At 43.6% G+C, this 576,716-nt stretch overlaps 5 protein-coding genes and 3 long non-coding RNA genes across 12 annotated transcripts; 4 read left to right on the top strand and 4 right to left on the bottom strand.

Moving 5' to 3' along the window:
* The first annotated feature begins 25,746 nt into the window (after nucleotides 1-25,746).
* SLC1A4 (solute carrier family 1 member 4) lies at nucleotides 25,747-62,287 on the top strand. The gene is made up of 8 exons (XM_065836007.2): nucleotides 25,747-26,408; nucleotides 36,190-36,232; nucleotides 37,594-37,656; nucleotides 43,890-44,056; nucleotides 47,493-47,726; nucleotides 48,810-49,004; nucleotides 50,486-50,620; nucleotides 52,970-62,287. The coding sequence occupies exons 1-8, from the start codon at nucleotides 25,867-25,869 to the stop codon at nucleotides 53,202-53,204; spliced, it is 1,614 nt and encodes a 537-aa protein (XP_065692079.1). The 5' UTR covers nucleotides 25,747-25,866; the 3' UTR covers nucleotides 53,205-62,287.
* An 8,625-nt stretch (nucleotides 62,288-70,912) lies between these two features.
* CEP68 (centrosomal protein 68) lies at nucleotides 70,913-82,670 on the top strand. 4 transcript variants are annotated; one of them, XM_065834547.2, is made up of 7 exons: nucleotides 70,913-70,955; nucleotides 75,575-76,003; nucleotides 76,497-77,972; nucleotides 79,194-79,316; nucleotides 80,118-80,214; nucleotides 81,028-81,182; nucleotides 82,248-82,670. In XM_065834547.2, the coding sequence occupies exons 2-7, from the start codon at nucleotides 75,620-75,622 to the stop codon at nucleotides 82,296-82,298; spliced, it is 2,286 nt and encodes a 761-aa protein (XP_065690619.1). In that variant the 5' UTR covers nucleotides 70,913-70,955; nucleotides 75,575-75,619; the 3' UTR covers nucleotides 82,299-82,670. The 4 variants fall into 4 exon arrangements, with proteins under 4 accessions (XP_065690619.1, XP_071661820.1, XP_071661819.1 ...); XM_071805718.1 differs by lacking the exon at nucleotides 70,913-70,955 and adding an exon at nucleotides 71,270-71,900; XM_071805717.1 differs by lacking the exon at nucleotides 70,913-70,955 and adding an exon at nucleotides 74,649-74,817.
* Nucleotides 82,671-83,706: 1,036 nt separating this feature from the next.
* RAB1A (RAB1A, member RAS oncogene family) lies at nucleotides 83,707-98,249 on the bottom strand. The gene is made up of 6 exons (XM_065833515.2): nucleotides 97,999-98,249; nucleotides 90,972-91,044; nucleotides 88,755-88,850; nucleotides 87,168-87,263; nucleotides 86,036-86,167; nucleotides 83,707-85,771 (listed from the first exon to the last, which is right to left on the bottom strand). Exons 1-6 carry the CDS (start codon nucleotides 98,019-98,021, stop codon nucleotides 85,574-85,576), a joined length of 618 nt encoding a protein of 205 aa, XP_065689587.1. The 5' UTR covers nucleotides 98,022-98,249; the 3' UTR covers nucleotides 83,707-85,573.
* Nucleotides 98,250-100,507: 2,258 nt separating this feature from the next.
* Nucleotides 100,508-127,686, bottom strand: LOC139827499 (uncharacterized). 2 transcript variants are annotated; one of them, XR_011738119.1, is made up of 5 exons: nucleotides 127,055-127,686; nucleotides 126,391-126,520; nucleotides 108,310-108,414; nucleotides 106,725-106,893; nucleotides 100,508-102,876 (listed from the first exon to the last, which is right to left on the bottom strand). It is a non-coding gene; the product is annotated as an uncharacterized lncRNA (long non-coding RNA). The 2 variants fall into 2 exon arrangements; XR_011738120.1 differs by having other exon boundaries at nucleotides 127,446-127,686.
* A 91-nt stretch (nucleotides 127,687-127,777) lies between these two features.
* ACTR2 (actin related protein 2) lies at nucleotides 127,778-153,270 on the top strand. The gene is made up of 9 exons (XM_065833282.2): nucleotides 127,778-127,922; nucleotides 134,554-134,664; nucleotides 140,151-140,366; nucleotides 144,398-144,470; nucleotides 146,767-146,903; nucleotides 147,613-147,762; nucleotides 148,451-148,596; nucleotides 149,007-149,139; nucleotides 150,216-153,270. Exons 1-9 carry the CDS (start codon nucleotides 127,875-127,877, stop codon nucleotides 150,384-150,386), a joined length of 1,185 nt encoding a protein of 394 aa, XP_065689354.1. The 5' UTR covers nucleotides 127,778-127,874; the 3' UTR covers nucleotides 150,387-153,270.
* On the bottom strand, nucleotides 145,569-154,772 carry LOC139827501 (uncharacterized). The gene is made up of 2 exons (XR_011738122.1): nucleotides 154,635-154,772; nucleotides 145,569-145,627 (listed from the first exon to the last, which is right to left on the bottom strand). It is a non-coding gene; the product is annotated as an uncharacterized lncRNA (long non-coding RNA).
* Nucleotides 154,773-175,531: 20,759 nt separating this feature from the next.
* On the bottom strand, nucleotides 175,532-241,847 carry SPRED2 (sprouty related EVH1 domain containing 2). Its single transcript, XM_065835381.2, has 6 exons — nucleotides 241,675-241,847; nucleotides 202,887-203,064; nucleotides 201,421-201,589; nucleotides 198,812-198,876; nucleotides 179,412-179,561; nucleotides 175,532-179,055 (listed from the first exon to the last, which is right to left on the bottom strand). The coding sequence occupies exons 1-6, from the start codon at nucleotides 241,719-241,721 to the stop codon at nucleotides 178,405-178,407; spliced, it is 1,260 nt and encodes a 419-aa protein (XP_065691453.1). The 5' UTR covers nucleotides 241,722-241,847; the 3' UTR covers nucleotides 175,532-178,404.
* On the top strand, nucleotides 241,592-568,191 carry LOC139827500 (uncharacterized). Its single transcript, XR_011738121.1, has 11 exons — nucleotides 241,592-241,682; nucleotides 253,884-254,057; nucleotides 276,226-276,317; nucleotides 330,120-330,286; nucleotides 461,661-462,183; nucleotides 493,447-493,621; nucleotides 496,497-497,307; nucleotides 498,026-498,170; nucleotides 498,278-498,423; nucleotides 499,902-500,082; nucleotides 567,118-568,191. It is a non-coding gene; the product is annotated as an uncharacterized lncRNA (long non-coding RNA).
* Nucleotides 568,192-576,716: the final 8,525 nt, after the last annotated feature.

The raw sequence follows: 576,716 nt of genomic DNA, 5'->3' as shown, positions 1-576,716 counted from the left end.
ATAAAGGGGAGCAGCATGGAGAGATGTGAAAGAGCAGTAATGACAGGGAAACAGATTGGACGGGCTAGCCATGGATTGAAGGCAAAGGCACAAAAGGGCAAGGACTGATACATACAGCTTTGCAATTAGTGGCTGTGATTTATGTTTGCTTCTTTGTCGTACCATCCTTCTCTGGCAGATGTCCTGCAAGAAGCAGCAGTCAGTGGGGTATCTGGGGAGGGGGGAGAGGGGATTATAAATAGCCAGACTTATCCTGAGGTATGGAAGGGACTTTCTAGTAGTACAATCCACTTATGCAATTCTCCTTAGAAACATATTCTATATTAAGTAGTAACTGCCCTTTTAAAATAATTTAAAGAGATCCCTTCTCCCTTTATCCCAGTATTTGTGCTTCTCATGGCATGTTTCTGTTCCCTCAGACAGAGCCTGAGTACTCAAACTGGTTTGGGTTTCAGCTGGTGGATGGAGAAGGGCTGGGAGGAGGGAAGCAGGAATGAAGGTGATGCAAGGGAAGAGCTTTATTCCTTGGAACAAACCTGCTGCACTGCTCCTCAACCCTTTCTCCTCACTGTATTCATCCCCTTTCTTCTGTACACACACACAAGTCTCTATCCCATCCATTGTGTCGAATCTCAAAGCAACATGGTTGCGTGGCCAGCAGTTGACCAGCTAGTGAGGCTGTGAGGCTAGTGGAGAAGTTTGAAACCAGTGAGGGGACTTACATATTTAATTTTTCTTTCTTTTCCATGAGCTTTTTCCACCTCTGCTCACACAGCAGGATTAACACCGTGAGTAGGGAGCAATGCACTAATTTTAACCTAGGGATGGCTCCGTGGGAGCTCGATCACCTCCAGTCCCTGCCACAGAGGAGGCAGCACCTGAAGGAGGAACTGGGACTGCGTGGGAGGAGAAGCAGGAGGCAAACGGGGTGAATTTGGGAAAGGAGGGGTGCGCTCCCTTGGGAGCAGAGGTTGGCGAGGCTCGGCTCTTCCGAGGGGCCAGCTGCAGCCACAGCAAAGGCGCGTGGTGGGGCAGGAGGGATGTGCGGGTGACCGCGGTCTCCTCTGCCCGGTGTCCCTCGGGGAGTGAGTCAGGACTTGTGGGCTCACCCTTTCCTATAATAGTCAGGGCTGAGGGTGTTTACCCTGTCTATTTGGGCAGCCCGAGCACAGGCACCTTTTGTAGCCCTCCCGCCCCTACAGGAACCCACCCACAGTACCAGGCTGATGGGCTTTGTGTCCAGGGCACCTCAGGACTCATGTCCCTTTCAGCGGAATCAAGAAATAAAGCTCCTGGGATTGACTGTGTTAATAATGACACTGTAGACACACATATAAACGCATCTACATGAATACATTCATTTTGCTTCTCTGTTCAATAGCTCCAGGAAAGCTTTCATTTGGAATGAGTACACCTCGCTAAATCACTCCCAAACACCTAATTTGTTGCCCTGGCAGGGCTCACACCATGATAGCCTGGAAATTAGACTCTAAGTGCCTTTTTTTTCTCTCTCATTCTTCTTCTGGAATTTCTTTGGCTGTTTTTCCCTTATCCACAGGTCCTTTGGGTGAATATCTGGTACCTGCTTGCCCAGCTTGGCTGCTTTTTCTTGATATCCCAGCCTCTTCCTTGTCTTCTTTGGAGGCTGTAGCATCTCCCCTGTGCTTAGAGGAGCTCAGGAGGAGCCTTGCCAGGAAAATGGGGATTTGCTGCCTCTTAGGCCAAACAAGGGCACACACTCATGGTAGCAAAGCGTTAAATGTCCTCTGGAATTATGTGTAAGAAATGCAAACCCTCGGTTTTCTATGTAGTCTGGGTAATGTGCATCCCTGGTTTTCCTCTAAGGGAACCTGTGGACAGTGATGAGAAAAGCAAGTCAGGTAAAACACAGGGATCCCCATTTCCACTGGCAGCTTTTAAGGGAGCCTGTATACACTAAAAACCTGGAAACAGCTGCAGGGGACAGTGTCCTCAGCTTGCTCCTCTATGTGGAGGTGACTTCTCCTCCCAGCTGTCTCCTGCTTCCCCCTGGAGCCAAGAGCCTGCATCAGGCTCTTGCAAAAGATGCCTTGTTAGATGTGGCTCAGTTGAGCATCTGCAGGTCACAAATTACGAAATAAAAGTGAAATCCTTTAAGAAGAGAATCCATTTTTACCTTGGAAAGCAAAGGTTACTGACCCAGCCTTGCTTGGCGGGGTGCTTCGGGATCTCTGCAGAAGAACTGGGGGTTGCCCCTTGCTTGCTTGAAGCAGCTTTGACAAGTTTGGGAGGGAGGGAAGCAGTGGGAAAGGATGGGAATAAATAAAGCTGGGAGAGAGAGAACTTCCTTATATTAATATTCAGTACCCAGTTTCCCCAGGGCGGGGGGGAAATGCTTGGACATTTTTTGTACTTCCAAAACCCCATTGAAGTGAAAGTGCATAAATTGTTTAAAAAAAACAGCATGCCTTAAATATTATTTACCAGCCAACACTGAAGGGAGTTGGGGACAGGAAAAGAAGACATCGGTTGGAGGGAGAGTGGAAAGTATTTTGAGTGAAAAATGTCAACAAGCTCTCCTGGAAGCAAAAACAAGCAGCACTGATTGTGTTTGTACAAAACAAGCCTTTCTTCCCTACATAGAATATTGGTTTTGTTTTTCCACTTTCAGATCACCTACCTTTCCCACAAGAAAGACAAACAAAACCCCCTAGACATCCTAACTTCCCCCATTGAACTCTTCAGAAAACTTTGGGTAAGAGAGAGGAGGAAAAAAGGGAAAAGCCTCAGAAACAAAACACGACAGCAGGGTCGCTCCAGATCCTCAAAGACCTCAAAATATCTCTGAGGACTGGACTTTGAGGTGACAATGACATTTTGATGGAGAAGGTCTTCCTGTGCATCCTGGGTCCCAGCTGAAATCTGGGCTCAGAAAGGGATTTTCTAGGTGTTTGGGCTGCTGCAGGTTTAGTGGCTCACCGATGACTTCTAGGTTTTTTCATTCCCTAATCCTACGTGAGTGTTGTAGGCTGAGAGAGACATAATCCAAGCTCCTTGAATGAATCTCACAGAATTTTGTTCTTACGCAGAAAATGAATTAGGTTAAGCAGGGATTAGAGGAGACACACCACATGCCTGCTTGGCCCTGTGCAGTCACCATTGTTTGTATGTGAGCTTGGAAAAAAAATGGTTTGGGGAAAAAACAGTCACAAAAATAAATGCATTTTCCAAAGCAAACAAAAGTCATGATCAAAAGGAACTTGAGGGGTTGGCAAGACTTTATCAAAATGACAATCCCATGGCACTGGACAGCCTTGGAGGTCCAAGGGAAAATATATCTAAGATGGACTCTGCATCTGTGGAAAGATGGAGGTTCAATGGCTGTGGGTGCACCTGAGAACAACCAGACAAAGCTCTGCTGAGCAAAGAAGGGCTGATAGAGAGTACCTTTAGACAGCAGAGATCGTGAAGATTTAGGTGACGTTTTAAAAATTGCGGTTGCAGCGGGTGGGCTGTGATGGCCCACGGGTCGCCCTCCTTAGCCCTGGAGTTTCTCTGGCCCCTGGAAGCCAGATCGTGCCGTACCAGAGCCGGGTTTGCTGAGCACGGGGCGTGATGCTCGCTTTCTGGATTTTCTATTTTAAGCAGCTTCCGTCAGAGGTGAGGAGTTGAAAGTTGCCATGCCGACAGGGAAATTTCAGTCCCTAAAATAGTCAGAACTTGCTCCTGCAGCATGCGAGCGTGTGTGTGATGCTTCCTGCGAGGGAGGCGAGGACCAAGCTAGGGAGGCTGTAAGGATTCTTCCTATGCAGGGGTGGAAAAAACCTTGAGAAAGCATCTACAGGATGCTTTCAGACTCCTCCTCTATAGGTATCTGGGGAAATTAAGCAGAAGCAGGCAACAGACAGCGGCAGCAATGAGGGGATCCTAATGATCACAGCACAAAAATAACCTGATTATTCCTGTTTTTACTATTATTGTCACTGTTAGAGATCTTAGCTTCCCAGCTCTGATACGGAATCCAGTCCTCAGTGTGAGACATGGAGAGCAGAGGAAATGAAAGCAGGTGGTTTAGGAGGGAATATGCATTTCTCACGGAGGTCTCACACTATGCTCGTGGGGATATAGTGGTCCAACACGGTGTAAAAGATTTGCAGTTACGTGTTGGAGATACCCGAGGGCTGCACCAAGCACCCAGCTGTGTCCTACGAATCACGGACCTGAAGCCTCCCATTGTGAAGGTCTAAATGAGCTTGGCTATGCATTCTCCTCCGTTGTTCAATCCAATTTGACTAAAGATCCCAAAATGTGGGTTTGGGGTTTTTTTTAGTTCTTTAAAACTGGGGTAGCCCCTGCAGAGATGCCCAAACAACTCAATGGGATGGTTTTGCCTCTTGCACAAGCTCAGGTGAGGTTATTCTCCAGTCTCACAGAAGCACAAATGCAAAGGCTCTTTAGCCATCCCTGAGTGAGGAGAAAATCAATTTACTTCACATGCTCAGAGCCAGCTGCGCTCCCAACCCCAACAGGAACTGGAGCATCTCCGTGACCACCAGAAGTGAACCCCAGCAGAGCCCAGGAGGCTCCTCACCTTGGGGAGACTCAATGCGCTTTTCTGCAGATGGAAATCACAGCTTACCTTTCATTTCCTGGGTTCTGGCTTTTTTAATTCGCTTCCTCACTCCTACTGTTTTTCCCCGCTTGCCCCTCCAGCCAGTTGTCACTCTGCAGTCCGTGCTTACAAATGTAATTTCTTCCAATGCATTAATATTTCACAAGTGCTCCCCGCTGGGGCCAGTGCCTGGCGAGGAGGAAGCAGCCTCTGCCAGGCTGGAAATGGTAGCAAGTGACAATCTTAATGAAAGATCTCTTCTCTGAGGGCATCTCTGCAGAAGAGTACACCAGCCTACAAGAGCTCCCAGCTCATCAGCGTACGCCCTGCTATTCGACTGCTTGACTTGCCCTTGGCCATGGGTGGTGGATGTACGGAGAAATACAACTTGGTATTCCTCCAGGATACTCTCTTTCATAGGTTTAGGGATGTGTTGGGATGCTCTGATCTGAGCTTCTCGCCAGACTGATGGACTGTAAATGTACAATGGCATAGTCCAGACCATGGCATGATGCTTTGGGTGAAATTTTTCCACCTGATGTCCAGACAGAGGGAATACTTCACATAATTCCTTTTGTCCCAATACACATAATCACAGAATGTTAGGGATTGGAAGGGACCTCGAAGGATCATCCAGTCCAATCCCCCTGCTGGAGCAGGAACACCCAGATGAGGTTACACAGGAAGGTGTCCCTGTAGGCTTTGAATGTCTCCAGAGAAGGAGACTCCACAACCCCCCTGGGCAGCCTGGGCCAGTGTCTGTCACCCTCACTGAGAAGAAGTTTCTTCTCATATTTAAATGGAACATCCTGCATTCCAGTTAATCAAAGTGCATACAAAATCCAAACAACAAACCAAGCATCTTCACCAAAGATATATGCACATAAGCGCATGTTTGCGGATACCTAATCTCTCCATCCCTTCCCAGTCTCCTTGCCCATCAATTCTATGTCTGCGGGCCACCAAGAGGGGCTGGGACCCAAGCGACAAGTTTTCTCAGCCCCTTGCAAACCCTAGACCCACCCAAAGCTTTTTCCAGTGAGGCCAGTGCAGGACCTCTCACTTCACACTGACGTTCTCTGCCCCATCCAGACTCAGGACGGTTGTTTGAATAAATATGCACATCTGCCTGGCCCCAGCAGTATGTATATAGCTGTGTGTATGTAGCTCACGGTATGTAGAGAGCTGCTTTATAGATATCCTATCTGTCTTAGACATCTGAATGATTTGTCTTAGATACATCTTAGTTATTTATCTGAGTAGCAAGCGCAGCCCATGCCTGAGTAGTGGCCACGGTGCTGTCTGTCTCTCCGACAGCGGGTGGCACTATGCAATCAAAATAGCTTTGCTTCCCCTTTATTCCACTATTTTCGTTTTTAGCCTGGTGGGGTTTGAGCCGTGCGGTTTCGGAGGGCCAGGGAGCATGGGTTTCACACCAACAGCGTCTCAAAGAGGTGGGTCGGAGGGGAACTCGTATAGCAAACTGCGAGCTGCCTGCTAGGAAAATCAGATACGGCAAAGTTACTCTGAAGGCTGAGCCTGGTTTGAGTTGTGCTCTTCATAACTGGTTTTTCCTTATTATTTTAAAATTTTATTTAAGGAGCAAGAAGTGTCTGTTAGGAAAAACTGAGTATGGTTGATACTTTTTTCTCCCTTTTTTCTTGTAAAACACCGAGAATAATTGCTAGTCCACGTTTTCAGGATGGTATTGATTTGTGACACACTCTCCTACAAACAGCTTTAAGATACTGCAACTCAGTCTTGTGACTGAATCTTGATAAAGATTGATGTGGAACTTGATTTGCACCTGTTTCATTAATTTTATTTTGTATTTCTCTTCTGTTAGCAATGCAATGGAGATATCCGGGTCTGGCTTTTGTCTGCTCTAGGACTTCCTCACCAGCAGGCTTTCCATAATTAACTCCCATTGCAAAACTTTTGCTAAATTGAACTGACTGCAAGCAAACGACAGTGAGATGGTGCGGTCCATGTGTAACAGTGTGTTTTCCTACGTGTGATGGTTCATCACTCGGGGAAAGGACACAGAAACATTTGCCCAGATTGCTGGGCTTGGCAGAGCACTCAAGCCTGCATGAAACCCACCTTCTCAAAGAAATTAGTAAAGTTCCTGTGATATTAGCAAACATTGAGCTGTATGGCAAACTGTTGAAAAGCTGAATGGCATTTTTTACCTAATACACACCTTTGGCAGGGAAACAGTGGGATGCTACAGAAATAATGAGAAAACCACCATGTATTCATGGCAAACATGCCGAATCTCCCGATGTCTCAAAGGATGACACAGTTTCAAGGTGGCCCACGCACCAGAGCAAAATCCAGTGTGTGGTGCTGGGTATATCCCAAACCAGAGTTTCTCGGGTGATGGCTTGTGAGCCGTTTCCAAGTGATGCCTTGTACCAGGAGGTGTCAGTGTCTCCTGCCTCTGCTCTGTGAGCTTGCAAGGGGCTGAAGGTAGGAGCTGCTCAGAGTTTGCAGCCGGGACTTGTGCTGCTGAGAGCTATTCGGTGGAAAGCTGCCCCTGGAATGGGACCAGCTGAAGATGTATAGATGAGGTTCTTGGGGACACAGTTTAGTGCTAGAGTTTGGTTATGGTTGCACTTGATCTTAAGGGTCTCTTCCAACTGAAATGATTCTATGCTTCTGTGTTCCACGGAGCAAAGCAGCAATGTTTAAAGAGCTCACCAGGGGATTTACGACTTCTATTTGGCTCTTCAAATAGGACAAGGGTATATCCACATTTGCAAAAGCTCTGTTTTTGCCCTGAGTGGAAATGACCCCTAAGTAAGATGTTAGGAGCAAAACACTGTGCTCACATGTTACTCAGGGAGCCCAAGTATTGTGGTACCCATCAGAGTGATGGAGGGTTTGTAAAACAACAATACATTGCCTCCCTGGAGGGTATTTTATCCAGGGGTCCTCCACTCTCTGTCACATTTTGGCCAGTTCAAGTTCCCTGAGGCAGATGAAGATCCAAGTGAGGAAACTGGAACACAAACATCTTAAAGAGCAAAACACACTGTGTGACTCTGGGGGCTGCTGGTTGTGCCCACAGCACCTCAGGCTCAGTTTAGAGGACAGACCGTGCCCAGCCTGGCACTCCATGTGGACACATCCATCATCAGCAAGGATATAAGTCATGCCTGGGAAATAAAATTCAAACAGAGCCTGTGAACTGGAAATACTTAGTCTCACTTGACGGGGCCTGAGCTGGCACTGGCAATGAGAAGGGCTTGGGATGACCCTGCTTATGTGGGACCAAGCTTCCCTCCACAGAGAGCCTCTCCAAGACCCCCGGCAGCTATAGATTGTCTTGGAGTTGTGCAGGAGCTAATCCTTCATTCTCTTAGATGTTTGGAGGAAGTTTTGGGGACAATAATCATGCTTCTTTTGCAGCACCAGACTAGAGAAAAGGAGTCTTCCGCAGCACTCACAAACAGGGTCCCTACACACAGGGGGAGCAGCGATGTGCAGTGGGAGGCTGGGCAAGCACACACAGGGTTCGTGCAACCTGATGGACACTCACTGCAGACCCCAAAAGATCTACACCAGCAAAGTACACAACCACGCTGGGATAATACTTCTTTTTCCACTTCCATCTTTGACAGTTACAAAGCAGAGTCCACTTTTGCAGATCAGAGCAAGTGACGGGTGTCTCCAGGTACCACTACATTCACCTCAAGGGATGACAGCTCCTACAACTCCAGTCCATGACCAATCCCGACCACCTTGTGCTTACAGTATGTGTCTGTGTGTGTCTCCTTTCACAGCTGTGTCACGGTCGTACACTGCGCTTCTTTATTTTAAAGCAAATGACTCCGTGGACTTTACACCAGCACTTTATACTTTCTACATCAGCCTAACTTCAGAGACCAGTGGGTTTACATTAGCTCATGCTAGCTAGGGGCTGGCTCAGCCTGCTTGTTGACAGCAGTGCCATATGTTTTAGTGTAGCTCCAGCACGATTCATCTTACTGGGACCAGCTGGGAAAACAAGGGGTTCTTGTCCCAGGGGAGGCGTCTGGGTGTGAGAAAACAGCAGTTTCCCCGCAGCAAGCTGCCTTCATGCACCTCAGCATCCAAACTGGCGAAGACCTCAACACAACATCAGCCTCCCTGCTCCCTTTTACAGAGCCCCTGGCGCTCAGGGGCATGAGCAATGTGGGCCAGACCTTCAGCCTCTTCTTCACAGCATCTGCTCTGTTTGGATGGACAGTGCTCAATAGCAGGAGAGCACCACGTGACAACGTCTGCAGCTGCAGGAGTTGATGTTGGTGTGGTTTTTCTATTTGCTGGTATAAAAGCCAAATTCTGCCCTCACAGTGAAACCGATGAGGCTTCATGGAAAAGCAGGCAAGGCAACCATGGTCTCGTCATCTATGCCAGAGCCTGAGGGGCCAGTTTCTCCTAAGATCAGCCCCACTAGTCCCCCATTTTTCTCCCTCCAACAGGAGCAGAAGCCCATTGCCCAAGGGCTGTCCCCACCATTCCCCTCCCATGCAGCATATGCCCTAGTTCCTCATCCTTTTGGTGGCAAAACTAAATTCTGCCCACGCAGCTGAGAAATGTCAAGCTTCGCCCGGACTTGTGCCTGCCCAGTGCCCACACAGGCTGCAACGCTCAGAAAGCCCCAAGGCTGAAGCCCTTGGCTCAGGCCTGTCCACCCAGCTTTGCTCTCCATTCCTCCTCTTCATGTCTAGTGTGGACATCATGGTTAATGCGGAGGATTCATAGCCCTGGCCTGAAGGACTTACCATCAACAAGATTCCCTTTATGAAACAATTTCTGCCAGGATCATTTAATGAGAAGTGTTTTGCGATGTTTTATCTTGGTCAGCTGCCTTGGTGGGACTGGCGGGAGGTTTGCTCCAGCAGGGCCAGAGTCTCACCCATGAGCCAGAAGCTCTTAGAAGTGGCTTCGGCTTTTCTCAAATTAGGCTGCTTGTGACTCACAAACTTGTGTCTCACTTTCAGATGAGAGAGGGAGATAGAGGAAAGATGGGTAAACAGGCAGACTGGTGCAGGTTTGGTCCCAGGCTCTGCAAATTGCTTTGGCTAAATCAGAGATGTTGCTAGTGGGCTTTTGACATGCAATACCTGCCTGCTCCTTGGTTAACCCTTCCCTGGGAGCAGAAAATGAGAGGATTTAATTTCCTCACCAGGACCAAGGCACAGTGCTAGGAAAGAGAAATGACCCCTCCTGTTTGTGTGCCGTGGGGCCCTGACAAGCAGCACGACCATGCGATATGTCCAAAGCTCCATCACAGCTCTCCGTGTGGCTGGTGAACCTCCAGGTTTGTCCAGAAACCCTTCACCAAAATCTGTAACCTTTCCCACCAGCCTTCCCATCTGCCTGAGGTGGAAACTCTACAGTAACCAGCCACAGGGAGGGCTAAGGGAGGAACCATCAACAAGAGGTTGGCTAAAACTGCCCCATGTCCCCTTCATGCTGGATACCTGCTTCACAAATGGTGGGCTATAAGCTCCCAGGAAATGATATTTTAATATGCACAAGGCTAAAAGGCAATTGCTGTCTCCCTGCTGGTTACAAGAGAGGTGAGAGTACAGTTACATACCTGGACGCAACAGTTTAATTATTAGAAATGTGAATGTCACTGGCTGTATTCAGAAATAAAAGCTATATTTGCCAGTGAGGCCTCTGATACAATGACAAGAGAAGCCTCTAAGATATTTGTGAGATTTTCGTTTTTGGAATTGGTTTATCTGGTGTTAATGAAAATTTAAGCATAAATTTAGTTCTCCCACTGCATAGAGCCCAGGTCCTGGAGAAGGGCTCAAGGTCCCGAATATAGTATTTCCCTGTTTGAGTCAGAGCTCTGTACCCTACATGTGTGCGTGTAATCTCACACAAACTAACACATCCCTTCTTATTTATCCAGCTCAGCCTCTTGTGAAATACTTCCACCAGATTCTTTGTGCACCAATTGCTCTGAATGTAATTACCCAATCTTGATAAAACTGTTTAAATGCGATTAGATAGTGCAATTATCCAATAGTAGAGCTGGTCCAAAAAAATCAAAAGCAGCCGAAAGAAAAAGAGGGTATGGAAAAAAACAAATGGAGGCATTTGCAACAGTTCTTTTTTTATTGCTTTTTCTATTTGATGGTATGGAGGAAACAACCCTCTGAAGCTATACGAAGAATGGTTTCATGGTAGAAAAAAACAACTCTGCCTTATCATCAGAATTCATGCCTTGAAAACAGTTTTCTGTCTGAAAACGCTGACCCAGGGAAGACTTTTTCCTGTCTTCCCCACGGTCCTCTTTATTTGCCTGGAGGCACATGAGACACGGTATCGCCTTGTTCCACACGAGCAGCATCAACAGTGATCAATGTCCTATGAAGAAAAATGTGTCTGGAACCTGCTGGAGCTGTCTGGAGATGCTCTCCTGGGAGAGACACTAAGCTGTGGTGAATTCCTTGAGTTCCTGGGGTGATCATTTGTGGATGAAACAGGAACCTTGCAACAGGTTTGCAGGCAAATGCTGTGGCATGCACAGCAGCATCTCAAAGGCTTGCATCCTTCTTTGCCCAAAATAACCCTTCCAAGAACATCCCATGGTCACTGCCTTGGTCTTCAAGAGAGCCCCCAAGTCCAGCGTTACTGAAAAGCTCACTCCCTTCCTTTGTTTTAGGTTCTTCACCATTTTCTGCACCATGAGAACAGGCCCATAAAACCTTACAGACAAAATCAAATCAACCCTCCCAGCTCAGTAATAGAGGTTATAAGCCAGCTGAACAAGTTGAGGCTTACTTCTAAGCATTCACTTCTCATTATTTATTTGACTAATTAAACAAGAAACCTGGGTCGTAAATTAGTGTGATTAAAACAAACGAAGCAGCATAGAGTACACCCTTAACAGTGCAGATCATAGGTCGCTCCATCTGTACTTGTTTGCTTAGCCCACTCCGGACAAAGTCCTTGCAGATTTTGAGCATTTAATTGCCAACTCTTCCTTTTTCACGGTTCACTGTTTGCAAGCAGACACTGAGAGACAAAGGGCCAAATTCTGCCCCATCCTGCCCCACTGGGAATGAACTGAATCAACAAGATGGGCGAGTGTGCTGCCGTGGGTAGCACAGCCCAGCTGCTCATGCTGCACTTTGGATTGAGCAGGAGTAGGAGGCAGTGGTGGTTTACCTCAGAGGAATGTCCTGCCTTGCAAGACCCACAGTACTGACCTCCTGTCCCCATCAGCTTCATGTTTTCGGCTCAGGCTGGATTTCACAATTTGCTTTGAACCCTTTCTCTGGCTGTTTCCAGCTGAGGGCAAGGGGCAGTCAGTCTCTGGTCACAGGGCTCATGGCCATAGCTCATCCTTGTGCAGGGCCTGGGGTACCTTAGCTGCTCTCCTTTCTCTCTGCTCAGCACCAGAACATTAGGGGACCAAGTACCACCCAGCCACCACTTCCATAAATGTGCTGCAGAACTGGAAGTGTCTGAGCTCTCCCTGGCAGCACGCGTGGTGGCCTGGGGGAGAACTGATACATTTACAGATATATAAAGAGTGAGTGTCACGAGGATGGAGCCAGGCTCTTTGCGGTGACAACCAATGATAGGACAAGGGGTAATGGGTTCAAACTAGAACATAAAAGGTTCCACTTAAATTTGAGAAGAAACTTCTTCACAGTGAGGGTGACAGACACTGGAACAGGCTGCCCAGGGGGGTTGTGGAGTCTCCTACTCTGGAGGCATTCAAGACCTGCCTGGTCGCCTTCCTGGGTAAACCTCATCTAGGTGTTCCTGCTCCAGCAGGGGGATTGGACTGGATGAGCTTTTGAGGTCCCTTCCAATCCCTAATATTCTGTGATTCTGTGATTCTGTGATAAGAGCTCAGTCTTTTAATTTTGGGGAGGGTAACTGGGGAGATCAAAGTGACTTTCCTATCTCAACCATGCATCTCTCCTGGTCACACTGTGGTGAAAATGCCACAAAGCTTTTAGAATCATAGAATAGTTTGGGTTGGAAGGGACCTTCAAAGGTCATCTAGTCCAACCCCCTGCAATGAGAAAGGACATCTTCACCTAGATTAGGTTGCTCAGAGCCCCATCCAGGGATGTGGCATCTATCACCAATCTTGGCAGCCCATTCCAGTGTTTCACCACCTTTGTTGTAAAAAATTTCTTCCTTATGTCTAGCCTGAATCTCCCCTCCTTTAGTTTAAAATCATTACCCCTTGACTTATCATAACAGGCCCTGTGGGCAGATCTCTGACCCCTTTTTCAGCCAGACCCAGCTGAACATCTCCTTTCCTACCTCATTAGAAGCTGCAGCCCTTGCACAGGTAAGTCAGGATTCAGGATGGATGCGGGGAAGGGCAAACCTCCAAACACCAGCATTTTTCTGTGCCTCAAGGGTGTAGGTGAGACAGTGCATCTGCTGGCTTGAAGTGGATATTATTACTGGAATTTGGGATTCCTTTCGGATTAAGCATCGCACAGCACTCACAAGGCTCTGCTTAGCTGACATGTCTGAGCTCTGCCTGAAAATCTGATTTCACTGTCATTACTTCTAAAGCTGTCTTTGTCTCTCCTTTCTTTTTTGATTCTTTTCATCCTGGCCAGTTGTAACATGCACCTCCCTGTTATGTTTTTCAGGTGTACTGCTCTGTTTTTACTTGGACTACATAATTCTCTGTGCTCTTTTCTCCCCCTTTCCCAGCATTGGCCCTTTCCCCAAATTCCTGGTGCGGGCAGTTTGTTTTCTATGGTTGTGCTTCAACTGAGCTTGGTTATTGAATGTGCTTTCTTCTTTCCAGAGAGATGCCCGGTCCAGTACCTGGGCTGTTTTTCCAACACATTAAGTGTTTTCATGTTTTTCCTCTCCTCCACTCTGAGAAGATTTAGTTTTGTCCTTCAAAAAAGTAGCACTAACCTTTTACACCTCTACTTGTTGCCTGTTTTCTAAGGACACAGGGTATATTTAATGTACTATGTGTGGATATGTATATGTCTACCAGTTGATTACCCCATAGCTTGGACCCCTTGGCCCAATTTAATGAAGGTGGACAGAGAGTTAGGTAGCTTGAAGACTTCAGGTTCTGCAAAGTCTCATGAATATGTGTGAAAGAGCAGAAAAGGAAGATACTCTCCTCCCTAGCCAAAGGGCAGAATAGATACTGTGTTTTTTGGGGGGAAAGCTCAAAAATGTGACCCAAGGGCTCCAAATCCAAAGCCAGATTAAGAACATGCACTTATTTTTCTTTTCAACCTTGTGCTTTTTAAACCATAAAGCCTTGTGATTTTGGAGGGACCAGACAGACTCATGACTTTGAAGCCCTTGAGTATGAAAGCACTGATGTTGGAGTCTCCTTGCAGGCAAGATTAGCCAACAGACCACCGCAACCCCATGAGGGTACCACTTCACCTCCTCCTTCCTGCTGGTTCCCTGCCAAGCCCTTCCTAGAGGCAGGAACACAAGGCGCCCAGACTGGAGCTATGCTATTGCCTCCAAATATGTGGTACAAGTCCAAGGAGGAGACAGCATGGGACAAAGCAGATCAAAGAGCTGGACAAACTGGTTAACCTTGGGCAAGTTGCTTTACCTCCCCATGCTTTAGTTTCTCTTCTCTCCCCACAGAAACCTGTGATGGTAGGACTTTTCTCTGCCATGTCTGTACAGCACCTACCACTACAGGGTTTCCACCAGCTTGTATCCTCCAGGGAGGGACGATGTTGAGTCCTAAAAGGTAATAGTTATGGGCACAGCAATCTCATTCAAGAGCCACGGGATCAGCATCACCTTAGAGAGCAAAGGGGATATCCTGGCTTGTAGGAGGCATTTCTTTGGGGCTTTGTTCCTTGGATGGGTGCCCCTTCCCCAGGGTTTGCCTCACAGACACTCTTTCCAAACAGCCCCAAGAAGATAAAGAGCTGAGGTGGGATAAGGGAAGGAAATGGAAGAGGAGATGGAAAAGAAAGACACAAGTTTGGAGGCAGAAAGCAGGAGACAGCTCTCTTGTCTGTCAGAACAGGTAACTGCTGGCTCAAGGCAAATTATTCCCATTTGAACACTGAAAATCTTCCCTAGCCTCAGCCTCCTGTGTGCACAGACTCTGCACAAGCGGCCAGCGTGGAGAAGGTCGGCATTGCTCCCCGCTGAGGAGCACAGCTGAAAACAGCCACATTTGCTTCCTTTAGGAGTTTAAGTCACTCCCTGTAAGGTCTGATAATTCAAGGAGTTCTTCTCCGGGGTGCACATTCGCCTTCCTTTCACAACCATAGTTGGTCATGATATGGCTGTTTTACCTACAGTTCCCACACGACGAAACCCCCTTAGCTGTAACCCAGCTTCCCCCTCCCTGCAGACAGCTATTTACAGGGTTTCAATGGGTAGGTCTGAAATGACTCCATGTCCAGAACTGCAACTGCCAAAGGAAGGAGACAGGGGTCTTTGCAAAGGACTTTAATAATCTGCCTGTCGCTCTGGCTGGCAGCTTTCGGCATGCATCCCACATTTTTCAGTAGCCCTTTCCTTAGCAATGAATAGGCTTTTAGCATGCTTGCATAATGGTTTCTTTTCCTGTCGCACTCAGAAAAGGCTTTCAGCCTGCTCCAGCTGCCGCCTCTGCTGCTTCTCCTTATCCCCCAGAAAGATGGGGTGACCCTGCTCAGCATATCCTCTGCCACTCACAGAACCACTCTCCCACCTCCAAAAAGGAGTGGCGTGTAAGGAGTGGAGGATGGCTTTGCCTCTGGTTATCTTTCTTAAAGCTCCTTTGCAAGCTGGGGGTTACAAGGCTGAGTCAGGACTGAGAAGCACACAAGCCCTGTGGGTCAGCAGCCTCCACACAGGACCAGGGGCTTTCAGCCCAGGGCTGTCATCCTGCTCTGGGGCTGCACCGTGCCAGAGCCTGACCTCGTGCTCCCTGATGCAGGAGGTCTCAGCTCTGATTTATGGCAGGTGGAAAGTGCGTGCTCCTCCTGCCTTGTTTTCCTCGCCTTAAATCCCAGCAGGGCTGTTAATGCGAAACTTGCAGTGACAGGACTCTTATGCAGCCAGAGTACTGTGTAATCTGCTCTGCACGAGTATGTTGTTTGTTTGTTTTCTCCTGGATTTGATAATGATGCTACTTTATTAGGGAGCTAAAATTGCTTTAGTTCAGGCTAATAAAAGGGCCTCTGGAGCTCCCAGAAACTCTCAGATACCTACGTTAGCAAGTACCCTAGACAGCTCTGGAAATGGTACAATAGGTAAGACAAGCTCAGATTCTCAAAGGTTTTGAGATCAATGAGAATCACAACCATCAGACAGACATTAGGTACCCCTGTACTCTTCTAGATCTGGCTAAGAAAAACATCCAAAACTGTGGACTTTGGCAGTGAAAAGCTTGTTTGCTGTGGTGTAAGTGTGATGGGAAGAAAGGCAGAGAGTGGTAATGCAAGATGCTGCTGTGACTTCTCAAGAATTTGGTGTTGTTTTCATACTGCACTCTCATTACACGATCTTCTGTGTTTCCGCTTTCTCTTAACTTTAAAAAAAATATCATTTTATAATTTTTTTTTTTTTAATTTCACTGCCCAGGAAAGCATCAAGTACGTGTTTACCATTTTCCTTATGTATATGTGACTCCTCCACATTTCCACATATTTCTATGTAACTTTTCAGGTGTAAGGAGAAAATCTGCATTCCCCTTTTCTCCAATATTAGGACAACTACTTTGTGATTCACACAGTTGGGACAACAGTAGACACAAGGTAAGTTTTAGCCTGGTTCCTAAAACATTGTGCATTGGCACGTGCACTGGGATATGTGTCTCTATGTGGCTCCATCCATCTATTCCTCATTAGCAGATCCTGATTCTAGCATGCAGTTTCACCAAAATGTCACCAAAGGGTGGAGATCTCACGGGAAGTGCATTGCTGTGAGTTTCATAAAAATAGGCAGGTTGCCAAAGAGAAACCTCCACTGAGGAGCTGTCTGAGATTACCTCTCAGCAGAAATCTGAGGATTCACAGCCTCAGAGATCTAGGGCCTCGTTAGATGGGTTGGTCTTAGGCATCTCCTGGGCCTGAATGCCAAATTCCCTTTGTCACAAAGGAGGGAATTGCACCCAGTGGCAGAACAGCAGCCTTGGAAGACAGAGGCAAAGAAGTTGTAAACACTTTCCTAAATCTGTATTTCGTGGATATAGCAAACACAGCAAGTTTTTAGTGGTTTGATACTTTACATAGGTGGTTAATACACCCACTCGGTTAATCAGCCAAGGCAGAACACGTGGCTGGCCAGATGCCATCTTCTGCAGTAGGTCAGATGCAGTCCTGGTAGCTACTTGCCTCTCACTGCCCTAGAAGAGATTTATGCAGTCCTGGGGTCTTGGCATAAATGACCAAATGATTTTTTTCTTCAACTTCTTATACCAATCAGGAATAAACATAATTTTTCAGGGAGGAGGGGAGGGCTCTACGCTAGCCACTGGCATAACATTATTTCAGATACCCGCACTGATGAAGTATAGCTGTTATAGTAACAACACATCTGACAATCTCAAGCGAAGTGGTCTGTTGCTAAAATAGCAGTCTGGAAAATGGAAGTAACCTGCTTTCTCCTTGGCACTTTTACTCCTGTTACTGCATTACAGCAACACGTACACACGCGGAACAAGTGCTTCTTTGCTCCAGGCAGGTTACTTTTCGGCCTAATCCATGCACAGCCATAAGGGGCCTTGTAACTACAAGGGGCCCCCACTACAAGAGAGAGGTTGAGGTGCTGGAGAGAGTTCAGAGAAGGGCAATGAAGCTGGTGAGGGGTCTGGAGCACAAGTCTGATGAGGAGTGGCTGAGGGACCTGGGGCTGTTCAGCCTGGAGAAAAGGAGGCTGAGGTGAGACCTTATCACTGTCTGCAACTGCCTGAAAGGAGGTTGTAGCATGGAGGGTGTTGGTCTCTTCTCCCAGGTAGCAAGTGACAGGACAAGAGAAAATGGCCTCAAGTTGTATCAGGGAAGGTTCAGCTTGGATATTAGGAAAGATTTATTCATGGGAAGGGTTGTGAAGCAGTGGAACAGGCTGCCCAGGGAAGCGGTGGAGTCACCATCCCTGGTGGTGTTTAAAAGGCATGTAGATGAGGTTTCTAGGGACATGGTTTAGTGCCAGAGTTAAATTAGTGGTTGGACTCAATGATCTCGAGGGTCTCCTCCAGCCAAAATGATTCTATGATTCTATGATTCTATGATTCTATGATTCTATGATTCTATGATTCTAACTACTGGCCAATCTGCAGCCACGGACCTTGGCGGCATTGCATGTAGCAGCATCAAGGAGGGAAACAACTCCTCTGGTTGTAACAGGCTGCCTCTGTTAGCTCCTGCCTGCTGCCTCTGCTGCCTTGGCTGTAGCTGGAAGGGGAGAGAGGAGTCTCCACCTATCATCAGCTCGTGCCACACTCGTGTGCTCTGGTCTCGAGGCGTACAGAAGAGCCAGGAAAGGTGCAGAGGGTGACAAAAGCAGGCAGTGAGCTCTGTACAGGACTAACGCCACCTCTGGAAAAGAGATGACAGGGTTCAAAAAAACCGCAGACAAATTTGCACGAAGCGAATGCATGGAAGGCTCTTAAATCCAAAGGACTGCACCTGGAAGCATCAGAGATGCAGAATGTCTGGTACTTCAGAAGTATAATATTCCCAGAATGTTCTTGCTTTGCTTATTCTTATGTTCTTCCTTTCCAGTATGACTGTTCTTCTGATATTTTGCTGCTCTTTTTGTATGGCCCCAAGGATCATTAAAGCTGCAGTTACGTCTCAAAGGCCTGTTTGGTCCACACAATTCTCCCGCAGCCCCTTGGTGTGGCCGCTCTCACACTCCAGTAGCAAGCTGGGGGCATGGGAAGACATCCCCACAGGCCAGCGGGCAAAGAGCACAGTCCCCTGTGTTCCCTGGCACAAGCTTTACCACTCCTGTTCGCTGTCATCCCAGTTTACTGTCACACATAACCAGGGATACAGCATTCATTGTCATACTGTAATCAGGGATAAAATGTGTAAAAGCAAGGATTTCCCCTTGCTGCTTCTAGCCACTGAATCACAACCAATGTTCAGAAATTGCTTGTGCTTTTTTCTCTCCCTAACGCAGTTTTTATAGCATATTCCATACAACTGATGCAAATCAAGTCGTGCTCTGCTTGTGTATTAATTCCTGAATGCCATTGGGACAGTATTCCCTGAAAATAAAACAAACAGCTTCAGAACAAATATGAGGCCTTGGTACTTATTTTTAAAAGGTTCTTTAAGCTTCAATGATTGTTTGCTGATAACCTTATCTACAGCCATGCTGAATAAAGCTATAGCTAAATGGAAAACTAAATGTATTCACGAGGTGTTAATGTTAATGCCAGGCAAACCCTCAGCTGTCTAACCAACCTTCTGCAGCCGGCGAGGCACTTTACCAACCCACAACCATGGGAGAAATCAGCAGGCACTTCTACTTAGAGCACTTGTGAGCTCTTCATGCAAGCATGTTCTCCGTAGTCGTTTCCCTTGCTTTTTCAGTAGCAAAGCTTCACCGTGAGAGGAGATCACACAGTGTGTTTGGATCATCCTGGCTTGTTTTGAGACCCTGACTCTGCATTTCCCTGCCAGCCAGAGGCAATGTCCCCTGCTGGGGCAGGATTTCACACATCTAAGATCTGGAACATCTGCACTCATCTTTGCCCTTTTTCCCTTCTCTTTCCCCTCAAAGAAAAATCTCAGGGAGACACTACAAAGGAGAAAATAATATTCTTGGGAGGCAGTCAGAGCTCTTGTTTTCCAGCTTTTTTGTTTGTTTTTCAACACCTTTTTGCTTTGTTTTTCTTCGTATTTGTACATGATTAGGGTTTTGAAAACAAGACACTTAGTTTTAAATTTACTCTTGGCTCAACGCAACTTTCTTTCCAGAGTAATTCAAAAGAGTAAACAAAGCATGTGAGAGGGTATTATTCTATATTTTTCATCTCCTTGCTGTTAAAACTGCATGTGCCTTTGGAGGATTAGTTAAATATTTACCCTAGGTCAACCATCCCTGTCTGCAGAGTTCATACTTTGCTGGAGTTTGGGCAAGCAAGTGGTATTTGCAGAATTCCTTACTTGCCTCTGCTTTTAGAAAATGCACTCAGAAAGGTGATGTGTTTTTATTTATTTTTTCATCCTCAGAATATTTTTTATTAGGCATGAGAGCTTACCTAGCCTGGAGAGACAGTAAATCCATGTGTGACACTGTGGTAGGTTTGTGTTTGGGATGGGATTATTTAGGTTGCTAGCCAGGAACATATGTGCAGCAGGACCTGAGGAATATTCTTGGGATCTGGCATCACTGAGGGCCAGGGTGTTTTCTTTCCATGGTTTGGATATCTTGAAATCAGGCTCATTCTCTTCAGTCCAGGTGGCTGCGTGTGGGTGGCTGGTCCTGCATCCAGCTTGCAACAGGGTGATGAGGCCAGTGACACCAGGAAGAGCTGAAGAACACACTTCATGTTCCTCCCCAGGGCAGGCAGAGAGCATATCTGTGATGGGGCTGGAGTCTGTCCAAATTGCTTGGCATCCCAGACCCAACAAAGTCCACTTGCCAAGCTAAAGTCTGCGTGCCAAGGAAGTGCTCTAGGCCATCCTGACTCAGATGGCGTGCTGTGGCTTTTCTGAGGACTTCATTTTGCCTGGTGGAAAGCAAGCTCTCTCCCACACACTTTTCATGTGTTCTCCTCAGAACAAGGCCACTTTGTAATAAAGACCCTTGGGACAGTGCAGGCTGCCCAGAACATCTCTGTTGGGATGTTTGGGAGCACCTTAATTCAAGATTCTCTTGAAAAACACAAGTATAAACCTCAACTCCTTCCTGCCATCTCCCCTTTCATGTTGCTCCCTCCTCCCCCCACCATGCCTTTTAGGTGTCAGTCTTCAAACTACTTCAAACTAAAGCAGTCATGGGAGATGGTCTGATTGATGACATCTTTCTAAGCCTACAGGCTTCTGCTTGGTCTCCCAAGAACAGAGGGTAAACAGCAGCCAGAGCCAAGGAAACTCCTGAAAGCCGAAGATGACTTTGCTGGTCTTATGAAGAGGGAGATGGTGGCAGGAAGACCAAAGGAAGCGAGGTGGCACCATGAGTGTTCACTGCACTCCTGCTGCACACAACTGGTTTACGGTTTTGTAGGAAACATGGCCTGAGGGACACTCTAACCTGTGCCAAGAGGGCATGGATCAGGTGTAAGACCCAAAGAAACAGCTCTTTGAAGGCCTTCCTCTCCTCCCCCTGCAAAGAAACTCAAGTCTGATTTCTTTCAGACCTTGTGTTGGCCTTCCTCAGGTGTGGAAAACCTCCTTCTCTGTTTCTTACGGGCTTTTCCACCCTCTAAAATCAATGTCATTGGAGCGCTTTTGTGTGCTACTTTATTACATGGGCTTTGTCCTTTCAGAAGTACTTGTTGCATATAGTCTATTATGCTCGTGCTTCGCGGTAGTACATAATAATACCTGACATATGCAGGAGGACAGATAGACACCACGTAGTAATGCAGAGTGGATTCCACTTTTTTCCTTCTTCTCCAAAAAACCTCACAAGGCAGAAACCATCTTTGGTACCTTCATTTCTGGCTGAGATGAGCAGCACTGTGAAGTAAATGATCATATCTGTCTTTCTCCAGCGATCAGAGGTGTTGCTGTCTGGAGGTTTGAATTTATTACAGAGGCCACCGTGAAGTTCAGAGCTAGCTCCAGATGTGGATGTCCTTAGGACCAGCGTACATTTATATTTTGGAGAGTGGGGCAGAAAAAAATTAGGACAGAGTTTGGTTGCCAGGTTAAATTTCCTCTGAGGAACAAAAGAATCATCTTGAGTTGTAATGTTGCGTAAGTATAACATATACAGAAGTCACAGAGGGAGGAAAATGATGGTTTTCTGTGATATTGTTGTACAGTCTGGTTTTGGTGAGACCTGCGTTGTAAGTCAGGGATGTCACATGACAGAAATCACCTGGAACCTGGGTATCCTAAACCAATTGTCTAGGTCTTCTCCTTATCCAGGGGGTAAAAGTAGATGAAAATTTCACCTCATCTGCATCAGACACATCTTTTAAAAGGGAATGACCTTCCCTGTATCTCTGTTGACTGTGGAAAAAGCAAGAATTAGACATTTAATTTCTAGCTGTCAACAGCTAGATTACATAGATCCCATCCTAAGTGTCCATCCCACTGATCTGCAGCAAGAGTGTGGTAAAGAGTAACAGTGGGAATGAATGAGCAGTAGGAAAAAGGAATTGTCAGCCTTTCCTCAGATAGGTCTCAGTATCAACTTCCCTCCACAAAGTGGGACCTTTTCTGAGGAAAATGGCTCAAAATAAGTCCTGTATTCTGCTTGCTTGGTGCTGTAACATGGAGGGGAAGGACCTGATTCTCTTACAGCTGTCGGTATTTTTATATTCACTTCACTAAGGCTGGAGTTTCAAATACCCAACATCAAAAAATGATATCAAGCAGAATTTGACTGGAAACCAGCAGGATTTCATCTTTCCTGGACCAGTGGTGAAAACAATGTTGGCTGTCTCCTTATCCAAAGCAAAATGAATTCTTTAATTTTATTTAAAAGGTACTGTATTTTTTACTCTGTTTTGGTTTGGTTTTGCCTGTTTATGATCCCTCTGCTGATTTCTGGAGGAAGCACTGTAGTCCTGTGCAGGTGAAAGCATCTAAGACAAAACCAAATTTGTTCAAGTCGCAATAGGGAAAGTTAAAAACTGTAATTTAGAAGCACCAGCAGGGTGGACATTGGAAACATGCAGGCTCACTCACTGGAAAGCTCCCAAGATCTACAAGAGCTGGAATAAAAACATGACACAATGGATCAGTCAATGATTACTACTGAATAAGTCAGCAGGCTTCAGAGTTAATGACTGCAGCCATCCATGAACTCTCACAGGGTGCGGAAAAACATCTTTGGGATAATGTCCATTCATATGGTGGGAGGTTCACATGCTCTATTGCCTTCTTCTTGGCAAAAGCCTTGTCATCTGAAGATATGTTAAGAGAAGAAGAACAACTGTTTGTATCGGTGTTTAAATCAGAATATCAAGAGGGAAAAAGAGGGGGGAAATTTGGAATCCAAATTCTCATGGTGTTGTTGACCAGGAAGTTTTACACAGGTATCCCTGCATCAAGGTGTTCTTCATGAACGGTTGGTCATCACCAACCAGCCTTAGCACAGGTTAAAAAACATGCAGTGGAATCTACAATTTTGGATGTGTGTTTTCCCGCTGCTCACCTGGCTGTTCTCCTGGCACTGCTCTGAGCAAAGTCGACCCTGCAAGGACATGGGGAGATCCTCTGGGAGAAGAAGCCTACTGTCACTTCGTACGGTGGGAAAGGCTCTGTTTTAACTCTCGCACTGGTCTTGTATATGTGCTGCTACACGTGAGTTTTCCCATTTCATGTGTTCCTCTTGTTCACCCTTCCCTGAATTTCTCTCCTTGCTTTTCAGTTTATGTGTGGAAACAGCATTCCTGCTCATTGTTTGGTTTTAGAATGTTTTCTCAACTAAAAGAGAGAATAAAGACTTCTGTATTTTTATATTTATTTTATTATTTTCTGTTGCCTTTTCTCCTTCCCTTTTTTCTTCCCCTTTTCACAGAGAGAAAAAAGTCTGAGACCAGGAAAGAATGGCAGGAAAAGACGCAAAGGAAAAACAAAGCATGATATTTTCATGGGGAATACTCTCAAAATATTAATTAAAAATCTATTTTAGAAATCCTTCTGATGGGGAAAGAAACAATTACTTTGGAAGGTTAATTGTTTATTATTCACAAACCTATTTGAAAAAAGAATTCAAAACTGACTTTAAGACATCCATACAGCTTTTTGTTCCTTTTGAGGTTGATGCAATTGAATGTCTTTGAAAGTATTTGCAGATACTTGCTTTCCTGATTAGTTTAGTCTCTGTTTCCTCTCTCTGTTTATCCTAGTTTGATGGAACATTCATTCCCAGACTTTCACAAACTGAGTGTTTCTCAAAAGGAAAGTTATCTGGAAAAAAAACCAAAACACAAAAAACAAACCAATAAGAATATACTTGGTATCTGGGGTCAAATTTTGGTGCAAGAGCAAGACATGAGTCAAGGCTTTTATTGAGCTCCAAGGTGGGTGATGGTGGATGGAGTTGCTTGTCAGTGGTGGTGCTAACCAATTTAGACAGAGACAACTCCCAGGAACTCTAGCCATAATGTAGGGATCTTTGAGTCTATCCACAAGGCTAGAAAGCATAAAAGATTCTTATTAAATTTGGATTATTGTCCCATCACGCCCTGTCAGTCTCTTTAATTAGTGTGGTCTACTCAAAAAGCAAATGTGTGGCTGGTTGTTTTCACAGCGAGTTTTCTGCTAGGCTGTGCTTTGCTGATGCCAAGGGAATGAACTGAAATGAAGCCCCTTCTGAAATCCAGGCGTTGGCTGAAGCTCATGCAACGGGCTCTATGAGCAAACACGAAAGTACTGTACCTCCAAGATCCCTGCGGATTTGTCCTTATCAGCCCCTCACACCATCAGAGACATTGTCTGCTTCTCAGACAACCTTCTCGTGTGATCAGACATGGGTTTCAGTGTGGTTCCGCAAGCAAGCATGCTTGGAGCCAACAGGTCTGTGCCACCCTGCCGCTGACAAGCCCATGGACCAGCTGGGCAGCTTTGACCATGGGGAGAGGAGGCATGGCCACAGACCTGTCCTGCTGCAGAGGATGGCTTCCACCTCTTCAAGTGGTGCCTGGAGAGAGGAGGGGGACACTGTGGGGACATGTGTGAGCTGTGGGACACTGAGGGGACATGTGTGAGCTGTGGCAAACCTGAGGGGACCATATGTGAGCCATGAGGACAGTGAGAAGGACATGGAGGAGGACACTGAGGGGATGTGCATGAACTATGGGAACACTGAAGGAACATGTATGAGCCATGGGGACACTGAGGGGACATGTGTGAGCCATGGGAACCCTGAGAGTGACATTGAGAGGGATGTGTGTGAGCTGTGGGGACATGCGAAAACTGAAGGAGCACATGTGATCTGTGGGCAACTGAAGGGAACTCTGTGAGCTGTGGGGACACTGAGGGGACATGCACAAGCTATGATGACACTAAGGAGACATGTGTGAGCTGTGGGGACATGCGAAAACTGAAGGAGCACATGTGATCTGTGGGCAACTGAAGGGAACTCTGTGAGCTGTGGGGACACTGAGGGGACATGCACAAGCTATGATGACACTAAGGAGACATGTGTGAGCCATGGAGACACTGAAGGACACTAAGGAGACGTGTTAGACACTAAGGAGGCATGTGTGAACCATGGGGACACCAAAGAGATATATGTGAGCTGTGTAGACACTGAAGGATGCTAAGAGGACATGTGTGGACCATGAGGACACTGAGGGGACATGTGTGAACAATGGGGACACTGAAGGTGTCATTGAGAGGGATGGGTGTGAGCCATGGGGACATGGGGAAATTAAGGGAATAGGTGTGATCCGTGTGGACACTCAAGGACACTAAGTAGATGTGTCTGAGCCATGGGGATACTGAGGGACACTGAGGGGATGTGTGTGAACCATGGGGACACTGAGGGGGCATGTGTGAATAATGGGGACACTGAAGGTGTCATTGAGAGGGATGTATGTGAGCCATGGGGAACAGGTGTGATCTGTTGGGACACTCGGGGACACTAAGTAGACCTGTCTGAGCCATGAGGACAGTGAGGAGGCATGTGAACTATGGGGACACTGAAGGGATGTGTGTGATTTGTGAGGACACTGAGGGACAGTAAGGAGACGTGAACCATGGTGAAACTGAGGGAACAGGTGTGATTTGTGGGGACACTGAGGGCCACTAAGGAGACATGTGTGAACCATAGGAACACTGAGGGGATATTTTTGAGCTCTAGGACACTGAGGGGCCGTGTGTGAACCACGAGGCCACGCAGGGCCCGTGTGCAGCCCGTGAGCAGGCCGAGGGCCGCGGCCAGGACGCGGGCAGCGCCGCCGGGGCGCGGAGGTGACGTGCGGGCCCCTCTGGCGGCCATGGCGCCGCGCACACCGGCACCACAGGGCCCCGGGGCTACGGGCGCTGCCACCACCCCGTGGGCGGGGCCCGGCCGGGCCGGTGCCGCCCCCCCGGGCACGCGGCGGGGCGGGCTCTCTCGGTGCGGACGATCAGTCAGCCGCGCGGCGGCGGGACAGGCGGTTCCGCGCCGGCAGCGGGGGAGCGGGGAGGGCGCTGCTGGCTGCCGCGCCGGGCAGCATGGAGGCGGCGGGCGAGGAGAAGGCGGGCGACGAGAAGGCGGGCAACGGCCGCAACGGCCACGCGGAGGGCCCGGCGGCAGCGGCGGCGGCGGAGCGAGGCGGCCGGGGGCGGCTGAGGGGCTGCTGGGGCTTCCTGCGGCGCAACGCGCTGGTGGTGCTGACGGTGTCGGGGGTGGTGGCCGGCGTGGCGCTGGGGGCCGCCGTGCGCGGAGCGGCGCTGAGCCGGGCGCAGGTGACCTACCTGGCCTTCCCGGGGGAGCTGCTGCTGCGGATGCTGCGGATGGTGATCCTGCCGCTGGTGGTCTGCAGCCTGGTGTCGGGGGCCGCCAGCCTGGACGCCCGCTCGCTCGGCCGCCTGGGCGGCATCGCCATCGCCTATTTCCTCGGCACCACGCTGCTGGCCTCCGGTCTCGCCGTCGCTCTCGGCTTCATCATCCGCCCCGGCGCCGGCGCCTCCGCACTCAACGCCCCCGGGCTGGGGCTCTCGGGTGACGTGCCCACCAACAAGGAGACGGTGGACTCCTTCCTCGACCTCGTCAGGTGAGGCCGCCCTGCTCCCCCCGCCTCCCCCCTCCTTCCCGCCCTCCCCGCCGGAGGATGATGACAGACTCGGCCGTGTTGCACACTGCAGCGGGCGGCCGGGGAACAGCCCCTTCCTTCACTTCTTCTCATCCCCCCTTCTCCGTCTTCTCATCCCCCCTTCTCCGTCTTCTCATCCCCCCTTCTCCGTCTTCTCATCCCCCCTTCTCCGTCTTCTCATCCCCCCTTCTCCGTCTTCTCATCCCCCCTTCTCCGTCTTCTCATCCCCCCTTCTCCGTCTTCTCATCCCCCCTTCTCCGTCTTCTCATCCCCCCTTCTCCGTCTTCTCATCCCCCCTTCTCCGTCTTCTCATCCCCCCTTCTCCGTCTTCCCATCCCCATTCTCCTCATCATCCTGGCTTCTCCACGGGCACTGCTTTCTGCCCAGGTACCTGCAGCACGGTCAGGCCCAGGGCTGCGTTGTGCTCTGCCTGTCCCCCCTTGATCTTTAATTCTAGCTGGGTGGCTGTGAGAATGAATAGAGGCTTGCTCAGAGGTCTGGGTGGTTGGGTCTGTTTTTGGTCCCCCCTCGGAGGGAGAGCAGCTCCTGGATGCTGGCTGCAGGGCAGGCATGGCCTTGCTTGGTGTGTTTTGCTGCCCCACTGCCTGTCCTGTCCCATCTCCTGCAGGCAGGGGAGGGCAGCTCTCCCCATCCCTCACACAGCACCTTTTTCTTAAGGCAGGGAAATGCAACCCCATATTTCCATTGAAGACATACCCTAAACATAGTCTGGCATGAGGACACCCTATTTGTGAACTTCCCATCCCACCCCTGCATCTTGCAAAGATGATACTTATGTTCCCCAAAACTACCTGAAAGCAAGGCTTTCACTTCTACTCAGATCGTAGTCTTTCTGTTTTATCCTTACTCCTACTTGCAAAGTTGCAGGCTTCACCTTTTATTTTTTTCTTACAGCTCATGTCTTGTTGAGATCTGTCCAGCTCTTTAAATAAGAGGGGAACACTTACACAAATGAGGCAGACATCCAGCCAGCTTTTTGAGTATCAGACTTCCAACTGTGGTTTCTTGTGCTTTGATAATCTTGGTGCAGAACCCCAGATGTGGACAGCTGATGTGCTTTGTTATCCCGGCTCTGGCTGTACCACTTTTTAACACCTGAGTAGTGTTGGACAGTCATGGAAAAGTGTATTACAGGTGCCTGAGAAAAGTTGTGGAATAAAGGAATACTGGGAAGTGACAGCTGGAACTCTCATGATGAGTGTAGTTGAGGAAGTGATGGGAAGTGATAGTGCATCAATAGGGAGTGTGGAGGTTTGCTGAAACATTGGAAGATGAACGGCTTTGGAGGTGGTGAGTCTTGTTACCAAGACGCAAATGGAAGATTAAAGGAGGCGACCATACCAGCGAAGTGGCTGGAGAGTTGTGCTTAGCAGATATATCTTGGTAATTGCAAAGCTAAGTGGGAGATTTTTATTTAGATTGTTTGCTTTGCTTTTACGAGTTCAGTTTTTCAGCTGAGAGACTTTTTCACTGTGTTTGAGTAAACCTATGTGGCAACAAAGATAAAAAGAGTTTTAGAACGCCTGTGTTTACATATCCATGTTCATGTCCTTTTGTGCCCCAGAGAGAAGCATGTTCCCTTTGGACAGAAAGTGTACTCCAGTTTGTCCCATTGGCAGCCACGTACTTTGTGTCCTCAGCCCACCTCTCTTAAGGACTCACAAGTAAGGTCCTCTCTTAAGGACCAGCAATTCCTGACAGGGCACATTAAGAAGTAATAATAGGACATAGAGAGTAGGTGTCCTGGCTGTGAAGGTGACATGGAATGAAAGTGTAGGCAGGTGAAGGAAAATACAAAAAAGAGTCAGTACAAGTGGGAGAGTTGGGAAGATGACTGTAGGAGTGGCTGCTCCATGTGCATTCTGGCATGGCTGCTGTAGCTGGCGTTTCATTCCTGTGTTGCCGTGCAATACCAAGTAGGATGTAGCTGAGAAACGGGGCAGGGATGCTCCAGCAAGCTTCAGGCTGTAGGTAATATCTGTGAAGCTGGGAGCAGAAAGCTGCTTCTCGCTCTGGTCTGTAAAGGCAGGTGGAGGGTTCATCTTCAAAGAAGTTATAATGGTGGTGGGACTGAATCCTTAACTCCAAAGTTTTGTGATTTTTCTTCTCCCTTTCCTTTTTTTTTTTTTTTTTTTTTTAACCTGCTTTTGAAAATGTGGGTGTTCTGATTTGACCATCGATCTTCTCTCTTGCTCTGGTGGAAGGTACCAGAGTAACCTTGTCTTCAGTTAATGTCTGTAGGTTTGGAGAGCTGAAACCATTGCCTTCAGTGTGGTTGGGTGGGTGTTGCAGCATCTTGCTCTTTGTTTTTCCTTTTCTCTCTTTTGGTGCTGAAGCTTTCCATGAGATACAGGAAAAAAAATTGTTTTCAATTGTGTCACAGGACTGGCCGTATCCTTCAAGGCTTCACTACTCAGCTTAGTTTCAGATAAAAGGTAAAAGTGAGGTGCAAGCAGGTAAACAGAGTGCCCCTACAGCACTGAAAACAGATTATAATAACATGGCCCAAGTAAGAAACAGCAAAATCAGAGCTGTGAGTCAGTATTTGCCATGACTTCTGCAGGGATGACACAGGGTGTCCTTTCCCAGGACTCAGATCCCTTCTGCTTTTGGGAAGTGTATTAGTTAGTGACCAAAGATGTTGCTATCTATTGTCACAGTGATGTCTGGAGGCCAGCTTAATTCTTGGCTGAGGTCTTCAGTTTCCAAGTGTAAAGCTTCTGCACAAACATGTACTTATGCGTGCAGGCACCCCCTCTGGAAAAGAGATTTATCTTGAGCTTTGGTAGCTAATAGATGATGACTCAGTGGTCAGCCAAAAGGCTGCCTCTGTTTTGGTGTGTCCCTTCCAGGTCTAGTTTGTCTGCCTTCCTCCAGCCTGAGTTGCTGGAGCACCCTCTTGGTTTCGCTCCTGGAAAGTGCAAGAGGCTTAGGCACTCTGTCCCCTTCCCCAGGACACAGGGTGGGGACAGCAGAGCTGACCTGAAGGTGCCTTTGTGCCCCACAGCGGGGTTGCTGATGGCCTGTCTCATCTAGGATCTGTCATGTGGGCAGCTCTTTGGAGCTCCCTAAAAGATGAGCATGGTCAAAGGCAGAGGGAGGCTGCAGCTCAGTGGTCATGGCAGGGATCCAGCAAGAGTTCAGAGGTGCTTCCACAAGGCTGATTGGTTTGTTCCTATTTTTTTTTAAGCCAAAAAGAAGCAGAAAGTGCGGTGTGCTCTGAACCCAGGGGGGACCTTGGATTTCCTTAACTTTGTCCCTTGTCAGTGAAGAAAGACAGGCTTCTCCAGAGCATGCAGTTCAGGCTTTTGCATTAAGCTGGGCTCTGGAGCACTCCTATTCCATGTGGTCCTAGCTGAAGGTGGACCTCATGGACATCTTCAGAGCATCTGGCATGGAGAACAGCTCAGTTGTACCTAACAGGTGAGCACCGAGTGTCAGCAGAAGATGAGGAGAATGACGGGAAATTTTAGCATTTCTGGTGTCATCCCTTACTACTTTGTTTGGTGGAGAATGCAAAGCAATGGAGAATAAAGAACTCTAATCATCTTGGTTATGAAGTGGGTAGTCAGTGAGGGAATGGGGTGCTCTGGGGCTTAACACCCACCTGGGCAGATGACAGTGGAAACCAAGCTTGGTTCTGATCGTGTTGGGCTTCTGACCAGGGAGAAACAGGTGAGGAGGAGAGAGATGGTGACCAGGAGGTGACTCCATCCACCCGCTAACACAGCCCAATCACAGCTTGTTGAAAAGCGGTTGAGACAGCAGGGTCAAGCGTTTTGCAAGAATCCATTGATTTATTAACTCTTCTGATGGGCAATTGTCAAGACTTCATGTTTTGATAAGGTCAGAGTTTTGTTTTGGCTCTGATTTATATTTGCTGATTCAACAAAATCAAACAGTTTCACAGGAACCTATTGATCCTGTCAGAATTTCCAACAGTGGGTGATCCTGGCACTTCATTACAGTGAGGTCAATGTTTTGCTGTAATTTTATACAAAAGACTTAAGTAGAAAATCTCACTCATCAAGAAGGAACATTTCAACAAAATGTTTTACAATATTTTTTTTGTGGGAAAAAAGGTCTGGAACAGTCTTTGCACAATTTTGGGATGAAAACATGTTTTGAAACTGTGGAATTGGCTTTGGGAAGGGAATTCTGGTTTTAATCCAGCTCCAGCTGTAACAGTCCAGGGAGGAAAGGAGGTAGTAGCATCATCTGCTTTTTATAGAAAGGATACAGAGAGGTCCAGGTGTCTGCCCTGAGTGGTGAGGTCAAGTTTCCTCAGGCTGCCGGGCAAGTCTGCTAAAACAGTTTAAATTTCATTGCTTCTCACTGCCCTTTCTGTCTCTCCGCCAGAGGTTACCAGCTGTGCTGCCAACGGGGCTACTCAGGGCGCAGTCTGCAAGCCCGTGCGTTGGCTTCGAGCAGCGTCGGAGCCGGAGGGAAGGTGGGGGTGAGCTCGAGATCGGGGACAAGCGCCGGTCACGTTCTGCTGGCCAGGCTGTGGAACAGAGGGCCAGGGTGGACCTTGGGGTGCAGTGACCCTCGCTTGGTCACCGATCACTCCAGTAGCTTTTGTTTCTTAAAGCCTTGGACTTCCTGGTGAGTCAGCCAAAAGCATCAGCCGTGAAGGCTGTCTCTGAAATCGTGATGTGGAAAGAGAGAGAAAAACCTGAGCGTTAGGAGAGGAGAGGGAGATGCCACCTTTGTAGTGATAAATAGAATAAAAAGTGGTGAGAATAGTTGCAGTTACCTTGGCGAACCACCATCGGTGTAGGCTAACCACTGGGTTTCGTAGCTGGACAACTAGCTTTTAACTTGGGGGTACCCTCAGCCAAAGGAAAATTAGTGAGTGTTACTGTCCACCTTCACTTGGTTCATTTTCTGAGCCTGTATCCTCTCTTGAAGTGTAGGGATTGCTGACTGATCTTTGTACTCAGTGGTTTTGTTCCTGTGCCTGCACTGTCTTGGTTGGTGTTATTTTAGGAAGCCTCTGAACATTTCTGCTCCTTTCTTTTGCTCTTTATATTCGTTGCCTTTTACTACTGACTCCCCTATATTTTGTTTTGTTTTTTCCAAGCAACAAAGCTGCAGATGGCACCATTGAAGCAAAAAAGTATCAAATATCTGCTATAAGTAAACACATTTTCAGGTTTCTCTGTGTTAAAGCAAATGCACACATAAATCGGTCTACGTCCAGGGCATGTATTGTGCATCCACATATCTATCAAAAAGATGAGAAAAATTGTTATGTGGTATTGAATGAAACCAGAAAGAACAGAAAGAAAAATAAAGGTATTGGAGCAATCTGAACCGGGCTCTGGCAGGTTGCCACAGATGGCAATAAAGTTGCTGTCAGTGGACTCCTACCATTGAAAACACTTCATTGAGAGAAAACAAAACAAAACCCAAACAGGAGATAACGCAATACAGAATCTTTTTTATAGGCTTTTTCACAGAAATATGTTTTCCAGCAGCAAGGTTTTTGGCATTGGAAGTGGAACTTTTTTGTGAGAAGCAGTGCAAGAGGAATGCGTAGTATTTTAGAGGTTCTGCTTGCCTGGATTTCCCTTCATGCTTTTGCTGCCAGAGCAAAGTTGTTTGCAGAGCTCTAGCAAAAAAATAATTTAGAAACAGTTATTAATAAAAATCCATTACACATGCAGTGAAGGAGTTCCTGTGCATCCTTATTCCACTGGTGGAAAGATATAGGGTAAAGAAGAGAGGAATTTGACTGTAATATCAAAATTGAGAAGGATGGGAGCTGCAACATGCTTTTGTTCCCTTTACAGCTCCAGGTTTCCTTAGTCACCTGGGTCTACCAGCACTAATTGCTGCAGCTAAACTAAGATTTCTGTTACAGCAAAAGTTACGGTGAGACCTTCCTGCTGAACTTGGTTAGAGGAGTAATGGTCCCTTCCCATCTGGTGGGAGCAGCTCTTCCCTGGGGAGAAGGAAACAGCTGCATTTTTCTGGCTGTGCATGGGAAGATGGTGTGATGAGCACAGTGTTCAGTCAGAAAGTACTTGGACCCTGAAACTGCCGCCCTTGGTGCTGCTGCTTTCTGGTTCCTATTTTAAGAGGACCCGAGATGAGTGCTCTCTCACATTGTGTGTTACGCAGGTACGTGGAGGTTTCCTGGCTCAGCCCAGCTGCTGCTCCAGCCCCAGGACACAACTGTCACCCTTGACAGCTGTCTGATGGATTTCTGACGTTATTTTTTTGGGGGTGGTGGTGCTTTGTACACAACTTGCAACGGGTAAAAAGACACTTTCCTGCCCTGTGCTTGTCTTTGTGGCACCTACTTCACCTTTATGCCACAAAGGCAGTTGTGTCCATGCATGGATAATCCATCCCTCTCTGTGGAGCGAGATTCCGGCGGCAGTGGAGCACCTGGGGTGCATGCAGAACAGCTGTCCCCCTGCCATGATGTCATGCATCGCTGGCTTGTCTCATTCTTGCCACGTAAGAGCAGGTTTCGTCTCTCTGCATCACAGCGCCAAAGCTGCCTGATCCCAGATCCCTGTGCTGGGCTCCTTATCGCTCAGACTCAGTGTTTGCTCAGTGCTGTGCTCATGTGATAACCCATATCTGCTTTGAAAAGGCAACCCTGTTCTCTAGCACAGGGCATCGCAGCAGCAGGCATGGGGCCATTAGAAACAACAGCAATAGTCAGAAATCCAGTGGTATAACTGTGTTGATTCTTTTATACTCCACATTTGCATCTAGTACGGGCTTTCAAAGCAAAAAAAACCCTCAAGATTTGGTTTGTGCAGAGAAACCAACTGGCAGACACCCACATTTAATTTGCATGCGCAATTACCCAACTCATAAGCTTTCCTGTTCACCGGTTCACCTGAATAGGAGAGATGTTTGCGCTTCCCCGTGCGACTCCTCCGTTTGGGCTTGGGGATGGGGCGAACACGGACTCGCAGGGACAGAGCCGGGTCTGGATTTCTGCGGTGGGTGAACTTTGTCTCGCCTCACATGATGAGCAAAGCCTGCGGGCACCAGCATACAATGAGCCCAGGCAGATCACCAGCCAGCTTTTGGCTCTCCCTGGAGCATGAGGCATCCTGACCTGTTCATTTTTTTTAGGCACTGTTACGGCGTTCTTGCGCAAATCCATCCTCAGGTAAAAACCTGTGGTCTGACGCACCCATAATTACAGCTTAATTTAATTCACACGCTGACTGATCTTAGGTGAACAATGAGTGTAGTCTGTGCAGAACTCATGCCTCTAAGATAAGCCGTCTATTTTTTGGTTGCTTTTCGTGACCTGACACATTTTGTTCTTAAACTTCGGGATTTAAAACAAAGAGGATCAAAACATTATTTTATGTGTTGTTGGGACTTTTCAGGCAGGTGTGCTTTGAAGTTGAACAAAACACAAAGCTCCTTCTGAGCTGCTGAATTGAGATACAGATTTTTTTACTTGGTGGATTGTCAAAAATTCTCTTTACTGTAGTCAGAGTCGAGTCCTGTAACTGGTGCTCCAGAGGTAAAGAAGAGTGACTGTTACATGCTCGTATTTGAACGGCTTTAGTGCTATTCACGCTTGCAGTAAGAACCTGCCCTTTGCCTTGCTGTGGCAGGGCTTCTGGCATCACCCAACCATGTGCTTTAAGTATAGGCTTGGGGTTAACTTAGTGTTTAATTACTGAGGCCCATGCCTGACATACTGTGTAAATTATGGAGGGTTTGGTTTCTCGGCCACATTTAAACATTGGAGAACCATATTGTTTAGGCTTTAGGATTATTTCCTTTGGCTTTGTTTCATCAGGATGGAAAGCTGATTTAAAAAAACCCAAAGAGTAATTTGATTTCTGATTGGTTTTCAGTCTTTTTTCATCTTTTTGCTTCTTCAAAATCCAGTCAAATTTTTTTTTAAAGTAATCATCCTGCTATGAAAAGTTGAAAAGAAATATCCTTATTTTTGCAACAGCATGTTTACTTGTTTTTGGTTAAAACTGTGCACTGAGCTGGGCCCATTTATATATGTGATGTTTTATTCCTGATAAAAGTAAGTTTGTTTTTACTTTAAATGAGGTTTTTATGCACCAGAGAGTTCCAGCTGTGCAAGAATTGGTGCACGCGATCTGTTCCATTGACCTTATTTGACCAATTCCTAAGCATCTTTGCAAAGCTAGAGCTTGCTCTCCTACTTTCAGACAGCTGTATTGTTAAATTTTAAGTTGCTACTTCTTCCATGCTCAGTGAAACGCAGACTCTAGGAGCCAAGTTATTATTACAGAAATTTGGCTTTTGCGTCTGCCTCCTAATGTAATGCAGCAGCGAGGCTGAGGTAGTTCACAGCAGCCACTCGTCTGGGAAGGTCCATGTACTTCTCGTTGCTGTCAAGGCTGTGGGAAAGCCCTGGCTGGGCGGCAGGATAACAGAGCTATGCAGTGGAAAAGACCAAAGTCCTTATCTGTGCTATATCTTAAGCTTCTTCTTGCTTTCAAAGATTTGACTCTGCTGCTCCAGTTCTTGCTGTGGTTTGGGTTTGCGCTTTCCACATCATCCATGGAATTATCACAGCCGAAGGCCTGGTTTAAAGTGTTTGCCAGGGTAACTACAGCAAAATCTGGGGGGAGATTAATGAGGCATGGCCTGGGCCTTCGTCAGGGCAGCGCAAGGAGCAAAGGGTGCGGAGCAGCTCCCCAAAGGTGTTTTGCCACAGTTAACTGACTCTGGGTCAGGTTTCCTCACCGTAAGAGTTCTCGTGCCTCCTGGATGCGTTTGGCTGGCAGTATATTCAGTTCATGCCCATAACCTTCCTACCCTTGCCAGCAAGGGTTCTGCTGTCACCCCAGAGATCAGTTGTTATTCCTGTTTTGCTTTCTGATACAGCAAAAAAAGCTGCCATTTGCTTAGGGGAACACATGCTCTTTACCACCATAAGGGGAGAAAGGAAGTGTGGCGTTAAAAATAAATATAAAATACAACAATAAGCAACTTTTCCCTGCATGGTCCAGTTAACCATTTTTCCTGTTCTTGTTGCTTCACAGATGCACAAATACACTGGATGCCCAGTAGAAGTGTGTGTCGTGTTGCGTGCCACACTCTCTGCACAAACCTAGTGCTCAATTTGCATTTTTGTATGGAGGCACTACCAAATTCGGATGTTGCAGCTTTCCACATGAGTTGCCCCTACTTTCATCTGTGCTGTTTAACCCCTTCAGCGCTTGCAGACAACTCTGGCTCATGATGGTCTGCTTTACCTCAGTGTTCAGGGAAGCTGACCCTTTGTTGAAGGGTTATGCCATTCTCTTAAGTGGATTTTGCTGATTGGATTGTCCTTCATGTTGAGGCTGTGAGCAAAGTGTAATCACGTGAGTAGTGGTAAAAATCTGCCTGACCCTGGAGGCTATCAGCTGTTGCTGCAGCTGGTGTGGCTAAACCAGTTTCTGTAACCACTGGGTGTGTATAACCAGCATCATGTCCCGTTGCCCCTGGTGTCCCTGCCCAAATGGTAACGTGTGGCAGACAAGCAGGGACCTTTTTATGTGAGCAAGAGAAGATGGCGTTCATACCCCTGGGGGTGTAGCAAGACATCTGCTTCCTGCTGCCAGACTGTCTTCTGTAGTACGTACCTCACTAATGCCAATATGCTTGCCTTGCAAAAGGAATTCGGTTCCTGAGGCTAAAACGCATTGGTGCATTTGTTTTGGAATTTCTACAGGAAATATTTAATTTTCTTGTTTTTATTTTACAGAAACCTGTTTCCTGCAAATCTTGTTGCTGCAGCTTTCCGAACGGTAAGATATGTGTGGACTTTGGACATGAACTACAGTACACAGACAAAGTGACTGCTCTTTAGAAAGGACTAGAAAGATGATGCAGAAAATACCAAAAGTTAATTTGCTTACAGTAGGTGAGATTTTTAAAAGCACCTGATGTAATCATACATACAACTTCCATACAACATGGTTTGATTTTGAAAAATACTCCTCAAAAGAAAAAAAGGGGGCAAATTAGTAGCCTGTGTTTTGTACCTCCACCAAAAATGTTCTTTAAACTTTTACACCTGTGGTGTGTGTAAGCATTACCTGTTGCCTGATGCTTTTATTCAGTATTTTCCATTGTACTCCTTGCTGGATTAATTGCTCAGCCTGGCTTCTAACAGAGGACTAAGTGTGGTAGGATGATAAGTTGCACCAGAACATAGTGTGGTTTAAACTGATGGAGAGGAGCTGTGGGGCTCCAAGAGGGTTTTGATTTAGATCTTATTACTAATTTTGGATGTTGGGATAGACACTATTAAGAATATTGCTATGAGGCAGAGTGCTTCTTCATGATACAGGAGCAAAATAATAGTTTTTGGTTTCATGGTGTTCTGTATCAAAACAAGGTCGAACTCTTAAAATCAAGTCCTATTTTGAGTGTATACACAACATAGTACAAGTCTATAAATAAACATAGGAGCAGTACAAAAATATCATTAAAAAAGGATATTCTGTGGTGTCTTGAGTGTCAGGGTTCGGTATGTCCAGGAATCAAATAAAAAAGTCCTCCTTTCCTCTGTACTGCTGTTGTCACAGGTAATTGGCAAGTACATAAGATTTTCTTTCCCCTATTTTATATCTAAAGAAAACAAGCCCGAAGAAGTGCCCTGCTTTTGCTAATTTATCAAAGTAAACTGTTGCCCTAGATTTTAGATATTTTACTGACAATTTTAATGCCTGCCTCACCATTTCTAACAGTGAAACAGCACAAGTGCCACTTGCCTTCTGCAGGAGCCAGTGCGACAGCGTGGGGTGTGAGCAACAGCAGGGTGGAGGGGAGGGGAATTACGGAATCACAGAGTGTTAGGGATCAGAAGGGACCTCAGAAGATCATCTAGTCCAATCCCCCTGCCAGAGCAAGGGGATGAATTCTTTGGTCGTTACCCAAACCTGGGAGCTCAGGGGGTCACGGAGCGCTCCTCTGTTTCCACGTGGGACAGGAGCTGCATATGAGGTCACTCCTTTTTCTTGCACAGGACAGACTCGTTAGCCTCCATAGAATGGTCTCTAGAAAAAGTCTTCCTAACAGTAGTATCCTCCTTGTGAAATGATATGGTCATATTGATGATGTGACTGGCAAACATTGTGTTTTTGTTTGTTTTTCTTACCTGCAGTATGCGACAGAATATAAGGTGCTGCTCAGAAACACTACCTCTGGAAATGTCACAACAGAAAAGGTATGGTCACTTCTTAGGTTTTTATACAAACCCTTGTCAATGTAATATTTGACTACTTCACAGTCTTTAATCCTTTCCAGCAGTCATTGGAAAGAAACAAGTTCTTTGCCTGGAACGGAGACACACATGAGCCAGTTGAGTTACCTGCAGCCACACAAGAAAGCTAGGATGGATAGGAGCGTTGGGCTCAACTGATCTGACCCTTGAGACCTTATTTTTAGGCCATGCTTTCTTACACCTGGTCTCACTTGATCTAAATTTTGATAAGTCGCTCTGCCTAATGCTTCCAAATAACTTTCTGCAGACATGGGATTAAATAGCAATCAGGCTGGCTGAATATGTCCCTTAAACCTTACTCTTCATTAACAGTTTGGAGTGAATGAGCTTTTTTCCACTGCCCAAGGTTCTTTGGGAAAAAAAAAAAAAACTTAGTTGAGAATCTTTTCGTGTTGCCATGCTGCTGAAATTTTGTTTGAAGCAGTAACAAGTGGTCTGAAGGAGTAAAAATTATAGACACAACATTACAAACAGGCTGCTCTTGCCATGGTGTCAAAAAGGAAACTAATTTGCAGCTGTAGCTGAGGTAGAGTGTGTTATCTTCCATGTGTAGCTTGTAGGGCTTCCAGAGGTGTTCTATGTCCCACTGAGTGGCATCTCTCATGCAGCACAGGGCTATCAAACGTATTTATTATTGGCCAGTACCAATATGTTGCAGGTCCAGCAGTAGTTAATGTTGTCTTACAGGCAACATGCTGTGAAACAGACCCAGTATCCCAGCTCGCAATGTATCACCTCACTCCAAATTAAGTATCTCGTGTGCTTTCATGGGGGTTCAGGGAGACAGGTCTGAGACTGAAAATTACTTTCAGGGTTATTTTCTATTTCTCAGGCTCGTTCTGACTATCTGAAATCAGTATCGGATGTTGGGCTACTGTGTTTTTAAAATAATTTGCATGTCCCTAGAGCAAGACATTTGTAATGTTGGTATTTGTCATGGGAGGGCTCAGCTGTTGCTTTCCCACCAGTTTGTAAAACCGTCAAGGAAAAAGCAGTTTTTGCTCATCCAGAGGGACTCTGACGTGTATTCCTGAGCGCTGGAAGCCCCGGCCTCATTACCTTCTCCTCATCACGCATGGTGTGTGAACAGGCACTGCGGAACAGTCTGTTTCTGAACTTTGCTTTTGGCTGATGGGCTGAACTTTCACCAGCCCCGGAGGCAGGGTGACAGGTGACTTGGGTGGCACAAGACCGAGCCGGGGTAAAAGTCAGGGGAAAGCCTGCTGTCCCAGGGTGAGCGGTTTCACTGGGGAAGAAAGAACACAGCCCCATCTGCTCGTGCTCTGCTCGTACTCTGCCCGTGCCTGTGAGATTGCATTGGCCCCGATGTGACATGGATGCGGCTCTTTCTCTTCTCTTCTCTTGCCATTATATCCTCAGGCAGTACATGCCCATGCAGTCTCATGCCGCTAAAAACCAAGTTTATTATGAAAGGCTGTAACAATGGGCACTTGGACACATGTATTTGCTTATAGAATGTAGGCTTATTCTTCATTTAAACTAGAGGTAAATTAAAGGTGAGTAAGACTGTTATTATTCATCTTCGTTGTTAAGTTTGATAGAGGCTCCTTGGCAACCAAGCATGGATCAGGGCCAACCATGTCCATGGGACATAGGCTTGACTGTCAAGTACTTTTTGAATGCTTGTTCAAGGCCATCACTCTTCCTCAACAGATAAGAATATCTCTCTTTGCAATTTAAAACATGAGATTCTTTTTCAGTTTTCTTCTTTCTGTTTCCCACTTATCAGACTCCTGTTTGATGCAGTATCTGTAAAAATATTCTGAATTTGTCACCGGTGCCTGTTTTTGCCAGCGGTTATGATGTAAAGGTTCTTTCCACTATTACTTTTCCAAAACTTTTCTTTGGCTGTTGGAGCGGAACCAGAGCTGAGCTGCTTTAATTCCAGAAGACGCCCTACTGTCTCTAGAGAAGAGTGGACCAAATAAAAAGAAAGCATCATCTCAGTTTTGTTAGCTTAGCTTCAGGACTGGTATGACCATATTGTTTATGGATAGATGAGGATTAAGTTTGGAAAGGAAGAGTATGATTTTTGAATAATATGTAGTATAAATACTATTGTGATAGAAGTTGGGTTCCAGGGGAAAAAAAAAAGATATTCCTATCTAATGTTTTCTTTCATGAGCAGAATACTTGATTGAAGAGGAGAAATGTTTTCCTTCTACTTACCATATGAATAGTGTAGAGCAAAATTTTCCATTGATTATTTCTTTTCCCCCCCACTGGTTAGTAGGCCCTGTATTCTCTGACTGATGATATAAATAGTGGGGCACTTAGATGTCTGCTCAGCCACATCCTTTTTGTTGTTTCACATGCTTCCCTTGTGTTTACCTAGCTTTTATGGCTATGTCCTCTCTGTCTCTTCAGCAGCAAGGCTTCCTGGGGCACGAGCTATCTCAAATCCCCATCTGCAGGACAGGGAGACTGTGGGGGACTCAAAGTTCCTCTTTTGCCAGCAGTAAAAATACACAAACTGGTAATGGCTTTTTTTCCTCACATCACATGGCTGCATTTTCTTTTCAGCCACCTACTACTGGGACAGCTCAATGTCAGCAGTTGTTTCCCTGATAAGCATTTTGTTTCAAGAGCTAAAAAACAATAAGATCTTCAGAGAGATTCAAGGACCAGGAGAGTTCCATGAATCTTCCTACACATAATTTCAAGCAAACAATAACGTGTCCCATAGTTTATCCAGGAACAAAGCTCTCATTAAAGCTGTTTTTGTTTGGTGTCTACAATGCTGCTTGGTTTGGCAGCTCCTTTGGGGTGATGCACTCTTCTGTTAGAGTACAAAAAGGCTGTTCAGCATCTGCCAGTTTTAGAGGCTGGGATTGAGAGGATCTTCCGCTAAGGATTTACTGCTGGACTCTTTCCATATTGTGCTGCAAGGAGGTGAAATTCCCTGAATGCTGCAGATTGTCCCCTTGCTTTGCAGGGAGCAATTTCTTGCAGTAAGTTACTGCACTGTGCAAATGGTGAAACCTTTTGCCTGCATCTGTGGTGATGGGAGGTGATGGTGAATGTTGTGTGCTGCAAGGAAATTGGCTCAAGAGGGAGAACGGGAGAGTGAGACCTGAAAGGAGTCGCTGGATGACAGTGAATAGAAGGAAACAGCTGAGAAGCTTTTGGTGGCTGTGCACAGAGTCCTCCCTCCTGCCACCAAGAATTCAGGGGTCCCCACATCACAAGGGCTAGGCTTGAAGGACTAATAAGTGTGAGCACTTGGATATCAGCAGCAGCAGTGATCGCAGTGCCAGGAGCAAGGTGGAGAGAGACATCTCCAAGGGTGAACGAAGACTAAACTCCATATGATGTCATTCTGGAGAGCTATAGGGGAGTTTGAGGAGAACTGGCCAACTTCAGCACAGTAGGCTACTGAGGAGGTTAAGACGAAATGTGGCTATAACTAACTGGAGATGCTATCTCTTGCCCTCCCCTAGTTTCCCAAGAACAAACTTTGGCAAGCCTTTTGTACCCATGGCTGTGAAGAAGGTGGAACAGCTGATGCTTGTGGGAATTGAATGACTTAGAAGAGTCTTGAGCTCCTCTAGTCAGAGAAGTCACCTTCCAAATTAAGCACTAGGAGCTGCACCCTGGTTCTCCTGTGTGCCTCCTGAGCCTTGTCCTGCTCTGGGACCTGTGTGCCATACACAGCGGTGGGATGCTGAGCAGTCCCCTTGCAGATTCACTGCACTTCTGCCTTGTTCCTGGGACAAGGTCTTTGAGAAGCCCAAATGGTAGCGATTGCTGGGCTTAAGGCTCACATCGCTGCATTTAATGAGTTGAGAAGCAAATCTCTGGTAGAAGGAGTTTAAAGGGCAGAGATGCTTTGCAAAACATCAGTATAAAGTGAAATTCCCTCACAGTAACATCTAGGTCAGGATGCTGGGAACTTTCAGTGGCTTGAAATGCTTATGCTTAATTTCTGTTTCATAGCGAAGTTTGATATCTATTTTTTTCTGAATGAGAACCTAAATAGCATTAAACATTTTTAGTTTTGTTGGGGTTTTTTTTTGTGGAAAAAGTTGGGGTCTATTATAGTAAAATTCCATTTCAAGCTGAATTTTTTGTATTAATATTGTATGAGATGAACCTGATAAAAGATATTATATTCTAAAACAATGAGTAGAGAAAACAAAACAAGGTGAAAAGTTGTGTCAAAGTGAAAAAATGTGTTCACTCCATGTAAATAAACGTTTTTACACCAGAAAAGAAAAACTTTACATTTTGCCCAAGTTGACATTTCCCAGAGAAAGCTTTGATTTTGATGAAACGGCATACCAGTTTTATTTTACTACATATTTACTTTCTTCCTGGTAAAACATTTGAGACTTGCATATTGATTTGTACATTGTTGCTGATAAATTATCACTGAACCTTTGTCACTTTCTATTCAGCCTTATGGGAAACCTGATCACCCACCCTGGGGTTATGTTTTACCAACAGAAGTGAAAAATAGAAAAATGTGTGCATACCATGTACACAGATAGTTTGTTTATTTATTTTTTTGTCTAACTTCTCTAACCACATAAGACTTTAGGGCTCCCATGCGCACTAAACAGAATATCGATAAAACTATTAGAACTATAAAACTGTGTGTAGAAAAATTGAGCACATTTCTTGAGACATCTCCGGAGAAACACTGTGCCCCATTCTTAATATCCTGGCCATGTTTTCAGTTCTTTCAATCGGAAATCAAATAAATAGTGACGACTTAGCCCTGAACAAGTACCATTAAAAATTGTAGATCCTATATGTAACTACTTTGTAGCTAGCAAATAAAAAAACCCAGAACCTTAATTGTTTGTAAACACTTTTGTTAACAGTGGTTTAGCCTTCATGCTTTCGTGTGTAATTTGTGTTTTACTCCCTTCCCTGCAGTTTCCACCTGCCACTAAGAGACAGTCCAGTTCAGCAGTATACTTCCAACCAAAATACCATCAGATTTAGCAGATCATTATCCCGACTTTTTCAGTCAATATTCATTTAAAGCTTTTAGCTCAGAATATGTTTTTCTTTCCTAGTCTTGAGCTAGTGTCTACTTAAACTAGCCAGAAGGCCAAAACCTGCATACAAACCTAATCTGTTTTAGAAGCCCTTCCAAATAAAACAACAATTTGAGCTTGTACTGACAAGTTGGAAGGGGGTTGGGGGAAGTTTGTCAAAACAGTTATATTTTTATGTAGCCACAAGAACACTCATTCAGTTTATAGGATACTACACTGCCAAATAGGCTCTAGCTCTCTTTCAGAAACAAACTGTGAAGGACCAGCAGAGCAGACCTGTGAGCAGACTAGTTTTTGTCAATAGGTAGATCCTGTTTTTATCCTATTCCTTTTACCATGCAGCCACATGATTTCTGAGCAGGGCAACAGGTATTTCTTCTGTTCTCTCTCTGTATCTCACACAGCTGATGTGGGCAGATGAGCAAGCACGTTCCACGGTTTGCTACTTTCCTCTGCCCCTCTTCCCACTTCATAACATTGGTTGTTTTCTTGTGGCTTTCACCTTAGTATAAATATTGCACTAAAGTGATAGAGCTGGCAGTTTTTGCCCAGCAGATTCCCATCATCAGAGGTGTCAGGAAATAATAAGAGCATGTTTGGGGCTGAACTGCTGCAAGCGTCTTGCAGGTATGATTTCTTTAGGCAGTAAAAGTACTGACAGTGAATGATGCTTGGTGGAATAAACAAACCTAGGCAGTCAATATCACAAGTTTCTGCCATTTATGCCTATGGTCTTTTCCACACGAGTCTTCCCTCATGGGGAAACAGGGAGGAAAGTTTCTGTCTTTTAATCTCGTGTGTGTGATTGGTGCCCATTCTGTTTCGCATCTACAGTGGAGCTTGTCCTGAATAAACTGGGGAGGTTTCCCGTTCAGGTCACTGAGAGCACACGTATTGTGTTGAAGGGTATGAGGGGAGGTAATAGCAGGTCCTTCTCCGGTGAATCCATGCCAGCTTGTAAATAGGGAGGTTTGCATCTGGACTGCATCCAGATATTATTTGGTTGCCTTCAACAAAATAAGTTCTTCCTTCCCAGAACAGGTTCTGCTTGTTGATTTCAGATCAGTCGGGCAGCAACAAAATGAGGTGACCCTTCTGTTGGGTTTTGTGCCAGTCTTGTGTCTAACAAAACCTTTTTTGCCTCTACAGATCCCTGTCGGTACTGAGATTGAAGGGATGAATATTCTGGGACTGGTGCTGTTCGCTCTGGTTTTAGGAGTGGCGCTGAAAAAGCTTGGTGAGGAAGGGGAAGATCTGATTCGCTTCTTTAATTCGTTCAATGAGGCGACTATGGTCTTGGTTTCCTGGATTATGTGGTAAGTGTGTGACTCAAGATACATCTGTGGTACAATGTTATGTTCAGTTCATCTCCAGCTTTTTCCTACAAGATCCCTCATCACAGCAAAAATGGATGTCATGGTGTCACATGGTGGGGTCTTTAATTATTGCTTGTGCCCAGTAATCAGACAGTCATGCATAGCTTAAGGTATCAGTCTGGAACACTTCAGAGGGTTGCTTAAAAATCCTCTTCAGGACTCCTTTTTGACTAATTAGCGGAAAGAAGTATTTCTATTTCAAAGTAGTATAAGCCTATGGCTGGCTGCCATCATGTGCCTGAAGGCACTGGCGTTGAGTGAAAAAAGGAGATGTGAGCAAGTGAGGAATATGGTCATGTGAAGGCCAGAGATGTTTGTGCTTGGAGTGCACTTGCAAATGCAATGCATAACTAAAATAATACTTGTAGCATCATGCCGTGATTTTTCTGTTGGTCAAAAGGTTGTTTGTAGTGAACTGAAAGATATCTCGGGACATCAGAAGATAAGATAACCCACTCACTGGTATTGATTTGGGAGAAATGCAGTTGAGTGCATTGAATACAGAACCCCACCTGTTTACTTGCATCAAAGAATGACAGAGAACCGATGTTCCTCTGTATAGAAGTGGGGAACAGTCTCCAGGGCTGTGCTCTTCATCCTACTGAAACAGTAGTGCTGGCTCTTGAGTGTTTTGTCATTGTTACCAGCACAGCCTGAGTTACACAGCAGATCTTTAAGTCTTTGTTCCTCTTCTAAGATCTCTTTCATTTTCTTGGATGAAGCAGGAGCTAGTGTTACTAGCAGAATGATCAACTGTTTGTTTCTTGTTTGTGCTTGCTTCTTCAGAGATGTTTCTCTTTTCCATTTCACATCCCTGAGAGTAGGTATTTCCTAAAGTTGATTGTTTATTTTGTCTTCTGCCTATTAATGAGCAAATCCATTATTTCACTTACTTCCCTTGAATCCAGATATACTTATGGGGTGAATATTGCTCTGACCAATTTCACAAACCTTTTGGCACCTAGAATAGTCTGTAAGTTAGGAACTGGAGTACACTGAACTTTCTCATTAGGCAAGAAACCACTGTTAGAGGACGCAGCAAGCACCTCTAGAGAGTGGTTCAGGCCACCTAAGCTGAGGTAGGACCAGCCTTCTGACCATGTTTTCTGTCAGGTAGGATGCATCTGGGCCTCAGAGCAGTAGCATGGCTGTTCTTGTGCAGCTGGATGGGTCTAGGCTGCTCCTCTGAAACCAACAGTACTAACATCTCACACACAAAATATTCATAAGGGCTGCTAGCTAACAAATTAAGGGCGGACATTTCTCACTCCCTTTCCAAAGCTATTGGAAAAGCTGTAAGCTTACCTTAGCAGAAGTATTTTTTTCCCCTTTCATTCTGCATTTTTCATTCCTACTATTTTCCTCCCTCTATGAAGTAGAAACATTCTAACAAAACACTGGATTTTACACAGGCAGATCTCTGTATTAGTTGCTGTCATAAGGGAATGAAAAATTCGAAGTCTCAAAGCAGCTTAAGACTTTTACTCTTGAGTGTAATTCCTTGGACACTGAATACTGATGAAAGGCAGTTCGAGTATTCAGCTGATTACAGTGCTAACACTTCAAGCCAATCAGTTGGTATATAATCCTTTACTTTGTGGATTATCGGGGCCACACCTGACTCTTAACGGTGCACTGCACCATAACCCTTACTTGTTCTCTTTCCTTCCTTAAGGCTCTTGTGTCGTCGTGGTATTTATTCATAATCTGTCAAGATGCATGTACTTCCCAAAGGATACTCTGAAATGAGTGAAATCATACTACCAAAAGAAAAGGCAGCTTGAGTTCATATCTAGTAACATTCAACAGCTGCTCTCAGGTTTAGCAGCACTTTGGTCTCAACTCTCAGTTCCTTCCTCCTCTCCAGCCTTGCTCTTCAAGGGGAGGGATCCAGCCTCAGCTCTGAATCCAGTGTATGTGTTTGCAGAGCTTGCACGGGACTGGGGCTCAGCTAGATCTGGCTCATCAGGGTGCTCAGAAACATAGTTCCAAGGCAGTATGTTGCGGAACTGGTAGAAGCTAAGCAGGGAAGGTTCAACAGGCCTCTCTAGAGGTTTGGCCAAGGGAGGACAGAGAGGGGATGCTCACATTGACCTGGGACATAAGGAGGTGCTTTCTGCACAGAGCAGAGGAGCTGCAGAACCACTGAGGGAGAGGCAGGCTCAGAAGGAGTGAGTGATCTGGGCAACCTTAAGGCTTGCCCACCTTTCCAAACCTTTGCATGCTTAACCAAACCTCCTGAAGTTTGTCATAACTTCACAGATCAGCATCTCTGAACATGGGCATTGGATTGGAGGGGAGAGTGGGAGAAAAAACAGTCTTGATTCCTGAGATGTACAAGCAGATCTTTTGTAGTCACATGTGCCTGAGGCATGGTTTTGGAGAGCTCTTTTAGAATCTATTAATCCTAGAAGCAGAAATGAATGGAGCATGGACAGCATCAGCAGAGCTATTCAGACACAGACGTCCCAAGTAGAGTTTCAGAGGAACTGACTTTTGACCTGAAATGATTCCTGCGGTTCACTTAATAGCTGTTGTGCTGTAGGTGCAAGGGCAATTCTGTCTTTTTGGGGCTGTTCCCAGTTGCGCTACCAGGACCAGAGGTGTGGCTGTGGCCCGCAGGTGGCCCTGCCCCTGGAGCAGCTCCAAGTGTTCGTGACAAAGGAAACCTCAAACAAATGCTGACGTCCTAAGACGTGGCATGTTTCTAGGTAGGAAGCATGGGAATGTTCATGGCTGTTGGCTTAAGCAAAGCTCTGGAAGCGTGGTCATTTAACTTAGTGTTTTGTAGGCAAATAGCAGAGTTAATTGCTATCTTTGGCACGTGTATCAGCAGCTTGTAACCGAGCTCTCTGGTATGGGCTTAGCTTTTTCTTTTCTATGCTGAATATTTTGGCACCCAGTATGTCTACCATTTTCATGACCTAACTTCATACTTCTGCTGGTAGTCACCACATGTGTGAGACCTGACTCTTCCACTCTGCTCCAGTGACACAATACTGCTCCTTTTTCTTTCCTACCATCTGCCATCCCTTCAGCAGTGACTTTAGCTTTGGGTCTTTGCCTGCCTTCCTCCCCGATGGACTAAAACTCCACACCGGTGTCTTGGCCTGATAGCTTCTGCCAGCATTTCTGTGTCCCTTTGGCACTCTCCTAGCTGCCTCTTTGAGAGCCCAGGTGAACAGAGCTTTTGCACTTGGACTGCTTGCCTTCCACCAAGAAACAATGTTAGAGAGGCCTTCCAGATTTGCTTAAGCACTACTCTTCAGTAGGAGCAGCATATTCTTCAGAAGAATGTTATCTCAGGGACAGAAAATGGCATGTTTTTCAAGGCTTTCTGTTTGTACGTAATGACAGGCAATATTTCTTTACACAGGTATGTACCTATTGGCATTACGTTCCTTGTTGGGAGCAAGATTGTGGAAATGGAGGATATCATGCTTCTGGTGACCAGTCTGGGAAAATACATCTTCGCCTCTATTCTGGGCCACTGCATCCATGGAGGAATCATTCTGCCCCTTATTTATTTTGCATCCACCCGTCAAAATCCATACCGTTTTCTCTTGGGCCTTATCACACCATTTGCCACTGCTTTTGCCACTTCCTCCAGGTGGGTTTCTGTGCTTCTTTTGGTATTATAGCCTGGTTATGTTTGGCGCTGTAAACTGCTTATGTCTCAAACACCAAACTCTGTTGAGTTTTAGTGTGAATATTGTTCCTGAGATTGCAAAAAGAGACTTCTGAGCGTAGAGTCTCGTTGTTGTCATCAGCCTGCCACACAGAATGTACTGATAATTAGCCATTGAAAACAATTCCTCAAAATACTGGAACTGTGGTATGATGCTGAGCTGGAAATTTTTTTTGGGAAAAGGTGAAAGTATTTACCTTAAAAGATCCTGCGACCTATCATTTCAGTATTAAGTGATGGACTTTGCCCTGAGTTTAGTTCTCCAAGTTCAGAAGTATCTGGAACAAGTTTAGACTAATTTTGCAGAGGCAAAGCAGACTTATTAGCTAGTGTAAAGGGACTTAACATTGATTTCAAAGATTTGGACTGATGAGCTTTTATTTGTCATAACCAAACTATCAAGCATGTCATTTACAGTTTTCTCAAGGGGCAAACGCCTGATCAAATATTGTAAGTATATAAAATCATTTCAGGTCATCTCCAAAAGTAGATGCATATCTGTCAGAGGAGCTGAAGTACATGAAGTAGGTAGGGGTTTATTAATAAAACCATGTAGTTTATAATGCAAGAAATAAATCCAACAATTGTTTACTATTATTAGTCTGTTCATTTGAGAAGGCACTAGTACAACATTAACAGAGATTGCTGTTGCTCCCATTGTGTTTATATTGGCATCTATTGGTGTATTTTTGTGGTTTGAGACTTGATCATTCCACAGCCCTGTTAGGCTGCATACTGTGTTAAGTCATGAGTTCTTGCCCCTGAGAGATTAGTCTCCTTATCAGCTATGTCTGGAGGGAAGCAGATTATTAAATACCACTGCTCAAGACCAACAAGTAGGGTCTCTCATTGCTATCATGACAGAGAGGGACCATAAAATGACATCTTTTTCTTGACAGTCCTGTCTGCAGCATGTTAGAAACATGAAAGCCATGAGATAGTGACTTTCCCTTCAGTGCAGCCTGACACTTAGGGTTTGACTTTTCCCTGTTCTCCATTTTCTAGCTCAGCCACTCTCCCGTCAATGATCAAGTGTGTTGAGGAGAACAATGGAGTCGACAAGAGGATCAGCAGGTTTATCCTTCCTATTGGGGCGACTGTAAACATGGATGGAGCTGCTATTTTTCAGTGCATGGCAGCTGTGTTTATTGCTCAGCTGAACAACGTCGACCTCAACCCTGGGCAAATCTTCACAATTCTGTAAGTTGCTTGGTATTGCAACCACATCCTTCTGGCTCCCAGACACATTCAAGCCTGTGGTCTCTCTGTTAATAGCTAGCAGTTTGCATTCCACATCTCTGACTTAAAGCTTGCGAACTGCTATGAAACATAATTATAGGGCGATTAAAGGATGGAGTCTTTCAAGCTTTATAAGATTTGCCAGAATCTCGATTTAATAAAAGGTGGAACCTGGGAGGGGCAATGGAATTCTGAAACAGACTTTGAGCTGTTTAAAGCTGTTTCTCACAAGAAATTCCTCTGCTTCCTTAAGCATCTCACTCCCCCACCTCTGCTCATCATTAAGCTGGGTAATTGAGGCATGCTGCTCTACTCAGAAAGCTACCCCAGATTCTCCCTCAGGATGTCTTAGAAAAGCGTCCTGTCAGCTCATCAGTCCTCTATGTATGAATTTTATACTAAAGACTCTGGTCCTGCTTACCTCTGCCCTTCCTACCACTACATCACTGGCTTCCCAGGTTGCACCCATTGTCATTCCCCTCCTGACTGCTTTGCCCCATTTTCCCCCTCCACCACCTCAGTCCTGCTTCCTTCTCCAGGACTCTCCCCTCTGTGCCCGGAATACCCTCCTATGACCCGTATCCCATGAAGTGCCAGACTCTTCATTTTCCCTCCTCAAAATCCCCTAAGTGAGGATCCTACAAGGAGTTGTAGCCCTTCACTGTGCCAAGAGGCCACAGCTGTATCCACCAGATGCCTCCTAGGTCTGATTCCTGGCATTTTTAACCCTCCCTTGCCAGGTTTTATTTCCTTCCTTATTGCATTTCCTAGTATACTGTTTGTCTATTTAAGGCAGGTCTGGGACATTATTTTATTTGCTGGTAGCCAAATCAGCTTTTCAGGTACTCTTACTAAATCAGGTGTTAGCGCAGGCCTGAGGATTATGCAGTGACATCCCAAGGAAAACTCCATGGCAGACATCTGCACACAAAAAGGTGTGTGGTCCGTGTCTATAGCACATGCACCATAGGTTTCCAGCTCCTGATTTAGGGTCCATGTTTGAGTACAAACCAGACACAGAGAAGGGACAGTACTCTGCATGGCAGGGTTTACCTTTATACATTTGGGGCCAGGAGATGAAACGTACTCAGCTTATCCGAACTGATATGTGACTTGGAAATGGATATATCAGTAAGGCAGCAGGATAGAGTTGTGTTAGTTTGTTGTGTGTGGTTTGTGTTGTTGTTTTCTGAAAGGGCAATCATGGTATTAAACACAGAGCCATTGCCTTTGTAGCTGCTGTGGACACCTGCTGAGCAACTGTGCTCTTTACCCATTACTTTGCATAAAGAGGAAGGAAAGGCTTTGCCTGGGAAGCAAATGATCTGTGTGTCCCATGCTGTAGAGTTTGTTTTCAATTCCCATAGCGGGGAAACATGTAACTAAGTGTAGCAGAGGAGTGCTGTAGAGCTCCTGCTAATGGGTTGTATATTGATTTGCAGTGTGACAGCGACCGCATCCAGTGTGGGTGCAGCTGGGGTCCCAGCCGGAGGAGTGCTCACCATCGCCATCATCTTGGAAGCCATTGGACTTCCAACCAATGATCTCTCCTTGATATTAGCGGTGGACTGGATTGTGTAAGTACTTTAGGCCACTCGTATCTGCTGTTGCATGACATGTAGCATGTTCAGCTGGAAGCATGGGGCAGTGTAGTGAAAGTAGCACAGTATAAAATAAAACCCTACAAAATATGGCTGCCTACAGAACAAGTAACTCCTGACAGATAATGGAAAAGGTGGTCGCTTCTCAATTAAAGCAGTTAGTATGCTAAAATCTCTCTTCAGCTTTTTTACTCAGCCTTTATTGAAACATATTTCTTCCTGATTTCAGTTCCCTATAGAAGGATTGTTAAGAGTTTGTTGAAGAAGGTGTTGATATTTCTGGAAATTATCTGAACACTAGGAGGGGAGGGGGAAAAAGGAAATTGAGTCTCAATAATGCTGGAAAGCTTTCCTGGTCACATGTTTGAAGCAGTCTCCATCAGAAGCTGTTGTCAGCTACTGTTTGAACTGTTTTTATAGTTCAAGGCTGGTCAAAGCACCAACAGAAGCGTCACTGAGAGGTGTCATCCATTGGCAGGGAGGGACACAGGATTTATGGCACTCATCACAGCTGGAACATGCTGCTCGGAGTCCCAAGTTTAGTACACATTATTATCACCTTTCCAGTCTTCTAGGAAAGATGTAAAAGGTCAAACCTTTGCTCAGCTCCTTCTCTTCTTTGCAAGAGCCATTCCCCTTCTTGAAATATCAGAGATTAGCTCATTGCCCAGCTTTGTTTGGAAAAGTTTATCTCACCACTTAGCTTAGTTATGTCCTTGTTAAGGCCTAAATTTACCTTCTGTACTACCTAAATTAGATTAAGGAAAGCCTAGAAAATTTGTTTTGCTCTAGCTATTGGGGATGCAGCCACAGGTGCACGATAAGTGTAAATGCCATGTGCAGATGATTTCTTATAGCTTAGACGAGCCCTGTAGAAAAGAGTGTCTCTGCTTTTTCTTGAACAAGCATCTGAGCACTCATGAATTACAGCATGATTAGAATTTAAATACTAGTGGAGTAAACACAACCTGATAATTTAAAAGCATTATCTGCTTTCAGGCCACTGGGTTGAAGTTCGGTAGTGGGCTGAAATCACTGGTCAGTACGGGTCAAGCAATCTGAATCCCATTGGGGTTTTTTTTCCAGTTGATGGGTTTCTGGGCAGTTCCTGGTTTAGACTGTACATAATCCCTCTGCATTGCTTTTTGGAAATAGCAGCCTCTTTGTATAGATGATGAACTTCCACAGCAGATGTTAGGAGGCCCAAGGACAGTATTGAATTCCAGAGGCTGGGAAAGGGGCAACTGTATTGCTTTCTTCCCTTCCGACACCACACATGCTGTGGTGCATATTCCTACAGCTTCATTAGGGCCATCAAACTCTTTCTTGCTGTCACTTCTTGGGGATCAGCCAGCTCCGAAGAACAGGAGAGACGGGTAAAGCAGTGGCTAGTCCTTAGTATCCCATTTTCCTAAGGGATTACAGTAGTAGTTGTGCATTCCGCAAGCTGTACTTGCAAGTGCTTGGAGGCAAGAGTGAAAAGCTTGCCCTTCCTTTCTCTCTGGGCTGCCTTCATTTCAAAATACGTAACATCCCTCTGTGGTCAACACCATTATTTTAGCCAAGGAACTCAGCCTTGCGGTAACAAAAAGGGGAAGGAGGGAGGAAAGAGTCCCATGTCATGTTTTAATGCCAGCCATTTAATTACCAGAGAGGACCACAGTTACAAATTGAGCACATGTTGAAGTTAGGCTGCAGAATGACTAAGAGAAGTCTCAAAAGGCTCATGAAGAATTTGTTCTTCTTTGACCCATAAACCTCCTCCATTAGACCCTGCAACATGGTAGTTTCCTTTTGTAGGACCAGAGATTAGGAGAGGTGCTACTAGCAAGAAATCCAGGGAACACAGTCATTTGACCTGCTTTTGGAAGGACCCTTTAAGTAGCTTGGGTTAAGGTACGAGCCTCTGTAGCTAAAAAAGAGAGCTGGGTGCTCTGAGTCACCTTCTGGATAAGCCCAAAATAAGTTCCTGCTCTGAACTCACATTTGAAAAAACGCTGGTCTGGGGAAGGGGGAGGAGGAAGGAGGTGGGCTGGGAAAAGAAAGATGCCTTAGAAAGAGCGGTACCATTGCTGCAACCCACTGAGAGACCAGGACCAGCTCACAGTAACACGTGGCCCCACCTTAAACCAGCTCTGGTGTGCATTTTTAGTTCTGAAATGGTGATGATACTTATGTGGAAAATACCTATCGTAACAACATCTCCCTTGTCTAACTCCACTGATGTTAGTGGATCAGCATGTGTGAATCAGCTCCCCTTATTGTATTGTAACTCTCTTAAGCTAAAAAACTGCCGCTTTGTTTTTTGTTTCTGATCTCAACCAGGGACCGAACCACCACAGTTGTGAATGTGGAAGGGGATGCCCTAGGAGCGGGCATCCTCAATTACCTGAACGAAAAAGAAAAGAAAGAAAAAGAGCAGGATCTAAAGGAAGTCACTGTAGAAGCAGTCGCTAACAGCAAGGCTGAAGGGGAAACATCGCCTTTGGTAACCCACAAAACCCAAGTCTACAACACAGCCAGTACAGCAGACCCTGAATCCAAGGAATCAGTATTGTGAACTCGACGCCATTCGTCAACACACGTCCTAGAGGTGGACCAGGGACGTGTTAACGCATCTAGACGTTTGCAGTGCTAACGAGGGCTGGATGGCTCTTGGAAGTGTTCAGTTCCAGTCTGTTTTGAAATATGCTGGCCTGGGGAAGGGGAGGGAGGTGGGGTGGGCAGAGAAAGGGTGTTGAGAAAAAACACTCGCTTTATAATAGTATTTTGATAATTCATATGTATACATGTATATGTGTTGCACATGTACACACATATATGTGTATGTGAAAACAATGCCATTGAGGCTTCTGGTTTAACAAGGCTTCTGTTAGTAAAGGCTCATATGGGTTGGAGATGAGGAAACAGACAAACCCAGTATGTGCTTATCATAGGGGAAAAATTAGTAAGCTTATTGTACTGCTGTTCGAATGCACATGCAATTTAGAAACTCCAGAGTGGCTGAAAATGTTGCTTAAATTTTGTTTCTGGTCTGGAAACACTGACCATTACAGACGATATATGAAGCAGCATTTTTCTCCCACTCCCCTTCGTCTCCCATTCTCCAATCCCTTAAAAATGTCTAAACATGTCCTGAAAACTAGCGCTTTTTTTCCTTTTTTGATTAATATCTGATTTAATATATAGGGGTCCAACCCTTTTTCCATTGCCCCACCGCATTGCAGCTCATAGCAGCTTTCCTGCCTTTTGATGAGTAACTCCCAAACTTTGGGACCAGACATAGGAGATCTTCATGCAGATCAAGGACTGGTTTTCTCCTTTCCTCTAACCAAGCTGTTAAGGAAAAAAGTCCAGAGGAAACACAAATCTTGTTAAAGTGATCCTTCTGGGGCTGAAAAAAATGTAGAGTGTGTTCCAGCCTAAATACGTCTGAAAGAAGCTTGCCTGTGACAACATCTAAAAGTTTTCTCTTCATAAAAACATGCGTGCTCCTTTGCCAGCACGCCATGTCCTGCTTGTGTTTGTTTAATGGGTCAGTTCAAACAAGTTAAGTCATATCCCTCTTCCAGCAAAATTGAACAGGGCAGGAAAAAAATCCGAGCATACAACATGTGGGAACTGATGACAGGCAAGTCTAAGTGTTGGCTTGAAAGGGGAAGAAGGGAGGTGAGTTTATAACCTTGTGTAGCTCAATGACCTCTCAGTGCTGGGGCAGCTCCGTACCTGTTCCTGCTCAGAGTTTGGTCCTGCTATAAATGTCCTTCTATCAGTGGCTTACATTTAGTAATTCTGGGTGGTGCTGGGTAGTGCTTAGTGGCAACTGGTAACCTTTGCTTGAGGCTGAACCAAATGCTTCTGGATTCTGACTCCACCTTTTTTTTTTCCCCTGTACAACATACTTCCTGAATTTGCACCCCAAACCTGAACAAAGTCTGGCAAGCTTATTGCAAAGATCCTGTTGGTTTATCCTGTTGGCTTGCCTGGGCTTGTGATGCTTTCCCTTGACTATTTTATCAAGATGAGTGCATATGGTCAGTCTCCACACTGTTAATTCAGTAATAATGTACATATACACTTAGCTCTGATATAAAGTAATAGTAAGTCTCCCTTTTTCTTTCTCCTCTCTTGTCTCAGAGGAAGCTATCTTGGAAAGATCTCCTGTTGCTGATGATTATGTTCATGGCACTAGGAAGAGGCAGCTCCAATTCCATAGCAGCAGCAGCCTTCATTTGCAAAGCATCCTTACTGGTAAAAGGACACTATGAATTTTGCAAAAAGATGCTCAGAATGAGATGTGGCTACCTCTGAGGGAAAACACAGTGAGTGCGTCATTACTGACTGTTTAATCATGTGCAGCAGGGCTATGCAAACAATCAAAGTAGGAAAGGATTAGTCAGCCTACTGAGAAACTGCAGGTGGATTTTCTTTTTAACCAGTTTATTTATAACCATGTCCACAAAATTTGGTCATTCCTTGGCTCTTCTTCAAAATGGAAGGAGACAAACACAATTCTCTAGGGACATCCTTTGCCCGGTATTTATTATTTCATTTTTAGCAGATCAAGACCCACTGAAACTTTCCATTTCCTCCCATTAGAATCATCCCAGCTCCTTTCAACTCAGGAAACCAAAAGTGCACTCTGTGGCTGACAATCAAAGCCAACAAATAAGAGGTGTTTTGAAAAATGTTGGAGGTTTGAAAAAATGGTTCTGAACAAAACTTCTTTTTTTTTTTTTTTTAAACAAGTTGAACTATTTCTTTGAAAAGTCTGAATGCAGCAGAGCCCCAAATACTTTGATGTTAAAGCAGTGTTTGGATGTCTCAAGGAAGCTGAAAATCATGACTGTTCCTTGCAGGCTGGGTTCTGTAGCTGCATCAGACATTTTGCTGCTATGATGCTCTCCCTCTCCATGACACATGAGGCTGGTATTGGAACATTAGAGCAGGCAGCACTCAAATGACAACTCCTCTGGAGCATCACAGCACCATTTTGGACTAGAACATGTCTCAGCTTTTTTCTCACCTGAAGCTGTTGTTGCCCACAGGTAAAAATACTCAACTGGGCAAGCCAAGAGACTGGGCTTCCTCGCGGGCAGCACCTTGCCGTTGCTGTACTGATCTTTCGTCCCTGTGGTGCTGCAGCCTGATTGTGCCTCGTCCTTGTAGCAGCAGACTGTGGCATGTTCTTTCTGACAGTAGATCCCAAGAAATGGTAAATTAAAGCAAATTACCTCAGAGTTGTCTTAGTATTTTCAAACAGCAATGCAGAAGCTCAGAGTCTTTGCTGAAGAATGACCCTCCCAGTCCCTACTGGTGGATTCCCACGTTTTGCATCAATGCGCATGTCTAGTCCCATGTAAAGCTCGTTAAAGCAGTCAGATTTAAGGAGGTCAAATCATCTCATAGCAGGAATTTAACCAAGGAAATCTAACACTCCTTCTCCTGGAACCAGGTGCCACAGGGTTTATGTGAACCATGAGGATTCAGGTCTTAACCAGCCAGAAATCTGTAGTCTTACAGAAGCCCTGCTTTAGACTTACAAAGGTGCCAGTTCTTTTGTTGTTCATGCACCGCAAGAGGGATCCCAGTTTTTTCCGTGGAAACAGGAATGCTCTGTAACTGCTGCTTGTCAGAACATCTTCTCAGTCTTTTCTGTATCACCTGTGTCAGAAGTTACATTTCTTGTTTTTCTGTGATGTTCTCATTCCTCACGGTGGCCATGCCACATCTTCTAGGGCTCTCCACCTGGATTCACTTTTGGTTTTTAAGGTACAAATGTAAAAGATCCAATATTACACTCGAACTGTAAATAATTTGGCACATTCCAACAACTGCCCTTGTAACAACATGAATCCTGATCAAAAGTCCGATGAAATAAAAGACTTGCCATTTGCTTCAAGTGGTCATGGTCTTCAGGTAAGACCACTGGGCGAAAAATGAATGGGCTGTTGAAGGTTGTGCATTTTAAGTGCTGTCCTTGACCTGCAGCACAATGTGTTACACCCAGAGCTTCCTATTTTGGGTCCCTGCCTCACTCCAGGAAGCTACGAGCTGAGAAGGTGCTCGGTAGCAGTGCAGGTGTAGCTGGTCATACCTGCTCTGCTCTCACTCAGGCACTCCATGAATTTGGTGCCGTGTGGTACTTAACTCCAATGTCTCTTGACTGGATGTTACGTTTATGTTCTCCCAACATGACTGTAAAATTGGAAACCTTTACTCAGTTGCTTTTAATTTCAAGAGGAAATAAATTCCATCTAGAAAACACTATTTTTCTTTTTGGTTTTAGTCTTTGTTTTGGAAGGTATAAATTCTCTCCTTAGGAAGGCAGACTACAAACAGCTCATGTCTTACCCTCTAGTACAGCATTGCTTCTTGGGAGAAAGATATGGGAATATGGAAGAGTCTGCAAGCCTTTGACATGCACAATCACATTTTGTCTGTGCCATATATTCTGCCACTTTTACCTTTTTCAGTAAAGTTTCTTTGACTGTTCTAGATCAACTTTTACTTCTTCTTCTCCAGGATTGGCTCTCCACTCCATGCTGTATCCATCTCTGCTTGATCTCATCCCATTTCCTGGAATGCCCTATGCTGTTTTTATGTATTGGTGGCTCAGGTATAAACGGAAGGGTGGACAGAGTTCCAAGGGCTCCAACTGGTCCTTGGGAAAGTAGTTTGCATTCTGCCTTGCTCTTGTCCTTAAGTCACCAGAGGTTTGTGAGACTTAGTAATTTAAAGAGTTGCTCTGAGAGCACGGAGCAGTATCTGTCTCTCATCCTGAGAAAGGTGCTTGTTTTGCACTGTGAGATGTGGCTATGGGTGCCTGAAAAGCTATGGAGAGCCATGGAGGGTGCCAGCACTTGGCTGCTGTTAGGATATTTTCAGTGAAGACCCATTATTCCCAGGAACTGAGCTTTAGCTGAGTCTCAGCTGGCGTGTTGGTAATTGCACTACAAGATTCAGTAATTGCAAAGAGCTTTAGACCCTTCTGGAGATGTCTCTTGCAATCACGGTGGCTTTTGTGTTGAAAACAGACTAGGGCCAAACCCAGGGTTTCCCCTGCAGTGATGTGACAAACATGGCTGTGTCCTTTGGACACAACAGAACTGTGGAGCCAGCCAAAGTACCAAATCAGTTGGTTAAACAACCTCTGCTTTGTTTTTTTCTGAGCAGCCCTGTTACTGCCTGAAGGGGCGATGCCCTGAGCTGGAGGTGGTGAGAGATTGGAGGGACAGTATGAGGGGCAAGAAGGTTTCCTGAGTGCTTGCTCTGTTCCTGTACTCTTCCCTGGACATTTACTGTGGTTGGTGCCAGAGATGGACGTGACCCAGTGTCACTGTTCTTAAATTCATCCTCCTGTGGTTCCTCTATATTTTACAGCAGGAATAATGAAAACTGAGGTGTTTACGTAGTTCCCCTTTCAGTCAAGTCAGAGGCTCTGGTATCTGTGTGACTGACCACCCTGCCATCTGTTGCAGGTTATGTCCTCGAGATCTGGCCAGAAGTACAAAATCGCCACTTCTTTCTGTGAAGATTTGCAGTGTTGGTCAACAATCCAGGCTGAATCTTCACTCTGGTCCTCTGTTAGCACAGCACATTTCTGGAGCCATTGGAAAGCATCTTCCTATTGGAAATCACCTTTTTTTTTCCCCTCCCACAGGCAGTGAGCAATGGGCTTCAGGTAGAAAGTCAAAGGACCAGAAGACAAACTCACCAAAGGAAAAAATGTCACATCTTCATTGATTTTCACTGGGCCGTGGCAGTTCATGGTCATTTTCAGACCTGCCTGTAATAACTGATCCTGTGACTGATGAACGGCACAGATTTAGGCAGGTCACATAAATCCTCTGCTTGTGCTTCTTTTTCTGTAAATTAAGTTTACAGATACTTACCTCTCTCACATGCAATAGTGTGGAGGATAGCAAGCTGCAGTTTTGGGAAAGGACTCCTAAGACACAGAGCACTAAATCTTAAAAAATAATGGACTTTAAAAAAATCTGAAGGGAATCAAATAATTAACATATGCATCATAAAGTCAGAGTTGCTTTGTTTCTGTCCGGTTTCCATTGAAGAAAGAGCTTTTCAACTAAAAAGACAAGTTGTCTCAGCAATATGGGCGAAAAGGTGGAGCAAAATAAGGAGGGTTGCAGGGGGAGCATCACGGAGGACAGGGTAAGCAAGTGTGTAAAGAAGCTAAAAAAAAAAAGGCAGCATCTTTTCCTTGGCATTTTGATACAGATAGCATCAAAAAGACTGCAGGTGTTTGTCCAGCGTGTAGCAGAGACAATGCAAATCCCTGCCCACTGACTGGCCAGGATTTGCAGGAAGAGCCAGACGCTGAGCACTGATGATCCTGGAGCGCATCATTCACTGAGCAATGCGGAAGCATGGAGCACACCAGCCTGGGGCTCCGATAAGCTGCTGCTGGCCGCTCGCCATGAGCACTGGAAAATAACGGTACAGTTCTGGATTGGGGATTGACCCACATTCCTCCTTGCAGGATAGCTGGGACAAATGCCCCTCAGATAAATGTGTGGTGGCCATTATTCTCCAAGGACAAAGAAGACCTTGTTATCTATGCAAGCATATTCATATTCATTTGCTGCTTTGGTTTCAAGGAGGAGTGAAAAGGGTTTGACAAATGATCTGAAACTTTTTCTAGACATAGGGCAACACGTTAAGACAGTTGCCACAGAATATTTCAAGTCTGACAAGAAGTGATCGAGAGCCTTATTTGGCTCCCATAGTTCTCTCTCCTCACATCTGAACACCAGCTTAGGAAGTTAACGTTAACACCGTATTCATTCTCTGCATGGGGTCTTCACAGGCATTTGCGACCAGCAGGCACCGTTTCACAGCTACAAAAGTGAACACATGCAGAAAAAGCTGAAAGAACGCTTTCTGGAGTCATGTGAAGAATCATCATGCACGCTAGGAGCCGACCTCGAATCCTGAAGCCAAGTTCATTGTTAGCGAACAACTATCACCTCCCTTAAAGAATTAACATCTGGGGGTGTATAAGTGTATTTTAGTATTGATACCATAGTATTAATAGCATGTCAGTGCAGCTTCATCGCTTTTCTTTTTGGAGAGATGGAAGTGGAGAAGTAGAAGAATTGTCTTCCCTCCAGGGTGGATTTTTTTTAATAGAAATGGAGAAAGACAATCTCCTTTTCATTGAAGACTTCACAGTGTGGTTACTGATCTGCTGACACTGAGATAGAATTTGATTTATCATCCTCAGTGGCTATGAAATCTTGTTTCTATTAACCACTGATCTTGGTGCCAACAAGAGGTGAGGACTGTGGATGTTTCAGCAGGCCAACTGCTTTTACTTGAAGTCCTGCTCAAGGAAATATTTATACTTGTCTTTCCCAAGGCCAGAGATGCTGACTGCAAGGCAGGCAGTCCTACGTGCAGAAAACAGCACGAGGAAATGGCTTTTGAGCCAACCCTGTAGTAATGCAAAGTTAACAGTGTGGTTTTAAGCCACAGCAACCAAGAAATTTGGTATTAGATATTCCTTAGGACAGCTTTCTCTTGCTCCTTCTGGTAACAATGCCGGGAGAGTAATACACTTCTTTTGCAAGGATGTAGTTAGTAACTGAAGCTGTGCTGCATATGGCAGATCGGTTCAACTCAAGTTAGTTGCAGTTACATGTTGCAGAAAGAAATTACCAAGGGAAATCTTCTCTGAAGGGAACTGTTTACACATGCCTCAATCCCCCAGGATTACATTCCCACAGAAAGAATTGTGCTTAACCACAAAAATACCCCAAATATTAACTAGTTTGGATTGTAGCTTTTTTCAGAAGCAGAAGGAATGCCACGAAATGGACAAGCCTGGGCCTTCGCTGGTGTGCATTAATGTAATTGCCTGAGCTTTCAATAGCCTGTGGACTTCTGGTGGAGATGATACCTCCTTAGCAGCATCGGGGCTTGATCTGGTCCTCTTAGGAAGATCGTGTTCAGTAAAGCAGCAGTAAGGGTATATTTTTAAAACTCAGTGGCTATAACTAGAGGTATTTCAGATGCTCACAGATGCTCCACAAGAAAAATATGTTTGCTAGATGGTCTGTGATGATGCAGAAGCAAGGCTTCCTTGTTTTTTGATCAGTTTTATCTACTCTGGATCCCTCTTGCAGAGTCTGCTGTGGTCCTTGGAGTCTGCCCAGACTCCAGCAGGACCAAGCTCCTATGATACATAGATTAAACTTTAAGATATTCTAGTGCCATGTGAGGACATAGACTGTCTCCCATCCTGTTACGAGGGGATGAAGATGTAGCTTCAATTTTGGAGGAGGGGGCTGGGCTGAAGAAAACCCTATTTCATTAAGGCAATACCTTAGTGACATTTTATGCTTAATAAGTCAAATAATTGTGACCACGGTAGTGCAGCTCTGGCTGCCTCCCTGCTTCACCCTGAGGACCAGGGTGGAGGTAATGTGTTTGCCGTCCCTGAATGTTGCAGTCTTTTAAGAATATAGTCATATATAGGCTTTCTCTGTCACTATCCTGGCCACACTTTGTAAGGTCATCCCCAAAGCACATGGTACACGGCATGGAGAGCATGTGTAGCGCTACAAAGAGCTGAGCGTACCTCTGCTAATGGGAGATGAGCCTCTTTTTCTGAGCTGCTTCTTGATTATAGCAAACTGAGACCGACTTACTCATCACTTTGTCAGATTTTGATTAGATTTTTATTAATCCCTCTAGATTTTAGGGACAGCAGGACCACCCCAAAGGCACGAGGAGTCTCTGCAGCAGAGGTACACAATCTGCCTTATTATCCTTCAAGGTGCCTTGTCCTGGTTCCCTTCAGGACAAATTCCAATATGCTGTTTGGTTTTTGAATATAACTATGCACCAAAGGTGAGAGACTCCATTATCCCTGGAAACAGGAGGGAGAACGTGATGTCCTGGTGTGGGGCAGGGAAAGTGACTTTCTTTTCGTTATCCTGTAAGCTCTCTGTCAGCAATCCTGCCTCTGATGTGTGTCTGCCTGTGTGTGTGCTTTTGTTTCTACATGAACACAAACTGCTCTAATTAGGGGGGAGGATTCTCGTATTTTTATATGCTAAGCCATTTGATTAATTATTTTAATAAAATGACAGAGAGATGAACTCTGAAATTCACTGCCATCTGCTCCAGTACAATCCAGTATCACTGACAGAAAGGTATCTGCCTTCAGATAAAACCTAGTGCTTAGAGTAACCACTCCATTGAGTAAGTACTTGTGCTATGTGGGTGCATTGATCCTTACCAACATCTGTAACCGTTCCTTTTTTAAAGCTATGGGTTTAATCCATGTGACTCTGTATCAGCCTTTTTATTATCTACCAAGAACAGATGTACGTGCACATGTGCAAAAAAAGACCATATTGCTTTGTCTATGGGTGTGTGACCCTGGGGTAGATATTACAGATGTTTACTGTGTTGCTGTGCACCCTTTGGCGTAAAAACTGTCCCTGCCTGCCCAGCAGGAGCACAGTCCTGTGGCTTGGGCTGAGATAGTTTATTGTATTTCCAGGGTGACACAATAGAACACTCCCAATCTTTTTCCCGTCTCTCATGGAAATGTATATTTGTTCTCTCTTTGTGTAGCTTCTCAATCTGAAATAAAATTTGCCCCAAATAGAATTCACGTTTCCATCTTTGTTTGGAGAAGACCCAGTCTTTTAGCTGGGTCAGCCTTGCTGGGGCAGCTGGTAAACTCTCTGCGACTCCTTTGAAAATGCCCCTCAATGATAATTGTGTAACTTGGTATTTGGGCCCGTGTGCCCAGATCATGCCCTTTGCTGGCATGCTGCTGTCACTGATTATTGACATATCACTCCATTTAACGCCTTCCCTGGAGCCCAGGGCAGCCTGCGCAGGGCTGTGTTTCCCCAAGCCCTCTGCACAGGTGCTCAGCTCTGCGGGGTGAGTATTTTTTGTCCATGTGTGCCACAGCGGAGTACAAGGGCTGACAGACAGACCTGCTGCCTGTTTTGCGTTCGCTGGAGAAGGATTGAGGAGCAGGAGAAATCATCTAGCAAATCCTTTGCCATAGGCAACTGGAGGGGTAAGTTGAGGGTAATTTTCCACTGGACGCACAGTCTGAGCAGTGTGATGGTGCCCAGGTTTGCTATCACAGTGGTTTTGATATCATTTTTGTATTAAAAACTCAGATGTCTTCAAGGGGTAGATATTAGCCTGAGATGCACAATGCAGAATATCACAAATCCTGAAAAAAATCTATGATAGTCTGGTTAGTTTCAAGCATTACATTCTGTTCCCAGAACTAATAAACAAGGGTGCAAAATTTGCAAGAATTTCAAGCTCCAGAAGAGAAAAGTATAATTTGAAGGACCTGCCCATGTATGATTTACAAATTGTGACTGGTACTTTTGTCTTGGCATGCGGATTTTACAAAACCATCAATGTGCTGGTTTGCCAAAAAGCCTCCCTGACCCCCTGATTGTGTGTTTGTCTTCTCACTTCCCAGCTGAAACCCCGAGGAGATGCTTGGAAGAGCGCTAGACCAGCGAGCTAAGAGAGAAGCCCTCTTGAACCTCAGCCCCTCGCCATTGAGATATCAGCTTTGGATACAGAGACGGCAGCTGCCTAAAACAAGCAGGTTTTCTGAAGCCTTCAGAGGTAAGTGGTGGTTGTCAGAGCTGTAGTGCCTCACCATTTGAAACACATGAACAGACCCATGGAAAAACATGGAATGAGTGCTTGTCTTTAATGAGAAAAGAGTCAAGCCGTAGACTGAGAACCAGCTGACTCAAGCAAGACATTATTAGAGCTTGCTACGCATTATTATTAATGCCAACCAAAACAGATAAAAGTTTCTTGTGATCTTTCAAGAAAGAGAAAAAAGTCGGAAGAAGTTCTAATTAAAGTTCAATGACTTTATTTTGTTTTTTTACCACCACCTACTGGTCTAGCCTCGTGCTTTCCAATTTCTTAATAATTTCATCTTTTTTTTTAAGAGAAAAAGAATTTTCAGGAAGATGCTCCACACTTCTTTCTAAAAAGCTCTAGACAGATGACACACATTTGTCTAGTTCAAATGAAAAAAAATATTTAAAAATAAATTTATAACAAACCCCTCCGCTATTGTCTTAGCTTAATATTTGCAGAAGAAATCCAGTTATGGCCAAGGAGCAGATTAGGTTTTTTTAAAATACTTAGTTTGTCTGATTAAGATAGATATAATTATAGAGAAGTGCTTTCTGAGTTAGTTAAACTGGTGACAACGCTGTTTTGTTCTGCTGCGAAATTAATGGTTTGAGCCAAACAGGTTGTGTGGTACAGCTGCACTAACAGGTCATCTTCCAAATATGTAGATTGATGTTAACTTGCTGAAAATCAAATCTTTGCCCTCTTCCCATTATGAGTGCTCAAGAGGATGTGCAAGCATGTTGTATCTCTTGAGAGTCTTGTGCGCTGCCATGTGCATGAAAATAGCTTGGTGAGCTGACTTGCTGTTCTTGCAAGTTCTTGCGTCTTGGATGTCAAAGTCGAGCCATCATGCTACAGAAGATACCTGTGGTTTTAGACTGGGCTAACAGAGTAGCAGCTGGAATTTATTTCCACATCTTGAAAGTTATCCTCATGATTGTAATGGCTGGGTTTGGCAAAATACATGCCAGGCACCAGGCACGTTATTAATACAAAAACTGCCTCTGAAACGTAGGACCAAAGATGCAACGCAAAGCCACTCCACAGGCTTGAGTACCAGGACTTCACCCTCTCCGCAGGACAGTGATCAGCAATGCGATGTAAATTACTGTAATTACTGTGTCACTAAAACATGTATACAATCAGGCAGATCTGGATTCTCTTCATCATAGTGTGCTGCAGTGTCATTAGGTGGCGATGCCTAGAGCTAATAGAGTCTGAGTGAGGCAACTCAAATCCTGCCCAGGGAGTAAATTCCAACCAACAGCAAGAGTCATTACAATTAAACTTCCCTGGTACTGCATCATTAACTGGCTTGAGTAATTCCACTCACTGAGCATCCAGAAGGCACTGGGCTTTGTCCTGTTAGCCGTATCATTCTTGTGGAGCTAGGAAACCAGTGTAGCCAAACTCTGTATAGATCTTACAGTAGGAGATTATGGTATTTATTTACATTTTCAGCAGATTTTACCTGTGTTTGTTCTTTTATAGATTTCATTCACTCATACATGCAATGAGACATCATTGTTCAAGTGGTGTGGCCCTGATCATTTGCATGCAACACACACAAAAAGGGATGATGGCTGTCAAATCTTCACTAAACCTCCCAGTTTGTGGAGAGTTCATTAAAAATCTTCCAGAATTGTTACTTTTTGTTTTTTGGTGGTGCTTTGCTGCAGTCTCTCTCTTCCTGCAGGGCTGCCAGGAGAAGGAATGGGAGTTGTGATACGCTGCCATCCTCCCGTTACCAGAGAGAAGAGTCTTTCACAAATGAAGCCGTGTGTGCTATGTCTTACTGGTGTGCAGACCTTCTGGGCTTCACAACAACAACAACATAGTCCCATTATTTTTTTTCTTGGAATGGTGTAATTTGTTTTGAATAAAAGCCATTCTTAACCCCCCCTGCTCTGCTATTTCTCCTGATGCTTATATAAACAGATTTTCATTCATACCAATTCCAATATTTGCTTTACAAATCTCTGTGCTGACACCTGGTTCCTGCAGATCCCAGCTCCAGTTTTGAAGAGCCCTTCAGTTCTGCTCAGGACAACATACAAACAACAAAGGGCCAAGACATTCCAGCAATTAGAATGGAAAAGAAATTCCTCACATTCCCCACTGAAAGCAGCAGTAAAACCTCACATTTAAAAAGTAAAATTAATTCAAATTATCCATTGCCCATTGTAATTCAACTTGATCAAAAGCTGCCACCACCTCTTTACCAGCTGATTCTTGCTTGTTTCACAGCAATGTTGTCACCTTTGTCCAACAAGAGGAAAGGCAAAGCATCTGGACCACACTGGCTCCATCCCATTCATACCCCTCTGCACCAGGGCCTGGATATTTGCCAGGGAGATGTTTTGGGGAAATGTGGAAAGGTGAAACACCTGCCTTTGTGGCTGGACCGCCTGTTCCTGGCTGTCCAACCAGGCTGTTCATGGTGTGATGGGTACATCGTGTGGCCAGAAAGAAGAAGTGCAATTTCTATTTGACCTTTTTTCTTGGGCTAAATCCTGCCACTCTGTCTAGCTGAGCAACCAAGTGGTGAAGAACTGGAATTGCCCAGCTGCTAGCACTGGGGTTCATTGCTTTGCACTTCCATGTTGACACTAAAATAGATGTCACTCTAGTTTTCCCTCTGATCTTCATTAATCCTGCCTTACGTGTTTCATTTGTCAGCTGCCTTGGGTGTGCTTAATTAAGTAATATTTTCAGGTGCTTCTGCAAAATCAGGACGAAAAAGAAGCAGATACCTTTTTTAGAAAATATTTAGTAATTGTGCAGTAGTAGCTATGATGATCTAGAAGAATGAGGGAAAGCTTATATGCTTTCTATGAATTTTCTCATTACTTTACGAAGAAGCTTAAGCAACATGGCTGAGTTTGAACTTGCTTATTTAGACATTACTAGAGTGACTGTCCAGCTGAACAAATGGATTCCACAGGGGCTTACCATAGGTCCAGAACCATTAGTAGCTGATCAGTGACACAACTGTTGGGATAGAGAAAATCTGCAGGTCCCACCTGGAGGAGAAGGTCTGGGAACATGGAAAACCACAGGGCTGAAACTCATAGCAACATCAGAAAAACTGAGAGAAGGTCTGGGAAACAGAGGCTGCAAGGAGTTAATCTAGAGGAGAGTAATTAACTGCACCGACACTGGTGGGAAATGGTAGGTTAAGGAGCAGGATGAGGAGCAGGATGAGGAAGTTACGGGCAGTCGGAAGCATGAGTCAGTGCCTGTGCTGTAAGGCAGATGCTACACCAGGGTGTGGAAACAGGAACGCATCCTGGACTACCACACGGGTTCTGCCGCATCACAGCCAAACCCACACGGGAGTTTTGGGACAGGTTTAGGTGTTGAGCTTCAAAGAAACGTGGCCCTAAGAGTGAGAATCAAGAGGAGAACAAGGGGAACGGTCCAAGATGAGGAAATCCTGAGCTCTGGGGAAAAGAAAAGGGTTGTTAGCCTCACAAAGTGAAGGACCCCTCCCTGTAAACACCTTTCAGAGAGGGGTTAGGTGGAGAGAGCACACAGCGAGAAGAGTCCTGAGCAGTTTGTACAAAGACAGCTCCTGCCCAGAACCACGGGTGGGAGAGCTTGCCAGCCAGACTGTCCTCAAGAAGTAAGGAAGGCGGTGCTGTCAGGTTGCAACACAGGTATTTTATAAATCAGTGCCTAAGCAATTTTAACACAGGAGAGGAATAATGTCAATCACTTCAGTGTAGCCAACAGAAGCAAAAGGCTTGTGTCAGCTCCTTCCCACCTTGATGATAACTTAACCCTGGAAGACAGGCAATTGTACTAAGGGGTTATATGTAATATTAACTCTCTGTCTGTCTGAGGCACAGCATCAGAAATAGAATAATTGTCCAAACTCAGGCAAATCCTCCCCACAGACAATGCCATACTACTGGCCAAAAGATGGCAAAGTGATTGCAACCAATCTTTCTTGTCTCTGTAGAACTCTATGAATATTACTAGCAACGCTCTGGGAAAAAATAGGTCAGGCCCAAGCCCTGCGTTTGCTGACATCTCATCCATCCCAAACATTTGCGTTCTGAGACTGAAATTTGATGCTGAAGATAGTGCAGATGCTATGCAGGAGCATGTGGTGCACATGCAGGCTTCAGGTTTCATCATGGAGTGTTAACTGTCTGGCTTGTGGCGTGAGACCATTCAAGGCAGAAAGAAATTACAAGTCGGTGTACTGAAAACTCTGGATAACAGTCCATCATCAGTTACAGACATATTAAAACTCTACATATATACAGCTGATTCACCTGATAGATTGGTTTCTGTACAAAAACATGGATATTCCCACCAAGGAGGTAGAAGTTTTTTTAAGAAAATTAAGTCTTCCTGTCCCAGCTTCTCATATACTAGAAATACACCGCTTTCTAATCTGATCATCGTAAGCAAGCTATACTTCACATCATAAACATGGGGATTATTGTTGAAGCGCTGTCATCCACACACTGGGTGAAATCATTTGTCTCTGCTGGAGTCATGTGAAAAACACACAACTGAAAGAATCTGGAGCTCTCAAATCAGCAAGAAAATATCCATATTAGTCTTTGCCAGCCTTGAGTGATCTTGAGTGCGAGCCTGGCTGGATTTGACCCTATATTATAAATAGAATTAATTAGTTTCTTTTCAGCAAAGTTCCTAACAAAGAGGGCCAGGTGTCAGCGGAAGAAAATCAGTATAGTTTCCTTCCAATTTTTTAATACTCTCTCCTTTAGGTCACCAGTTTGTTCACCTCCTTGTTTATTGACGCCCTCTCAGCGCGAGCCCAAGAAGAAGGGAATGATTTTTTTGGCGCTCTGGCTGTTCTCATAGACAGCCTGGCACTCGTTTGATCGGAGGCGGAACAGGACACGAACCTTTCCTGCCGGGGCTGAGACCGCAGCCGAGCGCTATTCAGCCCCGAGAACAATGTCTGGCAGCTCGCGAGTAATTTAAACCAGCTAAAAACAGCCGAGCCTGGGTATGAATCATGACCCATCCGTGTTTGCTTCAGCCTTTCGACTTGCCTGAAATCAGCACAGCCTCTACTGGCAAGCAACCAGCTCCCTGGAGAATAAGCAATAAACAACATTTTAAAGGACTTTTCTTCCACAAGGGCTTTGCCTGTGTGAATTCCGACAAAAAGCCGATTCCCAAAAGTGTGCATCTGAGGCAGGGGGATGTGCAGCCCTCTGGAAGACCTGTAACATTCATCAAAGAAACCCCAAATATAGAAATATTACACAGGAACAGAGATGATGTGGGCTTTTTTCGTGGCTGAGACTTCTTCTGAGAGTGCCGTACCATTATACCACGGCGTTACAGATCTGCTTTTTGAAGTAGCACTGGAAAAAATACTCCCACTCTGTTTCTCTGGAAAGGAAAAGCAAGATCCTCCAGGATAGTAAATGGGGCCGGTTCCATTGAGGTCAGTAGAATAAACCCAGTTCATAGCAGCTGGGAATCTGAACATAATACATGGGGTGGCAGAGCTGGATCACGCTGTGCAGCTGAGGGGTGGGGGTGACGGACCAAAGCACCAGCTAATGACTCGAGATACCTGGTTTTTGCCCCTCACCTGCCACCAGCCCACTGAGAGAACCTGAGACGTCTATTTGGTCCTTCATGGCTGGTGGCAATGCCGTTCATAAAGTGCTTTACCATGTAACTGACTTCTAGGAAATCTCAGTGTTATCTAAGAAATAAAGCTCCAGGAGCACATGATGCAGGCAAAAACCAGAACCAGCCTATAGACAGGAACAAGGAGAAAGGTTTGTATTAGCTATAGGGTGTGGGCACGTGTCGGCATCTGGCTGCTCCACCCACCGAAGAAGGGTCTGGCCAGGTACGAATGCCAGAGCAGCCTCCTTCAAAGCATGGCATAAGGATCTACCAAAAAGCTGTCCAAAGGGCAGGGCACCACTGGGTCCCACCGCCGGCCCCTGGACATGCTCATAGCCCGGTCCTGAAACAAACCCCGCTCTGTGACAGGGGAGGAAGGTCTTGCATGGGGACCTCCTGTGGCTGAGGGTGTTGTCCCAAAACCAGGGTTCACAGAATGTCAGGGATTGGAAAAGACCTCGAAAGATCATCCAGTCCAATCCCCCTGGCAGAGCAGGAACACCCAGATGAGGTTACACAGGAAGGTGTCCAGGCGGGTTTTGAATGTCTCCAGAGAAGGGGACTCCACAACCCCCCTGGGCAGCCTGGGCCAGTGTCAGTCACCCTCACTGAGAAGTTTCTTCTCAAATTTAGATGGAACCTCCTGTGTTCCAGTTTGTACCCATTACTCCTTGTCCTATCATTGATTGTCACCGAAAAGAGCCTGGCTCCATCCTCGTGACACTCACCCTTTACATATTTATAAACATTAATGAGGTCACCCCTCAGTCTCCTCCAAGCTAAAGAGCCCCAGCTCCCTCAGCCTTTCCTCACATGGGAGATGCTCCACTCCCTTCATCATCTTCACTACCCTGCGCTGGACTCTCTCCAGCAGTTCCCTGTCCTTGAACTGAGGGGCCCAGAACTGGACACAATATTCCAGGTGTGGTCTCAATTCTTTCCCTGATGTTCCCCAGTTCCTTGTGTTCCCTCAGTGTTCCTGGTGTCCCTCAGTCCTTTCCCTGGTGTGCACGCAAATGGGCCAAATCTACACACAGAGACGAGATTTTCTTTATTACAGAGCTGCACAAGTCTGGATGCTGGAGTAAAGCCAGCACACCAGGAACAAAAGAACAGCCATTACATACAAAATCTTATCACTACTCAGGGCAGTCCTAAAGAGCTGGTTACACATTTGCATATTGTTTACATAATCATTTTAGTGTATAATGAGCAACATTCAGCTAAAGGACACTTTAGCCAGCAAACTCGACATGTGTGTTGGAACAAGACCTAACTGATCGTGCAGGCTTCAAAATGTCAAAAGCTGCAAGGTGAGTAGACTCCATAGTTTCTGATTAGGTGTTCTGCAAGTCACGCTTTGTTAGAGGAGCAGACTGACCTAAAACTGAGAGGATTTACAGATCTTTAGGTTAGCAATTGCTGGCAGGATTAATTCTTTTAAGTGGCAGTGAGTCGAAGAGGGATTTGCATTGTGCTTGTAGGATGCTCAAACCCATTTGCCATTACACCCGCAGCCACTGCCCATGCAATAACATATTTTAGATGGCAGTGCAGCCCATAAACAGCCGGTAACACCCGGGGAGGTGCGGAGGCTGCGAGTGCACAGCTTAACCCCGGGAAGCTGAATACACGGGATAGAAGGAAAAGTTGCAACAAACTCAAGGGCGCTGGAGGTGACGCTGCTCCAGCAACGCCAGCGCCCGCCGGGCCCGGGGGGCTCCGCAAGTGCTCGGTGGCGGGCGGATGATTTGCACCCCCTTGTTCCCGGCCACGGGGCGGGACCGCGACTGAGAGCCGGACTGGGAGCAGGGGCCGGATCGGGGCGGCCGCTCCCCGCCTAGCGCCGCGGGGCAGGCAGGGTCGCGGGGCGGAGCCTAGCACCAGACTCCACTCCCATTGGCTATCGGGCCGCAAGGGTGCCCCTGTTGACGTGGCGACCCCCGCTCCCATTGGCTGGGACGCGGGGTGGGGGCGTGGCGGCGGGGGCGGTGGCGGCCGCCGGTCGGTAGGTGCGGGTTATGGGTGCTGGTTCGGGTCCCGGTCCCGGTTCCTGGGGCGGCGGGGGGTCCGAGGAGCAACGCCGGGTGCTGCGGGGGCTGTGCTCGGGGGTCCCGGGGGGCGACGGGGGGGGAAGCGGGTGGGTTTGGCCTTGGCCACCCGTCCCCGTTACCCGCGGGGCGGTGCGTGCGTGTTTCCAAGTCCGTGGCATCCCCGGGGAGCGGGGCCCCCTCAGCTTCACTGCCGTTATCTGCTGTTATTTTTGGTTAATCCGACGTGTTTTTCCAGCTGCGGAAAGGCTTTTTGGGCAGAAAGGATGCAAGAAAATGAGAAAAAAAAAAAAATCAAAATTCAGATCCCATAGGCCTGAAAGGCAAGAGCGGTGTGGTTTTGCCCCAAAACAACAACAAAAAAAAACCGCCTCCCCAGCAAAACCAGGTGGGAGATGGAAACTCTATCAGTGTCAGCTGCTGTTGTTGAAGTCCCCAGCCAAGTGACACGCAGGGGCTGTGGGACATCACTCACAGGACAGAGCCGTGGTTGTGCACTGGGTTCTGTGCAGGCTTTGGCAGGAAATTTGCTTTTGGTGATGGAAAAACGTCTGGGGATCGCATTTCCTGAGAGGTCCCCATGGACCTTCCTCTGTTGAAATGAATGAAAGAGCCACTGTCTGCATCCGTTATCTAAAAAACTGGTCGCAGGTCCTGTTTCTGTGCCACCCCATCGCTGGCGACAACATTGAGGGATCGGGTGGTTTCTGGCTGCTTTCTGGTGTTTTTAAGGCCGGTGGAAAGTCTCCGCTGTGCCTAAAGCCGTGGTTGTACGTCCCTCTTCAGAGCCGTGTCTGTCCTGCCTGAGGATTTGGGCTTCTTCCCATCGTGAGGGTTAATCATGATGCGTCCCCACCGCTGGCAACCTGACCTCTGAATTTTTGTGTTTTTGTTGGAAAATGGTGAGAAATCTGCTTTTCTAGATGCTCTTGTAGTTGGGAGGTGCAGTAAGCGGCATTAGCATTTTCAGTCGGTTTTTCAGTACGACTTTCTGCCTGGTCATTCTGCGTACGGGATGTGTGCGACTCCCCCACCCAGTTTGCGCCCAATTTCCCGCTGAAATTAATTGAAATTAGAGACTTCTGAAAACCCAGTGAAATCACTGGTGGCCCTTTGAATAGCCTTACAGATTCTGAAATAAGCAGGTTTCCTGGTTTCTCTTTAGCTTCCAATTAGCTTCTGAAGATTTAATAAACCTGTGAACCAGCATTTGCTCTTTTTTTAAAAGACTGATGGCATAATGGAAATATACATCACCGCACGCTGCGTCCATAAGATCGATAAATAACCTTGGAAGTTCAGAATAGTTCAGCCTTTGCGCTCCTGCATACAGTTACAAAAATAACAAATGGGTTCTGACCCGTAATTTTTTAATGTTGTTTAACATGTGCTTTTCATGTTTAAAGTCAAACTTATATATGTTTTTTATAGTTATATTCACTGGGCTGGCTGACTCATGACTCAGGCCACTAAATCTGATGCAGACAGTGATGTTCATCATCACTTTGAATTTAATGTGTCATCTTCTTAAAAATAAAGAGGTACCAAGGTTGACCGTTATTTACTGCACGTTCAGTTCAAAACTTTTGAGTCTGATTTGGTGCCATGTTAATAGATATTTTTTAAAATCACTACCCAAGCAAGGCATTTATGTCCTAAGCTATGGGTGTCCCGTGTTATCCTTTCTGTTAAGATTTGTATTTACTGGATCGTTTTTGGATGCGCAGCACTGCCGGTACATGCAAGGAGGGATTAGAGCTGGTGAGACACTCGTTCATGTTGGGATAATTAGTGGTGTTCTCTGCTGAATCACCTGCTTCTTGTCGCAAAGCGCCTGAAATGATGAATTTGGAGCAACCTCTTAAGCTGTGAAATGGATCCAGGAATTTAATATGTGATACCTTACAGTTTGTCACCCCGGTGGCTTTTTGCTCATTAAGTTTTGGTTGGAAGAGGAAGAATCCAACTGGTGAGGCCCTGGCTTTCAAAGCTGATAAACAAATATATCTCAGGGGATTTTCTGGGCATTTAAATCACCTGTAAGATGGATTTGGCATCTGATTCACTAATACTCACTTGCCTGACTGCCTGAACAAAACTAATTCAGAGGGACCAAAGGAGTTGGTGAAGGCTAATAGGTAACGGGGGGCTCCCTCCTGGAGCTCGGGGGATCTCTGGCCTTAAAAATCCATATGATGGGTCTGTGAAGAAGTGGCACACACGCTGTGTGGGAAACACATAAGGGTTCATGACCGGTTTGGGATACTCTTCCCATCAGCATCAGAAATCTGCCTTCTGTTAGACAAGATGTATATGCTTACATGTATTTTGGTGATATATTGTTGTATAATATGTAGAGAATTCAGCAGGGGTGGGCTTATCAGTTGTGTTAATTGCAATTTCCACGCCTTTCTGTTTGGATACACAGCCTTTTTTTGGGGGGAGAAAAAGAGAACAATACCATCGATTTTAGGATGGCTTGATGTGCGCGGGGTTGTATTTGGCAGCGATTTAAGCGATCGAGGGGGCGAGTCCAGGTGTCAGCCCAGGGACACGGTTTGCGGGGAGGGCTGGGGGACCCCGGCCGTCCCTCGCCCGCTCCGCAGCTGCTGCCGTGCTCCATGTGGCAGCGGGGCTCGGGCAGGGAGGGATGACGGCAGCTGCGGGTTGTGCCTGGGATTCGGTCACCCCTGGAGACCCAGCGCGTCCTCCCAGCCTCTTTGTTCGCCTGCCCGTGGGAAATCCTGTGTCGCTGGAGGGGTGGGTCGTGAAACACGATCGTGACAAAAGAGCTGAGGGAGGGCGTGAGTATCGACTTGTTTCCTACTTCCAAGTATTGTTTGGGAATACTTTCTTTCCTCTTTTTTTTTCAATTTATTTTTAAGTTGGGTTTGCTGGCCCCTCCATCACTAGCGTGGCAAACCACTGTGCCTAATGCCAGCGCCCTACTTGGGGCTGGAGTTGGTGGAATTCAGTATTCCCAGGGACGCCCACCTGTGACCGACACGTGGGGGTTTTGGCAACGCCAGTTTGCGGGGAGCCCGCGAGGTGTAATTTGTGTTAAGAGTATTTCTGAGTCCTGCTAGCTTGGTGAACACAAGCAGAGGTGCTCAGCTGCAACCGGTGTTCACAAAACAAGGTCCTCTCTGCGCCGTGTTTGGCCGCTGTGATTTGAGTTGTTGCTTGAATTGCTGGAGAGAGTGCAGAGGAAGCAATGAAGCTGGTGAAGGGTCTGGAGCACAAGTGTGATGAGGAGCAGCTGAGGGAACTGGGGCTGTTCAGCCTGGAGAAAAGGAGGCTGAGGGGAGACCTTATCACTGTCTGCAACTGCCTGAAAGGAGGTTGTAGCATGGAGGGTGTTGGTCTCTTCTCCCAAGTAGCAAGTGACAGGACAAGAGGAAATGGCCTCAGGTTGCAGCAGGTGAAGTTTAGATCTGAAATTAGGAAAAATTTAGTCACTGAAAGGATCATCAGGCACTGGAACAGGCTGCCCAGGGAAGTGGTGGAGTCACCATCCCTGGAGGGGTTTAAAAGGCGTTTAGACGAGGTTCTTAGGGACACGGGTTAGTGCCAGAGTTGGGTTATGGTTGGACTCGATGATCCTGAGGGTCTCTTCCAACCAAAATGATTCTGTGATTGTCCCGCTGCAGCTCCTCCCCTGAGCCCAGCATGGGCAGCTGTGGTGGTGCAGCATCCCCGTACCTGGAGCACCCAGAGCTCAGGCTTCAAGAGTAACATCTCATGTTAGAAGGATTCACAGCAAGATGCAAATGGGCTTGACTGTACGGCACGCTTGAAGATGTGTCATCGGTTGAGCAAGTATTTCCATTAATTAATTTCACAAAGAGTTAATTGCATTAATTGAGGTAGATGCTGTGGAGCTAAGAGCCAAGTTTGGATTTTAGAGCCTCCTACCTCCCGCTCTCATTTTTTATAAGCACTTCTCACTTCTGGGTGGTTTCATAGAATCATAGAACATCCTGAGTTGGAGGGACCCACAAGGGTCATCGAGTGCAACTCCTGTCCCTGCACAGGACAACCCCACAGTTCACACCCTGTGTCTGAGGGTGTTGTCTGGTCTTTTCTTGAATATTGACAGGCCTTTCCATTTCAAGGTTTTGAGTTTGTCTCTTAAAAAAGCCTCAACTTTCCACCTTAGCAGCCTTCAGGGTGCATCCGCACTAATGGGTGTTTACGTCCTGGCTAACGATGTCTCATTTGGGCCCAGAAACCTGATGGTGTGCACACTGTTTGTGAGTTTGGCCATTAATTCAGGAGACAGTTACACCATATTGACAAGGTATAAAGCACAGGTTTGTTAGCATAGCAGCCAGAGCTTGAATTAGGTTTTCCCCATCTGTCACGTCCTCGAAACCAGAAAGTACTTCTCAGACACAAAGGCTGGTTTGTTGCTTCCTCTGTCCCACTTTGATGCACTAAGATGCAATTTTATGATTTTTGGGGTCTGACCCAAACATGTTTAAGTTCTTCATTGTTAGACATACCCAGTTTCTTTAGCTGGCATGGAGATGAGTGGGGATGTCAAGTTGCCGCTACTGTGTGTTGTGTGTTTCAGAGAGCCTGAGTCTCAGCATCATCTTGCGGAAGAAGTTCTGACCCGATGGCCGTGGATGTGAGGAAATCACCTTCTGAAGCCTCCCTGAGCGCGGAGATCGAGGGCAATGGAAGGTGGGACTGTACAGAGGTGGAGACAGACTACCCGGAGCTCGCAGACAGCCTGCGACGGCTGCTGGGGACAGGGGAGGCCAGACCCTGCCCGCAGGGGACAGGCAGCGTGGCAGTGAGCGGACGTGGTCACCTCATTGATGATGTCACCCAGGGAGGCTCAAGCCACCGCCAAGAGGTGTTGTCAGCATCCACACACAGGTTTCCCAGAGCACGAGCAGGCCTCTCGGAGGCAGAGACGTTAATTTATAGAGGTGACGACGATGTCGATGTGCTTTGTCACGTCAGCCGCCGGTTCCTCTCCTCTGGAGAGCCACAGGTGAGGGGTGGCGTGTACAGGTGCTGCTGCGTCACCGGGGGTCCCAGGTGAGGTGGGCACTCGTTTGTCTGGATTGTCCTAGCAAGGACTTTCTTCCTGCTCTGGCCAAGCACGCCCACCCCAGCCCCGGGCTAAGCGGTGCGGTGGGAAAGGGTTTGGCCTCCAATACCTGTGCCATTGCATTCATTCCCGAATTGCTGCCATGGAGATGGGAAGTTGCTTGGGACGGGGTTCTTAAAATAAGTGCCTCTTGCTGACAAATTACTTGTGCAGCACCCCCAGCCCTTGGGACGCCTTTCTTTAAAAGCAAGCCCCACCGGGCAGCTGCGTGCTGCCCCACAGACAGAGCAGAGCTCCCCTTCCAGCCTCTCCTCACAGCAGGGCCAGCGCTGGGCTTTTAGCTCCGTGTCCCGGCACAAAGGAGCCTTTTGTCTGCATGCTGTGCTTCATTTCACGTGTCTCTCTCTCTCCCTTTTCCCCCCCTGTCCTCAAGCAGGTGAAGGCATCGGGCTGCTGGGAGCCCACGTCCAGCCCTCCCAGCCGGCACAGCTCGGCAGAGGAGAACATCCTTGCGGGCAGGTGGAGCCGAAGGCTGGGAGCTCAGTCCCCATTGTGCTCCACCCCGGAGCTCCTGCGGCCCCAAACGCCCCCCAGCCCCACAAGCACCCTGCGGAGCCGCTCTGCGTCGAGCTTCTCTGCTCTGTCTTCAGAAGAAAACGGCCTCTCCAAAGAGCCGTCCCGAAGCTTGCTGGCCAGCACAGACGTGCCTTCTCCTACGGCCACTGCCACCCGGGACCCATGCCGCCGGTGGGGTGCGGCAGAACAGGGGGTGCTGCGGACACACAAGCCCTTCCGTCCTCTGCTGGATGGCCGCACGACCGCAGAGCGCATCAGGGAGATGTCGTCCTACCAAGCCGATTACTGGGCATGTGCCATCCCGGATTCGTTACCCCCCTCTCCAGACCGTAGTTCACCCCACTGGAACCCCAATAAAGAGTACGAGGACTTGCTGGATTATGCTTATCCACTGAAGCCAAGGTACAAGCTGGGAAAGATGCCGGAGCCTTTCCTGCACGACTCGGGAATAGGTTTGGACAGCTTTTCTGTTTCCCCCGAGGGGACATTGAGGTCCACCAGCATCTACGGCCGAGGTGGGCAGTCCTGGGGCAGCAGGGAGAATGGATGTTGGGGGTTGCTGACCCCTGCAGAGAGGTTCTCCAACACAGAGCCTGGAAAGAGAGGCTGCTCAGGAGGTGGCTCATACCGTGAACATTTACCTATTGCAAAAGCATCCTCTGCAAAGAGTGAATCCTACTGTGAATATTTACCTATTACAAAAGCATCCTCTGCAAAGAGTGAATCCTCTCGTCCTTCTAGAGGTTTTGTGAAGGATGTAACGACAGAGTCAGTGGGGACAGATCCACCTGGCCGCCCTGCTGCGGGTGGGAGAAGCTGCTTTACCAGGGGGAGCCCCTTGCCAAGCTGCAAAGGGCAGGCGGAAAGCACTAATAGGTTTTTACCTACAACAGGGGTGCTCCCCCTGAGGAAAGAGTGGGAGGGTGACGAAGAATTCCTCTCCCTGCCTCCGAGACTGCGGGAGCTGGAAAGGCTGGCTCAGTTTTTGTCCAATATTTCCTTCACTGTAAGGACGCCCGGGCACGACCACCGAAACCTTCCACGTCACAGCGACAGCAGGCAGCCCCCTTCATCTGAATTGGCTCGTTTTGGAGAAGCGGGTGGCAGGGGTGAAAGGGGGAGTATTGGGGGTTACTCTGTGCTGTGGCACCCCTGCAGCTCTCGAAAGCCCAGTGGGGAAAACACTGAGTCGTGTGACCGGATCCATAGGGATCCTCTGCGGGGGCTTCACCTACAGACCAGCCTGGGGGACGCATTTGAGGGGACGTACCGAGAAGAACTGCGGGTCAAGAAGAAGAGCCAACAGAATGAGTCCCTTGCCCAGTGCATTAAGGTAGGTTGAGACCAGAAATAAAGTTTATTATGAGAAGATCTCGCATGAAATGTGCCTGTGTTTATGGCACAATTAAGGCTTCCCCTTCTGCAGGGTGTTTGGTGCCTGGCAGCTGGCAGTGATTTATGCAGAGGGGCTCACCGGAGCAGAGAATTTACTCTGATGGAGCAAGAGCCCGTCTTGCTTTTCCAGGGCTCAGCACCATGGGGCTGGGCTTGGTGGAAACATGGCACTCAGCTTCCCCCAGCCCACCCGTCCTGCAGTGCCCTTCAGCCTCACTCATCTTCCCTGGCCTGGGTCCTGCTTAAGGATATGATAAGGCCAGGCAGAACTGGTGGGATTTCTGTGAAGAATTACCTGATTCTTTTATGAATTTTCATTTTTGGGGTGAGCGATGCCTCGTGGCCATCCTGCCGCCAGTGCTGTGCTCACCAGCCAGCAGTGATTGCTCCCTGCCTTCCCCTCCATCTTCCTCCCCAAGCTGATTTAGAAGTGATGCTGGGCTGTTTGCAAGGGAGTCATTGTTCTCATGCACATAGCTGCAAACACCAGTGCAACTAATTCCCCCTCTTGCAGGGGAATAACTCTGCTGATGTAAAAAGGGTCAGCGTTAGGATGTATCTGTCGCCCCACATCGCGGTGCCAGGGAGAAGCAGCTCAGCTCTGTGGCAAAACCCCCATCCCCGAGGAGCCGGAGCAGGGCTGGAGTCTGGTTTCCGTGAGAGCAGAGGCCCCTGGGTCTTGTGCAGCATCTTACAAAAATAATCCCTTACCGAGACGCTTTAAAAATAAATGAAAGCGCTTAATTGAACGAGACAAGCCCCGGGGGAAAAGCAACTGCAAATTAACCGCCTGGCTCTGGCGAGGTGGTGGAAGCAACCCGTGTCCTTCAGCCCGGCTGCCGCTGGCTCCCAACACCGTTCCATAGCGACCATTTCGTGGTGACCCTCAACTCCTGCCACACGGTGGCTTTGGGGTGTATTTAGGGGTTTAATTGGCTTTTTTCCTTCTTTTTTTCCTTTCTTTTTTTCTGTCAGCCCTTGGTTTCCTAAGCTGAGGGATGTTCGTGTGCCAAGGGGAGGTGGATGCCGCCAACCCTGCGATGGGAGAGCAGGAGGGAGCAGGTGCTTTCTCAAACGCCGCTGCCTCACCTACCGCTGTCCCCGCCATAACGTTATTACAGAAATAGCTCAGTAACCCCTCTTGTGCTTCGTTAAGTAGATGTTTTGCTGCCAGCTGGAAGAGCTAATTCGTTGGCTGTACAATGTCGCAGACATCACCGACAGCTGGGTCCCAGCCTCGCCGGACACCGAGAGCGTGAAGGCATCGCTGCACCGCTGCTTGGTGGGTATCGCTGCTGGCTTTTCATCCCCTTCCCTGGTGCTGTGGGCAGCAACTGGTGTGAGATAACTCCAGTTTGGAGCAAACTGCTCCGTGGGCTACCTGCGCAGCTTCCAAAAACAAAAACAACCCTACTAAGTGGCCCCTTCCCCTTCCCCTTCCCCTTCCCCTTCCCCTTCCCCTTCCCCTTCCCCTTCCCACTCTCCCTCTCCCTCTCCTCCCTCCCCTCCCCTCCCCTCCCCTCCCCTCCCCTCGTCTCTTCCCCTCCCCTCCCCTCCCCTCCCCTCCCCTCCCCTCCCCTCCCCTCCCCTCGTCTCTTCCCCTCCCCTCCCCTCGTCTCTTCCCCTCCCCTCCCCTCGTCTCTTCCCCTCCCCTCGTCTCTTCCCCTCCCCTCGTCTCTTCCCCTCCCCTCCCCTCCCCTCGTCTCTTCCCCTCCCCTCCCCTCCCCTCCCCTCCCCTCCCCTCCCCTCCCCTCCCCTCCTCTCCTCTCCTCTCCCCTCCTCTCCCCTCCCCTCTCCTCCCTCCCCTCCCCTCCCCTCCCCTCGTCTCTTCCCCTCCCCTCGTCTCTTCCCCTCCCCTCCCCTCGTCTCTTCCCCTCCCCTCCCCTCCCCTCCCCTCCCCTCCCCTCCCCTCCCCTCCCCTCCCCTCCCCTCCCCTCCCCTCCCCTCCCCTCCCCTCCTCTTCTCTTCTCTTCTCTTCTCTTCTCTTCTTCTCCTCTTCTCTTCTTTCTCCCCCCTCTTCTCCCCTCTTCTCTTCTTTCTCCCCTCTTCTTCTTCTCCCCTCTCCCTCTCTTTCCCTTCCCAGGAGTTCAGGAAAGACGTGGCTGACCACCGGAGCCTGACGGAGAGCGTGCTGGAGCGGGGAGAAGCTCTCCTCGACTGCATGGCGTCCAATTCGCCAGGTGAGGAGGAGCACTTGAGCGGGGCTGGTCCTGGAGGCAGCTGGTGATGGTGGCCGTAGCCTCTGTCCCCCAAAATCCCTGGCCTCTCGTGTGTGGGGGCGCAGAAGCAGTGGGCAATTTGCTGTTCAGCAGCTGTATGAGAACAAAAAGGCTTTTACATCTCAGTTTCTGCTGGGGGGCCTGGGGGTGACTTGGAGGGCTGAAGCCATGACCCCTGAGCGCTGACAGCTGCACCGTGCCTCGACCCTTGCCTTGCGCTGTGCCATCCCCAGTGGGTCGTGGGGGCAGTTCTGCCTCTTTCGAGTCCCTTCTTAGGTTTTCATCCTAAACATAGAGTGGAGGAGGTGATTTTCACATCCTGCTTGCAGTCGGTGCACTTCAGGGGTGGGTATTGGCAGCCGATTTGGGGGACGGCCCAGCCTGGTCGGTTGGGCGGCACACGTGGAGCAGTCGCTCTGGTGATTTGGTGCATCCCGCACATGGAATCTCTAAAGGGCAGGCGGGGTCTGCAGTCACCAAGGGGTGTTAGTGGTCGAGTGCTGCATTTGGGACTGTGTAAAAGCCTGTCCCAAAGGTTTCCTTTGGGAGCCTCTGTTTCTGTGTCTTCACTCTTCACCTGGAGCCTCTTAGGTCGCCTCCCAATCCCACAAAACTCTGCATCACAACTTGGGTGGGATGAAGATCAGCCTGTTGATTTCTAACACTTGATTTCTTTCAAAAATCTGCCCGGGCGAGTGGAACTCTCTCTTATTGCTCTTAAAGGGGTTGTATTGACACCTTACTACCGTCTCCGTCACACGTTTTGTTTTCCAGCTCTGAAAGACACGCTGGGCCTGATCGCAAAACAGTCAGAGGAGCTGGAAACCCGCGCGGAGCACCTGTACGAGTCCGCTCTGGCTGCCGCGGGTCCTGCGCAGGGCCAGGGCGCGATGGAGGGCGAGGGGGCGCAGCAGGCGGCTGCTCAGTGGGTAAGTGTGGGGGGAGAGAAGGGGGCAAACCAGCCTTTTTGTGGCAGGGGGAGGAGGGCAGAAGCATAGGGAGAAAAACACCCAAATAGCAAACACTATACGTCAGGCTTTGTTATTGTTTCTTGTAATCTGATGTTTGCAAAGCCTGAAAGGAGAAGAAAGTGAGGGGGAGCCCAAAACCATCTTTAAATGTGTGTCAGGGGAAGAGCCGCGCGTTGGTGAAGCAGCTGATGAAACCCAAGAGCACCAGGGGAGCCATGGCAGCTCCTGGGAGGAGCAGGCAGGTCACTGCCACTCAGATGGAGGGGACATCAGCAGTGTGGCACAGACACTGTTCTACCAACACCACCTGGACGGCAGCGGGAAGATGAGAAAAGGGGGATTTTTTTGGTTGGTTGGGTTGTTTTTCAGGTTTGGTTTTGTTTTCTCAGAGAAGAAAATCCTGCTTGGCACATTATGCTGGGAAAAGGAAGGAGGTGAACTCAGGGGTAAAATCCGGGCTGGAAAACTTGTTTACTGATTTCTTGAACATCTTCCGTCAAATAAAAGCACAGAGACGCGCGTGTTGCAGGAGTGCGAGCGTGGAGGGGGCTGTGGGCGCTCACAGCAGCGTAAGCGGGGTCAGCTCTGTGCTGCCCCTCAGCCCTTCACGCTGTGTTTTGGAAGCACTATAAATCTGTGTCTGTACAAAACCATTGTGTGTGTTAGCAAGGTGCAGGAAGGTTCTTAAAAGTTTCTGAGGGCCACAAGGTAGGAATTTAGGAACAGCAGGATAACCTCAGCCCCCTTCCTCACCACCCTGTTAGCTCAGAATGTTGATTTCTCCATGTCCCACTCCCCCCACACCTTAAAAATTTGGAGTTGCAAAGGGGAAAAGTTATGTCCAGTACTTACAACATGAGTAACAATATCTTATGTATTGCATTTTTTTTTTTTTAATTGCTAAATATACATAGCTATATTCTTCTCACAAGCATACGTGGAGGTGATTTAAGTATGGCAAGGGGGTTTTATTTGTTGGATTGCAGCCTCTGCACAGTAGCAAACCTCCGATTTTTATTTCAGGTGCTGCCTGTGTCAGAGCTGGGCTTTGTAAGCCAGGCTCGGGATGGCTGAGAAGAACCACAGGAAAAACCAAACCACCACCGTCACCTCCAGCAGATGCCAAATACGAGCCATGGCTGTTTGGAGTGAGCCAGCCCGGCTGACTTCAGGTTGTGGGTTTTTTTCACTTGAGGAAGGCGAGCTGTACAGCAGCTATTTGGCTGCTGGGATGTCTGGTTAATAGTGCTGACTGCCTTGGGGAATTTTGCGTGTGAGGAATGAACAGCTGGCCTTTTTTTATTTTATTTGTTTTTTTTAATGTAGCTTTTTTATTGAAGTGGCTTCTTCCATGTATTAGCAAAAACGTCAAGGACACAGTTTTTTAACCGAGTAATCCATAGTGTGCCGTGCAACTCACTTCTAAGTAAAGCCGTGTGACTTCAATAGCCGTGTTCTCATGTTTTGCTTACGCTCTTCAAAAATAGGTGCTAGAAGCCAAGAAGTGAGCAACTCCTCCTGGGTCTTGGGAGAAAACAGCACTCTTGTTTATGATCACCATTCCCTGCTGAAGTGCAGCCTGTTTAACTTTCGGTTTTCTTACGCATAAACACAGAGAGCCAATATGCTTTACGAAGCTTTATAAAATAACCGAGTACACTCGGGGAAGAACCAGGTTATGCATAAACTGCTGTTATGAGTTATTTGCTGTGCTGCGCTGGTTTCCTCGGGTGAAGAATTGACTTTGCCCTCCTACAGCTAGTGCAGCCCCAAAACATGCAGTGATGGTTTCCAGCCCCTTTCTGCTACAGAAAAGGGCGTCTCTGAAGCAGCATAACAAGGTAAGTGGCTAAAAAGTTACAGCTATTACAGACTATTGGTTCTTGGCTTTAATTAACCTTTAAACTAAATGATTATCATCTTGTTCTCATGTGGAATGCAACATTTCCTCCTATTCTTGTGACCAGAACGAAGTGCAGTTTCCATACTGCTCAAGGTGAAAGCATAAACTGAAGTGACAAATAATTCACTGGGCTTTGGTACTGCCATCCTCCGCATCCTCAGATTAAAGGGCAGTTATTTTTCTTGTCACGTTGCAGGTGACAATTCACACCTCCATGTGAGTTCAGCAAAAAGGCTCAAGGAAATTGTTACACCCGTTTCACCAGCACCAGGTCCTGTAGCTACAGGCACTCAGGGTGATGCTTAAAGCCTATAGGAGGACAGGTGGGAGTTGGGTGCAAGGAGACGCTACTGCTCCCTGTTTGCTACCCCTTGCAAGTCTTCAGCCTGACCCATTACATCGAGGGCATTTAGTATTTCAGCTCACAGGTGAAACTACAGTGTCCTTGTGCAGGATTTCTAGACCTGCTCTACCCTCTTACACTCAGCTCAGCCGGACAACCACAGGCTCTGGCATTTAACAGCACAGGAATGACTTAGAAAAGAAAAAATAACCACCAAACAACTGGTGTAGCCCAAGTTGGTTTTGCAATGCTTTTATTACTGTATATATTAACATTGTTTTGGATAGTATGCAGCAGGCATCTTGACATTTAAGTTCATTTGTGCACTTCTCTGACGGGAAGATGTTTTACCCTCAACACACCTCCTTCTGGTTCCTGATCTCAGCAGCACTCACTACTCCTACTGCTCCCGCTCTCCAGGAGGAGCAAGTCACATTAGATAATGAATTATACCAACAAGCACATCTCTAATAGAAAGCACATCACTTTATTGTGGAGGTCTCAAGTGGAAGAGTTCAACTTAACCATGACAATACTTTAGGTATTACAATTGCCTGTTGATTGATGCAACTATGTTGAAGAAAGCTGTTAGCCAAAGTCATCCCCCCACCCCCCAAAAAAAAGAGGATATTTGCACCAATTTTAGTTTATACCTCACAACATACCTAGGCTATATTTTTACTATCACAGGGTGTATTACTACTAGGGGAATGTTACATGGTCTTTCAAACATGAGACTATTTACAGAATAGGCTGAACATTTGAGTTTAGATAAAGCTGAACAATTTTACATGTATAGGAAGTGTTATAGGCTAGCTTTCCTGTGGCTTTTAGCTAGACATCAGGCACTAATGATTTGATTAGCTCTGTACAAAGAATCACGTACTGTCCAAAACCTCTTGGCTGCTGGTTAGTTCCAAATTGTTTGACATGACATAGCGCCTACTGTGAGCAACAGTCTGGTGTGGGGCCCTCGCTGGCCCCATTTCATCCCTCTGATGCCTCTATGCATAAAAGAATAGAAATTAAGCTGTTGCACTAAGAGTATTGATTAAAAGAGGATGGAATTAACAGTATATAGAAAAGACATAATATACTGGTAGAAAGTTACACCACCTCAAGGTTATGTTGAAGTCGTTCATGTGAGGGAAATACTGTTCTCTCCCCTACTTCACAAAGTGGACAGGAAACTCCCTACATCGAGTCCTTGAGAAATAAATTAAGTTCCAAGACTAAGTTAGGGAACTGTTGTACATTCCGAGTGCATTATGCCTCCATGAACATTGGTGGGGTGTTCCTGGTACAGCGTATGTGCCTTAAGCACCACGACAACTCAGTCTTTTGGGCCATAGTCACTAGTTTTAGTTGCAGGGCAGCTCTCTGGTCTACTAAAAGGTTTGAGAGCCATGGCTGCACACATCTGTTTTGTGCACAATGCAAGCCTGATTTCCCCCTTAGCCGTACAAATTAAGACAATATTTATCACCATACAGTTTGATATTACTTCCAATAAGTACAATATTTATTAAACATTTCTTCGGTTTTGTTACATATTGTGCAACAAATTACAATATTCTGCAGCCACAAATTATATGCCAAGTATGAAGAAACTATTAATCAGATAGTGTGATCTTTCCATTTATAATTCTACAAGAAGGAACTAGCAAATCAGATCTTACATATATCTTACTAAATTTTATGCATGGAAAGTGACAGACACTGTTGTGCTGTTTGATACAAAATGGCTAAACTTCATCTTCAGAAGACTAAACCTGACATCTAAACATGCCAATAGAAACATCAAAACAAAAATACATCCTAACCAACCACAGGAAACAGTCTGGTATCAGGAAAAGCAACAAGGATTACACGTTTATAAACCAGCACACAAAGGTTTAAAACAGTTCTGAAAATGAAGTTAGCTGTCTTGAGTCAAGGGAATAAAAAAAGTCAGTATTGACCATTTACAATCTCTGACCTTTGTGGAGACGGTAAGAATCTGTTGTAGTGCAGCTACATACAGTACAATTCAGGCAATTTTTTTTTTCACTTGGGTTCAGATTGCAAATTCATTGTTGTGAGACAAAAGGGGGGAGGCAAGTTTTAGCAGCAACCTCCGCTAGACTGCTTGACTGGAGTGCTCTGAATTTTAACATTGGACTTCTCTGCACCACCAGCTGTCGCTCCCGGACCCATTCGCTTTTTAATCTCAGCAGCCATGGTCATGAAAGACTGTTCTACATTTGTGGCATTCTTTGCACTGGTTTCCAAAAATGGAATTCCAAGAGAATCTGCAAATTCCTGCAAATTGAGAAACAGCGAACAGTAAGTTCATACGCAGGTTCATACCTTGTTCCCCGGTGCACCGCTGGATAAATCACAAGTTTCTAGACCACCACCCCACACTCAAACTCCTGTCTGATGATCACTATGCACTGCATAAACAGCTCACATCTACGGCACCTTGATATCTGTGTACCAAGGTGCTTCCCTGCACTAGAACTTGAGCACCTAGTCTGGACTGTAATGCTCTTCAACCAAGCAAACGCATCAATATGAACGTACCTTTGCTGTTGTATAGTCTACTACTTTCTTTGTGGTCAGATCACATTTGTTCCCCACCAACAACTTGTTGACGTTTTCACTGGCATAACGGTCTATCTCCTGCAGCCACTGTTTTACATTATTGAAAGACTCCTAGGAGATAAGAGAACTGTAAGCGAGACTCTTCACCAGGAGGAAAGCTCAGCACTGTTCAGTAATGACTGGGAAAGAATGTGAAGCCGTGTACTTATCGGTGTGATTCACAACCACAAGAGAGAACTGAACTTTAATGTTACTGTATTTGTCTGCAGTGCAATATTCCCGATTGCCCCAGGACAGTGGAGTCGCCATAGGGTCTAGAGAGCTCCTCAGTCCATGCTCCAAGCCCTACACAATCGGTCTATCCTCCTGCATTGCACTCCCACCCCTGAATAGCCAACAACTTCTACCATCTGGGATTCTTCCTCCTCCCCCTGTAGCAGAGATAAGATGCAGCTGAAACCAGAAGAATCCCAGGCATTTACAAGGTATCCAGCACTAGGTACAAACCATTGTTGTAGAGATGCTGGAACAACCTTTGACTCCAGAAATGCAGAACTGCCATGCTGAGCTGATATTCGAGTTAGTGATTGAAACCAATTTTTCTATTAATTCAGGAAACTCTACACTTCCTAAGAGCCCTTCAAACAAGACAACTGCACAACTAATCTTCAACAGATTCTTTCACAGAAAACACTGGCCTGTTTGTCACACATACTGAAAGTTATGTTTCAAATGCCAGTTTTTACTATAGACCAAGGGTAAAGTACATTCAGAAATCTTTCAGCAGCTTCCACTGATAACCCAGACTTCCTGCTACCAAAGGCAGGGTGAGAAGTATTCACACAGAACAACCAATTACCTGCCCAGCAAGTTTTATGTTAAGTCTAAGATAAAACTGCTTTAGAGCCACAGATCCCACTGCTCCTTTTATTTCTGTGTTTAGCCCCAAATCAGAAACTAACAGATATTTGACTTGATAAACCTTAATGCAGCCTGAAGAACATGGTCACTGTCTCCTTAAGAAGTGCGAAACTGTGAAACACCCAGGTTTATTTATTAGCCTAGAGTATTCCACCTGGAGAAACTCTCCAGGCACAGGTCTAACACTTACCTGATCTGTAACATCATACACAACTATGATGCCATGAGCGCCTCTATAGTAACTCGAAGTGATAGTTCGAAACCTCTCCTGTCCCGCCGTGTCCCACTACAAGACAAATAACAGGATCAGTTACTGCAGCATAGCTGTACTCATGTTAACACGAGTTTCCAGAAACACAGCTCAGCTCATCAGCCATCCCACTACAAGCATATCCAACTCACAGCCACAGAAGTGGCTCTGAAACTGTATGCAAATAGTTAAAATACCCTGATGTTCTGAAATCCTAAGAATTACACATCAGTAGCTTCTTTTCTAGAAGTGCTCATTTGTTTGGTTTCAGACAAGCACAGTGAAGAAATCTCACTGAGTAAAACATCATGTATTTTTGACCTAAAACAGAAGCCACAGTGGTCTGAAGAACAAACATACAAGCCAGAGCTTGAAAACCTGTTAGGATCAGAGAGATGTGGGTGTCCAACACGATGACTCCTTCAGCTTCCCTGGTACAGGAGCTGAGCAAAAGCATTTAAAGGCAACATTTAAAGGCAACCACCACTTCAGAGGATGAAGTGCAACAACTCAAACCAAACCTGGTTTCCTTTTCCTGCTAAGAAAGTTAAGGGGGGACATTGGGTGCTTGCCCTCGCTCTGCACTGGGAACAGCAATCACCCAAACATTTCTCTGCCTGGAGCCATGTTGTGAATATGGCTAGCTACATATTAAAAATAGTCAAACTTGCAGATTTCAGTAGTGACAGCATTCCTAGTGGACTCCTCTGGACCTGGGACAGCTACATCAGAGTCTGGAGGCTCAGACTGAGTCTTCTGGCCATAAACTGGACTCCTGCTTCACAACACAGCCTAGAATCCCTGAGTCATTGCCTTCAAGTCCTGAGAGCCTCTGCTTGAGCTGGAAGCAGTGGCTGACAAGGATTGTGTGACCTTGCATAGATATTAGATTTCATTACACCAGCCACCCTTTCAGAGTGCTTCAAGATTAGAGGAAAGAACTGCCAAGTCTGTTCCCCTGCTTATTCCAAGTGAAAGGCCAAAAGCATAACCAGAAAACACCACCCAGCACTAAGGCAGACAGGGCAGTTACAAGCATTTGTCAGTTTTTCCATTCGGGTCAACAAAAGCAGAGTTTCCAGCCCTAGACACTGCAGCCTGCTATTAACAGCTGCTGTGGAATTCAGGCATCTAGGACAACAATGTGGTGTTCTTGCACTTACACAAATCCTTGCTAAATGCTGCAGAAGTACACCAGTCTTTATATGAGAGCACTCTGGCATGGGTTTCCACCCTTCTTGAGCTCACAGCCCATAGTGCCTTTTAAATACTCCATCTTTCTCCCCAGGAAAATAAATTTGTAACAAGTCACTTCCTCTTCCAGGCACACAGCCTTGACAAGCATCCTTCTTTAAGGAGAGGTCATGGGAGGTCTTCTAATCTTGTAAAGACTACCTAGCCTCTTACAGCAGGGACAATATAACTTATTTTTTAATGATTAAAGTACAAAGATAATTACCAACAGCTATGAATGTAATTCTGTCTTCAAGAGATTAAAGTACCCAGGAGTTGAGAAATACTACTTACTATCTGAAGCTTGATTGTTTTCCCATCTAGTTCTATAGTTCTGATTTTGAAGTCCACACCAATCGTGCTGATGTAACTTTCTGTGTACGTGTCATCCTAGGAGAAAGAGTGAACATAAGTCAAGCCAGCTGCACCTCTTCTGCACTCACCTATTTCATTATGCAACAGGCAGGCACCAAGCAAACAAAAGTACTTAATTCCTGAGCAAAACCAGTCTGATCCTTCATGCCAAAGTCCAGTAGGTAGCTAGGTATTTTCACTGAGTAGTTACTTTTCAAAAATTCTGCAGAGTTTTTTTAAAAGCACCTCAAACAACAAGACTTATGTTCCAAAAACAAGTTAAAAAGCCTCTTTTCTGGAAATCCTGTAGTGTTAAGTCCTTTTGAGCTGTAGTTTAAAAAAGTCTCATGTTGGCAGATTGAGGAGCTACTTAGAATAACCATTATGGTTATTAAAATGCCTCAGATTTTTATTTTCCTTTGATGGTTTTTCATCTCTATTACATGGCAGCTACCTACAACAGGTCAGGGCTGTGCCTCAGTCACGCTCCACATCTGAATTTCAGACCCTCTGCTGCCACAGCTGGCTGCTAAGGCAGTTTAGAGTCACAGCTTGGGTACTTGTGTTGAATCCTCTGCTCTGCAGTCTGTGTAAATACAGGAAGGAAAACACAGCCCTGCTTTAGCAGCTCACAGGGACCTCACTGCAGCATCTCCACCAGGCCTTAAGGCTCACAGGAAGCGCTGGCTCAGTCTTTCCTACCTTCTAGCAATTGTTAGCTTGTAGTTTCTATTCCCAAAGTACCAGTAGGATAGAACTTCAGGTACAATACACCACAAAAGGCTTTATGCAACCAACAGCTATCACAAAAGCATGGGATCTCTTTGGGTTGTGAATGGAAGACACCTGAGGTAATACATCTGTCTGAGGTAACATGTGCAAGTAAGAATAAGGTATTAAGCCTTTAAGAATGACATTTATTTCCTTAACATTTTAATACTCAAGGGTATGTTTTAAAAGCCTGATGCCATTTAACCTAGAGCAGGAAGAACATAGGTAAGCGAATGCTGCAGTAGTTCCTTACGTCAGGGTAAAATAGCTTAGTTAGAAAGTCAAATTTCTAAAGGAAAAAAAGCTACTTATTTGAAAAAAAAAAAAAACACACCAGATAACTGAACACAAACTTAAGCTGGCTATCAAAAAAACAGCATTGGATTATTCACATGAAGCCAAAACCAATTCAGAGAAGCAGGCTGGACTGATCTGGGAGTGCTGCTCCAGCCTTGCTGTCACTTCCAACCCACTGCCTCCAGTGAGCAGAGCACGTTACATCTCTCTAGTGTTCATACTGGTTTTAGTGTCTCCCTGTTCTAATACTGTGCATACTTGGGTGATGCTGTTTGTACACACCAGATCACCATTTCATATTAATAACATGAAACACAGACTCTTTCCAGAGGTGCCTAAAGCAACTGCTTAGGCTGTGAAACTGCCGCCATCATCTTGCAGTAGTTACCAAGCTCTAGTTTCTAAACTAATACCTTATGTTCTCCCCTCCCATGACAAAGCTGTACTTTGGCATAGATGCAGATAAGGAGTTAACTGGAGTCCAGTTTTTTCTACTCAGCTGTCAGACCCATTAACTTTTCCTGTAGACAGGAAAACAAGAGCTCCTTGCTTCAGCCCACCAGCAACTTTTACATTTATTACATACTCATTCACTAAAGGAAGCATAAGGTCTTGTTATTCCTAGAGTATTATTTAAATTACTTCTCCCCCTGGCTAAGCAGTCAGTAGGCCATTTCAATGAAGATATCGAACTTCATCTGGCTGAAAATATTCAGATCAAGCAGTAACTGATCCAAGTTTTGCCCTGACACATTTGTACTCTTTATGCCTGAAGGCACACACCCCAGAATTTATGTTCTTCCATCTTTAGCATTACATCACCAGCATAATGGTGGAAATTAATGTATCTTCTCATTCTTAAGTAAATGAGACTGGATATATTCTTGATATTATTTCTTTCCATATTACTCATGAACAAATACATCAGCTAGAAACAAATGCAGAAGATGGCTTTTCAATACTTTAATTATCCTTGGTATACCAGATCTGACAGACCATTAGTCCTTTCAAACAGTTCTTGTAGCAGAGAAATTATTGCCAAGTACTGGGTAGCTTTGTTACATGAAGTTTTCAAGCATGATCACTTACTGCAAACCTAAGTAGAAGGCAAGATTTCCCAACACCGGAGTCTCCAATCAGAAGTAGCTTGAATAAATAGTCACTGCAGAAGGAAAAAAAATTAAGTCACTTAATGAAAAACTACCACCAAGAACCAAATTCCTTATAGCTAGCATATTATGTTTCAGAAGGGTAAATTACATCCCTGCTAGAGAAGTCGCCAACAACTACAAGTTTCTCTGTACAGTTTAGACACTCTCAATTCACTTAGTTCACTTGGAAAGGGAAATGTGAGGTAAATGCTCTGAACTCAGCATTTTTGTGCAGAACTGTGCCTTCCCAGGAAGGTGCTCTGGCGATATTAGTGTGACTATCACCAAGACTAACGCACTCCTACTTCAGCCCTTCGTGGTCTAGCTAAGATTAAAATCAAGCTTTGCAATTAAGAGCAAACCTCATCGTTTGGTTGAGTGACTCAGATAACATGCAAATGGGATTAACAGCCTGCTGTCCAGAGCCCTTATCTTTGTACCTTCTTTAAAGTCAAAGGCTTTATTCCACTGTCAAGCTTCACCATGCCACGTAGCTGGCCAAAAACAATCAATTCTTTCCTCAGTTTCAGTTACCCAAATTTAAGTTCCAGAAGAATCCAAAAGCACAATATGCAATTTAAATATACAAACTATGAACGCTAAATTTAGTGGTCTGCTAAAGCAAAATGAACATTCACCTTCCACAATAGACTATTAACAGCTGACAGTGACCACATACTCCACTTGCCTTTCAGGAATTAAAATAAAGCTAAAGCCATTGCCAGATTAGGATACATTCATTCTCTAGGGGATGTCAGGTACAATATCAGTAATTCTGGATGTCTGGTGCAATACTACTAATTCTCAAGTCACACTGGATAAGGTGTCAATTCTTTTTTTGCTTTATGTTGAGTCCTCCCTACATTGAGGGAACAAGCACAGGATCAATGACCAACCTAGCCTTATATTTCAAAGAGTAGTGAAGATTTCACTGTTGGCAAAACATTAGATTTTGTGTTAGTCATGAGACTAATGGAGCAGTTTACTACTAGAGATCAAGTAGCGGGGAAAAAGCAAGAAACCACCACTTACACAAGTTACTTTGCTTTCTAAGTACTAGACTAACCTATTGTAGGTTTACAACTCTTCGGTCCTGTAGCATCCAGGATTAAGTCCTGTTCTCGTTTAACCACAAGAGTTTACAACAGATGTATTTCTGTGTATACTTAACCAAACTGAGACAAAGTGTACGCAAATGTCTGAAGTCACCTGTCCCCACCTATTATTCCCCAACATCGCCACTGACTGTGGCTGGCGGGAATCCAGTCAGGAAACTGCATCCATTCCCAGATAACAGCCAAGCAGATGGTCCATCGCTCGGCTTCTCACCACTCTTCTGCAGAAGTGCCCTGTCAACTGTCATCATGGCTGGCCCCAGGCTGCAAGAACACGCTCAACTGAAACCTTCATCACTTCCCACAGCACTTCTCTCAAGGCTAGAGAGAAGTCAAAAGTGGTAAATGCAGCAACTAATAAGCTGATCTTGAAAAATGCAACCTTCCCCCACAGTGTAAAGCTAAAAGCACTCAAGAGATTAAAAAGTCAAAGGATACCCAGCAGTTTACAGTCACAGAACTCACCGCTCCACCTGTCATGTCATGCACTAATACAAGGCAAGATGGTTTTAGTAGAATGACAGTTATTAACCCAAACTGTTCATGGGAGATAAGTCACATTACATCACAACCCACATATCTTAACAGCTCCAAGATAGCTGAAGCACTATTACTGACCAGAGGCATTATTACTGCTCCTATTCTTACACTGGTCATTACTGACAACATACATGTTTCTTGAAACTTGGGCCTACCCATACATTGACAACAAAATCCCCCCTCACAACCTGGAGCCCCAAGTGCTGCCTCCCTGTGTGCTTCAAAGATTTGGTGTTTCCTGGGCTCTATTTGCAGCAACTCCACCACAAGCACTAGATAAGTGTGGCTGAGGATGCACAGTTGTTCTTAAATCACACAAAAAAATGTGTTTCAAGCCCACTGAAGTATTACAGTTATCTTCAGCTACACAGCTCTGCTGCCACTCCACCACCATCACACAGGTACCAAGGCAAAGGGCTAACAACAGCACCTGTAGCAAGAGACATTTAAAACTCATAATCCTCACTAATAACTCAGTTCTGAGGAATTCAAGGTAATATGGAAACGAAGGTCAGGTACAATAGCTGAGACCTGGTCTGCTGTTCAACCTAGGCCTCCTCCCCCACAATTATGCAGAAACCGAAGGCACAATTGCCTCAGCCTTCAAACAGCTCCTCCCTACTTCAGCAGGAAGTTTGGGTTGTTCAGTTCTCTGCAAAACCAGAATTTTCAGCAATCCTGAAGTGAAATTATTACTTACAGTAAGCACTAATACACTTGAAAGTATTAGAGCTTGCAGCATGTTATAATCCCCTTAAGAATGGTAACACATGAATATTACCAATATGTTGTCTTCACTAAAATTAGTGGAAAAAAATTAATTCCTTCCTAGGTAAGACTTCAGCTATGAGTCTGAAAGACCCACTTAAGAGCCTCCTTCTGCTTCCAAGGGGAATTCGGGTCCCCCCAGCCCCCAAACATCAAGTAACTTATCTTCCTCTGTTATTCCCACTGCTAAACCAGCTCCCAAACAGATCTACGCTGCTATTAAATCTTTCACTGTTCAGAAGCAAACAAGAACAATAATGATTTATACACAGTGCTACAGTTAAGTTAAAGCAACAGGAGCCCAGGAGCCTTAAGTACTAAGATTGACATCTCTGCTATTAAGATTGTCCCTCACTCTGGGGCTTCAGTATTACCAGAAGCAAGTGACCCCTACCACAAGCTCATATGGCAACTTAAGCCACCTGCCTCACCCCCACCAAAACCACGGCCAGTGCCAGCCAGGCTGCAGCACAGCTGGGAACAGCCTCTACTGAGCCTCATCTGTCTCCAGCTTAGGAACAGGTGCCGTGCCACAAAAACCTAGTTCTGCCAGATAAGCAAGACTGATGCTCACACCTGCATAGTTCAGAAATAAAGTAGAACCTTGCTATTTAGGTTTTTAAAAATTAAAATAATTTCATATTCCAATGATATAATGTCTTCCTTTCTAAGTAGAGACCCTTTAGGACCTTTTAAAATACAGTAGGTGCCTAGAGAACCAAATATGCAGCCTGTTACACTTGGTGTGATGCTAGGGACAGCAACAGCTGAAATCAACTGAAGATGAAAACAAGGTAGAAAAAGTTTTGCAGAAATCTATTTCTGGAATAAACTACGCTGGCAGAATATTTGTGTTAAGAGGTTCAATGGTAGTGAAGTGCCCAACAAGCCACACAGGTTAACTCCTGAAGCCACTGAATTTTGGTCTTTAAACCTAAAGACTTAACTCAGCTCTTCCAGTTAAGGAAGCCTTCTTAAAGCAGGCCAATCTATGCAGCGTGGCCTTCTGCACACTATGTGGAGATAGCTGAATGATAAATCTGAATTCACACTATTTCCCACCATTTATATAAGCAAGTCACACTTGGCCTGCTGCAGGAATAGTGCAGCAAAGCAGGCAGGTATCATCAGTAAGAGCAAGGCTTTCAAAGCCTCCTCATGAGGAAAAGGATACGGTAACTTCCTTTTGACAAGGAGATAAAAGATAGATATGTTAAGTTTAATTGTTTCTTGCAAAAGAACCCCAAAAAAACAAAGAGGCATCTCAAACAGAACAGCCCTGTCAAATTTTTCAGCAGTGAAGCAGCATCCTCCTGTTACATGCATTTTCCACACAATAGTCAGCAAGCACAGTAGAAGACCAGGAAGTCAAGTTTAGGACCGATCTGGCAAATCTGTGTGGAACAAGGGACCTGTGGGTCTCCACGATGCCGTTGTTTACAGAAGCAGACATGTGGGGATATTTTTTTTAAACACTAGGAAGGTTTTATGCCAAAAAAAGGCAAGACTAAGTAGTCATCTGTCTCCAACAAGGACTGCTGGAATCAGCTTTAATCACTCATGTCAGCTGCAAGTAAGTTCACTGTAAACAGGTACTCACAGCCTCAAATCCCCAGTCTTCTTTCTACCACCCCAGAAATTTTGAAGAGGAGGATGACTGTCACTCTGATTACACACTGCTTGTGTAAGTAAACAGAATCCACAAGACATAATGCCACTCTGCATTGCAGATTGCTGTTTAGAAAGGTTAGAACACAAACAATTTCAGATTATTCCAGCAACCCAGAAGGTGTCAGTAGATTGTCATCACTTGAACACCATCACTCAAGACTGAAAACCCCCACACATGTATTCTCCAACACTTCTGAACAGGGCAAAAACCTCCAGATTTACTCCAAAAAGCAATTTATTTCCTCATCACCCCTTGAAGAAGGTATCTAGAACAAGATCCAGACACTATACGACACTGATCAAGATTAATTCCTGATACCCCCTCGGATAGTTCACTCAGTGTTTACACTATTCAGCCTACTACCTGCAAGTTGCAGAAAGGGTAGGAAATGCTAAACCTGACATGACCTAGCCACAGCAGAGTCAATATTGACATTTTCCTCATTTAAATACCATACAGTGGGAGAAACACAGAAGGAATGCATCCCAGTGCTAGGTGGGCAGGTGTTTTTAGAATTTACCTTCCAAACGCTAGCACTGCTATCTCATCTATCCCTCTTCAGCCTCTTCACTCAAATGCAAAAGCACACAAACTAGTTCACTAGGTTGTCCCGCAGCCCTGACATTTCAAGGAAGCTTTCAAGCACAAACTTCCTGTAAATCCTGGTAACAGCAGCTTCTAATCGTGTAACTTTGATAAGAAAACCGAAGGAGGTAGGTCTTTTTACTAAGAAATTTTAACTAGCTATCCCACTGACCTCTGAGAGTTCTGGCATGCCCAGGAAAAAGGATTTGGGGCTACAGCCTGATCTGAAGCTGTGATAAGGAAGTGAGCATGTGTTATATTACAGGCAAGGCACTTCTAAAAGGACAAACAGACATCTATACCCATTACAGGTAACCAGAAGAAATAAGTTAGAATCCCATAAGTCTTATCCCTGGTTTAACACCGATCCAAGTATACATATTGCAGTGACAAATGTTTTCTGTCCATCTCACCACACCCTTTCCATCTCCTATCCTCATCATGCAGACACAACCCTCTCAGGAAGTAGCAATTTAATATTACAAATTCATCTTAAACTACAGCTTTTCCTCTTTTGTTTCACTTTCAAGAACTCAGCCATCATTACCACCACGAATGAGCACTCTTCACTGAGAATGAGTTTCCCTCAAAACGTTTCCCCCTTCTTTACAGCAGCATTCAGTATCTCATTGCAGGAAACTACTCAGCATCAGATTCTAGAAAGCTGAGAGGCTTCAGGAAGGGTAAAAAATAGATATGGAAAAAACCCCTTCAACCTGTTTCTGCGCAGACAGTGCCAGTGGCCTAACAGGCAGTCTGAAACTAACACTACAGAACCACCTGCCTGCATAGTAAATTTGAGTTTAATCCCACAAGTCATTACAATCTCGGAGGCATCAACAATTTGTTGGTGTTTCACCCGCTGACTACATCCAGCTACTGTTTTGGTGTTTTCCAAAGCCACACGAACAAGCTTGTTATGTCATCTTGCCAAGATGTAACTTGAGTTCCTGGCTGTACCTCTTCATTTGCACGAACTCCCTCACACGACCTGATGACTACACTTTGCCTTCTACTCCTATTTGCTCTCCAGGTGATTTTTTTTTTAATGGGACCAGAGTGCTTGCAACCACACTGTCACAAGCAGAGAGCATAAAAGCCCTGACCATGCAAGTCAGCAGCCTCAGCTGTGTGGAAAAGCATGCTTTGAGGACAAAAGTTGTTACAAGTGCCATCCCTGAATGGAGACAATGGGTATCTAGAGCAGTAGTGTCCTACCACATAGGGATTTCAGTACCATAACTACTTGAGTTACATTAGAGGGCACAGTGGCTCCATCATCCCAAACGGGAGTGCCAGCAGAGACAGCATCGGTGAAAGAACCCTAAAAACACTCTTCAACGCTAAAGTGTTGAGAGTGCAGCAGCTGGTTTTTAAAGTGCTTTTTAAACTAATCCCAAGCCTTATTCACTCAAAAAAGCCATGAGCAAAACGAGGTTCATTGTGCCTGACATCCTGGTGGGAAAGCCACTGCTCTTACAGTTGCCAGGATACAGACAACTACTGACCAGAGAGCTCTGACATCCTCACTCTCGAGCAGGCCAATTAGAGAAAAATGCCATATTTGCACTGCGAGGTACAATGACCCCTCGTAAACAAAAAAGACCCATGCCATCACCAGGTTTTCTAGACAAGTGCTATTTCAGCTCAAGACAGCCCCAAGAGCATTTCATTATCAAGTCACAGCGTTGCAAAATCTATATAGGCAAGAAGTGTTTTGCAAGAGCCATGTGACACACACATGACTTGCAGCTAAAGTGAAGGGTGGACCTCTGACTAGTAAGCTGCCAGCAGCGACCGGCCAGGAAGATCGGCTTTCACAAAGAGCTGGTTTTTCCCCCCTCACTTGTTGTAGCTCGGGCTCCGATGTGCATTTTCCAGGCCGGGAAAATTCGCCGTTCGCTGCCCCGCCGGCAGCGCTCCCGGAAGGGGGGCGGGATGCCAGAGCCGCCCGCATCGCCGGGCCCATCGGTTTAAGAGCAGGCACATCATTAACTTTTCATGGCTCGCCGTGCTGCCGCCCCCCCCGCCGTCGCCGGTGCCCGTAACCCGACCCCCCGGGGCCAGCAGCAGCAGCGGGCCGAGCGCCCGCCCCTCGCCGCCGCAGGGCCCCCGCTTCACCGGCGACCGCGGGGCCGCCCGAGGCCTCAGGCCCGGCCCTCCCGTCCCCTCCCATCCCATCCCCCCGCGCCAGGCCCGGCGGGGGCCTCACCCCCCCACCCCCGGCCTGCCGATATCGGGCAGGGGGCCCGAGCCCGCGGCGGGACCCCTTGGCCCGCACTCACTATTCGGGATTCATGCTGGACATGTCCGTGGGGCCCGCGGCCCGAGGGACGGCGAGCGCGCTCTGAGGGGGGGCGGTCGCGGCCTGGCACCTCCCGCCGCCGAGGCGGGCGCTCCGCGGATGCAGGCGTCCAACGACTCCCGCCTTCGCCCGGCGCTCGGCTCGGCCTGCCCCTCCGCCGGCACCCTGCCCGCTCCGCGGCCTCCGCGCTCGCTCCTCAGCCCAAAATGGCTGCCAGAGCCCAACCAGGAAACGGGGCGGCCTCTTGCCGAGCAGCGCTTACATGGCTGGGGGGCGGCGGCGGCGCATGCCGGGAAAGCGAGTCCGCGCCACCGCCCGCCAGCGCCGCCGGGCGGCCGCTCCGAGCGCCGAGGGACTCGCTTTCCCGGCGGCCCCCGCGGCGGAGCCGGCGCATGCGCCCCGGCCGGCCTTTCTTCCCTCGGCCCCGTCGGCTCGGCGCGGCGGGCGGCGCTGCTGATTGGCCGGGGAGGAGCCGGCCGGGGTGACGTTGGCGGGAAGACGTGGCAGCTCGGACGAGTCACCGCGCGGGCAGGCGAGGGGCGTGGCCTCGGCGGGCGGGGCGGGGCGGGGCGGGGCGGGGCGGGGCAGGGCAGAGCAGGGCAGGGCAGGGCAGGGCAGGGCAGGGCGCCCCCCCGCGGGCGGTGCCGGGCAGCACTGGGCGCTGCGGCCGGGGAGCCGCGGGGTCGGCCGGGACCGCCGGGCTGCGGGACGGGGCTTCCCCCACTCCCCGGCCTCCCGCCCGCCCGTGGTCCATACTCCCCAGTACGGCTCAGCCAGACGTTTATTTTTCCCGGGCCACAAGGAGCCCCCGGGCCCGTCTGGGGGCTGCGGGTGTCCGGTAAGCCCGTTACCGATGGGGTGTTTCCCGAAGGTCTTTGGCCAGGGGGGTTTGTCGGGAGGGACGAGCCCGGAGAGGAAGCGTTGTGAACATTCCAGCTCTAAAATGAGGACAGGCAGGGAGGTGGGGACCAGAGAGAGAGCAGGACAACCGGCTCTGCTGCTTGCGGTACCACTTCTTGTGGGGTGAGGGGTGAAAATGGAGGCATTGGCATAAAAATAGGAACAAGAGGGGTGTCTGGTGGAACAACGACATCTCCAGCAGAGCAGGGATCTGTAGGAGGTCAGACCCCTTTTCTCTGGATCCATCAATAACTAACAATCCCTTTTTGTGCTGCCGCTGTGTCTTTTCAAAAGCATTTTACAAGTATTAATTAGTCACATTTCATAACACTCCTTGGGCACAGTAAATATTGCTACGCTCATTGTACTGCTGGGAAACAGAGGCATGGAGAGATTGTCATACGCCTGGGATCTTGGAGCAAACGACTTGTTAAAGCTGGAAGAAATCAGAATATAGCACCTGGTTTTCTGGTCAACCACTTAAAACAAATTCTTCCTGATTATGGAGTTGCATCGCTGTCATTTTTTGTCGTTCATGCTTTCAGATTTATTCCTTAACATCGTCAGAAAACACACATCGCTGCAACGCTACACTTCATTCTAGGCTCGGACACCGAGCACCGCTAAACCTTACAAGTCTTAACAGCTCCTCGTAATCAGCTCGGGAATTTAAATCCCCACTAAATACATATTATCTGATGTTATTTCATTACAAAGGGCATAGTATAATACATTGACCAAAGTTTATCTTCCAACTGGTTCAAAGGACAGGAGGAATGATGGGCACACGGATTGTGAAGTCGCTGCAATATCCTGGGCAGGGAGGCGCGGGTCGGACTTTGTCTCCGTGCGGCATGCTGGGCAGCGCTCCTGCAGCCAGCTCGGGGCTCATCCGTTCCTGTGACTTCCACCGAGCTGCAAGTCACCAGCCATGTCAGCACACCAAGCGACTACCGAAATAACCCACGTGAACAGGAGCCTTTCCATTGGACAGTAACACAGCTGAAGCCCAAGAGGAACTGAAATTTCATGGTCTCATCCTTGTTTTTTCCTCCACAAGCAGATAATGAAAAGTCACTCATGCTCCACATATCTTCATGGTTTTATTATAGATATGTTTAATTCCTTAAAAGAAGTCAATAAACTGCACTGACTATAATTGAAAATATTGAGCATTGGTTACAAAAGGTTTTGGGTTTCTTTTGCTTTCTTGCATTGCTTGTTAGGTAACATAATCTACAGATGACTCTGCCACATAAATTACTGTATGTACTGCTTCTGTGGTGGCCATCGCTGAAGATTCTACTTCCCTTTCCATGTTACTTTGTGTATATGTGAAACAATACCCATTTTGTTTGATGTTTGCCATCAAAAATCTGGCAAAGCCTTTGAAACTCTCTCCTCTCTCACACAGCATGACTCTTGAGGCGCTCTGTGGAAGGTGACCGGATACACAGGAATATCCCAGATGACAAACTTAGTTTAGCAGACAGCACATAATTCTCTGTTGAATACAAAATCGTTTTTGTAGGGATATTTTTAACATTTGTGCTTTTATTTCTCCCTTCCCGAATGAAACAAAAAGGTCCAACCACCCCAATTCCTTATTCTGTTGTGAAGAATGATACTGACAGGCCACAGTAAATAGGGCTCTGCCACACATAGCGCTGCGTAAATGTATCCAGTGAAGGCAGAGTGGACACAGGGACAAACCAACACCAGCATGAGCTAACTTCGAAACCCACAAATTAGATTTACTTCTGAAGTAGGGCACAGGTTAATAAGAGTGTGGGATGCTGTTTCATCTTAGAGAAATAATAGCTTTCATGTCTGAGAGCATATTTCGTCTGTATGACTGAACCAGCAGCGTAGCAGCCCACGGCAGGGCGAAAAGCGGGTTTACTTCGGATCTGCAGGGAAGTGCAGGGAGGGTTTTCCACTGCCCATATTGGAGGCTGAGATCATCAGCTGCTGTGATGTCATCAGCTGCTGTGATGTCATCAGCTGCCGTGATGTCATCTGCAGCTCGGTGTCTGCAGGTGTACCTGTTTAACTGGAGGAGCAGGTCAGGACCACTGCGTGGAGTGGTGATTTATGACACACCTATCAGCTTCTGTCTTGTTTTTCCTCCTTCCTTCTGTGGGTTTGCATAGTTTGTCATGAACACCATGAACCACTGGATGGTCAGAGAGGCCTCACTCATCTCCCGCTAACCAGAGCATAATGCAAGGAGCAAGATCAGATGCCAGTTAGGGAAACATTATTCATATACCTTCAGGGCTGAATTCCGTCTGTGCCAATAGAGGCTGATTTTATCCTGTTAGTGAAATCAGCGGCAGAATTTCCTTTGGCTTGGGCTGCAGTGCTCTGCCAGGAAAAGCCATGAGTACAGGTTACCTTGAGCTGTCATGGTGACCTGCCATCCCCTGCTCCTGTCTCTCTCTTCCCAAGGCCACAAACAGCATGTGCCAGAGGAGACTGCGGGAAATGAGGGGACAGGAGGACAGGGGACGGGAGGGAGAGGGAAAGCAAGCTGCAGTGGCTGCAGGCAGCTGTGAAAAGGGGAGGAAGGAGGAAAACCAGCACAAATGATGGGGGAGGAATGTTTCAGCTGCGTAAGCTCAGGTTTTGCATTGCACTGCGGAGCCCACATGCCTGCTCTGCCGCGGGGCTGTCAGTGGGACGGAGAGGGTATCGCCCGTGCGGATTGCAGCCTGCAGAAAGCAGCGAACTGCATAGGATTAATTCCACCTTCCTCTTCTGCGCTTATTTCAGATGAAATGATCAATATTTTTTATCTGTGTAACCACACCACATAGTCAGAGGGCAAAGGAAGGCTTCAGGTCTGCTCTCTATCACTGTTGTTACCCTGAAAATGTCTATCTTCCCCCTGTGTAACAGTTTTGAACAAAAAGTAGGGGGAATCAGGCTTGTGACCCAATACTGCCTCCCCATAAAGCTGTCATGTTAGTACAGCAGTGTTCAGATATCACTCAGCTCCTGCCAGTGTCCTTTTCCCTAGACTATGTGTAACATCAGAAGAAAACAATTTAGGTATTTATTTCCCCTCTTGCCTTCCTCGGTTCTTCCTTTCCCCTCCCTCCTCTCAGCATAGTGGGAAGCTCACAGGCTAACAGATGCGCAACAGCCACGTGGAGAAGGTCAGGTACCAGGAATGCACAAGAGCGAGCTGAGGCGTTGCAACTGACTCTTTTGACACTGGGAGTTCTGAGGAACAAACACTGATTTTAGCTTATCAATAGCTGCATGTGTCATGTTGCTCACAGCCCTCCCATGTATTTAATCTCTCTGCAGGACTTGTCAGCTACCAATGTTTTTCTGACAATACAACCAGTTTATTTCTGATGTGCACACCTGAAGTAGTGTTAGCAAATTATTCTCCTTATTAATTCTTGATTTAGGAAGTAAAGTTGCTGATGGACCTGTGGTACCCCCAGGAGGGACAGAACAACACCCGTACTCAGTTGTAGTCTGATGTCAGAAAAACAGAAGTGGAGAGGAAAATGATATTCTGGAACTGCTTAAAAGAGCTGGTCCACTATCACACATTGCTGCATATAGAAGGGAGCTAACCAGATGGTGTAATGGATCTTACCAGTCTGTACATCACCAGGAAACCACTCTCATTTTTGCCTCATACAGCCTGTGCTTTTGCATCCTGTGGTGAGGGGAATGGAGCCAGAGGTTTCCCGTTGGTTCCAGTCACAGGCAGAAGCCAAGCAGATACAGGCAGGGTGAAGTGTGAAGAGCACTTGGTGGATGTGAAGGGATAGGAGGATGCTTGGGGAGTGAATGTCCAACTGTGGTGAGCTACATCTCTTTTGGGAATCTCCTAGAAGAAGATCTAGCTCCTTGTTTGGCTCCTTTCTTCAGAATTCAGGCCTGGTGTACTTCTGTACTGTTGTGAGCACGTGGGAGCTTTTGCAGCCATTGTCACCTAAATTTTAAGTAGAAAATTATTTTCAGCAGGACATGAAACACCGTAATAAGATGGCTGCCTATTAACTTTGATACCTTTCTTTACTTTTTACTTTAAACTGTCACCATGGTTTAGATCTTGATTTCCCAACCTTCTGCAAAACTGGCAATACCACATGTTGTATTGCATGAGTAGCCGTGGGGGAAGCAGAAGGTTTGGTAGTTGGGGCTTTTCTTACACAAGTCTAGTGAAAGTAGTGTAACGCTGCAAGCTTAGGACAATAACTGAACACTTTTGCTAAAATTCTAGAAAAATAATAGGTTGGAAGAGACACCAAGAGATGATCTTGTCAGTTCCTCTGCTTCACTTGCATCTATTTCAATCCCAATAGTGATACTCTTGAAAACATCCAGAAATGACAATTCTACTGTTCCCACGGGCCATTTATGACAGCACTCACAAGAAAGGTAAAAAAAGCTCAGTGGTAAAATGTTTCCAGGGATAAATTAAGCAGCTTAGGCTTTTACTTAATGTACACTTTACTTCATCTGTTATATGCTGGACATCTTTTTAATCGTAATCTTCCATGCCACAAGAGATAAAGACAGAGCTCAAGCTAATATGCTGAACTTTGGTGGCTGTGCACCAGCTGAGGATCTGGCCTGTTTGTTGTTTTTATAATGGCATCTCAGACTCTGTACCACAACTGTGAAACAGGGGGGTGGACTCTGAGGTGCCCGTGTCTTGAGCACCTGATGTCCTGCTTGCAGCACCCATTTACTTCTAGTAAACAAACCTTTTCTTCTTGATGTAGACCTTGGCTGATTACCACATAGACATTGGGGCAGAGTACTGCTAGAAAGCACACTTGAAAAGAGCTCAGAAACATCAGGAAGCAAGAACACACGGGTTTGCCTAAGTGGGGATCATAGTACTCACCACAGAACCTGCCAAGGGCTATTTTCTACCTCTGACTCATGCATTTTGCAACCCAGTGGAGACAGCAGGGTAGTGCACCATGGAATTTGGCCACTCTGCTCTTTCCCTAGGTACCTATTTGCCTAAGAGTTCGATTCATCATACCAGTTATCATCTACATGCTCTGGCATGTATTCATCCAGCTGGACCAGCTTGACGCCGGATGTTGTTTAACAGACGTAGATTTAATATTGAAGGCTGTTCTATTTGGTTTCACAGGTGTTTTTTGAAGGGAGTTTTACCTTGCTGTGCTGAAAGGCTTGTATTTTCTTGTATGTGTGCATGGCATCCAGAAGAGGCAAAAGGATACACTTCTAACGAAAAACAACAAATGGGATCAGTGGCTCTACTTTCTTTCATGTTTTCTTCTGCTGTCTCACCTGTTTTCTTCAATACCAGTTCTTGTGCCATTATTCTCTAATCTGACCTCTTCCTTTTTCAAAAGCTTTCTTCTCAATTTTTCTTTGTTCATGATCCTCCTCCGTTTGCTTATCCTTTTTACACACCTGCCTTGCACAGCATCTTCTCTACTTTGTGTGCTGCACACTTACAGGGGCCTGCAACCTGTGATTCAACAACAGAATGCCCCCTCGTTTCATGCCCTGACATTGATGATACTATTTTACACTTTCCAAGATCTACAATTTTGAATTTCTTTCTCATTGTTCTTTGTGCTTTTGCCACTTTCTTGCCCCTTGGTGTTTTGTTCTCTCCCTACTCATTCCTTGCAAGCTCTATCTAACCTGGCTTGCTGCATTAATTAGCAGGCTTGTGAAAACACTTGCATGTGCATGTACAATTTAGCTGTGTGTCAGGAGAGAGAGAGTCTCAGACTTCTACAATGACATTTGGGTCTGCAATGGCAGATCAGACTTGTCTCCTGGAATTATCTGTTTTCATGGTGGCTACAAATGCAGAGAGAAAGGAGGAGCCACTTCCCATGCTACCCAGGAACAAACATGTATATTCACGAGAAAAGGACAAGCGACTCTTGCCAATCCCCGTGGGCACTTTCCTTTCCCCACACAGGATTAATCTGTAGTCCTGCCACTGCAATGGCTGCACATGGAGTTGGAGAAATACTGTTACAGCTTCAAGATGCAGCACTAACTGGACCCTCAAAACATAGCACATACTGATCTTTTCAGTGCTTGGGCCTCCACAGCTTTCTAAGCACAACAGTCTTTCTTACAACTCTCAAAAGTCTGTCTTACAACTCTCAAAATTCTTTCTTACAACTCTACGTTTTTCTTGTCCATACTTTCTTTTCAGTTTCCTGCTGCATTTCATGGCTAAAAATGGCAACAGGCAAAGAAATCAGTCAACAAGGCCACTTAGTCTACCCAAAGCTCGAAATGATACCTGTGATGCTGTATCTAAACAGGTGCATTTCAACTCAAGAGTTTCACTTAGGTATTATGGAATTTGGGGAGATCTGAAAATAAGCTTACATAATTTGTTTATCCTATCAGTAATGCTGATAACTGCATACCTTCCTTGGCTGGCAGACTAAACTCTGAGTAGTCATACACTATATTAAACTAACAATAACAGAACAGCAGATGGGAATAATCTTTTATTATTGTTATTCAGCATGAATCCTTAAATGTAACAAAAGCTCAAGGAACAAAGCTCAGCCTCTGGATGTGTTAACAGTCAATTGCCTTCATCTTCATCCTAACCCAGGACAGGCAGTACAGGCTGGCTCACAGACCTGGCATTGAAAACCTCTATTTAAAATCCTTTCAGATGTCAGTTCAGGATTACCGATCATCCCTGTTATTTCAGATGGAAGCTCATAATTTGTATCGTACAAGGGTACATCCTCCACAACAGTCCTGTAAGGAGGACGGTACAGATCAGTTTAATAAAATCTTTGAAGAAGGAAAGAACTGTCCTTGAATGGTGAAATACTGTGATTTTTGGTAGCAGATTTTGAAAGAAATAAAATTAATTAAGGCTTCATTCTGCTTAAAATATTAATCAGGGAATTCAAGTGGTAAAACTCTGCATAGTAGTAAAGCCAATATGAGAAGCAAGTATTCAGTGGGCTCTTCAGTCCACAAACGGTGAGGAACCTAGCTTCTGCTTTACTGAAACAAGTACAACCTACAGGCTTCAACAAACAGGCAATAGATCCGATTTTACACAACTTATCACTTGCACATTTTGAAGACCGATCTGTGCGTGAAAATGAGTACAGACATGAACCCTTTATTGGGATTGTACAAAGGCAAAATTATGAAACTACACTCCAGATTCTGCAAAGTGTGGAAAATTTTCCATGCAGTTTGAAGTTTTAATAATTGGGTGAATTTGTTTTCCTTCTATCACCTTCTTGCTCTCTTTTTCCTCCTTCCCTCCCTTCCTCTCTCTTTTGTTTTTGGTTTTATTTTTTTTTAAGACTGCACTGTGTCTGCACTGACCTGGTACACCTATCCATACTTTTCAGACACACAATCTAAATAAAGCAAGAAGCTTTTAAGTTCCATAGAGGTCTTTCATTTTCAAGCTAAGAGGCAGCAACGTTTAATTACTAGCAGGCTGATACTGCATTCATAATTCACTAGAACATTCAACACAATGGAAGGGTGCTAAGTTCATTCAAAACTACATTGTGTAATGGCTGACAATCTTAAAAATCAAACAAACATGAAAGCAAAGGTATTGAGATACAGGACACTGCCAAAATGTGGTAGAAAAGCATGATTTAAGACTAAAAAATCCACGGTGGAAACGCTTTTTTTTTTGGTTTTGTTTTTCTTCATACGGCACATCATGTTAAACTTCAAATTCTGCATTTAAAAGCTCAATTTCATTTAATTTAGATATAGACTGATTTCCAGCTATACCAAACCACTTCTCCCAGGTCTCAAAAGAGTGCTTACCACTGTGGGTGAGGGATGAACAATCTGGCCTATTAGTCACCTATGGATTTTCTTGTAAAATGTATTCTTCCACGGCTGGAGCATTCTTGCACTAATTCATCAACGCAATCCTTTCCTGAGACCAACCACAGTATGGAAACAGCACTGATGAAGCAGCTCCTCTTTCTCCCTAAAAGCAAACAAAAGGAGAGAGAAGAGCTATGTAATTTCAGGAGCTATAAATTCAGCACTAAGTAATTTTTTAAAATGCTATTTCCATCCACTGGCTATTGTGGTGAAAAATAATTACAAAGAATGCTATTCAAGATAGGGTACTGAAATTATTTACTCCTTTTTTGATTAATTCCTACCTTAAGAATAAAAAGCTATTTAAAGATGAAGCAATTCATAGTTAAATGCAATCACTCACTACACACTGTATGCATTGCCTGTGTTCATTAATTAATGAGACTGGTTTTGTACCATGCAAAAAGAGGTCAGATTTTGAATACATGAGATTAACTATTCAAATTCAGCTGTTATCTAACACAATATTGTCACATGTAATATACATTCCATTGCTAGGGTTTTATGTCCAAATAGGAAATTGGCTAAAATACATGGTTCAAAAGACATAATAATATCATATCTAAGTCAAGAGCATCAAAAGGTGGGGTGGGGCAAAAAGCCACGGAGGCTTATTATGTGAGATAGCACTTGAAGAAAAAAATAATCAGGACAACTACATTTGCTTTCCTTATTGGGTATTCACAAGAGATCCCCATAGAAGAGATATAGCACACATGGGAACAAGGGTGACAGCTTCCACTGTGATAATGTTTAGTTTCTTTTCGTTCTAATACTATAGTTCAAAAACCACAATGGACTACTGTGCTTTCCATCAACACGTAATTAACAATATCAGAGACCCCAGGCTCTCTCATTAATTCAATACAGTCTCCCTGATCTCTTCTAGAGTATTCCCATGTACTAATTTCACCCTTGATAAATTGAGAGACCACCCCACTCAGAGCAGCTGTTTTGGGAGGCACTTAGTTTTACAAAATATGAGGCCATACTCTCCCCCGAGTCCTACTTTGACTAGTCATTCAAAATTGTGCAAAATAACCATTCACCCTATTTTAGCTGTTATGTTTTATGCTCCATGTCATAAACCTGAATGATTACTGAGGAGGATGCAGCTGATCTAAAATTAAGAAGATAAGAGGAAACTGCAGTGGCAACATGTAATGTTGTGATGCACATGGCAACCATGGGAGCAAGAAAGCTAATGAAACCACTTTCTATTCATGGACACTACAAAACCTGTTACAGATCTTTCTTATAAAAGCTGAAGGAATATATCTTTGTTTTCTTTTGGTTGGCAGTCACTGCACATGATAAAAAGAGCTCCATAAAATGAACTGTGGACATGGCATTTAGTCCAGCTATAGCTTTTTCAGTCCCGATAAACCCATTAAACTGAGCCAGAAATGACTCATTCTTCTCAATAACATTGCTCCAAAGCAGTTCAATGCAGAGAACCAAGATACTGGTCTGTGAGAGCAACACAGAAGAGAGCATTCCAAGGAAGTTCCAACTATACCTTTATGTTCACTGTAATTATGCCATGTTTGAGCACATTTCTACTCCTGCTCACTGGACTATATCTGGGAGGACAGTCTGTCATGCATCCAGTGAGAGACAGGCCCTGAAAGAAATATAATAGGACACATGTAGTTTGTCTAATGAGAAATGTCTACTAAACGTTTCAATCGAGGTTGACCTTAATATCCACCCCTTGCTTAATAACTGAGATTGATAAAAGGGAATGATAGGATAAAAATGCTGCACTTTGCCCTTGATTGCATCAAGAGATGTATGAAACTCACCCAGTACTTCAGACTCCTTCCCATAGTTGAGCCAAAAGATGAGTGTTCAAGGCAGAGCCGAACTGGAGGGAATGTTCCTTCATTTTTATAGCAAGATTCCTGTTGGTTTTCCCCTCTGTTTCAGTTAGGCTCCACACACACACAGCCCATTTGGCAACTGTGTTCTTAACAATCCAGTTAAATTTTAAATTAGATTATTTTACAAGCTTAATTAATTTTTTCTTTATTTTATTAATTTTTTTAAAGCTATTGATAAAAAAAATGGAGACTGAATCAATATCACGACCGGTGTTTCACATTCACGGAAAGAGCAATAATGGCTGAGGCAATCTGCTGGTGCCTACTGACATAACCACAATCAGCTCAGATAAAGACGTTCCGTTTCATTATAGCAGCATTTATATGGACACTGTAATGCTTACAGAAATGTTAGTTTAGCAGCAATTTGCCATCTAAAACAAGTAAAAGTTGTTGTATGTAAAAACTAGGAACTATAATGTCTTGGTTTCACTTTTGTTTCTTAGTTACAACACCGCAACTGTGAAGCTGCAATCTGAAGAGGCTCCATCTTGCTTCTCTGTAGACAAGCTTGCAAATAGGTCTCCCAGGAATACATTCTGATTAAGCAGGGAAGAAAAATGATGTACAGATAAGCTATTCATTTAACCAAGTCAGCACAAATATGCCACCTGAGAGAAATCTTCTCATTTTAACCAGCAATTTAAATACCAGAAACGTAAAAAGTGTGGCTGTTCAACTCTGAAAAAAAAATATTTACATTATGTCACAGGAAAAGTGACCAAACAAAAAGGAGACATTTGAAATTGGGCTTTTGAATGTGGGTAAATGAGATGTGTGAAGGGGACTAAAGACAGGTAGGGAACCTCCAGATTTTGTAGGGTGTTCAGGATCCTTTGGGGGACTGCAGTCTGCTTCCCTGGTAAGCTAAGTCCTGGAAAATGTTGGTCTGAAAGGCCCATGTTCCTTCCACAGGCCAGAAAAGCACAGGGCAAGTTTTACTCTTTCCCAAAGGTATTGAAGCAACTGCTTTAGTGTGTGCAGAAAGAGAGTGTCTTACAGTTTCCTGACAGGCTGCAATCACGTGCATCCCCTTCAACGCTACAGAAGAACATCACATGCTGAATAAACCTTAACTCGTCTAGTTCAAGTTTGAGATCAATGGCCTTCTGCATGTAAAAAAGCCGCTCCTGTATCAGTCTCTGTCAACAGCTGGGGGAGAAAGGAGGAAAAAAGGGAACTTTCTTCGGTTTGATCTAATGCATATAAAAAAATGCCTTTTGTTTCTTAAAGAATGCTATTCTACAACAAGATAGCAATGGATTGTAAATTACCACATATGAAGAGAAAATTTATGTATATAAATATGGCAATTGATGCTGCTTGGGTGAAATAATAAAAATTACATCCTTTTACTGAGTTTTATACAGAATATTATCATATTCAGGCAGAATAAAGTACATCAGATGAGAAACTATCTATCTCCCAGTGTGTGATGTCTAGTATCTCTGCCAATATTAGCTTTATGGACCAAGTAATATTATGTTAATAACTGCTGATTGCTATTTGTGTACCAGGCTGTTCTGATACCATGGTGATGAGCATGCTGTCGGTGGCTGGAACAGATGGACAGAACACAAGAGATATTTGCCTTGATTTTAAGACAAATAGGGTTACCTGTTTGATTGATAATGATACATGAAAGCACTGACAAAACCACAATTCCATCTCCAGTAACTCACGGGAAGAAAAAAGATAGTGCATGTTTATAAAGATACACATTGGGTGCAACAAACAATTTATCCTAACTTTCAGGGAGAGCAAATTGTTGAATCACTTGTAAAGCCAACACTTTATGCTGTTAGGAGTGGAAACAAAATTCACAACCCCACTGTCAGCAACACATTAACAGCTCCTCTGCAGTTCTCTGCAAAGGTGATACTTCAGGTTGGAGGTGAAGTGATTGCATCCTGCCCAGCACCACCGATACCCAACACCTGCTGATTTAAATACTCCTTACAAAGAAGAAGTTGCAACAGCTTTCTGTCGTTTCTGCAGAACTGGAAGAACAATGAATGCCACTTCACCTCATATTTTTGATATGACAAAGAAATAAGGAGAAAGGTACACTTCAGTTCCACTGTGTTGTTTCTTAAGCCCTGCCACCAGATAGCCACTTTAATCTGCACTCTCTTATTCTTTCACAGAAATAAGGAAAAAAAGACAGACAAAAAAGAGGGAAATATTTTCACCCTTCTGTTTAGAATAAGCTCATGATATTGGGAGAGAATGATCTCGGGGCAATCCAATGCAGATACAAGAGATGATGCCGTATACTGCTGACAAACTGTTTTTGAGCGACGGCAAAAGCAGTTATGTGGGCAAGAGAGCTCTGACACAGAGCACTGGGCCCGTAACAATAACAACTCCTTTCCTATCTCAGTGAGAAGCCAAAAGAGGAAACTGGAATCTACTGCTTTCATGTAAGAGCTGCCAATTTCCCACTGGTATCAGAAGCCAGGCGTGTTTGGAAAGGAAATGACCTGTTGCTGCACAGCAAAGCGAGCAGGTGCAGATGGCATGTCAACAGCTTTCCCAATCACTGATCTGCCAAGGTCACAAAACAGAAAGTGCAAATGGTTTTAAGGACAATCATTCAGTTCCTGTCAAGTCATCCGGACTCTGAAAGCACTTCATTCAATTTGGCATCCAAACCGGTTTGAAATAAGGTCACAAATATACATGAGGTGTCAGATCTCTGCAGTGATATATTCCCTTCTCCCAACACACACAAACAAAACTCTATAAATTACATATGTCAACAAACGCTACCATTCACTGAAGCATTGCAATCATCCAAACAAACACAGGGGCGATGCCTTGTCTTTACATTTAATCATCTCTTCATGCAGCCAGAAATGTTGTTTGGAAGTGTCTGCTTCTCCTGCAGCCCCATCTGGCCTGCAGACAACTTCCCACCGTCAGACTGCGGCAGAGCCGTGCGAGAGGAGCTGCTCAGCGCCGCTGCCAGCGCTACAAAGCCAGCACGGACCGTGTCACCGTGTGGCCATGTACAGCGTGGCTCAGGGTGAAAGGAGCAACGATCACACAAAGCGCTGAAAGTCTTTGGAAATGAGATGTAGCGTGCAGCCGCTGCTGGAGACGTCAGGCAAGGTCGGCATCGGGGATGAGTGCTAACCGTGCCGTGCCGGTGCAAAGCACCAAATCCTCAAAACTAAAACCAGAAAACTTTCTGCCGTGCTTTCGCTTTCCATTCCCTTTTTTACTGGCAGATAACACCCATCTACATCTGTCCAAGGAATCATGTCAAGCCACTACAAACATAGAGAGATTTTAGGTGGGTCCCTGTTCTCATCTGAAATACACAGCTTGAGAAAATAACAGGAAATAGCAAAGATAGTTTCCAAGAACTACAGAGCCAAATCAGCACTTTGTTCTTATGGCGTAAATTAAAAAATCTTCTCTGCTGCTCTGGGGGGCGGGCTGAAATACAGCAGAATGACTGCTATTTCTGCAGAATTTTGCATTTGCAAATACTGATCACATTTTCATTTGTTTCTGGTAAAAAAAACACAGGTTGGGTAAGCTGGTTAGAGTGGAATTAATTTGAAAGCTAAGCAATGATAGCTGCCCATAGGAGACAGCATCCCTTCCTCCTTCTGAGGGATGAGGTCCTCTGTCCTGAAATGGGTATTGAAGATAAAGGGAATAAATCATTTTCTGAATTGCCTATTTCTCTTTATTGACTATTGACCATTTGCTGAGAGAAGCTGTCTGGAATTCAGGGTGTGATTTATTTTACTTTGTCAATTACTTCTGAGCTCTCTTCAATAAGAACAACAAAGCTGTGTACAATACCATTGTGGGACTCCATCTTTATTGTCTCAATAATTCAGTCTTTTCATTTTCATTGGGAAAAAACCCCAGACTTTCCATGTTTTGGCACTAAATTTTTAGCCTGGGTTCTAGAAGTTAAACTACATGCTTTTTTTAAACTTTATTATCCCCGTATCTAGCAGAGGTACTTCTAAATGACTCCCACAAATGGAATGATGAGGTCAGGGCATGAGACCAGAGAGTCCAAATCCCTATACACAAGGCTTTGCCAGCTTCAAGGAGAAAAAAAAAAAGGGGGAGAGAAACAAAAAAGAAATTAAGTGAAAGATTGTCCTGTTTGTCACAGAATCACAGAATGTTAGGGATTGGAAGGGACCTTGAAAGCTCATCCAGTCCAACCCCCCTGCCACAGCAGGAACATCCAGATGAGGTTACACAGGAAGGCATCCAGGCAGGTTTGAGTGTCTCCAGAGAAGGAGACTCCACAACCCCCCTGGGCAGCCTGGTCCAGTGTTTGTCACCCTCACTAAGAAGAAGTTTCTTCTCAAATTTAAGTGGAACCTCTTGTGTTCCAGTTGGTACCCATTACCCCTTGTCCTATCACTGGTTGTCACCTAGAAGAGCCTGGCTCCATCCTTGTGACACTCACCCTTTATATATTTGTAAGCATTAATAAGGTCACCCCTCAGTCTCCTCCAAACTAAAGAGACCCAGCTCCCTCAGCCTTTCCTCATAAGGGAGATGCTCCACTCCCTTCATCATCTTTGTCGCCCTGCGCTGGACTCTCTCCAGCAGTTCCCTGTCCTTCTTGATCTGAGGGGCCCAGAACTGGACACAATATTCCAGGTGTGGTCTCACCAGGACAGAATAGAGGGGGAGGAGAACCTCTCTGGACCTACTTACCACCCCGCTTCTAATACACCCCAGGATGCCATTGGCCTTCCTGGCCACAAGGGCACAGTGCTGGCTCATGGTCATCCTGCTGTCCACCAGGACCCCCAGGTCCCTTTCCCCTACACTGCTCTCTAATAGGTCATTCCCCACCTTATACTGGAAACTGGGGTTGTTGCTACCCAGATGTAAGAGCTGTAGCTTTCATGAGCTGTAGCTTTCAGATTTTCTTACATACTCACCAATGAAATCAGTGAAATATTCTGGATCAACAGTTAATTTTTAAGCTGACAATATTCAACATGCTACCCAAGGAACACCAAGAGTGGTACTGGAAAATGTGATCTGAGATGCTGTGACATCAAGCATGTTAAGAGGAAGACCGTGGCTGCTGTTGGTATGGTCTGTGCTCTCGGGCACCAGGGCCACACTCCACATAGCCTTTGTGGTTAGATCTTGTTTTCCATGATACAGACACTCCCAAATACATAGCATCAAAGGAAAACTATTCAGGCTAGGGCAAACATGTAGTGATACTTCTCTGAAGTACTCTCCCAGTCTCCAGCTACCATAACCTCCTGAACCCACAAACACATACCCATGTCTGCTGCCAACGTCACACATAAAGATGGTGATACCCAAGGCTCAGTTCTAACCTGCTGCCAAATATTATGTTCAATGCTGGAAAATGGTCTAAGGACCCTGAAGACCCACCACTACTGCCTTTCTTGGCCCTGCAGTTGATTCACATGTTGGTTATGCTTACACAAGCACAGATCCGAACAGTAAAGTTACCTGTGCTGGTTTACAACAACCCCAGCACTGGTCTGGCAGGACCCATTTGAACACACCAATCACACCACCTATATCAGAGTGTTGTGCAAGAGTCATTTGGCAGGTTTTACATCACCCTGAATTCCTTAGAGAAGGGAATCCTAATCTAACTACCTCAGTGTTGTTCAATATTATAAACTGCAACTCTTGAAAGTGGGGCTCGTGCCCTGCAAGCTGCCTGCTTATTATAGAACTGAAAAAGTGCAGCTTGGAAGGCAGGAACTGAATACACAAGTCTGCTGTCTCCTAGAGTAAAGTATGAAATGACACAGAAGTGGGGAATAGAAACTAACTTCCTCAGATTTAAAAATAACTTATCCCTAGATAAAAGCCGTGTTGTTAGACAACACATCCTAGGGTTTAGTCTACATATAATGCTTGTAAAAGTATTACTACTTTCTAGAAGCGTAAATTATTGTTTAACCAAAATACTATTCTGTTACAAGCTCTAGTGGCCGGCACATTCTTACTGAGAACTTCACTGAGGCAAAGAAATCTTTTTATCACTGCTATCTATACAGGTTCTCCCTTCCTAATTATCTCAACAGATGTTTTGTACTTGGTGGAAAAACTTTTGCACTTGGCTAAGCACCTAGATAAAACATTTTGTGCAGTCAAGACATTTTTGTTTTACATGAAATGACATAATCTACATGAAACCTACTCTTTTTTTCTTACTAAGTCTGATACAAGGTATACATTACTCTGTGTAGAATGAAGTTTTAGCTGGTGCTAGCAAACACGAGGTAGCTTATTCAAACCTGTGCCTGCAGCTAAACGAAGTCTTCAGAGGCAGAGGGGAAAAACACACAGCTGTTTATTCTGAACAGTTCTTCTGATAGTGTCCTCTTTCATTTTCCATTTAAGCATTTTTTTTCCCTAGGACAAAAGCATAGGCTGCCACTACCACATATTTCAGCTCCAGGTTCTCAAATAGTCCAAGGAGCATTAGTTTTCAAGTCATCGAAAGCATTAGCAAAACAATGGAGTTCTGACCTGCTAGGGTGAAGGTTTGATAAAAATGTTGATAAGAGCTACAGAAAATGGTGCTGGTTCACAAAATGTGCGTACTAAAATTGATCTAGAGATATGCTAAGGGAGATTGTTTTATGCACCTGTTACTGAGTTTTGTTTTCTCATGCATACCCACTGTAGCTCCCACCTAGATTACTTTGGGATGACCAACAGGTTAAGCAAAATTAATCATATCAGTAACACCTGGCTAACAAATAGTTAAAAATATGTAATCTGCGTAGAGATTGAGACCAACACCTGGAATTCTGACTCTACATATTTTCACCTAATAAATAACCAAGTTCCAAATAAATGCCAACAAACCCACCACAAGAGTACAATGTTGTAAACCTGTACCCCAGCTCTCTATGAAATGGCTTCAACAGTTGCAACATGAAAGCAGGTTTTAGTACTGCTTCCATTTACCCTTTCTGTGCCCCAGTTTGAGATGATCTTGCCAGTACTGGAAATCACCAAATCTGGAGGAAGTGCCTTCTCCAACTGTTCCAATTTCCTAAGGAAAAAAGGCCCTCGTCATCATATTTTGTGTATGAGTGCCTATTCTGCTGTCTTCACTTCCTCTTTGGGTAACTTTTGAATCCAGTGTCTGATTTTGACCAAATTTGAAAGTGACTCATAGGTCTCAAGCTACAGTTATTACATATTTAGTGGAAGTGGGCAGCCAGCTAGGAAGGAGATCCAAATGGAGCCTCCAACCATGGAAAAGGATGTAGCAAAAGCCCTATTCTTATAGGACATCAGACAATCCATCTAGGACAGACACAAAAACTATCCAGGCCAGGGGAAAAACTTGCATGAGACACAAATCCATTGGAAACCAGGTTTCAGTGATTCCATTGCTCATGGATTTACTTGCTCATTTCTCTCAGACTTCCCTATCACACAGAGAGCAAGGGTTCCCTAAATATCTGCTCATGCCATTCACAGTCCCAGCTACGCTTCAACTACATCTTCTTCTTAAAAACTCCAGTGCATATTTACTGAGGACTTTTTTCCACACTCAGATCTCCTTAGTGCCCCCAACCACTAAACAGTTCTTCAAAGACCCTGTTTCCACCTATCTACATTTTTTCTCAGTGTAAGAAACCATTTTCACATGTGGCCTTTTGAAAATGCAATTCTGCTCACTGGTGTTAGTTTGTAAAAAGCATATGAGTAATTAATTATTTTTCTTTCTGCTTGCTTAGTTTAGATATTCAAGACCCCAAATGGCATTGATTTATCTTTTGTGGTGGCAGAAGTCTTGCCTGTGATGCCATATGCTTGTGCATTATTAACAGGGCTTCAGGTTCTGTACAGATGATTTCTTCTACATCTAGCAATAACAGTGGGTAGGATTAACAACCACCACTCTTCAGATGCACTAACAGAAGAGTTTATGGGAGTACTGCAAACTCAGGTGAGGCAAAGGCAGCTGCCATATCTCAGACCAGGATTTTAAACTGCTAAAAATAATCTACCTAATTGTGCTCAATATTAATTAGGGAGAACTCACAAAACCAGTATGTAGCAGCCAGAGGGACCCATGTGGCTGTGGATGGAAAATCTGTTTCCTCTGCACATCTGAATATGGAACAAAACATCTGTCCATGTTCTAAACTAGCCAAGGCTGCAGATACTGTTGTCCTAAGAAAAACAAAAAACCAGAAACAGAGCCTTTAAGATTCCAAAACCCCATACTTTAAAGAAGGAAACACACCATATTTCTCCAGCAACACAGACATTGCATTTTTTCATAGAGCAAAATACCTTTTAGCACATTCTCCAATTCCATAAATATGACTGTGAAGGGGTGAAAATTAAATTAATACAAAGAACAACTGTTAAGACTCAGCCTTCAACCTAAGAGGACTGATCAGTACTGATCAGCTGTATGCAGCAAGTTTTGCACATTCTTTCATAGTTTCAGTGGCCTTATTTAAAAACACACACAAAAGACTGGTGCTCATCTTGACCACAAATAAATATAAAATTGCATGATTTTGGCATTTGAAACTTAGCATGTATCTTCTAAATGAACGAATACCTTGGTCTGTTGCAGACATTCAAAACGTGTGTTTCGTACCTCTTCTGCATCAAGTACAGTATATTCCACCTTCAGAAGGACACAGGAATGTTTATTATCTGAAAGAGCAGCATGACAACGATTTCCAGATATCCCATCTATACGTAAGAGGCACAGTCTTATATTCACTACAAATTAGCAGCAGGCATTCACATTGTGATAGCCGTCATCTCACTGCAGAGCCTCCATATACTCAATATACAAATACTGGCTGTGCTTTGTCTTCGCTGGTGTCCGCAGGAGTGAGAGCTATTCCCACGTGAATAAATTCTCAGCAATGCAACTACTGAAGACTGCTGTCTCGGACATCTGTGCCTCGAAGGAGAGCTTGAATGAATTTTCAGTTGTCTAATAAGAAATGAGTTCACACTGGAAGTTTTCCCTTAGCAGAAGGTAGTGGCAGGATCTCTTTCCTCCTCCCAGCCATCCATTTTCATAAAATTGCTAGGAAGCTGCAAGACTGGAGTCCTCTGTCTCTTTTCTGCCTGAAGTGAAATGGCCAACGGGGTTCCATGTTATTAGTGCTGAATGCTGGGACAGACAGAGTATTATCACATAAGCCTTATTACTTTAGGGAATCAGGCTCAAAGAATCGTCCCTCACTCCCTTTTTGCACGAAAAAGACAGCTAGTAACTCACTGATCTATCTCAGACAAACAAAGGAGGTGAAGAAACAAAGCAAGTAAGCAACGATGTTAACTGAGGAAGAAATTACGCTTTGGTAGTCAGATGGAAGAAAACCCTCTGAGGAAATTTAATCACCACACCCTGCTAGTTATTAAAGGACCATGTGGAAGCCACGGCTGGGTAACTACTTATGCAAACTTAGGAAAGTGTTTGCTTAATAAAAAGATTAAACAAAAGGTTTCATGACAATGTCTGCTGTGCCTAACAGGACTGGACTGTTACAGAAAACCTGATCTTATGTTCAGATCCATCCAGGTAGACTAATTGTGTCTGCGGAGCAGACAGATTTGTGCATGCACAAGCTAACTGAAGGATTCAAGCCACAGGGAAAAAAGAAGAGACTGTATTTTTTGTCTACAGGCTGTGACATAAAACAAGTTGAGAACATTAATTCTGTTATGGATCAAGGCTTACATGCATGTATACTTTCTAGGTAGGGCAGAGCTGCAACTTATTTTGTTTGAAGGATTTGTTGCTTTGTAAAAGGAAGAATTTTCATGTGCATCTCAATGAAAAAAAAAGAAGTAAATTGATATTGGGTCCAAAAATATATATTCTTAAAATGTGGGGCTGTAGGAAAACCCAATCAATAGATATACAAAATTTACAAGTAAAATTCCTACTGTGAATACCGAGCGGAAATAAGCAATGCTGAGAAACCTCTTGGTTACATTTTGATCGTCCCAGTGAATGGTACTATTCACATTCTTCAAAAAGATTAGAAGTGGGATGTTGCATGGAGCTACTGTGATTCACTCAGTCTTTGTCTTTTTCCAACTAAGCATTTTCACAGGGGAAAAACAACGATGTCATCAAGCTCCTCTCTCTGCTGAGGCTCGGTAGCTGCAAGGTTTTGTGCTGATTTGTTGATTAGAAAATTTCTATCAGTGATATTGTTAATAAAAGCAGGTTCTCTTGCCACTACTTGTGGTAGTTCATTGGGCAGACCGAAATACCTCACGATCTGCTTGTGGACCACAGCCAGGGGATGAAGGACCACCCAGCCTTCCAGGACACTTAAAAGGAGCACCAGAATTAGACACACCTCTATTGGAATAAAACAATACACTATTTTATTGTGAGTTATTGTTGTTTGCAACATGGTTTTCCTAGTCAGAAGAAACAAACCCAGATGAGAAAGGGACAGACTAAATCCTGCCTCTCCACCGTACTGCAGTCTTTCCTCTACAACTAATGATCCAAATATATATATAAAAAAAAGAAACCAAACCAAAACAAAAATAACACAAACAAAACTACAAAAACCAAACTAGGAAAACTCATGCAACCCCACATTCAAATTATTCAATAACTTGGCTATATTTTTAATTATCAGGCACAAAGCTAGTTGTTGCCATTTTCAATACCTAAGCTGCTTGTCATTACAGTGCTTAAGAAAAAGGGCTCAGATCCTGAGTTATTTGTGTCTGGATCTGATTCCAGTTCGGGTCTGAGCTTAACCAAACTGAGACTGCAGTGAGTTGCTACTCGAGACTGCCACCTCCTGTCTTAAATCCCTAGTCACTCACTGGCTGATTAGTAACCTGATCAGGCTGCTTCTCCTAATAAGCCCTTTGCTTGTAAACTTAATCTTATGCAGAAAGGCTGTTTCTTCAGAAATGATCAGACACAAATATTTACAAAAATTACAGGAAGTAGAGCAACTATGTGATACGTTGGATACATCTTAAGAACAGTTATATTTCCGTGGTTATCCAAAGCTATTAGATCTAATGAAAATCCAAAACCAAAATATTTCCTTCTCAAGCAGCACTATACTGTGTCTCACTGTTCTGTGTTTCAACAGACAGTCCTATCCATTTTATTATGCACATTAATCAATTGCCAAATAAAAGTATATTACTGACATCTGAAATGTGCTACTCCATTTATAAACTGTTGATTAAAGGGAGAAAGATTAAATGGAGAAAGGTTGCATCTTTTCCCAATGATAAATACTAACTTTAAGTACATACGGCTTCAAAACTGTCAAAATTGATAAATTAGAGGACGGTCTTATGCTTCGCACACTTGTCTGACAGTTCTTTGCTTCTAATTGACTAGGAGACAACCTCACAGTGTTTTATTCACACCTGAGACTTTCTGGCTAATGGAATCAAAGTAAATGCACACTCCTGTGTTATTATCTAGCTTGAGACCTCAATATCCTCCTTGTAAGGAAGTATAAAAATTCTCATACAACAGTTTTGACTACCCTCAATCTTCACCTGCAATTCACAAAAAAAAATTGCCTTCATTTCCTTTCCTTTGTTTTGCCTTATTTTGTTTGAAATACAGGGCAAATAATCTCATCAAAATTTATAATTGAAAGTTTCTGATATTTTTCAGTGTAAGGTCTTTCCTTAATTTAAAGTAGTGGTACATCCACTTATTTAATTCTGAATCTTACTAAGTTTTCAGCCTTCATTTAAAGAGCATAGCTGCCAGAGGCCTGCAGTTAGGAATTCCAGGTGCAGTACTCACTAGTTCTCACTTCAGCACTGAATGTATTAATTCCCCTGTGCCATGGCAGTAGGAAGGAAAAAAGAAGGGCAAAAAGTGCACATAATTTTTGAAGCAGGTCATGGGTTGCTTTGATTTAATAAAGTTCTTACCACTAAATGGAGTATGGTAAAAAAATAATCATGCTGAGCATCTGCACTGCACATAAACCAATTGACTTTGCAAATGTCCAGTATTTCTGAGAAATCCATTTGGTTTTTATTAAAAAGGTTTTAAAATAATCAAGTATTGAAAAAAGTGCAGTTCAAACCACATAGCAATATCATATATTGACAATTCTTACACCTTCTGGAAAAGCTACTTAACAAAAGGCATTGCACTTCATTCTGAAATGTCTGTCATTTAGTCAAACCTCTCTGATCTTCAAAGTACTACACAGAGCTCTCTTAGTGCTGCAGGACCAGCACTGTGAGGCAGGAGAGCTTGAAAAACCCTGCAGCACAGCATAGTGGGCTTTCTTGCATCCCACAGGCCAGGAAAACAAGGTACAGATGTTTTCATTTCTTAACCTCTTGCATGCGGCATGCTTGCAGTATTGAATCAACCAGCATTCAATCTTTCTAATATCCTTGTGCACGGCCTATTTACAAAGCCCACAAGTCCTACTTCCATGGTGTGCTCTGCTGGGAAATTTCTGGTCACACCTCATTTGAGAATTACAGAATGGTGTGGGTTGGAAGGGACCTTCAAAGCCCATCCAGTCCAACCCCTCTGCCATGGCTACTAGACCAGGTTGCTCAAAGCCCCGTCCAACCTGGTCTTGAACAATTCCAGGGATGGGGCATCCACAGCTTCTCGGGAAGCCTGTTCAGTGCCTCAGCAACCTCGTGGGGAAGAATTTCTTCTTTATATCTAATATAATTTTTCGGTTTAAAACCATTGCCCCTTGTTCTATCCCTGGTAAAAAGTTTTTCTCCACCTTTCTTATAAGCCTCCTTTAAGTATAGAAAGGCTGCAATAAGGTCTCCCTGGAGCCTCCTCCAGGTTGAACAACCCCAAGTCTCTCAGATTTCCTTCATAAGAGAAATGGAAAACCTCACTGCTTTCTAGGAAAAAAACTCACTTATTGTGAGTTCCTAGTATGTACAGAACATCTTTTTTTCCCTCAAATTAATTAAAATAACAGATTCTTATGATACACTTCAACACTATATTTCATTTACTCACCCATGCTATCATCCTCATGTGGAGCCAGACTCCACAGAGTTCTATGTACATCCTAAAATACACACTGGGTCTTGAATCACTTATATCTGTGAAACTCTGCAGGATGCCATCTCTACAGAAACTATAAATGAATTATTAGGTTCATAATAATCGCTACAGATCAATCTGCCACAATGGGTTTGCTGTCAATAACTTTGGATCACAAATTCAGTATCCTTATTGTCACATATACACATATGCAAATGCAAGCGAGTGCAACTACCGGTGACATCCTTTTGTCCAGGTCATACTTTATCACAGTCATTACTGCAAACAAATACAGACTAGTTAAGCAATACACATAAATTACTGCTACCTCAGGTGTCATGTTCTCTGGAACTTTTTTATTTTCTAAGTATTCCTATTAAAAATAATGTAATAAGGGTATTCTTAAAATCCAATTGCATGTAACAATACTTTTCTTCTAAACAACAGCATTCCATCATTGTGTTTTTACTGCAATCAAATATATACCCGTGTAAAAGAATTCTGTAAAAACTGAATTTGAAAACACAGAAAAAGGATGAAAAAAAGGATGCTAAAAAAAAGCCATTAACTGATTTGTTAAAAGTAGCGTTCACTCATAGGTGGCTTAACTTGACAGCAATAAAGAATGAACTGATATGAAAACTCACTCTTTGAAAATCTGAGGTGCAAACAGACTTCAGCTATCCATATTCTACCATCAGCAAATTATATTAAAACACTACTTTGCATATGCTGTGGATGAGTTGTAAAAACTGCATTTATTTTTTAAAAAGTCAGTGTTCACGCTCATGGTATTGAAAAATTAGATTGCGGTTCACGCACAGGACTGGGTATCAGATGATTTAGATGCTAGTCTTAGCTCTGTCTCAGAATTCCCCTATGAGATAATCACTTACAATTACCTTTTCAGAGGTGGCACCTAATTGTGCATAACCCAGCTTTGCCTGCCAGACTCCAGTATCTGGAACAGAGTTTTAGAAAATGGTTTAATTGACTTCATCTGGTATAAAGAAAACTCAAAATCTCTGAAAATCAGATTCCTGAAACTCTTAATTTCCGTTGGTCGCCATTTATATCTCTGCAACATGTCCAAAAAATGTTACCAGTGACATAAATGGAGAATTATTAATACTTTGCATCTGCTGCACATGCCTTAACAACCACAAAACATTTAGGGCAATGGAGAGCAGGGTCCAAAGCATCCAGAAGCTTGTCCTGCGTGAAGTGTCCAGTGTCCAGCACAACTCATCTGCACATTTCAGTGCTTCAGCTTAGGTCATCAGAAATTAAAGTGCTTCAAAAAAGAAGCCATACCTGAAAAGGCAGATTTTCTTTAGCATAGAACTATTTGCAGCCCCTAACTTTCCATCAAATCAACATAAATATATGCCCTGCAAGGATCTTGGCCTTTTTGACAAAGCATCATCACATATACCAGAATTCATTATGATTCGCAATGTCTGAACTCTACAAGATAACTTTGTTTCAAGTTGTGTTTTAAAAATTTTGAATGGCAGATGTGAAATGCTAGAGATGCTCCATGGAACTGAATTTGAGATGAACTTAAAAAACAAAGTGACCTTTAGGATATGTGCTTATGTTTATATGGAAACAAGTCAACAAAAATAATAGTTCATACTCTGTAACCCTGTGATACTAAGGAGGAAAAACATTTTCTTCACCTCGTGAAGAAATGTTATTGAAAAATCCTCGATAGTAAAAACCTGTTCTCAACGTATTTTAATTATACAGCAAAATACCTCGCTCGAGAATCCTAGTGTAACCTACACGGGATCATACCATCTGTGTGGAGATGTTTTGCAATTATGCCAGCTCGGATGACTCAGGATGGGTGGTGCGTACAGGGAGGAGAACCCAGATCCTGTTGTCCTTCACAGAAATCCAGGCCTGCTGAGCACTCTAATCTGACGCAGTTTGACACCCAAGTTTTCTTTTCTTAACAGAAAAATTATCCTGCATAGGCTGCCATGGCCACGCTGCTTCAGGCACCTGAGAGAGGTTGGTTTTGATAACCAGGCAAGTTAGATATTCAAGATTTGGTAAAGGTCAGAGTTCCTTAATGCTAATGAGTTAGTCATATAATGTTGGAGGTGTGTCTGTTGAGGGCTTATCTGCCCTTTAAACCATGATCTATTTAGAAGTATTCAGACTTCCTGGATGTTTTTAACTAACTATATGCACTGTTTCTTAAACCTAGCAAATGATACCTAGTGTTTAGACAATTCTAAGGGACGCTTTTCACAGAATCACATTCACATATTCATTCTGTGAATACTGGTGATCCTCTGGCTTTGGTAAATAATGAAATAATTGTGAGACAAAGAAAAAATGCCTCAATAAGACACAAAACAGATTAATGAAGAAAAAAGGTCAATACTAATACTTAAGTAGAATGTCTTTCTAATGCTCTGCCTAAAACAACGTAGGAACTGGCCTCAGATTTCCCAGCCAGCACAGAGTTGGCATGGGCATATCCTGTATACCTACACTGAGAGAGGGCTCCACAGGGAGTGAAAGCAGAACTCGGACACACTATTTGCTGTGCTGTGTGCGGGATGTCGTCTGTTCCTCTCAGACCCTCCTTTCTCTGCTGTACTGAGCAGAGCTGTGGGACAGCTGCCCCAATAACTCACCTCCCCTTTCTCTTCTGAGTATTCCTGTCTCTGTCCAAATGGTTTCTCTATGTCTGCACATTAGGATGAGTTTGGAGCACTTAATCGGCAAGTGCATAAAAATCTATTCAACTCAGTATAAGATAGTTGTAGTACTTTATCCGATAAGCTTCAGCACTTTGCTTAGTCATCATACTTTTATTATCTTCTATCATGAAGCCTTGCTCCCTCGCAAAAGACACCACAAGTCATCACGCCTTCTAATAGGGAAGTGTGGGTAGTTCTCTCCACGGCTTTATGAGCAGCAGTGAGCGGACCCCAGCTTTTTGGGCAAGAAAACTTCTATTACACAATATTATTTAAAGGTTACTTTTCACCTTACTGCAAAAAAAAAAAAAATTATGAAGGACATATACACAAACTTATTCTGAAAAAAATATGCTTCTGTTTGCTTACTTCTTTACACCCTTCTAAGCAAGTTGCACTAACTAGAAAATATACAGGATAGAATATGTGCAGTAGATACACAAATAAGGTAATTCAAATGTATAGGGTGTCCTATATTTTCACCCATCAATTCACTGATTTTTAAGCTTTTCCACTTCAAGATTTCTTTGCAACTTCTGACTGACCTACAAAGCAAACACCAATTCCTGTGTACTTTGGTTGTAGTCAAATTAAATCTCTGCGGCTATGGTTTATTTATAAGTACACTGTACTATTAGCACAGTTCAAGTACTTCACAAATACTGACACTCCGCAGGATCTCTGGAGTGTTACGCTGTTCCTCAACGCTACCCGTGCAGACAACAGATCTCCTTCTCCCCTGGCGCACAGGTGAATGTACTGACACAGAGAAGACGTTCTCTGCTCGCAGCAAATGACACTGACAAGTACAGACCACAACAAAACCTCCCTCCCTGTTACTAACAAGGTTGCTGTCATGCTCTGCAACCTTCTTACTACAGACGCTGCTTTTTTTTTTTCTTTAGAACAAGCAGCAATATCTCAGTTCAACTAAACCGGTAAAGTAAGTTTTAAAATAGATTTCCATTCAAACCACACTATATTTCCTCTCCCGCATTGTACATGACCTTTAATAAAACACAGAAGTCTTTTAAGGCTATCCAACGACTGACAGCAAGAGTTGGTAGCAAGAACAGTGATGGATTTACTGGCTCTACTGTGCAGTATGTAAGTTCCTCCTTAATAGATCTACTTCCAGCATAGAACGTGCATCCCTTTGATATGTGATCTTATATGCTGTGCTAGAAGCAGAAAATCAACCATTTATTTTGCAGTGATCGGTAGACTTCAATATCACTATTTCTTGAGTGACTTTAATGACACTGTGATTTCTGACTGTAGTTCTCAAAATAAGCCTTTGTCATAGAGAGTTTTCTTTATCTAATAGTCTAAATCCCAGGTAGGAAAGACCCATGTGATAAAAGTTACAGGGGATGTGTATTAATGTAATAAAATTAAAATCTTCAACATATATAAGGATCTAGTGAATATCTAATCTCAGAAATGTTAGTGAAGGCAGTTTGCTCTTCAGTTTGCTCTTTTTTTTCTTCAGGTCGCCAAATTAAAACACAGTTAGTCTCAGAGTAAATTTTGCCATCTCTCTACATGAGGAGGCATAGCTGAAGCATTCTGTCTGTCAAATCAAGAGAGATTTGAACCCAACATCAAACATTTCTCATTCAGAGATTGCAGATGCTTTATTCATGAGCATTAGTATGATATGGCATGGCATCACTTCCAGTTTACTGGAAGGTTTTCCAGGTTAAGTGATGTGTCCAGAATTAGAGCAGAACAGTAAACGGGGCATAGTTCCCCTGAGCCCTTGATGCTGGGTTCAACATGCTGAGTGATTTCAGATACATAGTTTAACTATTTTTTCTGGACAAAAAGCAGGCTTTTAAGGCAATTGCTTTATGTATATGGCATCAAACAGCAACGTATTTACTTGTATAAATATCAAGATGTCATGCCCTGAAAAATATATTAAAATATGAATGATAAACATGTCTGTATTAGAAAGCAATTCATACCCAGGTAAAGCTGCTACGGCTCCAGAGTGTCCTTCCATTAGAGCTGGCTGGCACTGGATTAGTCCACGTTTGTTTCCATAGCCTCTTCACCCTCCTAGGCAATACTCTGTCTTCTCCTCATTCTCAATATCTGGTTATGATTTAAGTTAAAAAAAAAAAAAAAGTCAAATATTATGGTCTATATTCTGGAATTTAAAAAATTTCTGATTCTTTCCACTAATCTGTAAAGTTCAAATCGGAAAAAAAAAATCACAACCACCATTATTTACATAACTCATACAACTATAAAAAACTCCTTGTGTTTATATTGTTTCTGTTATGCCTAATTGTAACAAGCTGTTGTTCATAGTAGACTCGTGTAGCTCGTGGCACAAGAGTAAAAGGTGGGGGTTTGTTCCTGAATTCTCAAGACTCATGGAAGTCAGTGGAACTTTGAGGAATACAAGTCAAAAATCCTGGACCACCAGCGGCAAACCAGGAGATTGTATTTATTCTTTCCTTTATTTGGAGTCCATTGGAAAAATGCGAACCATGTGCCGAGCAGACCTGGGCAAAACCTCTTGGGGAGTGTAAAAGCTCTTCTAGGATGACGAGCTATAAAATAACACAATATTAACAGAATCACAGAATGTTTGGGGCTGGAAGGGACCTCAGTCCAACCCACCTGCTAAAGCAGGTTCACCAGAGCAGATCACACAGGAATGTGTCCAGGTGGGTCTGAATGTCTCCAGAGAAGGAGGCTCCACGGCCTCTCTGGGCAGCCTGTTCCAGGGATCTGGCACCTCAAACTAAAGAAGTTTCTCCTCATGTTTAGATGGAACCTCCTGTGCTTCAGTCTGTGCCCATTGCCCCCCATCTTGTCATTGGGCACCACTGAAAGAGTCTGGTCCATCCTCTTGACACCCACCCTTGAGATATTTATAAACATTTATAAGATCCCCTCTCAGCCTTCTATTAATGACAAACAGTTCCTGAAAGGCTGCCTAATTTCGCTCTGTGCCAGGAGACCTGGCAGGTGAACCAGGTGTGCGGGGAGCGGGCGGGCAGCCCCTCACCCCGGGGCTGCGGCCTGCTGTCCTCGGGAGGCGGGGACGCCGCTCCCGCCCAGCTCCGTGCCACGGCTGCCCCGGCCACCCCGTGCACGCGGTCCTGCACCGCTGTCCGTCCGTCGAAACGCGAAAAGAATGAATGAATAAATAAATGGGGTTGTTTCGCTCGGTTTTCGGGCCGCTTTCCTGCCCGGGAGCGCCCCGGCCTTTGAAGCCTCCGAGGCCGCGGGGCCGCCGCCATGGCAACGGGGCGGGACCAGGCAGAGCGGGAAGGGCGGGGGTGTCGCCGTGCTGATTGGACGGTGGCGTGCTCTGACGGCTTCCGGCGTGCGCGCGCGGCGGGCGGCAGGGCGGGCGCGCGGGCGGGGGGGCCCGGCGGAGGCTGAGGGCGGCGGGAGCGGCCGGGTCGGTGTCGGTGCGGGCGGCGGCGCAGGGATGGACACGCTGGGCAGGAAGGTGGTGGTGTGCGACAACGGCACCGGGGTGAGTTGCTCCGGCCCCGGGACCCGCCCTGCTGCTGGGGTTGGGGAGGGGGGGGAAGGGGAAGCAGGGCGACACCCCCCCATCCCGGCCCGGCTTCCTGCCGGCACGCCCGCGGGCCGCGCCCGGCCTGCGCCGCCGCTACCGGGCCCGGCCGCCTGCTACACCGCGCCCAGGCGCTGTCCGGGGCCGCCGAGCACCGCGCCCGTCCTTCTGCAGCCCCGGCTGCGCGGTGCGAGGGGCCGGTGCGGGCCTGCGGAATGAATGGGCGGCGGGAGCTCGGCGCGGAGAAACGGCGATCCCGGCGCTCTGCCGGTTGTTGGGTTGTCGCTGAACCGGCTGAGCAGCGCCTGCCGTGGCGGGGGTTTTGGGCGCTGTGTCTGGTGCGCAGATGAAGTGCTGTGCCCCCCCTCCGCGCCCCCCCCCCCCCCGACATTTTACTGTTTTACCGTGAATATCTTGTTTCTCTCCATGCCTGGAGCCAACCTCTCTGTAGCAACGGGCGCTTAACAAAAAATCCCATTTTTAAAAAATTCTGAATGAGCCCATTATACCCTGAGCAACCAGGGATGTGTCCTATGCATGCAGGATTATTTGCTTTAGGGAAACGATGCGGGGTTTTTTGTTGGTCAAAATGGAGCAGCATCCTTTCCTCCATACCTTCCCGATCTGCAATATACTCAAAATTGGCATTTTTTTTAATCATGAGACCCCCCTCAAAGGTTTTCTCCCTGTCCTTGCACCTTTTCTGCTCTCTGTGACCGTGTGAGCACCCACTAGAAATTCATCCTTTTGTCAGTGTACGCAGGCTGTGAGGCTCCTCAACAGGAAGTGGAGAAGATACCATTTTAAAGCAAAAAGATGAGATGCTTTAGGTGAATATTTCCCCTTGGTAATTTTCTTTAGCAATCCAGGGTTTCCCCCAGTAAAAAATATTATGCAAAGAGTTAATAAAGCTGACAGCATGTAAAGATCTCTTGAATAGCAAAAAAAAAAAAAAAAGGAAGTGATTTTTTTTTTAATATAAACACATGGAATAAAGATTTCATGTTTGTTTTTTCTTTTAAAGCCCAAGAGGGAATAGTTGAAACAAAGGCTGTTGTCTTAGAGATTCAGCATCCTGAGTTAGGGGGGTTTGCAGTTAGCATCTGGAATGATTGGAATGGTTCAGGAGGAAGAACGTCACATTTGACAGTTCTGATGTCTTCTCATTTTTCCTCCTAAAGCAAAAATCTTTAATAGGGCTGGAGTCAGATCTGGAGCCTTTGCGTGCTTTTTACACTGTCATTTAGAAAAAGGAAAGAAAAAAAGAAGGCATTTACAATTTTCTTCTTACAAAGGGACATGTAAGCTTTTTTGTGTGTGTGGTGGTGTTTTGTTTGTTTAGATTATCATTGTTTAATACTCTTACTGTCAGGCCCGTATCAAAAAAACCAAACCAAACAAAACATTTAAAGCTTCATCCCTTAGCATGATCCTTTACATAGCAATACATCATTGGGTTGTAAAATGTTTAGTATACAGGTAATGTCAGCAGTGTGGGCCATAGGGTTGAAACCATTATTTTTACCCAATTTCCGAAGCTGGGTTTGCAACACAGATTTTGTACAGTGTAACACATCTCTTTGTGCTTTTAAATCAAGAGACATCTTGGAATGATACTTTTTTTTTTCCCCCTCTGTGAGTTGTACCAGCATGATATAAATAACTATAACCGTGGACTCGTATCACTTCAGCAGCTTTGGGTTGTGTTCTGTATCTAAGCAGAATAACACACGTATGGAAGTACCCTGGCCGCAGAGTTCGTTGTGTTGGGGGAGCAAAGTATCAAGAAATAATTAAATCAGTAAGCTTGGAATATTTAGGTTGACTTGGGATAAATAAAGTGGAAGAAAATTCCATTCAATACATATTTCGAGCCTCAACTGTGTATTGAGATTATCAACTAGTCCTATATTGTTAAACCAGTGTTTTTAGAATAGTTTTTCAGTATGACAAATAAGAGATGCTTTATGTCAAAATGATTTCTGATACACTGTGATATGTCATACTTAAAACCATGACTGAAGTTAAATCTTTTGCCAGGTGCCAGAAATACTACATGAAAATGGAGAATATCTTTAGAAAAATCAGGTGCAATTTTAATTTTAGACTCGTCTTTGAAAATTACTGTTCTTATTATGCTGCAGCAGGACGTCTAATGTCTCTGGCTGCAACCGATCTTTGAGGAAGAGGTGACGGGGAGGAAGTTCTTGCGACATGGAGTGTGGCAGAGAGGCAGGAGATGACACCTCAGAGGTCTAGAGCATTAAAGGTGGATGTTCTTATTGGTACAGGACGATCGTAAGTGACTTTGTGGCCCGTCAAATTGTTCTAATTTTGTTTAGGGTGTTTGAGAGTTGCATCAACGTAAAGAATCAAACACAGAGACCTGATAAGGATATTAGTATTCATTTTAATACCTGTCATGTGACCAGTTTGTGAGCTTCCTCATTCTTTTTGTTTGAAAGAGCACTTATACATACGAGTTCTTACTGTTCGATGACTCAGTAGGAAGTGAAAGAGTCGGTGTAAACCACAGTGAAATGGAGAAAAAACTATATATGGTAAAACTTCTTACATCTGTGGCCTTGCACACAGGCAAGCTAAGTAGCTATTCTTAAAACATTCGGAATGTGTATCAAATGCTTGCAAAAATGAACGATGATGAACTCTTGGCTTCCTTACAAAGATACGTAAAGTCATTGAGCGTTGGTGTTATTGTTCGAGATATGGTGTATACTAAGCATTGTACTGAAATCATTTGGTAATTGTTCCAGGGGGTGTGCACAATGAGGGATGGAAGAGAAACAAGTGCACTCTACTTAAATTTTATTAGAAGGCTTCAAATTGAGAGTGGAAAGAACAGTGAGTAATGTCTGGCACTGGAAAAGGGAAGCTGATTATATTGCAAACTATTGTACTTCAAAACATTTAATTGAAGATTTTGGACAATCTTCTGTGAGGAAGGGCGAAGTATCTTATCTTTCTTGTACACCTTGAAAGATATAAAGCTGTTCAAGATCTATTATATTGATATGTTTGTGTTTCTTAGGTGCATTTACCTCTTGGTAGTTTTTCCACGTCTGGTTCGTCAGCCATAATTTCATCATCATGAACCTACCGAACCAGCTGAATATTCAGTGTCGTGTCAGGGAGAACACTGCAGTGAGGATGCTCTCATTGATGGGGAAACTTATGTACAAGGCTGATTTGTTATCATCTTAACCAAATTTTCATGTAGCCTGGGGGAATAAATTTCAAGTTTGAAGAGGAAGAGACAGAGTTAAAGTTTTGCCCCTTCTATCTACTGTTGAGTTTACCAGACTTCGTGCAAATGTCATTTTTAAGGCTCTCTGCTCTGGCCTGAAAGAAGTAGGGAAGAAGAACTGTGAATGTCCAAGCTGAATCTTGCTAATTGAAGTTCACGTAGATTAAATCTGGTTTTGATTGTGTTTTAGGCTGGTTGGAGAAATGTCAATCTGCTATTAAAAATCTAAGATTTATTGATTGCCGACATGGTTAACTACCCAGGAGGGTATGTCATGGCTTTAATGTAGAAGGGGGGTTGGAAGTTACTATTATAGCTCAAATAGTAAAAACTTAAAATAGTTCTTTTGTAGGTTGGTGGTTTTTAGGTCAGCAGAGTTGCATGTGACTTTTTAGAGGTATTTTTAAGGTTTGCTAGAAGGTATTTACTGATTTTATGCAGTAGTCATTTTGGTCATGTATCTCAGTGATTGCTCTATGTAAACCTCAGGATTTATTGTCCATTTGGCAGAATTTAAAGCTATGGCTAGTGGAGCTTGTTGAGGGCTGCTCCAGTAGCTTGAGTTGTAAAGATTCATTTAGATGTCACTGGTCCTGTCACTTCTCTTGCCCAACAGTGATGACAGGTAGGCAAGTTGCTTTGTGCTGGGGCAAAGAAAAGGAGGAAAAGCTGTGAGTTAAGTATATGGGTGTAAAGGTGCATGGGCTACCTGGAGGTTGTACTCAGAACAATTTATTTGGGAGGATTTGATTGTATGGGCTGCTTTATAGAGCTTCTTTCTCGCTTGACCAGGTCCTGCACAATTAAATTTATAATGAGTCTACCTAAATGTTGTAGTCGCAACAAAAATTGTGTGATTGCCCTGAATGCAGTAATTTTCTAAGTCTGAAAGGGGGCTTATTTAAAAAAAAAACTAAACGTGGACACTGTTGGTATAAAACTGGTATGAAACTTCTGGTGAAGTCTTCTGGAGTATTCAGGTAGTGTGATCCAAAAATGCTTGTGGCTACTTCTTGCTTTCTCATAGCAGCACTGCATTCTTGAATAACCAGATAAGATCTATGTAACTCCAAGGTACTTCTGGCCTCTAAGTGAAAGAGTTGATAAGGACTTGCCTTCTTGGAGAAAATGGATTGAAGTAGAATGAGCAAAAATAGTTGTATGTATGGTGTCATTCTTTGGGTATTCCAAACAGCTCTGCCTTTGGAGACAGCAAGCCCTGAATGGGTGAAAGAAATTAGGGTCACAATAAGCAAAAAAAATTTCCTTCTCCCCTGTATTAGCTCAACTTTAATTAAAATATATCTTGGGTCTTTCTGTAACTGGCTTTATACATTTCTTTTCAGAACAGGTGCCATTTTGACTGCAGTGAGGCAAATAATTTGAGCAACAGAAGGTGACTTCAAGTTACTGTTAGTGTAATGGCAGAATTCCCCTCAGCTGCAATTAGCTGTACGCCTTGCTGTGATAATTGTTTCAGTGGCAGTCTTCAGACCTCCAGAAAACTCGGTGAATGTTTGGGAAATTCTGGCAGATTTCTTTTAATACAGCCTGAAATGGATAATAAAGCTTCGGGACAGGGTTCCAAGGAGGTTGTGAACTGCCTGTCCCTGGAGGCTTCCAGCACCCAAGTGGTCAAAGCCCTGAACAACGTGATCTGAATTCAGTGTTGATGGCTTTGAGCCCGACGTTGGATGAGAGAGCTCCTGAGGTTCCCTCCAACCTGAGTGATCCTGTGCTGCTGTGCTACTGCTGTTACACCCAGATGGTTGAGTAATTTTGCAGATGAAAATGTGTAATGTTTTGTCTGGGACTGCAGGATGTTGTTCTGGCATGCTGGTGTAGCACAGTACACTAAGTGTGCATTCAAAAAAACCTACTCTGTATGAAGTGCAACAGAACATCAGAGTATGGCATGTGAACATCAGGAGGGCCACCAAAATGATCAGAGGGCTAGAACACCTTTCCTGTGAGGACGTGCTAGAGATTAAGGGTTGTTCAGCTTGGAGAAGAGAAGACGCTATGAAGACATTATTGCAGCCTTTCAGTACTCAAAAGGAGCCCGTAAGAAAGATGGGGACAGACTTTTTAGCAGGAGCTGTAACGACAGGACAAGGGGTGATGGTTTTAAACTAGAAGAGAGGAGATTCAGGTTAGAGATGAGGAAGAAATTTTTTATGTTGGCGGTGGTGAAACCCTGTCCCAGGTTGCCCAGAGAGGTGGTGGACGCCCCATCCCTGGAGACATCCCAGACCAGGCTGGACGGGGCTCTGAGCAACCTGATCTGGTGAAGATGTCCCTGCTCATAGCAGGGGTTGGACTGGATGAGCTTTGAAGGTCCCATCCAACCCAAACCATTCTATGATCAGCGTTGGATAGCTGAAGAGCACAATTTGCTGATCCTCACCAGCTAAAGTTGTAACTTCTCGCTGACACATTTAAAGTTCTCATTTTACAACTGAGCTTCCTCTAGTGACTGTATTTTTGTTTTTTTCTTTTAATGCTTAGTTCATCTTCACTGATTTCTTAGTGTATACACTATCTTGGGCCCCAATGATATAAAGCTTCGTTTCATACGTATTTGGGTGACAAACATTCTGAAAGAGTGTCCTGTTTGGTGCGAACTACCATCAGCTGAGGTTTTGGTTGTGCTATTGTTTTAAGAAGTACTTGCTGCAAACTTGAATTTTTATCTTTAAAAGAAACCCTGAAAATAATGAAACTCTGTGAAATCCATCTGAATTGCACAGACTATCTGCTAGTTCACTGTTAAACTCTGTTTATAACAGCATAACACCTGAATTCACAAGGTGTGTGGTTTTGGTGGGGATTTTTTTTTTTTTTATTTGGTTTTGTTTGTTTGGTTCGTTTGTTTATTTTTTCTGTTGTATAATTCATTAGGCTACTATGTGCTCTAATTGGAAAAGCAATTTAATTTGGTCTCATTGGGTAAGCTCTATAAAGTGATCCATTACAAGATGATGTGTTTCAGCTTGCTAGAGAACTTCTTTATAGCTTGGCAGGAAATCCAGAATAATACATCAGACCTTTTTATAGCTCTCAACGTACTTAGTTGGTTTACTACTGTTTCTCAAAAATCTGACAATCTGATTCAGAAAACATTCTGGAAGATACTTTAATTCAGTGTTACAAGTCTACATATCATTTTAAACATGTAAATTTGATTTGAAAGTATAAATCAAATTGGTTTCTGATGGGGCACATGCTCTTAAATCCGGGCTTTTAATTTTTTACTCACAAAAAGGTCTCTGTTAGTAAGGAAAAGTGATGCATGTTCTAATAAAAATATTTATTCTTTTTCAGTTTGTGAAATGTGGCTATGCAGGCTCAAATTTTCCGGAGCACATTTTTCCAGCTTTGGTTGGAAGACCCATTATTAGATCAACTGCTAAAGTGGGAAACATTGAAATCAAGGTAATTTTCTTTTTCAAAAATGTTTATTCCTTTCTGATGGATTAAAAGTTCAGGGCAGCCTTTGACTTTTATGTAATGTTTGGATGTGTTTTTTGTTCCTTAATTCCCCTTTATGTTTTTTTGGTATCTCTTGATTAATTCTGTATTGGGTTTTAGCGTGTCACATATTACAAAGTTATTAAGAGGATAATCTAAAGCACTGGAGGCCTTCAGATAGTAGGGCTGAGGAGGCAACAGGTAGGGCTCAAGTGGTTCTGTGCAAAAAGGGTCTTCAAATGCCAATATGTAAATTATGTCAAGATTAGAAGGCAGAAATTGGATAGAAGTGGTTGGTATTTGTCACCGAGCTGTACTGTGAGGTTCTGAGACAATGCTGAACAACTGCTGGAGCTTCCAGGTCTTTCTATACTGTTTACTTTCTGCTCACAGTTAATAATCTGTGATCTTGTATGAGATGTTTAACTTTGGTTGTGTTTGCATTTCATTGTTTCTGTTGTTTTTGTTTTCTTTTTGCTGTCAGTAGACATAGTACTCTGCACCAGTTAGAGATGGAGAGGCTTTCTTCAGACTACTTCATCTTGAGCTGTTATTCCAAGTTTGGAATGAGGGGGGGGAGCCACTGAGAGTATTTTTCTAAAGTCTGGGGAGCTATAATTTCTCACTTTATTTTATACTTACAGAGCAATGCTTCAAATGTTAGTAGTCGCTTCTGCAGTACAGGCTTCAGTAAATGTCATGGCCCTGCTGTGGTCACATCCTCCCTTTCTTGCTTCTAGCCACGCATTCTCACCTTGTGCTGACCGTACTGGTTGTGTAGTCGTGTGGTGAGCCACTTGAGTGAGCTGATCAGCTGAAAAAGAGTGATTTCTTTGTCTGGCAGAGTTCTGACCGCCTCACCAGACGATTGAGGAAGCTCCAGTTTGAGAACAAGGCAGAAGCAGGAACTTGAGGGAGAAGTGGGAGGTGATGCAGAACTGTAGAAGCCCTCACTTAGGCCACTGAAGTTCAAGTAGAACCACACATGTACAGGCTTTCAATTTTGCCTTCCCTGTTGTTTCTGAGCAGCAGCTTCATAAAAGAAAAAATAAAATCTGGTCAGCCTTCTACATTATTTTCAGAATCTATGGGTGACAAGGAGAACTTCAGTTATCTGATGGCTGCTGTTGCCTGTAAAAAGTATTATCAGCAGAAGGCCATGTGGGGAAGACAAGAGGATGAAAGACATCAAACCTTTCCAGCCTTTCCAAACTGTACTTTTTTTTTTTAACATTGCAGTACCACTTACCTTACATCAAGTAGGACAATTTGCTTGAAAGGATGGAGATCCTTCACAGTAGACAGGAGTTTTTTGTAAGGAGAGGGAAGAAATCTTTCTCTTGCAAGGCTTAGGGAGAGATGTTTCTTCAGATATCTACTTGAATTTTGTGTGACAATTTATTCAAGGAAGTCCTGGTGAAGTTTTATGGAAGTTATGCTGTGATTTACAAGTCCAAGAAAAATTCTCTTGCATGGAATCTCATTGTTAAGGTCATGTTTCTTTCCAGCTGATCTGATAGAGCTTGTCCTGCCAGTTTTGGTATCCTCTGATTATCTGATAATTTAATATAATTACAGATGACAGTGTCGAATTGGAGAGATAGGAGGTGGAAGTGGGTAGTTGCTGTGAGATCAGTGCAAAAGAACCAGTAAACTGTGATTTGACTTGTGTTGCCTGTCTTCTGCTTCAACATGGATCACATGGGTGTATTTTAGAGAGTATTAACTGTGTCTAGATTCTACCTGAAAGTGTTGTAGTATCTTCTGTGTCACAGCTTCTCACTCTTTCTTAAGGAAACAATGTGTCAAGAGAAGGAATCCCTGCCACAGATACTTCAGATATCCCAGCAGGATAATGCAGTATAAAGGCTTACTAAGCATGAGTGCTGGTTTTCTTTGTGAGACTCTTGCAGATTTCTTAAAAAAAAGAATAAAACAAAACAAACACAACTATTTTAGCAGATGAGTTTTATGCCAAAATTCAATTCTAGCTATTCACTGCAAGTTCTTATAGGATAAGTTTAAAACCGAGTAAATGAAGCTGTCAAGAAGATTATCAGTTTAACTTTTCAAAACTGTTCAGGAAAGCTGCCCTTCCTGTGAAATTCAACGACTATGTGAAAAGAGTCTGGAAGCTGAGCCAAACACCGGTTATCATCCAGCTACTGAGTTACTGATTTCAAGTTGCTTTGTCTGTGTATTCCTTCTGAATTCTCATTTGAGCCAGCAGCAGGGCTATAGGACTCTTACAGAGTCACCAGTTCAGGACATAAACACAAAAAATCACTTATTACTGGGGTTATTTTGCTTAATATCGCAACGTTAAAACTCTAAAACCAGAAGCATACATGCCGCTCTTAGCTTTTACTGATGTATTAATCTTTGCAGCAGGTTTGGTGCTTAATAACCTTATTGGGAGGGCAGGACTGATGAGTAGCTTTGACAAGTTAAAACAATTAGGATTTTAGGGTAGATCAGACCTGCTGAGCTGTAGTCAGTGTCCTACAGTTCTGCTTCGTTTCTGCCAGCGCGTGGAGAAGGTCAGTCTGTGGATTTGAAGTGAGGAAGAGGGACATGTTCCAACCAGCCTCTTTGGTGCTGCCTGTGCAAAGGCAGCTGCCAGAAACTCTACGCACTTTTCCTCTGACACAATTAGCGGAATAAATAGATTTGTCCTAGTGGTGCTGATGGTTATCCTGTGGCTTTTGACAGTTTAGGTGACTCAAAGTAAATTTAATCGAAGGAGAAAAAATCTCAATAATTGTGAAAATTGCTTTAGTATAATTTTGGACAATGTTCATAGACTTACACTTCAAATTTCTCCTAGTGCTTCCCAGCTGCTTTAATTATCTTCCTACCTCTGTGGCTCGCTATAGGGAAAGAGCTTTGAGACATGGCCTTTGCTACTGCACTTTATGATTACTCATTTACATTCTGAGATTAGGTGCCATAACTTCAGTAAATATCTCTTTTGATTCTTTTGGGGTATTTGTTCCAAGATATATGAACAGATTAGCCTGCTTATAGGTGAATGCTTTTAAGTTACAGTTTTCAGTTCTTGTGTATTTAAAGCAGAATATTTAAATGTAGTGTTTGTCAGAGCTAGTTATGGTAAAATGCCTCGTGCAGAGTCTTGTCTAGTTCATATAAACACCTTGCCCAGGGTCTGACTCCAGTGTTACAGAATATTTATGCACAGACTCTTATTTATGAGAAAGATATACTGATCTTGTTTGCAATGTAAGAAGTGTAAACATGAATCGCCAGTGACATGTAGCAATAGGGTCCTTTAAAAGAGACAGTTCAATCTGACATCCTGAGAACACTAGTCTGGCCCTAACTAAACTAACTCGGACCATTTCCCGCTGTACATGCATCTCTTTTCAGCCTATTTCTACTGTGTACTTAAAATAATCTGAGAATTTCATTTAGGCCTTTTCTGACTTTCTTGCTTCTACCTTCTTTCTTCACCTTTCTTGACCTGTTGAAGTAGAATAACAAAAAGATGGTAAGTGAGGTGCCCCCATGCTGTTTGTTTACCATTTTTGCTTGATGGGACTTAGTAGCTGTTATGTTATTTTTTGATGCTATTCATTGTTTTGTCTTGTCCTACATTTTACATTTAAATACATACTTATTTTGGAAGTTGTTCATTGCTTTGGTTTACTAGCAACTAATTAACGAGAATATTTTATGTATTGCTTCTAAATGCTACACAACCTGTAGTTTTGCAAGATGCAAGAATAACTCTTAAAGATCAACATGAACTCAGCACCTTTAACAGCAGAAGTTGCTATATTTAACATTACAAACCAAGAGCTTGAAAAAACTTTGATTTCAGTTAGACAAATATTACTGAGTACCAAAGTGGTGGCAACATTGAATGTCATACGGGTTCCTCTCTGCAAATGCAGTTGTGCTGTCCTCCTTCCTCCTCACCTGCCAAGTGTGCGTGTTTGTTGGAGTGCTCTTGAGAACAACTGTTCCGCCCTTTAACTTTGTTTTAAAAGGATGTGAAAGTTTTGTGCAACTTTCATTGCACATTTGAATAGCAGCTTTTCCTGGGCTGCGTCCTGTTCAGCAGCATAGAGTCTCAAAGAACAATGCACAAAAAAAAAAGACTTGGGATTTTCCTAACTGGTGGAATTTCTGTCATCTTAAATTCTCAGGAGTAACGTGGCTGCATGGTGTGATTTTCGTAGTATGGTTTCAGTAGAGTACATTTGATTTAAAATGTTAGAGTCTCGACTTCTGTACAGTGTCTACTGTGCAAGGGAAAACAAAATGCCTTGTCAGGGAGAGGGGTTGGAAGAGGAATGGTTTGATTTAAACTAGTTTCAATTAACTTCCTTTTTATATAGTTTAGGTTACTTCTTTAAAAGGGCATAATAAACCGGACGCTGGATTTTTCATTGTGCATCATTTTTCCCCTAACATTGAACAGTAGGTTGAGTAACTCTCACTTCAGAGTTTTCTGTGCCACAGTAACTGCAAACTGCGGTGGCGTATTTTTGTATGAAGTAGCTGGGGTTTTTTTGCAATGAAAGGAATATAATACTAGCGTGGTGCTATTTGGTACCTAGAAATACGTTCTTATAGGATAAACATGAGCAAGTCAGTTAAGGTTGCCTTAGAAAACATGCATACTTCCTCTGGGAAATACGTGGGAAAGGAGGAGATACGATGCTACTAATGTGAATGTGCAATGTTTGCGTAACTAACTTTAATAAACAGATTGCTCAATCAGTGTGAAATGCCTATGCAAACTATGCGTTAGTTGGTTGTGTTTGTGTAAAAATGCATTACTGGGGTTTTTGACTTGGGAGTTTTGGCATGGAACAGACAAGGGTATATTTTATATTGAGATGTGTCTCTTCACACCCTACTGACACAGGCAATATGTAAACCATTGTTACTTTTAATGTCCAGTGTGGAACTTCTAATCTCCTATTTGCTTTTGCTACTGTTCAGTATGCTTATTCACCACTCATTATTCCTTTTTTGGTATTGTGCACAGAAATTTGCAACATGCATGGAAAAGTATTCTGCCGATCGCACCTACTACCCTTATGTGCTATTTTGCATCTCAGCCTTTTGAAATTAGTATTTGATAAAAGAATTTTGGAGGCGTCAGTCGAGAAACATCTGTACTTTTAGAGGTCTCTGTGGTATCCAGCTGTAGTGGGGTTTATTGGTTTGCTCAAGGTTAATTGGACAATGGAATTAACGAAGTTTATTTTGGAAAAGGTTTGGGATGGGTAACAACCAAATTTAAATACTACAGGAAATATATTCCACTTTTCTCCTAAGCGTCTGAAAATGATTCCAAAATGTGGGTATTAAGACGACAGTTGGACACAGACTGGAGGTGTTCACTGGCATTCTTTGAGGATTTTCATGTTTGGAAAACTATGCAAGCACTGACATGCTTCTGTATTAAAATTTTACAGGATCTCATGGTGGGTGATGAAGCAAGTGAGTTACGCTCAATGCTGGAAGTGAATTATCCGATGGAGAATGGCATCGTTCGGAACTGGGATGATATGAAGCACCTCTGGGATTACACATTTGGACCAGAAAAACTTAATATTGACACAAAAAATTGTAAAATATTACTCACGGAACCTCCCATGAATCCAACTAAAAATAGAGAGAAGATTGTGGAGGTATGTGTGTCTAGTAGAAACTGATATGTATACTGATGTTGAAGCATCACTAGGAGATTTTAACTTCTTGGAACACCTAGTAACTCTAAGGCAAAGCAGTTCTGTTTTCTAACCAAACCTTGTCCTCAGCTATAGTCATGAAGGCTATTGTGGCGAAGTTCAAACAAACCGATGTAATTCAAAAGCTATGAGCTGGCTTCTTGTCTCAAGCCGTGTCACCAGTAAGACACAGAAATAGAAATACTTGTTTATCTTAATATATCCAAGATATATTGATTACTAACTATTGGATTAATGGTAGTTACTGTGAATGACTTACACTTCTGTAAGCCAGTCATGGTTCAGAGGAGACTGAGGCTTGAGCAAGACGATGCTTACCAGATGGAGTAGTGTTGTTGAAGCGAGCTGAGATAAAGGTGTGATGACAACCAAGTAAGTAATCTTTGATTAATGCTAGGGATTATCAATGAAAGCCTTCTAAGAAGGAAAACCTGGTTCTTGGATCCTCTGTCAGGTTGTCAGATGTATATTGTTTAGCTCCAGTGCTATACAACAAAAAGTCAATTTTGAAGAGCAATAATATTTGAGGAGAACAAGAAGTTTAGTTTCCTTTTTTTTTCCCTTCCTCAAGCATCGCAGGTATTTCCAATTAATCTAAGTATTCAGTGTAACAAAAATGTAGTTAATGTGTTGTAAGAGTAGCTGATAGGGCAGGAAAAATTTATTTTATGTCTGAAACCTTATCCATTTATCAGAATTTTGAATGTGAAAGCTTGTGTGTGTATATATTTTTTCCCAAATCTGTTGCTTAGTCTAACAAAAATTTACCTTTATCGTTACCTGCTGACCTTTCCTTTTAAGCCCTTTTGTTGTCACAGCTACAGTAGGGCTTTCTGCAATGTGACGGTGAATATATTTGCACTAATCTTTCTTTGGGTGACTTAGGAGCAAGCAAAGTTGGAAAAACTTAGGTGAAAAAAATCAAACTGTACAATCTAAATTCAACATTTCTTAGCAATTGTGGACATTAGAGATCTATTGCCTAAGTATTATGTAATGCAGCATTAGTAATACACTCTGTTGTATATCAGTCAGCTGTGGTGTGATGGACATAGTGGATTATTCTGGGTGACCTCCATGTACTGGGAATGGTTGAATTTCCTGTTCAGGCTTCTTTGCTTTTCAGCTGTCTACAATAGTGTTCTTGTTTCTGTTTTCCTGCTAAACACAAAAGGCTGGGGTGTAGTTATTCTGGGATCAAGTAATTATATACCATAAATCTAAAGGTCTTGTATGGCCTCTGAAGTCTGATAAAATATTTGTATTGCTACATTTGCTTTTTTAAAAATCACTCCAGAGATTGTAGATATTTAATCATGATCCAGAGGATTAGGGAGGCCTAAAATCCATTTTTGTAAATTTAAATTTGAGTTCAGCAGAAACTCATTGTTTTTATTAATATTTTGAATGGATCATGATGTTATGAAGACTAGCAATGTTTAGTTTTTAACTGCCACATATTTATACTCCTGTTTTTGACATGGACTCCTCCTTTTCAGGGAAGCTATCCGAGTGCGAAGCAGAGCACTGAATTAAGATTTTTCCTAAAGCCTGCAGTAAATATAATAATGTCTCTGCGTTTTGTGATACAGTACGGTAGCATTTTAAAAGAAAAGCTCCGTCATCTGGACCATATCAAGATGATGTATAATTATTTACACTGTACTTCGTTCTACTTCCAGTCATTCTCTCTCCTCACCCCATTGCTCCAGTAAACCCAGCCACTTAGTGACAGCAGCAAGTGTTCACATGACAGCTATATCGTAAAATGTAGATTTTAAAAGTGCTGTTTCTTTCATCGTGTGTACAAAACACCGATTGCTCCTCAGCTTAACTGAGTGTTTGCTGTTTGTTTGCCTCCAATTATGTGCTGCATTCTTGTTCCGCAGTATGGTTGGGAGCAGCCAGACTATAATTGCCTGTTACGTAGCTGTAGAGATGCTGAAGCATACTCACTTCTTATAATCCCAACCTAGTGTGTTTTATCCTTTTTTTCCCAATTTTTAGTTTGTCCTTTCCATGCCAAATTAGAACATCACTTGGTACATAATCCAAAAGCTGCTGTCACAAGTAGAATCTTTTCCAAACATCCTGCTCAGTGTTAGCATCTTAAGATTTGTTAACATATATGTCCTGTGTCCAGGCATTTTTCATGTCGAATAGAACAGACTTGGCTGTCTTGAAGGAAAGCACAACAACCCTCTGACAGCCTGCATATAGGTTATAAAAGGATTTTGCAGTGTTATGCAGTGTGCTGTGTTTTAGTACAACATGTGAAAGCAGTAACTAATGCTACTTGGATATTAATTTTGTTGCACGAAAATGATAATTTGCGTTTTTCTTAAAATAGTTTCTTATTTTCTGAGCACTTAGATTGTTTGAAAAACTCATCCTTTGGAATAATGCTGGTTTTAGGCAATGGCTACTCAAATGGGATCTCTTTTTGAGTTGCTGCCCTTCAAGCTGTTCCTTTTTCTGGCAGGCACTTCTGCTTCTTGTTTCTGAAGGGATTGCGTATGTGCTAAATTGTGCCCGGTACGGAAGTTACCAACCAACCTGGAAACGCCTTGCTCACACTTAGCCCATGCACCCGACTCCTGTATTGAATTTCTTTTTATATTACCCGGTTTGCATTGGGGGTTTATAAAAACCCAAAGCGTGATGTTCTCCTGACAGGGTGCTCTGTGTTCCTTTCTGCTTGACTTCTGCTGTACTGTGTGCTCACAGCAAATATCCCGAGAAAGGCGGCATCACTCTTCCCAGGGGTTTTGCCTCGTGCTCGATACAGCTATGAATAATTAACTTGACTTTGCAAGGATCAGGTTTTTGATATGAGCCAGCCGTTTAAAATCACAGTATTCTAGCAGAGGTGGTTCTTTAAATAGTTCAGAATTCTAAAATTGTCAGGCATCAGCTTTTCTTAAAAAAAAAAAAAAAAATTTAGATATCTTTTACTTGAGCTGTGGGAGTACTTAGAATTTAATGACTTTCTAATCCTGGAAGTTGCAGAAGTGCTCAGGAGGTTGCAGAACAGCAGAAGCAAAACTTCCGTATATGCTGGAATAACCAGAGTTCATCCTTTTTTCCTGGTAAAGCATTTTGAGGGGAGAACTGCTGTACAGTGTGATTTGTTTACTTGGCCTTTTTGTGTTTAGAAAGAAGATCCTATAAACTCTGCATCCTTTAACCTTAGACTCTGTTTTTTCACTGAAACTAGTTTAGTGGTTAGGAGAACCTAATCTATGAGACAAGCAGTTACTTTTCATGTTTCAGTAAGGTTCTGCAAACCTGTGGTTTTTCTGTATGTGGTAACCGAGTAGCCCTACTTGTACTATTTCAATTGTAGTGGATTTTGCACTGATTTTTAGAAGTTTGTTGTCAGTTGTGCTTCAAAGAAGGGGAAAATAAGGCCCAGATGCAAGTGAACAACCTCTGACACTGGATTGGTTCTAGACCCGTATGCTTAGGACTCTGTTTGGTCTTGTCTTGGCATAATCTGCAGTTGTACAAAGTCTGTAGGGCTTGATATGAAGAACAAAAAGCCCTTGAATTTCATTAGATTTACAGCATACACCTTTAACAAACATTTCATTCCCAAATCACAGTTAAGTAAGGAAATACTTGGCTGGTCTACAAGTACTGCCTCCCACTCCTTAAGCACTTTGGAAAATGGCTTAGTAAAGCTTCAGAAATTGATGTGTGGGTTTCTTGAAAGTGTTCACTTTCGTTGCTAAAGGGATGTGGAATATTTCAAATGGCTCATCTTGTATGTACAGGTAAGGTATAGAACTGAATGTGGTACTTACTGCCATAAAGCAAGTAGGTTTCTAATGTTTATGTAGAAATTTATTGGAAAGTGTTTTTGATTAGTAAAAGAACAAGATTATAGAAATACAGTTTTCAAACATAAATGACATTTTGTATAAGTATTTGGCCTGGTCTGGATGTTAATTTTTGCTTCCATCTTACAGGTTATGTTTGAGACATACCAGTTTTCTGGGGTATATGTAGCCATTCAGGCTGTTCTTACTTTGTATGCTCAAGGTAGGCAAATATAACTTAAAATCCATTATCTTATAAATACGTTGCTGAGCCAAAGTTCTAATGTGGTATTAACGGGTGTTGGGCTTAATTCAGCACTGCTACAAACAAGCTCAGCTCTGTCTTATGGGCTCGCTTTTTGTTTTGAGGAACTATTGACAGGTACCACTGTGAGCATTTTCATGGACCAATGGTGGAGCCATGCTTGTAATGGCAAAAACCTGGTTTATCAAGACTGTCATTGTTTCGGGATACAGTCATTTAGCCTTAGCTACATGCTTTTGATAAAGGAAAACATGATTACAAGTGAATTTCAAGTAGGTGACTTTGCAGTCAGTTAAAAACAATGTTGATCCTTTTGCTGTAGATAAATGATCCTCAGCCTGAGGAGAAAATAGTGGATTCACTGAATTTGATAGAAATTTTACCGCTGGCTGCAATCCATCCAGGATTTTAAGAAATAACGCAAGCACAGGAGTTCTAATGACAGGACTTCTTACATCTGTTTATTTGTGGCTTGCTGTGTTTAACTGTCACCTAGCAGGAAATATTTAAATATCTTTGTCCACTAACATGTCACCATAGTTTCTATGTCTAAGAGCAAAAGTGGTGGGATACTGGAAGGGTAGTTTTGTTATGCAAGTCATTAAAAATAGCTCAACCAAAACCACTTTTGCAGACCTGAATATTAATTTTATTTGCTACGATCTGTGCAAATCTCTTCCTTCTCTGCCCCCCCACCTTTTTTTTTTGGTTCCTTATAAGTATTTAATGGACTAACATACACAGTTCTATATTCTACTGTAATTTTACATGTGTTTTACTGTATAGTGCTCAACTACTTTGTGAATAACAATACGTAAAACAACTTAGAACAGTCCACAGTGTTTCCACAAACTATCATCTAAAAGAAAGCTGAAGACCTTCTGAGATGTAAAAACCAATTGGCACATAAATAAACGTTTGCTTTTCAAAGTTAAAATAAATTAATAAAAACCCCACAACTTTAAAACATCCTACTTATTTACATTACATTAAAGTAGTGCCTAAAATTACATACCGAGACGTGCCTCATTTCAGTGCACCACGTTTTGTTGCCGCTGTTAAAACTCTCTTAAGACTGCTGTTGATTTTATCTGGAATGTTGGACGCTCATGTACCTTTTAAAGGCAAAGGGGTTTATGTATCAAAACATAGTTCTAATAAGGAAATTTGTTGGCAATTCCTCACAAGTCGTTGGAGCTTGGTGTAGTCCCTTGTGACTGTTTCCTTCCTCACTGCGTGTGTCCCATTGCAAGGCTTGTTGTGTTTACCTGGCGCTTATTGCCGTTCACTAATAAATCTGCAGATCTGATCATACAACTGAACCAAGGTTTGCTCTTTGGTTCAATCAAGGCAAATAACCAATTTGTTTGCCTTCTGTTCACGAAGCTTGAGCAAATTACTGAACCAATGTACCTTGCCACCACAGAGTAAATGTCCCTTCATTATTTTAAGGTGTCCCCTTGAAATAGATTTCCTTGCTTTAGGTGGCTTGCGAGAAACTATAAAACTGTTTTCTAATGAATTTTTACCATAAATTCTGATTCTTATTCATTTTGTTAGTGAAGTATAGAAACTTCTGTTTCTACGTGCTTATGATAACCTGTTTTCTACACCTTAGAATTTAATGGTTTTATGGTAATTATTTTAACTGGAGTTAATTTCTTTAGTATACAAACATGGATCTGATTCAGCATAACACTGTTTCTGTGGGAAAGAAATTAAGTGCGTGCTGTGTAGTCCAAACCTTATGAAAGCATTGTTTTGTGTTTTGAATACCAGCCAAAATCAACAAGTCCTAATAATTGTAACAAGGTAAACTTGTGGCCTGAATACCTCTAGGTTTCTTCATATTTGAGAAATTAGTATAAGATCACACATATACAGCTGAATCTAAGGAGGAATTTCTGGCCCATCAGGCATTTGATGATCTTCTCTTTAGAGTGCAATTTAAGACGTCAATATGTCAAAATGCCAGATTAAATTGTGAGTGGTAGTTATAAGGATCTAGGAAAAAGGAGAGGTAATAGTTTTTTAAAAGCTCTTATGAAAACCTTAAGTTTAAAATCCAGCTGAATGGAAATAACTGAATTTTAAATTGTGACTGCTTTTCCCAAAATGATGGCTGGGGGAACTGAGGTTGTGTTAAGATTACAATTTAAAAAAAAAAAAGTGTTAAGCTTGCTGCTATCCTGCTCTATTTATGAAGGTGCTAATAAAAGTCGTACCTTTTATTTTTCCCACCCCATTCTTTTAGGTTTGTTGACTGGTGTTGTTGTGGACTCTGGAGATGGTGTAACTCATATTTGCCCAGTTTATGAAGGTTTCTCTCTCCCTCATCTCACCAGACGGTTAGACATCGCTGGGAGGGATATCACTAGGTACCTCATTAAGGTAAGGGAAAGAATTTATAAGGTTGAGGCTGATATCGGTGGCACATTGGTTCAGGTTAAAATCCCTTGATAGCAAGAAACCACTTTACATTTTTCCTGTATTATTCACATTAATGACGTAAAGAAGCGTATTCTTGGTGTTGCTTCAGTCTATCCTTATAATGTTTCCTTATCTAAACCATATTTAATACTATTGGTAAGTTGTCTTTCTTGATATAAAACGAAAATAAAATTGTATCCTAATAGTTCTACTCATCTGTTTTCAAAAAGACTTTCTTACTGTGTGGAGAATAGTGTAGCTATTCTTGCGTGATTATTAAATAAGACAGTATGTTTTATAGGCTATTTGTTTGGATTTTTTAAATATAAGCAACACTCTGAACTGACAAATGTTATGGTTAAACTGTAATATTGGAGTTTTCTGAACTGAAGTTCTAAATATAAGAATTATTTCGGTTACTTTTCACTCGTCTTTGTAACAGTTATACTGAAAGTTGTGATGACGAAGAAAATTTCCCACTTGGGGTCATGCTACTGCTATTCTGATTTTCTAGTAAGAATGAATAGTGACAGATTTGACTTAATATTGAATTTGCAGTTAAAAAAAGGAGACAAAGTTTTAAAGATACATGTCTGAATGTACACACCTACTGATAAATGGATCTGAACTGTTCATCTCATTAACTGCTGAACTGCTATGTTCCCTCCAGCTCCTCTTACTGCGAGGGTATGCGTTCAACCATTCTGCTGATTTTGAGACTGTTCGCATGATCAAGGAAAAGCTGTGTTACGTGGGATACAACATTGAACAGGAGCAGAAACTGGCACTAGAGACCACAGTACTAGTTGAATCCTACACAGTGAGTGTTTTGAGACAGCTTTTCTTGTCCTAAACTTTGTAAGTTTAAATTCAGGTAGCATTAAGCTTGGATTCCTTCTAATTTCTTTTCTTGGCCTTAGCTCACTTCCCAGACAGAGGCATCTGTAAAATGAGGTTACTTGGTTCTGGGAAAGCTTTTTAAAGGGCTTTTTTGTTTGTTTTTTTCAGATTTACCATATGACATTGTACTCATTTTTGTCATTGTAGATCCTTGAAATTTGAATATTATAGTCTGGGAACTGTAGAGAAAGTGGGCTTACTCTAGCCTGTCAGATGGAGCAGTGACATGTATGAGACTGGTATCTGGTGACAAGAGCAGCGAACTTGCTCTTATGGAAACTTCCTGTGATCACACATGGAAGAAAAGAACTTACAGGAAAGCATTACTCTTATGTTGCTGTGAGATCATCTTTTAGATGGATATTGTGTTGCAAGGAAATGTTTGTTACGTCGGTATCGGTGTATCTGGTCCCTGATGTCTCTAAGTGAATCGCGTAATGATTGAAGAATTTGTGTCTTCTTTCAGTAGCACTTCTTGCAGTCATGATAATTATCAACAATTTCCTGTTTTAAAACATTAGGGAACAGCGTAGGTTATTTCCTCTCGGTTTGTTTAGTATCTTAAGTACCTAAAAGTAGTCTTCTAAATGGTGTTTTTTCTTCCCTAGCTCCCAGATGGCAGGATTATCAAAGTCGGTGGAGAACGGTTTGAGGCACCAGAGGCTCTCTTCCAGCCGCACTTAATCAATGTAGAGGGGGTTGGTGTGGCTGAATTGCTGTTTAACACCATCCAGGCTGCCGACATTGATACCAGGTAAGAACAGAACCCTGTTCTATCAGGGTGCAGGGCGATGTGAGAACTGTGTTCAAACAAAATAACAGCTTTTGCTTTAAACACTGACATGTGCCGTGTTGGGGGAGAAATAGACTGGGAGTGGGGGTCAATCTGAGAGACTCCTTGGAACTCAACAGGTTTTCTGGAAACTTGACTATTTTAGTACGAACAAGCAAGAATAGAATGCTGAAAGTGCAGTTTTTATTATTGTTTTAATGCTGCTTTCTGGGACACCTGAAAAAGCACAAGCAAGTCTGCCAAACTCACAGAAGCTGGTTTTGTGTAGCAGCTGTTTGTTAGATTTGTATTTGCTCTCCTGTATGCACAGATACCCTACTTGTACTATAGAGTATACAAAATAACACCAGAACGCCTGTTTTCTTGGTCAGGTCTGAATTCTACAAGCACATTGTGCTGTCTGGAGGGTCCACCATGTACCCCGGGCTGCCGTCGCGACTGGAGCGGGAACTTAAACAGCTCTACCTGGAACGAGTTCTGAAAGGAGACGTGGAAAAACTCTCGGTAGGCACTGAGTCGCTGCTTTACTTGTGTGGGGCCGAGGTTTATCCTCAGTCCCCACTAGAGGGAACCACGTAGTCAGAAATCTTGGGTTAGTTTGAATGTAAAATGTTCTGTTAACTGCTAGGGCACAACTTGTAAGGTAGGTTTAATGAAGCTTATGTGTTGTTGTGGCTTTGAAAGTCATCATTTAGCAAAAAATGATTTTTTTTTTTAATCATTGAAAGTTTTGACTCATGCTATAAGTGAAATACTCAAAGGCTAGAGTTCTCATACACCTTCAAGTAGAATAAATTTCCCTTGTTCACTGGTTACTGTGATAAGCAGACAACAGCCACACGCACATTACAGAGGTAACGCTGCTTTGTAGTGCTCTCTGCTTTTCAAGGAGGAGATATTTACCGAGAAAATTCCTTCGAGTGAAGTTTCGAATGTTGAACTGAATTGAACTTCCCTGGTTCTTAACACAGTGTTCTCTAAAGATCTTTTACAGCTATGTGGAATGACTCAATTGCACAGAATGTTTTAAGTCTAAAACAGTATTTCACACATAGCTTTGACTGTACTCATTTTTGCTCTTGGGGTTAGAGCTTTAGCATCCAAGAATTTAAGGGAATATTAATTGGTTAAGCTCATCTAGAATGTGTAAATTTAAAATCTGTCCCATCTGCCATTCTAAAACTTGGTATGATTTTAAAATATTTTGTGATTTTGTGATCTGGCAACTTCTGATAATTTTAGCAATCGAAGTATTTTACTCTTTACCATGTTGATGAAATGCAAAAATACAGTCTTTAATTTTGTATTCTGACTCCTGGGCTTTTTTTGTGGATATGCTGAAAGTATAATTTTGAAGAAAGTGTCAATAGCTGTCTATAATTTCCAGCGCAAAGTAGTTATTTTACTTTGGTTGTGCAAGCTGGAAGCTCACGCAGAGTGCCCTATGCTAGCATTTCAGTTTTCTTGTTGCATTGTTCTCACTAAACAGTTTCCATTTCATTGTTCTGTCAGAAAGCACAATTTGATTTTGAACGGCTTTGTTCAAGAATCCTAGTAACGGTTTCTTTTCTTTTTCTTAGAAATTTAAGATCCGAATTGAAGATCCGCCTCGTCGAAAGCACATGGTGTTTTTGGGTGGCGCAGTTCTAGCAGACATCATGAAAGACAAAGACAACTTCTGGATGACCCGACAAGAATACCAAGAAAAGGGAGTGCGTGTGCTGGAGAAGCTTGGTGTGACTGTTCGATAAATCCCAAAGCTTGTTCCCATCACATGTCTAAAGCTTTTTTTCTTTCATTGCCAATCTCTGAACTCACTCAGCTACATGCTATGGAAAGGCCTGTCTGTGGCCTTTGACCCAAAGGTCAGGTTTTGTTCTGGTTTCTTGGGGTAGCTTTTGTTAAATGTTTCTTAATGTGGCGAAATTTGACTATTAAATTTGACCACTTCCCTGCAAACAAAACAGAGCAAGAGCAGCCTGTCTACTTCATTGTTCCTTCCCAGTAGGCAATTGGGTAATTCTGGTAGGCTTTTTCTTCTGGGTTTATTGCTGTAGTACCGCTAGCTTTTGTCTCTAGTTCACAAGGGGTTGTGTGCCTTTTTTAGCATAAGAAAACCTTTAAACAGGAGCTTTTGCTATTGGGTCGTTGTGGTGGTTATCTTTGCATCTTTTTGCCTCTCTCTACATTAAGATTATTTTTTTTCCTTTCCTGCAATTAGGGATTTTGATTAAACATTGTTAGAAACTAGCTGAACTAGCTGAAATGGCTTTAACACACGGTTTCGATTTAACGTGGTTCCATACGCACTGCTGCCTAAACTGGGTTCTGAGGTGGTTTGTCGTTCAAGGTGGTGATGGGGCTTTCATACTGTATTTCTCTTAAGTGGGCATGTACACAGTTGCCACAAACAGAGAAACACACCTGATATTCTGGCAAATGTAAATTTGTGGCCTTAGGTGTCTTTTTCTGGAGGGAGGAGACAGGTTTGAGCTGTGTTGCTTTTCTGTTAAGGGACAGATGGGGGTCAGTCTGACCAAAAATGCCTCTTTTTATAGCTAAATTTTGGTACTATGTTGTCTCAGCATAGGGAGCAAGAATGTTAAATTAGCTATTATGTAATTGTTGAGAAACGTAGATGTGCTGAGACGGGAGCCTCTCAACTTCTGAAGAGTTTTAATGATTTCAGAAATGCTTGTGAAGACTGTAACTGTAGATATTAAAACCCCAAAAACTAAGTGTTAAAAGTATAATGTTTTAAGTGCTTGTATGTACATCAGAAGCACTTCCATTAAACTTTACAAGTATATTAACCTAGTGCCAAGTAGTTACTGCAAATGAATATTTTGATGACCCGTGTTTATTGCAGCAAGCAGATATTTATAAGCAACCACTGGCAGTAGGTTATAAAGAATGACCTATATTTGATCTAGTTAAAAATAACATTGGAATATGAGATGTTGTTGATTGGTCAATATCCACAACTCATTTTGTCCAGTCTTGATTTTTGATACTTAACGTGGGATGGGGAAGGAAGTGAAAACCAGTGATGAAAGTGCTGTTACCAGAAAGTACATTAAAGCTGAGTTGTTCAGAAAAATAGAAGTTGTCACTAGTAATTATCGACCACCGTCTCTTAGTTGCCTGTATTTTCTTCCTACTAGCAGACTGGTAACTATCTTTGCAATAAAATCTGCCTTACATAAAGCATAGCAAGAACTGCTTGCATACGAATGCCAGTTAAACTTAGTTCTACTTTGCTTTTCATGGAAATGTTATATCACTTCTTACTGGTTTTCCAAGCCTACCATAACATTTAAGTGTAAGGAAGTTAAGATCTGCTTTCGACTTCCAAACCTTGGAATGTACGAGATATGCTTTCATGTACTTGCCATTTGTCTACATCTTTACATTAATAATTGACCCCAGGAACATGGAAACATTAAACTCCCTTGGATTCTTAAAATTTGCTTTCTTTCTAAATCGAGCAGACAGCTTCCTTTTGGTCGAGCGAGCCAAACAGGCAGAAACCATGTCTGCATTTCTTTAATAACAAGACAGTCACTATAGCGTTGCTAGTAATGACCATTTAATTATAGGTGGGTGGGGTTTTTTGCAGCTATATTTACTCTTAACTTGAACAATATGAATTTACAGGCATGCCGGTCATGCCTCAGTGCATGCACTTAAGCAGTTACTAGATTTTTGGGGACATGAATGTAAGGGGTACTCTGAATTCCTTTAGTCTTCTGAACATTTAATACACAAGATTTTAAAATGCTGTGGGCTTGCTTTAGAGCTATGGTTTCTCATGTGGCTGTCTCTGGGCTTTTCAGACAGTGTTGAGAATCATGGAAGTAAACCAAAGAATGATTTTAAAACTTTTTTTGAATGACAATCTGTCATGTGATTTTTCAAATCTAGACCTTGACCCTGCAACCCTTTTTCTAAACCACGTTCTCCCCCGTCCGTTGGCTTTGATTAGGTATGTGCGTGTTTGAGCAAAGGTTTTGGAATTTGGCCCTTTCACTAGAGAACTTTTCACAGCACCATGAGTAATAAATGTCAGTTGATTGTGCAGAATCTTGGGTTTCCATGGAAACCATCTCGATTTTTTTTCTTTAAAAAGGCAACTAGCATTTAAAATTACAGCTATCATGGATTCAGAGGAGCGCATACGTAATCCAAATACTCAATGCGGTGTCCAGTTGTGCTCAATGTGGTTCTCCATGTGTGTGTTTGCACACACCAGAGGGTATGTGTGTGCTCTCAGCTCACAGCTTCAATATTGCTATGAAAGCAATCTGGTTTTAAAGGTGTTTTGTTGTTTTTTTTTTAAGACCAAATAACTTGAGTTGTATTTGCAATATGCTTCAGCTCCTGTAAAATTAGAATAGAAGATGCTGCATCAGTTGTAAGTTTTTTGGGAACATCCTATTTTTAATGTTAAGCTGCTTCAAACCCCGCCCTCCCCCAGTGTTTTAGGATGTTAACCGATGTAACACAAATGGCTTTTTATACAGTTCTGAATAATGTTAACTCACAACACTGGTTGAGACCATGAATGGAATAAACATCTATTTAAATTGACAGGTCTTTTCAATACAAAAATAAAATCAGATTTTTTTCAAAGTAGATTATGTTTGCTTTGTTTCCTTTGGGAAATCACAGGTCTGTCAGCTTTTCCCTAACTTCCATCACAAAACTGTCATGAGCTGCTTATGCTGAGGAAATCTGACATGACAAAATAACACATTCCCTATTTCCCTGTTGATTTCTGTCATTAGAGTGCGAAAAGCACTCCTGCTCCATTCCACAGCCAAGACTACATCCCCTCTCTCCTAATTTCTTTACAAGAAAATAAAATCCTTATCCTTGGACAGGAATATTTTCTAGTTTCAAGCGCTATGTTCCCTACTGCAAAATGGGAAGAGCCCTCAACTTGTATTGACTTCAGCATCCCTGGCTAAGCTCAGAAGCCTCTCTTAGGAAAAATCTTGTCATTGTGACTGCATGTGCTACTTCACCTGCACCCCTCATTTTAACTGCTAGAAAAACTGTATGGGGGTTAACGTGGAGCATTTAAAAAGGTGCACTGGTTTGAAGCAGCTCTTGCACCTGAAATGTTGTAATTCACAACTTGCTGTGTGGATTAGTGGCTGACCTGCTGATCACGATGCATTTATGTCTGGCTTTTGAAACGAGCTCAACCTGTCTCTTCACCCCAGCATGTTGTACATGCTGTTCTGTATGTATGTTCCCCAGTGGGATAATGGGTTTGGTTTTCTTAGAGTGAACCAGTATGTGCAGTTTGGCTCTGGGTGCGTGTGTGTCGGTGGCTGGGTCAAACACAAGCCATCTTAGATACGGGTAGACAGGATTTTAATAGGGAAAAAAAAAGAAGCCCCCCAAAATCCAAATCTTTATTCCATCACTGTGCATTCTTGGGGAAAAAGATAAATGGGCTTTATCTCTGCTCGATAATAATTTGTGTTCCCCACTCCTTCCCTTTGGCTTGCTTTGCCTGACATGGCTTTTGTGTGGGAAGGACTAAATACAGCTCAGTTGGCATTTGCTAATCAACTTCTTCGATTGTGAATTCCTCCCTGCAGGTACTTCGTCTATTTTCCACAAAGAAGCTTCATTAGCAATTTCAGTAGTGTGAAAAATAAAGTTTTGTTTTAAATCCAAATATACATATTAATGTGTTCTAGCAACGAGAACAGTGTTAGAAAAATATGTTTTGGACCTTTTCAGCATGTATGGAAATCTAATCTACAATTTTGCTTTATTTGAGCCCTGCCATTTGATACTTGTTCCTCTCTCTAATGGATAGGTTTATTGTCCTGGTGGTATAAGTCACTGTCTCTGCCATTACAGGCCTCCAGAACTAAAATACTCTTCCATTCGGACTAAGCTGTGAATTTTGCCTCTTAACCTTCCCTGCATTACAATATGAAGATCGGCTTTAAGTAACATCCTACGGGTAAATAGCTTACCTTACTGTAACCTCTGGTTGCAGCTTATTGTCCCAGCTAACAACTGCACTAAACAAGATTGCAGCGCACGTCTGCTTATCGTCCAGACAGCTGGTGAAGGGCTTCTTGCCTTCCTTGTGCCAAGTTCTGCTCTGGTACTGCTGAAACAAGGAGAAGTTGTTCAGGGAGGAGTGGGAGTGTGGGGTTTTGCTTCTCCATTTCTTTTTTTTCCCCTTTGAAAGCAATTCCTAAACATTGAAAATTAGGGAAACAGTTTCTGTTCAGGGTGATGAATAAAGCATATTTAGAGTTTTAGCAGAGACTTGAGGTGATGCTAAAGGGCTTATTCCAACCGCAGAACTTGTGTTCCTTCCCGTACTTTTTTTTTTTTAATCTCTGTTCCCCAAAGCCTAGGAGTGGTAATTAAATTGTAGCTGCAGGAATAATGATAGATATGGGCCCCTTGCCTACACCTTTTCATCACCGCGCCCATCTCCCGTCTGTTTTTTGTTTGCCCTAAAGCTTAAGTGGTTTCGAGATTCTCCTCTTGCACGCATGTTCTCACCGTGTGCACATTTTAAATCTCTCCAGGTATTTTAACGAATTAATTAATTGCCAGTTGCTGACCTCAACACAAGTACATCCTGTAAGTCCTGACTTGCATCAGGCGCTTTTCTTAGCACAGCAGCCCTTCTGGGGGCTCCTCCAAAGTGAAACCTTTGTGTTGTCCAAAAACTTTCTGTTCTAAACCGCTCCGTGTAACCCTGATGGTGGCTTTCCCTGCCAAAGCAGGAAAGGCGAGGGTGGCATTAAGGACATGAAAGGCAGTATTTCGGGAAGCGCCCAACCACAAAATCTCCTTGGAATATTTTAGGGTTATCCTGTTATAGTGGGTATCAACACTGCTTCAAACTACTGTGGGGCAAGTCCAGCAAGAGCAGGTGGGATTTATATTAATATTAATAATGCTGGTAGATTGTCCCCCCTAAGAAGGTCTTTATGTAAAGGGGGTGCTGGTGCTTCCTGTAGCATTACTGAGTAATGAGCTGGAACACGAGCCTTTGAAACGTGGTCAGCGCTGGAATCCGTGTAGTACCATGTGAGAACAAAACACTGTAATGATAATTGCTCATTATCTAATTATACAAGAACTTACAGCCCTGGAGGGTGAACAACTAATTAAATGGTTATCCGCTTTTAAAATGGCAACAAAGAAATGAGGAATATTCATTCTTTGACTCTTGTTCCAATACTGCCGGTGAAGTTGTGTGTTCCTTCAGAGGTGGATGAGGCAGTCGGGGATGGACAGCGCTCTCCCCATCCTGATGCTCCGGATGCCACAGGGGGTTGTTGAGGCGGGGAACTTGCTTTTAGGAGGGTAGGTCTCATACTCAAAAGCAAGTCAACTTCTGAGTTGCAACTCAAAACTGAGGAGGATTCGCTGGTCTGGTGTATCCAGGGAGGCAGCCAGTGCTGGCCTGCAGACCAGTGCGGCTCACCTTTTGCATTCAAGGATTTGCTGATGCAGAATTTTAGAGAGGATGTATCTGGAGCACTTGGGCCCTTGGTGAGCATGTAAAGTGCTGGGGACACCCCATGTCAGGACATGCTGTTACCACTCACAAACAGAAGCTGCCCGTCAGAAAAAAAAAAACCAGTGGCATTTCTCTGTACAATGAAAGACCCTGCAGCCTTTGCACCAGCAGAAGTAGAACCTCTGCAAGATTCACCCTGACTGCTAAACCCATGAACAATAAGCACCCTAGGCTCTAAGTTCACTTCCCAAAAAGTCCCAGACAACTTCTACCTCACCTCGAGGCACATAACTTCCTTCAGAACCTTTGTTGCTGCCTCTCACCATTTGTGCACTATCACCCCCACCTGCAAAAATACCAAGAACTTCCCTGCTTAAACCAGGGCCCCTCAATACAAGGGACGTGCCAGTTTTCACGCAGCAGAGCAAACACCACTGATCTGCTGTTTTTTTCACTGTTTTGGGATGAAGGCAGGTTGTAAGTGTGGTCCAGCAGGACAAAACACCTTTCCCTGGGTCACAGCAGCTCCGCAACAAGAAAACCGAGCTTCTGCAGGATTTGGAAATGAAGCATTTTCCTTCCTGTCCTGCCTATGAAACCCAGTACTGCAGGCATTCTCCAAACGCGGCCCGGAGGCTGTAAAACACAACTGCAGGGCTGCGGTGCTCCCGGGGAGTTCACAGCTCACACCTGGGACGGGGCAGACAGTGGGTTAGCGCTGTTGGCTTTGGAGCAGGCTGCAAAGCCCAGATATCTACCAGAAAAGCCCCCTTAAACATGACCACCAAGTGCAGAAAGCAGAATTTGTGCCGCCCTTTTCAGGACCAGCGACTTAACTATTTTAATCAGAAAGGCATAATTTCAACTGGGAATGAAAATTCAGTGAGTGCAGTGACACGCAGGCAGTTTCTGGAGAGCAGCACTCTTGTCCACATTTTTGCAATAGGGGGGTGTGTACACTTTTGGGTTGCCCTCGCTTATAAAGCTGTTACCTGGATGCCTTCTATACTCAAGATGGCTTGTTCTCTGTTTTTCCCACATACACAGTGTGAGTTCCTGCTGTTAAATGTGAGTACTAACTTGGGAGGTAGGCTAGTCCCTTCTAAATCAGAACACTTGCTATTTTTGGAGCTTTTCTTAAGGAGTTGAGTGGGTCAGAAGGAAGTGACTCTTTTTTTTTTAATTCCCCATCCACCCTGACATTGAAACACAGTTGTTGCTTTCAAGAATATGCATGGTCTGTTTTCTTCAGCCTATTGGCTCGTCTGGTAAAATAATTAGCTGTTAGGCAGACAGAGGGAAAGGATCACATATGCACAAGACAGGAAGACTGGGACAGTAGAACAGGGGGGAAAAAAAAAATCCCCGCTTGAATCACAGCTGCCCACCACACATAGTAACAGAGCTTGCCAAGAATATTCAAATTGATTTAAGGAGAAAAGCTAAGGAAACTTTTAACTCCAGCCTGCTTGGACAATGGTAGTATCTCTATGGACTGCTCTGCTCCCACTTTGGTCCGAAAGAAAGGTTTTCAAGCCGCGTGCTTCACCAGCCATCCTTCCTCCATCCCCCGTCCCCATTTGCAGCAGGAGCACACAACACAGACTAATTGTTAGGCATGAGGCTGTGAGCAGCTTTCTACACCGAGAAAATAACCAAAGGTGAGAACATTTATTTCATATTGATGGGATTAAGTTGTAATTGGATCATGTGATTAAAACCAGGAGCCAGGCAAATTATTTGTGACTAATTTCAGGCAATGGGAACCTTTTTGCTGCCTGCTGTACACTCTGAATTAGGCCCCTTCTCAACAGAAGTGGTCAGCATGTGCATCATCTGCAAACAACCTTTTCAAGCGTGCGAGTCCAAAAATGACTTGCACAAGAGTTTTTGAGCACACACATCCGCTGCAGGCTGTTCGCAAGCAGTTGGGAGGGTTTTGCACCAAAATATTTGAGTAGCAATTAGTTCGGACGTGCAAATCATACAACAAATACCTTTCCCTACTTAAATAAATCTAAATCTGTAAGGATATGCTCGTTTAATGATTAAAAAATAGGGTGTTGGGAGTATTTGTTCTCAGAACCCATTGTATCAGAGACTGTCTTTTCCTGCAGGAGTCTCAGGCTCAGTCCCAGAATTCTCTTTGAGATAAATAAATATTTTTAAAAAGTAGAAATGCACCGAACTGTATCCAAATAAAATAAAAGTGCTATAATGCAGGTGCTACAATTTCAGGTGCTGGTGATCAGGTTTAAATCTGCAGCTCCAAACACCACCTAAACTGTGGGTGGGCCTTCCTTGCCAGCTGGAGCAGCAAACTCCAGCGTTCAGCCCCTCCAAACTTCTGCTCAGCTTCAACAGGAGGCCTTTGGCACATAAGCTTTTTTCCAGTTAAAATACAAGTTCCCTGGGTACCTCAATGTCTGCTGTGAGGGAAACGCAGATCTGCAGAGACCCTGACAGCACTGAGCAGCTATGTGCTTCGTCCATGCCTAAACCACAACAGGCCTCACCAGCAAAGCGTTCTCCATCACGCTCGCCTGTGGAGTCAGGCTGCAAGATGTGTGCGCAAGATGTTTTTGGATCAGGTCTCACACAAAAACAGCTGTGGGAGGAAATGGGCCCAGTAGTCAGACCACATTCACCATTAATATTCATTTATGCATGAATACGAACACAATCATAGATGACTTCTAAAGGAACGGGCCCAAATACCTCCAGGAAAAGACACTTCTGTGCTTTGGACAAATGATTTAGAGGCCACTAGAAGGAAACCCAAACCCTCTTCCTCTGTTTCATGAGAAGGGCCTCTCTTGCAGAGTTCCTGCCTGTGCATTCTGATGAGCAGAAAATATCTCATAGAATCATAGAATCATTTTGGTTGGAAGAGACCCTCAAGATCACCAAGTCCAACCATAACCTCACTCTGGCACGAACCCGTGTCCCTAAGAAACTCATCTACACACCTTTTAAACACCTCCAGGGATGGCGATTCCACCACTTCCCTGGGCAGCCTGTTTCAATGCCTGACAACCCTTTCTGTGAAGATATTTTTCCTAATATCCAATCTAAACTTCACCTGGTGCAACTTGAGGCCATTTCCTCTCATCCTGTCACTTGCTACTTTGGAGAAGAGACCAACCCCCGCCATGCTACAACCTCCTTTCAGGCAGTTGCAGACAGCGATAAGGTCTCCCCTCAGCCTCCTTTTCTCCAGGCTGAACAGCCCCAGTTCCCTCAGCTGCTCCTCATCAGGCTTGTGCTACAGACCTTCCACCAGCCTCACCACCTTTCTTTGAACTTTCTCCATCTTCTCAATGTTTTTCCCATAGTAAGGGGTTATAACACAAGATTAAGCATCTGAATGGCTTTGAGGGGCCAGAGTAGCATCCTCAGCCTCTCCTCTTTGCCAGGCTTTGGCAGCTCCTTGCACACATCTGAGCAACTCCTGGAGATCCTCTGCACATCCCCTCACATCCACCAGCATGAAACGGGGTGTTTGACAGCCCTGAACAGGGACAGCTGCGCCAGGCTGCAGGAGAACCACATCCTTGCACAGGTTCAGGTCTCCAACTGCTCCATAGCTCCTGTGGGAGAGACATGATCCTCCTGTCCTGCAGCACAGGAGCACTGAGCAGCTATTGGATATAAACATATGTTGCAGAAGGCTCAGATGCAGGAGTAAAGCAGGCTGTATCTGTAGTCAAGTGGATGTGTTTGAGGGGGCACGATTGTAGCTTAGTTATAAAAGGAGGAAAGAGGTGTAAAATAGAGTAAGAGTGGAATTAATTATATATTTTTAATTTTGAATGTGGTTAATCGGAAGCCCTGAAATCACATCCCAGAAGCAGGTGGGATTAAGCACAGAAGTATCCTGAAGAATGACAGAGATTGAGGGTCCCAGTGCTCACCCCTGCCCAGATTGCTCCTGAAGTCAATGAAATAAGCCCTGGGTGGGATAAGAGAGGCATTGAACAGTGCTCTAGGGGTCCAAGGAAAATTTTATCTTGTTTTAGCATTGCATTTTTATTGAAAGTACTTGATGGATCAAGGATTACTCCTGGTTGGAATCAGCTATTTCACAAGGAGCACAGCAAAGATGGAAGTTTAGGTTTCCTCAAGGACACCGTTCCACTTTGAGGGGAAGAGCCCAGAAGGAGACATAGAAACCTTTCTCCTCAAGGTTTGCTCAAGTTCCCTGCTCATGCAAGGGAAGTTATCAAAAAGGTCAGGGCATGTAAATCCACTAACACCAGGAATCCATTTTCTTTCAAACCAAATTCGCCTGTGAATCACTGTGAAGAAGCAAACACACAAGACCAGATCCAAAAATCATGCTGCTGCCTCCTTGGGAGCCTCAGATCGATGGTTTAGCATCACCTTACACTGATGGTCCGTCTGACTTTCAATATCTGCACGCAGAAGAAGACGCCTGCCAACTTCAAGGGAGATACTCATGTGCACAACAGGCAGGATGAAGCCTTAAAACCACTAGTAGCTACACTTTTACTGCCAGAAGCAACATTTTAATCTGAGTATTGGCTCCTGGCAGCGGCTGTATTCCGAGGTGCTCTAACATCTTTGCTCCATCTGAATAATTGCAAAAGCCTGTGTTTAATCTATTTTCAAGAATTGTTGAGTTTGGATTTTTTTTAAGTACAAAAGAAAATGTTTCTGTGTATACATTCATGGCAACAGAGCTACACAGAGACATAAACTAATGGAAGGTCCATATGTTGAGAGAATACCATATGTAATGAGAACTGCTGCATTTTTGTAAAATGTAATGGGACAGATACGCAGCAGCTGTGGGTTACTCAAGAAGCAGCTAATTTAGCAAGCTGAATCCAAGGATATTTCCCAGATCTCCCAAACAATGAATAGCAGTGTTGTTTAAGATTACCATTATGCCTTACATCCTCCTTCGACTGGAAGCAGGGGGAGGAAGCCTCTATCTGTGCTTCTGGGACAGAAGTACATGATTAGTGCCTGGCTATCATAGGAAGCCCCAGGGGAGCAAGGGGGTCTGGACTTGAAGGAAGGAAGGAAATTATGTAGGATAAACAAAAAAGAGCCTCAGGAAAGCAGTCGAGATGGGCAAGACTTGGTGAAAAATAGAAAACAGAGAAAAAAAAAAGGAAGTGCTGAAGGGATCTATTTGAGTCCTAGCTATATTAAACTTTTTAAAACAAAGACAGCTTCTTTAAAAACACCATTAGAAATTTAGCAGGTTCACCTCTCTATACATTTAGGTTTGTTCTTAGGCATTACTCATTTCAAATCTACAAATAGCAGATTTTTTAAGGCTTGATTACCCTTGGATTTTACTTTTCCAGGGATTTTAATCTCCCCAAGCCTGCTAAAAAAAAAAAAACCAACAACAACAACCTCGATGTAGCAGATGCAATCACAGCTCCATTTCACCATTCACTACCAGATTCCCTGAAGAGGTGGGCCTGGGGTGATCTGTTCTCCCAAGGTGGCCAGTTTGCCAGTAGCCCAGGTAGCCCACAGCCACTCCAGGGATCCACAAACTCATTGCAGCTGTGGCTGCCCTGGCCAGGGCACAGCCCAGTAGCCCCAGCACAGCCCAGTAGCCTCAGCTGCCCTAAATTCCCAGTGCAGCTGGAGCCAAGTGCCTTGTTTTGGAAAGGTAGATAGACCTACAACAGGATCTGCTAATTCATATGTTAAAACAGATCGTACCTCCTGCTTCAAAAACAAAACCAAACAAACAAGGGACTAGTTCAAGTTCTCGCTCCCTACAAAATCTCCAAACTATTTGTTTGGGGAAGATCTCTGTGGCGACAGTGCCAGTACTGCCAAGAGCAAACTGCTGCAGTTCACAGCAACCCTTCTGCAGCTGGGAGGAAGAGGGGGAGGATATGGACCAGCTAATCTAGAATCCAAATTTGTTGCAGGTTTTACACATGTAAACAAAAGCATCCAGGCCATGCAGACTGTCTGGGGCCTTGTTACATCAGCTCAAGGAAGATTTGCGAAGCAAAACACAAAACAATCCTCCCCCTGTGAAAAAAACCCTCTCTCTCAGCAAATTAAGAGATTACCTGAGTGAATAGAGTTTGCGAAGGATTTTCAGGTATGGTGACTAGGTAGGAGTAACTGAAAAGGAAACTGTTGCATTAAGACAGATTGCAGTTATTTAGTTACCAGATCACGATAATAGAATTTCTTCTTGCTGTACCTTCGAGATATCTGAAGGCTCCCTCTTCCTATAAAAGAAAAACGCTTGATTTCCACACAAATGGAATGAGCTTACGCAAGAGAAGTACCAGGAAAATCCACCTCTCCTGACCAAGCTCTTCTCTCTGCTCTAATGATAGAAATCAGGAGTAAATGCCTAAAGTTTTGAGACTTGCTGTGTGCTCCTGGGGATAGAACAGAGGTTTGTGCTTTGCTGACAAGTCATTCCCACAAGCCTGACTTTAGAAATTCATTACAGCAACAGGCTCAAGCCAAACCTTTTGCTTAGTTACACAGAGAAGGGATCACTCCTGTTGAAATCAATGTTAAAACCACTGAGTGGCTTATGTAATGTAGCATCGGGCCTCCAAAGTGTTTTATGGCAGAGGAGCACATCTGGAGTCAGCAAAAGGCTATCTTGGGCCAAGGACTTCGCTCTTTGCCATATATGATCTACACATGCAAGTCTGGGATGTAATTCCATTCCTAGAGTCACAGCTGAAGTGAGATAGTGCAGCTACAAGCATTGGAACTATCTGAAATAATAAATACATTTAATATAGACTCTTTTTTTTTCTTCTTAAAACTTTTTGAGCTGACCCTTTATAGTTAGTGGGAGACAAATACTACTCTGCTCTCATATGAGACTGCAGTTCCCAGAGCAGTTCATTCCTTTGCACAAGGACAAAAGCCCAGCCCTTCAGCAAGAGGAGCCTGATTTTATTCAGCAGTCCATAGGAAACAGCTGTTGCTTTCAACCCAGCCTCTCCTTTATCTCCTTTATTGCTTATTCATGTCTCAGCTAATACTAGCCACTGTGAGCAAGTCAGGACTCTGCACTCCAAAAAGCTCCTCAAAAGCTGATGGAACTCAGCCCAGTGCCAGTAGGATGGAGGAGCTGGGTTTTACATTATTCAATTCCCAGGTGGTGACAGAGGTAAATTCCTGACTTCATTAGCTAATAGCACAGACAAAAGCCAGGTCTTTGCCCCAGATTTTTGCAGAGTGGAACAAACATTCAGTGAGTTGCATGAGGGAAACCAAATGCAACAAGCCAAAAACGGAGCATGTGTTGGACATTCCTCCCCTTCTTTGAGTTCATCGACAGTTCCTTTGTACTGCAAAGGATGTTTACTCCCCCTATAATCTGTAATGATGTGGTGAGCAGGATCGTGCTCAAAAACCTGCAAATGTTGCTTTGTAAAGACTGTGCTGTGGTGTCACAGCATGCAGAACTGGTCCAGTGCCCAAATAGACCAGGGATATTTCTACAGAGAAGCAGGGAAAAGGCACAGAGTGGTGACCCCAGTGGCTTTTGCTGAACATGTTTGCTATCAGGCAGGGGGAAAGATGGCAGTAATGAGCCCAGTGTGAAGAACAGGGAAATGGAAAGCAGGGGGCCCATGTCCTCCTTCTAACTGCTTTCGTTTGTCTCTATTTCACAGCCAAAATGCGGGTGTAATTTTTCAGGCATAGCATGAAGCTTTAAAGACTCACAGCGGACACAGCATAGCAGGAGGACAGCATGAAGCGAGTTGTTTTCCTCAGCAGTGGAAGAATTAGTGAGCTAGAAATGAAAGGATGTAAGGCCTTTAGTCCAAACTGGAAAGAGCATTTGAGCTCACCAGTTTGGCAGGGGACACAGGGACAACCCTATGTCTCCCCTTGCAGAAAGACTTGTTGATTTTCCTGACTTACGAACCACTGAGACCTGTACATATCACTCACACTCTTTAAGGTGCTACAAAACCCAAAGCAGCATCCCCATGAGGAGAGAAGCAACACGAGTTTGCCACAGAGAAGGGAAGAGGTGAGGTGAATGCCTGCTCCTAGAGCAGACCTCTTTTCATTTAACAGCAGATGACAGTGTCACTTATTTTCACAGACAGCTATTTAACAGTCAACATAAGGAAGGCTCATGAATAGAGAACAGCAGACAAGGCATAAATTATACAGCTTACTAAAGAACATGGTTACTACTCTACTTTAAAAGGCAGGCCAGATGTCTTCAGATACAGTTGATTGTTAGTCAGCGTTGCAAAAGCCTTTCAAGACCAGCACACTGGAGTCACAATGTGCGCTTGGTTCACTTGGCTGAACGGGATCTTCCTGGGCTCTGAGCAGGATCTGTGCACAGCTGAAAATATGGTGGGAATGAGTCAGTTCCTTGGAGCTTGTGTGGGAGGCAAAGACAGAGCTGTGGGTGGCTTCAAAGTGTTATACAGCCTTTTAAATTCAGGCCCAGTTTCTCAGAGGAAGAAGGATACAGAGATATTCACCCAGTCTGGATTTAGTTCCATGGCTTGGGCCAGCCTTGAGAAAAGTGCTCTCTGATAGTAGAAGCCGCTTCCCAGGCACACAGGCCTGCCTGCTCCCAAGCCAGTTCAGCTTCAGATGTAATTCTGTGGAATTTAGCAGCGAGTCAGTCCTTCAGCCATAGCAAGGCAGCAGCAGCTGGCCCTTCTCTCCTGACACAGGCAGGCTGCCTCCAAGACAAGAGAGAGCCTCACCAGCTCCAGGTCAGGCGTTTGTCCATCTCTGCTCCCTGCATCTCACTACTTGGAGCACAAGTGTGATGAGGAGCAGCTGAGGGAACTGGGGCTGTTCAGCCTGGAGAAAAGGAGGCTGAGGGGAGACCTTATCACTGTCTACAACTACCTGAAAGGAGGTTGTAGCATGGAGGGTGTTGGTCTCTTCTCCCAAGTAGCAAGCGATACGATGAGAGGAAATGGCCTTAAGTTGCACCCGGGGAGGTTTAGATTGGACATTAGGAAAAATATCTTCATGGAAAGGGCTGTCAAGCACTGGAACAGGCTACTCAGGGAAGTGGTTGAGTCACCATCCCTGGAGGTGTTTGAAAGACATGTAGATGAGGCTCTTAGGGACATGGTTTGGTGCCAGAGTTAGGTTATGATTGGACTTGATGATTTTGAGGATCTCTTCCAACGAAAATGATTCTATAATTCTATACTTTTGCTCGAGCTGCCTGGGATAATAATTCTGACAAAAGCGGCATCTCGGGTACCCACTCTCTGCAATTATGGAGAGCTGCTTCAACCTTTCCACCTCTGTTTTGGCAGGGAGCTTCCCCGCCACATAGTCTATCATCCCACCTCTGCAGTCCAGAGCTTTGGAATGTGCTCTTACCCACAAAAGGTCTGCGCATACGGGGGAAATGGGCTGCTATGGATTAAATTACCTGGCACATTGGAAATTCAGGCCCCATCCAATTACCTTCTGCCAACTGTTTGCCATTCAGCCTTGTTCTCCTATAGCGCAGCCTGAGTCTGGTCAGCTCTAAAGAGGATTTATTGCTTTTACTGGATCAGGCTCACCCTTCCATTTAAGTGGATTAATGTGGGTTAGCTCTAACTTAGCCACACACAGCATTAGCCAAGTCAACGTAAAGTTCCCTACTACTGGCAATGCTGTTGTTTTTTCCCTGTCACGATGAATTTTTAATGGTCTTTATGTGCAAAAGCAGCTTTGCAAACTCTTAGGCTCCTGCTTTCCAACTTAGATGATTTGGCATGTGAAGAATGCAATGAATAATTAAACCTGTAGTTTGGCATAGCTCATGCAAAGCGGCTAGAAACTTAGCCCTGGTCTCACGGTGACTGGCCTGGAACCATGCAAAACCCCCAGCCTGGAGGAACAGCACAGGGAACTTGTGAGGATACATGAATCTTCAGCACTCAACCAAAATCACCCTAACCCCACCATTCTTTAGATTCTTTTAATTAACCTCAGGATTCATCTGGAGGAACTGTATGCGGGTGGAGCTGTGGGTTATTTGATAGATGACTCTGATCACTCTGCCGGTCGTATTTTACTCACGTGAGAGTAACTGTTGAAGGATGTTATTTACCACTGGGACCAGGGTCCCCATCCCAGCAGAAAATGTGCAACCATGTGGTAACAATCTCTGCCTGGAAGATCTTACAATCAAACCAGATTAAACAAAAGGGTCAAAAAGTAAGGGACCTCTCTTTTGCCCTCAACATACAAATGGGTGAACTAAGAGCTCACACACACATTCAAGCAGCTACCAATTAAGAGTTTACTGTAACTCCTTTGTACGTAATTTAGCCCACAGTAAAATCAAGGCAAATTGACTTAGCTTTATCGGCTGTAAAAGGGCACCCGGTTCAGGAGCCATCACAAGAAAACCTCCATCATCCGCTCGAACACACAAGGATAGATGCTGGAATTCAGCCAAGACAATGTGGCTTTCATCTTCTACATGAAAGGGGGCTCCCTTTGACATTTTGAGGCCCACTTTTTTAAGAGCTGTTATGCAAACTTCAGCTCACATGAGCGTGAACAAAATGGAGACTCGTACAACTGAAACTTTCAAAGTGAGCAACGTTTCTGTACGCTGGACCCTGTTCTGCAAAGATATACGAAGGAATGGTCCCATTGATTTCAGCTGATAAACTCCAACAGGTATTGGCTTGCAACCACAGCTGGAAGATGTTTATTTCTGGTATCAGTGTCCCCTGAGCCATGGTTTGGGTTTAGATATTAGCATGGAAAGATGCACATTTCTTCAGAAATCGCTGTTGCTCTCTATTACAGTGTTGCCTTCTGGAAATTCCAGGCCTAAATATTGGCAGTTCCATGATGTTTAATTGGTGAGACCATCAGACCCCCTGTGGCTAGTGGCTGTCTTCACACGTGTTCATATTTAGGAGGCTTCATAAGCTGGTATGTCATTATCTTAGTGTGTTAATTGATTAAGTCTGGCCTACATGCAGTCAGCTGGACTATTCCCTTTGGGTTGTCATTATTAGCAAGACCCAGACATTTTAAGCCTTTTGGAGCCAGGAATCTCTGTCATCATGCAAGTAAAAGCCCAAAGGAATCTCTTGGAATTATTGACTTTCCAGCTACAATAATTTAATTTTGCAAATGGAAAGGTACTCATATTGATGCACAAGTGAGGAAAAAAAAAAGGTAAAAGCAGACTTCAATCTGCTAACAACAAAAAAAAGCAGCAAATCATCTACCTACAGCCCTTCAGAGATACAGCCAACACTGGCAGCTGAATTAGCAAATTGTGAGGCAGACCCTTTAGCAGTTAGAGCCAGAATGCAAAAAACCAGGGCATTACTTGACACTTTTCTTTGCCCTGATTGGGAAAACATGTCACTTCCCTCCTAGATATCACTGGTATATGTTAAAACAAGTATTCTGCAAGTGATGAAAACAACAGCACTTGGTTTCCAAGTGATGTGTCTGAGCATGAGCGGCTGTTTAAGAGAGGTATGGTGTGAGAGCAAAGCTGCTCTTGTGGGGTGGATGTTTAGTGTCCAGTAGGGCATGACTGTGTTTACCCACAGAGAGTACATTCATAACAGGGCTTTTCCCATGCTGTTTTCCTGGTGTCTAATCAGGGATGAGCTCACACTTTGCTTCACCTCAGCAAGAGCACTCACAGCTCTCCACTTTATCCAGCTGCCTGTTTTTATGAAGCCTGTAGGAAATGAGCTTCTTCAAGACCTCAGTTTGGTTTCCACTGGCCGTGTGGTTCAAGAACCATTACAGGAGTAGGACCAGCAGAAGATTAATGATGCAAGTTCAAATCTGTTAGAAACCAAGCCAAAGTTGAATTTGTGCATTTTTTTCTCCAAGCTGCGATTAAATTCAATGAGGCGCGAAGCCTTAGGACCCACATCTTAAAAACCCCCACACCTACTATTTTCAGCAATCTGTGGCCTGATTTCCAGAGATGCTGATCATCTGTAGTTTATGTTGAAGCAATCAACAACTGCTAAACAATCAAATTAGAAGTCTCAAATTACAATCCAAACATCAACCGATTAGTTTCTGCATCAGAACCAGTAAGTTCCTACTATTTGGTTGAATTGCCTACCTGGCCAGGCCTTGTTTTAAGCAAAGGTCTTTCACTTGTGTTGGTTGTGACTAAGACCAAACAGATGACCCTTAAATAGACTGTGATAGAAACTCAGGCTGCAGAAGCTTTCTGTTTTGCGTATAGGAGTTTTCCACCAAGAAATAAACACAAACAAACATGTTGGTATTTTTCTATGGATTAGCCAGGCTCTTCGAAAAATAACTGCTGATAATTAGTCTCCTAACTCTGTATTTTGCGGGTGATTATTTATTTCTGAAGTCATTGGGAAGTTTGCCGCTGACCTCAGAGGGGCCAATGTTCTACATCTACCCACTTAGGAAATCTTATGGGTTTCAGGAAAAAAAATGAAGACATTCAGCACCTCTCAGAGCAAAGCCACTTGTACTTAGGAGCCTAAATACGGACTCTACACCTTCATTTCAGACACCCAGTTCATCCTCGTCTATATTCACAGCTACAGCACAGCCATCTTTGAAAGTATCTGAGTCCCAGAAAACAAATATTATAACTCCAGATCAATATTAGCAATCTGACAAATAAACAAAACAATAAATTTGCTGTCTTATCACTACCTGCCTCATATCTTCTATTTTGTGTCTTTTGACACACATGAGGCTTCAGAGAAACTGTACAACAATAAGAACACAACGTCATCTCAACAATAAACAAATTAAGGTTAAAGAGTCCATAAAAGGGGGTTAAGAACACTTGCCAGGAGAAGGATTTGGAGGAAGAGACACTGGCATTTGCAAAACGGCTGCTATAGCGCTGCAGCTCCTGAGCATCATCACGTTCGCAGGGCTATCTGTATAAAAAAAATGGCTGGGAAAAAAACTCAAACTATAACTTCAGCACTAGAAAAATATCCAGAGAAAATGGTAGAAGGGTTGTGATGGTATTTCAGAGAAACTGAATACACTTTGAATAAAAATTTGTTATGCTTAATGAATAAACTCAGTGACATTCAATTAGATTTTTATTTTAGAGAGACACATAAACTTCCCTGTTTGAGGGGATAAATCAATGACAAATTGTCTCATGTTGGGAAGACATTTCCTCTGCTAGCAGATGATTCCAATACAGAGTTTCTTGTATTCTTTCCCTTTGAAGTATCTGGTACAGGCTGTGGTTAGAGACAGGATATCAGCCTGACAAACCCCAAAGACATTTTCTTGTAGCTCAAAGTTCAGATGGTCACAAACAGCAGTTGTTCTGGTTAGAAAAAAGTATCACGCATTTGCTTTTTCAAGAGCTCTCTGCTCAGCACCTGGATGTTCTGCTCTTCATGCCACATCTTTACAACCACTTCCTTCAGGAACTGGCCATTAAATGTTCTCTGATGGTGACAGCTCTTAAAACATTATGGATGTGAGTGGGTTTGAAAACACAGTCCTCTCAGAGGTGTTTCTCTGTTACAGGACCTTTTTCTCATGTATGTTAGTACATAGGCACCCTTTCAGCCTTTTAATTTTGATTGGAAATTCAACCTAATATTGGAAAGAATTACTGCCAGCTTGAAAACCTGCAAGCTGTCAAAAATGAGTCAAAGGTGGCTGAGAGATTGTCCCTGCCAGTTTGTCACTTTTTAAGTGAAAACTGCTTACTCCTTTTAGACGTATTTTTTTTCCTTTCCAAGCTGGTCTGTGGAGGTCCAAGTGAATAAAACAAGCTGGCAACTGGGCATAGAAAAAAAGGTGACCAGCTAAGGTACTAAGGTTAAAGCCGGCGATGCTGGGGTCCCACGAAGACCCTCCTCAGCTGTCAGCAGGATGTGCTTGCTCCTCACTCATCTACTGGTAACTTTGCAAGAGCAGAAAGTGGCTACCATTTCAAACACAGCCCTTTAAAGACAGAATTGGGGAGCAATGTGTAGGATAATAAATTCCTTTCAATGGACTTACGCTGTCATTGTCCCTAGTGTCTTCCTTAGGAAATTAAGGGAAGGAGAAGACTGTGGAAAGTTTACCTCAGGGAGCTGCCAGAGAAGGGGGCACTTCGGATGCCAGATCTTGAGATACTGGTATCCAAATCCTGCAGGTCCCAGGAGACAAACCAAGGCTTCACTTAAGTGCCACTGACTCAAGCGCCACTGACTTAAGCTGAGTCAGGATTTCACCCCAGGGAACCGGGGAACGCAATCTCCTGGCGTTGAATGAGCTATTCCTTTACAGTCTTCTACCTGATGCTGGAAGGAGTTCATTTGATTGAAATCTGTTCACTGCATCTGTGACAGGTGCTAGAGTTTTGAAATTAAACATGTGGTATTTCTTGCTACCTCTCTGCAAAGACAAGGCTGTGAGGACTCTGCCCACCCAGCAGCCTGCTCCAGGCTTGTGGCACTTCTGGCTACACATGGAAGTATTAATACAATGATGTCTCAGCTCTGTGGCAGACACCAAATCTAAACGATGGTACTGGCATCATTGCAATCACTGCCTTGCTCTGGCCGAACAGTTTGCACCAAACCCTTCTAATTCAGACGAATGAATGAATGCACAAGCTTTCCTACTCACTGAGATGCCCAAGGTTTCCCCATGTGTCTCCCAAGTCCCTTCGAGCAGAATACATGTTCCTGCTTCATCTTATTGCAATTTCTCTTTTGACTTTGGAAACCTTGCCATTTCTGTGGCTGGCTCAACCACCTAAAGGGGTTCTGGGGTTTTCCCCGAGAGGAAGACGTTCACTGAGGTCTATTCACTAAACAAACAGAGAGATCGTGCAGCGATACCCAATACTTTGGGCCGCTGCACAGTAAACCCCATTCATTGTTGCCAAGCCACAAGGGTCAGTCACACAGCTGGAGTTTTACCTGTGTATTTATCTATTTAAAGGGTAACTATCACTTGGGTTTTTCGCTTACGTTAGTAATTTCAGATTTCTACTCCAAAAGGATACACACACACACGTATATATACATTTCCTGCTTGGCAACCTGACTTGCAGTGTTGGTCTGAGCGTTCCTCTCAGAGCCACAAACCATCTGCCCTTCCCGGTAGGAACACGTGGAAACTGCTGAGGGTACCTCAGCTTGAGCATCAGGCCCCATATCAATACATCACTGTGACCCTGGGAGCTCATTTGATTTTATTGCTCAAAAAAATATAAAGGACTGTATTTCTACTGATATTTCATATCCAGGGTGAAACGTAGATCCTGCATCTGCATTTAGCCCTAGATTCTACTCTGTCCTGTTTAGCTGCTCAGAGTTTTCTGAAAAAAATTTATTGAAGTTTGAATTTTGCAATGTTCAGACTCATGAACAAAACCAGCAGAGTGCTGCTGCTTTTGGCCGTGCACATCAAAATGCTCTCCGTTTTAAGTTGTGGCCAGCACTTTTGCAATATGTGGTTGAAAGTTATACTTTCTAACCTGGTTTTTATCATTGTTCTCAGGAAGCTGTAAAGAGTAAGCACTTTTAAAGTGAAATCACTTGAGTTCCATAGTTCTGGAATCGGGCTTTTAAGGCTGGAAACGGCCCTCAAGGGCACAAGGACATCAATGCTTCAAGTTTTAGAAGTGTCTGAGCTTTTAGTTTCTGAATCAGGTCAGAGCTAAACATAATCTGAATACCGGAAATCTCAGATTAGAAGACAGGGTACATCTGAGAACGTATCAGACTTGACACTTCACCATCAAGGATCTCATTGTTTGCACTGACAATTTCCCTGTCCCTGTTCTTTTTTTATAAGCCTGAAATCTCACACTAAGAGATTGAACAGTTAAGCTAACATTGGCACAACACTGAAACAGAAAAATTAAGAGCATGAAAATCAGAAAATAGCTTGCTTGAAGCGGTAAGCCCGATACTAGTCCTGCCAGTTTCCTTAAAACAGGTGGGGGCCAATTCTGCAGCTCATCAAGACTTAATCTTGGAAAATACAGAAAAAGAAATGTCAGTTCATATTACACTCGCTATATAATTAAGAATTCTAGAGAAGAATTAAGTTTTGTGCTGTGTATGACTTGGTAATGTCTTAACCATTGCAAAGTATGCATTAATTCTAGGTCCCCCGTGCAATGATTCGTATTCTTAACATCAGTGACTCCTTAGGTCATTACATGAATATATTAAGTCTGGAAGTGACTTTGTACTTTCCTTGTCACCTCAGAGTACACATCAGTGCATGGAGCTGTGATTGCTCATGCAGAGAGATGGGCTGCATTACAGTCCTTGGAAATCTTTCTCTTTACAGCCACCCAGCACTGCTGTGAGATCGTGTCTCGCACAACATTAGGCAGCAGGCTTGAAATCTAGCAGAAGCCAAACCAAAGTCTGTCAGCTCTTTCTAAATGAATTTACAAGTGGGGAATGAGGGAATGAGATGAATGGCATGGGGTGGTTGTGCATGAGTGCAGGGAAGCAACTAAAAATATTTGTAGAGATCTAAGTACACCACCCCAAAAATACACACATACTTTCCACCATTTAAATATCTTGTCTCTGGGTGGAAGCCAAGCATTTTTCTATTTATTTCCATGTATGCCAACAAGATACTAAGGAATTTAATTGCCTAATTCAAAATGTTAAGAAAATACCAGAAGGCTCAATATCCTGGAAAAGGACAAGGTGTCAGGAGGATGTTAACTCATCCAGCATCGTGTGCTGAAGGAAGGGAAGCATTTCCAGTTGCTGGTTCTGTGAGCTCGTTCCAAAATGCTTTGTGAAAAAGGGCTGCACTTGGTCTGCATGAGAAGCCAGGCTCTGCCTCTGGAAAGAATTGGGAACACATGCAGTGATATCTCTTGTTTCCAAGCGACCTGACAGCTACTTCCAATTTGCATTTCTAAGCGGAATTAGCAGAAAAAAGAAAAAAGAGATTTACACATTCCTTGCTGACTGGGCCCTGTTGGTTTGGTTTGTGCTCCATGCAGCAAGGCTCCTGTAAAAGCCCAAACCTCCCAGTTAATCTTCAGAGTGACAGGAGAGATGAGCTTTGCATGAAGATGATGGTGGACTTGTGCTCAGGATACTCCAAGCCAGACTGTGCCACAGATTCCCAATATGACATAACAAGTCATCTAAACTCTCTTGTCCTTACTCATTTTCACAACAGGGATGTCACTCTTGCCTACTTAGACTGCAGCTCCCCGAGCAGAGAGAGAAAAACTTATCACCGAGCAATTGAAAGGAGGCTGGGTGAACCCTCCTCATGCAAAAATTCTGCACTTCAAGGTAATGCTGGGCAGCTGCAGTCACTCCCAAGAAATGTTTGGCTATTATTTTTGTGCCTTGCAGGAAAACAGAGCTGTTGTAGATAGAGAGACCCTTGCAGTTGTCCCTCTCTAATTCCTGACTCCATACTGCTTTTATGAGGAGAGGCTTGTTTGAAGACTTCCTGAGTGAGCACAGCCAAGAAAACCCTCTCCTGGTTCTGCACTGCTCCTGCTGCCAGTGTGGGGAAAGGAGACCCTGGGAGAACAGTTCTGATCCACGCAATGGTAGAAGCACATTGAGTGCCAAGTCTCCTTGCTATGAAATGCTAAGGTGCGTTTGGCAACACCCAAAACTCAGCCCAGGTTAAAGAAAATTATTCTAAACTATAATTTGTAGCTAAATAGTATTGTTTAAAATCCAGAAAATATTCACACTTCTTTCATACAGTTGCAAGCTTGCATGTCTGTGATTGCCTCCTGCCAAAAGGCCAGTTGCCATCCCAGATGAACAGCAGGAGCCTTGGACCCCAGTGTTGGTCAGGCTGCAGAAACCTGGTCGCCTTTCATAGCACCCTGTAGCTTGGTGGTGCTCACATTTTCCATGGATCCAGGGTCCAAATGTATCACTTATAGGTCCAGTTTAGAAATCTCTGGGAATCAACAACCTCTGATTCACAGACAAAAGCAAGAGTACATTGCAGGGCTGCAAGAAGATACATGGCTTAGCCAGGGCTTCTGTGGGACAAGTTGAATCCAAGGGGCCAGGCCTGAAGTCACCATAGTTAGTCAAGAAAGTATGATGAACCATAAGCAAGAGGCTGTCAGAGTCACTTTGCCCTTGGCTTTGCCATGGATGGAGCCAACACCAACAGACTGACAGCTTTTGTGTGCAGAGTCCTCCAGAATGCAACACCTGACCATAGCGCATGTGTTTCTTGTGAGGTCTGCAAAGTCTTTTTAGATTTATAGCTAATATACACTTGTTTAATAAATGCAATCAGAAATCTGTTTATATGAGCATATAATACTTCTAGAAATACATGAATGCAAATATAAACCAATAAAAAGCAAACGTGAAGTCAGGATCTCAACAGAGCTGTCACAAATAAAACCATGGAGGTTATTTATGCAACTGGCACATCACTCCATGTGCTGGGTGGGTGAACATGACATGAGGCACCACCCTTGCGGAGATAAAACCCTTCATCTGAGGACATGTATAGTTTGGTGTATATGTTCTTTGCACCCCCCTCTTACATGGTGCTCGAGGAAGCTTCATTACTCAGCAGTGAAAAAAGCAGCAGCACATAGAATAAAAGGAGCAACAGCTTGGTTGTGTTATTGCCTTGGTTGTGTGCATTATCACTTACCTACAGAAAAACTAAATCCAGGCTTTTCAGAACTGCTTGGTGGTGGCCTGACTAGCTCCCAACTGGAATTAAATGTGAAAATTCAGATGTACTCACCGGTTTTCCTGCAGTTTCCCCGGTTGGTTTGCCACAGCCAGATGTCCGTTTTAACAGGGTTAATTCCTCTTCCATCTTCAAAGTTAAACCTCTCTGAGCGGGGACGGTAGTGCCAGCCGCTTCAGGTATCTCTCCTCGGCCGCACTGGCCTCTGTCAGCCCCGCAAGCTCCCACCGCGCGCCCTCAAAAACCAAGGTGGCCCTCACTCAGCAGCCATGTCTGCGGGCCTTTCCCTCCGCTGTCCTCTTCTCCCTTGGGGTTGCTCTGCTTGGGCGAAACAAAACAAAATAAAAACGTCCCTTTGCTGTATTTAGGCCAGCCCAAAGCAGCCTGCGGAACGAGGGCCCAGGGAGAATAGAAAGGAGAGCGGGAGGGGAATCTCGGCCGCTGTCATGGCCGTCGAGGCCTCCTGGGGCATGGCACTGGGGCGTCCTACCCCAAAATGTGCAAAATACCTGAAAGATACCTCAAAACACTCAAAAATACACCTGCTCCCATGCTCTCTGCTGCATTGGCCTGAGGCTAGCAGCATTTGCCACTGAAAAACACAAAATAAATCAATTTTTTTCCTCAGAAACCATGAGGCCTTGGGTGGACGCTCCTGTAATGGCCCCGTGTTGCCCCACACTGTTTCATCTTCCCCTCATTTTCCAGCCAGCCGAATGACAATAAACGGTGTCATTTTGATATGATGTATTTATATTTACATGGTACATTTTAAAGCAATAGCTACACTGATCATACATATTAGAAACAATAAAAAAAGAAGTTAAGAACTAAAATGTACATCATACACTTGTATATATATATTTTTTTTTTTTTTACACAGAGGTAAAAAGGTTTATAAAAATCAATACAACAGGGTTTTAACTTTTAGTATATAGATACAATAATGATGAGGCTTCAGGCACTTTAATTTGTTAACGTGAGCAATAGCTTGGAAAAAAAACCAACCCAACCAAACAAAAAACTTTCCAGAACAGAGAAAAAAAAATAATTTGGTTAATGTTTCGTTACCAGAAATACAAAAATAAAATCTGAATAATTTCTCTCAAATGATTGATGTCAGTATTGCAAAGCTGACTGGGAGAATGCTACACACTGTTCAGCAGCAGTGTGGAAATTAAGGAGAAATATTTACAAAAAACCCACCTATTTCTATCATTGTGCCCTTACACCACTGCCTTCACAAACCAAATGACACACGCAGCAAAATCTACAAGTATTACAAAAACCCAAGAGAACAGGGAGGAAGGGAAGCAAATAAAAAATAAAAAAAAAGAGGGATTTAAAAACAAAACCAACAAAAACCCAACAACTTTCATATTTCCAGACATACAGAAAGGCTTGGAGTATGTCTATTTTACTTAAATAAATAGGGGCACTTCAAGACCGGACAAAAAGCTGTAAGATCTTTTTGTAGTGTTGTGCTTTATAGAGAGAAGATCTTACAGATGTTTGTTTACATGAAACAACTTTGAGAACAGAAATTAAAGGAAAAGGTTGTTCCATTGATTTTTTTTTCGAGGCTGGCTTGATGTTTACTAGACACCATTGAGAGATTTGTCAACTGCTATTAGGCACAAAATATCTATATTTCATTCAGCAAACCCAGACATCACCCAGAGTGTAATACTCCATCCCTTTTCCATTATCATTCCTCTTTTTTTCCCCACAACCAAAAAATCCCCAGCAACTGCTACGAATTAAACCTACCAAACTCTATAGTGTATAAGCACATTGCATACTTGATTCATGGTTGACTAAAAAGCTGTGATTAACTCTCAGAGGAAGTGTTGGGACATTCCACCAAGAAAGAATGGCAAGCGTTCCTTTTACATTTATTTGGCAAATTAATTAAAAAAAAAAAAAAAGAAAAAAAAACTCCTCTTTTAAGACTGATGTCAATGTGCAATAGAGGGAGGGAAAGGACATGCGCCCACTGGCAATTTACTGCAGAAAGAAATTATGGCAGGAACAGCAGTGCCAGCTTTGACAAGCCAATCCCTAGCTGCCTCAAAGTATTCAGATTGTACTATGCTAGTTAGAATTCACTGCGCTAAATAATTTTTTTTTAATAAAAATTATTTGGCTATTCCTTGTAATATATTAGAAAAATACTCTTTTTCCAAGCTAATTACAAGCCTTGTACACAAGACAACATGACATTAAAAAAAAAAAAAGAAAAAATTAAAGTAATCTTATCCTGCTGTATGCACCTTATACATCCACTTGACAAACCTGGGTGGTGAACTGGGGAGGGAAAAGCCAGGGAGACGCTTCAGTCTGGCTCCTGCGAAGACTCACATGTTTAATCCTACACACAGACTCACAGAAATGCCGGTTGCACGCACAATACGTCAAGACGTATGTAAGCATCTGGAGGACTAGGACCGCAGGTCAGGAAATGGAAGTGGTGGTCAACATCCTGGCTCTTGATTTTAAATATCTGTTTAGATTGCTAAACGTAGCTTCTACCGTGGACGCATATGTTCTCATGCTCATGTATTGTACAGAAAACAAACAAACAAACACGATTTTCCATATAACCCACCACTTAATGCAGCATTTCCCCAGAATTGCCATAATAGTGCTTTTGACATTGCATTGTTAGTAATTCTTTGCATAACAACGATTTTCCTCATCTAGAACCTTAGTGTTTTATTCACAGATCATTACATGGCTGGCTAATGAAGTTCCCTTTCTTTGGGGTAGTACTCTGAAAACACAGTTTTATTTTTCCAATGTTATTTAGGGAAAAAAGAAAACCCTAAAATTGAAGTTTCCCTTTCCAGTAGTGGTCTGAAATGATTACAGGTAAAGAGAACTACCAGATTCTCAATGGTTATGTGACGATGGTAACCGAGCCTTGCTTTCTGTTCACAGAGATTTGCGAACAGAGAAATAATTTGTTTGCTGAAGGAAATGACGATGGACTCTAGAAGAGAAACTGCAGCTTAGATGGCTATTTTGGCTTTGGAAAACAGAACAAAAAAAAAACCAAAGAAAACCAGCAACAGAAATACTGTGTTGTGGTACAAGTTTGTTACTAGCACACCTTCTATACACACACAATAACTTGACGGCAAGTTAAAATACCTTCCAAGTGAGATTTCATTCACTATACCACCCCGTTTCTAGAAATGCCAAAGCTTGCCGACGCGTTGATGGTACCACACAAGCCGAGGCAAGACAGACACAACCTGGAGATGTTCTACAATCCACCACCATTTGAAGCAGTTCTTTTCTCAAACTCATTTTAACTGAAAAAAAAAAAAAAAGAAAACAACCCAAAACATGTACAAGACAGTCTGTTTTGATTACAGATTAATAATACAAAAGTCTATGCTGTAGGTTAGTTAGTTAGAACACTTGATGAGCAAATCAATGCAGAGTGAGGCCCAGATGACCACATGTGAAGTGATCCGAACTGGCGGTTTCTGGATGCTGCTGGGCACAGTGGCTGCATCAAAATAAGTGATCTCAATGCTCCAAAACCAACGTGTTCCTCGAACTACAGGAAAAACATAACACTTTGAATGCATCTGTAGTCATCCAGCAGCTTTGTGTTTTCCACCACAGCACCTGCACATGACCCCACAGTGGTAACAAGCCCGAAGCGGCAAGTAACAGCACATACAGGGAGCAATGAAAGACAAGGCAATAAGGGCCATCCACCGGAGGCAAAACATTTCATCACTGGTGTCGCACGAGCAAGGATCTGTATAGTCTCCTTCTGGATCAGACATACAGTGATAGAGCATAGTGTCTGCGCACCACATACAGCTCACTCGATGGATGCAAGTCTTGACGCGGTCTGGAGCATCCTGGCATTGACCCCGTTTGTTCTCCTCGTGGTTGAACATGTCCCTGCAGTACACGCACCGTGACCTCTCACCATCTTCCTTCCGCTTGGGCTTGAATTTGACAGGTTGAGTCTTTATCACAGCACCCTTGATATCTTCACCCAGGTCAAAGTCCGAGTTGTCTACATAAGGATAAGTGTATTCATGTTTTGAGGCCTCACTTTTGGCAAAACGTACATAGGAGTCCATGTCATCAGGATCAAAGTTCTTTCCTCTTGCTGGGGCATGGCGATAGTCCTCGTATCCAGTCATCCAAATCTTTTCCCGAGGATTGATGCGCACTATCTCCTCATCATCGTCTGGAAAGTTGACGTGCCGGTAGGATCGTGCTACTGACTGTGGAAGCAGGGACAGAGATGGGAGAGTGAGAAACGATAAATAAGCTCGCTTCGCTATCACTAATCACTGTCTCCTTGCTTAGTGACCCACCACAGAGTTTCAGCCTTTGGTTCAGGACGTGCCACAGACCTACAAGGGTCTGTGTGCGCATGGTACAACATAATCACAGGTTTAAATCAACTTCTTTGTTTTCTTTGTTATAACTGGAAGCCATTTAAAGCTAACTGAAGGGTAAAGAAGGGGAAAAAGAAGGGTGGAACAAGTCTTTCAGGGGTGTGGGGGGAAAACCGAACACCAGTCTCAGCTACAGCAGACAAAGCCCTTCAGGTGGCAACACTGAGAAGAAACCTTACTTGTTCTAGATGGTAGTGGTCAGAGCTATAATGGTCGTGAAGGTGTCCACGAGTGCAAATTCTTCGATGTTCGCAGGATGCAGGAGAAGCCAGAGTTCGCATAGGCTGTTCCCTTTTTTGAGAGGAGTTAGAGGAGCTATCTGTAGCATTCTGTTTTAAATGGAAACCAGGGAAAAAAATCGTCATACATTCAGCTGTTACTGCACATGGTATTAAAAGAGATGTTTTAACATTCATTGACTTTGCGCACACCTGCAATACTGGCAACACCTTACAGCAGGCAGTTTCATAAAGTTTCACATAAAATACTTGAAAGAGGCAAATCTGTTGCCAGGCCATAAATGCTGTCGCCACACGCATGGAAAAATAACACGCCACAGGCGACGCATGACATGTTCACCAGCACCACTCGTGTTCGCTTGGCATGTTATTTGTTATACTGGGCATTGCAGGATGATGAACATTCACACTAGAACCCACCTCTAAAGAATGAAGGTAAACTCCGTGAAATGAAACCATCGTGTAAGTCCTGCGGGCAGACTCAGAGCATCTGTGTGCCCAGGCTGTACTCCACTAGTTACACAGGCTATAAAAATACCGGCAATTTTATTAACCTGCAGGCATCGCATTAAGCCAAAAACTCCTTTGCATGTCCTTCTCCAAACACTCACCAAATTCCAGTTCATCATGGGCTACTTGAATAATCAGTTTTCCTTTAAAGACTTTAGGGCGGTTTTCTTGCTTTGTCATTGATCTCTAATGTGCAATGAATGTTACTTGTGTTTTTATACATTTCTGGCTCACAGTGAGCACTTTTTAAAAGTTAATTAGTTACATCAATTATATAGCAACGATCATGAAAGGGTGAAATATCACGCAATAACATGCTGTTGCCAATACCTGCAGCTTCTTAATATACTTATTTCTTCTACTGGAGAAATACACAGTGGGGTACCAGTCTTAGCCATCCTCTCTCCACAACCCTTCCTTGGTTAAAATAGTCTCCATAATACAATATTAGTGCTTTGAAGGAAGAAAAATCTCCATCTCCCTCCAACTAACAACCCACACTACAGCTATGCTGAGTCCAAGGGAGAGGTTTCCATTTGCCACAACAGTCAGCTAGAGACACAACCTCAACAGGGGAGAAAGGTTATATCAGCAGAGGAAGCAGACTGGTTTTACCTGAAAAACCTTCTCTCCTTGTCAAGAATGCACTCTATAAATATTATTTTCCAATGACTCGTACCAGATGCATCTCTTACTCCAAGAATGCTCACTGTGGAGATTTGTTTATGCTGAAAACAACACTCTGCAAGCCTGTCCAAAGGTGAGCACCCCTTAAAGCATTAGAACACAAAAGAGATGTTGATCCTTAAGTGTAGCACTTAAAGGCACTGAACTCCCAACTTACTTTGTAGAAAGCAAACACACAGATCCGTTTGCAGTGTGATGTAAAGCCAGGCTGGGTTATCTGAGAGCTACAACAGGCAGGATGAGTTTTTTATTAACAAGCACCTAGAAGCAGAACAACTCTTAAGATAGTTAAAAACACCTCTAAAATATAACTTCAGTGATATTCAGGCTCTTTTTAAAAAGTGGTTTGATCAGCCCAGTCTTAATCATTTATTAGACAAAAGCAGCTGAAATCTGGGGTTTAAATCCTTCAGAGCTAATTCTTGTGTCTCTAACTTTAGGTCCTACAATATCTAGCACATTTTGGGGACATTTCAAAAGAAAATTAGCAGCTGCTACAAGCAAGTAATTAATAATATTAAGCTTCCAACCTATTTGGAAAACCTGAGAAGAGCTGGATGTAGTTACAACAGTTGCCTCGTACAAGCACCTTTTTGCAGCACTGTATGCAGTGCAGACCCAGATGCCGAGCTGTAATTTAAGCTTCTCAGAACAACAACAGAAAGGCACACACCCCATAGTCTGGGCAGCCTTAGTCTCTAGCATGCTCTCAAAGTTAAACTTTGACTGGCATGACCTGAAAAGGAGGCAGAGCCTTAACATGGTGCTGTGCCACCCAGCAGAACCCTTTGCCTTTAGTGGAACCGCGGCCAAGCCCTGCTGGGACAAGCCTTTCGTGGACACGCTCTGAAAACACCGTGGGTGCTCATGGTCAAAACAGCGAAGCCTGGGAAAATCACCAAACTGGTAGAGGTTGCACACACCAGCCTATTACCCCCTCGCCCTCCTAGATGAGAGTAAAAATCTCAAACTGGATATAACTACTAGATAATCTCAGCGGGGCAGCTGGGAGCTATAACCAGCCCTCCATGCAGTGCGCTGTTTGCTGCCTCCCAGGGAGGCAGGATTTCTGCAAGAGGCAATTGGAAAAGAGGCTGCAGGGATTTTTATCTTGCCTGATTCTTATCTGCCCATGCCTTCCTCCACACCTTACCCTCCTCCAGACCCGGCAGGGCAACCGAGCCTCTCCTCCACATGTGTTGACATGGCTACAAAACCTGTTTGCAGCATACCACAGAGGCTGTGGCTCTGGCCTCTGCTTTCACCTTATTAAAAGTTGCTGCATTTCCACGTTCAGTGTCCTCAGATTAGAGGGGCAGTGTGCCAACACAAACACTTACTCTAAAGCGCCCAGAAAGGGAGAACGGGAGCTATCCCAGACCAGGTCTCTGCTTGCCTGTCCATAAAAAAGTTCACGCTGCCTCCTGGTTGGTGATGCTAAAGGCAACTGGTTGACAAATGCAGTGTCCGCAGGGTTACCTTGGTGACCATCGGCTGGGATAAGCACCCTTGCTTTCCAACAAGGTCCCCATCAAAGCTTCAAACTTCTCTAAGAGAAGAAAGAAGGCTCTTGACACACAGGAATGAATGAAAACTGGGGGAAAAAAGGTAGATAATATCATGGGCCCAAGCAGAAGGTCACCAGTGAATCCCACAGGCTCCTAACCTGTACTGGTGAGCGTACTCATCGATGATCTGAAGAGAGAGGTGAACAAAATGACACAGTTTTCAGATGAAACTTAAGTTATTTAAGATAGTAAAAATGAAAACTGCCCCAGAAAACATGCTTAAGAACCTCATAATGCTAAGAGGTTGGATGCTTAACTAAAAAAATAACCCCTAAAGTGCAAAGTGATCAAAACACCTTCATCTGCCATGTACAATGATGCACTCTGAGCCAACTATCGCTGCTCAGGAAGGAGGTCTTGGGGTTAAAACAGACAGACCCGTGACACTGTCAGTTTGATGGCTCAGTTCCACCCTGTGTCAACAAGGGTATTTCCACCCAGCTCACAGAGGACAATGGAGAATATGGGATGGTTTCTCAACAACACTTAACTAAATCGCCTGGGTGTCTCCAGCCTGGAAAAGAGATGATGGAAAGCACCATGAAAATGGCAAGGGAAAAAGTCAGTATTCCCATGGGAATGCGAGTACGAAAAGATAATTAGTCTTCTGGTGTCCTTCAGAAGAGAAGATGGTGAGGCTTTCACTGGAACAGGCTCAGATAAGGTTTAAAGAGAAGGAGGTACTTCTGACAAGGCCCATAGTTAAAAAGTGGTTTGAGAAGCCACATGGAAACCCTCAGAACACAGTAAGTGACTAAGGATCAAAGACACGATGATGCTCGGGCCTTCAACAGCATACTGTTCCCTCAGTACCACTCCACTGGGACTGAACCTGGACTTGGTGACTGGCAAAAATCAGGCACGTTCTCAAAGAAAAGGCACTCTCATCTTCAGCCAAGTGCCATCATGAACATATGATGGCAAGACAGTGATGGAAGCGGGGAACAACTTCCATTCCCGACAACGTGGCTGGGTCTTCGCTAGGATTTTCTACCACCAGCATAGCAGTGATATTTTGGGAGGCTGGTGGAGCAGAGGTTTGTTGCAGGTCACCCAAATGCTACACACTTGCCTACAGGAATACATCTACAAAGGACGTGGCCCCCAGAGCCACACTACTTCACCGATGGAAAAACATGTCCCAAACCATTGAGACACCAGTCTGCCAGAGAAACGCTATCTTCCTCTAAAGCCTGTTGAAACCAACCCAGTTCCAGTATTTGTTTTTGAGGGGAAACTACTGAAAACATGCCTAGTAACCACATAAGAGAAACAAACCCAAATCTGAAGTTGTTGGAACAGAGAGTCCGGTAAGAAACTCCGTTTCAACACGCCCGCAACGCTCAATTGGAGATATTTGTGCTGCACATACTAGAACTTTGAGACTGCTATGGCCGTCACGAAGTCTTGTGGTTTCACTGCTCAGATAACAAAATCATTAATCATGAACCATAATAGTAATTTTATAAAACCCATGCTACACATTTCCTTTTGCAAGCAAGCTGTACACATCTGAGCGAACACACGTACCGCATGTTTGATATGGCTGCTTTGAGAAACAACACCAGGCTTGTACATGCAAATGATTGCACTGTGATCATTTAAACATTTTTTATTAAAACAAAAGTGCCCCCCAGTTTCCCCCTCAGACTTTCAGAAGTGACTTGTTAAATTAAAAACCTCTAGTCATTAATAAAGAAGATCATGTTAATCATTTACTACTGTTTACTTCTAATTGAAATGGATTTGTTACACAAGAACAGCTGGCTAATCCAGTGCCAAAGTAATATTCTGAGATAAGCATCTATCATAAAAATGAATGAGAAAAAGAAGTCTTCTCCTGCTCCTGAAAATGGTCTGATCACCTTGGCTCTAATGGCTTTACAGAATAGTTTCACCCTGTGTGACGTAATATTCAAGGGTGAATACAAAAGAGAAGAAAGATTCATCTCAGAACTGTGAACCAATACAATCTGCAGCAGTTTACCAGTTGCTGGAAGGAAATTATAGAGCTCTATCACTTGTAACTTCCAAAAGTGCTCTCAGCCGGCTAAGGCATTTACAAGATTGGTGTCAAAAATACTTGTTGGTCAAGCAAGACTCCCTCCCACGCCATCAAGATTTTAATGGTTACAGGAGGCACGGAGGGCAAGGGGGCATAAAAGTATCAAGAAGTTGAATGAGTAGTTTTGCAAGTAATGGTCCTAAAGGAATCAAAAACCTCTGCCAGCCTGGCCTTTGAAAAGCGCAAGCCCTCTACAAGCCAACTTGGTCTCTACTGCCACAATCCACGTTGCTCATCTCCCCCGCCATGCAAACCTTCTCACTGTGTCACCTGTATCTGAGGGGACTGCTGATGTGCAGCATGGAAATGCAACACTTTGTGGGGGCTCCAGGTCCTGTCTTTACCAAGGCAGCCTTCTTCAACAGCCAAACCTCCCGTAGCACCTCCTGTGTTTACTTTGGGAAGCCTGGACATAGAATCATTGTGGTTGGAAGAGACCCTCAAGATCATAAAGTCCAACCATAACCAAACTCTGGCACTAACACATGTCCCTAAGAACCTCATCTACGTGTCTTTTAAACACCTCCAGAGATGGTGACTCCACCACTTCCCTGGGCAGCCTGTTCCAGTGCTTGACAACCCTTTCTGTGAAGAATTTTTTCCTAATATCCAATCTAAACCCCCCCGGTACAACTTGAGGCCATTTCCTCTCATTCTATCACTTGCTACTTGGGAGAAGAGACCAACACCCTCCATGCTACAACCTCCTTTCAGGCAGTTGTAGACAGCGATAAGGTCTCTCCTCAGCCTCCTTTTGTTCAGGCTGCACAGCCCCAGTTCCCTCGGCTGCTCCTCATAAGATTTATTCACTTTCAAAAGGAGCCCATTGCCATCTTGTTGTCTGAAAAGACATCTCTGCCATCCCCAGGACGAGAAACCCAGCTCTGTCACCCATTCACAGCTTGAGGATAAGCCTGGAAAAGATGATAGCTGGCCATGTCCACCCTTCTCCTGGCTGCACCCGAGCACCTTGGGCTGCTACCCTCTGGTCGTGTGCTCTGCCCAGGTGCCAGCCCTTGGGAGCCCCGACACAAGCCAGCTCTTCTTCACTTGGCCCTTCTTGTTCACTGGAATAAGGGAAAACACAGCTGTGCTATCAGTACGGAAAAAATGATAAAGTCGGTGAAGCGGTACAGCAGGGGAGCAACACCGAGCTAAGCGCCAATCTGCTTTATCTGCAAGAGCCTCTGCTGTTTATAAACTTCACAAAGAGGAAGCCTGAGAGCTATTTCAGACGCACAGCAAAGAAACTTCCACCTTTCCAAAGAAATTGAGATAAAATAGAGTCTCCCAGAACTCCCTCAGCTTAATCTTGCCAGAACGAGTCTTTCCTTTCCCCTCTAGCTTTTTTTTCCTCTCTTTAAGCCTGAAGAGATATAGCACTTTTGAATTTCATGGAGAGGGGGAGAGCAAAAGTCCTCATTTTTGTCTCAAAACACCTCTTTCTCTCTATTCAAAAAAATTAGGAAGGGAAATAGTTGACATTTTCCATCGACCTCTAAGTGCGCTCTGCATACTCAGGACAGCCCACTTCAAAGGGGGCTTAGATAATTTAAGCATTAAGAAAGGAAAAGGTTCAGTGTGAAAAATCTTTTAAGATGTGAGACTCCTGTCTTCTGAGCACAAGCCTTTAATTTGTCGTGGCAAGCTAAAGCCACAGAAGAAAATGCTTTTGTCAAATTCCTGTTTGTTGCCTGTCAATGAAGACAAGAAAGAAATGGAATTGAAGAAAATCGCTTCCATACATTTTAGAAACGTTTTGACAGCCTCATTCACTGAGGACCACTGGAGCTGAATCTACTTCTATGCGCTACCAGCGAGCCTGAAGGAAAAGCTTCACGCCAGATCATATTCCAGTACAGTTCAAAGACAAATTGGCTGTAAACAACCATTACAATAACCATAGATTCAGATTCTTTATAAACCAGAACATGACTACGAATTTCTCAGATTTCTGGACTGTTTCCTAGTCACCACTTACACAAATACCAATATTAAGTGCAGAAAGCTAGCTGGTTTGACTCCTACCTTTTTTATTTTTATTTTTTAATGTTGTGGTTATAGCTTTTAGTGCCAGAAAGATGCTACTGGCTCTGCTGTCTTAAGTCAGCAGAACTTAAGGAACATTTACAAGGATTTGGTGCACAAGATCATCTCTATTAGGCTAATGCTAAACTCGCTTCTGGCACCACCGGTCAGTTCTGTATGGACAACAGATGTGGCTTAACAGCTCACTTTCAGGAGCAAAAAGAACATGTGAGAATCAGACCTGGTTAAATAACACGGCAAACACTCCGATGTGGTGAGGGGGAAACCTCAGTGAGATTTTCCTGTTTCACTACTTGCCAGTGATACGAGGTGTCGGACACATCTCTGCAAAAACAAGCAACTGAACAGACACAAAAAGACAGGACCCCATTTTGCTTGGACTCAGCCCAGAATCAGAGACTACAAGTGGGTCCACGTGACATTTCCTTGCCACGGGATAGCCCTTGTCTTGCTCTTACCACACCATCCGGTTCACATACTGCTTCAATGCAAGGAAAAGGCTTTGCACCAGGTACTTATAGGGAAAATCAGAATGTTGTAAAGGGAAAAAAAAACTCAAACAAACCACAAGCCCCTGTTTCCGGGGCTGCTCTGCAGACAGAACAGCGATCCCACAGCACAGAGGGTGAGATGCGGATGGCCCTGCCTACCCACAAGATGCTCATATCCTCATCAATCTGGAGTCTCTCCATACCGGGACTTCTGCTCTTCCTTCTTCATTTCTGGAACTCCTTGCTGTGGCCTGACTGGATTTCTCCACGCTGAGATGAGCTACATCACCTCAGGGGGATACTTTTACCCAAACCTGCAAACTGTTTAAACCAACCAATTGCTTAAACCCACCCAGGGACAGGCTTTTCCTTTTTGCACAAAGGGTTCCGTTAATCTGTTTATGCCTTGGAAATGACATCCTGGTGTGGACTACAGCATTGTCGGGATGATCAGCTGCCCAGTATTTGTGTTTGTACAGCTCCAAAAAGATTAACAAAGCCTCCCTCCTCTAACAAGTAACATTAGCCACCTTAGCACAGCTGCCCTCTGCTAAAGGCCAGGAGAGACGGGCCACCGAGGTCTGTGCTGCCGTGGGGAGGTGACGGTCCCTGCTCCTCCCTCCCACCAGTCTCACCACCTGCTCTGTACGTACCCTTGGGTGAAGAACCACAGGAATCCAGCCCAAAATCATTTCCATATCAGTTCCCTGACCCCAGCTGACCACCCGTAGAGACTCGTGCCCTGATGGCACAAGAGGGTCACCAGGCAAAGCAAGGGGCAGAGACCGGAGGTCCAGAGAGGGAGGTGGGTACCAGCTCCTCTTGGAAGTTGTCTTTGACTTGCTTGTCATCAGCACAGCTGCAATTAATTTGGAAAGCACTAGCTCTTAATTTTAAGGTGTTAACGGTGAACCTGGCTTATTCATGCTGCCAAAAAAGCTTTCCTTTTGCAAGAGGGGTAGAAATGCTAGGAAATAAAGGAGCAAAGCTCAGCCGGGGGGTGCTGAACACTGGACATGCACAGGGGATGGCAAGAGCGTGAGCCACTGCTGAGTGCAGCCAGAACAGAGATCTCCAAGCAACTCATGGCTCAATCTCTGCTCTTCTGTACAGTAATTTCCAAGGGGTGGGGAGAGGAAGAAAGTAAGACCAGGGGCTGGGAAATGCTAATAAAAATTAGATTAGCTAAGCTAAAAGAATTGGTGCACCTAATTCATCATTCATGTCTTTGTTACGTACAAATTCAACATTTCAGCCTCTAAACTCAGCAGTGTGCTCCTCCTATATGATATACCAGGTTACAAATGGAGGGGAAAACACAGTTGAATGCAAACTTCCCATAGACTGATATTTTAAGAAGTCAGTTAGGGGTCATTTATTCACACAGTCATGAGCATCCGCATTATTTTATCTGGAATTCATCACCAAAATAGAATTCAACAGCTGATGCAAACTTTTAAAATACCCTCTTCACATGCACTGCAAATATGTCAGGCTCCACTTAAAAATGCAATGGTACTTATTTACTTCTGCCTTTCCTTCTCCTTTTGCAGACAGAACCAGAGACAGATGAACTGCTTCCTATAATCACTTCTGATTTAATTTTCGTAAAATATTTACGAGATACAGGGCGAGCAGACCCTTAGCAAAACACATTAGGCAGGTGAGGGAAGGAAACAGGGCTATTTAGATGCAGTTGTTTATAATGCATTTCTGTACTGGGCAGAGGTCCATTTTGAGCTCCCTGGACTCTTATACTCTGTTATTTGCCCTCAGTCACTACCAAATATATACCTGGGGGCAGAGGGAACACCATTCTGTGGTATTTTGTCAGTCAGAAGGTTTGTTGTTGTTGCTGTTTTCCTCTCTTTAAAGAGGTGAATGGGGGAGCCTGCTACTTTGAAGGAAAAAATAATTCTTGAAGCTTCACGTAAAAGCACATTTCATTGTTTAGCTTTACCAAACTCCTCCTCTTCCTTCCCAAACTCTCCAAAAAAAGAAACTCCAAACAAAACCAAAACCAAACCAAAACATTCGAGAGGACGCAACCAAATTATGGTTAGACTGGCAAAACTCGGGTGCGCACTCCAAGCAGCCTGAAGTCTTATTTCTTTTCTACAAGACAACAGATTTGCCAACGTTTAAACAGTACGTGGAAATTATAGGCTCCCTCCCGAAGAGCAGGGCAACGTAGTCATTTGCCCTGCAGTTCTGACTCAGCCTCCTCCACATCACTGCCAAGACAGATGCTCCAGCTTGGCACCTGGGGCCAAATACTTTCCCCTCTTCTCCATTATGCTGAGGCTGGGACACTGGGGCCGAGCGCGGCTTTGCCCGCTCACTCCAGCCCCACCAGCGCTGCCGGGTTACGTGCCAGCTGGTGACTCCCTAATCCCTTTCTGCCGTGGCACGGGAAATTGTCAATCAGCTCTGTCCCCTGGCCAAGGCTGCCTCTTTCCAACCGCATTTACACCTCATGAGGGGTCCACTCCCCCTGTCACCCCCAAATCCGGCCAGTGTCCCCAGCGCCTCCTCCTGCAAGTGCTCCAGGACACTTTGTTCAGACGCAGCAGCAGGAGAGATTGCAGCTTACAAATACAGCTGCTTGTTGAAAGCAACTTCCTTAGGCTCTATACTTAAATAATGGAAAAGGCCATTTTCTGTCTTTGCAAAATTTTCAAAGACCCTGCAGCTGAAAAAGGACTTCAAAGGTGAACTGCATAGCCCAGGGTAAAGAAGGAACCTAATGGAAAACTACAGTAATATCAACTACCTATTTTCAAGTTAAAAGCACAACATTTGGCCATAACACACCCCCATCCACACCGCCTCAGCTATCCTGTCATCTCCTCCTTGTGTCTCAACTGAAGGATGAATTTCACAGCAGCAACACGAAGGAGGAAAATACCATAAATACTAAGCCAGGCTCAGCCAGAAGTGCAAGAACCACCTTACTTGTACCACTGGCACAAGCACAACAAAGGTCTGCAGTGAAGCTGAAGGTGGTGTATCCCCAGCCAGGGGGTATGTGACAAATTTCAGATGGCACGATAAATACTAGCGTGGTGGTGGAGGTTTTTTAACAGCCCCACTTCGCCCATCACTCTTACAGTTTCCTTTGAACCAGCACTTCTGCTTCTCCAGCCCTACAGCGAGCTGGCTTGAGGAGCTAAACCACCGGAAAAGTATTCGCTTTCTTTTATAGGGCTTGTTTTTGGTTCACTTCCCCGGGCTGGCTCAGCACGGGTCAGCCGTGCTGGTAAAAGGGGGATGGTGGGAGCCCCTCTCTGCTTCGCTGGCTCTCAGCGGTGCAAAGGCTAAAGAAGCATCAGTCAAGTTGCATCCCTCGGCTGTGGTTTCACATACGGCATGAAAATAACCCAGGCAACCCCACTCCTGCTCCCCAACACCAGTTCCACTCCTGGCAAGCCAGTGCTGCAAAAGCAAGGTGGGGGAAACGGAGCTGGCTGGAAAATAACTTGCTTTCCACAGGCCTCTTGCCTTAAATCAGGTCCCCTTCACAGAATACTGAAGAAACGCCTGGGGAGCCACAGCTGAACAAAAGCAAGGCCAAAACAACAAGGCCATGAGCTCAGCCTGCCAAGCTCTGTGGACAAGCCAAGGTAGGCCAAACCACAGAGCTGCAAACACGGGGAAGACAAGAAGCACTTGCAAATGCTCGTCCTGGCTGAGCGCGAGGGATCCGAGCGATGCAAGGGGAACAGCGAGCGGTTGCTTCTGGGGAGGAACCGCAAAGCCACCTTCAGCAAGGGGTCCCAAGGGTGGCTTTGTCATCAGGAAGCAATTTGGGCTCCCCATCTGGATGCTCATCTCCTGCATCCCCCCTTTACCTGGGCTGCTGCTACTGCCTGCAGGGCCACGAGCTAAGTCCAACTAGTAAAGGGATCCAGGTTAAAAAATAACCCTTTAAAATAAAGTAAAAGAACAACAACAACAACAACAAATCTTCCCCCTTCATTTAACTGTACATTAAGAATGGGCAATTTCATCTTGGCTGTGTTTTGTTTCTGACACATTTGTGCCATAAGCACACAAACGCACTAAAGAATTCAGCTGCAGATGAATTAAAAGGGAACATGCTCATCAACAGCTTCACACTTTAATTCATCACATAGTTCAAGTACATTATTACACAGCCAAATTTTTTTTTTTTTTGGAGCTGATTGCAAGTGTGAAATCGTGCTACGAAGTACACAGATCACAAATTCATCGGCTAGAACCCACAGCTAGGAAAGCACCAGCCAATTCACCTTTGGACAATGAATCCTGCAGGCAGGTTTGATGGGTGACCTTTCTCATCCTGAAGCCTCAGGTGACTGTATATTACAAGAAAACTGTCTTTCAGTAATCTGAAGATTACTTAAATGAATACAAGTCTGATTAGACATAATAATTAAATAGAGTATAAAATCAAAAGAGCCAGCACACTAAAATACGTCACCATATCATCATTTAAGCACAGTGAGAGGGAAAAGTGGGTATTAAAAATAGAAAGAAACTAACAAAAAACAACCTGACAAAAGTTTCCTTTGAACCGCTGGGGCAAACTAAACCAACCAAATACTGAACCACTGCACAAATTACAACACTCAAGTTCCGGCAAGATACAAGGAAACTTCCATCACAGCAGAAGATGGTATTTCAGTTTCCTGCAGGATATATCCCAATCCCAGTGCAGGACCAACTGTGTTTGTATGTGGAAATGCTACAGAACCAGAAAATACACTGCAAAAATGGTCTTGAGAGGAAGAATTGTGACAAGAGAAATTGCTTACCCTCAGCAAAGTAGCTCAACACACCCAAATCACTGCTGTAATTAGCCACATAAAAACTACATGACAGTGAGATCTGTAATGTCTGATAACAACACAGATATTTTCTGCTTAATAATTCGGTACTGAATGACAGACGCTTCTTGCTTTGTCTTCATGCAGACAACCCAAACACCTCAGGTTCTCGGTTGTCCAATTCTGCAGGAAAGAACCTCTTCCCATATTTGAACTAACATGAGCAGGGGGGGTAAAAGAGTCACATCCTTTATCTTGGGTCTGGTTGTGTAACAGCAAGCTCTTTTCTATCTCCTTCACAAAGTGCACGTGGGTGACCGTGACAGACCGAATTTCCAGCCATGTTCCCATCACCTCCCCGCTGTGACTGCCAGACCCTCGGGAAGCGCTGCCACCCTGGTTGGGTGATCCCGTCCTTGCCAGGGACTCAGGAGTCAGGACACTGTGCGTGGTAAAACAACCAGACTGACACAGTTTGGTTTAAAGAAAGAAAAAAAGCTTTATTGTTTTAAAGCCTACACTGAAATAGTGCCCAAAACCCTGAAGTTCAGTGCATTTGGAAACTGTTAAACTGCATGTTCCTGATCTAAAGCAGAAAAAACTGCTTTGCGCACCGCAACCTGACCCAAAAGCAAAAAATAATATGATTAATACAATAAAGCAATATATAAATAATGCAAGAGCCCTACTTCCCTCTCCTTTCTTTTAAAGAATGCAAATAAAGCTTCATGTCTACCGCAGCTACCTCTCCTATCAGTTCCCCACAGCTCTTCACTTACATCTCGTGAATCTGTTATACACCTAAGAATAAACAGATTTTATGTACTGTACACCACAGTAATTTTTGTATTTCCTTCTGTCCAGACAGGGTGCGGGTGAGCAAGGACAATCTATAGGTTGAAGTAGCCAGTAATTGCCCCATCAAATTGAAGGACTTAAAGAAAAGGGCAGCTGCCACTGCAGATTGCAGCAGTGATACCTCCATCTTGGTGACAATCGTATTCAATCATCAGAGCAACCACAGCTTGCTTGTATTGGTAGAAACAGCAAGAAAAATAAATGGGTTCGTCTCCAGCATAACTTAAATGAAATAGGAGGTCCTAAAGGACAGGGATGAGCACAACACTATAAAAAACCTGACGGCCAGAGAAGAACTTTCCACTTGACATTCCCTACTGAAAAATCTCTTTGAGCATTTGTATCCATTCCCTTTGAGCGACATGAATTTGTTGTGGGCAAAACTAACCTGAAGAAAGGCAGAAAACAAACAAACAAAAAGAATAAAAATAAGTGAGCCTTAAAATAGCTGGTTATTCAGGACCTTTTCTTTATTTCAGTGGCATCTCTCCTGCCTCCTGACCCCTGGCATAAAAGCAGGAAGAATTCCACCAAAAAGCTGATGCACCCCTGTATTGACAGGAGGGAGGAAGAAAGAAAGAAATAAATTACACTATAGATAAAAAATGACTTCAGGCTCTGGGACTACCTTTGTAGCCAGTCTGCTGGAACAAATCAAGTCAGATTTCACAGCACTGAAGTGCGAAGAGCAAAAGCTGTGTTCAGACGTGATGAACGGTTGCTAAGTTGGTGTTGTACTAACTGTGCAAAAGTAGGATGGAGATGCCCAGAGCACTGTGGATAACTTGAAACTCACAACTATAAAAAATATATGAAAAAATCTTAGTCCAGTTCATTGTTCAAATCCAGGAAAGGCTTTTTATTTTTTTTGGAGGGAGGGATTTGAGCCTGCTGGTTTCTGCATGTGAATTTCTCTCTTCTTGGCAAGTACTTTTCTTTCTTTTAAAATCTGAATTAGAATAGCTGTGGTTTACAATGCAAGCCCAAAATCCAGACATCAGAGGATGTGGCTAGCAGCAATGAACCCTCCGGCCATACATGCTCAGCACAGCTGGCTGCTGAGCAGGAAAAATAACAGAGGTAAAGCCATCTAGTCACATCGCTGTGATGAGCCCCTAATGGCTTTGCTCAGCCTTGCAGAGCAAACAAGGAAGGTTTGCTCATGGGGACAAGCAAAGCCCTGCACCGAGCTCTGCCCTTTTTCCTTTCTGTTACTCTAGTTTAGCCTTAAGAAAAAGGAAATCGCAAGCTCTTGCAGCTCCTCAATCCCTGAGCGCAACTCATGAAAGAAATAAATCTTCTCTTACTCTCAGGAACAGCGTTTTCCATGGAGGGGTGGGACGAGGGATGCTCCAGCTTCATGCAGAACTTACAAATATATTCCAAAGGAATGGGACTGGGTTGCTACGTGTCTGTTTTAAAGAGCTACGGTGGTTCTTTAAAACAACCATCCGAACATGAAACAACCACGCCAGCAAGAAAAATTAGATTTAGTGTTTATCTAACTAACATAAATCTTATAAATTTTAATAGTGAGGCTGTAACACGCTTGAGGCCCACATGGGAGATGAAAGTAGGGAAAAGGTTTAATGGCAAAGCAGCAGGGAGAAATCTGTTTTTTTAATTAGGAAACCAGAAGAGATGCAAGGAGGACTGTAACGTTAACATCTGCACCGCTATGGCGGAGAATGGGTAATTGTGCCTGTCTCTTGAACAACTGTCAGCAGTGTCCAAGCCACATGATGAACTCCTTAACTCGAACATCCCTGAGCGCAGGAGTACACATTCACACCAAGGAAAAGGCACGAGGGGTTCAGGATTGCTCCAAACACACAACTTCATGGTGAAAAACTGAGTCTGAAGCCCAAGGAGAAAAGTGGCGGCAGCAAGATCTGTCCACACCACCTCAGGGAAGCAGAAGAACATTTTCCCTGTCTTGTAGTTGGGCAACCGAGGCAAACAGGCTTTTAGCCAGGAGTCTGCAAGAGAAGCAATGGATCAAGTCTGGGTGTCTTGAAATGCAACCCTCAGCTCATCCATGCACCTCTAGAACATGCCAGCTCTACCTGCACGATTCTGCACGTCTCATTTTGAACAAAAACTAGGATTTTTTACAAACTACAATTGATCACATGAAGCAGCTATGATTGTAACATGCATTTCAAATTTAGTAAGGCTGAGTTTTGTTGTTTCCTCCCTTATGATCCCGTTAACCCAGAAGGGCCTGGAGTGATTTTTAGGTTCACAAACCAGAACCGACATGGGAGCTGTTGCCCCTCCTGCCAGTGGGCGTCTTCTTTAGTACTAATGCAGGCACAAGGCTGCGGGTTTACCTGAAAACCACTTGCGGCATTTTAGGTGAACTGGTCATAAGGTTTCAGAATGAACACTTCTGCTTTTTCAGATGGGTTGCTAAAAGAGACCATTTCAAGCACACTGCAGACCCTGGAAGACGCTGACCTTTTTTTCCTTGGACTCAACCCACATTTTCACTTCATGATCATGTGGGATTATTATCTGTAATCAAAAGTAAAAGTGTGCATTAAGGAAAAAACTTTGCACAAGAATTACGTGACAAATTTTGGGGTTGAAGAACTACAGAAAATATTCACTCATTATTAAACGTTATTTCTGAAATGAATGTTAATTAAAGACGGCTGAAGGTGCAAGCTGGATGGTTGAAGACAAACAGAACAATCTCAGACCGTTGCAAAGACAATGTTTCCCCCAATGGAGACAGAATGGATGGCTAGTCTTACTCAGATTGCATCTCTTGAGAGGACGATTTATAATGTACAAGGCAGGAGAAATTTATTTGCTAACATATGGAAAACATTTATGGGCTCTACTGAGGATCTGGAATTAAAGAAACACAACTACATATTGTTAAAACTTCTAAACGGAGATTCCATTTTAGAAATAGGCATTTTCCCCTCAAGTCAGTGACACTTATTTCTATATGATTTTGCTTTCTTCTCTGTTATGTATGAATTTCAGAACAGAAGTTAGAATCGATTCATCTAGTTGCTCTGGGACTAATCCACAGGAAAATTATGAGTTGGCAAAGTCCTGTTTTAAAAGACACAACCCATGTTTCAGAACGATGGATGGGGAGCTTACGCCGTAGGGACGGGGCAAGGTCCTGCTGCCCAAGTTATGGTCTTGGCACTGCAAGCTAGAGATGGGAGGAGATAAGTGACACCAGTGGTGCTTCCCAAGCAAATGCTCACACAGCCACAGCTGCAGATAATTCACACCCCCTTAAAAACAAACAAAAAAATACCTTCTGGTACAAGAAAATTATCCTCCATTTAGACTCACAAGATCATAGCCTGAGGGAGAGCTCTGTCTCTGGAGCAAACCTTCTCTTGCCCTTGTAAATACCTTGCAGGATGCCCGGAAGGGTCCTGCGCTGGCTGATGCATAAATGAAACAGATGATGTACGAGTTACATGCACAGAGACACCATCCCATTGAGCAGTATTGAGGCTAACAGTAAAAAAGCCCCGTGTCAATCGATATCCAACACCCAAATGAGGTTCAGTGCTTATCTGTAACGAGGGCGGTTGTTTTAAAGCCGGTACCATTGCACCGCTGCAAACGTCAGTGCTAACGTGCAAGATCAAGCCGGGGCGGCCAGCTGTAAAGCAGCGTAAGAAATGTGGAGTTTTGGACCGCTGTGGTTGAACGGATTGAAACATCTTCAAGGAGGGGCAGGACCTTGGGCCAAATATTTAACACAGCGGCGACGGCTGGGATTTTCAGAGACGGGTAAATGACTGATTAAATGACTCAATCATGCAGATGCTTATGAAAATTCTGCCGCGCACAGTTAAGTTTATTCATGCATGTGTGGGAGAGGGGGAGGACTGTGAAGATTTTAATAACTACCTTAGGAAATAAAAAAAGAATGAGTGTACTTTCTCTTTAAAACAGAGGCAAAAAAACCCCCAAGCCCTAAAAATCCACTTGTGTGGCCAGGGAAGAGGAGTTTACAGGAAAGTTGTAAGGAAGTTTCGTGTGCAAGGATGCCCAAATGAACTATTAATATGATACTCAAGTCAAAAAGAAGTGCAAAGAAAGAATGAAACAGAAGGGTAAAAATAAAACGTACCGCAGCCCTATCAGTTTTTTCCAGTCTAAAACCTCTCCGTGTCTGTTATTTCTGGCTTACGCAGACTTCACATCCACCATCACCTTCCAGATAAATGGGAAGCTGAGAGCTTCAAAGAGCCTAAGGACTTCAGGAAAAGGACAATTCATCCTGGGAACGCAAAGAAGAAATGCTGGGGAAAAAGATGCTCCTAAAGCCTTATTTTTGGAGTATGATGACACACCAACCCTGACGTGACAGCTTGACCAACAGCACCACACCAGCTACCACCACCCGTGATGTCCCTCTCACACACTGGAGATCACAGGACACGCAGAGAGTTGCCAGGCAGGGGACAGCCCCGCTGTGAATGTCCCCCACACCCTAACAAGCTGCCGACCGCAGCTGAGGTTTCCCTCCTTGGTAATGCTATTGAGCAGCTTGTTCCTCCTTCTCCACCCAGCATCCTTCCCATAAATATCTGCATGGCGGGGGGGGGGTTATCTGTCACCTCCCCGAGGTCACATAGCGGGGAAAATAATCTATCCAAGTTTTGGCTCTTCACTTTGAGTGCAGGAGTTTGAGTGATTCTGATGCAGCTGGAGCATCATTCAACTTTCTCAATGTAAAGCAACACCTACTTAAAGGCAAGAACTTATTCCTCCTGGTAAAAAACATCCTGCGAGTTCAAAAATCAACACTCAACCACAGGATCGAGGTTGTGGAGAAATACAGGAGCACTCCCAGGTCTCTAAATGTCAGCTGGTTGGATTTTAGCAAAAATATCCTTTCCTATTTCCCTCAGGCTATTTTTCATTGCTTTAACACCAAGTATTTTCCTTATATTCTATGATTTCCACATCCAACTCAGCGAGATCTGTCACACACCCACCCAAGCCACATTTCAACAGTCGTCCCTTTTCTGATAAGCACAGAAAAGCTGCACACAAGTCCAGCACAACATCCAGCCCCCAGCATAACACAGCTCACCCAGTGAATCTGGGGACAAAACAGCATAAATTGATAACGTGCTCCGGCTCCAGCGGTGCCTTCCCCCGTCCCATCCTATCCCAGCATCCATAAATCACTTCTGGCAGGTAGTTGGGAAGCAGCTGCTAATGACAGTTTTGCTGTGGAGCGCAGGAAGTCACCTTTTCACCCTGCCTGCTGTTGTTTGTCTCCCGGAGCCATGACAAAAGGACAGATCCGGACAACGTGCCAGCCGTTGGGAGGACCTGGTCAAAACGCGGCAGGAAACCTGCCCCGGTCCCACAGTGGTGGAACGTCATCCTCAAAAATACCTTTTGGCTTCGTGCACTTATCAGTGCCCGATGCCCGTCCTCAGTTTTCCCTCATTCGCCCTAAAGATGCAGGGAAGCATCCCAAAGATGACTTTAATCCAGTTTGCTGTGCCTGCACCACAGGACAAGGAGGTTATTTATAATATAATTAACGGGTGTACATGTGTGCGTTTGCAATCAGAGCTGAGCAAATAAACTTCATAAAACAAAGTATTCATTGTGAGCGTCTTGTTTTCAGCCCATGGAATATCCACGATTGGATTTCAACTGACATCTCTTTTTTCCTTTTTTCCTCTTTTCAAGTGTGCACATGTAGTGGAGACAGTAGCTGTTTCTCTTTCAGGAAAGCTCCAAAACACGATTTTGACATTACCACAAATTAAATACGAGCAACTCACTTCTACTTCAGCCATTGCTGGTTAAGTAGATGGCCAGGCTACTGTGCCTTCCTCCAGATGAAAAACTCTCATTGAACTTTCTACATTTCATGCATAGGCAAAACACTTTTAAAAGTTGGCTTAACTACAACTCAAAATCTTACTTCCTTGACTATGCACCTGAGTAGCAGCCTCCTACTTGGGGTAAGCTTCTTAAGGACAGACAGAGAGGTATTAAGAGGTGTGTACATCACTCAGGCCAAGCCATAGGAAGTGTGAGAGCTATTATTCACTCACTTCTAGCTCTGACAACACCTGCTCTGCCATGCTTTTCACGTGGCGACAGGAGGCCAACAGAAACCCAACGCTTTATCTTCTGTAGAGGATACACTTCCATCAAATAAAACACACCCACTGGCCAAACACCACGATGGCTGGAAGCCAACCCCAAGGAACAAGAAGAAAAACCCTTTCCAACCTGACCGTGTAATACGGAGTGTAAAGGAGAACCAGCTCGGGTGACATGCACTTACTGTGAAGACATCATCATCGCCGACCTCGGCCTCATTGTGAAGTGTTGACGAGGAAGTCGTAGACCCTAGAGAAACAAAACCAAACCAGCTTTTTAAACCTAGGACATTTCTATGCAACTTTTTATTAGGTGGGTAAACATTTGGATTCTCACAGGTTTGTATGTTGTAGGTGTGTAAAAGAGAGGCTTAAATTAAGGGAGAAAAAACCCAACTGCCGGTAGCTGGGTTGGAAAGGTAAAATCTGAAAGTGTTTCTTGACGCGCAACTGCATGGTTGCCAGTGCTAATTAACCATGTTAAAAATAGCAGTTAACATTTTCAATTACAGAAGACTTTCATTTCTGAAGAACGGTAAAGCCACATACTAATCAGTACTTAAACCAGATATTCAGCTGTCAAGAAAACATATATAAGTTATTCTTCACACATTCCCTAAATCTGCGGGGAATATGTCTTTTAATTATATATTAAAAAAATAAACCTCGCTTTGACAATGAAGAGTTAGATTTGGTTGTTTTTTTTTTTTTCCTTCTTCTAATAAGTTGTTATATTTTGTAAAGATCTTCTCTGGTAATCTCTACATAAGCAGAGTATTTGAAAGGAAATGAAATGTGTAAATACCATAGACGAGAACAAGATACTTGGGTGCGGTTCTTATTAATTACATGGCAATCATCTCGAAAAGTGAGAAATCACACTAAAAAACCACCAACTTTCTTCCAAACTTTTTTTTTTTTAAACGTAAGCCCACTGTTATACTGAATTAGGGCCCCATTGCAGCCCTAACTAAATAGTTGAATGGTTTGTACTACCTTCATTCTGGAGTTTTTTAAAATAATGTGCTTTATACAATGCCATCCACACCAGCCTTGGCTGCTCTCAGTTGCACCATCAGGAAGATGTGCAGAGGTAAGTGCGAAAGCTCACTTAAAACACTAAGTAATGTGAAATATCTGTGCCATTTGCTACATTAGCTTTCAAATTAAAAAGTTCAGACAGTCTACAGAGCTGCTTAGGATTCCCGTACTCGTGCACAAAGCTTCTATACTTCTCATGCTATGGGGAACAAACTATCAGTATAATAATAATAATAACAACAATAGTAATAATAATAATAATAACAATAACAACAACAATAATAATAAAAGCAGCGATTTCATGAAGCTGTTTCAAATGCCCATGGTTTGTTGTGCTTAAGATTACCCGCTATATTTGATGAACTACGTGAACAAAAAAATGAATGATAAATTAAATCCACTGCCCGATGCTGTGTGTGCATGAGCCATTTATTGTTTTTCATTCAGAAAGCCTTATTTGGAAGTTAAGGATGAACACATTCATGAGGATCAGTCTGTGCTGTTAATGGGATAAATATAGATTTGCTGATTTTGAAGTATCTGGGATAGAGCAGAGCTTGATTTTAAACACCTCTGCTGTAAAATGGAACAGAAAGAGCAGAACAGGAGTTTCCATGTACCAGCACCTCCAAAATACTACTTGATACAGCTGAGTTATCACCTCCTTGAAACTTCACGCAGTCCCATGCCACTTACATAAAACATTGCTTTTATAACTTAAAATGCCTCCCAGTTTCAACAAGCAAGAAGAGGAAAGCGCTACTGTATCTTCTTCATGTTAATGGCACATGAAAAAGCAAATGAATAACTAGTTCAGGAGATCCTTCCTCCAACTGATTGGGTATTTACCAGGAAAGAGCCCTGGGGGATTTACTTCTCTCCCAGTATCTACCATGTCCATGTTAAAGCAAGGACAGGTCATAAAAAATATTAAGGTGTCTTATGGAGTCCTAAAAAATAATACACAACTGTATATATATTTGAACTAGTGTCCTCCAAAAATAATACCATCTGTTTATAAAAGTATCCTGGTCACACTGGGTGAGAAGGAGAAAGGCTTTGGACCACTAAGTCCCTACATAAAGTGGCACAGCTTAAAAAAAAAAATCAAGAAAAAACCCATGAAGACTCAAATGTTCAGATTTAATTAAAATAAAGTACTATTGAATTAGAGCTGTATTATGATTGCCTGACTGCAATGAAATGTGAAAAGGAAGAATTTATGACAACTTCAAAGCACAGACATAAACATAAAAACCAAAGAAGTCTTCAAGAACTACCATTCAACTAAGTGGACGCAGACAAAATTAATTACTGCAAAGAAACAAAAACAAAACGAAGCTTTATTCAACTCCAGGCAGGAATTCATACCATGATTTAACAAAGACTCAGACGAGATTCGGCTGCATATAAAGAGGAGCCTGGGTTGTTTGAGTTGCCATCACTAGTGTGAAACCCAAGTTTATAAAAAAACAAAAAGCAGTAATAACAGACTCAATGATAATTAAAGGGGGAAGTCTGGACAGACCAAGCCACATAGGATTGGAAAATACTTGGACTGAAACCCCTTCTCACCTCAAGGGATGAGAAAACTCAGTTCTTAAAAGCCAGCTGGGGCTTGCTCAGCATGGACATGAGCACAAGAGACGTCCGAGCCCAAGAACTGATTTTAAACCCATCCCTCTTCCCAACTCTGTGCGTGAAACCCACTTCCCCGCTCTTGCAAGGGTCCAAGTGGTTGCCAGCGCGGTACCTTCAATGAGGTCCTCGATGGCTTTCCTCACTCCTCTGTCGAAGGCTCGAGCGTCGGCGGGGCTTTGAAAAGTGAGCCCGAACTTTCTGTTGTCGACTTTCCAGTGGTGGAAGGTGGGGTTCGCCTTCGTGTACACCAGGTCCTTCTTCACAAAGCACTCCAGCACCACCTGGGAGGGGACGAGCCCCAAAAGAAGAGCAAAGTCACTTTTCCCTCCCCAAGGACACAGTCAGCACAGTCTAGGCCCAAACCCAAAAGCAAGCCAAGTCACGCCTTGCATAGGGGAACATCCTTCCCTACCAAACGATGACTAATAAACACCAGACACTGTAATTGTTCTCATAACCATCGCACATTCAGCTTTTGCTTGTGCTTTGAGTATAAGCTTATGTTGGACCCAGATTCAGTGTGGCACATGTTACAGGTAGCGGGGGGTCAGATGGAGGGAGAACCTCTTCCCTCAATGATTTTGCTAAACATAAATTTCATCCACCAGCGGCAGATTTAGGAGGTGCTAAAACATTACCCCAACCTTTTTTCTCTGCCTCACCCCCAGCCAGGCACTCATCTCAAGTTTTGCTGTGCCCAAAACCATCTCTAGCTCAGGGAGAATGGGAATGGTCTACCTCGTTCCCTCAAAAACATAACCATGGCTCCCAAATATCCTGAGCAAAACAGTATCGCAAAAGACAAGCTGTATTTGAAATAGCTTTAAAATTGCTGGTTTTTTGAAAGCAAGATAATTTCCGACTCAAATAATGCAATTTTGTTTTTTCCAAAAACTGTGTTCCCTGAGCCTGTGCAAGGGATGTAGTTTTTTAAGCTAGCCCATCTCTTCACCAGAGTAAATTTCATAAGAATCAAATATATAGAGAAGAGATAACAAACTACACCATCTAAACAGACCCTGCAAAAATGGAAAAGGCTTTATTAATTTGATTTGTGTCAGGAAAGGAGAGAGTTCATTTTTAGATAAACAGCTACCAGGAGAAGCTGAGTGCATCAATTCATAAGAGACAACTTGTCTTCATATTCTCACTCTGCTCGTTCAAACCTTGAACGGCACGCAGCATAAATAATTCATGGCTGTTTTAAAGGCTTGCACTGCATTACTCAGTGCAATGTGACTGGCTTCATGGGTTCTTTACACTTCAATTCACTTCTCACATACCTCTGCTAGGTCTTAGAAAAAAAAAATAACAGGGCCTTTTTCAATCATCAAAGGGGGTATTTTGCGTGGGGGTTGACAATTTACCTGCTCCTTCCAGGTGGCAGCATGACAACCTAGACAGCAAAAGATGGCAATTCTGGATGAGGACGGGTTTGCTTTGTCCAATCTGGTACTATTTGCATATGCCTGTTCTTTGTGTTTTTTTTTTAAAAAACTTGCACAAGAATACAATAGCAACAGATTCGGGATAATTCTCATTATAAGAACAGACAAAATTTAAATTAGGTTCTATTACCAGTTTGTCTTTCTGCCTTTCACCATGGATTAGAAATCCACTTCTTCCATTGCCCTCTGGGTACGTGACCTTGCAGACGCCAACTCTACTGAGACCGCCTCCTTCTTGCGGCAACCATCCCCCACTGGAGTCATCTCGGGTCATAACCACAGCTTTGACTCGCACAATATAGCTGTCACTGCAATGGTAACAAGACAAAAACAAAGCCTTTTGTGAGCATCACATGGTCCCATCAGAGCATTCTTCTTGAGGGTTGTATTTAGTCAGCACTGGTCCAGTCCCAACACAAGAGTTTCTGCCCAGGATGGAAAATCCACCTCCATGGCGGGTGGTTTTGACTGTGCAAGCCACCATGGAAAAGAAACCCATCAAGAAACAGCCCTGCTGGATCTCCAAATATCAACAGACAAATCAAACAATCCATGGTCCCAGACACCCTCTCCCTCATGCACCTGGAGACGGAGACTAAGAGAGGAGGGTGAGCCAGGCAGCACCCCAAGGCCACCACCTACAGGGGATGCATTGGGGTATCAGGTCTTCAAAGCGCTGGAAGAAATTGTGGAGTTCAAATAACACATGAACAAAGTGTTTGAAGGTTCTTGTGATCAAATTAGCAAAGTGGGATTTGGAAGATGACATTCAAATTCTTCCACAAATGGGCCAGCCTTGAGGGAAAAACCCCACAAGTGTAGCTCCAGCTGGTACCTCAGACAAAAGGAAACGGGAACCATCTCGGCTCAGGTCATCAGCACCACACTGTGTCCCTAAAACAGCTCCCCCAGCATTTGAAGAGGCTTTCAAAGGTGGCGCATCACAAACTCACAAGAAGCCATTGTGGAAGCAACTGAGAGATATGGGAAAAATCTGGGTGCCCACCGCGAGGGGTCATCAAAAGAGTCCCCAGAGCAGGAGGCTCCACTTCCCCAGGCCTCCTCCTGTACCATTTCCACAGAGCATTTGCTCCAGCATCTACTGGGGACATCACCAGGGAGGGGTGTCATTTGCAAGAAGAAAGGTCACTGCAGGACATCATCAAAAGCCATGAACCTTGCACGCGACACACAACAGACTCCAAGCTAAAATGCATTTTTCCCACTCCAGAGTTGCTAGGAAATACTAAAATCAACTTCTCCATCCTCATGCTGTTGCTGAGTCTTGGCTCGGTGGAACCTGTCACGTGTTAGACATCGATTAACCCAGTGACTGCTGAAGAACAGCGGTGACAGCTGTGACGCTGTCACGTGGAGGTCACCCCGGCATGGTCAGACATCAACCATGTGCAACCATGGCACCGCCGGCTGCCGATACACATCAGCGCCCACAAAGGTCCTGCGAGGGCACCCAAACCCGGGCAAAACAAGGAATGTCAACAAGGGCCAAGAAAAGCAATGCACAAAGAAAACTGCTTGGGAATTGTCATCTCCAGGACACCAAGTGAGCTCATCAGGAGGAAGCTCAACCTGTAGAGGGCTCCAGGAAGAGGCCTTTAAAAACAACAGGTATCACCCCTTAGGGAAAAGAAACTGCTCCTTGAGGAAAGCTCCGTGTCCAGATATTTTCCCAGCATCCTGTGCGACATGACAAGAGAATGGGCCCTTTCCATCCAAAATTATAATAAAAGCAGCAGTTGCTTTCTTCATCCTGCACCAGGTAAAACTGCCTCATGTTTTCAGACGTTATTTTTGCATCACTTCTGTAATCTGAGTGGTATATATTTGAAGTCTAAGTTCCCCTTTCTCTAGTATGATCAGATTTTATTTAATAACTAAGCAAGCAACCTCACGCACCCCATCTGAAGGCAGTTTTGAGCACAGGCAACAAGCATCTTCTGGGCAGAGGTACCTGGGACCAGCTAAACCCTTCTGCAGCAGGACAGATCTCGCAAAACACACACTGCCATTTTCCCTTCAATGGTTTTATTTTATGGATATCCCAACTTTCTCAACAGACCTATGTGATGAAGGCAGTACACAGATGCTGAAGGTTCACCCCTTATTGCTCCAAGGACTTTGCACTGGCTGATAAAAAGCTTTTTAGCACACTCAGATATGCAGCCCACACCACAGCTGACACACACAAGGCACTCACAGAACTGAGAAACAATATTTTTAAGAGTATTTCTGTTCTTGAGGCCTTAAAGCAGCATACTGGTACAGGTGAGAGCATCTGTATAGGTTGGGAAATTACATATTAGAGAGCAGTGTAGGGGAAAGGGACCTGGGGGTCCTGGTGGACAGCAGGATGACCATGAGCCAGCACTGGGCCCTTGTGGCCAGGAAGGCCAATGGCATCCTGGGGTGTATTAGAAGGGGAATGGTCAGTAGATCGAGGTCGGTTTGTGGGGGACTACGGTGGGTCCGTGGATTCCCTGACGGAGGGCATGGGAACAGAAATTAGCCTTGAAGATATGAAGGCCTACCCGTGAGAAAGATGGGAGTAAAGGAGTATCCGGAGATGTTAAGGATGTACCCGTGAGAGAGAAGGGAGTAGAAGAGTAACACTGATGATAGCAAAATCAGCCAATGAGATGTTACTGCTGTAACTTGTAACCAATAGTGAAGAGACACATGAATTGGTAAAACTGTATAAAAATGCACTTGTGGCAATAAATGGCATCTACTACTTTCATCCTGGAAGAACTTGGTCTATGTCGTTTGTCCGTCTCAACCACGACACCGGTTCTCCTTCCCCTCTACTCGGCCCTGGTGAGACCACATCTAGAATATTGTGTCCAGTTCTGGGCCCCTCAGTTCAAGAAGGACAGGGAACTGCTGGAGAGGGTCCAGCGTAGGGCAACAAAGATGATTAAGGGAGTGGAGCACCTCCCTTATGAGGAAAGGCTGAGGGAGCTGGGGCTCTTTAGTTTGGAGAAGAGGAGACTGAGGAGTGACCTTATTAATGCTTATAAATATATAAAGGGTGAGTGCCACGAGAATGGAGCCAGGCTCTTCTCGGTGGCAAACAATGATAGGACAAGGAGTAATGGGATCAAGCTGGAACACAAGAGGTTCCACTTAAATTTGAGAAAAAACTTCTTCTCAGTGAGGGTGACAGACACTGGAACAGGCTACCCAGGGAGGTTGTGGAGTCTCCTTCCCTGGAGACATTCAAAACCCACCTGGACATGTTCCTGTGCGACCTCACCTAGGCGTTCCTGCTCTGGCAGGGGGATTGGACTAGATGATCTTTTGAGGTCCCTTCCAATCCCAAACATACTGTGATACTGTGATCCAGTTACCTTTTTATTTTCTAATGAAAACCTCTTTCTAGATTTTACTGGTGACAACTTTAATCTCTTGGCTTCCTGATACTCAGAATTCAGCAAAATACTTCAGCTTATTTCCTACTGTGCAAAACTTGAGCCGCTTCCATCCAAGATAAATCTTTGTTTTCTTCTCTCCACCTTTCCCATATAGTAAGGATTAGCAATTAACAGATAAAGAATAAAGAAAGCCAATTATACCTTTCTATCTAGTTCTTCTGTTCCCGAAAGATCCTTTCTGGACTTATTTTTCACTCTTCTCACTTCTGGGGAACTCCCATTAAATTTCAAGCTCTCTTCTGAAGTCAGAGCTGTTCAATACAACCATCCTTCCCACCCCTCCTGCAAAAGTCATCCACACAAACTGCTATTTCTCCTTCCAGGCTTGAAAATACAGCTGGCAATTCATCTTCCTGTGGGATTTACCCCTTGCATTCACAGCAGCAACCCCAAAAGTAATGCTGTCTTCAGTTACTTTGCTGCAGGAATCCTCCACTTATAGGAAAACTAAGCAGCAGCTGCTCGGTACTTTGTGATTTCTACCAATTATTTGTGTGCTTCCCTCACCTCTCAGTCATTTCTCTAGGCTCATAATTAAGTTTGAATACTAGTGCATGCCTACATGTTAAATTTAGGTTCCTTGACTACTCCCCTGCCCATTATAATCACAATCTGGTAGGGCACAGAGCCATATAGTTTCCATCTTCATATCCATACTTAAAACTCCTGACTTCTACCTCTTATAAGCTCTGTCACCGAGATCACTGATTTCACCCACATGCCCCACATCCCTGCCACTAGATGTAATGCCTGTCAGGGGAAAAGACAGGTTATTTATTAACTAAAATTGTTGGTTTACTTTTCAAAAGCATTTTTTTGGAAGTCAGCATCCTCACCTGGGGATGCCTTGGGCACCCAGTTCAGGTTCTTGGAGTTTGGTGAGAAGACGGGACAGGATTTGGACCGGGGCTTGGCAGTTGGCATCTATGCCTACATCTAGGATGCTACTGTGATGCCTGAGGGTTGGGGATTTGGAGACAATAACTGGGACAATTTAATAATTTGCTTTGATGGCAAGTGGATGGATTGATGGTGAAGAAAAATTTGCCGGCTTTTCAACAGTACATGGTGGAGGAAAAATTTAAAGAAACCCAAGTGCAAAGTGGAAGACATTAAAATTTTACTCCTTTCCTCATTAGACAGTGCACGTGTCTGTCACCTGCAAATACCCAGGAGAACACCATATAAACTGCATTTCCCCCAACCTGAAGAGCTGCCTCCTTAAATATATCAAGCCAGAAAACCTAGTTTCCATGCCCCTACCACAGCAAGATGACCTCTGCTCCCCTGTTAGAAAAGGACCTTGTCCAGCAGAAGGCTTCACCTTTAGCAAGGTATGCAGAGCTCTGGCTTCATTAACATAGTCCCTTGGCACACTTCCCTGCATGATCAAAAGTCACCGGTGACGTCCCCATCCCCACTCCCATGAGACTCCAGCCACAGGTGCACAATTCCCATCACGCAACCTACACTAAAGGACTTAGGAAAGAAATATAAAGGCGAAGAAAGAAAGCAGAAAGGTGTTTAAGGCTTCTTAAGGCTTGACATCTTGGTTTAGTCACTGGACTAGGGCTCGGAAGCCACATGTTGAGTTTTCAAGGCTACTCACCCCACTTCCTTCAGTTTTACATGTCAAAAATCTTGCCTGCTGTTTCCATCCACAAGCCTAGAATAGGCAATGCTTCTTTCCCTCATGCCAGTGTTGATAAATACTTGGGAGGTACTCAAATATCTCAGGTCCATATAAAGACCTTGCTTCCTTAGCGTAAAAGCTGTTTATTTTCTTTGCTATTTAATCTTACATGACTGCACCGAGGCCCTGGCTGGCTCAAAGTCCTCTGGAGCGAAGGAGCGATCTGCAGATCCCATGTGTTTGTCACTGCTGAAACCTCGGTGCACTGAGGCAGCGAAACGGCCACGTTCAAGTCATTCACCTGCACTTTTCTCATGGCAACTGTGCAATTTGACTATTCCAGGAGAAACGGGTAATGAGGTACGTGAAAATATTCAGTCCTTTACCACCAATGAAATACCGATTGCCGCTGAGATTAGATAACGCAAGCCTTTCATATACTTAAAAACGAAACAGCTAAAAAAAACCACACCCCGCAGCAGCCTTAGTTTCCCTCATTTTATTGGCTTCTTAAACTTTAAGACCGCTCTAATTGTCGGGTTTATGGCCTACGCAGCGCATGTTTCATGCAAACTGCTCTTAAATGGAATACTTTGCTATCTTAACCCTACAGATTTGTCTTCAACAGCCTTAAAAGCTTGGGAAGAAAGCGTCTGCAGGGATTACCCAGCTGCATGGCAGCCAGCCAGCGTGTTCCACGGCTGCTTCAGGTTGTTCGCCCGCCCCACCCCGAGTAAAAAGCCATAATGAACTTGGGGAGTAAAGGTAGCACAGAAAACCACATGCTGTTTTTATTGGAAGGAAAAGGGCTTTAAAAATTATAGCTCGTGGGTGTGCATGCATATATATATTTTAAAAAGGTGTGCATGTGTACTTACTGAAGAATATTGAGAATTTTCCTAAACAAGAAGTGACTGCATGATTACCTTTGTGATAACTGAAGCACCTTTGCGTTACCTATAGCCTAACTTTTACAAAGCATTAGTGTCTAAGAGGCAAGTGACTTTTAAAGCAGATAAAAAAGTGCTTTCCTCCAGCATGCACGAATCGCATGGTAAAACACAACTGACACCATCCAGCACTCTCTGACATGAGCCACATCACTTGCAGCAACCACACACCAGCAAAAACAGCGGGGGAACAAAGCCTAACCTGGGCTTACAGCAGAAATCCTGCATCCAGGACTAAATGGCAAATAATTCCTTGGTTAGTTAAGGCTTTCATTTTGTCAGTGCCCTTGCTCCAAGTACACAGCTCCCACCCACCATTCTTCCACTTTGTTTCAAATGCAGCAATTGCAAATAACACCTGAGATGTCTAAAAATCTCATGGGAAAACAAAAAGTAGTTGAACTCCCCACACTTACTGCTGTCTTTTGAGTCACATTTGGCTTCTCCACTTCCCAGACACCTGCCACAATTCAATGATCTTTTTCCTCTAGCCAGGCTAGTTGACCAAAACATAAACTTATAAACTGCCATGCAAATGCAACCATACTTCAGTATTTTCCTCCCTTATCAACTTCCCAGCTTACAATGCCAGGAGAGATTGAGGTCTCAGACAGAAAGGTAATTGCATATAACGGGTCTCAAAAACATGGACCGCTGGTCTTTAATGCATCGACATTCGCAGATTTCAGACAAGAGCCAAAATAACAGCAGGAGGCTGGTAATGAAACAGTGGCAGAGATCGGGTTGCACCACAGACACCGGTTGCTTAAACACAATTTGAACTATTTGGATCCGTGCAATGTTAACTTTACGATTACCGAGAAGTAACCTGTCTTTGGCAGAACTGCATGTATTTCACGGTGCTCTTACTTTGCCCTCCATGCCCAGCAGCTGGAGTTAGAGCCCTCTATTTCTGCCCTGGTGATCGCTGGAAATCCTGTTGCAAGGATGCTCTCTGGAGTTCATCCTGCAGCCAGAAAGCAGCAGCATTTTGATGGAAGTCATGAGAAACTGCTTTTTCTGGAGTCCCACTTTCTTGCTTCTAGCAAGGGTGAAGTATCTGCCGATTATCATCAGCATTTTCTTCTTCAAAACCCTAACTTACTATTAGAAAGAAAACTGAGTGCACAGAGCCACAGCAAAATAAAGTTGGTATTTCGACATCACTTAGATTTTCAGCAGGTTTGAAGCTTTTTCATTACATACCAGCAAGAAAAAAAAACAAAGCCATCTACACCACTCTGGTCAGATTCAACATTAAAACGGAGCCTGTATGAAACTATGGAAAACCTCCCAAAAACCTCCCTTGTCCTCACCTTTGCATCACATCAGGAGCACAGAACCACATGTATCTACATCTCTAGTATAGCAAACATGCAACTTGTATTTTTCTGTCTTTCTAAAGCAATATGACAGAATGAAAAGGTGTTCTGAGAAATTTTGGTGTCCACCTGGTCAGAGTAAATCCCAGACAGTTCAATCTCCACATGCCTTGTTCCAGCCATTCTGGCTGAGTCTGCAGCGCGTCTGTCCTGGGACGCTTCACCTTAAACCAGTATTAACCTTAAAACCTCTCTTTCAGGACATTTTTCACTGTTTCAACAAAATTAGTAAACTCATTGGCTATTATCATTTCCTCACTGCTTCTCTCTGAAGACGGAAAGGAGTTCTCTCTTCCAGCTCCTCAATTCACACCTGGCTGTTGAACTGAGTTTGGCAACATGTGTTCAGCTTCTACATTTGACTATTTCATGAAAAAAAAGAAAAAAAACCCACAAAATTCTATTAACTCCGAGGACACTGTTAGCTGTAGCACCACAGAAGGTGGAAGAGGAAAATCCTGCCCTGAAGGAAGCGGTTGTGCAAGGTTTGGAAATCACCGCCGGTAAGCTGTAAGATGCACCGTCCTACCTGCACAGCCCATAGAGCGGCCCGAAGTTTGGCATCAAGGTTACTGACCACTGGGGGTTTTCCTGCTGGTTGAGCACCGCCCAAAATCATCTTGTGTGCAGCAAAAAAAGCCCCCAACCCAGCAGGGTGGTCACTGATGGTCTGAGAGTGACTGGAGGCAACAGGGATGCTCCAAGGCTCAAGTGCCTTCAACCCTCAAAAGTTGTTCTTCCCATATGGCACGTGGCCTCATGCAGCAACACAGCTCCAGGAGGTTGGAGCAAACCCAAATACCACCACCTTTTGGCTTTATTTTTCATTTCTTGATGCCTTTCTATGTCTAGAGCAGCCCCAAAGGCAGAACAAAGAGGAGCCAGATCCCCCACGGCCAGTGCCCGGCAAGCCCGGGTTTGCTTCCAGCGCTGCAACCCAACCGAGAAGCCTCCATAAGAAAGATTAATGGCAGTTTTGCTTGTTTTTTTTTTTTTTCAGAAGGAAAAAGTAATTATCAAAAAACCAAGACACCTGGAACAATCCAGCCACCCGCCTCCACATCTGCCTTAAAAGCCGAAGCAACAAGGAACAAAGGAGCCCTTTCACCGAAACGTTTGTTCAACATTTAAGGCTGATTTTACTAAGTTTACGAGAAACAGCTCTATCCTAACTTTTTCAAACGGCATTTCATAACCCCATAATTATTTCAAATCCTTCCAGGAAATACATGTAAAACTCATTTTTTAATAAATATATATGTATAAAATATACATACATAATATATAATGTAGATATGAAAATTTTATATATACATATACACACTCATTTTGTCCCAACTAGTTTGGATGCACTGAACTGGGGAGCAAGAGCAATTTTATGCTGCAGACAGGGCTCCTTACAGATCCGGTGTTAAAAACCAGCAGGGTTTGTTGCAGGCAGGAACACACGACCCTACTCACACAGCTGTAGGGTTGGGTATTTTAACCCTGCGTGGGCTAAACCCATTTTTTCGGCCAGCATAATCTCTCCTCCTGCGCCAGGCTGGCCCAGCCATCCCTACAAAGTGCTGCACATATGGGCAAATCCCAAATGAACCAGCAAGCGGCTTTTTAGGGAAACCAGCAAGCTTGCAAGCAAGCTGATGGGCAAGCAAAGATCCACTGACACATCTCCAGTGGATGGATTTTAAGGGCTCTCCCCATAAATTATTACATAAATAATATTGGATTAAAATGAAAGTCTACCAGCATCAGAGGTAGATTAATTTATGACTCATGGTTGTACTGAAGCAGCTATGCAATCTATTGACGGAATGATGTTAAAGTTATCAAAACCCGCAGCAAAAGTTGTTACAAAAATAGGCAAAACCCCATTTTTTTCTAAAAAGACAGCCACAGCACCACTGGGACACACACTGACGACAAAACTTTTAATGAGCAACCACTTAATGAAACCTCTTCAAAAACCAGTGAACCTCATTTTCACCGGGGAATTGAATCACCTCAGGACCAGACTCTTTGCAGCTTTGCGCAGCAGCTGCTTTGTTGGTGATAGCAAATTATGGGTTTAGGGATTATTTAAAAAAAACCCAACCAAACAAAAAAACCAAAACACCACACGTCAAAAACAACAATAAAAAAAACCCCAAACACCAACCCCCTCGCCCACTTTTCTTAAAAATTGTCTAATGGATCAGTTCTGCAATAAATCATTATGGCTGCACATGACAGTACATCTTGGAAAGTTTTAAAGTCGGTTTAATAAGATAATGCATTTGAATAATTCACCCTGCAGCTCGGGCAGCCGGGATGCAGCACAGACAAGAGCTGCACACTCAAGTCCTCCCATTTTCCTGCAAGGGTAACAAAATATTAACAGATTTCAAGGAAAGCTAATTAGTACTATCATTTACTGTAATGAGAAAGGAAGCTGTTATTGCATGACAGATGGTATTTGTTTTATACCACATGCAAGATAAGTAACAAGAACGTAAAAGCTTAACCAGCCGAACAGGTAGTCGCATGAGATCTGCATCCTGAATTGATTTTATTCCCCCCTCTCCCTGAAAAAAATGCCATGACCAGGTCCTATCCTAAATTTTTCTAATGTAACTGATCATAAACACTCCGCTACTGTTATCTTATGTTAGCTAACGAACGGTGATCTTTAGCAAAAACAAGAATTAAAACAAGCGCAGCAACCGTATGCCAGCGTTGGAAGTTTTATTGCCCTCCTTACTTTGTAAAATGGAACTAGAGGTTTGACACCGCTCGCCAAAAGTTACAGAGGAATGTGATGGGGAAATCTATTCAATTCACAAGACAACGTTATTTCCACATGACCCTCTTCCCCATCCAGTGTTTTTGCTGCCACGCTGCAGAGCGGCCGTGATGCCACCAAAGGCGCAGCCCAGACGGGGTGTCCCGTTACTCCCGTATAACATCACGTTTTGCAGATTAAGTGCCGCCCGTCCTAACGCGGACAGATTACAGCGTGAGAGAAAATAATGCAAGGCATGCTCGCAGAATCAATGACGCTCCAGAACATAAAAATAACTACGTATGCACACACATACACATAGTATTTCTGAAAAATTCCAAGATTATAAACAACAGAAAAAGAAATTCCTCACCATAAACCATATGCATTTCCCCCCAATCTCCTCCATTTTGATGAGTGAAGAATACAACTATATTTATCCCCCTGTAAACATCCTCCCTGACACGTACTATACAACTACAAAGGCTCGACAACATTTTTGCAAATATATATATATAAAAAATAAATCCTGTGACTTGGTTCCAGCTGAACCTATTCCAGAGAAGGCAGGAAGGAGTAAGCAGTATAATCGTGGTCTAAACATAGAGGGTTTTTATCTTTTGCCAGGTAAACGAATTTAAACAAAAATATAAGACATTCTTAACTACATCAAAACCAGCCCATGGAATTTGCCTTCCACCTACCTCTCTTTAACACTCTCTCAACCCCAATAAGCATCCATGGAGAGGGACACCAAGGGAAGAAGCTTCTCAGGTAGCACCTATTTTCCTCTCAGTATTTAACAGAAGGCGCATGTTAAACCATTACTTCCAAAAAGAAAATTGTATGTAATCCTAAAAGATAAGTCTGTGTTTCACAAAAGTCATACGCACACGCTGATAAATTATATGTTGATTTGGAAAAGATTCAGAAGAGTTTTGAGGGCAGATGGAGAAACCCCCCCCCCCCCAAAAACAGTAAAAAATATGAAATTATACAGAGTGACAGCACACACACACACACCTGCTGGGGGATGCCATTTCCTCTACATTTTTCACCCCAATTTCTCTGGTTTACCACCATTACTCCTACCAGCCTCCGGCTCAGCACTGGCTGCCCCGTGTCCCGGCTGGTGCAGAAGGAGAGCCAGCGGCTTCCCCCCCCATCCGTGATTCAGTCTCCTTGAGGGATGTGCTGCTGCATTGTACCCGTGAGTCATCCCAGAGGTATTCTGCATATTACAGCCCCGGCTGCACCATTACTCATTGGCAACAACATCCTCTCGGCTCCCAGAGCACAAGCGCACGCACCCGACCAAAGATCCTGGCGTCCCCACCCCGGTTACAGGCTGGAATACAACCACCATAAACTAGCAACATGGGCATTTAGCAGCAGCTGACGGAGCAAACCTGCTGTCAAGAGGTTGCACCAGACCAGCGGGCGCGTTGCCCGCTCACCCAGGACTGCAAACAGGTCCAAAGTTGAAAGCGGCGTCATCTCCTCCGGTAACCCCGGTCGCACTTTATTCCCCAAAAGCTGCTAATGTAGCGCTGGGACCAAGGGTCCAAACAAGTCAACAGGCCTGGGGGAAGCACTCAGCCTCTCAATGAGCCCATCTCCGTCGCAGTTTTTAATAGCATTTTAAATACTTCCAGTTCGCAACAAGTTGGTATTTAAAATATCAGCTGTAGGTCCTTGTACACCATACCTTTGTGGGCAGCCAAACACTCTCCGAAGTGCTGACACAGCAATATCCCCATGCGTGAGCTTCATGTCAGGCAGATCTCAAGTGCTCACTTGCTGCTTAAAAACTTACAGCTGCTGTGTTTAACTCCTTGCTAAGCCAGCGAATGTCCCTCAAAGTCAGACGGTCATCCCTGAATGCCCTCTCATTTTTTTTAAGAGCAGAAACGTTGCTCAAGAACAGACTCGGCACCAAAGACAAGAATAAAAATTGTGACATTGAGGCTCTGAAAGCAGCTTCTAAAAATACTTGCCTGATTTCGGAACTAATCTGTGCTGAAGATTAGACAGGAGAGGGGTAGAAAGCTAATGTGTTTCCAGGCTCAGCTGCCTCTGCCTTCCTCAAATCCAAACTGTTTTAACTTCAATTTGAGGCAAAAATCCCTTTTTCCCACGACGGAGAACAGTGGCCAAAGTGATGCTGCCTGAAAGCATCCTTCAGAAAAGCTGCATCCTCATATCACAGACGTAATAACCTAAAATCACACACGCTCTTGAAAACCTGGAAGCTTGGACCACGGAAACACCGAGCTGAAGACCACCAAGGCCTGAAGCCAGTTTCAGTGCGCAGACAACAGGCTGCAGGGCGGAGGATGCTGAGGACACCCCCAGTCGCCAGGACAGAAGGATTTGGTTGGTGGTTCTCTCCAGCATCCATCGAGCAGGTGTAGCTGCAGGTGCCTATTCACAGTTTGGTTGGACTTGGCAGGCTACAGCCCGAAGCCACGCTGAAGGCAACAGGCAGCGTTTTAAGTTTGTTGTAGTGGGATCGAGTGACAGCTGCGTTTACCCTCTTTCAACAACATAAAAAGGTCCTTAATTTATGTGGTAAAGGGTACTCCATTTTGATAGAAGCGCATTTGTGACCACCGGGCGACTCATTAGCCAGTCAGAGAATCTTGCTATCCAAGTAATTTTTAAAAAGGTACTTTAAAAATGTATTTTAATTGCACATCCCCGGTCCACAACTCCTCCTACTCCGATGCACTGGGATTTGCTGCCTTGTGTTCCTCTTCAAGCTCTGCAGCAGCGCTTTTCCCCTCAAATGCTTAACACAGCACCCATCAGCTCTGTCCTCAGCTGTCTCCAGAGAGAAGCCAGCACACAAGTCCAAAGCAACAGCAGCCAGAAAAAAAATCAAATAAAGATTCCCAGCCCTTATTGCTGCAAGTCCAGTTTCTAAAGTTTCTCTCCCAAGGGACAGGGGAAGAAGAAATTAGCCTCCCAGTGTAAGACAAAACTATCTTTGAATAGTGTTGTAATCATGTTTTTGAAATGAACAGCTTGAGTGGATCTGTCTCCCCAAAGCTTGCCTGTTTTCTTGCCTTCCCATCGCTCCACAGACGAGCCCACCACCGATCCTCTTAGAAACCTCGGGACTGAGCACCCACATATGGTGGCTTACGGAGGAGCAGCATTAACAAACAGGATCGCAGCATTACACATCAAAAGATGAGTTTACACGGAAAAGCCATCGCACCAAAAAGCTAACACACGGTTCCACAGCTGCCACAGGGCAGGTCTCAGCTCACACAGGTGGGCTCAGCCATAACCTGGGTGTTTTCTGCAAAGTCACCCGTTTATTGGTGTGCCAGGAGCAGGTAGGCAGGAACACTCTGCATGTGAAAATGCAAGACACGGAAAAGCTCGCAGTTAACAATCCACATGGATGCAAATAAAGCCCTGGCCTTCTGTCGACACCAAGAAGTTGTTGTGTCACTCAAGAAGAACCACCACCTAATGCACTTGGCTTCAAGCCCTGTTCACAAGGGTTTTCTCCAAAGGGAAGCGGATATCAAGTCACCAGACAGTTGCGAGCATCGGCTGAATCACTGGCTGGGTTCTTACTTTTGCAAATGTCCTTTAAACTTGAGGCTAAGCTAACAAACCTCAGCTCCAGGGTTGGCAATGCTACCGTACTATTTTTTTTCTTCTTAAATACTGCCCTGTCCATTACACCGTAGCACACCCATCCCTACCAGCTCGGTGCTGCAGTGAAATACCTTCTGACGCTTTTGTGCATTTCCTAGCTTTGACTGGCGAGTGGTTGCTCTAATATATGAACATGTTCCAGTGTCCAGCTTCATGCACTCAGCCACAGGGTTTTGCTATTAGAAAATTAAAGTAAACATTGCAACTGGAGAGCCAACAAGGCGGCGCATCTGCTTTCCGCTGCCTGCTGGCCAACTACCAGCATGGTTCAGAGAGCTGAGACTGGTCAGAGCAAGAGGAGCCCATTTTCACTGCAGCTGCTGGAGTATTTCTGATTAAGAGAATGAAATTCAGTCACCTTGATAATGCTCGTCATATTAACAGGCTGAACTTGTGCAGTGCAACATTAACGGAGCACACAGGACCAAGCCCTGACAGCTTGTGAACCAGGTAAAAAGATGGTTCAGCACACCATTTCAGTGCAGCACGGGCTTCCAAGTATCTGCAGCCCCAAGTCTGTATAGGACACCACGAAACTTGTGATGTCTCATCATCTGGGAACACTGGGAAACCTGCCTTAGGTGTAGCATTCAAGAGTCACCATGGCAATATTGCCTAAACATTGCTTACTGTGCCTTGTGAGGGGTAAGGAAGGTCTCCATTTTTTTGTTTTAATTAAAACAAACAAATGACTTCACAGATTCGATCAGTGTAGCTTTTTGTCCAGCATCTCAGAGACAAAGTTTCTTGAATACAGCATGCACTCAAGTTACATTGCAGGGAAGAGCTGCAAGTATGGCAGAAAAAAGGGCAGAAAAAGCTGATCCTTCGGAACGACTTCAAACTTTTTATGACGTGCCTGGGGCTGTTAAATATTCAGGAGCACTGAAATGCTCCTCCCTACCTACCATTGACACACTTGCCTTATTTTCCATGACACCAGAGTAAGGATCTCCCATGCTGCACACCTCTGCCAGCTCAAAAGGTGTTATTTAAAGTACAGCTGAATAGAGATTCAGGAGTCAAGGAGTCTGCTGGGGGATGGATGGCCCATAAAAGCCCATGCGGGAGCAGTTCTGGTCACGGCACAGCTCAACTCTGCTTATATATCTCTCAATACAGACTTCACCCAGATGCTAAGCATCACTGAGCACGATGCTTTCCTAACACAAATGCACCTGGAATACCGCAGTAAAACTAAAGAAAGAGGAAAGCTGCAGTATTTAATCTCTTGTAGACATCACCTGACCCGAAACAAAGGATTCATCCTTTTTTCGTTTTGCTGCAAGTCACCAGCACAGGGAACATCTCACCATTAACAACCCCTGCTCTGCAGCTCAGGGCCCAGGCTGGGGGTCACCAGCCCAGCTCAACCCGTGCAGGTGTCCCTTTGGCACCATCATTACATGTAGCACAATCCCAGGTCCCAGCAAAGGTACAACCTATTTATAAATTACAGAGACGCTAAACGAGCATCGCAAATTAGAGGTTGTGTTTCTTTGTGGCTTCAAACTGTGCAAACCAAGGCAACTCTCTATATTTGTTCTTAAAGTCCTTTGGTTTATAAAGTCCATGTCCAGGTGACTGACATCTTGCAACAACTATTTTCCTTCTCTGGGTGTTTGAAAGCTTAGGCCTTGGAAAGATACGTCACTCTCACAGATGAATGGACCTTTGTACATATGGATGACAATAAAAACCAACCCCAGCACGGATGGGTATTTCTGAGCATTCAGAAAGGTTCTGGGTGGAGGCCATGTGGATTTAATTTTCCTGCAGACAGATCAAAGGAAAGCCGCTGAGAGCGTCTTACTCAACTCCGAATAAACATCCCTGACCAGAAAAGAGGTTACACAAATGACAAGCACCGAACTCCCCTACACCGGAAAAGCCTCATGTGCTTTTCTTCTAATTAAACCCTTCCTCCATAGCTCCTAATTGATACCTGGACAAACAGCTGTAATATACTACAGGAAATCGAACCCTGTACTTTGCTCTACTTGTGTAACATGGACTCAACCATCACAGGGCAGGCTGTGAAATCTGATTTTCTTGATAAAAAACTGGTTACAAAAAAAAAAAAGCTATTAAAACCTCAAAACCTTCCTTTATTTCCCTTCCCCCCCCAACTTAAATGCTCAGTTCAAAGGAGAGGTGCTGCCTCTCCACAGTTTGCATCTCTTCATGCCCTGGTATCAGTGTCTCCTAGACTGGCCAGATTGCAGAGCTCAGTGCCTGAAGAGCTCCTTGCCTACAGAGCCCAGATCAATCACCGCCGCAGACGGATTCACACCTTTAACCCCTTGAGAAAACCATTGCTCACAGTGCAGACCGAAGGGCTTCACTGAGCTGCTTGTTCCTAAATCAAACTTTACTTTCATTTCAGCTTTAATCTAGACTCTCTAATCTAGCAGATGCTTTACTCCAGTTTATCTGCAACAGATCTCAACTGATGAAGATTCTACAACGTACCCCAAAAAATCCACTTTATTTTTAAACTGTGAATCTTCTTTAACTTCTAACCACTGCATCTTTCCTTTCCCTTTTTGTAGGATAAAAATTTCCCCCATGCAGGTACTCCCAAACGAATTATGCATACCCCAGATCACATCTATTCAGTTTCTTGTCTTCTCCAATTTCTTATTTCTAGATTCCAAATCACTCTTGTTGCTCTTTGAGGGTTGGCGCTATCTTTTGCAAATCCCCCGTGCCAGGACTCAATACTTCATGCTAGAAGCCACTACAAATGCAGCAAGGTACAGCAGACCACGAGGCAAGCACCATGATATGATAATCTTCATCCACCTACGTTTCTAAATCCACTGAAAACTTCCAGCTGATCAGCTGCAAGTTCATACACTCAAGCTGACACTGACTGTCTCTCCTCTCAGCCAGCTCCCTGTTTTGCTGGGGACTGACTTAATCTGACCATCTTAAATTTTCAAGATCATTCCGCCTCCCCTCTTCAGACTACAAAGATGCTGAGGGGTCTGGAGCATCTTCTTACAGAGAAAGGCTGAGAGAGCTGGGTCTGTTCAGCCTGGAGGAAAAGAAGCTGAGAGGGGATCTTATTTATGCTTAGAAATATCTCAAGGGTGGGTGTCAAGAGGATGGGATCAGACTCTTTTCAGTGGTGCCCAACGATAAGATGGGGGACAATGGGCACAGACTGAAACACAGGAGGTTCCATCTAAACACGAGGAGAAACTTCTTTACTGTGAGGGTGCCAGAGCCCTGGACCAGGCTGCCCAGAGAGGCTGTGGAGTCTCCTTCTCTGGAGACATTCAAACCCACCTGGACACATTCCTGTGTGATCTGCTCTGGTGAACCTGCTCTAGCTGGTGGGTTGGACTGGTTGATCTCCAGAGGTCCCTCCCAACCCCAAACATTCTGTGATTGTTAGTAAAATATTATCTTGTCCTTAAAACATACCTTGTCCAGTTCTTTCCACTGCTCTTGGGAACAAGCTGCTATTTTACAGACTTAAAGGAAGATGTTTAATGTTCTGCCTTGATTTTTAGTAGTGCGGGCATTATTTTATTGTTAATTTAGAGCACTGACCCTCACAGTCTGCCTCTTGGAGCACAGAAAGGATAGGGGGCAGGTTTCCCCCCCTGCACAGAGTATGCCTGCCCTGTACGAGGACACCAGGCATTGACTATCGCACAGCTTTCTGACGTTATTATTTAAATCCTATAGCAACCAGAGATTTCTCACCAATACCTTTGGTTTCCTGCAGCCAGCTGTGCGCATCTCCCAACCTCGGCTCTCCCTGCAGCCAGTTTTCCTGTTTACATCTCTGCCGCTGCTTCCCTTGCAAAGGCAAAGGGCTTTGGAAGAAGAACAAACAAACAATGGTTTCCTCAAGCTGCAGGCAGTTGTGTGCCGCTCTTCCTACCACCGTCCTTCGCCTGGGCACAAAAGTGTCACTTGCGTTTAATGGCTATTATTTCCTGTGCTCTGGTTTAATAGGCGGATCTTTTAAAAGCTGTAAGATACAGTGGTGTGAAGTGCAAGCTGAGTATCTCACTGGGAAGAGCAATTTTGTTCACAAAAGGCATGGAATTCAATCAGTGGAGATCACCACGGGGGTCACCCCATATTCTCAGTCTGATGAGTGAGGATGAGTTGTTCAACGTGCTTCACATTCATGTTTTCATTGCCAATTCCTTCCAAAACGGTTAAGCTTTAGGTGCATCTGCCTAGGGACAGTCTGTGTCCTCTGGCATATCTGAAGGTGACTGGAGGCTCCCGTGGCCTTTCCTTCGAGCAGCAAAGGTGGTGAAGGAGCTGCTCATTCAGTTCTCATCCGGCTTTTTGGCGCACTCAATATTAGCTGGGAGCTGCAATCTCAGATCTCGTGGGTTTAATTGGGGAATACCATCAATGCCCCACACAAGACCAAAAAAACTGCTAAGCTTAGAACATACCTAAATATTATACACATATATATACATGTATAAGTAACAGCTTATGCAAATCTATTCATTCTTAAAGGTCTTTTCCAACCCAAACAACTCTATTATTCTATTTCTTCACCAAAGAGTTGTCAGGCATTGGAACAGGCTGCCTGGGGAAGTGGTTGAGTCACCACTCCTGGAGAGGTTTAAAAGACACGTAGACATGGTGCGTAGGGACGCAGTTTAGAGGTGGACTTGGCAGTGTTAGGTTAACGGTTGGACTTGATGCTCTTAAAGGTCTTTTCCAGCCTAAATGACTTTGCGATTTAACAGGCCACAACACACTGTTTAAAAACATCAAAAAATGAATACTGATGAAAAGCAACATTATCTTCTTGCTGAAGATCTGTGAGAAGAAAATAATTACCTTCTATCTTTGGGCAAAGCCCCATCTATACCTTGCCCACCCGCACTATATTATTAAGGTAACTATCTAGACAGGAAGAAGACGACATACCCTGATTTTTTTTCTAACTTTCCACTTGTTTTTCACAGTTTCAAGCTGTGTTATAACCACTCTGCATGTGTTCAGCGGATGATAATGGAACCGCAAGCGTTTATCTCAATCCAAAATGGCTTATTTTTTTCCCCATCCTCTTAAACTCAGATTTAACTAGGGTTTTAATTCTTGTGTACCAAAAACAAAAACCGACAGGAGGGAATGTAGAAGGATAAGCATGCACATCTACCAACTTGGTTTTCTTTTTTCTTAAGGTGGTTTTATCCAGTTACGAGTTTCTGACTTACTTAGGATTTACCTGGCTCTGACACTGTGTCCACCCCTATCCTGAAGCAAGAGAAACTTCAGAAAGGAAAAGCCTTGGTCTGAAGACGGGTCTCTGGTGCATTTGTGCACAGGGATGCAGCTCCGCACCCAACACTCCAGCGGGATGCTTTGGCTCCCAGACAAGACAGCGGTGGAAGCACAAGGTGCCAAGACTGCCCTGTAAGGCCTTGTTGTCCGCTAGAAATTAATATTCGGAGGAAACAGTGATGGCGTTTTGACGTGCTAAGGGAAAGAAATACACACGCGTTGTCCCAAAGCAAGTTGAATACCAGCTTTGCTAAACAATTCGCACCCGGATGGGATACCACAAGTTGCTGAGCTGTCTGAAAAACAAACAATCAAAAAAATAAATCACGACAAACACCAAAAAAAATCCACCCCTCCACCAAAAAGCCTTTCAGACTCTCATCAAGTGCCCTCTCCTATATTAGTCTGCAAAGCGGGACAAGGGGCAATTCAAAAGGTTATGCCCTGAAGGACCCGCAAGCTGCTTCTTCATCCAGGGATGCCTTTTTATTAATGTTAGCACCACAATAAGGTGCCCAACCCATGTTTCCTCCACCACAGGGACAGCCCTGGAGAAGCCACCAGGCCAACGCCGTGAAGACACCATGGATATTGATGTGATTTGGCGCGTGCTGCAGAAACCCAAGGCAGTGCCGGCACAAGCGTTGAGTTGTGGGTGGTATAACAGACCCAGCTTCAGTATATTCAAGGACAAAGTGGATGACGAGAGCTCCATCCAAAATCGAAAGCTGAGGCGGAAAGCCAGCTACTCATCCTAATCCAGCACACTCCCTTGCAGATGCATGGATAACAGATACCATCAATTTTGAGGGAGAAGGGAGAAACAGCATCCTCACTCCAGCCTGTCCAGATGTGGCCAGGCTCTAACAACTCCATGGAGAACTTGGGAGTCAAATGCCCATTCACCATGCGCAAGCATGCATGTTTTAGGAGGAATATATTTAAATGCACATCTTTAATCCATGTATTCAAAAATTGTGCTGAGATAGCTACAAGTAAGAACAGTTAGTAGTATAGTGGCTGAAAATATTGCCTCCATCCCTTTTAAACAGGGCAAAATAAAGGCTGGACATGCAACAGTGCTCTTCTGTTGATTAATAGCCAGTGCTTGCCTTGCATACATCTTCTGCTAATAAATTAAGTGGAAATCTGTGGCAGTCTCAAGACAAGCTCTAGACTTAACAGCATCCCTCTTCTAGGTGTCTAGGTAACATTTGGACAGAAGACCTCCAGATGCACTTACAACCAAATAAATGAAGTTTATCTGAAACAAAACTTCCACAAAACCAACACAAAGACAGTGACCTCTGGAATTTGGGACTACTTGCAGATGTCCTAAAGGATGCCATCAACCAAGTCATACAAAAGGTACTTTAAGTCCTGACAGTGATTCATCCAGATATTTTTTCTAGCAAAAAAAGCCTTATTACTGAAGCAGAGTTTCCTATTATTTGTAGGAAAATTCAGAAGAGAACAAGTAGATACTAACTTGTTAAAGAGACAGATAAACATGTACAGGAAATATTTCTATGAAGGTCCTGATCCTCTGAAGATTAATAATCTGCAGTACTGGAGACAAAACCATGACACTGAGGAAATAAGCAAACTATAAAAACAGGAAGAAGTGGAAGTTTATTTTTTTTATGTTATTTTGAGGGACTATTTGTTTTTCTGAAGCTTAAGATACCAGCAAAAGCCTCCATCTGCAGGTCACACTATTCTCTATACAAAAGCAGCTGCAGAGAGTTTCCTCACCCAGATCCCCAGAGCTGGCAGGCCAGGGAGGCCACGCTGCACGTTACAGATCAGACACCTCCCCAGCCAAAAGTGTTATTTACTTTTTACCTTCCTTAAAGACATTAGAAGCCTCTGAAAGGGCTGCTGCTACCTGGACAGTGTTCTGTAGGCGAAACTGCTAAATCAAGTTATTTTGCTATTGCATTTCCACCAGCCCCAGCCACAGGATGAAGGCACTCCCTCCAGATACATATTTCAATATATTCACTGTGATACCCAAATAAGGTAATATTTATTGGAAATGAAGGGTTTTGCCACAAACAAACTACAAAGAAAAGCTGTTCTGGACTCTACTGTCCTGGGGTTTGTTCAAATCAAAACAAAACTACCATCACTGTGAATTACAGCCCCTCCAACGCAACGGGGACGAGCTGAAGTCAACCACCGTTTCTGCAGCAAATTGGCGGCACAACTATTTTTGGACAACTGCAAGTCGCCTCAGCTGAGCAGACACAACCACTTTGTCTGGAGGCACCAACCTTTTCTTCCCCCTCAAACATCTCGTGCTAGCTCATGGTGGCATCACAAGGAGCCCTTGGACTCCTGTCCCATCTTATACACAAGTTATCTTAAGTGAGTTGGGCTGAGGCACAGCATTGCCCAGGGGTCTTCTGCTATTAAGGGAGGTGGGGAAAGTAGGGGACAGGGGCACCACACCAATTCGTCCTCATCCAGAAGCTTTTTAAAGCAACTTCTCCACCTCCTCCTTGCAAAAATTCCATATCATTCCCATTGCAACCAATGCTATGCAGATGTACCGAATGCTACACGAAGAGCTGGATTAAGCTCACATCTGTCTGCAGTATTCCCAGAGCATGAAGTGTCATAACTACAGAAATGGAGTTTAACTCACACTGTAAAAAAGATCTGTTTAAATATTTATGCTTCTGAAATGTTCTCGTCACTTTGCTCTTTAGTACCCTATGCTGTTGAATTATTTTTGACCACTGGAAGTGATCCCTTTGAACTAAGGCATTCACCACTTAGGAAATAAAATTAAGTTTCCACATTAGTTAGCAGATGTTAGTTAACTATGGAGGACAGTGATCTACATTAAAAATAAAGAAAAAAAATCAAGTGCAATACTATCAGCTTAGCTTTCCATTTGAATTTGACCTCTACCACAACTGCACTGAAGAACTATGTGTTATTCGTATGCTTACTATATGGAACATTTGTATAGACAAATATATACCTATATATTCCACTAAATATTAAGCATTTGCTATTTGTCTGACACAGAATATACCAAGCCACACGCTTTCTGATCTTGGACATATTAACTAGGACAGCAATCAACTATAAAAATGGTATGGTCGATTAAATAGCAGTAAAATCAGAGAAGCAAAGATCTGACTCAGAAACAATTTAAAATTTGAGTTCACATGAATTATTCGTGTCTAGAAAAGCGCTGATGCTGCTACAGTGGTGCAGAGCACATCAACGTGCTCCCCGATGACGAGGGATAAGCAAAGGTCTGCGCCCAAAAGCCCACCTGAGCCAGGCCCAATAGTAGTACCTGCCTTATGCCAACTCACATTCCCTTTTCAAGTGATTCATCACATTAAAATCCTGCCGTATCACTGCACATCCAAGAGGACCAGCTGTTAACCTTTCCTAATTTTCTGTATTTGTCTCCCACGTGTAGTCAGCATACCAGGGTTTTCCATGACGAAACGTTTTACACCGCCTTGTAGTTCCTCGCGTTGACTGATACTATTGGTAATTAAACAACTCACATTAATTACAAGCAGAAATTGGAATAATAATAACAGACACAGACAGAGCCATCGAGCACCAGCTTCTAGGAAATCACTACCAAGAGTGCTGTTAAGTTCATGTTCTCCAGCTAATTATTTGAGGCGGCAGTGAGAACCTGCACCCGTATACTGTGCTTGCCGAGGCTCCCTGCACTTCACACCCAGAAATGTCATTTCAGCCCTGAAATGACACCCAGATATTCTGGCTTCACCCCTTCTTTCTTTGCTGTAGTCAAAGATGAAGGAACAAGCTATGAAGGAAAAACTGGACAACACTTCTACAAAAAATATCAAACTTTGACTCCTGCAATTAGGGCAGTTTGTTAACTGTATGCCAATCAGCGAAATACGAGTCTATTTTTCTCCATCCTTTGTCAATACTCAAGAGATACTTTCAGAAGTCATAGATTGGCTCTTCAAGTTCCTTTCTTCAAAGCATACAAAATTAGCAAGAAGTAACAAAAAAGCACAATAAAATGATGGGCACCTTGTCTGAAGCAGCCTTCCGAGCCTTGGTGACGCTGGTTATGGAGCACAAGGACACCTGTAAGGCAGGTGATGCCGAAAGTGTTGGATATCTCTGCTTCTGGGGCAGCTCATGACTTCTTGGCTTCATGCAGCCCTTGCACAGGCTGTCTTTGACTTATCCATTAGATCAACCAGAGTCCAAGGTCTGTGGTTACTTCAGCATGTCAGAGATGCATGCCAATGACATCAGAAATAAATAATAATAATAAAGATCAAGCAGTTTAATGGCATTTAAGAGTGCATGGACTCTCCTGCCAACGATGGTGGCAATGAGGAAGGCTGGGCTCTGCTGCCAGGGACCTTAGACACCCACCATGCCTACAATAACCGGCTGCTGCTGGTATGGGGACTATTCTAAAAATCCTGCTCCTGGATGGCACTCAGGACCTCTCCGTGACCCTCTGCCAGGCTCAAAGAGGTTCCTCGCTTGCTTTCCTGAAACACGGCTGTGAAACGGGCACAGACACTTTCCAAATGGCAGATTTTATTGACTTTAACTTGCTAACAGCTGGCAATGCAGTGACCCGCATCCACAGACTGCTGAAGGTGCTACATCCCATTTAGATTTGTAAGGCTAAAATTAAGCTTTTCCTTTGATATGGAGTTGGTTTTGCTTGGTGTCCTAGTGCTTGTTTGGGCAGGCTTGCTATTCACCTGAGGCAAGCATGCTCTTCAAGTTTAATTAGGTCATATCCCAGGCTAAAGAATTGAATAGTTAATTGAAACAGTGTGCCAACCTATCGTGTGCTCTGCGTGTCTCACGTTGTCAAAGTCCAAGGGTGGGAGAGCAGCTTGGGGTGGGGAAAAGGGTTAATTTTACCCCAAAGGAAGGATATGTTCAGCACACTGTCTAGCTAAAGAAATAAAAATATAATAAAAATCCAGTCTGCCACAGTCGTGCTCCGTGACATGGGCAGACTAATTTATGCACGATCCAAAACACAGAGGAGCCCTAAATGGCAAAAAGCATTCACAAAACTAGAGCTACAGCCATAGACAACATAACCCAAGACCACCATGCTACACAACGTGAGGAAAGAGCCTGCAAAATACCTGACACTACCAAAACCTTGATGCTCATCCTTCAGCGGTCGCAACCGCTGGCCATGCTGGGGCAGTGGACTCGATCTGGAAGTCACCTCCTGGTCACCAAACACATGGGAAATACCTTCTTACATAAACAGGTTTCTTGCAAACTTATACATCTCCGTGCCAAGTCCTGTGTTTTTGTACGAAAAACCACAAAGACCAATCTCAGAAAGACTTCTTCCACATCTGTCTGCGCAGCTGATCGCAGGAAAGACAGTAACCACCCTCTGACCTTTACAACAAACCACTCTTGACAAAATTAAGGCTGTCCTGCAGAGGGGAGTTGCCACATACAGAAGCAAACATCTTCCTTAAACACACAAGAAGACAGTATATTTTGCATTTTAATTAGATCATGAACAAAAAAGCCACATTCCTGCAAAAGAGTTCCTGTATTTGAGATATTCCAAAATGAAACTAATATACTTGATTTTATCCTTTTAAGTATTTGCTTCCCCATATTTAAGGTCTACAGTTTTCAGACGTTAAATATAAAATAGCAAGAACGTGTACAAGCTGTGAATGTGCACACCCTTTCGACTTCTCTTATTCAATTAAGCAAAGAAACTCTTGCACAGCACATTCACATTCCCTGCAACACAGCACCTTCCAACAGGCCACACTTCCTCCTCTCTCCAGTCTTAAGTTTTTGCTGGGTTTTAAAGATTTACCTTTGCTGTCCAGGGAGTTTCTAAATTCCCTTTATGAATCACAGAGCAAGAGAAGCCTGAACCAGGTGCTCAACCAGGCACATTCCTATTGGAACCATCCAAGGAAAACCCTGCTTGGTTTTGTGCCATCTCACCAGCGTAGGGGTCTGCAAAGGCAGCTCAGGCAATCTACAGGTAAGACCTTCCTGGACCTTAAAATATGTATCCTCTAGAAAATGATTTTAAGCTTCTGGAGTTTTTTTCTGTACAGAGTTTAAAGCTAAAAATCAGCAAAACACCCCAGTGGGTTACTTCCTTTCATTGACTTATCATCATTTTCAAGCGTCCTGAAATGGACGACACAACAGGAAAATTTACTTAGGGACTGAAGAAAACCTTTTTGTGTTTTCTGTCCTTGTTGCAGGAGACCTTGAGCACAGCTTTAGGCACCGGGCAAGTTTTCCCCTAACACACCACCACTTCCGTAAAACACAGCACGGTTCCCTTTATCGTTTGCTTTGCACCACAGATTTTCACACCGCGTGCCTTTCCGCGCCAACCTCGGCCATCCGTCACGCTTCAGTTGCCTCTCTGTGGCTATTTACTTACAGCTGGGTACGGCCAGGAATTCCTGCGTGTAACAAAATGTACAAACGTGCTTTTATACGGTGCATTTCAATGCTGGAGAGCGCTCTCAAGGAGTTTCCCTCTTCTGTCCCGAGGAGCTCGTTGTACTCAGAAGTTCGGGGAGCAGCAGAAGTTTCTTGCTGACAAAAGTCACATGCAGAAGTAGAGGAAAGGGGCTGAGCATTTATTCCTTCCACCTAAGGAAATGATGGCTTAAAAGAGCAGCTGGGTATTAGTTGTCGGGAGCCTCTTTCAATTCAGAGATAGCAAAACCCAAAGCATCCCTCTCTTTTGAGCCATTTTGCAAAGAGGGGCTCGGTGCGACCTTGTGCTCCCACCTTGTGCTCCCCACTGCTTCAAGGGGGAAGCAGAATTGGGTTTTCCTCCGCAAACATCACAGCAGCTCAGCAGGTAAGAAAAAAGCCAGGTGCTTCATGCCTATAAGAAACGCTCCTTTGAACAATAAGCCAAGGACGATACACACCAGCTGACACCGGAGGACACCGCTTGCAGACATGAAGAAGATTCATTTCTACTTGTCTAGGAAAAATACATTCACCACCTTCCCGTGCCCCGTGTAGCAAGGGGTGACCCAGCTGGCCCAGGTTCACGTCATGGCAGTTTATAAACCCACCAACTGGAATGAATCAGTACAAAAACCATGAGTCCTTTTTCTGCTGACCAGCCACCAATTAAGTCAACAAATTTCTACACCATCCCATCCTTCCCTTCTGTCCCCACCGTTTCTCTTACACACAGGAATGTTTATTTCCATATACACTGCAAAAAACCACAGCACTAACTGCACTCAAAAGCAACGGTGGTGGCTCTTAACCAAGCATTCTTTTAATGTGTCCCAACATCTCCACAAAAAGATGATAAAAGATGTAAAAGATCTCTCTTTGATGCTCAGTTCATAGCTGAAGGCCACCTGACACGAACCATCTGAAGATAAAACCTCTTCCATGCGCAGGCACGTTCCCTGCAACCACAAGCAGCAGTTCTCAGCTAGATCCCTGGAAGTCCACTGAGTAAGTCCATTATAGCATTAATTGCAACTAACAGCATATGTCATACAGCATCTCCAACTATTCCACAGACGACAAGTCAGAAACAACAGATCCAGAAGCCCCTGGCAAAGCAGCTTGGATTTTTCACCCTTGCTTACACGGCAGGGGCTGCTTTACTGTTGGACAAAGGTGGCTCAAGGCTGCCTTAAACATCTATACCATGAGTAGGTACCCAGGGCTCACCACCAGTGACCGAGGGTGGATGATCATCTGGAGAAGGTCCAGCTGGGGAATCACATTTCTATTCCCACCTCTACCATTCGTAGCCCAAGCAGGTAAATCAGAGCAACTTTTCCCTTCTTAAAACACATATAGGGGAAGACTAGGTTTAGCTATTTTCAGAACAGTACCAGACCCACGTAGAACTACAGCCTGCTAAATGGTCTTGTGAAAAATTATCCCTCCTATTCCTCTAGTAGAGAGGAAGCAGAAGAGGGAAATAGCCCAGTAATATTTAACTGCTTTTAACACTAAATTTGCACAAAAACCACGCACTTTACCGAAATCCCAAAATTTAAGTGCTGGAACAAAGGACATGTTCCTTGGTATCATCTTATCCCAAATCAATACACAAACTTTAGTTACACTTGTAATCCAAAGACAAGCGATTTGCAAAAGCACCCAGGGATTTTGTTCCTTAAATCACCGTAGAACTTGAAGTGCATTTTGTTTGATAGAGGCAAAACCAAAGCAGCAAGCTCACTGCTACTCCCCTTTGCTTTTGTTTCTTTAAGTCAGCGCTGAGAAAGCAAATTAAGCTTCCAGCTCTTGACTCCTATAATCACATGAACTACAGGGCACCAACTCAAAAAATGTATATATTTTCTTTTCAGAACATGAACGGGAAAGTATACACAACCAGCCTTCTCTCCCCATCCCTTCCTTCCCATAAGGAGGAGTGTTTGCTTTTTTGTTCCACCTTATGAAAGACTGGGGAAGCTATTCCACCAATACTCTGATAAAGGTGGCCCACACTTCCTTAGAGATATTGTACAGGGAAAGAGGAACGAAACAAAAAAACACCCAAACACCCTCACCATCAACAAAGCCGCTAGAAATACCTCTTAATGACTTCTGTACAGAACAGTGAATTATATCAACGCATTAACCCAGTTTACAGTTTGCCTAGAGCTTTCCTGAACAAGAACATATTGAGGCACACGGAGGCAGAGGCACCAACTATAGCAGAATTTCGGCGCTCCACAACCAAACCCTGGCACCCACGATAAAAATGTCTCAGACAGGGATTTTTGTTCTTCAATTCATAGATCTTTACGATCACCATTTCTACAATAAACCACATGGTTGCTGACTCTAGGGAACAGACTTTTTTGTTGCTTACAGGAGTCTGCACGCCCTGGGAATTTATCTCAGGGACTTTGTTTAAAGGCACGCATGCAGAACTGAACCAAATGAGGGGCTGGTGGCACACTTTGTTAAGCCAGAATTTTTTCACTTATAGCTTGTGATTTCAAAGGGCTCCTTAAGCGCTCGCTTGGGAAGGATCGGCACAGCGGCTGCTAGTTCCATACCCAAAAACTGGGAGACCCCAGCTGGATCTTGGTCTTTGGGTACACGAGCACTTCTGGGACCTAATAATAAAACCGGGAGAGAAGTAAGAAGATTTTTTAATGTGAAAACATAGGAGAGAAGTTGGGTAAAAATATCACTGTACCACAAGCAGATTTATTTTAACGTTTTCCAGCCCAGCATCGAGATGGCCATGGCAATCTGCACCAACAAACTTTTGGAGTTCAATCCAAGGCATCAAAAAAAATAAGCCCATCTCTGCCTACCCTTTATCTCTTGCCTGTTAATCATTTCTACACATACCACATACATATAAACACAACTTTTAGGTGGGGGAAGATCCCCCTCACAGGCAGCATCAAGTCAAACAGATAAAAATCACCCACCCTCCTTCTGGCTCTGTCCATCTGCACCAAGCCACGCGCCCCTGCGTTTGCAAGGATTTTAACCAAAAATGGTCACTTATCCACATGAACTGACCTGGGAAGGTTTATGACTTCTGCGTAAGGGTGAGGGAGATGCAGACTTTTTAATACCTTGTAAAAGTACAAACAAACCTGATAAAAAGCTAAAAAAAAAAAAAGGGAAAAAAGAGTTGGTATTTATCATGTAATTTGTTTTAGGAGCTACTGTAAAAAGGCACATCGCTGACCTGATAAGATCTTTTGAACTAGTAGAGTTTATGTATACATAGGCATAGGGGAAATGGTTTATTTGGGCTTTAAGGTTCTTCCTGTAGGATGCAGTGTTTATAAAGGGTATTTCTAGAACTTCCTGACTGCATTGCAAGGCCGTGCTCTCCGCACCAGCCTGCCTGTCCGTAGTGATTCTGTAATATTTATACCCAGCGCCTTCGAAGCGCAGAGGTTGTAGATGTTCCATGAAAAGTCCCACGGTTCAGCGGAACTGAGCTCCAAGTCACTACGGCAGACAAGATACAGGAAAAATAAAGTCCTTTTTAGGGTGTTTTTCCTGAAAAATCTCCACGTTCTCCTTGTGTATATAATACATAATGCTATGTAGGTTTTTAACTGCATCTTTACATGCATTTAGCCCCTTTCTCCCCTTCTCCTACTTTTTCCTGTTTAATATTTTTTACCAAGCTAGCTAACTCTCAACATTTCACTTCCTTCACACAACAAGCAGAAGGCCCATCTCCAGCACTCCTTAATAATTTTCCAGTCATTCAACATTTGAGCTCTCATTTAATATCATAATATTTAACATCACAATACCAAAATCCTAAATACTTGCAGAGAGAAAAACAAAAAACAAACAACAAACAGCACACCAGGAAACTTTTCTCTTAAGCAGCGCTAGTGTTTTAATAATTGTACTGCAGCCTTTTATTCTTGTTTTTAAACCCAGAAAGTAAGCTCTGCACTAAGTTTTTCCTCCAGTTCAACTAAATATCAGACGTTTTTTCAAAAACAGAAGGTAATTTGTGCAACACAAGTATTGAAATTACTGTTTCACAGACCTCTCTACAGTATCTTTACAGCCACCAAATTGCATACATCCAGTAACAACATGCAAAGCAATGACGGGTTGCAACCAGCTTAACACCTCCCATGTCAAGTTTCAGTCAAGAATGAATTATGTTGGCAGCGCTATAAATCTCCAATGATAAAGTTTTTGCTATCATTTCACCAGTATTTGCAGGGGAAAAAAAAGGCACAAGCATGTTGTGCTAAAGTATCAGTGGCTTTTCAGTAGTTTACACACAGACACTTTAGAAACATGAAGTGTAACAAGCTCTGAAATACAGAGATTTACACTGCAGTCTAAAAGTGGATCCAAGCACTCTAGGTTTCAGGAAATATTGTCAAGTAAGTCGTCTGCATTGCCAAAACCATGGAAAAGATGGTCAACAACAGGTTTAACGCCTGCTTTTCAGGCACTGGGCTCCCTATCGTGCCGCTGGACTTCTGTGCTTGAACCTCACCCATGCACTACCGACAAACGACGGAGAGATGCAAAGGTCCAAGCATTAAAGGAATCACACTATTGAACAAAATCTAAGTTAAACAGCTGAAAAAACTCTAAGCGCGCTTTGAAGTAGCCTGGGTGATACTTTCAGATCTGTACCTAGTTTTTAAGAACCAGACCGTAAACAACCTGCAACCCTGGACCCAAAAGCCCTGCAGCAACCACCAAGTTCACTTGCCAGCTCCACGGATGCCTTCCAGCAACTTGTTATGGCATCCCTTTGATTTCTGGAAAATAAAAAGAGCTCTCCAGTATTAACACCTGGATGTTTTTTCTTTTCCCAGCCCTCAGAGATCTTGTAATGATGCCATGAACAACCAATCTGGTGGTACCCTCCCGCCGCTCCAGCCCAGAGGCGGGGTGATGGGCTGCAGGGGAGGAGGGATGCCCGTGACCAGCTCACCACCGGGGCACAAACCCAACTATTCACCCCCCACCTTCGCCTCATTTCATCCCAACTTGAGTGCACGTTTCCCTATATGCCACAACTTGAAGTATTAGTAACCCCGTATCAGCTCAAGGGCATAACTTTCCACCCATAAAACCAGGTAAACAGCCAGCTCTGCTATCCAAGCACTTAAAAAAAGCCCAGGCGGGAGTGTTGGGGCATGTCAGTGGAAGAAATGCAGCGAGTGAAGGTGAGTCGAGCTCTCGGTTTTCAGCGCGCAATGGAGGGGAGCAAGCACGGCGGGTATCTTTTTGGGCAGCATCCCCCTCAGCGCAGGGACCTGCTTAAGATGCTGCAGGTTTGGAGTCATTTCGGCTGCAGAAAACAATGAGTGTTGCCCATAGTTAAAATGGGAGTACCCCCCCACACCTACTAACAGATATACACACGGCTATGGAAGAGTCTTCTTTCACCTCATGTTCCTCCCCTGAAAACTGCTTTCCGCCACCAGTATGCGAATTAATAAATGGTCTAGAGCAGGGGTGTCAAACTCATTTTCATGGAAGTAGATGACATATTTGTTGTATCAGAATATTATATATCCCCAAATTATAAAAAATCCTTATCTCATTAGGTGAGATTCAAAGTACAAAAAGTATAAGCTGCAAATTATCAACTATAGGTGAGCATATACTGCAGGACTTAAAAATTCTAGTCCTGTTTGAGGATGGTTAATAAGGAAGGGAATAGCCATAAATTAATCCAGACTGGTATCTAATTTTAAAGTTTTCTGATAACTTTCAGAAAGTTATCAAAACTCTTAAATGTGCCCAAACTCTAAACTACCACATTTATACAGCCCTAAAATTACATTCAGCCCTTTGAAGGCGACCACAAGGCTGCTGTGGCCCCCGGTGAAAATGAGTTTGACACCCCTGGTCTAGCAACTCAAAAAGAAAAACGACCACACAGATGTGCTTTAGCTCAGATGCTAATTGCTGCTAGTGGCATCAACTAATCCTAAGCATGGACTTAATTCCCATAAACCCACACCATTTAAGAAATGATGTCTTTGCGCAGGCGAGGGGAGGATGAGGAAGGAGCTGGTAGCCGAGACTGCGGAGCTGCAACAGGCTTCGGTGCTCAGGCAAGAAGCTCCGTGATTTCCCACAGTGTTTTGAAACTCTGCTGCGCAAACACCTTCAGCACATTTCAGCTATCTCAAAGGAAATTAATCTTGCTCCTAACTACTCACCTAACAGGCGAGCAACACTAAGCATTGTAATGCACAGTGCAGGGAGGGAAGCTGTCTAGTCTTCAGACCCACTTTCAACTAGCAAAGAAGTAATGGGACTATCAAACCGGACATGTGTGTAACGCAGTTAAAAAAATAATAATAATCTAAGCGTTTACAGACCTCCTCAGGATGAGAGTGCATGTGCAGAACACGCTCCTGTCCTCGCACGGCAGCGCAGGTCCTTACAAGCAGAGGGATGTGCCTCCCATAAGCTATATCAAAAACACCATCAGGTTTTACAACACATCTCCCAGCGCCATCAGAGCAAGTCTCACAAAGAGCAACTGTAGAAGTGCAACAGCAACCAACTCAACTTTCCTATTAAAAACAAAACAACAAACAAAAAAACCAGGGAAAGCAGTTGCTCTCAACAAGAGACACACACTTCTTTTCCTAGAGAGGGAGATGCACACAGGTAGCAAGTCCTAACATTACTTTTGAAATGTCATTTAATACACACGCGAACAAAAAAAATCCATTTAATTGTTTAGGTCGTTCACTAAAGATGCTATTTTCTACTTGCATTTTGCCTAGTTTCTGTAGCACCTCAGCCAAGAAGCATTAGCTAGCAAGGAACAAGCTCTACCACCACGGTAGTCTTCAGGACACGAAACGCTCTTCTCCTTGCTAGGCACCAGTATCGAAGTCCAAGGGCTTTGCGGAGGTGGGCAACTCCACAGTCTCACTTTTGAAAACACCACAGATTGGGAAATCAAGTAATTTTGTCAGAAACGCCTGTAACCCCTGCTCCCCATGCCTGCCAGTAAGAAGTTTCCTTCCTAGCTGGAATAGCCATCAGCTACCGGGCTCAAGATCTGTCCTCTGATTACAGCACATGTAGGAGGTGAGAACAAAGGGGAGAAAAAAAACAAACCCAAAACATAGTCCTTGAAGTGCAAGCTGCAAGCAATGAAGTCTAAGAAGAAAGTTATTCCACAAGCCTAAGAAAAAGCAGACTGGAGACAAAAATAATAATAATTTGGGTTATATCTCACTTAGACCTACTGCAACAGGTAGAACCTGCCGGCTGTGGGCAGTAAGGTCTTTAACATCCTCGAAAGCACACTTTGTAGTGTTGTTTTTGATGAAACACAGCTTACTTTTAAGGTGAAGCATCTACTTCTTGCAGCAGACAAATGGCTACATTGGCTGTATGCTATGGGAGACCACCTTCCCCTGATGTGAGGGAGAAAGCATTGCCAGCAGAGCCCACGGGTTTGGTTTGCACCAGGAGCTGTGGTGATGGCAGACGTCCTGCTTCCAGGCAAGAGCGGCACGTGAGGCAACAGAAATAAAATGAGCAAGAGGCAAAAAGAAAAACCCAAGGGTGCAGGGGAAAGGAAATGAAAGAGCACAAAACGAGAAGCGAAACGGAGAAAGCGGGCAGGAAAGCGCAGAAACCCGGCCGAAGGAGGGAACAGCCCCTCGTCTCCGGCTCCGCATGGAGAGATGCTCCAGTGTCAGTTGCAGGCAAAGCTGCATCTCCCACACCAAAGAGCCGGCCAGCAGGCAAAACCCACCTCCCGGCGTGCTACAGGAATGAGGCAGAGGAGGGAGGAACCACTGGTGTGTTTGCCAGAGGAAGGACAGCGATGAGATAGAGTGAAGACATCCTCCTGGACTTGAAGGAGATGAGCTTCCTCTGCTCATGCAACATTAGATTGACATTGAGCTGGACTAGGAAAACAGGTGACGAGCATCACTACGGTATTTGTGGGTACCAACACCGACGGCCATGTTGATATGATAAAAACATTAAAAATGACCGTGCCAGAGTATCTGGGCATTACTTTGCCCCGAGGAAATGAGGCGTGAGAAACCATGCAGGCAAACTCAACCTTTGCTCTGAAAAGCTGATGCAAAACCAAAGGTGGGGGGTTAGGCACCAAGGGAAGGCATCAAGAAGGCAGCCAGCGCAGCCCAGCTGCATTTCTCCGCAGCTTCAGAGGATCAGGTTCTCAGCACTGTGCAAGCACCAGAATAAATGATTAAAGGAAATCTGACAAGGAAAGGGGGTGGACGTGGGTAGGGAAAAGGGAAGGAAGGGAAAGAAAACTCACAAAACCTTGGCAGAAAACCAACAGGGAGGAAAAGAAAGTGGGGGAGAGAAAAAAAGGAGCATTAGAAATCACCAGCTGAGTTGACCCATGGCCAAGGTGGGAAGAAAGCATCAGGGCAGGCAGGGTGCTGGGAGATGCTGCACCGCTGTGCCCGCTGGCAGGCCTGGAGAAGACCTCTCTCTGTGGCGCTGGCATTCAGGAGACAACAGCCTCTTGCTCACTTTCTGTGCTGCACAGAAACGGGGACCGATGCAGCTCGCATCTGCTGGCAATCAACTCCACAGTCTATTTGTACCTTTTTTAATCAACTGACCTTTCTTTTTTACCTTTTATTTATTTTTAAATTTCTGCATTGCTTCAGAAGTTTAAGCCCTCCAAAAATCAAATCCTCCGCTTAGCAAACAGGGCATATACCAAAAACACAGTCTCCAGAGCTGTACGTTTAAGTTTTACTGATCGTCGTGCCCTCTTCACTCCTGCACACGTCTTGCAAGAAGGATTGCCTTCTACTGTTAAAAAAAGGGGAGGAAAAAAAAAGGAAAAATAAAACAAAACACATTTTTCAATTAATTTGCTGAAGGGAGCGGTTCCTATGGCCAAAACTGGTCTTAAGAGCAGAGAACGCAAGAGGGGCACCTTTGTAGATGAAGCGCAGGATCTCAACTTCAGTGGAAAAGGGTGCTACCACTCAGTGGGTTGAATCAATGTGTAACTCCTGCTTGTGTTGGGATGCGACCAACTGCCTACTCAAACTTCCCAAGTACATCTCTTCCAGGTTTAAATGAATTTACCCATTCCTTAAGCACACCAGAAAGCAAACGGAAAGACTGAAACCAATAGTTAAGTTGTCTCTCGGTCCTCAGCTCCTGGTTTTCATTCTGGTCCAGAAGAAGGACAATTGCCACCATCTTCCTGTGGTTTGGTGGCCGACAGGAAACAATTCTGTGGTTTAAATCCAGAGTAAGCCTTGTCACACAACGTACTTTTGTTCGCAGCCTTGGGATTTAATTAAACAGGCAGATAAAGCCTACCTTTTAACCCACACTCAGGGCTGCGTCCCAACCAGATAAAGAAAAGGCTGCAAAACCAGGTTGAAGATGATCCCGCTTGAGGACTATACCACCACGGTTCTGGCTGAATGGTGCCTCACTGAACACCCTCACTTTCTGGCCCAAAAGCAGGTTGTTTAGGTTTCTCCTCTTCAGTTCAGGATTGAGGTTATCCAAGGGCTGCTGGTGGTCGTAGCGTGAACCAACGTGCTGAGAAACTCAAGTCCGGTTTCCTCCTGCTCGTGGCAGCTCTTCCCACAGGTCTCCCTTCCAGTTGTCCAGCCAAACACCCTCTCCATAGGTCCTCCAACCACAGCTCCTTTCCAAGTCATTTCCAAGATAAAAGTAGAAAGGGTAAATCATCCCCCCCTTTTTTTTTTTAATCCTTCATCCGACAGAGCTATTCTTCCCTTAAAAATTTCTCCCAGTAACCGAACAAAGCAACCACTTACATGTCATATTTTAAACAGGCATGTTTTCGGGCCAAGAAATAAACAGTTATATTTTGGCAATCCTTCATTTCCTGTCCTATTTGCAAGCAATAATGTCACGATACACAGTGTGTCCCATGCCTTCCTCCCCAGCTCAAGCTTGCAGCAAAAAAAGAAAGGTCAGCTGAATGAGCCACTTATGACAGCTACAGAAAAATAACTGGTATTAGGCAAAAGTATGGTGAAAATGAAGAGAAAAAAAAATAAAGTGAAAGGAATTATTTTTTCAGTGCAAAGGGCAAACTGCAATATCGATACTCAGTATTCAGAGCAAGTGTCGCCGGTCCCTGCTCAGAGATGGAGAGAAGCGGGATGTTGGGACCAGCAAAAGTATAAACAAGCGTGAGTCAAGTTTAATTTTCTTTCCCCAGAATGGGGAAAACACAGCACCCCGAAGTGTCGGTGCCGCAACCCTCTACACTGCCTGGGACGTGTTCCACTTAACACAGCTCGTTAAAAACCTCCGGGGCACCGGTCCCACTTGCAAACGCTCAGCACGGGCGGGCTGGAATCAATCAGGGGTGCGCTGGGCGAACTGGGGGACACCCTGGGGACGCGGCCGCCGTCGGGCGTCGCGGCTCCATCCCAAGCAGCGAAAAGGCTGCGGAACCAACACTTCCTCGTTCTCTGACCTTTTCCATTTAATTACTTCCTGTGACTTTCTTGGAACCCTGCATCGGAACAAAGCAGGCGGCGGCAGCCTCCGGGCGTCACCGAATCACTTCGAGGGTTCGGCTCCATCCTCCTGCTTTACAAGTGGAAAGACGCCAAGAGCCCACCCGGGAGCTGCGCTGCCCAAAACTCAACTCTCCCACCGCCTTCGCTCGGTGTCTCTGATTTATTACCAGGCGTCCCCGTTTCCCCCTCTCACCCTTCCCAAAACGTGCAAAGGAGAAGCGCAGCAGCGATGGGGGGGAAGGAGGGACGCAGAACTAAAGGCTGAGATGCGGAAAGAGGCGCTGGCTTTGCAATGACAAATTGACCTCTAAGTATCGATCTGAAATGGTGCAGTCATGAAGGGACCAATGAGTTTCCAGCATCCTAAAGACCTATTTTTTCCCCCTCCTTGATTTTTATAAATTGTTTCAGAACTCAAAAGGTTACGAGCTAGTCTCAAAAATTTATTTATTAAAAAATATTCAAAAACGTGGGAAAACCCCGTATAATTTACTTGAGGAGGGTTAGTTTAAAAATGCATCCTGACAGAGGTCCTCTTTTTTTTGTAATCTGGCTGTTAACATTTGCTCACAGTGCACTCAGTGAAATGAGAATAGCTATGCAAATTAAAGCCAGATATCTAGGGCAAATAGCACGCTATACTACCATTGTTCTGACAGCTTGAGAAAACTTATCAGGAGAGCCTGTCCTTATTTCTTTTAACACCGTATATATTGAAAAAAAAAAAAAAATCACTTTACCCATCACTGAAATGAAAAACAACCCATGAGTCACCAGCTCCAGCGACGCTATCAATCAATGCAAGGCTGGAAGCGAAGAGCTTACGGAGGAAACCGTTGCTTACCTAAAACACCTCCAAGAAGAAGACCTGGATCATACCCCAACGAAAACAGCTGCTCGGGATGCACACTGGGGCAAGGACCACGGTGCATCATTTACCCGCGAAAGCCAACGTGTCCAGCCACCAAGAAACACACCAACTCTTTCCTGGGAAGTAGGTTGGGTACCAGTGCTCCCCATCTCCCTCCTGGGGACCAAAGCATAAGGTTGCTGGGTTGACTGGTGACCCCAGGAGAGGCAGTGTCACCCAAAAGCCTCCCTCCCCAGTCCAGGTGGGATGCAGATGAAGCCATTTGCTGAAGCCTTCCTCGGCACAGCATCACACAGAGGAAGAATTTACTCTAAAACAAAATGCAGCCTACAATTAAGATTTTTAAAAAAATACATAATAAAATGAAAACCATCAGAGCCGAGCACTCGCCATTCCACACTGACACTCGCCTCCACACAGAGCCCTGCAGGGAAACGCATTGGAGCAACATCTTCCACCAGCTCTCAGCCACTGAATCGGGTTGGGTTTGCCCCTGCGCCCTCAAACCCAGAGACAAGGACCCACCTCTCCTCCTCTTGTCCAATTTGAGAAGCGAAACCAAAAAAACACAAACCAAGAACCAGCGGGTTTTTATTGGAAACGAGTTGGCCACATTTTTCCAGCCTGCCAGGTGATGGCAATCTGTGAGAAACTCAATTTTTTTTTTATTTTGGAAGAACCATACCGACTTCAAAATAACCACAATTTCAGAAGCTACATATAAACATGTATTTATTGTCTCTTCATTACGAATTGCCAAAATAACAACCCCTCTTCACACATGCGTTTGCAGGCAGAAGCCATTTCCTTCGCCGCTCAGATTTCTTCAGTAAATCACCCTAAAACGAGTTTGACTTTACAAAGGTAAAAGCACAGCACATGCCACCAATTATGATTTTTTTCAGACTCCAAACACCGAGCCGAAAAAGTTGCACAATTTGGACGCCGCTTTATAAGCCCTGAGAGAAGTCATTTTAAAGCGCGGTACATCCTATGGCGCTTGGCACGAAACCAGTCCTGCACGCAAGTGAGTCATTCCTCTTTGACTGTCAAAACCCAGAAAGAGATAGCCAGGAACGATGTTTGGGCCAGCACGGCTTGTAAAAGCCTTTCCTGCAATTTCACCGTAATATCCTTGAGTTTTATTTTTGCGGAAGAAAGAATTTTAAATTAAAAGGTGAAAGGAGCACCGTCAGGCATTTTGAGTGTCTTGGTGCAGCCTCTCGGGGGGTTTATTTGCGGGGGTGTCCCCGAGCAGGGGGTCTCTGCGGGGTGGGTGCAGCCGGTACCCGCAGCCCCCCTGGCCGCGGTGGGTACGGGGGTGGCGGTGAATGGGGAGGCCGCCGGTGACCGGATTTATGAATGCGGCGTCATGTGACGACGGCGGCGGCCGCCCTCCTATTCACAAAACGGCAGCGGCGGCCGGGGCGGGGATCCGCGACGTCCCCCCCACCCCGTATTCCCAATCCTCCCCCCACTCCAGCCCCGGGGTGCGGGCCGGGGAAAGGGGAGGCACCGCCGCGCCGCCCCCCTCCCGCTTCCGCCGCAGGCCGCCCCCGCCGGGCGCCCCGGCCCACCCCGGGCAGGGAGGGGAAAGGTGTCGGCGGGGGGTGTCCGGGGGTTCGCGCCCCCAAACCCTCCTCCCCGCTTCCTCACACCCCAGCCTCCCCGCACCTCCCGGGGGTTTTTATGAATGAAAAGGCGGTATGCAAATGACCGCGGCCCGGGGGGGAGCGCGAAATGGCGGATGCGCGGGCGGGCAGCGCGCACACGTACGCGCGTGTCCGTGCCCCTCTGTCCGCCCGCGGTCTGTGCGGTGGGGGGTGGGGGGTGAGGGATCCGCAGTGGCTCCCGCCGGGGCAACAAAGGGTGGCCCCCGCCCGCCCGCCGCCCCCGCCCGGCCCCGGCCCCACTCACTCGTCAGGGTAGGCTTCCTCGGTCATCTTCTCCCCGTCTAGGCTCATCCCTCGCCGCGGGCGGCCGGGCTGCGCCTCCGCATCTTCCTGCGCTTCACATGGCGGGGGAGGCCGCGCCGCGGCGGGCCGGGGCTGGCGGCCGCGCCGGGCCCGACGGCGCGGGAGCGCGGGCGGCGGCGGGGGGGCGGGGGGAAGGGGGTGGGGGCTACGGCCGCGCTCGTCGCCGGGCGGCGGCGGCCGGGGGCGGAGGAGGCGGAGAGGCGGCGGTCAGCGCGCCGCGGGGGCGCGGCGGGGCGCGGCGGCGGCGGCGGCGACGCGGGGTCCGGGCCCGGGGGAGCGGCGCAGCGCCCGGGGGCAGGCGGCGGCACCGGGCCAGCCCCATGGCCGCGCTCACGCCATGGCGAGGCGCCGCGGGTGGCGGCGGAGCGGGGAAGGAGGCGGGAGTGGGGGAGCCCCGGCAGGAAGCGGCGGCGCTGCCGAGCGGCCGCGGCCGCCGGGAGCGGGCAGGGCAGCGCCGGACCCGGGAGGAGGGAGGGAGCCGCGGCGGCGGCGGCGGCGAGGGAGGAGGAGACGCGCCTGCCAGTGGCACCTCCCCCGCGGCGGCGCGGCCCGCCCCGGCCCGGCCCACCGAGCCCCCGCGGCGCAGCGCCCGGGTTGGTGCCGGCGCCGCCCCCCGCGCCGCAGCCCCTGCGCCCCGCCCGGCGCGGCCCCGCTCGGCTCGGCCCGGCCGGGTCGCACTCGGCTCTCTGCTCACCCCGGCTGTCCCGGCTGGGTTCCGCCGCAGCCAGCCCCGCTCGGCCCGAGGCCCGGCTCAGCCCGATCTAGCCCATCTCAGCCCTGCCAGGCCTGGCTCACTTCAACCCAGCCAGGCTCAGTTTGGTTCTGCTTAACGCAGCCTGGCACGGCGCAGCTCCTTTCCTGGCTCACAAGGCCCATAGGAAGGATTTACTTTCCTGTAGGCGATTAGCACGATGCCGTGTGTGCCGCGGGTGGGAGAAGAGCTCAGGGAGGCAGCGTTGTCCCCACAGAGCTGGGACCTGAGGTGACAAGGCTCTTCTGCCCATACCGATGGGTTTGTCACCTCCCTTGTGCAACTGCATCTTGCCCTCTACAAGAGCGCAAATCAAGCCTTGGAGCCATGGGGTGAGCGCAGGCATGCTGGCAGCATAAGGTGGCTATTTTCATCAGTGAGTTTAACTTGGTTTTGCTACAATGAACAGTGCCATAACTGGAAGCACTCTCCCAACTTGTGGTGTATCCACAGCTCTACCATGACATCTCCTGCCCTGGAAACTTGATTCGTGTATAGAGGGTGACAATAGCCAACTTTAGAAAAGAAGGTTTGGCCCATAAAGTTGAATAACTAGTAGTGAGTTTTGGTTTTGCTTTCTCCATCGGATCCTCTGTGACCGGGCAATCTTGGGAGAAGAAATCTCTCATCCAAACACATCACCTTGCCCTTCTGGCCTCCACAGGCTCCTCAGCTGCAGCATCTCTCCCATTTGCAGCTGGGGAGATGTCCTGTGTCTGCTCTCACTATGTAGGGATATTCAGACCTTGTGTGACTGGGATTTCTAAGGAAGCCTGTCACCAATTTGTCTTTCAAGTCTAGTTGATGAGATTTAGTCTCAAAGGCGCCTTCAGATTTTGGGGTGGAAATTGTATTTGTGCTCTGTTTGGTTTCAATTTCTAAGTGCTGTAAATTTTCTTTTCCGGAAGAGCAGTGGAAACTTGGAAAAAAATCTGTGAACTGCTAGTAATGTGATGGAGGCACAAGCTGATGAAATCTTTGAGGGTCTTCTTTATGGGTGGTTACCCCTATGGAGAAGCCATGTGTACTTTGGAGATGGTACCAGAATCCGCAGCTTTGGTGGCATTCCAATATTATAGTAACACACTTGTCGTTGCTAGAGGTTTGGCCGTAAGACCAGATAACATGTCAGAGTGCGAGCCTGATTCCCTCCCCTTGGCAACCTGTGGCGTGCTTATTCGGGTGGCAACACTGTACCCTTCCCACCCATTCATTCCTCTGCACAGCACAGTTTGACACCCCCTTGGCTATGCTAAAGCATCCCCCTGTTGGAGAGTTAACGCTGCTGGATCTGCTAAATGGTCCCAGCTAATAATACCTCCCAATTCCTCTTCATTTTGAAAAGTTATTCAAAGATCCAGCTTGCAGAATGGCATGATAAACATCTTGGCAAAGCCGAACTGGCAGCCAGAGAAAGAGTCAGGGCAGCAGTAAGTGGTTGGGGGCAAGGAAATGGCAGGAATGTCTTCAGCTGCTGTACCATAAAAGACCAGATGTAATGATTTGACACACTTCCACCCATCCTATATATATATATTTTTTTACCCCCAAAAGATGCTGAGATTGCACAGACGTCTAACATCCTTAATTCATGCCAAAAATCTCCGTGGTCAGCAGGACCATCGACACACATGGAGTGGGGAGTGTGGCATTTAGCAGTTGGCTACTACAGAACCAGAATAACACGAAAAACCCAGGGTGCATTCATGTAATTAAAAGGCCATTATAGTGCATACACCACTGAGGAGGACTGGATATTAATCATTGTCTGATTAATGCTTGAGAGCTTGACTGTATGATCTGAATGAATTTTTATGTACTTGTGCTGTGCATGTGTGCATTTGCCCCAATGGCAAGAAGCAAACGTGTCTGAGGCTTGGAAGCTGCAGTTTTACTTGATCTAGTTTATTGAGTCATTTCCTGTGGATCTCGCATTTGCTCTGTGCTTTCGCTGTCCGGCTAATTTGGAAGCAACTAAACAATGTATTCTCCGAACAACTTTCTCACTGCACAGCCCTCTGACTACTGTGTACATGCCTTTTGTATTGATAAATACTGAATTTTACTTCTCGGATATTCTGGTTACTGTGCCACTTCTTGTGAGTAGTGCTTTCACAATGACTGACTTTTCTGAATGAAAAGGCTCTCAGAAGTGCGATTTCTGTTCATGTATTGTACTGTTTGTATGCAGAGCTTCTGCTCTACACACAGAATAGCGCTTCCCTGTGATGCGATGGTTACGGTACCAAGAATTAAGGTGATGGCAGAGCTTCAAGACAGCCGCTTCTGCATGCTAACAATTTGCATGCTATGACTATTCTGTGCTTTATATTCAAAAGGAATGTTTGTTTTGCAGAGTAATGTTTTAGCCGCTGCAGATAACCTGGTATATGGACCTTGTTTCTGCTTGGTCTGAAAATGGACTTCGCCGAGTGCCGATACACCGTTAGTTAGCATTTATTTGGGGCAAGAAGCACTGGAATTTGAAGCGGTGGAGTTTAGGATGGCATTTACTGCAGGCTTGCCACATAGCCTGCTACCTCCACCTGCGCTTGCTTTTAAAACCCATACCTTTGAGCTGAAATCTTCCACGCTGTTGATTTGGGAACTTAAATATGAATGTCAGTCCCTTGTTGACTGTGCGAGTTTCAATGACTTTTCCACTGACTCACTCAGTGACTTTGAATGAGTGAGGAGAAGTAGAAGTCAGCAGTCCTGAATCACGCCATCCTCCAAATAATTACCCCCCTCCCCGATAATTCTTTTGAGCAGCGATCATATTTTGGAAGCAATTGTTACATCTGTGTTTTCCCCCCATTATAATCACCCAGAACTGCAGAAACGATCTGCAACTTTTGCAGTCAGCTTGAAAGCTTTCAGAGTTGACACATTTTGGGAGGCCACCGAGTTTGGAAATAAAAAGTTGGGTTTTTTTTCGGTGGGAGCGGGATTTCGTTATGTGGTTTGGAGAATTGTCAGGAGGATTTCAGGCACCTGCCAGAAGAGGAGGTGGAGGGCTCCTTATGGTCACCTCAGGATGTCCTTTTGAAGGGTGGTACGACCAGAGCAGGAAAGCAGAAAGGGACCCTTGCTGCCAGATGGGCTGCTTTGCCCAAGATCTCACTATCCCACTGATTTCTCCATTTCTCGGTGTTTTACTAGAACAGAAAATGGCAACAAAGCTTATGTGGCCTCTTCACTGCTGCGTGCGTGTGTGCCTCTGCACAACTTTCGAGGTGCTGGGCTGGTGGCTGGAGTGGGAGAAGGGGGAGGACAGTAGAGAACTCCAAAATAAGCCAGTTCAAATAAAATAAATGACTGGTTAGAGAAGCAGCTCAGTGCTTTCAGCTGGAAGCAGAGGTGGAGCAGGAGCTCAGCCCATTCTGGACACCATGGGATCCACCTGGGCAACAGCACTGTCCTGACGGCCGGGGAGGCGATGACCAGCATGTGCAGTCAGCCATGAGTCACACGTATGGGACAAACCTGGTTTCATTCGTAACCCTAGTCATGAAACCACGCACTCTCCTTCACTCTCTCCCAAAATAAAAGCAAGGTTTATTGAAATGAGGGGATTGTGAGGAAAAGGGCGCTTTTCCAAACCCTTGCTTTTGTACTGGGCATTCTGATGTCCGCTTAATATTCAGCAGTATGTGATTTATAGCACTCCTGACACGATGGTTTGGTGTTTCCTTTGTGTGCATAACTTCCTTTTGATATGAAGGGATGATAACAAACCTAAATGGTAATCTCACAAGCACATGACACATTGTCTTTGCGGTGCAGATAGCAGGAAAATGCTCTGATCTTGAGTTCAGTGCTTCAGCCACCCCTCCACCCCCCAAATTTCACCCTGGTGACAGGGTGGCATTAGCAGGTTTAGTGAGACAGCAACAGTGGGGGTGACTCCTTCAAATGTAGTGATGCAGGATGATGGTTTTGGGCATCTCGCTAAAGTTGAGTCCATGGCACGGACTCAGCAAGACATGGGTGCACAGCTGCTTCTTGAATTTCTTGCATACCTTCTTGTGCTGAATGCCTGGAAGGAAAAACTGCTGCAAAACCTTCCCATATCACCATGGGTTCCCCAGCAGTGCTTTGCTTCTGTGTGTTCCCGGCTCAGAGCATGCCCTGGCCCATCAGATCAAAAGAGAATTGCACATTAACTCTGCCGCTGTCACGGGTGCATGGGCAACCTCGGGATCAGTCCTAAAGCCAGGCTACTTTTGGCATGAGGGAAGGGCTGCTCTTCTCTCAAGATGCCTTTCCACCCTTGAGAGGTTTCTGCATTTACGATACAGCTGTTTCCAGGGCCTCATGGGAGCTGAATAAGCAGACACCAAATAATCTGTTTTTCCTTCAGGGAACACAAAAATGGATGGATCTGGGGAAAACACTGGAGCTGTGCACACCTTTTCCTCTTCTCCTTGGGGATTATTTCAATTAGGCTTGAACCCTTAAGTGTAGTTTAAGAAAGTTTCTTTCAGATACCCAAACTCCACTCGATGAGCTGTATTCCTCCCTTTCTTGCATAGCTAATGGGAGGCCATCCCTCCCAGATGCCTGTATTACCTCTTTCGCAAGGCTCTTGGGTCAGCCTCGGCTCGTGACAGTATGAACTGTCATCTCCTTACATTGGCTAAACCAGTTTTTGTGGCTTGACCTGCTTTTCTCACCTAGTGTCTTGCTGTGAGAAAAGGGTTCTCTCGTTCAGTATCTGAGCAGTTATAATTGCAGGTTTACCCTGTCCAGGCCCAGCTGTGGCAGAAACCCCCCCACAGGTATTGATCTGGAAAGGCTTCTAGAGTTAAATGACACTTTTGAAATACGGAAATGAGGACATGGCTGGGTCGTGCGATTAGTGGCGTGTGGTACACAGGGGAAACGAGTGGAACGAGTGATGTACGTACCTGCCTGTATCCTCCTTAACCCAGCCCTCGCCTTCAGGGCTGCTCAGCGACAGCGACCCACGCAGTCCTTTACAGACGCTTGACAAAATTTAATTTCAAAGAACAGCCGTCCACCCTCTTCTCCACGCAGATATTTTCCCTTGTGTCAACGTCTTCATAGCAACTCCAGCTAGGCAAATACAGGACGTGGCTTATGAGTGTCCTGGAAGGGCTCAGAGGTGGAGAGTTGGAGCTAAAGAAAGTTTCCGGTTAGCCCCACGCACCACTGGAGAGCTTTGCCAGGGATAAGTCACAGAACATGATGAAGAAGCTGGGAGAGTTTAATGGTTCTGCGGAGAGCATCACCTTAGACAACCATCCTCCAAGACACTTGCAATGCTGTTCCTGAGGATTCCCATGGAAAATAATCATATGCTTCTTTTATGTCCTTATAATCGCGAACATATTATGCTTCCCTGGCCACTTCTAAGGAGATAAGTACTTACTCACCCCACGCATATCTTTTTGGACTCTACATATACTCCTGTATGTATTCCAGCTCTGTCTACAACGGAATGAAGACACACGGCTCTGCTCTGTGCATGGTTGTTAACAGATGCTGCCATTTGCCAAAACTGGGTGCAAGGCCTTTCACGTGCTCACTGCCAGCCGCATCTCCAGCACAGCTTGCTGCCAGGATTAACAAAGCCCAGAAATGCAAGCCCAGATTATGACAGCTCCACGCCTGCAAAGCTAAAAGCACGGGCTTGCCTCCCCGGAGCTTGCAGCCTGCTCACAAAACTCCCTTGTTTTAGATAGGAGCCTCTCCAGTCTCTTATTAAAGTAAAAAAAAAGGCTGTTTATTGCTGGGCGCATGTTCTGACCTTAAAAGCTGAAAGTAAAAACAATTCAAGATATGGGGCATACTGAAGTGGCAACTGAAGGGCTTTTTTTGTTCATTCTACAGTTAATACCAGCATGCTAAAATTGCAAGTGGGGAGGAGTGGGGGTTAATTTAAGGTTTATTGTGACAAAGAAGAATTATTTAGAAAGTGCTGGAAAAGCAGCAAATGGAAGACGTTCTGAAAAATAGGCTTCGTTTCCCTAGTCAGGAGTACTTATGTTGTAGGGACTCTGAAGGAACTCTAGATCCATGGCAGGTAAACATTTGCCTTTGATTCTGTTTTTCTCTTTGAGTCTATAAACCCCAGCATTTACACTTAAATGGGTGTGCTGAAAGTTGTGTTTAGGAAGAGAATTTCATCCCCTCCTGCACGTACTTTTAACACATGATAATTGTTTGACTGCAGCTTTACAAAGCATGGCTGGAGGGGTGGTTTTTACAGGAGGAGTTACATGGCGATGATGATAACTGCCTGATTCAGCCCCACCGAAAGCAGCCGTAGTGGTATCAGACTGTCCAGAAGAAATTGTTTGTTTTAAATAGCCATAATGTACCTTCATTGGCTTATGGCAAATTCCTACCTCCTGATTTCACCCATCAGAGAGGTCCCATTGATGACCAGGACCACATGTGTCTTCTGGGCCACAGGCGTTCAACATGGGCATTATCTCTGCAAAATTACAGGTCTTGCTTCAGAAAGGTTTTCAGTTGCACTACATTTCTGGGGGAACAAAGAACAAGATCAACAGTATCCAGACACCTCCTAGCTTCTTACATGTCCCCAACCTGGCAGCGCTGTCTGGCATTTTAAGCTTTTTATCGCTTTTTATTTTTTAAATGGCTTATGAAGAAGACATTTTGGTGACTGATTTTTGTTTAATGCCATTGGTTGTGTCTTCATCACACTTATCAAAGAGTCTGGGCTCTTCCTATCTTTTTTGCTTTCTGCTTCTTCTCTCCCACCAGATCTGTTCCTCCCATACAACGTAGTCCAAACCTCATTGAGGGGTGACAGAATTACTCTAACCACATTACCCACCTGCATTACCTTGCATATAACTGCTGCTCCTTGCACCAAAGCCATTAACACTCTACCAGTATTTAATTTATTACCACAAAAAATTATCTGCCTAACTGCAACATGGAAAAGCTGCTTATAAATCAGTTCCTGCTCAGCTCTAAAGAGATTTGGGTCTTCTCTGACGTTTCTGAGTCTAAGGAGTTATCAAAGTTCTCCTACAAGATCTGATCAAAAGCCTAGGAGGCTGCAGTCCAAATTTGGGCCCTTCTCCTCTCTCGGGGTCACAGGCAAACCAGAGTAAGTTTTTGTCTCCCTGAAGGAAGGACAGATAGCTGTCTTGCTTTAAAATCCTGAGAGGGACGCAGGCTGCAAAGCAGAGGCGATTTTCACCTCACTGTAGCAACTCAAGGTCAACTTTATCCCTTCTGCAGATGGACATCACCTCTGCTAACAATGGGATGAGTAAGGCACCCTTTGAGAAAGGGCACCAGAGCCTGCTGCCGTCTGCTTTCTGGAGAATACTAACAGCAGAAAGGACTTTGTGCCATTACGGTAATACACAGTGATCACTGAAATCATGTCCAGAGCTGTAGTTGACCATGAAATCTGCTATACCTGAAAGAGGTGGAAGCTTTGCACTAGCGTTGTTTGCTGCACACAATTACCCCACAAGGGTCTTTGACCTTTTAACAATGGCACTTCATTATACAGAATTTTCTCACATTCATTTTCCAAGTATTGGGGGGAGATAATCACCGAGGAATGTGAGATCTTGAGAAACGATAATCACCCAGGTAATAAATGATATATGGCGACTTTTGATATAGTTACTGCATCTGTGTAATCATCTCTGGTCTTACATACTAGTTTTCATTAGCGTACTGCACAGTTGTTTGTAAGGGCAGAAGGAAATTACAGCCTAAGGAGATGCTCAGGTGTCAGGGGGAGAACTCAGACTCAGGAGCACTTGGGAGTCATCTAGGACAGGAAAACAACATCCACTTGAGCTTAATTCCCTGTGCTTATTTATGTGTGTCTAATTGCTTGGCTGTAAGTGGTATTTAAATCACCTAAACCCCTCCGTTCCTCTGTAATTTACTATCAGAAAGGGTAGATATAAATTCTAACATGCTTGTGACACATACTAGAACTACTCCAAAACTTAGGAGAATTTTGGAGTAAAGTTGAATGCTTCAAGCCTGAATACCACATGGTTTATTCTCTTCTCATATTTTATATCAGCATGGCTTAAAATGAAATGCTGCTGTGAGCTGCCCCATCAAACTGAATGTGTTTGTAATAGTTTGCCCTGTGTGGCCTGAGTAAAAGTGCTCCAGTATGCATTTCCAGCCTTGGAAAATTCTTTATGTCCTGATTTCCAAGTTTGAAAATAACTCTCTACAGATGAAACACATTTTTAACCATCCAAAAAAAATGTTTTCACCTACAAATACTTTTTGCTGCCTAAACAAGAGCCCTTTCCTTTGCACTTGTGCCAACATATAACTTGGAGAAAGAATTAAACTTAGGTTCTTAGCTAGAATGCTTCCCCTGACTTTTATTTTTTTTAATAATGACTGTAAGACATATGCTGTCTGTCTTCTGCATTTAAATCTTTCTAATGAAGGTGTGTTTGAAGAAGGCACACCCTTCAGAAAATGTTTTGTGGTATCATATTTGTGCCTCTAGTGTTGAGGACCAGCTGCCTTTTCAATTTTAAATGCACTTTTCAGGGTCTTACATCACAGAGGTCTAAATTAAAAGACACTTACCATAAAGGGGTGCAGCATATGCATTATTCCTGCAAATTGCACTGCGACATGAAAGATATCCCAACACTGTATGTAATTTTGAAGATGAGCAAGGCTTGGCCTTTCAGATGTCCCACGCGAGGGAAGCACCCACATCCCGCAAAATTGCAAGCTTCTGAATCATGGAAGTCAGATCATAAAGCCTCTAATTCCCACTTGTTTTGAAGACCTGTGTGACTGCAAAAATTGATCCCAGTGCTGAATCAGGGGTGGCCGAGCGGCTGAGAGCCTGTGCGGGAACCCCTGCGGCCGGGCAGCCTGTGTGACCCGGGGAGCTGCAGAGCTCAGTGATAGGGTAACTCTCCCCTCCCTTCCTGCCCCACAGCTGCTTCTCCCCATGGTTTTCAGGCTCGGGGATCAAGGTCTGGTGACTCCCGGTAGTGTGAATATTTGTATTAGTGGCTTGCAGGCTGAGAAGGGGTGTTCGTGCCTGGGGCAAAGAATTATTTGTTTAGTTCTAGGTGGCTTTCTCATCATAGAATGTTCTGAGTTGGAAGGGACCCACAAAGATCATCAAGTCCAACTCGTGTCCCTGCACAGGACAACCCCACAGTTCACACCGTGTGTCTGAGGGTGTTGTCCAGTCTCTTCTTGAACACTGTCAGGCTTGGGGCCGTGACACCTCCCTGGGGAGCCTGTTCCAGTGCTCCAGCACCCTCTGGGTGAAGAACCTTTTCCTAATGTCCAACCTGAACCTCCCCTGGCACATCTTCCTGCCATTCCCTCAGGTCCTTTCTCTGATCGCCAGAAAGGAGAGCTCAGCGCCTGCCCCTTCTCCTCCCCTTGTGAGGAAACTGAAGGCCGCAATGAGTATGGTCATATAGACCAGGCGTAATACCACTGGTGCCTTTACTTTGGATAGATACACCATGGTGAGACCAGCAGCCAGCCTTTAACATAGCTCCCTGAAGGTCTGCAGCTATAGAAACCTTGCCACAGGCTGTGCATCCCTACAGAACCAGGGTCCTCCTTTCTGGGTTTGTATGAGATTGATGCTTAATTCATTCTTCAGTTCTATGGCTCCTGAGCAGTTTCAGTGATCCATCAGCTCCATCAGGCTGTGGGTATGCAGAGGGACCCCCCAAACTCCAGCCGATGTGAGACTTCCTCTTCTACCTCTATTCAGCTGCAGTCTTTACTTGTAACTCCCTGTTAGAGGGAATGATTTTGCAATCCGTTTTCAAGTACCAGACCCTTCTCCTAAAGGATCGTGGTTGGAGAGTATCCTGGGCTAATTTAGGAGGCACAGTGCTCTCCCATGTCTAGACATTGTGATAAACATTATTCAGCTGCCTGTGGGGTTACCGGGCTCAGCACAAATGTGCTAGCCAAGCTCAAAAGGAAGAGGAAATATGGGAATATTCACCGTCAGAAGACACTGCCTCCCTTGACATTTTCATCTGCAAAACAATGGCTTTCAGACAGTTCTGAACTGGAAGGTGTTGTTGACCTTTTTCCTTTTCCTCTTTTGACTTCTGTTTCCTGTAGGTGAGTCTCTGGAATTACTTAATGTTGTCATCAAGTCCTAGGGATTCCCCTCCCTGTCCTCTTCCAATTGTGCTACATCTCCCAAGTTGCCTGCGATGCACAATTGCTGAGGGAAGATATTTCTGTTTAAACTGAAAGCCATGAATACAAGATCTGCTCCTCCCAAAGGAAATGTTGTTTTTCTTTACTTCCACATCCTCAAATAATTCTTATTATAAATCTTTGGTCTGTACCTGTGTAGGTCCACTTGGAACTCCCCAGTTTCCTATAAATTCTGATTTACTCTCTTTCTGAGTCCGTGGAACCAGATACTAAATCAGTCTTACTGAAAGAAAAAAAAAAAAAAGAACAGAACAATAAAACCCTAATTGAAATACTTTGCTGAAAAATGTCACAACATAGTGATTTTTGAAACAAAAGCCCAAGAAATATTTCTTGCTTGTCTAAACCAGGAAAAAAATGCATGCGTATACCCCTTTGGTTGGAGTGGAGCTTGCAAAGTCTGATACGTTGTATGCAGTGCCAGCTTCGGGAAAGGAGAACTTGGCTTTGTCTTTGTGTGTACTTGTGTGTCTTTGTGATTAATAATGTTGTGTCAGTCTTGGGGAAGTTTTGCTGTGATGTTAAGGAGAAGGTGGCTGTGTCAGGCACTAAGGTCTCTCCTTGGGAAGGGTTGAAATCCAGCTGCCTGCTCTCAGGTGCCCTGAACCCCTCTATACCCTCAGGGGCTCTGCACCCCACTTCTCTCTGACTCAGGGCAACCAGATGCCCAAGGCTTGGGTTCATTCTGGCGTCCTAACAAGTATCTTTGGGACATATTTTGTCCCGGTTTTCCTATCTGGATATATGTTTTTCTCCCAATCTTCAATGAACTGAACTTATTCCATGCCAAGCAGCCAAGACCCTCCAGCACAGGAGACAGGTGGCTGACCCATCTCATTACCCACCCCAAGTCTTCCTCCCTTCACTGCTCCTTTCTCCCTTTAGAGTCATCGCTCAACTAAGCGCCTCATAATTTTGCTGCACTTATCCCCCTGCTCTCCCAGATCTCGAGGGATGAATTCCCTGTCAATCCCACGTGGAGGGATCATTCTCATGTAAGCAGCATCTTTCGGGTGCAAGGCATGGGACCATAAGACAGGATTCCGTGGCTGAAACCCGTGTTCGCCTCCACCATGTGAAAATGAAAGTAAGCTTGGCCACAGCAAAACCACAGAGCAGCAGTGGAGCCTGCTGTGTTTGCGGAGACGGTGTAAGGCACCCAAAGCTTTACTTTGGATTTTCAGATGGTGCAAAATGCATGGATGTGTCCATCAGTGGGACCTCCAGAAGGACAAAATGCCACTGGGATCCCCGCTACGAAGAGCTGCCCTGAGGTCGGTGTCACAGGATTTCCGCAAGCTTCTGCTTATCTTCTAGACAAATCTCCTGGGGAGGAAACGTCAGACACCGACACACAGGTACAGTGAGCACAGCTGTCTGTTGTGGGGCTGTAGGAACCGCCGGAAACCCGCGGAGGAAGGTGCGAAAAAAAAAACCCCAAAAAAGTGAAAAGGGGAAAGCAGGGGAAGGAAGAAGCTGTTTTTCTCAAAGCTTGGCTGCCCTCATAAGCAGAGTAACACCCCAAAAGAGATACATACGTTAGGCAAGTTTAGACCATTAAAAACTTTCGGTATTCTGTAGACACTGAAATAGGGGGAAAGAAATTTCGCTGCACCACAGTGCAGTGGTTAACATGCTGATTTCAAGTGTACCCATGAGCTGGCACGGCCGCTTGCTGCGCTGATAAAGCTTGTTTCTGCTCCGGGATCGGGGAAACTGAGCCACAGGAGCAAGTGGACTTGCCAAAGCCACACAGTGAGTGTGACAGAGTTAGAAAGAAGATTAAATATGAACAGATTCCCCTTACCCCACCTGCTTCACACACTCATGCAAAGACTGTATCTGCACCGAGTGTTTTAGATGCTCCTGAAATTCATGAGTCAGGCAGCCTGGATAATACCAACTCACTTCTTATGTAGAAGTTAAGATATTGAATGGAAACGTGGCACCTGAAGGTTCAGCTGGCCCCGAAGGAGCAGGGTTTTGCTGCTCACTCTGTGTTTGCCCATGCACTGCATAGCAGGGTGGCACAAAGCACAAAGAATGTCCTATGGGAAGACCTGGGAAAATAAAAGCTGCCTAAGTTCAGGCACAGAGCTGGAGAAAACAGAAATAAAGAACTGGATTGGGTCAAACTGAAAGAAATGTCCATTTCCACCCCCCACCCCTTTTTTTTTTTTTGATGTTCAGGGGAAATGAAAAAACCCCAACATGTTATTTTGGGTCAACCCGAATCACATTTTGAATGTAATGTTTTGTTTTGAGGTTAGTTAGCCCTCTTGCTTTTCACACTTTCTTTTATTTCAGGTCTCTTTTGAGGGGAAAATGCCACTTCAAAATAGCAAATCAAAGGGTTGTGTTTAAGAAGCATTGAAATAAAATGCTGTGGCATTTTCAAAACAAACTGTTTCTTTCAGGAAATGCAGATATGTATGTCCTTTCCCCCTATATTTTGGGTACAGCTGAGAATGTTTGCCATGTTTCATTCATTTTGGAAGCTCCAAAATTGCATGGTTTTGGTTTGTCTTTTTTTTTCCTAGACATATTTTGGGTTTTTTGGCCTCACAGTATCACAGTATGTTTGGGATTGGAAGGGACCTCAAAAGATCATCTAGTCCAATCCCCCTGCTGGAGCAGGAACGCCTAGGTGAGGTCACACAGGAATGTGTCCAGGCGGGCTTTGAGTGTCTCCAGGGAAGGAGACTCCACAACCTCCCTGGGCAGCCTGTTCCAGTGCTCTGTTACCCTCACTGAGAAGAAGTTCTTTCTCAAATTTAAGTGGAACCTCTTGTGTTCCAGCTTGATCCCATTGCCCCTTGTCCTATCATTGTTTGCCACTGAGAAGAGCCTGACTCCATCCTCGTGGCACTCACCCTTTATATATTTATAAACATTAATAAGGTCACCCCTCAGTCTCCTCTTCTCCAAACTAAAGAGCCCCAGCTCCCTCAGCCTTTCTTCATAAGGGAGATGCTCCACTCCCTTAATCATCTTTGTTGCCCTACGCTGGACCCTCTCCAGCAGTTCCCTGTCCTTCTTGAACTGAGGGACCCAGAACTGGACACAATATTCCAGGTGTGGTCTCACCAGGGCGGAGTAGAGGGGAAGGAGGACCTCTCTCGATCTACTGTCCACCCCCCTTGTAATACACCCAAGGATGCCATTAGCCTTCCTGGCCACAAGGGCACAGTGCTGGCTCATGGTCATCCTGTTGTCCACCAGGACCCCCAGGTCCCTTTCCCCTATACTGCTCTCTAATAGGTCATGCCCCAACCTATACTGGAACTTGGGATTGTTCCTGCCCAGATGCAGGCCTCATTCAACTCCTGCTGAGCATTTGCTTCTGCAGAAACAAGCAAAGAGAGGCGTGTAACCTGGGGAATGGGAGGATCACATCTCATGTTAGCAAAAGGCCCCGGGAGTGCTGCAGCTCCTGGTTGTGTCCTCGGGCTACGGGACAAGGTCACAACAGCACCTGAGGAGCACCCCAGGCTATGGCTGAAGGCAAGAGCTTCCAAAGTGCCCTTTTGTTTCCCATCAAAGCTATTGAAGAAGCAGGAGCAAGGAAAGAGTTGAGGTAACAGGGGATAGATGTGTGCAGCTTTTCGGTGCTTGGTTTTAAATGGCCATGTGGCTGGGCAGTTGCTTTTCTCTCAACCTGAGTGTTGGCACCAGCTGGTGAGGCCACACCTCGAATCCTGTGTTTAGTTTTGGGCCCTCAGTACAAGAAAGACACTGAGGTACTGGAGAGAGTTCAGAGAAGGGCAATGAAGCTGGTGAGGAGGTCTGTAGCACAAGTCTGATGAGGAGTGGCTGAGGGAACTGGGGCTGTTCAGCCTGGAGAAAAGGAGGCTGAGGGGAGACCTTATCACTGTCTGCAACTGCCTGAAAGGAGGTTGTAGTGCGAAGGGGGTTGGTCTCTTCTGCCAAGTAGCAAGTGATAGGACAAGAGGAAATGGCCTCAAGTTGTACTAGGGGACGTTTAGATTGGATATTAGGAAACATTTCTTCATGGAAAGGGTTGTGAGGCACTGGAACAAGCTGCCCAGGGAAGTGGTGGAGTCAGCATCCCTGGAGGTGTTTAAAAGACATGTAGATGAGGTTCTTGGGGACATGTTTTAGTGCCAGAGTTAGGTTATGGTTGGATTCAATGATCTTGAGAGTCTCTTCCAACCAAAATGATTCTGTGATTCTATTCTATGATTCTATCCTGACAACCTCCAGGTTTTCTCAGTTTTCTGGCAGGTCATATAGAGGTAGATGTGGAAGGTCACATGAGAAGCGTCAGGAGCTACTTTTATTAGCGTGCACCCCGTCCCCTGTGAGATGGCTCTCTCCTTCAGCTGGTTGGCTCTCTTGGGGCTACGGATGTGGAGGTGCACTCGGAGGTACCTCCCTGCTCAAGCCGGGGGCTTGCTTGCTCTCCAGCACGCAGGCTAGGGACGTACGGAGGAGCAAAATGCCTTGTGCTCACTCCAGATAAGAGAGGTGATGCTGATAAGCCTGAAAGAAACATCCCAAGCAACTGACTGAAGCAGAAATGTGGTTTGCAGCTTAAGTGTTTGCCTGACTTGTTGGCACTCTCAGGCAGGGGCAGGCGGGAGCTGGTCCAGGGGGACCGTGGCTCCACCACAATGTCCAGTGGACAGTCAAGTCCTAAAGCTTCTCTTTCCAGCTGTATCATCTAACGTGAAGGCAGCAGCCTTTTAAAACCAGATGTATGGTATCTGGCAGCTTAGGTGACAGGCATTTCCTTCTAGACTGACAAATAATGCTGTGTGCTCTGACTAGCAGGGGACAGAAATTCTGAATTAAAGGCATTTTAAGTCAGCAAACTCTTTTTCTGATTTTCCCAGAGCTGGCTGGAAGTGGCCTTCTGTGGTTGCTCCAGCATGTGATGTTTTGCTGTGGAGTGGTGTGGTCTCAGCAGGCCTTGTTCTGTCACTGGAACAATGGAGCACGGACTTTCTGTATATCCTGAAGGGCATCAAACAATAAGAACAAGAAAAGCTGTGCTTCAGCTGGAATAGTTTTCTCTTTTCATTTTTTTTCAGTCAGCCTTAGTAGACAACATGGTTGCCTTATTCACCTATCTTCTGAGAAGGATACTTAAAATGTAAATAGGAAACTGGTTTTAAGAAGTGGAGTGTGTCTAGCATGAAGAGGTAAGAATTACCCCTGCTGGAATTACCTTCTTTTTGCTGGGATTGTATTGAGAAGGAATTTGGTCTGCTGCTTGGCAGCTCTGTGCACAAGCTGAATGGCGGCAGCGTTGGTGGTTCTTATTAACATCTAGAAATTAATTCCCAACCTTAGTCACTTCAGGTGATTTATGCTTGAAAAGATCACACAGCCCAGTAAATTTGGGCAGGATAAATAAAGGAACACCAGCCCAAACTGTCTTCTGTCTGGCAAGGGCTAGGGTTAGTCAGGTTTCTTGGCAGAGCTGGGCTATTCGCTGCTTTGGTCTAACTGCCTGTAAAGTCCACGTAGAGGTGAAGGATTGTGGGCAAAACCCGCTGACTGGTCTCTCGGCTCGGAGGAGTGCCTGGAGGTGGCTGTCATGGCTTGCTGGGGCTCAAGGTAAGTGAGGTTCTTAGGGACATGGTTTAGTGCCAGTGTTAGGTTAACAGGCGGACTCGGTGATCTTGAGGGTCTTTTCCAACCAAAATTATTGTGTGACTCTGTGGTTCTAAGCTGTCGCAGAGAAAGAAGCCAAAGCATCTGGCAGGACCTGTCGACATGTGGGAGATGTGCCTCTGAAGGTGCAGGCGCATGTTTGCTGCTGTGTCCAGCTGCTTGCCACAGCAAGGTGAAAATGAGCCTGAAAATCAGCTTGAAGAACAGATTTTGAAGGGAGCAGGTCAACCCACCTATGGGGACTGCAGTGGTGGGAGCGACTTGGCCAGCACAGCTGCAGCTGGAGCAGGAGGACGTGTATCACAGAATCATAGAATGTCCTGAGCTGGAAGGGACCCACAAGGATCATTGAGTCCAACTCCTGTCCCTGTACAGGACAATCCCAAACTGACACCATGTTTCTGAGGGCATTATCCAGTCTCTTCTTGAACACTGTCAGGCTTGGGGCTGTGACACCTCCCTGGGGAGCCTGTCCTAGTGCTCCACCGCCCTCTGGGTGAAGAACCTTTTCCTAATGTCCAACCTAAACCTCCCCTGGCACATCTTCCTGACATTCCCTCGGGTTCTGTTGTTGGTCTCCGAAGAGAAGAGCTCAGTGCCTGCTCCTCCTCCTCCCCTTGTGAGGAAGCTGTAGCCGCAATGAGATCTCCCCTCAGTCTCCTCCAGGCTGAACAAGCCAAGTGTCTTGGGCTGTTCCTCATATGGCTGCCCCTCCAAACCCTTCACCAACTTTGTGGCCCATGTATCTCCACCTGTATTCTCCTGCTGGGAAAGGACCACCTGGGAGGCAAAGCCCATCTCAGCAGGGACCTGCTGGGGAAATAGTTGGTGCCGAAACAATTCCCCTGCACCGCTTGAAGCGAATCAAGTGGGCTGCCCAGGGAGCGACTTGTATGTTAAGCCTATCATACTTGCTATCAGATTTTTTGTTGTTGTTGAAACCCCTACAGAGAGCAGCACGTTTCGAGGAACCTTGTTCCAGCAAGCAAACTTCCCTGTGGCTTCCTGCCGGCCTGGGAGGATTAATTTCTGGGGATGCTTTACCTCTTCCATGCCAACTCGACTGGAGCTACATCTCAAGATGGTTCTTTGATATCCTATACAAAGGATTGTTCCTTTTGGTGTCTTTTTTTTTTTTTTTTTGGTCATGAAATAATATCTTTCTTCAAAGTTTAATCTGATTAAAAGAATTAGGATGGGGGACTGGATACTTGCAAAGTAATATTTATGTATCTGTTTCTTTTGTTAATAGACAGGCCTGCCAGTCCCACAAAAAGTTAAGCATGCATTTAATGTTCCCAGTGGCTAATCCCATACAAGTCTACTCCCAGCGTATAGTCAAGCACACACGTACATCTGTGAGAGGCACGGACTGCACGGCCCTAATACGGATGTGCTGACTTAGGGCTGTCGCATGGTGAATGTTTGCGTGTCTGGAGCGTCTCATCAAACCCAAGGATGCATAAACCCTCACTGTCTGGATCTACAAGGTATTAAGTAGGACTTGGAAAATGGAGGGCTGGCAGGCACAGGCAAGACGTTATATTTAACGATGTGAAATAATGGTAGAAGTCAGGCACAGAGTCATTAAATAACGGCTTTGGTTGTCCATTATTTGCTTCAGCCTTCCTTCTGCCTCTGCGAAACGCTGACTACTGCACTAGCAGTGGTACAGTTGTCATCACTTTTTTTCAAATGGACACTTTTAAATATTTCTAAAGCAGGCCTAAAACGTACACAAGTATCAGTGTTAGGCAGAGGGAGAGAAAGCCAAGAGATAATGCAGTATACGTACATCGTAAGGCATGTGCCTTATCTCTCAGTAAAATTGGTGAATTACTATCAGTGCCACAACAGCATTCTCAATTACTGCAACAACTTACAGCCTTTGATACAAGACCACCAGAATTTTTGACTGCAATCTGATAAAAAGCCAACTGTACCAAAGCAGCAAAGAGATTAAAAGCAAAACAAACAACTAAAGGAAATGAGGTGGGGGGAAACCCTCAACAAGTGAAAAACTACAGGCTCGAATTTGAACTAAATGATGTATTTTCTACTGAAAGCTCTCAGAGTGTATTACAGTACTGTCTTGAAGGCAGATCTGTTGCCCGTGTGAGACTGGAGTGACTTACACCGGTGTGTAGGTACTGCTGTGCAATTAAAGGATTTCTAGAGCATCTGTGATTGTGAATCCTTCCTTCCTTCCTGCAAGGAACCCATGGACCTGTATACCTGGGGAGATATGCTGGGTTTGGCTTTCAGTTTAACCTGAAGCAAAAACCAGCCTGAGGCTGCCAGATTATGTCTGGTTTCAGATCAAACCCCTGTGAAAGCAGTGAATTGAGTATGATTTCCACTCAAAACCATAAATCGGTCTTGATTTGCTTGAAACTTTGCCTGTGTTTTTTTTTTTCTTTCTTTCTTTCTGAACTTGGCCTGTGTTCTAGGTTTGTAACAAAACCTAAACCAAACATCCCTGAGTTTCAGGTTTAGTTGTAAAAGTTTAACACAGAAACCATTTTCCTCAGGGGGGAAAGGGGGATGCTGGCTTGTGTGCTAAGACTGAAGTTCATTTTTTTATTCTTTTGAGAATGATGGTGACAGTCTGTAATTTCTACCTTAAAAGCAGCTGGAAAAGAGGCTTTGGCTCAACATATGATCTGAAGGGCAGAATAGAGGAGGATGACCATCAAGTCCCCACCTCCATCTCCAGCCTGGTTTTCGCATCACTGTTGGCAACGGGGAGCGCATCAGTGCAGAGAAGCCCCGCTGTCTCGCTGCTGTGCCGTTTAACTCAGACCAGCGCAGCTCTGAATCAGGGTCAGAATTTGATAGCATGGAGGCCAAAGATAGCAGGAGGACAGATTTTTGCCTGGCACACGGTAAGATCGGCAACTGGGAACCATGCCACCACAAGGGAAGGAGCTGTAAGAAATGGGAGCTTCCAGCTTACGCTGAATTCCCGTCTCACCGGGAGTGAGGCTTGTCCTGTACAAAAGCAAGATTCCATCCATTAATCGCTGGCAGTATTTTGTCTTTCTGTGAGATAGGAGCTTCCAATTGCTCTTGTGTTTCTCCCAGCAAGCTGAGCTTCACATTTCAGAGAGTCCAGGCTGGCATGTTACTCCTCCTCTGTTCTGCCGGGGAAACCAGGACTTCAGCATTTTCACATTAGCCTGGTGCTCCATGTGCCATCTTATGTGGTGTGAAACGGAGCTTTTTTTTTAAACAAAGAAACCCCAACAAGATTTCTACTGTGCACAAGGTCAAAGACTGCAGGAGATATTGTTTGCCATGCTAAAACATTGCTGCCATCTCCGATGAGCACAGATATGCTGTGTGGTCCCTAAAGCTTTTTGACCCAGAGGCATGAACGGTAACACCAGAGCCCTCTTGGTGTGCCTGGCTATAATCACAGGAAGCTCATTCATTACTCAGGTCCTGAAGACATGGAAGTCTTGGTAATCACTTTGGAGGGGAGGGGTAAATTAATCATTTCCTTTTACACTTGTTGATAGAGCAATTCATTCTGTCATGAGAAAATTTGGAAGTGCGGGGGAGTTTCAGTAAACTGTGAGTAAAACCTGAGATTTCAATCAGATGTTGCGGTCCAGCTTTGCTGCTGCATTTCCCTTTCATCTTGCTTCCTGTCCCCTCACAACAGGGCCTTTTTCAGGGTTAAGACATGCTTTCCAGAGCTGTGCTTTTGAGATAACCAGGGTGATAGATAACTTTGCATCCAGGGAATGGACTGGGAATGTAGGGAAGTGCATCTGCTGTCCCCATTCAGGGGACCGGATGAGATCCTGCAGAAAAATGCCCAAGGCAGTACAGCTACTGTTATCTCCAGCCACCAGCAACAAAAGCAGATTAGAGACCTCCTGTGGAAAGGAGTGTCCTGGGTAGTTGGGTAAAATCCTTTTCGCCTATTCCTGGCTTGTTGGGCACAGCTGAACTCTCCCAACTTGCTGTTACAAAAGAATCTGAAATAACACTCCTTTGGCTGCTACCCTGGGCTAGTTTCACAGGACAGGGGAAGTAGTGCCCATCTCCAGCTCTCTGTGTCCTTCTCCTGGCAGTGCCTGATTCTTGCAGGGATATTTTAGCCTCTCCAGAGGCTACTGCTGAAATATTGTTGAGTGTAGAATTGGAAAATAAGTAAGTAGAACTGAAGCTGGGGCTGAGCTTTTGTTTTGTTTTGGGTAGGGCTTTTTTGCTACATCAGGCTTTAAACTGCTAATTCTAACAATAACATTTCAAATCATAGTCCAATAATACCACCATGTGTTTTAGGGATGTTGGTATCGTGGTGGTTTTAGATGCTTGTATAGGTCCTACCCATTTTGGTGGGGTGTGTACATAAAGAACCTCCAAACTACTTCATAACACTAAAGTCTGAAACCAGAGATCATTAGCAAAATGTTCTGTGTCGAATCCATTTAGACATCCTACATCATTTAGATGCAGTGGTTGTCACAGGAAATGAACGGCACCTTTGCATGGCTGTTGTATTAGAAGAACTTGCTGCTTATTTTGCCTAATTGCTTACCTGTCTGCTGCAATCTCATTATGCTAAGTACAGACCTTTTTAAAGCTCCTGATAGCGGCTATTTGGTAGGGTGGGACTGGATGTTATTTAAATCAGAGCCAGGAAAAAAGGAGCAATTAGTACTTCCTGAGATCATAGGATCACCTTTCAGTTGCAGCAGGGGGATATAAAGCTTGTTCGTTAATTGGGAGGGATGAAACCCCAAGGCAACAGATGCCATCACATCTAGAATCAGTTGCAAAAGAAGTAAGAACTGTGTGCTACAGGAGTTTGTGGTCTGCCAGGATTGCATGAGTGTTGCTGCATTTTCCATTGACAAAACACAGCCATTATGATTTTTAAAAGTTAGTACAGGTGTGAAGTGATCTTTTTTAGACCTTTTCTCCTCAAAGCACTGGTGCTGCTTTATCTTTATTGAGGCAGTGAAAATGTTACATGCTACCAACCCAGCATGTTAGGTTGTAGAGCTGACAAAGGGGTTTTAAGTTAATCCAGCTGATTTGGGAGTGCTCTGATACAGAGCTGACCTCTGGCTTCACCTTGATGACAGGCAGCAGAGAGTGGTCCCATCAAAAGAACTTGGTACTTAGGTGTCTTTAAGCTGATGTAAATGCTCCTTCTCACTCAGGCTGTATTGGTGCAATGCTTTGGATATTTATAGTTGTCAGTGGGCAAAACACTGTTCTGGTGTTGCAGAGACCTTGACAAATTAGGCTTAGGCAGTACTAGCTAGGCCGAGCTTGAAGTGACAAAATGTTGGCTATGCTAACGCCTGTTGGTTGGGCATTGGTAACCCCCCTGCTTGCCAGAACCTGTTGCTGTAAGGCAGTAGCCACAGCTGCTCCTTCATCAGTCAATGCCCAAAACCTGGACTGATTTTGCCAAACCATTTGGTTTCTGCTCTTGCTCTGGTTCTTCATATCTCGAGCGAAGGTTCTGCTCTTCAGCTCCTGCCCTTTGCCTTGTATTTCTGAGTGCTGCTTCCAATTAGTGCAAGCGGTGGTCTCATCAGCAGTTCAGGAATGGAGGCTGCAACATGGGGGCATAGGAGTGGGAAGGATTTCCCTGCTCTGCCTGGATGGGTCATGGGGCCTTTTGGTGTACTGTGGAGCACCATGTCCAAAAGGGTTTTTTGAGAATTGCCCTTCTGGGAAGCTCACATCATAAAGGTAGACCTTATTCTGGTAATATGATGCTTTTGCCTGTGGGGTTTTGGCCCTGAAATTAAGTGATTCTTTGCTGCTGTAATTGTACCTAGGCAACATTCTTACTGACAAAATTATGTACTTCCTTACCTCCTTATACCACTATAATCCAAATTGCTGTGTTGGCAAAACAAATGGCAAAGTTACAGAAGAGAGCTTGAGCTGATCTAATAGCAGATTGCTGCTAGAAGAGGAGCATAACCCCACTGTGTCTGCCCTTAACCGTGACTATTCTGCTTCCCCCTTTGTGCCAGTCTTCAGCCTGCTTTGGATCCTTCAGTTGAATACACTGAACCAAAGGTTTGAAATATGAAACCTAAAGTGAAAAAGTAAAAACCTAAATCCACACAGAGGGAAAAAAAAAAGAGAGGTTTTTTTTTGATCACACTGATCAACAGAGGGTGGAATTCAGTACATGGGAAGGGACAATGCAGAGTGAAAATGAAAGCTGCAGTGAGGATGGGAACAGCATAAAGGAAGACAAGAGAAAGGAAGGAGGAAGTGTAGAGCAATGAGCTGCCCAACCATGTGGTAGAAATTCACCTTCCTTCAGCCCAAATTGCAAGGTGAGAGACCTACCCTCTACCTTTTGTCTTCGCTGGAGACCTCTGCCATTCATTTGCAAATGGGTCTGGCAAGAAAAATAGCCACAGCACCTGCCTGCATGCAGGAAAATGGGGCACACATGGCATTTTGGGACCCCCTGCTCCAGGCATCTGAATTAAGCTGTTGGCCTCAGCCTACCGAGTACTGCTGCTGGACACATTCGTGCACAAAGATCTGGGAAGAAGCAGGGAGTTAAGCTCTGGGGCAGGGAGGAATCGAGCTGAAATGAATGTAAGAAGCAGTGTTTTCAGGCTGCAAGACATGTAATAACTAACCTGAACAAAAGCTCTCTATCCCAGCAAGGTGTTAATTATATGCCTTGTCTTTCTGGATATGTGCGAACAGGGTCTCTTTGCCCACTGGGAACAATAGGTGTAATTATTATTTAGTTGGAAAGGGAGGAAGCCCAGCTGCCTTTAATGCACAGGATCAAATGAAGGCCAATAAAGTGTATGCACATGTGGCCTGCACTCTGTGGCTTAGTGTAACCTGCGGAGTTTGCTAGTGTAATTCTAGGGTGTGGAAAGAAATCGACTCCCTCACTGCTGGCAAAGCGCTGGTGTAGACAGAGCTCTGCTGACAGATGAGTGTTTCTGACAGTTTAGCGTGTCTGGGTACGTAGGTGGCGTTGCTGTAGGCTGAAATTGCCTTTGGTGGCACAGGCCATGTCTCCGCTCGGGGGTTCAACCCATGCTGCTCCGCGGCAGTAGCTCTCGCAGGACAGGCAAGGACAATTACACCTTTTGTTGTTGTTCTTCTTACTGCAAGATATCTCCTAGCCTGAGACAATGTTTTTTATGTGTTAGTTTGCTGATGTTCCAGACGTATTACATGGTACAGGATATGTTTGTCACAGCTGAGTTCTGTGTTTCAGACTCTGGATAAGCAGTGTTGTAAGGGAACAAGATCTATGAGGCTGAAGCAGGAAAGTATTTATGCCAGAAGGGGATGCAGAACTGCTCAGGTCTGCCGGAGGGAGGCATGGAGCTGCATCCTGAGGACCTTGTAGAGACAGAATCATAGAATGTCCTGAGTTGGAAGGACCCACAAGGATCATTGAGTCCAACTCTTGTTCCTGCGCATGACAACCCCACAGTTCACACCATGTGTCTGAGGGTGTTACCAGTCTCTTCTTGAACACTGTCAGGCTTGGGGCTGTGACACCTCCCTGGGGAGCCTGTCCCAGTGCTCCACTACCCTCTGCGTGAAGAACCTTTTCCTAATGTCCAACCTAAACCTCCCCGGCACATCTTCCTGCCATTCCCTTGAGTTCTATCACTGGCCACTAAAGAGAGGAGTTTGGCACCTGCCCCTCCTCATCCCCTTGTGAGGAAGCTGTGGACCACAATGAGGTCTCCTCTTAGTCTTCTCTTCTCCAGAAGAGAAGAGGACAACTCACTTGAGCCTCTGTATGTGACACCCTCCCTCCTGCCATTCCAGAGCTAAATTAGAAGATAAATCTCAAAAACCATCATAAGACTGTCCAGGTAGGGACTGATACTGCTCTGTCTCCAGCCGTACCTGTGTTACTCTCCCTCTGCAGGACATCTCCTATGCAGAACAATCCCCTGGCACAAAGCTGCCCAGCCCTGCTCTCTGCGACAAACCCTAGAAGCTGTTCACCACCTCTTCAGCACACTCTATTACAGTGTTTTCCTCCAGCCTGCTCATTTGCTTTTTCACTTTGGGATTGAGAGGATTTTCCCCCTCCTGGCTGAGCACAAAAAGTGTGGACCTTTATGTCAACATCCTTGCTGGCTCTGATTTCAAGAGCTGACTGTCATCAAGCATGAGTGTCACCAGGGAGCTTTCTGCTAGGTATGGTCCAGACAACTGCTTGGACTGATCTTGTTAATGACTTATGTGCAGCTGTAGAAGAACATGGAAACCTTCTCTGCCAGAATGCTAGAGGAATTTCTAGGTTTAACCCTCCATGGATTACCCTAGGCTTTGAATGTGAATAAAAAGGCATCTTCTGGTAAATGAGACTAATTTTATTAGGGGAGAAAACGTAAGAAAGTTAGCATTGAATTTGTTCACAAATACAGTAAGTGTTGGTTGGAAAAAAAGCATAGAGACCACCTTACGGATAGCTTAAACAACCACGGCAAACTGAAATCTGAGAGTGCAAACATAGAGCACAGATCTTTCTGCTCCCTCCTCAAAGCTTAAGGACTGGGCAAAGAGGTGTTTGATGAAAGTTTCTTTCCCTTTGCTAAATGCATGCTCTTCCTGAAGAGGTGCCATGTATAAAGAAAGAATCATGCTAAAGGCATAATTTTGTTTTCCAAGTCAATGTTTCATTTGCCTCCTCTTAGAATATACATTTCTTTGCTTATGATCTTGGCATGGTTGTGCATATTTGCTATTCTCTTCAGGGGTGGTTTGCTTTGTTGTCATAGCAATGCCTTCTAACTCTTGCACTCACCAGTTTCTTTTCAGGTTCCTGCAGGCTGCAACCAGTCCCTCATTGTGATGATCACATCTCCTAGCAGCTTTAACACCTTTTTTTTTTGATTCTCCTAACTATAGGCACATTCAGTAGCAGGATTCCAAAGAATTCTGGCCCAAACAGGTTTTCAGCTTGAAGTTAGAAACATAAAAAAAAGGCAATAACATTGTTGGTTTCTGTTTGGGGTTTTCATTGTTCTAGTGATGACCTAATATTTCAACATTTTTATTCATTCATCTTCTTAGCTTTTCTTGGACAGGAGCTATAATTGCTTTGGTGATCTGACTATCAGAGATGAGATGCACCAGGCTAATCAATGTGGCCTGAGGTCTGTTTTTCCCTAGGCCGTGATCACAATGGCAATGTGAAGCTGGGACCAGACCAACTCAAACAAAATTGTCCCCTTTCCCTGTGTAGTCTGGCTCAACAGCTTTGCTTCTGCAAAGCTCCACTTCTAGAGGCTCACTGCCTCCCCTTGTGTCCAGCTCCACCTTGAAAGGCTGGTGAGGCGGAGCTCTTCAGCTGTTCACTGCTAAGCCAGGCAAGAAAGTGTTGAAGCTACATGAGTTGGGGAGGCTAAATGAATTTCTTAAACTCTCTCCCCTCATCCAGGGCACTTTTTAAGTATGGAGTAAATCATCCCAGCCATGGAATATTGCTGGACATGGGCAAAGTGGGATGAGAACTTAACTTTGCAGTCAATCTTTGGGCCCAGCTTTGTTGTGGGCTTCTCCCTCCTTGAGCAAGTCACACCCTCCATTCTGCAGGTCAGCACACCCGGGGCAACAGGCAGAAAGTGTTTTCTGCCTGATGCGGGAGGGCAAAGTCCTTCCAAGCCCATCTAGTTTCAGGTTCCCCCATGTAAGTGATGATGACAGATACTATGGAGGGAGAGCATAGCCTGGCCTTGTAATTTCTGCTGTCCCTGGCAGACCACAGCAGGGAGGACAGTGAGTTTGGAGGCGCTGCTCAGTGGCTGCCCTGAACTAAGGCAGGGATGTTCCTTTGAGCAATGTGCCTGGATTTAAGAAGGCGAGCGTGGTCCAACCTTGTATTACACCTCCTGTGTGTTCTGCAGCTGCTGGTTTTACACGTATATGGGAAACGCTTTTACGGGATGGGGTGATTCTGCGATCTTCCACTGCAGAGCTCTCACTCGTTTTGTTGATGCAAGCCGCGTATTTGAGAGGATACACGAGGCTTCCAAAGTAGTGAGCCAAAGGAACCGCAGCCTATATGCTCACCCCCAAGTATTTCCCTGAGACAGATTATTACAGGCTTGCATTCTACCCTTGCCACACAAAATACAAGTCCCAGAGCAGAGATGGCTCCTGCTCCAAAGAGCTTTGTTCATTGCACAGTGGCTGTATGAGGTTACTGGCTAATACTCTGTTGCTGTTGGAATTAGTTTCAATATGAATCAATACCATTTTTTTTAGCATGGTAGGCGCATATGCTATACAATTGAAAGCAATTTTAAAGGAACTTGTGCTTAAATGAAACTCCTCTTGGATTTCAGTTCCAAAGTGACTATCAGGCAGGATCATTAGTTATTTGCTGTCTTTGTAAACATTCCATTCAGTTTGGATTGTTGTTGTTGTTGTTTTTTAAATCAAATATGTTTCTCTTTTTTTTTTTTTTCCCTTTTTCCCCAAAGCAGGAATATTTATCTTTGAATCCTCCAACAGCTTTGGAATGCAGCCTCCACACAGACTTTAATAGCAAAACCCACTTCTTCTGACTCAGGGACCATTTGATGAAATGTCTAGAGAAGCAAAAAGCAGCAACAAAAAAAGCTTTACACAGATGCTTCCCTGTGACTAACAGAACGTCCACCCAAAGCGGAGAGAGTATAAGTGCGTTTGTCATATGTGGGTGTATTTTTCCCATACATTCATTTTTAAAGCTATGCAGTAGAGCACTATAAAATTATAGTTTTACAAATAGGCATTATTTGACCGTCACTGGGCTGAGCTGATGACTCACTCTGTGACCTCCATGCAAGTCATTTGATTTTCTTGTTCCTCAGTAAGACTAGCTGGGAAACAGGCTGGAAAAAGAAAAGACAAAACCAGAAAACATTCCTGACAATATGTTCCCTACCTAAGCTTTGTGTGTTGACCAGAAACACAACGTTGGAAATAAGAGCTTTACAGCTGTTGGCTTGATGTCTGTGCCCAGCCCTGTAGGAATTGTGGGTGGCCAGTGTCTTTGAAAAGCATGCTCTAAAAATGGGTTGTGGTGTCTGACCTATTCTAAAACATTAGCAGCAGAAGACTTGCAGTCAGCTGCCAATAGTGTCCCATTGTCATTGCGGTGTGAGCTGGGTCTTTTAGCAATATAAATGTACTGTCTCCAGATGCACTTGGAAACATTAGCCTTATAACACAGAGCTTATGGGTTTCAGCATATTTACAGACATCTCTGTCCTCATTGTTTACTTTCTGATACCAGGCTTCTCTTTGACCTGAAAGCTACATATTTGCACATAAACACCTTTTTTAATGAAAATAGTCTCCTTATGTCCAGAAAGCAGCCTAGTTGTATAGTTTTTCCAGGGCCCAAACTGTTAATTCATCCAACCCATGCAGTGAACACTTCCTCACTGTTCAAAAGTTGTGGGGCAAATCTTAAAGAATTACTAGGTCGTTCTGGTTTTAAAGACCCAGTGTTCACCAGCCAAATCTGGGTGCATTTTCTGGCTTTTCTTTAAAGCGCATCTATGGTATGTTTTTGAAGTCTTCTTTGCAGAGGATAGCAAGAAGGAGAAAATAACTTTCGTTAATGACACTGGGGACTGTACACAATCTCCTGGCTCCAGGATTGGGGCTTAAACAGTGAGGCTTGGAGAGGCCTGTCTGTTTTGCCTCTGTCTATGTTTTACATATGTTTTCAGTTTATCTTCCTGTTGCTATTCGTTGCTTTTTAATTTTGCTTTCATCACACTTTTCCTTCAGTTTTCACCCAAGAGGCCTTGGTCTATTTTGAGGAGGACAAAGCAGTTATCTTAAAATTTCATTAAATTTATTTTGACTTCTCATTTCTGGTTACCAGTTATGTGAACCCCTCCTTCCAACCTGCCATCTAGTGCAATTGCCACCTAGGAACAGAGATGTTAAGCTTTCCATCCATACAGAGTGACTTATTATGTGTCAACTGTGAAGCATCTATGCCATACCTTGAAGGCACATACTTGCTTCAGAGCTGACTCATGACTGACAAGCCAAATCTACTGGATCTAAGTGCCACAGCCAAAGAAATAATTGCCCTTCTTAGTGTGCATTGCCTATCCGTCATTTCTGGCATTTCTGCAGCAGGGTTGGAGGTTGGGGCTCATTTCTCTCTGTTTTGAGGCCCAGTGCATGGTTTGGCATTTAGATTGCGCATCTGATGAGGACAGGACAATGATACCAGGTGAGCAAAGCCAGCGTTTCCCTACGCAGCTGTCCTGCTGGCAGGATTTTCTTGCTGGCCCCTGATGCTGTAGCTGTCGTTGTTCATTGTAGTCAGCTGCCTGGGACTAGACAGGGATCCATGACGTGGGATGGATGACACTTGCATAAGGATCCATACGATGGACAAGCCTGCTGAGCAGTGGAGCTTATGAAGTGATGATGAAATCAGCCCCAGAACTGTGACTCCTCTTTCTTCTGAACATGTAAACTGCTGAAGATGAGTCACAATCCCAGCTGTTTGGAAGGATGGGGGGCTGGAATGAAATACAGTAACAATTAAAAAAAGAGAAATGTACTGAATAAGAGCCTCCTCCATTCCATTTTCCTCATGGATGTTATTGATTCATCACTCTAGCGGTCCTGGTTCGCACCCAGGATGCAAAGGGCATAATATAGGTTGTCTGGAGGCAGTGGCTATGGGAGATAAGGAATATTCCTGTTCAGTATTTTGTACAGGAAACCTTCTGGTATGTGTCCTACCCAAACTGCTTATGTAGAATGACCAAATGTATCACAGGGAAAGAATCATGCTGGTTTGGATTCCCGTGCTGTTTGAAGGTGGCTGTTACCAAGTGGGTAGGATCAGTCACTGCAAGTAGCTGTTCCGGGAGCAGCTGATGCAGTGAAAGCTGCTTCCTATGTGACTTCATCCCATGTCTCTGTATACACAGTCCTATAACTACACCCAAGGCACCGCAGAGCCCCACACAACCTCCAATTCCCCCAATAATCATGTAAGTCCCACCTGCTTTCCTATACCACAGAGGCAGCAAGCACTTGTGGTGGGAAAGCTCAGATAACCAATGTATAGGTTGGCTGGTGTGTGCACTCTGCTGGGTCACCCTGGGAGGTGAAGGGGTGACTGTGGAACAACACAGTCTTTCCTAAAACAGGGGCATTCATTTGGGTGTCTCTTCTTGGCCCAACGCTGATTTTCATTAAGGTCGGTGAAGTTGCAAAGATATTATTTTCCTGCCTCTCTGCCAAATTTAGCTGGAATTGGCCAACAGGTTTAAAAGCATTTGAATGGGGGAGGAGAGTGGGAAAGGAGAGGAAAACAGACAGCAGGATCACATAAGCCTCATTTCATTAGGAAGCCAGGCTAAAAAAAGAGAGTTTAACTCCTAGCTATTAAAATTTTTGGATTTGTCTTGAATACTTAATTACACAAAGAGAGCTGGTTTTTATCCAGACAATAAACAGGTGTCATCACTGGATATGTTTGAGAGGTTGTTTTTCTTTTATCTATGTGACTGAAAGGAAGAAGGAAAAAAAGTCTTGACGCTTATATATTTGAAAGGAGAAAGTGGAGGAGTAGAAAAGATTATGAGCAAACAGAGGGAGCAATGCTAATCATATACACTTAAAATCATTTTTACCATGGTAACAAAAAATAGCCTCCCCTAGAATGCACTTGAATCTACAGAACCAATAAAAACAAAGATAGTGATGAAGTTTGTCTTTTTTAGAACATAATTCATGGCAGCTCCAATGACATTCTTAATGGAGCATGATATTCCCCTCTCAAAAACCACTTTTTGAAAATGGAAGCTGTTAAACTCTTTTAATCTTCACTTCCAACAGTTGCCAGCAAAATCTGATCCAGGGAGTCAATTAGAAAGGATTCTCCTGTGCACCAGGTTTAATTATCTCCTTGTTGTGCATTGAATTGCTATGTTACTTTTCTAACTTCCTGAATAGGATTGTTAAATCTTCATTTCCAGAGGTACTAAACAAACATTGAGTTGTACAAAACTAATACTGTTGCATCTGTCTTGTAATAATGAGCATGGTCTTGAAAAGGAAGGGGTATTCTTGGATTTAAATGCAGTCTTAGGGAAAACTTCTCCCCCAGCAGTTACATTTGCTGGCGAATACAAGTATGCGTAAGCAGAAACTTTGTGTGGTTCTTGTGTGGAAGAAGCTACATATGAAAAAAAGAGTGAATCTAAACCCTAGGGTCTGTGTCTGACTACTCTAAGCCAGCTGTCTGAAAGGAAATGGTCAAAATCTTGTCAATCGTTAAGGAAAAAATTGTTTTCCAGATGTTCATAATAACCCTGTGAATATATTTAAAAAAGGGGAAATCTGAGTCCTTCCTGAGGACCAGGACTTGCCACTCCTGTTTCATTGACATCAGCAGGACTCCTTGTGTCACAGAGGGCAAATATTTTCTGAGAGCAGATTCCTGTTCTGAACCTTCCTACGTCATTTGCGTACACACCATCGTTACTGGATTGCTCAGAGGCTGCTGTGGGTGACCTTTCTTCCCATCTCCCCCACACTTGTCATCACATGTGTGTGAGCCTCTGGGACTCAGAACTGGAGTAGTAACGCATGTGGTCTGGGCTGGATCTAGATGTTATGTACGGCAGGGGCAGGAGGCCTCTTCCAGGATCACCAAAACATCTTTAGTGAAAGGTTGGTTTAGCAAAACGACGCCTTTCTTATGAGGAAAGACTGAGAGAGCTGGGTCTGTTCAGCCTGGAGAAGAGCAGGCTGAGAGGAGACCTTATTTAGGCTTATAAATATCTCAAGGGTGGGTGTCAAGAGAATGGGACCAGATTCTTTTCAGTGTTGCCCAACAACAGGATGAGGGGCAACAGGCCCAGACTGAAACATAGGAACTTCCCTCTGAATAGGAGGAGAAACTTCTTTACTGTGACGGTGACCAAGCTCTGGAACAGGCTGCCCAGAGAGGCTGTGGAGTCTCCTTCTCTGGAGATATTCAAACCTGCCTGGACACATTCCTGTGTGATCTGCTCTGGTGAACCTGCTTTAGCAGGTGGGTTGGACTGGATGATCTCCAGAGATCCCTTCCAATCGCAACCATTCTGTGATTCTGCTGGTGCTATAATTAATACATTTGAAAGGGTCATTCAGCTTGGGAAACAGAAGGACACTCATTCTCTTCTCCATCTGGCTGGACCTATGGAAAGACAATACTGCTGTCAGTTTGATGGAGTTGTTGGTCTACCATCAGCCACAGGCTTCAAGGAAAATCTGGTGGCTGAGCTCAGCCTGCCAATTCAGACTGCTTGAGCCAGCCTGATTGTGCCTGAAGTGAATTAGGAAGAACTTAAATAAGGTGTGACATGTACAGAGTCAGGAAGGTGGTAAACCTCTAGCAGGCAGGAGCTGGCAATTAAGTGGGAGGTAGATTCCTCTTCCAGCTGAGCAGCTGTTTGCATCCCAGCCAGGTCTCTCAGTCCTAATGTGTAACTGCCTTCCAGGAGTCAATTGAGCAGGTGTGGAGGCTGCTGAGCCTTGCAAGAGACATGCTTTAGGATCAAGTCGTTGCATTTAGTAATTTTTGGAAGAATGCTAGGTCCAGATGGGGGGATTTATTAAAGATGGTACCTTTACCTCAACACTGAGTCACCATAGGATGTTGCTGCATGTTCCTAGCAACAGGAGATAGCAGGCATCCTGCTGGATTTGGTTTTTTTTCACTGCTCAGAAGACACAGTGAAAAATAAGTTGGACTAACGTCCAGTGGTGTCACAGGAGCAGAGCAGCATGAACTGGCCATGGAAAGGAAGTGTTGTAAAGCAGAGGAGCGAGGCCCTGAACAGCCTCCCAGAACAGGAGCCTCCCATGCCCTGAGTGCTAGAGGAAGCCAGAGCTCTGCAGGAATCAAAGGATGTCCTGAGTTGGAAGGACCCACAAGGATCATTGAGTCCAAGTCCTGTCCCTGCACAGGACAACCCCACAGTTCACACCGTGTGTCTGAGGGTGTTGTCCGGTCTCTTCTTGAACACTGTCAGGCTTGGGGCTGTGACACCTCCCTGGGGAGCCTGTCCCAGTGCTCCAGCACCCTCTGGGTGAAGAACCTTTTCCTAATGTCCAACCTGAACCTCTCCTGGCACATCTTCCTGACATTCCCTCAGGTTGTGTGGTTGGTTGCCAGAGAGAAAAGCTCAGGACCTGGCCCTCCTCCTTCCCTTGTGAGGAAGCTGTAGCCACAATGAGGTCTCCCCTCAGCCTCCTCCCTGAACAAACCCACTGAGCTCAGCCGTCCCTCATACGGCTGCCCATACGGAGGACCCGCGGAGGGGAGGCAGCCAGCACCCAGGAGGCCCTTTCGGTCTCCAAACCAAGTGCCTAAACTCTCCCTTTTCCGCAGAGCGTTACTGAGGCCTCGGGTCTGCGCGGGGGAGATGCCAGGGAAGAAGCAGCGGCCCTGGGGGGGCAGCGGGCAGCCGGCCGGCCCCCAAAGCCGCCTCCCGCCGACCTTGCAAGCGCGCGGCGGGGCGGCCCCCGAGCGGCTCCGCCACATGGCGGCCGGTCGCCCGGCGGCGCCTTTCCGCGCCAAGTAGGCGCCGCAGCCGCCGTCAGGTCGAGGCCGGCGGGTCACGGGCAGCTCCAGTGAGCCACCACCCCGCCGCTGCCACCGCCTCTCCGCCGCTGCCTCCCCTGCCTTCCCGCCGGAGCGGTGGCGGGTCCGGCCCCGCGGGGTCCCGGCCTCTCCGGCCCTGCCTGAGGGGCGGGCGACATCTTGTGGCGATGGGCGCGCCGGGCCCCCCTGAGCGGCCAAGTGTGTGTGTGGAGGTGTCTGTCACCCCGACTCCCGTCGTTGTCCATCATGCCACCCCCCCTGCCTCTGCTTGAAGGGTTTTCTGCGGTGGGTCGCTGCACTGCTCTGCTCAAAGAGGTAATTCTGAGCTGCTGGGGGAGGTGATTTCCTCAGGCGGGCTGTCCTTACCTGGAGGGTGTCTGGGCCTCACTGCTCCCGCCTGAGGGAGAGGCCTGGATAGCTGGCACATGGAATCACAGAATCATTTTGGTTGTAGGAGACCCTTAAGATAATCTATTCCAACCTTAACCCAACTCCAGCACTAATCCATGTCCCTAAGAGCCTCATCTACATGTCTTTTAAACCCCTCCAGGGATGGTGACTCCACCACTTTCCTGGGCAGCCTGTTCCGATGCCTGACAACCCTTTCTGCGAAAAAATGTTTCCTATTATCCAAACATGTCACCATGCATTGTGCTGGGCCTGCTGCATAGTTTAAAGTTTCTGAAGATGGCTGTGTCTGTAAAGGGAAGGGAGTGGGAATCTGGCTGGGGCTGGCACAGCATCACAGGTGGGCAGAATTGCAGCCTCAGGAGTGGGAGCTCTTATGTGTTCTTGTTTCACCTGTGGTGCAGTGGAAGACGAGAAAGAGGTGGCAAATTAATCGTAGAATCATTTTGGTTGGAAGAGGCCCTTAAGATAATCGATTCTAACCATAACCTCACTCTGGCACTAACCCATGTGCCTAAGAGCCTCATCTACCTGTCTTTTAAACCCTTTCAGGGATGGTGACTCAACCACTTCCCTGGGCAGCCTGTTCCAATGCCTGACAACCCTTTCTGTGAAGAAATGGGTGACTGCAATGAGACTCCTGTTAGGGAGGGAGAAACAGCTCTCTGAAGTTACTCGGCTGGGAGTAAGATCTTTAAAGCCTTTCCCCAGCATTTCCTACATGAGGTCATTTCACTCAAATGTAGTATGAAATTGCACTAGCTTTTCTTCATGCAGAAGCAGGTCTGTGTTACATCTCAGTGTCTTTAGTTGCATAAGGAAGAATGATTTGTGGCAGAGTGTCCTCCAGTGTTGTTACATCCCACCAGGTCTCCATGTGGATTTGGACAAAACCACGATGTGAAGGCTCATGAGTAAACATGACTTATCAACTGCTGTTCCAGTCCTCCTCGTGACAGAGGTAAGGCTAAGGGAAGCTGACAGTGGACCGGGGATTAGGAAACCTTGTTTATTTTCCTCTTTTCGCTACTGAGTGTTGAAAGGACCTTGGATAAAACCTTGTAAGGCATTGGCTTTCCCACTGTAAAGTCACTTACAAAGCACTTCAAGACCTTTCAAATAGAATAATAGGATTTCTCATTACTGAATTATTTCACAGCCTAAAAAGCCTTATTTTTAAACAAATGTTTCCAATTGGTTCTTTAATAATTGCAATAAATTAATTAATTTGCAAATATTTTTTGTTAGTTTGTTTCACTGTGGAGATAGCAACATATATTTTCTTTCAGGGGAGGGGGCGGTATGTGCTGTTTTGCTATTCTATTTATTTTGGGTTTACTAAGATGGAAAAGTAAGCAGATGTCTCATTCTGATATAAGATTGCAATCAGAGTTTTACAGGCTATGAATTAATCCTGCACATAAATATTTTAAATTGTTTGTGTATGTGGAAATAGCTGCTTTCCAAATTCTTTGTGTCAGAATCCATCTCCATTCCAAATAGCACTAATTCCTGTGAAATATTATCACTTGCTTTCCTCATCTATATATTGGTATACAACAAAATGCATGCCTGAGGAAGGAGATCTGTTGTGCACAGGCGTTGTAAGCACCAGTACTTCCCACTAAAAACAACAGGAGCAAGGCTGTTCAGCCTGGAAGACAGGAGGCTGAGGGGAGAGCTTATCGCTGTCTACAACTACCTGAAAGGAGGTTGTAGCATGGAGGGGGTTGATCTCTTCTTCCAAGTAGCAAGTGATAGAATCAGAGGAAGTGGCCTCAAGTTGCACCAGGAATGTTCAGATTGGATATTAGGAAGAATTTATTCACGGGGAGGGTTGTCAAGCACTGGAACAGGCTGCCCAGGGAAGTGGTGGAGTCACCATCCCTGGAGGTGTTTAAAAGGCGTGTAGACGAGGCTCTTAGGGACATGGTTTAGTGCCAGAGTTAGGTTATGATTGGACTTGATGATCTTGAGGGTCTCTTCCAACTGAAATGATTCTATGATTCTAAGGCTGATGGTCCTGGGCAGCCTGCTCCAGGTGACTCTATTTGTGCAGGGATTGGACAAGATGACTTCCACAGATCCCTTCCAACCTCAACCATTATGTGATTCTGTGACAGCTCTGAAAAGACAGGCCGTGAGTTTGCCTGGCTTTTCCACAGCAGGGCTGAGAATTTTTTGCTTTACCCAAGGCACGTTACATTCAGGGGAATCTGAGAATACATGTTGACTGACAGGATGCAAGTCGCGAACTTTACTCCTGTTTTTGTCCCCAAAAGAGGGATATAGTCACGAAAGTACTTGATGAAAGTGCTGAGGTCATACAGTACATTCAGCTAGTCTAGTCCCTGAGTACCAGAAGGAAGTCACTGCCGTAGAACAGTGTCACGATTTAACCTGAGCTATAACAGCAATCACAAACATAATAGCTGCTCGTTCACTTCCCCCACCCCCCAAGTAGGGGAGAGAATTGAAAGGGAAGGAAGAAACCTGTGACTTGAGATAAACACAGTTTAACAAAATAATACTAATACACTACTACTACTAGTATATATAAAATGGAAAATAGAATATAAGATAGAAGATACTCAGTGCAATTCCTCACGAACTCTGTGCTGATCAGGCAGTCCCAGGAAGCAGCACCCTGGTCCCAAATAGCCAATCCCGGAGAGAGAAAAAGGCAGAAAGGCTCAGAGGCCTCTGCAGAATGGCAGGATGACGAAAGGCTGAACTCAAAGAGCTCACAAACGGAACTGGAATGGACCTCTATCTCCATAGCCAGAAAACTTGATTCTCCTTAAACATGAGGCATGACACTCATGGCATGGAATATTGTTACTCATCAGTCTGGATGTCCATCAAGGTCTGCTCCACCCATGCACCCTTCCTTGCTGTCTCACACCTGTGGGCAGAGCACTCAGAAAATACCTTAGCTCCCAGAAAACAACTACAAAACATTAACTTTGTCCCAGGTTGTTATCTTCTTGTTCTCAAATCCAAACAATGACCATGCTAACTATGAAAAAGAAAGGTTTCTAACTGCCTGAAGAAATCTAACTCACTTTCAGTCAAAGCAGCATGAACAGATTCATTTGCCTTAGAAGGATCAAGGAGATGGCACGTGTTAAAGTTCCCCAAATAAGCAATAATGTAGGAATGATGGCAGGAATTTTCTCCTTGTTCCATCATATGTGGAATATAACTTTCTGGCACATCCTCTGCAGTAGCAAAGGGACTCGTATCTTGTGAGTCCCTGCACATCATACCCTCCTTTCATATGTCTCTGTCACACTTTCATGACTCAGTCCCCTATTCGCTCCTGTTTTCTGAGAGAGAGTGCTGATTACCCTCATCTGAAACCTGCTCTCACTCCAGCTGGTGAGGTGGCCCAGCTGGTTCTCTGATCTTCAAGAAGATCCACTCCATGCTGATCATTTAATAGTTTTAATAAACTGATTTACAGGGGGGCTGCTTTTGTATTGTGACTGTCATCCTGTGACATAGATCTAGTCAGGAACATGCCCTTGTCCTCTGAGATTCCATAGAAGAAGGAAAGGAGCAGAGATGGCCACAGAGGCATGCTCACAGTGACAGAAAAACTTCAAAACTGCTGATCCCTAGAAGGGATCACGGCTGCACCATGGGAATGGATCTTCACATAATGTGGAATCAGTCTGCAAAAATTGCCGCTGGATTATACTGGGATCAAAACTCAGCAAGAGACAGAGAGAACTCCTCTTAGTCTGCCTAATTAAGATAACCATTTTCATAATAGTTTATCCTAAGTGCGTTTTTTGAAAAAGATATAAAACCTGATGGAATCAAGGTGAAGTCCCAATACAAGGCCAGAGAACAGATTATTCTTGAACTCTAGCATCCTCTGTCTTTCTCCAAGATGACTGCTGCTGTCTGCTCTCCAAGCTAGAATTGGGTAAGAATCAGTAAAATCTTCCTAGGTGATACTGGGGGTTGTTCACATGTCTGCAAAAAAAGAGCTGATAATGTCAGTCGATCAGCCAGTTCTATCATACATCTCTCTGTATTCATTGCTAATTAGTAGCACTGTCAATAAAGTAATCAAAGAACAAATGGGCTCAGGGATGGACTCTTACCTTTTGGAATAGCTTTCTTTAGCAACATAGTGGAGCTTCTGGGCAGAATAATGGTTGAGTGGAGAGAATGGTCACTAGCTGTGCTTTTCTGTTTGAAATTTTGCATATCTAGGTGATGATAGACAACCATTGTGCCCCCTTTTCAGTGACCCCCAAAACAAGGAGCCAGTAGCTGTCTGGTCTGCAGTGGGGTGAAACCTGCTCTAGCAGCACTGTTGGCATCATTAGCACATTTGATAGGGAGATAATACTGGCAAAGACTTTCCACTGTTTCCTTGTGAGGGGATTTGCTGTTATCCTGAAAGAGACTATGAATAGTCCAGTCTATTGGTCTTTTAGTATATTCTGTATCCTTTGTTAATGGCGATTTCCAGGGACTCCACAACTTCAGAAAGATGCTCTTTTCTCCCCTTTATAGAGAATGGAATGATTTTCCTTAATTGTTCCCAGTCAGACCGTCTCATTCTTCTTGGGGGTTCTGGATCTATTCCCTTGACAGCTTCTTGCCAGACTGCTGTTTCTGAGAATGCTCCTCCTTCCTTGAGCTGTAGTCTTTTATTCCAACCACTGCTAATCAGTACTTACATAGCAGCAGAACATGAAGTAGCTGCTCAACACATTAACTCCTTGGTGGCTGGCTGAATACAGAGCTTGGACTTAGCATTCTGCTCTTCAAAGAATATGAAACAGTGGAACTGCCTATTATTTTCTGGGTGGTCTCTCTGGAAAGGGAGCACTTCGCTAAAGATGAAAAGAAACCCTGATTTTAAGGAATTGCCTGAGGAATATAAGTTCCCATAGGAGAGAATGGAACAAAATTTCAGTCTCTAGTCTCAGCTAGTGAGTTATTTTGGGGAAAAAAAAAACCAATTGACTACATGGATAATCATATATAACATAATAGAGCGAAAACAGCAATCGTGCACATGGCCATCCTTCATTCTACTTCATGTTTTTTTCTTCTTTGTGCTTAACAGGAAAAGCTGAGCCAACCTCACAGGAGTGACAGAGGTTGGCTTAATCAGCTGGTGAATTTTGGTGGAAAAGGTTTTAAGAAATGTGATTCCCTTATTTCCCAGGCAGGGCTGTGTATAGCTGCATGCTCTCCTCCATATTCCACTGGAACTATCCCACCCCAAACCTTAGAGCATCACCACAGTGGAGGAAATAAATCTTCAGCTATTTCACACTGGCATGGCTACCTCAAGATTGATTTATGGCTGTTGAGGATAAGGGCAATGGTCCTTGGCAATCTGCATCTGACTTAGTTTATGTGTTTAATTATTATGAAGGTTTTTGGAATCAATCCTTAGGTCCCATAGGTATTTCAGTGTGATCATGATTTTCTCCATGAGTGCACCATGATTTCATGGTGCAATTGTATATCCTTGTGTCGTTACTTTTCCTCTTGCCTTTCGGTTTTCTAAGTGATATAAAAGTTTCACTCCCAAGAAGAACAAAAAAGATGAGGCCTATTTTCCCCATTCTTTGATCTCTAATAAATTGGAGCCAGTAAATTATATCTGCTAGCAATTCTTGTCTATATCATATCTCTCAGGAAACCACACTGAGACTTCTGTAATGGTTTAAGGAGAAAAGAACCCTGAAATTAGCCTTTCATTGTCTGTATTTGATCAGGGAGTATATGGCCTAAAATTTATTTATATTTCAGTAGAAACAACTCAGTGGCTCTTCAAATCCCAAAGCAAAAGAAAGATAATACAGAGAAGAAAACACGTGAGCTGTCTTTGGTACTCTGTGTATGTGTGTGTACGTTTATGGACAGAACCAATAAGATGATACTGATCCAGATGTGACTCTGTTAAGACAGAAACAGGCATCCTTCTTTCAACAAGGGGAAAGCGGAAGAGAAAGTCCACAAAATCTGGTATTGTGGGAGGAGTCATTTTGAGGATACAGAGACTTTGAGATGGTAATGTCTGGTGCTTAAACAGGGTGAAAAACTCACAAGACGTACTACAGAAAGCCACATAGAAGTGCATCTCTATGTCTTTGGCCAGTTGTCTACAACTAACTTTGTAGCAACGTGAATATAAGGAAAAAATAATGTTTGTGTGTTATTTATGCACACAGAGATATGTACAGTTATCTGCATGTTAATGTTCTGAGCACATACATGTTTATGAAATGTATGTATAAATGTTTGCCTTCTCCAATTGCAAAACAAGAAATGTGCTGCCATGATTATACATTTGAAAAACACTCAAACAGCTTTGGTGGAGATTGAGTATTTTGGGCCTGGTTTGGCAAAAGATGTCTAAAGAGCAGTGAGGATTGAATTTCAGAAGTGCCTGTGTGTGGACTTCCCAGGTTTTATTTGCCTACACATCTTGGCCATTTGAAAACGGGTGCTGGGTGCCTACCTCCTTTGGACTGTATAAAATAACTGCATTTTCCCCCATCCCAGAAAATCTGCCTTTGAATCCAGGTGCAGTGAGCAGTAGAGGAGGCCTTGCACTGTTCAGTACCTATGCTGGGATGTTCTCTCCTTCTTTGTGCTTAACAGGAAAAGTTGAGCAAATCTCACGGGAATGGCAGAGACCAGCTGGCCACAACCAACTGTTGTGATCGGTTTTGCCAACTCTCCATGTGAATTCAGGAAAGGGAACCACCGTGTTGGCCCTAGAGCTGAAGGGTGGCACAAAAATGATTCTGGAAGAGCTACAACCTCTATGAGCTTTCAGTGCCTTATCACCCTACTCAAGGAACTTACTGTTTCTGCTTAAGTGAGCCTTGCAACTTTAGGAGACATAATCGTGTATATCTTGGCAACAGCTTAGACTTCCCTTGAGGTCTCAGTTATACAAGACGCGGTTCCTTCACACACAGCATTGTGCTTGTGTAGAAGTGTCAGGGCTTGAGGATTCTCTAGGTTGCGGTCACTAGATGGCAACATGATCACATACAGAGGCCGGTTTCCTATTCCCCTGCTAGGAAGACACACTGTGGAAGGACTGAGAGGACCGGAAGATTGCGTTCAACTTCCTTGATGCCTCGAAGCTTTCTAAAATGGCAGTCAGTAAATACAGCCTTACAGGAGATGTGCTGTGTCTGTGCCAGCATCTGCAAGTTACTTCATATTGCCAAATTCTTACTGGGTTCAAAGGATCCCATCATCTGCCTGTAGGGGTCTGTAGTGGAAAGAAACTTGAGTCAAATACTTTCTTTTTTTTGATGGTGGTTCTCAGCACAATGTTGTTAAAACATCATTTTCAGCTTTCTGTTTGACTGTATGTATGTCTGTGTGCACATGAGTGCATTTATACAACAATTTTTATCTTGTGCCCAGCTATTTAGAAGAGCAGTCCCTCTGGGCATCAAGGCAAGTAAGGATTCAAGTCTTCCTGTAGGCTGTTGGTAGCACATTGCCAAGTTCCAGCTTAGCTCAGGGAGGGCGTGGGCAGCAGCCTTGGTACATCACATTTCACTTGCAGGTCAGCATTTCTCCCTGAGCTGGCGTATCCTGTTTTCTGGAAGAGCTGCACAGTCTCAGATGCTGCTGAGTGGATATTATGGATTAGCAATGGCCATTGCTGATGGTGGAAATATGTAATCCACAGACTGACACAAAACCGCCATCACAATTATGCAAAGGTTTCCATAACAACTAACAATTCTCGTCTGCATTAGTCGTGTTCCCGTCCTTTCCCAAGCTATGGGGTCACAGTATGCAATGTTCAGTGATAATGAAATGAATACATTGAGGCTTCTGAGATAACTCATGTCTTTTTACAAGATTAGCATTATTTATTTGGCTGAAGGCATTGGTGCCTCTGTTTTAAGATGTGTCACAATATTAATCAATTTTTTTGAGTAGTACATACCTCCTAAACACTCTTAGACATGTCTCCACTTTCCAAAAAAATCATCAAGGGATTGAACATTCATTAGCTGTGTGTTTACAGTAAGTGGATCACAAAATATTGGCAGGGTCTGGACATTTTTGTGCCAGCTGACTTGGGAACCTTTGGTGACTGAGCCTTTCAGAGTGATTGAGATTGATGGGAAATGATTTCAGGGGCAGGACTCCTGTCTGAGTCTGTTAGCAGCTGTAGGAGCAGTATCTTCCAAAGGTGAATTAGTCACCAAGTACAGATAACTTCTCTGTGCTGATACCCTGCCATCAAGCCGCAGTGTTTTGTAAAGAAAAATGTAATCCGTATTGTGCAATGAAACAGTTTTCTCTCTGCTAAGTTGTTTGCCTGAGACTTTTCCACGGCTTCAGTGCAGACAAGAGACATACGTGGTTGCATGGCCTTCCTTCAGTGGGTAGCGTAGATACAAACCAGTTATTGCTCTCAAACTTAAGCAGGTATATTATTCCAGATATGTGAGAAATCTTACACTTAATAAGCCAACTTTTCTCTTTCACAGCTGTACCTTACCTTTTTATTCAGCAAAGCACTTCTTTCTGCATCTAATTAAAAGCATCTGCATACATTCTCTTGAAATCTTGTCCTTAAGTATTTGGTCCTTAAAGACCTGTGAAATTGAATTAGTTTGGTTGGGAGTCGTTTTATATTGCAGACCGTTTTTTTCGTAGTTTACTGTGACAAGGTCACAAGAATCTACTTAGGAGCTGGAGGGATCTGAAGAGGCAATACATCTCTTTTAGTGTGCTCCACCTGCGGGCCACAACTGAGAAAGGTCAGGAAAAAACAGCCACCTAGATGAAGACTCTGCTGCCTGAACTAGTGGCAAGTGAGTGAATTTCTAGTGTTATTCCTGCTCACACTATTTTGAACTACTGATGTGCACAAACGTTTCCTGGCACATTGGCCTCAACCACAGACATTGTCTTCATGTGTAGCGTGACAGAAAGACCCTTTGCAGCGGTAGATCCCCAGCCATATCATTCGCTCTCCTTCCAGTGATACATCCTCAGCTGACACTTCTTCCACAGCGACTGAGAAACGTAAGGGAGCATAAGGAAACATAAAGGCATGTGAAAATATGAAGTCTATCTTCCTCCTTCTAGGAGGATATCTTATTTTAGGATTGCTGCAGTGGAGAATTAAGTCAAAGGCTGTATCTTGTCTTGCTTTCCTGAGCAGTGTCCCACGTTTCATCCTGAAAACTGTTTCCTATGCCAGCTATCCTTTGGAGGAAATACCACCTGTAATCCAGCTGCTATAGCTAGTCAATGTGCTGTTATTGCCTGTTCAAGTTATTTGATCTTTTTTTCTGGCATCTTCAGTCTGAATCACCTTATTCTTGACTCCAGCTAACAATAATAGGAATTAGTAGTGGAGAAATGAGCTCTTTACCCCTTATACTTTCCTGTGCCTGCCAGGCACAATACTAACTTGGTAGATGAGCTGGAACCTTGTGCAGGAGGGCAGAGTTAAAGACTGAGCCAGAAGTCCCTATTTTTCATTTTACTTTATTTATTTAACATTTCATTATAGCCGCTTGGGGATATGTGCCTGATAGAAAGTGTAAATGCACAGAGCCAAATTCTCCTGCACGAGGTGTTCAACAGCTGCATGACCAGAATATCTGCCTGGAGTAATCCCACTGCAATAAATGGAATTATCTGGATGGTGTAAATAAGAGCAGAATCTAGCCCTGAGGCTACTTGCAGTTCTTTTGATTTTTATTGCTGATCAACAGATGAATCCTTTTTTTTTTTTTAATCCAATAGCCTGGCAATAAAATCACATTTTTGTTATAATGCTGGTATTTTTCCGTCTTAATTAATTGAAATTGTTATTAAGATTCAGTGGTCATCCAGACAACGCCAAGGTATTTGGGAAGCTTTTTAACCCCACTTTAATTGTTGTCAGCGCTGTCCAAGGTCTGTGCTATAGATGAGGAAAAATGCCGTTTCTTTCCTTTAAATCTCAAATGGAAAAATCTTGCCTGATGCTCCAAATAATAATAATGAAACAATCATGGATATTTATTTATATCGTGCTGGGGTTTAAGCATTCATAATGTGTGCTGGTCAGACCTCCTTCAAAAGGAAATAGTAATGCCTCGTCTGCATTTGCTAATGCATCTCTTTTTAGCTGGATTCAGAGCCTGAAAATGATTCTTAGCTGTAAGGATGCATCTCTGTGACATGAACTCAGTCTTTCTGGGTGTTGCATTTATTAGAGGAATTGCTCAGTAGACTGCAAGAATGACTGCAGGAGCTTTTTAAAAGTAACTTAGGGGAAAAGCTTCGGTATTTTCTGTATTTATCTGGAAGAACACAAGTGAACATGGGAAAACATTGAATTTTGTCATTCTCTTGTGCCATCAGGTAAATGCAGTGTACAGTGTGAAGGAGGAATACATGTATTTTAAAGCTGAATGTTCCAGAAGTATTTTACCAGGGATGGCTCAGATTTTGCTCATGATTTTGGTGGCAGGAAAGCAGAGGAACATCCTGGCCCCAAATGGCCTTATTTCAGAAATGTGAAAAGGAAGAAAACTAGGCCCCAGGTTTCAGCTAGCTGTTCTTAACCTGTACTTCAGGGTTTGCATGCTTATGTGTCTTTCCATTAAACTAGCAGGGATGCTCCAAGGTAAGCTAAATTCAAAATCCTGAGGGGTTTTGTATTTTTTTGGTAAGCCTGCATTTCATGGATAATAAGCTTTCCTCAGGCTTTCATTTTTTGGCCGTGAAGGTGCTTCATCTAAGAGGGAACCCTGCTAGTACTGTGTGGAAATCAGCTTCAGAGCTCATCGGTGCTGGGCACTTCAGACGGGCTTTTTGTGTGTGAGGAGCTGATCTGCTTATGGCCTACACAGCTGCTGCTGACTTACTGTGCTCATGTAAGAGTGGCAGAGGTTTGATGCTGACAGCCAGCAAGGGTGACGCTCAAGCTGCTTGCCTTGGGTGGGGACAAGACAATTTCTCTGTCCTCCAGAGACTATGTGAAGCTGGGGGGAGGCACATTCTCCCCCTCATCTGGCAGAGGAGCATTAAAAGGCTGTCAGTTGGCCTAGGAATCCTACACAGCATGAGGAGACTGGGCTATAAAAAGATACTTGGAGTGGAGTGGGAGAGCTGTGCTCTTGTGGGAATGGGGGTTCTGGAGATGGGGCCCTGTGTTTGAGGTACAGCGGGATCTTGAGGGTACCAAGCAGCAGAAGCTGCTCCTTGAAGGGTGAGTGAGCTGTTGTTAACTCCATTGGCTGTTTTGGGAGCTGATGAGAATGGGCTTGGTGGTGAGCAGGGGGAATGTGAGGAGGAAGCAGTGGGTGTTATCCCTGCAGGTTCTCTGGGTGGAGGTGTGGTGCTCCTGAGGCAGATGAAGCTATGTGTAGATCTTGTCAGGGTTCTGTGAGTGGCTTTCTGGATTGTGAGTTATACATGGGCTGTGGGTGTGGGGTGACCTGAGCTCACTCGATGCAAAGACGGGGTGTGTTGGCTCAAGTGCAGGGGTAAGTGAGAACAGTTGTGTCTTTCAGGAGCAGCTTGATGGTGGCATTGCTCTTCAGCAGCCCTTGAGCAGTTAATTTGATGCTAGATATGGGTGCCTCTAGAGGTGGGAACACAGGCAGAGGCAGCCTGGCCCTCTGTCAGTGGGGCTTTTCCGTCTGATTCAGCATCAGCCGTGCTGGACCTGGTCTATGTCTGTGTACTGTGGGTTTACTTGAGTTATCGTAGCCCCACCTGGACAGTGTGTTGTCCCTGCTTCCAGGAGCTGGCTTGGGACTGGTGCCCTTGTAGGGGTCAGGGAACCTGGTGGCTCTGAATTGAATCTGTCTGGTCAGTTTGTCTGCTGTGTGCTCCCTGGCATACTCCTTATTTCTCATGTTATCTGGAGTTCGCCATTGCTGGGTGTTTGTTAGGGGGGATATCCTCGTCCTTTGTATATCCTTCTAGCTATGTAAATTATACTGTATATTGCAATATGTAACTATAAAGATATATAATTACACAATCTTTCTTCCTACTTTGAAATAGCAGCCCTCTGCTGTTAAGCTGTTTAGAAAAAACGTGACTTTTCATGGCAGATCTTTTCCTAAAGAAACCTCAGCTATTTCTAAGATGTGTATTCTTTTAAAGTTGTCAAGAGCTAGGGCAACATTAAATAAATACAAACAAATGTATACTCTATTTAATACTTGGGTGTCTGATTGTATACTTAAGTAACCTTATGAAATATATATGTGGAAAGGCAAATTGACTTTGACATGTTAAACATGTTGGATAAAAGCTTATCGGGGGCTGTAAAGAGTTCTGGTAATAGCAGTGGGTAGTATTATGAATAATCAGTCTTGTTTCTAGATAGCAGCTTCATTGTTTGGCAGAATAAATGATTTTGCTCTGAAATTTAATACTGTTGCTGCACTTTCTTCATATATCTCTCTCTATATCTATATTTATCTCACATTGATTGAAAGCTCTGATGAATTTTACTTGATTCCCCCACATGGTAAAAATTTACAATGGTATGAAAGTTATGAGAGAACACTTTTACTTAAAGGAAAAGTCCTAATGATAAATGAATTAATTGACAGGAAGATGAAAATAAGTCTTCTGGTCATGTGAAAAATGATATGCTATAAATGCAACTGTAGTGGCTTTTAGCAAATGCCAGACTAATGTGAAAAAATGTCTTTGGGCTAACTTCTCGCAGCTCTACAAATACAGAATACAAGCTCCAGCATCTTACTTTCTCTTAGCTGAAGGGTAGAGCGTATGCCATTCAGAAAAAGTGTACCAGAGTTTACAGTCCTTCTTTTGGTTTCCATTGCAAGCTTAGGCTCTTGTCCTGCAGTCTCATAGGAGCTTTCATGCTCTTGTGAACACATGCAATGTCCTGCATGCTTGTAGGAGACTCTAAAATCCAGGGGTGTTTCTGTGTCATACTCTTTTTCCCCTGCCTGTTGGTGGCAGTCATGTCCGGGTCCCAGGCTCTGATGGTTTGAGCGAGGAAGGAATTTCCCAGTTGTCATGACAAGCTAGGAAAAATAGTTTATCTCACCTCTGTCACAAGTCCTAGCCTGCAACAAGAGTTGGGATGACAGAAGTCCATAGACCTGGAGATGGCAAAGCTGTAACAGCCTTGGGGAGTAAGGGTGGCAGACAGAGAAGAGGTGGGAAGGGGATTTATTCTGGTGCCATTCCTGCTGCTAGGGCTTTTTTAGAAGACATGGTAGTTTTACAGACACCTTCTTCCTCTGCCTTTCTTCCTGGAGACAGTGTCTCAATCTTATTGCTCTGTATGATGCTGTGATACTGTCTCTACTAATGTTCTGTGTATATTTTAGATCATCTACTCATTTTTTAACTGTTTGGACAGAAGGTGTCAAGAATATTGTCTCTGTTACAGCTTGGAGAAAGAAGGTGGACATTTCTTTATCCTTTCCCTTTCTTTTTCCCTTTCCCTTTCACATTTCTAGGTACTCTTTTTCTAGCTCCTCTTATGTCTGTTTTCTACCATGTGCAAACTCTGGCTTGTTTTCAATTCTGTTTTCCTTATTGTTTGAGGACAAGACTGGACACAACCAAAATTCCCCATGGCATCCCCTGAGATACATTCTCCCCACTCTCTGCTTGTAATCCTCTGTTTATGGTATTTCAGCCAATTCTCGATTAAGGATCATGTGACAGTGTTTATATCCAAACTGAATGCAACTAATAAGTGTCAAGACATCATGAAATGCTGTGCGAGTTGTGTGCTAGAAGACAAATGTTCTATATCTAGGCCTTTCCCTTCAGGCACTAATTAGATAATATATGTTTGAAAGGGCTGAGTCTGTCAGTCAAGCCATAGATCTGTAAATCCATGTTGAAATTCATATGGCAACACTCATCAAAACACTTAAACATGTGCTTAAGTCCTTTCTGTGTTCAATCAAGTACATAAGCATGTGCTTAAGATTTGGGTCTCCAGGCAGACCCATTGAAATTAATGAGAGAAATGTTTTTCATCTCTATGCACCAGATCCCCATCTTGCTACCAGGAAAACTGAAGCCTTCATTTACCAAGAGCAGAGTCATGCTGAATCTGACACTTCACTAGATATTTAGTGCACTTATTTAAAGCACTGGAGTTATTTAAAATAATACTTAGGAATGTAGTTTCTTTTCTCTCTTTTAGAAGTAGCGAAGCTCCTTTAGTGTGAATAATAGGACTCATCTACAAACATGTATCAGTGATTCTGTTTCACATCCATGAGTATTTGTAGGAGTCTTCTTCTTTGGCCCCAGGTAGCTCATGGTGAGGTCAATGTGGTCTCTGCTAAAAGTACACAGCCTTTTGGATCCCGTGAGCTGGAAAACAGGAAGCCCTGAGCAACAGCATGTCCTTTGTCACTCATAATTCTGACATGGCAAATTTGCTGAGGACTTCTCAATTCCCAGAAGTATTTGGGCACTTATCTGGGAGCAGCGTATCGAAGGACCTTTGGATGTTGTTTGTATTACAAGCAAAGGGCAGTCTCGAGGAACTCAAGCCCGAGCTTATCATCTCGTCTAGGGGTAGTTAGGCCTGATAGTGCCCCTGACCAATACTACCGTGCTTGCTTAGGTAGGCTGCCTTGACAAAGGCGTGTAGATGGTGGCAGTTTGGTGGCAGTGTCCAGAATGTCCTACATTTTTGTAGAGACTGCCCTTTCTTTGTTCACAGGTCAATGGCTTCCTGGCTATAAAACTTGCAAACTGACTTATGTGCTTTTTTTGGCCTGAAACGAATGTTTCTTTTTCTCCAAAAAACTGCAGGCTAGAAACAGTCAACATTTTCCTGGGAGAAAACAGTAAGAAGTACAATAGGTTAAAATAGGTACAAGTAAATTTATATGTTCTAGAGGGAAGAAATGGAAAAGGGAGCTTGACTGGGACAAAAGCTTGGGTTTCCATTGAAGTCAACTAATCACACCTCTTGAAGAAAGGTGGAGCTACAAGTCCTGAGTAGTTCCGTGAAGTGGTATTTAAGCATGGTGGCCCACATCTCAAACACCTGTAATTCTTAAAACTAAACTGCTGTTACAGGACAACCACTCTGATATATTAACTCCTGTTCTGCCAAGGCTCACTTGTACGATTCTCCAAGCAGCAGAGTTGATCCATTTAAAGGCAATGGACACTACATGGTATGCCAACAAAGCCTTAGCTACTATTAGAATGAAGCTGTAGGAATTTGCTTCTGTTTTCCAGTAGTTCAGTATTTCTGCCAAAGTGTAGAGGGCACCAAAAGTGTTCCACGAGTAGAAATGAAAGCAAGTCCTAGTTGCTAATCCTTTCCAGGGGCTGTCCATGTTGCCCCCAGGGTGCTGGCATTATAGTGCTGAAAGAATGGATGGTTTAAAGCCTGAAGGAGTGCAGGTTTGCATCCTGCAGAAGCCCTTTGCTAACATTCTGAGAGAAAAATGTATTAATGTGTTACAGTGCCATGCTGTGACCAGACCTGAGTGAAAGCGCTCCATGGGAGTTAAAGAACCCATCCGTTGAGACCAAAATGTGATTTTGAAACAAGAAGGCAAAATCCGTAGCCAACATTTCAGAATGAGGTGACAGGGCTAAGTTAGATTGGAGTGACCTCTGTCATAAATGAAGGGTAAACCAACTGTGATCAGTGGTGTAAAATCTCGTGGGTTAAACCACATCTTGGTTCCTTGCCCCACCTCTGGCTGTTGTAGCCTGACATGAGAGAGTGGAGTTTGATCGAAGGCTGATGTGTGTTAGCCAAGGTAAGCCTTTCTAAGAGCTCTGAGCAAGCCCTCAGGGCCAGACCTGGCTTTGCAGAGTCTGCTGGTGCCCCGGCATGCTCAGAAGAGATGTTGTTATGTTCAGTTGAGTGCTCTTAGCAGCAAGGCTGGAGGGCAAACTTCCAGAACTCTTGCGGCTGGGAAACAGGCAGTCAATTGGCAACGGCTGATGAATACGTGCAATTTGCAGCACTGGTTGAATCTGTACTGATTTGGAGGCAGGCCCATCTCGTGATGGTGAGTAACCCAGTACAATTTTCCTGGCAAGTGGCGACTTGATGCCAGCATTATAAACTATTCAGGACAAAGCAAGGTCAAGTGTTCAGGTAACACAGCTGTTCTTAATAATCCGTGGACCATCAGTCGCTTGTGTGATTTCTCACCTTCTTCCCCTCCCCCTTGTTTTTCCGTTGTTTTGGCACTTCACACAAGATCTCACAGCTTCCAGGCCCAGCTCCTGGAAACTGGAAACAGCCGTCTCTATCATGCACAAGTGGACTTGTCAATGGACTGTCAGAAGGGATCAGCAAGTTGCGTTCTCATCCTCCTTATTCATAAGGACATACTGTATTTCACAGCTTTTTATTCTTGGAACACTTGTAGCTGTCCTAACAGAAGATACTATAATTAGCAAGCAATACATAGGTGACTTTTCAACCTATGTTAGGCAACTTAGTGTCTAGATCAGTAAAACCTCCACCAAGAACAGGACACATGCAAGAAAACTCAGCCAAGTGGCAACATTCCTGAAGTAACCATGTTGCAACAAGTTGCATCTTACTTAATCTATCCCATTGGGCCATCTCTTTTGTTCTGGGGAGATGGCAAGTTCTTGCATTCAGTTGTTGACCTGGCTGATTTTTATCTAAGAGTTTCTCTTCAGTCTCTGAAATGAACACTATTCAAATCACTTGAAATCAATTTATGGTCAAGATAAATAAAAAAAAAATCAATAAAATAAACTCATGGGGGATGTGAGATGATTATCTTAAGACCTGGATAAAATTCTGTCCACACTTAGTTGCTGAGCTGAAGTTTTGTGCATGTCATCGCTCCAGAAAGGAGGGAAAGCAGGTTGATGTAAAGCCTGACAGGAGGGATGTTAGAGGCTACCATTCTGTTCAAAACATACTGTGAAAGATCATGGGTTGAGGACCTAACACTTGATTTGAGAAGGTGTTGAGGCAACGCATGTAAAGAATAAATCCTTCCTCTTTGTCCCCACTGAATTCAAGATCAGTTGTAATGTTAATCCTATGGGCCTTATGTTTTCCTACTCCAAGACCTCTGCTCCATGGTGCCTACCTTGGTCTCATGAGCCCTCCCATGTCTTCACTTTCTTCTCTCAGAATGTGTTTGGGATAATTCTGTCATTAAGAAAATCAGGATTTGAGCAGTGTGAAAAACTGTGAAACCATCTGTGGGAACAAGGGGTGAAATGACAGCCAGAGAGATGCTTCCACTATCTTCATGTTTGTTTTGAATAATGTGTTTTTATAGAGTTCATCAGACCCTAGAAGAAGTTACTGAGTTCTAAGGAAATGTTGGTTTTGTTTGAATCGTCATGGGAAATGGAGCTGGTGTACAGCCTAGGAAAAGGAACTGGGCCAGGTAGAGAAAGAAGGATAACATCTTGATTCAAATAAATTATTGGAATCCAAATTTTGCAGAACCTTTCTGTTCCATAGGGAAAAGTGGAAAATGAGAAACTTTTCCTCTGTTCCTTAGACGAGTTAAGGCCTTAGCACACTTAGTCTTCCTGTTTCTCTTCATCTTCTTCCCATTTGTTCCTCTCTCCCTCCCTTTCCTTCTGTGCTATCTCATGAGTCAGAGTGGGTGTATCACATGTAATTAGTCTAGATTGCTGTTCATGTTGGAACAGCTACCTTGAAGAACTATCTTTCATCAAGAAAAATGTGCCAGCTGAATGACCTGTAGCAGATAGCTAGGTGACCTATTCCACTTGAGAGACTACTGTGAAGTTTGGTTCTTGTTGGATTAGGAAGTGTGACCACAGTAATTAGCAGGATGTTTCTGGATCTGGATACGGCATGTTAAATGCAGGCCTGTCCCTTAGAAAAGTCTGACCTTGGTAAATGAGGGTGGGCAGGCTGGGCTGGGGTGCAGAGATGAGATGGGAAGGAGACGATGTGAGAGAAATGGATTCGATGTCGCAGAGCTTGTCACAGGCTAAGGCTGGGTACGCTTTTTTCAGAGGCTGCAAAAAGAATTGCTTGCAGCTCCGTGAGAGAGAAGGCTGTGAGTTAAAACAGATTGACTTTCCTCCTCCAGCACGCACGTGCTCCTTAAATACCAGGGGAGTACAAAGGGAGCAAGTCTTTAAAAAAAGATTTGTTCTATAGACTGCAAAGATGTGCGATTACTAGCAGTTGTACAATTTATGGGAGGCAAATGTGCATATGGGGCTTTTATGAAGTGCAAGTAAAGCAAAAGATAGAAGGAAGGAAAAGGCATGCTCTCCAAATGCCCATCTTTTCTATCAACAAATGTTGCCTTAGAGGCAAAAGCTTGGGTGTTTCTTTTTCCCTCGGTGTTCTGTGTGCTTGTATTAGTCACACCCATTTATTTTTGGCATAATTCATGCACTGTTTGAAACTTGGCAAGAGTAGGGATGTTATGGCCAACAGTCAGTCTTGCTTCAGGAGTTTCTATGAATATGAATGCCTGAAGTTCACATAAGCTTACTCTGTTGCTATGGTAACACATTTGTTGTGAAACCCTTGTATTTTAAAGGCTGGATTCTGTAAATTAACTTCATCTTCAGTAGGATGTGTGATGGTAGTGACTTCTACATGTTTTGTTTTCAGTGAAGTTGCACGTTTTGGGAGAATGGATAAATTTGAGAATTTGATGAAATTAGACTTAATCACAAACAATTCCAGCACGTAAGATCAAAGTAAACTAGTTTTGTGTTCCATTGAGGCAGGGCTTGAGTGCCCTTGACTCCAGCAGAGTTCAGAAAGAGTTGGAGGTGCTGAGTAACACAGCTCAAGATGCTGCAGAATGATGCCTTACACATAAATAGTGCAGACCCTGCAGAGCATCCACCAGCTACAGGGATGTGTCCTGTTCAAAACCAACAGGATGGGATGTATCTCGTACAAACAGAATATTCAAAATCTGCTAGACTTACTATTTTTTTTTTTTTTAAGGGGAATATTAAAATATGTTTTTGTTTTTCTGCTTGCTCAGGGATGTTTGAGTCTCAGTTGACAATGAGTCCTGGCCAGGCAAACCTCTGCACTGAAGTCCATATGTTCTATGTGGAAACAGGGGTCATCGCAGGTTCAGGGTCTTACTGCCTCTTCATGAAGGGCCATCAAATACACATAATAAACTAACTTGGGAGTGGAAAGGAAGTGGGAGCTATATTTTTTTTCTTCCTGATGTTTTTTTTCAGTAGGACTAATCATGGTGTAATGTAACTGTAATAGGTTAACAACCCCAACCCCCCCCAGCTGCAAATGGGCTTTCCAGATAGATGGGATCCTTTTAAAAGCGATAGCAGAGGCTGATTTCCAGTTTGTCTCTAAGTCCCTGGGCTTCCCAGTGTTTGCGATTGTTGAAGTAAATGGAACCCCATGCAGTGTATAAAGCTAAAACTGTGTTTGAGCCTTTGCAGGATCCAGGTCCAGAAATGGCTCACACCAAGATCTAAAAAGGGAAATGAACGCCAAATTAATGGCTTTTCTTACTCTTTGACTTGGGTGCCTCTGGTATTTCAAGGGCTTAGAGGTTTATGGGATGCTGGGTCATTCCCACTCTGCTAACGGGAGTATATGAGAGAAGGGGGCAAGTCCCTGCTGGCCAAATGACCTTTTAGCAGTAGCTTAAGGGGATAGTTCTCTTTATGGAAGTGGGCTGACTTGCAAAACTGTATTTTTACACAAAGCTGGTTTTGGTTAGACCAGTACATAAAAGTATTTGCAACACAAAACTTTGATTTTGTGGTTGCGGTCTTTAAATATTTAAGAATGACCAGAATCCTTTTAAGATTTGTTTCGACTTTACTTAAAAACTGCTCCCTCAATTCCTGTCAGGTTTTACTTTTTATGCTGATTTTGCAGTCAGGGATAAAGTAAAGCTGGGAGATTTTGGGGTGGGAAAACTGAGGGTGTCGTGGGCAAGGGGATAGGATTAAGAGTCTCTGAAAACTTTTTTTTTTTTTAAATATTTTTGTTAGAGGTTTTGCAATGACCATGTACAATAAGCAGTGTGCAGTCTTGCCAAAGCAATTACCTGATTTCCCTTTCAGAGCACAAAACAAACCTATTGGTATATGCAACAATAGTCTGAATTACCAATGACATTTTTTCATTGCTAGAGTGTAAAACAGGATGGTGGCTTGGAATAATATGTCTTTTGTAAGGATTGCTGCTTTTCTTCTAGTAAAGGGGGGATATGAGCTGTATTTTAAGGGCTTTCTAACTACAAGATGGGCACCTGATAATTAAAGAAATATATGAATGAAGCAAAGTACGTGCACTTCCTAATTCATACAAAGAAAGACTCTTGAACAGTTTCACAGGGCACATTTGGAGCTAGCAAGGGAAATTACGGATTAATCAGAGTCACTGGTGATGGTTTTGGTTGCCGTCTTTGAGATCAATGAATATGTATGTCTGTACTGCAGAGCTCAGAGCTGGCTGCAGGTACACACAGCTTGAGGGAGCCATGCTAGGAGTCTCCTCCTCTCTCTATCTGCCCTAATTCTGTGAAGATGCAACCCATCGACTGACGCAGGTGTACTTACCAGGCTTAGTGAGGATCAGGTTCACTTCTCACCTGGCCACTGCCTGTCCATGCTGTCCATACTAGGTCCATGCTGCTTTCTTACATCTCTCCCATGGAAAGATGTTCCCTCCTTTCTGACTAATGTGCAATGAATCTGTTCAAGAGACGGATCTGTCTGAAACTTCTTTTTTCTCACTTTAGTGTGGGTTATTTTCAGCTGTGCTGGCTCCTTAAACTGGTCCCCATGTATGACCACCAATAACAGTTCAAGGAAAGAGTCTGGATTATGTGACTTGCATTACAAGGTGAAGATGGGATTAAAAGAGGCTCAAACTCACGCTACTATGGAACCTTACCCTTAGACCTGGATGCTTGAAAAGGAAGACAACTTGGAAAAGGAAGGACAGGGTTGCAAATAGAGCTGAGTTCTGTATCTAAAAGCATGGGGCATTTAAGCCATAGGGCAGAGGGACAACCCACACATTGCTGGGGTCTCAGCTCAAGGTAGGTTATGTGTTAGAAGCGGGAGGGGGGAGTTAGGGTTTGGGAGGGCAGCCTTGCTTCAGGCCAGCTCTGGCTGAAATCCTGAGCTGGCTTTGCCGATAAGGTTCAGTGAGCTTGCACAGAGACCTGAGCTGTCATTGTGAGTAAGACACTCAACCTGGCTAAGTCACAGTCCCCAGCCAGAAACGTCTCTCAGAGTGCCAGAGAGATGGATAAAATTGGAGGATTTCAGTGTTGTTCTTTTTTAAGTCGTGTCCAGTTGCTGTGTTCTTGGTGCACAAACAAAATTGGAGGCCAAGGTATGTCTAATATAGGTCTTAAACAAATCTGTCTATAGTCTGCCTGGTGTGTGGCTCCCTACCTCTGGGTGCAGGTATTAATGCAAGGTAGGTACTGAAACTCGGAGAGGCATCCCAGGACACCCTTACTGCTTGCTTGAGTTGGCTGGGAGCTACATCTCACTGTGCTTCCAGAGCAGGAGCTTTTCCTGCTTTTAGCCAGTACCAGAGAAGATTAGTAGTTCAGCCCTTTGCTGGGACAGACTGTTCCACATTATGTTGTGTCCATTTGGTTTCCGCACAGACAGAGAAACAGTCGGCTTTCCAAGCCTCAGATCTTGGCCTTCCCTTGAAATGTCTTGATAGGCAGCCTGACCACATTCACTCAAAGATGGGGGGTGGTGTATGAGACTTCTGGCTCCCTTAAAGGAAAGAAATGCAATGAACCTTCAGTGTAATGACAAATTACTATCAGGATCAGGAGGAAGGCAATGCTCTGTGTATTATAATGTGGTGTAAGTAGCTCTGCTGGCTCATGTCTCTGGCTCATTTTGACATTTTCTGGCAAAGCAACACTGTGATCCCCTCCTCCTTCTTCCCCTTCCCTATTATTTGCTTTGTATGTTTAATTGGAGCAAGTGTGGAAGCTTGGAAGGCTGTTCTACCCGAAGCTTGGCTTTCTAACAAACAGCTGGCCTCAGCTCCAGGTCCAGATAGTTTGTTCTGGACACTTGAAGGAAATGCATATTTTGCAAGTGCTCCATTGATGCTCTGCAGAAATTCAGCTCTAATGAGGTTTGTCTGGTTGCAGACAAGAGGAACAGAAAGCAGTTTGGAATTGTCAGATTTTTTTTTTTTTTTTCCCAGTTTGGGATGTTGAGCTCATTTGTTATTTTAACTTCATTTCTTAAGAACAGAGGTATCTTGTCCTCACCCACTCCTTTGGATGACCAGAGAAGTAATACCAGTTTAAGTGGCTTGCTAGATTTAGCTTATTGGTTTCTTTCTTTTTTACCTGGGACAGAGAAAGCTCCATGGAAAAATACTGCTGGCTCACCTGTTTTAGGATATGCTATGTCTGTAAAGAGTAGTATTACATGGGACTTGCTGTCACTGGACTTTTAGTATTATCCCTCACCATACCTAATTATCCTCTGGGAAAGAGATGAAAAGGCCTCACTAAGGTTATGCAAAACCCAGAAGTAGCTGAGCAGCAAGAGGTACTGGATCCCCTTGTGCTGCTGTCCTACTCACTGAGCAGGATGAGGCAGCTGTACAAGGAGTAACTGAAAAGAAGTGGTGATCAAGAGCAAATGGACTGCTAACACAATGCCCGTAATTAGTGAGACAAGTATTTTTTTCACATGACTGTTATTGGTAATGAGAAGAGTTATTTTTCTCCACTTCTTGAATTGTAAGTTTTGAGGGAGAGTTGAAGCAGCTAAAAAGTACTAATCAGTGAGCAAATGAAGAGGCATGTTGTCTCTCTTAGGTAGTACGGGCTCGTTTTGTTTCCTGAATCAAATTCTGGGGTGATACTGCCAGAGCAGAAGAGGCACACGAGTGAAAATGGAGCCAGAAGCTGAAGGAGCTGGAGCCAGTGACCCACACTTGGCCTCTGACCACTGCAGGGAGGTGCCTGCAGGACTTGCAGGGCAACGAGTGTGGCCTGCAGAGATTCCAGGTAGAGCCACTGCTACTCTCAGTTAAGAAAGGTGCTATCACAGAAATCCCTTTCCAAGGTAGGTCATTACACTGGCTGAAGAAGTCTCCTCACTTTGTGTCCCCTCAATTTAAAAACTGAGGGCCCAATGATAGGCATCTAATTCCTTTCCTTCCCTTCCCATCTGCTGTCTGAACTGCATGTGTGATCACTGCCTGAACTGGTGTAAGTCCAAACAAGCCCACTTAAGTTAACTAGTCTTCACTGTTTGGTTAAGTGATTATCAAGCCTTGCCCTTTTAACTTGGGTCATTTTTACTAGGACTTGCTGCTGGTTTATTTAGCCTGACTTGGTTGGACCAGAACTTGACTGTTGCATGACCTGCCCATCTTAATGCCTTCTAGCAGAGGTGGATGGGTGGGCAGTGACTGAAGTAGGTCCCCTCTGGTCAGAAGAGAATCACAGAATCGCAGAATGTCAGGGGTTGGAAGGGACCTCAAAAGATCATCCAGTCCAATCCCCCTGCTGGAGCTGGAACACCCAGATGAGGTTACACAGGAAGGTGTCCAGGTGGGTTTTGAATGTCTCCAGAGAAGGAGACTCCACAACCTCCCTGAGCAGCCTCGTCCAGTGTCTGTCACCCTTACTGAGAAGAAGTTTCTTCTCAAATTTAAGTGGAACCTCTTGTGTTCCAGTTTGCACCCATTACCCCTTGTCTTACATTTGTCGTCACCGAGAAGAGCCCGGCTCAATCCTCGTGATGCTCACCCTTTATATATTTATAAACATTAATGAGGTCACCCCTTAGTCTCCTCTTCTCCAAACTAAAGAGCCCCAGCTCCCTCAGCCTTTCCTCATAAGGGAGATACTCCACTCCCTTCACCATCTTTGTTGCTCTGTGCTGGACTCTCTCCAGCAGTTCCCTGTCCTTCTTGAACTGAGGGGCCCAGAACTGGACACAATATTCCAGGTGTGGTCTCACCAGGGCAGAGTAGAGGGGAAGGAGAACCTCTCTGGACCTACTAACCACCCCCCTTCTAATACACCCCATGACACAAAAATTGGGAAAGACAGGCAAGCTGTCTTTTTGCTGTGCTTAATAGCAGGCCTCGGACCTAGTGGATACTGGTTGGCATCACTGGAGTAAGGAAATAGAACACTACATCCCTTCGAAGTTCCATTTCTAGTCCTCTTGGAAGCATGGGGAGCCATGGCGGTGAATGACATCCAGTCCATGGTGCATCTTGAAGAGCATCTTCTTGTTCTTTGTTGAACACTTAACCGTGTAAGGAGGTAAGAGTCCTGGTGACTACCTCCTCCCCACCACCCCAGCGTATCCAATAATGCAGAAATCCATTTTGAACCTGGAAGGACTGCTGGAAGGTTTTCTGTCATGGGATTTCGGTTTTCTCATTTGCTTAAGAGCAAGATGCCTCCAAATTACCAAGGGTAAGTCATGCTTGACCAACCTCATAGCCTTTTATGAGAATGTAACAAGGTGGATGGATGATGGCAGAGCGGTGGATGTGGTCTACCTTGACTTCAGTAAAGCCTTTGACACAGTCCCTCACAGCATCCTCACAGCTAAATTGAGGAGGTGTGGTCTCGACAATAGAGTAGTGAGGTGGGTTGCAAACTGGCTTAAAGAGAGAAGCCAGAGAGTGGTGGTCAATGGTGCGGAGTCCAGTTGGAGGCCAGTATCTAGTGGAGTGCCTCAGGGGTCAGTACTGGGGCCAATATTATTCAATATATTCATTAATGATTTAGACGAGGGAATTGAGTGTACTATCAGCAAGTTTGCTGATGACACTAAGCTGGGAGGAGTGGCTGACACGCCAGAAGGCTGTGCCGCCATCCAGCGGGACCTGGACAGGCTGGAGAGTTGGGCGGGGGATAATCTGATGGAATTTAACAAGGGAAAGTGTAGAGTCCTGCATCTGGGCAGGAACAATCCCAAGTTCCAGTATAGGTTGGGGCATGACCTATTAGAGAGCAGTGTAGGGGAAAGGGACCTGGGGGTCCTGGTGGACAACAGGATGACCATGAGCCAGCACTGTGCCCTTGTGGCCAGGAAGGCTAATGGCATCCTTGGGTGTATTACAAGGGGGGTGGACAGTAGATCGAGAGAGGTCCTCCTTCCCCTCTACTCCGCCCTGGTGAGACCCCATCTGGAATATTGTGTCCAGTTCTGGGTCCCTCAGTTCAAGAAGGACAGGGAACTGCTGGAGAGGGTCCAGCGTAGGGCAACAAAGATGATTAAGGGAGTGGAGCATCTCCCTTATGAAGAAAGGCTGAGGGAGCTGGGGCTCTTTAGTTTGGAGAAGAGGAGACTGAGGGGTGACCTTATTAATGTTTATAAATATATAAAGGGTGAGTGCCATGAGGATGGAGTCAGGCTCTTCTCAGTGGCAAACAATGATAGGACAAGGGGCAATGGGATCAAGCTGGAACACAAGAGGTTCCACTTAAATTTGAGAAAGAACTTCTTCTCAGTGAGGGTAACAGAGCACTGGAACAGGCTACCCAGGGAGGTTGTGGAGTCTCCTTCCCTGGAGACATTCAAAGCCCACCTGGACACATTCCTGTGCGACCTCACCTAGGTGTTCCTGCTCCAGCAGGGGGATTGGACTAGATGATCTTTTGAGGTCCCTTCCAATCCCAAACATACTGTGATACTGTGATACTGTGAAATTCTTCACTGGTGAAACCTAAGCCACAGTATTAGCAGGGAACAGTATCACTTGGAAATCTGATGCTGGAGAAATCCGTCTTGACCAACAGACTTGGTAAGGAGTGGCTTGTGTTGTCATGTTCTGCACACAACTTTACAAAATAGCACTTAAAATTCTTTACAACCTCAAGAGCATTTTGTAAACATCAGCTAATCCTGGCAGTGCCCCTGTTGTTGTGAGGTACTAAAATAGGCTGTATTATTCTCAACATAAAGCTAAGAAGATGATCATGTGGGTAACCCCAGGCCACCTGATGCAGATACAGATCTGGGCTCCTGCCTCTGTATTTAACCACACCCTTAAAACTGGTATTTCAGCCTGCAGCTTAGAGCATGTGAGTATTGCAGGTGAGAGACCAGGACTGCAGGGAGAGTCAAAGCTCTGCGGGGGCCAGAAAGAGTCACAGTCCCATTAAATACCATCGTGTCCTGATTAGCTCACAGAAAGGAAAGGTCTCCAGCCAAACCTGTGTGCATGACTAACTGCTTTGAAGAAGTAAAAGCTCACTGTAACCTGCTATATAATATGCCTCCAGCTGGACTCTAATTAGGCAAATGCTATTCCATATCAGCCCAGAAATTTGGGCTCCATGTGGATGCAATTCTTTTCACATAGAAGGCAGATGAAGTGAACTGGCTTCAGGTTGGCTCAAGGTCTCTGTCTTTTGGGGCTGAATCACAGCTTCAATAATGAGAAAAACTAAACTAGTTTTGACTAATGTGTTTTGGTGATACCATCTCTTTCTGGAATCGGTGTAAAAAAGAAGAGGAAACAAAACAACTTTCGCTCCCAATTCTGCTTGCAATATTTGTTTTTGCCCCAGAGAATGGAGGAATCTGGGCACACCAGCTCTCTGGGCTGCAAGTAACTGGCGATGTTTCAAATACATGGAAGTCTTTCTAGTTTTTGAAGAAGCTGTGTGTGGGTTGGAAAGAGGGCTGACTGCCTCTGATAGATGAGCTTTGGAAATTCTGCCCTTGTTTTTAGATATTTTCAAATATTTAGAGAACAATATTAAAATAAATGACTAACAAAATGATGATTACACATTTCAGTATTCCAGTGGTTGCACAATAAAGACAGCACATGAAGAAAGAGCTGCAAGTTACATTATCATTGTAGGAGCAGCAAAAGTGTCAACATTGATTTAAGAACAAAGTCACACAGACAATTTTATTTGTTCCTGATCCTCCTCTGTGATACTTCAGTCTGTTTACACAGCGTTACCCAGCCTGACATTTCCTATGTGTGTCCAAATTAGTTTAATTTAAAATTGCAATGCATATTGAAGACAGAGAATTACAGCTCACATGCAGTAATCTTCCAGAAGTTCACCATTGCTACTGATGAGCTTTTATTAATGCCACTAACAACTGAATTCAAAAATAATGTTATTTTAGATCACATTAAACTGATGATGAGTGCAACATTTCTATTGTTTGGATCCACTGGAAAAATGATTCCCTGCAAGGTACAGATGGATTTTTCAGCAAAACGGAACATAAAATGCGTTTGTTTTAGGCTCAATATTCTAGACCAAGCAAATACCCTGAACTGTGTCACACTGTCTTTTAAAAAGGTATGTTTCCAAAATCAGGGGGGAAAAGTATTCTGGATAATAAATAAATCCTTTCAGCTTCAAAGAGTCCACTGTAGTAAGGATGAATGAAAACACAGAGTTTAGGAATAGGAGGAAAGTGGTTTAAGTAACAAGACTGAATAGCAAAGCCCATCAAAGCCATTAAGGCATAAACCAACAGATTTTAAAAAGTGAGAGTTGAAGATTATTTAGCATGGTGTGGAGGCTTTGCAGAACCCATTTCAAATGAGGATGGAACAAAAGAATGAGCAATTGCAGCTTTAGGGGAGATTTATTTCAGTGGAAGGGAAAACACTTGCTCTCTGATACCAATTAACCAACAAGAGGACGGCGTCACAAGCCCCCAATATTAAAAATGTAAATCCCAAGCCCAAGGGTGCCTGAAATGCAGGTCATACAATTTGAGGAGAGAATGCATAAAGAGATAACGAGACTTGTATTCAGACCACATCGGCTGCCTGATTATCTCCTTGCCTTCTGCCTTTTCTGCTGGCTTACAATAGGAGAGTGTCAGGAGAGGGGAGCAGGAGGCTCCAGGGGTGAACAGGATCACCTTGGGAAGTGAGCTGAAGTTGATCAACTCTGTGCCATGAAGGGTAGGAAAACAGAAGACTAAAACCTGATAACACTACTAGGAGGGCAAACAGGTGAGGGAGGAGCAACATAAAGGGCTTGTGGCACGGTTTTTGTACCCTATGACCCTGGGGCTTTGTGTGGGGCTTTAAATCAGTGGTTCCCAACAGAGGGCATGACAGGAGGCTTTTGGAGCCTCTTGGAGAGTCAGGATGCATTTGCTTACTCTCACAAGGGGTCATGACCTCAGCTGAGACCAGGACATCCAGAAGGAGGGTTTCAGGGTGTCATGAGCAGCATGGAAATCCTGTTGCAGATGTGTGGTTTGCAACTCGAAAGACAGCACAAAGACAGGTGGAGCACAAGGATTCTGGCAGGGAAACTTTGGACCTGCTGCTTGCCGCATTCAAGAGGGCTGTGGACTTGAGTGGGACAGCTAAAACTAAGGATCTTTTTTAGTACTGATGCAATTAGGGCCCGCATTGTCCCCCTGAGGATCTGCCTGAACTGAAAAGCCAGATCTGGAATCTCTCAGGCCTTGGACTTGGGTCCAAGTGAGGCAACATGGGCTAATTTGATAATACCAGCTCATTTCCATGCTGTCAGGGCAAGAGGTGAACGGTGATGGGTAGATGAGCTGAGGTTCTAGCATTGAAAGAATCATCTCCGTATTCACCACAGGTTACGTGGATTTAGTGTTAAAGGTGAAAGACTTTTAATGTAGTTCCTGTGTAATAGCTGTGGTTGATAAAAACAACACGATGCTAGAGAAGAAGGACCAATATTGCAAACTCCAGAATACAGCCTCAAAAACAAGACAATGCTGCTATAAGAGAACCTTGGATCATGGAAATGCTATTTTTAATGACTGTAGGTGTTTCTTCATTATCTTAAGTAGACATGTTGCCGCAAGACAGGGCTGCCTTTGATTTATGGTAAAGAGATTGTGGTTGGAATTAAATGAAAATTCATAGGAAAATGAATCTAGGTAAGAATAATAGAAGAGATTCATGGTTCATTTGCACTTACATTCATCATGCCTATTGTCTGAAGAAATACATTTATTTAAAGCCAAATGACAGATTATAATTTACTAACTTTGCATTCATGACATCACTGTATTGTCTATTCCATAATCAGAAATGTTAAGCCTGAGCAGTAATTTTTGCAAAATACTATTATAGAGTTATAAATGTCATTAAACAATAGACTGAGGTAGTGCCTTGTAACTTCCATCTCTGGATTTAAAAAAAATATTACATGGAATGAAAGTATTCTATTTAAAACCAAAGCCTTGGCACTGTCTCTTGCATTGCCGTTATGCAGTAAGTTGTTGTTTAATTTACATCTATTTTCCACTTGTTTTAGACTCTCGTCTATGAATTTTATTTCTTCTTCACATTTTAAAAGTCTTCTTCTCCAGTTCTAGTAGAACATATTTCAAAGGTCCACAGCCTTTCCTTGGGAAATGTCAAAAGTGGATTTACAGTGCTGCTGGGCAATCTGAACTTTGTAAGAGCAGAAGCTGTAGTGGCTTGGTTCAGAAAGCCTGGCTAATAAGACTGTGTTGGGTTATAATAATTGCATTTACCTTTCAAAAAGGAATTGGTTATTTTTGCAGAGCCCATAGCAATTTCATTTCTAGGAGCATCTTTTTTGCTGCTTTTGGACTTCGGGCAAATTCTGTTCCATGTTATAACATACCATGTAATATTCAACCAGAACTGGGATCCTCACTGTTTGAATCATACCTCTCCCCCATCTAAAGCCATTCTGTACATTAGCATTGTGTGTCTCAAGAACACCTAAACGAGATCAAAAACTGAAGCAGGGAGTTCCAGTAGATCAGGAAGTTTGTTAGAGAAACATCAGATACCTCAGTCCTTTTTCCTGTATTCTTCCCAACGTGATGGTGAGATGAAAAAGCTTTGAGTGGTGGATCAGGCGTTCGGTGATCTCCATTTATAGCTTAAACTTTTTGTCTTTCTTTTCTAAAAGTGTTTTTTCTTTAGTGACATTTGAAACCTTGTACATGCTGTTGAAGACGTAGGTTATTCTCCGTATTGGCCACTAGAGTGAGCAAGTGACCAACATAATGATTTGCCAAAGTACTGTAAAATGTTCTTGAGTTGCAAAGAACACAGCCACCCCCCGGCCCAATCTATCAAATGTCCTTTGATACCCTGTCCACTTTTACACCTTCTCTCTTTCTTAATACAGAGGTGTGGGTTGGAGGCTTCATCCCAAATAATTAAATCTTCCTATTTTCCCGACCAAAGCAGAGCAATTGATACCAACACATAACTTTCTTCTCTGCCAGAGTAGTAGATTACGGTGACAATGCTCTTAGTACAGGTCATTCTTCCCGTGTGCACAGCTCATGTTAGATCTCAGCAGTCTCGCTGGAGAGATGTCAGGATTTCAATAGTGGTCTGCAATATTTCCCAAAATGTGGTAGAAGGAATGTCTACCTTTCTGCTAGCGCTGACGTAACGTGCATAGGTTTTTAAATATTTCTGTAGCAGTTGCACTCGCTTGCATTATTACATATGTGATAAGCTTCTGTTGTTCACACTTGATAATGGACAAGGGTTAAAGGGGACTCCTTTCCGTAGTGCTAGTACGCTTCAGAGGTCGATGTTCTTGTTCTTACTGACAAGCCCCTAATCAAGGAGCTGAAGAAACGGGGTGAGAAGTTGAAGGGAAACCCTCACTCATTGAAGTCTTAACCCACACTTCAATATCCAGCTGGGATCTCTTCTTATCACAGAAAGCACATTTTACAAATTATTTACCCAAGCAAATAACCAGGCAGGCATGTTAAGAATGGCTGTAGCACCACACAAGGGTGGGCTGTGAAACAAAGGAACTTGCCGGTGTCTGAGATCCTGTCTCAAAATTGTAATTGCTTAGGGAAAGTGATTCTCTACTTCATAAAACGTTATGTACTGCAAAGTGAGTGACTCATCAATATGGGGATATTACCACTAACTCTTAATGCAACTCTCCCCTCGAAGGGCAGGAAAGCTGGGGCCTGATCCTGTTCCCATTAGAAATTATGGGAGTTTGTAGATGATTTCAATGAAGACTGGATCAGACCTTGGTTATTTTTATGGGCTAAATGTCCTATGCATTCAGGACTTATGCCATTACAAAGACTTATGTTTGTAATAAGAGACATATTGCTTTGGATATAAATACAGCCACGAGTATCAAATACAAAAAATATTTAAGTACATTGAGCCAAATTTGTCCCTGTTGCAACTCCAAAAACTTAACAGAATTACACCAGGGATAACACAGGGGTAACACAGCAATATAAGTAATGTGTGACGGAATAAGCTTTTAATTGTCCCAACCTAACCCCTTGTCCCTCACTCCCAAATTTACTGTTAGCAAACATGAGTATTCAGAAAACCAGCCACCCCAGTTGCTGTAAAGGGAATATACTGATATGACTGTGACTAACACAGTGTGACATGACAGAAGATTCCTTACGGGTCCTTATGCATGGGGAACCCAAAGATCAGTTGTTATTAAATATGTGCATATGTGTTAGAAGAATTTCCTGTCGCATGTTTTACAGTGTCCCACTTTATGACTTCCATTCCTACAGTCTCTGAGCTGCCCTGTTTGCCCTCACAAATACCCTTTGAAGTCCTGTGATTCTTGTTGTGCAAATGAAGAATTCGAGCACAAAGAAACACAAGGATGAGATTCACAGAAGACCTCATCCTAAAAATATAAGTCCAAGCGGGAGAAGTCCCAAAGCTTACATGAGCTGCTGAGTGGAAAATCTCTTAGAGCCCGTGTGCAGGAAAAGCAAGAGATGGAGATGTGGTAGCATCCGAGTCAGCTGAATGTGGTCATGCGAGTCCAGGCAGAGAGCTGAAGGAACGGGGACTGATCCTGCCTAATGGTTTGCAGGCTCTAGAGAACAGCTCTCCCCAGTCCAACAGTGAAATGGTCTCAAATCTTTTGTCCTTAAACCTGAGCAGCCCATGGGTTTGAGAATACAGGTGAGTCTCTGTTCATCTACTTTAATTTTGAACAGACCTTAGCATTGTCTGTTTGGAGGAATTGTTTTTGAAGCCAATTGCCTGTGATTTTTGCTGATCTTGAAAGACAGAGTGTGCCAGGAATTTAACACTGTATATATACAGAAATGGTAAATCCTTACATGGGTCATAAAAGTTAAGGTGCAGAGGGCAGTTTTGAAATTTTAAAAAAGCCAGTCTATCTTATTTTGAGGGCTCAGTGGAGTTTGGCTATGAGATCAACTTTGTTAAGCTGCTGTCTGCTCTCCCTGGAGGAAAATGTTATGTCTCCATCCAGATACTGGCATATCCCTATTTTTTATGTCAGCTATGCCAGGGTTACAAAGTTTTAGTGAAGCATGATGAGACATGACAGGGCACACATTATTGAATAATAATGCCTGCCTAAGTGCATTTTCCATCTGCATTTAAATGCATCTGAAGTAAAGCAGCAATTCCAAAACATGTTTTTGTGTGTATACAGCAATGGGTACCTCATTACTGTTTACCTGTTATGCAAATGAGGGAACAACAAGCAAAAGTATTACTATTAAAAAAATACCCAGCTGCTGCAGAAATCAGACCTCAGCAGAAACGGTGATAACTTTATATTTGGAGAGAATTTTTTCTTAGCCTTTTCCCTGCCTTCTGTATTTTTAAAGCATTTATATTATTTAAAATGGATCTTTATACACTAGAGGTCTTTAGGAACCTGCAGGAGACGAAAGCCTGTAGCAGCCCTTCCGATGCTGACAGTTTAAACCTAAGAAGCTCTGACATTACTGGGAATCCTTTTGAAGTGGCTGCAGCTTGAGGAAAATCCAGCTGTTCCAGAAAAGGAGACTTTTCAATTAAACAACATCTTCCTTTCGATCAAAGATAGAGTTTTAAAGACTTTTAAATTGGCTTTACGCTGTTGGTATTAAGCAAGGACTGGATTTCACCTCTTGCCTTTCAGGGCTGGAGAGCCGAGTCCCACTTGGGCTCTATGCCAGATGGTTAGCAGACTGGAACCAGGGGGATGGCCTATTTCTTTTAAAGGAGGAAAAGGAATTGGCAGCAGAAGTGAGCTTATTAAATTGTCTCGGTCTGCTTTTATTAATGTGTTTGCAGAGTTGGCAGGTAGGCTCACAACTGAGAGAATTTCACCAGCAAAACAGCCTGTTTCTACCATGAGCTTTCTCATGGTGTTTCCAAGCTCCTGGCTGAGCTTAATGCTCCCTTGTTCCTGCTAGGTACAGAGACCCTTTTCTAACCCAAAATTTGGTTCTGTCTTCCAACCTACTTTCCACTCCATATGTGTATTACTGTCTTGCAAAACCGTTAGTGGTTCTGCTGTAGACAACTGAGCTGACTCCTCTCTCACACATACACTGTCTGCTAAGGAGCCATTTAAAAAGAGGTAGAGCACCTCTGAGATACCTTTTTGTTGATGTTTCCGTATCTGCCTTGAAGGTATCTACATAAATGTAGCCACAGAGGAGAATTTAAATTGTACTGCTGCTTCTTTGTAACTGAAGGACAGAAAGGTTTTCCTTGCATTTTCTCCTTAGTCCTTACCCCCTATTTTTGTTATGCCTTTTGTCTCCTTCATTCTCTGCTGTGTTAGTTTGGATTACATTTCCCACCAAGCTTTAGATGGAGACCAGAAGTCCTTTTCTATAGCCTCTGTTCCAAATTACAGAGTTCATGTGCGATATACAACCAGAACGGGAGGGCATTGGAGAAAGATGGGTTCCCCCTACAGCTTAGGAAACTGGAATTAATAAACGTCTTTTTCTTTGCTGTTGTCCCTCTCCGCGGTAGCTTGAGGGTGTTTGGCTTTGGACATGTTTTGTAACGTTTGAGAGGTTAGTCGTTGAATTAGATGTAGTGAGATTTAGTAGTGACTGAGTAAGTAGTAGTAGTGACTAAATGATTCATTGAGCCTGCGTATTGACATAGGCTACCCATAAGGTCAGCTCTTTGTCCGAAGCCTCTTCTAACAGCAATGCATAACAGAATTTTCTGGGAAGATCAGTTTCTGTTTCTCCTGTGCTTGGTGTCTTATCTTCATGTCTCCTCTGGGCAAGCTCATCCCACAAATGCTCTACATGCTCCTGAACCGAATATGGAAGGCTGTTCTCTACCATGCAGTAGAGGAACAGGGTCCTGCCTCCCTTCTGCCTTGCAGACCTCTAAACTCAACAAAGGAGAAGCTATCACTTTACAGGCAGATATGGCATCTTCTTTCCAGACAGTGGCACAACATGACGTCCAATTTGTAGCTGAATCTGGGCTACTGGCCCTTTCAGTTTGCAGTGAAGTTTACTGAACAGTTTGCTTAGGTGCCGAGTTCCGTCTCTTTAACTGAGACTTCAGCCTTATTTGCCTTTCACTTAGGTCACGGCAAGAAAATTTGTCAGAAGATCGATCATCTCCGAGAAGTTAGTTATGTGCCATGCGCTTTAGATTTTTTGGTAGCTTCAATTTACTACTGAGTCTCAAGTGGAGAAAGTCCATCTGAATTTGTGTGGATCCACAGGAGCACTCAAGGAGGTTCTTCTCTGCTGTGGTCTAAGATGGTACAAGCAGTTCCTTCAGAATTATGGATAGTTTTGTAGTGTTATGGATAGTTTTGTGATCCTCGTATGAGCCATCAATAAATAATCTCAGCCACAGGTTCTTGGAGGCCTTTCATGAGCATGTACTCGCCATAGTTTCCCAATTGTCCTTTGTGTTTTGCCTTCCTTCCTATTGAATGACCATTTTCCCAGCCCTTGGCTCTGAGGAACTTCATCTTCCTAAATTCTGATTCTCACACAGGAGCACGCACAGAAGAAAAAGATCTTGGGGAAACTCTAGAAAGTTACCTATCTATAAATAAGTCAGGATCTTTTTGGTTTGAGAAAGGCCTTTTCTTTTTCTCCTTTTAGAAGGAGGTCAGAATCTCATTTTTTTTCACAAGATCTCAGTTTGTATGGATGGAAGGATCTAGTAGCACTGCTGTATGCCCAGAGTACATCAACAATGGAACAGAACAGTCCACAGCGCTCTTGCAAAAATTAAGAATTTGCTGAATTAAGAACATACTTTAATCCCTGTTTTGTTCTAGCTGCAGACCTTGGCAGGATGGTTTGTCAATGCACAGTTGCTGATGATATTTATTGCATCTGACTGCACTTCAATGAACGGAGAAGTTCCTGCTCTCCCCCTACCCCCACACACTTCTCCCCATCCTCTGCTTTGATGATCCCATGGGTTTGAAGCTCATCTGTGGAAGTAATTTTTTTCTAGTGGGATGCTTGTCAGATCCTGTCAGCTACAAATTGCTCTACTGAAGGTGCAGAAATAGAAATCCTTACCTGTTAGTTGTGGTAGTGGGCTTTTTTCTTCTCTGAATCTCAGGACAATCATTTGCAGACATCCTCCTAACAACTCTCAGTGCGATTTAACATGCTGCACGTCTTTTTTTTCCTGCTTATTCTGTGTCCCAAATCTATCTGGTCTTAGGAAAAAAAGGAGAGAAAGAACTGTGATACCTACTCATTTGTTTTTTTTCCTTGGGGTGACTTTCAGCAGAGATACAACCTGATGTAGCATATGCATGAAAGGCAGTTTGGTCAGCTCACAGGGTGAAGTGAGTGGCACAAGGCCCCTGTGAGAACAGAAGAATCCAGAAGAAATAAGTTTGCTTGTGGCAAATATCCACAAATCCAAAGCTTTCACTGGGGGTTTGCAGGACTCCATGAGGTGTCTGACACACCACATGCATGTGCTAGAAATCCCCAGACTTTTGTTCTTACACTGAATCCTGGCAGCATAGCTGGCAATGCAGCTGGTATTTGTCTCACATGTGCAGAAGTGTGAGGAGGTAGAGAGAGAAGATTCCACTAAGGGAAAAAAAAAAAAGGCTTTGGAAAAAAGTCACAATTTTTTTTGTGTTGGGTATTGAAAAAGACAGGGAAAAAATACCTTCGGTTAGAATTATTTACAAGGACATCTTCCTTTTTTGTAGGTTCTTACGGTAAGTAGGACATATAAAGAAAAAGATGTAAAAAACCAGTAGCTGAAACAGATAATTCTGTAGGTGTTCCTCTGAACAGGTCTGCTGTGGATATGGCTTTGCTTCTTTTCAGTTCTCAGGTAACGGAAGCACATCTGATTCGGATGTTAAGGCCTGGAAACCCATTTATAGGTAAAAAATCATGCTTATGGCAGAGGGACCAGCTCCAGCCCTTGCAATGAGTGTTGCTCACTTAATACTGCTGCTGTCGTGTCCAAGGCTTTGCAAGCAGCTGCGAGAGCTGAAAACAATCCAGATGTTTTTTCCCAGTGTTATAACTCTGCCTGCTAAAGGGATCATATGCATTGTCCCTAATCCATTAAAGGTAAAGCCAGATGGGTTTACTTAAAACGGGATTGTGAACCAATGACCAGTTTATTGATCATTGGGTTAGCAAATGATGGTTGAAAATAAATCAAACTTCTCTGAAAGTGAGATGGCCACTTTCTGGCAAGGTGCTGTCATCCCTTGAGGACACACAGAAAATACCCTGGAGAAGGAGACAGTTTGCAGTTAATGTCTTTCCTCCTTTTGTGCCCAGGGGAATTTCATGGCTGTTTGTACCCAGTAGCTCCTTCAATGGCAAAGGGCTAGTGAAGGTGAATTTTTAAAGCTTGCCTCACCCCAGTGTTTTCAGGCTTGGAGTGCTGCTGAGTTGAGAAAGCTGGCGAGTAGGATTGGCTGAATGTGTATGTCTATGTGCTAATACTGAGGTTAGGAGGCTAATGTGAGTAACTGCATATTATATTAGGGAAGGAGAGAAGGGAAATATGGATATAGTTGTTTCAAGCTCACAATGGAACAGGAAGGCAAGGCTCAAGCACAGTCACCGGCAGTTACTGGAAGCCAAAATGAACAATGCTGGCTTTTAAGCCAAGGTGACCTGAGCTGAGTAATCTGACCTTGCTGGATGCAGATTTGGGGAGAGTTTACATGATGAGCCTCTATGCCAGTGGGTTTATGCAGGTGGGACTCACTTCAGACATGTGAGTGACAGACACTGGGTGATGACAATGTCCCCGGATGGCACAGCCAGCTCTGGAAGAGGGTGCTTGCTGCAGACTGGTAGAGATTGTGGTGGGTTGTGCTGTCATGAAAAACCTGCTGATCCTTGCGCTCCTCACCCCAGCAGTCTCAAGTGAGGCATGTTGGAAGAATATAGTGATGCAGACCTGACTGTAACAGACACAGTCCCAGGTCACAGAGAGATCAAGTGACTGACCCAGGAAATCTGTGCAGGATGAGGAAATACGTGCTGATCTCCAGAACTTCAATTCCAACCTTGACCTAGTCCTCATCCCTCCTGGGCAGCTGGGATTTCCTGTCCCTGGCAGGGTGAATTTAATCGATTAATGTTGATCCTTTGATAAGCAGAACAGTTGAAGACTGCAAGGCTCCCAGAGGAACGGATGGTAAAGTTTCGATTTACCTTCTGTAGCAATGGCTTTGCTGATTTGGTGTAGAGTTTTTGGAGATATCACTTGGAGTTATAAAGTGCAAGCCAGCAGCGGAGCCTGTTGTTCTTGTGCATCTTCTGATCTGATAAGAGAACAGTGTTGGTTTCTATTTCCACTTCAGAAGTAAGAAATCAGCCTGATAAATAAAAGATGAAAAAATAAGCTTTTGAAGGGCACGTTTTCAAAAGTAAGGAGTGCAAATACCAGAATGTTTACAGCAGAGTCAATAAAACTCTGCAGAATCAGTCCCTTTAATGTTCATTGCCCTCTAACTAAACTGTACTCTAACAGACACGTCAGATCACGTACAAACCTACAAATCCTGCCTCATCAGTATGAAGAACAATCTCTAGGCTCTCCAATTCTGTCCTTAGTTGGTAAAGCTACCTGCAAGGAGGCTGTCGCATGGAGGGTGTTGGTCTCTTCTCCCAAGTAGCAAGTGATAGGACAAGAGAAAATGGCTTTAAGTTGCACCAGGAAGGTTCAGATTGGATATTAGGAAGAGTTTATTCATGGGAAGGGTTGTCAGGCATTGGAACAGGCTGCCCAGGGAAGTGGTGGAGTCACCATCCCTGGAGGTGTTTAAACGATATATAGATGAGGTTCTTAGGGACATGGTTTAGTGCTAGAGTGAGGTTATGGTTGGACTTGATGATCTTGAGGGTCTCTTCCAACCAAAATGATTCTATGATTCTACAGGCAGCCACATCACCTGCTGCAGTGATTTTCTGCTGCCCCTGCAGTCAGTGTTGCAGCTCCTACTTACTGCACCAGGAAGTCAGCTCTGGATCTTTGTGAAAAGCTGAGTCTGAAAGTCTCTTTAGAACAGATCTGACAGACAGGTCTCCCCTCAGCCAAGCCAGATGATGTAAAAAGTGCCAGATCCCCAGCACCCCTACCCTTCACTCATTGCATTCTTAAGACCGTACCAGAGAAGAGACACTTGGGAGCCTTCTCACAAACTCGTGACATGAGCTAGAGAAGGGTTAATGGTGGAACTGGGGAACTTCTGTGCACACAGCCCTGCCGCTATTTCAGAGTGGGAAGCGTGTTCACAGAGGATAACCCTAGGGTAGGGAAGCCAAACTCTGGAGAGAGGGTTAGATCCTCACTCCAGGCACCTGACTTCAGAAAGTAACAGTTCTCACCAGTTCCCTGGAGCAGTCACTCTCCCTCTGTTGCCTGTAGAAGCTGGCCAGAGAACTTGGCCTTGCTGAGCTTGAAACTGGTCTTTCCAGAGGCTCCAGCACCTCCTCCTTTTCTGGAAGCTGAGTAATAGCCAGGTAGATGGACTCCAAGCTAAGCAGTGATTTACAGGGCAAAATCAAATCCATTACACCTCCCCCTCATGGAAACTTACTGACAGTCAGTGCAGATTGTAGAAGAGGAATCGTTTTCTTGGGAACTTGCGCATAACAATGGCATGTTGCATTCTGCTCCCATTTCCAAGCAAGTTTAAGTGTAGCGTGGGCTTGGTGCATGCTCCATACACATAAAGCAAGCTTATAGTGATGTGATGGAGGCAGGAATAATGGCAGTGAGGCTCATAGCTGGTGAGACAATTAAAATTCTTCAGACATACATAATGAGGGAAAAAGGGAATCCTCGTTACCAGCCTTAGAATAGCTGAAGAGCCATCAGAGCCCCAAGCTGCCTAGTATTAAGTACAGAAATGATGAAGATAGCCCTTGTTGTATTTCTTAGTTTGCTTTGCTCCAGCAAACCATATGGGCTGTGTGCTGGAAGAATTATTTCTTTTGGATGAAATTCACCCTGTGTAAGTGGGAGGGAGGAGTGGGGGCTTTTTTTGAGAACTAAGAGCTGAGAGTGGGGAGGAGGGATTTGCTCTCTATACCCCCATCAGCCTGAGGGGCTGACCTCGAGCTCTGTCTTAGAGGTACCTATTATCTGTACAGTACGTATAATCTGTCCCAGAGGGTTGTGCCACAGATTTCTGGGAAGATGGTCCTTTCCCCTTGATTTCTTACTATACCCTTGTGCTTTTGGGAGTGCAGAACTATACTGGAGAGTCCTCTGAGAAGCCGAAAACATTTCACTACCCGTGAACTTGAGCTACAAACCGTCTGTATATCCTTAGCAATGAACATTCTGTGGGTCAGGTGTCCAAGGCTCACCTCTGAATGGAATTCCTTTAGACTTCATCTATACTACTGGAGTAACTGTGGAGATGCTAGAAAGGATGAAGCAGAAGACTCTTAAATGCACTGATAATGGAGGAAAATACTGTGTGTGTATGAAATATTTTTAGAAGGCATAATATCATGGCTTTTATCCTTTCTCTTGTTGTATATAATGGTGTTTGTGGTTACTTATTCAGCCATCACTGCAGTTTTTGATTTGGGACTATAATCACCTACTAATGCAATTTATTGCCTCGTATATTTCTCTGCCAATATTATCCCTTAAATAGAGCCTTTATAATAATAACCTCTAATTTCCACAACTTTGTTGTTAATTTCCACAATTTTTATCTCACGAGAATTAAAACTCTAAGCTCTCCGTGGGTCCCTAGAGTTTTTCAGCTTAATGGCAATAAATTCAGTATTTTCTTCCTGGAGATTTTAGTCCTTTAAAGGGCATGAGCCCTTTTGTCTACTCAGTGCCATGTGCGCTGCCGGGAGCACTGGAGTCCGCTGTGCAGTCTTGCTGATTATTACATTGCACAAACTTTAGTGTCCCGGGACCAAATCCTTTCCACAACACCCAGTCACTGGGACCTCTGTGAGATCTGGGCTTCCACAGGTGCCCAAGAGCAGAACAGGAGTGAGACAGCTCAGCAAGTGTTTATGTAGAGACCAGAGGGCTGAAGGAACCTGAGCAGCATTGGTGTCTGTACGTGCTGGGCAGCTGACCCTGTGCAGGGGCAGGTCCCCCTGCCTTTTGGTGGTTTATTCCCTCAATTTATTTCTTCACTAATCTTTGAGGATAAAGGTAAATGAGGAGCCTTTGTGGAGGTGGTTTTTACATCCCAGAGGAAATAAAACACTGCAGCACAAGTCAGACGAGGAGCAGCTGAGGGACCTGGGGCTGTTCAGCCTGGAGGACATGAGGCTGAGGGGAGACCTTATCACTGTCTACAACTACCTGAAAGGAGGTTGTAGCATGGCGGGCGTTGGTCTCTTCTCCGGAGTAGCAAGTGACAGGACAAGAGGAAATGGCCTCGAGCTGCGGCAGGTGAAGTTTAGATTGGATATTAGGAAAAAATCATTCACAGAAAGGGTTGTCAAGCACTGGAGCAGGCTGCTCAGGGAAGTGGTGGAGTCACCATCCCTGGAGGTGTTTAAAAGGCCCATAGACAAGGCTCTTAGGGACATTGTTTAGTGCCAGAGTTAGGTTATGGTTGGACTCGGTGATCTTGAGGGTCTCTTCCAACCAAAATGATTCTATGATTCTTTTTTACATGTGTTTTTTTTTTTTTTCCACATGTTGTCTCTACGATTATTTTACCATAGAATCCATTTATTTATTACCACTTTGCATGCCAGAGCCGAAAAGGATACCAGTCCAATGCTGCCATCAGATGTACAGCTGGCTTTGTTTTCCTGAGTCACTCATAGGAGGTTGTTCCATCTATCTCTAAATATTGCCAAGATGATAGTGTGTGTCTTGTTTGTTCTGAGAAACCCTGGGAGGTTCCCTTACAAGGTCAGGTAGGTGAAATACCTGCAGGATCCCCAAAACTTCGGCGTTTTTCTGCAATATTTTGACATTTCAGTTGTCGCAAGAGAAATGTTTTGCACTTTGCCACCGCAGTCAGTTTGCATAAACAGGTTGGGATGCAGTCACACACTCCATGGTAGAAGGAGTTAAAGGGATGTGCGCCTCTTGTCTTTGAGTTGGTGTCTCACACAGACCTGCTCAAGGCCTATTGTGAAAATTAGAAAACAGTGATTCATCCTCTCCACCTTGATGCAGGTCTAGCTTTTCCAGAAAGGGAAGAAAGGACATGTGGTCTCCCAAAGAAATTCCAGCATGGATTACTGCATTCTGCCTGGCTACTGAAACCACAAAACTTCATGGCTAGAGGGAGAAAATCTGCCAGTCCGGTCCTGAGAGACCCCAGATGTCACTGAGAGCTCTCATTACTAACATTTTTGACCCCTTCTGTCTTCTGGGACCTGTTTTGGTTGCAGTTCGGCACTCCCAGGGAATTTTTTGTGAATTCAGGTCAGGTGCTAGGCCCTCGCTTCTGTCTTCTTTCTCTGCTTTATATGCATGACCCTTGTGAGCGAGACATTAACTCCTTGCTTGCTGAAAGGGACATTGGCCCACTCGATATTGTCACACCTCTCGTTGCTATGTGGGCAAATGGGCAGAAGCAGCTGTCACTGGCAGAATATGGGGCTAACGTGCTTTCTTTTTTTCTTCTTAATTATCTCATTTAGTTTTACAGATGCCGTTTGGTGGCCCTGTTCTGTCCTGAGCTGGCCTGGTTTCAGTGAGTGGGCTTCTGACCTGTCTATAGGGTGTGCATCTTGTAAACCATTTGGAGATCCTTCCCTGTGAAAGGCACTTTATGATACCAACCAGGGGTTTCCAAACCGTGGTGTTCATGTCACAAGCCACATCAAAGTCATTTGTGCAGAGCAGCGGCTGCCATTACCCAATTTGTTACTTGCCACCACCGATGGTCATGGTGTGCAGCAACCCCTGTACTGCTCCTCAAAGAAGAGCTCCCAAAAAAGAAGAAAAATCCCACATCCAAATCCTTTTTTAAGGCATGGATGTTTTCCCTAGACTACAGTCCAGTTAAATAGAGTATGAAATTAAACACACAGTGTAATCATTTGTTTCTTTAGAGCGTCTCTCTCAGATCTGTATTCTTTGTAATCACTCAAAAAATGTCATTTTGTCCCAGTTATAATGGTCAAAGTTCTGTCCTTCTTTTAAAGTAGCGCAGTCTACTCATCAAGAGCAACTGCCTGGATGGAGATGAAGTTAGTTTGGCTCATTTTCCCCCAGTGAGATTATAATTTGTTTCTCTAGGTCATGAGTTATTAATCTTCCTAAAAATTATTCTTTCTACTGTGCAAAAGGAAAAAATAAAATGGAGCTGAAATATGCTGGATCATAGCAAAATTCATTGGAAATAATTTTCTTTTAAATAAGTTGCATATGTGTTTCCCTGCTTAGTATTCACCATGTATAGCAGAGACGCTTTCAGAAATGAACTCATTTTAAAAAGAGATAGATTTACACACGCTACAATGAAAGCAGTCACTGGCAGTATTGTATACCGTATCAAATCAGTGACTGTTGTTACATATTTGAAGTTAATTTGACACTGAAGTAAACAAATCAAAGTGTGTTTATAGAATAATTAGACCATATTCTCAGTATTGTGGCTACAAAATTTTGTCACTGCTATTGAAGTACTCTGTGGTTTTATTCGGTTTGTTTACAGAATTTCCTAGCAACACAAAGAAAACTGTCAGAATTACCTAAGTATAATTGTAATGGTAAAACCTGTCCTTGCATAATAATCACAGACCAGCTATATAAAACATAACCAGTGCTGTTGCTTGCTTTCATATTTGCGATTCTGGAAGCATAAGCAGATATGTTTGTGAGTTAAAAATAGTTTGGAAAGAAAAAAAGGGAAGTTTTACTTTATCCAGCTGAAAATTAAGAAAAAACAAACCAGCAACAGGCCCAGACTTTTTTGTCAATATTGTATGTATTTTTCTACAACACAGAAACACAATACTTTTATATAAATAACCATTAATACATGGACATATTACCCAATACATTTTCTCATCTAGTGTTTGCCCGTCATGTTATTGTATGGTTTTGCATCATTCAAGAGCAAGTGACTGTAAAGACAGACTAAACTGACAGCAATATAAAGTTCTTTTTACATCCAACCTCTTCCTAAAACTGTGCATATAACTATGTTTGAAGAAATGATAAAGAGTCTAGACTATCCCAAAGCTGACAATGTACCTTTTTTAGGTTTTAAGTCAGGTGAAGAGCTTGAATGCAAGGCAGCTGCTTTTGGTTAATTTGGGTCTAACCCTGAAAGATATGGAGGTTACTTCAGTTCAACTTGGGAGTGCTTGGCTCTTCTCAGAACCAGCTCTCAGAATGATGAAGCTTTCTTTTTCTTACGTATGCACAATAAAATAACAGTGCATGTAAACCTGGATCAGAAGGTAGGTTTTCTTTACCTGTCTGGAAAGAGCAGTTGTTAAGAGAAACAGAAGTAAAAGAAGAGGCAGAACAATAAAGAATTAAAGGTCAAGTCCTGGCCTTTTTGCAATCAATGAGAAGTTTGCCACAAGCTTCCATGGATTCACCCCCACCACAGAGTCTGCTTTGTGAACGGCAGCCCACCTGTACTGTGTCCTTTGGTCTCTTCAGGATGCATGTTCCCCTCTATTTTAGTGGAAGGATGCTCATGGTAAATATTTACTGATGGGAGTTATTCCCCTAAAATGACATCATTTTCTAGTAAATTATGTCAGAATCAGAGTCTTGAGTGCCTCGGGTACAAAAAAGGTGAGATGTTGTTTTGTGTGCATGAGTGGGGAAGATTTAGTTGGAATACAAATTTACTACGTGTGAATTTTCCTTCTCCCTGGACCTGCCTTCTGCAGATCTGTTTTTTTCAACTTTCTACTCCAGAGAATAATGTCCCCAGCCGTTTGCTCAGGTTGCAGGGCTTTCTATGTTGACAATCCATGGAGCAACAGGTGTCAGCCTGGGACTGGACTTTCTACAAGTAGCCAGAATCCTTCCCATTCCTTCATACAGTGTCCTCATGATGGGCCTGAACTCCAGGAGATGTCCCAGCACACAGCAGTGGACACAGCACCGCTCTGCAAACATCACACGTCTGATTCTCATTTACTCCAAAGCCCTTTTAAGGAGGGGATTTTGGGGAATGTAAAGCTCACGGTCAGCCTTGGTTGCAGTGACCATGAATTGGTGGAGTTCAAGATCCTTAGGGCAGCGAGGAGGGTACACAGCAAGCTCACTACCCTGGACTTTTAGGAGAGAAGGCTTTGGCCTCTTCAGGGATCTGCTTGGTAGACTACCCATGGGATAAAGCCTTGGAGGGAAGAGGGGCCCAAGAGAGATGGTTGATATTCAAGAATCACCTCCTTCAAGCTCAGGAGCAATGCATCCCAACGAAGAGGAAGTCAGGCAAAACCACCAGGAGGCCTGCATGGATGAACAACGGGCACCTGGTCAAACTCAAACACAAAAATTAAGCTTGCAGAGGGTGGAAGCAAGGACAGGTAGCCTGGGAGGAATAGAGAGGTATGGTCTGAGCAGCCAGGGGTCAGGTTAGGAAAGCTAAAGCTCTGATAGAATTAAGTGTGGCCAGGGATGTCAAGGCCAACAAGAAAAGCTTCTATAGGTACGTTGGTGACAAAAGGGAGACTACGGAAAATGTGGGCCCTCTCCGGAAGGAAACAGGACACCTGTTTACCCAGGATATGGAGAAGGCTGAGGTACTCAATGACATTTTTGCTTCAGTCTTCACCAGGAAGTGCTGCAGCCACACTGCCCAAGTCACAGAAGGCAAAGGCAGGACTGGGAGAATGAAGAACCACCCAATGTAGGAGAAGACCAGGTTTGAGACCATCTAAGGAACCTAAAGGTACACAGGTCCATAGGATCAGATGAGATGCTTTCATGGGTCCTGAGGGAACTGGCAGATGAAGTTGCTAAGCCACTATCATATTTGGGAAGCTGTGGCAGTCTGCTGAAGTTCCCACTGGCTGGAAAAGGGGAACCATAAGCCCCATTTTTAAAAAGAGAAAAAAGGAAGACCTGGGGAACTACAGGCCATTCAGTCTCACCTCTGTGACCGGCAAGATCATGGAGCAGATCCCACTGGAAACTATGCTAAGGCACATGGAAAATAAGGAGGTGATTGATGACAGCCAACGTGGCTTCGCTAAAGAAAAATCATGCCTGACAAATTTGGTGGCCTTCTTTGACAGGGTTACAGCATTGGTGGATAAGGGAAGAGCAACTGATGTCATCTACCTGAACTCATGCAAAGCATTTGACACTGTTCTACATGACATCCTTATCTCTAAATTGGAGAGACATGGATTTGATGGATGGACCACTTGATGGACAAGGAATTGACTGGATGGTCACACTCAAAGAGTTGTGGTCAATAGCTCGATGTCTAAGTGGAGACCAGTGATGAGTGGTGTTCCTTGGAGGTTGGTATTGGGACCTGTGCTGTTTAACATCTTTGTCAGCGACGTGGACAGTGGGACTGAGTGCACCTCAGCAAGTTTGCGGATGACACAATGCCATGGGGTGCAGCTGACACACTGGAGGGATGGGATGCCATCCAGAGGGACCTGGACAGGCTTGAGAGGTGAGTCCATGTGAACTTCATGAAGTTCAACAAAGTCATGTTCAAGGTCCTGCACACCAGTTGGGGCAATCATAAGCACAAATACAGGCTGGTTGGGGAATGGATTGACAGCAGCCCTGGGGAGAAGGACTTGGGGAGGCTGGATGATGAGAAGCTGCACATGACCTGGCAATGTGCGCTTGCAGCCCAGAAAGCCAACTGTATCCTGGGCTGCAGCAAAAGAAGCGTGGCCAGCAGGTTGAGGGAGGTGAATCTCCCTGTCTACTCTGCTCTCGTGACACCTCACCTGGAGTACTGTGTTCTGCTCTGAGGCCCTCAACGTAAGATGAACATGGACCTGTTGGAACAAGTCCAGAGGAGAGCCATGAAGATGATCAGGGGGCTGGAGCACCTCTCCTATGAAGACGGGCTGAGAGAGTTGGGCTTGTTCATGTCTGGAGACCTTATAGCAGCCTTCCAGTACCTGAAGGAGGCCTATGAGAAAGCTGGAGAGGGACTTTTTACAAGGGCCGATAGTGACAGGACAGAGAGTAATGGCTTGAAACTGGAAGAGAGTAGATTTAGATCAGATATAAGGAAGAAATTCTTCACCATGAGGGTGCTGAGGCACTGAACGGGCTGCCCAGCAAAGTTGTGGATGCCCCATACCTGGAATTGTTCAAGGCCAGGTTGGACAGGGATTTGAGCAACCTGGTCTAGTGGAAGGTGTCCCTGGCCATATCAGGAGGGTTGGACTAGATGAGCATTAAGGTCCCTTCCAACCCAAACCATTCTGTGATTCCCAGTTGTTGTTTGGTGAGGATCCAGGTGTCCAGCCTCCTAGTTTTGTTTAGAGTTTCTCCCATGTGGAGTCCCAGTACTGCAGCTTCTGGAGCCTCGCTTTCCTTCATTTCCTCACTTGCTAGGAGTTTTGGAAAGCATACATCATGTCTTCTCCTAGAGGTGGCAAGTTTCTAGGGTTACAGAGTGATAGATGAGTTAACAAGTGACTTAACTGTCTCTTAACCCTTTCCCTTTTTGAGAAGAGGTGCTATGAAAACAGAACTGGAATCTCCTGTTTTGTTTACTTTGTTTATCAAGATTAGATGAAAAAAATCAATATCTTATTTTTCTATTACATTTTAGCACTGCATCTTCCTAGCCCTTCAGAATCATATCCTATTGATTCTATCTTTAATGACTTTGAAATTTTCAGTGATTTGTTTGCGGAGAATAGTGTGCCCAATATAGATTTCCCCATGTTAGTTTAAATGCTGATAGTATACTTGGTGAATTAATGAAATAAAAATAGCTTTGTCAATAAGCAAAAGTGAAGCCACTTCCAACATTTGTTCTGTAACCACTGCTTTCTGCAACTGCTGCCTACACAAAATTAGTTGGTGGGATTAAAGAATATATTCCTCTTTTATCCTATGTTTGAGTACTTGATCACAGAGGCATAGTTTAATCCAAACATCAATAGCACCTCATCAATTCAGTCAGATGCAGCTGTCAAAGTGGACTTTTGGTTTGTTTAGAGCTTTGCGATTTATCCTTTTTTAAGGTCATAGAATATTTTCTTTGATTTTTGATGCTGAAATCTTTCTTAATCTTATAAACTTGAGAAACATCTGTTAAGATTTAATGGGGTGACTTTTGTCTTAAAATTGGAGTTCGTCTTGCAAATCTTCGGTTTTGAAAAATGGAAGAAAAGCACAAACATATATTCCTTAACAGTTATAAGCCCTGCTTAGTCAGCAAGCGATTAAACTAGTTAAAATGGAGCAGCAGGCAGTGCAGTTGTATTTAAGCAGTGTTTCTGTGGACCGTGATTTCAAATTTGTTTTGTTTCGCATTGACATTAGCCATTTCCCTTTACCATTGCACTCAGCTGAGGATCTGAGTGGCAGATTTATGAGAGCTTTCAAATAATGAGACAGTGTGATGTAACTGAGTGATGCAGAAGCAGAGAGAAATGTAACCTGCATTGTTGAGGTTTGGAGGACTTTGGAAGAATGTAATGTAGTAGTTAATATGTTTGGAGGTAAATGGCATCTAAAAATACATGCCCCTAAAAACATACAGACAGCTGTCACATCTACTACCTGAATATATTAGTCATTATCCTCATTAACAGATGCAAAATCATCCCTGTTTTCATAATGTAAGCATTTCATATCAGGTAATTTGTAGTAATTTTTAATGGGTCTGGATTCTTCAGCTCCTGTGTGAGTTGGTGATTTGAAGCAGGGTTCAACTGAGAACTGCGGGATCGTCTTCCTTGTGCCCTCTTGCACTCTCTTACCTGCTGCAGCCTATGATCGTCTTTGCCAGGAATCTAGCACGTGGATTTTTTTTCAAAGAATAACACTGCTTCATCAGCTTTTTCTGTAGCTGATAGCCGTGTGTGTCTAATATATTTGACGTGAGGTCTCGTCTTTGGTCTTCATGTTCATTTCAGTGGCAGCATTACCTGGATGAAAAACAGGATGTGGCTTTCTGGATATAACCACTCTTTTCTTTTTTTTCAGTTTACAGAGAAGAACATGTTGTTCTATAATTGCAGAGGCAGCACTGGCACAACTTGTAAACCTCTGCAAAGTACTGCAGAGCTGCCATTCGTAACTACCAAGAGCTACGTACAGCATGAGGAGTGTGAGGGCCTGCCAAGTTTCTTGCCACTTCCTCCTACTTTTGACAAGGTTTTCAATTAGCAGCTTGTAGAGGCCCAGCCTGTGGTCCTATTTTCATGCAGTATGCATAACTTAATTCCCCAGAAGAGGCGGGAGCGGCAGAGGAAAGGAAAACACCCATAGGTTTGTAATGTCATATATTGGAATAAAACAGCTTAGCAACAGTGTGATTCTGGGAAGAGAAAAGAAAGGAGGGCACTGGGGAAAGGAAGAAATGGCCAGAGTGGGTCTTAAAGTGACAAAATCTCACTGAATCTTATTTTGTTAAAAAGTATAGGAGCCCAGTGTTTTTTCTCCCTGCAGTCCTTGTGTAGTCCTTCTGTAAGGTTAACCTTAAACAGCAGTACCTTGAGGAAGATAAATGCTCATTCCAAATTAAGCCCCGTGTCTGCCTAAGTGCTCCACACGGCAAATATGCTAAATTAACTCTATTACATTTGGCAGTGTTTCCCAGTGTCTCCATTTAACGCAATCCCTACAAACAGAAGAATCCTAACCTACAGGCCCAAATAATTAATTGGCATAAGTCCTTGTACAGTCCTGTCTCCAGGTAATAACCAGTGTCTCACAGCAGAGGAGGTCAAGTGAAATAAATTGCATAATGTAAGTACCAAATATACCCCTTGAAAAGTGGTGCAAAGAAGTGGGGCTGCTGTATTCTTCTTTGGATTTTGGTTTTAGTAATCCATGTTGTGTCTGTGCATGGAGCAGACTGCGGCAGTGCAGCAGCAATCAGAGAAAAGCACAGGTAGTGTTGGGGAGATCCCCAGTGGACAGTGGAAGTCTTATGGCCAGGGCTGGGGGGAAAAAGGCCCTCCTGAGTCCCTGCAGTCACAATAATGTCTTAAAAGAGATGTCCATCTGTGAGCTCTCATAAAAACTGAGTGAGGGAGCGTGGCCACAGCATGCTGTCCTTTGGGAGCTGCTGCTGCTCAGTATGAGCAGAGTGAGTTGTTTCCTCAAAGCCCAGGATGGAACCACCACTGGGTTCTTCTGTGTTATGCCAAGATGATCCTGGTCCTTTAGTAGCCAGTGTACATAGAAGTACAAAGGCTTGTGGAAGATTGCATTTACCTTTCCCTCCCTGTCTCTTTTCCTCTGCTAAGAGCTCCAGTGGGAACAGATAAGCTGATTTATGGCAAATGTATACACAGCTGCAGTGGAAGCCTTGAAGCAAAACTGGAATAACACAGCCACAGCGCTGAAAGTGCCAAGAAAGATATGAGCTGTGTGGACAAGAAGTTACATCTGCGATGTGTAGGTGTGGCTGCCGCTGTGAAAATTTGCCTAATCCTCGGCGATGGAGCAACCATCATACTGGCATGAGACCCGTCATACTGGCATGAGACCCACCAGACAGTTTAGCTCATGCTGAACCATCTCTATCACTGCACACAGACTGTTAAACACCATGAAGCCCTGAGGGGAGCGAAACATGAGGGTGGTGAAACACCGGCCCAGGTTGCCCAGAGACGTGGTGGATGCCCCAACCCTGGAGACATCCCAGGCCAGGCTGGACAGGGCTCTGAGCAACCTGATCTAATTGAAGAAGTCCCTGCGTATTGCAGCGGGGTTGGACTGATGAGCTTTGAAGGTCCCTTCCAACCTAAACCATTTTATGATTCTATGGGTAGGATTCCCATTGACTGATTTTAAGGAGCCAACCCCACCCCGTTTCCTTGCACCCTGTAGAAATATTGGAGAAGCGAACGGATCCTCCACTGAGCAATTCAGAGCATCTCCCCCGTCTCCTGCCTGGAGCTGGGCTCTGGAGGAGAAATGCTTCACACAGTGGCTCAGGTGGCTTGGGGAGGTGCTGAGCAGCTTTTCCATGGTGTTGGAACCAGGCGCAGCATACGGCGCTCTCTGTGTCCCAGGGAAATGTGCCCCCCACCACGTGTGGAGGGAGAGTTTTGAAGAGGTGCTGCTACAGGGCACAGTACGGCTCAGCGATAGGTTTGTTAGCCCTTTCCCTCTAGTCCTCTAGTAAAAGGACGAGATGTTGTGAATTTCATACATAAAAGGAAAAGTATCACATTTTCCCCAAATTCTTCAGGAAATTACTCTCATATACAACTGCAGAATTTGGCTGCGTTACAGAGACAGAGTGTCATTTGCATGCCATTACCAGGCTGTAAAAGCCTCATGGTGGCTGCCTTACTATACATTTGCAATCTTTAGGGATCCTGTGAGGGTCACCTCTGAGGTCAGGTTTGTTTAGTCTGTTCCATAACGGTGTAAAGTGGACTTGAATGTGTACTCTGCTCAAATAATACACAATCTGATTGATACTTAAACATCAGTAAGTGTTGTATATATGTTGCAGTTTCTAATGGTCCGGGCAGAGGAGAACCATGTATTTGCTAACACATTGTTTCTACAAACAACCTGATGTGGCTTTGAAAAGTGAGTCAAAATAGGGAATGAAATGTACCCTTAAAATTATGGTAAGAAAATCTTCATTTTTCCTTTATTTGAGAAAACTTTTTTTTTTCCTTTTTATTTTTTGAACTCTCCTCTGAGCCCCCCTGTATTTCAAATTCTTCCTCCTGTTTCCTTTTGATTCACTCACCATCCATTCACTGATTGCCTTGCAGTTCAAAAGGCAGGTTCCTTACATTGCATTGTTCAAAGATGGCTTAATTAAAAATAGATCACGTCTTCTGTGTTGTGCTTAGTAAGCATTGTGTTGATTGGCTTCATAGAGGCCTGGATGATATTTCAGCCCTTTACAGACTTTCAAAAGGAATAATAAAAAGAAAGGGAGGAGAAAAAAGAACGTAGTCTTTTTCATCCTTAATATGTCATGATTTAGAATGCAAGAATCATTACTCAGCACAGCCTTAGGAGAATAAAGAGAGACTAGAGAAAAGCTCATATATGAGTGACTTTGGTCTATCTCTTTGTTTTTAAAATACTGTAAAAGTATAATCTGTTGTGAAGTCCAGCCTCACCGTGTTTTTCTAGTGCTTCTCTTCCAACAAAACTTCCACGATGAAGATATAAATAAAAAGTGACATAAAATTATACAACTCAGCACAAAACTAGTTGAGGCAAAATGTTCTTATTGCCATTTTTATGGCCACACCATAAAGTTACAACCAATTGGTTATTAAGTTTCCCCCTGTTTTAATTCTGTGTCGTGCACACAGGCTCAGAGAGATATTCCCTCTCTTTCATCCTTTGCTCATCTCTGGATCCATAATATGTCTGTGATGCAATTTTTCATTTGATTCTTTCTTGCACTAAGAAGTTCAATTGTTTTGCTTTACTTAGTGAAGAAATTGTTGCTGCAGAACAAGAGCATGGCTGTTCAGAAGTAAATTGTAGTTCTGGGTTAAACCTGGCTGCTGCTGAGGTGGGAATACGATGGAAAAGAGAAGAAAGCACAGAGTATTTTTCTTTCCATTCCAGTAGCTCACAAGGACTCCAAGCTTCTCTGCGATCCAGATGTAGATACCTGAGGATGGGGTTTGTCAGCCCAGAGACAGCGTCAGCATCCGCCAACACCTCTGATAAAAACCCTCAGGAGAAGCAGCCCTGTTTCTGAAAGAAGGTTTTAGGTGCTGCCTCATTGCAGAGGTTTGTACCTCTGACCCAGGCTCACTTTGGTGTTGCTGGACTAGGTGAACCCGTCCTGAGATGGGTTCTCTCTGGTGTGGCTGTTCTTGGCGATGAAGCTGCTTTCTGTAAAGGCGGCTCAGGGGTCTCTGGTCTGTGTGTTGTCCTGCAGTGCAAACACCTTCCCTGGGAGACGCTCTAATGGATCAGATGGTGAGCAGAATTACGGCCTAGGGCTGCCTAGAGAAAATCTAAGATAGTGTGATAGTTTTCTTGATCCCCCTGTTTTCCTCTCCACCACCTAAAAATCCAAACAGGCAGAGCCCCTTTCATCAGCCTTGCCCAGGCTTAGCACAGCCTGTGCCTGGGACTTGAGGTGTCGCTTGTTGCTTTTCTGTGTGTTTCTGGACACAGCCTTTTGTAGCCTTTATTCCTTCTAGGATCTGGTTCAGGAGGACAAGGCTGGATTTGAGCCTGACCTGGCCAGTTCTGACTTCTCAGTAATTTTCAAAGCATTCCTGCAGAGAGAGATGATATAGGGAGTCCCCTTGCCAAAATGTAATCATGCAGAAAATGCAAAATTGAGATCACTGTATAGATTATTTTATAACGTGGTCACATGAAAACAGAGGACATAGAAACCAGAAACTGAACAGTCAGTGCAACAAACTCGAGATTGTTGCAATTTGATTCACGTAAGGGAATTGTGTTGGCTTTTTGGCTGTGGGCTTGATGTTCTGTTTGGAAATGTATGATGTCATTATACCAAGCAAATCACAGCAAAAGGCCACTTGTATTTATGTTGGCTAAGGGTTTAACCAAGTGTACATGGCAGGCTTAATTTATTGCTACTTTTAACTTTGTTTAGTCACTGAAGGGCTTTATTTATGCTGGTAAATTCAAATAGCGGCTAACAGTGACCACACAGCTAAAGAAATCACCAGAGTCATTATCACTAATCACTTTGTTGTTGAATTTCCTTAATTAAGTGTGTGTGGGGGTGTGTGTAAAAATTGAATCCCTGGGCATTCAATAGAGAATAGGCTGGTAAAAGGGAGTGATTAATTGAGATATCAGTTGCTTTCCTTAGAAAACTAGATTTCTGTAACCTACTATGGTGAAGCAAGAGTGAAAATAAAACTCAAGCGTTGTCTAAATGCTGAATTAATTGAAGGCATATTAAAAAGTTTTATAGATTCTCTATAAAGTAAAATAAATAGCAAGAAAGTTATATTCTTTATGCAAACATTTTTCATTACAGTACGTGTCGATTCCTTAGTGAGAGCTCATTAACTTTTTAAAAATTACCTTTAATGGGCTACTCATTATCATCACCATCAAATGCTTCACTTGTCCGACATTCTAGCATTTAGAGCAGATTAAAGCCAAAATTACCCTCTAGATACAGGGCATATTCAACTACACAGGAAAAAAAACAACTCGTTCAGTAAAGTCATGGCTTATAAACAGTAAAAATTAGGAATGTTGAAAGCAAGCTTTTTTTAAAGCTCAGAAATGTGACTCAATGTGGTAGCTGTGGTTTTGAGCAATAAAAAAAAAAAAAGGAAATGTTCCTCCTTTGAAAGTCCCTCATTGAAAATATATTGGGTTAAACGTAATTGTGAAGCAGCCACACTGAAGCCTGGTCTCCAGGGCTTGGGCTTATCCTTGTTCGGCTGCTGTTCAGCCGAGAGACTTGGACAAATCACTTCTTTGCCTGAACTAAAACTTGTGGGTAATGAGATGTCCTCTGTCAAGGGCTGCAAAGCTCCACGTGAAAGCTGCTTTAGGACACAACTGTTCTATTGTTACTCATCCTGCGAGAATTCTGCAGGACCTAAAAGCATCTTTGAACAGGAGTAGAAACAGCATCAACATTTTTTAGCTTAAGTTGGCCGAAGCTTCTCAATTTTGGTGGAAGCACCAGCAGGGAAATTGGCATCCACTCTTCTTTTTCTAAGGGTGGTGTTCAGGGAGAGTGGAAACTCAAAAATGTTGATCAAGAATTACAGACATCCTGGCATGTTTTGATTTTTGGGGGGCTGCAGTGCTCAAATGTGCTGCTGTGATGAATAGCAAGGTTCATCAAGGTTGCTTTAACAAGGCAACCCCAAAAGCATTTCTGTGATGGCAACTTTATTTACCCCTCTGAGGAGGAAAACAAGATATGAATAGGGCTCAGTCCTCAGCTGGATGAATGTTACTAACTCTGAGGGAGCTGGCGTATTGGTGTCATCCATGATTTTGGACCTCACTTTGCCTTTTCTTTCCCTGGCTTGTGTGAACAAAGCAGCAGTTTGCTTGTTTCACCGATATTTAAAGGTGCTCTTGGACTGTGGTACCAAGGAGACTGAAAAAATATCATCACTCTTACGCAGATGAGACAAGGTTCTTTGGTTTAAGCAGGCTGTGGTGCCTTACTGTATTCTTCCAGGTTGTGTGGAGATGTCCTGAGGGCGCTCCCTCTGTCAGTAAAAAGATCCTGGGACTGTTAAAATCCTTTACCTCTGCACCTTTTCATCTCTTTCTGCCAAGAATCTTAGTTTATTTTTCAAAGCTATTGAACTGAAAATTGTGGCACTGCAATACACAGCCAGACTCTTGAGTTTAACTGGGATAAATTCTCCTTGGTGATGGGGTTTGGTTAGAGTCCTACATCAACAGTCCTTTGTTTGAAATAAAGTTGTTCTGAATTTTTTTGGTCTACTCACAGTGCTCTCTTTATCTCTTCAGCTGAGAAGATTCTCCAGACACTTCTCTTCTGGCACCGTATGTCTGATGCAGGAAGTATCTGAAGATGGATGAAAAGCTGCAGATATCCTGGTGCAAAACAAAAGAAGCTTCAGAACATCTCAAATGATGGAGCTGGAGTGTTACCCAGATATCCCAGAGATGCTGCGGTAAGGTTCATAAGCTGAGACTATTTAAAGCTCAGCACAAAGAACATGACATATATACCCCAGTTATTTCTCATATATTTAACCCTGTAAGTTGTAGCATTGTGTATACATTGGTAGGTGCTCAGGGCATTCGGATTCAGACACTCTCTAAAAAAAAGTCAAATGAAAGCTCTTCAGTTGAGTGTACTGATGTGGTGTCTTCATCTCTAGAGAGAGATGGCTTGCAGGAAAGCCGGAGGATGACCTAGACCTACTCTACGTGTACCTCTCTGGTGGCTACCAAAGCTGAGGCAAATACATTTCTTTGACTTAAAAAAAATAAATAAAATCTCATCCCCGTTTACTAGTCTGCCAAATGAATATCCTGCCATGAACATCAGAATGCCTATTTGTGGCCCTGGTGGCACAGCCTCATGCAGAAGAAAGGACTTTTTTTTTTAACAACAGAAAAACAGTAGAGAATTTTGTGCATGGGCAGGGTGACTCATCTCGAGCTGCACAAACTTTCTGGTATGGTCTGGTTTTCAGGTTGGTTCCCTTGCAAGAAGCATCTCCTTTTTTTCTTCCCACAGTCAGTACAATACAGACCTTTCTGTGACTAACAGCTTTTCTGATACATACCATTTTAATGCTGAGATTAATCTCAGTAAATAATTCTGATAGTTCCCCAGACCTTTTGAGCAGCTGGCGGTACAGCTCAGGTGCTAGCTCTTACCTTAGGAGTGTAGTCATTAAGGGTTTCCCACTGAACTACCAGTTGTACAAGCCAGTGTGTCTTGGAGTGCTCCTGAGGGAACACAGCCAGGGTTCACAGGGAATCACAGAATCATAGAACCATTTTGGTTGGAAGATAACTTCAAGATCATGAAGTCCAACCAGGAAGGTGCCTGATTCCCCTTACAGGGAAAGTGCAGGAAATGAGGGAAACAGCTGAGGCTCCATCCATCAGCTCAGACTATCTTAGTGCTTCTAGGCTCCTTGCTGGGGAACCAGTATGATGACTTAATCCAAATCAAGATGCACCTACTGAAAAGCATATCTCCTTTTGGAAAGACTACAGAATCTCTTTCTCTGACTATTTTCAGGCTTCTGTTGTTTTCTTTTGTGCTTCTGACTTTGTTTAGGCCCCCTACTTACTGACTTGTTACAGACATGTTGTAGATTGCACATGTAGTTTCTTGGGTATATACATTTACTTGAGACATATATTTACCGTTTCCTGCAGTTTACTTCCTGAGTGAGTTGACTCAAGTCACTTTGCTTAGGAAATTTCTCTGAATTGCATTCTGTTAAGCTTCAGTGATGGCATAGGAAAGCAAGGCTCCCATTTTTAAGCCTGAGTTTTAGGCCTGAAGTTGTACATTGTGATTTTTCTTGCCTAACTTGGTCAAGAGCAGTGCTTGCCATGTCTCTCAGGAATGCTGAGATGATGAAGATACTGAGGATTTTGAGATGTTTAGGCTGATATTCATCTCACTTAGTGTGGACATTTCCAGTGTCTACAGCTGCACTTATCACCTGTGGCCCTGCATATTCACTGGGAGGAAATAGGTGCCATTGAAGAGTGATTTAAGTGACCTTTTTTGAATGTTTACTTGAACTGTATCTAGGTCATTATTCCAATGACGCTGCTGAGCAGATTTGCTAACAGGCCTAGCTCAGGTGGAAAAAGACTTTCAGTGAAAAAGGAACAGACTTTCAGGGAGAAATGGCTTGAAATTCTCCTCTCTGCAAGCCCCTTCCAATCTATGCTCTTCTGTTCTTCCCCCTTTCCCAGTAACTCACGAATCCTCAGATCTCCCTATCTGTAATATCCAAATCCATCTCTGGTCCTCACAACCAAATGCAAGAGTTGTGACGTGAAATTATGTAGTGAAATGGGGAGCACAAAAGATCAAACTCTCCACTGCTCGAGTGCTTTCTCAACCCCACCTGTGCCCCCAGGAATAACTTCTGAGTCCCTCAAGGAGAGCAGAAGGTCATGATCAAACCAATGATTAGCAAAAGCAATCATCAGCTTATAGCCCTAGCGGAAAATTCTAGTAACTGAAATATGCAGGAATAACCCAGGAAGAAAAAGTTTGCATTGGGTTGCTTTAGAGTGTTTTAGGATATTGTCCCCATTAATTAAGGACTTGTGCCTTCAATGTGTTGGATGGAGGTGGATGGGAAATGTAAAACTATTTCCTGTTTCAGATTTAGGCAAGTCCCTCATGAAAGCTGAGGGCTTGGGAAGGGGAGGGGAGAGGCACACAGGTTAACAAACAGATTCAGGCTTTCTAAGACCTAAGAGCACTTCTCTTGAATAAGGAAAACTTAGGGTCCCTGCTCTGAACACCTTGCTCCATCTTGAACTAAATATTCACCTTGGAGAGTAAAAATGTTCCTACTGTAGAATCATAGAATCATTTTGGTTGGAAGAGACCCTCAGGATCATTGAGTCCAACCATAGCCTAACGTAACTCTAGCACTAAACCATGTCCCTAAGAGCCCCGTCTAAACACCTTTTAAATACCTCCAGTGATGGTGACTCCACCACATCCCTGGGCAGCCTGTTCCAGTGACTGACAACCACTGGAAGTGGCATACTTTGAAAAATTTGGATGTCAGTAAGCAAAAGAAGCCCCCAAATAATCTGTTGCATACAATGCAGGAGCTGCTGCACTGCTGTGCACCAAGTTCCTGTGGCATCAGCAGCCACGAATGCCTTGGCCATCAAGCTTTGCAACTGAATGACAAGATATAACTGTGCTCAGCACTTGGTAATGCCATCAAACCAGATGCTGGTGGCTCAAGTGTTACAGCTCTGGGCTTTGGGATGCTTTATAGCTTGAGAGGAAACTCATGACCAAATAAGATACACAGCATTTAAAGTATATAAGAAGCAAAGTCACTTGATTACTATATGATAGTGTGGGATTTCAGAGAATACAGACAGACCCCGGAGACTCAGACCTTTCTCTGCCTTCCTCTGTGACTGCTGATTTTTTCACTGAACAGTCACAAACCAGAAAATTAATTACAGAAGGTAGCTGGACATGCTGGGGGCTTGTCCACTGAGATGCTGTTCTCTTACAAGGTCTTTGAGAAGGCAAATGAAATTTCCACACAGGGTTTTTCAAGGATTTCATATGAAGATCAAAAATGAATTTTTTGATCCAAGTGGAGACGTTTTTGATGCCTTTGAAGCAAACCAAAATTCTGTTTCTAGTCAGATTTTTATGCCGTGTCTGCCTGAGCAGCTGTACCACCTGGATGGAACTAAAATCTGTGTAGTTTCATGGGCTGGGCTTTGTGAAGGGTTGGTGTCTCCTGCTGAATTGGCGCAGTGCCTTGTGGGAACAATAAAACTGTGTTTTCTGGTAAACAGCAGGGAAAGCAGTCCTTCATAACTGGTTGCTGAAATCTTGACCAGGAGTGGAACTCACCAATCCATCTTGCATTTTGTCCACAGAGCTACAGGGATGAAATAGCCGCTCTGTAGTACTGTCGTGGTATCAGTGATAGCGAAAACACCTCAGTGCAAGAGCAGCCATTCTCCCATGGCACCTCTGCTCATGTGGACATGCCACAACTAATGTCAAGCTGTCTCACTTGAATGCTGGCAGAAGAGAGCCACAGCAGCTTGGCCAACCTTTCTCCACAGGATATTTGCAGGCCACATCATTCGTCTTGGGTGTAGTTTGCACTCCTGAATTGAGCTGCTTTTAAAGTTCATTCAGTTAGACCTACTGAGTCTGCAATAACTATAGCATAGAAGCAGCTGGAGTTGCCTTATTGTTACCAGAGATTTGGCTGCTGAAAGAGTGGGGATGCCTCCTGAGCTCTCCCATCCCTCTCTTGCACCCGCTGTGCCCCCCATGTGCCAATGGTGGCAGCAGGTGTCACAGCTGGGCTGCCCCAACATTAGTATGTGAGGGAGGCAGAGCTGCAGAGAGTGCTCCCCTTTGTTGTTACCCTTATTAGTCTAGCTGCAAGCGCCAATAACATCAAGAGCAGCAAACAGAGCTCTGAAGCAACCTCCAGCCATTGTTTCCTTCCAGCCCACTATTTATTTGGTAATATACAGGCCAGCTGGATAATTTTTGAAAAGCAGACAAACATATAATTTTTATCATGCTAGTACATTCTCTTGCTGCTACATCTTTGCTGCACTTGGAAATGAAGACAGTGTAATTACCTAACAATTATCTTGTCAGCTTGTAGCAGAATGTGAGATTCGGGTTGAGGTAGGGAATGAGGGTGCATTTAAACACTGGGCTCTTGTGATATGGCGTTTATTTATTTTCCATGCTAATTTTGGGGCTGGATAATGAGGTAGATGAATGTGGTTAAGCTAAAGGGCCCAGAGTGGCTGCCCAGAACACAGGAGACTAGTTTGCCATGTAAACCCAATATGTATTAATACTTAGGCACCCTGTAGGAGTGGGGACAGGCTTCCTGCACCGTATTACTGCATTTCCCGGGTGCCCAGGCATGGAGCTGCCACCACAAACATTTTCAGGTAGCCTGACAGCCATGGGAGGCAAGGTGGGAGCATGTTTTTGCCTGGCAGAAGAAGAGGCAGTCTCTTTTCCATGGGGCCATTGATGCAGCATGCCCCTAAGTATGTGCTCAGACTGCCCAACCATCTTCTCTGTCAATCCTGACTATGTTTTAACACAAACAGTAGACAGGAGTACACAAAGAATGGTTCCCATTCTCCAGTCCTTTATTTTTGGTTCTTTTACTTTCTTGTCCCAGTGCCTTCTGTAGGCTCCCTTAAACACAGGAATGCCAACTGACATAAATTATGATTATCTGCCATTGTAGACAGCCATGTTAAACCAATATGCACATATTTGGAGAGGAACCAATGCTCACAGGATTTAAATCTCAGCAACATGAGGCATCATTCCTCTCTGATTCCGAATATGTTTTTGGCCAAACCTTTGGCTGGTGCTGTTGTATGGGCTAGATGTTCTCCTCCTGTCTGTCAAGAAATACTCCGCCCTTTCCTGACAGAGAGGGCTCTGGAAGTGCGGCAGTTCTAAACTCACACTGAAAAAGTCGTTTTACAACCAGCATCGCTACAAATTCCAGCTGTTCTGCATTGGCAAGACATAGCCACAAACCAGGCTTATTTTTCCCTCCGATCAGTTTAAAGCTTTTTCCCTCCTGACTTGCATAGCTGGAGAGACATCTCAGCAAGTGCACCAGTCAATGGAGAGAGGAACATGAGAAGTGACTTTCAGCTGATAGGCACTGATGGGCCCTGATCTGGTATCAATGAGTTTTCCAAACAAATGCTGTTTCTGTCAGTGCAACTCTGTTAACACTTTGGCATTTCAAGGCCTAAGCCTCCTGCCTTTAGTAGGTAGTGTGGGATTTTAGAGATTAGAAAGCATCATGTTATGGGTTGCTAAGTAGTTTGCATTTCAAAGGCAGCTGCAAGTTAAGATATATCTTGCCAGAAACATGCAGTAAATGGGCCAGGCTCCCAAATACAGTCCAGGCTACCTGTTGCACTGCTGAATGCTTTGCATGGCCAGAATGGCTTAAGAGTAGTCTGGGAGGTAGTGAGATATGCTTAACAATCTAAGTCCTTTGTTTTTTTCATGCAGTGTAGTGAATATTGCCCTGAACTAACCGTTTTTTTTGCACTGTTGCTTAGGGATGAAACATTATTCTTCAGCATTGTGCACATTCTTGAGGCCATATGGCTTGACCTTTTATGTTGTTGTAAACACTGTGAACATTTGCAAGGCTCTCTGAATAATTACTAAGAAAAGAGACAGCGAAGGATGTTAAGTGCAGTTTTCACTGACTGAAAAAAAATCACTTAGTGGTGTCTTGAGAACAGGAATGATATGTTGCCCTTCATCCAATCCATGCCAGAGCAGGAAGACTGGGGTTCAAAAGGAGTGGAAGAAGGCAAATGGAAAGCAGACAGCAGCAGCAAACCTGTGCATACAACCCCCACTCTCCTGCACTGCCCATGGCCTCACCAGCAGAAGGGAATTAGTGACAATGAACAGCTGTGGCAGCTTTCAGGCAGCCAGTTGCCTGCAGGCCACAGTCCCTCAAAGGTGTCTCTGCTCTGATGTGGGCCACCCATGGGCCACAGTCCCTCAGGCATGGAGGGCCTCGTTCTATGAGCAGGTCTCCCCTGTACATCATCACTGCCATCTCTCTCTCCATGTATCTCCTCTACCATCTCCCCATGTGTCTCTTCCCCTCATGTCTGATGCTGTTTCTTAAATATCTCTATGATGGGGCACTGTGGGCTCCTCGGAGGGCTTGGCATTTTTGGATGCCATGGGCAGTTATATCAGCTTCAGAGCCAGCTGCCATCTGCACAGGGCAGTTCATGGTCACCTCCCACACTGGCCCTGCTGAAGTCTCCTACACGTGTCCAGTGTGGCACTCCTGAGGTCATCAGGTGCTCATGCATGTACTGATTGAGTGTTCATGCATGAGTAAATTGGGTGCTCATCTCAAAAGAACTGTGCGATCATGCACGAAATGGTCAGGTTCTCATGCATGAATTCAGGGATCATGTTGCAACCAGATTGTGCAGTCATGCATGAGCTAATGGGGCATCTTGAACCAATTGGATGCCCGTGTGTGAGCTAATTGGGTGCTCAAGCATTAATTAATTATTCCTCCATGCAGAGATTAGTTGGATAATCAAGTATAAATTTACAGGACACTCATGCATGAACTAACTGGGCACTCACGCACAAACTACTTGGGCAGTCTGGAATAAATTTGGCACTTGGATGTGAATTAATTGCATGCCTGTGTTTGAAATCATTGGGCACTCAAGTATGAACTGATTGGACCCTCATGCATGAACTGATAGGCCACTCAGGTGTGAAGGATTTGTGTGCCCATGCGTAAACTAATTGAGCACTCATGCACATATTTAGTGGGTGCTCATGCATGAATTTATCAAGCATTCAAGCATGAACTAGTTGGACATGCCTGTGTGACTTTATTGAACACTCATGCATGAATGCAGTAAATCCTGCGATTTATGTCCTGAGGGGCATAATAACACATGTGCACTTAGGTTGTTACAATATTAACCCCTCCCGTCTGATCTGTGGAGATGAGGGTTGCGGTCTAGGAAGGGTATGTGTAGACAGGCAGTGATGAGGTTGACTCAAGTAATCTAGTCCCCAAGGGCAAGGGGTGAAGACTGTGATGATTATGATAATCCCTGTAATCTGACTCCATGGGAAGGGGTAGAATTTTAGTAAGTGCATATGTACTTTGTTACATTAACCCATATAGTCTGGTCTACCAGGACAAAGAGTAGAGTTTGTGATGGGTAAAGTGTTCTGACTGTCTAGATGTGGTGCTTAAGGACATGGTTTAGTGGTGGACTTCATAGTGTTAGATTAACAGTTGGATTCTGTGGTTTTAGGAGTTTTTTCCCGTCTCAATGATTGTATGATATTAGCCACTGTAATGTGGTTTGTGGGGCAAGAAATGAAATTTTAGAGAGCATGTGTACATATTGGTACAATGTTAATCCCTACTGTCTGTTCTGCAGGGAGGAAGCATGAAGTTTATAATTACTGTATATTAGGATTGTGAGGATGTTGAAACTAGAGTTTGTAGTGTATTTATGTTGAAACAGCTCTTAAATATGTGTTTTGTAGGGGGTAGGGGTGGAAGGTATTAGATTAAATTGCAGGGTTTACTACATTCATGCATGGGCACCTAATTAGCTCATGCATGAGTGCCAATTTAGTCCATGCATGAGGGGGGCCCCTAGTTAGCTCATGCATGATCACCCTATTAGTTCATGCCTGATCACCCAATTACTTCACGCATGGGTGCCCAATTAGTGCATGCTTTATTGCTCAAATAGTTCATGCATGAGTGCCCAATTAGTTCATGCTTGAGAGCCCAATCAATTCACACTTGAAAGTCCAATTAGTTCTGCATGAGCACCCAATTTACCCGTGCATGAATGCTCAATTAGTACATGCATGAGCACCCAAGGAGTCCACCCCCCAAGTGCACCATGAGTTCACATGAGTGCCAGACTGGACAAACAGGGTTTGGAGAAGAGAAGGCTGAGAGGGAATCTTATCAATGCTTATAAATATCTGAAAAGTGGGTGTCAAGAAGATGGGACCAGACCCTTTTCAGTGGTGCCCAGCGACAGGATGAGGGGCAACGGGCACAGACTGAAACACAGGAGGTTTTATCTAAACATGAGGAGAAACTTCTTTACTTTGAGGTGCCAGAGCCCTGGAACAGGCTGCCCAGAAAGGCTGTGAAGTCTCCTTCTCTGGAGACATTCAAACCCACCTGGACACATTCCTGTGTGATCTGCTCTGGTGAACCTGCTTTAGCAGGTGGGTTGGGCTGGATGATCTCCAGAGGTCCCTTCCAACCCCACCCGTCCTCTGATTCTGTGATCCAGAGGCTGCAGCATTGCCAGTATGGGTGCTGGCCAAGACCTGCCGTGTGCAGGTAGCAGCTGGCTCTGAAGTTAATATGATGTCCCAAAATGCCAGACCCTCAGAGGAGCCCACAGTACCCCAGTACAGACAGCATGGAGAGATGCTGGGATGCAGACAGGAAGATGGCAGAGAAGACGTGCATAGAAGAGGATGCTCCACGCTCAAGGGGTGCTTGCCTGAATCACTGCAGCCAATGGACAACCCACACCAGGGCAGGGACACTTTGAATGACTGTAGCCATGGATGACCTATGCCAGCACAGTGACACTGGGAAGCCAGGGAGAGGGGAAGAGACCCAGTGGGACACGTGAAGCAGTGGCAGACAGAAGGAACTGTTGTGTACACAGCCCCAAACTTCTGCATCGCTCACCAGTTCACTGAAGCTGTTGGGAGGGACCAAGTATAACCTGTAGTGCAAACAAGAGAAGCTGAGATTAGGAAGGTGTATTTGGCTTAAGTGAAGCCTAGGAAAGGGGGAGAAAAGGTGCTTTCTTAAGTGTTTAATTACTTATGTTTTCTTCTTTTAACTGACAATGCCTTAAGTAAAATTTCCTCCGTGAAAGCTGTTTGCACATTGCAGTAAACAGTGGGGAATGCAGAAAGCACACAGATCTGGCATTGCCTGGGGACAGGAGTAATTTGAGTGACTTGGAGGCTCAGGAATTATTGATTCTGATATTGAGAATTTGGGGTGTTGTGGTGAGTCCATCATATCTGGTGAGGGAGTAGGAGAGGACAGTGTGTAAGCAGGTGGGACATGGCGGGTTTGAAGCTACTGGAGCAAGGTCATGAGGGACAGGAAGGTGACTGGCAAATGATGGCAAGGGTTCTGCTCCAAGCCTCAGTGACCTGCAGCCTGGGCTGTCTCAACACTGGAGATCCCAGAGCACCTTCCATGGAGAGTCAGTGTTGCTGGCAGGGTCCAGGAGAGCTGCGTACTGCTATGCTGTGGGGTGCAGAGGGACTGTATCTACCACGCAGGTCTCCAGAGAGCCCAGAAGCACTTGGCAGAGCTGGGCAGTCAAGCAGTGGGTCTCTGTTTTAGAGTAAGGGGGTGCTAAAGGAAGCGTTAACAAGCGCTCAGCACGAAGGGGAGGCTCTTGCTCAGAATTAGCAGCTTGTATTGCTGTGCCCATCGACGTGTGCATGGTACAGCGCTTATTCCTACTGCCCGGTCCACAGGAGCGAGAGTGGAGTTTATAATTGGTGTATGTTAAGATTGTGATGATGTTGAAAGTAGAGTTTATAATGGATCGATGTTGAAACAGTGCCTGTGTGTTTTTCACAGAGGCGAATGTAGGATGTATTGGGCATAAATTGCAGGGTTTGCTGCATTCACACGTGAGCACCTGAATTGCTAATGGCTGAGTGCCCTGTGACTTCACGCCTGAGCACCCCATCAGTTCACGCCTGAGTGCACAATTAGCTCATGCTTGCATGCCCAGTTAATTCATGCATGGGTGCCCAATCGATTCATGCATGAGAACCCATTTTCTTCACGCTTGCACACCCAATTAATTTACGCATGAGTGCCCAGTTGGGTTATGCATGAGTGCTCAATTAATTTGATAAGAGTTCATAAAAGTAGCGCTGCTAGGAACCCCGAAACCGAAGCCAGATGCAAATTAAAGCCACACCCTTTAAAGGCCCTCTGGACAAATTAATCTGGGCTGAAGAACAGTCCTTTCGTTCAGATTGAAAAGAAATGAAAACCAGCTCTCATTCTACACCTGGGTATAGTTAGTACAACTTTAACTTCAATCCCTTTTTAGGACCCAGAAAGCAGCTGTGTGGGACACTGAGTTATCCACTTGGAGTTCTAGCTAATCCAGCTTTTCTATTGCCATATGGGGTTTTTGTTTTGTGCGCTAATCATTAAAATGTAATTTCCCATCATATAAGTTCCTCAGCCAACATGAAATGTCTATACTTAATGCCCATGGAAAATAAGATATTTAAAAAGCAAGAGTAAAGTTAAACCAGCAAGAAAAAATAACGAATACAGGGCAGTTCCCAACCTGTTTCAGTAGGAAGCAGCAGTGCTATATTTGTACCTCCAATGGATGCTGTAGAAGATTGTGCATTAGCAATACCCAGGCATGGTCTTCAGGAAACAAAATTATTTTTGTTAGTGAAGACCTGGAGGAAAGAAAACAAAAATCTTTTGCGTTATTACTTAGACTGTGTTTTCTTTTTGCTTCTCATCTTTCGTGACTTTCATGATGATGACAGATCCATCATCTTGGAGGAGGTCTCCAGTCTTCCAGCATTGACTTCTGTGCCGTCCAGTATAATTCCTCAGCTAATGGCAGAGCAGTGAAATTGCCTTTGGAGGTCCAAGTAGCAACTGATAACAGTGCTGTCCCCTTGGCCAGCAGATGTTTACTTGGGGAGTCAGGAGGCACTCAAGAGGGTGTGTTTTCTGTTTTTAGACTCGACCCGTTGATGCTTCTAAATTGACCTTTCTTACCTCTGTAATGTCCTGGAAGTTTTAACTAATATCTTCAAGTTGCTTGTAGCAGGAATGTGAAATAGTGTTTCAGCAGCATACACCACCTTTAGAATAATAGAATCCTAGAATCATAGCATGTCCTGAGTTGGAAGGGACCCACAAAGATCGTTGAGTCCAACTCTTGTCCCTGCATAGGACAACCTGGAGTTCACACTGTGTGTCTGAGGGTGTTGTCTTGAACACTGTCAGGCTTGGGGCCGTGACACCTCCCTGGGGAGCCTGTTCCAGTTCTCCACCACCCTCTGGGTGAAGAACCTTTTCCTAATGTCCAACCTGAACCTCCCCTGGCACATCTTCCTGCCATTCCCTCAGGTTCTATCAATGGTCACCACAGAGAAGAGCTCAGGGCCTGTCCCTCCTCCTCCCCTTGTGAGGAATCTGTAGCTGCCATGAGGTCTCCTCTCAGTCTCCTCCAGGGTGAACAAACCCAGTGACTTTAGCTGCTCCTCATACGGCTTCCTCTCCAAACCCTTCACTGACTTTGTAGTCCTCTTCTGGACCCTCTCCAGTAGCTTTATATCCTTTTTATCCTGTGGTGCCCAAACCTGCACACATGGTTTCAGGTGAGGCTGCACAAGTGCAGAGCTGAGCGGGACAATCACCTCCCTTGCTGGGCTGGCAATGCTGTGTTTAATGTACTCCAGGACACAGTTGGCCCTCTTGGCTTCCAGGGACACTGTTGGCTCATGTTCTACTTGCTGTTGACCAGATCCCCCAGATCCCTCTCCGTAGAACTGCTCTCCAGCCTCTCATACTCAGTTTGTATGTACAGCCAGGGTTGCCGTGCCAAACCCGGCATTTCGGAATCTATTCTTCCTTAGAAATGGGTAAAACCTTCTTGTGTCGTATATGACCACACTGTAGCTTGTCACTCCAAAAGCTGCCAGTCTGGGAGGGAAACCACGCAGCTATCTTTATAGCTTGACTGGAAACTGAACAGGAGACCATACGCTTGTCCATCTGCCATTCTTTTACTTGCTTTTGCCTATATAATACCTGATGCATGCAGAGTTGTATGTTTAGGCTGCATAATTTGGTGAATTTTGAGCCATTTTCATGTAAAGTGAAACCTACTCTCTGTTCCATCTGTGGTACCTGCTTTAGTAAAACAAAATCCAGCATGTGGCTCACTTGTCACTGGTTTCAATGTTTGAATTGTATCAGGTGGGTTTTGCTGTTGGTATTGTTGTTGTTGTTGTTTTCCCCCCAACAATGGAGAAACTGTGATTTTTTTATGGTAGGCTAAAAGGAAAAAAAGGAAAAAATATGGAGCATGCTTGGGCATCTCCTGATGGGATTTGATATTCCAATCTCTCCACCTCAGAATGAGAGAGTGACAAGTTAGAGCTGTTCGGGCTTGAGTATGTGGTGAGTAAATCTCCCTTGGGGCTTAAGTTGTGCTGTTCCTATTTAGCTTGAACAGTACTTTACTCTCTGGGTGGTGTTCCTGGTTTAGAGCATACTTAGCAGGTGCAACCAGACTGGAATAAGGCAACATAACAACAAGCTATTTAGGAGTAGGGAGAAGTCACTATTTAAAAAGCAGGCACAAAATGGGTTATTGCACACAGAACAAAACAGAGGTATTTGCAGACTCTGCAAGTCTTTTGCAAAGTGTTTCTGGTATCACCACTGTTTCATTTTAAGCTGGAAGCAAAGGGATGTATTTGTGCACTCGTGCTCCTTCCCAAGTGGAAGGTCCTCATTTAGGTTGTCTTAGATCTCTTTTGAAACATTTACCCACAACATGACCTCATTGTACCTCTGGTGACGCAACTTAGGGACAGTGTTGGATTTCATGCTGTGCAGCATTGTGCATGCAAGCAGCTCAGAAAATAAGAGGGAAAAGCTCTTACTCTTCTTCAGGGACATGAGGACGCTGTGCAGTGTTCATGCTGCATCTGGCCACCAACCAGGAAGCTGCTTTAGCACCATCTTCCCATCAGACAGCCGTAGTCTCAGTGCCCTCTTGGGCACTGAGTTAGTGCCAGTGTAACTACATGGAAGGAAAAGGTATTAACTCAGCATGAAGGTCTCAAAAAAGCTGCCTTTTCATTTTGGGCTGATATGCCTTTGCTGCCTAGTATTAATGTTGCAATTCAGCAACGGGATGGGAAAAGGCTGTGCTGCCCACACACTGAACTGCAAGGTCTTGGGAGAGAGTGTGGGAAGAAAGACCAAAGAGGGAAAAGTCTATTACAATTTCAACTAGTAAAAATTTTATTGCACCTTTTACACATTCCAGAGGGTGCGAGGCATTTGAAATTGGGCTGTGTAAACTGCTGCAGCCTGAAGACAGAAAGAGTGCAGCTTTGGTGTGATGTTTGGATGTACCTTTTCCATGAAGGATGAAAGAACAAAGTGATGTTCAGTTTGGGTCCATAGTTAGTTCTCTCCCTGCCCTCAAGTTAAACAAGGATGGAGGATGTGTAGGTCTTAGAAGTCCTCCCTCTCTGTGTTTTGCTCTAGCTCCTCTCCCTGCAGGGACTGAGGGTATAGATAAACTGGCTTCTGAACACTAAAGAAAATTTAAAAAATATTTGCAACTCATGGTCACAGAGAAGAGACTGAATTCCAGAGAAGTTACTTTCCTCAGCTGACATGTGGCATTTGAACATTGCTGTCGCAGGCACTGGTGTTGCCTTCAGCAATTTTTGTTCTACCTCAGTCTTGCTAGAGTTTACAATGCGTAGTAATGGAGTGGACAACCTGGTCCATCAAACCCTGTTTTTTCTCTTATGATCTTTCCTGTAAGTAGGAGTGAGAGATGACTGATGTGGGGCCTGAGAAATTGGAGCTGTCAGGCTCAGGGCACAGCCTCCTTCTAGGAGTTTAGCTGGCTAGGCTAGAGATTTTAGTGGGCAGAACCCAAGGTCAGCTCCTTCACTGATAAGAGCTGTTGTGAAGAAAGCTACAAGTGATGTCCTGCCCCTCTTTTCCTTTGGGAACTGCTTTTAAGCTGGGCTTTACTGCTGATCCTGACCCGTGCCCCATCACAGCCTTGCAGTAGCCGTATAAAATGTCCTGAGTTGGAAGGACCCACAAGGATCATTGAGTCCAACTCCTTTCCCTGCACAGGACAACCCCACAGTTCACACCGTGTGTCTGAAGGTGTTGTCCAGTCTCTTTCTGAATCTGCGATAGCTTCGTGCTGCCATAGCTCTGAGCCTGACCAGGACCTGCTGAATGGGCTCCCTGGCTTGACATCAGACCCACCCCATCACTGCAGGTGATCACTGGGCTGTGTCTGACCCTGATCACTGTCTCTTGCCCTGATCTTGACCTGGACCTGCAGATTTCCATCCCAACTCCATGTTGGTGAGGTCAGTGTGTGGTACCTGTTTTATTATCCTGCTCTGATCCTGGATTCCTGTCCTTCACAGGGCAGCCAGTACTCAGTGCTCCCTGACAGTTACCAAAGGTGGTAAAGCCTCAGCTTAAAAGCATTTCCCAAGGGAAATGTAGGGGAAGGTTCTTGCTTCTGGCTTTCTTCACAACCGGTCATATCAGTGAAGGAACTGACCATGGACTCAGCCAGCTAGACTCTTTAGCTTAGCCAACTAAACCCTAGAAGAGCGATGTTTTTTGGGCCATGAGAAGAGTATCATACAATCATTTTGGTTGGAAGAGACACTTAAGATCATCGAGTCCAACCATAACCTAACTCTAGCACTAAACCGTGTCTCTAAAAGCCTCATCTACGCATCTTTTAAACACCTCCAGGGATGGTGACTCCACCACTTCCCTGGGCAGCCTGTTCCATTACTTCACAACCCTTTCATGAAGAAGTGTTTCCTAATATCCAATCTGAACCTTCCCTGGCACAGCTTGAGGCCATTTCTTCTCCAATCACTTGCTATGTGAGAGAAGAGACCAAGACCTCCACCAGTGCTCCCACCTGTCTTCTCCTCGCGTGTTCTGGCTGGATGGCTCTGACCCACTTGCGAGTCCGCATGCTCAGTAGTCCTCTTCCTGCTCCCTCGGTCTTTCACAGCTGTGTGTCCCTCACTCTATGTCCAGCACCATATACAGCTCTTCCTGTAATGAGGACTTTTGTGGTCCCAGAGCCCCTCCTGCTCTTGTTTCAGTCCTTATTGAAAACTTCAACAACCAATATAACACACTTTTAACTTTAATAACCCAGAGTCATCATGTGCTGCAAGCTGAATTCCAACGTCTCGAGCCTGAAAAATGCCCCCCAGCCTGTGCCCCACTTGTGTGTGAGGGCCGAGGAAATTTGGTGAGCATTTTTCCCTGCTGAAGTGAAAGGTGCCATCTCCTGAATCTCTCCAAGCCATGAAGTACCATCTTTTGCAGGAGGCTTGTGGCCAAAATGTTTGTGTTCTGCTTCATTGCTGAAACTGTACTGAAGACTGTGTTTGTCCTGGTCACTGGTTTTGGGGGGTGGAGGGGAGAAACCGGTAGCTATCAGTTTTTTGATGTCGTGTGTGACTGGACCAGGTGCAGCAGTGTCTGAGGAGTTCCTGTGACAAGTAAGGAGATCATCTCAGTCTGTTTTTTATCTGGTGTTGCAAACCTGACGCTATTCTCTTGAGACCTCCCATCAACCCAGCAAGATAATAACTATCCTTGTTTTTTAGTGGACACCCCATCAAATGTGGGTTATACACATTGATAGAATTACTTGATTCCGGTAGCAATGGTATCTCATTTCTTCTTTTTTTGCTTTGTTGATGTATTTACTCACAGATAGCTCAAAGTTTTCATCCTTTGTGGGGAACAGTGTAACTCCAAATTGGCGGATGGAGTCAGTCCAAAAAGTACACTTTGGTTGATGGGACGTTTACAGCACATATGAAGAGGATCCTTTCATCTCTCTTCTTCCTCCCTTTCCACCACATCTCTGTAATGCTGCTCCTACACTACATTATATCCCAAGTGGCTCGTTTTTCTTCTTCGTAACAGTTGTTTTATCATGTCCTAACGTATCTACTGATGCTCTGCAAGGTAAGGAGATGACAATTTTCTCCTGAGACTTTACTGTTTTAATTTTTAGGCATCCAGGACTGGGGAAGATAGAATTTGTGAGCCCTGTAGTTAAGGCAGTTTGAGATAGATCTCAAGATGCGAAAGGGTTCTTGAATTAGGACCAATGTTTTTTGGGGGTAAGGATGAATGTGAGGAGTGAGTCTGTCGGGTACACAACTAGCTTTAAATGAATTAGTGACAACAGGGGTAAATTAGTCTGTGCTGAGCTCCACACAGCCTCATCTACAGCAGCACCTGAGTGGGCAAGCTTTATAGCTAACTTGGGTACCTCTGCACTACAGACATACCCTGAGGTAAAGAGAATATAAAGAGGGTTGGGAGGCGAAGGATGGAACGAGCAGCCAATCTGCAGAGGCCAGAGGAGCAGGATCAAAACTGCTGCCGGCTCTTTGAAAGCCATGAAAAGCTAGAGCCTTAGTTTGCTTACACAGGCACAGCTCCTCTGGGCTTCGGGGAGAAATGTGTCTGAGCGGCTCTCAGAGCACATGTGCACTGCCAACCTTGTTGTGCTTAAAAACAAGTTTGATTAACTGTGCACGTGGCAGGAATTTTGCATTGCTGCTAAAGCAATAAAAAGGCCTGAAAGGTTTCCATGACATTAATTTTAGTTCATTTGAGATAATCCATGTAGGGCTTAAATAATACATGAGATTTATGCCGTCGAAGATATGCAGCGTGTCTCAGCCTTAGTGAAAAGAAATCTGCCTTGTTGACACCAACCAGCCAAACCAAGAGACAGGACAGAACTAGTTTTTCATCAAAGTATTGCTGCCTGTTTCTTCTCCTGGCTTTCATCTCTCTCTCCCTCTCTGTGCCACCTCCCCTTTTTTTTTTGTTGATTGGTGTCACCTCACATGCTTAGGATGTCTGCCTGTCTGCTCAGAGTGTGAACACATTCCTCAGAATGCTGATTTGCTCGTTTCACACCAGTGTCAAAATGACTTATTAAATTCGGCACCTCCTGATACTCAGTGCCTGATGTGTTGCTATCCAAACACTAAATGACAATAAGCATATGCAGCCGCTGGGCCGAGCAAACTCATTTAGTTTGATAAAAATGTCATGGCAATATGCTTTAAATCACTGTCCTTTTCATCATTGTTAATTGCTAGCTGTAGACCTCTTCCCTGTGCTTAGTGCAAGTGTTAGGATGCTGCTCCTTCTAGCCTGATTAAGCATTTTTTCTAACTGTAGAAATAATTTTCAATGGCACTGTTATTTCATCAAGAGATGGATTTTGCTGCTAATTAGCCAACATGCCACCAGGGAGACTTCAGAGTCATGGGTGTGAAAAAGCCTCCAGCAGAAGATCATTCTCTGGGATTAAAAAAAATAGTGTATCAGTGACTTGGGAATAATTGGCAGTTTTGGTGATGGTAAGTTGGCTCTAGCAGTGACAATATGTTCTAGTGGAATATCAGTACCTGCTTCTGTCTCCTTTCCAGGTGGCTCACTCCAAACTCAACAAGAGCAGCTCTGTATATAACAACGTACAACATAGAATACTGGGGGTGGGGAATTTTTCGCCACCTTTCCGCTGTCACTGGTGAGCTGGATCGCTTTCACAAGACGTTGTCACCACAGGTTTTGCATTCTCTTCGGCAAAAATGCACCTTCTTAGGCCGTGTTTCCTCATCAATTGGAAGTTTGCAACAAGAAAGAAATCCTCATGCGTTTAAAATCAATAGCAAAAATCTCTGGCAGGTGGGATCCTCCTCTGGAGAAAGCAATGTCTTCAAGGCCACCACTGGTAGACCCTCTACTGTTCCAGGCTGCAGCAATCTGTGCCATCTTCTGCAACCTAAGCATATAACTTCTTGACCTATTTGCCATGGAGGAAGACAGATTAGCTCCCTACCACTGGCAACAGCCTTGTTTGCATTGGCAGACCGTTGTCCCATCCCCTTCAGCCTTGCCTGCCCACAGGTTTTTCTGTATTTTCTTAAAGCTGCTTTTTCTGTAGATGCTGAGCTCACACCTGAATGTATCTGTTCGTTTCTTATTACTGGTCATATACTTAATTTGGACTTTTGCTTTACTTTTGTCTTTAAGAGGTAGATGCTTCTTTGGTCAGAAAGGTTTGACCTATGGAATCCCTGGTGGTATTTTGTGTGCCTGAAGTGCATAAAACTGTCCTAATCTTTAGTGCATGAAAGGGATTTCTACCAAAAATCAGATAAAAAAGTATTTAAAAAACAAAATAAAACCAAACAACAACAAAAATCCCCCCCTGCCCCCCTCCAACCACAACAAAAACAAGCAGCAAACAATCAAACAAACAAAACACCACCACCACCAAAACCACCACCAAACCCCAAGCTCACTGACTCCTCCTGTTCCTAGGGATCATAAGGTTATTTGTTGGGATACATACACTATGAGATAATAGAATTTCAGAAATCTCCACGAAGATACCTGTTTCACACTCATGGGATGACTTTAAACTGTTTCAGAGCTCGACCAGAAGTAGTATCTGAAAGAATGATTTAGTCTTATGGAATTAAAAATACCTGTCTTGTGAAGAAAAAATAATTTTATTAATAAAATATTTTTGCGTCATGTAATCAGATTTTAAAAAGAGGGCAATATGTGAGTGAGGAAATCCATCCTGCTTAAGGTGTGAAAGCATGAGAGTCTGCAGGTTGTGTTGTGCTGCTGCCTGAGACTGTTGTAGCATTTACAGACTCAGCCTAAATTCCTTGAAGAAATTAAACCCAAATAGTCTCATTTGGCAAATGTGTGCGTGATCCAAAGCTCATTGAAATCAATGGTGAGTCTTGGGATGTGCTTCTAATTGTCAAGAGGAACTCACAATTACTTAGCACATCTTCTAGAGAGAGGGATATACAATTTCAGCAGTTAAAGATGTTCTTTTCCAAATGGAATGAGCTCTAACACGTCCTTCACACCGTAAGCCTGTCAAGTCGTAGTAGAGAGATATGTGATCAGGCATTTGGAGGTGCCTGTCGTGTAACAGCAGAGCAGAGGCTGTTGTACTGGTGTCAGATGAAACAAGGAGCTGGTTGGACTTCGCAGGGGCTATCTTCTCCAGATAAAAGGCCAGTGACCTTTTCACATCAAACCTGAAGAGAAGGGTCTGGTTCAGGGTGGTATGCAAAAGCCTTGGCAAGTGGGCTGGTTCATGAAGGCTGAACTCCTTTCTCTCACCTTAGGAAAGTAATTTAAGATATGTCTATCGCATTGCTGTTCCCTCACGGGGATGGTGGGTTATTATTTTAAAGTGGAATCACAAGGAGAAGCGTTCTGAAATGTTGAAGTGATACCTTTAATTTGAAAAGTCAGCGTATTTTTCTTCTGAGCTTTTGAATCTTTTGGAAAAAAAGTGTTTTAATGTCACAATTAGCTGCCCATAAGAAAGGGTTAATAAAAAAATGAAATGGAATAGTTTTTGTGGACTTCTTGTACTGAGCAGAAATATTGGAAGCTTTGTTTTGACTTTGTTTTCCTTTGGTTAGTTGAAATACAAAGAATTTTAGAAAGTATTGTCATTTTCCTCGTCATCCTCAATTCAGTCACAAGAGAACAGGCCTTGTTTACAACATTGCTAGTAGGAATGCAGCTTTTGATAAACAACTTATTTTTGTGTGGTACCCACCAAGCAGTGCTGATTATAGACCAATCTTGTAGCCCCTTCCTCATGTTTACATGTTTAGGGACATGGTTTAGTGCCAGAGTTGGGTTGTGGTTGGACTCAATGATCTTCAGGGTCTCTTCCAGCCAAAATCATTCTATGATTCTGTGTGTTAGAAGAGCTTGAATTAGTTGCTTCTCTTCAACCATTTCAAACATCTTTCCTTTAACTATCTTTCTACAGGTAGCTTGTCCATGATGTAACAGGTATCTATCGTTAAGCCTTTCCGTTTGTGTGTGCTAAATTTGGTTTGTTGTATGAATAAGGCATTGGGTGTTATAATGCAAAATAACTTAGTTCATTTTTTTTCCCCAATCAGTGTCAGCCTTGATTACATCACTAAACTTGCATGGTGTGTGGGCAAGTGGTTAGAATCTGTGTACCTGATATAGTAGTATTACTTACACCTGAAGTGGCAGAAAAGAACCACTCAGCATCTGTTTCTCTCATGCTGTAGCAACTGAGGGTTACTATCAAGATCGCTTTGGGAAGGTTATAATATTTTAACACTCCAGCAAATGGTAGGAAAGAAAGGGACAGGAAAAAGGAAGAAGCTTCAGGCAAGTGTTGACATCTGTCTTGTAATGTGAACGGTGTGCATTTTCCAGCCTCATGAAAAGAACTTGTAAAAGGGAAGAACAAGCATGACAAAGGTCAGAAAGACAATAATAAAATCGGACTTTGCATGAGATACGTAACTGTTTCTGATGACAAGGGAGAAGACTTCTGGTGCTGTTTCTGTGTGTATCATTCAATATCATATCATATTAATGCAAGCAATGCTTTATTTTCAGCGTTTTACAGACCAGCCAGGGAAGTAACTGAATTTACTGAGTTGAACAAATAATGGAAAGCTCAGAGAAGACATCAGTGTCTGGTAGGATACTGGGATATGGGTACTTTTGGAAAGACAGCAGCAATAAGAGCACTTGAGCTAAACCAGCACTGACTGTTGACTAAAAGCCCTGCCTTGTTTATAGGGAGAAGTTAGGATCATCTCATGTGTGTTTCCTCCCTGGTGTGCAATGGCAAACCAAAGCGTTGAGAGTCTTTTGTGTTGATATAGAAAGACAGAAGAGTCTGATCACTTTTAAATTCCCCTGCTTCCATAGTTTTTTAGTTTCGGTTTAATTATTCATCAAACTGTTTGGATGTGGTATTTGAGTTGACGGAGGGGTGTCGTAAAGCGAAGTGAAAATACTCATATCAAAGGAGACACTGAAAAGATGTGGAAATTAGGCTGAGTCAGGTTTCCACAGTTAGAATAAGAATCCCTCAGATAAACAAGCAGAAAATTGTTCTCATCTCCGGTGCCTGTGAGTCTGTTAAAGTAAAGTAGAACTGACAGAGCTACTCAGAGTCTCTGTGCTTGAGTTAACAGCAGTGCCATTCAGATAACAGACAGAAACTCTTCTGCATACACACATGCATTTTTTTAAAATAATTACTCACTTGTGCAGAACCATTATTAGAAAGATATCCCTAAATAACCATTTGTTAGTGATGTTGAAAACTGTAACTGTTTGCACTGAATATTGCTTTAGCTCAAAACTCTTCAGAACGCAAAGGGGTCTCAGGAAAGCTCTGCCTTCCAAAGACAGTGCAGTGAGAGCTGGTGGGCACCAATAAATACAGTTTGCTGTTTGGGTTGTGATGAGCGGTAAAGAGTTAAGTGCAACTTGAAAACTGTTAGTTTGTGGCACTGCTGTGCACTGTATTCTGGTTAAAATCTGTTGTCACAGCTTTATCATCCGTGTAATCAGGTGTGATATTGGCTCTGTGTAGCCCCTCCTGCCTGCTTTCTCCCAGTTTATGCTGGAAGGAAGCAGAGTAGTAGGAGAAAGAAAGGGAGCAGAAGCATTTACTTGGTCTGAAGTGCTGTTAAAAGGACATCTATGGGCCTCTTACTTCATACGGTTTCATTCTGTAAATGCCACTTGAACTAAAATATTCCCTTTCATCTTTCTGACAGAAATATGACACAGTAATTCTTTGTGAAAATGTAGATGATACGCTGCAGTAGTTACAGTGAGTTAGGATTAAGTGGCAAATGCCTACTCTCAAAGGCTTAATTAAAGACACAATAGCTCTAGGAGGTCATTATTGTAATTACAGTGCTGCCTATATTGTTGTAGCCAAGTACATGGTGGTAGTATCGTGTTATCTCTACATAGCGTCCCAGTTTGATGAGGCAGCTATTGTATACTTTCCATATGCTATCATTGGCACAAGCTTTTCGCTAGTCTGTTCAAGCTTGAAATCTGATTCAGGGCTCAGTTTACCTTTACCACTTTTATATGGGTACAATTCCATTAACTTAAGTGTGACCACCCAAGATTTTTTTTTACCCCATGTGCTGAAGGAAAACTGCGCTCTCTGGCTTTGGTTAAAATCTGTAGAAACTAAGGAAAAGGATGAAATATTATATTTCTCTTAATGCTGTGTGTGTAGGTAAAGAGATTAAGAAGAAAGGATAGTTTGTATCCTGGCTTAATCAACAGATAATTTGAAGAGTGGATCCACAAGTGAGGGAACAAGAGGGTCTGTGTAAAATTCATTCTTGACGTCAAAGAATGTTAAATTATCACAATACAGTTTTCAGCAGTGTATTTGAAGGATGGTCAACATACTCTTCTTTCCTAGAGGCAAGATTTTTCCCTAAAGTAGCTTTTCACTGTTTTGTCCAGTCTTATTTTAAAAGCTTCGAGCAGTGTGGCTATTGCAGGTTGCTGTGAGAGGGATCTCCACAGCTGACTAATCTCATGCCTGGAAGTATTTTGATCTGAGCATTCGGAAAGGGGATTACACCACTAGTAAACCAAGCAAGGTTAGAGATAGCGTGGGGACTGCAGTTCAAGGATAGTCAGGGCAAGACAGATCTCAGGGAGCGCTATCTGCCAGCAGTAGGCCTGCATGGACTGCTGAGAAGCTGGCTTTTGTTGCTCAAGTTTGCTGGGTGAAATCCAGTCTGAGCTTGAGCCATGGTGGAAAGCAGTTGGAATTGTTTAATTGAGATGTCCTCTCTGAAAGAACTGAAAAAAAGGAGATGAAACCAGGTATCCAGCCTTGCAGTAGTCTTCTATTAATGCTAGTCTTTAAAGTAATTTTATCTTTGAGTATTCAAGCAGGGCTTGTAAAATGGATCATGGTCAGCAGGAGAGGCATGCCAGAAGACTCTGATGGCTTTGTTTTAGGAGGAGGGAGGCTGAACCTAAGATCACCTCATGTGAAGGAAGCTATCTGGACACTCAGCATGTGGCAGTATCCCATCTTTGAGGTTATTGAGTAAGAATAGATCATAACTATTTCCTTGGCTTATATTGCAAGTGCCCCAAACCAAAAGCTTTTTTGGCATTGTAAGCTTGGGTAGATTTTGCCTTATTTCAGATATCTTAAAAATGTGGTTTGTTGTTGGGAATAAACCACACAAAGATTTATTTTTATCAGTTTTCTCCATTTGTCATCTGTGCAGGTTATAGTCTTATTATTTCAACCTCAGTGTAGGTGTGACTTTCATTTGTGTTAATTCTCCCTGAGGGCATCCTAAATACTGTACTGCAGCACACTGAGTCTGGCTTCTGTGTGCTTCATCTACACAACCCTCTTTGACCGGTTCAGAGGAGAGCAGTGGAAGCTCCAATCTGCTTGATACTTGTCCACACTGTTCCTCTCGGCTGTCCATGGTTGCGTGCCTCCTCTTGCAGGGACTGTAATAACAAGTTCTCTGTCTCTGGGGTTAGAGAATCACAGAATGGTTGGGGTTGGAAGGGACCTCTGGAGATCATCCAGTCCAGAGCAGATCACACAGGAATGTGTCCAGGTGGGTTTGAATGTCTCCAGAGAAGGAGACTCCACAGCCTCTCTGGGCAGCCTGTTTCCGGGCTCTGGCACCTCACAGCAAAGAAGTTTCTCCTCATATTCGGATGGAACCCCCTGTGCTTCAGTCTGTGCCTGTTGCCCCTCATCCTGTCATTGGCACCACTGAAAGGAGTCTGGTCCATCGTCTTGACACCCACCCTTGAGATATTTATAAACATTGATGGGATGTCTCAGCTTCTCTTCCCCAGGCTGAACAGACCCAGATCTCTTGGTCTTTCCTCATAAGAAAGATGCTAGCCTTTAAAGTGAAGTTGTTTTTTATGAGTTTCCCACTCGTTGCCTATACAAGCTGAAGCTGTGCCACTTTCCATCTTTCTTCAAAACAGCCTCTTTAGTTCCCTGGCCACTTCTCTGTTCTTCCTTTTAATTAATAACTATCCTGATAATATCATAGCCACAAATTAATGTAGTGATTCTGGATTTGAGCTATGTAATATAAGGATTATTAGCATTGTGCTCTCTGCTGCGATATTATCTGCAACAAAATATTGGCTTGGCTTATGTGCATGCAATAGTATTGCCTTTCAAACTCTGCGCTATTGCTTTTCCACAGATGGTCATCTTAATACTAGGATTTGGGTTTCTTCTTGGGTTTCTTCTTTCTTGAGTTTCTTCTCTCCACAGTGCAGGTCACTTTTAGGTGATCTTCCCTTCAAAGTCTTCAGCCTTACCTTGTAAAGGGGTAACAAGGTTTCTGACAAAGATCCACAGTGAGGAAGGCATAAAATAAACGTTTGCTTTTTCAGATTTTGGATACACTGGACTGTGTTCCTAAACTGGAAAGGGATAATTCTGTTCCTCAGTAGAAGTGGGGAGGTGCTAAATGCTTGTGGAAGGCAGGTTTGTCAGGGCTTGAAATAAAAGCATCCATTGAATGAGGGGCAGATGAAAGAATTACAATTTTACCTACTCAGCCCAGGTGAATCTGGTGCTGAGTTCTGTACACCTGAATTCATCAGTCATTTCTAGTTGTGGTGTCCATTCAGGGCAAATCCATTTGAATGATACTGCCCTGTGATGAATTAAAGTTACATACCAGCACTGGTGGGAAAACTGCCTCTGCATGTTGTGGTAGGAGGCTGGCAGAGAAAATTTGGATGTTGCTTTCCCATTTTATTTTTCTTCCTCCTTTTTTTTTTTTTTTCTCCTGTGTGATGAGAAGGTGAAAAGACGGGAACTGTGATCTTAAAAGAAAACTGAGGATGTTTATTTCACAGAACCACAGAATCACAGAATGTTAGGGATTGGAAGGGACCTGGAAAGCTCATCCAGTCCAATCCCCCTGCTGGAGCAGGAACACCCAGATGAGGTTACACAGGAAGGCGTCCAGGTGGGTTTTGAATGCCTCCAGAGTAGGAGACTCCACAACCCCCCTGAGCAGCCTGTTCCGGTGTCTGTCACCCTCACTGAGAAGAAGTTTCTTCTCAAATTTAAGTGGAACCTCCTATGTTCCAGTTTGTACCCATTACCCCTTGTCCTATCATTGGTTGTCACTGAGAAGACCTTTAGTTTATTATTACCCTTCACGATCAGACTATTCATATTATTGAGCTACACTAAAATGAAGTGATGTGCTTAAGAGTACTCTTTATTCACTCAGAGAACAGCCAAAGTGAGGGGAGCAGCAGTTACAACCCTCCACTAACTTTCTACTCTTATGCAGAGTGATTGTTTCTAAAGAAAAGCTCAACCTACATGGGCTTCCAGATCACAGCATCTCTTGCCAGTGCTGTCAGGATCTCTGAGGCTGATCCACTACAAGTTGGCAACGAGATCAATGTGAGAAGAGGTCATCATTGGCCATGGTGTTTGCTTCAAGCCTGGGAAATATTGCTTGGTCTGGCAATGCTAGGAGCTGGGAAACCTGGGAAAAAGATCCGATCTGTTCCGCAAGTTATTTTTATTTTAGATCTCTCTTTTTCTTTTATATATTTTTTAAATGAAACTATTCCAAGGCTTTTCAGTTTCTAAAAATCGGGGAAGATGGGACTCCTTTGCTTTCCCTATTAGTTGTTGGAGGCAAAAGAGAAGAAGGAGGAGAGAAAAAGAGGAACACGGTCTAAAAGATGAAAATAATAGCTTTTTAAGGAAGGGAAATGGTGTCCCAAATCCCCATTAAACATGTGTTTTTCATGGATAGGTATTTCTTTAAGAAAACAAAACATTATTCGTTGAAGAAAAGATTAAGTTGGGAGAGCAGTGAAGGGCTCTGATTGAGTGCTCCACTTGATCGCTCCCATATGTCTGGGAGAATGAAGTGTGCTCTCCTTGTTGGCCAGGACAGCCCCTCGAATGCCAACCAAAATCAGATGGGGCTACTGTTGTCTCTTGCTATTTTCATAACCAGAGAGTGGGAACAGACCAGAAGGGAAAAACTTGAGTTCCAAATAACTGTTTTTACTAAAATATATACAAATATTAACCCTAATGACATAGATATGGCTGTCAGGATTGGCTTCTGGCTGTTTTTTGAAGCATAGGGCAAACACTAGTAGATGATCTAATAGCTGTGGCAGAGGATACTCCATTTCGAATCTTTGTAGTGACTCCAGTTGTAAGTACACGGGAGGTATTTCTGATTTCTGCCAGGAGCCGTTCTATTGGACATAGTCCTCTTACACTCTCGCAAAACTTAAAGCACTCTCTGTTCTTATGCAGGCACTGTATAAAAGTCAGGACAGACCTAATTACTTCCTATGTTCTGTGATGTTTTGTAGGTCACTTTGCATTATTCCACTTGGCAGAGAAGGCAAGTTCATTGGGAAGCAAGAATGAATATTTAGCTGGTGGTATGTCCATGCTAAAATATTTTTAATTACTCAAATGTTGCCCTGAAATGCAGTCTTTGCAGACTCCCTAGGTCTAAATTTTGCTTGTGACTATTCAACCTGTTTGAATTTGGAGTTTGCCATCTTCTGGGTCAGTTTGTGGGTTGCATAACACATAAACCACAGGGTGCATTGAGGAAGCATATTTGGATCTTTGATATTTGTAAGGCAGAAAATGTGTCTGGGTGTTAGCTTTGGAAATATACATATATATGTATTTTTTTTAAGAAATAAGCCCGCTTTGCAGAATCCTCTCCAAGTAAACATAATATAAATTCACAATGGCTTGTGCGCATCGAAGATCCAGCTTTCTTTGAAGCAATAGTGAGACAAATGCAAAGATTTTTCCGTAATAAAACTATTGGCATTATTGTCTGAATTCAATGAACAAAGCTAATTGATGAGTCAGTTGTTGCTTCAACCTCATATGTGTATTAGATGCTAGAGGGGAACAAAGGTGACATTCTGACAGATCCAGGGAGATCTCACGGAAGTGTTGCGAAATGCCAGGCTCCTTTGCTGAAAGCTTCCGCTCTGCTTCAGGAATCCAGAGTGTAAAATTTGGATACTGAAATACTTGTCTTATTTTACGACAAGAATCCCAATTTTCTTGTGTTGAGTCAAATCAGTGGCCTTTGAATTCAAGGTGCTGTGGTGTGTTTGTATTCGTGCTGTGTGCTGTGGCTCTCCAGCTGCATGTAAAGTCTTCCATGGAGAGTGAGACTCTGAATTTCTGGAGAAATTAATTTCAGGGGAAGTTAGTCCTCTCCTCCAGATCCATCACCAAGTGCTTGCTTCCCCTTAATGCAACTCACAGTTGCCCATATTGCTCAAATCAATTGCTCAAATTTTAAAATAGCTAAAACTTATTAATAACCATTAATATAATGTATTATGTTAATACCACAAACCATTTTTTTTAATGCCATTAGTGCACATTAGAGTGCTGGGAAATTCCAGATGTACAAAACAAGGAGCTTCCCATGCAAATAAAGAAAGGCAGTTGGAGCTGGACCGTAGGTTACCAAAACCAGAGATGCAGAACAGGTATCATTAGGTAGATCTTCACTTACTTCCTTTATTAGGTGGTTTGTTTTGCTTGTCTTCCTCATTTGAGAACTCATAAGCACAAGCAGGTTCAATTTATCCCTTCCTGCCTCTGCCTCCATAGTGTTTTGGGATGGAATTTTGCTTGTAACTTGTTTCGTCACCTCCTTATTTAATTATTTTTCCGGTGTCTGTCATGCCATTTTCATCAGAAGGATGTTTCTTGCAACCAAGCTTGGCCTTTGAACTCCTCAGTTTTAAGAGGTGCGTCTAGCTCAGCAGTCATGACTGTACCAGGTAGCCAGATTGGGTTAAAGAAAGCGTTTTTCATCAGTTCAGATTAATTGGGATTTCTCTGCATGTTTTTTCTTTTATTTTTCCTCTCAGTTATTCCTGTGCAAACACACAATTATTTATGCTTCACATTCAATATGAGAGTATCTTATCTTCTTAATTTAACCTGCTATTTCCAGGTAGCAAACTCCATACTACTGCACTCACCTGGAGATGCAGCTACTCTTGATCTCTCCTGTGCTCTTTCTATAGCTCACTGTGCACCTCAGCTTTCTCTGAAAGGGTGGAAGTGCTCTAGTGTTGAGGAATGTTTTATTGGGGTGTGCAGTTGTGAGTAAATATCTGTTATGTGACTATGCAGGGCTTTCCAACCCAGTTATATCTTTTTTTAGTACTATCTTTCAGTGGAAACACAGAATTTTTAAACACAATATTTGGAGAAAAGCTACTTCATGCTTGATATATCTTCTCACCCCTTTGTTATTTGATGTCAAAATACATACGAACACTATTGGACAGTTAGTTTTCACAGAGGATGCTACATAAAATAAAATCGTATTATATGGTAAAATAAAAGATAACACTCCAGCTTTTCCTGATCCCACATTTCTGCCCAAATGCTCATTATTAGACTCTTCCAACTGTGCCAAAACTATGTGTACGAAGAGTCATTTCTGAAAACTCAGGATATCACAATTTACCCGTCGGTGCCAAATGAGGAGGTTTACTGAATTCCAACACAAAAATTCCTAGGGTGGTTGTACTAACAGCAAGTTGCATTAAAAGGACTATTTTCCTCTACAGGGATTTCAGTAAAGAGACAATGTTTATTTTTTCAGTGGAAAATTGATTGTAACTAAGAGGATACTTGGCTTGAAAGTGGGGAATTATCATATCATATGATTAAATGAAAGCTTACCTTGTTATAAGGTAACTAGACATATCCCAATAGAATTGAGACAATGTTTGATTAAGCCAGATTTTCCTACTTTATATTCAAGGAACAAATTAAAGAATAATTGAGATCCTTTTCAGGTCTTTTATAAGCTGAATATATAAAGCTGCAGCTCCAGGTGGCAAAGCAATTAGCTGATGAATAAAATCAACCACACTGTCATTCGTCAGATGTTTAAATTCTATAAGCCGGATAAATTAATGTGTTCCTTAAGCCAAATAAACGGTCACGCTCTTCATGTTACCACTGAACTCCCCTGGGAATGGCCCTGGGAACATGTTGATAGAAAACCTGGGAAACGTCTCATCAGAAGGGTCATAATTAAGCTGCCTGGTTTTGCATGTCTGAAATAAATGCTTCCTTTCGTTGAAAAGATGGCTGTAATGATGTACTCTGCTTTATCAAATGGGTGGATAGGAATTTGAATCAGAAGCGGTTTCATGCCTCTCTTGCTGGAGGTGGGATTTGGGCCTCTGAGCTTCTGGTTAAGGGTTGGGAAGGGTGTGATCCATAGCACAGATTTATGTGCTTGTGCTAGTGCTCAGTTTGGTTTTATAAGTAATACTGGGGCAGCTGTGAGAGACTTTTTAACCTGAAAGGACGTATTTATCTATCAGCAGCTGAATTGGAACTTTGTGGGTTCATTTGTTTGTTTATTTATTAACTTTACCCTTTCTGTGATTGAATTTAGAAAGCAGGTTTATACTGTAAAACGTATTTCTCCTAATAATGATGTGTCCATCTGAAATGGTAACGTGGCTGCTCAGGCAGCTCGACAGTTGAAGTCCAGCAAACACAGGCATGGCCTGAGCCCTGTTTAAAGTTCTTAATACTTTTAAAGAGTTGGTTGGCAGAAATGATCGCTTTCCATACAAACCTGCTGTCCTAAGTGTTTAGCTCTTCATAGCTTTGGTAACAGGAAGGAGATGGACTTACCATTTGTGATAAGGCCACAGACAGAGAAAATGTAAACTCTGGATTATTCTGATGTTTCTTCGCTGAGGGAAGAAATATTATCAAACAGCAGCGTTTTCTTACATCTCAGTGGCCTAATATTTGGCTGGGTCTTTGGGATGGATCCATGTGTATTAATCTTCTTCAAAGAGATCTTTACCTTTTTCTTTTCTTTTTCTTTGCTACTAATGTGTTAATCTCATTTTGGGTGCTTAATGCACTTCATTAAAAACCTTGGGATAAGTTCTTCAGGTGGTTAGTAAGCATTACCATTAGTAATCAAGTACCATTATATGTGTGATGGCTGGGTAAGCGTAGTCTTGCACGACAGAGTTACCCCTAGTGAAATATTATCCTTAGTAGTGTTAAATCAGTAGTGATGTAACCAATTGTAACTTAGTGCCAGGATGCTTGGTATCTGGTTTGAGACATGAACTAATGTTTGGGGGTGTATGTTTGCTTTCCCCTAGTATTTTACAACCTCCTAGCTTGTTTATAACTAACAGTGAATACTGCTGTTCCTTAAAACTCTTGCCTTTTTTTTTTTTTAAATTAAAAAACTGTAAAGAATGCTCTGTAGTGGGATATATATTCTGTTCGAGGTGTTTGATTTTTGCTCAAGTGATAATTATTGCAACTGAATGGGTTCTTCCTTTTATGTGTGATGACGTGAGTTAGTTTTTGAATGCTTCTGATTTTCAGGCATTTAGAAACAAGAAATAATGAACTAATAGAAGAGTTATCCTCTGCCCAGGATTTAAGAAAACCTGGAAATGCACTACTGACTGCTGTGTGCAAAAGTGCATGATGAAGCAGCTTTCATAAATCACTTGAGGCAGAACGGGTGGCCATTTGAAGCCCAGCAGTTCCATGTTCAGGTAGGAACTGACTGTGATTTGATCCTTCAGGTCTGTTTGATGGACTTCAGCTCTTTAACAGTGAGCAAAAATCATTAATCCACATTGGGAATTGTATTTTTTAACTTATATTTAAGCATCTAGTCCTCCAGGCAACTAAGTGTAGCTGTAGGAGGTATTTATTTTGAGAATAATGAGATGCTGGCGATCACTGTAGAACAGCAAGTGTTGGCAGACGTTATTTATGGGTGCATTTCACAGAAATTGGGCAGAAATTTTAGTGAGCTTGTCAGTTCAGCATCTGCTCTGTGTGGCTCAGCGCAGCTCAGGGTGAGACTGAAGTCTCAGAACTTGCACTGGAAGCCTTTATATTCAATGACAGGGAGAAAAGGGGGATTAAAACCACTTGGGCTGGTCTGCAGAAGGGGTGAGAAGAAGCTGTTGTGCTTAATGATCTTCATGCAGAAAATCTCTTGATGCAGAGATTGACTAGCCTACTTTCTTCTTTGTGGGTCTTTTATGAAGAAATATTTATTCCAAGGCTTTCAACTCACAATGCTTTGTACGCAATGGTTTTCTGTGCAGACTTTTGCATGTGGCAGAAGTCTTTCTATGGAATTACTTTCTAGAGACGCAGTTCAATTTCTCCTTTCTTGGCAAATTGTTCTTTTTTTGCCAGGACACCTTAAAGACTCAAAGGCAAGATGAAGTAGGTTATTTAAAACAATGTGTGTTGTTTCTAATTCCCCATCAGCGGGGAAGGCAGCAGAGGCTCTCAAATCAAGCTATTCATACATCCCAGAGAAGCGGGTGCCCTGGAGGAACAGTTTCACCAGCCTGCCCGTAACATCTGATAAAACCAAAGAGGAGACTTCTCATGCTATAGAAGCTCTGAAGAGAGGAGTCTTCCAACTTCTGTGGCAGCAGTTTCGTGTGCCCTGTACTGAACAGGAATGCAATGGGCAGGAATGAGGATGTGTAATGCTCGTGATGGGGTTAGATGTTAGTGTCTGAAAAGGGAACTTACTGTCCAGCATTTTTTAATCAAGAAGCACCTCATAGCTAATTTCAGTGAACAACAGCATTAAACTACCTATATCCTAATAAAGGTTTACATCAAGGAAACAGTTACCTAGATGAGAGCACTGAGAAACGCTTTCTAGTAATGAAAAGTGATTGAAAGATGGCTAAGGAATCCTTTACATTATTAAAGTAATTTTTATATGTATGTGTCGTACTTTTACTTGTGTCCCAAAGATAGATATGGCCCTCACGGACCTGTTCCATCAGATCTCACCCGTGTGAAGCAAAGGGGGCTACTCACATACTTTAAGTTCTGCATTTGCTGAAGTACCTGCTGCCCTGATGTCTCTGTAACTGCTGGGATACTTCAGCTATTGTAGTTGGTCTTTACAGTGAATGCTAAGGTGAGATCTGGGTGTCACTGTCAATCAGCCCATGTCCCAGAACCTGAAATAGTTCAAAAGTAGAGTGAAGGGAGAAAATGGGGTGACGGTTCAAGGTTATCCAAGAGGAAATATGGAATGGGAGGCATGCAGCAGCACTTTCTGCTTGTCCTGTCCCTGTTGTAATTCCTTTAGCTAAAAAAACGCATCTGAAGTTCTGGGCCAAATCTTTCCCTTCTTCTGTTTTTATAAAATATGCATCTTCTGTACTGGTGTAAGTGGCAGCAAATCATGTCCATAGTCTTGATCTTTACTGATCATTTCCAATACCACGTACCTGAGACTGGCGTTCATAATAAATTATGAATAGTGACATGAGATTCTGGACAGCTTTTGAATATACAGATGTGATTGGGTTTTTTTTTGGACATTTAGAGTAAACTGAAAACTTTTATTACAAATAATGATAACCACCAAGTAAGGTCTTTAGGAAATACCTTTGCTTACGTTCACTTTTGGTTGTATGTGAAGGATGTTACTGTCTTACTTGCTGGTTTAAAAGGAAATCTTTTTGTAGAAAGCTTGGCTATACTTATATGAGAAAAACGCAGAACGTGGTCATCATCTCAGCATCAATAATCACTGCAAAGCACAAATCTATGGTTTGAAAATTGGCACAAAAGTGAAAACATTTGGCCAAGTGTAAACAATCACCTCTCTCAGGACTTACTGAATGAAAGATAAAAACATAACAAAAGTTTTCTTCCCATCACAGGAGAGCAGTTATAACAAAAAGATTACTTTGAATTTCTTGTTCATAAAAACAAGTGAATGGAAGATCTTTGTTTGCCCAACATGGTTGAGTACAGTTGTGGATTTGTGGGTCTGAGGAAAGGGAAAATGGATGATAGTCCCCATATTAGTATTTACTCAGGTTTCACATCTGCTCTCAGTCAGATGAGTGACATAAATTTAAAAAAATGTTTTTCAGGGCATGCCTAGCTTGAATGTTCTGACTTCTTGCGTACATGTTGGTTGAGATAACACTCTTGCTTAATATTGAAGAACCTGTTCAGTACTTGGCTGAATCTGGACTTCATTGCTTTACAAAAAGAAACTAAAACAGAGAATCCAGTTTCTCCACTTACACTATTTAGGAGCTGTGAAGTGCTTTGGTGCCACTATAAAATTTGACTTTGCAGGTCAGATATCCTACTTATGAGCTTGCAGTGCTCACTTGCTGAAGTTTTGCATATCTCTAAGGGAATAGCAAATGCAATAATTTGTCTGGAGCATGCTAGAATTATTGCCTTTCTATATTTCTCTCTTCATTTGCCTTCTCTGTAACATTCAGGTATCTGTAAGGAAGTTATAAAAGTTTGGCTCGCATGCAATTTGAGGTGTACACGTAGCCAAAATCTGCTTTCTTCCCCTCAAGTGAATAACCCAAACATCACTAAAGAGTTTTCCCACACTTTGCAAAAATGCATCTTTTAAGCAATATTTTTATGACATTTTTGAGACCTATTTAAGCCCCAAATGAAGATTTTTTTTTCTTCTCCTGCCCCCTGGATGCTTTCTGCTACTGAAAAACAGTTTCGCAGAAACTGCAGTACAGCTGTTACCAATTCAGTATTAAAAAATTGCAAGAAAACGAGGCCCCGTGTTACCATATTAATAATATATTGTGTATTAATAATATGTGTATATCCTACAGGACAGAGTGTAATGTACAGTCTGAGTGGAGGCACCAGAAATAGCATTGTCATGGGATGAGCAATTTATAGCTTACAAGTAGCAGAGCAAAGCAGGAACCGCAGGGTAGTCTTGTGTGGTGAGAGATGATGCAGTAAATAGTTTATATTCATCCTTGTGTTGTGTGCTATGTGCTGGTTTTATATATATTCTCTCTGCTAATACTGTGATTAAAAGTGTACTTGTGTTCCACAGGAATGATGCAGGAAGGCTGCAGTCACAGCAGACTGAGTTCTGTGGTATTTTGAGGCGCTTTTGCGCAAATTTTTATGGCATTGGAGCAACCTTCTTTCACTGCCTCAAGTATTTTGTGTATTGTACCCAGCTGGCGGATCGTGGGCTTGGGCACAGTTCCCGTTCACTGAAGAGATGACCTGGTTCATAGTCCACTTTGTGCTGTTGTTTTCAGGTGGGAGAACATCGTGGCAAATTCATGCAAAAATCACCAGCCCAATGTAGCCCAAAGTTATTTTAGTTTCAGCTTAGCTTTTCAGCAGATTACTTATTGTGAGTGAAACTGAGAGATCTAAGCAATAGTTTTAAATGATTTTTAGGCATTCCAGGTAAGTCCTACTTTGGCTTTCCTTGCTCTCCTTTTTATTTTTAGAGAAGGTAAAGAATTCCGGTGTTGAGATTAAATAAATTTGAACTGAATAGTTACGTCAACTTTAGTGTAAGGTAGAAAGAAGTAACTTGAGAAATGCTGATTTCTGTTGATCTGCGTCCCATCTGTTACACGTCAGCAGTTTTTCATCAGAGAAAGGCCGATGAAGGTTTTATTTCTTCACTGTGGCTTTTGCTCTTTGAGTTGGGACAAGCCACTTCCTTACGGTGCTGCCCACAAAAGAGGGCGCAAGTGTCTCTCCCGAGGATAAAATGCACGCAAAGCTGTTCGGAGAAGGCAGCTGAGAGGTTTGTGTGTTCATCCAAGAGGTCTGATGGGCACATGGCAACGTCCTGCCGTTCTGTGCTTAGTTCTTGTGGATTTGGCTACCTTCAATAAGGGTCACAGAGCATGTCAGGGGAGTTCGGCTGGCTTATCTCCGCCTGAACCTCTGCTTGCCACTGGCTTATGCAGATGTGGAAAGATAAGAAAACGCCTCCCTGAATTCAGGCGGAAAGTTTGGCAACATCAGTTCCCTGTTCCAGAGGGAAGGAAGGGGTGTGGTGGCTGTTCCTGAGTGCTCTGTGAGTATACTGCACTTGGAAGGAAAATGACCCTTCTCCAGCTCCGGGCCAGTTGTCCCAATGGGACCGGTTGCCTGTTGATAGATGAACCTTGGCACACCTCTCTCTGCTTCATCCCTTGCTGTGTCTTATCTCTAGTGTGAGCCCCTGGGCACCAAGACCAAAATTTGGTCCAGGGACGAGAGGTAGCCTCCATAGGATGAGTGTGTGCAGTTCCCATACAACACCCTCCTTATCCTACTCACTAAACTGTATAACAAATAATCTGTGGTGGCAATGGGATTAACACATTTGACCCTTAATGGCTCTGAAGGAATAATTGTGATGTCTTGGGTCAATAATTGTGTGAACTAAGGAGGATTTGCTTGATGCACCATAACGTCTCCTTCAGAGCCATTCATCCCTTTTGAGGGCCTATGAACCATTTGAACTTTTAAGTCTGTGTTCATTATGCTCTGTCCTCTGTGTGCGTGTGGTTAAGACCTGGGACGCGTTAAAAGTAAACTCTGCCGTGCGCTGACAGATCCTCTGATTCACTTCTAAGATACCACATTTCTGGTTCACAAATATCTCTTTTTTAAAGTGAAACGAGGCCTGCAAGCAATCTGAGATGATACAGTAACAGGCTCTGGGGTAGCTGTTGCTTCCACAATCCAAGAGGAATTTCTGTTCCATCTCACCTTCTCTGTGCTGAACTTGTCTGCTGTATTTACATGAGCTGTCAGTCTGCTGGTTTTCCATAGAAAGGGCAAGGGGGGGAGGCGGGCAAGAGTTAGCTTTTGGGGTTTTGTTTGAGGTTTCGTCTGTAAAGCTTGTTTCTATATGGAATTATTTCTCTTTTAGGTCTCTCTCACTCCCCCTCTCTCACTCCTCCTGTCTGTGTGTTCACCAGCTAAGGACAAACAGCTTTGGAGTTTGATTTTGAGGCAGGCAGACCTTTCTGATGGGGTAGATTAAAAAATACTCTTACTCTGAAAAATAACACTTATTTTCACCATCTGCTTGCAGATATAGTTTGAAAATGAGAGAGAACAATTTAGATAATTCTGAAAATAATCCACTGAATTAGTGTAAAATTAGCTGTAAACCTCAAAGGAATTGGATGTCATATATATACAGGAAATGCTATTAATCTTAACACATACTCAAAAGTCTATCCAGCACACAGTTATTTTTCCAGCAATTTTGCTGTTCTATATGTCACCTCAGCTGATGTAAATATGTATTATGGATTAAATAATTCACAAATTAAGGACCTGATCCTGGAAGCACATTCTGCCAGGGCGGTACATGGTCATCGGTAGCCTTTGACTTCTCAAACTTGTCTCTCAGGACGGAAATATTTGCATTCCTACTAAAAATGTTTGCGGCATTCGGGGTGGAATCCTTGCAGGACTCGTGCCCGCTGTCTGATGGGCGAGAGGAGCAACTCCATGGCAAACTCTTCCTGACACCGACCGTGTCCCTGGGCGCTGACGTGCAGTGTTTCTCGTGGAAGCTGATGCTGCCTCACTGCAACAGGTGTCTCGTGGATCTCCGTCCTGTGTGTGGAGCAAACCAGCCCTCTGATTTTAGAGCCTGAGATCTCAGTAGGTAGAGAATTCTTTCTTTTTTCACTTCCGGTGCGATATGGTTTGCCCCGTGCTAATTGCCAAGTGTTGAGCATTTGGATGCCTCACCGGTCAAGGGAACTTAGTACTAACACTAATATTACAGTGGCTTAAAAAAAGTCTCTGCTCAAATCTTGCCACTGTCATTTTGTCAAGAGAATGCATACTGCCATCTGAGTAACATGAGGTTCCTGATGTATACATCTGGCAGACCAAGAGTTTCGCTGCAGAACAATGTTGTTTCGGCCCATTTTATTTTCCGCAGAAGCCACACGGGAGCAGTGTGGTCTAAGCCTTTGAGCAAGGCACTGCTCATCCTGCCTCTGATGACTGAACTTATCTGTCAGAGGATGTCTCGGTCTGAGATGTAAGAACACAAAACTGATGACAAGTAAAATATTTCGCAGAATATCCGTCTTTCACCTTGCAAATGCTCCTTTGTGAGAAATCAGATTGTCAGTAAGGGCTACTCAGAATACTTAGTGTATTGAATGAAATAAAGGATAAAGGCTGTGTTTTGTCCTGCTACATTCCATGATTGGATAATATGAAGTAAAAAAAGAAGAAAAAATCATATGATTAGGATGAGTCCATTAGCTATAATCAACTCACAAATGGAAGACACCAATATTTCATTTCATTTCATTTCATATCTCTGACAAGATGTAGGAAAAAAACCCCCAAACAACCCTGCCTTGGGAAAGATGCTTCAAGAGCCTTCTGGGTGAAGATATGGGTGTGAATGTTTAAGTGTTACAGGTTTTGTGTATACTTAAAATTTTCAAATTATTTCAGATTGAGAATCTGGCAGGCTTTGCATTATAATTAATAACTTCGCTTTTCAAAGGTATGCACTGGATCCTTTTTGGAAGGTCGGGTACAAGTACAGCACAGAGGAAAAGGTCTTTGTAGTGTCTGGTACTCCTAGGAGAAAAGAAGCAAGTGTTGGTGTTGCATTTGGCCCAGTGCTCAAACTTCTGGCAACACCTCCACAGACCTTCCAGAAGAAACCGGCCCACAAGCCAAAAATAAAGTGTAGAAAATAGATTATGGGGTGGTTGCTGCTGTGTCCTCCCTGTGGGGGGGGAATGTGGACTAGAGCATTGGTGAAGAAAACTTTTGCTGTGAGGGCTCAGGACCAAAAGGCAGGTCTGAGGAGGTGCAGGCATTCGCTGGTTTAGAGCCTTAGGGAATATTATGAAGAAAATAGTGTAGGCACCGTAAATTTTACTTCCACCTGGGCCAATATTTCAGAGTCATAAAGTGTATTTTTGATTTTGGTTTGACTCAAAACTTTTAATCTTTTTACTTGCTGTTCTTCAAAGCCTGAGACAACGGCATAGAGTAGAATTCATGTTTAGCTGCTCTGTCAGTGCCTCATCTGGAGCACCTGATCCCAAGTGCTTGGCAAGTTCCAGAATGGACACAACTGGACGCTTCATTCTTGCTGCATTTCTCACCTCCCAAAAGCAAGGAATAAGGTCAATGATTCTCTACTGAGATGAGGGATTTTATTTCAGTGGTCCGTAGTCCCTCTTTGTGTGTAGAAAGGAAGACCTCCTGCTGTTTTGATATGACTGCTAAGGTCACTTTTTAGGCTGGTTGTATTTGGCTAATGAGAAAAAGGGCTGCAAAATCTGCTGTTTGATACTTTCTAGAAAGCCTGGAGGCAAGTGTGATGTTGTTTTGCTTTGGATGCCCCCTTGATTCAAGAAACAGCAGGATTTTGGTTTCCATTGATTTAGGGATGAAGTGCAGGAAACTGTTTACTAGTAAGCTTATAAAAAAATGGAAAACAAATAAAGAACTCTGAACAAATACAGTGATGATTTTAAGTTAATCTCGCAGTTCTCAGGGCAGATTGAAGGCTGGAGTGAGTAGCACCAGCTCAAGGCTCTTCCTCTTTTTGTACCCTGAAAAATAATCAGGACTTTTATTTCTTTGGTCAGATGAAAATGCTGAGTTGAGTACTAAAAGATGCAGCCAACCGGGTGTCTAAAATCTTCACCTATGTAAACATAATGACACAAAGATGTTTGCTATAATGCTGAATTTAACTGAAACCTTTGTGCTTTCAGGCTGCTGTCAAACAAGGGTGGGGGTGACCCACAAATTTGGGGCCTTTCTGTCCAGACAGCCATAACTAAGGCACAGCTCCCTCCCGCAGGCTGAGCGGTGTAAAGAAAGGAAGAAGGAAAATATGACTCCAACCTGCACAGAGGAGACCAGTGAAAACTCCAAAAGGAGGAAAGAGTTGAGAAAGTTCCCTAAAGGCTCTAGATGACATCTGGTACTTTTCTGAGCTGAGACAGACCGATTCCTTAGGAAACAAAATGAATGAACACTGAACCTGTTTCACTCAGCGGTTTGCAAAGTGGTAACGTCCACTGGATACTGTGGGTTTGCTCTAGCAGATGAAGTGCAGCCTGTCAGTCCTCTTAGAACCTGACCCCCCCACCAGAATAATGTTGCAAACATCATCTTCTCTGACCACAGCATTAAATAACACTTGTCAAAGCACTAGATCCCAACTTAGGAGTTTCAGTGTGACTGGTTAAATTCTGACATGCAAAGTACGTTAGGGAATTTGCAGCATCTATTCCTGTTTCCAAAACTTCGAAGAAATATCAAAACGAGCAACCAAATACAGTTATTTTATTTGCAAAAGGAGGAGTTGTGGTGTGCAATAGAGTTATAGTGTCAACGAGTCTAATTCAGGAGATTCTGAATTCAAAATCAGGAGTCTTCTGATTGAGGAGAATCTTCCTACTAAAGAGGGAGGCTCCAGGGCATCCTGGTGCTGTTCCTGTTCAGAAAAGGGCTTGGGCAAAAGCCTGGCTTGAATAGGAATTCTGTGTATTTGGAATTCCTGCTTGCAATAAATATACTTGAATTATTCAGGAGTGCTACCTGGGGCGGTTCAGCTTGCATGCAATTCTGGGTAGTTTTTATCAAGTTCTCACCAAGCTTGTTGTTTCAGCAATTCCTGCCCACTTCCGTTCCCCCCCCCCTTTTTTTTTTTTAAAGAAATCATTCACTTTATTAATTTTTACCTTTCTGTTCTCAAAGTGAATCTCCAGCAAAAGACCAATCCCAGCAGTCTGACACTTACAAAGGAGGCAGTGCAAGGTGCATTGTGTTGACTGAATTTTGCTACTGGACAGCTATTTTGTTGTTCAAAGAGTCCCTGATAGTTTGACTCTAATTACAAGTGGAGCAGACTCTCCAAGCATATAACAAGAAAATCTCTAGCAGACAGCACAAGTTTCTTCAAGAAAGGAACCTCTGTCAATTCAAAAGCACAATATTCTCTTGATAGGAAAAGACACGATCGATGAGAATACACAGGAGATATGATGTTTCATTAAATGTAGATTACAGTGATCTTTGTCACCTTACATTTAAAAATCAAGGCAGGGAAGCAACACATAGTAGTTCAATAAAGATAGTGTGAAATCCTTAGCGTGTGACCTCATCTACCCATTTTTTTTGGTTAAAGCTTAGGTTGCTGGGGATGGGACCATTCCATTTTTCCACTCTAATTTCCAAGTATTGCACCAGTGTCAAATGCAAAGAAACTTGTCTGGGATTAGTAAGATCTTGTGATTAATTGCTTTCTGTGCAAAAACATCTTCTGCTCAACTTTTCGTGAAATCAAAATTATGTTATATAATTTATGAAGAATATTGAAGATGTGCAAAACACATGACTTGATATTTTAAGGGCTGAATCTTCATTTTGTTGAAATTGGCATAAATCCACTAAAATCAATGGAGATATCTAGATTTACACCAGCTGAAGGGATCTGTTCTCAATTTTCTTCACAGTTTTTATGGCATTTTTCCAGCCTGAAAACAAATGGTGAAAAATAATATACTGCAGTGTGATTAGACTGCGTATATCTCAGTCGACATCAAGAAAATACCTGCATAAACACACATAATAGAGGTGTGATAATGGAAGGTGAGAAGGGAAAAGGTGTCCTTATGTACCTTATTAATTCTGACTGTGACTCTGAAGTCTCAGTGCGTGGCTGAATGTCACACTTTGAGAAGAAAGCACAAGCCTGACAGCAGATGGCTGATGCCGTTCCCCGAGCAGGGGTTCTGGCCTTGGTTCAAGTGGGATCCCTTGTGGACACTGGGAGAGTTGAAGGGAAATCAATCCAGCTGAGTCTGCTGGCGGAGAAGGTGTTTGGAGCCGGGAAACCTCCCCAGAAGCAGAGTGAAAAGACATTGAGTGCTAATGATGTGTGGGAGAAGTGGAAGGGATCTCGGAGGCACTTGCAGAGGTGAAGAGATCGTGGGCAGCAAGGAGAACCGGAGAGTTACGCTTTGGCGACAGGTTTGGTGTGACTGTAAGGCTGGTGAAGCATGAAGGGAACCAACTGAAGAGATGGAGATGGAGAGACACCGTACGAGGCAGAGAAGACAACGTATGTATGGGCAGGGTTTGAGAGCAGCCCTGCAGAGAAGGACTTGGGGGTGCCGGTGGATGAAAGATTTGACATGAGCCAGCAATCGACATGAGAGGCCAATCGTATCCTGGGCTGCATCAAAAGCAGCGTGACCAGCAGGTCAGGGAGGTGATTCTACCCCTCTGCTCTGCTCTGGTGAGACCCACCTGGAGTCCTGTGTCCAACTCTGGAGCCCTCAGCACAGGACAGACATGGACCTGTTGGAGAGGGGCCAGAGGAGCCACAGAAATGATCAGAAGCTGGAACAGCTCTGCTGTGAGAACAGGCTGAGAGAGCTGGGGTTGTTCAGCCCGGATAAGGCTCCGGGGAGACCTTATTGTAGCCTTTCAGTGCTTAAATGGGGCCTATAAGAAGGATGGGGACAGACTTTTTAGCAGGGTCTGTTATGGCAGGACAAGGGCTGATGGTTTTAAACTGAAGGAAGGGAGATCCAGGCTGGACATGAGGAAGAAATTTTTTTGAATGAGGGTGGTAGAACCCTGTCCCAGGTTGCCCAGAGAGGTGGTGGATGCCCCATCCCTGGAGACATCCCAGGCCAGGCTGGATGGGGCTCTGAGCAACCTGATCTGGTGAAGATGTCCCTGCTCATGGCAGGGGTTGGGCTGATGAGCTTTGAAGGTCCCTTCCAACCCAAACTATTCCGTGATTCTATGATTCTCAGGGAGGAAGGTTCTTGAACTAAAATGACTTTGACCTACACCTGGAAAGTGGCAGAGGCACAGAATATATATGAATGCAGATTGTTTTGCCTGAGTCTCTGGATGAAGTGAAGAGGCACGTGGCTCTTGCAGTCATTACAAATGAGTGTGTCTGACTCGCTTCGACTGCACATTCATTGGGAGGACAGCTGCTCAGCCAGAGCATCCCTGAGGTTGGGAAAGAACGTTTCTCCACTAATGGGACATCAGGGTTGTCAACATTGGTGTGGGGAGCAGAAAGTAGCTGGACTGTAGGGCCCTGTTTCTTTGACAGGGTAGCAGATGCGTGTCCACAGAGTGCTTCAGCCAGGCCATGGAAAGAGCGTTTGTTACAGCCAGCTTGGACAAAGGGAAGTGAAAAACACACAGGACTGTGTGGGATGGGGCCAAAGCGCAGGAACCTCAAAGGAACTTAGCAGTGAAAAGCTATGGTTCAGGGAATGGACTGAGATGTGAGAAAACCGTGTTCAGTTCCTGCTTTAGTTCCCCTTCAACAAGTCACTTCATTCTGGCTGTGGTGTGCTGCTCCATCTGCAGTGTGAAGGTAAAACCTTTTTTCCTGCTCTGTGGCTTAGATTGCAAGCTCTTTTCTTTCCTTCATGACGGGTCTCAGGCCCTGTGGCTCTCCAGCTGATACCTCAGTCTTACTGTCATATAAACCATTAATGTCAATAATTGGAGGTCGGTTATGATGTAGTAAATAAGCCTTTGGAACAGGTACTTCTGTGGTGGACCTGCCTCACACCTTTTCTGATCCTGAACTGCTTTGTAGCCCCTCAATGCTGGTCCAGTGCAGTGGAAGAGGTGAAGGGACCGTCATGGTTGTGAGTCACCTGCTTTTCTTGCATGTGAGTGGACTCTTGACAGGAAAGGACAGGACAATGTAATGGACAGAGTAATGAAGACCTTTGAAATGCTTTACTTCTTGTGTTTGTTTCACCTCAACAATAGGTGTCTTCCTAAATATAAATTCTGTCTGAAACCTGGTTTTTCCCTCTTTTCAAATCTGTCTTTTCAGATCACACTGGTTTATGTAACAGCAGATGAGGTTTTGCTGTGTTAGATACTGGAGAGATGCATTCAAAGCGCCAAGGCAGGACTGACTGCAATATGTCTTGTCGAAGGGAAAATTCTTCACATCAATTCATTTAAGAGATAAAATAAGACTCATGAGCAGATCATGAGGATCAATGGGAGGTAACACCACTGACTTTCCACATTTTAATTAAAACTTATTTCCAAACCAAGGTAGGAACCCTAGTTGGAAATGACCAATTGGACACAGTTGCGTTGCTGACTTTGCTGAGGCAGCAGATAAATCGCATTTCTCTGTAGCGTGTCATTTACTTATTCATTGTTTTTCCTCCTCTTGCTCCCCTGTGGCTGGAGTTAATTTTATTCCTGTATCTCACGCTGGTCTCTCATCCCCCGGGAGACAATTACACAGCAAATCCTTTCCTGTCCACTCCTGACCTGGCCCTGTGGAGCACCGGTGCCTTTGGAGCATCCACCCACCCACCTGAGTCCTTGGGCAGTGGGCTCACTACTCATGTGCTCCTGTGTGCCCTTAGGTGGAGGGAATTGGAATTATAATACCAAATCTTAGGTTCGCGCTTGCCCTGGCTTGTTGGAAGTTTGGCAGCAGCTTGGAAGTTTTGCACTGTGACACTGAGGATCTCTGACCCATCTTTCATGTATTTTTCCAAAAAGTGAACTGGAGCACAGACTATAAGTTTAACTTGTTTTACCTCAAGGAGCTCTGAATGGGGGAAGATAGCTGGTGGGGTTTTTATTGCTTTCTCTATTCCAAAGCACATCTGTGTGTTTGATTTTTCTTGTTTGGTTGGGTATGTTTGGTTGGTTGGTTTGTTTTCTCCCCCTCTGTAGCATACCACAGTCTGTTTCAGCAATATTTTCTTCTGTTACATACCTATATTAAGCTGCTTCAAAAGTAATCCTCTTGGTGTAGAAATTAGTATAATTCCTTGGTATGAGTAAGTGAAATCTGTTAGTACAAGATTTTAGTGACTTTGAGTGGATCTCTTTACATAGGTTTGTCTGCCTGCGTGCAAGTGCATAAATGTAAAATCACACTTGTACATGGCTGAAATCTTCAATGTGCTTAAATAAATAGGGAAAAATATTTAATACTTTATTTTCATCCGTGGCTTCATCTGAAACAGATCATAATTACTTTTATGGTTTTAATTGTATTAAGATTCCTATTCTAACCTATTGTTTTATTGCATTAGTCCGTTAACCTGTGGGCCGTGAAGCAGGAGCAGAAAACCTGTTCTTCCACCTATCCCAAGTAATTTAAATACAGTGTTTGTTGTACATTTAGGGTTTTTTAAATCAGTGGAGTCTAATGTGAATCTTTTTTCTGTCAGACCTCAGGGGCTATGAAAACATGACTCCCAAACCTGTTAGTCTGAAATCTTTCTGATTTGAAACACTCAGGGTGGCTAAAGAGCTTCAGAAACTACATTTGGTGCTGAGCATCTCCGGCCATGTGGCTTTGATCTGGTGGAACAGTTGTGAGGGGCCGTGTTTTTTGCTTAGGATTTCCAGCACGTCACCGCTAATCAAATGTTCTGACAGGGCTCAATGAGGAGGCTGATACATGCTCTGCTTTCTAAAATGTACATCTGGCACACCCTTGTCATGGCCCAAGATGCAGAGACGTTCGCCAGTGGCTTTTCTGGTGGTACAGTATGGAAAGCCCTCGGACATCACCAGTAATGATGACAACATAATGTCAAAGATGAGTGATGGACCAGCTGAAGGAAGTGTTTGTCAGCTTCTTAGAAATTTTGCAACACTTGCAAAAAGAGCTAGGGATTCCTGATGCTTATTTTTCACTCTGGGTAAACTGGAGTTTGGAGACTCCAACTTTCTATTTGGATTGTAAGGAATTAGGATTTTAAAATAGAGGGGAGCAGACAAGGACAGACTTTCATATGTGAATTTCTTCTAAATGTTGAGAATGTCATAATTTTCTTAAGCTCCAGAGAAGCATATCGTTAAAGAATATACCATCCTGAGCAGATGCAAGCAGGTAAGTCAGTGTGGAGGCGGCCGGGCGGCCCTGCTCTGTCCTTATGGTCAGGAGTAGGGCCTGTTGTATGTGCTGATTCTGAGGAGATGGTTCCTGCGTCACTGGGGGTGGAAGGACCTCAGTGTCAGATGCCACACAGCAAACCAGTGGAAAAGGGGTGACAGGGCGTGCGAGTCAACAAAACGAATACAGCTGAGCAGAGAAGTGGAAGTCTCACCTCTCTTTTTGCTTAATCAACTGCAGATGGTAGCGGCTTGTAGCTATAGCTGATGTAGTAGGGTACAGCACAGCATGGACAGCTTGGCAGGACTCTAGCATTTCAAATTATTTGATTGCTCTCCCCCCTTCTCCATCATGCACCTCTTAAATGTTGGGTTAATAAATAGAAACGCCCGCCGTGCGGGGAATACCTGGAGGCTACAGGGGCTGGACATTGATCTGTGGTGGAAAACACAACCTGGGGTACTCTCCTGTCTGGTCCTACAAGAGTGTCTCCTGTCTTTGTGACACAGCTGTGGAAATGTTGAGTGGGCTTCGTGACCGTGGTAAGCAAATGATAACGTGGCTACCACAGACTGTGCCGTGCAGCTGGTGGGAAGGAGTGTTTGTTCCTTCTGGCTGGGAAGCCGCTGGGATCTCAGAAGCATGGGGTGGTTTGCCCCCAGTTATTGGCGGTGCTGTGGAGGAGGCCTGGGTGAGACACGTGGTGTTCAAGGGCTGAGGAAGGAAGGTGGTGAATGTAGCTGTGATCTGTCTTTGCCCTGTTTCCTTCCTGACAGCTGCCTGGGGATGGTGTCAGCCCCCTACAACAAGGTGGAGCAGCTTGAACAATTCCAGCTTGTTCTTTGCCTTCACAAATGTCTTTTTCCATGAAGAAGCACTTTTGACCCTTTAATGTCCCTGAGTTGTACAGAGGGGCTGTCCCCAATATGAGGTTTTGCTCTGCTGGTTCAGTCCTTCCAAAATGATTCGTTTCCTTGTCTTGCACTAGAATATTAGATAGCAATGATGTATTTTAAAAAATTTTTGGAGGTTTCATCTTGACAAGGAGGGTCATCTGAATGCTGCACCCTGACCCAAAACTAGCTCCTTTCTTGGTGTCACTAGAAATCTGTTTTTCCAGTTATAACTAGATAAACTTAAAGCAAACTAAGGCTATTCCTAAGCAGAGGTACTACAATGAGGCTACATTTATACTGAGGTTTGTTTGGACCTGATGGGTTAACCCCGTCAAACTTGTCTGCCATTCTAATCAGGATGAAGCCAGAAATGGCTATCATTGTAGTGTCTGACCATCATCCTTCAAATTTGTTAAAGCCCTACTCAAAAGTTATATAGGAAAGGGAATATTGAGAAGCTGCCTAAGAGGATTTATAAACCCTCCTGAGCCTATTCTTTCTTTTTCCTCTTTTATTTCAAAGCCAGGACATTTGCCTTTCCTTTTTTTCCCAGGTCAGAATAAGTATTTCTTTCTCTTTAGCAGGCACCTTAGCACAGCTTCAGCATTTGGAGGCCATTCCTGTATGTGCTAAAGCCACTGATTTCCAGGTGTGTAGAAAGGAGCCCTTCATTCCTGCCTTTGCCTTCTCTGCTCTGAACTTAACTCTTTAAACGCAGTGCTCAAACTTCAGTCTCAGTTATCCAGCCGCTTTTTGCTTAAGGCACTTACCTCCTCATCAAGAGATTCTACACCTCTCAGGCTAGGAATTTCTGTGCCTCCAGCACTTTGTTTGAAGAAGGAATCACTGTTATCTCCATATTACAGAGGGATAGCCAGCCTGTGGAGAGAGGAAGTGACTTGCCCGAGGTTCCCCACAGGCTCGGTGACTGGGAAGAGTGGGGTCCCTGGTATCTCACGGTGACTGTCCCCATCCTTGTCTGCTGCTGCACTCTGTGCTCTGTACCTGTGGGAAGAAACACTGTGAGGGGAGCGCTTTGTGTCTTGATAGAAGTGAGCTGTTGTTTCCAGCAATATGAGGAATGGGTCTTCCAATGTACCCTTGTGAAGTACCATCATTTGAGCATATTGAATAATTTGGATATTTTGCATCGAATGCTACTATTGAGACAAGAGAGTTAATCCACCGTCATTGAGGATATTACAGCATTGCACACATGACGAGGGAAGAAAGACTAGTGCTAAATAATGAAGCCACCTGGTAGGAAAAGTATGAAACAGAATATTCATTTTTCTTCAATGGGAATAACAGATGACAAAAGTGAAGCTGTCTTCAGATTGTTTGTTTACAGAAAATTCATATCCACTGAGACTGTATGTTAAATTTGCTCTCTGATGTTAGTGTTTGCAGGATGCATGTGGCCACTAGAGTATGTTCTTATGATCTTCCCATTTATTTACCTTGATACGAAACTCCAATTACTGTCAGAGATGCTTCTTGTTAAATATGGTTAAGATCTCCAGCTTCTAAGAGAGTGAATATGTATTCTTTACTCTGGGGCCACACCAAGCAGGATGCTAAGGAATGAAGATACTGGGGACTTTGGTGCAAATTAATTAAATACCAAAAGTTAACAATGTAATGAAAATAGTTTGAAGAAGTTTGGGCTTTAGAGACAGACGAAATTTGGAAGAGAAAATTATACAGTTCAGTGTTTGTCTTTTTGTTCAGAAAGCTTTTCCAAAGCTTTGGCTTTTCTTTTACGTAGGAGTAAAGCCTAGTGCTTCACAGAATCACAGAATGTTAGGGATTGGAAGGGACCTCAAAAGATCATCTAGTCCTATCACTTTTATTAGAGTGAAATCTTGGCAATTTAACAAAGGATTGGGGTGGTTGTTGCTTGGACCCTGCAGACATGCAGAGTGCTTGGAAGCTTCATGTTCTGAACATTCCCAGCTTTCAGTTGTCATTGCAATCTGAGGGGAGACTGTGACAGATGAGGAAAAAATAAGGGAAACTGAAACATGAGAGGTGAAGAAACATGACCAGAAAGGTTTTGGTGCAGAAGTCATATAAGCCCAGTTGTGGGCTGGACCTGAACACTTTGCATCATTGACCTGATCGGAGCCACTAAATCACATCCCTCAATGGCAGTTTGAGCTGTAAATCTTGCCTTCTTTCAAATCCCAATTTTGCAGTAATGGCAGATTATTTCTACGGGAGGACCTTGTACTTTTGGAGCATCTTCTAGACTCCAGGAATTTCATAGTGTCATGCAGTCTCAAAATACTGTCGGCTGAAGAGGAGATGAGCAACTCATCATTAATCACTGAGAAGTGCAGGAGTTGGAGACATACAAATATATATATAGTCACCTTCTTTTGCTTGACAAGAGGTGGTTCTGTGTATCCAAAACTCCAAACTCAGTAATAAGCAAAGAAAGGGTATTTAGATCAGAAGGAAGATTAGGAAAAGAGAATTATATCTTTACCAAAAGTACTTCATGTAAGTCTCTTTGGATCAATTCCTCTTTATGAGATAACTAATTTTTCAAAGGAAAGAAATTAGTTAGATCTGCTATATTGCATCTTCAGAGGTCTCTGTGGTGTTACATAGGCAATTTGAAATTTAAATTGTTAAGGAGGGAGCTACTAGAACTATAATGTGGGTCTGTCCTGGTTTTGTTTAAAACAAGACCAGTTCTCTTTTAGTGAATTTTCCTTTCAGCTACGTCCTTCTAAGTATCAGGGTTGGAACTGGTAAAAGAGAAGGCAGTTATACTAGGAGGGATACTACCATACTGAAAGCAAGTTACTAGAGGAAGGTCATGTGGGTGAGTTTTGGCACTGGATTTGGTTGGAGATTTGTCTTTAATGATGCTGACATGAAAATTGGAGCATGCCTGTATTGATAGCAAAAAATGAGATGCACTGGCAATACTTAAATCTTCCATGGGAAAAGATAGTCTTGAGAAAGTAAGTGAAAGGAAAGGAATTAAATATACTAGTGAAAAAGGTAAAGTTGCACTTATAAGTATCCTTTTTCCATTGAAAATTAATAATTTAGAAGCAGGTAAGTAGGAGGGAGACTGGAATGTAGTATTTGCTATGGGATGATGGAAAAATGTGAAGTATCTCTGTAAATGGTGTTCTTGGATGAGAGAAAGGAGATCTACCCTCTGTAGATAACCCCGTGTGCTAAGTCTAGCCAACCATGTTCAGGAAGGTGAATCTGGAGGAGGGTTCCTAGGATACTCAGGGTTTATCTCCTGTGGGAGTGTAGTTTGTTCAGCTTAGTGAAAGCAAGGCTGAAAGGGAATAAAATGATCCTAAGATCATGAGTAAAAGGTAGGAAAATGCTAGTTATGAAGTGAGAGCTGAAAAATCACCAGCACAAAGCAGACCTGGAAGAACTTCAAATTATGGACTCAGGTGCCCAAAGGAAGGTGAACAGACATATAATACATCTAGTCTAGAAGCCAGAAGATGGTTACTTGTCATGAAAAAGGTTGGTCCCTGAAACAGATTTCATAAGAGAAGGATGTGCTTTCCAGGCCCTATGCCTGCTTCAAGGCCTCCGATACCATCTTTAAGGATGAAATCCCTCTGCCCATGTAGCCCACTCTTTGAAAATAGTGTAGTGCTTTCATCTTTTTTAGCTGAAAAGCTAGTGAGTAGCTAACTCCAACATCATCTGGTTATTGCAGGTATCTTGAATCCTGCTTTTGGAATGATGTAGTCAAAAATGGTGCCGTGTACGGTCATGAGTGGTCAAGTCTTTTCTTGGATATTCGCTAAGATTTTATGGTCCTGTGGCTGGGTCAGTGGCTGTTACTGTCACCTCTGCTGGTTTTGAAGCTGCCTTTTTACTGTTTTGAGATGGTGCTTTTCATTCCTTTCAGAAAAAAAACAACTCTGGAACTGTTGTTAATGAGTGATTTTGTTTGTCTTTCCAACAGTGCTCTATTATTATTATTACTATTACTATTACTACTACTACTACTACTACTACTACTACTATTACTACTACTACTACTACTATTATTATTATTATTATTATTATTATTATTATTATTTTCTCCTGTCATCTTACTCAGCATCTTTCTTAAACAGCTGGTGGAGTTTGTGTGACAACTGGGACTCTCGCAACATGCTGTTGCACATCGACTTTATACCAGAAGCAACTGACTCTGTCTCCAGCTTTCTGCCTTGCCTGGGAAAGATCAGTACCTGGATGAAGGCCAGTTGGCTGTAACTGAAACCCCTTCCACAAGAGATAAAAATGCCCGGGAATTTGTCCATCCACAGAGCAAAAAAGCAAGATTTGCTGTCTTTCCCACAATCAGCCAAACTGCTGTTAGTGGGTGGACACAGAGAAACTCTTACACTTAGTGGAAGAGTGATAGTTTCCTGGATAACGTGGTGATAAACACAGCATTGATACCTAGAGCTGGAATTTTTATAAAGCACGTCATTCTGGCTTCTACCTACCCAGGCAGTGGGAGAAGCTGTGTAGATTCCAGTGAAAGCAGGGATTGGGTAACTTCTGAGTTATTTTGAAAAGGCTGAAAGAAAAACTGAGCTTTTTTTTCCCATTTTTTTCCTTAGCTATTCAAAGAATAGGAAAAGCTTTGCTCTCCATGCTGATTAAAATATTTCTGTAAGGTGACAGGTAAGAAAAATACCAAAGTGCTTCTAATAATAATTAAAGCAGTTGCTAAGCTTTGCTGATTTATTTTGTTAGCCTGAGCTGTTTTTGTGTCTTTGTTTTATTTATCACAGAATATTGTAATAACAATATCAAAAGGATTTATGGTGGGGTACGCTACTTTACTTTCATCAAAAAAAGTTACAGCAGATGCTTTGAATTTACTGCAGATGGTGGCAAATATTTGCTGTATTATAAGGTTACACTGCTAGAGTGTCATGACTGTTATTTAGTAAATCAGTGCATGAGTCAGGTGGTAATATCTGTTAGCTGTGGCTGGCAAAGCTCTAGTGAAATAGCAAATAACCCGAATACTCAGCCAGTTCTTGCTCTTAAAGCAAACAAGTTGTTTTTTCTTTGGAGAAACAAGATTTTTTTGGTTAACTCTCTCACATCCCCCTTCACTGCTTGATAGTGAGAGCTACTTTAGCCCTGCAGGACTCCTGCTTCCCCAGAAGTGATGCCCCAGCACCAGCAGGACCACTGACATGTGCTCCTTGCGATGCCCATCAGAGGGAGCTAAGGTGTGACATTGAACAAGAGCCTCACTGGATCCAGTGCTGCCTTCTGCACTGGACCAGCTGCCTGTATGGGTTTGTCCAGCCCAGGAGCCCTCAGTATGCTTGGGCAGCACAAGACCTTTCTTTCCTTATGAAATCAATACTGCCGAGGTTTCTTCTTGAACAGAAGTGTGAGGTAGGGGGTGCAGAAACCTGCCCGTGAGAGCTCCACAGAAATGAATTTGAGACAGAGGTGCAGGGAAGTGGCTTTGCCCCCTGGGACTGAGTTAAATGATTGCTATGTGGGAAACTCATCACTGCAGTCTCAGAAGAAATTGCATCTTGGTTGCCAAGGCTCTGAGTACACTAGTAGGTTTTAATCTCAGTCCCTGCCTGAGCTTTGTGGGAGAGATCTTAGTCTTCAGTTCTGCTGCAGTCATGTTCCTCTCTGGCTGTGGTTTACCCTTGATCTAGGTCCTGACCTATAGGCTGGTTTGCTAGCTTGGGCTTGGACCTGTCTTGTCTCTGTGGACCTCCCTGGTGGTCACTGCGCTGTGTCTGACCTGGTTACCCTCAACAGGTCTGATCTGACTCTTGACTTGGGCTCTCAGCCTGACCTTGGACCTGCCTTATCACTGCAAGCTGTTGGATGACCCTGATTGCTCTCCTGGGGCTGCCCTGCTTACCTGGCTCAGGTATGGTCGTGCTGGGCCTTTGCTGCTGGGGTCCTGGCCATGGGGCCCCCTCAGGTCCCAGCTCCATGTCTCTCAGGAAGAAGCTGGCCTATGGAGTGCTCTGATGTTGTTCTAACTAGTCCTGCTCATTAAAAATGTTGTGTGTATCTGAGGCCTTCTGCAGAGTGAACATAAAAAAGGCAAATGTGAGTGGGTTAGGTTCATGTGGTTTTTTTCCCTCAAAAATGTGGGAGAAAGCCAAGTGTGCAGAAAGTTGCCTTTATTCGCTGTTATCAGTGATGCTGTTGCACCTGGTGTTGAGCTTAACCTAGGAAAGGACAGTGCTGTATCCAGTCTGAAATGATGTGAGAGCCCGTTCATGAGGTAATTCTGGGTGGACTGGGGGCAGGAAGCACAGGCCCTCTTGTCAGATATTGAGCTCCCTGGGCAGGCTCAAGAGGTTTGAATGGCTCAGATAAGCAGCTAAACTTTTTTATGCTTTTATCCCAGCTGACTGGAATGCGTAAATCTTTTGGGAGCACGGAAAGCATGAAAGAGCTACTTGAGGTTATCAAGCTTGTCCCCTGAAAGGTGTGATGGTTTCCACAGGTGGGAGGTGGACACACACAACCCAAGGATGACCAAAATATCTGCTTGTCGTGGAGCTTGATGTCTTAGCTGCTGAAAATCACAAAATGTTTTCAGTCAGACACTGCAATTGGATAAAATTGTCTTGTTTTGCCAGCTCAGTCTTTACGTGAGAGATGGTCTGATAATTTCTGGTGTGTTGGAATAGGTGTTAGAAAGGAGAAGGAAAAAGAGGGGACTAGAATACATTTGGGATAAGATCAGAGAAAATACTCCTATTTTAAATTAATAACTGCATAATTTGAGATAGTGGAGCACTCACAGCCATTTACTGAGCCCCTTTTGGGGGTAACGGAATGTGTAAAAGTTAATCCAGTTCAACAAAAAGTAATCTTGTTATGAGTTAATGCTGGCAATTTCAAGGTTAGTGCGTGTCCACGAGGAATTGTCCAATGTGTATGTTATCTAATGCATGTCTATGTTATGAGTGGAGTGGGATTTTTGATTCACTCCTCTTGCATGTTTTTTAACAGAACAATTGCTATTAAAAAATATACTTTAGAGAGGCTTAATTATGTTAATTATCACATATTTTGTTAATAATGTTTTCTTTTGAAGATGCCTATTAGAGGTTTTAAAGTGTTAATTTACTAGAAAATCAAACGGGAATGCTGTTTGAAATTTCCTTTTAAATTAACTTTACTTACTTTTATGTCCTAATTATATGGAGATAATAGTTTTGGTGGAAATATTACAGAACTACAAATTACTGCTTAGATATTTTACTTAATACCAAGTCTCTAATCTTAATGTAATGTATCTTTTTTTTCTAATCAACATATAGCCTTTGCATTTAAGTTACTGATGTGTTTTGATCAAAACATTTAAATAGGAACACTGATGCAAAGTAAAACTATCTTTGAGATAGCCCTCTGATACTGTTGAGCTCCTTCTGGGTAATCAGTTCCCCCCCATAGCATCTGTAATCTCTGCTGGAAAAAGTGTTGAGGGTGTTTTTTAGTATTTTAACATTACCTCATCATGCATTAGGTAATACACAGTGATCCCACTTAAAACAAACTTTCTGTGGTGTTTGCAAATCTGTCTAGGATGTGTAATTCCCTTCAAGTGTGACTGCCGTAATGCTTGATACCCCCAAAGCCATGTAATTTCCCTACTGCATAGAATCTTTATATTGGTTCACAGATTGTACTGATACAGCTATTTCTCTGCAGTAAGAAGGATGACATTTCTGTGTATCGCGGGTTTTATATCAATAGAACTGCATTAATAGAAGGGGCCATACTGGAAAAGTAAGTGGAAAAACTTAGTAGCTGTGGCTAGTGGTGGACTCTGTGTTCAGCACAGGGACACTCATGTTTGCAGGATACCCAGGAGAACTCGAGAGGCTTTTGTGCCATTTATGCTTCTCCTAGCATGATGGGTGACAGCATCTATTCTTTGACTTCTACCTTCACACTTGTTAACGGGAAGAAAGAGACATTCTCTAATACTTGGGCTTCATGTAACTTTATTCCTCTTCAAGTCAGCACCTGACTGAGATGAATTCCACTCCTTGTGTAGGAGTAGAATTACTCTGAATGCTTCTGAAAAACCTGTTCTGTATCTTTTATTCTGCATGTATCACTTAATTTTTACTGTTGCAGAAAGAGTTGCGTGCTAATAGTTGGTTTTGGGGCTTGCAAGGCTGATTTTCCATGTGATGTCCATGACAGGCTGCAGAAGACCCAATTGGAGCAATATGGTGGGTTGGTGACCAAAAAGGGGCACTTCTCGTAAAAGTAGTGCAAGCGGTGTAAACCAAATATCCAATTTGCTCAGAAGGGGTAATTTGAGTTACTTTTAAATAGTTAGCTTTTATGGTCAATTGGGTACTGCCACATTACTAGTAATAAGCCATAAATCTATTTGGTATAATATGAGATCATTTTTTAAGACTCTCTGACTGAATTTTCAGGTAAAGAGGGGAAATTGAAATTTATAATCCATACCATTTTTTGTGTAATTGTTATTAATAAATTAGCAAGAAAGAGGCAGCAGATGGAATGAATTGTTGTAGTTCATTAATTTTATGATAGCTTTCTTTGCATGAGCCAATTACGTCTGTCACTGTATCTCTAAGCTGCAGTGGTGCCCAAAGGAAAGGGCACAGACAGGGACAAATCATCGTGGGGATTTCCTGCTTTCTGAGGTGGCCAGCGAAAATTTAGTCTCTGTTCTCACTAATAGCTTGGAAGGTATCAGGCCCCAAAAGTTGTTCACCAATGCTGTTCTTAATTCTGCCTCCACAGACTGGGGTGAAGGGATGACTTGTCTTGTTGAGTGTGCACGAAACTGGCATCTTCTGTCTGAAATAATTGCTAACTCTTGATGATGATGATGATGATGATGGCAGTTTGAGTTTGACCTTGATGTGCCTTCAGGTTCTCAGGTGTGTTCAGGAATGCTTTCCAAAGACACCGTGCTGTGAGTTGCAGAATAAAAGAGGCTATGTGGCTAAGGACAATAGGAAAGAAAATGATACTTGTGATTTTGGTGCCTGTGGCCCAAGAAAGATCCCATTGTATATAGCACCGCGACTTCTTTAATTAGAAGATGCTCTGCCGTCTCCTGAGCCCCTCTGTGATAATATGCTGATAGAGTTTCGTGTGGAATGTGGGTTGATTTGCTTTACCTTCAGACCTTGTATTCTCAACTTGGAGATTGTGGTTGTTTTTCTGTCAGATGTATGCTTCACTTAATGACTGTAGTTTATTACCTGGTAGGTCATATCCTGTATATTTTAAGAACAAACACCTCTGAGATTGTGACTTGGTGGAAGGAGGTGACATGTTTCATTGCTGTTGTTTTCACTACAGCCTTGTGGAAAAACTAATTACCTTTTCATCTTGGTAAATTCAGAGGTCAGTTTACCACTACTATATCACAACATGACAGGGAACATGGGTAATTAGGTAGGCTGTGTAACCTGGATATTCCATGGATCTCATTACATCTTATTTAGAAAGGCTATAATTTGATTGGTGGAAAATTAAGGCATCTCCTCATGGGTCATTTTATCTTTCTGCAATAATAATTCTTGGCTTGATTAAAAATTGATCCAGTGTCTTAAAGTGAATTTATTATTGCTGCAATCTATCACCCACAGACAGATAATCTGGTTCCCATCTTTATCTGATTTGAAAAATCTGTCACTTATTATGTGTTGTTTTTTTTCCCAATCATTTAAATTGATGGTTTGCTGAGGCAAGGCGTGCTACCATAGGCTTCTTGGCAAAAGCATGTACGAGACGTTTGGCTAGGACTTTTTACTGCAAGGAATCCGATACTATGTCAAGTATCGATTGGAACTGTTGTGGCATCATTTTCTTTGGGGGGAAAAAAAAGTGCTGAAATTTTGGATGCAGAGTGATAAGGAGGACAGGCAAGTCATATTGTTGGAGAAAATGATCTGTGTGTGCCTAGTGCCTGGATGGATTCTGCCTTGTGTGTTGCAGATTCTGGTGAGCATGGATCTTAAATCAGTCAACTTGTATAACAGGCTTTAGCAAGGACTGAAACCACCTTAGCCACCAAAAAAACCTGACCTGTTCAGCCCAAATAAGCAAAAAGACACAAATGGATGAACAGCTTCACGAGAATATCGGTTTGGGGAAATATTTTCCCCTCTGTCTGCTGGAGCTTTGGTGGATCTTCTTCAGGCTTCAGTTTTCATCTGATTTACCCATGTAAAAGCAGAGTGTGAAATTCTGCTTGGGAGGAGAGATCTGCAGAATTGTTTGAAAAACATCTCTGTTAGAGAAATGTTGCAGTAAACAATGCATTAAGAGTATTAAAAGGATTTGTTGAATGCCCATCTTCAAGAACATTTATCTGTTGGATAAGGATTCCTTGTCATTTTAACACACTTTCTTTTCAGTTGTCCAACATATTATAAAAGCAAGGTGGTATTCATCCCTGCCCAGGAACCTAGCAGATCCAGTTGTATCTATACCTAGTTGAATGCTGGCAACTATTACATATGGTCTGATTCCTGCAGCTACCCTGGAGAAAAAGAGGGATGAAAAGAAGATTGTGCAGCCAGCCTGTCAATGAGGTGGGTGGGTGAGAGATGGAATGGTTATTAACAGTTCTGTTGTGTGGCTTTAGACTGGGCAAAAAGCGGAAAAAAAGATAGAGGCACATGATTTTTGTTGAGTTTCTTGAAGCAGAGTAAAAGCCAAGGCAGCTGTTTCAGCTTAAATATGGTGGCGCTTATCAGAGGCACAGTTTGGCCCTGGAAGTTTGCATGGTTTGGTATAGAAGGTCATCTATAAATTTAGAACAGGGGGCGGGGGGGGGAAAGGCAGTAGAAAATAATTGATACAATAAACCTATGGTTGTGGAATAGAAGCTGGTTGACATTTTGGCCTCAGTGTAGTAAATGGGAATTTTGCTACTGACTTTTGTAAGGCTGAAATTTCACTTTGTGCATGTTATAAAATGCGTCCTTTCTAATCTTGCATAGGCTGACTCTAGACAGCCCCATCCAGATTGGTGCCTTGCTAGTTCAGGACTGCAATTCCAAAATGGATTTTATTTTTTTGTCAAGACAATGGACTAAATGACTGCCAAATTAGCATAGTCAAAAAGAAAATTGCCTTGTTCCTTCAAACCAAGCTGCAGGGTACTTGAGCCTTTCTTGAGGGGAACAGGCTGCTGGTGTGGTGGTTGATTCTGTTTATGTAGAGTAAGCATGATTGGCTTCCTTTCCAGGACTGTGAGGGTTACATGTAACCTGTGATGCCAGATCCTCATCAGAACAAGAGGTGGGACTCTCGAAGTAGGGAAAATAGCCTTGGTAAATGAAATTTCCCTACTTATCCTGTCTGGGTCATTCACTGAATTTGTTCAGTCTTCAGACCTCCATGTCCTGCTTCAGTTTTGGAAAGGGACTGCTCAGAAATACATTCCTGATATGACTAATGTGTATGAGGTAATGAAGGCCCATTGATACAGGGATTCCTCACTGATTTGCACTCTTTGTGCCTCCCAAGTTACTGTAGATACGATCTTGCTGCTGTTAATGCTTTCCCCGGAGACCAGCTGCTCATTGCTTATTGTGTACCCGAATTCCTTGTCATTAGACCTGGCCACAGGGCTGGATCGCAGATAAAAGCATGAGGTGTTGCTTTCTCTGCCACATGTTGCTAGCGATGTGTGAATAAAACATCCAGATATGTAAAGCTGTGCATCATCTTAGCTCAAGCTCATAGACATGGAGGTGGTTTTCCCTGTTGTGTGGCACCGAGGGTAGCAATAGTTGATGATGCTCTGTTTGTTTGGTCTCCTTAAAAAAACAGAACAAAAACAGAATTTCAAGCTAAGCTATGCTTGATAATTTAAAAAGATGTTTCTGAAAGTAGAGGGTGTTTATATATACTAATAGATTTGTATTTGGAATTAATGTCCCTAGTGCCTAATAGACCTTGAACGTAAGTTAAATAGTTACCGTGCTGTTTTAAAAAGGACCTGGTGTTTCCACCAAGGAAGTAACACTAGGAGAAAACAGGGCCAACAGCATTGTAGGAGTAAAAATAAATAAAACAAATCCATATATAATGTAACCTGTACTGAGTTTTGGTGTTCAAATCAGCATTACACTCTGTGGTACGTGTTACAAGATAAGACCATACTTCTGCATCTCTTTTTTTAATTATTAACGTATTTTTCTGCTGCCACTTTATAGAGGGATGTTTTTTGTACTTCATACCATTTGGGCTGAATCCAGACCTGGGATTCCCAAGGCAGAGCTGACATACTTAAACCATCTTCTCTGTCACCTCCTGCCCTGCAGACTGCTCAGGGCCTCGTTCCCAGGGACCAGCTCTTCCCATGGGTTCACGGGCTACAACTGAGTTCTGCTAAAATGAAAATATATTTACATTAGAAGTCATGAAATCACATTTTGTAAATAGAGGTTTTATATGAGGTTCTGTTGTTTTTGTTTTCTTAGTAAGTGTAATGCTGGCTTAAATCTTCTTGTGCTCATTCCTAGTAAATCTACAGCACTTTGTGTAGTGGGTGAGTTTTCCAAAGCGTGCAGCCCTGCCTTGTGGTGTGGGCACTCGGAAGAAGTCAAAGGGATTCAGTGGGAGATTGCTGTGCTCACTCGAATGTGGCATCAGTTACTTGGCTTCCTAAACTCTCCTTCAGGCTGTCAGGCAATTAATTGCTTTAGAAGGTGTTGGCCTGCATTTTCACTTTCCTTCTCAGTATCTGTGATTTCCTCACTAAAGAAATACCCGAGAACATCCATCTCCTGTCTTGTCTAATTAGATGAGCCTTCTCAATCATTATCGGGTCATTTGTCCAGTCCGTTTCTTCTCACAGGCAACAAATGAGGCAAGGTTCTTGCTATATTCGCTGCCAGCAGCGATAGCAATGAAGAAGGGAGAGGAGAAAATGGTTCACAGGGTATTGATGCAGATGCTAGTGCTGAATGCTGTGCCATATCTGAAATCAAATGGTTCTTTCTCTCTATCCTTCCCCTTATTTATAAACTTCCCTTCTCCTGTTCTTTATAACTGTTATCAAAACGTGAGAACTAATTAACACATTGTGTAGTTTCACTTACTCATCCCTCACATATAAAGTGTTTTCTGCGCTCAGAAAACACCCAACTGCAGGAGAATCCAGTAATCTATGTACGAATAAAAAAAGAACCAAGCACAGTGTGTTAGAGGTAGTGTATGCCATGAGCACTCTTGCCTGAGCAGAGGCAGTTGTATTGGGGCATCAGTCAAGTTTTTTTCCATGTAATATTGAATATTAGGAGAGGTACCAAGTGATTCAAGGTAAAACGAAGTTTTGTAATTACAATATTATATGTTGCTAGTGACGTCAGGTTATTTGGTATATCACATGTAATGATTTTGGGGAGGAGAGAAAAGAAAGGGAAGACTAATTAGAAAACGAAGCGTGGGAATTTGTAACCTGTAATTTCATGTGAGCATACAGTGCTGCTTTTGAGGAATAGCTGTTATAACACCCATATAACCAATCTGAAGTACCAAAAGAAGTGTTCTGCTGGATCAAGAGATATTCCAGGGGGTCTGACCCACTCAGAGAAAAACTATACATCTCCGGTTCCTTTGGAATCATCTCTTTGGCACAGTACATTTCCTAGTGTGTCTTGCCACGATCCTTTGAAGCCTTTGTAGACGTGATCTGGGATGCACATAAACTAGGCAAGAGTGATTCCCTCTAAATACAACATTTTTAGAAGTGATACATGGGACAGAGAAGATATTCTTGCTGGAGGGACATCCATTCTGTGCAATATTTTTGCGGGTTTATTGCTTTCCCAGATGGTTCTTCAAAATAATTTTGTTAGGAAAATACCCAAAGACCAGAGCAGTGTTAGGACAGGAGGCAGCAGTGGTGGTTCAGAGCTGGCTATGGCCATCCATAGAAGGTCTTTCTCCTTGTCACTTTAAACCCTGCTCCAATGTCATTTTACAGGCACCTCAGAAGGTGCGTTGTGACTGCATAGCAGAAGTGAAATACTGTATGACAAAGATGTTGGAGGGTGATTCTGTTGATTGTCTGCTCAAATCTCCTGTTGAAAGCCTTGGATTAGCTTTTCCAGGGTCCTGTCAAACTGAGTCTTGACTGTTTCCAGTGCTGGAGATTCCACCACCATCTGGGCAACATATTTCAATGTGTAATGGTTCTCATGGTGAAGAATATACATATATATATATATTTTTTTTTTAATTTGTATGGAATTTGCCCTGAAGCAACCTGGTTCTCTGCATAATATTTGGTGTGCTCTTTGCCACTGTGACTGAAGGGCCATTTTACAAACTGCTTAGATCTATTTGAAGAAAAGTATGTATATGGTAAATGAACACATGAATTGGAAATGCATATTTTTAGAGGAACATGCGGGAAATCTTTGAGAATGAAACTAGATTTGACCATGATTTGAAGTTATATCCAGGCGAACAAAAATGCTCATTGCTAAAGCATCCAAGTTCAGTTTCATTTACTAGCCATGGCAATGGTAGAATGATATTGCCCTGGATGTTACAAAGCTTTAATTCATCTGTTGGTACCAATAGAAATATTAACGCTCTTTTGTGGACCTTCCTTCCTTAGCACAATGCAGGCTCATTTGGTGTACGCGCTCTCCTATCAAAGGCATCCTGACAGTTGTTAAATCTCAAATCTGTTCTTCTTTATTGCTTCGAGTTAAGAAACATAGGCAAGGATGAAAAGAATAGAAGGGAAAGTTGGGCATTCAGGGAGAGAAATGAAAGCCATTCTGGGGAATGGAGGCTGCAGAATAGAAGCCTCACAGCATTGGGGGAGAGATTTGTCTGAGGGGACAGGCGATAAAACCACGTTAGAAAAGTGTGGGGCATGGGGCAGAAGAAGAAATGGACAAAGGCGACAGCAAATTGATTCCTTGGCTTCCTGTAGATGTGCAATCCAAATGATTAACTGTGAAATCTGTGATTTGATAAATCTGTTGTAATAGAAGAAAGATCACATCCTACTAATGAAGCAATGCGCGGTTTGATTATTTCCCCCCCACCACTTTGTAAGTTTTGGTTTTTTTTGTCTAAATACATCACTGCCAAACTCAGTGTTTGCAGAACTAGGTCATTTCAGATGTGAAATCCCTGCCGTTGTGTTGTGCTGCAAGGCACGGTGTCTTTCTAGTAATAATGTTCCCTTTTGTCAGTGGCTTCTGAACGGCTAATGTGATTGCATCAACTGTGCAAGAACTTGATTTTTAAATATATCAAGACAGAGTATTTGTTTACAATTAGATGGCATTTGATCAAAATACTCTAGGAATAGCAAGCTGGGAATTCTGCCTTCCCTGGGATGTGAAGAAAATGTATTTCTGGGGAGAAAATGATGGCAATTGAGTTGGTGAAGTGCTATTACCATCCTCCTGTTTTTCCTCCCAAAAACTGGTATTTCATAATTGCCTTCATACAAGCACTGATTAAGGTAGGTGGGATCAAAGGGTTATTTCACATAAGCCCTGCCTTGGCAGTGCTGCTCCCATGGCTGAATTTTTGAGTTGGGTTTCACATGAATTCCCGTTTGATGCTCATCACAAGCGCAACTGAGCACCTTCCCGCAGTGTATTAAGCAACATGTTCAGAATTTCTCACTTGGGGAGAAAACAGATGATGTAAAAAATAGACACAGAACTGTGGTTCACTTCTGGTTTTGAGGTCGGTTGGTTTGTGGAAAGCAGTGAAATTTGCCCTTGTTTTTTGAGGGCGCTTATTTGCCGATGAGCACCAAGGAATTAGAACCTTGGTTTGTTGTAGAAAGTCTTCCTTGCACTAGAGAAGTTCTTAACTAAATAAGTAATCCTTGATATTTTGTCCTACACCAATATTTTTGTCTTGTCCTGTGCCTTTGGTGCCCTTCACCCACAGCAGCGAATGCCTTGGTGACAAACACCATGTAAAACCCAGAGGTCCATGAGAGTAGCAAGAAGCAAGGCTGCTTGGATGTACTCTCCAAATCAGCATTTCTGACTCAGTATTGCAGTTTTTGCACTGACTGGCCTTTCCAAAGTGGTGAAGGAAACTTGTCTTTGTACTGCTATGAAATCAGTGTCTCAACTATTTATAGATTTGCTCTAATTCCTCCTACCTCTCTGCTGCCCAAAGGCTGTAAGGAAGCATTACATTTTTCTGTTTTGCAGAAGATCATTATACGGGGATAAACTTACCTTGTTTTCCCCAAAAATAAAACAGGGTCTTATACAATTTTTACTCTAAAAAGTGCTTACTTTTTTTTTTTTTTTTTACATGTATAGCTGCCTGGCTATTATTTAAATTGACTTTTTAAATGAATCACATAATTGACTGGGTTGGAAAAGACCTCAGAGATCATCAAGTCCAACCCTTGGTCCATCTGCAGTCCATTGACTAGATCATGGCACTAAGTGCCATGTCCAATCTCAGTTTAAAAACCTTCAGGGAGGGTGAGTCCACCACCTTCCTGGGCAGCCATTCCAATGCCTGACCACTCTCTCTGCAAAGAATTTCCTTCTAATATCCAGCCTAAATTTCCCTGGCAGAGTTGAAGCCCATGCCCCCTTGTCCTATTGCTGACTGCCTGGGAGAAGAGACCAATCCCCACCTGGCTATAACTTCCCTTCAGGTAGTTATAGAGAGTGATGAGGTCACCTCTAAGCCTCCTCCAGACTAAACAAGCCCAGCTCCCTCAGCCTCTCCCCATAGGTCTTGTGCTCAAGTCCCTTCACCAGTCTTGTTGCTCTTCTCTGGACCCACTCCAGCACTTCAGCATCTTTCCTGAACTGAACACAATACTCCAGGTGTGGCCTCACCAATGCAGAGTACAGGGGAAGGATCACTTCCCTTGTCCTTCTGACCATGCTATTTTTGATACAGAAACTGTATCTAGGGCTTATTTTTGGAGTAGGGCTTATTTTGAGCATCGTGAAAAATCATGCTGGGGCTTATTTTGGGGGTAGGCCTTATTTTCGGGGAAAGAGGATATCTGAATTGCTGTAGTCGCACAGTGCCTTGTGTCCACACTGGAAATATAAAACAACTCTCAGCCCTCTGATGTTTGACTTCCTGACCTTTTGGCTTCAAATTCGTTTGTACTCTGTTTGTCATACAGTTGTGGTTTCCAGTTCAAACCATGGTTTGAGCAACTCCCTTCCCCCAGCCTTTAATGAAGATGTTTGCCCGAGTCGCATCTGTAGGATGTGACTTGCAGCCTTGGCTTAGTGGAGGAAGGCCCAAGGCTGGCCTGCCAGAGGTGAGATAAATTGGGACTGAAATCCCCCGGGAGAGCCTGAGGTGTGAAAGCTGTTTTGCTATGACTAGCTCTCATCAGTAATGATAACCCCTCAATTTTGTGCTACCTAAATTCACCCAAAATTATATGCTAAATATAAATATTCATTTTATAAATATGCATGTTAATTAAATATACATTTATTTTAAATGCATGTGTTAATTATACATGTTACATCAGATCACAATTAAGTCAATAGAAATTGGAGATTTGCATATAATCATGCTTGTATACTAATCAGTTGTCAGTCTAGAAAGCCGTTTTCTGCATCTAGACAGAATATTGCCTTGGTCCAGTGATCAGTTCAGAGATGGAGTAGCAGCCCCAGTTATTTTGTTTTTATGGATTTTCTTCCTATAAAAGAACAGGAAGAGATGTTACTCCTTCTCTGCATTGCATAAATGATGCCCAGTATTTCCTTCATGTTTCATTTTACTTCTTCCAGTCTAGATTTAGGCCAAATGAGGTTAATCCTTTAATATGTCAAAACTCTGGTAAACCTACCTCAGCGATTTGATTTGATGTGTGATGCAAATCCTCTGTAAGTAACGGATGTGTGCTGCTTAAATGTAACTTTGGCTGACTCGAGATCTGGGGAAAATGTGAGCAGTTCCACATGATGTACTGGATACTTATGGTCATATTCCCTTGTCTGCCTGTTGATTCCTGCAGGTTGTGGGAGTTTGGGGTTCTTGTCGTAGTCTTGTTTTGGGTTCAATTTAAATTTAGCGTTGGAACCTGTGTTTACTGTATTAAAAACCATTTGAAATGACCATGACTTTGGTTCTTTGATTGCAGAACTATTCAGAAAGCAGCATTAGTTGGGTTTTGTTTATCGGAAGTGTTTCTCAAATGGAAGGTGACCTTTAGGGTTCTGTTTTGCGCAGGTGTATTCACTGATACACTTCTTTCCATGAAAGGTAAGTCTTGGTATCCTTAAGAGTCAGGGCTCCTGTTGTGTCAGAACAGGCTTGTGCTGATTTTGGGGGAGAACATGAGAAAGTGTTGGGGTGCTTGTTCCTCCAACATTCTCCCCATGTGCTCAAATCCTTAGTTTAGTGTTGCAAGCTGGACTGTAGTCACTGCAGTCTCTCCATGCACTCTGGCAATTGCTTGTTGACTTTTCGTCCTCAGTTTTAGATTCACTTTTTTCCTTAGAAGCTTTATCATTATAGACTGCTCTTCACCCTGAATAGGTACCAGGTTAAACCCCATCAAGGTATGAAAGCAAACCCTGTGAAAAGTACCTATTTCATCAGTCATTTTAATCTTTAAAATATTTACTTCAGGTATCCAGGACACCGTTGATTGCTTGCTGTATTATGTAAATGTACAGAAGAAAATAGGTCACTCTTCAGATTGTCTTCTTGTAAGGATGTAATTAAGTTGCATTAAGACAATTGCTGTATTTTAAGTACTGACTGAGTTTTTTAAAAAAAACAATGTAGTTTTAGGTTTCGACAGTGATATAATTTCCTATTTATTATGTTTTAATCAAAACCACCAGTAAATAGGATTAAAACCACTTGTATGGTAATTTGACATAACCATTGCATTTCTAAGGTAACATAGATAGTCTACAGTGCATTAATAATAGAGGCAGGAAGAGGAAAGAAAAACCCTTCTGATTGTTCAAATCAAGAGTTCTAGCAAATAGGAATCCTGAATCAAACAGCTTTGGGCTCTGCTCCTGTTTGGGTCTGCATCTCTCATCCATTAAAGTGGTGGTTTGTTTGGTCTTAACTTGAAGCATTGCAGAGGTTTTGTAGGTGCTGGGGAGGTTGACTGTAGTTTTGATGCCAGCATTGTGACTTTAGCTGATGTTTTTGAGAAGTCTATATTTTTGCAAGTCTAAGAATTCAGATGAACTGACTAGAAGGACAGAAGGTGGAACAGATTTTCAGAAGATTCCAAGATGTCCAAAAAGCATCTGGAACTTATACCCACTCCTCATAATGGGATAGGTCTTGTAAAAAGTGGCTAACTTGCCATATCCAAAAGGTTAGCAAAAATAAGAGAAGAATCACGAAAGCACATGTGTGGGGGAAACATTGTCCAGCACAGACATAAGCACTGTGTCAAAGTTCAGGAGCACACAAACAAGTTGGTAGAAATCAAGTAGGTTTTGGCCTTTCAAGAGTCTGTGAAAAACATGGTCTTCAGCTGGACGATGACATGAAAATGAGGTTCCTGGTCAATCTGTTTCACTCTCGGATTCCCAATACTGCTATAATTTTTTTTAATGTCTAACTTAAGACAACTGTTTCTCTGTCCTGAGGCCAGCAGCTGTGGACAATAGATAATTCCTTCAGAATCAGCTCTTCAATCATAGACATTGCTTATGAGACCTTCAATTATTCTCCCTTTGGATGATTAGATTATAACTGTATTACTTACTTTTGCACAAGGCTAACCTCATAACTCGGGTTGGTAACTTTGCTTTGAAAGAAGGAAATGCAGTAGGCACATTTCCAAGTTCCATCAAAGCTCAAGGTGTTACAGCTGCAAGGGAATTTACTCAAGTGAAGTGAAAGGGGATTAGAAGAACTGTAGCCTGGAGGAGGCTGAAAAGGCCACCTTGAAAGGGAGCTGTTTGGCTGGAGGGAGCCCATGAGAGGCAGTCCTCAGAGAAGGGATTTTGGACTTGGCCATATTTAATGTTTTTTGCGAGAAATTATGGGGCGCAAACTATTGATACTCAATCATGAAATTTGCAAAGGATACAAAAATAGGAGATGAACATCTCATCATAAAGAACTAGACAACCTTGTTGTTGAGGAGTGAGACATATGGGATGATATTGTTGCAGTGTATTCTAAGCCACGAGTGTGAGGATTAAGAAGAATTTCTGCCACAAGCAGGAAATGCCACACTTGGACATAATGGTGGAATCAGACCTGCATGTATTAAATGGTCTCCTGATCACAAATTTATTATTGTTATTAATGACCAGAGGTCAACACAAACCTGGAATGTGTCCTGTGAAATTGCTGTGGGAAAATCAAGGGTGAAAACATGTGTGAATACTGGTCAATTTTTTTTTTTGCTCATCCTTCTTCCCAAAGGAAGAATTCAGCCAGGAACACGTGCAGGGATGTGAAGGAGGAGAAATAAAAGCTACTTTTTACAATGGAAGGCTACAGCCACCTATATATTTAGTCCAGGTAAAATCAAGGACACTTGACTTTTTCATAACAAAGAAGGGAAAGATTCAGGATGGGGAATGAATTTGTTTTAAAGAATAATAAGTATTAAGAATAAATAGCTGTTAATAGGGCAGGAGTATGGGGGGTTTTGCCTCTGTAATTCTCCATGTAGTCTTTGCAACACAATTTTTTTATGGGGCTCCAGCCAGTGCAATGTCTTCTGCAATTCCCTGGCTCCTGAAGGCCAGGAGGAGTCAAGCACAGTTCTCTGCATCCACTTGGGGTGTCCACTCAGACTCTGTCACCCTCTGCAGAAGCACCTGTGGAGGGATTAATTCACACATAACTGAAAGCAGCACCTGGAACTGAATCTGGCATTGCAACAGGGAGGTCCCCACCACACCTGGTTTGCCACCTCGCAGTGAGAATGGGGATAGTCTAACCTGGTCACCACGATCACCTCTGGAACAGCATCTGAGTTCCTCTTCTGAGAGAGCCACTGACTAAAGCATGTGCAGGATGAGCAGTCAAGGTAGAATTTAAGTGAAGCACAAGAAGTGTTTCAAATTACAGGTTTGTAGCTGACTGCTGTTAGTCAGCCAATTTTACCCAATTTGCACTCATGAATACAGATTTTTTTTTTTCCTTTTATTCTTGATGTGCAGGTGCACCCCTGCTGCACCAGGCATGTTATTTCAGGCTGCTGGGAAGATATGGCTGCCAGGATAAGTTGTTACAGTTAAATTGTATATCTATATTATACAAGATATATAATACTTATTCGTATCTGCAAATATTCACTCGTATGTAATTCTGCATATAATTATTATATGTATATACAAAAAAAAAATCAAACTCACCAACTGCCTGCTACCTGTTTTGCCATTTCTAATCCTCTTCTTCATTCCAAACATCCTCAGGAGTCCAAGATAAATGCCAAAATGTTTATTTAAAAATGTTAAGTGAAACTTCTTCTCTGTGCAAGGAATGATATTGTGAGTCTTGTAGCCTCAACAGTAATGATTCATTGGTCCTTCCTGGACTAGAAACTAAATCTGTTTGTTTCAGATTAATAAACAGCAGTAATATCTCTGGCACCAGTGAAAAAAATGAAAGCTTTATTTTCAATGTAGCTAGTGGAAATATTACTGTTGGTGCTTACCTAAATCCAGATCAGGTGACTAATTAAGGCATAAAGATGTGCTAATTGATGTGGGAGTTTTTAATCTTGATTTTAATTAATGGATATGACTAATAAATTTTTATCCAGATAAAAAGTGAGATATATTTTGTTTAAACTTGTCTTTAGGGCATGTCCTGGGAGGTACCAAGCACCCCAAAATCATCTGCCATCTGTGGGAGCTGCAAGAGTTCAGTGCTGAGCAGAAAATCTGGCCCTTTGTGTTTGGAGAATGCTAATCAATTGTTATGGTTTCCTTTTAAACCGAAAATAAACACAATGTGTGTGCTGTTAACTTAGACAGGTGCTAGAGCCGACAGCTCGAGGTTTAAGGGCAGGGGTCAAGCAATCAAAAGTGGTCCCCTCTTGCATAGCTCATCAAACAGGGAGAGCATCAATGGGCTCAGTGGCCAAGGCTGCGAATTAATCAGCTCAGCCCTCGGTGTTTAGCCATGCTGATTATGGACTGGCCAAGTGAGCAGGAGATGACAGGCTGGAAGAGCTAACGTAATAGGAGTTTGTTTCCCAACAAAGGCAGGGAAGAAAGATCAATTTGCAATATTCTTTTCTGTACCCACGCAACAAAGCAGAAACATGAAAGCAGAACATTAAGGGATGCTCCCTATGAACTGGACAAATCAATAAACATCAGTGGTAAGGGGAGGAAGAAAAAAAAGTTTCTCGTTCTGTTGTGTACCCTGAGGCCTTTTCTGTCTTTGTGAAGTGCTGAGTAGCAGTGGCCTCTGTCATGTTTCCTTTCACCTACATGGTGTCATCTGCTTCAGTCTCAAGGTGAATGCTGGTTTGCACCATCCGAGCAAGTGTTGAGGGAAATGATTCCCTCTCGTTGGGAAGAGAAGGTAGGAAGCGACAGGCTCTGTAGAAGCTGCAGTGGCAGCTCGATGTGTAGCTCCATTTCTAGGACTAGAACCTGGGATTTGGTGCTTGTACCAGGGGAAAGGTTTCAGTGATTTCAGAGATTTCAATTTGGAACTCTTGAATAAGTGCCAGTGGAATTCCAGGGAAGCACCAAATACAAAACCTGATTTGATGGAGAGGAGTTGAACTTTTATTGGAAAATAAATTCCCACAAGCAGTAGTTGGGATAACGTTAGAAATCCAGTGAAGTAATAGAGAGATGCATCCAGTTTGGGGGGGGACTAATATTGAGTTCTAGTAGCATTTGGGAAAGGGAACTGCAACTGAGAAATGTTCAGTTCAGCCACTACCAAATCTACACTGTGTTGGCCCACTTATTTTATCATTTTAAATATTTGGCTGTGAGAGCCAGAACTGTAAATGGAACTTTTTCCAGCAGTGTTACAGCTTTGCAGTGACCATTTTCACCTGTATGTAAAATACATTTTTAGATGCACATTCATTGTGTGCTGTTGGTGAAAGAATAATTTTCGTTTGGCTTCCTGGTGGGTTTGGTGGAGGAGTCCTTGCTGTCTTGGCACTTTTTTTTAAATTCGATTGTGTAAAATGCTAAAGCATGCAATGTCCCTTTGTGACAAAGCATGCGCTTTACAAGGCGCATGGGATGAACAGGGTGTGATCTGCTGGCAGGGAGCTGGTGATGTCTCTGGGGACCTTGTCAACCTGGGCACAGTGTCCCTGTACCCAGAGCTGATCTGAGGACAACACCCATGGTGCTGGTGATGGCAGCAGCAGCTGCAAAGTACTTTTCTGGTAAATGAAAATAAACTACGAAGCACTTTGGACTAGAAAAGGTATTTGTGTTTGCCAGCAATTTTGTTAAGTTGTTCTGTTATTTAGGAACTGTTTTCCCCAGTTCCCAAATGGGGTAAGTCAGCACTGGCAGGTTGGGCCAGGAGGAATGCAGAGTGTGCTAAAACAGAACAAAACTCCGGAGATGCTAAAACTGAGTGTTGACACCTGCGAACAGGGTGTTTACTTGCAGAGCCAAAATGGGTCATCACCAAGTTATATATATATGGTGTTATATGTCGTGGCTGAGACACAGGTAGGAAGGAGATGGTTTTTGGCTGACTATTTTCTGGCAGATTTGCAGGGTGGATAGATTCAGGAAAGGTTGTGAGAAACCTGTAGTTTTTCTCTTGTTCATGACCAAGAAGTCCAGCAAAGGGGAGGAGAGAGGCATGGGAACAGATGCAGAAGCCAAACTTGTGCCTTGGATTAGTGTCTGAAGTACTAGAGAGTCAAGGAGAGCTGCCTGGTACTTGGGAAAAGTAAATTGATGTTTTATAGAACAGATCATCTTTGTGTGAGCAATGCACCCACGCACCAAACTCAAATCTCTGATATCCTGGTAAACAAGACAAAAGTTTGTGGTTGCTGTGTGAGCGGAGGACTAAGCTGCTCCCTCAAGCCTTGGGCTGTGTTGGGCTTCCTGGAAGTTATTGGGTGAGACTGAGAAGAAACCATGACCTGGGAGATGTAGTGAGTCTTGAAAATAAGTAACTTAATAAATCTTGGGGAAGGAGTTACTGAGAGAGATGCCGGGCTTAGTGCTGTCCCTTTGTCATGCTGCTTATCTGTTGATCATCAACAAGGCCTAGTCACAATGCTCTAGGGCTTGTTAGTCCTTTAAAAGATTGGAGCTAAACAAGTTACTTTTGCACTCTTCACAGGTTACACTGGGGTTCACATGGATTTCACACAGAAAAATCCTTGGTTTGTAACTTTTTTTCTTCCTCTGCAATGAGATTGTGTGAACTTGAGAGTTCTGAAATAGTTGTGCTGAGGAGTTGAAATATTTCGACATTTCTATCTGCAAAACGTGTTTTGGAAATAATATATTAAGAGTGAAGAAATCACGTAGAATATGTATTTTCCAGTAAATTGGGAATTAATTCTGGTTAGAGAGTTGAAGAGTGGGATTTGTTATTTAATTTACTTGAGCATTCTGTTTTGCGTCACCTCCCTTACCTAGTGTGTGTGCTGGTTACATTTCTCTGGGTTGCACACAGCTTTTTTGGCAATTACAGAGATAGAATGTGAAATGTTCAAAGGTTTGATGGGACAGCTGACTTCCCACCTACATGCTAAAATAATAATCAATGGAATAGTTAAAATTGAGGTCTTATTTTTAAAAATATATTGTCATATTCAAGGTGACAGGTCTCTGGGGTGGAAAGCCAAGGCCATGTGTGTTCTGCTCTAGGGGAGCGCTTCGTAATGAGAATGGTAGACATTTTCTATATTTAAATAAAATAAGCTTTTTCTTTGCAGTGGACTTGAGTTCTGCTGATGTATCCAACCAGATGAAAGTAAGAAAAAATACTACATAAAATTCTCAGGTGTAGTTTGGATAGGCTAAAAAGTATAAATACAACTGTTGAAATCCTAATGTCACCTGGGTGGACTCGAAAATGTTACCTTGTCTTTTCAGATAATACTGACAGGTAAATCTTGTCAATTGACAAGAACCTTTAGACGTGCCTGTAGTTAAAATGGAGCAGGAGTAACGACTGGTCTGTTTGACCTAGCAAAAGTGTTCAGGATTTTTAAATGGATAAATGTTATCAACTGTTTTCATTGTGTGAAAACCACAGCCTATTAAAAAAAAATAATCTGTTTTTGACCATCAGGCATAACATCATTTAATTACTTCATTTCAATTAAATATTGCTGGTTTATCCAGTGGAAGTGCTATTTCACTTCTTGGGAATGTTTACAGGTTTGTAGATATCTTGGCTATTGCAATGGTGATGGAATGGAGATTAAATTGGAGAGGATGGTAGTGACTTCTGAGGAGGAAAAGGGACCAAAAAGGGCGCATCTCTTCTACCTGAGGTCATCATGCTCCATCCCTCTGTCCTTGCTCCATCCTTCCTTCCTGATTTCTCCTACATTAAGATATGGAAAATAAATAATTGCAGGAGGAAATGCCTCAAAATGTGTGTTTGAGGGTTTTTTCTCCTTTTTGTTCTCTGGTGTAGACTTAAAATGTGCCATGGGTTTCGAAAAATCCTGTGGAACATCAGAAACTTCCTGTTAAACACCTGATTTTCTCAAGTTGTGTGTGGGGTTTGTTGTGTTGTGGGTGTGGGGCTTTTTGTTGAGTTCTTTTACCTCTCAGGATTAAAATGGGATATATCATGGCCTTTGGGTTCTGAAGAAGGCTTGCAAGGTTGGTATTTGCTCGTCAAGAAATGCTCTGTGTGTCTTCCAGGTCTTCTGGATCAAACCAGTTCTAAATACTGAAATAACAAAAAAAGCTGGAAAGCAGACCCGATCTAGCCAATGTTAATTCACAATTTCTTTGCTTTCCAGACTGTCTTAACTGCTTGTAGTTGATTTTCTAGGTATCCTGTCTCTTGTGACTGTTAGTTCCGAGGATCTTTGCAAGTGCTTTTCAGCATTACATCCCATTCCAGGGACTATCTAATTTTGACACTGTTCCAGCCAGTGCTGGCTCTGAAATGCTCAAACAGACTTTACCTCCAGTCGAACATTCCCCAGAAGTTGTTCTAATTTTCACAATCCCTTATTTTCCTCGTGTTTCAAGATATATTTTGTGATATGTCTGAGATCTGCCTGCTTTCTGTTCCTCTCTGCTACTGCATCTGGTTAGCTTGTTTTAGGGAAAATTGCAGCTAGTTTGTGGTATGATGGGCACAGTGTACAAATGATTATACTGACAAACACAGTGTACAAATAATTATACTTACAAATATTACAAATAATATATACTCTTCTGACTTCAGGAATGTGAGGACTCTGGACAGTTGGGTCCGATCTCTATGTCTGGTTTCGGGTAAGCAAAGCTGCAACTTAGAGCTTATTAGATTTCTTAGAAATTATTGTTTTTGTTCTGCATGTGAATGAAAACACAGTTGAAAATAGATTTATTGGAAAAACTTCAAATGTTTTAAGTTTTTTCTTAAAATAAAAAGTGGAATTAAAAAAATGAGTAAAATACAGCATTTTGACATCACGTAATGTTAAAAAAGTTATATATATATGTGTATATATATTCCCCCCCCCACTGAAAACATAATCCAAGTCAGCAGCTTTGCACAGTAGCGTTTAAAAGTTGACAAAATTGCATTTTGTCAGTGGGCACTGGACTGTGGGATTTGGGTTTCTTGGGGCTGCTCTGTAGTGTGGCTCTTTCTGCCTTAATTATTCTGAATTCTGCCCTTGGAAGTTGCTCAGAGGTAGCTGTTCCTTGTCCTGTCACTATAGCCGGAGCTTATCAGTGCTGTTAGCTGCTATCGCTGCAATAAGCAGAAGTTTGCTCTGTCGTTTATGAGCTGCCAAGTATCATTCACAAGCATTTTTTCTGTTGCAAGATGGACATAAAACACCTGCTGATGTCAGACTGGTTAGTAAATCCCTTTGGACCCTTTACAGGAGGCTGCACACAGGCTGTTCCTTCTGTCCCCAGTGAAAATGTGAGAGCATTTTCAGAAGTCAGTGTTGATTTCCCTGTGACCTGCATCCACACTTAACTGCCCAGCTTCTGGGACTGCAAAGGGAACCTCATTTTCAGGGGTCCCTGTGGATCCCCCCCCCCAAAACTCTTCTCTGTTATCATGTCATGTCCCACGCTGTTTAAAAATAATTCTGCATTAAGCAATGAAGACCCTAAGTCAGCACACTGTTTAAAAAATAAGAGCAGGCTGATTTTTAAGTAGCGTGGCAATTACCATGCTGGTTGTTGCTGACGGTTCAAAATCTCTCCCTCCAAGTTGGAGGGAGCCTTGTCTGTTGTTACCGCTCCTGATGAGGCTCCGGTGCCGACCTGCTCTGATTCACTGGTACAACCAATATCTGTGAACTCTCCGAGGACATTCTTGGCAGCTGCAGGACATAATTACCACATTTGAGAATATCTTTTAGGCATTTGGATCTATGGCTGGCTTTTTAGATTGCTCCCCTGCTAACTAATACGTTACTGGTTTGACACAATTGACAGCTGGCTGTGCTGGTGGCTAAAGAACTGCCTCTGGGGCTGCCTCGGAATGAGGTTAATGATGGGCTAGATGAGTTCCCCACGTTTCCTATACATCATTTACCTGGAATTGTGCTCTTCGACGGGCTCTTCCGCGATGACAAGGGATATGACCAAATGGCCATACGTACTAAATGGTACAGCTATTCCACTGGGCCAAATTTGGGCTTATTTACTGGTTTGTGGTTGGTTTTTTTACGTAGTGACAACAGAAGCAAAAAATGTCCTCTCTGAAAACACAGTGTTTTAATAAAGGGAAGGACTGTGGAACATCCATTTTGGGCCAGACACATATTTGTTAACTGTCTGAGCGTCCCTTATCTCTCTCTCACGTTGTTATGATCCACAAAGGAGTGTTTGTACTTCACTTGGTTTTCTCGCTTCCTCCCAACAGGACTTCTGGAGACCACGACTAATGATGAATTTGTGAAGCATCTATGTAGATCCCATGTCTATACGTCCCTCACACATGGAAGCTCGATAGCTATTTTTCTTGTGAAACTTCATTTGTGGTCAGCTGTGCAAGGTGAAGAACAATCATAATGTTGACAGGCAATGCTGTTTCAAACAGGGCCACAGAAAAATAATTATTATATTTAGGGAGGGCAGCACTAAAGGGACTTCCCCCCAAACTCCTGAAAGCTTTTCCTTCTTTCTGAGATAGATGAAATAGTTAAGTCATTTTAAAAACAAATTCCCATCCTCCCTGATTTAAGATCTATTCCTGCAGTATGTATGGCACGGGGGAGATACTGTACCGTTTTTATGAGGAGATAAAATATTGGCTTAATGATAATTTGGCAAAGTTTCAAGATATCTGAGAAGACTTCCTGGAAATTAAAAACAACTCAAATGTAAGAGAAAATTAAGCTAGTGACCCCAAGTACAAAAGGGTAAGAGCTCAGACATCCATTCTTCACTGCTCCTTTCTTTATTCTTTTTTTTTAAATTCCCTCTTGCTAATCATCTCCCCTTGGCCCTGGCTGCTCTCATTACAAGGTGGAAGAGTAGTTTGGTGTAAATTTACTGTTACTACAGCCACACATATGTAATTTTCCAGGGATTATATATTTTGAGGATGATGAAACTTAATGTGAAAGTTTCCAAATGGAGTACGTGTATCTGATTGGGCTCACTGAGGCCAAACCCCCTTTCCACTTGCAGCCTGAGGGCTGAGGAGGGACATTTGGTTCTTTGGGGAAATTAAATTCTTCCCTATGCTCGAGCCATTTGCACCATTTTTCTACAGGAAAATGTGTAAATATCTGGAGATGTGCAGGGTGTCATAGAGACTATTTTTGTCTTCTTATTGCATGACTGCTTCAGAGCGACATCCCTGTGCTGCTCCCTCTTAGACACCTGGGCTGATCCTCCTGGCCATGCTCAGATGAAGACCTTGGTTTTGTCATCTGCACGAGTTTTTGCTCACATAGAAAATGCAGAATCAGACCCACATCAGACCTCTTGTAGCATGAGGAGTAATTCCTTCTTAACTATCGAGCTTTTAACCTGATTGCTGGGCAGAGTTGAAGGAGTGTTAATTAGAGACAAGTTTCTTGGTTTGGTTTTGGAAAGGTGTTTTGACTTTTGAATGCGCGGAGCCAGACACAGTCTCAATGTGTTTCATTTAATCACTGCACATCAGTCAGATAGTGATAATGTTTGATTCCTGCCTAGCGGACATACCATGACAACTGGTTGTGCAGAGGCTGCACAGCTCATTTTAATCCCTTGTATGATTTAGCCTTTCAGTAAAATGCCACTTTTTAAGCCTCTGTTAACATTTCCTTCCTGTTCTCTTCCCTGTATTTCTAGGAGAGGCTGGATTGGGATGGAACATGTGAAACAGAAGTTTGTGAAAGCTGAGAAAGTGAGATCAAGAAATGGGAATCAGAGTAACATTGGTGATGTTAATGTGTGTATGGGAAAAGCTTCCAGCCTTTATAGCTACAGGACACTGTAGATGTCACCTAAATGTAATGGATGCCTGAGCCTGCAGGCAACCCGAAACAGAGGCTGTTAGCGGTCTGACCTGCTGCATTTGTTTTAACTCTGAAATCCACTGTTGCTTGTTTAAGTGATTTGCTGAGGTACAGATCATGGAGAGGGCTCATGGATCATACTTGGAGCCTAGAATAGTTTTGTCTTGGGAAAAGCAACTGGTCCTAAGAAAAGCTCTGGAAATGCTGATCCCTGCAGGTCAGGGCTGTGCTGCTGTGATACATCAGCCTGGGGTTTGCTGCCATCATCTGTGAGTCCCGCAGATGTCAGCGGTTCAAATGCTGATGGAGTCCAGCCTTTTAGAGCCGTCACTCACAGCCTTGACCCTGGTCCCTGATAAAAGTCAGCACTGGCTTTCAGGTTTCTTCCATTTATTTAGTTGTTTTCTTTACACGCTAAGCCCTTAAAATCAGAGGTCCAAGCCTTGTACTCTGACCTGTTGTTACTTGCTGTTCCCGTTTCTAGCCTCTTAACTCATGCTCTGCCTGTCATCTGGAGCGCTCCAGAACCTCTTTTGGAAACTGCTGTCATTACCTCGCAGAGCCTGTGGAGTTGGTTTCTTGTCAAAGCTCAAGTAGTGAAACTTTCCTTTATTTAGATGCAAATTAGAGAAACTTACATTCAAAACTGTGCTTAGTCCTCCCCTCTTCTTCTTTCCTCTTTCCTTGCCTTAGACCCTTCCTCTTATCATGTGCCTTTTAAAAAATTGCACATTCAACTGTCTGCTTAGGGTATGTCTACTACTCTGGCTTGAAGAACCCGAGTCAGAGTGAAGAAGCTTCGAGAAGATGTTGCCCGCTGTTTTGACCTGATGGCAAAGTGCTTGAGTAGGATGCTCTGGGCAGGCCAGCTCTGTGTGCTCCAGGACTCTGAGTTGTTTCTGGAGGGCAGTGGTAGGGTGATGTTACTGGAAATTTTTGGGAATAAGTGGACTGTGGCCCAAGCTAGTAGAAATCTAACAGAAGGTCCAGAAAGTCCTGGTGAGATTTGAGCAAGAAAGGTAAGATTTCATGGCACATTTCCATGGATACCTGGGCACTTAGCTGTGTCTGCGGGCCACTCTAGGAGAGAGGTGAAGAACTGGATGCATCTGGACTCTCCCACTTGGTTGTTGACATCAGCAAGGTCCATGCAGAGACTGCTGGAGATTTTCCCTCAGTAAATGCCCCTGATTGCACTTCTAGGAAGAAACTGAGCTGATGGTTTAGGTGCTGAGAAAAACCACCTAACTTGGATTTTGTGCCTAATTTCTTACCATAGTAAATCTCCAGGACCTTAAGATCTCTATAAAGCTTTGGAAGATTTTGCTCCCTCTAAAATACAGATACCAGCATACCTGGTCTCAAAAAGAAACTTTCTACATTGTGTCTTTGCATTCTCGTGTTTACAATTAATTTGAAAAGGGTGAACTGAGGAGGAGGAGCAAACATTAATGCAATTTTGAAGTCTGGTTGGCTGCCTGCTTTTTTGTTTTTCTCAAGGACATTGTTCAGAGAACAATTCACAATTCTGTTAATTGGCGAGGTCTGTGAAATTTTGGGTAATCTCTAGAAATGTGTGTCAGCTATGTGAAAAGATTCTTGCTTGTAGGATTCAAGTAATTAGGATGTAAATAATTAGTAATATTGTGAGATTTCAAAACACTTTTGGGAGGCCGAATCAATGTTTTGCTGTGTGTTTGGTTTGCTACTCCCCTACTTTACAGCACATAGGTCAAGTATTGCTTGTGCTTCTTCAGGCATCTGCTTGTGGTAGGGGGCAGAAAGCTTGTCCTGGGCATGCAGAACATGTTCCCCACCAGCACTGGCTGGTGGATTCGTGTGCTCCTGTTTCACGTGATGTGGTTCCCCTTGCAACGCCCAATCCTTTCAAGACCATTCTCTCCTTTTTATGGCAACGGTAAAGCACGCATATGTCCCTTTCCCACCCTTCACCTTATATTGCAAAAGGACAATTTCTTTCAAAATCAAAAAGGCACAACTTCCTTGACCTTGAGTCCAGTTGAGATGTTGGGGAAGCTCAAATGCGCACTACCTTCTCAAGATTTGACTTTGTGTTTGCGTTGTTCCCTCTGAGCTGTGGGTTTTGAGTGAGCTGCAGTGCTGGTCCTGCTATAGATGCTGCAGAAGGGTGAAGAGAAATTAATGTATCTTGAAAAGGAGCAGGGAGGTGTAGGTATATGCAGCCTTCCAGACCTCAGCATCCCTTGCTGATACTGCTTGATTAAAAGGGAAAGGTGTATAATCGGGTTGTTTGGTTTGTGTGGTTGGTGGCTGTTGCATGTTGGGTTGTTTTTATGATAGTTGGTTGTGTGTGTTTTTTTGTGTATGTGTGTTTATTTTGTGTGTGTATGTGTGTTAATTGGAGCACTGTAGGAATTCAGCTGTCAGGGATTTCATCAGAGGGCCAGTGACACACACAAAAACCCCACGACAATCCAAACAAACAAAGCCAACAATCAAAAAACCAAGCAAACAACAACAAAATCAAACCAAACAAAAACAAAACAACCAACCACCAAAAAAAAAAAAACAACCTAAAAACCCAAACCAAAACAAATGCCAACAACCCTCAGAACAATGAAAGAAGGAGGTAGTAATTTTCTCATTAGAATCTTGGTGAATTATATTCTTGTGAGGAATATGTATTACAGATACATGCAGTATAATTTTGCATCCAGAAGAATGACACCAGGGACTTAAGATTTTAAAGACTTTGGACATTCATCTGTTGTAAATGCAATTGTATCTAGAAGTAAATAAGACTCTGCAATTTATAGGCACTTAAATCTTGCAGTATTTACAGACATAGAACTGCTTAGAATAATGCTGGTTTATTTTATATTGATGGTATTGTATTTTTACTACTGTAGTAAGGGTTGTTCCAACTGTGAACCTTTTGTCAGAGTCTGCTTTGTTTCTAGAGGGTTGTAAACTGGTTTGTGTTGTCTCTGAAGCGACACGAACTCTCGAGCTTGGAGGAACATAGTTCAACATTTAAGATCCATCAGTGCACCAAATATTTGTGCTTGTGGATAAAAATAGAGGACTCTTCCCAAACATGGATGGGTGTGCTCGAATGGATGTTCTGAAGAGAGAGTTAAAATTAACAGCGGTTTATCTGATTACGCTATTTGTTCTGTAAGGAGAGAGCGGGTGCGCATGGAACTAAACAGAAATACTTCTACATTCGGAGAAAGTTACCGTAAATAGACAAAACCCCTTCCTCCTTCTGGGAACTGGTCCATATGCAGCACGATTCTCTCTCACCAGGGCACGGTGGATGTGTTGTTGCCCCACTGGATGAATCTCTGGCAGGCTGTGCGGCTGCAGAACAGCACCTGCAAGTGTAATATTTTAGTAAAAAAGGAAGATGTGAATTTCTAGCACAGGAACGGGCTGGTAGAAGCCATGTTAACACAAGGCAGAGTGTACCTCCTTTCTAATTCTAATATGCTCGCTTTTAATCAGCGGTGGTTTGACATCTCCTGCTGAATAACACTGAAAGAAGAGAGTTGCAGAATCAACCCCAGTTTCTTAGCTATTGTGTCCTGGGACAAAAGAGACACGTCAGGTCACTCTAGAGTAAACAGGGGGGTTGGGAAGGGAGGTGAAATGGAGAAAATGTTCTGGATCTTCATCAACCCACAGAAATCTCAGCTGTTGAGTCAGCAGCAGGGATGTTTGTACCCAACTTTAGGCCTTTTATCCTTCCTGCTATGCTGGCACAGCTGCATTTGGCTTTTCTCAAATGTTTGGTTGATGCAAGTCTCTCAGATTTTTTCTACCTACCTTCTTCTGTCACTGCCTCCGATTCCCTTAAACAATAACCTTCCCAAACCAACACTCTCTCTCTCTCTCTCTCTCTCTATATATATATATATATATATATGTATATTTATACCAGTCCCATATTGCAAAGGCAACGTGCACACTCTGGTGTGCTGGTGTCTTGGCAGGTCAATTTATAATTGTCTCTAAGTGCTTACTCCTGCAAACAGGAACATTGTTTATCTGCTGCTTGGTGACAGCCAGGGATTCTTCCAAAGCATCCTAGAAAATCAAATAAATTACTTCAAATTTTACCCTTACTGGAAGAATGTACATTGATCAGTGTACGTGAGGAGCCAACACATCCCTATCAGCAAGTAATAGCCTCTGGGAAGTATTTTTTTGAATGAAATAGGTGAACAAACCCTACGAAGGGTGATCAGTAAACAACCAAATTCCACTGTACTCGAGTGTCAACAAGGATACCATTAATTCTCCTGCTGTTCATTTTTACCATCTCTATTACTGTGTTGTGCTATCCTTGCCTGAGATGGTGGTAGTTCATTGTGTCTGATATTCTTGTTTTTCAGTAACGTAAATAGATTTTTGATTTAAGATTTTTTGCGTAGCGATACAAGAGACTGTGTTTTATTTTCTCCTTCCCGCTAATTGCAGTTTAAGATATTTACATTTGAACAAGAACTTTTTCCTCTCTCTTTACCTCCTCCTCCTGCCTGTTTCAGGCAATGAAATTGCATCCTTCTCATCTGAAATAGCTTTAAAAAAAAAAAAAGCTTAAAGGCTAATAATCCTCTAAATTACAATTATCAGTATTTATCAAAGCAAAACATGGTGCCATGCTGCATTTGATACAAAAGCATCCAGCTGAATATTCTATTAGACAGGTCTTGTGAAGTTAAAGAGAGGACCGAGTTGAGTTATCTCACCACGGGAGGAAAAAGGCATGCACAATCAGATATTTAACACTCCTTTGCAATTATGGGAATTTTTATTCTCTCCCTAGTAGGGAACATAGCATTTTACTGCAGTGTTTCAAGTTTGCCTCCAATGGTATCTGATAGAAGTGCTTTTATCCCCTGAAGATACAGTACAAAATACAAATCATCATTGGTTTTATCTCAGCTGGAGCTGCCTATTTTCTAAATGAGTTTACTCTGTGCTACTGCCCATCAGGCACATTTTTCATCCTTCATCCCCACTCTTTTACTATAGCTGGGTTTAAGTCCTTTCTTCTGTCCTTTGTTCCTTCAGCTCAGCGAAGTAAACAGCAGGATTGATCTTACACTGCATTTTGGTATTGTTCCAACTGCTCATCAATAGACATGGGCTGGGAATGCACTGACTGGAAAAGAAGGGCAAGATTGAAATTCACTTTTTGTTCTTTGTGCCTTTTAGTGTGCAGCGGAATGTCCCTAATCTGAAAGCTGCTACACTGACTGCCTATCAACATGCAAATTAATCAGCAAGTGATGAGTTCCATATTCGCTCTAAGTCTTTAAAGGTAACTGTGGAAAAAAAACGCCTTTATAAGAAAATAAAATTGCAGTTGCTGGCAACTGGTATGGGGAACTAATATAGCTTGTTTTGCATCTATTCCCTCGTTTAGCCTAATGCTTTGGAATGGTCCAGGTGCGGAGAGCGGGGTGGAGGGGATCTGTTTGTATCCTTGTAAGCAAGACAGCTCAAAGATTAACTACAGTTAGCAGCAAAGCGAAGGAGGCATTGCAAACAAAAGCAACATCGTGACTGGGGATTATTTGTACCTGCTTTCCTGAGGAAAGGCATTAGAAATAAACTTACAGATGCCGAATGGGATCATTTCTCATTTTTTGAGAGCACAGTGTTTCCACTTGTAACTTTTCCCTGGGGTCTTGAAGGATTATAATTGAATTTGGGGCTGTAGCAATATACACTACTACTCTGTTTTAATATCCATTGACTTTTATATGGCAGTTTGATAAAATGTTTGAAAGGAGGAAAAAATGTATGTATTCTTTATGGAAGACTAACCAACTGGCAGAGAGCAACTGAGGGATGGAGAAGAGCTGGCTTACGTGTATGGGAGCTTTTCTGGCATGCTTATCTTGGCTGTTGAAGAGCAGTATTTCAGAGCAGGTTCCTCTTTCCATCATTGTTGAACCAGTATGCCTGTAAATACATTGCACAAGAAGTGACACCAACCTGTGTACCTAACGGAAGTAGTTTAATTTTTTATCATAGTGCTGAATTAATTTTGTCCTCCCGTTCTTACCAGTTCTGCAGGACTCACTCCTCACCCTTGCCTGTGTGAGGAGACTCCCTACCACACAGCTGTATGTATTCTGAAGTCTTGAAAACTTTATCTGCCTTACCCACTGTATGATCTGAATATCTATCTGCATCTTAGAAATAGAAAGGAGGAAGAAATAAGAGATGATTGCATCCTGGTCTCACACCAGAGACCGAACCACATCCAAAGTTGCTCATAATTTTTGTGTTAGCTTACATTTCTTTCAGCCTTCTTGTTCTGCACCCAGGGGTAAAGTATCCTTTGCTATGTAGATAGGGTTGTAATTTTCATTCTTTCTTGGAGGCAAAAATGCTTCCTCCTTGTCTGTCTCTGGAGGAATCTTTCAGAAAAGGGGGAGGAAAAAGAAAAGGAAAAAGTGTTTTATGCTGAGCTGGGCCTGAGCTGTGAAGTGTGTGTAGAGACCCAAAGCTCCCTCAATTTGGGGGGTGAGTGCTCTGCTTTGTGCTGGGGTGTCCGGGCTCATGGGGAGCCCCAGGGGAGGGAGGAAGGAGCAGCGTGGTGGGATCGACGGATGAGCAGGGAGGGGAACTGAGGTCCCAGCCTGGACCTGGGTGTGAATGAAGGGATGTGTGTGTCCCTATAAATAATCTGTTACTAGCTGGAGCTCTGCCTGCAGGCTCTGCACTCACCTTTGGCTCCACAGTGTTGCCTGGGCTTGCAGCGGGAAATGCAGTTGTGGGAGGGGGAATGTGGGGGTAGAAGTGGATTCACACCTGAGCAGCAGGAAGAGCGATACAACCCGTGTTCCCATGATTTAACCTGCTCTGGGCACCTAATGAGTGACTTCAAGGCCAGTGGAGAGGCTGGTTGCAGGAGCTGGGGCTCTGCCTCTTAGCTCAGCGCAGAGGTGTCCTGGGCTTGAGTCCTACCCAAGTGTTGCTCTTTGGCTGGGCTGCAGCTGAACTGGGATCCCAGCCTCCTTACTATCTGTGAGCAGGGGCTATAGGGGCCATGATCCAGTCCTGAGAGCCCCTCTCCATACGTTGGCTGCAGGTGTGACACGTGGGCACACTGTCACAGCAGAGTTGTGGTTGCAGTACACTGTGATTTACAGTGACCATGCCACTGCAAAAGGGCGGCCAGCCACTGCCCGGAGAAGCTGCAGCCACACTAAGCTTTTGTCACCTAAAGTCACCTTGTGTGTGAGCCATGAGGCTCTTGACTCTCAGCATGAAAGGGCACAGGGTTTATTTGCAAGCAGCCACCCCAGTTAATACTTGTGCAGACACAAACACAGGTGTGTACTGATTTTCATCTCTGAGAGGTTTCAGGGGAGGCTCTGTAGTAGCTCTGTAAACTGCTGACATGCTGGTGAAGAATGTGTAAGTAGTAGCATAACCAAGACCCAAATCTAGCCTTGTTAGAGTCAAACACTGCTTATAGGAAGACTTAAGGTTTGAAACGGACTTTAGTCAAGGCTCAAACTAGTGCTTTCCAGTGAGGCCAGTTGTCACAGGGAAATTGTCTCCTCCTATTGAAAGCTTATTAAACCAGGTTGACAGGATAACAGAGGGTTGACATTTCCATTAACATGAGTGAGATGTCCTTCCCTCTGCTTTTGCTGCTGGCCTGATCCTTGTGCACTGTCTTTATCACAAGTGCCTTAAGGGTAGGCAAATCAGTGTGGTGTATCGAGGGTGCCACATAAAGCCAGAAACTTCACTGGATTCTTGCCTCTATGCTGTTTCAATTTCCTTTAAGTATTCGTTGGCTGGAAGGAAGAGAGGCATTACTAATGCATCCCCAGATAGAAGAGTGCTGGGAGAAATTAGCAGTAACTTTACTACCCTTTCCTTATGTTTAAGTGGAATGATGAGGCTAGATGGCTTGCAGTACCTGGCCTCAGTGCACTGCCTCTAAGCCTGCATAGATACATAATTTCTTAAACAACTACACATATTTTTCAGTCGTGCGTAGTCCCAGTTTGTGTAACCTCTGCATTTTGTGCATGCAAGTCGCATGGAGCTTCTGGCTTCTCCCCGAGATGCATTAACCCAGGAGTGCTTTGGTTGTCACAGCTCAGCATGGGGGTATTGATCGCTGCTGTCTGTCCCTGAGCTAGTGCGGATGAAAGCTGTTTGAAGAGGGTGGTGTTGGTCTGTGAATGAGCCTGGATGAAGTCCCGGCTCTGTGGCAGGAGTTGATATACAGAACATTGAGCTTGGCTTGTGAGAAATTGTCTTCTCCTCTCTAGGATGAGTTTGTGAGTGTTGCCATGCTACTTTAATGCAGAAAATGGTGACTACAGGTGTGTCCTCTCATGTTCCCTTCTCCCTGTGGTTGATTATGTGCTGAAGTACTGTCACTTGCATATGTGTGTGTATATATATCTACACATAGAGGGAGAAGTGTGTTTCATAGTATAGTTTGGGTTGGAAGGGACCTTCAAAGCTCATCCCATCCAACCCCTCTGCTATGAGCAGGGACATCTTCACCAGATCAGGCTGCTCAGAGCCCCATCCAGCCTGGCCTGGGATGTCTCCAGGGATAAAAAAAACCCAAAAACATATATATGTATCTTATGTCTAGAGGCCTGCATAAGAGCTGAGCTCATGCACACTTGTGTATAGATCCTGTAATTCTTTTTTTCTTTGCAGTTCCACAAATGGACAGGAGCTTTTTTTCCCCTCATATCTGCATGTACTGCCCATCCCCTTTCCAGGGGAGGTCAGAGATGATGGTGAGGGTTCAGCACCTCTGGATATAAGGTCAAAAAGTGAATCTTCTGTGGTTGCTGGCTGGCTCAAGCTGGTCTCATGCTGAGTCAATAAGTTTTGTTGTTCACCTTTGTTGACTTCAGAGGTCAGTAACCTGAGGCTGTGTGCTTGCCTGGAATGTCACACACTGTTCCTCCAGCTCATGGAAAACTTAATGTGACAGTTGAAACATTTCACTGATAACAGTACAACTTTTTTCAGTTAAACAAGGTGCTTTTACAAGAGGAGGGCTTTTTAAAGCTATGTAGTAGTTTTTCTAGTTTTTCTTTGATTTTATTTTTCCCCCAGAAGTGCCCACTGTGCAGGCACACTTTATGGAGTAGGTTGGTCTATATGTGAGTGCAGCCTTTCAGTAGGTCAGGTGCTAATGGGGCCAGCCAGAGCTGCATGCTGGTTTTTGAGGTGTGTTGGAAGACCCTGTAGCAAGTGAGAATAATAATCATGCTCAGAGAGTGCAGGCAGACAAGCCCTGAGTCTCCAGTTTAGGAGCACTTGAGGGTTTTCCAGCAGAACAGCATGTCGGGTCAACTAGCCTGCTGACATCAAAACGTTTCTGCAAAACTGTGGCTTTGTTTTGATGACCTTCCAAAGGTACAAGGGCTGCGAGGCCTCCTCAGTCATCCTGTCTGGTTCTTGTCTTGGTGTTGTGCAGGTGCCAGGCTGTGTTTGTGGAGTCTGTGATGGGAGCTGAGCTGCCCAGGGAGCTTGGATGTTACACATACAGTTTGTTTTTAACTGATGTTTTGAAAATGTAAATTTTTTATTTGCTTGTTTTTTAATGTATTTTTTTTCCAGATCATGAGTCATTGGCATGAGCTTATATTTTGTTCAAAAGTGGCAGTGAATTTACTGCAACTGTGGTATATCCCTAAGGAGCAGGGAATAGTGACTTAGGCAGGAAACAAAATTATATTGCCTTGTTCTTGAAGAGGCTTTATCTGCTCACCTGGGAACTGCTGTCCCAACCAGTTTGTGTGGCCAACAGTCAGTCTGATGTTTATTAGTGCTGCTGTCCCCGGTCCCTGTAAAGAAGGGCGATGAAGCTGGTGGAGGGTATGGAGCACAAGTCTGATGAGGAAACTGGGGCTGTTCAGCCTGGAGAAAAGGAGGCTGAGGGGAGACCTTATCGCTGTCTGCAACTACCTGAAAGGAGGTTGTAACATGGAAGGGGTTGGTCTCTTCTCCCAAGTACCAAGTGATAAGATGAGAGGAAATGGCCTCAAGTTGTGCCAGGGAAGGTTCAGTTTGGGTATTAGGAAGCATTTTTTCACTCAAAGGGTTGTCAGGCAGTGGAACAGGCTACCCAGGGAAGTGGTGGAGTCACCATCCCTGGAGGTGTTTAAAAAACGTGTTGATGAGGTTCTTAGGGACATGGGTTAGTGCCAGAGTGAGGTGGTGGTTGGACTCAATGAGGGTCTCTTCTAACCAAAATGATTCTGTGAAGGTGCTGCCGTTGTTTGTGAAATCATGGATAGGTTTTCTCGACTTAGTTGTTCACTGCTTGCCTGATTTTTGTTTCAGATGAAATTGGAGCCAAAGCCCTGACTAGCATCTGTGTGAGCAGAGGTAGAATGAGATTATTCAGCGTGAATTCTACCAAGCTCCAGTGTCTGTGTTCTCTTATTAGGGGTGAAGGATGTGAACCTGACAACTCAGTGCAAATTAAAGCTCAAGGAATCTTGACAGAGACACTCCCACACTCTCCTTCATTATTAGTATGGAAACTTGGGTTATATTTGACTTCTGCTCATGGAAGTTATCGCTGGAGAAGGCAGCAATAGGCCTGACCCTTATGGAGATCAGCCATTTAAAGGTCACAGTCTTCTACAGTGTTCTGCAGCCCTTCACCTTCTGTGGTCTCCTCAGGCTGCTGGTTGTGTTGGAGCTTTACAACATGTCTGGGATGAGATGGGCCCCAACCTAATTCGCAAACCTGAAGGTGAGGACCAAGCTGGTCTGCAGCTGCAATGTTCCTTTAGCTGGTTAATTTAAAAGGCAGAAAAAATATCTTTTGGCAAAACTAATTTTCTTCTAAAAGTGTTCGTTAAACTTACCCCCCCTCTCATTTTTATAATAGAATGCACACAACAGTATACATATTGACTTATGTTTTCAGTCAATATCAAGATTTATTGTCCCTTGAGTTAAATGAATCACAATATTGACCTCATTGTAAGCCAATACCTGCTTAATGTATTTTTTTTAAAGTATTTTGTATTCATTTTTAGTAATAGGGCCCATATAGTAGTCTATAATATTCATTTGTATTCCTCTTCTTGCTCTTTCCCCCTTTTTTATTTCCTCGTCTGTCTTTGTTGATGGCTATCATAGCGCTAGACACTGGATTCATTTAATGAATGAGAAATAAAGATGTCCTATAGCTGGCATATCTCCATTATAGAGCCTGAATGAGTCATTTCCACAATCAACGCGCCTTCTTTATCTTGCGCCGGGGAAAACAAGGTGCGTCGCTTCTAGCAGGCGCCGCAGTAGAAACAATAGCCAAGTGTTGCTTGTGTGTTTTCATGCCACTTCTTTCTTTCCTTTTTCTTTCTTTTTCTTTTCTTTCTGCATTTAAATTTTCCACAGGAGGGAAAAAAAACCCCAGTATTTCTTTAATATTGAATTCCATTTATCTCCATAAATTGGTTATGGTATAGGATCTAAAGGACTCAGCTGTTTTTAAAATAGGTTTATTCCTTTTCCTTTAAGATTATTTCAGATTATTTCCACACAGTATAGGCGAGTTATAAGAAGACTCATTTTGCAGACTTCAGTGAGAGCTGCACATTTGCAGTGCATCATTTCAGATGTGGAATGTTGAACAAAGAAATTAAATTTATATGTATCACCTAAATTATTTCAGATTCATGGTTCAGCAAAGAGTTCAGATCCTAATCAAATATGTAGTTTGCATGGGCACTACACCTTTTCTCAATAATAATATGGCAGTTCTATTTACAATGCTTGACTAGATTTTGTAATAATGCTTTTACTGAAATTTACCTTTGTTTTTTCTGCTGCAGTCTTGGCTGCCCATTAGATGTGTGCACCCTTAGAAGAAAGATAATGATTGCAAGTAACTTTTCTAGAGAAAAGAGAGTGAGAGAGAATTAAGGTTTCCTGTAAAATATTCCCACCCCTCAGACTTTTTCAGTGACTACCAAAACATATGCTGATATATGGGCATCTGGATCTGTATTCTGTGTTGAAAAGAACAGTTTGGATATTGAGGTCATGAGGAATTACCTGAAAAGCTGCCTCGCTAGAATCACACCAGCTATCAACATTCATTGCCTCTACTGTGGCATGAAGGAGAAAAACACCAACAGAAGATGCAGAGGAGAAGAAAAGAAAGAATCGAGAGGAATAACACGTTATCGGAGCTGATGCTGGGAAAGGAAAAGGTGGAGAGGCAGCCGTCCTTCACCTGCTGCCCCTGGCCAAGGAGAGAGGGTGTCCTGAAGTGCTTTTTGCTCTGCCCTGTGCATCAGTCCAACAGATTTTTAGGATATTCTACAAAGCCTTAAGAGACAATCCTCTATAAATGTAATTAAGCAGCCTGTGTCTGTTCTGTTTCACAGTGGGCCCCAGCTTCACCACTTGCCCCTGAGCAGAATACTGCCGAAATCTGTGAGAATTTGGGTGGCCTCAGGCTGCACCAGGGGAGGTTTAGGTTGGATATTGGGAAAAACTTCTTCACAAAAAGGGCTGTCAGGCATTGGAACAGGCTGCCCGGGGAAGTGATGGAGTCACCATCCCTGGATGTGTTTAAAAATGCTTAGATGAGGTTCTTAGGGACATGGTTTAGTGAGGATGTTGGGTTAATGGTTGGACTCCATGACCTTGAGGGTCTCTTGCAACCAAAATGATTCTATGACTGTCATGACTGATGGAATATAAGCAGCCAAGCTGGGCCGCAGACAACTGAACTTCAGTCTTTGAGTGTTGCAGACCACACTTCACTGACACACAGTACATTTTCTATAGACTTTTGGACAGCAAGGGAAAAATCAGCTCCCATATTCTTGAGGTGTTGCTATTGATGAATGCTGGCTTGGGATCTTTCCTGCATCCCAATGTAAAATACATTTAGAGCTGGGCATGTAAACACTTCAGCCTGTATGAGATCTGTTCAGGAAGATCGCTGATAAGTGATGTCCATTTGAAGATGTGCCACCTGATGTGAGCCCAGCTGAAGTCCCTCCATGGGCTTTGAAAGAGACCACGATCTTCACCCAGTCTGTGTCCAACAGGTGAGCCAAGGCTGCCAGGATGGTGTCTCATCATTAGGACAGGGATTGTGGAAGTGCATTGCTGGAACAGCCAGAGACAGAACATGCATGTGTGAGTGCCCATGCTTGTGAGCAAAGAGGAGATCTGGGATCTTGGAGAAACTCTAGGCAACATGAGAATTATTTTGGATTTTGTTTTTCTGCACTGGGAATCACTGTCTCTGCTGAACCATGAGGTCAAATCCTGTAAATTCTGTTTTATAATTGTGTTGTTGTAGTGGTGTGTGTGTTTGTTTTGTTTTGAAGACAGAAGAAAAAAAAATCCTGCTTAAATGCTGAGGCCACTTTGAAAGGAGCACTGTGCCTTATCTTGGTCATTTGCTCAGCCAGGTTCTATGTTGTACTGTTCAGTGACTTCCATCTGTTGTTGCACACCTCCAAGCCTGCTTCGTGCCCCAATGGCTTTTTTTAAAGTGCTCTGATTTTTGCTTGTTGTTTGGAACATGCTCTCTATGCGTGCCTTTAGATCTGAAGAAAAAGACAAAATTGTTTCCTCTTTCTCCAGTCCTTTTTGGGAGGAAATGGCAAACCCAGAGGGGAAAACATTCTCCCCTAAAGCATTTTTTACATTTCTCCAAGTTTTATCCCTTTAACTTCTTCTTTTTCTCCGTGGAGTTGCTTGTCTAACATTTTTATTCCAGCACTGTGGGTACTGTAACATCAGTGCTTCTGGGGAAATTTGAATGCTGAAAATAGGACACTAGGGAACACATGAAATATTGTTGTTTGGAAGCCTAGCTTCTTCCTTGCTGAAAAACTCTTGCCATCTTGCCGTTTCAGTATCATCTCTTCCATCTGGAGAGCTCTCACTCCCTGGGCAGGTACTTTCTTTGGCACACATTCTTATTGGGAGAAGAGTAATCCAGAAAACAGCCAAAGGATGGTATTTTTCCCTCTAAATCCTTTTCTTCTTGAAATACAACTTCTCCATAGCTTCTTTTCTCCTTGGTTGAGTGAATGAAGATTGCGGGAGTTAAGTAGGTACAAAAGAGACGTGAAGTTCCTCTGTTTATTTCTAGTGTTTTCTTTTTTTCAGGAAAGAAAACCCAAACTCATTGTCCCCAGAAAGAAGGAAATGGAATAGAGGAAGTTACATGGGAAGGGAAGAAGAGGAGTTGCTCAAAGATGGCTGCCCCGCTTTACATATTGGGGATGCGATGCCAGCCATGTCATTTTTTGGCTGAATCTCCTCATTTCAGAGATAGCAAGGAATCCTTTGTCTCCCTCACAGTTAGCTTAAAATCTGCAAGGCTGAAACATAAGTTCAGAATATTTCTTAAATTTCCCTCTGAATCCTGAAATTCCTCAGATTGTATTGCAGCAGTTGGACAGTGAAAGGTTTCCTTAAAGTGAAACAACAACAAACAAACCAAAAACCACAAAAACCCACCAAACCAACAACAAAACAAACCCTGAAAACAAAGTAAGTGAGAAGCTCAAGTGCTTCAAGGTGCAGGGGCTCATGGTGTGAAGAAATCTATCCTATTTCCTCACACTTGCAGTCCCATCTCTGTGAGTTCTCAATAACTAGACATGTTTTTACATCACCATAGGACGTTCATGCCGATGGAGTTTCAGTGTCAGCACTACAAAGGGAAAGGCACAATACTTTTCAGATCTGTGCAGTTTTGCCTGTCTGGGTCTTGGCACACATTTCTCTAGTTGTATTTGTCTCTCCTGGCTTGTCTCTGCCGTGTACCCCGTGACAGAGGATGGTGCTGGTGCTTAGTGCTGAGAGATGGTGTGATGGGTACCGAAAGGGGACTGGAGACTTCTCACTCACAGCAAGGTTGATAGCTCAGCTGGACAGAATAACAGAATCATAGAATTGTTTTGGTTGGAAAAGATCTTTAAGATCACTGAGTCCAACTGTTAACTGAACACTGCCAAGTCCACCATTAAACCATGTCCCTAAGAGCCTCATCTACACGTCTAACAAACCCCTCCAGGGATGGTGACTCCACCACTTCCCTGGGCAGCCTGTTCCAATGCCTGACAACCATTTCCAGGAAGAAATGTTTCCTAATATCCAATCTAAACCTCCCCTGGTGAAACTTGAGGCCATTTCCTCTTGTCCTATCACTTGCTGCTTGGGAGAAGAGACCAACCCCCTCCATGCTACAACCTCCTTTCAGGCAGTTGTAGACAGTGATAAGGTCTCCCCTCAGCCTCATGTCCTCCAGGCTGAACAGCCCCAGTTCTCGTAGCATTCCCTCATGGCTTCCTATGGCTTTTGTGTCCTCAGCAAATGTTGCTGAAAGCATTAACAGCCAAGGGGCTTGAATAACTTTTGTAGAGGAACTCTCTCAATTCACATGGACGTGTATTTATACAGCTGGTGTTGGTATGTATATGTATATATAAGTTTAGATGCGCTTTAAGCCATAGGTGTCTCAGGCCCGATTCAGCAGGCCGGTCTAGTTAAGCACTTTATTAACTCCTGATTTAATTGCATGCCTGCATCCCGCCTTGCCCGAGGAACCGAGATGTTTGGCTGCTGGGAGATCTGAGATCCCAGGCGGCAGAGGGGCTGTGAAAAAGCACATGAGGGAGGACATAGAGAACTGGATCCCATATCCTACCAGAGTGTAGAGAGCTCTCTTAGCTATACGTTGGTTGGTACAGGAATGCAGTTAGGCACCAGAAAAGGTAAAATGCTGGGCTTGTAAATGGAGAGTTCTCTGTCCAAATGTGTGTCTTTGAAAAATCCCTGACTTGTTCAAACTTAGATCTCATTGATCAGATGTTAGCATCAGGTAATTATATGATGAAATAGAAAGGGAAAGTCCAATAAAAGCTCCTCTTTTTTGTTAATGATGATGAACGTAACTTTCTCAGTGGCTGTTTTCAGGGAGAAGAATATTTGGGATCTGGTCAATAGGGTGTTTGCTTATTAATATAATGAAAGATTTAAAATTAAACAAATGACCCCTCAGATATTTATTAGTAGGCATGAAAATGCCTGTAGTTCTAATATGAATATGGTGCTTAATTTCTTTTAAAAGTAACTTTCTTCTGCTTTGTAATGGTTCCAGTGATGGCTCCTGGCAGTTTTTGCTTTACTAGGGAGGCAATGGCAAAGTAGAGGAGTCACAGCCCCATCCCCCTTAGGCATTGCCTGCTTGTTTTGGCACTAAATGCCCTTTTCTTCTTCTACCACACCACTGTCCCTGTATTAGGTGGTTAAGGGGGGAACCAAACCAACATTTTGAATCTTGAGAAGGGGTTTATAGAGAGGAAGCACATAGGAGGCAAAAATAGCCCAACCACTAGTTCTTCTAGGTGTGGGCTTCAGAAGAATCAAAATTCACATGGCTCTGGGAATGCTGAAGTGAGTTCAAAAAGATAAATATTGGTCACCAACAGACTGAGATAATCTTTGGGGGTTAATGGTGCAGCTGATGCTGAGCTGAGAGAGGAGTGGGGTCCAAGGTGCTGAGCAGTGGTGCAAGGGCATTCAAAGCTCTTAGCAATTTTGAGAACCTTTAAACTCTTTCGCTCTCACATAGGTGCTCAGGGCAGTGCTGTATCATCAGTTGCACTGGTATCGGGACTCTTGCTAGAAACAAATGCTTTAGAAAGCACTTAGGAATGTCCTGTGCCAGTGGAAGTAGGAGTGCAAAGCAGCAGAAGTAATACAGGGAAGTTAAATGAAAAGCTTCTTAGGTGGAGATGCTGGGCTGCATGGACCTTTGACACAGGGTGGTGTGATTCTCTTAACAGAGATAGTGCTACGGGAGCTGGGTCACACCAAAAAATGGCCTCAGGTGGCACCAGGGGAGGTTTAGATTGGATATTAGGATAAAATTCTTCACAGAACAGGTTGTCAGGCACTGGAACAGGCTGCCCAGGGAAGTGGTGGAGTCACCATCCCTGAAGGGGTTTAATAGGTGTATAGACGAGGTTCTTAGGGACATGGTCTAGTGCTAGAATTAGGTTATGGTTGGACTCGATGATCCTGAGGGTCTCTTCCAACTGTAATGATTCTATGAAAAAGCGTGATTCCCTCTCTTGTCTCCCCTGCCTGTGTCCTGATTCCCCTTGGTGTCTCTGCTCTGACCCTTGGGAGCCCCGGGATGGACTTTCTGCCCCTGTAGAATGTCACCAGCCCCTTCCATGAGCGCCGTGGAAGGAGTTAAGGACACAATTCCAGCCTGAAGCTTGGTTTCTTGGCTTACGTTGGTTGTTGCCAAAATCTTAATGTCGTTTTAATGCATTTTTGTGTGCGTGAATCCATTTTCCAGAGCTGCTGATTGCACACACTAACCCTTTTTATGTGACTAAAAGCCAGCTGTAGTATCCTTGAAGAATCAAATGCTCTCATAGTTCTGGAAATTGCTCTGGGTGTGCACGCGTGTTTATTTGTGCGTCAGCTCTTTTAATCTTTCTACTGAAAACCTAATATACTGTAACTGGGACATTTAAGAAAAAAAGGGAACACTTCAAAACAATTCTAAATATAAATGAAATCCCTTTCCAAATGGCTTGTTAAAAAAATGCAGATGGTTTGTATTTATTATATCATTTTTTTGTTTTATCACCTTGCAAAATTTTACAGCATAGAATCTTATTTAATGCGGGGGCATTTTAAGCGGCAATATTAGACAGCTGTATGTGCGTCATACTAAGAGATTTTTACAGGATATTAAAATTGGTTCTGATGTAACCTGGTGTTTTGAGAAGCATAGGTTAGGCATTTTCCATGTTTGTAATTTTTTGTTGTTGTTAAAAGTAGGTGCTTTTTCTTTTTCCTCCAAATAGCCTTTTAGTGTTTGATTCCAGTTGTTCTCAAAGTTTAAGGAAATTCAGGCCAGACGATTGAGAAACTACTCTCTGAGAATATACGAATAACAAAGCATGGCCCAGATACTATCTCGGCTGAAATTAGGTATAATTAGACTCTATAGCAAATTATATACATAGTTAAAATAAATAACAGAGCACAATGTTCATATTCTGGTGATTAATTTTTTCCCTCCTAGTTGTGTTTGCCTTTACAGTTTTTCCATTGCAGTCAACATGAGAATACGCTGGGTAGCAGCAGCTGAGTAAGTGCCAGCCCAATTCTTCTTCTTTTCCTCAGCCTCGAACAGGCACGGGCAGGTTTAATGTTAACCTAACTCAACTACAGCTCCTCTGCTGGTTCTCACACCCTCCAGGTCAGAGCTAAATCCCCTATTAATTAAACAGAAATTATATCCGAAATAAATCACTTGGCGCAAGAAACCCACTGTGGAATTTTTTGAAAGATGTTTGCAATAATTAAACATTCTGTGACTGGTGACATTTTAAATAACTCTTAAAATGCCAACCTGTGTTGATATTTAAAAGAGAGCCTTCAGTGGAAAGGCGGCGATCCCATTGAGCAAATAATATAAACCGCGTCATTGTACAAAAAGGGAAAATGAAATAGTCATTCAAGAGCAACAAAAACTCTGCTCCTGACTGTGCTCATATGGTAAGAGTCTTGAAAGTGCTTTGAAGATATGGGTTGGGGGTAGTTTTATAGATGTCTGTAAAGGAAGAGCTGATAGACTTGAAATCTCTGTGAACTCCATCCCAGGCTGTTGAGAGGGTGGGAGGTGGTCTTGCTGGGTCCTGGGTGTAGGAACAGAAGGGACCATGACTTTTGGCTGCTTTTTGAGGATTTTGCTGTCTGTCTGTTGTATGCCGCCTCCTGCACGGCACCTTTCCTCCCAGCCTGGTGATTTCAAGGGCATTTTGGGCAGCCAAGAGGAAGCCCTGAGTATTTCATCAGTGTCGCCAGGCAACGTGCCACTTGGGCAGACAGGAGCTCGGACTGGCATTACTGCACACTTGCAGGGCTTGCCGCGTCCTCTGCCCACTGGCTTTGTAAAAAATACAAACAAAAAAATACCCCACCAGCAGCAAAAAAACCAAACCAGAACCCAACCCCGTGGTTCTCTTCTTCTCCCAGCATACAGAATCATTTCGGTTGGAGTAGACCTTCACGATCATCGAGTCAAACCATAACCTCACTCTGACACTAACCCATGTCCCTAAGAGCATCATCTACATGTCTTTTAAACACCTCCAGGGATGGTGACTCCACCACTTCCCTGGGCAGCCTGTTCCAGTGCTTGATAACCCTTTATGTAAAGAAATTTTTCCTGATATCCGGTATAAACTTTCCCTGGCGCAACTTGAGGCCATTTCCTCTTGCCTTATCACTTGCGACTTGGAGAAGAGACCAACACCCTCCATGCTACAACCTCCTTTCAGGCAGTTGTAGACAGCAAGAACATCTCCCCAAGGCTGAGTAGTGGGGGAAGTAAATATTTAGCCTTGCATGCAGGAGGAGGAGAGGAAGTGAGGGATGCTGGTGGAGGAGGAAAGGAAAATGTGTATCTTGTAGGTGCTGGATGGCCTTGTTTTTTGGTACGGGGGAACACCTGGGTGCAATGCCTCTTTGCAGGCTGGAGGGCAGGAGGGGTTTGAGTGACTCACAACAGCCAGGTTGGAGATTGGTGCAGATGAACTGGCTTTTGCGATCTTGTCTGTCCTGTGACGCTGTTAATGCCCATGGCCAAAGTGCCTCACCTCAGTCTTGTGGGAGCTCCTCTAGTGTTAGAGGGGGAAGGGGTGCTTGAGGTTAAGGTGCAAAACCCAGGATGGGGAGGAGAAACCTCTGGGTGTGGGAAGTGCTGTCATCTCACATGGGTGTACTTTTATATTTTCTTTAGAGATGTAATGGTTTGTGGAAATGGATTCGTTCTGTATAAATGACTGAAAACTGTTGTGTAGCACGGATGTGCTCCAGTTTCTCCACGATGTCTCATGTCTGGCCTCTTTGCCAAGTGAGGGGGCACTGTTGTGTGGTCTGTAAGCTCAGCTGCCCATTGTTCCCCATCTAGATGGACCATGTCCCTCACCTGTAACCTCTGCTTAACAAGGACCCTGTGTGCAGCCTAACCCAGTATTCATCTGATTACTCAAGGAAAAGTCAGGAAATCCTGTTTGTCTCGGCTTAGTCTTCTGCAGGCAATTTCAGCGAGAGGCACAGGGCACCAGGAGACTTGGCATGACTTTACTTGAGGAAAAATTGCCTTTTGCCCTGCTGGAGCAGTCTCCTGGCTCCTTGTCTGGAGCTTCTGTGCTTTTTCATGAAGCTTCTCTCCCGGCCCCTCACATGGAGTGTAAATGAGGAGGGCGCACGGCCAAATAACGTGGGCAGCATGGTCCTTGTTTGGAACAGTCAGGTGGCAGTTCAGACGAGCCGCTCATATCTACGGGTTGGATTCATGCGTGTTTGGGAAATCACATCTATTCTACTTCTACCAAACTCAGGGCTTTGCCAGGTTAATCCCATTTTTTCTGCTTGAAGGCTTAGTTTGTAAGATTGGGACAAATCCTTCTGGGGAAGGAGAGGAGGACTAAGCAAATATACCTGTCATTTGGAACAAGAACTAAGATAAAATGCAAAGAACTGATCTAGAGTGATCTAATCGCCAAACCATAGTTCTGGTATGTGGACCGTGGAGCTAAGACTGGGCTGCAAAAACAGTTGGACTGGTAAAATAGAGTACAAATAAATTGTCTCTGCCAGTGATTGTCTGTCGTCCTGGTTTAAGGCCTGAAAGTCTGTCTGTCAATGGCTAATGACTGAGGGTACAGTGAATGTACTCCCTGATGGCTGTGGCACCGTCGCTCTGAGCCATCGGGACTGTCACCTCCGCAGCACAGCACCCAAGGGCCAGGATGAGTCCCGGTTCCAGCCCTGACACCTGGGCTGGGTCCCAGCTGTGACACTTCTCCTGCCAGGGGAGCTGGGTTGGGGGACACTCAGCCTCCTGAGCCCATGAAGGTGATTTTTTAATTGTTTGTTTAATTATTGATGTTGGCAAATGTAAATTATTGCTTGTCGCTTTATCTCGATGCTTTTTGGTTGGGATTTAGAGCTGTAGTCTGGTTAGGCCCCTCACTACAAGAAAGACATTGAGATGCTGGGGAGAGTTCAGAGAAGGGCAACTAAGCTGGTGAGGGGTCTGGAGCACAAGGGTGATGGGGAGCGGCTGAGGGACCTGGGGCTGTTCAGCCTGGAGAAAAGGAGGCTGAGGGGAGACCTTATCACTGTCTGCAACCGCCTGAAAGGAGGTTGCAGCATGAAGGGGGTTGGTCTCTTCTCCCAAGCAGCAAGTGATAGGATGAGAGGAAATGGCCTCAAGTTGCACCAGGGAAGGTTCAAATTGGATATTAGGAAAAATTTCTGCATGGAAGGGGTTGTGAGGTGTTGGAACAGGCTGCCCAGGGAAGCGGTGGAGTCACCATCCCTGGAGGGATTTAAAAGGCATGTAGATGAGGGACATGGGTTAGTGCTAGAGTTAGGTTGTGCTTTGACTCAATGATCTTGAGGATCTCTTTCAATCAAAATGATTCTGTGACAGTGCGGTGTTTTATCACTTTTTGTAATCAATTGCTCCGGAAGGATGATCAGGCTTGCCCCATGAGCCCTACCGCTATGTGAGATCAGGGCGCTGCGGGACGGCGGGGCCGGGGCTCGAACCCGAGTCTCTTGCTCTCGGCCGGCGGCGGTGGGCGGCCGGCAGAGGGCGCCGGGCCCCCAGGCACGGCGGGCGGGGCGGCCCCCGGGGGATCCCCGCGCTCCGGCAGCACAGCCGGGCCCAGGGGCTGCCGGCTTCCCCGCCGCTGTGAGGCCCAGGCTGGGGTCACCGTCCCTCCTCCCCGCCCTGTGCACCACAAAAAAAGTAAAGAAATAACAATAATAAAAACCTACATTTTAGGCAGACCCAACCATCTTTCTCCCGTGGAAGCTTCACCCCTGTGCAGAGCGGTGTGGCGAGGGCTCCAGCGCAGCTTTGTGCCTGCAGAGCTGGCTGCGTGGGCTGGAGGCGCATAAACCTCACTGCTGTTAAATACAAGAACATGCAGTAAGCACTCACCATTATATATATATTTGTTGGACCAGGTTTTTGGCACGTCGGGGCGCTTTAAACTCGAGCGGATTCATGTACAAATCAATTCGGAATTGGGAAACCATCACTTCCCTTCTGTATACATCTCTCCGGCGTTACCAGTTTTCCAGCTGGGAAGGCTGGCAGGCAGACGGCTCCAGAGGCGGCTGCCAATGCTGATTCATGACCCAGCCCACAAAGGATATTAATACGGTACCATAAGAACATTTTCCCCTCAAAGACAATGAATGTGTAATTTCTGTGATGCGAGTGGAGGTCAGTCTGATGCTGCTCTTGCCAATAAGTTATACAATAAGTTTATAAGCGTACTTGTTTGACAGAGCCAAAACCTCAGAACCTCTTCCAAAGCCAGGTTTTTACCCCATTTGGTTTACTGAGAGCCCATGGTTTTTGGCCAGCTATAGTCCTACTATAAATTAATTTTATTCTGCAACTTTAGAAGGCACTGTAAGGTTTAAGAATATTTTTTCCAGTTGTCACGTTTCTAAATACGCTCTTTTTTTCACCATATCCGCTGCCAAAAAGCACAGCTTAGGAATGCAGTAGGAACATAGGAATTGCCACAACAGTCCATCTTGTCAGTCTCCTGTCTCCGTCGGCTGCTGGTGCCAGATGCAAATTCTTGAAGCAACTACGTAAAAGAAGTTATCCTAAAAGAAATGCTGAGGCGTGGCAAGGGGGAAGGAAAATAAGAGTGCCTGTAAGCCAGAGGCTGGGCAGAAAGCCTTTTTATTTGTTTTATTTATTTATTCCAGTTACTTACACATTTGTTTTATGGAACTTAAGGCTGATTTTTTTTTTTCTCTTGCTGAGTAGCTCTCAACTGTGCCACATACAGGAAGCAGCAAAAACAGAGAAGGGAGCTTCTTACTTGCTGTTTTGGGAGAGGACGTAAGGGGATTTAAAAGGTGAAAATGATTTGCCAAAGATTTGAAGCAGATGATTTAGCAGAGGTAACAGTGAGGATGACTTGTGGAGCACAGTGTCAGAAAGCAGGATATGCTGAATATCCTTACGGCAAGTTCATCTAGCCTGTCTAATGGCTAGTTATTGTTTGAAACGCCTGCATGAAAGGACAGCACGGTGTAAGCGCTAGAAAATGCGATGGTACAAGGGAGTTATTTAGCTTATGCCCTTGAGATTAATCACGGGCTCGGTGATTTAACTCCAGGGCGATATCTTTCTGCTGTAATGTGACTTACTCAGATAGCAGCTGAGCAGCCAAGGACTGGGCAGGTTGCAAAAATCATGATGTCAAACATCTCGGTGTCAAACTATTTTGATGCCAAGCGGAATCCGCGGTTTCCGCAGCCGGTGGACCGGCAGCAGCCCCTCGCCGCGCTGGTTGATCCCCCGCAAATCCGCCTTCGTTATCGCCCTCGGGAGCCCGGCGCAGTGATGACGAGGGACAACGGGGAGAAAGCTGGAGCAGTGACAGATCTTGGGGCCGCCACTGCGAGCTGCAAATGCTCCCACTGGTGTCTGTGGAATAATCTTCCACGCCGCGAATCGGAGTGAAATACACTCCAGGTGTTTAGGGTTGCGATGTGATCTTTTAGCGGGTTCGTTAGCTGGCCGAAGGGGTTTCTCACTAATGGTATTTCCTGATGCTTTCGTGTACAGGAGGCTTACCAGAGAGTTAAGAGGAGCATATTCAGTGTGAAAGTGTACAGCAAATGCGGTGGATTAGAACAGGCTTGTGTACAGAAGTTACTAACCCGATGATGGATCATATTCATAAAGGGTCTTAGGGATCAACATATTCTTCACTCAAGGATCTTTCCATCCTTGCCGATGACTGTATTGGACGAAGGCCATCATTAATTTAAATGAATGTCTTGCGCTTATGTCTGAAGCTCATCCAACATGAGCCTTGCTCACTGACAATGAAAGTAAATGCTTTTTTCTTCTGTTCATTGCTGCTCTGTGCGGCGTGAGCCACCTACATACATGGAGAGATTTTTCCCATACACATGTCCCCCCAAAATGTTGCCCTAAGTGATCAAGAGAAGGGGGGAAAAAAAAAAAAGGACATTTCACATACATAAAATATGTAATTAAAATGATGAATTATTGTAAGATAGAATATTAGCCTTTTGACATTTTAATCTGAGCAGGAGAGAGTGAGAGAGTGCATTCGGAGCTGCTCAATTAAATTTAGAATTTTTTCCCCTCCATTGTTATGAATAAATAGAAAGATTCTGTAGCAGTCTGCGGAATTATTAATTGCAAGTACTGTAGAAGGTGCATGCACCGTATCATGAAATGGAGTATCATTGTTAGTGACTATATTTCTTGGTAATTAAGGCCCAGACTAATGATGCAAGTTTTCTTCAGCATGATTTTCATCTGATTATGAGGCTGCTTCATTAAGAGCACTCAGACTAACGAGCTGTAGCTGTAATAAAGTAATTTTCTGTCTTGTGCTCTGATTGATAAAGAGTTTCTATAGCTAAAAGGAATTGAAAATATAATTATAATTAGAAATGGTTGAATAAAGTTATTACAGGATTGCTGAAGGGTAGTGCAATTGACACCATAATGTTTTTTGGAAGTGTGCATCTTAAAATTAGACTTTATAAAAGGAAGGGAAGGGGGAAAAAAGCAGCTACACACAACCCCAACCCCTCTATGCTAATAAATGGGCAGAATGTTGCTGCTTCCATAAAATGAACTGTTAGATTAAAGTAAAATGAGGTTTTCCCACATTGTTCAGAACTAGAAAAACATATGCAGGAAGAATGCTGTTGCCTTTCTTCCCAGCATTCCTCTTAAGTGAAGTAAAGCTTATGAAAGTGCTTTTTACTCCATTTATAAAAATTTTTGTGCTGCCATATGTTGCAAAAAAAAAAAGATCTTTTTGATTAAGTTGATGTGTTTTGAAGCATACGGTATAATTTTGGAGTTTCCCTTTAAAAACGTGCGAGGAGTTATATGAGTTGTTTCTATGTATTTGCATACATTAACTAGTGGTCTGTAAATACACTTTTAGAACAGAGAGGTTTTCTTTTTCCTCTCTCTCTATTTTTTAAGAAATTTCCTTGTATTGGCCAATATCAAAATATAACTGGGTCAAATACAAGGTCTCTCTTTTTGTCTCAAGAGGAAGCAAATCAACTTTTTATCCCAGAAACCTTATTCTTTTTTATGATGTTCATATTATAAACAGAGCAAATTCTGTTAGAGCGGTCCTTTGTGCGTATGTCGTAGGATATATATGCTGTATTGAGATAAAAATCTATAATAAGGGTTTTATTTAGAATTAGCTGATGCACTTTAGTACTTGGAAGTTGTTTGACTTATTTAATTTGGAGGCTTTTCGTATTGCTGTATCTCCCTCTTTGGAAATCACGCATATATTTTAAAGCCACAGTTATGCACATTTGGTTATGTAAATCCATCCTATGCAGACTCAAAGGAACTTTATTGTATTGGATTGAACCAAACAGTAGATCATCTAGATGTATATTTATGCTAATTAACTTAAAGCCAGCATTTTGCATTGATTGCTCGGTCATAATGCTTTTTGGAAGATTTTTAGAATTTTTGAAAATCATTCTTAACACATTATATGGTGATAAAAGCATGTTATTGAAATACCATTAGCCAGAATAAAAAAAGAGCAGAATTTTATTGGTTGTTCATTGAAAATGTTAGCTGTGATTAGTTACATAATCCTACATTAACCTGTAAATTAAAATTCCTTGGTGCAATTTGATGGCTGATTTAATTTTGTCTTTCTTTGTTTGCCGCAGGCTAATTCCATTATGAATTCTTTATACAGCCTTTTCCCTCAATGATTAGCAGCTTCTACTCAAGTTCTGATTACTATTGTACACTTAGCACTACATAAAGCTGGGGATTAATATTCCCCTGAAGAATTGTTGCTATGGATCTGCTCTATTCCTTCTAAGAGATGTTTCTGCAGCTTCAATTGTCCATAAATTATGATCTCTAGTGAATTATCAGTGGGAGTGAACTAAGCTTAACAAGCTGAAGAGAGCACTCTAGTTCTGAAAGAAAAAGGGAGAGGGAGATAAAAAGATTCTCAATTATTAATTGCAAGGTTTCCATAATACAGAAGTGGAGATATTTTCCCTATCTTCATTCCTGTGAGCGTGTAAGAAATCAGAGTGAGTCAGAAACACTGAAGTCCTAACCCCCTTGTGCATTTAGAGATAAAACCTACCGGAGGATCTTAATTACGAGTAGACGGAGGTGGAAAAAACAGCCCCATCGCCCTGGGTTTTAAGTTTTGGCTCCTCTTATTTCTGTTTCACCGTCTCTGTCCTCCTGGTGTAGTTTTCAGTCTGTCAATAGCATGATTAGTAGCCTGGCGCAACTGCCTTTAAAATATAGTTGGGATTAATAGAGGATTTAATTGCAGATGTCTGAGGATCTTTCATATTTGGAGGGGTTTTATGAAGAGACAGCTATTCCAGTTCAAGTTTGTGAGCGTTTCGCTCTGCTCCCATCTGTTCCCTTTTGTTAGGGCTTTAAAGTTGTATTTCTCCTACTGATTCATGTCTGTTTTCCTTCTCCTCCCTTGAAAAATCTGTTTTGAAGGCTGGACTGCAGCGTTATTCTTTCTTGCCGGGTATGTTAGATTTTTCCTAATTGAGATGATCTGCCTTCCAGCCTCAAGCCAAGCGAGCTCTTGCTCAAATTTTAGGCTGCAGAGCGTCGAGGATAAGAGGCTGCCGCGGACGTGACTTTGCACGTACCTCCTTTTCAGGGAAGTCCTTGGGTGGCACAAAGCTGGTTCTGCAACAACCGCGTCTGCAGCGCGAGAGGGAAGGAACCAGTGAGGAGGTGTTGACCTTGCATCACCCGCCAGCAGATAATGCAGGGCTGCCCTTAATTTACTCAAGGTACAGGATCAGAACGACTTCTCCTATTCCATGCCAAAGGGAATATAATTTTTTAAAATTAGACTTTACTGCCTTACTTTTAGACACTACAATGGCTGTAGTTTAGCTAGACCCAAGGGGTGTTTAAGGCTGAGAGGGGATCTCATCAATGTTTATAAATATCTCAAGGGTGGATGTCAAGAGGATGGACCAGACTCTTTTCAGTGGTGCCCAACAACAGGATGACGGGCAACAGGCACAGACTGAAACACAGGAGGTTCCATCTGAATATGAGGAGAAACTTCTTTACTGTGAGGTGCCAGAGCCCTGGAACAGGCTGCCCAGAGAGGCTGTGGAGTCTCCTTCTCTGGAGACATTCAAACCCACCTGGACACATTCCTGTGTGATCTGCTCTGGTGAACCTGCTTTAGCAGGTGGGTTGGACTGGATGATCTCCAGAGGTCCCTTCCAACCCCAACTGTTCTGTGATTCTGTGTAATTAGGTTTGTTTTTTAAATGTTCTTTAGGCTAAAGCGCTGTTTGACTGCATCTGCTAAGTGACCTCATGCATTGTGGTGTGCTGTCTCTAGTGGCAGATCATATTTATTAACAAACAAACTTAGAAGGACTCAGTGACTCTAGGAATTACTGTACATTCTCGAAGGCTGGCAAGCAACTTGCCTGAGCCCACAGAGTTGTTCAGGTGCTGGAGCTGACAGTGTTCCAGCCCTATTCCAAGAGAAATAGATAACTTTTAAAGTGTGACTAATAGAAGGTGTTTTTCTCATCTCTCTTTCAAAACCCTGCTTGATGATATTCAGCAAAGTCTGTATATGCTTTAAATTAAAACCAGCGGCCGATTCCAAGTGGTGTATTGTACTTGGAGCTAGTGACAGAAAGAACAAAGGTAGGTTAGTTAAATTACCGCATCTGAAGTCCCTGGTCTGCTCAGGCCACTTTGTGCTGCTTACTGAAACTGCTGGAGATTCCCATCAAACAATTCCCTGTGGAGCCGCAGTGTTGCCTATTGTCTCAGCCCATAGCGCAACCAACAGAAGATGACGTATATGGAGCGGGCAGGACTTTGATTATCCCCAAATGGTACATGTTGTGGCTGGGAAAATTGAGATGTTAGAGTAGTCCTTGCAGAAAAGCAAACAAAATGGGTATTAATGATTTTCTTTTTTCTTTCCCACCTATGTATTCTCTACAGTGCTTAGAAACTCAGTGTATGGAGACTTTGACCTTATAGCTTACATTTGGACTGTCATGTTGAATAACCTCTAACAGATTATTTTTGAAGAATATGATCTTTTTTCCCCCAGCCTGCCTGTTTTCTTCATGGTGTCATTTTGCAATGCCTTCCTCAATTTAGTTGAGAGCCCTTGAAATTTTACTCTTTTGCTAGGATTTTAATCTGCCTAGTGTCTCTGGGTCTTCTGGAGCTCGGTTGTGAAAAATGGCATCTTGCATATTTACATTTGACGCCCCCCTTAAAGATTTTCCCATTGCTGTCTCTCCATTAGATAGCTATTTGCCACCCTGAAAATTACTGTGTGTCCCTCCCCTTCCAAGTGTCTCCTCCTGTGATCAGAAGCTGATCTGCCTTCTTTCTTCCTTCCCAGTTCTATTCTTTTCCAAGTAGGGCAATCAGAACTACCCACAACACTCTAGACATGGATGTGTTGTTGTGAGTTTGTCATAATCCCATTATCTTGCATTTATTGACATTTTATTGCCCAGTCACCTAGTGTTGAACACGTCTTTGTGGGCTTTGGATGGAATGGTGCTAATACCTCCTCTCATGTATGGACAATCCTTACTTTACTCTGGTTAAATTGACAGTGAAAGCAATAGGTTGAATGCATAAGTTCCTTCTTGTGGGTGTTTGTTATTGCTGTTAATTGATGCTAAGGTTGCCACAGTAAGGGTCTTAACTTATGCCCCAAGCACAATCATATCAGTTGAATAAATTATGTATGTGTATATATATTAAAAAAAAAATAATATATTAAAACAGTAACATATGTTAAATAAAAAACTCACAACACTCGCGTACAAGGCTGTGATGGCCGCTACTGGTGGTTTGATTGGGTTTGTTTTCCTCTTTATATTGGGTGATGTTAATCATCAGTTGTCTTCCTGACTTCATTTTCCAAGTGATATCCTAGTTCTAGGATCTCCTCTGGAGTTTGCCTTGCTCATCACTGATCAAATTGTCAGGGGAGCGAAACAGTAATTGCACTTTTTGGGGTCTGGGTCTCTGCTGCAGATGCTCCCATTGATTTCAGTAGGATTTTTACCAAGATACAGACCCAGTAGAGTAGAGGAAATCCTTGTTTGAGCTTCTTTTCAGTTCAGGTTTGGTTCTGTGGCAGGAATAAAGCCCCGGGTCTCTGATCAGCCCTCTCTAAGCCATTTTCACTTGTGTGCTTGGTGTCTCTGTTGTCACTGCCTCTTTCCTCTCCCCGAAGTGCTGCTTTCTCTCTGCTCTGTCACACTCAGTGGACTAATTGGTGAAAGAGGGCAGCAGAGATCCTTTTTAATAGCAGATCTGCCTGGGCTGTGAAGAGGAAAACTCATAACGAGGGAAGTGTTTGAACAGCGCAAAGGTGGGGGGGATGCCTGTGCTGACTCCAGGGGGTGAAGGATGGGGCAGCACCAGGCAGAGATGCTTGTGTGTGCCTGCAAAGCCACGTTAGCACAAAGCGAGAGCAGTCCTTCATTACTCTGCAGTTTCTCAGATGTTTAAAGTAAGGCCTTAGAGTCGAGTTGATGATATAGACCTGATGTAGGTAATAGCAAATGGGATGCAGGCGCAGGGTGCGTGAAACATTCAGATCTGAAATGTGTGTATGTTCTACATGTGTGCCAAGCCAAGCTTGGTACTTATGATAACAATGTTCAGTGGCTGTGAGGGGTGACCTCATTAATGTTTACAGATTTATAAAGGGTGAGTGTCAGGAGGATGGAGCCAGGCTCCTCTCGGTGACAACCGATGGTAGGACAAGGGGCAATGGGTGCAAACTGGAACACAAGAGGTTCCACTTAAATTTGAGAAGAAACTTCTCAGTGAGGGTGACAGACACTGGAACAGGCTGCCCAGGGGTTTTGTGGAGTCTCCTACTCTGGAGACATTCAAACCCTCATCCAAGTGTTACTGCTCTGGAAGGGGGATTGGACTGGATGATCTTTTGAGGTCTCTTCCAATCCCTGACACTCTGTGATTCTGTGATCTCTTCCAACCCTAAGGGTTCCCTGAATGCGAAGCTGAGGATGACCTAAAAGAGAGGGAAATGGGAATTATGTTGGAGAGGAAGCAGCGAATTCCCTCTATTCCAAGGGCTTCTCCTCTAATTCCGTTGAATACCGAATCCATTAAAAACTGGGCTGGGAGGTGTGTGGCTCCGATGTGTGTGAAGTTACAGCAATCCAGGCAGGATGGGTGATTCCTGTGGCATGTTTGCTCAGCCCATTCTGAGGGGCAATCAGAGGTGGGTGTTACATACTTCTCATGGCAGCTCGTTCTGATGCTTCATGGTGTTTGCTGTAGTCCTTACATTTCATAAATGAGCCTTGAGCCGCCCAGAAACTTCATCCTGTTGCTGCTCAGTTACACTTACTCTGGACAAGAAGAAATTATTTTCCGCCATGCCATAGATGTTCTTTTTGTGATGGTCTAGTGTGGACTTTTTGTTGTCGTTGGTTTGGTTTGTGTGTGTGTGTTTGTGGTGTTGGTGTGTGGATTTGTTTGTTTGTTTCCTCTCTTTTCCTTACACTAAAGAAATCTCATTATTTCAGTCTTTCCTTTTCGACTGTGTCTTCTACACTTATCATTTTTGTTGCTCTCTGGTTTTCTTCTCACTAGTTCCGCTTCTGTCTTGAAAATGGATACAGTGCTCATTTGAAGCCTTATCGGCACTGCAGAGTGCAGGAGAGTTATTCTGCTTGTTTCGCAGGCTGTTATACCCTGTTTATCTATTCCAGAATTATGCTTTCTTTTTTCTTTCTCGACACCAGAGCCGTGTTGACTCTGATCCAGTAACCCCTAAACATGTTTCTGGAGAGCTGCTGTTTAGCCACATGCTTCCTATATTTGAGTGGTTAAATCTTTCAACGTCACTTTATACTTATCCCTGTTTAATTTTGCCTCAGTCTTTTCTGTTTCTCTGATTTGTCAAGAGCATCTGAACCATCTTCCTACAGGTCTCCGGTATTGTGAAATGTGCTAAATTTTGTGCACAGCAATGTGTTACAGTTTTGCTCTTAATTTTAAATTGGGGTGTCGAATCTTAATTCTTCCTCTTGCACCATGAGCAGCTGACAAACATTCCTCTGTAGATCCCATTGTCCATGTAACCTTAAAGGAATATTTTTCTTCCTTTGTTGGTGGCCTTACTTCTTCCTGCTGGAAATAAACCTGGCATTTCTGGGCCAGAGGGCAATTTTTCACGTTTAAGCTGTCTTGCTTAATTCACCCTTCTATTTGTTTTTAAGTCAGATCATGATGACAGTGTGGCATTTTTCATTAAGTGTGTATCTTCTTGTCAGGAAATTCATGTGAGAGTGAGAAGTGTCTCCATAGAAAACTTCACCTGCACCCTTGACTGACTTCCTCAGGCACTTTTTACTTTACGGATTTACTTCACCTCCGCTCCCCTCCTTTCTACCGACGTCAATACTTTATGAGGTATCTAGACATCAGAGGTACTCCTTGCAAGTTCCTTATTGAGCACTTAAAAATGTTGGAGCGACTGTGGCGAAACAGGCAGTGTATTTCTGAGCCATCATCGCACATCTCACATAGCAGTAAAGGGCATCGGCCGAAGGTCTGCGAGCAGCCACCAAATGTCCGAGTGCCTGAGAAGGGCACAGACTTGCTGTGAGGAACAGTCAGAGACAAGAAAATGAGAGAATAGAGGCAGCCTAGACGGGAAGATTTACAGTGTTGTAGAACTAAATACGCTGCCAACAGCTCCTCACATGTTCCGTTCATGCATTTACTGAATTCTGCACAAATAGATGTGTTTAATCAAAGAGATGGAACTTTTAAAGATCAGTTGGCAAGTGAGTCTCTACTGGATTTGTTTTTTGGCTGTAAAGTTAAATCTATAGCAGGGTGGAAAATAATCCTTGATTCAAAGATTTACAGCGGGAATGAATTTACCAGTCAGGTAGATATTACACCCCATTTTCACACACAGAATATGTGTCTGAAAACAAAACTTTTATACTTTGATTCTGAAGCTTCGTGGGCCATATAAATGATCTGTTTGGCATTGAGATGTTTATCCTAGGGCACCTCTCTCAAAGTAGTCCTATGGCACCTGTTTCCCCATAGCTGGTTTAACCCGAGTACTTCTTTTTCTAGAACATTTTTAGAGGAGAGTGGCTGGTTTGGAGTGCATGAAAGTATGATAATCCTCGTGTTAATGCCTCTCCTAGATTTGTAGATTCAGTTGCTTCCAAGCTCTGCAGCAGACCTGATGACCAAAGACCCTAAATTTTGATTGCTGTGGACTCCGCGCTAACTCTCAGTGATTAAAATAGGCTTGGGGCCAACAGTCCTGTGTGAATATTTGCAATTCCTGTTAACCCCAGCAGTGCACAGCAGACATTAAAATTACTTCTGGGACCCTCACCATCTTTTCAATTAAATTACTTACCTGTAATGGCTCCATATTAAATGTTAATGTCCTCTGTTCCTTTTTATTGGGTGTTGTTCACCACCTATTATCCTTTTCCAGTTTTCAGCTTGATGTCTTTGTATTTTCATGTTTAAATATAAACTAAATAATGATCAAATCTCAACAGACATACCAACAGAATAAAAGCCACTGTACTACATCAGACCAAGGCTTCAGCAAATCCAGCATCCTGTTCCCAATGACAGCTGGAAATGGATGCTTGGGGAAGATGAAGCAGGTATGATAGGTCCTTTTCAATATTCAGTCCTCTAACACTTTCCAACCAAAGAATTTGCTGAACCTTGTGTTATATGTCTAGTCATCAGCCCTCAGTAGATCTCTCTTCTAGGTACCTGCTCAGTTTTCAGCTTGAACACTTGTAAATATTTCGTAGCCCTGGCATCCTTTGATAAGGAATTCTCCAGGAGACTCTTCACACAATGGAGGTGTTAGACCTCCTTTGGTTTGTTGTGAGTTTTGCTCCCACATTTGATGACCCTTTGCTCTAGTACTGGGAGATGTGGTTAACAGTCCCCTCCCTTCTGTCCCGTTGAGGCTACGTGCAGTCGTTCAGCCTTTTATCACGTCCAAAGTAATTTCTCTTGCCAGATTGAAGAGTAACAGCTCGTTCTATTTTGCTTAAAAGTATTGTTCCATCTGCAAGTGTGTGTGGGTGAAATTTAGCTTTCTGGCTGTGGTGGATGGCAGATGACTGAGCCTTGTATGAATACGTGTGTGTGTGTCCACTCCAAACAACTGTCTTCTGGAATTAGCTGAGTATTTGCTGTTCTTTCCCTTAACTGTTCATCACAGGGGTTGTTGTTGACCAGCTCTCCAGCACAGAAGCTGAATATTTTGTTTCTCTTGTGTTCCTACTTTATGCTGGGGTGGAACAATGAATCACAGACAGTTAGATCTTGGGTTAATACAAATCAGCATAGCTTTGACTTTAGAAAAGCAGTGCAGCTGGGTTAGCCAAGTCTCTTGATGTGTATGGGAACCACTTAGCTTCCTATGATAAAAGTGGCAAAGTGCTTGCCTGACTTCCATCTTCCATCTTCCAAAGAACTGGCCTGAATGGGGGTTGATGCAATAACCCTTCTCCACAACACAATATTCCTTCTCTGATGTTTCAGTATATGCAGTAGTCAAAATGTTTACACGTGCGTTATTATTATTATAACCTCCAGTGAACTCGTCTCCCCAGCTGGAGCTCAGATATACAAGATAAAGTTAATTGGGCTCCCTTTCAGCTGGAGAATTTAGACCCCCTTCTGGCTTCTCAGGTAAAGGAACGTGTTTTGGACGGGTTTTATCTCTCACTTCTCCCTTGAGCTATGCTAAGTCAAATACTGTAAACTGATAAACATTATTCTAACATTGGTAACACTTGTATAAACTCAAGTGCCAGTCCCTTCTTAACACCTCCCACTTCCTTGCATCCGTGTAAATTCTTCATCCCAGCATGGTGCACAAAGGTCCGATACGGATCATGTAACATTCCCAATACAATGAACGCTTTCTTTCCGTCTTCGCTGGACTCTGGGACTCTTTTGCTTTGCTTCTGTTCAGCGCTCAAACCCAGGCCTGCTTGCCAGTGATTTACTGGGTATTCAGGGTTTCCGGTGATTTACGTTTTCCATCTTCCCTTGAAGGCATTCATGTTGCTTCAGATGGATGTGGTGTTGGCTTTTATGTAAAACCTTCTTTGCAGTGATTTGACTTCTGAATTCAATAACTAGTTTCACCTTCTTCATAGGAGTTAAAAGCAGTACTAGCTGGATTTGAGTCTGAGAAACAATAAAAGGTTTCTATTTTGAAGCATATTAGAAACTTCGTCGTTTGAGTGTTTGTGTTTTGTGGTTTGTTTGCTTTTCCCCTGGGAAGAGAGAAAGAAATCTTGGCCCTGATGAATTCATTGGCAATATACAGTGAAATACACCTTTTTCTGGGTTCTCATCTAATTGGAAGATGCTCTTTCTCTTCTACTCAAGGTCAAGGCAAAAAGGGAGAACCTACTTTCCCTTCTATATATAAGCATTAATGAAGGCTCAGCCTTTCTTTTTAGGAGCACTTTGTGAAATATTTACAAAGACATTGCCTCCTTTGGTTAAAAAGCAAGACCTGCCTATTCCCATTTCTCCCCCTGGACCGTGTTCATTTAGTTTAATGAAAATAGTCATTTAGCCTTTGGTCCAGGGAACCCAAATATACTTGTTTTAAGGGATTCCCCAGCAGCCTGTAAGTCTTGTCACTCTAAATCTGCCCATGATAAGGTGAGGGGGTCTCTGCATGTTTTAGGCAGTCAACTGCCAGAAGTAAAATACCCACCCTATGAAGGTCTAGCTTCTTAGGAACTTATTTAAGAGCTTTCTGTTGTCACAATTAAAACCATTCCAACTCTGCAGCTAGCTGGATGTCTGCAGGATCACCCACCCTTTGTCTGGACGGTCCAGCTGATCATTTATTTGCCTGTCCTGGGGAAGTGATGGGGACATTGGCACCTCAGGCTGTACCTCCCTTTCCCCCCTGCTGAGGTGCATCTTTTCTACGGGTGCTGCCTGCACAGTGGGAGAATGATTTATATGTTCACTGAGAGAACGAGAGAGCAAAATGTCAGACACGGCATAAGATTTCAACCCTCCTAAGATGCTGGCAGCCTTGTAGGACTGGTTGTGCCTGAAATCTCCCAAAGCCAGCCTGGTTGGGCTCTGCTCCAGGTACAAATGACAAAGAAGTGTATTTCAGGGTTGACAGCTACTGCCCTGGCTAAGACTGTAAGGGTCAGCCAGCTGCTGGTGGATTTGAACTTGCAGTCCAGAGCGGTTCAGCCTCCTGTTCCCTGTTCTACTGTCAACAGACTAGAATCGTAGAATTGTTTTGCCTGGAAGAGACCCTCAGGATCATCAAGTCCAACCATAACCCAACACTGGCACTAAACCATGTCCCTAAGAACCCCATCTATATATTGTTTAAACACCTTCAGGGATGGTGACTCCACCACTTCCCTGGGCAGCCTTCTCCAGTGCTTCACAACCCTTTCTGTGAATAATTTTTTCCTGATATCCAATCTAAACCTCCCCTGGCACAACTCGAGGCCATTTCCTCTTGCCCCATCCCTTGCGACTTGGGAGAAGAGACCAACCCCCTCCATGCTACAGCCTCCTTTCAGGCAGTTGTAGACAGTGATAAGGTCTCCCCTCATCCTCCTTTTCTTCAGGTTAAACAGCCCCAGGTCCCTCAGCTGCTCCTCATCACACTTGTGCTCCAAACCCCTCACCAGCTATCTGATCATGGAGGAGTGGGAAACAAGGGGAAGGGAGAAAGTAGGTGTTGGTATAGGTTAGTACTGTCCCACAGCGATGTTTGGTTTTGTTGTGACTCCAACAGCACTGAAATTAAACCACAAGAGAACGTGATTTTTGCCCAGTGATCCTCCACCAACAGTAGTTACGGTTGCTTTCTCCAACCTCAGGTCTCAAGCAAATGAAAAGGTCTCTTAGGGTGTAATGTCAATTTGTTTTATTTTGCTCTAACATCCTCTGGCCCAAAGTGAATATCTAAAATCCATCAGACAGCATCACTTGTAATATTTTTGAATAAAGCTCTTGAACTTAAGCTCCTGTAAAACCTATATAGCAGTTTGTCTTTCTTTTAATATCGCTGCATGCTATCATTTTAATTGTAATATTCTTTCTCACAAGGCTTTTAAGGATTACTTCTTGAAAGGTGTTGGAAAGGTGAGAATGATAATTAAATCTTATCTCAAGTGTAATTTTATGGTTATATCGTACTATTCCCCAGAAGTAGGGTTTTGAAATTGTTGTGGGCTGTGAGGGAATCTCTGGGGCATAACTGAGAAGAAAGTGCTAAAACATGATTCTTTAGACCAATTACTTTTATGTCTGCGTTGGAATGAATTTCCAGCTTCTGGAACTTCTTTGATCATTTTGCTATTGTCATTAAGTAATTACATTAAAAGAAGTATTCCCATCCTTAAATATTGCTACGTTTGTCACAAATTGTTGGAAAGTAGAGAGCTGAAAGGATTCTGTCCGAATTCCCAGAACCAAAACATACGTGTGTGCACAAATACGTACTCAAAAAGGCAACCGAAATGTCCCATGCAGTGACTTCAGTGACAAGCATCTTGACTTATTTTTTCTTAGTGTTTCACTTAGAATTATTTTATTTTTTAGAAAAGATTGTTCTCATGTGTCCCAAAAGAGAAATGGTAATCCAGTTTTGTGGTTATTGGAATTATTTTCAAGTCTCGATGAAATTCAGATGGTAGTTTGGGCTGAGCAGAAGGACAAAATCCCAGGGAATTTTAAAGGAAGTATTTTAATATTTATCTAAATGAAACTTTCTTGACTTTTAATAATGTTTTTCGTTCTTGTATATATAATATATTTTAAATAATTCTGGTGCAATATGACACTTTCATTCTACCCCCCAAAAGGTTTTCTTATTTATTCATCTTTGCTGAGAAAAGAAAATTTGATTTCTGGTCATCCTGAACCTGTGTATTTTAAAGCTTTCTTTTGTATTCATGTAGCTGTAGTTAAATCTGCAAGGTTAGATTGTGGATGCAGTTGAACGAAGGGGAAAATCAGAGGATGTGGCCTTTGCAGAAGCTTCTTGCAGCGTGGAGGTGAGTCAGGTGAGTCAGGTTCTTAGTTCATGCCTGCGCCCAGTTGGATGTTGAGCTGAATCTCCATTGAAGCCCATCCACCCCATGGTCCTGCGCTGTCACTGTGGGCATCCTCTTCAAGCTGGAGTCAACATCCACCACCAAGCTCGAGCACGTTCCTGTGTGCAATCCGTGAGGCAACGTAAAAGCTGAGATTAAAAGACTAACCTGGGCCTAGCAAATGCACATGCATCTCTTCAGCAGAGTGGTGCCAATGGAAGAACCTGTGTCTTGCTGCAAAACAGCAGTCCAGGAGCTGGCAAAGATGTGTGGAAATCTCAGGCCCTGGAAACACCCCAGGCCAGGCTGGATGGGGCTCTGGGTGAAGATGTCCCATAAGCAGGGACATTTGGACTAGGTGAAGGTCCCTTCCAACCCAAACTATTCTATGATTCTATAATCTAGAAATAATAGCTTGGCAGAGGCTTTCTGGTTCCAGACAAACACCCACACAGGCTTAGCCCAGCGTGTCATCCCTCTGAGAGCAGAGGGGAATACTGGATTTTGGAAGGATTCCGGTTGCACGCTTTTAAAGGGTGTAGTAAATGTACCTGCCTGGGAACTCGGCCTGGTCTGGTCCCCGGTAGATATATGTTTGGAGAGGCAAAAAACCCAATAATTGTTCCTGCACAAAGAAGAAACAAACCGAATATTTCTACTAATTGTATTTAAATCTGCATAATATTACATTTTCATCAAAAGCTTATGCAGAATGTAATTACTTTTATTATGACTCTTTCTTTTTCTCCTTTGTATCTAAATGCTTACTATCTAGATAGTGTCAAAGTGCTTTAAAAATCTAGGGGGGGAGTGTATTTTTGTTCTAAAGAGATTTTAAAATTTTTATGTGGCTAACTCATATCTTTTAAAACTTCCTAATGAAATATAGGTCTAGACAGAGGTTGGTTTTGTAGCTGTTGGGCCATATTTCTTCTTGTCTTTCAACCTTTCCAACCTCATAATTGTATGAGTTCTCCCTGACATTGACGGGAGTCACACATTCATAAGGAGAAAAGAGCACATTCCCACCCTCTCGCTTTAAAATGTATCCAGTAGATAATATGAAAGGCTTTCTAGTCCTAATGATTTTTTTTTTTTCAACTAATGTTTGTTTTAAAAAGTGTTCCTCTACAGGGGGTTGATCCAAAGCCCATTGAAGTCAGTGGGAATTTTTCCATAGAATTGAATGGAGTTTGGATCTGGTCCTTAGATGGCTCCGGGAGGTAGCCAGCTCATTTTTTGCAGCTGTCCTTGGGGGCGTTGGAGGGGAGCTGCCGCGCTGTCAAGTCCATACAGAGCATGCTATTGATTATAAAGCAGAACTCCAGCAAAATTTCAGCTGGAAGGGGGTGGGAGGGTTCCGCCTAATAATCAATAGCACAATATGGCACTATATCAAGGAACTGGCTTTTTAACAAACACTTTTAAAGCAACAAAGGAGACGAGATGGTTTTCATTTAAAGAGCGAACTCCCCTTTATTCTTGGGATTCCAGGCAGATTAGCCCTGGTATGTCCTTGAATACTGTACTGAACATATTAATGATATTTTCTTTTCTCATTGCAAAAGCAGCATGCAGAGTACCTGCCTTTTTAAATGTAGCAGTCAACGTGCTCACTGTCATAAGTTTGCTTTGTAAAGCGCAGTGGCAGCTTGCAAAAGTTAGAAACGAGCCAGTTTTGAGGGGAAGCAAATTGAGGAAGATGATGATCCTGTATAGTAACTGCTTCTTCCAGTTCTACATTTTCACAGTGTCCAGTGACACAGAAACCCTCTGTCACTCAGGTTTAACCTCTATATACCCGTGCTGATATGTTCAATATTTACTTAAGTGTCTTATGAGGGTAGATTTCATGAGGATAGGTCCACGTGTACAGTTTGGTATTAAGGAAATTTGGACCCAGCTTTAATCTGGACAAATATACTTAGGCCCATTCTGAAGAACAGGAGGTTCCATGTAAACATGAGGAGAAACTTCTTCACTTTGAGGTGCCAGAGCCCTGGACCAGGCTGCCCAGAGAGGCTGTGGAGTCTCCTTCTCTGGAGACATTCAAACCCACTTGGACACATTCCTGTGTGATCTGCTCTGGTGAACCTGCTTTAGCAGGTGGGTTGGACTGGATGATCTCCAGAGGTCCCTTCCAACCCCAGCCATCCTGTGGTTCTGTTCTTGGCAGCTCCCACGCACAAGGTCAATCTCTATAAGTTTGCAAGGCGCGACTGGCTGCAGAGGTTTACCAGCTGCATGTAGCCAGGTCTCAGTGCTTGAAAAGGGTCCTATTGATTTTTATTTCTACTTTTTTTTCCTTGTAGGCATTGCTTAGGTTCAGCACCAGTTATGCACCCAAGGGCAGAGCATGTCTTTGAACAAGTATGTCCCTGCATCTTATCCCAAATGCTAAATGAATATTTTGGTTGTGACGCTGTTGGTAGCAGCACTGTAATTATTTAGGCACAGTGATTATTTCATCCAACACAGAGTTAAAACCCCCTTGTTTATTGCTGTACTAGGTGATTGGTGATGAAATGCAATCGCATAGGGCCGTGGATTTTTCCCTTTTTCACTACTCATGAAAATATGTAACAAAGGCTCCCAAAGCTCTGGATCCTGATGTTTAGGTGATATGGGAATCTAAGTATAAACAGTAGTTAGGAGGTAAGTGCTCAATAATGGTAATTTTCTAGAAATCGGTTACATAAAACATAACAACCAGACAAGGCCATAGTTCAGTCCCACCCCGTGCAGTCTCTGGTCTCAGGCAATGGCCAACAGTGTATGGCAGGGTACGTACATATATATGCACTGGATGAGCAGGTATTACCTGTCAATGTTCTCTTAGCCTGCAGAAGTTTGTTGTGATGTGCCTTCCTGAAGTGCTGGCTTTTACTTAGAACTTGCCAGAGGAGAGTTTTTGTCCATTCTTGTCCCCCCCCATAACTTTTCCATTCCTCTTTTGTTAGCATTGGTGCTGTCCTGGGACAGGACCACCAAGGTGAACATCTTCCCCTTCATCTCTTACCACTCCCTTTGAAGTTTCTTTGGCATCTCCTTGGAAAAGACCATCCTTGTCACTGTGTTCATGACCAAATTTCATCTCTTTTCAAATCTCTACATGTCAGAAAAGTGGGAATGGGAAGAATGGAGCTGAACACTTGTATATTTATATATAGGCTTATTCTGAAACAAAGCCATTATTTTGAAATATTAGTGTTTCTGTTTACAGAAATCAGTAATAGCTGTGCATTATTAACTTGTGCTTTTGGTACTAAAGAAGTTTGCTGTAAGTTAAAGCACATTTGATTCTGAAATCCAGTCCTGGATTTTATTTAGTTTTGACTGGGAAACTACAGGTGCCTTATTACTGTCATTTTATTCTCAGCTGATGGAAAGATTATCCTATATTTTTTTAAAATGTTCTTATTTGTCACAGTGACATTATGTACAATAGATTTGTGTGTATCTGGATTGTATTTCTGCTTCTTAGGTCACCCAGCCTTCCATAACAAATGTCAAATTCCTCTAAATGCTCAGAACATTTCTCCTCCTCCTCCTCTCCCTCTTTATCTGGCTTGGGTTGAAATGGAATAAAACTGATTAATGAGTGGGGGGGGCAGAGATAAGAGAGGGGACAGTGTGAAGCATCTAATTACTTTAATCCCTTTTCACATAGAATTGGAAAAAATTAAACTGATTTCCAAATGTAAAATGAAGAAAGCTGCTGGCTCAGAAACAGAGAAGCTGCCCGTGGGGCTCTGGGTGGATGGATGCAGGAGGGTGGCACGTCCTGGTCTCCACCAGTGGTGCGGTGGGGTGGTCATGGCTGCTAAAATACATGAATAAGCTCTTTTGGTGGGTTGGTGGTGTTGCTGCTGATCACTTACTGATTGACATTTATTTATTAGAGCTGGGTTTGATACTTGGGGCGGGGGAATACAAATAGATGAGCACGGGTTCTGTGCTGTGTCCTAGGTTGAGGGTTACCTGGGAAGCTGCAGCGATGGTCCAAATAAATGGTCCTATAAATGCACAAGTGCATCAGTGATGCTACACACCTGTGCAGGTGTTGGGGAAGAGATGGTCAGTTGGTTGGTGCTCCCCAGAGAGCCAGTGGTGTGGGGTGAGCCCTTCCCCTCCAAAAGAGAGGATGGGGTGCCACGGTTGTCCTGAGGACCTTGTGCACCTTCTACACCTCTGCACTGCAGCTGAGCGCACGTCTGTTGGGTGTGCGTCCTTCATGTCCCTTGGTTTTGGTGTCTCTATTGTCAGTACGACCTATGTGTGTATGATGTTCCATATTTAATGTACACATGCATGTGTATGTATATAGTGTGTCTATATAATAGCTAGACCCATAGTACATTTTTTATTAGCCTTTCCCTCAATTTGTTTCTTTATCACATGTAACTCTATGTACTTTTACATGCCTGGCACAGTTGACCATGTTTTGCCGTCGCTGTGAGGCACAAAGGATCAGTGTCTCTGGGTTTTGTTCACGTGTGTTTAGGAAGCATCTGGCGTTGCCAGTTTTCAAAGTTTGATACATATTTACTTGCACCTACAGGTACATTTAAATCTCACTCCTAAGACCTTTTTTTCCCCTCTACTGAAGACCTAAGCGCTTTCTCTTTTTTCATCAATAGCTCTACAGAAGAAGGAAATTTATATTTAATGAAAGCCTGTCTCCTGGTGTTTACAAATTCCTCCGTGACGAGCCTACAGCGCTAGCACATGGAGACATTTATACTCTAATAGGATTTACCTTTACAAATATCTGAAAACCTTTTAAAGCAGAGATTAAATTGTTTAGCTCAATATTTAATCTGTTACTTCCTCTTTAAAGATGCCCAGTGGAATTTGTCATACACTGAGCTGATAACACGTAATATTGATCAGTCATAAACATAAAACAGAGAAATCTCAGGAAGTCTTCTGCAATCCTTTTCTTTTTAATTAAATTTTGATCTGAACTGCTTTTGATTAATTTTCTTATTTGTAAGTATGTGAATTCTGGGGGCCAGCAAGTTTCTTAAGTTGCCTGGCATTGGTCTCTGGTGAGCGGCTTAGCTCAGGAACAGTATGATTGCATTTTTATGGTTTTCAGATATTTAATAGCTTCTTCCTGTCATTTTCTGAATGAGTGAATAAGGTTTAGCCCTCTGGGAGCCAGCACAGCATTGGAGAGTGGAGAAAATGACTCGGATCTGTGTACTTGACTGATTGCCGTAGTCTTAATTGTTCTCTTAATTAGCTGCAGTAGCAACTGCATCTGGGGAGAGATCAGGGTATTGGTAAACAGCTCCACCTTGGAGCCCCGTGTAATGCCTTTTGGAAACGTGACAATGAGCTCTGTCTCTCCGCTGAGACACAAACCTGCCAAATCTTCAGCCCCTGAAGTCTTTGGTCTCCTCGTGTGATCTGTCACTCTTGTCTGTGAGATGCAGACCCCCAGCTGTTTGTTCTTAAACAAATAGAGCTTTAATATGCCCAAAGCCAGCTGTATTGAGCAGAAGGAGGGAAGGGGAAAACAAAAGAGTGTTGGTGGAGGGGTCGTTCAGACGACTTGAGGGTGTTGCCCAGATGAGAGGTGGGAGAGAGAGATGTGCTTTGGGGAGTCAGGGGGGCTTGAAATGTTTTATGGTGGGAAACCCAGGCAAACTGAGGTCAGAGATGCAATCTTCTTGCCATGGGTGTCCCTTCAAGCCATCAGCACAAGCTGCCTGTGCAACCAAAGGCAGTGATTTGACACGTCTGTCGAATGCCAAGATGTTGTGTGGCGGTTGGATTGGCCACCAGTCCAGCCTTGTTTCCCATCCACCAAGTGACTGTCTCTGAATAAAGCTCTGGGACTTTCAACGAGGAGCATGAGTTTAAGGTTGTGTTAGCATTGTGTGATTTAAGCTCTGTTTCACCTTTGCAATCTAGTCTTGCTACAGTACACACAGAGCAAAATCAGACATGATAACAGGTTGCTGAAGCTGGTGGTTTTTAAGAATATCTGCTAATTTTTGCCATTGCTTAATACCTGGCCCAAGATAAAGCCATCCATTCACATAGTGAGATTAGGTTGAGCTTTTATTCCTCACCACATCCAGACCGTAAGTGGCTTTTTCAGTGCTTGTGGCATTCAACACAACATAATACTGGCAGTAGAAAGTGTGAATTCTAAGTCTGACTGATGCAGATTTGGTTCTGGAGAGAGACAACGGCCAAAACGTTTGGTTCTTTTTAATTAAATTAATCTTTCTTTAATCCTGCAACCAAATAACGCCACTGAAATATTACAATATTCGCCTTTCAGTAAACAATATATTCCCTTTCATGTGCTTATCCAAAATAAGAGAATACTGGTGGGTTGTTTGGTTTTGTTGCTGCCAAAAAGAAATGCATGGGAAGGCACTAAAGGGTTTTTTTGCTGTATCTCACTTGGCTTTTAAAAGATGTACCTGTAAACTAGGAGGTATCGCTTTCTTAAGTGCCATCAGTTCCAGAAGTTACGTGTTTTCAGCCTCTCACAGCTGTTTAGTTTATAGCATGAACTTTATTAGCGAGATTACACTCAGTCTATATAGTTGATCTTATGACTATATAGCAGGAATTTGTGGTTGTTTTGCATTGCAGCAGTGCTGTATTTGCCACACTCCTCCTGCACAAATCTTTCAGATATCCTGCCCCCCAAAGCATTTCTGAGCTGAACTTATCTTCATAGCCAGCACTCAATTGCATTTGCTCTCAAACTTCTGCTGAACTCTCTGCTGAACTTCTGGCGGCAGAAAGAAGGTGGGTTCAGACGAGTAACGATCAGATAATGTCCATGGGGTAAAGAAAGGCCATTTAGTCAGGTTTGTAGTATTTAATTCTGAAATTAGTAGCTATGGTTAAACTGCATTTTATTATATTATGGGCAATAAAATTCTGTAGAGAACTATGTATGCTGGAATCTAGTATTAGCAGTGGTTAAAGTTTTATGGCAAATTAACCCATCCTATGAGACAAGCAGAAATTAAATCTGGATCGCAAATTCAAACTACCTATTCTAAGCCCGACTTTACTAGTTTTAAGTTCCTGTGGAAAACTGAAAGGATGAATCAGATTTTTAAGAAATTATTATTGAGGTGAAAAAAATTAATGCGTTCACTGTAACTGTGGAAATTGTTCTTTTTTCCTATTCTGCGAACAACATAAGCATGAAAACCATTTGCAGCTGCAAGAAAGAGGAGTGAGAGGTAAGAGGGCTCTGAGCAACCTGATCTGGTGAAGATGTCCCTGCTCATTGCAGGGGGTTGGACTGGATGAGCTTTGAGGGTCCCTTCCAACCCAAACCATTCTATGGTTCTCTATGATCAAATGGGTTTTGTGAACCACCTCTATTCCTTGTATTCTCAGCATGATGCGACTGAGTGGATTATTCTGAGATGCCGGCAATTACAATGAACTTTAAATTGCTGGGTGTCTTGTGTCTTCACAGTGCTATAGATAAACAGCAATATATGATTTTTACCTAATGCTGTTAGATGAAGATAGTGAAATTGAGGCAGATGATAAAGAACCTGTGTTTGCAAGGCCTTTAATCAATGCAGGAAGTTTTTTCTGTATGTATTCTTGAATATGTGGTATTACATTTCTCTGATTTATGGCATAGTTATTTCTGTGTGTACTCACTCTTGGAAGAGACTTGTGTCAGCTCATTCTCTGGTGATGACTAACGACAGTGTTCATACTCTACTGTCTCAGCCAAACCAAAACCATAAGAGACAGTGAGCAGACTATTACCCCTATTGTACTAGTGTAAATCTAGAGTTACCTCCCCTTACTTCAGTAAAATTGGTAATTCTTGGTGAAACCTGTAGTGAAATCATAATATGATCTAATATTAATACTAATTTTGAAGTCTTAGTTAAAAATCATGGATTAGCAAGTCGTATGTTCTGAGGTCCAAACAGAATTAGCAGCAATATAGAGAAAACTCTTTCCAGCTTTTGTTATCAAACTGAGTTTACAATTTTCTTTACATTTATCCTATAATTTATATAAGCTAATTTGGGCAAATAATGCTTTAAACATTATTTGCCTAGGTGGATCAAGAAAGCTTTTATTGGAAATAAACACTGGTGCTTACTAGAATAGATTAATGAAATGGAGAACAATCTTTTGTTTTCGATAAAGTGAGATTAAGAAATAGTGTGCTGGAGACTTCTTGTTGGTTGCCACCTGTCTGAAGTTTCAGAATTTCTGTAAGCCCCAACTTCAGTCTTCTCTCTGCTGTCGATTTGTATCGGCTGACAAGGGGTGCGTGTACAAAGGGTTAAGGAAGATGCTCAGCTGTGAGAGCTGGGGCACAGTGGTGAGCAGCTGGCTGCTTTGGTGATCTATCCCAGTTTCTCCATCTGCATGTCTGCAATGGGAGGTGGGGATGCCAAAGCCACAGCAGGGACAGGTGCCCCCATCTCCTGCTGTCCCCTGACTGGGCCATGGCCACCCTACAGGTGCTGCTTCAGCCCTGCCGTGGCCTTTACTTCATTAGCTGTGTGCCTTTCAGCACAGGACAGACATGGACCTGTTGGAGAGGGGCCAGAGGAGCCACAGAAATGATCAGAGGGCTGGAACAGCTCTGCTGTGAGGACAGGCTGAGAGAGCTGGGGTTGTTCAGCCGGAGAAGAGAAGGCTCTGGGAAGACCTTATTGCAACCTTTCAGTGCTTAAAAGGGGCCTGTGAGAAAGATGGGGACAGACTTTTTAGCAGGGCCTGTTATAACAGCACAAGGGGTGATGGTTTTAAACTAAAGAAGGGGAGGTTCAGGCTGGACATGAGGAAGAAATTTTTTGGAATGAAGATGGTGAAACCCTGTTGCCCAGAGAGGTGGTGGATGCCCCATCCCTGGAGACATCCCAGGCCAGGCTGGACGGGGCTCTGAGCAACCTGATCTGGTGAAGATGTCCCTGCTCATGGCAGGGGTTGCACTGGATGAGCTTTGAAGGTCCCTTCCAAACCAAACTATTCTATGATTCTATGATCTCTACCTCCAGATGCCCATTCATGTGAAAGAGGATTCAGAGTAGGTTTGTCTTCCTATATGAAGCAAAAGAGCAACCCCATGGCACTGTCCGTGCCCTGAACCCCTTTTGGATGTGCTTACCTGTGCTGCTGATGGGAAAATTATGTTATTAAACCCCACAGTGTTTGGAGACCTCAAGGGCCAAAATAATCCTCCATCTTCAGGGGAAGCTGGAGTGGCAGTACCTGTATTTATAGATAATCCAACAGAAGAAAGGGAACCATTGTGTTCCTCTGCTTGGCCAGTGAGCCAGTGTAAATGCTTCATCCAGAAAAGGTGATACAACAGAATCAGGGTAATAAGATAATGTATTTTTACCACTTTCCAAGGGAAACTGAGGCTTTGAAATAAAAATTTCCATTATCACGTGGTGTAGGAGTTCAGGGGAGGGGACACGAGTGTCATTTGTCCTCAGATAGAAGGGCTTTGCCCAGCTGAAGTTCACGTTCACATGTTGTTTGATTAAATGTTACCATATTAAATATTAATGTGATTTGGCATTAGGTGTCTAAAGTGCATGACCCATCTAGTTGATATTGTAAGCACACACTCTGTTTTGTACGTGGCTGAGCACGTTGTTGTTCAATAAATAATAAATTATTATCAACACCATTAAACTCCTTCCTCTGATTGCTAAAATAATCTGAAAGTATGAAGGAAATGACGGCGCATGGTTCCTGTGCCATGCTGGTGTTAGAAATGTCAGTTATGAGTAGCTGACTGCCTTCAGCTCTTCTGAAAACATGTTTTTTTGTTAGAAGTTTTGCATTATATACTTGGGGGAGAAACACAACTCCTTTCCCCCGGCTGCTCTGCGCAGGGTGGGCGCAGATCGCTCTCTCCTGGAGCAGCTAAAAATGGACAAACACTGCTTTTTTGGGCAGATGCTGTACATCGGAAAGTGTGATTTCCATATAAATGGTATTGACCTCGCATTTGGCTTTGGAGATTAAGGAGAAGGTAGGGAGGTGGGGGAAAGGCAGAGAGGATGCAATGATGCCAAAAACAGAGGAAGAGCAAAAAAAAAGGAGGCTAAAAAAGCATGAGGGAAAAAAGGGGAGAGCAGAGAAATAGGAGGGAGGTCAGTGGGGCAAAAATACACACTGTGTTAGTTTAGTTATTGAAAGCTCTCTTTTCTATAGTGTTTGTTGCGTGAACTTCACTATAGCTGGAAAAAGTTTTACCAACATGGGATAAGATGGGGGAGGGAGCAGGAAAATACTGTCCTCAAATGCATAGTCTGTAAATTTTAACTAGAGTTGAGAGCATAGTGACTCAACAGGTACTACTGATGTTTTATGGAATGGCTGCAATATCTGTTGCCTTCTGTTCAGAATATCTGAATATCGTATTCTTCTCCTACACTGGTTTAATTTAAACAGCCATCCCCAGTCTGATGTATTTTATTGGCTTTTTTGTGGCACTAAGAATAGTACCAAGTTTCTGGGAGGATGCTCATCTGAAAGCATTCTTTAGGTGAGGAAAAGGGAAAATGTTCTTTTATAGAGGAATTCTGGTCTGGAGGCGGCAGAGCCGTGTTTCACGGGTGGTTGAGCTCCCTGGTGTGGGTTTGGTGAGAGTGTTCAGGCACCCTCGGGCTCCAGAGCTGGCAGCACTGTAGATGTTCTTTCTCCACTGCATACTCAGTTTGTGATGTCCCCAATGATGGACCATGCAGTTAACACTGTTCTCCTTTTTCTGGATTATCCCACTGTGTTGTTATCCAACATACTGAGAGTTCACTCTGGCTTAAAGTGGTATTTTTAAACCGGCGTAGTAATCATAACCATCAGCTGCAAAGACAGGAGGCGTAGGTTTATCAAGAAGAGGAGCTAAAAGCTCCCATTTATAATCTTGTTTTAGAAACCTGCCGCTTTTTCCAAGAATTCAGAGTCCCTTACTGTGCCTTTCCATCGTACTACTTGCCATCCACCTTAAGCTCAGGTCAGTGTTTGTTCTCCAGCCCGGAGAAGTTTTTTTCCTTATGGACCTGGGCAACAAAATGAGAACAAATAAGCTCGAAGTTGCCAAGTTCATACAGAAAGTCTTGGAGGGAAGGGCACGCTAAGCAAAACACCTCTTTCTTATCCCAGCTTTTAAAGGGAATAAACAGCTGATTTTGTTCCGAAGTATGTTTTGCATTTGCTTCCACGAGTAAGTGTTGTAAATGTATGCGGTTATAGTTAGATTTTCTGAGGCAGTTCATTAATTGTATGTATCTGAAATCCCTCTCACATGCCACTGGCCTTCTAAAGGACCCCAAATTTCACTTCGTGGTAAAACACATTTGGATTAGGTTATGGTTTAAGTGACCTCAATCTCTTTCTGTCCCAAGCTTGACTACTTCTAATAAAACTATAGTTAACTGATACATTTTAATTTACACTGTGTCAATGAAATTAGGTAATGTGTTATCTTCATAGTGATTAACCAAAAGAGAAACATAAAGTGGAAGACCTAGATCTGAGTGAATAGTTGATTCACAATTAATAATTTATTCAATAAATTGTTTGTGCAGATTGCAGAATTCTCTGATTTATTTGCTATAGGAAGTTACTCACAAAGTTCTTCAATTAATAATTCATTGTTTGAAGATAGTTCATAAATACTTGTTTTTGTGCACTCGTGATTTGCAATTCGTATTGTATCTTTGTTAGTCTTTTGTAGTCGGCTGCCTGGTTGGACAATCAGCTCTCTTAAGTAATAAATATAACTTGTGAATATTGCAATTCTATTTTCAGGTGGAAATAGATATTATATAGGTGTGTGTGTATATCTATCTATCTGTCTATCTATCTATCTATCTATCTATCTATCTATCTATCTATCTAATCTTTTTTTAACTTAAAGTATAGTACTTTCAATATTTGATAAGTTGTGCTATCCCTGTCCAAGGATCAAAGTATGAGTGTATGAGTAAGCATTCAAATCCGATTTCCATTTGTGTATTACATTGACGATGGATGATACAAAAGGTCAGTCAAATCAAAATCCAAAATGACAGGAAAGGCAGCCAAAAAAAAAATATATATATATAAAAAAAATCCGTGTTGCTGCATTTAAATGCATAGTCATGGACAGGTTCCACCCACCTGCCGCTGTCTATTCAGCTCTACAAGAATCATCCTTGGGTCAGCATAAAAGTCTTTATTTGTCATTAATTCACAGGATGATAACAAAAGGTGACCGAGGTTTTTCTCAGTGCTTGGGACTGAAGACGTGCTTGGCAACATTTTGGTTTTCTAGTGACCTTTACATGACTGGAGATGAAAATCTGGAATCATTGAAGATAGCAGCAATCATCATGGGGTTTTATTTTGAGTTTAAGAATAATGACTGGTTATCAAGGTAGTGTAGTAATTAGATTTACATAACCTGAGCAACCTGGGTTCTGAAAATCTGAAGTATTTTACTCAAATATTGATTAATAAATTTTTTTTTAAATGTATGCTTACTGCCAGTATCTGTGAAAACTTTGTCATTAAGAGCTTTTGGAGGGGAATTTCCTCTGTCTATGACAGACCAAGTTTTCTGGGTATCTGAGTCTCTCCAAACCAAATCTCAGTTCTAGTGGTTTTGATCAGAAGCCAGAATGTTTTCTTGAGATCTGGTAGGAAGAGGAGGGATATGAAAAATTGTACCAGGGTATTTTGAAAAGAGCTCAGTGGATGTGCGTATCGAAGCCTTCGCACAGTGATTCTCATTAGCATCCTACTAAACCAGAAGAAAAGGTGTAGTGTCTTTTTTTATATATCCGAATTTGAACTCCTGGTTGAATAATTTTAATTTTAGATGAGACAGACTTAACCTACTGATGTCTCTCTATTTTGTCAAGAACAGATTCAATCGGGCATAATGATTATATAAGCAAATGTCCACTCTGGGCCAAATTCCATCTCCGACTGAGTCACGTTTGGGACATAATGGCCCAGAGCCATTCAGTGTCGATGTTCCTGCAATTCTGATCATTACTTTTTTTCCCACTGACTCTCCATTGTATTGTCTTTGGAAGGGAATTGATAATGTTGAAAGGCTTTAAAAACCAAATATATTATTTTAGTGATTATGTTATCAAAAGCCCTTTGGGTTATCCTTGCCTCTTTCTCCTTAACACGGCACCTCCCCGGCTCTCCCTCCCTCTGCTCTCTCTGGTGTTTTCTCTGAGAGAGCAAACTAAAAATTAAATAATAGTTGACATCATTTGGTTGGACTTGTGCTCAGATTCTCTCTATTATTCATGCAATCTTTCTTATTATTTTTCTTTTTCATTCACTGTTATATTTTATTTACTGTAATGAACTAGATGCTGGGCTTCAGCCTGAGATTGTAGAGAGAGACCTGGCATGCTCTCAAACTATTGTTTTATTGTGGTTGAGATTAACGTCATCAGGATTTTCCCCTCTGTTATTTATTAAATCTTTTCTTTCCTCTCTCCTCCATCCCCCTCTGATGTGTGAGTTGTACCTTAGTGTGATGGTAATAAAACAGAAGCTGCATGAAAATGGCAAATGCAGGTTTGGGGTTTTTTATTCCCCCCTTTGCTTAAGCAGACAGTATCAAGTGTAGCAGATCTGCAATTTTACTTGTTTCTCTTTTCAAGTCTGGGTTGGCTTTTAGCAGGGGAAATACATACATATAAACTGGGCTTATGTGTAAAGTCCCTAATTCTAATTTTCTGCCGAAATTTCCGGTCGGCAATGCCACCGCAGAAAAGTAGCCCTGGCTAATGACGCCAATATATATACGTGGTGTTAGTAAAATGGTGACAGAGGACAATTAAAGACCTCCTGTATCTCAGCTGCAAAGGCTAGAATGGAAATCAAATTGCCTTTGCAGATCCCAACTGCCGAGCAAGTATGTCTTTCTGTGGATTTGTTGAGCTAAATGTGTGGTTAGGGCTGGAGTTGGCCCCCGAAAGCCCATCACCTGCTCCAGGCCCTCAGAGCTGCCTATTTAGTAGGAAACACTAAGTTTCAGGCAGCATTTAGGCTCTTTCATTTTGTCCCAATGTGCATAATTTTGGAGGAGTACCCTGTTCCTCCAAAAATAAGACAGGGTCTTATATTAATTTTTGTTCCAAAAGATGCATTAGGGCTTATTTTCAGGGGATGTCTTATTTTTCCATGAACTACAATCTGCATTTATTCTTGAACAAGAAAAATCAACATTTATTCAAATATAGTTGTGTCATCACATTCTGTCACCTCTCCTGCTGCATTCTCTTGCCAATTAATTTTACTTTTTTACATATATAGCTGCATGGACACTATTTAAATTGACTTTCTTTATGAACTGTAACTAGGGCTAATTTTTGGAGTAGGGCTTATATTCCAAGCATCCTCAAAAATCCTGAAAAATCATCCTAGGGCTTATTTTTGGGGTAGGTCTTCTTTTCAGGGAAATGGGGTATTTTAGGCTTAAAATGGGATATTCGTGGGATAATTTTTGTCTGAAAGTGATGTTTTCAGTTTGCCTAAAAATGTGGAGCGTCTCACTTTTAGTTGATGGCCGTGAGAATGGGGCTTTGAAAAATTATTTTGGATCTGCTTGGCCTGGAGATACATTACATATTGACAGCAAAATGAGGCAGATGGGTTGACTGCAATAGCTGGAACAAGGGTGCTTTCCTCAAAGGGCCCTTAACCCGTACATCCCTCTCTGGGAAGGGACCTCTCTGCGTTGGCTTGTTCTGTGGAGGAGGCAGGATTTCATGGATCAGAAGTCTCCAGTGCTGGAACTAATGGCATGTTGAGAACGTAATGAAGTCTGTCGCACAGATTCTCTCCAAGTGAGGAAGCACTCAAAAGTTTTGGTATTTTTCAGACCGTATATCACATAAGAAAATACCAGATTCGCAGATGGGCGCTAGCATTCTCAAGCTGTTTGAATCAAACTGTTTTGTTGCTGTTTTCAAGGAACTTGGGTCCTAGTGAATATATAATACTTCAGCACATACAGTGGTGTTGATACACATCACCTTTTTCTGTTGATCCAACTAGTTATCTGAAATTTCAGCCGTTGTGGAAGAGTGTTTTTGATCTTGTTTGTGTTTTCTCAGTGTTAGTCTTTATCCTTAGCCCTCCTTGAGCTGGGAAGACTTTTGTATTGGTCCCAACATATGGATCTGAGGCTGTGAAACTGAGGGACTCAGAGCTGACCTTGGAATGTCTGGTGGCGCTGTCCTCATTCATTTTAGCGCAAATAGGGCCTTGGATGTCTGTTCTCAGTTATTCTTTGGAATTACCCTTTTTCTTCAGCCACTGCATCTGGGAACAGAGACTCTTAAAACTCTTCCCTTTGGTGGAAGAAATCTTCACCTTTAGGTTTGCCAGACCTGTGGAACAGCGTGACTGTGGATCTTCCAGTTGGATATGGACTGAGTTGGGAGTGCGTTGTGAAAGCATCAACCCCAAAAGAACTTAAAGGCTTTGAGAAAATCCAGTCTAAACCACCAAGTTCTGGAAAGCATCTCAGGAGGACTCATTTGAGGGGTTGTTTTGAGAGGGATGACTTGGTGGGAGATCTGCCAGTTGAGGCTTTCCTTTGTGATAGCTTCTTTGCCACCTAATTCTACACATTTTGCTTCTGCTTGCAGTGTGAGGTGGTATAGCAGACCTCTCTCCAGTTCTTCTGTGGATGGCACTGTTCCAAGAAGTATTTGATTTTAGCAGCAGCTCTCCATTGACTTTTGCCATCTACAATCCTTTCTTCAGTGCTTGCAAACAGATCACTTGGTCATAATTGATGCATACTGAAACTATACCAAACTCTTTACTCAGGAAGAAACTCAAGATGTAGGCCTCAAGCTTCTACCTTCAAAAGGTGCAATTAAAGATAAAACCACGCTAATGATGTTTGTGCTTTAGTAAGTGTACATTGCCTTGGCACAGTGTTGTTTTTAGCTCTTAATGGGTTTGTTTGATCCTGAATATATTTGCAGGGGTATCATGGCCACCTTGAGCAAATCAGGACGTGCACCAGAGCGGTCCATGTCTCAAGTTTTTAAGAGGGATTTCTCCCAAACGCAGCCCACGTTGCTCAGTGGATCCCCTCAGAGCTCATGTGGCACTTTTGGCCTGGGCGCGCAGTAGCAGCTGACATCCATCAGATGGCATAAGGCAACGGAACAACACGCAATTACAAAAACCAAAGCACGATTTTTAGTCAGTAATGAATTTAATGTAAGTGGTGCGGGGGAGTGACTGCAGCAGTTGTCGTAGTATTATTTCTGGTAAATCAAAAAATGCCATTTGCACATTGACTCTGTTTGCGGATAACAACCTTCCACCCATATGTTTCTGGCTTATCCTTGCAGCTCGTTCTCTAAATAAAGTTGAAACCTCACTACTACGGTATTGGGCCTCTTGCTGTTTCAGTTTGTCAGACTTTCCAATAAAAAGGCCTGTGTACAATGGCTTCATCCTTTTGGTATGTGTCAGAAATAGTTCTATGCATATACATTACAAAATTAGGATTTAATTTTTGTTGTGTAGCCGTAAAAAATTAGATTATATAATTATTATGTTTTCCTTTCTTATCTTTTATATTTTTAATATAATTTTTGAGGATGCCACAGGGCACTCCTGCTGTGAATTAGCTGCAATAAACTCTCTTAAACAGATAAACATCAAAGAGCAGTAATGTTTTAGAATGAAGCAACCTGCGTTCAAAAGCCAATTGCTTTATGCTGTAGATTTTAAATGCTTCAGCTGCTAAAAGTGAATGGAGTTTCTCAAGGGCACAGAGGAGTCGCATCACTGGGATTTTAGTGCAACAGGGATTTTTTGAGTGAGGTTGCTGGTAAAATCCACCAGTATTCATAGGAGCAGACTTCCTTCCATTTTTCTTGTTCCCTGTGGAGGTTATCAAGATGTGAAGAGATCTTTTACTACCATGACACGTATGGTTGTATTTAGACTGTTGATGTTGAAGGTGTTCATGAGACTTAAACACCTTGTGGACTTTGCGGTGACTTCTGGTAAAGCAATTGATTAACTGCCAACTTTGTCGGGGATGTTAACTAAGTTAGGAGTTAGAGATTTTCTCTTTTTTAATTAGTTTAGAGGATAGTCTGGCATTCACCTGGAACCTAGAGCTACCACTACAAATGGAAGTACCAAGCCTAACTTTTTATTCAAATGCCATCAATGTTACAAGAGCTCCCAAACTTGGATTGTCTACATTTCTGGACATCTGCTTTACATTGCTAAGACACTTTACCTCCTGGGGCTGAGGCTGCTTGGAAGAACCAGCTCCTGATGGTGCTGTGAATGCAGTGTCAGAAAAGCAAGCACCCATGTTACCTCCAAAATACTCTGTGGAGCTTAAGAGGACCTTGCACATAGACCTAAGGATGTTTAGGGTCTTACCGTCAAGGGTTGTTTACACTCATCTCATTGGGAATTCTCCTCCAATTCTCAACGTGTTCTTGACAACAGTTGTGCTTCACAAGTGCAAAGTCAAAAATATTTATATTTGGGTGTGCATTTGGTTGCTCTGTATTTATTGATATTGCTTTGCTTGTGTTGCCTCTTTCATATGGTTTTCTGATGACGTGAGTTCCTAAAACCATGGTTGGTACATTGGTACTTGCTATTATTGTTTGGTTTTAACTTGAAACTAGACGTGAAGCTGAGGCAGAAGCAGAGCTGAATGAAATTCTCTATTTCTTTTTTCTTAAAGCAAAATCTTTGTTGAAAGATCCAACTTCTCCGATACAGTAATTATAGGATGCTGTCCTTAGTGATGTTAAGTAGCTCTCTTTAGTGTATCTGTTTGATCTTGAGCTGTGAATTCCCTTTCTTTCGTGGGTGTAACTGTAAACAAGAGGATTAACATTGCTTCTGTGATGTTTTGCTTAGGTGAATAAAAGTCGGAAGCGTGTCTTGAATATCTGTAGAAAGCTTTGTGCGTTGCAGGGTTTCTGTCCTATATGTATGCACAGTCCACCTTTCATGGTAAACTCCAGTGATGCTTTAAAGTTTGAGAAGTTTGCTTTAAGCTTTTTATATTTGGGATGCTTTTGTGGAGCAGGATGCTCTGTCTCTGCGCTGGTGGGGGACCACAAAGAGGCTGTGAATTTGCGCTCTATTATACATCCATCATTTTAGCTATGTATTTTCTTTCCCAAGAGAACAGGATTCTCACCATGCAACGTATGCCAGATTTTAGGCTTTTTAATAGTGCAGCAACGCCAAGTAGTTACCACACCAGGGATGTGGAAGTCATGAACTGCTGTCTTGTGCTGGTGCTTGGAAGGACTGCTTGAGGGGAAGGCCCCCGTGCTATACATCTTGGCCATAAAGCTCCTCAAATCTTGCTTGCTAGTCCGGTGCAGGACTCTGAAAAAGAAAACAGGAGAGAAGAGTGTGACTATTTTCAGTGCGGTCTCTGTCCGATGTGGAGGGGTTCCTGTGTCACACCATCAGCTGAGAGAAAGGAGGGGAAGGACCAGCACCCCTAGAAACCTGTCCTTCTTCTGCAGGGCTCCCACCTGCTGCTCACCCCCACACCTTTCAGCAGACCCAATCTAATGGTAGAGCACCCTCTGTTTGCACACGAACTTTTCTATCAGGACTTAGTTTTATTAGAATACACAGACCCCATCCCTCCCCCCAGTTATCCAAGGAAAAACCTAACGTGATGATTCCTTTTTATAACCTTTAACTCAGCCTAGATTCTTACAGCATGTGGTGCCTTCTTTCTATGCCATGATTGATGTATAGAGGGTTTCCCTGTTATCTCTTGCCTTCATCTGATATTACACTCAGCACTTGTCAGTGTCAGAAGTTACATCTGCCTCTTTAATTGTGGTAGGAAGCCAAACCACATCGTTTGGATGGGACTCCTCCATGATTCCTTTCCAGGTGGTAATTAAAACCTGTTGTTTTCATTTCAGTGTGCCTGGCTTCTCTGATCTGAAGAGGATGCTCTGCTCTCAAGCGATACTTTCGGGAGGACGACTCCGGTGAAGATACTTTCCTGCCTGGGCCCTGCAAAGGAAGAAACGTACACATGCTCTTCGTTGTTTTGAGATTATTTAAGAAACCACCACTATTGAACTAGCAGGGGATCTTTCCTTCCGTGACCTTTGCCAGAGCCGCCGATTGGTGTGTCCCAGCTGCAGGATGGAGTTTTCTTGGGAAAGTTTTAAGAGCATCTGAAAAGTGACCATCTCCTTTCCTAGCCCTTACTGACATGTACGGGCTTTTCCTGGCCTTTCCAGCTCCAGTGTGGAAGAGATTGTTTGTTTTCTTTTTAAATGTTCTCCTGCCTTCCTCCTTTTTTAACAAAGCTGTATATACACGAAGACTTGCTGTGAATTCAGCGTGGCACATGGATGGAGTGGCCGCTTTGAACTCCTTTTGCAACAATGGATTCCGCTTGACTGATAATAAAACCATGGGATAGACCTCAGGGAGGTGAGTCATATGTTAATTTGTTCTTGAAGTTTCCTTGGTATGTTAAAAGCTGTGATCTTTCAAAAAAATATCTTGTTTTATTTTATTTTATTTTTTTTTTAAAGCAACTTCCTGGGGCCATGGCAGATGCTGTTTTGGATTGGCACCCAATGAGTTGTTCTAATGCAGTCCAGTGCTTGGTTGGCATTCTGCTATTGTGCAAATTCTTTTGGTACTTCTTTTACCGCAAAGATATTTTATTAAGTGCGGCACATTGTTATACACATGTGGTGCTATGGAGCTCCAGAATATGCATGGGACATAATGTTGAGCTGCAGAAACACAATAGCAATGAGTCACTGGAATCCCTTGTTGGTCACAAGAGTTTGAACAACTGCAGTGATAATCTTTTGAGACAATGTACAACTCCAGTGGTATTTGCTATCTGCTCTGTGGTCTCCCTCAGTTAGCTGCTTGATTGGCTTGGCTTTGTGGGTATTCTAATCATCTTGGCACAGTCACTTTGATTAACAGTGACATGCAACTTGCAAGTCTCTGGGCTTGCGCCGACCTCAATAAAGTTGTGTGCTTTTTCTCTTTTCAAGTTTCATCAGCTTCCTGAGGGCACAAGAAATGTTTTGTGCAGTTTTCTATGGTGGTTGGTGAATGCTGAAGCGTGGTATTCAGAGGAGTGCATCTGCTTCTCTGTATCTTGGAGACTAGAAAAGAGAAAATAAAAAAAAAAAATTAAAAAAAAGAAGTGAGAGAATACAGGTTTCTTACATCTCTGTTGTTTTTTTTTGTGGCTTTGCTAATATGTCCCAGGTCAGCCTTAAACATCAGCTTTAGTCCCTTTTTTGGTAAAACAAGAGAGTAGTCCTATCAATGTGACTTCATTTATGGCTAATATGGCTGATCTTCACCTGTTACTCCTGCAGTATGTTTTTAAGAGACATGCTGAAAACATTCTTGATCTTATTTAATTTCTATAGTGCTCTGTCTTATGAAGGAGAAGGGGGTTGCTTTTACAGTCAGATAAACAGCCTTGCAGGTCCTTGGCAAAATAGGTGAAAACTTAATTCTTGTTATTCCTAGACCAGAAGAAATAGAAGTTCAGTATCTCATGTTAGACCTAAGGAAACTGACGGGACATGAAATCCATGTGGTTGTTTTGGTAGTGGTTATTCCTCTGCATGTTGGTCTTGACCATATTCCCCTGTCCTCTGCTGGTGTTTTCTAAGGATATACAATATTTTCAGAGCCTGTCATCTACTACAATGTGGTCCATGAATACTGTCTCCACCCCTGAGAGGAAGGGTGTCTTCTAAAAGACAGCTCACAGCTCAATCAAGCCAGTGGGATATTTAATGTAGGTACTGTGAAAGATGAAATGTCCATTGCTGGAATTTGGAATAAGATGGGATTTTGGAGGGAGAGATTGACATCTATCCAGAGATTACTTGCGGGGAGGGGGTATGTGCTTTGGATGGGGCAGTGTTCCCAGCTGTTGAAAGTGTTGTTTTAAAAACAGAGTTTGTAGATCCCTGCAGTCAAATTTAAGGTAGTTTCCAAGACATATTTGACTATTGTCTTTGTTTTTAAAAACCTGAAAATTGTTTCTTGGAACCCTCTTTCCACCTTAATTCAGCCCTGCCTTGCCTTACAGGGGTTAGGAGGTCAGATGTGCATTTCAGGAGAATCACCCTTCAGAGATTAAAACCTTCCCATCCTCTCTCTCTGATGTTGTTGTTGGGGGATCAACCTCACACTTGCATTTTTAATTGTAGAAAATGTTGCTTAAAATACACTGCAACACCTGCTTCCTTGACTGATTTTGCTTTAAGCCCTTTTTATAAGATTTTTGAATAGTGAGGGATGCTGAGGTCTCTGTGCCATATGGGACGTCAGGTGAATGTGCCAAAGAACAGGAACCCATCAAGTAATCTGCTCACGAGTGACTTGTTTCCTGGTGCTAAGATTTCACCTATTTACACTTGTCCTGCAATTCATCACATGTTTAAGTCCTTAAAAAAGTTCTTGTTCTTCCGTCAGGACTTGTAGTAATAATCTGTTCCTGTGCAAAATAATTCTGTTTATTACTGATTAGCTTGAATGTTTTAGTAATAGGATCTGAATTTTCAGTCTTTTCAGGCAGAGGAAGAGAATCGCCCTTTTAACATTTTTCTCTTGATAAAGAGACCGTTTGCTCCTTTTCCCTCTTTCGTTCTGTCTTTTGATGTTCCCTCCTCAGTTTCTCTCTTCATTCAGCAGAATATTTGGATTTGTATCTTCATTTTAGTTTTTATTATCATTACAGAAAGCGCTGTCCTGTCACACATTTTAATCTGACATTGTGAATCTTATACAAACACACTTCTGGTATTGACTACTTAGGAATACAAGTCTTTAAGTATATTAATGCAAACAGAGTTTGTTAGCCTGTTAGTGAATAAGTCGTTATGTCACTTACCTCTCTTATTATTGCATTTGATATCCACCCAGAATTATTGGAGTCAGTGAAAGTTAAATACACAGTAGCTGTGAAAATCACCTATTTTCAGGTACTTTAGCTGTAAAATGAGGTATTTGCTTACTCTGAAGGAAACTCACATGTGTAGGTCTAGAGAGGAATATAAGACGCTTGGATAATATGGTAAGAGAAAATACACAACTAGCCATGTCAGAAAATTGGTTCTTCAAGGCAAGCTTGAAAAAAGGGGGAGAAGTGGAGTTTTCCTTGGTTTTGTCTCTGCGTGTCTTCAAAATTAACCCTAAAATTAATGTGAACCCTAAAAAATAAAAAGTGAGAGCTTGTGGTGGTGGTGCTTAGTGCCCTCTGCCTTCTCTGCCTGCTGCTGCTTGACAGTATTTACTTGCTCCCTGTGAGAGTGCTGGAGGACTCCTGGGGATGCTTCAGAGCAGAAACCTGCCGGGAGCGCTCCCTTCCCCTCGCTGCGGGAGTCTGGCTCATCCCACAGGGAACAAAAGGAGCAATCTACATGCACAAACTCGGAGGATGTGGGTATCCCCTGAAGTTTTGTTTCCTAATGTGACAGTAACAGGTTTGCACAAGGAGGAGTGTGGTGCAGCTGAAGACGCTGTCTGTTTTGCCACCCATCTGTGCTGGTGATGAACAAAGATGTGTCAGAGAGGCGGCACCAAAAGCAGCGTGTCCAGCAGGTTGAGGGAGGTGATTCTGCCCCTCTGCTCTGCTCTGGTGAGACCCACCTGGAGTCCTGTGTCCAGCTCTGGTTCCTCAGCACAGGACAGACATGGACCTGTTGGAGAGGGGCCAGAGGAGCCACAGAAATGGAACAGCTCTGCTGGGAGGACAGGCTGAGAGAGCTGGGGTTGTTCAGCCTGGAGAAGGCTCCGGGGAGACCTTATTGCAGCCTTTCAGTGCTTAAATGGGGCCTATAAGAAAGATGGGGACAGACTTTTTAGCAGGGCCTGTTGTGACAGGACAAGGGGTGATGGTTTTAAACTGAAGGAGCGGAGATTCAGGCCAGACATGAGGAAGAAATTTTTTGGAATGAGGGTGGTGAAACCCTGTCCCAGGTTGCCCAGAGAGGTGGTTGATGCCCCATCCCTGGAGACATCCCAGGCCAGGCTGGACAGGGCTCTGAGCAACCTGATCTGGTGAAGATGTCCCTGCTCATGGCAGGGGTTGGACTGGATGAGCTTTGAAGGTCCCTTCCAACCCAAACTGTTCTGTGATTCTATGATCTCTACCTCCAGATGCCCCTTCACGTGAAAGAGGATGATTCAGAGTAGGTTTGTCTTCCTCTATGAAGCAAAAAGAGCAACCCCATGGCACTGTCCATACCTGCCTAGTTTCCCAGTTTCCCTGGACCCCTTTTGGATGTGCTTGTTAGGAGTTACTTTTGTCAACTGAATCTGGAATCATACCTTATTTTAACAGAGGATATTTTTGTATTACTTTGCTTTAGCTGGGCGTTTAGTGTGTAGTTGCATCTCAGCACAATGCTACTGCAGATGCTGGATGAGAAATGGAGTCGAAAGTACTGAAAAGACCAACCACAGCACTGGACAGCTTGGGCTGCCGAAAACCTTGTGTGTGAAACTCTGGCTCCCTTAAAGTGCCTGGCAGTGCTCCCGTTGAGTTCACTAGAGCCAGGATTTTGCCCTGTGTATTTATTCTGATTTATGAAAAGATCAGTCATCATGGTATCTAAGCACTGAGATATGGTATTTAGTTACAAACAATCATTTTAAGAGTGATGCCAAAATCTACACATGCATTATACTTGGAGATTAAAGAACATGGAGCTTTGGTTGCATGTGCTTCTTCAGTGATCGTTCATCCCATCCCAAACGCTGCAGACCTCCGTGCTCTTGGGCGCAGAGGGGATCCAGACTGCGACAAATCAGAAAGATTATGCGATGTAGTAAATAGCTATAAATTAATGGATTTTGCTGGGATGCCAATAACTACCTCAGTTTCCCTGTCAGCCCCAGAGGAATTAATTAATTCCTCAGAGTTTAGCCAGCCATTGTGGGAAGGAATTTTAATCTTCTGCATTTTTTTTAACCATAACTGGTTACCTTGCAATAACTCATACAGTGCTGTGTGCTCTCCACTCTGATGCTGCATGACAATAATGCGCTGCAGAAGAAAGCTGATTGACTTCAAGTGAAATCTATCCCGAGGAAAGAGTATCCCGAGCAGCTGGTTTCGTTTATATATTTTTATTTCTGAAGCTCATGAGCGTTCCAGTGAGAGATGGTATAATTGATTTAAATCAAATTATGAAACACTATACTTTTTCTTCTAAAACGCACTTTTCTGGCATTCAGTTCTGTAATGTATCACTCTCAGGTAATGCAGGGTGAGGCTGGAGAAGCTGAAAAATACTCCTTTCCGTCATATAGTCCGTTGCTACATGTTCTTGCCTTGGAGCTGAAGCCAAAGTTGCTGTTTGTAAAAGAATGATCGTATTATTAAGGAATTGAGGCTCCATTACACCAGGTGAGACACAGGTGATTTTTGGAGGACTGTCTCAGTTCTTGTGGTTCGTTTGGTTTTTTTCCAGCTGAAATTAAAAGCATGCAGAGCAAATAAATGGCAAGGACAACAGAAGTGTTTTTAGAAAGCAATAATGCTGGGCATTCATTGCAGCATCGGCTAATCTACTTAAACGTTTTAAGAGGTTCAGAATTTTGAGAGCATTTGGCTAAGTGTTCACTGAAGTAGAAGACCTCAGAGTGCGTTAAAAGCTTGTTAGTGTGTTTGTTTTCCCTAATAACTTCTGAACTGGCCAATTTAAATCAGATTTTTTGGAGTTAATGAAGTTCCTAGAAGTTTTCTGAAAACTTTTGGCTGAGCAGAAAAAAGAAGAGGGAACAACTGGTGCCACCAGTAAGGGAAAGGCTGCAGCTGGAGCTCAGCTGTTCCCAGACGAGGTTTGGCCACCCAGCCTGGCTGGCTGGGAAAGATGCGTCTGGGGGACGTGTGAGTGTGCGGCTCTGACCTGGCACCAACACGGACCTGACCGTGTGGGGCACGAAGGAGGGATTGTCTGTGTTATCGTCCCCCTCTGCCCTGGTGAGGCCACATCTGGAGTCCTGTGTCCAGTTCTGGGCTCCCCAGTTTAAGAAGGACAAGGAATTACTGGAGGGAGTCCAGCACAGAGCTACGAACATGCTGAGGGATCTGGTGCGTCTTTCTTACGAGGAAAGGCTGAGATAGCTGGGGCTGTTCAGCCTGGAGAAGAGAAGCTGAGAGGGGATCTTGTCAATGTTTATAAATATCTCAAGGGCGGGTGTCAGGAAGATGGGACCAGACTCTTTTCAGTGGTGCCCAATGACAGGATGAGGGGCAACGGGCACAGACTGAAGCACAGGAGGTTCCATCTGAATATGAGGAGAAACTTCTTTAGTTTGAGGTGCCAGAGCCCTGGAACAGGCTGCCCAGAGAGGCTGTGGAGTCTCCTTCTCTGGAGACATTCAAACCCACCTGGACACATTCCTGTGTGATCTGCTCTGGTGAACCTGCTTTAGCAGGTGGGTTGGACTGGTTGATCTCCAGAGATCCCCTCCAACCCCAACCATCCTGTGATTCTGTGAAGGGTGTAGGCATGTCTTTCATAAGATGCACAACTGAGGAACATCTTTGTGTTTTAACACGCTGGATGTGAATCTTACGCAGATGACAGTGGGATGATACACTTGACAGATCTCTGTAACCTCACTGTTTCCACCGACTTGTTCAAAGCAGCCACTGGAAGATGTCTCCATGCCGTGTGCCCCGGCCTCGCTGGCTCCATCCTGCTGTGCACGAGGGTGCTGGAGCCGCCTGTGACTCCTACCCTCTGTTAAGGTGCAGTGCCGTAGATTGGGAGGTGAAGTTACAGCCTGAGAAGCAATTGTACCTAGAGGGCTATTGCTTCATCAGTGCATGGGTATTACGAGCTTTAAGGAACTAGTAATTGTGAAACACCCTGACAACAGATTTGTATTTATTTACTGGCGGCCGCTCAAGTCGAATGTGGATCTCTGAGTAGTGTCAAGTTGCAGGACTGCTGGTGCTTTTCCATGGAGTCCAAGTGCCAGCTGGTGTCCATACACATGGCAAGTCACGGTCCTGCATTTTCCGCTTGTGTCCCTCGCTCCTCGCGGCAGCTACCGTGTGCCTGTGGGGTTTGGGCATCAGCTCGCTCGCAGCTGTGCTGCTCGGGCTGGTGAGTGAGCGGGAGATCCCCCAAGGGAGTCCTTGGCTTTGGAAAACATTTTGCTAGAAGCTTTTAAAGCAGATGCTTTGTGCGCTGGACTACACAAAGTTTGGTGTGGGATGAAGGACTTTTCAGTGCTTCTCCTCTGTTTTTGGTTTCCATTCCAGTAACGACTTCTCTGCCGGGCTATATGCGCTGTGGGCCAAACTCATGTTACGTTTCACAGGTGCTCAGCTTAAATGCATTTGGGAACCACCCTGGGAACTTTTGTTTAGTGTCCCCTGTCAGTGCGGATGTACACAGATTGCCTTCCCAGCCCCTCTCAATGACATTGGAGAAAACATCTTGCAAGAGAGAGTTCTCAGCTCCTGTCGCTTTTTAATCTGTGCTTATTTGGGGGGACCTTCCAAATAGGTTTCTGGGTGCTCATCAGTGGTTTGAAGTATGTCCGCCTTCTTAGGCATAGATTGAGAGACTAAAAAAGGTGGCTGGAAGGATATGAAAAATCCTTTCTGATTACAATTTATACCATCACTAGCTGGATTTGAACCTGTTTCCAGTTCAATATCTGATTGCCAGTGCTTAGAGCTGTGGAGCTCAGCAACGTGGCACCATAAACGAAGTATAAAACTTATCATACCAGTGGTTTAAAATACAAGCCCCCAGCACAGTTCAGTTAGCTGATGGACCATCTCCATTTATTTCAGCTATTAAAAACTCATGCACACAGCCACTCTGAGTATTGATGCCATCAAATGTGGTCAACACAGACAGTTCAGCCTGCAAAAGTGAGCCAGAAAAGACATTAAAATGCTTAGTCTATGACATACTTCCTTATTTTTGTCATTTTGACATTTATGTGTTGTATCATTGAGGCTTTTAAAAAGAAGACCCAATTCCTGAAGCAAACTGAACTGAGATCTTCAGTTTATAATGCTGCGGCCGTCTGTTTTGCATTTGATTCCAATTGACCACCTGCATGTTGTTAACCTCTGGAAGGTTACTGTGATCGCAGTTGTTGTTGTTGTTTGTCTGAAAGTTTTGTAGCTCAAGGAAAATATTGGTAACCAGTTACTTAACCTACACTGTTTACTGATCTCACTGAAATTGCAGATGCAGCTTTGCTGGCCAGTGAAAACTGGGAGTCATCTGGTGCCAGTAATAGCTTGCACTTATTTTTCAGATAGCAATAGGCTGAGAAATTAAGTTGTTTTTTCTTTTCCTAAATATGCGCTTTGTCTGTTGGCTATTCGTCTTAAGTTTCAAAATCCAAAACGTAATGTAGCGGATGTGGAAGGTAGCTCTAAATGAGCCAGACTTTCACAGAGTTCTTTCACTTGAGTTCTGAATGCTGCTGATTGCACATGCAAACCCCCAGAGGTGCATGTGAAAACGTACAAGAATTGTGGAGGCAATCTAAGTGAATAAGACAGATGCGTGCATATTAACATTCTCTGACCAGGAGTATTTAAATTGCTGTAAAGAAGCATTTTACTAACTGAAAGCATTCAAAAATTAGGAATTAGTTCTTCAAAAGCACCAGACTTTTTAAAAAAATGCATGTTGTTTTTACCTTTGGAGTTCACGCAGTGGAGAATTTTCTACTTTCCTTTACAGCAAAAAATAGAAATGTGCTTGCTTTGAAAGTCTCACGTAATCCTTTGAGTGTAAGAGGGGGAGCTTTACAGCGAATGCACTCAAAAGTGGTGAGGGTTGGGAACACATCTATGGTTCATCCATGACATTCTTGTGAGGGGGACCATCTACTTGCTTCTCAGGTCTTCAAAACAAACACCTGTAGATAACTGATTCCTTTTACAAAACCCAACACTTTTCCAGAAATAGGAAGATATGACCAGCCTTCACTCTGGTGTAACAGCTACAGAGCTCATTGCCAGCACCCACCTGGGCCTGCAAGAACAGACCCTCTTGTTCCTTCAGGCCTCCTCAACAAAGAGCAAGATGTCAGGAGCTGATGCCTCTTAAACTGTGATTTCAGATGCCTCCTTATTCTTAGAAGAACTTAGCACACAGATGATATGGTGGCTGTTCTCCAAATAGATGGCAAGTGTTTGATTTTATTGATAGTATGACCTAAGCATTCAGTTTGGGGGTGCTCTACTGGTTGGAAAAGCCTTTTCAACAAGTAGGGGCTGATCTGGGGGAGAAGACAAGGTGGGGGGGAGTGTTACTCCCCAAGTCAAAATCTTGACTTTTTGATAACAAATCAAAAGCCAAAAGTGATTTGGTCTAAAATAGTAAAATTGTTCTGGAGTCAGAATATGTGTTGTCTGATGTACCCGGGTTTATCTGGCACCCTGGTTGTCCCTGACCCTGTGTTGGGCCAACTGCTCAGACTGCAGACTGTGGGGATGTCATAGAGTCATTTTGCTTGGAAGAGACTGTTAAGATCACCGAGTCCGACCATTAACCTAAATCTAGCACTGAACCACGTCCCTAAGAGCCATGTCCCTAAGATATGTGATGTTCAACCAAGGAGCACTGAAGCAGCATTTCAAGGCTCCTTTTAGAAAGGGATTTTAGTTTCCAGCTGAAATTTAGGAGCACTTGATGTCAACACCTTTTGCAAAGAGGCTATATAGCTGAAAACCAAATTTTCCATCAAAAGGCCATGCAGTAAAACTTTCTGCCAACATACTCTTAACCTCTCCACTGCTTTACAGGGTTTTTGTTTGTCTGTGTGGGTGTCTGTGGGGACACCCAGGCATGTGGATTCAAATGAGCTGTTCAAATAGATTAAACAACTTTAAACCCCTCTGTGGTCTTTGGAAGTGAATTAGATTAAAGTGAATTAGGGCTATTTTAATTCTGAATGAGTGAGTCCACATGGGCTTAATATAGTTGTATATAGAAACCCCCATTAAAATCACATCCTTAGTTAACTCAGCTTGTTTCCCGTGTAGACGAACCCATCCTGTCTCTTTATTTAGCAGAGCGTACAGAGCTCGCTTCACCCGTAACTTGCGCTATCGACAAGCAAAGGATCTAAATCAAAACTAATGTTGGTTTTGTGCTGGTGTAAATGGTTACACAAGCAATAGGTCAGTAATGCATCTGGCCTGCGATGTGTCCAGAGAAAGACGCTGGGTCTGAATCACTTTAAGCCGTCATCGTTGGAATCGACAGCACTCGCCAGAAGAAAACCTTCAGCATTAATTCTGTGGACTATAAGTTATTACAAGGGTCTGATTCCTTGGAATGAAATGCAATAGATAGATGGCAGAGAAATATTATTAATGGATAGTTTACCACGTTCCTAACTGCACTGACTTCATGAGAATACTTTATATTACTATCTGGAATAGCAATACTAGGGATTTATTAAAATGACTGAGTACTCATTGTTAGCTAGAATACCATACTATATTGGAAACATAAAGTATTCTGCATCAAAGCATGTAATCTACATTTTTTCCTTTTCATCCTTAATTTGATTATGAACTATTACTATGCTTTGCCATAAAACAGCAAAGTTGTGTGTTTTGATGGTTTCTCAAGTGCTGATTTTACTTTCTGCACAAATACTTTGTATCTTTTCAGGATAATTATTTAGCAGCCATTCCGGGTTAATTATTGTCATTAACAATATGAGTCCTACGAGGGAATATCAATTAAAATATGCACATCTGAACTTTCAAATGAGTAAATAATTTAGTTTTTGAAAATGACTGGAAACAGCAGGGTAACAGTCAAAAGGGGAACAATTATTTTAATGCTTATTTGACAAATGAGTAATTTTTACAGCAAATTAGTTTCCTATCATAGCACCCCTACTGGTAACCAGAGAGAAACCGTTAACGTGAGTTTTAAAAATAAAAGCTGCTAAGTTATGCATGCAAAGTTGAGGAAATCATTTGTATGAAGAAAAGGTGATTATGATACACATTGTTAGCTGAAGAATGTTGCCATGGGAATCTAATTAGGGATATAAATCACACAAAATTATGTTTATATATAGGGCTGGGTACATTAAAGTGATATGCACGTTTATATATCAATTTTGTTCTTCATTGCTGAAGAATCAAAGATAGCCCTTCATTGCTCTTTCTTCTTGACCCCACTGAATACAGCAATTGACAGTTAATAATTTGGTGGAATTGCTTATAAATAAGAACAGCAAGAAAAGTTAACAAATGAAATATGGAATTTCAGGTTTTGAATATATGATGTTCACACATTTGCATAACTAAGAAAGAATGCAGAAAAACTTTGCAAGGTGAGTGAGTGTTACCTCTGGTTTGGGGAAAGTTTTAACATGCACCTTGACGTTTTAGTTGCGCCATCCTGAGTTGTTTGTACAATTACTCAACAGAACAGGAGAAATCAAGAGGGGCAGGGGGAAGAAGTATGAGGAAGCGTATAGAAACCAGAGCTATTGAAGATGTTTGTGGTGTTTTGGGAGCACTGGGAAGATTTTTCAAGGCCCTCTATAGGAGTTCAAACAGAAGAGAATTTTCAGCAATGATTTATCTTATCTTATTCACATGTTCTTTTGCATTTCTGATGCCCGTGTTCAGCCTGATTACTGCCTGAAGTCAGCACAAGTGCTACTGGTGGTTTCCCACAGCTGCGTAGTAAGTAGTTTATAGCAAAACAGTGATCACCAAGGACAATTCAGAATTTCTCTTTGGTTTCAATTTCGGGTTTGTTGGGGTTTTTTTTGTCCAACTATGGAGTGCCAAACTGCACTACTGAATTGCACCTCAGAAGTCCTGTGAATTGTGCTTGAGAAACTTTCCATGAAGGTGAACAAACCTTTAATGATACCGGGGCCTGTCTTGCTGTGCTTGGTAAGGAATTGAAAAGCAAATCAGGAAAAAAAAGTGTATATTTGGGGTTTTTTTGCTTTGCACAGTGTTAACCAAGGCTGAGCGTAGAAATCAGCTGAAGCTTACGGTTCTAAATACCGTGACAATGAAAAACTGAACTTGCCAGTTCTTGATAGAAGTTGGCAGTTGCGCGTCTTCTCACCAACTGGCCCAATTCAGTTTTTGACTCTGTTACCGTCAAACATTTTGCAGTCTGTTTTTTTCTGGTTGAGTCACGTTCAGGGACTTGACTGTAACTTGCTAGGACCAAACCTTTCTTTTCCACGTGCCCTCTGTGCAATAAAGGGGATTGCAGTGTACCCAGCGTGGTCACACGCCTTCTGATGACATCCACAACCAAGCATGTAATTAAGGGTGTAGATTTAGTGCTGTCTCCTTTGAAAAGCTGATAGAACTGCAATATTACTCTGACGGAGGTATTTCCTCACTGGGGTATATCTTCTATATATCTTTTTTTTTCAGTGATGTAATAAGACAGAGGGGAAGAACAATATAAGATGTTGAGAAACATAATTTGGTACGTTAGAGCTAGGGCAGGGCTGCTGAAGGCTGGAACTGAGGAATGGCTGTAAGCCAGAGAACAGCCTGTCTGCTCTGTTTTTAAGGGATCTTTCCATTTTTGTGTAAACATTTGTTTTGCAGTAAGGCCTATTTAAGACAGTTTCACCTTTTTTTGTTTGCCCGTTTCACCACGACGCTGTCTCCCACCCCACCTCAAGCCACCAGACAGTTTCTCCCTGAAATCTCACAGCACAGAAATTCCATAGGAAAACAGAATGATGTCATTTCAGTCAGACCATAATTTTCCAGCTGTTGGAAGAAGGCACATTGTGGTGTTTATTTCGCTACTTATGAAGATTTGTGGCAAGGAGGGAAATATTTTACTTCCAAGATCATTGTTCGAGTAATTGAAACTGCTCATCTGGAGCTTTATGCCATAGCTGGAGGAGGCAGAAGGGACGACGCGGGAGAGAGATTGTACGCGTGGTGTGTAGGTAATTGTGTGTACGGAGCCTCAGAGGAATTAAGGGACATTTTTCCAGCATTGTTTTTATGGTGAGAAGGAAAGAGGCATGGGATGGGTGGCCTTTCAGCAGAGCTGTGCCAGTCTGAACCTTTGGCATCTTCACTGCTTTGCATTCGACGAGGCTTCGTGTGGATCGAGCAAGCTCTGCCTTGGCCGTGCCTCAGGTTACCTCTTGTATCTGGCATGGACAAGGCTTTGCTGGCTGTGCTATAGCCAGAGCTCTGTAGGTGGTGTGAATTTCTTACCGTTATTCTGTTTGACATGGATTTGAAAACTTGACGGAGATTTCTGGAGTCGAAAGCTTAGATCCTACTGAAAATTAAGTTTTTTGTAGGTTGCTTAAAAAATCCCCACAGTCCTGAGCCCTGGATTATCTCCTCAAATTTTCCTCATGCTTTACAAAAGCCCTTGTATGTGTGGTGGTCTAGAGATGTGTTTTCTCATCTCTGGAGGTGACCAGGTGTCCTCAGACAAAGGGATGGAGAGGAGGGGGCAGGTATCTGAGAAACCTCTCATATCTTGCTATGCTGGTTTCTCATTAGGCTCTAAGAAACATAGTGGAAAGCGGGGTGGCTCTGTCATGTGAAATCTCGGAGTCAGGCGCTCTCAGTACTTTAGTCGGGAAATGTTAAGCCAAGCTTGCCCTCCAGTTCGTCTGAGCGCTCCAGAAGGCTGGATGCAATAATGAACAAAAGCCTTTTGGATGCTGCTGTTGCTCATTTTTTCACTGTGTGGGTCCATTAAAGCATTGCTGCCTTTTGGGAACTCAGCTGGAAGAAGAAAACAGGCCTGGAAAAAATAACTGCATTATGTGAGACCACTGGCTACTGCTGGAATCGTGTCAGTTCGTAACACGTTAGGCAGGTTCCCCGTGCATCCGCTGCAAAGCTTCTGCTGACAGCACTTGAGCCCTAGCAGTGCGAGCAGCCAACAACAGCAGAAAAAAGAGAGAGAGAAAAAGCTGTGGGCTCTTGTATCCCGTGTGATCCTGGAGGCTGCGGATAGCGTAAGTCGGTAGGAGAGAAAATGAAACTGGTAAAGCGTTCCCCCGATGCGCCCTGCAGCTTGTAAAGGCAATCATCGGATCCAATTAGTGATTTCTTAGATGGAGGAAGGGGTAGGTGAGTGACAGGCAAAATAGCTGCAGGTTTGATTTAACCCCCCAGCTCTTAAATAAGGTCAATGCCACACAGTTTAACTTCACTCTTTTCCCTTTTCTGTCACGCTTGGCACCACGCTTTCCGCTCAAAATGCCAGTTCAGGAGGATAAAGGCAATCCAGCACAGAAATGTGTGCTACCAGGACGCGTGGTACTTACCTCTCCCAAGCTATCAAAGCACGTACAGAAGCAGAGCTGAAGTTTGTCATCATTGATCGGGTCTAGAAATTAAAACAACCCCTTGAACTTGACGCATAAATGTAGACTCTTCAGCTTTTAACCCTGCTCCCCATTACCTCATCATATTTTACCATGAAGGAAACATATACTATAATGTATTCTTTGTCACATATGGTCCACACCCTTATGTAAACTGCATTTTCGGTCCTCTTCCCATGCAGACACATTACCCAATAGGCATTCCTCCGACATGCCAGTTAACGCTTTACTGCTTAGCAAATCTATTGGATTAATACAATTACAGTAAAAGCGCAGGACAAAATGAATATTCCCCAAAGAACCTTTAGGAGGATTTTGCCATTTCTTGGTTAGTAAGAGACAATCCCTCAACAGACACCAGACTGGCCCTGTTTTCATTTCTCTTATTTCATCTGTCCCAACGGAGCAAGAAAAATGTATCAGTGTATGGGCAACAGAAGCATGAGCAGCCTAGTATTATCTGTACTTTTTGATTCAGTCTGCAGGGAAAGCTGAGAGTCAGGGGAAGAATCAGGGAACTTTATGTTCAGCCAACTTCCAAAGCCTTTGGTGTCTGGCCAGATTTGCAAAACTTAATTGTACGTTTGCATTTTGTGTTGCAATACCTTGGAGGTTTGGAAAGTGGTTCTTGTGTATCCATTTTGGGTGCTCGGCTGCTCCAAATGTTCCCATCAGACAAATGCACACAGCTTTTGTGCTCTGTGCGGTGCCCTCACTGTCACGTGTTTTAATGCAGGGCCCTTACCTGTCCAGAAGTCCACGGGGGGCGATGGAGGGAGGATGTCTGTAGCACAAGTCTGATGAGGAGCAGCTGAGGGACCTGGAGCTGTTCAGCCTGGAGAAAAGGAGGCTGAGGGGAGACCTTATCGCTGTCTGCAACTGCCTGAAAGGAGGTTGTAGCATGGAGGGGGTTGGTCTCTTCTCCCAAATAACAAGCGATAGAATGAGAGGAAATGGCCTCAAGTTGCACCAGGGGAGGTTTAGATTGGATATTAGGAAACATTTATTCGTGGAAAGGGTTGTCAGGCATTGGAACAGGCTGCCCAGGGAAGTGGTGGAGTCACCATCCCTGGAGGTGTTTAAAAGATGTGTAGATGAGGCTTTTAGGAACGTGGTTTAGTGCCAGATTCAGGTTATGGTTGGACTTGATGGTCTTGAGGGTCTCTTCCAACCAAAATGATTCTATGAGTTGCTGTGTTGCTCAGCCCAGAGCTGCCCTGAGTCACATTTTTCCCTGGGGTGCTGGTACCAACTCCTGCTTGCGCAGAAGAGCTGGTCACACCAGCCCCAGACTGCCCTGAGACAACTTTAACCATTTATCTAAGCTCTTGTGGTGTTAGTGTTTTCCTTTGGATCTTGTTGCAGTGGAATGGTAACTCTTCTTTCCTTACAGAGATACCACTGGTGTTTCTTCCAGCACTCTCGCTAACTTTTTGTTCTGGTGTAAGTCGTTCAAGTGTGGAAATATCCAGTGAGTTTGGACCTGAATGTGACCAAATTGATCTGTGCTACTACCAATACTTCTTTGGGAGAGAGGGGGAGAGGGAAGAATAAAAAAATAAGGCAAGCATTGAATTTATAGCATCCCAGATGTCAGGGAAATGAACATAAAAGTGCAGATGCCTTATAGTCAGGCAGACTGTTCAAATATATGCAAATGGGTGACAAGTTTATGTGAATATGGTAAAAAAAAGAAAAAGCAAGGGGGAAAAAATGCTTAAATAATCCTTTTCTTATTGCTGTGAGTCTTGGGCATTGAGTTTGGTGGAAGTCATGCTTGTGATGACCCAAAGAAAACCAGGGTCCTGGGAAATGTGGCCATCTGGGTAGACTTTGGTTGGTCTTAATGTTCTTGGACATACCATTAAAGTAACATAAATTCTTACCTTCTAAGTTATGGGGCCTATTGATCAAGCTTTTCCTTGCACAGCAGTATTTAGATTATTCTGCAAATCATCTTCATGGCTGGCTATGAGAGTTGACTACAGTGTCTTCAGTTAGGGTAGCATAAATGTGTGGGATTTAAGTGAGAGCAGATGTACTTGCATGTACATTTCGCGTACGAGCTTCTCGATTGTTTGGGGGTAACAAAACAATTCTCTCTGTCAAATGTGCTTCCAACTTGTGAATTAATTATGTCTGCCTCCCTGCAAAACTGTTCAGGAGCAGCTGGTCTTCCTGGCGTCTTTATTAGCATGCAAAGAAGCTTCTTCACAGCATGAAATGCCAAAAGGAAAAGCCCCTGGCAAAGTCCTGCCGTGGACAGTGGGAATGGGAAGCTGTCTGTCTGCAGCCAGGTGAAGGAAAAAGCCAGCGGTGGTCAGTCCAAGGCATCGCTCTGCCCGTGGTCTTCATTTGCTTCTTACCCTTTTCTGATGTTGGATAAAAATAACTATAAATTATAGTCATAAGCAGCTGTAAGGTCAAGGAAAACTGGTACAGTCTGGATAATCTGCTGCTAAACAGTTTGTGTGGGTCTGCGTCCAAACCCTGCATTTTTAAATGATGTTTTGAGTGGGCTAGCGTTTCTGGTTCCCTTTGCTTAAAATACACAAGGGATTTTTGGATGGCAACTGCCATTCATGTTGCGAAGCGTTGCCTGGATATGTTCTTCCTTCATCTGTGAAGGGAAAGACCTGCCATCTACATAGTCCCATAACGTAATACGAGAATCTTTTAAAAAGTTATTAAACAGGTAGTAAAATTCTTTTACAAAATACACTTTGATTTGTACAATTTTTACAAATGGCAGAGGACAAAACCACATCCTTACTCCCATTAAACCTCCAAACAAATCCGCAGGGAAAAAAAAAAAAGCCTTAATTTGTAATGGCTGCATTTTACTATACAGAAAAGGTGAGAAAAATAATACAAGTTATATAGCACACTTCTTACAAATGCCAGCTTATATGAGCTAACACTGGCAGTTAACATCTTAGATTTTTCTCAGCAATGAGCTACATCTGCAGAACTTATGGGTTGGGTTTTATAAAGTTCACAATTCAAAAATGTCTCAGTGCTAAAGGGCTTTGGCTCTATAGCTCAGGGCAAATTTTATATGCTAAAGTCTGTAACCATCTAGAGAAGTATATGCATGGATCATGGATTAAAACATTTTACTATGTGCCATGTGGGTTTTATTACCTGAATAGATTATATCCTAAACAGGTCAACTGCCTCTGATTCAGATGCATGGAGAATGGGAAACAGCGTTTATTCATGCGGTGGGTTTATCGTGTGGTGCTGCAGCGATGCTTCGCTCCCAGCCCCTCTCCGAATGGGAGAGCAGGATACAGGACTTCCGAAGCCAACATTGAAATTAATCCCACTTTATTTCAATAGGCACAAGGGTTGGTGTAAGAGATAAATCTCAGCAGCCGTTGTGGTGATGGGAACTTGGTGCATTCTGAGCTGGTCACAAACCCCTGAATCTCTGAACGTGTTACGAGTAGAAATGGGCTGAGCGTATCTCGAATAGCTGGAATAGCTGTAAGCATGAAGTATTTGTTGGCTTGTAAGCAGGTTGGGAGCCCATTCTCTTCCAGACATGTCGGTTTATCAAAATTATTTTAACAGAACTGGATTGCATTAAATTAGTAAATTTGGAGAAAAGTAGAGAAGTGGAACTGGATCAATGAGGGCTCAACCTCCCCGATGGGCTGCGGTCTGTGTTTTAGGCATTTCGATACAGATACACTGAAATATCTGGGCAGTATCTAGATAATGTTCGGATTTGTCTTTGCTGGACTCAGCTATTTGTGTGCATGTGTATGTTTCTGTGTATCATACACATCAATGATGGTAAGGGAAGATACTATGTTCCTTCGTATGTAAGTGAAGGCATTGGATGTGGCATATTAATGGAGGTAGACATAGTGATGCTTTTGTTCTAATTTATCCTCCTTGCAAGGTCATCTCCTTGATGACAACCTGTCTTTCTACCAGGAACCATGGTAGAGACCTGTGAGAAGAAGGGGGACACTTGGTATAACTGCACCCAAAAAATACAAGGTCAGGCATTCCTGTCCTTTCCATATACGAGTGTGTGATTGTGTACAACGGGAAACGTGAAAAGTATGAGCTATTCAGAAACCAGAGGAGAAACAACAGAAGAATAAGTAGGTGTAACACCTGTGCACAGAAGCAGTTGACAGAATGGGACAAAGAAAAGAGCGGTAGTGTTACTACTACATATTTGTTGTCGCAATTAGCTGCTATTAAATATGTTTCAGTATTGCATTATTGTTTTCAGTGAGACCAAACTGACTATTATATAGCCATGCAACAGTTTCCCAAGGGAAATGGGGGGAAGCTATTTACTGATTTGCTTAAATCTCTGTTGAGCAAAGCAGTGGAAAATACTCTGTAGGAAATAATCATCCACTGGCAGGAGGCTGGAAGAGCTTACACAATAGCGATCATATTTCTGCGACAATGAATGATTCTGTTTATGTAAGATTCATTTCTGATCATGTACCCTAGACTCTGCTTATTTTTGTTTCATTCCAAGATGATGCAACAGATAAAGGCGATTTGCTGGTTTTGCCTAAGCTTTCTAGAAAATAGTTAAGCGTTTCTTGCTTAAATTTGTGCACATGACTATCACAGTGCATACAAAGTCTTGCTTCTCTTGAAGCCATATATTCTCTTCTGCACTGGATTTTTGACAGACTGTAGTATCTAGATTTAAAAAGGGCGGAGGGGAAGGTCTTGGGAATTATGCACCAGTCAGTCTAACCTTGATGTCTGGAAAGATACTAGAACAAACTATTAAGGAGTCAGTGTGTAAGCACCATCCAGCTAATAAGGTGATAAAAAACAGTCAACACGTATTTGTCAAGAACAAATCATGTTAAACCAATCTGATTTCCTTCCTTCACAGGGAAGACTGGCTTAGTGGATGAGGCGAAAGTGGTAAATGTAATACATCTTGACTTAAGCCAGGATTTTGACACTGTAGTACATTATATGCTCGTGTGTAAACTGGAGAAATGTGTCCTGAGTGATAAGGGAGGGTCTGATTCACGGAAAACCCACAGTGAGAAAGTGGTTAGTAGCCATGCCCTGCTAAAATAACAATTCACTTTTGCTCTCAGAAAAGGCTTAATTGTGGACCTGGTTCCAGTCAATACTTTCATTACTGACTTGAATGTTGGACTAGAAAGTGAACGTGCAGCATTTAAGGAGAACACTAGGCCGACAGAGTACGCAAGTTCTTTAGAAGGCAGGATTAGAAGAACAAATGAACATCCTGCATTGGGGAAAAAAAGTTACCAGCACGGTGACACTCAGATTATAAAACTGCAAAGTAGTACGTGTCAGATAATCTGTAACCACACAGTGACTTGGCAGCAGGAGAGAAGATGGAGTTTTAGTGCCTGGCAAGGGGAACAGGATTAAAAGAGGTGACAATTGCATTAAAAGAGCAACTCTTAGCATGCAGCATATGGGGAAAGCTGTGCAAGACACCTGTGTTGGGTGTCGAGAAGTCAGAAGCTGGATTTTTGGGTCTGGTTTTTGACTTCTTTTGAGAGTGATGCAGAAAAAATGGGATGTAATACAGAAAAATGACCCAAATTATTCAAGATTTAGAAAATATGATCTCTGCTGAAAGATTGAAGGATTTGTGTGTGTTTATTTGGAAAATATATGTCTGAGGGAGGGTGTAATTCTTCTAGGCAAGTGTTGTTAGAGGATGCAGATCTATCAGTCACCATGTCTATTGAGCATCAGTACTGTATTTTCATACATTTTTAGTAGAAGTCTCCCTGTAAAAGCCAAACTGAACTCCAGTTTAATAGATCAGTGCTTTACTTGCTCAGGCATGTGAAAAGTGTATCACACACCTACCTCCCAACAGTGCTACTGACCCTCATCTGTGCTGGTTGTTCTCCCTCTCTCCAGATCGCCATCGTGCCTTTGTATTTCATTTAATATTTAAAGGTGCAGCATATCCGTAGACTTACATTCCGATGTCAGTGTTTTCAAAGGGATGGAGTTACCTAAGGTGTGGATTAAAGATGTGAAAATAGACTCGGAGACAGGCTTCACTGGTAGCAAAACAAGGCTTTTTGGTTGTTTGAAAACCATCTATCTATACAGGATTGTTAATCACAGGAACAGGTTACCCAAGGTTGTTGTAGACTCTCTTCTGAAGGTTTTAAGGAGTTTGACAGACATCTGTCATGGCTGGACGTAAACTTGACACTTCTGGATAAGAAGATAGATTGGATGCCCTCTTAAGATTCCTTTTAGTCTGACATCTGTATGATTTCTGTGACATAATGTTTTGCAACAATGTAATATATTCTATATTGCTGCAAAAAAGCACAGAAGTGACATAATCCAGGCAGTTTTGCTTTATGATGAGAGATGAAAATATAGATATGAATTCATAAAAGTCTCAGGAAAACAAATGCCTGTTCTGACTTTAAATATAAATGAACACGGAAACAATGATATGCTGAATAATGATCCCGCAAAACAAAACTAGCTCAGTTCCTCAGTACTCACTATCACAGGGCATTGATTATCTATCATGTCTAGTTTGTGTGATAACGTAAGAATTTAAATTGTAGCCTCACCCAAACCAAACACAGATGCGTTTTCTCTAGGTGTTAATCTCCCAAAGGCCCACAGTCTTGTAATGAAAACAGACCTCTGAGCCCCGGCCTGGTTAGCTCTGTATCAAATAAGTTGTATTATAATAATATCCTGGGTTAAAACTTCCTTCAGGCAGCCTGAGGGCAGCAGCCGTCGAAATGCGTGTGCACTGACACCTTGCTGGGGACGAGCCTCTCGGAGCTGGGCCCTTGATTTATGGCTTGTATGTTTTCTATTTGTAAGAAATGTAGCATTTATTCAACACACAAGGCTTCTGATAACTCTGCTGTTGCTAAATCTTCATCCTGTTTCCGCAGAGAATGCTGACCCTGCCCCAAAGAGAAAGCCAAGGTTGCAAGGAAACCAAACTGCGCTCATTAAAGCCCTGCTCTGAGAAAGGGCTCTTCAGCCTTGGGGGTTCAGAAAGGCTGCTGCCCTTTCAAAACAGGGAAAGCTGGAGTTGGTCCTGCTGTTGCTTTTGTGGTAAGCAAGGGGAGCAAGCTCTGCTGTGCCTCTGTCCTCGGCTGGTGGCTTTTCCCAGCCACTCGAGTCACCTTCTCATTTTAGTTCCTACTGTTTGCATCTTCTCTGTGATGGAGAAGCTCAACCTGGCAGTGACGAACTCAACACACAGTAGGTGTGAAACTGCCCTTTTTTTCTCCTGATTTGCTACTATGTAGCCTCTGGCTCTTAAATTGAACTGTGTGGCTCCCACCGTAGCAATCCAGGGTGATCTGCTCCAGGCACCCTCCAGCTCTTTCAGGAAAACTCCTTCCATTGCTGACACGCTGGCTGTAAGAGTTAGCTTGGGCACTGCTGGAGCCTATTTTGGGGCAGTAATACTGTAGCTTGTATTTTTGTGCCCCTGCCAGCCCCTGCTTTTCGCATTGTTTGTGCTACGAGTGGCCTCTGAAGACAGAAAGGCAGAGGGCAGTCTTTGTCTTCTCTGTGCGAAGCCTGGGAGCTCCCTCTGCTCCACCCGGGCTGTTAATACGTGGCACACATCCACAGAAAACAATAGCTACACCAGAGATGGCTGCGTCCTATGGGTGGCCTTTCAGGAGCAGGGAGATTTTGAAAGAAAAACGCTGCTGTGCCCAACTTCCCCTGTGTACATGCTGCTACCAGAAGCTTCCCCTGCGAATCCCTTTTCTTCAGAGCTGAAGCCAAATCCCGCTGCAGTCCATAACCATAGGAGCATCCTGCTGACTTCTACAAGAGGCTTGTCTGAGGGTGGCATGAAATGGCTCCCAAACAGCAAATCATTTTAGCTCTTGTGAATGCTGTGTGCTCCTCTGCTCATCTAGAACATGCCCCATGTGCCTGAACTGGCCTGGGGCTGGTTAACCCTTTGCGGGCTGCTAATCCCAGTGGTGGGTCCTCTGTCTGTGGCCGTGGTGGAGAAGATGGCGTGTGTGGGTTGCCCCGGGGTTCTGCACCAGTGTCTGCGGGCCTGGGCTCCTCTACAAAGCGTTACGGCGGCTGGACGTAGCTGCCAGCTGCGGCTGCCAGAGCCAGGGCTGAGCACGTCTTTGCATTGTCCGTGTGCTCTCAGGCAAACCCCGGGAAGGCACGGCTTAAAAGTAATCTGGATGAAGCCCCAGACTGGTCTCCTGCAGGGGAAGCGGCTCCCGTGTCCTTGTGCAGAAGAGGAGGGGACTGCGTCCTGCCTGCCCGTCCCCGATGGCAAGTGCAGCATTGCTCGCAGGGGGACATCACAGCACCGCAACCAGCACACCTTCCCAAAGCCTGGCTTTGCTGCATGGGAATTTATCACAAAACTTGTAGGGAAGAGCTCTCCCATCCTTCCTTCTTGGAGACATGCAACCTCCGTGCAACCCTGGTACTCATGGGGTACAACGGCGTGGAGGAGCCTCACCTTTGCTTGCAAGGAGCTTGCAAAGAGGTGAAAATCTTACTCCGACGTCCACACCTACATGGCAAATTCAATTACGCTCTTCTCCTTTGGCAGAGGGTTTTGCATCCCCCCTCGCCACCTCCGGGAGCACCCCCACGTCTCCCCCCCCATCCCAGTCTCCCCGCTTTCTCCTGCATGGTGGTTGATGGGAGCTGCACCCAGCTCCAAGTGAACAAAGGTCACAGAATCGTTAGGTTGGAAAAGACCTTCAAGATCTTCAGATTTTAACCTTCAGATTTAAACTGTTGCATCTACCTGTTTACTGTAGAATCTAACTATATCCTTGAGTTGCAGAAGTGATGTGTTGGGGATTTTGTTTATTGTATCAGTTCTGTGTTCTTTTATTGTCTTTGTTCTTGATACAGGGTGCTTGCAAGCCCTGAAGAAAAACCTCCAAGTCCTACATAAAGATAATTTATATGAATTTTAAGGAAAATCCTTGAAATATTTGACCCAAAGAAGAGCTTGCAGTTGTTTTTTACAGGTATTTTTGGCACTGCCTGTCTGACTTTGAAGTATAACGAGTGTCAGCTCTGGTCCCTAATGGCTTCAGTGACGGACATTGGGCTCTTGGGCAACCAGTTACTGTCTGTTAGGTTGCAGCTTTCTGGAATAATGTGTTAAATTTTCAAAACAGGCTTTCTTCCCTCAAAGTGTTGATTAGTGCTTAGAGTTAGATGGATATTTACCAAAGGGACACATCTTAAACAATTTAATGAAACAGAGACAAGCAAAAACCTTGAAACAAAATACTTTCTCTTTTCCAAACCAACTGGTAGATACTGTCTTGGCATGGGCAACTTTGCCCGTTCCGCGGTCACTGGTGCTTTTTCCATGGGACCTTTGCTAAACACCCCCAAAACTTTCAACCTTCTAATTACACGAAGGCATTAAAAAAGAAAAAGAAAAAGAAGAACAACAAAAGGCATAATCCTGACGTATTTTCAGTTGTACATCGCTCCTAATGAAAGTCGTGTGTGTAGAAACCTCAGTGATTTTTGCCCTGGCTTACTGAAATTAAACAAAGACTGATACCTATTTATAATCCTGAGACTTCTGCCAGTAATATAGTTTATCGCTATGGTTGCAAAAACAAATAGCCACTAAGGAAGTGTTTTTCACAAAAATGAATGGGCTCGGAGTGTTCCATGGAGAAACTTGCTGCTTGTGGTGGGTAGTGGGGAGATGTGAGGCAAGTGCGGCAAAGTACTTAAAAGCAATAATGAACTTTACTTTTATTATGGTACTGATATTTACTGTCCCATTTCATTTCATCGGCTTGGTTTGCAATAGTCTTCTGTCACTTATATGTGCTAGATTTTTCTACTGTACTTTCAGCAGAGGGGGAAAGCAGGACATTTTGAATAATTCTGTTTACTTTTAATTAGAAAACAAGTAACTTAATTGCTTGTTCTTTTCTTGACTTGATTACATTTAATAAATAGAGCAGAGCTCTTACCAGAGTGTTCTCGAAGTAACGTAAACCACATGTACTGTCCCACACAGAAAGGACATCAAAATTGAATTTCTGAATGGCTTTATGTAGACGAGTTTATTGTGGCTAAATGCAACCAGCCTCCTTTTCTGCTGCCCCGTCGTGTTCAGAGCTCACCAGTCGGTGTTAACTGCGTAATAGGGTCCCTGGGAGGGAATGGCTGAAATTACAAGTGGTGATACAATATGGCTACAGGTGAGAGCAAACCCAGAACCTAAAACTCTGCCTGATCCAGAAAAAAATGCCCTATGCAGGCAATATGCTCCGTGTGACAGGACTGACAAATATAATAGCAAGATTCAGATCTATTTCAGTGTCATTCGTGGATCCTCACGTGCTCTTTAGCTCTTCCATATTCTGTTTTTTTCCTATTCAGTCTCCCAGCTGAATGCGCCATACAGGGCATTTTGGGCAAATTCCTCCCTTTTCTAGTACGCATTAATACCCATCTTGGGGCCTGGGGGTTCCTTGGTGTGGCAGCTATTCTGGGGAGACTTCTGAAAGATGTTGGAAAAGCGGGACTCGAATCTTTATCATGGTATTCAGAGTATGAGAGCTGCTCTCCTCAGCTCCAGCACTAAAAAGCCTGAAGGTGCGATGCTCAGATCCTGTTTGTCACACCTGCAAGGACTCCTCTAGATGCAATTTTCTTTGCACTTGTCATCTTCTAAAAAATACATGATTTATTCCTAGGGAGGGAAAGTTTTAAAAGACAAATTGCATCATGTAAACCTTTTTTTTGGTGCTGTGGCTCTTTGTCACTTGTAGACGTGAATAGCTCGTTTAGGTCTGGCATCTTCCATAACCCCACATTAGTACTTGCCTGTCATATCAGGTGTGTGAAACCTGTCTGCCTGTTATACAGTGAGCTGTGATTGAATCCTTTATTTATGACTTCTGCCCCACATTGCATTAATTAGAATGCAAATTAAGGGTTTCCTGGAAAGCTGCTGTTTACTTCTGCCATACTTTACATGTTTCATTAGTCTTAGGACCCTGACGCAGTCAAGTTATGTCAATTTAACAAGATATCAGCCAGCGGAGCCGTTGTAATTGTACCTGTGCATGCACGTAGGCTTCCTGGGCTGCTACGTGATGCAGCCTTAGTTTTGCCTCCAGTGAAAGGCATTTAAGCTATGTTATCTTGTCTGATACTTAGCTACTCAGCTAATTAGAGGTAACTTTTGCAAAGGGCAGAGCTTGATCCTGCGTCTGAGCCCCTAATTTGCACCACAGTTTCTGAATCGGGCTTCGCAAGAGGTTTTTAACTGGGAAACACAGTTTTCACTAGAAAGTAGTATTTTGGACGGTGCTCATCATAGTAAGTGTGTGTAGTCCATAAGCCTGTCTAGTGGGGCATTGGGCAAATTGTGACTCATTAGACCACAAATTATAGGGTTTTTTTGGTGAATCTCTCACCTCCCTTCCCAGAGCGGATCCACATCTTGTGCCGAGCATCGCTCGTCTCTGCTTCCTACAGCGGCGCAACGTGCGCCATTGAAAGGTAATGTCGTCTGGTTTTGAAAACATTTGGAATAATGTCACTTGGGAGGGAAATCCGTTTCAAAAAATAACCACTACTTTATCAGCCTTTCAAGGTGCTGCGATGAAGGGCTTATTTCTGAATGTCTTTAAGTCCCAGAGGGAAAATCTTCACGCAAGTTGCTCTGAAGGAGCTTACACCAAAGTAACTAAGAATTTGGCCCCTGGCACCCTTATTTTCCTGAGCTCCCACAGTGACAGAAGGGGGTGGAGGGAAGTAACCTATCCCATTTCTGTTTGAAAATATTTAGCTTGAGTGATGTGAAGATTTCAGTAGATCTGTGACAAGATCAAAGACTATAAATTATTTAACAGTGGTTCTACTTTTGTGGAATTATTTAAAGTATCATAATTGCAGCTCAGCTTCCCAGCCTTCATTTTCAAGTCTGGAATTCTGTTGGGAACTATCATAATCACTGAAGAGTATAATATTACAGGCTGGGTATAAAAATATCTTTTTAATGACTAGCAAATTAGTGAAATGTCTTGACCTGAATCTAGACCAAACAGAAGACAGTGTTTTTATGGAGGGGGAAGAAAGACTAAATTGTCACCACATTGTTATTCTTGTTAAATTCTCCGCTACTTAAAATGTCAGTTGATTAGATAAAATTTGTAACACTGTGCATCAATGCAAGTGATGAAGGGCTGTGTGTTACATAGTATCTTGGCATTTCTGCACTTTTGTTTTGCTTTTAATGTTAGCATGCGCATTCTGTGACTGAAACTTGGAAAAATAAAGGCTATTCATTACTTTAGTGCTCTGTGAACAATAGAGATCATGAAAGGCATCGCAGGGAACTCCTCTGTGTGTTGGCTCTTCAAGAAGCAAGATGAGCCCTTGGAGGGTTTTCTCATAGGCTTCAAGTAATTGTTGTGTGCATGATCTGCCTGGCTAAACTCTTTGTGTCTGACTTAACTGAAACAGGATCTAGAAGAGACAGGAGTTTCCCCACTCCATACCATCTGATTCAAAGCATGAACCGAGTCTGTTTTCGTATGAACAGGAATTTGTTCTCCGAATTCTGGTTTGCAAATCGGCTGCAAGAAACGGAGCCCTCGTGTTCCTGTGTGCGGTCAGTTGTCAGTGGTGAAATTCCCAGTCTGAGCGATTTCCATCGTATAGTGAAGATGCCATGGCAGGTCTCCGCAGATGTGGGTTCAGTTCCCAGTTATGTTACCAGTTCCCACTGTGATTTGGGACAAGTCACTGACCTGTTCTTCTTTGCCCCCCAATTAAACCAGCAGCGATAATACCAGCTGGTTTACATCGTGAATGTTGTGTTACTGTGGCTGTGTTTGCAGCGCAGAGTCTCCGTATCAAAGGAGTGAAATAATAACAGTAGCACGGACAAGGCTGACGGCATTTTGCCTTCATAGCAGGGTAGAATAGTTATTTTGGGATAGAGACCACCTTAGCGCCCTATGTCCTTAGGCCACCTTATGCAATGAGCCTGAGAACCACAGCTGTACTTCAAAATGAGCACTAGGAGCCCAGAGAGAACACGATGTACGAACAGGGGTGATCTTCACTCCTGCCTCTATCTTCACCTGGTCCTCTTCATGGCTGCAGACATTGGGGTGGCTTTGCTGGTCTCTGCCTTGCCTGTTCTTTAAAATACTTTTTCTCTGTTTTGGGCTAGGTGGTGCAATTGGTTAGTGAGTGCACCAGCCTTGCAAGCCCAGCTACCCGAGTGCAGTAGTCACTAGGCAAAACACCATTAATCACCCATTTTTAGCATCTCTGCAGAACACTGTGGCCACATGGCTAAATAATCTCTGCATGAGAGAAGCCTGCTTTAATAAAAAAATGGAAATTTTGTGATCTTGGAAAGCAGAGACAAATGAGAAATTTGTTCAGCACCTGGCTCAAATGAATGTGATTACTCTTTAATTAATATGAGCATGAAGGAGATTCAGAAATTAAGTGAAAAAGACTGTTATCCCTAGACTTTGCATCCTGGAAGGGCCAGCATAGCAGCTTGGAGGCCATCTCCAAGGTTGCACTCAGTACCTGTATGTGCTGTGGATGCGCGTTGGATGAATAATGTCTCCCAGAAGACAAACACAATGTGAACAATCGTTTTTACTGGCAAATGTCATCTGTTAGATATCAGGGTAATTTTCTCCAGTGACACAAAGCAGACTTGATCCTCGCTGTGTCGAGCGTTTCGTTAGCCCGTACGCAACCTCGCGCTCTGGCCCAGCTACTCCTTCAGGCTGCGTGTTGACATGCACTGGGGATCTGGAGTCTCCAAAGCATTTAGGGAAGATTGTATTGTGGTGCAGCCATTTCTTTCACTTCTCCACGCTGAATTACATCCTCCTACTCTTTGGAAGTGCAGTAGAAATATGTTGCTTGGAGAGATTACTCATTTTGTTACAGTTCCTTGCTGTCTAGTTTTGCTGAAGTTGTGCTGACAGGACAGGAAGGGCTTAGAAAAGGATGTTAGGAGAATGATCAGAGATCTGGAAAACCTACCCACAGAAGCTCAGTCTAGTTAGTTTATCCAAGACCATGACCTAACGATGTACTTCCAATCAAGAGCTTTCTGACTAGTAGATGGCTTTTTTCTCTCCCAAGAGAAGGGTTGGAAAAATAGGAAATGAGGCTTTTTTTTTTTAAGTTGGAAGAGTGATTAGCCTCTGTTTTTCTGGATATATGGTAAGGTCATAATCACTTTCAGTCTTTAGGATTTAAGCTTTTTATTTCTCATGTCAGGGAAGGGTTTTATGGCCTGTGGTGGTAGGAACTGATGTTCAAGCAGACTTGATGCTTGCAGTTGTATATAACCAGCTGCAGCGACCTTTCTGGTCCCTTCCAGCATGGCATTACTAAGGCTTTCCATTTTCAAAAGGAATAAAAGTTTAAACGAAGTCTGAGAGGTGAGATGGTCCACAATCCTTCCACATGACCGTAAATCTGTGACTCTACAAACTTGGCCTGATACGTGGTAGAAGCTGCTCTTCCGTTGAAGAAGCTCCAAAACCCTTGCTTTACCAGCAAGATTTCGCCAGGAACACCCTTAGTGAGACGGCACTGTACGTAAGCAGGCTTTGGAAAGCTCCCAGATACATTCTGCACTGTACAGAGACCAGACAGTGGTGAAATCTCATCCAGTGTGTGCTCTGGAATTACTACTCATCCCTCTTGATAATAAATGAGTGCTATTTGACTACGGTGTTTCTAAAGGTGTCATTCCGCAGCATCCTGGAGTGCAAGAGTCCTGTCTTAGAGGGCTACGTTCAAAACATACCCTAGGGACTGTTAGTGAAATTTATAATCATCTCTTTAGAATCCCAGGATTAAATTCTAAGTGGCAAGCAAATAAATAAACAATGCATCTCCCTAATGCCTGTTTATTTACTGTAGATCAATGGAACATTCAAGGATGAAATTGGTTTTCTTAGAGGATTAAAAAAATATTTTAAATAGACTCTATTATGAGAATTAATATTGTGGATTGTGGAGCGGTGAGGGGTTAGTGTGAGTCAGGTTAGCAGAAACTGTTCCACTCTGAAAGAAGTATTTAGGGGTAGGAGAAATGAAGTCGAAGGACACCTTGTTCTGGTTCATCAGTTTGACATCCTGCCAAAAGAAGTCTGTGAAATGGCCTCCTGGTGCTGGGAACTGGGCAGGCAGTCTGGAAACGTGCACAGCAGCGAGGCCTTGACACACTGTGTTGTGCCAACACGTGTCATTGCAACCCCTGTTTGGGTCAGAGTGGTTTTGTGACAGGTCCTGCTATTTTTCCTCTTCTTGTACCTGCTCCAGAACAGCAGATGACATCTGTGAGCAGAAGAGGTGACCTCAGCGGGTGCTTCCACTTGGACCTCTGACCACAACGCACGTGGACATCAGGCAGGTTTCTCCCACTCTTGGACTAGGCTCTGACTATTGATGCTGTTTTCCTTTTCTGTTTTTCCCCATCTGTCTGAGTTTGGAAGGGAAAACATTATTTTGGGGCTGTTTTACCAAAAGGAAGAAGAATAGCAGGAGAGGAGGGTTTAGGGCTGTTTACTGACGTTCAGAATGGTTTGGAGTGCTGTGGATAGGGGCTGTGGTTGCTGCCACCTCATGAAAAAAGCAGAGCTCTCTCTTTTCATCTTTAGGAAAAACAAACCAAAAAACATGAAAGAACAATATTGGCAACCACAAAATGAAAGAACAGTCAATGCAGTCTGTAAAACCAGAGTTGTCAGACCATAGCAACGGTAAATGTCCAGGAGAACCGAAGACTTGTGAAATGAAAATGTAATCTTGAAAATATATTGTGTTTGTATGGAATGTTGTTTTATTCTCTCTCTTTCTCTCTTTTTATTTGGGGTTTTTTTGTTTTCCTCTCTGTAGTTTCCGAGTGATTTTTAGTGTTCTCGAAGGCTAACGGTATTGCAGCTCTGTTGCCAAGATCTAGATCTTGCACATACTCTCTACTGATGAATGTACTCTACTCTCTCTATTATATACACTGAATTAGTACGGGTATACATAGGTTCTGTAAGAGCTCCTCTGTATGCTGCATGCATCTTTTGTATCCTTCAGTTTTTTTAATATATCTTCTTTTTCTCTCTGTAGTGCCTGGCACATGCCCTTTTCTTTTGTAAAGTCCCATTTCTACTGCATACTTTACCCAAGCCACTTGTTTTGCTGCTGTGATGGGGGTATCATGTGGCTGCAAAACCCCCCTGTTGAAGCTGCGTCCACAGTGTTGCTTCCTAGTACACGGGCAGGGGGGTCTTGCACCAGAGATTCTTGTCCTTTCAAGGCAGGGGACAGCCCATTACTAAATTCTGCAGAGGCAGTGACAACTTGTGACCGTGGCACATCAAGGAGGAAGGTTCCTTTTGACCAATTCTTTGAGCACAGGTCTTGTTATCTGATTTAAAACTCGTGTTCCTGCCAGGCTGCTGTGTGCCCCTTCAGCCAGGGTAAGCAAAAGAGTTAAATTTCGTATGGGAGACAGGGATGGCAGTGATGGAAGCAACTATTAAAAAGAATAACAGGAGCGTTTGGTTAATGATGGCTGAAATCTTCTGAAGACGAAGGAGGGGAAGAAATTTGAGTACTAGATAGTGAATAGGAGCCTGAAGGAATGTGGAAAATATGTACGGTGGCAAAGAGAGAAACTGCAGAGGTCTATAAATGATGCAGGAAATTGTGAAGGCTAAGATACAGTTGGGGACTGATTATATATATACGGTGGACTTAAAAATCCTTACAGGCATCTGGAGAGGTTACGTGAAAGAGAAACTTTGCATGATGGGACTAAAAGGCATTGCTAATTGATAACTATAGACTCTGCCTTTGAAAGGCCATGAGTATTTCAAAAGATGGGAGGGATGATTGCAGGCTTTGCAGATGAACTCTGTGTGTGTTGGAGTAGGTGAAATATTTCCCTACACTTCATTTAAGGACTGGAGTTTTGGGGTTGTTGTCAGGGAAATGCTTATGGCTGTAAATTGTGTTTTTTAAACTCTCTTTAATTTAAAAGTCCTTTGTCCCGTTTGCTGCATTAGTCTTACAGTTCTTGCTTTAGGCTTATACTAAAAGTTGGCAGTCTCGGCTGGAGGAAAACTAGGGGATAGGTCAGATGCTAATTAATTTCATGCTAATTGTGCCATAATTTGAAATCCAGTGGATTAGTTTCTGTGGGAGAGCTGAAATGTATGGAAAGGCAAAAACGAATAAGGATAATTAATCTCTGTAAAATTGCTTGGGATGCTCTAGGAAAAATAAGTTTAGTTGTTGCTTTTATTTTTTGTTTGAAATGTTTTAAAGGCGCCCCTGCCGTGGACTACGTGGAAGATTAATTCCTGCTGAATGACACCTCTTTGTTCCTAAAACACCTAAAATAGACACCCCAGCAGCTGGCTGAGCTCTTGGTGAGGATTCCCTCCCCGCAGGATGAACAGCTGGTTTTGATTCACCGTGGAAGGACTGAGCTGGGTGCCAGGTGGGTACAGCACTACCTGTCCCCCTGTAACCTGCTGAGCTGAGGGACGGTCCCCATGGCTCGAGGTGGATTTGGGGGGCTGTGCTCTTGAGTTCGGCACAGCCCCCACCACGAGAGCCAGTGGGTTTGCGGGTGGTTTCAGCTGTCAGGGTGCTGGCTCATCATCGCATCCTGAACTCCTGAGCTCCTCCTGTGCCTGCTCAATGCTGGGAGATACCTTACCTAAGAAAATGGTAATAGAATCACAGAATGCCAAGGATTGGAAGGGACCTCAAAAGCTCATCCGTCCAGTCCCCCTGCTGGAGCAGGAACACCCAGATGAGGTTACACAGGAAGGTGTCCAGCTGGATTTTGAATGTCTGCAGAGAAGGAGACTCCACAACCCCCCTGGGCAGCCTGGGCCAGGCTCTGCCACCCTCACTGAGAAGAAGTTTCTTCTGAAATTAAGTGGAACCTCCTGTGTTCTAGTTTATAACCATTGTTCCTTGTCTTATCATTGGTTGTCACCGAGAAGAGCCTGGCTCCATCCTCCTGACACTCACCCTTTATATATTTATAAACATTAATTAGGTCGCCCCTCAGTCTCCCCTTCTCCAAACTAAAGAGACCCAGCTCCCTCAGCCTTTCCTCATAAGGGAGATGCTCCACTCCCTTCATCATCTTCATTGCCCTGCATTGGACACTCTCCAGCAGTTCCCTGTCCTTCTGGAACTGAGGGGCCCAGAACTGGACACAATATTCCAGGTGTGGTCTCACCAGGGCAGAGTAGAGAAGAAGGAGAACCTCTCTGGACCTACTAACCACCCCCCTTCTAATACACCCCAGGATGCCATTGGCCTTCCTGGCCACAAGGGCACAGTGCTGGCTCATGGTCATCCTGCTGTCCACCAGGACCCCCAGGTCCCTTTCCCCTACACTACTCTCTAATATGTAATTTCCCAACCTACACTGGAACCTGAGGTTGTTCCTGCCCAGATGCAGGACTCTACACTTTCCCTTGTTAAATTTCATCAGGTTATTCCCCGCCCAACTCTCCAGCCTGTCCAGGTCTCTGGATGGCAGCACAGCCTTCTGGCGTGTCAACCACTCCTCCCAGCTTGGTGTCATCAGCAAACTTGCTGACAGTGCACTTTATTCCCTCATACAAGTTGTTGGTGAATATATTGAATAATACTGGTCCCGGTACTGGGTTGTTGCACATGGTGTCCTTTTTACTCTTGCGCGCGGGGGAAGAGCTCCCATTCCCCCACCGTGGGAGGGTAGTCCAGACCTTGAGCTGAAAGAAGAAAATGTTAGTTGTCCATTTGTTTCCTTTCTAGAAGTAGACAAGGCTGAAATGGCCAAGGGGCAGATGCAAGCCCCACTCCTGCTCGCTCTCTGTGCTTCCCTCCCACCAGGTCGCTGGCAGCTGCTTGGGGAGCTTGACTCGGAGCCAGGCTGGGGGTAGGAATTTACTGCTAGGCTCCAGTAGCTATAAATTACCCTGTGCCCTGGAGAATCGCAGCCATAGAGGCAGAGCTGCGACTCGGAGGTGGGTCCCGAACTCACCACCTCTAAGGTCTTTCCCTTACACAGAGCACCAGACTCTGCCTGATGTCAAAAAAACTACCTGTGTGTTTCCAGGCTGGGTCCCTACGAAGTTTCTCTGATTTTAAAGCTGTGTATTTTCTTTGGAGCTTTCTCCCCACCCATTTTCAGCCTACTAGAGTTCAGTGACCCAGTTTTGAACAGTCTGAGAGCAGCAACTTCCCAAGTAATGGTCTCTTGCTCTGAAATCCAAGGAGTTCCAACTCAACGAGGAGGCTGGGGGGGAGCGGTGCAATTTTCACCATTGAATTTCTTTTCTTTTTGCTTTCTACTTGCAAGCACCAAGCAGAAATTCAAATAACATTACAAAGCAGAAAGCTTTATGATTAATCACGCCTGGTACGGATATAATTTAAACATATTGACTTGTCTGAAGTAAGTGCCAGACGGTGCAATAGGGGAGGCAGGAAGTGGCTGGTGGAGATTGCTGAACCAAGCTGGAACCAGGAGTCGTGGAGAGGAACTGCATCATCATTTAACTTTGCCTGGCAGCTCAGCAGAAAAATTGATGCAATTGCTGATGGACACGGATATCAAAGGGAGAAAAATCATGACAAATTCCATGTGCTTTTAAAATTAATGTAAAGCTAATCAATAGCTTGACTTGGTGCAATATAAAAATATAGTACCGGGACCTCCATTAAAATGATTTTTCTTTAAACCTATATTCTGGGATTGCTATTAGAGAGGTTTAGGATGTAATAATGGCAGTTAAAAGACAGCTTTCTAATTCCCATCAGGTTGTTGCATTTCACTGCAACTAGTCTGTAGCTGTGCTGGAAACTAGGTGATGTCAGCCCTTGAAATATTATGTTTTCTTTAGCTTTTTTTTCTTTATGGACCAGTGGGTCCCTAGGAATATTTAAGATGGCTTTTAAATGGGGTCAGGGATGGGAAGGAGGAGAAACCATTTGACTGGACTAGACTGGCTGTGCTAAAAGAGCTCGTGGCTTTTTTTTTCCTCCCTCTCTCCAGCAAGCTGTGACCATATGGGAATCCATGAGTCAAAGTTCAGAAACCAACCAGCTGCCTTAGGTTTCTGATAACAGATCGTGTTGTGTTGAGGGCTCACTTATCTTTGATAACCCATGCGTCTGAAATCAGAATATGTGTATTTTTCTCAACTCCATGGGTGTATTTTATCACCCTGGGCGCACATTCTTCACTCTCTCGCTCAAACTGGTCATAACTGTTTAATGGTTACAACTGTGCCATCTGTGTAAGTGTTACATCGCTCACTGCAGTCCTTCTCAGAAACGTCTATTCATCTCAAATTGTGTCTCCGCAGGTGCCGGTCATGGAGACTCCACAATTCAGCGCCCCTGGAGCCAACTGGTGATTCACGCCTCCGGTTTCATGACGTTGGCCATGCAGAAGCCAGAAGCAAGCCTTGTACCCTGCACGTTTCTCCCTCCTCCTTTCCTGAAATGTGCTGGACAAAACGAGATTGCAGCTGTGCAGCAAAAATTAGCATGTTTTGCAACCAGATAAAATTTGCCTCCTTGCTGGTTTTAGAAATAGCCTTTTTTGGTCTATGCAGGGCACTCTTGTGGGTGCAGGTGTTCTGATTTTACTGTTCCTGTGCTGTGAGAACTGTGGCGTTTGCTGGATGACGCTTATCTTTGGAGAACACAAAATGGGTTGGTCAGGCTTGCTGCTTCTCTATCATCTCAAATAAGATCTCAGCTTCCCTGTCATCTCAAATTAAATTTCAGCTTCTCTGTGCCGTTGTTCTGAGTCCTCTTCAGGCTCGAAGCGGGAGATGCCTGAGACTGCAGATGTTGTAACTCTAATCCTACAAAGAGATGTCCCTAAGCAAGGAGTTCAGGGTAAAGAAAAAGCATCTAACCACAAATGTTCTGCGGTTTCCCAAACCCTTTTCCAGTCAATGAGCTTTGCCCAAATGCAGAACAAGAACATAGTACTTTGAAGATGTCAGTAGGAGGAGCAGAAGCCACAGAGGAAGCTTGTGAAATGCAGGGAACAAAGGACAGGATGAAACCATGGAGACTGAAGGGAAAATACAACGTATGGAGGAAGCTTGGAGGTGCTGAGGAGTGCTAGAGGAGAGATGCTCATCCTGGTTTTCCTGCAAAAAGGTGCCAATTGTTTCCTTAACTCCAATGTTGAGACCATTGAAGGTTTCTGCAACTGGATGGAGATGGGAGGGTGTTTAGGTGAGAAGTAGTAGATGCTGAGTTAAGAATAAAAACAAAACAAAAAAACATCAAATGAGAAGGTAGAGGAGAGAAAAGCCAGGCCTGGAGTCAGGAATGAGCAAGGGAACCACATTTGAATAGTATACAGGACAGAGGAGATGCTCTCTCCCCTTTTCTTGGAGCATCTCATTGTTGCTCAGAGAGTTACTGCATCGTTATTGTGTGTTCTGCTCACAGAATCATAGAATAGTTTGGGTTGGAAGGGACCTTCAGAGCTCATCCAGTGCCACCCCTGCCATGAGCAGGGACATCTTCACCAGATCAGGTTGCTCAGAGCCCCGTCCAGCCTGGCCTGGGATGTCTCCAGGGATGGGGCATCAACCACCTCTCTGGGCAACCTGGGGCAGTGTTTCAGCACCCTTAGTGTACAAAATTTCTTCCTCATATCTAGCCTGAATCTCCCTTTTTCTAGTTTAAAACCATCACCCCTGTCATAACAGGCCCTACTAGAAAGTCTATTCCTGTCTTTCTTACAGGCCTCTTTTAAGCACTGAAAGGCTGCAATAAGGTCTCCCCGGAGCTTCTGTTCTCCAGGCTGAACAACCCCAACTCCCTTTTTGCCTCTCCCTTGATTCTGTTTTCCTGCTTTCTCCACCAGGAAGACCACAGAGCAGCAGATCTCAAATCTGGGAAGCATTTCCTGCGAGACCTTCTTCAACCTGCTCCTGGGCTCAGCTCATACGGAGACAATGTGGTGGCTACAGCTGGAAATCTTGTCTGAGCAGAGAGGAGCAAGCTGGCAGGTCTGAGTCAGTACAATCAGAAGATGCTTGTTTGCAGCAGATGCTCCTGTAGAACTTGCCAAGGCTGACTCATGATTCTGTGGCAGCTTCTTGTCTTCATTTTTCAGAGGTCCTAGAGGAGATGATTTCAGGATTTGAGGTTCCTCACTCTCAGCAGCTGTCTCCAGTATCTGGGTGAATGAGAGAAAGTTGCAAAATGTTTTGTTGTTCTATGCTGCCCTTCTCCTGAGTTGGTCCTGTGGGTTTTTTGGTGGTAAGTAACAACTTCATCAGAAATGCTAACTGTATAGTTTCACTACAGTTCCTTTTTGACAGCAGTGGCCGCAAACATGATTTCTCCATAAATCTGCTTTACCTTTATGTGTATTATGGCATCTGCTCTGGCCATGACAATGCTAATAACCCACGCTGTGTGGCTGAAGCAGTTTATTTAGGGAAGAACTGGAATACTCCTATTTTACTGCCTCAGTGTGGCTCTTAAACATGGCATGGGGTTTATGTATCGTCTCCCACTTAGGACTTCATGTAGATAGATGGGGTGTGGGAGTGGAAGTAGCCTCCAAAGGTTGACATGGGCATCTGGGTAGGATGGTAACAGAGTGTCACCATGGGGGAGATTTTGAAGGCCTGGAGATGGCATTGTGAGTTGTTTTGGAAGCTGCCAGTTGTTGTCAGTATGTTGACAATTATTTTCAATTTGTTTTGTTTTGTTTTTTAATTGTGGAAATGTTCCCAGAAGCTTAGTAAATGAGGACATGTTCTTATAAATGTTCGGCTAATATATTAAGGATCACATGGCCCAGCATTGGTTATGAAACCTACTTCTTTAAGTTGGTGTCATTTGTTCCCTAGAAAGCCTGTGTTCAGAAGTTCCCCTGGTTGTGGGATGAAGCTATTTCTCTGAACCTGAAAAGCTCTAGAGCTTAGAGTATGCTTAGAGACATGCATCCTTGCAAATGGATTTAATTCCACTCCAACACATGGCTCTGTTTGTGGACATAGGATGCCAGAAAACCACAATGTATTCTGTATGATTTTTGTAAGCTCCGTGCAAAACTGCTGAAACAAAAAACCCAGTCTTAAACAATTAAGGTCAGGACTGTGCTCGCGGAGGTGTTATGTAGTTAGTTTTACTTCATCCCTTAGAGATTTTATTTTTCAAACACGATGGAGATTGCTGAAACTTCTGGGTGTCCATTGCATTCAAAAATAGTCGGTGAAATACCATCCCGAGTGGCTCAGCGAGATTTCCTCCTGCTTTTGTGCATGATCACGATCAAATTATGCAGCTTCCTCACAGTGAGAAATTAGTTGGTAACTTCCCATAGCGCAGTGGTGACATGGGAGCTCTGGAGAATCATCCCAAAACCAGTACCTGGAAGCCAAGTGCGAACTGGCAAGGTCTGAAACAGATGGGAGATTTTTAGCTTCTTGCTCACATAGTTGCACGAGTGCCCTGGAAAAGGCGCAACTCGTATCCCTACGTTATTTAGTTGCTAATAATGTCTCCGTGTGTTTTTGCCTATACAGCAAAACGGATTGGGGGATGGGGGCGTGAGCATCCTACAGCACGACATTGCATAAGGTATCTCGGCGATGCAAAAAGAAAGATTAAAAAATTAGATCCAAATGTTTTTTAACCCGTGTGCTGTGCCTCACCAGTGTCAGCGTGTGGATTGAAAACAATTCTGCTGCTTTGTCGAACCTTCATTCACTTTCTTTTGCTCTCAGCGAGTATTCGCGGTGATTAACTGCGGCCATGCCTTTGCTGACACCTCGCAACGGGAGCCCTCCTGCTCCGCGCCGTGCTCAGAGCTGTGTCACACTTCTCCTGCGCTGCGTGGGGAGGCAGCGAGCGGAATGGAATTACACACGATGGCCCCGACGAGATGAAATGAGTGCTACTTAGAGAGTAAGTTATCCCTCACTGTGAGCATGAGTGGCAGAATTTAGGTCTTTTGTTTCCGAAAACCGATGTTTCTAATTCTATGCATTTCAATTCCGCAAACTGTTTTTCATGGAAGGAGAGGGAAATAAAACTTGCGAGGATGGTGAGTTTTGCTTTGCTGCTGGTAAGCCTGGCACTACAAATACTTTTTTGTAAAAATAACCTCTGCTAACTCATGCAAAGTAACACCTCGATTTACACCAGTCCAAGATTCAAGGCATTCAGACCCGTCTGTGGGAAGGAAATACATTAAGGCAAGTTAGTAGGAATTCCTCTCTTTATGTTTTCCTTCACCGAATCGAATAATTATTTGGGTTGGAAGGGACCTTAAAGATCACCTAGTTCCAACCCCCATTGCCATGAGCAGGGACACCTTCCACTAGACTGGGTTGCTCAGAGCCCATCCAGCACTTTCAGGGATGGGCGTCCACAGCTTCTCTGGGAAACCTGTACTTCTGGTGCCAGCCTGAAGTCTCTGAGACTTCTTAAAGCCAAGAGAAGCTCAGAAGCAGATGGACTTCATTTTTATATGTGCAAGGCAGTTCCATGTCTTCTTCCTTCCTTGTCTTCTGTGGTCCATCTGTGAAACAGACCATAGGAGTGAAGCACAGGGAGTGGGAGATCAGCATAGTGGGAAGACAAAAACAATGAAACCTCAATGAATTGATGAGGGAAGAAAGGGAGACAAAAAGAGTCTGAAGAGAGCTGTGGATGAGCCAGGAGAAAAGGAGGGAGAACATAGTGTCTGAATACCCAAAAGAAGAGAAGGGGCTGCAGTACCATCGGCCAGTTAGGCAAAAGTGAGAAAATGAATTAATGGGGAGAACAGCAACAAACGGATGTAGTTTGCAGCATGCAGAATTGGAAAGAGTTTTCAGAAAGGAAAGGAATACGTTTTGCCACTTGTGTTTCTACTGAGTGGCACCTTAATCTCTCAGTGGTTTGCCTGTTTTCTCAGTGGAACAACCAGAGAAATCAGGTGTAATTCAGAGTGAACGAGAGAGGCAGCGTTTGGCTCTAAATTTGCTGTGTTCCTTCTGCTTTGTATCAATGCCACAGAATAAAGTTTTGTATTAGGGAAATTAGGGCCCTCACTAAGAATGTCTATCACATCAGATGATATATTACTGTTCCACCCCCATGTCTTGAACATCCAAAACCAACTTGCGTGGACATGTGGGGCAGGTCCTAGGCTCTGCTGAATGAAATTTAGTGTTCCCTGGGGAGGGAGAGCAGCACTGTAATGAAATCACCAGCCTCAAACTAAGCTGCTTTTCTTAGGTGGCTCTCCCGACCTCAGCAAAAACGTGTCTGTGCAGGTTCCGTCAAGCTGCCTGTTGAAAAGTTTGGCCGAACGCAGGAAGCAAGATCTTTGACCTTCTGCAGTGTCCTCATTGTAGACGCATGCATATAATTTCCAGTAATTTAACAGGAGCTTTAGTTTGAAAAAGATTTGGGTTTTATTACTTTCATTCATCATCATTAACTCATGCCATGTGGCGGAGAGGAGGGAATGACATATTTCCGCAATTAGATTCAGTATTTTGCATGAAAAAATGAGCTGTTACAGCAAATGCTGCTTTTGAAATAGGGACTAAAGGCTACGGAAACAAAAGTTGTGATGTGTGCTTGGAAGAGAAGAGTTAAAAAAGGATATTTTTACAATGAAGTCTTCTTTAAGTTGTGGTTTGAAATGATTTAGCCTTCTAACCTGTTCCTACTGTGTACTTGGCTTACATTCAAAAAATGTTTTCATCCAGTACCTTGATGCACTCTTAATTTGTCTGTTTCAAATACGCTCTGCTTTCTGCTTACACTTGAAAGGCACGCTGGCTTTGTCTGCTGAAAGTACCTTTGCGTGGGGCTGCCTCAGTTTGCAGGGGGAGTGTGACATTTCACTTGATTTTTAGTTTGTGTGGGTTTGCTTCGCTTGGGTTTTGCCTCAGCTGAGCCCAACAACTTAACACAAAACACAGCTAGGAAAATCCTCTCTCTTATGCCGTGGGATGCAAAAGGGATCAGTTCTGCGGGGCGACTTGGCTCTGGGCTGAGGTGCTCTCCAAGGGTTTCACTACGCTTTATTTCTTTTAACCCTTTGCTGAGCAAGCTAAATTGCAAGGGCCTGATCCTGTTGTCTGTGAAGTGGAAGGGAAGTTTGCCATCAATTAAGATGGGGACAACATGGGGCCCCCAACGTTGGTCATGAAACCAAAAACCAGGCGAGCTTTATGTGGCTGAGTGTTCCTGCCAGCATTCCTCACAGCTCTGTGTGTGACACGCTCTCCCTTGATAATCTAATGAAGAATACATGTAGACCCAAACATGTATTTTCTTTTACACTTTCGGTAATTCCCCTTTTCTCCTTGTATGCGTCTCAGGCTTGTGGATGTTAGCATGAGCCAGTACTCCTGATAGCTTTTCTGTTTCCCTTCTCGGGATGTTGGTTTTCTTTTCTGCGTGTTCAATTACATGTGCGCATTCATCTGTCATTAGTTCCTGTTCACTGGAGGATATTTTACAGAGCTCTTTACGCCGCATTCGTAATACTCTTATCCATGATTTGGATTTCTTACTGACAGCAAAAGTTCAATCCTTTTCGCTGCCGTTTCATTCATTTTGTTGCTCTATCTAGATAAACTGCTTACAAGTTCTATAGTGGAAGTTTAACAATTTGCTTGGATTTTTCCCTTCTAATTCAATTGTGCCTTGAATTCTGTTCAAATTTAGATTTATTTGTACTGTTTTTAAGGCATTTTAAAACGTAAGCTCCTCATTTATCAGGATTTCTCCAGCGATTGCTTTCTTACATTGTCGTAATAATTCTCACCGGATTTTTCTGCTGTTGTCGCTCTCACTCTTCTTTGGAAAAACGATCCTCATCTTTTGATTATGCTTGCCAGCTCGTCTCTCTTTCAGGAGAAAAAAGATGATCATTTGCGTTACTGCACTCAATTACCTGTCTTAGTAATGAGTATATGTGCATAGGTGTGGGTGATGGGGAGATTTGTATGTGTAGGTGTGTATATATGTGTATTATCTTCACATATGTGATGCGTGCACCCACATCTACTTTGCCTTTTTCTTCTTTTTAATTAATTCCTCTGTTTCCACTGGGCTCTGTCTTTGCTTTCTGACAGTCCAGCTGCACAAAGACAAACCACTACGGCTTCTCCTTGCTCCACATGCCCTCAAAACTCCTCGCAGTGGAATATGCACCATGGAAATGACAGAAAAAATGTCACCTAAACTCAGGTTGTAGCAAGTTTTCTTCTGACCTAACCAAGGGCATGTGAGGAAGAATTCAGACCTGCTTTCTTTTCCCTCCTGCAACTTTGGAAGAGCAAAATGCCTTCCTTGGACCCTTGTCTGTAAGAAGGATAAAACCTGCCTGTTGTACAAAGGGTACATCCTGGGACTGAAGTTCTTACTCCATGTTTCAAACTTACATTTGGACTATTTGGAGTAAAATCTTTCTCTTTGGCTCTCAGATAGATTTTCATGATGATATGTTAAAATACAGTCTCTAGTGTTTGGCACAGATGACAAAGAAATTTCACCAATAATTTGTTTCTTTTACTAGTAATTCATCTGGCTATCGATCTAGTTTGAGTTTGGCTCCAGCTCTACCCTTCAGCGGCTTTTGTAAACAGATTTTTCTTATCTTTGTGAGGCAGGGTTTAACTTTAGCACTCTGTGCTATAAATTACACCCGTGTCTCCAGTACCATGCTAATGCCTGGGATTTAGTGAAAAAAAAAGGGAAGGAATTTGAACTCAACTTTTTATCCTGGAAGGCTTTGCCTTTTCCATTACTCAAGCTCCACACCGAGCCATCTTTCTCTCCGCTCCTTCAGTGCCTTTACAGACAGAAGAGCAGCCTGAAATAGATTCATTTCCCACCTTTTGAAATATACGTTTCATTCCACCTTCTTAAGTATTTAGAGTTATGTTTTAATTAGCATTTAAAGGTAAAGTGAGGAGGGGCTGAAAGGCTCCTCATATAAGAAACATACCTGTAGAAGCAAATAAGACTCACTGCACTCAGGGAGATTATTAATGTGAGGTGAGTTTGCTCAAGAAATTCTAGGATCAGGCCCATGATACTGAATTTGATTTAATTCACTCATACATAATGATTACCCACAACTCTGTGCAGATGTAGTAATGACTACAATTACTTACAGATCATTTTTTATTATGATTAAATCTGTACATGATATTATTCTTGAGGCAGCAGTTTTTAATATTCAGCTTTCTTCCCTCCCTCGTCAACACTGTGTACAAGGTTAGAGGCAAATCCCCAGTTCAACAGTGAGCAGCTTTTTGCCATGAGCGCATGTTGGTTTTGGTTGGAGTCCATTGGCGCACGCACTTCATGTTCAAAGTTCATTTTTTGGAGCATCAAAATTACATGTGTGTGTATTTTCAAATGTAATTCAATTGCGAAGCCCCCGCCAACTTCAAGAGGGCACTGTCAGAATAATGTTGAGTGTGCAGATGACACTGTCACCTTGAACATGTCACAGTGGCCGTGGACTAAAGCAGTGGAGTGGCCAGGAACCTGACCAAGAAGTCTGGTTGTCCCTTAGGAGCTTCTACCTGGCTCAGGTTGGTTTTGGTGGAGCCAGCAGATTCCTGCGTTCCACTCCCAGTTCTGCCCGAGTCTCTTTGCGTAAATCGAGAGAAATCTCAACACTGCCTTTTATTTTATTCTTTTGTGAGATGACGGTAGGAGTTAATTTGAGAGCAGAAAGACTTGCTGTTTGGCTTGGATTAAGCTTTATTACGGAACGCTGAGGATATGCGAAGGGTCTTGTGCTTCTGGGCATATGAGAGAACAGGATTATGAAAACAGGGCATTTGCCATATGTTTGTCATTCATGTGTGATGTTTGTCTCATCTTTTAGATTAAGCACAGCAAATATTCCACATAGCCCCAATGGAAATAAAAATAACTGAGCATTAGAGAGTCGTTTTATAAACTTGATTGTTTTCTATTTATAATAGAGATTCCTATTGACAATTGAGGGCCAGGTTAGAGAAAATCAGAAGGATATCTTTGTCTGTGGGCTAGCGGAAGATTTTCTAATTAAGAGAACAAGTTTCATCCGCTGCTTCCTCTCTCAAAATTCCCATTGCAGCAGAATGAGATTTGTCAAAAAATACTCACCACCCTTGACTGTGGCTCTTTATCCACATAGGGAGGATCATTGCATCAAACAAAGACATCTGTCACAGTCCTTGTCATCTGTGTTTGTTTCTGGACTTGTTTTTCTGCTGAAAGCCATGACAAAATCTCTGATCATGATGAGGCAATTTTTAAAAGCAACGAATTGTGGTTGGAAGGTGAACAGTTGTTTGCCTGTGGAATTTCTACTCAGCTGAGTGACCTGTTAAGGAACATTTTGCTTCATGTTACTTCATGGCCTGTAGTCTTGGCTTCTAATTTACAGTGATATTAGGCATGCTCTTTATCAAAGATGACTACATTAAGAAATTCTGGAAAATTGCTACTTACAAACACTTCCAAGTGCTAAAACCATCGTGTTGCACCTAGGGCAATGTTATCACAGAACAGAAAGAGAAAATAAAGACTACTTCACAACAAAATGCCAAATTATAGGTATAGGAATTAACTCTTTGCGTAAAGGAGTGTCAGCACTCTTAACGATTAGATTTGTCTTAGTGATCAGCTGCAGTAACATTTAGGAGCAGTGGACTCTGCACTAACCACGAGAAGATGCCGCCTGTTGCTGGGTGCAGACAACTGATGTTGCAGAATGACAAGTCAATGTCTTTAGACTGAGCAAAGCACCCCGTGTTTTATGATTTGGCTTATGGTCAGAAAGGGTGACGGTGATCTGCAGCGTCTAGCACTGTGCTAATAGCAAGGCAGGTAAGAGTTGACATGATACTCAAGGTATGGTTCTATAAAAAGTCATTAGCCACTTTAAGGGACGTTCTCATAGCAAGCTAGGCAGAGCTGCAAACCAGGAGGCCATTTGTCATAAAGATTATTACTAGGCGGTTAAGCACTTGAAAGGCTACCACTCGATGTGAGACCTTCCCTATAAAAGCTTGGCTATAGGTCGGTAATTTGCCAATATTCCTGGGTCAGGAGAAAGCAGCTTAAGATCAGGAATAATAGTAGAGCATTTTAGAGCTGATGGTACAATACCAGAAGCAGGGCAAGTATTAATAATTTTCATTATAAAAAGACCCTATCAGGTTTAGGGAGGTGGGGGGAGGAAAGTCACAAAGGAATCTAGTTGAAGATTTGAAGAGATACTTCAAAGGACTTCATTAATACAAAAGGAAAGATTAGCCCAAGAACAAAAGAATAGGAGAGGAGTTGGCAAGTATAAAGTCGGTGGAAGAATTATAATAATGTCATACATGAGATATTTGAGTGAAAAGCTAAAGAGAAATGAAAACAAAGCTATCTTCAAACTTTTCAGACCAATAAGGTCATGAAGGATATTCTCCAAAAGTTAAGATGAGGGGTTTTATGGAGTGCGTCTGTAAAACATAATTTTCACTTTTGAACACAAATGTATTGCTGGTATGAGGAGTGATAAGAGAAGCAGCAGAGGACAGACATAGCAAGGAGTCATGCAGGGAGTTGCAGCCCTTTTTATACACAATCTAGGGCTGAGTTCTTTGGGAATTTCACTGCTTTTGTTAGACAACAGCAATTGTAATTCTTTCTTCTAGGGCTTAGAGTGCAGTCCAAGAGCTTAATAAAACAACGTGAAGGAAAGCTCACTGGCTTGACTTCGTATGCAAGTTCACATTTGAAACTGAAGAGCAAACAGTGCCATGAGATACCCATTGTGGCTCATGAATGGAAAATGAATTATGTTGTTCAAGTATCATGTTCACTTGCATATTTCCACGTTGCAAAACAATGGCTTACAAAATACTGCACGCAGCATGCCTATAATTTCGGGTTGCAGTTGAAGGGCAATTTAGTAATATTGTGCCCAAAGGCTCCAAGCAGCATTGACACAGTTTTGGCCCCTTGCGATGATCTCTTTTTGAAGACACAATAATGACCTGGTTTATGTCTGAGGGAGCTTACAATCTAATTGAAATTCCAAGAATGCTGATGATAAACAGGAAGGAGAAGAATGGACAAAGGGAAAAAGAGAATACCCATCTACCTGCTGGTGGTGTCAATACCTGTCCTCTTTACTGCTCTGCTTGTGTTCAAGCCCTGTGAAACACCAGTGAGTTGATACCCACGACAGTCATGCTACATTAACAAGGTGTATTAATTTGGGTGTTCTGCAGCTCGTGTTCTCTGAGCTCTTCGATAAGTCTAGATGGCTGAAATTTCTTTTGGATGGAGGGAAAATTGTGTATCTAGTTGACTGTAACTTACTTTTTAGATGCTATATTCAGTAAGGCAGTAAGGCATAGGTGAGCTGTAACCCAGCAAGAGGAAATGGCCTCAAGTTGCACCAGGGGAGATTCAGATTGGATATTAGGAAGAATTTATCCATGGAAAGGATTGTGAAGCACTGCAACAGGCTGCCCAGGGAAGTGGTGGAGTCACCATCCCTGGAGGTGTAGAGGAGGTTCTTAGGGACATGGTTTAGTGACAGAGTTAGGTTATGGTTGGACTTGATGATTCTGAGAGTCTCTTCCAAGCAAAATGATTCTATGATTCTGTGCTGAGGCTTTGCTGCTACCAGGTAATGTGCCCGTGTGACTGGTAGGCAGGGGCAGCTGGAGCTGGTTGAAACGGTGTCTGCTCTTGGATGAAGGAGTAGGCTTTTTATCCCAAAACTGCTGGTGGTCCAGTGCAAAAGCCGGTTCACTTCTTGCAGGAGAAGGCAAAGGCTGTTCTGTGTGCAAAATTTAGGTTAACAAGATATCCCTTTGGAGCAAATGAGGGGGAGACAGCATTTCTGTTGAGTAGACCCTGTTAATTGACTTCTTTTCCCAGTGCTCCCACATTTTTGAAGAGAGACATTTTGATACCCATATGCATCTCATTGGCAGATCCTGTAAGTAATTTTGAACTATTCTCCTCCGTCAACATCCTGATTTCTGTGCAGGCTCTTTTCATGTCTTGATTATTTTTGTCCACTGTTCATTGTTTGCAGAGGCACTGCATGCACACTATTTTTAACTGACTAACCAAAATGAATTGCTGTTGCTCATTTGGTTACACTAAATGCTGTCCTGGTATAAAACAAATTTGCTGTGAAATGAAAGATCAGTGTTATTGTCCTACTGCATGGATTCAAAAGAGTTATTTATTCTAATTAAACTACCAGGAAAAGCACACAGAATGCTCTAAGAATGGGCAGCACTTACAGTCACAGCTGTTAACAAACATGGTACATCTGATTTGAGATTAAGATGCAAAGAAAGAACCATTAGAGTTCAACGAATTAAATAGGATCTGAGGACCAAGGTTACAGAAAAAGACAGTAGTTTTAAACATCTCTAAAAGATAAGGTAATTTACTATGTATGACTTAAAAGCATAAAATCTTTCAATGACGCAGTTCTGGATCATCCGCATAAAACGATGATGATTGCCATTATAAATGGTTCTGAAGATGGACGTGTCGTATGTACTTTTTTTGCTCTTGTGAGTAAATGCATATGTAAGATTTCTTCCAAAATCAGAATGCATGGCTATCAATCATTTATACTAAGCACAGATAGGCCAGCTCACCTGTCATGGCATAAAGTGCATTTATTCCTTTCTGAACAAGCTGCAGTGAGATGCTTTCTTTTGTTGTGGGATGTAGGCTTGCTGTGTTATTCCTAAACATGTTTTTTTTTGTCAGACTTGAATTGTAAGGAAACAGAAAATACTCAGTTGATTTAGCTCAGTCTCACAGTACACCATGCATAGCTGTACATTATCTTTAGGCTTTCATAGCTTTACATACAGTTGGATAAGTTTTGGCTCCTTCTGTCTAATGCTGTTTCCTCTAATGGTTGAAGAAATGGAACATTATACTATGTAACGTGTGGGGGTCACATTAATCACAGAAAATTCTTTTAATGTCTCAGAAGTAACTGTCAAACTGGACATACTGAATCTATTTAAACTAAAGCATGCCATTTTTTATCTACAGTGATCTTTAATTCACATAAAAGGGTCAAGAAAATGTGATTAAGTGACAGTTTTAAAATGTACTATAATATTAAATAGCTTGATTAAGTGACAACTATAAAATGTAATACAATATTAAGTATCTGGCTATGTCCCAAAAGAACTTTAAAGTATTTTGAACGGTTTGGGAATTCTCTAGCCCATCATGGGTTACAAAAGAGAATTTTTATTAAATATAAACAGGTGAACTTAGGAAAAAAACCACAACACATAGTGTCTTGTCATGGTGCAAATAATGTCAATCCTAGCTTCAAATTAAAATGACTGCCTTTCCAAACAAGACCTGAAGGAAACAAATAGAACTCCTTCTCATGGTGCCACCCCCCTGAGACACCAGCAACAAAGAACCCTCTGACCACCGATGTGCACACAATAGTACAGCGGCTCAAGTAAAGATTTTTTTACGTTGTGTGGCTAAATAAATAAGTTAATGTGTTGCTTTCCTAGCTTTTCAAGTGTAAAGTGTACGTGCAGCGGTGTGTTTGGCTCTCTGGTGAGTAAACCCCTTGGAGATGCCCAGCACTGCTGTTGGTCTGGTAGACCTTGTCCTTCATTCGGGGCCTGTGAGCCATTAGGCCTGAAAGGAAGAATTGGTGTGAGAAAAACACTTTAAAGTGTGCGACGTGATCAGAATATGACCTTTGTGACTGTATTTTAAATCCCCTTAGATATTTAATTTCCTGGCTTTCCCCTACGTAGAAGTATCGTAGCAAATTTGCTGAGTTTTTGGGTGGGCATTTTGAAATGCTGCTCTGTAACACATCTAGTGGTTCCATTTCCTCTGTTCTTGTTAGTTCCTGGGTTTTTCCTTGGAAACATCCCAATAAATCTGAAGCTCAGCAGTTCACATGCCAAGGTATTTGACGTAGAGTTTGGGAGGTACGGGATGGATTGATAGGAAATGGCCGTGAACAGGGTCATGTAGTTTGCTTATTAACTATTATCTGTTTCTGGGTTAATAGAAACTCAGGCCCATCTGGTGAACTTCTTCGCGTGTCTAATGTGCGGTTCAGGGTCTAAAACCAATGTCTCTTCTGCATGGATTCATATACAGAGGAAGAAACTCCCATACTGGACTGAATCTGACCATAGAAATCTGGAGTCTTCAAGTCAGGTGCTAGTCGGATTTTAACGTATATTTTCCAATTTCTTCATGCTGAGCAGTGCCTGCCTTTTGCGTTTTCACAGGGCCTGTGTGTGGAGAATGGGTAGTTTTCCTTTAAATATTGTGAGTCACTCTGGAGTTACAGCAGTATCTGTTACAGATGAAAATACTATAACTGTGTTTCTTTGTAATCCATTCATTGGTTTATGGACCCCAAATTCTCAGGAGGGAGTCACAAATCCACATAATGTTCTTACATGCTGGCTTTTGCATTTGGATCCCTGATGTAGCTGACAGATGTGCAAAATCCCATCTAGCCAGATATCTCCCTCCTGACTACACAGTCCAAGGAGATCGAGAACACACGTTATTCCAGCTAAAGCTGCCTTGTATCTAGGCTGATAACTTTCACTCCTGATCTGCTGGTTTCAGATGCCATCCTATGAATTAGTATTTTTTTAAGCAATATTCTTATTACGTTCAATATAGAAATGTTTGCTTTCTCAGAAATGCAACCATTAAATGACTTGTCAGCTCAGTAAGTAAAACAACACAAATTAAGCTCAATATGCCAGCCACTCTGCTGCAAAATTTTAAATACGAACTTTTATGTTACTGTTGTGAGAAACAAAGGAATTGTCACAGTGGATGAGCAATGAGATCCATCAAGACTTGTAGGGCCTGCTTAGAAACATCCAATAGCAGAGGCTCCAGAAAAATATCTCGGAAGCTGGAATTTTGGTCTCTGCCAGTCAGCGTTGGGTTTCAATAATAAAATTTAACTGCTGTCCTTGTGAAAGGAGACTCCAGGCTTTGAGCTGAAGCCTCAGAGACACCAGCAGAGATGCTCTAATTTGTTGACTCTGCGGTGGGCACAGTTACCTCTGGTGGCTGGACTCCCAAATTAGAGTGACTTCTTCAATGTTTGCAGTTAAATGTGCCACCACTTGTCTTTTGAGGACTTAAGGTAGTTGGCTTGTGTGGGTACGCGTTGCTGTGAACATCCACCCACCTGCACAGTAATGTTAGCAAGGGTAAGTTTTGGAGTAGAATTGTTTATTGCCTTAAAATATAAATTTCCACAATGGATGAAACCCCCTGAAAACCAGGTGGATACTTCAGCAACTGTGCAGTGCCCAAGGTAAGAAAAAAGAAAACCAAATTGGCTCCATCTCTCCTTAAAACAAGAGTCCATACATTGGTTGAGATGGCCAAAGACAGTTAATAAATGCTTGAACAAGACATGCTAATAGGAAATATATTTTCATTTCGTGGGTAATATACATGGCTGTTTGAAAATGCTGAAGTCATGTTGGTGATGTTCTATGGGGTCTTTGTCATCATCAGCCAATTTTTCTTTGAGGTGCTTCACGCACATAGGGAGAAATGTGATTTCTGACATGCTGGTTCATTTTCACACAACTCCCACCATCTCTGGCGTTCTTCATGGAGATAGAGATAGTCCTGTAGAGCAATAGGTGCTTGTAAAAGATCCACCTGGGTGGCTTGTTCTGGAGAGGACAACTGATTGGATTTTAAGGCTGGCTAAGCAGTCGCAGCTTTTGAAGAAACAGCACCAAGGTGAACAGCAAAGCCAGCGGAACACAATGGAGGTGAGAGCAGGATCCATGTGTCAGGATTATCTCCTCTTAGGTTGGATCCCGCAGGGAATTACCGAGCTGCTCTGCTTGTGGAGCATCATCCGTACTTCATACGGGAATGACAGCCCAGCCTGTTTCTTTTGCAGCCGGGGATGCGTTTGTTGGCATATGCACAGCATGGATGTTTGCTTTCATGATGAATACAGGCAGCGAGTAAAGATAAATACCTACCAAGTAATAGTCACCCCCACCTTCTTCCAATCAAACATCTGTCAGTTGGGTCTTGCATTTTTCCTAGGCTAACTAGGATGACGTTGAAGAAGATGAGCTCCTATCCCTGAGTAATTCTGAAGCAAATTGAAATCCATGCTGGGAACCTGATGTGCTTGCTTTAGCTGACTTGCTAGCGGCATGTAAATTATTTTAATTACAACTTGTATTTGATGCTCTTGGTCCTGTGATGCTGTAACAGTCCAAGTGCCTGAGGTTTGCTTGCAGGATGGTGTTCTCAAGTTCATGTGAGCCTTTAAAACTGAACTGAGCTGGAGGGGCCTCACCCAAAATCCTTCAAACCAAAGGGAAAAAGCGTTTTATCGGCTTGGGTTCAGAGTGAGGTATTAGTTTTGACTAAGTCCATCTTTTCTTCTCCTTCAGTACTTCTCTGGTTTCTATTTTATGTATTCTGAGTTCAAATGGATCTGATAAAATTTGTCCCAAATGTTCTTCCTCTGTGAATTGACTGTTTCAAATCTGAGTGAAATTATTTCTGACTGGCTGCATGAGTCACCTGCCAGTGTTTCTGTTCTGTGATTGGATGTATAGAAATATTCTTCCAAAGTAAATAGAGCATTTGCTTTCACATTTGTTTTCTGCAAACCTTTGTACCAGGAAATCAGATTGTACGGTGGAAGCAAATGAGTATTTTTATCTACATTACTCACCCAAATCTAATCTTAAATCTCTAAGGAAGAGAGAGGTGGGAGTTTGCCTGATTTGTGCTCATCTTACTTGAAGATGTATGTGAGATGTATGTCAGATCGTTTTAGTACCCTTTTTAATAAGGAATAAATAAGCTAAAACAGAATTTGAAAAGATTTTGACATTAGTAGTAACGAATTATTTTATTTTATTTTGTTTTTTATTTTTTTTTACTTCTTTTGGATGCTATTGGCCAAGGTTGCTGAAATGACAGTGGTGGCTTTATTAAAATAATAGACGCTGGGGTTTTCAAAGGGACCCAAGTAAGGACAGTCTCCCATTGAAATTCTGTGGAGTAACCTGTATTGTCAGGATCTTGCATTATAGTCTGTTTTGTGAATGCATTTTTGAGGCTGTGTTGTACTGCAGACATAAATATTTATAGCCAGGGCTCTGATCCTGCCTTTGCTTATGCATGTATCTAACTTAAACACATGTGAGTATTCCCCTTGGCTCCAACAAGGCTATTTGCATTCATAAAACTGAAGATGCATCTGGTATTTTTTCATGGAATTGTTAATAATTCTACTGTGCCAAACTGCAGATGCAGTTTTGTGGGTGAAAAACTGCATCTCTACCTGGGAAGATTAGGTGCTGTATCAATTGATGCTTCCATGACCTTCATTTTTATACACAGCACATACTCCCAGGGTAGCAAACCTGAGCTGCCGCACCACCTCGGACACACTGACCATCTATTCCTTCATTCCCCATGAATTTTTTATAGCCACTGTCTTTGTAAGATACAAAGCAAAGAGACAGATGCAAAGTTGGCCATCAGTTTTCTAATGGAGCGAGAGCATAATTAATCAGAAATAACACCTAAGAATAACTGGTGCAGAAGGGTATTTCCCAGGGAGGTAACGTGGTTTCCTCAAGATATAAGTCAACTTGTATTAACCACATGATAAAATTACTGTCAGTTTGCCTTTGCGAATGATTAGATTTGTTAGCTAGCAACTTTCTAGCTTATTATACAGCTTTGTGTTTGTTTTGTTTTTTTTTAATAAGGATGGATGGAATATTAGGCCAGAGATCAAAAGTCACAGAGTCAAACAGAAATGTTGGAAAAAAATTCTGCTGGTGATGAAAGGCAAATTATTTGCATGGAGACAGGGACAGAGTGTCATCCGAACAGCAAGTGTTGCGTCCCCTTGACAGCTACGACAGGATTATTAATGTACTGCGACCAGGCAGCAGGGCTGAGCTGCGGTGTGAAATCTGTGTCATGTTTACTGCCATTAGTAAATGGCACTAAATGGGGTCATAACTTTCACTTTAAACTCTTGCAAAAGATCCCTTTTGAAAGTCGTATGGCTGAGAATGGCCTCAAACCTGGAACTGCTCTAATTAGGTTTTTACTGGGTCTATGGCAATACCATAAATAAACCAAAGAATACTCTGGTGTGCTGATTATCAATTTTTTGCAGCTAGGATATTGTGTCTAATGTCTGTGGCCATCTTACTCTGGCAGCAACCTTGTATTATTCATTGCTTACCCCACAGTGTTCCTACCAGAGAGATAAGACAATGTACTGGACAATCACATCTTTCCTTTCCTTTCCTTTCCTTTCCTTTCCTTTCCTTTCCTTTCCTTTCCTTTCCTTTCCTTTCCTTTCCTTTCCTTTCCTTTCCTTTCCTTTCCTTTCCTTTCCTTTCCTTTCCTTTCCTTTCCTTTCCTTTCCTTTCCTTTCCTTTCCTTTCCTTTCCTTTCCTTTCCTTTCCTTTCCTTTCCTTTCCTTTCCTTTCCTTTCCTTTCCTTTCCTTTCCTTCCCTTCCCTTCCCTTCCCTTCCCTTCCCTTCCCTTCCCTTCCCTTCCCTTCCCTTCCCTTCCCTTCCCTTCCCTTCCCTTCCCTTCCCTTCCCTTCCCTTCCCTTCCCTTCCCTTCCCTTCCCTTCCCTTCCTTTCCTTTCCCTTCCCTTCCCTTCTTTTAACACCCTTTCTCAGAAGATTTTTGTTATGGTTTTCACTGTTATTCATAGCAGTTAGCAAGTGATTACAGGTAAATGCATGTTTTGAGCAGTTTTCTGCATAAAGAGAGCCTTAGGCACATGCTTGAATGCTTTTCCGAACCCGGGCCTAAGACAGGTTTGATTAGAAAAAGATGATACTTTGCCCACAGATATAGTAGTGCCTTTGTTTCCTCCTTGAACAGTAAGCTGGACATTTGGACTTGGTTCACTTGGCGCTAATGATACATGACCCTGCAGGCTGTGGTCTCAGCTGGCTTCCATTTTGGGTGTGCAATTTCCTCAGCAAATTTTATAATGACTTTTTGAGTTGGTGATGAAATTTTATTTCTCTATCTGTACCTATAAGCGCCAACCATTGGGAGATCAGTGTGGCAGGAGAGGCTGTGCCTTTTTCTGCAGGGTGTAAAAAGGACATTTAGGCACAGATATGTTTTTCTGCACTCTTCTTCTTACAAGAACCCCCCAATTTTCACTCTGCTTTCTTGAAAGGTCTCATGTCAAGATCTCCTTTGCTGCCTGCTCTTGGTTGCCCAAGAGTCATCTCCCTCTGGTTCCTGTCACTTGCTTCTGCTCATACACAACTGGATGCTTTCCATTCTTTTCTGAAGAGATTGTTTCCTACCACCCGCAGCATCCTGAGAGGTGTAGTAGAAATGCTGATCTATTTAAATTGGCTTCTGTGGCACAATGATGGACATAAGGTGAAAGTAAATCTCTTGTGATCTTGGTTAAAGAAAAAATCGGCACTGGCCACAAAATAAATTTGTATGTATGATTGCCTTTTATAATGCCTTCTCCTGCCCCCAGTTTGAGGGCTAATAAATGCTGCTATGTTTTCTTTCTGGTGTTTTCACCTGAACTATTTGTTCTTGTTTTCACTTGTTTGTTGTCTTCTGTCTTAATTCCTTTGGTATTTCTGTGGCATGGCTCTTTCTCCTGCCATTTATAATACTTAGCAGTGAAGTTTACCCCATGGGCAAGGGTCTCAGTGTTATAGCAACGGGGGATTCCGGACTGATAGACCATCAAATGTAGGCACCGTTTTACAGGCAAATCTGGGCTTGTACTGGCATTGCTTGTTTTGACAGGATGGTGTTCCTGCAAGCTCTGCCTTTGGCAATACAGGTAGGAACGTTTTCTTGAGTGCTGGGTAATGCTAAAATCTCAGCAAAAGAAGCCTCTTCCCAGTACCAAAGAAGGTTTTTAACTGAAGTGTTTTTCTCACCTGGTTAAAGTGATGCAATGTAGACCAGACCTAAAAAGAGCCATGATTCTATGACTCAGGTGACACTGATTTAACTCCTGTTGGAGGCTAGATAGGCCTTCTGTCTTACTTTGAGAATCTCTTTGCTTTTCCTATTTAACTCAGACCATGGGTCTACCGTCTGATTCTTTATATCTGAGCAAATTCTGTTTCATGTTCACACTCTTCCAATTTCTGCTTTGCGTATGGTACTTGCTGAAATAAACAGTTGATGAACTGTGGTACAATAAGCGTACAGATGTTCTCTCAGCATGCCAGCTGCATTTATGATTCTCCTCTCCATAACTGTATATCTTATACCTTTACTATACTTGAAGTTACTTGTAGCTGTTGAGTCTGATTTTCATGTGGGAAAGCTCTTGTTGCATAGCAGAGGCTCTTATCAGCTCCCTGGGTTTTTTCTCCTTGGGTTATGTGGATAACAATGATTCACAGATTTCTCTGTAAACAAAAAAAAAATCATATAATACTATGAAATGTTTTGCAGAATAGTGGACATTAGGAAAATGGAAGAGGTGAGGCTTTTATTTAGAATTCTTTATTTGCCCTCCGCTTCCTTGTGTATGAAGGCAGCCTGCTTCTTGATGCTGGTTCTTTTTGAACCGTCCTGAAAGACAAGCGAAAAAAGTCTCCTGGGTCATTTTAGCTGTGTGTCTTTTGTTTCTCTCCGTTGTCTTTAAAAATGGAAGGAATACTTTTATGTAATTCATGTATCGTTTTTCTTCAGTCGCATAGGCAAAATTTTTATTTGGGGTCCACACAAAATCAGTAGAAATTGAGGGGATGTAACTGCGTTGTTTTTTCTGAAGAGTCTATAGATAGGAGAGATTACCGACATGAAAATACACTTCTTTGCACTCCTTTTGAACTATTCTTGAAAACAGATGCCACCCGTGGCACATACTTACAGAAATATTCACCCTGCTTATGCCCTAGCATGCATTTTCACAGCAAGAGCTTCTAGGCTTCTTACATACAAATAACTGATAACTGGTTTTGTCCTTAGAAGTATTTGACAAGCTCATCAGTTGGGCAATGATTTTTCTTTTATGGTTTTTAAAATGTAATTCCTCTCTTTGGATTTTTATACCACAAGATGTAGCCAAATATCAGGTATTAATTTCCACCCGAGAATGTTTGTTTATATCTTCCAGATAAATTAAAATATGATTCAGTGCATCATCGGGCTGTAAATTACGGTACTAGGGAATGCTAATGGTTTTATAGGAGCCAGGACCAAAATTCATATGAAGACCGTTATCTGTTTGGGAGTGTTATGTTAGCTTCATCAATTTTTCTTGGGCTAACCTAATAATTACCTTTATCAGGGTGAGACTTGTGCACCTTAAATTCCTACTTGTTTTGTTGGATTATATCTTAATCTGGTTTTGCCAACTCTTTAAAAGTTTGGGGAAAAAACATGTGGAAATAGGACAGTTTTGCTTCTTAGATGAGACATTTTTAGAGTCAATTTTGAAGGGGAAAAAAAAAAACCCTTTAAAAAAACCTCACAGAAGAAATTTTATTTCAAGGTGTTCCCACACTATAACAATATGATAGACTAGTTTTCTTAAGCTGTGCTTAATATAGCTGCTGGGATGTTAAAGCTTCGGAGATGTGGGCGATCCACACTCTGGGAGGTGATGTTCAGAGCACAGGGTGACACTGAATTTCAGGCCGCTGCATCGCGGCCTTCCTGCTCCTCACTGAACTGATGTCCTTGTCCTTTTGCCTGCCGTGTCCTAAAGTCACAATTCCCACCTCTGTGCCCTGATGTCAAGGGCCAGAACTTATGGCTTTCCCATGGAAGGAGACAGCTTGCTTTGGTCCTAGGCAAGGTGTGAGGGCAGGAGAGGTGAAGATGAATCTCCATCCGCAGTTGCTGATGAGGAGCAGATCTTCATAGATCTTCATAGCTGAGGGGTTTTTATCCAGGTGGCTGGAAGGAGTTTCTTGATCTAAATAAACCAACATTTGTACGTTGTGTATGTTAACGACCAGGATTGCTAATAATGAATTACTTGTTTCAATTTACAAAGGTTAAAAAGTCAGAGTTGCGGAGTGGTTGAGGTGGGAAGGAGTCCCTGGAGATCGTCTAGACCAACCCACCATAATCAGAGCAAGCTCAGATAGAGCAGGTTGCTCAGAACCACGTACAGTGGGGTTTTTTTTAATATCTCCAAGGATGGAGATGGCGCAGATTGCTGGACAACCCACTGTTTAACCACTATCACAGTAATAATGTTCTTGTGTTGAAATGGAATTTTCTGTATTTGAAATTGTGTGTTTGCAGGGAAGAGATCATGAACATTGACGCCTTGATTTGTGCCCTGGCTGCATTGGAGAGCAGGAGTGTCCTTTCCTCCCGTGCAACCACCTTGGCTGCAGATTGAATTACCTTTTTTAGATGTAACCTGAGTGTATTAGAAATAAAAACCCTAGGCAGAGTGTGATGAAGGTGGAAGAAGCTTGCAAACATAAAACCTGCTACATTGAAGCAAGGATGGAGATTAATGCAGGAAGCACTGACCTGTTTTATGGAGACAATAAGATTAGAAAATCTTTTGGGGCGTCCTCTGGAGTTTAAACCCATGAAATCTTAGAGTCATTTTGCAATCTGAGCATCTTTATGTTCGGCTGAAGGCGATAGTTTTTTGCCTAGAAAAAGCTTTAAGTGTTGCCAAATTGGGTCAGTCTCATCTTTGTGTATTTCTCCGAGTTTGAAACATTCTGCTTTGGGATGTATTAACCACGTGAACGTTTTCTGATGTCAGGGCCACCAGCAGTGGTGTTCTGTGATTGATAAGCTGACTCTTGGTAGCTGTCGATTTTTTTATTATTTTTTAAATTCCGATGAGTTGTCAATACCTGATGGCACACAAAGCCGTATTTGCAAAGATTCTGCACAAGACCTGGACGGCAGGTTAAAATGTTTGATGTTTAGGGGAAGAGCGGTCTTTTTGCTGGGAATCACTTGTCTTTAAGACCCTGTTTAACCTGTTTGAATTCCTTAGCTAGTTTTGTGTGGAGCCAGCGCCATGCTAGGTAGATACAAACCAGTGAGTCCTCCTCATGCCAGTGAACTCCGCTGCATAAATACTGTGAGCTCCTGCAAATGCTGATAGAAAGAATAGGAGAACATTCTGCTCCAAAAGGCTAGAGACAGAAGAGAAAAAAGCTAGTTTCTTTTAATAACGAAGGATAACTAATTGGCAAGGAAGCTCGAGCCGTTGGAAGAACAGAGTATTCACATGGGGACTGGCAGCATCATTGGCAGCAGCACGTATCTTCTTACCTCTTTCTTCTGTCTTTCATTTTTTGAGCTGAAAAGCTGATGGCAGTGAAGAGTCTGCGAAGTACGTGCAGTGTCAGATTCTCCGTGAACTTAATGTTGCATCTTACGGTAATCCTGAAGACTGGCTGGGCCTCTGTAGCTTGGAGAAGAGGAGACTGAGGGGTGACCTCATTAATATTTACAGATATATAAAAGGTGAGTGTCAGGAGGATGGAGCCAGGCTCTTCTCAGCGACAACCAATGATAGGACAAGGGGTAATGAGTTCAAACTGGAACACAAGAGGTTCCACTTAAATTTGAGAAGAAACTTCTTCTCAGTGAGGGTGACAGAGCCTGGACCAGGCTGCCCAGGGAGGTTGTGGAGTCTCCTTCTGTACAGACATTCAAAACCCACCTGGACACCTTCCTGTGTAACCTCATCTGGGTGTTCCTGCTCCAGCAGGGGGATTGGACTGGATGAGCTTTCAAGGTCCCTTCGAATCCCTAACATTCTGTGATTCTGTGAAGACAAACAGGCATATTGTGGCAGAAGAATCCTCTGGGTGAGATACCTTTTAACTCTGGTCAAGACAAGGAGCAGAGCATTCCCTCTCTCACTTTTGGGTTTTTTTTGATTTGTGGGGTTTTTTGTTTGTTTGTTTTGTTTTGTTTTGTTTTGTTTTGTTTTGTTTTTTGGGTGTTTTTTTGTTTTTTTTTTTTTTGTTTGTTTGGTTTGGTTTGGTGTTGTTTTGTTTTATTCAGCCCTGCTAAAAAATAGAGGTAGGGGAGAACGGGTAATAGGAAATTTGTGTTCAGCAAAGACGCACCGGAGCTGCCTGGCTGTTTATCTGTTGGCACGTGCCCAACTACATCAAGCAATAAAAAAATCAAGTAGAGCCTCAGCACATGTATTTCCAGAAGGAAAGTGTGTTTGTAATGGTTTCTTTCACTCATTTGCTGATATGAGTGCCTGCTAGCTAATTCAGTTTAGATATCTCTTCCCTTTCTCAGAAGTTTCCGAGCACAGAATTGGTGGTCTCTGGGTCAGGTATTAAGGACAGGACTTAAAAGGGGAACCGGCATTTTTCATTTGGAAATTTTCCTTAATTCCTGTTCCTGTGAAGTGTGGTGGAGGGGAGAGAGAGACTTGAGCCTGCACTGTTGACTGATTGGTGACCTTCAGCAATTTACATAAGCTGTTTCCTCACCTATGGAATGAGGATAATGATACTTTTAAGTCTACTTAAAAAAAATTACGTCGGGATAGATATTGTTGAATTGCTACTTTAGCACAAAGAACATCTCTGTAGTATGGCAGAAAACTTTCTGGGCACTCAGAAATCGGTGGAGAAAAGTGAATCTTTAAAAATGTGTTACTTATAAAAATCTTTAAATTGAGACAACAGGGAAAAATTAGAAAACTATTAACTTTTTCCTTTGCTCTTTTCTTCCCCCACCGCCCTCCTGGTGTTTACTTTTCAACATGGTGTTGAAGTGGGTTTTGCTTTCGTCTATAATCAGTTCAACCTCCAAGTTCTCCAGTGCTTCAGCCGAAACCGCTGCAGAGGTCTCTATTTGTTCCAAAACAACTGTTTCCTCTGGAATTTTTGCTTTAAAGTAAGAGGAATGTGTTGGCTCTTTGAACATACTGTGAAAAATTATTTGACAAAAATCTATAATTTTGGCCAAATTTGAGATGACAGCGCCGGCGGTAAAGCTGTGACAAAAAAAAAAATGACAGAAACCAGACGATTGTAAGTTGAAGTTGATGGTCTCTTCTTATTCAAAGTGGCATGGAAGAGACTTCATAGCAAAGGAATGCTGCCCAAATTAATGTCTGAGGCATCTGCTAATCACTCAACAGGTGGTGTTTGTACCAAGTTTGAGAGGGGCCAACCATTACAATCCTGTCGTTAGCCTGGCAATCGTTGTGTTTTGTTAAAACTCAAGCTTCTGAAGCCATGATGTTATGTGCAAATCTAATCTTTCGTTAAATCATGAGGTCCCAAGGCTTTTGGAAAGAACTTGGAAGTATGAACTCCAAAGACTAAAAAAACCCACAAGAAAGCAAGAAAAAAGCATTGCTTTGGTTCCTCATTTAAATGCCACGTTTAGTAAGGTACTCTTTCAAATTGTAAGGATTCCAAAGGATTCTTTTTAACACTTGGGACAGTCAATCCAATCTAAGTGTCGTATCATGGAAAAGGAATTTTTTACTTTTTCCCCCCCTTAACTTTTTTCTGTGTTTGGGACAAAGCTATGCTACCCTGCTAAGGATGATGGGTATGTATTTTGTCACTGAGATGTGTGTCTCCACATGCCAGTAGCAGGAATGGTATTCCCAGCGTAGCAAGCGATTAGGTCTCCTGTGGAGCATCTCTTTCTTCTGAGCAGATTGTAGCTCATTGATATGAGGGCTGGCTAGTAACTGGCTCTAGTGAGAGCCGCTCTTGTGCTCCTTTTCCACTTCAAAGTAGCCCTTGAGGTGGTATAGTCAGCTCCTGGAAGAACATCCCAGTGTGACGATATCAGGTGCTGTTGGAAACCATAGAAAACCACTTGAAATTTTCTTCCAAACACTTAGACTTTTTTAAGTGTGTTTTTGTGAGCCAGCAGTAGACAGCACTGTCAAGTTTATTCTGTCAGACAATACTCCTGGTAAAAGCTTGAGGAACAGCAGAATTGTCTGTTGGGGCAGTTCTTATTGTCTTATCTTAAGGATATGACATCGTAGAATCATTTTGGTCGGAAGAGGCCCTTAAGATCGTTGAGTCCAACCATAACCTAAATCTAGGTTACGATATGAGGTGCCCTGCCTGGAAATGTCAGCATAAAATCCTGCATACTGTCAGTATGGTGTTGGGACCAGTCCCCCTTCAGCGCTATTCCTTTTTCCTGTCGGTTGTAGCATCCCTTCTGCCCAACTGCTGTGTGCAGCAGATGCAGTTAAGTGAGGTGTCCTCACAGCATCTTTGGCAGCACCAAAGCATGCCTGAGATTACACCTGTGGCTAGTGGTGCTTCATCATCTGCCTGGGAGGGATTGGAGACGCTTCAGTGTCCGAGGAAATGAAAACGTGCATATCTGAGAAATACAGAGACCGTATCCCAAAATCACTGAAACCATTTGGGAAGCAACACTGTTGTGAGAATTGATCTGTAGGATGGTCACTGGGTTTGTTGAGTGGCATTTCTTAAGGTGCATCTGTAGCTTCATTATTCAAAAGTAGCTTGTGATGAAATGGCCGGTTTTGGTAGGGCTTGGGCAGCCCTTGAGCAGCAGCTGTCTCTGTCCCCTTACCACCTCAATCTTGTGGTTAAGACCAAATGCCTAAGTGCCAAATCTCTTTTGCCTACATCCTTGAAATGAGTCTAAGCTGTTCTGCAGTCTGAAATTGGCCCAGTGTTTTGATGAAGCAGGAAGCAACACACCTAATTAGCTATTCCTGGTTGACACTGTGTTCATAAAGCTAATCTTTCCCTCCACACCTTGTCTGGATGATAAGATCCCCTTGTGTTTTTCATTGTGCAGAAGAATAGAAGAAATTTAGCTCTTGCGATTCAGTAACTGACTGAATGGCTGTGTTCTCATGCTCTCCAGTAAATATATGCAGAGTGTTCAGTGTTTGACTGAAATACAGGTGTTTGTTGTCAGAAGGACGCATTTTCAATCATAAGTTTTGAGACATCTCAGCTAACAGGCTTTTTCAGCAGGAGAGTTGTGGCCGTGGAAGGGATTGACGAGCTTGGACTGTGTCCTTGGGCTTCCAGACAGCTGTGAAGATGCTGGGTAGGACCATTGGTCGCTGTCCCTGATGAATGGAAAATTTGGGGGTAAGCACCTTTGTTTATTCCTATCAGGTTTTGGCCAGTGTGTTTTTGTTCTGTGGTAGTTTTTGGTTGGTTATTTTTTGTCGTTTTTGGTTGGTGGATTGTTTGGTTTTTTATTTTAGGATAAAGCAGCTAGTTTTGTTGCCTGGGCACGTAAAATGATATTTATCATGTGTTCGAATCTGGAGAAACTGTCCCCTTAAAGCTCACCGCTTTCAGAGTTAGGTGTTCATGGTTTTCATTAGGGTTCACAACAAGAGCAAGATTTCTGAAGTGCTCCGTGGCAGCACTCCGGGTTGGGTTTGCAGTGGGACTCAGCCAGCCAGGATGCTTAGCTTGGTGCTTATCTGTGTGCTGAGCTGCCTTTAAAAACTGTATCCCAGGTGTTGGTAAAAACAGGAAAACTTGGGCATAGAGTTGATGCGTTCACTTCTGCTCCCTGTGTTGGCTACAGCTGCACTTTACGTGTTGAGCAGAGCATATTCTATAGAGGAGGCTATGCAGCAAAGGGGAGGGCTTATGGAACATATAGGTAGAGCTCTTCATCCTTCATGGTTTTGAGTGAGGTCATGCTTGACACTCAGGTTGCTTAACTGGAAAAAAGAATCTTTTCTGGCATTGCCAATTCTTCATATGCATGAGGTACTTCTTTTGCATGTTTTGCTTATGGGTGTCAAGGAGTCATGTGTCACTCCTTTATAAATGAATGTCATGGTCAAGTGCCAGAAATATGCCTTGTTGGGCAAAAGGGGAAGAGAAGATATTTCAGTGCACCAGGATTCCCACTTTTGGGGCTTTGTCGAAGAGTTTACAAAGGTGTTCAGCAAAGACCAAGCTTTCTCCTGAGAAATGAAATTCCTGCAACCACCTGTGTCAGCATGTGGCTGATGTATTGAGGCAGATTCCCTCTGACCTGTCTGCAGGCAGCCAAACAGAAATTCGTACAGTAGCCCAGAAGCGAACATCCTTTCACATGGAAATACTGCACGCACACCACACATGTGAACATGTGCTCATATTGTCCTTTTTTCATCACTTTTGGGAAGGCGTGCATTAGATTTTCATATTGCATTTTCAATGTGCTGACTGGGTGAGTTGCTGGAGAAAAGATGAATCATTAGGAGTGGTTGCAGCAATTCAGCATTACACCCCTTCCTACTGTGTTTTTATTTGACTGGTGTGCTGATTACAAGGCACCGCCTTTTGGCTCTCCAAGAAAGCTCTGCAATACTATCTTATTTTATTGTGCCTTAAGTGTACAGATTGTTTTATGAATCACTGCTCAGTTCTCATTCATTTTATCAACAAAGTATGAGGTACAATACAATCTGCGAAATACTTTGCTGTTAGCAAAAGATATCTTATTTGTGAACGTGGTCTGGACTCCTTTTATAACATACCGAGTTTCAAACTTGTTTCCTTTGAACTCACTGGATTTTTATAGCCTGTTAGAATTAAAAAAAAAAAAAAAAATTAAAACCCCGTCATGATCTAAGGAAATAACTTGTGGTTTCTTTGCAAATTAATAAGCTAAGTAACATGGAATATTTATTTTTAAAAAGTGTGTAATAAAAACCAGAGGAATGTACTGCTGCACTGAGGTCTGCAGTGAAAGAAATACTATTTTTGCTCTGATTTGCTGTTGTAAAAACTCTGGGGGCTGGTGCGTTCTTAGGCTGATATAATAGCGTTGTTTTGGGTTCCCGCTCACTGCCCGGAGCAGTCCCACATGGCTGGGTGCAGAGTAAGTACTGCCTGTGGAGCTGGCACATGAATATGAAGCATGCTAATGCTAGTATCAATTAGACAGTGACCCAGAAATTCTTGGAAGAATGATTTTTCAGCTATATCCTGTCCCCGGGGCTTATAACCCTAACGGTAGCTCCTCGCAGACTCCTATGTTGAAAGCTGGAATGACTGGGGAGCGAGCCAGGGGAAGATGGGGGGGACAGAACTGTTCCTGAGAGGAACAAATCGCTCAGGCAAAGCAATAATCAAAGCTCTTGGACGAGTAACGGAACTGCCGTTACGATTATAAGTGTGCCTAGGTTTATGTTGGGCCAAGATGTCATCTAGACAGATGTACTAGCAGTTTGCTTTCCACGATGAGTGTTGGATTTGTGAAAATATTTTAATGACATCTGGGCATTTTACTAGGCCTCAAATTCTTGATGACTTTCCAGGTCGTGCAGCCACCATTTGCATCATCTAACCTCCCAACCTCTTCCATTCTTTCGGAGTCTTATGAAGAACATTAAACTTGCAGATGCAATTATTGTATAATAAAGTATTGATTTCCTAAGGAACCCTTTAACATCATCTTTCATAATTAGCATTTACAAGGCATCAAGAATTAACCATGTACAGCCTTACAAATGAATTACAAGACCTTTTTATTTCTGAAATAAATATCAGTGCCCAAGTGTTGAAAACAGCTGAGCGTGTCATCTAACGTCATTGAATGCCAATGTATGAAGTGTCTAGATAAGAGTAGTGCAAAACCAGATTTGTAAAAGGAAGCTTTTGTCTTTTCGTACTGCATTTGATAATTGACTTTATTTACTCATTTCTCTCAGCTGCTTGGCTTTGTCCTCCCATGTGTGTTGTAATTTTTTCCTCAGTAATTTCTGTTTTCTGCAGCAGGAGCTCTTCATAAGAGTAGTTCTCGTCAGCTTCAGGCATGAGAGCAAATAAGGCATTTGTTGCTCAATTACATGGTTTGTATTTTGGCAGTATAAATCTCAGAAGGATGCTAAGACTTAGTTTTAGTCTCTCACAGGACTAAACTATTACACCTGGCAGATACCATCTAATTGTAAGCCTTCCCCCTTTGAGTTTGTTGTTGCAGGTGAACTATTTACCAAAAAAATATATATATTTTTTTAAAAGTGCCCGAGTTTGATGCTGGACTCTCTAGGTGCCTGAAAACAGAAGATGTATAGATATATGGAGGGTTTTTTTTTTAGTCCAAGCATAATGGCAGCCCTGAATTCCCGCTCAGTTGCTGTTTTAGCATGGATGGTCTCAAACTCTCCTGAGTATGGGCTCCGAGTTCCCCAGTGACTTGGGGACCTGTTCCTGTTTCTCTCTCTGCTTGTGTTTATAACTGCCCCACTCCAAGCAGCTTGTTCACTGCTTCCCCTCCAAGTGTTGGTGAGACACAGAAAATACATGCTTATGTTTTTCATAGGGTCCTTCTCCAGCCAATGTTCACAGTGTTATTTTGGACCCCACACAAATCTCTGTTGTGGGCTTTTTGGTCAAAAACAGAGCCAGAGACAGGCAGTAACGCCCCCTTCTTGTGTGATAGACTGGAATCCTCCCTTAGAAAGGGAGTAGCCCTGTTTCAAAGTCCTTCCTGGGGGACTCCACTTGTGTTAAACAGGATTAAGCTCCCTGCTCCGGAGTAACAAAGTGAAGACCATATAAAAGGAGGTGAGAGTGCTGAGGAAGGTAACAAAGTCTATAGGAGGCTTTGCATGCACTTCTTAGGCTAATGCAATTGTGAGAGTGGGGAAAGAGCATTTGGTATTTTTCATTTATTAGCAATTGGTTGAGTTTAACTTGTAGCTAAGTGAGGATGGTGAAGAATGTCAGAAGAGAGAAATCAAGAGGATTAAATGAATTAACTCACCAACCCTTAACTGTGGGAACGGGAAATATTATTGTTGTCATTTGGCAGATGGGAAACATGTCCACCCTGCAGCACAGTAACTTCCCCAGAAAGTCCAGGAAGGCCTGGGAAAGGATACTCTGCTTTGCTGTCTTGTTTTTTAATTACTGTCCCACACACATGGATGTGTTTATTTCCTTATGGGCCCTGAATAGGATTTGGTTCCCTGAAACCCAGAAGGAGAAATCTCACACATGCTATGGTGCTAAACTGGTGTAATAAAAGGAAATACCAGTTTATTGCTGTCTTGGGTGGGGGCTCGTGAGTGTGCTCCCTTCCACTGGCTCAGCTGCAAGCAGGTGTCAACAGTGTGTGTAATCACCATCCTGAATGGGTTGGAAAAATCCCCCCCAAAAAGCAGTCCAAGAAAGAGAGGCAGACATTAAACTTCAACTGACAAGCCACAAAATGCAAAATTTAAATGGCAAATATTGATTTCTAGGGAGCATCAGGCTGATAGCTGCCATAAAATCAAAGCCCTGTTGACATTTCAGTCAATAACCAGCTCGTATCATCATCCTAGGGTCTCCAGACTTGGATGATGCTCAGATACTTTTCAGTGCAACTTTGCTCAAATTTTCATCGTCCAGAATCAGTTTTCCCAAAGAGATTTTGGTAAGGCCTCTTCAGGGAAAGGTGGGGAATATCCTTCATTTGGAGAAGGTTTCTGAATTTTAAGCAACACAATTATGGGATCACTTCATTTGAAGAAAAACTTTATATCCTTCTTCATATCTACTGACCAAGCCAGAGAGTGAACAAACACCACTGCCTTTTACATTGATTTTAAAAATCAGTGTTTAGCTGTGATAGTTGTAGAAGGGGAACAAAAGTGTTTGATGCCCTGCTTGGCTCTCTAGAATTTTGTTTTCAAGGCTGGCCTGTGCTGTGCCAGTCAATGTGTGCATCAGCTCAGGTTTCGCAAAGGGATGTTTGCCATCACAGGCAAGTGTATCTGCTGATAGTCCAAAAAAGGGAAGATGTTCTACCAGAGCCTCCACCTTCTTGTGTTTATTTGGCCTATGAATGTTGTTTGTTGGATAGACACAGTGCAAAAGCCTTTTGATAAGTATCTGTGACAGAAAACATGCAAGAGTGTCAATCTGCATGTTGGCTTACTGATGCTTTCACATAGATCTTGTTTTTCACGAGAATTTTCCCAACAGGATTCGGGTCTCTTTTGGGTTCCTAATCCATTTGGATGCTCAGAGCAGGTATTTCCCTGCCTGTTTTTGTACAGTGGCTCTTTGCAGCTATGGCCAACTCAAGAAATCTATCTATGAAGGTGTGGGAGTCCTCTGAGACCAGAGGCAGTTGTAAACGCACCGGCACACCAAGTATTCCCAAGCCCAGATGTGCAGCTGAGGCTGCTGCGCTACATTACCTGCACTTCTGTTGGCCCAGGAACCTCTGCTTGGAAATACCCAGTTTCTTGACTGGTTCCCATTTTAGATAAGTGTCAAAAAGGAAATGTCTGGAGTGATATCTTCTGACCCTAGTGTAAGGGCTGATCACACAGGCGTGCAAGTGAACTAGTTACTCATCTACCCCAAGTTACTGCTCCTCGGAGATGCAATAGCAGACTGTATTCTTCTTATTTTGCTACAGCAAAAAACTTCTGTATTTAGTTTGTCATCCTCTTTGCTTGTGACAGGGAATAGACAAGCACTTACCTTGAGTGAGAGCTGGCAGTTCCTGGGTGAGAGGCGGTAATTCTGACTCACGTGCGGTGAGTAAAAACACCCTTATTTGTGCTGCTGCTTCAAGCTTTTAGCCGGCTTCGCTGTCAGGATTAACTTCGCATTCCTGCAAATTCTTTTCAATAAATCACTTTAAAGGTAACCGTGGGCAGGCCTCTCCTCCCTCTGCGTACAGGTAAATCTCTCAGGGTGGTACATTTAAGTTCCTGCATTAAGAGCTGACTCTAGGATGGACACGTGCCCGCATATATATTTGTCTTATTTGGGGCGTGGAAAGAGGGATTACTTGGATTTTCTGTTCAGATTTTTTTCTTTTGAAAGGCCCTTTGTCTGAAAGTACCAGAAAGGATGAGACAAACGGGTTGCCTTCACGGCCGGATGAGCAAAAAGAAAGCAGTCCTCCTGTTACCTGGAGACATTCAAGAAGGCAAGTGCAATTAGTCAGTAGATAATTAAGCTGTACATAATCGGAGTACTGGAGACTAATCACCTTAGTCCACAGATGTAGCAGAGCAGAAGAAGCCCTTTTTCAGAAACCGCATGACAGGGAAGGGAGAGAAGGCAGAAACTGCTTGGTCAACATTGTATGTACCACAAACTCAGCAAACGAAAGTTAAATTGGGGCCTTTCCTTGCAGCCTTTCTCCTGGGAATGGTGCCACGGGAGGTGATGTGTCAAAGCTTGGTCTTGTCACTCTGGTCTTGCTAAGGCAGAAGTTTCACTGATGGGAGCAGCTTGGAGGGACTTGGTAATTTAGGCTAGCAAGACTGACAGCGGGTGAGGAAGGGAGGGGATTGTCCCGCTGTGCTCTGCACTGGTGCGGCCTCACCCAGAGCCCTGTGTGCAGGTCTGGGCGCCACAGGATAAAAAGGATATAAAGCTACTGGAGAGTATCCAGAGAGCCATGAAGTTGGTGAAGGGTTTGGAGAGGAAGCCGTATGGGGAGCAGCTGAAGTCACTTGGTTTGTTCAGCCTGGAGGAGACTGAGGGGAGACCTCATGGCGGCTACAGCTTCCTCACAAGGGGAGGAGGAGGGGCAGATGCTGAGCTCTTCTCTCTGATGACCAGGGATAGAACCCAAGGGAGTGTCAGGAAGATGTGCCAGGGGAGGTTCAGGTTGGACATTAGGAAAAGGTTCTTCACCCAGAGGGTGCTGGAGCACTGGGACAGGCTCCCCAGGGAGGTGTCACAGCCCCAAGCCTGACAGTGTTCAAGAAGAGACTGGTAACACCCTCAGACACACGGTGTGAACTGTGAGGTTGTCCTGTGCAGGGACAGGAGTTGGACTTGATGGTCCTTGTGGGTCCCTTGCAACTCAGGACATTCTATGATTCTGTGACTGGGAGTAGGTGTATTTAGGACTCAAGCAATGCCCGGGAGGATTGTTGATTGTTCCTGTTTTCCCCACTCTTTAGGGCTGTGCTAGTACACAGTGCAGGTCCCAGAGAGCTGTTCCTCAGGGCTCCCTCAGCTGCACATGTTACATCCCTGCCATGTGGTGGGTTTGGGGTGCCCAGCTGCACAGCGGCCGTGCAGCTCAGCGTTTCCATCTGCCCAAGGAACCCATCGCTGTTTGCGTCAGGAAGCCCTATGGGTCCGTCAGGCTGCTGGCTCGGTAGCGAGGCACACTTCACTTAACCTTCAGGAACATTTATAATTAATGCTTAATTGATTTCCATAATGCAAGATCAACACACTGGCATGGGCCTCTTCCTGTACATCTTTGCTCATATGAACAGTCCTTCGTCACCTTATTTTGTCTTTTCTGTGAGGTTTAACCTCTGAGCAAGATTCTCGATGAACTTGCTGCTCGTAAAAATATCCGAATGTTTCTTAGCACAGATCAAACGCTGGCCTCAGGCCTCTAAGTGTTCCTTTTCCAGGAAGGGTGGCTTCTCTTTATCGTAATGTTAGGAGTCTGTGTCTTTTCCAAGACTCGATTTTCTTGCTTGTCTCTGCCTCTCCGGGGAAAGGCCATATTCACTTCACTCTAGTTGCCAAATTTTGAGAACTCGTGTCAGGTCTTAGAAAAGTGATCCTGTATAGGATCACCTCTGACATATTCTGTTCATGTCAAGATTGGATTTTCATTCTGTTCAGTAGAGATACAGGAGGTTTACCCCCTCTGTAACTGTGATCAGAATATTGTCTCGTTAAGCATAGCTCCTACTGGATTACCTTCAGCAAAAATATCCCAAATCGGGCTCCCCAAACCTCATGGTTGTGTTCTTGTTGAACCCAACTAGAGCTTCCTCAAAATGTGCATGATCGAAGGAGTCTGATGGATGAAGTGTCAACCACCCTCCTCAAACCTCAGTCGCGGGGAGAGGGGAGGACTCCTCATCTGAAGTGATGTTGTACCTTTGCTTCGTACCTGTGAGAGTGGGGACAAATACAGGAGGCGAAGGAATACGTGGAAAAAGACATTGATGAAGATGAGAAGAAGCGAACAGCCTCACAGGAAACAAAATGAAGCTGTTGCACGGGGTCAGAGAAGTGGCCAGTACAAGGGAGTACAGTTTGCCTCTGCTGTTTGGCACTTTTGAGGTGTCTCTTTTCAGGGCACACTTTTTAAATGCATCTTCACAGACCAGATGCAAGATTACATCATAAATATAGGAACAAAGTGTGATGTTTCAAAAGGATAGGGTTCAGAGGTCAGAAAGCAAAGTCAGCAATGACCTGCAATGCTTCTTCACGTCCGCTTACTCCAACCATTCATTTAAGTTAAGTAAAAATCTGATTGTTGGATTTTCTTTAGCCGTGTCTAAGCAAAATTTTTTTCTACACATCTCTAACAGCTCAGCACTGTAGTTATGTGGTACCTCTGTGCCTGGTTTCTTTTATTTGCAAGGTGAAGGAATTGATAAAAGGGTCTGTAACAGCTTAAGTTGACTATATGTCTTACATTTCATGGTTGACCATATGTCTTACATTTCATGAGCTGCATTTTTATTTACTCTTTCTCTTTTTACAAACTACACTTGTATTATATCCTTGACCTTCTACCTAACACCTTTGTGGACAGGACAGATTCTGATTGTCCAACAATGGAGCTGAACTTCTAGGACTTCTTCTGGCCCAAAGAGGAATCTGCCACACTAAAAATACACTGCTTGCTAGAGCAGGTCAAAGGGACAGGACTTCCAAATGCATATGTGTGCCCGAGAGAGGAGAAACCAACCTTCCGTGAAGCTCAGCAGGGACTTTCCCCTCAGGAGAGGAGGCAGCAGGAATGGGGAAATGGAATTTGCGGTTTTTAACAGCTACTTTGAGTTTCGGCTGTGATTTTAATACCAGTTTGGTCAAACCAGACCACAGCAGTTGCCTTTAACTCACAGTGCTTTCGATCCTCTAGAGTCAGTGTGTCTTCCCCACTCCCAGAGCATATCAATGAGGGACTCATGCCAGACTGTGAGTGTGGATTGTTTGACCAAGTTGATCAGTACATATTACAGAATAATGAAATGTTCTCCCAGATTCTCATAAATAACTATGAGGATGGTTGAACACTGGAACAGGTTGCCTAGAGAGGTTGTGAGGTCTCTGTCCTTGGAGATGTTCAAAGTGCAGCTGGACACAGTCCTGAGCAACCAGCTGTAGTTGGCTTGTCTTTGAGCAGGGACCTTGGAGCAGATGATCTCCAGAGATGCCTTCCAAGCTCAACAGTTTTGTGATTCTGTGGCATTTTCCAAGTCACAGTTTAAAGTTCTTGTGTACTATCTGCTGCGGTAAAATACTTGGATGCTAATGACAAGCAATGGTGGATGCGGCTTCCTTGTGTTGGTAGAAGAGAAGCATCGCTGAGGGGAAGGATGCTGTCGTATTATTTTTGAACATCAGTTAAATGTTAGTTTCAGTACAAGAAAGTCATTCAGTCAAGTCACAAACAATTGTGTGTGTATCAAGTATGGCTTGATAGCAAAAATGGGTGATTTTCTTATTGGTCCTGAAAGAGAACAATAATTTTTGTGTTAAAAGCTCTTTTATTCTGTTTGTGTGAGCATGCAGGAACACATGGGAGCCTCAAGTAGGTACCAGGAACACAGACTATGAGGTGCTGAGCATATACAAAGTGAAAATAAAAGCCTTCCCAAGAGAAACCTGTGGTCCAAATATATCAGTCTTGAAAGCTGGCACATCTATAAAGAAATTCCAAATAAATCTACATAGTAAAGAAAAAAAAAAGAGCTACTGCAGCCAATTAACTACAGGATCTGTGTGATAAATCTTTTATCTCAAATTAGCAATGTGTGTATTAAGTGGATCAAGATGAGCGTGCTACTCTTATAGAAAACTTGTACATGTGAAACCTGTCATCTCGTATTAGAAGGCAAATGATATTTTGAGGCATTACATAAATAATGGACTCATATGGCTACCTGATTTTGGTTATTTCTTAGTGAAGGGTAAAGACATTTTGAACATCCTTTTATTCTGAATTATAGAGCTATAATTCTGCTGAACTGGCAGCGCAAGTTGGGAGAAAACATCCAGCTGAAGCTGAATACCTCTGAAGGTTTGCAGTGAAATCCTAGTCCATTTGAAATGAATGGGAGTGATGTCCCTGGCTTAGATGAAGCAAAGATTTTCAACTTCAGTGCCTGGGCAGTGGTGCCTCTGGCTCATATTTGCTAAAGGAGATGTCCAGTCACTATTTGTTCTCGTCTCTTCATTAGCAAATTCTGCTAACGATTTGGTCCCATCTTATTTTGAATTACCTGCACGACTTGGGCTTGGCATTCAAGAGGATGCTTTGTGTTGTGAGTAGCAGAATTAATGAAACCAGATCTTGTGGTTCTCTGCATCTTCCTCACCGTTACGCTGCGATGACACCAGCCTGTGCATCTGCACCTCCGACTGCTGTTGGGTGTGTGGTCTGTCTGGAGCTCTGTACACCCCAACTATCAAAGAAACATGACTCTGCTGGTCGGGGGACTGATGGCTCCAAGCAGGATTTGTAACAGCTGAGCCTGCTTTTCTGTCAAAAGGCAGGTGCTAGTTCAGACCTTTCTCATCAGTCCAACTGATTTTCACAACATCTACAGGAGCTTCCTAATCTTTGAAGTTGGTAGCCCTCTAGCAAATCTGGTTGAAGCTGGACAGCAGATTTAGGAGATACTTGCAGGGTCAGGTAGACAGCAGGAAGGCATCAGCTCTGTTTCTAAATGGAGTGAGGAGATGACAAACCAGAAGGGGCATAAATTGTTTCCCTTTCCTTTATAAAAAACACTAGTGAATTTAATAGGGATTGATCTGTTTCATACAGGTATGGATTCAAAACTTTGATAAAATGAGCTAGCCATTCTGAACAAGCTGTTTAATGAGAAAGAATAATTTTTCATAGAAACCTAGAAGGGGTATTGTTTAATGGATAAAAAACCAGGTTACTGTGCTCCGCAATGAGCAGCAAACACACACTTGCTTGAATTAACTCTGTGTGAAAGAATTCTGTAGTACGTATTCAGAATTCAAGCGGAAGTTCAGGCCATTTGATCAGAATTGACTGAAGCTGATAGCTGAAGTCAATTGATTTGTACCTGGTGGCACCACATGTGGTTGTGGTCCTCTGTCTTTCTAGAATAAGATGGAAGTGGTGGTCAGGGCCCAGACTTTAGAAGAGAGCTAGGAAATCGTAGGATTTACCCGATGTATAAAAGAACATATCTGCAGCTACCTAACACATCCTCCTGCCAGAGATGGATGGGTCTGTGTCTCCATTTCTCATCTGTCCCTCTGTGTGTGAAGGGATGAGCGAAGGTGTTTCATCCCAAAGCTGATGGAGGTTGTTTTGGGGACGATGTGCATTAAAATGTCAGTCAACCTAAATTAAATTTCAATGTAAGTAACGAAAAAGCTGTGACATCTAGGGCTGGAATTAAAACAGGATTTATAAATAATAGAGAGACTGGATATGATCAAAACAAAGGAAACAGTACGGATCTCAAATTTTATACTCAGTAAATTTTAAAATAGCCAGATGCAGCAATAGCAAAGATTCGTATCTGGGAACAGAAGGTTTCCTGCTCCATCCTCCTCCAGCTATTGGCTCGTTGAACATTTCAAGCTGTTTGGGGACGCGTCTTTGTGTGTGCGTCCCCTCCCCTGCCTTGGTCTTTTGCTTGCAAGTCCTTCCTAGCCCAGGAAATATATTTTATAGAAAAGGTGTAACATTTCATTTTCTTTTGGAGTTACCTGCATCTTAGGCAGTCTATAAGGAACAAGGTGATTACGTCTTAGTTTTCCTGTCAGTTGCCTCTAACTCAATATTGTAGAAAAAAGGGAGTAGTTTTTTTTTGAAGAGGCAGGATTTACATCCCTGGGGTTTTTGTTTCTGCACAGTTCCCATTTTCAGTACCTCTGTGTGTGTCAGATGCAAATTACTGAAAGAATAATGTATTTGTCATGTTTGGCTACTTATATGGGGATCTGAATATTTTCTATTGTGATACCAAGTTCTAGCTAGCAATGTCCTGTTGTGGCTGAAAATTTCCTCTATTGAAATATTTGTTTGCAATCAGAAACATATTGGGCTATGCTCTGATCTGAGCTGTATAGACTTAAATTTGGAGTAAGATTGACTGATTTATCATAGATTTACATCCAAGCAACAGAGAGAAGATTCTGCCTTATTTCCAATATTGCCTTTATCTCCTCACAGCAATCGCTATCTTGACAAAGAAGCCTTTTCTTCGGTTATTCTTGCCATCTCAGTGTTCACATATTTCTCTGTGTCGTTCACTCCCTTTCCCAATAGAAATCTAATCTAAAAACATAAATATTTTTTTCTTTCCCCATAGCCCTTAATGGTATTATCCTGCTGCTTTCATCTATTATTTAGGTTTAGCTGTAGTATTTTGGGTAGAATGACAAAATTAATGTATAGAATATGCTAAAATGGATCCCAGCCCATTTTCCAAATGAAAATGCACTCTGGTCCTGAGAGCACTTGTACCCATCTATGCAGAACAAGAAGAATTAAGCTGGGATAAGGATAATAAGGAAGCCTGATGGCTAAATCTAAGAGATAACTACTTATTTTGGAGGATGGTAGTAGGTCATTCTTAACTTGTGTCTGCAGCAAGGGCTTTAGGGTCTGGATGAAGAAATTAGGCATCTAGAAGACTGTGGAAACCTTCAGCAACAACCCCATAGAGGGGGAAGTTTTGAAGGAAAAAGAAAGAAATGGTGTGAAATATTTTGGTTTTGAGCAATGAAATAACTTTCAGAGCCGTGTTTACACTAAGAGCATTACTGGTGCACTTCAGTCCTTCACGGTGCTTTCTCCAGCTGATGTGTATTCCAAATGAATTTGTAATATTCCCAAATTTACAGGATTCTGCAGTTGCAGTTCCTGTGTACCGCATGCCAAAGGCACATTGATCCTCATGTTGTTCTCGATTAACTACACTGTATTGAAAATATATAGGCATGTCAGGTTGATTTTCTTCCAAGTGTTTTCTTTAGAATAATGAGTTTCTTCTGCATTTGTGTAACGGTGCCTCTCTTTTTACATAGGCTTTCTGAACATAACGCTATAAACTCTTTTTTTCTTTACAAGTCAATACTATTGATGCTTTCTCTTTTCATTGTTTTTTGCTCCTATGTTAGAGACATGTCAGCTGGCAAGAAAAAGACCTTGTGCATTGCAACGTGTTTTCCCCGTGTTTTGGTATGTTTGTCATTATTCCATAGTAAAGTATTAATACTCGCTGGCTTCATATATATGTGTGTGTATATATATCTATATGGTAGTACTTTCTATGGGCTAATTAATTCCATGTTTAAAAAACAATGTTTAGTGCTGATAAGGGAATCATTAGTGAAGGTATTTATATTTTTTGCTGAATTCTTGAAGAGGACTTTGTTAGAAGAGGGAAAGGAATCTCTTTTCACACCCTTTGCTCTCCCATGTTTTCAGATTTCAGAATTTCCAGAATTATTTATTGAGAGGAACTTGTGGGGCCTGAATGGGGACGAAGTTGGGTCCCTGTCTCTGAACCAAGCTGTTTGCAGTTCCTCCATCACTGGATATTTTGTTTACTTTTTCCCCTATGTTAGGGCTGGTTTCCAACATTTTATCCCTAATTTAGCACCGAAAGTGCACAGTGGGGCCAGCTTACCCCAGCATTTTGTGTGTGTTTTTGCAACGTTGGCATTGGTTTCCTCCGTTGTCTGATAGAGCACTCAAGAAACAAATGCAGCTTGTCCAAAATACATGCATGATAATTACCCTGAATGTACACATTTTGCTATTATTCCCACATATGTTTTGGCAGCCTACAGAGCTCATTTGGCCTCCGATATATTTGGACAAGGAGGGGAACTCTGTCATATCTCCCTTCTAGTCTATGTTTTTATTTATTCATCATATTGTTCTTTCAGCCCACATAAAGAAACCCTAAGCACTATCACAAATGGCAAAGATTATAAGGGTGACTAATATCCTTGCTACAATAAACTTCACCAACCCCTAGCACGAGACATAAATAACACAAAAGGCCCTCTCATATTTTGAGGAACTGATATGAGTATTATTGTAATTGTTGCACAGTTAATGGTACAAAAACTCAGTCACACTTACGGACCTCCATACTGGATTTGATTCAAAGCCAGCTGGAGCCTTTCCATTAAATCAGTGTGGTTTAAATTATGCCCCAAAATAAGTAGGTAAAATTTTTGTATTCATTTCGGACTTTTTCTCCCTTTTGAGCTTGTTCTCAGCAGCTGAGCGAGAAACACTTGAAGGGGTAAATAACCACTTGGGTGGTTATGAGATGACATGGTTGCATTAACTCTGTGTATAGAAAATCTGTGCGCAGGTCTGTGTCTGGAGCCTTGGGCATGATGCTCTGGTCTTACTGGGGAGAAGGAGCCAGCCTCTCACCATCAGCCAAATAATCTAGTAATCACAGCTCTCTGAACACTGAAGCAGATCCAAAGCCTCAAATTAACCACAAGGAGGTGTTGGGGCGACAGGTGGAAATAGTCATTTGTTCTGAGGACTGCAATTAGTGGAACGGGCATATTCTTCTCCTACGTGGCGTGTGTGAGTAGATCACAGAATCGATTGGGTTGGAAAAGACCTCAGAGATCATCAAGTCCAACCCTTGGTCCAACTCCAGTCCATTGACTAGATCATGGCACTAAGTGCCATGTCCAATCTCAGTTTAAAAACCTCCAGGGACAGTGAGTCCACCCCCTCCCTGGGCAGCCATTCCAATGCCTGACCACTCTCTCTGGAAAGAATTTCTTTCTAATATCCAGCCTAAACTTCCCCTGGCAGAGTTGAAGCCCATGCCCCCTTGTCCTATTGCTGACTGCCTGGGAAAAGAGACCAATCCCACCTGGCTATAACTTCCCTTCAGGTAATTATATGGAGCAACTGATTAAACCTCGGCCTTTGGATCTAAGTGCTATTTTCATATTGGATTGGGATCCAGTACAAAATCTAGTTTAGGCAATGGAAAGTTAACAAACTTCATATAATCCGGGTGAGTGAGTTTAGCTGCTTATTTTGTTTGTTTGTTTTTCATTTTTTTTATACTAAGTTTTCTCTAAAACAGTAAAATGCAGGAAAAAAAATGCTTGAAACGCTTGAGTAGAAGTGTCACAACAGTCAGGTTTGTTGACTGTCTCCACCAGGTGTGAGGTTGGGTGCACGTCGCGGTTGGTGTTCATTTCAGCAGTGAATACAAATAAAGGATGAGGTTCTTCAAAGGCTTTTTATTAGCAGTAGAGCTAATAGTTACACTCAAATAAAAATGAAGACTTGAGCTGGCACAATTTGTAGCTGACGCCAGCAAGATTTGACAAATGACCACGTTCCCAGGCTGCTTGGGACATTGTGTCTAGTGGCGTATGTAAATGGAGGACTGGAAACATTACAATAGCCACCAAAACCCATTGGGCAGTGAGAAAACAGTGCATGATCCTTACACCCCAAATGGACCAGAAATTCACTCTCTCCCATTTAAAAAAACAGAGAGGAACCATCTCAAGGACAAGAGAAGAACTTTGGATGCAACTTCTTAAGTTGCATGTTGTGTTGTTTTGTTTTGTTTTTCTTCCTGTTCTTACAGTAAAGTCTCGTAATATTGGTCCAGAGAAAGGTACCTTTTAACCCCATTACTTAAAGGAAAATCTTGTTTTGGCAGAGTTGTACAGAAAGCTGAAAGTGATATATACACAGTCAAGATTATATGTAATTGCTATATATTATAAATACAGAAATTCAAATAGCTTTGCATTAATTTGAATAATTCTATTTTCTGCTACTGATATAAAAATCAGAGGGGAGATTCTAACCAATTTCTGTTTGCTTGGGGTCTCTTTGCTTGCCTGGAAAAGAGCTGCAGTTGGCAAAATCTTGTCCCGTTTAAGTTATGGGTAAAACTCACTGACTTCAAGGATCTGAGATTTCACCCTGAGAAGCAATGTTTTGGTTTAAAGATGACAATAATTAAAATAACTTTTGAAGCTTTATCTGTGAAAGGCTAGAAATGTGCCACAGCGGGAGGTGACCTTTCTCTTATTTATTCAGATTAAATAATCGGAAATATGATGAGCTGCCTATCTTCTGAAATTAGCCACAGCATTTCATTGAGATTTTAGTACTCCAAAGGGAGAGCAGAGCACCCATAAAGATAGCAACTGCAAAGTGTATTAATGCGCCTTCCTCGTCAAATTAGACACACACAAAATCTTAGTACCGCTTAAGAAAGCATTGAATTGTGGTTTGCTTTAAACTTTATTTTGGTTGGTTTATAACTGCAAGGATCTCCTTAAAGCTTTCAGGGGTCCCTTAGCTGTCTTTGTGGCTGCTTTGCTTCAGAGGGAAATATTTCCTGGGGAAAAGAAGTTCTAGAATGAGACTAAGATAAAGCTTTAGACTGTTTTACACACACACACACACACGGAGTCTTCATCGAAGTTCCAGAAATTACCTTATTTGTATAGTTTATAGGTAAAAGGCTAATGATTCCCAATAGCCGTGACTTTTGAGTCAGGCCCTAGAAATCATACTACTAGTTCTCATTTTTGTATGTTACCTTTAGATCCCATTTTCGTATTTTTCTTCATAACCATATAAGCTAAAAACTGGCTTGCAGTTAAAATAATAACTGCAGTTAATCTCATAATCTGCATGAATCCAGAATCTTGTGCTCTAAGGACAGCAATTCTCTGGAGACCTGAAACAAACAAACAAAAATCCTTTGAAAATCATCCCACAGAATTGTTTCTTAAAGTAATACTTGCTTTGAAGTTCATCACACGTGTAGCCTGAGTGAGAATAAGGACTAAGCAGGGATTTTAACATTCAGTAACAAATCGTTATCTGGGAAAAGAGTCACTTCACAAAACTGTTTCATATTAATCATTAGGAATTAAATCCCCTGAACAAAGCACTTTTGTTTCGTGGTGTAATAAATAGCTAGTGCAAATATGGGGATTTAACTCGATAGGAACCGCACAGTTAAAATTCCCTTCAAGGAAAGTCCTGCACACATACATGCACTCAGGGTCTTTGAGGACTCTTTTACTCTCTTCGATTTGACCTATTACAGACTGAGATTGGGATCGTTTGTCACCAATTTTCCTCCATTATAGAACTTTATATGCTCGTACATAAAACAAACATGACTTGAAAGTGAGATTTCCCGATTCTGCCCAGCTGAGCACTCAGAAAGCTTGCATGGTGGTGAGAAACACTTCTCATGGATGTATTAAGTGCTACCATCTGTTTGGATTGTTTTGAAATGCATTTTTGGGCCAAAGCCTGCCCTTATGAGGATCCAGTTTAACATGAAAGTCTCAGCAGTTCCCTGAATGTGAATAAGGCAGCAAAACTCACTCCTTTCGTGCCTCCAGATCATATGCTTTAATTTAGCTACAATAATGTTAACTGAATCAGAATAGAAACCCCAAAAATCGAGCCCTTGTCTTGCTCCCTCCACACCAGACGTTGCACTGATTTCAAGGGCTCTTCTCTCCACTGAGTCTGATAGCGCATCAGGCAACAGAAACGGGTCAAAGCGGGGAAGCAGTGGAATTTATTCTGGTTGCTTTTTGTCTCAACTTTGTAGTATTTTTTTTTTTCTCCTGAGTTCTTAAATAAATTTTTAAAAAAATAAAAAAGGAAGTTTGGAAAAAGATAGAAAATAAACTTGTATGCAAATTGTTTTTGTTCTCTAGGAACAGCAAGATAGGATACTATATAAGGTGATATTATTACTGCCACACTTCAGGCTTTCTGCCTGTGCTAACTAATAAATTTAAAATTAATTTACTTTGTCAAAATTTATGGCATTTGGCAATTACAATTCTTATCTGTTATAAGCCAACTTTATTTTTAGTCCTTAATATTGTGTTAATGACATTATAATTAGCATATACACAGGAATAGCGAGTTAGTTTATTTCAAGCTTTTTCTCCTGAAACATCATTTTCTTTTGTATCTGAAATAGTCTCTATTTTTTTATATCCTAAATTTATACTATAGCTTTAATTTTGATTTACATGTCAAAAACAATCATTGTTTTCAGTTTTGTCTTTTTTTTTCCTTTCTGTCCTCCCTTATTTTGGTACATACCAGGGGAAAAGAATCCTCAAATTAACCCTAAAAATTAATATGTAGCACATCTTTGTCTCTATTTCCAGATATTGTTATTCAGAAGTGAAGAACCTACTCTAATCACTTTGCTATATACACCAAGTATTACTTTCTTTGTATTAAGTAATTACACACCATAGGAACCTCATCCCTAAAGATGTGAGTAGCACTGGGTTTTGATGTATCCTTTACTACTCTGTACGTCTCTTTTCCCCCATCTTTCTGGATCTGTTCACCTTTACAAAATTTAAGAAAAGTTTGTGGGTGATGGTAGGGATGAGATGTGAAGGGGTAACATTTCCAATAAGCCCTCTGGCTAACTTGGGAGCCAACACCTCCATTTAGGAGATGACAGGCACTTAGGTATCCAAGTCCATGAGGAGCTCTATGTGCCCAACCGTGCAGTTGCTTTATTAAGTGACCAGTCATATCTTAAGTTGCACTAATTGCTCATTCTGTCCTTGCCCCATTTCCAAGGCAATACAACTGAGAAGCCCAAGCTCCATCCCCTGCATAGGACTGGACAACTTCTCTGCCAGGTTGCCTGCAGCTGACCTTGGTAGGGAAGCCTCCTCTTCCACCAGTGTTTGGAGGAAAATAGCATTTTATCATAGCTGTGTATGCATGTGGATGGGCTTGGCTGAGTTTTCCAGCTGCTGTAACAGAACTGTGTGTCTGAGCCCTCGCTATCTACCTGCTTTGCCCCATTTCTGAACTGGATTAAACCATTTTGGTGTTTTTCTCCATGGTCATTACTGAGGGTCTAGTTTCACATGTCCAAGTTTGATAGAGATTAACCCACAGTGGTTGCTCTGGTGCTTACAGGAAAGAAGGAACAACCTGGTGGGAGGAGCGTGTTCTGGCATTGAATTCATCCCTTGGCATCAGTTCTATTCCTGGATATTTTTTGTGGAAAGTATAAATATAAATCTACATCTTTGTTTACGCTAGAAATATTGTGTCCTGACTTGCCACGCCAGCAACCTGGGGACCTTTTGGGATCTGAAATCATGGAAGATTCATCACTGAAGTTTGAGATCTAGGATGCAGCAGACTGAGGTGGCCAGGCTGAGAGGTGACATAAATGTCGAGATAAGTTACGCAGCAGCAAGGCAGTATAGCCACTACACCAGGAGGGTGGAAGGGCAGAGCCAGAGGAGCAAAGTCAGCCAAGGGGTAGCTGGAGTGGAACAGGAAGTTCAAGCAGCTCTCCAGCTTTATGCTGAAATGCTGCCCAGAGTCCACTTCTGTATAGTGAAGTAGAAGTGCTGTTGTATCCATGACAAAGGGAAGTTTGGAGGCAGCAATAATGTCTTTATCAGCTTCTCAGGTTTCAGGTGCACAGACTTACCTCTAGGCCACCACCACCCAGAAGTGTCTTCTGTAACCTGCAGAAGGGTGTGTGTACCTGACAGTGTACTTGGCCAAGTGTACTTGTTGGTCTATTAAAACACAGTGGGTTTGTCGCAGAACTTGGGTTTTGCGGCTCACACTTCTCTGTGTGTCGTAACTATACCAAGACAGCATCACACTGGCCATCTCTGTGTATTCCCTGACGTGGAATAGGGATGCAGGCAGGCGTTTTGGGTTCACTGGTGGAAGTCTGCCTTAGGAGGCCTGTGCAGGCTGTTGCACTGAGTTGTAGTGTTTCCTTCACTGTACATGCTTCACTGGGTCATAGATATTGTTCTCTAGCAAAAAGGGGCAAGAACAGACTGGGATCACCTCGCAGTGCTCTGGGATAGCTGAGGCTTTTGCCCAGACAAGCCTGAGCAACCTCCTTTGTGGGCATCAGACAAACTTCTGGCACTCTGTATCTGCAGTTTCAGGTGAGAGCTCGTGGTGTGAATGGCACCACCAGAGCCATAGGCAGAGAATATAGAAAGGCGTTTTTTGTTTGCTTGTTTGTGGTCAACCTTCTCTGGCCAAGCAATATAAATAAATGCGCGCCTGATCTTTGTAAAAATAAATACAAGGCTCTGTCTTACAATCCACTTGGGAACTGGATCTGGTCCAGACTGTGGCAGCTTGCTTGTTATTAGACATGGTCTCTCCCTCAAGTGCTCCCAGCCAAAGCTCCTGTGCTGGCTGATCTCTGGCTTCAGGGCAGAATTTATTTTACTCTTTTTCTCTCCTAGTCATAATCTTAGCCATAAATGGAATGGGACTTTCCTCTTGCTTTAAAGGATGCTGCCTCATTTGTCCTTTGGGAATTTCCAAGCAAGAGTCACAGCTCCAGCGTTCGTTCGCTCCCTGGTCCTGAAATAGTTTGTGGATCTGAGCCATCATTTTTTAAGGTGATGATAGGGATGGGAGCTAGGAGAGAGAAACTTGCGCATGGTGGGGATGGGAATTTGAGCCTGGGATGTCTGTTTTAGTTGGCAGATTGTTGTTTTGGACCTGCCTGCTTGTCTGCTCAAGCCAAATTCATTGCTATCCAAACTGCGTTGTGAGATGTGCACATCTTGATGAGAAACCGTGCCCAGCTCCCCAGCTTCTGTAGGAGTCCACGGGCTGCAGGGAGGTTCCCTCACGAAGAATAATGCTCAGCATTACTCCAACTCAGCCCTTGGTGACCAAAATGCTTAAATACTCTCAAATTACCACGTTTTTTCATAAGCACGAAATCAGACATTTCTGCTGAAACGAAACCTCATGATCAGGTCACCGTGTCATGCCTTGTTTGAAACAGGTTTTGGGTTTTTATTTCTGTGTGTGCTGTGAGGGAGGGAGGGGGAAAGTCCTACAGACAACTAAAACTTCAGCAGCAGAAGTTTCCCTCTCCTGGATGATCAGGGTTTGATCCCTGGGGGTACATCTGTCAAACCGAGCATCTGAAGTTGACAAAGTTAGTACAGATCCATTTCCTTGTAACCACAATCAAAATACTGTTACAAATAGTCCCAGGGAAGATTTTTCCTATCTTGTTTGGCCAAATACAATGGTGTTTAGTGCTTCTCACCCCTGGGAGACTTGCTAAGGTCTATATAGGAATCAGGAGAAAAAGCTTACTTTTAAAAATCTCTTGTTTTCCTTTAAACTATGAGGGCTTATGGACCTTCAGAAGGTGGAGAATGTGGTTTATAGAACGTATTTCCCCTCCCAAGTGGGTTTTAATAAGCTTCTTCAGCTTTAGAGTCTAGCCTCTCAGCTGAATTTCATTTCAACCCCAAATTTCTCTGTAGCTTATGTACAATATAAGGACCTCTCATGTGCACTTCACTGTCTCTTGGAAGGTTTGGAGCACCTCAAGTTGACTGGAAACCATCCCCAGTCCCTGGCTAACATTAATGCTTGTATGAAAAATACATTATGAGCGAGGCTCAATTATGAAAAATGTTATCAGAGGAAACATTACTTATTCTTAAATCCTAGCCAAATTACGTAGCATTTTGAATTTTCTGTAACAATAATTTTCTGGTGTTCCCCATCAGGGGCAAAGACCGCTGTCAGCTACACTGGCATAAATCCAACTTTCTTTGTATTCTGGATTCAGGAGAACTGAATTTTTCTGTTTTGTTCCTCTATAGTTAAAACCAAAACACAGGAGGAATTTGGGGAACTCCAGAGTTTGTTGGTTTTTTTGCTGTTTTTTTTTTCTTTTTTTGTATGAAGGGGAGGAGTTTTTTTTCCATAGCCCGTGATGCTTAAATATTTTGTTCGGACTGTGTTTAGTTGTTGAACTGTCGCACACTTTTTTTGAGGCTGGAGTTATCTGCACTACCTAATTTAAAAACCAGAGCAAGCCTTTGATTTCATTCTAGCAGCACTTGAGTGTGTAGATATTTAAGCAACTTAGAAATGCAGGATTTCATATTCTTAACTCTGTAGGTACTTGATTAGAAAAACTGGCTTTTGTCAATTACTGGTTGCAGGTCTCAATCAGATTTACTGTTCGGGTTAAACCCCGTTATAAAGCCCTGACCTCATTACATAAATTGCTAATTCACAACAAACCGCACATGTTATCTATTTGCTCGGTGGAGGCAGTTTGCTGAAAGCCCTTTTTAGTTCATTTTGGTGGGTGCATGGGGCAACACTTGACACCTTGGCCTGGTTGGGAGCCCAGATGCGATGGCTCCCTGGTCAGTGCGTGCCACCAACGGGAGCTGCATCTGCTTGGACTCGCTGCCAAATTCAGTTCCCGCTCGGCTACCAGGGGTCACCGTGGAGACATTTTGTGCTAGAACAGCTCATTTTGAATATTAGATTTCAGTCTTTGAGCATATATTGGGAGTTTATAGTTGCTGTTGCTTTAGAACATCTGCATTTTCATAGGAGGGAAAAAACGCTTTGGGAAAGTTAAAAAGCCTAACTGATAGATTTGGCGTTGCGTGTTTGTTACAGTAGTAACCACTCACATAGCATAGAAGGGTCCATCTATAAATACTTTAATATTATTTAATAAATTATGGTGGATTTTATAGCTTACCTAATATTAACATTGAATGTTTCTGCATTTAACAGGCACACACATTGTTTTAACAATATGTCCCTATTATATGCATTGCGACAGCTTGTTATGGCTTCATCTGCTAGGCATTTACTATGCATTCACTTTATTTATTTCTTCAGGAAAAAAGGAATGCTTTCTAATAAGATGTGAAGGAATGTAGTTGCATCTAACAAGTTAACAAATATGATCAAGTATTTATGAAAGAAGTCAAAATTTAAAGCTATATTTATAGACAGGTATAACTCACTAAGAGCAGGGCTTGTCTTTGCCTCAAAACCATCCTAAAAAAATGGCTTTACTCCTTCAGTCATCATTGCCCATGGCATGACTGCGGCACCATCCGGTGCACTGGGATCCTGCTGGGGCTGGGTGGTGGGATGGCTTTGGTGGAGAAATAGCCTTGGTTCCAGGAGTGATTGGGTCTGCCAATTAATGCGTCACGATGAAGATATTTTGTGCACAGACACAGCCCATTTTGGCAAGTAGTAACTTTTCCAAATCTTACACAACAGAGTGGGCCCCAACTTTCCTCACCTCCCGTGTTCTCCATGCTCTGTTGTGGGGTCAACAGTTCAGGTGCTCCCTGAGAAGCAGCATCTGCAGGGAGAATCGCAATGATGTGTTGTCCAGTAGGCTCTACATCGTGTTGGCTGTTCATGGCACTGGATGTCTTCAGCATCCATTTGTTTCAAAGGAATTTGAGGGCAGAGTTGAGTATTCTGTTACCAATAGGTAAGATGGCTTTATTGAATAGCACTTCAGAAATAAATAAATGTGATACTATTGAAAAGTTTTGTGTATGTAATGCTTAGAGAAAGCTTGGTCTGGGAGCTTTGCGTCTTGGTTTTTGTGCGTTTTTTTGGTGGGTGTTTTTTTGTTTGATTGGTTGGTTGATTGGGGTTTTTTTAAATTGCTTTTGGTTGGTGGGTTGTTTTTTTCTTTGTTTGTTTGTTTGTTTCTCACAAGGTAGAGGTTCACAAGTGACATCATTGTTAAATCCAGACAAAATCATTAGTGCCATAAGAAAATTTTTAAAAAATATATTTCTGAATATTCAGGACAAGAGTATAATCGCAGGTTGTTTTTGGTGAAGTCTTTCCTTTGAGTATCTAGAACTACAAGAGGTTTCATTCTGATGATTAAACAGGAGAGGCCAGCCAGTGATACCCAGCTCATGGTGGACAGCAATTTCTCCTGCTCGTAATCCCACTGCAATCAGTGGGACTCCCACAGTGTGAGACACTTTTCCACCTGAGTGGAGCTACAACCACCTGAGTCTATTACAACACCTGGAACAGCTGTATCCTCCTCCAGCCATCTCTGGCTACACCATGAAGGGGGATGTGTGTTAGAGGGACAGGATGCCATCCAGAGGGACCTGGACAAGCTCAAGAAGTGGGCCAATGCAAACCTCATGAGGTTCAACAAGTCTGAGTACAAGGTCCTGCACCTGGGTCAGGGCAATACCTGCTATCAATACAGGCTGAGGATGAAGGGATGGAGAGCAGCCCTGTGGAGAAGGACTTGGGGATGCTGGTGGATGAAAGATTGGACATGAGCTGGCAATGGAGCCCTCAGCACAGGACAGACATGGACTTGTTGGAGAGGGGCCAGAGGAGCCACAGAAATGATCAGAGGCTGGAACAGCTCTGCTGTGAGGACAGGCTGAGAGAGCTGGGGTTGTTCAGCCTGGAGAAGAGAAGGCTCTGGGGAGACCTTATTGCAGCCTTTTTGTGCTTAAAAGGGACCTGTAAGAAAGGTGGGGACAGACTTTTTAGTGGGACCTGTTACAACAGGACAAGGAGTGACAGTTTTAAACTAAAGGAGGGGAGATTCAGGCCAGACATGAAGAAGATGTTTTTTAGAATGAGGGTGGTGAAACACCGGCCCAGGTTGCCCAGAGAGGTGGTGGATGCCCCACCCCTGCAGACATCCAGGCCAGGCTGGACGGGGCTCTGAGCAACCTGATCTGGTGAAGATGTCCCTGCTCATGGCAGGGGTGACACTGGATGAGCTTTGGAGGTCCCTTCCAACCCAAACTATTCCGTGATTCTGTGATTAACCCAGGTATGTGCTGCACAGTGATGCGTTCCTGCCCCACCAGGGATGCTAAATGGGGAACTGGCTGTTTCCATGGCCAAGTGTTACCTGAAGGGGAATCCTGTGGCCAGCAGGAGGAAGACATAGGAAGGATCACTGGGTTTTGTCCAATTTTTTCCACCCGAAATATTTCCACAAGTCAAACACTATTAACTGGAGTTCGGTGACTTGGAGACACCAAAACACCAAACAGTTAAGGCAGAGATTTTTGAAGCATGGGTAACCACTATTGGCTTTGTAAGGCTGCTGGATACAAGGCTCTGTGTTTAAGTGCCTGAATACGGATGTTGGTGCCTTGCTTCAGGCAGTTGGGATTGCAAATGCTGGTGTTGGGTATTTGCCAGGAATAGAATTTGGATCTCTTGGCTTTGTGGTTTAACTCCTAGGCAGCATTTCTGCTTCCCAGTATGCTGTATACTGTGCTTATTCACATCGAGAGCAAACACGACACTTCCAGTGGGATTTTTAGTGATGAATCAGAATATGTGGAATTTGGGGTTCTTGTTTTAGGGTTTCTTTGCTGTTGGAGAATGGGTGTTTTATTTTTTTCAGTTCATCCATTCCTTGGTTAATGCCATTTGGAAGAGGAGAGCTCCCTAGGATGGATCCTTTTGCTGAATTAATGGATAAAAAAATGACCTCGAAGTCTGTGAACCAGAGAGAGTAGCTGCCCAGCCGGGATTAGGGCTTCCTTATGCAGAAGAGCAGAGTTGTTTCTGCTCTCTGTGTGAACAGGTTGAGATCTTGCCACTCGAATCAAAGCACACACGTCGGCAGGTATGTTCTGCCTCTGAAGCATCAAGAAAAGGACGGGAAGAACTATGTGGAAAGAAAGGGAAGGATTCCTCATGTTTTTGCCAGCCCTCTGACCTCCTGGGTTTTAGCACAGTTTAGGGAGATGAAGAAAGCAAATAAATTTGACTTCTGGAAAATGACTGTTGTGCCTAAGCATATTTGGAGAAGACTTACTTTGAGAGAATTTAGTTGTAAAAGGTGTCCAGTGAATGTGCCTGGGCTGAGAGTTCTCTGCAGGGTTAGAAGTGGGCCAAAGGCAGAAATTGGCCACACAGGTATGTGGGGGTGCATATCAGAGGCAGCAATAGGCCTGATATGGGCAATCCTCCCCCAGTGTTTCAAGTTCGTACTCCAGAGCATGTTGTTATGAGAACTTCTTCATTAAATGGTTATTACTTCTTTCTTTGCAGACAAATTTTTTTTCCCCATCACTTCATTCTGGGAAACAGCCGAACTGTTTTAACTGAAACTTTCCCAAATAATTCAGCCCAAAGACACACAGACATTGGCTAGGAAAATATAAAACCGAGCACGGAGACTTTGGCAGTGTCTTTAGTAAATGAAAGCCGAGTTTCTTAATGGAAAGTGTCAGGCACCCTCAACCATAAGTAGTGTTAAAGCACAGCCTATAATTATGCAAATGAAGAGAGGGCGTTTTTGCCAACTGGACCCGTTTCCCAAACATTGCGTTCACTTTTAAGAATCTGGAGTAGTCGCATGAAATTTAACAAGGTGGTTATTATAAAATCAGGTTTAGAGTGCGACTGAGCTGCCACTTGCAACTCTGAACAGCTGAAGTCTCTGATGAAAAGTGGTGGGTCAAATTCAGCCCCAGCGAGTACTGCAGAACCGGAACCACTAGGGGCTCCAGATGATTTGACAAGGATTTTTTTCTACTGATGGTGGAAACCAATTATCTTCTGACTGTCTTATATTTTTTGTAAACAAGGTAGGAGTTAAAACTGACAGGTTGTGAAAGGCAGTTTTGATGAACGGGGCTTAGGAGGAGTGATCACTGCTGCTGGGGTTGGGATTTTTGCACTGTCAGCAGGGAAATGGCCAGGAAATACTTTCTTTCGTCTGTCCTACAAATACAATTTGACTCCTGTGGGGAGTTTCTTCTCCTCTAAAGGAGGAGAAATTCACCAAAGGTGGAAATGAGTAGCTGTAATACGTGTACTGAGCTGAGGATGGTGGTTAATGTGTCAAGATTAAGGCATTAAGAAAAGTTGCAACCGTGTTTTTACGTTCTCCATACTCTGTCATGGAGTGGGCACTGTCAAGGTCCATCTAGCTGTTTCCCCTAAACTGGGTTTTGGTGATTCCCTTCTTCTCTTCTGCTCTCTTCCTTTGGCCCATTTGTATGCATTAGATGTGGAAAAACTAATGTTATTTAGTTTGTTCTGTGCTCTTGGGTTTGTCTTGCTTAGAGATGACAAAGGAGCTCAGAATAGATCCTCTGGACCCTGTGTCGCGTGGCGTTCTTCCATACACTCTGACACAGATGGTTCCTGCCAGGCTTCTTGCTACAGGAGAAACATGCCAGTGTTAAGCAATCCATAAAGCTCCCTCACGCTGGGCATCCACCCAGTTACAGCGGTTTAAACCTCAGTCATGTCTTTAATGCTGTTGTTAGTACTGTTGCCTTGGTGCTTCGTTTCCTCCCTGAGCTTTTATTGGAGTGCAGTGGATGGCAGAGGACCGGGCCATCGGTGTGGCAGAAGCAGAGATCACAGCAGCGGTTTTACATGGGAAACAGCCCATTTTGGTGGAAGGGATTCCATCAGGTCTGCCCCTCTGGCTGTTTTTCTAAGATGTAATCCTTGCTAGAGAAACGGAGAGTATCTTTGATGGTTTTGGGGTGTGGGACTAGGATATGGCCTGATGGCTTCTATCTGGAATAAAAGCCAGCCAAAATCCCTGGGGAATGAGTGTGTTGTGGGGGAGCGTCCCTGGCCAGGAGGCACCAGCACTCGGCGCTTACTGAGAGTGGAGAACAGCCAGAGCAGGGAGTGAGTCAATCACTTGGATTTCTAGAGGGGCAAGATAGAAATTACTGAGCAATTATAAGAGATAGCAGATGACAAATAGAAATGCCTTTCTCTTAATTTTTCAGCAGATGATCTCATTTTACACCAGATCCTCAGCTGCTGCAGATCAGACTACTCCCTTGAAGCCTGTGCTGATTTGCACCTGCTACGGATCTGGCAGTGACATGCTTGATTTTAAAAAGAAAATAATTGTGGTTGTAGTGTAAAATCAGCTTAGTTTTGGATTAGAGAAGCTTTCAGCATTTCAGTCACTCTAGAGGTTGCATGCACCACATGTTTGTGAAGTTACAGACTGGCACACACAAACTTCTTTCTTGTCTTTCAGGTGAATTCGTATGTTCATCTGCTTCAGTGACTGGTTTGGAATATTCTCAGGCTTCTCCCTAAGTGTTTTTCTGCGTTACTTATTTTCAAAGCAGTGGTTTTAAAAAGAATTCTTACCAGACCCATTTGGCCCCATACCCTGTCCTAGAGTTCAGCTCATTCAGTCGCATCCTGTGGTATCAGGCAGGAATATGAATGTCATGAAACCTTGGATGCTGTTGTCTAATTAATCTGCAGTTTAAATACTGCCAAAAGAGAATATTTCTTCCCCAGGTCAACCCCCCTGCAAAACTCAGTTTGTTAGCTGGTGCTAGGAATGCAATATCTGCCCCTGTATTCTGTGGTCTCGAGGAAATGTTTTTTCTTTCCTTTCTCTTTGCCTTTCATCCCCTACCATTATTTTTTTTCCAACATGCAGCTGAAAAACCAAAGATGCTGCTGTTGACATCACATCATGCATTGCCAGGGTGCAGGCGTATCCATAGACTGTATATAGCAAGTGCATCATGCCGAAGGTTACTTACAACATCCCTGTAATGCAGCTGATTTACATTGGCCCAGGGGAAGAGGTGAACTGGAATCATGAGGAGGCTCTTAACCACATCTCCTTCAAGGCAGAGCAAAATATCCATACCATCTGATAGGAGAGAGTTGGTTCGGCTCCCCTTGCTTTTTTAAGAAGGCAGAAACAATACACTGCATATTTACATAGAATCCCCTTAAGGACATCTGTCATGCTTGAGATTAAACTGAATGTCTCTCCCCGGTTTAATGTTATGCCTTCAGGCAGTCTAAGCCCAATAGATTTAGTTACTCTGCTCCAGATCCCAGATTACTAACACAGGCAGGTTTTTTCCTTGCCCTTTATTCCAGAAGCATAGAACCTTTGCTTGTAAATTACTGTCTTTGTGTGGGTTTTCTAGGCCACTTCCACTTACTTTTTGGAGCCTGGCCCTACACTGGATTTGTGGTTAGTGTTTTTTACATTAACTTCTAGCAACCGCACTTTCCTCGCTTCTATCTCCATATGGTGCATTACGCAAGTTATTCAACTGATTTCCTTCCCTTCATTGTGGGACACATCACAGAAGCTACATTTCCATCCATCACCTTTTATCCAGAAGAAGTTTGCATTGCCTTTAGGACTCGAACTCCAACTGCCACTAAGAAAACTGGCCAAAGAGCAGAGAGGAAAACAATTATTCGAATGTTATTATGCTGACTTCTAAAAACAAGTTGACTTTCCTTATTCGGGGAATTACTCACTTTTGCTCTGCTGCTACAGCTGAGTCTAGATATGTGCTGTCTGCAGCAGGGAATCGTTCTGTTCTGCCTGCTTCCTCGCTTGTTTGCTCACTCTGTGTGGCCTGAATCATAGCTCGGGAAGCTTAGCCACAGCGGCATCCGAAAATACATATTAATTTGTGGAGGAAGAGAAGATTCATTTGAAGGAGGAAGCTGCAGTGGTTTCCTCAGTGGAGGCACCACTTGGCCAGTTGACTTTGCAGCCACAGACATGTCTCCATTAACGTAATCGAAGGAAAACAAACAACAGATATTTTGGACACCTTCTGCAGGATGAAGTTTCTGACTCTCCATTTTCACCAGTCAGTTGCAAACAATGAGCCAGAATTGAACAGTAACTGCCACCGATGTCAAAATTCCCTCTGGCTTGAACAGGAGAAGGTTTTTATCAGGAGCCTGTTGGCAGGTGATTCACAAAGGAAGCGAAGGATTAACTCCTTCAAGGGACTGTTTATCAAGCCAGCTTTACTCACTAGATGTAAAGTTCAGTATTCTGCCAGCAACTTTCATATTTGTGAGCTGAATGTCCCATCTTGTGGCAACTCCTGCATTCTACAATGTTCAATTTGCCCATGTATCCTTAAGGCAATCCCAAAAAGTGAGGGAAGCATGAATCCTCCTCTCTCTCGCCGTTTATTCTTGATGGTTTTAGGATTCTGTTTAGTTGCGGATGTCATGTATTATTTTGCAGTTTCCACGCACGTTGCTGTGTCTACAAGTCTTAGATCAGGCTCCACAAGTCTTAGATCAGGCTCACCCAGTTAATCCTTTGACTTCAGTCATTAGTAACGACAGATGAACATGTCTCATAACGTGTCTTCCAAGATATTTCCAAATGAGCAGCCCATGGTCGGTGTTACGGCTCTGCCACATATACTGTCATTCTTTCCCCTGCTGTCTGGTTATACTATGAAACTTGAACCTCATCAGGCGAGCGTAGAATTTGCTAGGGGACTTAAAACACCTCGTTAGCTATATAAGGGCTTTCAAGGCTCTTAACAGATTTCTCCATTAAACTCATAAATTTCTCCATAAATTCCATTTTATATTTGAATCCTAGTCAGTACCACCAACTGTGGCATCATCAAGGAATAAATTAAGGCTGTTAGGAGGCTCTCCTTGCCAGTGCTTCGTATTAAAGCTCAGCTGAACTGGCTTGCAGTAGGGTAGGTGTCTGTATGCACGTCTCCGTGCAGCACCTCCAGAGCCCCTCTTCTGCATTCTGGCCACACTTCAAGGAGGGTTGTTGTATTCTGTCTCTCCAGTTTTCCCCGCACATCCAAAGGGCCCTCTCCTCCCACCTCTTTCCAGTGCAGTGCTGCTGTGTGGCTGATTATACTTCTACCCAAAGTGTATATACATTAGCTTTAAAACGGTTAAACTATATTGGATTTGTGTTAAAATAAAAAAGCAGCAACAAAGTTATGTGTGATGACTCTTCATGGATGAGCAATGTTCTGGCACTCTGGCAATGTGTGCGTTGCAGCCCAGAAGGCAAATTGTATCCTGGGCTGCATCAAAAGCAGCGTGGCCAGCAGGTCAGGGAGGTGATTCTGCCCCTCTGCTCTGCTCTGGTGAGACCCACCTGGAGTCCTGTGTCCAGCTCTGGTTCCTCAGCACAGGACAGACATGGACCTGTTGGAGAGGGGCCAGAGGAGCCACAGAAATGATCAGAGGCTGGAACAGCTCTGCTGGGAGGACAGGCTGAGAGAGCTGGGGTTGTTCAGCCTGGAGAAGAAAAGGCTCCGGGGAGACCTTATTGTGTCCATACTTAAAAGGGGCCTATAAGACACATGGGGACAGACTTTTTAGCAGGGCCTGTTGTGACAGGACAAGGAGTGATGGTTCTAAACTAAAGGAGTGGAGATTCAGGCCAGACATGAGGAAGAAATTTTTCACACTGAGGGTGGTGAAACACAGGCCCAGGTTGCCCAGAGAGGTGGTGGATGCCCCATCCCTGAAGACATCCCAGGCCAGGCTGGACGGGGCTCTGAGCAACCTGATCTGGTGAAGATGTCCCTGCTCATGGCAGGAGTGGCACTGGATGAGCTTTGAAGGTCCCTTCCAACCCAAACTATTCTATGGTTCTATGACCTGTGACTCAATAGCCAGCCTAGAACATAAGAGTGGCCATACTCAGCAGGAGTTTCCCCAGTGCAGAGACCAGGGCAAAGTCTGCAGTGATGAAAATGCTTTCCACAGGGTCTGTGCCAGAGTTATCTGGGCTATTGCCTCAGTGAAGGTTGTAATCCTGCATAAAGGATGAACAGAGCAGAATCACCCCGTGTCTGTGTGTCATTTACCTGGTGGGTCCTTCTCTGTATGAGCTGTGCGTCAGCTAGAAGTCCAAACAGACACAGCTCCCTTTCACTTCTCAGCTGCTCATATGTAGTACAGAAGCTAAGTTTAATATTTGAAGCAAGAAGGAAGCAGAAAAACAGGAGTAAGAAGAGTGGTGTCTCACTTACAAGTGTCGCTCAGGGAAAGAATGGGGTATCTAAAAGATGTGTATGAGAATGGCCGTACTCAGCCCCTGCATCTTTTGCAGTCTGTTTTTTGGGTATACATAAACTTTTAAAATATTCAGATCATACTGTAGCAAAGAGTTACACTGTTCAGCTAAACCATCATGGCATGGACGCTTCTTGGTGTGCGGGCCACCTCTGGGGGATCTCTGGGGCTTTTTTGAGGGCTGTGGCTCCATGGTACCCACACTACGCAGTTTTGACCAAGGGACATCGTCCGACTCAAAAGAGCCTAGCCTTGAGAACAAAGTTAAGCTCTTTTAAATTAATGACTGGAAACGCTGAGACATTCAGATAAGAGGTTCAAAACTGCAGAGCTGTAACAAGAGGTCTTGATAACTGAAGAGGAATAACTCAGGGGTCCTGAATTCAGACTAATGCAAACATGGTGCCACATCAGAACTGAGCTGTGTAAGTACCTTGTGGAGGTGGGCTGACTCTCACCAAACCCACTTCTATAAACTCTAGAATTTTTTTCCATGTGACATAAAAAGATATATGCAGTAGGTCAAGGAGGTAAAGAAAAAACCTTCAAGGGTTAGATCCTGCATCTAAACTCAGCCTATAGGAACAGTTTCCATAACCAAAGCTGTGACTGGGCCATCAAGCTGGCCCTGCATAAATAATCCAGTTCGAATTATAAAGACATATTATTACATTCTGTGGAAATATCATATAGAGAATATGAACCCAAGAGCAGTCCTAGAGGTTGCAAGTTTCACAGTTAGATGTTTTCTTGCTCTAAAGTTCTTGAGAGAATTAGTCAAAAAGCAGAAAGGACCTGGCTTTGAATTAAACTCTGTAGCTCTTGAAATCTCTATAGTGCTTTCATTGCTGTTTTTTTCTTCATTTACTCTAAGGCTTTTTAATTTGAGAGACATTTAAATATACCAAAGAAGCGCCTTTTCCAAATCCCAATAGCTGCTTTTAAAGCCCATTAATCAATGGCAAAGGTGTGCTGAGCACATGCTTAATGTGAGGGGTCCGGATCACCGCTCGGTGCAAATCTGCAGAACTTCTGTGAGTCGGGAACGCTGCAGATTTGCACCAGCTGGGAGTGCAGACTTGCATTTCCACCAGAACATATGCTAACACTGGCACAGAATTTAAGCCCAGATAGTGAGCTGCTTACTCACAAGGATGAACAGCTACTCTTGAGCAGTTAAATTGACTTCACTGGGCCTGTTATGTGAAGAACTCCTTACTGCAGAGAATACAGGTTTCACAATGCAGCCCTTAATTTCTATCCTGTAAATAGCTGCTGGTGGGTTTGTTCAGTGCTGTGAATGATCTTCGTTTTACAGTGGATGGCCAGAGCGGATGATGAGATCTGAGACTAAAGGGATCGATACCTGCTAACGCAAAGAGAGAAAGAAAAAATCCTTCACCAGAATTGCTTTACCACCTTCTAAAGAGAAGGTCCTTGAGCTACAAAGCAGCAAAAGCAGATACGTGGTTCTGTTTTGCCAAGCCATCAAACATTATAAAAATCTGTTATACAAACATTTGAATCTGGTGACATTTGATTGCAGCGCTGTGTGGGCAGCCTGGTTTACAGCAGAGATTTCTAAACAGGCAATCCAGTTTTCCAGGTAATTAAAAATGTTTGCACAGGCTAGTAGATTTATCTTTTGAAACCATTTTAGTGCTAGTGCTCTCTAGAGTGGTATCAGTTGACACAGTGCATAATATAGAAGAGACTAATTGCTGCATGATTTCTAATTTTTCTGCAGTCATGTAAATGAGCTGAAGTCTGCACAGGTGGAGCCTATTAGAGTGAATGATTTTGCTCTCATGTTGTTATCTTCATTTGCTGTTGTCTTATCAACTCAAAGTAGGAAATCTGCTGTCATGAAAAGCAGGCAAGGGAACAATGTCTGACTGAAAAGTCTTGTTTCATTATTTTTTAATTCATATAGTACTACCTGCCTAATGCAGTTTTCTGATTACCATGCTAGGCAGCCAGTAATGCAGTTTTATTCAAATAAGGGAAGCAGTGCTTTAATTTAAGCTAAGAAATCATCCACATTTCTTACCAGGCAACAAGGATTGTGATTCAATAATACATGAATTTAATAATGCATAATGGTAGACTTTGCAGGTACTAAATAGCAATATCAGAATGAATTAGTATGCTGTGTTATTCTACAGGAGTCCATCTCCTTTGCGCATGTGCTCTTTCTCTGTCTCTGCTTTGCTCTTCCTTGAGCTATTTCACTCTCTAAGAGGTGGGATAAACAAATTAAGTTTCAGTTCTAGAAACAGATTATTATAGATCTCCTAAACCCCTTTTTGGCTGCAGAGGGATACCTTGTCATGCACTGTGTCCCGTGGTTTGTAGTAACCCAAACTGCAGCAAGCAGGGGAGGCAGCAACACCATTACCCATCAGGGAAGTTCTGAGGAGCACTGGGCAGTAAGGGACGCGGAGGTCAGCAAGCGTGATCCATTGCTGTCATCCTGGAAACACTTTATTCTGTGACTCCGTCTTCAAGTCAGCTGGCCATGGCTCCTCTTAGAGGGTCATCACGAGATATAAATGCTCTGCTAGTTACAAGTTCGGTGCTTGTTCCAAACCTAAGTAAAATTATAGCTTTGTATTGTCATTATCTGTTAATATGAGACAGTTTTACATGTGTGTTTCAGATAGCAACCACACATCTATTGTGCGGTGACATTCTGTAGCTGTACTCAAACTAACTTAAATTGATCTGCCTTGGGTATTTGTAATACTACATGCAGGTTGCATGAGCCCTTTTAAATCTCTAGATAATGGAGAGATGCAAGAAAATAAGACAATCTATATTTACATCATCTAACTAATGTTGCTAATTTGGGAGACTAATCCCTCATGGCTTCTTTCTCTGTTCTTTACCATCTGAAGCTGGCAGGGCTTTTTCCTTGTCATGGTTATCCGTGGGCTGCTAGGAAAAAGTGTAGGTGCTTGGCCTTCACCTCCATCAGGTATGGTTTCCATTGTGCTAGCCATTCAAATAGTACTCCTGAGCATTTGCTCTCTTCTGCTCCTTAAGAAAAGGAGGCAAAAATCCTGGTCAAAATACAAAATGAGGGTGTAGCTTCTTGTTCTGATTTTCCTTGTGGCCTACAGCTTCCTCACAAGGGGAGGAGGAGGGGCAGGTGCTGATCTCTTCTCTCTGATACCAGTGATAGAACCCAAGGGAATGGCAGGAAGATGTGCCAGGGGAGGTTCAGGTTGGACATTAGGAAAAGGTTCTTCACCCAGAGGGTGCTGGAGCACTGGAACAGGCTCCCCAGGGAGGTGTCACAGCCCCAAGCCTGGCAGTGTTCAAGAAGAGACCGGACAACACCCTCAGACTCATGGTGTGAACTGTAGGGTTGTCCTGTGCAGGGACAGGAGTTGGACTTGATGGTCCTTGTGGGTCCCTTCCAACTTAGGACATTCTATTATTCCTTTTTTGTGATTCTTGATTTCATGTACCTTCCTCAGAAGATGTTGCCCCCAGTCCCTCACATCTCAGAATGACTCTGTCTCACCATGGTCACCTCTTCGGAAAGGATTGGTTTTGCATTATTTTGTATTTCTTTGACATTCTTCAGTTCAGTGAGTCCTGCATTCCAGCATATTTGCTGGCTTCATTGGTAGCTGTGTTTGTTTTAGTTGAAAGGGATGTTGTCACCACAGTCAACATGAGCACCCAGATGTAAATCGAGAGAGCCCGCTGCTTGAGAAGAGAGAGTTTTCTATAAAAGCGTGTGAGCAACTACAGAGCGAGGAGGAAAAACAAAAAGAAAATCATGGGCCTGATTCTACTCTCACCAAAAGGGTATGTAGATCTCAGTCAGTTTCCATTCTGCAGCCCTCAAAAATGTTCCCTCAGTACAATCCTGTTGATTTCAATAGAATTATTCCTGATTCACACTGTCCTCATATGTTTATAATAAAAATTCTTACCAGCGCCATTAATACCCTGCAGATTATTCAAACTGAAAGAATTTTTCAGAACAAATTCGGCTTTCATCATTTATGCTCTTTGTACACTCCTTGCATTTCACTCATCACAAACAATAAAATCTTACTGATCGGTTTCACTTTTATTTACAATCCAATTAATTCCCTGGCACAATGACATCCTATTTAGGTTCATGACATTGGAGTGAATTGGTCTGAATTTTTTTTAAGCAACTTATTCCACTGCATTTTTTTAAGTCGATGGTGTCCCTTTATTGGCAGTTTAGGAAATAAAACATTTGTATTCCTTAATAGTGTTCCTCCTAATTCTAAAATGCCCCTGGGAAGGCTGTGATTAACTGTACTACATTCAAATGTAGAATGATCTAATTACTGTTTCTGTACCAAGAACTTCCAGAAGACAGGATTATGTTCTTTTTAGCTCCTTTGTGTTTGGAGAGTGATTATACATAATATCTGTGTGTACATGCTACATATATATATGTGTAGGGATGAGTGCACACATACAGCAGATACGTGGGGTTTTTTAAGCACTAGCAAATACGAAATTTTGTTCCTTTTACATTTAGGCTGTTTTGCTTATATTAGTTTTCTTTTCAGCAACAAATTATGCTCATCCTCTGTGGACAGAAGGTCACTTAAAGTTGTAAAATAGATCTCGTCTGGCATTGTCCTGTTCAATAAACTTCTTGTTCCATTGTGGAATCTGTGGGAGCCTTCTCCAGGGACAAAACCAGAATGTGGAATTCATTACATATTGCCCAGTGCCCCATGTGGAGCGCTCATCTGGATTCCTTCGACACAAAAACGTGCTTTATGCCATTGCAGGGGCTTTTGAGAATTTTGAAGTAAATCCAGCTCAGAGCTGGTATATCAATGGCAAATCCTCTTAGCTCTGGTTACAGGAGATCAGGATGTTATTTCAGCATTCATATTTGGGAGCTGTTCCATTAACACCTACAACAGTAGATGAGGATATATATTTGGCTGCTGTTTAGGAGGATCTGTTTGATGACTTATCCTGAAGACAGGGATTCCAATTCTGTTCTTACTTGTACCTCTGTATCTCCATGGAGTTTGCTAGTTTAATATTTCTAGCATAGCATCATCTCTCTGCCAAGGTAAGGACACTTAGCTCAAAGGAGACATTTGGTATCTTAAATCATCAACTTTGTATCCTGTTAACACATCCATATCCCTAAAATGTTTTCAGTCAGAGGTGCAGTCTTTAGAGGTGGATTTACTGCAGAGACTCATCCTGCTTGGTGGCACCATGCAGTGATGTGTGGCCTCTTCCTTCACTTCCACCTTAGCTGGTGGCCTGCTGATGGAAGAAGGTAGAGGGTCAGGCCAAGAAGTCATTTTTCTAGAACACCATTCACAGGGGAAGATGTGAGGAGGATTTCCAGGCCACCGTTCCTTCCTGTAGGAAGAAATAATGTTTTGTGGAGTGTTTGTAGGGTGTCCTGTAAGCAAAGAGCTGCTCACCCACCGTTGGATTTGGAGAGGTGGGTACTGGAGCTTGGAAACCACTAAGAAACTGAATGGTACAAATGACATAAACACAGACGTAGGTGGGCTGAGCAGCAAATGGAGAATAAATGGACCCAGAGAGGTGTTATTTTTCTGGCAAGCCCTAGTTAGAGGGCTGTCCAAGCTGGATTATGACAGTGCTGGAAATGACATTACGTATTTTCTCTTGGAGCATTTGTCAGACAACTTTCCAGGGGTTATAATTGTAACTCAGGAATGAGCTTCACAGCAAATTTAGCAGATTAGCACCTATCAACTTCTAATTATTTCCCACTGTCCAAGCGTCCTGCATCAGCTCATTTAAAAGCCTTGAAGGGCATAGAAATTTCTGCTGGTGAATGCAAAGCTGGCTCACTGGTGGGGTGCGAGTTCTGCTAGCCCATTTCTTGCTTTGGGTTTGTGCTGGTTTTTTGAAAGATCCATGTTCTAGATGGCTGCAGAGAAGAGAGGTACTTCTGTCTGTCCAAGCCTGTTGTGGTGTGTAGTGAAGGAAAAGGGTTTTGCCAGGGTGATATTTACTCCAGAGGTAACAGTGTTAGTCATAGAGCAGAAGTGGTGATAGGGAATTAATGCTGTGTGTGTGTGTGAGGAGACCTGCATGGTTAGCCATTTATATACTTTAAGCGCTTCTTAAATAAGGACATTTTCTTTCAAACACCAAACTCATATGTAATTACATTTAAACTGTTATTCTCTTGGCTTTCTTGATAAAAACTTCATGCTTTTTGTATCAGAAGTTCCCTAATAAGCTGATCTTCTGTCCTAATTTCCAGCTCATCCTTCTTTTTTAACCGTGAATCTTCTGATACTTGGTGTTCTGCATTTGCTTTTGTATTTCACTTGATCTCTCAATTCCTGGGGTCATGTATTCTAAGAAAATCCTCCCTTGAAGAGCTGGTCCTCGTGGCTGTGGAAAAGACTGTGAGAATTTGGCCATTAGAGTGTGTCACATCCATGCAGGCATATTAAAGGGTTTTAAAGTAGATTATTTTTAGTATATCACTCTTTCTCAGCTTGTCTCATGATTTCTGTGTGACTGTCCTATGATTCTGCGATGCAGGAGACTGGCAGTCTTGGTTTCTTGTGTGTATGGTTGGGGGACGTGTTCTTTTTGTAAACTTGGGTTTTTTTTATCTTTTGGTTTGGATGTGGTACCTTATTTTTGGATTCAGTCAGCACCTTGTTATTTTTCCTTAAGTTTAACCTTAATTTGTTTAATTTGCTCAACAGTTCAGGGTACTTTGTAGGGGTTGGCCCACAGTACTCGTTCTTCAGGGGAAAGAACCCATCCCAAGAGCTTGTGTATGTAATTTCTTCAACAGAGCCTGGAAGTTTTCACTTAATTGCCTGGACACACGGGTAAAATCCAATCTCAGCCGTTGGCCATTCTCTACTTTTCACCATGACTCTGAGTGAGGTACCGGCAACTTTGTAAAGCCATCATCCTCCTTTCCTGATGCTGTGAAGATGTGGTACCTCTACGTGACTCTGCTACTTGCACTTCTGTCCTGAGCCTACGCTGCAGGTTAGGGCAGTGTTGTGGGATGTGATCACATTTGCTACCCTGGCCTTACGCTTTTCCACTTTTGTAGCTATTACTGGAGACAGGAGCAGTAGAAGAGTCCAGACTTGCCATTCCTACAACCTGATCAGGCTACCACTGGGGAGTGTTAAACCCTCGTTGTTGACTAAGAGGAACAGTTTGAGCTGGACAATTCCTTAAATCATGAGTTTAAAGCCGGGCAGAGGTTCTGCCAGGTATTTGATCCTGATGGTGTTCATTAAAAGAGAGAAGATGTGGTTGTTCCCATGGGTGAGGATGCAACTCCCATAGGAAGGTGTGTTCCGTGTCTGCAGCCATAGGGTGTCAGTGGGTGCCTTGAGCTCTGGTGATGGTATGGAAGACTCCCAGCCACCTCCTAATGAGCATTCCTCTACTTTGCTTCCCACCAGATGAGAATACAGGGACCAGGGGGCTGCTCTTCCTATTTTCCTGGGCAAAGCCCTTCATTAAAATTTGCATGAGGGTAGCCCTTGAGTTTCTACAGAGTCCATGGCAGGACTTTTAGTTAACAAGACCTCTCTCGCAGTCCAGCAAAGGACGATGAATCTTAAAACATTGATCATTTTGAACAGAGTTAAGCACAAAATGGTTTGAAGGTTTCTATTTTTATGTTCTAAAGGAGATTAATCAATGTCCTTAAAATGCAAAGGGTTATTTCATTGAGCTTTCAAAGTCACAGTTACCATGAATTGTGTTTATTACAGTAGGGCCTTCAAGGTCAACACAAATGTCTGTCACTACATAAACATGGAGCTGTAGGTGGCTGTAGTCTCAGATCTTCCAGTGGGAACAGAAGAGGGGAGCACATTCAGGGTGGGGAGAAGATGCCCTGGTGGAACAGCATGAGGTTCTCAAACATCACATTAATTCCCCGGTGTAGATTTTGTGAAAAGGAGGTCAGTTCATCTACAAGGGAAAAACAAATAGAGGAGGGGGCAGCAGAAGGGAAGGTGTAAAATGGAGGTGAAGAGAGGCTGCAGTCATACAGCTTTGGGGAGGGGAAGGCTCGTCACAGTTGGAGGATGTTTCAGTGTGTCCAGAACCTTCTGTTTTGGCCATGTCTACAGTTGCTCTGTGAGGTTTCTTCTCTGGATTTAGCCCTCTGTGGGAGGGAGGCCCCATCTGGAGCTTGTTGGGTTTGGAGGGCAGCAGCTGTCTCTGGCACTTTCTGAATCCATGGGGAAGAGGAGGCAAATGGCTGATCATGGTCTTGGTATTTCTTTTCCTCTCCAAACTCCACTCGTTTCCTCTACTGTATCTTGTGCTGCTTCTGGTAATTCTCTCACTTGCTTCCATTAGCATCTTGGCAGCATACGGTGGGGCTGAAATGGCATGATCAGGAGCTACAGCTTCTCAGTTGTACCACAGGCACACCAGGAGTGTGTTCTGGAGCACCTTTAATTCAGGATAAAGCACTCCAGAAGAAGGAAGAAACAAAGCATTATAAAATCAACGTTAGCAATCTTTTTAAAGGACAAAGTTGTACAAGGTCTGAGTGACAAGATTCCTTCTTACTATACAAGTCTCCATTTTATAATTTGATCTCCAGATGGCTGTGATTATTTTCAATCTGGGAAAAGTATATTAATGAAGAATTTTTTTTTTAATTGCATGTGGTATGATTTCTCTTTGTAATTGAAGCTATCAATTTTTCTTCATTTTGTTCGAAGATAAATTCACAAGGGAATCACAGACCCTTCCTGCCAGACAGGATTGATGTTGTCTTCTCAGCTTGTCAGCTGCATCATTTTGAAATGCAGGGTGACTTTTTCCGTCCAACAACCAAGTAGAGAGGAGAAAGACTTGCTGAAACTGGTTGGAGGCATAAACTCTATAGTGGGAGAATTATAGATCCCATGAGAAGAGAACTCTCTTGTACTGTATAGAAATGTTTGCAGCAAAGGGAAAACCATGAATTCTGGTGCAAGGAGGCAGATGCCGGGCCAGCAGAGACTCTTCTCTAACCTGATATTGAGGGAGTGGAAGCTGTGGGAAGGGGGCTGGCTTGTTTCAGTGGGAGGGTACAAAAAAGCCCACCTAATGATTCCAAATCTAGAAATTATTTTCTTTGTGAATAAAGTAGCTCATCTCTTGGCTGCTTTGAGGCACGGCAGGCCCCATGCCTGGTTCTCACTGCTGCAACTCTTTATGTTTTCCCGAATTTGTTGTGGCTTGCACACAGCGCGTTCTTCAGCCAGCACCCTCAACACAGGGCGGTGACACAAATAAAATCTTTCTTAGTGAGGAAAGTCTGTATCACAACATGTCACTGTTGTATCTAGGAGAAATTAGGGAAAGACGTGTTTTTTTGTTTTTATCATGTTTTGTCATTTTAGGTGGAAGAAAAGTCATGTTAACCACATATTCATTTCGTAAGTGATAATGATGGAGACTTTAAACATGCCGTTAAAAACTTCTCCTTGGTTGTGGTTTTCCCTTGAGACAATTACTTTCTGATTAGGCTAAATTCCATAGCGCCCCATTTACTCTTTCACAGAATCATGGAATGTTAGGGGTTGGAAGGGACCTCAAAAGCTCATCCAGTCCAATCCCTCTGCCGGAGCAGGAACACCCAGATGAGGTTACACAGGAAGGTGTCCAGGTGGGTTTGAATGTCTCCAGAGTTGGAGGCTCCACAACCTCCCTGGGCAGCCTGTTCCAGGCTCTGTCACCCTCACTGAGAAGACATTTCTTCTCATATTTAAGTGTAACCTCTTGTGTTCCAGTTTGAACACATTTCCCCTTGTCTTACCACTGATTGTCACCGAGAAGAGCCTGGCTCCATCCTCCTGACGCTCACCCTTTATATATTTGTAAACATTAATGAGGTCACCCCTCAGTCTCCTCTTCTCCACACTAGAGACCCAGTTGTTTGTCAGGACAGCTTCAGCAGCAGCAGTTAGGGAGATCAGGTTTTTGTTTGGTTGTTTTTTATTGTGTCAGAGCTCTTTTGCAAAAACTGCATCTCTCTGAATCTAGAGGGCTGCATTTTTTGCTCTGGCCATCCTATTTAGCCCAAGCTTTAAATTGAGCACAGCTTCTGAAGGATGCTTCAGCCATTGCAATCCAAGCCTGGATGGGGAGGAGCTGTAAACAACAAGAGCTTGGGCTCTTGTTGCTGTGTGCTGGTACAGGTGAAAGAGCACGCATAAAAATTTGAAGTTCGCTCAAAACCTGTTTATTTGACCTGCTCCCAGGATTAGTGCTTGAGATAATAAGATTTAACTTCTGTGAGCCGCTGTCAGGTAGTGTTTGTTGCTACAACGCTGAAGTGACTCATGGGGAAAGGTAGTTTCTGGGTTTTGCAGGAGGGAATCCAGCCTGTCCTGCAGGTCTGCAAGTCATCAGGAGCAGTTACCGTGCCGGTCCAGGAGCCGAAAGGTTTAGTTCCTCAACGTGGAAACACATGGCTGCTCTTGCAGTGGCAATGAATCTGCCCAGAAATGTAACAGCGCGCAAGACGAGTAACTTAGATTATATTGTTCAAGAGTGGAACAAATTAATTAGGCTAAATGGAGTCTTTGGCTGTCATGACTCCAGTGAGAAAATTCACAGGAGATGAGCTGCCTTTTTCTAACAGCTTTCCTCCTCCTGCCCACATGGACTGCGGCTTTTTATACCTTTTTTTTTACTCTTTGCCTCTTCATTCGAGTCTCTGTCCCCAGCTGCAAGGACTGAGGGACTTCTGCTCTGCCCTGGATAAGGGACTCATACCCAGAGGTGAGGAGGAGGAGATGCCCTTCCAGCCCCACTGACTGCTCATAGAGTCACAGTCTCTCCTCCCCATTGAACTTAATCCCGCTTTTGAACTCTCTTCAAGCTGTTCTTGCTGTGCTGCAAGCATCCTGATACGGGGTGCTGTGCACCACAGGGAAGATTTAAATCTCCTCCTCGCTCCTTGGGCACACAGTGCATCCTCCTGGTTCTAGAGTCCGTCTGCCTCATCACGCCGCTGCAGTGAGGTGGATGCCACAGACAACCTGCGAATACTGCGTTCACCAAAGGGAGAAAGACCCTCTTAGCTGCTGTCAGGAGCAGAGCTGCATTTCCTTGCTTTGCTGACTATGATTTTGATGAGTTCCTCATGTTAAATTGCCAGGTTGTTGGAGGGGTTTTTGTTGTGTCAATTTTTTTCAGTTTTATTTTTATTTTATTTTTAAGTTTCTGACTCTTTTGAGAACAGGAATGCATCAAGGGAAGATGAAGGATGTGAGGAAGTAGCGCCATTGAGATTAAAGGGACCAAATTTTACCAGCAATCACAGCAAATATCTGACTTGCTTAAGTGAAGCCAATTACTGTATTATTGCCTCCTTTTGCACTATGCACAGTAGGGATGTCACTGGATAATGGTTTGCATGTAGAGTTAATCACTTTGATGCATTTCTGACTGATCCCAGCAAATTATGTTTTGGTTCCACTATATTAAACACAAGAGCAGGGGATTATCATTAATAAATCTAAGGCACAGCATGCATAAATCTTGAATAAATCAAATATCAATTACATAGGCAGTATCTGCTGACATCTGCTTTCATCAAATAATATATTTGAAATAGATTTTATTCCACTTTGTCGGAGTCAAAGGAATGTTATACTGGTGTGCAAAGACCCTTACTCCAAAGAGTTGGGTTATATAGGCATGCTATTGCTTGCTGAGCACATAAAACAGCCTCTTTTTTTTCTTATTGCCTTTCATTTTTGTACATAAATAGCACATTGGTTTCATAGAGTAGTTCACATGGTAAACAGAGGACTTGTATCTTTTGGGAGAAGCTCTTCCATGTATGCGTTGCTAAATTTCTGTATTGAAGTGTTTTATCAAGGTTGCTTTTGATGAGGCTGCCGTGTATTCGCAACCTTTTCAGGTGAAGGGTGGCTGGGTGGGGTGAATCCAGCCTGGGGTTTCCTGAGGATTGTGACAGGTGGAATGAAATTTAGTTAATGCCCGATTTCAGGGGAATTACAGAAAGGAAGGATTAGGTGTGGGCAGAGCCCAGGAGCCTGTGGGTGTTTGAAGGCCTGTGGGCAGGGTGCGTATTTCTCTCCCTGTCAGGGACACGTGGGGTGTCCCTCTGGCTTGTGGGAACACGCAAAGCCAGAGTTTAGCGCGGTGGTGAGTCCTTTTCCTAGCCAGGCGAAGTAAGGAATATGGTGTTGGCATATCAGTGCAGTGTCCTCAGATACTTTGGCTCCTCCTTTACTCTCCTTTCCATGTTTACCAGCTCTCTCTTCATCTCATTTCCAGATCAATGGAGATTGGTGCTGACTCTGAGCACCCCACAGAATGAGAGCGTGCTCTCCCGCTGAAGGAAAAACAAGACAAAACTTGGAAGGTGTGCTCTGAGCACCTCCATTCCCAGCTGTGCTCGGCCCGCTGAAGTCCCGCGTCTGCCTTCGCTTCACAGAGGCACTTCAGAGGTTGGAAACGCTGCTCAGCGAGGTCTGTGGACCTGCAAGTTTCATTTCATGGGCTCTCTGGATAGCAAGCAATGCATCTGGAGACCTTGGCGACATACCAGACAACTTCTCCAGGGTTTTGTGTAATAAACTTACACACAGATGTTTTCAAATATGTGCATACACCATAATAAGTTTGAGTACACGTAGGTGGATTTAGTTTTCTAATGACAGTTGCACCATTTGTAAAGCGTGCTTGTTTGTGTGGTTATTTCTTTTCTGTGCGGGCATCTGCTGAGTGTGTTAATTCTGAGGAAATGTGCAGGTAACAAAATTATATTACGTAAACACCAAGCCAAAAGGAAGGCGATAGTTTTTCTCCTTGTTCTTTGGAAAGATCTGTCAGCCTCTAAATTGGTTATTTCAACAGCTATAAAAGTCCTTTAACTCACGCATTCACAGAAAGAGTTGGTATCCTATGGACTGAGGTATTTAACTAAAACTTGCTTTCTCTTGTGCATAGTCCTGACAGGCACTGGGAGCCACTGGTCCCGTTTGCAGCCAGTGCAAATCTTTATACCAATTCCAGCAATAACACCGGTGGGTCTGTGGATGGCACAGCACTCGGCATGTGGGAAGTGAAGCAGCGTATGTGTGAAGAATTCATAGGAGAACCCTCTCTTGGGAAATGTTTTGAAAATATCTGACACTTGATATAATCTACTGCATTCAAAATGCAAAAAAAAACCCCAGCTCTTTAGAAGTGTCTTTCTGAGCCCCAGGGATGTCCTCTGGCAGAGATGGTCCAGCTGTATTCGAAAAGGGAGGGATTCCACTGCAAGTAGGAAAAATAAATACAATAAAATAAAATAAACCTACACAAGTGCTGCTTTTGTTTTGATGGTAGGAATATTTAAGGTTTTCGGCAAGCACATCTCAGGCTCATATTCAAGTCTGATTCCTATCTTAAAAGAGAATAAATTAAAATATAAAGCTTTAAATTATCTACTCAGCTGCCTGGTGCAATTCCCATTGCTTTCTGTGGGTGTGAGACCTCTGCAATTGGAAGCAGGTTCTTTTTCCCCCTTGCAATTTAACAACTCCTATTACTGCTGTCAGGTGTTACGATACGAATCTGGGGGTGACAGTGCGGATTTGCAGTGGTGTAACCATGTATAATACTTAGTCTGTTGCAGGAGGAGCTGTAGTTCACTTGAAAATAGGTATGAGTTCAGCTTTTTTTTACATGCAGGGTTTCTTTTTAACAGCTTTAAAGAGAATTCTCAGCAAGAACTGGTTTGCAAAGCAGAGATCTGTCTGAGGAGGAGATCCAGAGTGCTATAACAGATGTTGCACTGACTCGAAGGCCTTTCTATAGGAAAACTGGACCTGGCCTATGCCACTCCAGAAGAGGATCTGGAGGGGCTTTCAGAAGAGGCAGAGGTCTTTGCTTTTGCTCTCACAGAGGTTTAAATCTTCTTGCTTTGATGTGGGTGTTGGTATGTGTGGCACCTTGTGTGTGCTGCAAGTACACGTGTGTACCTGTGCATGTGGAAGGGAAAAGCTGAGACCAGGGAGTGATTTCCCAGCCAGTGTTTGCAGCCCAGTCACTTTTCACAGAGACAAAATACAAGGAGAAGAGCATTTTATATTTGATTTTTATAGAGGCTGTTTTGTTTTGTTTTGTTTTCTGAGGAAGGCGTGTAAAGCATGAATTTTATCTGGCTGTATCACAACTGCCTTGCCCACAAATCAGAAAGGTCGCCTTTCACTTACATTTCATACATTTTCATTCTTTATTTTGCCAAAGTTTATTCTTTTTTATTTTGGTGGAGCCTCATCACCTGAGCGTGCTGCCACAGGCTACTAGTCTGGAAAGGATCTGAATCTCCTGTTAGTTATAATGTTAAAACATACAGGAGAGGCGGAGTGGAAGGGAAAGGTGAGGACAAGCACATAAGGTAGTTGCTGACCCCATTGACTGCTCACCCATTCGTAATATGGATGGTAGCAGCTGAAACCACCAGCAAGGAGAGCGTTGCCTACTGCTCCTGGCCTTCCTGTCTCTTGGACAGCCCATAACTGTTGGGGCACGGATAAGTAAATAAATAATAACTTGAGGAGATATTGAACATGGTGTTTCATACGGTCTGCCCTCCAGGCTGACCCCAGCTTCCCTGTCCCCGCGTCACCCCATGCAGCTCAAGGCCTTTGTGTGGGCTTGAGCTTCCCTTATCTGGCGAACTTCTGGGTCTACTACTGTGGCTTTCAAGGACGTGACAAAAGTAGCCCCCAGCTTGTCATGTGAGGTAGCTCAGTTTAAGGGGAAACGCTTCCCAAAATGAGCTTGTCCATAAGACTGTGTGGGATTTGGGTCAAAAGGAAAAGAAAACAAAATACAGAGGGTTTGTGTAAGATGCTGGGAGGTTGAAAATGCTGCTGTTTCCCTGACCTTGTTTCTTCTGCTGCTAGTTTAATTGCTATCTAGCAATTATTTAAAGTGGCTAGCAATGATAATGCAAGTATTTACAGTCATTAGCATCTTCTCATGTTGGAAAATAAGCCTATTGAATATTAAATTAAGTCAGACAGCTTAATTAATACCATCTCAGGGCTGTCCTAAAGAAATTTCCCTACTCTGCAGGTCTACATGGATGGCAGAGTACATACTCATAAACTAAACTGCAGGCTTTGAACCAAGCTGGCATGACATGTAACTGAAAGCAGTAAGATTTGTGTAGCGGAGACAGTTTGCAAGTTCTTCTGCAAGAATGAATGTGGCAGACTTCCCAGATCTTTTATATTTATTCATTTATATATACAGACACATATATAACCTGTCTTTTAGTTAATTAGCTAATGTTTGTAAAGTGCTTTGAGGATTAAGTGCTATATAAGTGCTAATTATCATTATTATTATTATTAGCTCTCAGTATGCCTTAATAGACAAGGTCAACCAAGAAAACGCTGAAGAACATCTGCTAATGAAGGCTGGGTAGACTGTTTGCTCCTCTTTTCTTTCCTCTCCATGAGAAAAAAAAAGATGGTATTAGGCAATAGGAAGGATTTCCTTAACGCTGCAGGTTGGTGAAACCTCGGGCCAGCTTACCTGGGAAGCCCAGTCTCATCCTTAAGAACAGGATAGACAAACCCACGTCAAGCAGGACCTATGTGTGGCTAGTCCTACCTCAAAGGACCAAAATGTGGCGAGCAGTTTCTCGAAGTCCCTTGCAGGCACAGGAGGTGGTGGCTTTCTTCTGCAGTCTGACAGTTTGATGCTTTCCTGGGTCCACACAACCCAAAATGTCAAACATACAAGGCAGGACATCACAAAATGTGTGGATGTTTCTGGCCCAGCTGGAAAACTCTCCACAGAGGTGCTGAGGTTTTACTTACAATCCTTTTAAGAACCATCTGACGAGGCTGCACTGCTCCGTTGCCCAACACACAGGGTGTTATCACTGCTGTAGCCAAGTGGGCGTCACTTCTGCTCACGGACCACCAGATCTTCCAGCCTTATGCAACAGCCCAAGCTGCTTTTTCATCCATAGTGGGGTCACGAGCTGGGTTGCCGTGCTTGTCACTGTTTCTCTTCATCTGCTCATGGCCAAACGCATGCTGTGGTGGTGCTGGTGAAGAGGTCCTCAGCTGCCTGGCCCACACCGTGCCTCAATGCCTTATTTTACACCAAGCAGGGAGTTTTCCCATTTTCGCATCTCCCTTACCTAATACCATATAAGTGACTATGAGGTGCAATAAAAGTGACACAGTGCATACACAGAGTGCCTTTCAGTCTTTTTTATGATTTGCAGACATTAACTAGGTCTTATAAAATCCTTTCAGGGAAAATGGATGTTTGTATTTAATACGTACACATGCAGAAATATGGCTTGTGTGTACGTATCTGCCCTGGAGAAAGAAGGAGCAAACTAAGACAATGAAAGGTTGAAGAGAAGAAGCCCAGAACCTTGGCATCAGGCTTTGTGACTTTAGGTCAGACGCTGTCCATGAGAACAACAAAGCAAATCACATTTCTTCATTTCTAGGCATCTGACTAAGATTTAATTGCTCTTAAATGTTTATTTCCAAACTTGCATGTAGGTACATCCATGGTAACATGGGTGTATGGTGTTGTCATTTGATGTGGTATTTGTTTAAGTATATCTTATTATCTTCAAACTTCTTAATTGCTGACAGGTAGTAACTGGTTCTCAAAACTCCTGTTGGCCAATGTTGAACTATTACTCCCTGTCATCCTTTCCAAATGAAAAGGCGTATGGTTTTGGCTGCACGGCATCCTTTCCTCTATCTCCTTTTGTAAAAGCTGGGTCCAGAGCACTGAATGGTTTTACGTTTAATATCAGCTCCTTCCTCCTGCAAACTCGGCGGAGCTTGCCAGCAGCCTCTGCCAGGATATTTGTACTGAACAGTTAAAGTGTTTCAGGGGGCTGAATGCAGGTGTCAGCACGGCTCATCCCACAGCAGTAGCCATTGCCACAACCCGTTTTTGTTAAACTTTTATTAAATATATGGGTAGGGGGAAGAAGTAAAAATAGTTAAAGTACTAGACATGGTAAAGTACTGCTTTCACTTTAGTATTGTTGCCTTTCGCTGTAGGGAATTTGTATAAACTCCCTTTTAGCTTGAATGTATTTAAAAATAACTTTAAATAAATAGGATGAATGTTCTTTGGGGGGGAAAAGAAACAAAGTTAGTTGAGATAGGCTGGAATTGCTATTTCCGTTCTTGCGGCTAAGGTTCAAGACTTTTTCTTTGACAACAAAGCCAACACAGAGGGAAGGGGAAAGAAAAGACCTGGGAATAGTCAGCACCAGAGACAGAAGCTGTTTTCTTTCTCTCGCTGGCTGCTACAGCCCTGCCAGCTGCCCTGAGACCTGACAAACTCAGCTCCGCCAAATAGTTTAAGATGTTGTTTCTTACTCCGTGTTTTGTTTGTGGTCACAGAAGCCTTGCAAAAGATGAAGTCTTGCCTGGTGTGGTAAAATCTTTGTCAAAAGGACAGCAGAAGTCAGCTTGAAAAAGAGCAGAAGTGGGCGAGGAGGGAATAGGCAAGAGGGAGCGAAGTGAGAAGCAGCAATGTGAGGATTTTGGCAAAACTAATGAGAGGGAGTCACTGCTGGGGTCCTGCTGTCTTGTTCCCTTGGGTCAGGACCCAAACCATCGCTGTCAGGCCAGTGGAGATGGTGGTGCTGAAAAAAGGAGGTAGTGACTGGTAAACAAGAGGAAGTCACGTTGACTCACCTTGCTCCTCCTTTCTGGTCTTCCTCTCCTCTTCCATGGGTTGCCCACTTTTCCCTCTAACCTACACGCCGTCCCTGGAAGAGACGTGCTCCCTTAAAACTTTTTCTGGGTGTTATGACAAAAAATGAGGTGTGACTGTCTGTTAGGCTTGGATTCCCTTAGAGCGTCTGGACCTCTGCCTGGTGAGACCTTGTGCAGGAACAGGCGTTGTGGAACTGAAGGGGGTTCATGTCAGCTGCTGTTGAACAGGACCTGTCTCACTCCTCCTGCACCCCCTGGGAAATGAGGGCTTGGACCCTCCTAAACAGGCTGCCTCCTAAACAGGTTGAAGAAGGAAGCTCTGACTGATGACCTCAGGGGAATGCTCAATAGTCCTTCTGCAGTTCTTAAAAATATGCATGTGCCAAGAATCTTAGAATCATTTTGGTTGTAAGAGACCCTCAAGATCATAGAGTCCAACCATAACCTCACTCTGGCACTAACACATGTCCCTGAGAACCTCATCTACATGTCTTTTAAACCCCTCCAGGGATGGTGACTCCACCACTTCCCTGGGCAGCCTGTTCCAATGCCTGACAGCCCTTTCCATGAAGAAATATTTCTTAATATCCAATCTAAACCTCCCCGGTGCAACTCGAGGCCATTTCCTCTTGTCCTAACACTTGCTACTTGGGAGAAGAGACCAACCCCCTCCATGCTACCACCTCCTTTCAGGTAGTTGTAGACAGTGATAAGGTCTCCCCTCATCATCCTCCAGGGCTTCATCATCCCAGCGTATGTATTCTTGTGCATCTTGCTGTGCCTGCATTTGACCAAATTTATGTCCGACACATCCTCTGCACTCTGCTAAGCCTTTGCGTGCTTGTTCTCTGCACCCATGCTGAGCTGAAATTACAAGTCTTTTATTTGCTGTCTGTACAAACCAGTATCCCAAATTTGCTTTACTGTGCAGTGTGCTGTCTGCCCTCGTTTTTTTCTAGTGGATGAGTGATCACTTTTTTGGGTGAAATGGGATAATTAGCCAAAGGGAATTATGTATAAGCATAGACTGCACAGTATATGTGTTATGCTTATGTATAAATATGTATAACAAGGTAATGTTATATGGATATATGTGTATGTTATATAATCATAGTATTTTATTATTTAACCATATAATTCAAATATAGTAATTATTGAAAAGGTAATATATCATTATATTCTAATGATATATCATTGTATTATTATACATACGTATATGTAGGAGCTCAGGAGATAGCTTGGATGGCTGAGTGAAGATTAGACATAAACCTGGTTACAGCTTAGTTGCTCAGTTAAAGTCAATGAAGCCATGAAAGTGCAAAAATGAACATTTTCTTTTCTTTTTCTATAACTATGTCTGTATTTTCAGGGTAAATAATTTGGTTTTGAAACTTTTCTGGCTAATATACTCCAGTTAGTTGTCAGAACCATTATTGCTGGCGAAAAATCACTTATATCAGAAGGGTTACAGTGAAAACAGAAAAGCACAAAGAAAAGAGGTGAAAATATGGAATGACTTTGTTATGAAACATAGCCAGTAGTCTGCGTGAGACACTGATTAGCCTATAAAAGTGAAGCTTGGGTGAACCTGCTAACAGTCTGAATGGTGGGGAGTAAGTTCTCAGGGAATTACTTTTACTGCTGTTGGTACCACTAGAACTGGAGAGCGCTCCCTGGAATAATTAGGCAGTGAGTTTCAATCAGCAGAAAGGAAGTTTCCCCCTCCCCCTGCTTCCCCAACACCCACAGCGCACGATCGTAGTGTGAAACTCCTTGTCACAGGATGCTGTAGAAGCCAACAGTATAAATGGGTTCAAGAAGGGATTAGACAAATTCATGGAGGAGAAGTCTACTGGGAGCTATTAAACACAATGGTCCAGATGCAACCTCTGGCTCAGGAAGTCCCAAAGCTGTTGATTGCTGGAATCTGAGAGGTTGTATCAGAGGAGGGATCACTGTAATTGCCATGCTGCTTATATTTGCTTCTGAAGCACCCACTGCGGGAGATGAGATACTGGGTTGGATGGGTCACCAGTGACTCAGAACGGCAAAACTGTTTTTATGTTCTTAATTTTTGTACAACTAATCGAGAAGTTACTTCGCTTTTCTCCTCTCTACAAGCTGAAATTCACTAGTGCCAAGAAATTCAGATTTCTGACAGCTCAGGCCACTCGGGACAGGCTGCTCAGAGCCAGCACGGACGCAGCACAGCACATTATGTATAACATATTCCATACTGGCCGCTGTGACTGCCCAGGGCCAAGTGAGCATGTAGCCCAGGTCAGTGCCTGGATTCACCACTTTCCTCCAGGTACAAATGCCCATTTGCTTATATGAGTAAAGATACTCAAGCAGATTCGACTCCAACCTTAGGGCTGGAAATTCAGGAAGGAAAAAGCTTCTCTTCTGCTGTACCTTGTTTTCTGGAGCGGGTAGGAAGGGATTTAGAAGCAAGGTTGGTGGGTGGAGGAAGGTTTAGCTACCTGCATATGCAGCACCACCAGTTACTGCTCTAAAGCTGTGCAAAGAAACTTAGAGTTGGTGATTTTCTGCAGCATTGGCCTTGTTTCATTTCTAAAGGTGGAAGGGTGAGGGTAACCTACTGTAGATCCAGATACATGACTTATGTTCTCAATCCAGATTGGTACAAAGGCTGACCTCACTCAGCCTGGCTGGTAAAGACTAACAGTTTGTTCGCACTGAGGGATTAATTAAACAAGCAGCATAAACTTTGCATAGCATTAATTCAGGAAACTGGCACGTGTTGGCCCAAGTAGACTTGGGGAGACCTTTGGCACTGAAGGCACAAGGAAGGAGCTGAGACTCAGTGAGTTGTCCCTTGGGCAGTACCCTCCAGGGTTAGGTCTTGGGGGGTCTGTCTAGAGCTGGGTGCTGTGTGATCAGCCTAAGATATTGTCTGATACAGACTTTGATGTTTGCCCCAGAGAAGGGCTTGGTCCTGGGGGCCTGGACACAAAGAAGCTCAAGTTGGAAGTGACCTGGAGGCTAAGCTCTGCTTTTGAACCCTCTCCGGTGTGTGTGTGTTTACCCAAAGCTGTCCTCCTCTCTCCCTTCCTCCTGGTATCCCCCCCACCCAAATTTTTCATAAATGTTGCCACTGGGGATTCGTATATGAGAAAAACACAAGGCAAAAAAAAAGCAAAGGGAGGAGGAGGAGGAGAGCTGTACCTCTTCTGAAAATGCAGTAATTCAGATGGGAGAATGCGCTGTTGAAGTTTCTGCCTTGACGTATGTATGTGAAACGTGGCCAAGTTATGGTTTCTGTGGGAATTGTACGTTTGAATTTTCTGCCTTTTGTGTGGTTAAATTCTCAACCACAACATTGCATTAAATAGTCGGGCTTTTTTTATAATAGTTGTTGTACTCATAAAGCTTAATGTTTTGCTTCTTTACGAAGGTGGGAGGGTATTTGTGTGTTTTTGTGCTCGGGCGATGACATGGCGGTTTACTTTAAATCAGAGTGCGGAGGATACGCTCGGATTTCTGCCAAAATGAAGGAAGGGGAGGGTGTTGGGAGCTCTTCCTAGTGAGAAGGGATGGCTCAGTGACAGGGGTGTACTGCCAGACCAACACCAATTAGTCTAAGGAACAGGGCCGAGCCTCGGGATTTCCTGTTGTGATACTGAATTTTATCTCTAAGTAAGCAATCCCAAATTTGCTCCAACTGATAGGGCCCACCAGTTTTGTCTGCTCTTCCCCCCACCTTCCCTCCTCCAAATATTTTCTCTACAGCCTCTGGGAAGTGATGTGAGTGACCTTTGTCGAAAAACTGCAGCAACTGTCCGCCCATTAAAAACCAGCATTGCAGGCAGCATTAATTGATGCTGTGGCTGGTACTCTCTGCCCAAGCTGAACATTGACATGATGTGAAGGTCTGGTTTCCCATCAGCCCCTATAGGACCCTATAGAAGGTCACAAATGGAACCTGGGAGGCAGCGTTGGGAAGCCAGCACCACATCCATTTGCTCTATACTTCTGAGGCTGCCAGTGCTGGAAATTTTAATGTCAGTATAGATGAGCGTTGTGGCCCGTTGAAATGTAAATTGGAAGGGTTTCACAAGAAGTGTTTATATTCTACGTCAGCAGTAGGCTGAAATGTGAAGGCTTAAACTTGACAAATGTATTTTCTTTGCATCAGTGACC

The sequence above is a fragment of the Patagioenas fasciata genome, chromosome 3 (genome assembly GCF_037038585.1).
Source record: "Patagioenas fasciata isolate bPatFas1 chromosome 3, bPatFas1.hap1, whole genome shotgun sequence".
Lineage (NCBI taxonomy): Eukaryota > Metazoa > Chordata > Aves > Columbiformes > Columbidae > Patagioenas > Patagioenas fasciata.
Note: the sequence above shows the minus strand (reverse complement) of the source record. Positions and strands in the feature narration are given on the sequence as shown.

Bases quoted from the DNA above. Each gene is read 5' to 3' on its own strand.
- SLC1A4 (XM_065836007.2), top strand. From the start codon at position 25,867: ATGGAGGCGGCGGGCGAGGAGAAGGCGGGCGACGAGAAGGCGGGCAAC. The intron at 36,233-37,593 runs GTAAGATATGTG...TCTTACCTGCAG, and splicing joins TTGCTGCAGCTTTCCGAACG to TATGCGACAGAATATAAGGT. The intron at 49,005-50,485 runs GTAAGTTGCTTG...ATTGATTTGCAG, and splicing joins GGGCAAATCTTCACAATTCT to TGTGACAGCGACCGCATCCA.
- ACTR2 (XM_065833282.2), top strand. From the start codon at position 127,875: ATGGACACGCTGGGCAGGAAGGTGGTGGTGTGCGACAACGGCACCGGG. The intron at 144,471-146,766 runs GTAGGCAAATAT...CCATTCTTTTAG, and splicing joins TCTTACTTTGTATGCTCAAG to GTTTGTTGACTGGTGTTGTT. The intron at 146,904-147,612 runs GTAAGGGAAAGA...TGTTCCCTCCAG, and splicing joins TCACTAGGTACCTCATTAAG to CTCCTCTTACTGCGAGGGTA.
- CEP68 (XM_065834547.2), top strand. From the start codon at position 75,620: ATGGCCGTGGATGTGAGGAAATCACCTTCTGAAGCCTCCCTGAGCGCG. The intron at 76,004-76,496 runs GTGAGGGGTGGC...CCTGTCCTCAAG, and splicing joins TCTCCTCTGGAGAGCCACAG to CAGGTGAAGGCATCGGGCTG. The intron at 79,317-80,117 runs GTGGGTATCGCT...TTCCCTTCCCAG, and splicing joins CATCGCTGCACCGCTGCTTG to GAGTTCAGGAAAGACGTGGC.
- RAB1A (XM_065833515.2), bottom strand. From the start codon at position 98,021: ATGTCCAGCATGAATCCCGAATA. The intron at 87,264-88,754 runs GTAAGTAGTATT...TTTGTCTTGTAG, and splicing joins AAACAATCAAGCTTCAGATA to TGGGACACGGCGGGACAGGA. The intron at 86,168-87,167 runs GTAAGTGTTAGA...CTTATCTCCTAG, and splicing joins TGTATGATGTTACAGATCAG to GAGTCTTTCAATAATGTAAA.
- SPRED2 (XM_065835381.2), bottom strand. From the start codon at position 241,721: ATGAGCCTAGACGGGGAGAAGATGACCGAGGAAGCCTACCCTGACGA. The intron at 201,590-202,886 runs GTAATAGAACCT...GTCCCCTCCCAG, and splicing joins AAAGGCAGAAAGACAAACTG to GTGGTGCTGGAGTGCTTTGT. The intron at 179,562-198,811 runs GTAAGTGCATGT...CATTTAAAACAG, and splicing joins GCGATGATGATGTCTTCACA to AATGCTACAGATAGCTCCTC.